The sequence below is a fragment of the Ursus arctos genome, unplaced genomic scaffold (assembly GCF_023065955.2).
Source record: "Ursus arctos isolate Adak ecotype North America unplaced genomic scaffold, UrsArc2.0 scaffold_2, whole genome shotgun sequence".
NCBI lineage: Eukaryota > Metazoa > Chordata > Mammalia > Carnivora > Ursidae > Ursus > Ursus arctos.
Genome location: NW_026622874.1, coordinates 24,567,553 through 25,144,268, shown reverse-complemented (window position 1 = coordinate 25,144,268; position 576,716 = coordinate 24,567,553). Strand labels below are relative to the sequence as shown.

Genomic DNA, 576,716 nt, shown 5'->3' with positions numbered 1-576,716 from the left:
GAGGGTATTATGCTAAATGAAATAAGTCAATCAGAGAAAGACAATTATCATATGGTTTCACATATATGTGGAATATAAGAAACAGGGTAGAGGACTGTAGGGGAAGGGAGGGAAAACAGAATGGGAAGTCATCAGAGAGGGAGAAAAACCTTGAGAGACTCTTAAATCTAGGAAACTAACAGGGTTGCTGGAGGCTAGGTGGGTGGGGGGGTGGGTAATTAGGTGATGGGCATTAAGGAGGGCATGTGATGTGATGAGCACTGGGTGTTATACACAACTGATTAATTATTAAACACTACATCTGAAACTAAAGATGTGCTATAAGTTGGCTAATTGAATTTAAATAAAAAGAGAACTTATGTTTTATACCCCCATTTTATTTATATATATATATATATAATTATATTTTAAATCTTTTTATTTTGTAGGTCCCCTTAACTAATTTTTTGATATAATTGGTTTTCATACTAGCTTTATAAGTAATTGCTCTATTACCTTAAGTGTGTATTTGCTTTTACTCATGAAATTTTTACCTGTCATAATTTTCTGCTAATTATAGCCTTTTCTTTATCACTTAAAGAAGTCTCCTTAACATTTCCTGTAAGGCCAGTTTAGTGGTGATGAACTCCTTTAACTTTTGTTTGGGAAAATCTTTATCTCTTCTTTAATTGACAATGACAACCTTGTCAGGTAGAGTATTCTTACTTGTAGGTTTTTTCTTTTTGGCACTTTGAATAAATCATGCTTTCTTCTGGCCTGCAAAGGTTCTACTAAAAAAATCAGCTGATAGCCTTGTGGAGTTCTTTTTTTTTTTTTTTTTTTTTTGTAGTTTACTAGTTGCTTCTCTCTTGATGTTTTAAAAATTCTCCTTATCTTTATTCTTTGACATTTTAATTATTATGTGCTGTGGTGTGGACCTTCTTGGGTTCACATTGTTTGGAACTCTTTGTATTTCCTGAACCTGGATTTTTGTATCCCCCCCCCCCCTGGTTAGGGAGGTTTTCAGTTGTTGTTATTTCAGTTAATTTTTTTTTTTTTTTGCCACTTTCTCTTTTTCCTCTGGGAAACCTATAGTGCAAATGTTTGTTTGCTTGATGTTGTTTAAGAGATATATTCTCATTTTGTTTTATTCTTTTTTCTTTTTGCTGTTCAGCTTGGATGCTTCTTATTACCCTGTCTTCCAGATCACTGATTCGTTTCTGCATCCTCTAATCTACTTTGACTCTCTTTAGTCATTTCTGCATCCTCTAATCTACTTTGACTCTCTTTAGTCATTTCAATTTTTGTATCCTTCAACTATGGTTATTTTTTATATATTTTTAATCTCTTTTTTGAAGTTCTCACTACGTTCATCCACTCTTCTCTCCAGTCCATTGAACATCTTTATGACCATACTTTGAACTCTTTATTAGGTAGGTTGGTTATCTCCATTTCATTTAGCTTATTTTCTGAGATTTTTCCTTCTTTCATTTGCAACATATTTTTTCTGGCTTGTTTTGTTTTTTGACTTTCTGTGTTTGTTTCTCTTAATTAGGCAGGACAGCTACTTCTCCTAAACTTAAAGAAATTGTCTCGTGTATGGTCAGCCCCTGTGTAGACTGTGTGTGCCTGGTGACATTGGCTGACTTGCTGGAGTTGTGACTGGCATGGGTGGTGGTTCCTGGGGCACTCCATGCTGTGGTTGTCCTGGTAGGCTGGCTGGAGCTGAAGTGTGCTTGGGCCAGGGTGGTCCTGAGGCTCTCCTTATAGAGGGTGCCCTGGCAGAACAGCTGAAGCTGAAGTAGGTACAAGCAAGGGTATTTTGTGTCACTCCATACAGGAGGTGCCTTGGTAAGGGCAACTAGAGCTGAGATGGGGTGTGGTTGGAGGGGTCCTGGCACTCTGTACTGGGGGTGTCCTAGTTAGTTGTCTGCAACTGAGGTGGTGTGGACCTGGAGTGTTCTGGAATGCTTTGTGCCTCTGTCACCTTGGTGAGATGGCTGAAGCTATAGGGAGCACTGACCAGGGGTTTCCTGCACTGGGGTTGCTGTGGTTGGGTAGCTAGGGTTGGTATTGGCTAGGGGCCAGGGGCTCATTGAGGTTGTAGGCTAGCTAGGGCACCTGGATCCTACTCCCATCTATGTTGTCATGGTAGAGGGGGGAAAGTAAACCATGGCTCTCACCAGCTTCTCCAACCTGGAGAGAGTTCCAGCAGCTACCCCACCATTTGGCAGAGTTCTAGGGCTCTTTCCTTTATATTCTAGTTTCCCTTTTATTTTATTTTTAATTTTTTCCAAATTTTTTAAAATAAAAATTACATACAATGTGATATTAGTTTCAGGGGTAAATTTAGTGATTCATCACTTACAATACCCAGTGCTCATGACAAGTACCCTCCTTAATACCCATCACCTATTTAACCAATCTCCCCACCCACCTCCCCTCCAGTAATCCTCAGTTTGTTCACTATAGTTAAGAGTCTATTTCCTGATTTGCCCCTCTCTTTTCCCCCCTCTATGTTGTTCATCTGTTTTGTTTCTTAAATTCAAACCACAGCATTTTTTTCTGTGCCCTGGGGCAAGTGAATCTGCTCCCAGTCTCTCTTTTTTTGGTTTGTTTTTAACCCAATACATTTTTATTTTTTTATTTTTATTTTTTATAATATTTTATTATGTTAGTCACCATACAGTACATCCCTAGTTTTTGATGTAAAGTTCCGTGATTCATTACTTGTGTATAACACCCAGTGCGCCATGCAATACGTGCCTCCCTTAATACCCATCACCAGCCTATCCCATTCCCCCACCCCCTCCCCTCTGAAGCTCTCAGTTTGTTTCCCAGAGTCCATAGTCTCTTATGGTTCATTCCCCCTTCTGTTTACCCCCCACTTTCTTCTTCCCTTTCTTCTCTTACCGATCTTCCTACTTCTCATGTTCCATAAAATGCGTACAGTCTCTTAGTATTATCCCTCCCCACTGGAATTTGCAGTGTGGAGGATGAAGGTTTCCTGTTACCATGTCTCTGTCTCTTTTGGCATTCTCTCTGTCGTCTACCTTTTGTGCAGAAGATACTCAGTCGGCCCTCCATTCTTCAAGAGAAATTGTTCTATAAATAGGTGTAGATTTGGTGTGTCTATGGAGTAGATGAGTTCAGGGTTTACTTATGTCACCATCCTGGCTCAGAAGCCCATATTTTTTTTATTCATTCATCTGTTGATGGACACTTAGGTTATTTCCATGTCTCGGCTATTGTAAATAATGCTTCAGTGAACATGGAGGTGTAGATATCTTTTAAAGATAGTGATTTCATTTCTTTGAGATAAATACCCAGTAGTGGAATTGCTGGATCATATAGTAGTTCTATTTTTAATATTTTGAGGAACCTCCATACTGTTTTCCATGGTATCTGCAGCAATTTACATTCCCACTAACATTGTACAAGCATTCCCTTTTCTCCACATGCTTGCCAACACTTTTCATTTCTTGTTATCTTTCTAGGTGTGAGGTGATAACTCATTGTGATTTTGATTTGCATTTCCCTAATGATTAGTGAGGCTGAGCACATTTTCATGTGCATGTTGGCTATTTTGTATATTTCCTTTGAAAAAATTCCTATTTGGATCCTCTGCTTATTTTTTAGGTTTTTTTTTTTCCTTTTGAGTTGTAGGAGTTTTTTTGTATATTTCTGATATTAACCCCTCATCAGATATATGATTTACAAGTATTTTCTCCCATTCCGAAGGTTGCCTTTTCAGTTTGTTGGTGTGCCTTTTCATTTTCTTTGCTGTGCAGAAGCTTTTTAGTGTGATGTAGTCCCACTTGTTTATTTTTGCCTTGTTGCCTCCCCTGTGAATGTTGATTATAGTATCTCTACACCAGGTATAAATGATGGAGTAGGGGTGGAGGTGGGGACAGAAGGGAAATAAAGGGAATAAATGGAGCACCTGGGAGTGCTTAGAATTAGGAAACTATGTCTGTGGCAAAGTGCCCTTAGAGAACTACAACTCTGAATATAAGCCTGACCACCATCTTAACTCTTCCTTGTTTAAAATTTCAAACAGTGTATGGGGAGATATTCTCTTTTTAGGATCATCATTCTGATTTTATTACAGAGCTCTGTTGGGAAATTAATTTTTCATTTTAGGAACTTGCTAGAATATATCCATGGCAGAAACTGGTAAATACTCACTAGGCTCATTTCCTTTTCTTCCTGGGCATGTAGCTTGACTACATTTCTCTGTCTCCCTTCTCCTTTGCAGTTAGGTGTGGCTGCACAACGGAGCTCTGGCCAGTGGAATATTGGCAAAAGAGATGTCTGGCACCTCTAGGCCTGGCCCATTAAACTTCTTACATCATCATCCAAGCTTTTTCTCTTCTTTGCCTGCTGCTGAATGCCTGAGATCCAGTCTAGAGCAGCACTATCCAATAGAACTTTTGTGATGATGAAATGTTCTTTTTTTATTTGTATTTTTTATTCTTTTTTATAATATTTTTTTATTGTGTTATGTTAGTCACCATACAGTACATCCCAAGTTTTTTATGTAAAGTTCCATGATTCATTACTTGCATATAACACCCAGTGCCCAATATGTGCCCTCCTTAATACCCATCAGCGGCCTATCCCGATCCCCCAACCCCCTCACCTCTAAAGCCCTCAGTTTGTTTCCCAGAGTCCATAGTCTCTCATGGTTCATTCCCCCTTCTTTTTAGCCCCTCTTCCTTCTTCCCTTTCTTCTCCAACCGATCTTCCTACTTCTTATGTTCCATAAATGAGTGAAACCATATGATAATTGTCTTTCTCTGCTTGACTTATTTCACTTAGCATTATCTCCTCCAGTCCTGTCCATGTTGCTGTAAATGTTGTGAAATTGTTCTTTTTGATGGCTGAGTAATATTCCATTGTATATATGGACCACATCTTCTTAAGCCAGTCATCTGTTGAAGGGCATCTCTGCTCCTTCCACAATTTAGCTATTGTGAACAATGCTGCTATGAACATTGGGGTGCATATGGCCCTTCTCTTCACTACGTCTATATCTTTAGGGTAAATATCCAGTAGTGCAATTGCCGGATCATAGGGTAGCTCAATTTTTAACTTTTTAAGGGACCTCCACACTGTTTTCCAAAGTGGCTGTACCAACTTGCATTCCCACCAACAGTGTAAGAGGGATCCCCTTTCTCCACATCTTCTCCAACATTTGTTGTTTCCTGCCTCGTCCATTTTTGCCATTCTAACTGGCTTTAAGGTGGTATCTCAAGGTGGTTTTGATTTGAATTTCCCTGATGGCTAATGATTTTGAACATTTTTTCATGTGTCTATTAGCCATTTGTATGTCTTCATTGGAAAAGTGTCTGTTCATATCTTCTGCCCATTTTTTGATTTGATTATTTGTTTCCCGTGTATTGAGTTTGAGAAGTTCTTTGTAGATTTTGGATACTAATCTTTTTTTTTTTTTTTTAAGATTTTATTTATTTATTTAACACAGATAGAGACAGCCAGCGAGAGAGGGAACACAAGCAGGGGGAGTGGGAGAGGAAGAAGCAGGCTCATAGCGGAGGAGCCTGATGTGGGGCTCGATCCCATAACGCTGGGATCACGCCCTGAGCCGAAGGCAGACGCTTAACTGCTGTGCCACCCAGGCGCCCCAATCTTTTTTTTTTTTTTTTTAAGATTTTATTTATTTATTCGACAGAGATAGAGACAGCCAGCGAGAGAGGGAACACAAGCAGAGGGAGTGGGAGAGGAAGAAGCAGGCTCATAGCGGAGGAGCCTGATGTGGAGCTCAGTCCCATAACACCGGGATCACACCCTGAGCCAAAGGCAGGCGCTTAACCGCTGTGCCACCCAGGCGCCCCGGATACTAATCTTTTATCTGTAGAGTCATTTGCAAATATCTTCTCCCATTCCATGGGCTGCCTCTTAGTTTTTTTGACTGTTTCCTTGGCTGTGCAGAAGCTTTTGATCTTGATGAAGTCCCAGAAGTTCATTTTTTCTTTTGTTTCTCTTGCCTTTGGAGATGTGTCATGAAAAAAGTTGCTGTGGCCGATGTCAAAGAGGTTGCAGCCTATGTTCTCTTGTAGGATTTTGATGGATTCCTGTCTCACATCGAGGTCTTTCATCCATTTGGAGTTTATCTTTGTGTATGGTGTGAGAGAGTGGTCAAGTTTCATTCTTTTGCATGTAGCTGTCCAATTTTCCCAGCACCATTTATTGAAGAGACTGTCTTGTTTCCACTGGATGTTTTTTCCTGCTTCATCAAAGATTAGTTGCCCAAAGAGCTGAGGGTCCATTTCTGGGTTCTCTATTCTGTTCCATTGGTCTATGTGTCTGTTTTTTGTGCCAGTACCATGCTGTCTTTGTGATCACAGCTTTGTAGTATAGCTTGAAATCCGGCAACGTGATGCCCCCAGCTTTGTTTTTCCTTTCCAACAATTCCTTGGCAATTCAGGGCCTTTTCTGGTTCCACACAAATTTAAGGGCTGTTCCAGTTCTTTGAAAAATGTCATTGGTATTTTGATTGGGACGGCATTGAAAGTGTAGATTGCTCTGGGTAGCATAGACATTTTAACTATGTTAATTCTTCCGATCCATGGGCATGGAATATTTTTCCATCTTTTTGTGTCTTCTTCAATGTCTTTCAAGAGTCATTTGTAGTTTCTAGACTATAGTTCCTTTACGTCTCTGGTTAAGTTAATTCCGAGATAACATATGATTTTTGGTGCTTTTGTAAATGGAATGGATTCCCTAATTTCTCTTTCTTCAGTCTCATTGTTCGTGTACAGAAATGCAACTGATTTCTGAGCATTGATTTTGTATCCTGCCACATTACTGAATTGCTCTATAAGTTCTAGTAGTTTGGGCGTGGAGTCTTTTGGGTTTTCCATATAGAGTATAATGTCATCTGCGAAGAGAGACAGTTTGACTTCTTCTTTGCCTGTTTGGATACCTTTTATCCCTTTTTGTTTTCCAATTGCTGTGGCAAGGACTTCTAGTACTTTGTTGAATAATAATGGCGAGAGTGGGCATCCTTGTCATGTTCCTGATCTCAAGGGAAAGGCTTCCAGATTTTCCTCATTGAGAATGATATTTGCTGTAGGCTTTTCATCAATGGTTTTTTATGAAATTGAGGAATGTACCCTCTATCCCTACACTCTGAAGTGTTTTAATCAGGAAAGGATGCTGTATTTTGTCAAATGCTTTTTCTGCATCAATTGAGAGGATAATATGATGATGAAATGTTCTAAACCTTTGCTTTCTAATATGATAACCATGTGCTCACTGAGCACTTCAAATATAGCTAGCAGGACTGGGGAACTGAATTTTTAATTTCATTTAATTTTCATTAAAATAAATAGCCAAAAATGGCCAGCAGCGATCATATTGGATAGCACAGCCTTCAATAAAGGAATCTGGTCCATGAGTGGGGATGGAGCAGAGTTCTTGGCCTACCTGCAAGTGCATGGTAAAGTGCATGAGAAATACATATGTACTGTGTTAAGATGCTGAAGTGTAGTATCTGTTCTATAAAATGAGGGACACCTGTGATTCACCTATGCTAAAAATTCATATGGCATGCATTTTCAGTTGGGCAACAATGTAGCTGGACAAACCCCATATCTAATATCAAACCCAATTGTCTACTGTAATTCCTAAATAGACAATCTAATCTTCTTTACCTCCCTTAAGTTCCCAATTTTACCCCCACCCTATTTTCTTGGAGGCAGTAGTGAACAAGCGGCCATGAGGCAAGTGCTATCCCCTTTTCCCACCTGGGGTAGAAGAAATTGCTCAGGGTTCTGGTTTCTTCTCTATCCTAGCTCACTGTGTAGGTTTCGGCAAGTCACATTGTTTCCCTTGTTATTGCCTTCATTACCTCTAAAATTGCTATTTCTGGATTTTTTTTTAATGCTTCTTTCATATATGTGCTCTTTTCTGCATCCTCTGTTTCTTCTTCTTTGAAGGGGAGACTGTCACTCACAGTGCTCCTGGCCCAAGCCCCTCCCAGGCCCTTCCAAGTTCTATTCTGTGCCTTTGACCTCATGCCTTCATGTCTTTCCTTTTTATCATTGATTATGCCCACACCTGTTAATACTGCTGCCTTATACCTCACTCACCTTCAGCCTATCCAGGCTCATTTCCACCCCAGCTTTTAGGGGTGCTGAGATGGCTTTTAGGAATATCACTATAAAACCCTTCTGTTCAGCTTCAGAAGGGTGGGCTCTGGGGACAGATGAGTCTTCTCTGTCTGGGTGCTTAATCCTGTCACATGGTTTTTCTCTCCCCATTTATACGTTCTAGACTTTTACCTCCTTCACTCTTAGAATGTCAGGAGAATTAAAAGTTTGTAAATTGCCTTGAATTCCTTGGGGATAACTAGCAAGTGTAAAGAATAAAAATCATTTCATGTAAAGTGTTGAAAAATAGGCAGTGACTTATTCACAGGCTCCCCCATTGGGCTATGATTATGAGTGTCTCAGATGAAATATCACATTTCAGTAACACAGGTGATGCCTGTGTTAGGCTGCTAATTGTAATAAAAATCTTAATTTGCACTTCTATTTCTCATTCCAGTGGGTTGAGGCGAGGGGGTGGGAAGGATGGGGCTATTCAGGGAGTCTTTATAAGCTTGTCCTTGAGTTGGTGATGGGAAATGATTGTTTCAGCATTGTACAGTCAAAGCTTGACTAAGCTTGACTGCTTGGTGCCATTAGTTCCCCAGCTATTCTGTTTCTCAATAACACCATCGTTTTTCCTGTCTCCTAAGGCATAAGCTTTGCATTCATCATTTACTCACCTACTTCTTCCTTTTATTTTCCTTTATCTCCAACTTCCTCCCTTCTTTCTCCTTCTCTCCCTCTCTTTCTCTCTCCTTTTCTCATACCCTCCCTTCTTCTTTTCTTCCCTTCCTTTCTTTTGCCATCATTCCTTCATAATTTTGATTGTCTGTTATATTGAAGAGACTGGAGATAAGGTGGTGAATGAGATAAATCAATCCCTTGCCCTTGTGTGATTGCAAACTATGATGGTTGACTAACAATGATAAAAGGCATTCTAACAGAGTTCTTTATTTGTTCACTCAACAAATAATTAGAGAGCCTACTATGAGCCAGGCAGTATTCTACAGACTTGGGATACATCAGTGAACAACAAAGCACAGACCTCTCTGAGATTGCAAAGCAGGGGTGACTTTGTCTTATCTAAAGGGTCCAGAAGGTCCCCAGAAAAGGGATGCGTTGACTGGCCAAGCAGGATGAGAAGAAATCAGGTCAGCCAAAAGGGTCAGGGGAAGTGATTCAGCTAGCTGCTGGAGGGAGCAGCTTGTGAGAAGGAAGGAACGAAGTTTACTCACTCCAGTTGGTCCATATGGTTTATGGGTCCAGAGTGGCAAAAATGAGTCCTGAGAGCCAGACAGGGACCAGTCCCCAAGTGACATCTAAGCCACAGCAGTGAGTTCAGAGTTCATTCAGGGCATTTAAAGACCACTGAAGGGGGTTAAGGACAATTTGGATCAGAATTGTCTAATAGAACTTTCTATGATGGTGGAAATTCTGCTCTGGCCAATATGGTAGCAACTAGTCACAGTGACTATTGCACACTTGAAGTGTGGACTATTATGACTGAGAAAATGAGTTTTAAATTTTATTTTATAATTTTATTTAAGTTTAAATGGCTACATATGGCTAGAAGCTACCTTATTGGACAGTGCGTACCTGAATTGTCTGTTTAAATCATATCCACAATTATAATCGCATGTTTCTGCACAGCACCCCAATGTGGGCTTCTGCTCCTTTGAAGCCTTTCCCAACCACTGAGGCCTGCAACCAATCCAATCTCCCAGCTAGCTGGATAGCAACTTTCTACAAGTTTTTATGCATGTCCCCTTTCCTCTTCATTGACTCTTCACACACTGAGAGTGAGGACTACATTTGGATTTTGTTTTCATCCCATGGCAGGCCACGCAGCCTCTGTTCATTGGTAATTTTTGTTTCAGAGTTGACTCCTGTTTTCCTTTGTGGGCTGATGATGGGTAGAAAGCTCAAGGATGCAGACACAAGCTTGGCCTTTGTGCTGCCCCAGTAGGTATGTGTGTTCAGCCCCCTGAGGGCGCATGGGGGGACATCTGTCCAAGAAGCCAACCTGCATGGCCTCTGGGAGCCCTGCCAGAATCTCTCACTTGTCCATCCCTTGGACCCTTCAGTACTGTGAATGAAGCGAGATAGAGGGATCCTCTGGTTCTTCATGGAAAGGCGAGATGTCACCTATGGTACCTTGTTGTTATGCAGAAGAACTGTTGGGTTGCTCTCCTGAAAGTCTTATGGTTTTAGGAGCTTGCTTTCCATTCCTATATTTTCTTTTGACAGTCAAGTCACTTTCCCACTGAGGTTTACAGTTTAAAACTGATTGGAAAAGGGTCTTATTTCCATGGTTATGTTTTCAGTTCAGCTTGAGGCATGAAAGGAAATATTCTTATTCTCTCAATCATCTTGGGGATAATCAATGATCTGCCACTCTTCTCACTTCCCTCAATCATCAGAGCCAAAGATGTGTGAGGCTCCTGTCTGAGTTCTCTCACGTGAATAGCCCAGGAGTGCTTCTCCTCTCTCTGGAAGTACAGATAGCGTTGCCCCATTTTCAGAGTACACAGAAGACAGGAGATGTGGTAATTTTAGTAATGAAATAGGGATTTTTGCCCTGGCAGAGTCTTGGTTCTCACTGGGGGAATTTATTTTCATAAAACAATGATTGTCTCAAATATCATTTAGGCAGTGGTTATATTTTCTCAGTGACCCCTTTGTTGTCATCTGTGGTGACAGGGGCCTCATTACTACATGAGGCTTTCCTCCTGTCCTCAGGCTCTTCTGACTATTGGAACATATTTCACCGGGCTGAGCTAAAAATCTGCCTGTGGTAGCTTTCACTCCTGGATTCTGACCTTTCCCAGGGGACCTGATAAGCCCAGCTTCCTCATCCTTCCTTCACATGAACACGCCTGGGTATTTGATGATAGGCTAGTCTTCTCTTGTCCAGTAGATTCCCGGAGTTCCTTTACTGATTTCTTGGAGGATGAGGTGTCAAGCCCTATGGTCATCTTGACTAAGGGTCTTTAGTTTCTCCTCAGAGTGGAGCACCCGGAAAAAAGGAGGTCAGCTTTATGCAGACATGTGGAGAATAAGTGTCCTGGGCAGAAATGGCATGAAATCTTGTGCAAGTGTGTATCACAGGGAAGTCCAAATTAGTGGTCCTTCCTGTATAGTGAGGAGGTCTTACTCTTTGTCCTGTGTCCTCGAATAAACTCAGCTGTGGGAGGACAGGCCTCTCATTTGTATTAAAGCTATCTGGCACAGTGTCTCATCCAGAGTGGGCACTTTGTGAATATTTGCTGTTGGGCTGTGGGGGATGATATGAATGCTGCTTCAGAGCAGAGGACACCCAGGGAGAGAATGAAATGAGACAGGATTTATGTAGGACTTAAGAGTCACTTAAAGTGTGGACACAGAGCTTATGATTAATTCAAAAAATAAATGAAGAGACAGTGGAAGGACCTGAAGGAAGAAACTTAAGTGGCTGCAGCCACAAGAAAGATGATGTTAGAAGAGGCAGACTCTGTATTGGGATGGGAATGGTAAGAAGCAGAAGGCTTGTTGTTTTCCATTTTCCCAGGAGCCTTTCCTTCTTGAGACCTCCCCCTCCACATAAATGGTGGCCGCCCCTCACAATGGCTCCCCAAGAAGGGCAGGGCTGTTATGTTCATTGTTCAGATGAGCAAAGGGCCCAGGGGATTTACTTCACCTTCCCAAGGGAACAGGATCTGTGATGGATCCAGGGAACCTACTGTCACTGACCTCACTACGGGGAATGGCTGCAGTGAATTCAGTGATGGCTAGAAGTGAGAGATTAGGAAACAGGAGAAAGTTGAAGGAGCCTTTAAAAGAAAGCATGCTGTTTGTGGTGTTTGGTGATGTCACTTTGGTTCAGTTCAGTAAATACTTGTTGAGTCTCTATAGGTCCTTCCTGCTGGGAAGAATAGAGTCATGGGCAGGGCAGAGAAGGAGTATGGGCATGTAGGTCAGGGACAACTGCCCATCAACAGGGAAGCAGGTTTAATTTATGAGGCGGGAGGGACACCAAGGATTGTTAGCAAGGGCTCAAAGTGGGTACTGAAAGCCATACCCTTTTGTATAATAAGAGACTCAAATTTGGTGCGTGTGGCCTACAGGTGATTCTGTTAGGCTGCCAACTCACTGGTGGGTCCCATGGCTCCATGTCTGAGAGCGCAAGTGCTATGGAGGTCACAAAGATGAACAAGAAATGGTGAGCCACATCAAATTATAATCGAGCAGGGGAACTAAGTCAGACGGACATATAGCTATATAATTATAATATTATTCCACTATGCTGCGATTACAAAGGAGGGATAAATTGCTTCCAACTGGAAGAGTTGCTGGAGGCTCCATGAAGCAGGAGACAATTTGACATGCCATTTGACCCCCAAACTTCCCCTGCCCTTACCTTCCCATCTCTATACTTGCCACATAGTTGGTCAAGCCAAAAATCTAGACGAGTCATTACTGGTACTTCTCTTTTTTCCTATCCCTGACATCCAACCTTCACCACTTTCTTTAGCATCTGTTTCCAGCACAGAGCTTGATTCTATCCATTTCACTCTTTATTTACTGCTGCCATTGAAGCCCTGGACACAACCACCTGTTGCTGGGACTATTGAAAGAACTTTCTAGGTGGTTTAAGATTCTATACATCTTCCTGTCCTAGCAACAGTTTTTGCAGCAGCCAGAGTAATCTCTCCAAAAGGTAATTCAAGATCCTCCCACTCCTCTGCTCAATAAACCTTTGTGGCTTCTTATATTAGTCAGTGAAACAACTTTAGGTATTTTTTTCCCCAGTTTGTTTCTGTTTTATTGACACCAATGCTCAGGCCTTTACTGCCTACTACCATAATGGGAACAGGCTCTACTTCCACTGCGGCTTCTTGCTCAGGTTCTCTTTGTGCTTGTTCAGCTGCCAGCACCTGGCACGTGTCTTCTTGGCCTGCAAATCCAGGGGCTTGTTACTTCTTACCTTGTATAATTTCCTGAGGTTCCCTTTCTGAGTCTGGTTAATGGCAGTGAGATTATGGGCAATTAATTTGCAGACAACTTGGAGAGCTTGGAAGCTTCCTGGTCTGTCATTTGGGGACACACAGCTGGGACAGCTCCATCTTCAGGTCTCTCAGCTGCTTAAGCAGTGCCCCCTCCCCTCCCTTCTTGCTGGGAAGGTCTTGAGCTTTAATCTTGGCCATGGCTGCAAAAGTTGCTACCACCTGCTCCTTGGGAAAGAGGAACAAATTTAATATTTCCAACAAGGAATATTAATACAAGATTTTGTTGCATAGATACAGTGGATGGGAAGCAACCAGAGCAGGAAACCACTTCTACTTCGAGGTTGGAGACACCCAATCCCCAGAACTTGGAAGCTGCTCAACCATGATGGGTCCACCTGATGGGAGCTGTGACCTCAGAGGAAGGGGCTGTCTGGGGGGAAGCTGCAAGGACAAAGGAGATGCCACCATTGTCATCAAATGGCAACTAGAGCCAAGAAGGGAGAAATACTCTGGCCTCTCTCTTCTTCCTGTCTCCTAGTCTTCCATTGTCAAGGGAGCCTGGGAAATGCTAAAGGGTAGAAACAGATTGATGGCAAATAGGCAAAGACTGGCATACTCCCAGCTCTCTGCCATTGTTTACGGGGCCTCACATGATCTGCTCCTGGCCATCTGGCCACTCTCGCCTTGTGCCAAACTGCCTTCCTCCTAGTGGCTCTGCTCTGTCAGTTCCCTTTCTGGTCCTGGAGTATTCCAAGCTCTTCCTTCCCCACTTCTTTGGACAGTGCTCTCTGTGGAATAGGCATCCCTTGGCTGTTATCATGGCTGACTTCTTCTTTGCCTCTTTCAGTTTTAACTCAAATGGCACCTTCCCAGGGGCCTTCCCTAACCACCCCATCTATAGTACCTCCCCTCACCTTACTGATGGCTACTCTGTGATATCACCTTGGCACTTTATTATGGCACTTATCATTATCAAAACTTATTTATTTCTTTGTTATTTATTATTTGTCTTTCCTCACTTCATTCAGGTCTTTCCTCAAATATCACCTCCCCAGAAAGGTCCTCTATGACCACCCAAGCTAAGGAGTTCCCCTTTCCCATCATGTTCTATTTCATCACACAGCTTTGTTATTATTCTTTTTATATAGGTAGACACTACTTGGCAAACACACTACCCCACTCTCCTCCCCCACCCCCCACATAATATGTTTTTCTTCCCCACTAGATTATAAGCTCTCTGAAAGCAGCTTGTTGACCTTGTTCACTTGAAAGGAAAGCTCCATGAAGGAAGGGGCTTTATGTGTCCCATTCAGCTGAGTGAACTGTTGTGAACATCCCCAGCAGTTAGAATGATGCCAGATGTCATACGTACTTAGTGAATACCTGTGGCATGAATGAATAAATAATATTGAAGTTGAGTAGAATCTCAAAAAGCAGTGATGGGGAAGAAGAAAGAAGATTCTCAAACGATAGAAAAATAGAAATAAAAGCAGAGATATTGGAAAGTGTACATTCTGGGGAAAGAGAACTTTGGTTTGTTGAAATATAAAGACCATACGGGTGTTAAGTAGGAGTTAAGTCAGGAGAGGAAGGTTGAGGCCAGATCATGGAAGACTTAAGGCTATATTAATAAGTTTATTAAATAAGGTAACAGGGAGCTGTGGAAAGTTTTTGAGCAGGGTCATGGAAGTTTCAGACTGTGCTTGAAAGATGCATTGAAAGTGTCTAAAGATTTACTTCACTTTAACACTGGTGACAGTTTTGTGGCTATCCAAGAGTCACAGTTGGTTTAGACAGAGGGATGCCATTAGCAAAGACTAGTGAACTTAAGAGGAATTCTTGTTTGGTTAATTGGTTGAAACATTTATTCACCAAGGATTGGAGTACCTGGTAATAACCAGGTTCTGTTGTGCAAGGGAAGAGACATTTAAATGTAGAGCAGGATATTAATGTAAATGTAAAAACAGGATCCCCTCCTTGGGTTCACTGTCTAGTAAGGGAGGTAAACCTGTAAACAGGTCATTACAAGGCAGTGTGATATGTGCTCACAGAACTCTCTGTGTACCGGGGGCTGGGGCAGAGCAGGGGGAGCAGCCAGCTCTTCCCAGGACTGTCAGGAAGGCTGCTCAATCCCAGGCCACGCGTGGAAGGTGAGAGGCAATGGCAGGTGAACACAAGGGTGAAGGGAAATGAAAACACAGGGGCAGCATAGAGATCTGTTAGCTTCTTTTTAATCTCTCATGGCCTGGTGGAGGGACATTCATTCACTCAAGGGGTATTTTACAGCGAGAAGAGGAAAAGTCCAGGGTCTTCCCAGGAAAAACAAATTCTGCATTACATTACACCAAAATTTTGAATTTTCCCACATGACTGAATGTTTTTGAAAACAAATTTTTAATGAATTCAAAATATTCAATTATATGAATTGACCATTTAAACTTTGTTCCACGCCTGGGATTCCAATTTTTCAATTATGAACAATGCTGAGATCAAAATCTTTATTCATGAAACAAAACAAAACAAAACAGGAGGTTACAAGAGCATGGCTGTCTGGAGAACAGGGAGCAGCTACTCTATGGGCAAAGTTACTGGGGTTAGCCGGGTGGGCAGAGCACCATGGATTGGATGTGATGAAATGTGAGAGATCAGAAAGATGGGAGGGGCCAGGTAGTGAAGACCTTATTTCACCACTGTAAGGCAAGGAGTTTGAAGAAGAGGTCTGTTTCCTACAACTTCCTGACTTCTGTTTATACAAAAATGCTCTCTTTGTGGCCCTGATACACTCAATTTACACTATTCATGTTCATTTTTTAAAAAATTTTTAGTAAGTTTCTATTATATGGCACATACTGTTCTATGTATTGAAGACATGGTGGTGAGTAAGGTAAATAAGCTGCTCTTTCGTAGTTTATAGTCTAGTGGGGAAGATGAATACATATATGTGTGTGTATGTACATACTGTGTGTATTTATTTGTTGCCAAGTCATGCCTAATTTTATGAAATCATTTATGTGTGTGTGTGTATATATATATTTTGCCCAATTAATTATTAGTTCTAGGAAAAATAAAACTTGTCTAAGGACATAAAACATGATAAGAGGGTGTGTTTAGGTTATGGAAGGTCTTTCTGTTCTGTAGGAGTGACATATGAAAAAGATCTGAAGTGAGGAGCAAGCCACGTGAATATCATGGGGAGGAGTGTTTCAGGCAAAGAAAACGGCACATGCAAATGTCCTGAGGCAGAGATGTTCCAGGAAGAGCAAGGAAGACAGTGCAGCTGGAGTATAGTGAATAAAGTAAGAGCGATAGGAGTGGAGGAAGCAAGTAGGAACAAATCCTGGTGGGCTTGCAGGTGACACACAAGGTTATAGATTTTATTCTAAATGTGATGATAAGCCATTGGAAAGTTTTGAACAATGCATTGTAAAAGAATCATGCTAATTGTTTGTGAGAAATAGCCTCTAGTGGGCAGGGGTGGAGGCCAAGAGATGAGTTAGGAAATTGTTACAGTAGTGTAGGTGAGAGATGGTGGTGACTTGGTGTAGTTTAGTGGTGATGCTGTTGGTGAAAAATGGTCAGATTCTAAACATATTTTGAAGATGGAGCCAGTACGTTTGCTGATGGATTGAATGTGGGGTGTTCAGGAAAGAGAGAAGTCAAGGATGATTCCCAAGGTCTTTGACTTGAGTACCTGGGCAAATGAACAGTGGTGCCATTTACTGAGACAAGAGACACTGATGGAAAAACAGATTTTTACGAATGTAGAGGGCACATGTGGCACTTCTTTTCATTACGTCTGTATCTTTGGGGTAAATACCCAGTAGTGCAATTGCTGGGTCATAGGGTAGCTCTATTTTTAACTAGGAGCCGAGATGCCCTTCAACAGATGAGTGAATAAAGAAGTTGTGGTCCATATATACAATGGAATATTACTCAGCCATCAGAAAGGATGAATACCCACCATTTGCATGATATGGATGGAACTGGAGGGGATTATGCTAAGTGAAATAAGTCAAGCAGAGAAAGACAATTGTATAGTTTCATTTATATGTGGAACATAAGGAATAGCATGGAGGACATTAGGAGAAAGAAGGAAGGGAAGTTGAAGGGGGGAAATCAGAGGGGGAGATGAATCATGAGAGACTATGGGCTATGGGAAACAAACTGAGGGTTTCAGAGGGGAAGGCGGTAGGGGGATGGGGTAGCTCAGTGATGGGTATTAAGGAAGGCATGTATTACAAGGAGCACTGGGTCTTAGATGCAAACAATGAAGCATGGGACACTACATCAAAAACTAATGATGTACTGTATGGTGACTAACCTAACATAATAAAATAAAAAGATAAATTTTATTTATAGAAAAAAAATGTAGAGGGCAGGGACGTCAAAAGTTTTAATTTGGAGAAGCCTATCAGACACCCAAGTGGAGATGCTGTGTGGGCATTTGGGTACACAAGTCAGGAGTTCGGGGACAAAGCCAAAGGTGGAGGTAGACATTTGGGAGTGTCCATATACAGGTGGCACTTAAATGCTGTCTCTGTGGTCCTGACCATCTTTCCAGGACCAGAGTCAGTGCTGCTCCTTCCATGAAGCCTTCCTGGACTGTCCTAGACCTTTCCTTTGCCTTCCTGTCATTTCCTTTAAACTGAAGACTTTCATTTGGGAAAGCTGTGGCTTTGCCTCTGATTTAGATCTCTTGAGGCTTCACAGGGCCTTGACTGCAGTGCCTAGAGTGAGAGGTACTCACCTTCTATGTCTACAGGCAGGTGAGCCGTGTTTCCCAAGGTTCTCTGTGGCTGATGTTTGGGTCTGTTAGACAGAACCCTGTTCTTGTCTTTAGATCCTAGACCTTCAAGGTCATCAATACACATAAGGCTGATGTTTGGGTCTATCAGACAGGACCCTGTTCTTGTCATTAGAGCCTAGACCCTCAAGGTCATCAACATGCATCAAAACATCATCATGGAAACCAAAGGTAAAAGGACACATATTGTATGATTCTATTTATATGAAATATCCAAAATAGGCAAATCCATAGAGACAGAAAGCAGATTAGTGGTTGCCAGGAGCTGGGTGAGGGGGATTGGCAAGAGACTGCTTAATGAGTAGAGTTTCCTTTGAAGTGATGAAAAAGTCAAACAGGAGAGTGGTGATGGTTGCACAAAATTGTGAATATGCTTAATGCTTTTGAATTGTATACTTTAAAATGGTGAATTTTATGTATGTCTATTTTACCACAGAGAAAACAATACCAAAAATATGTCATTAGGGATGACAGTTTCCACAAGCTTTCTCACTCTCTTCTCTTTGTGGCAGCTTCCTCACTTCCACTGGCTCCTTCTGTTTGGGGCAGGGATGAAAGCTAGGGGCTAGACACTGGGGATGGGAGAGGATGGATGCTTGTGGCTGGGGCCTGGTGCTGACCTGCTTTGAAGGGCAATCTGTCTATTTGTAGGGAGAAGTGGAGGAAGGCAGGGTCAGGATTACAGAGCAGAGTCAATTTATTCCCATCCAACGTGAGGTTTAGGTTGCATAGAGGGGTATGATCAGGGGTGGCCATAGGGAAGCTTGGCAAGCTGTCAGCTGTGATGGCAACTCATTTGTAGACTACCAGTACACACCAGGGTAGCTACTGACACTCTTTCTTGCTGAGCCCTTGCTGCCAGAGGCACCTGGTAAACTCTGGGGGACTTGTGTTGCTGGTCGTAAACTCTGACCTTTCTCTTTCCAACCTGGGGAGGAAGCCCAGTAGGGGTTGGCTCAGAGAACCCTTTGAGAAAGTCTGGAAAAACCAAGACTTTCCCAGTTATCTGATTACCCATCCCCCTATTGGGATGACCACCCTTAGATTTTCAGGGCAAGGTTCTGTGGGCTGTGATTTGTGGTTTCCTAAGGACCCATTAGCTTGAAATTACCAGGTAAGATGTAAGATGTTTTTACTTTGGGGCATAGTGTTGCCTTTGGCAGACTCCTGAGCAGATGTGTTAACTTGAGAGGAGGAGCCTATTAGCTATTGCATTAGCATGGATGAGTGAATCAGCCTAGGGACAATCACAGGGGGCACTAAGGAACTGGGATGAGGAGGGTAGTTATATTTCCAGAGATAGAGATGGAGAATGAAGATGGAAATCCAGAAAAGTCTGGGACATGTGGAGTCCTCAGTGAAACTAAGCAAAAGGAAATTTGCTGGGTCTTCATCTGGTATTCTTTCTAGCATTATTATATTAGGACTCTGGGTGTTTGCAGCCCCAGGTCTATAACGTGGTGTGACTCTGGAAATAGGAGTTGTCTTAGTCTGCTTGGGCTGCCATGATAAGGTGCCTTAGGCTGGGTGGCTTAAACAACATACAATACACAACATGTGTATTTCTCACAGTTTTGGAGATGGAAGTCCAAGATGAAGGTGCTGGCAGAATTGGTGTTTGGTGAGAGCTCTCTTCCTGGCTTGCAAACAGCCACCTTCTTGCCATGGCCTCATATGGCAGAGAGAGAGGGAGAAGGGGAGAGAGCTCTCTGGTGTCTCTTCTTAAAAGGGCACTAGTCCTATCAGCACTCCACTTTATGTCCTCATCCTTTAAGACAACCTTAATTACCTCTTAATTACTATCTCCAAATGTAGTCACATTGGGGGAATAGGGCTTCATCATATGAACTGGAAGGTGGCAAATACAGCTTAAGGCAGGAGTCATAACCACTCAGCCCCAGGAATGCTTTCTGGCAGGGTCCAGAGGTCTAGAGCTAAGACCCAGTGACCTGGTTTCAGAAACCCACTCTATGGATTGTGAGTTGTATCCTGAGGTATCCTTTGTGAGAATCAGCTAAGCTTAGGAATCACCATGCTGATAAAAACTGAAGTGATCCTGAGCTTGGAGACCCTGCCTCTCAGGGGTTGAGTCACAGGTGAACCAAGCTCCCCCTGGTATTCTGAAATACCTTGTAGGGGTTGGGGCACATGTAGGGCTGGGGGCCAAGGCAGTTGGCCAGGGTGCAATAAACTCTTGGCTTATGGAATATCTTCAGGCTCTCGTTGAATAATATATGCAAACTGGGTTTGACTCCTGGGTGGAACAGAAAGCTGCTGAAATTGTGTGTCAGAAAGTGCCATAGCCCAAGAATCTGGTCAGTGATTCCAAGTGTGTGTGTGTGTGTGTGTGTGTGTGTGTGTGTGTGTGTGTAGTGGAGGGACAGATCTGGGCCAAGGGCTGGTAAATGAAGGAGAGTCCTTTCTTGGCCTCTTGTTGACCCTGGGATGATATGCATAGAATATTATTTTTAAAAGAATTCTATACAGGTCAGCATAGAGGGTGTTAAAACACAGGCAGTTTGGTGCTTCCATAGTACAGTCTCAGTGTCTTTTCATTTGACATTAAAGCCTTTTAGAATTTCCTCTGATCTTATCCCCTATGTTTCTCCACTGGAAATCTTTTTTCTGATACTTGACTAAGCCTTACTAACTTCAACTTCCTTACCTTTGCATGTAAGATTCCTTTTGGCCAAATCCTATTTTCCTATTCTTTCTATTCTTCAAGAATAGCTCAATCCAGGATGCCTGGGTGGCTCGGTTGGGCATTCGACTTAGGTCATGGTCTTGGGGTTGTGAGATTGAGCCTTGTTTGTGTTGGCCATGGAGGCTGCTTAGAATTCTCTCTCCCTCTCCCTCTGCCTCTCCCCTCCCCACTCTCTCCTCTCTCTTAAAACAACAACAACAACAACAGCTCAGTTCTCACCTCCTCCATGAAGCCCTCCTGGTTCCTCCAGCCCACAGGAATCTTTCTCTCTTTAGAAATCTTAAAAGGTTTAGATTTGCTTTCACTTCTTGGTTAAATCATAGTTTTTTCAAAGAGAGAGATTTCAAAGGTGTCACCGCTATATGCAGGCACAGAGTGGATGCTGACCGACACCCAGTGAGTGGAAATTTATGCAGTCCTAAAAATCAAGCAGTCAGTGTTTTAAAAAGAAGAAAAGGCGAGGCAAGTATAAGTGTGTGTCATCAATGATTAGTGAGCCTCCAAAGGGAGTGCTTTAGGAATAAGACAATACAATCACTGGAAGCAAATATGAAATTGTGGCTCTTGGAGGAAATGGAGGCTGCCCTTAATTAATGGGTAGCTGGCAAAAAAAAAAAAAAGACAGTGGTGAGACAGGCTGAGATGGGGAGCAGACTGAGAAAGCTTAACGCGAAGATAGTGTGTGATGGTGGCAATTGTAAAATGTCATGTTTAGCAATGAATAATAGATGACTGATGTCGTGGAAAATGTAGGGCTGGCTCTTTAGAAAGGTAAGGATGGGGTCTGTGAAATGATAAGGGAATTAACTGTGGATAGCTATGTTAGAAGATATGTCAGTCTGCTTCCCATCTAGATATCGTCTGTGAGTATGAATGGATTTGCTCTGTGCAGTGCTGGAGCCTTCAACTGCTGCCCGTGGTATTTGCATGTTCCACTTGCTTTCCTGCTGAAGTGTGGTGTATCTGTTAAATATAGGCTGTGAAGCTAGGCTGTTTGGGTTCAAATTGTGGCTGTACTGCTTACTTGTTATGGTACCTTGGGAATGTTACTGAGCCTCTAACGACTCAGTTTTTCTCATCTGTAAAATGGGATTAATAGTAATACCTTCCTTATAGTGTTGTTGTGAAGGTTAAATGAGGTATAACGTATGGAAGCATTCAGGAATGTCTATCATGTTATAAGAGCCAATACAATGTTAGTTATTATTACCGGTGGTTGTCAATGTCGTCACTGATTTTATGCTGTCTTCAAGTCTTTGAGGATGGCACTGATGAAGGGCTAGTGCTCTTTTCTGGTGGCGACAGTAAGAAATTGTGGGCCAATGTATGCTCATCTCTCAAAGGCTTTGAAAGCCCTGATATTTCAAATATTTGGAAAAGTGTTTGCAAGTTTTGAAAAGTGAATACCAAGAACCTCTTCCCAGGTTTGTGGGCTTGACGAACTGGAGCTGTTTGTGTGACTGCCAGTCACCATGTGTCACAGGTGGGATTGGTGCCTGCACCAGGGAGTAGGAAGAAAGGTAGAGATGAGCTGCTGGTCTTCAGATGGGACCCTTAAGGGATGTCATGAAAGTGTGATGTGTTGGATTCTCTGGGCCAAAGATAGTTGTTTCAGGTGACTTTTGATCTCTGAATAGTCCAGGGTGTGGTAGATATTTGAAGAACTAATGAGAAGAGTAGTAGGAGTATCCCCAGAGGCTTTAGTGCCAGCCAGACCTGGATTCACATCAGGGCTTGACTCCTCACCACTTGTGTGACTTTAGGAAGCTACTTAACTTATTTGAGCCTTGGAACATAGGAGGAATACATAGGATAATGTATATATAGTATTTGGCACGTAGTAAGACTGAGAAATGCTAATTCCCTTTTCCTCAGTTTCCACACCTGTAAAATGTGGATAGTAAAAAAAATTGTGGAACTTTCATAATAATTATAGATAATAGTTATAAATTCATTTATTCAATACTTTTTTTTAGTGTCACATATATGTCAGGCACTGTCTTAAAGGCTTAGGGCTTATCAGTGAATAAAATAAAGGTATTTCCATTTTGTAGTTTAAATTTTAGCAAGGGAAGATAGACAATAAACTAACAAATGAATAAAGTTTCTAGTGTGTTAAAAGATGCTAAGTGCTATAGAAAAAGAGGAAAATGAAAGTAGGATAAGGAGGCTTGGGTGTGCCAGGGGTGGCAGCAGTGTGCTGTATTAAATAGGAAGGCAAGACATTCTTCATTGAGAAGGTGGTATTTGAGCAAAGACTTGAAGAAGATGAGGAACTGAGTCATAATGATGTTAGGGGAAGAGCATTCCATGCAGAAGAAAGAGCAGTACAAATGCTGTGGGAGTGTGCCTGGCATGTTCCAAGAACAGCTTGGAGGTCAGTGTGGCTAAAACAGAGTAAGGGGGGTGGGTAGAAGGGTCAGGGGAGTAAGAGACGAGCCAGACTATATAGCGCTTTGCTGGCCATTGGAAGGGCTTTGTCTTTTACTCTAAATGAAATGAGGATATATCACAGGATGCCGAGTAGAGAAGAACAATGAGATCTGCCTATTTAAGGGAATCACATTGCACACTGGCTACTGTGTCCAAAACTGACTGCAGAAAGGCAAGGGTGGAAACAGGGAGACCGGTTAGAAGGCTATTGCTGTGTCCAGTTGAGAGATGATGGTAGCTTGAACCAGAATGGTAGCAGTGGTAGATGAGAAGGAACTGGAGCTCATATTCTTGATGGTAGAGTCATAGGATTCTTTGATGATTGGATATGGAGTATAAGAAAAAGATTGGAATCAAGGATAATCTGAGCAACTAGGAGGATGCCACCAATTTAGAAGCATATGGGAACAGGTTTGGGTGGAGAAAATTAGGAGTTTACTTTTGATCATGTTGAATTGGAGCTGAATATTAAATATCCAAGTGGAAAAGTCATGTAGACAGTTGGTTACGTGAGTAAGAAGTTTGGGAGAGGAGATCTGAGCTGGGATATAAATTTGGGAATTGATAACATATAATTGGTAATGATTAAAGCCATGAAGCTGGATGAAGTCACCAAGGGAATGAGTAAACATAGAAGAGTAGCAAGGGCCAGCTCTGGGCCTCAACTTAAAAAAAGTTGGGCAGAAGTATAAGAATCAAGGAAGTTGAGGGGGATTGATCCATGAGGTAGAAGGAAAACCAAGAGAGTGGTTTAATGGATGCCAAACTAAGAAAGTATTTCAAGGTGGAAGGAGTGATCTACTGTGTCAAATAATGTGACAGGTCAAATATATTAGTAACCTATTGTGTAACAAATCACTACAAAACTTAGTAGTTTGGTTTTTTTTTTGTTTTTTTGTTTTTGCTTTTTTTATTATAATAGTATTTTTTTGTTATATTATGTTAGTCACCACACAGTACATCCCTGGTTTTTGATGTAAAGTTCTATGATTCATTAGTTGCGTATAGTGCACCATGCAATACGTGCCCTCCTTACTACCCATCACCAGCCTATCCCATTCCCCCACCCCGTAGTTTAAAGTAACAAATACTATCTCACAAAATTTCTGAGGGTCAGGAATCTGGGAGTGGCTAAGGTGGGTGCCTCTGACTCAAGATCCCTTGCAAGGTTGTGGTCAAGCTGTCAGCTGGGGTGCAGTCATCTCAAGTCTTGCCTGGGGCTGGAGAATCCTGCTCCAAATTCTTGCAGGTTTTGGAAGTCCTCAGTTACAGGCTGTTGGTCAGATACCTCAGTTCCTCACCATGTGGGCTCTTCCATTGGCTCTCTGTGTGGCCTCATGACATGGTAGTAGCTTCTCATGTGATCCAAGAGAAAGAGAGTGCAAGAGAACACCTGAAGGGTAGTCACAGTCTTCTATAACCTAATTTTGGAAGTGTTATACCATCAACTCTGGATATTCTTGGAAAGAGACTACAGGAGAGCATGAATACCAGGAGGTGGGGGGTCATTTTGGAAGTTGATTACCACACCAAGAATAACAAGAAGAATTGATCATTGGATTTAGCAATATAGAGGTTATTGGTGACCTTAAGAAATGCTGTAAAGAGAAATGTTTGATTAAAATTGTTGTAAAAAATATTGGGATGAGGAGTGCTGAGACAATGAATATAGACAACTCTTTTGAAGAGTTTTCTGCAGAGAGGAGCACAGAAATGGGGTAATAGCTGGTGAATGAAGTGTTTTTTCTGAGATGGGGAAATACCACTATGTTTATATGTTGATGGAAATAGTCCAATAGAGAATGAAAAATTGATGATGTGTAAGAGAAAGAGAATTAGTGAAGCATTGTCCTTGAGTAAGAGAAACTTGTGTCAAGAAGGAGGGGTTGACTTTAGATAGAGGCATGTTGGATTCATCTACAGTATTATTTGGGAAGATAAACTATGTGGTATGTGGGCAGATATGGTTATGGGAGTTTGTGGAATTATTTTCTGATTGCTCCATTTTTCTCCATGAAGTGAGAATCAGCGCCATCAGCTGGGCTTGTTAGATGGTATATATTTTTAAAAACCATGGCTTTTTTACCTTTGGTAACCCCGATGAAGGTGGTAACTATGGCCACAGTAAAGGCACCTCCCTCAAGATTCCTTTTGCTTTAAGTTAAAAGATAGAACACTTGTTCTCATAATTTGTCCAGATGGTGGGGCATCTATAGTTCGTTAATAGTACTTTTTGTAATATAGCATGGAAACAAAGATCTAGTTAACCCAAAATAAATAGTTTATTCCAAGACACTACAAAAAACCCTCCCATAAAACTACAGGTCAATATTCCTGATGAACATAGATGCAAAAATTTTTAGCAAAATATTAACAAGCCAGATTCAACAATACATTAAAAGGATCATACACTGTGATCAAGTGAGATTTATTTCAGGGCTGCAAGGATATCCATAAATCAATGTGATATACCACATTAACAAAATAAAGGATAAAAAAATCATATCATATCAATAAATGCAGAAAAAGAATTTGACAAAATTTAACAATCATTTATGATAAAAACTCTCAACAAGGTGGGTATAGAGGGAGTATACCTCAGCATGATGAAGGCCATATATGACAAACCCACAGTTAGCATTATACTTAGTGGTGAAAAGCTGAGAACTTTTCTTCTAAGATTAGAAACAAGACAAGGATATTACCTTTTGCCACTTTTATGCAACATAGTATTGGAAGTCCTAGCTACAGCAGTTAGGCAAGAAAAAGAAATAAAAGTCATTTAAATTGGAAAGATAGAAGTAAAACTCAGTATTTTCAGATGGCATGATACTATACATAAAAAAGCCCTAAAGCATACACCCAAAACCTGTTAGAACTAACAAATGAATTCAGTAAAGTTGCAGGATATAAAACCAATATACAGTAATCTGTTGCATTTCTATACACTAATAATGAACTACCACATAAATTAAGAAAATAATCCCATTTATAACTGCATCAAAAAGAAAATAACCTAGGAATAAATTTAACCAAGGAGGTGAAAAACCTGCACTCTGAAAGCTCTAAGACATTGATGAAACAAACTGAAGGCAAAACAAATAAATGGAAAGATATACTCTGCTTAGAGATTTCAAGAATCAGTATTGTTAAGATGTCCATAATACCCGTTCCCAAATCTATAGATTTAATGCATCACTATGAAAATATCAATGACATTTTTCATAGAACTAGAACAAAGAATCCTAAAATGCATATGGAACTACAGAAGACCCTGCATAGCCAAAGCAGTCTTGAGAAAGAAGAACAGAGCTAGACGTATCATGCTATCAGACTTAAAACTCTACAACAAAACTGTAGTAACCAAATCAGTATGGTACTAGCACTAAAACAGACATAGATAAATGGGACAGGATAGAGAGCCCAGAAATAAACCCACACTTATATGGCTTATTAGTCTACACCAAAGGAAGCAAAAATAAACAATGGGAAAAAGACAGTATCTTCAATAAATGGCTGGGAAACTGGACAGCTACATGCAAAAGAATGAAACTGGACCACTTTCTTGCACCATATACAAAAATAAATTCAAAATGAATTAAAGACTTAATGTAAGACCCAAAGCCATAAAATTCCTAGAGGAAAACATAGTAAGCTCCTTAACATTGGTCTTAGTGCTTTTTTTTTTCATCTGTCACCTCAAACAAGGACAAAAGCAAAAATAATTAAGTGGAACTACATCAACAAAACAAAACAAAACAACCCCAAAAACAAAAATAAAAACCTATTTGCACAGTGACAGAAACCATCAACAAAATGAGAAAGTAGCCTACTGAATGACAGACGATACTTGCAAATGATATATCTGAGAAAGGGTTAACGTCCAAAATATATAAAGAACTCAAACAGCTCAATATAAAAAAAATCCAATGAAAAATGGGTAGAGCTGGGGTGCCTGGGTGGTTTAGTTGGTTAAGCGGCCGACTCTTGATTTCAGCTCAGGTTGTGATCTCAGGGTCCTGGGATCGAGCCCTGAGTTGGACTCCATGCTCAGTTGGGTGTCTGCTTGAGGATTCTCTCTCTCCCTCACCCTCTGCCCCTCCCTGCTCTCACTCCTTCTCTCTTTCAAATGAATAAATAAATTTTTATAAAAAAATGGACAGAGGACCTGAAGAAACATTTTTCCAAAGAAGACATAGAAATGGCCAACAGACACATGACAAGATGGTCAACATAACTATTCATGAGGGAAATGCAAATGAAAGCCACAATGAGCTATCACCTCAATCCTGTTACAATAGCTATTACCAAAAAGACAAGAAATAACACACATGTAAAGGATGGAGAGGAGAAAAGGGAACACTTGTGCACTGTTGATAGCAATGTAAATTGGCACAGCCACTGTGGAAAACAATATGGAGGTTCCTTGAAAAATTAAAAACAGCATTACCATACAACCCAGTAAGTCCACTTCTAGGTATTTATATGAAGAAAACAGAAACACTAATTTGGAAGGACTTATGTATCCCTATGTTCATTGCGGCATTATATTTACAATAGCCAAGGTATGGATGCAATTCAGGTATCCTTTGATAGATGAATGGCTAAAGACGCCACACACACACACACACAGGAATATTACTCAGCCATAAAAAGCAAGAATTCTTGCCATGTGTGGCAACATGGATGGACATAGAAGGTAGTACACTAAGTAAAATAAGTCAGAGAAAGGCAAATACCATATGATTTCACTTACATATAGAATCTAAAAACAATAAAATAAATGAATAAACAAAACGAAAGAGAAATAGACTCACAGATACAGAGGGAAAACTGGTGGTTGCCAGAGGGGAGGGGAGTGGAGGAATGGATGAAATAAGTGAAAGGGATCAAGAGGTACAATGTTCCAGTTATAAAATAAATAAGACATGGGATGCAATATGCAGCAAAGGGAATATAGTCAATAATACTGTAAAAATTTTGTATGGTGACATATGATAACTAGACTTATTGTGTTGACAATTTCATAATGTATATAAATATCAAATATGTTGTATACCTGAAACTAATATAATATTGTGTTTCAATTATTCTTCAATAGAAAACAATTTTTAAAAAGTTTGTGCTAAAACAAAATCACCTACCATATTCTTATATAGACAAGAGATAACATCTCAAGAATTTACGAAAAACATTACAGGAGAGAAATCTTAACATTGAGAACATTCTTTCCATTAACTAATTTTTCTTCTGGGAATTGGGAGAAGACTGGACTGTTTATTTCAGGAGTAGAACATACCTGTTCAGCCTGCAAAAGCTGCCTAGCTTGAAAACCTCTCTGGTCAGCCTTGCAAAAGGAATGGCTGGGACTTTTAGGGTCATTCAGAGCTCTGAAGATAGGCTTTCTGTCTCTGGATGAGGGAATGGAAGAGCTGACCAAACAGACTGCAAACGGGAAAGGGCAGGGGTCTGTGGAGCTCTCAGAATGTTTCTGCAAGAGGCAGGAGCATCAGCCCCACCTCAATGCCTCCTATGCTTCCTTTCTGCTCATCGGGTCCCACTAGAATAAAGAGCAGTTAGGACTCAGCCCTGGACCCCTAAGCTGCTCAGCCTCCTGCCTGGGCCAGGTGACTTAGTCTCCTCTTGAGCCCACTAGGAAGGCTCCAGAGAAGGAGGAGAGTGAGAGAAGCTTTTGAATGGGCCATATTAGTGATGCTTAGAATCTGTTTTTAGGACCTGACATCCCTTCCTCTGTCATCATGTCCTTCCTGCCTCCTGCCTAGCTTCTCGGCCTGGGGACTTCCAGATGCAGGCCTGACCATGGGGTCAACCCTTGCCCCTCTTGTCCTGCAAGCAGTTCCCGTGGGTACTGTCCTGGTTCTCAAAAAGCTCTTTCCCCATTGGCTGAGATAAAGTCACCCTGGAGATCCTGGATACTCTCCTAGCAACCATGACAGGACTGGTGGCCACCTCGTTTTTGCAGAGACAGGTGCTCTGGTAACAGGAACAGATCAATTAGCAGCCTGGCGCTAGTGCGCTAATGCTGTCTTATAAACGGCATTAGCTCTTCCCCCCATGCCTCCTATCCCTGCTCTGGTACTCAATTTTTCATTGTTGCTTCAACCACAGGTTTCTGTGGGGATGCACAGGCCATAAGGTTCCTGCAGAGGGCTGACTCTTGACCTCTTTTTATTGTGAAGTCAGTTGTAAAATGCTGCCTTCTCAACACCTATGAAGATCACAGGCTCTGCCCAGATGCCTCAGCGGAGGGGAGGGGCAGTTTAATTCCCATTTCAGCTATTCTTTTCCTCCCTATTTCCTGAGAAACAGGAAAAAGACATGATAAAACTTTATTGTAGGTGATAATAACACTTTCTTCCTTAAAACGTGCTTTCTCATATTTATCTTATTTGATCCTCATAATAAATCTTTTGGAGGCGAGGGCAGTTATCTCCATTTTACAGATGAGGGAACTGAGGTCCAGAGAGGGGGCTGACTTGCTCACTGACATTAAACTGGTCAACAACAAAGCTGGGGATGGTGGAAGGGGCAGAAGGGCCAGAGAGGGCCATCTAAAGCAAAGGTGAACTCTGGAGGGAAGTCTTCCTAGCAGCTGGAACTGGGCAGTGTGGAGTGTGCTGTCCTTCGTTGGGCCTCCCTGAGGGAGACTGGGGCTCCATGGAGCATTAACACCTCTCTGCCTCCCCACCCCAGCCCGGGTCACTTTCACTGTGACAAGTTTCCACTCTGTCTCATTTTCAGGAAAGATGTCTGAGCAACACGGCTGCACCTACTCTTGTATTCGTTTCGGAGGACTTTTTGCTTTGTTAAGCAAAACCAAGCACCTCTTTGACATCCGTATCCCCATCCCTACAGATCGGCCTTTCAGCTTGATCGAAGGGCAAAAGGCAATGGAGAGACAACTAGAAACAGAAGTCTTTTCCTTCCAGGTGGTCCTGCTGTGCAGAACATCACCTCAGGAATTCTGTCTACACTGTGAAGGTGTGGATGTGAGGGAGTGTCCCCTCTGCAGATTCTGGGTGAACCTTGATATTTCAGTGAGTCCCCTCAGGCCGCCTCCTGAATCCCTTAAACATTCATCCTCATATTGTGCCCTTTCTGCCCTTCTTCTGAAGTTGTGGGAGTTGACTCTTCCCAAAATAACCCGAGTCGGAACGTGATGGCTTGCAGGAAAGTTACAATTAGCTTTTCACGGGGAAAAAAAAGCTCAAAGAGGTTTTTTTTTTTTTTTTTTAAAGGAAGAGGTGGAGGAAGGAAAAGAAGCCACTGGAAAAAATCTGTGGTCTTCTGAGTCAATTGAGAAAACACTGAATTATTTCAGTGCAGAGCTATTTTGGCAGGAGACATATTGATTTTTGTCTTTTCTTCATTGTTTTTATTGTTGATTACATCCTCTTTTTCTAAAGTGTCAGCAGTGGGCAAAGGCAAATGAATTACTTTTCCCCACAGTCCATTGATTTTTGTGTTGACATACATTGATTTCAGCTCAGAGTAAGAAAGCACATCCTAATAGAGTTATCTAAAGTTGGAATAGTTGCCTTGGGGGCTGTGGGATCCCTGTCAATTGAGGTGTTCAAACATAAGCTGAATGCCTGTGCGGGGAATATTTAGAGCTGACTCAAGCCATGACTGTGAGGATAGCTTAGGTAATCTTTAGTGTCCTCTATTTCACGTTCAACATTAAAACCTTGGATGGCTTACTCGCTTTAGGTAGAGACGGCGTGTTACCCGGGGCAATGTTTCCCACATGGTGGTATGCTGGATGATTTTCACTGGTGAGGATTTACTAATAAAAACAGGAAAAATGTAAAACAACAATAAGATATCATTATACACCCATTATAATGGTAAAAATCCGAAACATTGATAACACCAAATGCTGGCAAGAATTGGAGCAACAGGAACTCTCTTTCATTGCTGGTGGGAATGCAAAATAATATAGCCACTTTGGAAGATAGTTTGGCAATTTCTTAGAAAACTAAATATACCATGTGATCCAGCAATCAAGTTTGTTGGTATTTACCCAAAGGAGCTGAAAATTTATGTCCATACAAAAGCCTGCAGACAGAAGTTTCTAGCAGCTTTATTTGTAAGTGCCAAAACTTGGAAGCAAGATGTTTTTCAGTAGGTCAATGGATAAACTGTGGTAATCAGACAATGGAATATTATTCAGTACCAAAAAGAACTATCAAGCCATGCAAAGATATGGAGGGATCTTAATTGCATATTACTAAGTGGAAGAGGTCAATCCAAAAAGGCTAAATACTGTGTAATTACAACTATATGACATTCTGGAAAAGGCAAAACTCTGGGGACAGTAAAAAGATAAGTGTTTGCCAGGGGTTGTGGCGGTTAGAAAGGGATGTATAGGCAGAACACGGAGGATTTTTAAGGCAGTGAAAATACTCCGTATAATGCTATGGTGGCTGATACATGTCATTATACATTTGTCCAAACCTACAGAATGTAGGACACCTAGAGTGAACCCTTAAGTAAACTCTAGACTGTAGGTGATGGTGCTTTGTCAATGCGGGTTCATCAGTTGTAACTAATGGACCACTCTGGTGGGGGATGGTGACAATGAGGAAGACTGTGTATGTGTGAGGACAGGAAGTATATGAGAACTCTCTGTGCCTTTTTTCTTTTTAAAGATTGTATTTATTTGTCAGAGAGAGAGCATGCACAAGCAGGGGTAGTAGCAGGCAGAGGGAGAAGCAGAAAGCAGGCTCCCTTCTGAGCAGTGAGCCCAAGGGGGGCTCAATCCTAGGACTCTGGGATCATGCCCTGACTCAAGGTAGATACTTAACTGATTGAGCCATCCAGGCATCCCTCTCTGTGCCTTTCTCGCAATTTTCCTTTGAACCTAAAACTGCTCTAAAAAATAGTCTTTTAAAAAAACTGAAAAAAATAGTAAAAATATAATTAGCATATCAGATCATGATTTTATATATATCATTGGCTAGGATGAAGCTAAGACAATCAATGCCATGGTAACCCACATGAAGACTGCACAGATTACAGGTGGAGTCCTAAGATGTGGCCTTGAATAGTTAAAACCTCCATTGCTGAATTTCAGCCCTAACTGTTCCAAAGAATGAAGAGTTCAGATGATCCAGATAAATAATATGGAATCATATCTACCATATTTCTATGCTATATCTCAGTGCTCTTTTTGGTGGTACATTATGTTGCGGATTTGAATTTGCGCAGCCGTAAAACTCAGGTTATAAAAATGTAGCTATCCTTAGTTCCAGAAGCTTGTTTGATTTCTGAGTCCCCAGCTACATTAATGGAAAACAACTTGATTTTTACAAATTTATGTTTTTCCTTAGTTCTAGCCAGACGATTTCTCGTTAACTCATGATGTATCATTCTTTTTTAAAAATTTAAGTAATCTACACCTAAGGTGGGTCTCAAACTCACAACCCCAAGATCAAGAGTTGCATGCTCTACCAACTGAGCCAGCCAGGCACAGTTAACCAATGTGTTTTCTCCTACCCCTTCTTTCTTGGAGCTTACATGACCTGTTATTAGGGCAGAACATCAAGCTCAAATGTCACTTTCTCAATGAGGCCTCCCCTGACCACGCTATTTAAATTGCAACCCACCCCAACTCCCACCCTCTCTGCCAGGCCCATTCTTACATAATGCACATTCTCAGTTTAAATATCCTGTCTTTTAAGCAACCTCCCCAACTCCCCAGGGCCCTTTGTGGACTCCCAAAGCACCTTATTCTTTGTTCTCATTTGAGCACTTATCACAGTGACCTGTCAGCATCTATTTACTGATCTGTTTTTGGCCCTGATGCTAGTGCAATGCTTGGCATATAATAGGTACTCATCATAAGTGTGTTGAATAAATAAGTGATTGGATGAATGAGTGAATGATTCAGTTCATTAAAAAAATATTAAAGACTGCTGAGAGGATTAGCTAGAAGGCTTGTAAAGCCTTCAGTATGGTCCTTGGTCCAAAAAGAGGTAATTTGTATTTATAATTTATATGATAAGGAAGGTCTTGCCACAGAGCTTCCATATTGTCTATAGAGTTCAACTAGTCCCAGTGAAAATGGCCCTGATTTTATATAGGAGAAATCAGACTAAAACGCTTGGAAAAGATAATTGGATGGAAAGGGTGGTCTTATGTTTGCAAGGTGTCAGCAGTTTCTCACACATGACTAGCAGAGAACCCTCTTCTTGCCTCACCTCCTGTTATCACTGCCTGGCTGTCAAAGAGCCTACCCAGCTCCCTGGAGCACTGGCACCTTAGAACGTGCTACTGAATTTAAGTGATTTTGATTTCACGTCTAACTGAGAGCCTGGTGCTGGGGGAACTCAGGTGTCGGGTGGCAAAAAGAGGTAGAAGAAAGACAGGATGAGCTACCTGGTAGCATGTGTGTGGTGACTACATGGTCCAGCCTTTCTGGTGCCTCCCAATTTCATATAATTCTATTTTTTTCAACATAGGTCACTATATGAGACATTCCATATATATAAAACTTTGCAAATCAGAAAAAAATCTTTTCCCAGCAGTTTTAATTTTTGGATAGAATTTGTCATAATCATGGGGAATTTTTTGTAGATCATCGTAAAGACAGGCGGGAATTTGGCCACAGCCAGAGGGCAGTGTAAGGACCATGACAGCTGGAGGGTGGATGTGAAAGGTGGTGAGAGAGAGCCCAGGGACCAGGAAAGGAGGTGGAGGGATCCCAAGACTCATTCTGTCTATTTCCTCCTTGTTTTATCCCAGAACAGATCAGTTCCTTGATTCTTGTCAGGGAATGATGTGATCTCAAGTGTCACTCCCCTTTTTCTACACATCGGGGCAGTGGTGCTGCCTGGGGAGGCCTGGTACTATGTGCCAAGCCAGGAGCATGCTCTGCCCCCACACAGTGCTGTGCTTATTCAGAGAGTGCCGCTGACCACAGCTCTTCATCTGCTACCCAGACCTGCATGAGGACACAAAGCCAGGCCTGGGGGAGGGGCTGGGTACAATTCATCACCAACATGCAGGACTTTACCCCTTCAACGTAAATGTACATGGTACACACAGTCACTAAAACATGCAGATGCTCAAAAAAGAAAAAAAAAGAAAAGAAAAGAAAGAAAAGAAGAAAAACACAGATGGTCTCGTACCCAAGGAATAGGACCATTTCAGACCCCATCCACTTTCAAAATACTGCTTCCCAGAGAGACATTAGTTAGGAATCAGATACTGAAGTCCAGAGTCAGTGTTTACGAGCGAGGTGACCTTGTTTAACTTTCCATTATTAATGATAATAGTGATAATATTTATCTTATAGTGTGGTTAATAAACATGAATTTTTGGTCCTGAATATGAGTTCAATAAGTGAAAGTTATCCTTACCATTATTGTCATAGTCCTACCGTTCTTAGAGCCCAGTACGGTGCAGTGGATGACAGCATGGCATTCGGAGTCAGTCAGCCATGGATCAAATACTCTACTACTTAATGATAGTGGGACCCTGACATTGGGGATATTACTTAACCCTTTTTTTAAGTCTCAGTTTTCTCATTTATAAAGCAGAGTTAATAATATTTGTTTCATTAGATTTTTTAAGAATTATATGAATTCTTAAGATTTATTGCATGAAAAGCCCTTACTGCAATATCTAGAATTTAAAAACTCGATAAATATCAGCCATTATATTTAGTGATGATGGTGATGGTGGTGGTAGTGCCTACTATGACCACTAAATCTTTTTATACTGTATTTAATTGCAACAAGTCCTTTTCCATATAATCCAATTGCAGTGCGTCCTTCTCTACCTAGTACTTACTGCTCGCTTAATTGAATTTAGCTTTATTCCATTTGGGTTGAGTCATTTTCCCATTATATGAAGGATTCTTAGAATCCTAGTCTCAATAATTTTATGCAAGACTGTAGTTCCAGTGTCTATGTATAACAAATGAATTACAACCAAAAACATCTAGAGGAGTATAAGGAACTTTCCCCCTGCTGTGGCCAACACAATTAAATGGTTTTGCGGGCTTGTGGAGTAGTAAATATTATTGTGTGGAGGATGTGGGGGCTCCTGCAGTTAGGATGCTCTGGGGTGGAAGTAACAGAAGACGTAAATCAATGGGCTTCAGCCATCAGGAACTGTATTGCCTCATATTGCTAGTGGTGTAGAAGTGGGGAGGCTTCCAGGTTGGCTGAATCTGGTGGCTTTCTCTCCACTGCCTGTGATTCTCTTGGCCCTGCTTCCCTCCATGTGGTGGCTTCATCCTTAGGTTGGTGGTGAGGTGGTGGCAGAAGTTCCCCCATTTATATCTGTGCAGGACAGCGTCCAGATGCAATTCCCTTAAAACTTTCCTTTAAAAGTTGGGAGAATTTTCTTAAAAGCCCCAGTAAGCCTTACCTCACACTTTATTGGCCTTACGTGGGTCATGTGCCCTGTTCTTAATTAACCACTGGCAAAAGGATGGGATTATCCTGACTGGCTTAATCTAGCTAGAATCCACCTGGAGCTGGAGCCCATTGCCCAAACTGTCTAGATACCGCACAAGGGTGGGGGATGGAAGGGTCTTGAAGAGGTAACGGTAATGCTTACTGTGAGGTTTTTTTTAGCTTGTTGGAGGTATGCAGGCACTTTCAGTTTGGTTGTAATTGTTGGTCTAATCTTGTAAGTGGTCTGTGTCATACTGCATAACTCCAGGGGACACCAGTCTGAGATGCATACCTGGGATTGCCAACATTGTACTCTGTGTATTTGTTGAGCAAAAAATCCTTCAGGTCATGTTATCTCTGGAAGTGCAAATTTTGTTCTCAATGAATTCTTTGGCTTCAATAAACAGGTTAATTATAATATCATTATTAGTAATTATGTGGTGAAATACACAATAAATGACAAGAAAACACATAAATATGAACAGAGTACAGAGATGAGGGTGGGATGAAGAAAAGAGCCTAAAAGCTTTCAGAGACCACATATGCTTTGGAGGCATCAGTGTGTCCTTCTTCCATTTCCACCGGTGCTTGAGTGTCCAACTCTTAACCTGTCATCTTTCTACTTGGTGGCAGGCTTCTTTGTAACTTCCATATCTTTGATCACAGCTGAGAAGGTGGCTGGACAGAGGCTGGGCTCTGAGACAGATCTGACATCTAGACTTGGCCCCCAGGAGGAACCAGCACCGGCAGACAGATGGACTGCCAGCACCACAGATGCTCATGCCTGGTTAAAATGCAAAGCCCCTTAAGGGTTATAGGCTTGTCCTTCTTCCTGGGGTCACACTGTGGAGGCCTTGAATGCCAGGCTCAGGGCTTTGCACTCATTTCTTTATGTGGTACTTCAGACTAGCTCTCCCAGTGCAAATAGCGTTCCCTGCTTAGAGCTGCGGAGAGAGGGGCTGCTGAGCTGGTGCCTTTGAAAGCCTGCAGTGGTATTAGGACCCTGATCAGGGAGGAGATTCCGTCTGGCTGCACCAACACTGCTGTCTCCCCCCCATAACTTTACCGCAGCTGTAACTTACTTTTCTTTAAAACGGGCTTCCAAGGAAATCAATTCAAGTAATCTGGGTCTGCGTGGGTGGGAAGGATATTATCAGGCTCTAGTTGGAGATTCCTGGTGCTCCTGGGACTGACACTTGAGAAGTGTTTTGATGGAAAAGAGGCACTTGGAGAAGTTTCTGCAGCACTGTGGATTCGGTTGTCTAAGCCTGATGCTGCAGTGGTTTGGACCTTTCAGGGCGTACCCGTGGTCTCCTAGATGCTTGCCCACCAGGCCTTCTTTGTCCCCGGTCAGGCAGCTGTGGCATCTTGACTCTGTTTCTGCAAGTCCGAGGGCTGGAGGCATGTGTTTTCTCTACAGCGGTAACCGCTACTGACTCCTGGCGGGTTTTCCTTCCAGAGACTCTCTGAGGAGTGGTATTCTGTTCTTCGGTTTCAACTCCCCTTTGGGTCCTCAAAAAAAGTTCTTTTTTTATCTTTGTCTGTCTGTCTGTTTATGTCTGGGTGCTTTAGGGAAGTAGAAGGAGTAACAGAAGTAACAAATTCCAGAAAAGTCACAAATGCTCAAGAAATCTCAAGATACTCTTGCAGAAGTAATTCTTGCTTTACATTAAAAAGTTACTGTGCTAAAATACAACAACAACAAAACTGTACTGAGCCTAACCCCTTGGGTTTCTTCCTGGACTCCTGTTGTGGTATCATAGAGAGTTTCCAGTGCCTTTCTCAGTCCCCAGCACGTAGTGGGTGCTCAATAAATGTTTGTTGAATGAATCTATTGTATTTTTCTCTGATGATTTCTGCACGGTCATGTATTAAGTCCCCTTTCCTTATTAAAGAGTTTTTCTTCCCTTCTTTAAGTCAGGCAGATCCTGTGGAAGTTTGAAACAGCTTCTAAAGTGGAAGAGTAAAATTGAATATTTAAGCAAATTGGAAAGTTGCAAGTAAAGGCCCCTTAAAACCACTTCTGTTCACTCAAGTGTAGTTGTAAGGATTTCTGCAGAAGGTAACTCTTAAAGAGGACTAATTTACCACAGTAGCAAAATTATAGTATGGGAAAATGCAGAGCATCTTTTCTCTCTGCCTCCTGCCCCTGCCCTTGCTCTCCTCCTATGCATTCCTTCCTTTTATAAATATTTACTGAATGCCTGTCAGGGCTGGTGCTGGGATACAGTGGTGAATAAAGCAAGTGTGGTTTCTGCCTTCATGTAGCTAAAAGGCTAGTATGTAAGGAGGTGTCATTAATCAAGGGACTGTAGAGATAGATAAGTCTGTGATGTGAGTCTGCTCTGTAGTTGATTAGGACTCAGCCACATTTTACATTTTTGAGGTCTTGCTTTCCAAAGCATCAAGATCCTTTGGTGAATTGATTGTAGTGTTTAGGGTTTCTCTTTTTTCTTTTACAGAAATCTGTTTCTCTATCTCTGTACACATTATGAAGTGGCTGATTTTCAGCAATTCATTAATACCCCATTAGACTGGTCAATATTCAGTGTATTTGATATATTTGTAAATATTTGCCTTTGTATTTACTTTTGTGGTTATATCATAATACAAGTAGTAATAGTATAATGGAGATTGCTAGTGCTTATTAATATTGGTTTTCTCCTCTTCTTACTTGGCACGCAAGTAGCCTGTATTTTTGCTTTCCTTCAGTTAAGCGGGGTCAGGTCATAGAGTTCTGGCTAATGAAATATGGCATAAGTAGTACACACCACTTCTAAGTCTGGCCTCTAGACCTCTTGCAAGATCCCCCAAGCTCTTTTTCTTTGTGTCCAGGCTGAAGAAAAAAATCTAGTGGAGGACTCCTGAGGCTCTAGGCTCAGGTATTAGCTGCCTGTTTTTGTAAATAAAGTTTTATTGAAACACAGCCACACCCATTTGTTTATGTATCTTCTATGGCCCTTTTTACTACAAAGACAGGGTTGAATAGTTGCCACTGAGACCTCATGGCCTGCAAAGCCTAAAATATTTACTATCTGGCCCTTGAGGGTAGAAATTTGCCATTCTTAGGGGCTGACAGAGTCACTGAATGAGACAGTTCTGGGTCCCTGAGTGACTGTGTGGAGCAGAGCCTATCTTTCCCATCTTCCAGGCCAGTTTGTGTTATTAGATGGTGAAATGACAAAGAAATAAACCTTGACTATCTTAAGCCACAGGTATTTTGGGGTTGTTTACTAGCATTTTTTAAAAAAAATAAGACATTTTACATAATAAAAATGACAGCTAACATTTATTGGGCATTTTTATCAGGTGCTGTTTTATATGCTTCTATATTCATTTTTCACAACAACCTTATGAAGTATCTACTCTTAATGACCATTTTACAGATGAGGAATAGAAGGCTGTATAATTTGCCCATGGATTCAGTTGGTGAGAGGGAAGCTTGGATTGATACCCAGGCAGCCTGGCTCTAGTGTGCAGGCTTTAATCTCTACTCTTTGTTCCATATTTGTATGACTTAACAGTCTCCAGGTTCTTTCCCAGCTGCTATCTTATTTGATTCCCAGGACAGATTTTTGCAGGACAGGTTGTATTATTATCCTCATTGTTCAGGTGAGGAAACTGACCTAGAGCAGTGTATTGCAGAGGTTACTTGACTAGCAAGTGGAAGAACTGTACCCTGAACCCAGAGATCCTGACAGCGGATCATGGGCTCTTTTGACTCCTCCTCAGGGATTCTGGTGGTCTTAGTGATCACTCTGTGTTTGAAGCAGAGTGTTTTCCTTGGGTCTTGGTTTACATTCAAAATGCACCAGCCTGTCAAATTGCAGTTGGACATTAGCCCATCCTTGAACAGTCACCATAACAACACAGACATATGGAGAAGAATGTGGGATGGGCAAAAACCGATGCCAGTCTAGGGGAGGATAGAGTTTTGCAAGGAGTGGGGGTGGGTCAAGGAACTCCTCTGGGTATGTAGATCCAGACTGAAAGTGGGTGAGAGGGACACTGACCTAGGGGCTTTAAATATCTTAATTCACCTGGGACAGCACCTCTTATCAACTTAGCACAACTTTTCATAACTCTATGGTGTTTTTAGGACAGTGTTTCTTAAGACATGATTAAGGGAGGAGATGCTTATTAAAACTACAGATTCCTGAGTGCACCCAAGATTTATTGTATGAGAATCTCTGGAGGGAGGTCCCAGGAATCTGCATTTTAGAAAACAAGCAGTGTAGATGATTCTGATGTACCCTTGTAAGGATTGAGAACCACAGCCTTAGGAGGTCACAGAAGATGAAAATAATGTCCAGCTTTTGTTCCTCCCTTGTGGTTGGGTAGCAAGCTGACTAGAAAAGAAAAATTCTTGGATAAATATTTCTGCACCGGGAATGTCTTCTCTCTGAACAGGAGGGTGAGGACTCTGAGTAGGGTCATTCTCTGCCTTTCCTTTTGCTGGACAGAAAACCCATGAACTCTATGAATTCTCTTTTCTAGAGGATCATTTTTAGAGAGGAACTCAGTATGACATCTCTGTTGTGTAGTATCATATTTTAAAAACTATGTCCCTCTTATGAGTTTTCATTTCCAGCAGCTGGGGATTGGGGCCCTTCTGTTCTCTTCTTGTGCAGGGCAGGCAGAGGGAGCAGAGTCAGGAGAATTTCAGGGCCCCCACCCACCTTTTAGTCCCATTTCTGCCCACCATCTCCCAACCCATGCTACTTGGTGGTATATGTAATGGAGACTTCCTCCTCCTTGCTGAACTCAAGACTTTCAGGATATGAAGATAGTACATTCACAAGAGTATGAGCTTTGTTGGCTTCCTGGTATATCCATTTTTCAGAAGGTGATTGGAGGATGCACATAATCTGGAGGAATGAGAAAGTGAGCAATGAAGGGGTGGGAGTGGGATGGGCATGAATCCATTGAGAGAAGGATACATGTCCTTGGCACAGTGGACTCCCCTGCTAGGCCTGGGAGGCACAGACAAGCCAACGGGATGCATGGACCATTATTTCTGAAGCAATCAAAAATAGAAGAATAAAAGTTAAAACTCTTAATAGGATATAAAGGGATGGATGGTGCAAATGGCATAAAATTCCTCCATGGAGGAAGATCTCAACTCCAACTCTGGAAGGGTGAGAGGAGTGAAGACTTCCTTACCGTGCTACTTCATGTGGACTGGGAAGTAAGGGAAGGGTTCTAAATGGGGCTGCTGGATTTCAAATAAGTCATTTTTCCTCCTCAGGACCTCTATAATTAAAAAACCCCACCATCTGCCCATTAGCCAAACAAAGCAATAAAGAGTAAGAAGAGAGGTGGGTGGGAAGGAAGGGTTAGAGGAATAAGACAGGTGCCCTTGGAGATTTCACTAGCTTATTCTTGGGCCGGTATCTCAGAGCCACAAGGCCTGTTTTCCTTTAACTGGGGACTAGGGGTGGGGACCACAGGACCACAACTTTTCCCTCAGGAATAGTCTTTTTAATTTTATTATTTATTTATTTACTTACTTATTTTTTATTTTTATTTTTTTTAAGGAAGCTTCTCATTTGGCATGTCCACCCTCAATTCTGTCTTATGGGTCTCCATTTCCTTTTTTTGCCTGCTGTTGTAGAACGTGCCCCAATGGACATAGACTGAGTAACAATAATGGAGCCCAAGAGATGCATTTGAAAGAGCAAAGTTCACAAAAGTTTATAAAGTTTTATCAGAACACAATCACACACATTTGTTTACATATCGTCTGGTTGTTTTCATGTTATAACAACAGAACTTGAGTACTTGCAACAAAAATCACATGGCCTACAACATCTGAAATATTTATTATCTGGTCCTTTTTAGAAAGATTTGTCAGCCCCTCTAGATCTAGAGATCTCACACTGCATTTAAATGCTTAGCCTCAAAGGGACACACATCACTCTACTCAGAACTTATTGGCCAGAATGGTCCCATGATCCCACTCAAGCACAGGAGGCCAGGAAGTGCATCCTACTATTACCCAGAATGCGGGATAACTAGAATATATGGCAAACAGTACTAATGACCACCACAACAACCTACTATGTGTTGACCTCAAAACTGGGTGCTGGATATAGAAAGATAAGACAAAATCCCTGATCTCAAGGAACTCAAGGAATTCCAGAATTTGGGGGATGGGCAGGAGGAAGGCTAACTATAGAGTAGATTCAAGTGTCTTTCCTTGGAATGTGTAGACTCCATCTCGTTGAAATTGCTTGAGATAGAAGATGTTTTTCTCAGTTTGATGATAGCCAGACCTGGGGACTGGCCGGCTTGGCAGGCAGTGGGGGCGACAGATTCCCCTGACAAACATTTATATCAATAATAGAAGGGTTGTTTAACAGGAATTCTTAAAGGAAAGATGAGATAATTTCATGTTTTGATATTCGTAAAATTGATTCTGTTGAAGCAGAGCTCTGCAGTGCATATCATTGTGCTGTAATTTTGGCAAAGATGTGATTCAGATTGGCAAAGTGTCTGTGAAGGGGAAATCCAGTAAGGAGAGCGAGAGCAGGCTGGGCCAGGAAGCAGATGCCGGGAGCTAGGTCCTGGGGGCCTGGTGAGAGCCAGGACTGTGGCCCAGGAGCCTTGGCCGTGGAGGAACATGAGGAAGAGGAGGCTGCGGGTGGCAGAACCTTAGAGGGCTAGAGATTCTGGTAGTGCTGAAGCCTGTGGAGGGAGTGGGAGCACCCCGAGGACGGGTGTGTGCATGTGTGTGGTGAGGGAGAGACATTTAAACATCGTAGGAATGAAGGATAAATTTAAAATCCATCAAGCAGAGTTGAGACAGAATGACAACGTGAAGAACATGAATCACTCTTTCTAGGGACCCACCCAACTGTCTGCAGATTTTGAAATGTATTTTTCCCTTCATTTTTCCTCCCTACCAAGCTTATCCTGGACGCTTTACCTTCTTCCCCCTGCTCCTTGGACCCAGGCTTGGTGGCTGACGGTCTAGCACTGACCAGCGCCTCCAGCTCAGCATCACCGAGGCCTTGGGGTGTGACGCTGGCAGGGCTGGGGAGACCAGGCCGGATGCTGGAAATAGAGGAGGGAACAATGAGGAGGATATTGAATGCCCTCTCCAGGGAAGTCAGGCTCTCTTCATTGTTCACATCAGCTTTATCACATATGCAGGGGACCATCCTGGCTTTTGCTTGCCACCTGTTATCTTAGTGTAATGTGGAGTGGGCTGGGAGAGGCATCTGTTTATTCTGCTTCATGTGGTAGAGGCAGTGTAGTCAATATAGTGGGACAAATTATGAGCCAGGATTTGAAACCCGAGCTGTGTCCCAGCTCTGACTTTGAGTGGTAGTGTGACCCTGGGCAACTCTCTAGGTCTCTGCACCTCAGCTTCCTCACCTATCAAACGGTATGGCTGTCCCATGAAGATTCCTGCCCATTGTAATATTCTTTGTTTTTGTGACTTTCAGTTCAGACCAGGGGAGGTGGCGGTGGGGTCTGGAGGGTAGCATTCTGGGAGGACACCTCCCTGGGGGACTAGCACAGTCCCCAGTACATAGTGGGTGCTCACTAAGCACTGGTTGAGTGATCTGGATGCTAGGGCTTCTCTGAGCGTGTAGAGCATGCGGCACTGCTTAGTGCCAAGGGGCCACGTGTGTGCCACTTGTGGTCACTAGAGGTGTGGTTTAGAATGTGGTTGGGGAGGAGGCCAGGGATTCAGGGGTTGGGCTCTTGGCTGGAAGGGAGATAGCAAGCAGCTATCTCAAAATGGTGGTAGGTTCAGGTCCTCTCATGTCAGAAGGTCTGTCCCCCAGACCTCAGACTTGCCATGGGAACTCTTCTGGATCCTTCAGTTCCCTAAATCCTCTCTGCACATGCTCTTCCTTTTGTCAGTAATCCTCTCCCATTCCTCACATGGCAAGCTCTGTTTAAACCCAGCGTAATGATCATCTCCTCCATAAAGCCCTTCCAGCCACCCCCAGATGGGCTCCGGTGCCCCTACTGTGAGCTCATACAGCAACTGGGGCTGCCTCAATCATAGCACCTCATGTCGTGTGGTCAAAGTGGATGTTTTTCCTGTTTCTCCCATGAGGAGGATGTGGACTAAATCCAGCTCATGTCAGTGTGCCCAGTGCCTGGCGCTGTGCCTGGCACATGGTAAGCCCTCAGTCGGTGTTGACTGAATGAGTATGTCTTTCACCCCCAAATCTGGCCATATCCTCCTTGGCATGGAAAGGGAAAGTGAGGCTCAAGGACATTAGCAGAGGCACCAGATGCCACACATGCTCCCCAGGTCCTGCGCTAGATGCACGCATTAGGAAAGGAGGAAGGAACCTGTACACAGGACCCAGATCTCAAAGACAAGTCGCTGCGGCTGGTGTGGAGGAGAGAGTGTGAGAATCAGGGCAGCAGGTGGTGGGTGGGATTTCCCTAGAGGAGTCAGGACACTGGGGAATGCGTTAGAGAGATTCTTTCACCTGGAATGGGAGAGAACAGGCAGCTAGCTGTCAGAGGCTGGAGTTCTTCTCTTGATGTAGCGGTACCCTGAGACATTCAGTACATTGCATCTAATTATTTCTTTAACCTCTGTCTTCTGCACTAGACTGTGAAGTCCATGGGACAGAAATTAAGTCTACTTTGTTTAACTCTGCATACTCACACTTGGCACCCAGCCTGGTCCACAGTGGATGCTCCCAAGTTCAACGATCATTTGCGGTGTCCCTACTGGGTGCCAGTTTCTGGGCCAGGCCTGGGACATAGCACTGTTTCAGCCACAAGCTTTGACGTCATTAACCTCTTTCTTTTCTCTATTCCCCTCGTGCCCACTCTTCCCTGCCCTCCCGCCCCTCCCACCCTTATCTCTCGCCCCCTTCCACCCCGCGCAGAGCAATGTTCTGGGATGGTGCCCGAGATGCGTGGACTGAGCCCAGGCCGCAGGCTGCCCGAGCCCGCCCCCAGCCCCGCCGCAGGCGGGAGCCCTGAGCCCTGGGCCTCAGGCCGCCACCGCCACGTCCTGGCCCTGCCTGAGGAGGAGGCATGGCGGCCCCAGCAGTGCTCCCTGCTCGAGACCGACGCCTCGGACGAGGTGGGCATGCTGCCGGCCTCACCGCGCGCCGCCGCCGCCGCCGGCTTCGACAACTTCTTCCCGGTGCAGGAGGGCGAGGGCCCGGGTTGGGAGGGCGGCGCGGCCCTGGAGGCCGGCTCCAGCCCTTTCCTCCCGGTGAGCCCCGAGGTGATGAAGCGGCGGCGCGGGGGCCTGATCGAGCAGCGAGACATCATCAAGGCCCACGAGGCGCACAAGATGCAGAGCACCCCGCAGGCCCGACGCAAGGAGTGGGAGTGAGTACGGGGAGGCGGGAATGGGGACTCATGGGGGCAGCGCAGCAGCGGGGTGAGGATGGGGTGGGTGTGGGAAAGGGTGGGCCCCGGGAGTCTGTGCGTTTGTCGCTGCTGACTCTAAAGAGGGGTTTGACTCATTGAGTGAGGTCCCTGCGGGCAGCCGGGAGGGACGTCACTAACCAGCTGTAGGCTGCGTCCAATCTCACTGAGGTCTACAACTGTCAGATGGGGGGGCCATCGGGCTTGACCTCAAAAGCATACCTAGTTTACTGAGATCTCGAGAAAGAACTGGGGTGTTTCATACTCTGAGCTTCCCTGAAAAGAGGAACTCTAAAAAACGATGGAGAAGTCACCAAAACATGAACCATCAATCTCATCTTTTCTTCTGGAATTGTAGCTAAATTTACTCTTTCTAATGTCATCCTTATGTGAATGATTACATTTTAGGGCAAGTGGTGGAAGAGATTGTGGTCCCCCTGACTTTATCTCTGATCTTTTTGGATAGAGCAAAAGGATTTATGTTCTTAGATTGCCTTTAACCCAATTCACACTTCTTGAGAACTTGGGCTTTATTCCAAGGAGCCCCACATTAAAGGAAGAGCATGTTTCATTTGATTCTCATTTGACACTCCAGGCTTATACCCCACCTAGGGACTTTGTTTTGTCTTGGATGCCAGTGTACCTTCTGTATGTTTGCATGTCTTGTGGTCTATATGTCTTTAGCTCCTTTTCCTTAGATTGTTGAGTTAGGTAATGACTAACTAAGTAATGACTTAGATGTCATTAAGTGCAAAAAGACTAATAATAGATGTTTTTGATGGTGGTGGTCGTGGTACAATTTATTTATCTGGTTTCGGTGGATATTCTGGGTGGTGCAAAGGGAGGTAGATTCGCTGATCTCTGGAGGTTTTTTTCCTATGGTTGCCCAAATCTTTGCTGGTTCATCATTCATTCATTCAGTGGGCCCTGATGTGAGCCAGACTCCTTGGATTCAGAGAGGAGTCAGGCATCCAGCCCTCAACCTCCTCCTATTGTTCACCTTCAAGTATTGTTAGTCTTTAAAACCCTACACAGCTCTGAGCCAGGCAATATCCTAAGCAGCCATATTAACTTATGTTAATCCTCACCATTACTGTATGGTAGGTACAGTTATTACCCATATTTAACCAGTGTTAAATATGGCACAGAGGCACAGAGAAGTTAGGTGACTTTCCCAAAGTCACTCCAATAATAACTACGTTGTTACTGTGATTTGATGATTTGAACCCTGGCAGTCTGGTTCTGGAATCCATACTTTGAACCACAATGGCACAGTGCCTTTCTTTCCAATTCCCATAGTACTTAACTTCTACCTCAACCACCAATTGAGATGCCATGACAAGAGCACTTGCTTGGAGATGGAGAGATTTGGATCTAATTCCCAGGGTGACTTACCTAGTGGTATGATGTTGAATAAGTCACCTCATGGCTTCAAAAAATGAAGAGGAGAAAGTAGATGGCCTTGTGAATATCATGCAGCTCTGATAGGTGGTATTTCTTCATGTTCAGAAGTATTATATTTCTCTGCACCTCTGTGTTGTTTTTCTGAGAGGATTCTGAACAATTCGAGGGCAGAGACTATCTTACACATTTTTCATGTCACTCAGTGCTTGGTCTAACTCAAGATTTCCTATAATACTCATTGAAAAACTAACTTCACCATGGCTAGCAATGCATGAATAACTCTTATAACTTTCTCTAAGTTAAACTTTCACTAAGTTGAGGGATATAAAGGTCTAGTAGCAGCCACCTACTTAGGGTCATGGTGGGGATGGTTGGGAGATTATGCTTTCGTCTGGGAAGGTCCATGAGGAGGTGATACAGGGCAGACACATCAATGGCTTGAGGTGTGTCAACCTTCCTGAGTGGAGGAATTGAGAAGGAGGGGCCAGGAAGGTAGTAGGAAAGCCAGATAGTGGGGCGCCTGGGTGGCTCAGTTGGTTGAGTGTCTGCCTTCAGCTTAGGTCATGATCCCAGGGTCCTGGGATGGAACCCCATGTCTGGCTCCCTGCTCAGCATGGAGTCTGCTTCTCCCTCTGCCCCTCCCTGCGCTCATACTCTCTCTCTCAAATAAATAAATGAAATCTTAAAAAAAAAAAAAAGGAAAAAAAAGGAAAGCCAGAAAGCAAAGGGACAAAGAAGAGAGGTGTCTGTTCAGAAGGAAGGAGTCATCGTCTGTGTAAGAGGTTGCTGAGAGGTCAAATAAAATGAGAATGTAGAAGGGATCACCGGTTTCAGCAGCATGGAGGTGACCTTAATGGGAACAGTTTCAGTAGGGTGATGGGGCCAGGGCCCAATTTGAATGGGTTGAAGAGAAAATGAGAGATGATAGAGACAGTGATGTTGTCCCACTCTTTATCTCTTAACACTCACCGCCTCATCTATGCAGCCTGTATGGAGGTGTCCATGGTTAATACCATCATGCCTTTTTTCTCTACCATCCAAAATCCATCCTCATATGGCTCTACATGCCTTAATCTGACCCACTTCCTGCTCCTTGCCAGCTCCCCAAACCCTAATATTGTACTATCTGGAACTCATGTTCCATCATGAGAAAAAATCTCTACATTCTCTTACCTTCTCTGGACATTCCCATCACCTTCTTGTTCTAACTGGTACCTGCCTCTCCCCCAAGAACATGGCTTGATCGGGAGCTGCCTCATGTGGTGGCTGCCTTCCCTCCCACACATCCTTACACTCTTGAGCCTGGAGCTGGGGTAGTTGTCTACTTGCTCATTATTGCTTCCAGACCATTATTACTCATGCCTGTCCTAAAAGGCCAGCTTTGGAGCTCATGTCATCATGCAGTAGCACCAGCTACTCCTTCTTGTTGTAGCCATCTAGAGACTCCCAGGCTACTCCCCTTCATTCCAGAAGGAATTCCATTTCCATTCCATTTTAGCCCTTGTTTATTTCCAGTCTCCCATCTCTCCTCTTGCCATCAGTCTTGGTGATTTCCAAATCCACTTAAATGACCTTTTCTGGACCCCAGCCTCTTGGATCCTTAACCTCTTCTCCCTGATGATTTTGCCTCCATGTTTGCTGCTGAGACCTCACTTCCATGGCCTTTCCAGACCTTGTAACTGCACTGCTCCAAACCTCAGTTTCAAGCATCCTGCTCTCTGACCACCACCTCTTCTCTGTCCAGTTCACTCCCTCTAGTGCTCAATTCCCAAGATTCTTTAATCTCACATCCACAAGACATCGATCGTATTACTTTTTTGCTGCTCAGCCATGTCTGTAATCATGTCCTCACTTATCACCCGATCAAATTAAATTCTGTTGCGAGCACCAAAAATACTTTGTAGAGCACTGTGCTTGGAACCTGACACTGGGCTCCATCTCACAACCCTCAGATCACGACGTGATCTGAAACCAAGAGCTGGATGCTCAACCCACTGTGTCACCCAGGTGCCCCCACCCAGCACTGTTCTTAATACTTTAATTCATTTAATCCTTGTAACAATGGAAGGAGACTGGTACTGTTATTATCCCCATATTTGCAGTTGAGGCACAGAGAGTTTGAGTAACTTGTCCAAGAGGATTACTGCAGCTACTCTTAACTAACTGGCCTTCCTGCTAGAATCTCTTTACCCCACTGAAGCTAAGGATTCTTCTTTGTCTTTTTTTCCTTAAGATTTACAAAGGAATTGGAGAGATAGTACATGGAGTTTCCATCAGAGAGTCTTCAGAAATTTATCACATCAGTCCTCTGCCCAAACCTTCTAGTGGCTCCTCATGTCCCACAGAACAAAGTCCTTGGCATGGTCTTTAGAGCCCTACATGATCTCCCTCCTCCACCACTTGGACATCTTCCCCCATCCCCCAGACATGAGCAGGCATCTTTGGCTACATCCCTTAATCTCTTCCCCACTCATTCTGCTCCACCTGCGCAGGTCCCATGCCATTCCTTGGATATGCTCAGATCATTCCCACCTCAGGCTGTTCCCTCCACCAAGAATGCTCTTTCCCTGCAGACTTGCATGACTCCCACTCACTTCATTTAGGTCTCTGCTTGGAAAGACCTTTCTGATCACCCCAAGTAGCATAGCATTCCCCTGTTATCACTCTCTTTCTCTCTTTATTTTGGTTTTTTCAAAATCACAGCCCTTCCTGTTGTTATATACACATGTAAAGACACATGCACATACACATACACTATATATAGACATCTACATAGGTATCTATATGTCTATGTATAGATGTATAGATAGATATCTATCTCTTTCCACTGAAGTGTAAGCTTCTTGAAAGGAGGGACTTTGTCTTATCTTGAGAGTATATGACAATGTCTCGTATGTAGTTGGCTCACAATAAGTATTAGTTGAATGAATGATGAAGTAAATGCACTAAGGGGAATTGATACCCATTTTAGTCCACTAGCTTCTGGGGAAAGAGGTAGCTGGGTTCCCCGGGTTAGCTGTGTGGTTCTGTGGTTGTTGACTGCCCAAGACCCTCCAGTTGAACGATCAGCAGAGGAAGTGGGGAGTCTATTCTCTGCCCTCCTTCTGCTCAGGACCCTGTGTCTACTTAGTGCACTTGGAAAGATAGAGCCTTCTCTTTTCTATCTGTGGCCTTCTGGTTTCTCATGACTGATGTTCTATAGACAGGATCCTCCTGACATTAAGACAGGGGCAGCCTGGTCCTTTCTCAAGAACTGGATTTGCTACAGTAGGACGTCAGGAAGGGTTCTCTGCCGGGGCCCTGCCAGCTTCCTGCTCCTCCTTCAGCTGCAGCCCCTCCCAAGGCCCTGTCCACCGCCCACACAGCTGACAGCCTATGGCACACACACCAGCTTTACAAATCCTGCCTTCTTGGCACTGACTCAGGATTCTAGTGATGCACGAAGCAGGCTGGAAGCCAGCCTGGGAGGTTTCCAGAATTTTTTGCCTTTGGCTGGGTGAGCCAAATGTGGTAGGGGAAGGAGTTGGGAGGGTAGGAGGAGGCCTCAAGAAAGGTCTTTATTTTCCTGTGGCCAGAGTATAGGTGATTTGGATGAAACAGAATTTCTTGTGTAGAATTCCATTTTCCAAAGAACTTACTGAAAGGTTTCCATAGGCCATTGTGTAAGGGCTATGAGGACTGCTTGGGTAACACTATTCCTCATGGACTGAGTTTTGTAGTTTTACAAAGGCATGAAACCATGTTTTACTTATACTTTAATAGAAATCCCTCCAGCTTACCAAATGTTTTCATGTGTACTATCTCATTTGACTCTCACAAGGACCCTATGGACTAGCCATTATTATTATTATTATTATTATTATTATTATTATTATTATTCTTTTTTTTTAAAGATTTTATTTATTTATTTGACAGAGATAGAGACAGCCAGCGAGAGAGGGGACACAAGCAGGGCGAGTGGGAGAGGAAGAAGCAGGCTCATAGCAGAGGAGCCTGATGTGGGGCTCGATCCCATAACTCCGGGATCACGCCCTGAGCCAAGGCAGACGCTTAACCGCTGTTCCACCCAGGCGCCCCTATTATTATTATTCTTAAGTGAGAGAAAGAGAGAGAGAGAGTTGGGGGGTGGGGCAGAGGGAGAGGGAGAGAGAATTTTAAGCAGGCTCCACACCCAGTGTGGAGTCCAACAAGGGGCTTGATCTCACAACCCTGAGATCATGACTTAAGCCAAAATTAAGATTCAGATGCTTCACCAACTGAGCCAGCCAGGCGTCCCTGGATAGCTATTATTATTCCTAATTTACAGAGGAGAAAATGAGCCCAAAAGTCAGAGGTGGTGCAAGGTCAAAAAAACCATGTCTTAATAATGACTGTTACCGTTTATTGAGCACTGGCTATGTGCTAGGTGCTTTACATGTATTATTTATTCTAATGAAAATCATAGGTACTATTATAAATGGTAGAAACATTTCTTATGGGACATTTATTGCATATGGATTTGGAAGAAAGGAAATTATGTGTAACTTTAAAGTCTGTGTAGGTTGGTACAACATACTCTAAAAAGAGGGAAGCCGTATTTCCATAATCATAGTACTTATCACACTGTATTCTAATTGCCTATTTACATGTCCATATCCCCCACTAGACTGTATAACACAGAAGTTTGTCTGCTCCCCATGGGTCTCCATCACTTGGCGCAGTGTCCGGCACACAAAAGACACTTAATAGATATTTGCAAAATGAAAAAAAAATAACTCATGATTTTATACCCCAGAAAGCTCAGGCTTGCCCAGTATCACATAGCTAGTGAGGATTCACCCCAGGGCCTTTGACTTCAATGCCTACCTTGTTCCACTGAGGCCTTCTGCCCATATGAGCATCCGCCTGCAGTCATTACACAGTGGTAGACAAGTGACAGGAACCCAGTCATACTATTTAGGGTTGATTCTTGCCATGCTACTTGTAAACTATGGGACCTGGGGCAGACGGTAACTTCTCTGCATTTTTAGAAGGAAGACGAGTAATAATACTCACCTTGCACATCTGTTGTGAATTTGGACCATGTTTGCTAGATCATGTATGCTGGTGTGGGTCCTCAAAATGTGGGTGAGCCTCAGGGTTACTCCTGGACTCGACTCTGCCTACATGGTCTCCCTGGGAAACCTCAGCCAGGCCCACAGATCTGCAGATGATTCCCAAGAATCCCAAGATTTCCCAAGGAAATCTGCAGATTTCCTAAGAACCCTTGACTCTTGTAGCCACATGGGAGGTTGGCATCTCCACATTGTGGTCTAACCAGCATCTAAAACTTAACATGACTAAAACCAAACTCTCGATCCTCTCCTGACCCAACCCAGACCCCCACCTCAGTAGGTGGCACCGCTGCCTCCTGGTTGCTCAAGCCAACCTGTTGTCCTTTATTATGCTCTTTCCTGTTTCTTCTGCTTCCAATCAGTTGGCAAGCCTTGTCAACACATCTCCCAAACATGTTCCAGGTCTGAACACTTCTGCGTCCCTGGGGCTCCCAAGCTCTTCCAAGCTGCTGTCGCTTGGGCTCTTAATTTCCATGGCCTCCTAATTGGCCTCTCTCCTTATATCTTTGTTTTTCTGTATTCAAGAATGTGGCTGTTCATATAACAGAAAGGAGCATTTAAAAAAGATGTAAACCAAACCATGCTTCTCTGATGTAACTTCCCTTTGCACTCAGTATAATCTGAGCCCCTATCCCTGGTTTGTAAAGTCTTGTAGCACCTGGTCATGGGTGACCTCATCCCTGCAACTCGCTCCCTCACTCCCCACAGTCCTGTCCACTTTCAGGCCAGGCTGATGCTTGCTATGTTTCTGCCTTGTCCCTCTGCCTAGAACATTCTTTCTCCAGATTTTTGTAAGGTTGGTCCATTCTTGCCATTTAGACCTCAGCTTAAGTGATGCCTCCTGAGAGAGGTTAGTCGTCACCACATAGTCTAAAATAGACATCTGGTAAGTCTAGCTCCCATCGCCCTGGGCTACTGACTGTCGCCCCCCAACAAGAGGGGAAGTGACACACTGCCTGGTCTACTCCATAGCCTCAGTGCTGGGAGCAGTGCCTGACATCTGGGCTCTCAGTGACTCGTTGTCAGTGAATGAATGAATGAATGAATGAATGCATGCCCAAGGGGTAGTGATGTCGTAATGATTCTGATCTGGATGCTCACTTAGCCTCTGACAGCACCCTGACATGTTGGTGGGTCTAGTCTAGGGAGCTGGGGACACCAGGGGCTCTGGATCTAGACCAGGTCAGCCCCTGTGGTGTGGAGTCTCCTGGGCTGTGAAACCCCAGGTTGGTGAGGCTGCAGGTTGTTGGAGTACTGTCTTCCTTCCCACCTCGGATCACCCCCGAACCATGTGTTATTCAGCTTTGGGAAAGACATTCAACCTTTCTGAATCTCAGTATTCAACCTCATTTTCGTCTTTTGCTAGATTGTGGATGAGGACGGTCACCTTTCTGACTTGTGACGAATACCTAGAGTACTTAGTCCGGGATTTGGTTGTTTTCCCCCCTTGAGTCTGATTCCTCACTTTCAGGAGCCCGTCACTCGCTATCTACAGCAGGGCGTCCGAGGTTCACTAGCACCTGTTGGTACAGAGTTTGCAGCCAGGGCCACGGTCTGCCGTGTACATCAGTGGACCCCTCTGGCGGTGAAATGAGGACGTACCCAGTGCCCGACATGCGGCCCAGAGTCAGGGCGCAGCAGCCTTTCTTGGTACGCTTGGTATTATGACTATTATTCCCACCATGACCATCGTTTAGTCCAGCTGCCTCATTTACAGCTGAGGGAACGAGGGCCCCCAGGACCGAGTGACTGCTGGTGCTGTGCACGAGCTATTCTAATGGCAGGGTCAGCGGGCTGCAGTGAGTGATGGGGCCTGGGGAACCGGCCTGCAAACCCCATCCCCTTCTCTCCTGTGTCCCGCCCACCCTGCGGACCAAGAGGGCTGGTAACTCAGGTGGCCAGGCAGTCTCACCAGCTTCCATGCCACACCCAGCGTCGCAGACCAATTCCCCCAGGAAGCAAACATCCCAACCTTGAAGCTTTCCCATGGGATTTTAAAGCCAGTGGGCCAGTTTTTCTCTGAGCTCCTGAAAGGCAGCTAACCCCATGCAGATCTGGTCGGACTGAGTGGGGACATCATTCCACGTGCTGCCACTGGTAAAAGCAGGCAGCATTTGGTTTACTGGGATGCTAGTGTCTATAGAAATGCCATTGCCAGAAAGGCGCACGGGCAGAGTTTGTTCAGTTAAATAGGAATGCCTTGTTGACTGATCTGGTGTTTTAATACAATTTAAATTTGTATGCTCTTAGGAGGGGCAGGAATTCTTGAGGTCACCGCAGTCCCCACCACTCCCCACTGCCTTAGATGGGTTAGTTCACTTATTAGCCGTGGTCATCCTGGCCCTGAGGGCACCTGAGTTTGTAGCCCTGCTGAATCTCACCCCTGTGCTCAGAGATGAGGCATTTCAGGCTCGTCAGGTTGCAGTATAACAGACTTGCAGAAACCAGAACATATGCCAATGGAATACAAAAATCATGAGATTTCAACACACTGTGCTCTCACTAGCCAACAACACGTTTGAAAACCACAAGCCAAGTAGGGACCTGTAGCATATGCCCTGCCTGTTTGGAATTCTGAGCAGAACAGGAAGGCACCAAGAATCCAGAGAGCTGGGCTCCTCCTGGGCATTGACACAATTTGGGTGACTCCGTAGAGATTTAAGATGGGCCCTTTGGGGAAACGTCAACACACATCCTTGATTTTTTTTTTTTTTTTTGGTCTGTCCTCCAGAGATTTGAAAATAAGTGTCTCTTTCTAGGTCCAGTCTCTAGTGACTTTCCTTTTCCTACATTTTTCCTCCTATGGTTCTCTAGAGAACAGGCTATGGTGGTGCAGGTGGTGAGCAGGAGCAGTGGGGCTCCTGTGCGGGTGCCCAGCCCCTCACTCAGTGCCTGGTGATGCTCACCTCTCAAAGGGAACAAAGGCATAGCTTCTCTGCTCCTTTGCCAAAGCCATTGGGTGCCGTGGGAGAAAGCAGAATCCTTTCACCTTCTCCAGAGTGTGGTGCCAGGAGCTCGGGTGAATGTTCCTCTGCTGTCCTGGCTCTTCCCTTCCAGGCCAAGCCAGGAAGGAGGAGGCAAGGGAGGAGAGTTTGTGACTCTGTAGCTCTCAGAGCTGATGGGCCCCAGGGGTACGTTTGATGCCTGTGCTTCCTTGTCCAGCCCCCATCAAAGTCTTGTCCCTGTTTGGGGGGGGGGGTGAGCCAGTCTCTCCTCCACTACCCCAAACTTGGCCACCTCCACTCTGCTGGCACGGGCCATGCCTGTGTATCTGCAAAAGGAGACTGTTCAACCTCCTACACTATTCAGATCTGAACAGAGTCAGCCCCCTGTTTGAAGAAAATGGGAAAAACAACGCCCTCTAGTGCCAGCTGCATAATTTGTCACACTCCCTCTTTCTGATACTTTTTCCTGTTTTATGATGCCCCCGAGTGGTCACTTTTGTGTACTGCAGCCACAGGCTTTTCTTGAAGACTCACAAACGCTGTGCAGCTGGAACGGGCTGGAGCAGCCTACTGGTCACCCATCACATCGGAGGGAAGGACAATGAAGCCTGAAAGCAGAAGGGCCTCGCAGAGCAGGGTGAGAGCCCTGAGGACTCGGGTTTCAGTCAAGGGCTACCATCTCCCTCAGCTTAGTGCATGGCCTTTCTGTCCAAGCAGAGCTCACCTGGAGGCATAGCTGCAGAGGAGTCAAGGGTGTTTCTCTTTCCGATGTGACGGGATGGATGGAGACACTAATAGACAAGAAAATACTTGGTGCTGAAGAGTTGAAGTGCGAGCACGCATGCGCACACACACATGATACTACAGTATTCCAGGCACTGCGATAAACAAGACCTTTAGAAATGTCATCTCACGTAATTTCACCTTTATTTAACGTTCAGGTGAGAACGTAGAGGTCCACAGAACGAAGCGCGTCGCCCTGGGCCAAGCTGCCCATCTGTCTGACCTTTAGACGCTGCTGCTTTCAGTGGCCGCACCTGCTCTCTGTCTGAGGACTGCTGCCTCACCTGCTCCTACCCCAGGGCCCCCTCTTCCTCCTCCGCTCTGTTCTTGGCCCCTCTCACCACCTCTCCTCTTCCTCTTTTGCTCTCCAAAACCCAGAGTGAAGGAGGAATGGTAAATGTAGGGTCAGAGTCCTTTTGTGCCTCTCTTCCTCCCCTCCACCTCTTACCTGGGAACCTCGGTGCAGACTCAAGCAGTGCACGCATCCCACCACCTCACCACACTGCTCCTCTCAGAATGTAGCCCTGTTACCTACTGATCTCAGGGATAGGAAATCCACAGCCCTTCCCAAATCTGTGAAGAAAATAGGGAGGCGTCAGGTAAATTCCTCTCTGTTCTTAGAGTAGAAAAATAATATATAGAAAGGCTTCCTTGGGGACCATGCTCTTTAGGGTGGGGCAGTGCTGGCCTGACATCCCTGGTTCGGTGACATCAGCTTTCATTCCATCTTCATTCCCCTCCCCCTGGCATCTTCAGCCTTCCCCAGCTGCCATCCATTGTGGTTACTCTCTCTCCTCATACCTGTGCGTCAGCTGGGTAAAACTTGTCCCTCTTTCTTTCTGGCATGAAAATGGAGTCAGAGTACTCACACAGGTCTGCATGTTGCATTTGTTTTTTGTTTTTTGTTTTTTGTTTTTTTGCTTTTTAAAAATAAACACTGTATCATGTGCATCTTCCTTGGCAGTTTCTAGGGAGATGTCCATAATGTCTCCGTAATGCTGCATAGCACTCCCTAGCTCGGGAGTCCCTGGTCACTTGGCAATCAGCAGCCGCGCTGCAGTGACCCTCTTTGTTGGTGACTTCATGATGTGCACTTCCATTTCTGCAGCAGAGAGGCCCAGAAGCCGGTCTGCCGAGGAGGCTTTCCCACACTGTGCCCTTGCCCCTTGAGGACTGACACTTCTCCCCAGCACCCCTCCTCCCGTCTCAGCCTCAGATTGAAATGTGAACTTTTGCAGTCTGTGTTATCTCTCTGGCCCCACTGGAGAGGCCCCATGAATTAATAATAGGCCAGCAGGAAACAGAGAGATGGAGTCATTAATAGTCAGTGTGCCCAGCCTCTCCTGGTTGCTAATTAGCACGCCTACAGCTTCGGTTTTATCCAGAGCCAGAGCAGTATTTTGGGGAGACTTGTGGCTCAGCTTGTGGCATCCGGCACAGAGGGGGGACCCTGGAACCTTCCTGGGTGGGGGTGGGGGTGACCTTGCAAGAGGCTTGTTAAATTCGTAGGTTCCTTCAGGGAACCCTGTGTGTCTCCTGGTGGGGGGAGGAGACAGGCATGGGGCGGAGGGGCTTAGTGTCCAGGTGGTGCTGGCTGGTGTGGGCTGTTTTCGGGGCCCTGTGGCGAGTTTGTGACTCTGGTTCTGCTAATGGTGACTGACACTTGCTGAGCTGTGCTGGGTTTAGTTGTCTTACGGAGGAGCCCTGCCTCCAAACCATAGGCTCCCTCAGGGGGGAGGAGGCCCAGAAAGATTGCTTCGGCATAAATACTATTCTAGGCCTCCAGCCCTGTCCTCTTTCACAACACGTATACCCCCAGGTGGTCTAACCTTAAATCTTGCCCTGGCACAGTGCCACGCTCTTATAAGGTTGCTCGGGGAATGTTTCTGTAATGGAGACTTCCACCAAGGAGCTATGTGACCTGGCCAAGCCCGTTTACCTTTCTGGCTGTTTGTAATGTGGCTGAGAGGTAGCCCTCCCTTTGCTGTCGGAGGCAGTGTGGCCCCATAGTTCAGAGCACAGATTATAGGGCAGACTGCTTGTTTTCAATGCTGGCTCTAGCACCTGGAAGCTGGGTGGCCTTGGATAGGTCACTTCACCTCTCTGGGCTCCTGTCCCTTCATCCCTTTAACATGTGACTAATTTCAGTTTGATACTGAGGTGAACTCAGTATGAAAATATTTTGTTTGTAAGCTGTTTGACAGACTCCAGATGAAATCTTTTAGGCCACCTCCTGGGACTCAGCCCTCTTCCTTCCCAATGCTCCCCTCCGTGGCCCCATCTTCCCAAGCAGGCTGTGGAGCTACTTTGGGGCCATGAAAGCCAAGACAGAACCTCAGCCTCTGGCTGGGATGCAGGCCTGGTCTCCTCCGCCGCTTGGCCCTGCTTGCTGAGGGCCAGGGTCCCTCAGACCCTCCTCTAGCTTTCCACTCAGGGACATCTGCCCTCCTGCTTCACTCTGGGGCCTCTGCTCCCACGCTGCTGCAGGGAGGGCGACCCTGCTTGCTGTGGACTGGGTTCCAGGAGGCAGGCTCTGAGATGTGGATTACTGTGCAGGGGGGCTTGCGGGGCGCTTGGGATCCTCACCTGGGAAAGGAAGGGAAGGTTGCAGGCCTAGGTGGGAAGAGAAGTCAGGCTGTGATGTGTCTCAACTGAGGCCTCAGGTGGCCTCCTGGGGTGGGTGGGGGGTCTTCCAGAGTTGTCCTGAGTTGGGGCAGAGTGGTCAGACTTTTCTGTTCCCTCACTGACCAGTTATTGGATGCAGACTGCCCTAGGAAGGTGTCATGACGTTGGTCCAGGTAGCCAGCTTTAGCTAAGGCAATTTCCGAGGTGAGCCGACACCCATAGGGGTAGGACCAGCAGTCCTACATCATAGCATCCACTGAGGTGCTCTAAGGGCTGCTGGCCTGGCAGCTCCTGCACCACGTAGAGGGATGGCTTTGTGGCCCACCATGAGCAGAAGCACAGGGGCTGGCCAGAACCTTCCGGAACACCAGCCAGTCCCTGCTGTCCCGATGGGACTCTTCTGTTGTGAGCATGTGCCTCTTTGCTCTGATCTCTCCTCACACCTGTGGGGATGGTTGGACTCTCTCAGTGGCCCACCTAAGTCTTTTCTCACTTTGCCAGCGAGGCTCATCTGCCCCAGCATCCATGGCTGGCTCCGTGTCTCAGGCTCCTCTCCCATGTTCCTGGCAGCAGGGCCTCATAGAAGCTGAAAGTCTTTGGAATTAGGTAGACCTGGTCTGCTGCTCAACTGCCTCGCGTGTCTCTTAATCTTTACGGGATTGAGGACAACAACGTCTCAGGGTTGTTTTCGTCTGTGTATTTACCTTTACCAAGGAGTCTCATACGTTCTTATGTTCTTGTGATGTGTTTAATATCATTTTCACTAGTGTTTATTATGAGTCTTGGTCTTCTTTCATCTGGGGTGCTGAAACAAAGTGCTGTAGACCGGGCAGCTTATAAACAACAGACATTTATTCCTCCCAGTTCCGGAGGCTGGAAGTCTGAGATCCGGGTGCCAGCACCGTCAAGTTCTGGTGTTGCAGACGAGCTGACTTCTTGCTGGGTCCTCCCTCAGAGGGCGGAGAGAGAGTGAGCCCTCTGGCCTCTTCTTCTAAGGGCACCAAAACCACTCATGGAGGCTCCACCCTTGACCTAATTACCTCCCAAAGGCCTCACCAAATACCATCCCATTAGGATTAGGATTTCAACATAGGAATTTCAGGGAAACACAGAACATTCAGTCCACTGCATTCTCATTGTCCGGTTTCCCCCTAGCTGTGGCTGGGAAACAGAGCTACCATTTACACAGTGAGCTACCCAGTGACCCCACGTGCCTCCCTTCCGCTTGGCTTTAAAAAATACAGGGCTCTAGATTCCAACTCTGAAAGACTCCCATTCAGGTCCTCCTGGTTGGAGTCTCGGCATTGATAGATAGATGAATGTATGTATGTATACTGATAAATAGACTTATAGTTCCTCAGGTGATTCTAAGGTGAGTCAGGGTTGAGAACTGTTGATCTTTATCTGTGGCTACAGGGTGGGCAGGCACCTTTGCCCAGCCTTTGTCAGGAGTGAGTCCCACTATCTTTCCTGGGTTACAGCAGATTGTCTGAGACTCTCTCCTGGTGACTTCCACAAATTCTTTTCTGGGACTAGGCTGTTCTTCTGGGTCTTCTAGAAGGTAATTAGGACTTCTCTGAGAGGTTCTGGATCTCTGTACCTGTAAACTAAGGGGGCAGGGCTTACTAGATGATGACTTACATCCCTTAGACTGAGTCTCAGGCTTAATGGGGGTGCAGAAATCTTACTGGATTTGAGTCCTGTTTGGATCCAGCAATTCTGAGTTAGTTGTCTGATCTTGGGTAAACTACTGAGCCTTCTTGAACTTCATTTTCCTCATCTGTAGGAAAATATGTGCCTTACGGTAGTAACATTACATTTCTAGAACACTGTACAGTTGACAAAGCATGTTCACTACCTCATGTAATTTGAGTGCATAATGACCTGGTGAGTTGTTATGGATAAAAGAAAAGGCTCAGGGAGATTAAATATCTTAGCCAAGATCACACAGCTAGAGCTAGGATTGAGCCCACATTTTCATTTCCCTTACAACTATGCTGAGGTTGGACCTTGCAATTCCAAGGTCCTGACTGTAAGTAAGTAAAATCCAGGTAGCTCAGGGACTAAGAGACTGTTACAAAGTCTACTTAACACTCTTCTTTCTGTAGGTTCGGCAGTTATTAGTTTAGGCCTGGAATTGTGGTGACCTCATCAGGGTTAGGGGCTCCTCCAAGTTCCCAGGAGATCTGTGGAACTCTCCCCACCCTGGAAACACACACTAGTACATATACAAACATCATGAACAATTTTGCCATTAATTCATTTTATTAATGTATTTTACATACATGAAATAGAAAATGATATTCTAAAGAATGATGCTTCTCACTCAATTTTTTCACGTAGAAATACATGCCCACTTGCATAAAAAATTAAATCATGTAAGTAAAACAAAAGATATATTTAAGCTCTGCCTAAAAGTAACTTTCAACAGAAGATTGTTGTCGTTTGCTTTGAATAAGGAGACAAAATTGTGGAGTGATTTTGGACGTGACAGGGTGTATGTCATCTTTGCTCTCTAGCTGCTTTTGACTTGGTTTTGATGGCAAACAAGTATTGACCCTGAAGCTCAGAGCTGTGTAATCACATCATTTTGAAGACATCATGGCTCTTAAAGTTTCCAAAAGGGGTTCCCCAAATAGGAATTCTTTTGAGAGGGCATTGACATGTTCCAAACCAGTGGGACCCACAGATTTACTGAGTGGCTAGAACTGGGAGTTTCAAACAGTTCTAAGTTGAAGAAAACTGGCGGAGGTGATCCCTTCATGATTTGCACAGGAATCTGACAGAAATATCAATGACCCTGGGTGCTTGATGTTACTTGACAAAAGCATCTCTTCCATTTTTTTCCCTTTGCACTGAGCCACAAAGCCGCTCGTTCGTTTCCAGGGCACGTGTCTTCAGGTGGGTCTCTGCGGCTGCATTTGTCCTCTCTTGTTTGGCAATCTGTAGGGTTTTTCAAGACGAGATTTTTGCTTCAGGGCACCTGAGATTTGGCAATGTTCTGCTTTTTAAAATAGAGTGTTCTCATAAAATCATTTCATAACCCTGTGATGGACACATGTAAGATGTATTTGTGGCCTAGTGTTTTAGAAATTGAGTTTGACTTTTGAGTACAGTGACCCTAAGAACAAATTGGGGTCTTATTTTTCTCATTCCATTACATCTGTGGGAGGCAGGCTGGGGCTGGTGAGGCAGTTCTGTGACGTCATCAGGGTCTTTCCACCCAGCCATCTTTGGTGTGGGCTTGTTGCCTCACGGTCCCAAGCAGGAGATCTGTGTCCAGCACTGTGGGAAATAGGGGAAGAAAGAAAAAGAAGGGCAAAAGGAAACATGATACTGGGGTCAGCCCCTTCTTGAAGAACTTTCCCCGCAGCCTCTACCTAGTAACTTCTGATTGTATATCCTTGGCTTGATCTGTATCACATGAATTCCTTTAGGTGAAAAGCAGGATGGGAAGTGTAGTTTTATTAGTGGAGGACCTAGCTGTTCCTTATAGAATCAGGTTTCTTTCAGGAAGAAAGGAGTAAAAGGGTATTGGGTAGGCAGTTCTCAGCTATAAGAACCTTGCAAAGCAAGAAACAGTGCAGCATTGCCTCTTTATGTTAGGCAATCAAAGTAAAATCAAAGCATATGTAAGCCTTGCCTTATTGTGATTTTCCATCTTAAGCTAGATGCAGTGTAAACAAAGAATATGTCCCCAAACAAAATGGCAGGATCTAGTTTAATTTTTACCAGTGGAAAACTCTTCCAGACTTCATTCCATGGTGGTGGTTTGGACTGGACTCTACCTGGTGGACTATAGAATGTCCTACACCACTCTATATTTGCTTGGGTTGAAGCAATACATGAATGAAAGCATTTTAAGAATGTTTTCACAAAGATAGTTTTGTAAGTAACAGAAAGAACATTGGGGGAAGAAAATCCTTAGTTGTTCCAAGTTTCCCAAACATCAGATGACAATAACCTCAATTGTCTACAGAAACGAAGTACACCATTTATATGTCCCTGAAATCAAATATGTGATATGTAGATTGGGTTAAGAGGCAAGAGGACTGCATTGGGTGGTAAGAACTGTGAGATTTGGTCTCACCTCTTTCACTAAGTAGCTGTGTGGAGTTCATTAAATAGCTCTAGCCACTCACCCTCTGTAGCTTCAAGTTGGTCATCGTTAAATGAAGGGGCTGGTCTAGATCATGTTCAGTTGAAATATTCTTTGAGCCACAAATGCAGGCCACCAAAGTAGTTTTAAGATTTTTAGTAGCTATATTGAAAAAGTAAAAACAGGTAAAATTAATAATATATTTTATTAATCTGACATACCCAAAATATTGTCATTTCAACATGTAACCAATAAAAAATTGAGGTAGTTTACATTTTTTTCCTGCTAAGTCTTTGAAATTGGTGTATAGCCCCCAGTTGGTGGACTAGCCACATTTCAAATGTTCAAAGTACACGTGGCTACTGGCTACTGTTTTGGACTCTGCACTACTCTGAAGGAGATCCAATTTCTTTCGGTCTGACTGTTTTGGGATTCTACAGTTGGGTACTCAGGTTTTGAGTATCCTTTCTATCCTCGAATATCCTTATTGTCCTTTCTGACTTAGTCTCTGAGTGTCATAGCTCCTTCTCCCAAATGGCCATCTTACCTGTGATATTGTGATTTATAAGAAAAATATTCATTTGGTCATTTAGATGACCAAAATCTATTACTCATATATATTTTGTGTTAGTCTTATTCCCAACTCACAGCTCCCAAAACCCTTGGAATTTCCTAAATGATGAGAGTGATAAAGGTGTCACATGTTATGTTAATGAAGTGACTTTTGGAAAGCACGTAAGGATGGGGGCTGTTTGCCAGGAAAACCAACCATGTGATTAGAGAGTTCGAACTTTCAGTCCCACCCCAACCTTCTCTTAGGAGAGGAGAGGGGCTGGAGATGAGATCAGTCATTAATGGCCAATGAGTTAATCAATCACGTCTATGTAATAGACCCAAAAGGACAGTGTTGGGAAAGCTTCTGGTTTGGTGAACACTTGGAGATTGGAGAGAGTTAGTGTTCCTGGAGAGGGCATAGAAACTTCTTCCCTTTCCCAATACCTTGCCACATGCATCTCTTCCATCTGGCTGTTCCTGAATTACATCCTTTTACAATCAACCAGTAATCTAGTAAGGAATTTATTTCTCTGAGTCTTGTGAGCTGCTCTAGAAAATTAATTGCATCCAAGGAGGAGGTCCTGGGAACCTGTGATTTATAACCAATAGGTCAGAAATACAGGTAACAGCCTGGATTTGCAGTTGGCATCTGAAGAGTGTCTCAGGATGGCAGTCTTGTAGGATTGAACCCTTAGCTTGTGGAATCTGACATATTCTTTGGGTTCAAATTTGTCAGAATTGAGTTGACACCCAGATACCAGCTTGGTATCATTGGAATTGTGTCCAGGAACTTGGAAGACTACCCTGGCATGGAACTCGCTTCCCTTCCGGTGTTGCGGGGGAGGGGACCAACACTTAAGTATAACCTGTCTGTCATCTTTCTTCACCTTCACCTCTCTGTCCTGTGTTTGCTTCATTTGTAACTACTTCCCTTGCTGCTTTTTCTCAGGTTAAGTGTATGAGGACTTTCCCCACACGTCTGGTCTTAGCCCAGCCCTGGAGAAACCCTATTTGCAGCCTTCCAATCCTTCTTATCTGGGCTGTTTAACATTCTATGAGTTTTCCTTCCCATTGCCTTTAAAATTGTCACTCATTTAAAAAAATGCAATGATATAGATTTTTTTCTTTCTCATTACAAAAGACATGCTTATTGGGAAACAATTGGAAAATAGGGAAAGGCATACAGAAGAATATAAAAATCACTCAGAATCCAATCACTCAGTCCAAACCCTGCTAACATTTGGTGTGTTTTCCCCTCTGGTCTTTTTGTAAGCATTACATATACATACAAATGTGTTTTTAATTTCTTTGTTTTCCCAAAAATTGAGCTCTTACAGAACACATAGTTTTCTATTCTGTTTCTTTTACTTTTTTAATATCTTGTGAGCATTATAATGATATCATGAAATGTTGTTTGAATACCTGGTTTGTAATGGCTAAAGGTTGAAGTTCAGGGAGAGATTTGGGTGCTATTATGTTGCCATTAAGCTAGGGACTCAGATAAACTTAATTCCCGCCCTGCTTCTTACTCATCCTCCCCAAAGAGCTCTTGACCAAGGGAACTACAAATATGAAGAGCAGGTGCCAACTGTGAAATAAGGAACGACCATATTAATAGCTCAGTAAGCACCTGAAACAAGCACTTCCACTGGACATTGGTCTAAGTGAGGCTTTGTCCCCATCCCTGGAATCTTCAACAATCTATCCAGGTGGGCTTGTGAAACTGATTTGGATTTGACTTACATGGCTCCATGTGGCTCTGGGCAGATTACTTAACCTCCTTGAGTATTTCCTCATCTGTAAAATGAGGATGACAAGAGTGCTCACTCCATATAGTTTTGTATAGATTACGTGAGGTGAACATATCATGTGCTTCTCACAGTACCTGGTAGATTGTAAATGATCAACAAATGTTATTTTTACCATTTCCCTGTCATTGGACATTTATGTGGTTTAAGCATTCTTCACTATCATAGACTAAAAAATGTGTCAATATTCAACAAAGAGGTATCAAGTACTTACTGTGTGCCAAGTATCTTCCTAAATGCTGGGAATTCCATGGGATAACCATGACAGATGTCTGACCTTGTGGAGTTTAAATTTTAGAGGAGAGGCATGATAAATAAAGGAGTAAGTTCAGGTAGTGACAGGTAATGGAGTGAACTAAGGGGTGGCAACTTCAGGTAGGGTGGTCAGGAGGGACCTTTCTGAATAGGTGACATGAATGACAAGGAGAAAATCTGAGAACGGTCAAGTCGAAAGAGTGAGAGTGAATGTGGGGAATTCAATCAAAGTTCAGGAGCAGTGAATGAGCAAAGAGGGGATGAGAGGAAGGAGACTGGAGGGTGGGCAGGGGCCACCTTGTCATGGAGAGCTTTGGAGGAAAGGTAAGCAGGGTGGGCTTTATTGCAAAGTGTGAAGGACACCCACTAGAGCATTTCGTGTGGGGGAGTGACGCACATTGAGTGGTGTGCTGATCCTGGCTCACATGGGCTCCTGAGAGCCAGGGATGCCTCTCTCTCCCGAACTAATTGTATAGTGACATCACATGTTGATAATTCAAAATGGCCACAGTGAGAGTATTTACACCACAGAAATTTGTGGCAGATGCTACAAGTCAGGGCTTTCATCCTTCAGAGAGCCAGTTGTTAAACATTTACTAGCACACCACTGGAACAAGCCGATCTAGGTTTTAAAAACACTTGAGCTACTCTATGGAGAATGAATTATATGGAAGTGATATGGCAGTGAACATTCTGGAACATATTGTTTTGACTGCAGTTTTGAGTATTTCCTTAGGAGAAATTACTAGAAGTGAAATGAGTGCATAAAATTATCTAATTGCTCCCTACTGCAAGTTTTCACTGATTTATATTTCCACCAGCCATGAGAGATAATTTTCCTGTACCCTTATTGATACTGATCACTAGCAAAAAAATAAATAAATAAAAAGAAAAAACTAAGTGTGTTAGATGAAAAATGGTATCCTATTTGATTATTAATGATTAGATGTTTATTGATCATTTGTATGTCTTCTTTATGAAATTATTTATCCATATCCTAAGCATCATTATAAAAAAATTGACTGTATTTTTCTTCTTGATTTGTCAGAACCCTTTTCAAAAATTATAATTAACTACTTGGTTAGTTAAAATTTCAATTAGCCAACATATAGTACATCGTTAGTTTTTGCTATAATGTTCAATGATTCATTAGTTGCGTATAACACCCAGTGCTCATCACATCATGTGCCCTCCTTAACGCCTATCACTCTTTATGCATTAAAAGTAATAATTTTTGCCACTATGTTGCAAATATTTTTCTTAGTTTACTCTTTTAATTTTTTTAGTATATAGAGGTTTAACATTTGTATGGAATAAGATCTGTATTGTTTCTCCTAGTGCTTTCATGCTTAAAGAACTTTTCTCCATCTTAAGGTCAGAGGAATATTCATTTATGTTTTACTTATTTTTTTTAAAAAAATACCTCTTAAATCCATCTGGAATTGATTTTGGTTTAAGATCTTAGGTAATAATTCAATTTCATTTTATTCTAAATGGCTTACCAAATTTTCCCAGCACTTGTTATAGAATATGTATTTCTTTCTCCACTGATTTTTAATGTTACCTGTATCGTCATCTACAATTTTGTGTATAGTAAGGTCTGTTTCTGTCTATGTTTAGTTGCCTTGATCTACTTATTATTTCCTCATTATCATGCTGTTGTAATTTTTAGCTTTATATTAGAATATTTGATAAGGCAATATCCCTTTAGTACACTTTAGAATCACTTTGCAACAACATAAAAAATTAGAATTTGGCTGAGAATTGCAACAACCTTTTATTGGTTTGATTAGAAAGGACATCTTGGAACTTGGCATTTATTGAAGACTTCTCTTACCTTTTGCAGTCAAATGTTATAATTTCCAATTTCCTCCCTTTAGCCAAATCCTATTTCTATGTATCTTGTTAAGTGATTCTTTTTCCTAGATAAGGTTTTTATTGCTATCATAAGCAGGATACTTTTTTCCTGACATGTTATTGCTGGCATGTAGGCAAGTTATAATATTGTTTGTTTATGTATTTTGAACACTTCTATTAGTGTCGCAGGGAAATCTAAACCTATAAACAACTGTCTGATCTGGGACCATCTGTCCTCCAGCTCCCGCTTCTTCTCTGTTCTCTGTCCCCTGGGCCTCCTGGCTTTCTTTGACTCCAACACCCAAAGTTCTTTGTTTTTACCACTTTGTGTAGTCTGTTCCTCTTATCTTGGACTTCCCAGTCTCTTCTCTATGCAGATAATTCCTTTTTATCCTTCAGGTCTGGGCTCTCATGTCCTCTCTTCCCAGAGGACTTTATTGATCACCCTATCACTCTTATTGTCATTACTTATTTGCAAGAACCATGGCCAGTTATTTATTTATTCCCACTTCTCAGGACAGTATCTGTCACCTAGTAGGCTCTCATTATATGTTCCTGGAGTCAACAAATACATCAGGCTACCTTTCTGAACTCTCAAATTAATGAATTCTCATAGAGTCAAAGGAGTTCTTTTACTTGGAATGTCCAGGATTGGCTTATTACAGGTTCATGATATTTCTGGAGTTGGGATATATGCAGTCCAAAGAGTGCCATAATTGATAACAAAATATTATGCAATAAAATTACAGCTAAACCTCTGTTACCAATGAACACACAAACAACTAAGAACTTGTGCTAACTGCACAATCAAGTGAGACTTCCCTGTGTGCTCACCAGTGGCATCTCTGACCAGCAGACCACCCCATCCCCATGTGCCATGTGTGGCCTTGGATCACCACGGCCTTTGCTTCTCCGGACGTGGCTGCTGGGTGTAGTCCCACTTCTGCCAGTTACATTTCTACACCCACTCTCATCTCAGCCCTTTGTCTTCCTGTGCTCTCAGGGTCTCTGTCTCCACCAGGTCACTTACACCTGTTTAAGGGCACGCTATAGACTCTCACACTAAAAAGCAATCCTCCCTTGACCGCATACCCTTCTTTATCCTCGGTCCTGTTTTCTCTGCTCTTCTCTGTGGCAGAACTTATCAAGAGCTGTCCATAGCTGTCCCCATTTTCCCATCTGCAGTTCCTCCTCAAGCTACTTTGATAGGCTTGGATTTGCTAAAACGGCTCTTGGTAAGTTCCTGAGTGGCATCCATGCTACTGCATTCTTGTGTTCCTTCTCCAACTTTATTTTACTTGTTATTGGTACAGCTGACTGCTCTCTCATTCTTGAAACATTTATTTCTCTGGGCTTTTGGGATATCATGCTCTTCTATAGTTTCCCTCCTAACTCTGTGGCTGTTCCTGGTAGTTTCTGTTGCTGGCTCTTCGTCTCTGCTATACCCCTAATGTGGGTGTGCCCCGGGGCTGGGTTCTGGCCTTCTCTTCTCTGCCCATACTCAGCCCTAAGAGCTCATTCATTCTTGTGGGTTTATGTAAATCCACATGCAGATGACTTCCCCATTTATAGATCCAGCCTTCATCTCTCCTTTGAGCTCCAAAACCAACTTCCTCCTTGATACCTTAACTCAGGTGTCTAGTAGGCATCTTCACCTTAACATGTTGTCCACACCAGAACTTTCGACTTACCCTGTCTTCCAATCTGTTCCTCCCCGGTGTCTTGCCTGCTCCACAAATGACACCACCATCTATAGTATGGCTCTAATCCCAGCTTGTGTTAAAGAGTTAAGGAAGGCGTGTGGTGGGAGTAACAGCTATGTTCTCCAGGGGTGCTGTTACCAGGACGTGTCCTTTCTCTGATCTGACTCTTCTCATTTTGTAGTAGATGTTTCAGAACTCAGTGTGTGCAGCCAGCTCTACCCACCCACCACTCCTACTTCCTTTCCCTTCTTAGGAGTTTTGGACTCATAATGGCTCTAGAAGCAGAGGCACGAAGGCTGGAGTGGGCAATGGTATTTGGTCTAACTCAAAAGTTATACCCATGCAGGAGAAGGTTGGCCTCCTGGTTTTCTCGGTAGTGCAACCCCTGGGTTCCTGTGATGTACAGCAGGAATTGTGGGTGATCGATGGGGCATTTATGGAAATTCTTTCAGGCCAGTAGGTTTATTCTGTTCCAATTCCAGTCTCAGCTTTTTTTTTTTTAATGTTATTTGTTTTTGTCCTTTTTTTTTTCTTTATTGTCATGTGTATTTTGGTGGGGAGTGGGGGAGTCTAAATCAAAGACTGTCAGTCAGATGGTATTTTAAGCTAGAAATCCCCAGAGAAATGCAAATATAAACAATTATGAGAAACTTCTTTATACTCCTCAGGATGGCAAAATTCAGAAATTTGGATAATACTCATGTTGGCGCTGATGTGGGGAGATGGGAACTTTCATGTACTGCTGGTGAAGACCCAACTGGTACAATGATTCGGGAAAGTAATTTGGCAGAATCTAGTGAAATGAAACGTGGATGACCTACAATCTAGAAATCCCACTCAGGTATTTATATCCTAGAGAAATTCTTTGCATAGGTCTGAAAGGACAGCCATGCACAGAGATTTCATTATTGTATCGCTTCTAAGAGCAGGGAGTTAATGGCAACCTAAGTGCCCATTCCAAAGGGAATAGATAAGTAAAGTGTGGTGGAAGCAGCTGTGGGACATGCAGTAGAGAAGCAAGAGCCTCTAGGCAGCAACGTGGATGGGTTTTAAAGACATTGTTGCGTGAACAAAGACAGAAACCAAATGAAATTCATAACATAATATGAATTAGGTAAGTGAAAAACATCCCAACATCTTATGTTTTAGAAAGATAAATGAATATTTAAGATTATGTGTTAAATGTGTCAGAGAGGGTGGCTGTGCTGGGGGAGGTGCTTGAAAGGGGTTATGGGATGAAGAGCGAAAAGCCCTGTTGTCCTCTGAGCCATTTCAGGAATAGGGAATAAGAACCTGTCTAAAATCAAAGACAGGAAGTTCAGATTTGAGATAAATTTCCCTGATGAATTTCAGAAAGCTAGATTTATATTTCCCAAATATGCTGTCTTTTCTTTGAAGAACCGTCTTTAAAACCCCAGGCCAGGACTAGTGTGAGTAGGCCATGCCTTTGCTAATGGCAGTTAGGGGTGGCCTTTGTCTTCTTTCTGCCCCCGGACTGCTCCCAGTTGCAGAAAGTGTAAAACTACTCTGTGTAGTGAGTCACCCTGTTGTCTAAAGATTGAGCACTTACAGACAGAGATGGCACCCATTCACTTAGGTGTCCCCAGCACCTGGCTACTCATCGGCAGTGAATACGTTACCAGCACTGCTTACCACTTTTAATTGCATCCCTTCATTGGCAACTTCCCTAGTATATACGCTTGCCTTGCAAGTGGTTATCAAAATATTCTTCCTACCCTCCACCCCACAAGTCAGATCTCACATGAAGGGACAGTATGGTACTGTCTACCAAGGGCAGAACATGTCATCTCGTCACAGGTTAAAAGGATAAAAATGGGCTTTCCTGAGTGATGGCCAGGTCTGTTCCCACAAGAAGATATCTTTTCCATGTAAGAAATACCTTTGTGAGATTCTGTTTAAGTTCTTTCAATCTCACAAATATATGTTGAATGCCTACTAAGTGCAAAGGAACAGAACCCGAGGGGGCCATTCCAGTGAGATGACCAGAACGCTCTAGAGTGAGCAGTAAATAGATGGTGGTACATCGAGTACAATCCTTTATGCAATAGTAGGAATAATAGGAAATAATAAGGCCTTACATTTATAGAATGCTTTATACCTTTCAAAAGTACTTGCATGTCAATTATCTCAGCATGGTTTGGTGACCACAATCTCAGGCAGTACCTGTGATCAGGTAGATATTTTCTGTGGAAAATGGTCTCCAGCATTGGGCATCCTACTTTTTTGGGTTGCGTGAGTGTGCGGGGGAAAGAGTCAATTGTCATGTGCTTCCATAAAAGGAGATGAAGGCGCCAAGACCGAAAAGTTCCCCATCCCGAGGAGTGAAAGCTTACATCAGTGATCCCCAGCCCTACTTATTGATTCCCCAGGGGTGTCTTGAAATTCTTCAAAGGAAATTAATTGTAATTCACTTCAATTTTTTAAAATACGCATACATACCACATAGCACAAAGGTTCTGGGCAGGGGTGGACCAAGGGAGGTGGACTTGAAGTTGTATGTATGCCAAAGAAACTGTCAATCAGCCAAAGAACAATAGGGAGCTGAAACGCCCCTAAATTTGGGGGAGTGATTGGTCTATGTTCACACCTGCAGGGTAGGCAGAGGCAGAAGGGGGTGGTGTTGGTTACCGAAAAAGTTGACATAACTTGGATGACTACAGTGACTCCAAATTCTCAACAGAAATGCCCTGCTCTTTCCAGAGTCTGGAGAAGCAGGCTTTCTGGCCCCAGGGAATATGTTAAATCCATGTTCTACAATGGGTGGCAGGGCCTCATTTCACCATTATTATTTTTAATTGGCTAATTTAATGATTGGATGCTTTTAACACTTGTTTGTTGATACCAAGAAAGTGCTGTTGGGTGGCTGCTTGGCTTAAGAACACAATAGTGTTGGTCATTCTCTTCCTTCCCTACCCAAATTAGAAATGCCAAGTTTGCTCTGTTGTGGCATCTGATTGATGCAGACACGTGGATCACTGTGTGCGCTGGTGCTCAGAACTTGAAAGGCAACCTACTGGATGGGGAGGAACTCACTGATGCTTGGGTCTCAGAGGAATGTATCAAGGGCTGCCCCTGCTTTTCTCTCTCTGCCTTGCTGGATTCACATGGGATTTGTGGGCAGCTGCAGGGTTTGGGCTGTGTTCTTAGCCTGGTTCTGCACAGCCCAGTAGGAAAGGGGCAAGAGAAGGAGGCTAGTGGTAGGGGAGCATCTGTTTTGGGAACGTGAAACAGCCTGGGAGAGGATGACAAAAGTAAGAAGGGGGGCAGAGTTAGGGAAGCCTTGATTCATTTAATCCAATAGCCCAGAAACAGAAGTTGCAATATCTTCTCATCTGCAGGTAGTGCCATCAGCGCAGAACCACATGGACTTGGACTCTGGCATGTGCTGTAATTGGCTGTAAGAATAGCAGTGGTTCTTCCTGTTTCACTGTGACACGTGGGGAGGGAGGCTTTCATATCCCTTGCCGCAGGAGACAGATCTAGAAAAGTGATGCTATAGCCAATGTCAGAGAAATTATTGCCTGGGGTCTCTTCAAGGATTTTTATGGTTTCAGGTCTCACATTTCGGTCTTTAATCCATTTCGAATTTATTTTTGTATATGGTGTAAGAAAGTGGTCCAGTTTCATTCTTTTGCATGTTGCTATCCAGCTTTCCCAACACCATTTGTTGAAGAAACATTCTTTTTCCAATTGGATATTCTTTACTGCCTTGCTGAAGATTAACTGACCATGTAATTGTGGATTCATTTCTGGGTTTTCTGTTCTGTTGCATTGATCTGTGTGTCTATTTTCTGTGCCAGTATCATACTGTTCTGATTACTACAACTTTGTAATATAACTCGAAGTCTAGAATTGTGATGCCTCCAGCTTTGTTTTTCCTTTTTCAAGATTGCTTTGGCTATTTGGGGTCTTTTGTGGTTCCATACAATTTTTAGGATTGTTTGTTATAGCTCTGTGAAAAATACTGTTGGTATTTTGATAGGTATTGCATTAAGTGTGTAGAGTGCTTTGAGTAGTATAGACATTTTAGTAATATTTGTGGTTTCAATCCATGAGCGTGAAATGTCTTTCCATTTCTTTGTATCATCTTCAATTTCTTTCATCAATGTTCTATAGTTTTTGGAGTACAGGCCTTTCACCTCTTTCCCATTGCCCCAGTCTTGACCTCACACTTCATAGCTGTCTCTTCTCTGGATTTTCCCCATTGACAGGAGAGAGATTGGAAAATGTGCTTGCTCTTCTTGTCTCTAAGATATTGAAGTTGAGAAAATGACTTAAACATATTTTGAGTCTTGGTACTTCCAAACAAAGACAGTTGCTGAGGCAAAGTACTAGGGGTGTTTGCTGAGGGTTTAGGAAGAGGCAGGTAGCCTTTGTAGGCAGGCCCACCTGTCTCTTCATATCTCTACACGGTCATGAGGACAAGAGGTTCTGAGATGGGGTGTCCCACGAAAACTGTGTAAGGGTGGGATTCTTGTCCCTCTTTTATAGATAAGAAAACCGAGCCTTTGTGAGCAGCCAGAGCTCACTCCAGGGTAAGTGGTGAGATAGGATTTGATCCTAAGCCTGTCAAACCCCGGAATCCGCCCTCTTTGCACTGCAGCATAATGCTGACTGTGCATACGATCCAGATACGACAGCTCTCCTCCTGCTCCTCCAGAATAGCTCAAAGCAGGTCTTAGAACTCTGATGAATCTGCAAAATCAATCTGGCTTCAAAGCACACTGATGAGGAGTGGAGCTTTTACTAAAGTTTTTCTTGGCCAGATGAGGAAGACATTTTATATTGTACATCATCTAGAAAAATGTTCCGGAATTTCTGGAATTCATTTTTAACATCTCTGTTCTCCCTAATGCTTTTCCCCCCAGCTCCACTTCTAGGGTTGGTTCTTCTGTTTTCTCTCCCTCTTTTCCTTTGACTCCTTGGTCCTCCCTCCATTTCTCTAAGCAATTCATTGCCCACCGTGACTGGCCTGAGCAGGCCAGCCAAGTGGAATGAATCTGTGCAGTTAGTTGAGCCGACTTCCTTTGATAGCAATCCAGTGAGCGTCTGCAGTTATTCCAGCAAGTCCCCGAGTGGCTTATCAAAGTATTCACCCAGCAGAGCTGCTGTCCTCCGGTTGTAGGGACGACTATGCTGTTAAACATATAGGATTTTTTTCCATGTTGTTTCATGTGGGAGAGCATGAAGAAAGGGGCTGTTCAAAGAGAAGGCTTATGCTCCAGGAAGGCCAGTGGGGAAAGAGAGGAGGAGACTTCTATGAGACACTGGAAGGTAGAATTCTAGGACTTGGTGATTATCTGGAAAGAGAGGGAAAGAGAGGAATTTTGGCTACAGCAAAAGGGTAAAATGAGATGGAGAATTCTGGAACAGAAACAGATTTGAGATGGGGAGGGAGGAAAATGGTTCAGGGAAAATGCTCTATGTTCGGAACGTAGGGCTTCCTTGCTATCAACTTGGGATGCTGTCCCACCTGTCTGGCCCTAGCAGATGTGCTCCTTGCTTTGGCCTTGGATCATCTGCTGGGGGGGTCAGCCCCAGTGGGGGAGATGGGAGTGGCTGGTTGAAGAGCTCAGAAGTAATTCCATAGTTCCCCGCCATGAGTGCTCCTGAGACCATCGACTCTCCTTGGAGCCCCTGGAACTGCTCCCACCTCTGGGGTCTCTGTCAATTTGTATCCACTGGCTTTTGGTCTTTTAGAAATTTCTTGCTGATGGCATTTTTGTTTTCCACTGCTAGTTGTAGGTGTATTCTTAAACAAAACAAGGTAAGACAGACTGGAGGGAAAGAAAAGGAGACATGCACTTGGACTATCCTCCTGATCAGCTCTCCTACAGTTGTTTTCCTGGCTCAGTCCTTTCCTGACTTTGAATTCCTTGAGGGCAGGAAAAATGACTTATTCATCCTTTTGTTCCCAAGCACTGACTGATTCATTTTTTTATATGCACTGGGGCACATAGTCTTTAGGGATTGTATGTTTACTTCTTTTATAAACTTAAAAAAAAAGATAAAAATATAACACATCATCTCCAACCCAAGATTTGTTTTTTCCCCTGTATTTTCTATTCAACACAATTTCTGAGTGCCTCTTCTGTGTTTAGCACAAGTTTAACCCAATGTGAGGAGGATATGAATACTTCAGAGGACTTAAAGCCTTGAAGCAATTTCACCTGCTCCTGCTTCTAGACTCCAGGGCTAGAGAGGATAAAGGATAAGGGATGGGTGGTCAGGATGAAGGATGGCAGTGAGGATGAAGAATGGCAGCAGATCTCTGGCTGGACTGTGGGACTGGCTGGTGGGTGAGTTCTTCTCAGCCCACCCTCATGTCTGTTTCACACCTGCCCGGGGCTTGACAGACACCAGAGTTGTTTGGTACCACAGGTGATACACCATACAGGGGCCCTGCCATCCTGGAGCCAAAGGGATAGGCCTGACATAGAGGTAGCAGTGGAGAGCATTCCAAACATTCCAAGTTAGAGAGTTAAAAATCATAGCATTTGACACATCTGGTCTCAGCCTCACTGTACTTGCTGAATTAGTTGTTTATGCAGCAAGGATCATTCAGGTTTCAAAAAGGGAGCTATCAGAGTAGGGAAGGCATCTTCGTATCTTTGCCTGTGGCTCTTGAATTCCCACTGGCTCAAAGAGGATCCTCAGCCACCCCAGTTTTGTTGAGGTGACTGCAGTCGCAGCCCACCACACTGAGCACCCCCCAGCGTTCATGGAGGAAGAAGACTTTAAGGAGACATGCATCTTCTTTCTGCAAATGACTGTCCCTGAGCCCTCTGGCAGTTTGTTCTCAAGGTAAAGTAGTACCCTGTTTCTAGACCGACTCCTTATATGCCCACCAGCAGGTCTGATCTCAGAGTCTGGGGCATGGGACAGTCTTAATTACTTTACTAAACTGTGGTGTTCTTTGGCGGGGACTTCCAGGACTGGGAGAGACATGTAGCAAAGGCCAGTCTGGGGTCTTCCAGCCTCTGTGAGGTGACCACACAGGGGCCTTGGGCTGTGGAGCACAGCCTAGATCCTGCTTCAGCCTGCAATAGAGGAGGCAGTGAGTCTTAGCCAAAGGGCCCAGGATTGCTTGATGCCAAGTACTGCATTCTGAGCATGTCAGAATACAGTGGGCCTAATGGATAAAGCTATTATAAACGATCTAATTAATACAGCAGACTGCTGTTTTATTACGGGGGCTGCAGGCTCCCGTCCGCGCGCGACGCTTGGAGTTACTGCCATCACTGTCTTGTTCTTGGCGTTCGGGTGGCTAATGCACTATATGGAGATGCAGAGGCATTTAATAAGATGATCCAATGCCACGCTGAATTAATGTTCACAGCTTCTTGGCTTGGGCTCTCTAAATCTAGAGGTACTCAGGACAGACAACGAAGAATTTTTCTGGGTCCTGGTGCTCTCTCTGCTCACTCTCATCATTCTTTGGCAGCATGTCCCTCAAAGACCTTGTGTCCTGTCATTTAGTTGCAGAGCACATTCTAACATGGTGGGACATATCATGACATTCGTGTCATACATGTTACCAGGAAATCTCTGGTGGCTGGTGGGGCTGTGACACCTACTGGATCATTCTTATCTCCAGGTACCCATGTGACATCTAGTTTATTTCCTCTCTCCAAATCACACCATTCCTAAAGTGTTGTTCTTTGGAACTGCACCCGTTGGAGCCTTTCTTAATCCCGGACGAATCTGGTCCATTACCTTTTAAGCTTGTGATGTTATCCTGCATTGATGGGTGATTTGGGAAGGCTCTTCTCCCAAGGCTGTCAAGTTCTTACCAGATGTTGTGCTTTATTTCCGTAGTGGATGCCAGGAGGAAGTGGCCTGTATTAGAGGCCCAGGGCTCAAATATCCAGAATATCCTGGCTTCTTTAGGAGTGGTTAACCGAGTAAAAAACCAAACCAAACAAACCTGGTTGTTATTTTATTTTGGGATTTTTTTTTCCTATCAAAATAGAACTCTATTAAAACGTTAGATCTAACTATACATAGTATAGTGTTTCAATTTTTCTCTTGCTGCAATGACAAATTCCTGCGAGTTTAATACCTTAAAAAACCCACAGATTTATTATCCTCCAGTCCTGTGCAGCAGAAGTTTGGTATGGGTCTCACTAGACTAAAATCAAGGTGTCAGCAGCATGTTCCCTCTGGAGGCTCTAGGGGAGAATTTGTTTCCTGGTCTTTCTGGTTGTTGGCAGAATTCATTTCTTTGCAGCTGTCGGGTTGTGGTCTCCATTTTCTTAGTGCTTGTAACCAGAGCAGCATCTCCTTCTAGAGGCTGCTGCATTCTCTGACTTGTGACCTCCTTCCCCCGTCTTCGAAGCTGGCAAGAGTGGAGGGAAATTTTCTCATGGTATATCGCTGGCCCACTTTTTTGCCTTCCTCTTCTACTTCTAAAAGCTCATGTGATTAGATTAGAGATCATGTAAGTAGGTAGATGAGATCGTGATAACCCAGGATAATCTCTCCATTTTAAGGTCAGCTGAGTAGCAACTTTCATTCCATGCACAACCTTAATTCTCTCAACCTACAGGTCCTGGGGATCAGGACATGGACATCTCTGGGAGGGGTATTATCCTGCCTACCACATACAGTTTCTTGACAAATTCCACAATTCATTTAATTTAAATTCTAGGGGTTACGATAGGGAGGAGGGGAAAGGATGTTTATTGAGCACCTACTGTATGCCAAGCATCATGCTAGACCTGCACATGCATTATGTACATAAGGTAAGTACTGTCCTAATCATGCCTTTGAGTTAACTGAGGTTTGTAGAAATTAAGTAACTTGCCTCAGATCCAAAAGTTGGTAAATGAGGGTAAGACTCCAAGGTCTGAATCCTGCCCTTTCTACCCCATCATATCGTTTCTCTTGGGACTTTAAGAGCCTCAGAACTGATGGCTTGTTTAAGCATAAATGTTTTCTCCGGGTTAGCTTCAGTATGTTTGAGGCCTGAGCTTCAGGTGGAGAGCAGATCACCAATCCCCCCCCGCCCCCGCCCGACTTCAGTCTCTCCTACACAGCAGGACCAATTCTATGTTACTCAGAGCTGGGCAAGAAAGGCAGTGGAGGAAGTGAGGAAACTCTGTGTCAGGGCCTTTGGCTGGGACAAGCTCAGAGTTAGTTGAGTGGTATCTTGTCCCTGTAGTGCCCGACCTTAGGTGTTGGAAAGCTGCTTGAAGCTCCTCCTCTGTTCTGCTCATCTCAGCTCACCTGGGGGCTTGCAGGAGGCTGGCCTCCGGCAAGAGGCACCTGCTTTTTCAATGGACCGGAACCGAAAGCCTGGGGTGGCCTTGCCACAGGTGTCCGGGCTGCAGGAGCTCTGCAGGGGAGAACCTTCCAGGAATTGCGGGAACAAAGGACACAGGGTGGGGCAGCAGGGCATTCCAGGTCTGGGGTGGCTGTTGACAGGGTCATATCTGGAGGCCTCCACGTCTGTAAAACACCTCCCTCCCCTCCTGCTATGTGATCGTTGATGTCCTGCAGCTGCACTTGGTTCGGATATGGGTAGACTCTTGGTGCTGTGGCATTTTGGAAGCTCACAGTTCAAGTCCGAGCTCTTTGGTTTCTGCATCAGTTAGTAAGATCCTCAGAGCGACGTGGTCCCACCCCTGAGATGCCCGTCACAGTTACAGCTTAGGGGGCCAGAGCTATTTCCATCTCCATTACACACATATGTCCACTCACGTACACACTTTAAATAATGTGATCAGCTTATGTCCTGCCTCAGTCTTCTTGTTTTTCTCTTCCAATTTTGGTGCTGCTCTGACAGGCTGGCAGGGCACCATGATTCTGTCTTTGCATGTTGATTAAAGCAACTCTGACAGATCAGGATTACAAGTTGCTAACTTGCTTTTGGGTCCTGGCTGCTGAGGAATTTATAATGTCTCCCCAAATCTCTTCTCCCTCTCAGCTTCTGTACAGGGAGTCGGGAGTTTTGCATGAACTCATGTCAGCATCTTTCTTTTTGCCTCCAGGAGGGCAGAAGCCTGGGCGAGGAGACACTGGGGGCCTCTTTGTGTTGGTGACCAATTCCTACCCACAAATCACCTGGGGGTGAAGGTGCTGGGCTGTGGGCTCCTTTGTTTCACTTCAACAAATGCTGATTGAACCTCTACTTTGGATATTCAAAGATAAATCATGACAAACCTCTCCCTCAATTAAAAAGGCAAATACAATAGAGTATTATAAATGTGATAGGAGCCAGGGAAGTAGAGGGTATTATGGGGGGCACATAGGAAAGCGCCCAACCCAGTCTTGGCAGTGGGTGGACAGGAAAGGCTTTCTTAAGGAATTGACGTACACACTAGACCTGAAGACAAATTGGAGACCTTCAGATAAGGGAGGACACACACACACACACACACACAGAGAGAGGGGGGGGGGGAGAGAGAGAAAGTAGGGGTTTCAAGAAGAAGTAAAGAAGAGTTCTAAACAGAATAGTGCCATGAGCAAAAGCCCAGAGGCCAGAGAGAGGTAGGTGAGTGAGAATTAGAAGCAGGGATTAGGGGTGGGACGCTAGTGTGCAGTAGGACAACAGGTGGGAGGTAAAGAGAGATTGGATTAGCAGGAACTGAAACACTATGTAATGATACATAGGCCACACGAAGATATTTGTGCTTTAACCTCAGAGAAATGGAATAATTATAGAAGACTAGTTACATGAACAAATTTGGCCTTAAAGAAGATTATTTTAGCTGGGATGTGGAGAGTGGCTTGGAGGAGGCAGCATCAGAGTCAGGGAGACTCACTGAAACAGTCTTAAGTGAAAAAAGCAGTGGCCAGATTTAAAGATTGGGCTGGAGAAAGTGGGTGTATTTGAGAACTATTTAGGAATTGCAAAGAATAGGACTTGCTGATTGATTCAGTGGGGTTCAGGGAGAGGAGGTGGCAGCGAGAATACCCAGATTTCTGCCTCAGGCAACTGGATGGATCGTAGAGCCATTTATTGCTTCAGGGACATAAAAGGCAGAGCAGGTGTGGGAGGCTAGGGTGGGAAAGATGAATGTAGCAGGGATATGTTGAATGTGAGGGGCTGTGGGATAGCCAGGATTGAGTTTGAATTGGTCCTGATTCGTGTGGCTGGGTTGATTATTGAAATATAATACCTCTATACTGTTGATGAAGAACCACTGCGCTGAGAAGCCCCGCATTCGTGTTCTCCTTTCACTGTCTTGCTTGATCTAACTTGCCCAGTCACTAAGGCCTTCCCGAGATCTGGAGAGGTGGATAATGTGCAGCATAGCAGGACATCTCCTATTCTGACTGGTTAGTGCCCTTGCCATCCCAGCTCAACTTTTTAAACATCTCTCCTTGGAGACAGCTGGGTGTCCTGCAGGCAGTTGATTTTAAAAAGTTAAGAGCTCAGGAGAAAGAGAGGTTGTGGCTATGAATACTCTATTTCAAGTCATCAGCCTGAAAGTTGAAGCCTTGGAGTGGCCGAGTCTTCAGGAAGAGTGTACAGAATAAGAAGAGAGGGCCTAGGGCTAAGGAATTTGGACTTGACCCTATAGGAAGTGAGGAGCCAATAAACTATTTTAAGCAGGGGCATGAAGCAACCAGTAGAACCCTTAGGACTGAGAAGAATGCCAAAGAAGTCTGACAAGGTTGCTGCCCTAGAGAAGTGCTGCTCCGATTGGGGTGGGCAAGATAAACCCTGCCCTTTGGAAAGGACCCTGCTCACCACATGTGAGAACTGAGGAGCTGATGAGCAGCTCTGTCTCCCAGTAAGTAGTTCTGTCCCACAACGTGGCCCAGAGACCCCAGTGGGGAAGGATCTTCCTCAGTCTGTTGATGGTTAAGGTCAGCTGAGGGCTTAGCCAATCAATTTGCCTTTGTCGGAATCCTCAATGGTAAGATTGTTCCTTGGGACTAGATGACTTCTGAATTCCCTGTCAGAGTCTAGATAATTGAATAAGCGGGAAAAGTTCTTCATAAAAGGAAATGCTTCTTTATGGCGCTTTGGAGTTTACAGGACCCTTTGATATATGTTTCCTCATTGTATCCCTTCAGCAGGTAAGATAGAGAGGATGTTGCTAAGGAGCTGAGACGCGGAAAAGTTTGGAGTTAACTCAGGTGTTTTGGAACCCGCCTTCAAATCTGGGTCTTTAGATCCAAAAGTTGGTAGCTTAATGCTTCTCCAGTGGTCTGCAAACCATATTCCTTGGCACACTTAAGGGACTGCGTTGGGTCGCCCGTGTTGGGAAGCATCCAGAAAGCAGGACTTGGCTCCTAGCCTACCTCAGCCAGGTAGTTTTGTCTGTTTTCCTGATCAGCCTTCTTAGGACATTTTCTCCCAGGAAAGCATTTCCCAGTGGGGGAAACCTATCCTGTCTCCAAGACTTTTCTAGTTAGCCTGACTAAACCATCCTCCAGAGTTGGTGTTGGTTCTTTTATTGATCACACACGTGACCTAGCAAGCCACACCTTTTGTTTTAACCCTAACCCTTCAGCTCCAGCTCCAGCCTCTTCTGTCTGGACCGTCCTCTCTGGTGCCCGTTCTTCTCAGCAGGATGGCTGTCTTCCACCCCCTTCCTGTGGATTCCTGGCAGTCCAGACACTGTAAGAGTGAATATAAAAATTTACCATTTGGATTCTTTCCTGGATGTGGATTGTTGCTGACCCTATGACTACCGGCCGGCCACTTTTAGTATCTTCAGCTCTTGATGGACTTGTATTTGGACCTTTGTGGCAGTGTTTTCCTGAAACCATTGCATCTCAAGCATCTCAATGTACCAATTCCTTTGTTCTCAGAAATTGTATCTTCATTAAAACAAGCTGGTTTCCATTAAAATGTTCTTTAAAAGGCTGCATTTTGCCTTGATGCTCCAGTAGTTATGAGTTAGAGGGTAGAGAGAAAGGGCCCAGAGGCAAAGAAAATCATTTTACTTCCTAATCATACAGCAAAATTAAGAGTTAGTATTTCTCTGGTTTCCCTTTCTGAGAACTGCCTAGAATTTAGTGGCAACTTTCTAACTCACAATTTGTGAAATACAGGCCTACGCATTTTTCTTTTTCTCAACACATACTGAGCACATATAGAGTAGGTGCAAAACTTAGTTGTAGTCTCTGTAGAGGTTTTAAGGAATGATTTCTGCCCTCAAAGGAGTTTATGATCCCAGCATACACTTAAATAATACAAGGAGAAGCAGGGAGGGGTGGATAGGGTAAGTGCTGAGGATGGCCTGAAAATGGGAGGAAACAGACTACTTCTAGGTTCCCAATTTGAATGTGGGTGATATGACAGGTGACCCTTTTTATATCCTACTCCAGAAGTGTGGGGGTTGAAGGCAGAGTTCCACTGGAGACAGGGGGCAGGAAAGGTCCTGCAAAAGGGGACTGACACTGGTAAATCAGTTTCAAATGCTGGTGGGTTTGATGGTGGGGGGATCTGGACTCAAGTGGAATTCTCACACTGGGGCAAATTCAAGGTTTTTTTTTATTTTTAAAGATTTTATTTATTTATTTGACAGAGAGATAGGTAGTGAGAGAGGGAACACAAGCAGGGGGTGTGGGAGAGGGAGAAGCAGGCTTCCCGCTGAGCAGGGAGCCTGACGCAGGGCTCGATCCCAGAACGCTGGGATCATGACCTGAGCCGAAGGACGATGCTTAATGACTGAGCCACCCAGGCGCCCCATAATTCAAGGTATTTCAATTGTTGTGTTTTTGAAAATTCACATGACCGCTAGTAGTTTTGACTTCTTAGCCTGTAACAGACTGAAGCTATGGAGGGACCACACTCTGGGGCAGCTCACCCAGCAGATCCGCTGCTGGGATAACATAGGCTCTGGCATCAGATACCCGGATTCAAGTCCCTGCTGTCCTTTTCCACTCTGTTGGTTGCTTAACTTCTCTTGCCCCAGTTTTCTTTTTGTGCAAAAAGGAACTCATACCTACCTTTCTGGGTTGTTGAGAGTATGGGAGATGGTGCAGGGAAAGTACTTGGCTTACAGGAGGCACTCAGTAAATAGTGCCTCATTACTTTTACTATGAATCCAGCAGCTTCATAGTGGAAACAAGGCACGCAAGGCTGTGGTGGCCTAGCTCAGGTGTTAGCCTTTAGTCTTACAAGTGGTCAGGACAGTCATACTGTGTGGTAGATTGAGAGTCTAGAGATCAGGCTCCTCTCCCGAGCCTCTGGGGGGAACTTAGATAAGCCCGTTAACATTCTCTGTATGTTATTCTTGTTCATATACTGATAATGGGAGTGAAAAAAAATCATAGCATTCTGAGTTGGAAAGGATTTTCCGGTACAAATGTAAAATAAGGGCATTTAACAGGAGAGGCAGCTAAGGCTGGAAGAGATTAAATGACACCCTGAAGGCAAGGCAAGACTGTAGCCCTGTCTTGACTTCCAGCGTAATGTTTCTCCTCTACATGGTTGCCCCTAAAACTGGTGACAGCTCAGGGGTTTGGGAAGATTAGTTCATGCATCATGAACTAATGATCCCTTGGGCTGGACCACCCGAATCTGTCAGATTTATCAAGACAAATCTGTTTTCATCAGCATCATTCAAGGATTCGAAGCATAAATGCAGTATAAGGTGGTAGTGGAAATGTGCTGTCCTCCCCATCTTTTTTTATTCCTTAGCTCCCTCCTTACCTTTGGTTCCTTAAGTATTTCCCTGCTCTGACCTGGCATTCACTTATTGGTGTTTATTCCATGTACAATGTGTACAATGAGGGATGCAAAGATATGTAAGACAGACCTTGACCCTGAAGGGTCTTACTATCCAGCACGTAAGGAAGACATGTGCAGTTGAAAAGTTGGGTAAACAATATGAGAGGGAAAAAAAAGTGAACAAAACATGCAAGGCACTATATGATTAATTGTCAAATGAGACATCTAGATCTATGGTTCCCGAATGCTAATTTATGGGTTGGTGCTTGTTGATGACAACATTTTCATCAGTTTGCTGTGAAATGAGGAAAATAGGGCAAGTAGTGATTATCTCATAGGGCTAAATTTATTTGTTTTATAGGATTTTCTGAGATTATATCCTTCCAGTGTTACAGTGCTAAAATGCCCTTTCTTTTCTTTCTTTCTTTCTTTTTTTTTTTTTTTAATAATGGGGTATAAATAGTGGTGGCTGTTTTTGAAAGCCCATACTTAGAAAATAAAAAGTTAGCCACATTATATTGGTTCCCTTTGAAATTTTGCTCATCCTTGAAACCCAAAACCAAGGGAACCACTGGTGTGCACAAATGTCTAGAGTCAAGGAGAAAAACAAATATGGAGTAGTGGAGTGTTCAGGGAAAGCACCCAGGACAAGGATAAACACTGATAACAAGTTGGCAGGATGGAAGGCTTTGCTACAGTGGAGAGGTATGGGGAGACTTCCCCTTCTGGAATAATGTGAGAAGAGCTTTGGGGATAAGATTGGAGGGTTTATTTCGGGCCATAGGGAGAAAAGTTTGGAAGCCTTATCCATTTATCTGCTGTGCCTATAAAAAAAATCACCCTGCTGTTATCACAATAAAAACAGATCTCTGACTCCCTTGAAATAACCATAGTCAGTGTCTTGAACTACTGGCCTCAGGCAATGAGTCAGTGACCCAGTCCACCTTGTGTTCCAGTTCCGGCCTGCTCTCTCACATGCCAATTTTTGACCTTGCTTGAACATTCACATGTAGTGAGCAACACCTCATTTTCAGTTTCGACCTTTTGCTTCTATCCTAGACTACAGTGTGGACTCATCCTTGGGTTAGATCAACCCATGCCAGATGCTCATTCTGGCTTTGTCCTGAGATGTACAACCTAGGCCATGCCCTTGAGGACAACACCCAAAATGAGTTGGTCGCAGCTCCTGAGGAGGGCCCAATGAGCAGTGGCATGCAGGATGCATTGCGGGGGAGACTGGAAAGAACGGAAGAAAACTCAACAAGACATGCGTCTAGGTGGAAAGGGAGGAACCAGTGGCGTAAGCCTGGGAGTCTGAGGCTGAAATGGTCACCATTGACTACAATGGGAAGAGAGCCTATTCAGGAGAGGGAAAATATTTGGTTTCAGAGTTGTTGACTTGAGGAATGGGAAGGGAGATAAAGGGAGGCTGGAGGAGAAAGACCAGCTCCATTTGGAGCCAAGAAGTATTCATGATCAAGAACTTTTATCGAGGGAATGGAGTGCTGCTGCAGGTCCAAGTGAACACAGGAGAGAAAGAAATGGAAAGGAGTGTAGCCTCACATGAAGGCCTGAAATTAATGCAGGAGGGACTGGGCAGATGGCAGGAGGCTGGGGAGCCCATGGGAGACAAGATGAGGGAAACCACTAACTTAGAGACCATACACTTGGATCTTGGCAGGACTAATACTTTCTGGACTGGAAGGCATGTTTTGCTAGAGATGAGCAGCCGGAGGGTGAGGGAGAGACATGCTTGTTTTACAAGCCTGGGTGTAATCTGAGGTATTCCCTTGGCACAAACCTCTACCTCCTTTGCTTGGTGTCTTCACACCTTTCCCTGCCTCCTACTCCTTCTCAAGGTGGAGAGGTCCTTGTTTCTAGGAACTGAGTGGCCGTAGGGCACGGAGAGGGTAGGAGCCAATGGGGCCATCCTTCTTTAGGGCTCCCTCATGGGCTGCTAAAAGCAGTGGATCTGTTTGAGCTTATTTATGTGCCTGGAGTTGAGAGCCCATGTTTTGCTTATCCAACCAGCTTCCCACGCTGCCAGGAAGGTGCTAAGCAGCAGAAATTCATATTCGCCCTCTCCCCTCTCCCTCTCTCTCACACTTTCTCTGGTATTCTTCAACTCCAACGGGAGCTAATATTTACCTGCAGTATTAGCTGTGGGGCTGTGGGATGTGACAGCTGGAGGTGGAGACTTTTTTCTGTCTTCCTCCTCCACCTGTCTTTCCCCAGAGGTTTGAAAACGGAAAAATTGTAATTGTAATCTTCAAGACTGCCTGGTGGAGAATTCAGAGACGGCAGGGATGAGTCAGGGGGTCTTGAGTTAGCTTGTCTACTAAAAGGCAGGGAAGGAAGATGAATTTGGTGGGTAGAGGGCTTTGGGGAGATGCCCTGGAGATTGGGTGAGCTACTAAGCAACCCGGGATGGGGAGTAGCTGCCAGCCAAGGGACACTCTTCCTTACCAGGTGAAGGACTCCAGAATTGGACTGGAGGGCATGGATGAGAGTCACAGGTATTACCGCAACTGGTCTCACTTGGTGCTAACAGCACAAGCAACCTCTACAGGGGAGGCCTAGCAGGCTTCACAGGGCTAGGCATATCACTGCTCCCTACCCCCCAGGGAATATGCACAAAGGGCATGTTCCCTGCAAGCCCACAGCCTGGTGCTGACTCAGCCCAAGTATTCAATGGCTCACCTATAAGGAATCAAGCATATACAGTAAGTGGAACAAATGTCTGAGGCCAGGAATAGGAGAAATGCCTCAGCTCAACATGGTTTGTGGATGACAGAAAGATGAATAACTGGTGGTACGCTAAGACTTGATATGTTCCTGCAATGGGAAAAGAGGTTTCCGAGGGAGGCTGGAGGAAGGGACATGCAGGGGAGATGGGCTAGGGATGAAAAAAGGATCTCAAAGTTGGGACTGGGTAGGGATGACACCCCATGTAGGTTCTGGACGTGGTGTGTGTCCATCTGGGCCTGTGAGCTGGCTCCCCACAAGGGACCAGAGGCCCTCCTCCACTTACTCCTCTAGCTGCCTTTCTCTGCCTTTTCAGCCATTTACCAGAAAGCCTGTTTCTGTTCTTTAAACTGCTCTTTTAAGCTATGTGTCATAATTCTCTCAAGCCTCAGTTTGTCCTCTCGTTGCCATGGTAGCTGGCTAGGGGTCTCCAGATAGCTGGGGGTGTCCTGCTGGCAAAGCATGGGAGCAGAAGACACAGGTGATCCTGGGCTGGTGCTCCTGGAGCTTTTTGTGCCCCGAGGCCCCTCCTTATCTCCCCACCCTTGCTCCCGGCTCCCTAAAGTGCCCACAAGCTATGCCTACCAAAAGGCAAAATCTGGGGAAGAAACAATAGTAACATTTGTTGTTGTTAGGAATAGCCAGAAGTGATTTGTCCCGTCCATGGCTAGGAAGAGAAAAGGAGACAGCAGACAGAGAGCCAGGATTTAGCCTATGAAAAGCCACTTCTAAGAAACGTGCGTAATCTGAGGTGTCGTGGGCCCTTGACTTCTGAGCTAAGCACCCCATCCGGGATGTTCCCTCCCATGAACACAGACATTTTCATATTGACTCTTGACTTCACTTCTGAGGATCCTGTGATTTCTGTGCCTTGCATGACCACGTGTTAGCTTTTTTAGCTTGCACCCTGACTTTCTCTCAATTTCCTGGCGGCTTTTCACAAGATGAGATGCTCTTCAAATAATTTATTTACATGTCCATCCACCCATTTATCCATCTATAGCCATCCATCTATCCATTTATTCCACAGATATTCAAGAAATAATTGAGAACCTACTACCACTTTGTACTGATTGAGCTATGGGGATATAGCAGTGAACGATAATGACAGTCTCTGCTCTCATGTAGTTTACATTCTTTTGAGACAGAGCAACAATGAATAAATGAGAACATGCCAGATAGTGAAAAGTGGAAGATTAAAAAAGGGTGATGTCATAGAGGGTGTCTGGATGGGTGGCCCAGGAAGGCCTCTGACAAGGTAGCATGTTAACTTGAGATCAGGGCACCGGGAATTAGCCACAATGTGAAGATGTGGGAAGAACATTTCTAGCAGAGGAAATAATGAGCTTAGAGGCCCTAAGGCAGAAGCTAGCTTGTGTGTTTGAGAAATATCAATGTCAGTATGAGTGGGATGATGGGGTTAGAGGGAGGTAGAAGGTATGGTCATATCAGAAGGTCATTGGGTCATACATGGGCCACATCAGAGCCTCTTGGCCTCACCTGTCTCTGGGAATTTTGGCCATTTGTTCCAGCCCAGCCACCACTGCAGTGACTGACCAATTCCATGCATGTAAAACCCGACAGCCCCTCACTTCATACTTCGCATCTCCCACCTTTTACCCTGGAGCTTCCTTCCCTGTTAGCACTGATCCGTGAGATACTCAGGACTCTCTTGGGCAGCTGCAAGTTGGAGAAAGAAATTAACTCCCTGAGTGATGAACTTTTGACCAATAGGAGAGTCAGCAGATAAATTTTTTTGTTTCCCTCTGATGGACTGTCCCAAAATGCAGTTACTTGAGCTTTTCGTGGGCCAGCTTGGTAATACATACTTGTATTGGCTCTCCCTTGTCCCCAGCCTTACTTCCCTTTCCCCCCACTCCTGCTTTCATGTGATTGCACACTGTAATAAAGGCATCTAAACCCCTGCCTCAGGCTCTGCTTCCTGGGAAGCCGGGCTAAGACAAATAGGCAGGCATTAGGTGAAGTCAGTTTTGTAGGACATGGTAAGGCATTTTCATTTCTTTCTGAGAATTAGGGGAGGTGGTTAGAGAGTATTAAACAGGGGATTGTTGATCTGACTTACTTTTTAAAAAGATGACTCTGGGAGAATAGTTTGAAGGGAGGCAGGAGTGGAAGCAGGATGTGCGGCAGGGAGGCTATTACCATGGTTCAGGTGAGAGATGAGTGATAGCCCAAATGAGCTGGGAGCAGTGGAGGTCATGAGCATGTGCGTCTGTGACAAGGGCAGTCGTAAGGCAAGGCAGCACTGACACAGTGCTGGGTAGTGGGCCAGTTGCTCTCAGTAATTGTCTCACCCCTGCACAGCTGCCTTTATGCTTGGAACTCAAATACCTGGTTCAGCAAGATGACAGACACGGACCTTCATCACGTTGAAATTGAGAGGCTTCCCCTTAAACACCGTCAAGGTGAACTGAGGACCTTTCCCATAACGTGTGGTCAGCATTATTCAAACTGTTCCTTGCTCAGGGGAAAAGAGTTTGGGTTTCCTACCCTCAGCTGACTCAGAGTAGCCTTCTGCCTTTATCTGTTTAATTAATTTACACTTACAGTAGTATTTCTTTTGCAGAAAAAGCTCTGTGGCTGAAAATTTAAGGAAATACTGCTTCCATTAATGAAAAGTAATTTAGCTCAATAAGACCAGACTGAATCTTGGATTCAGATAGCTCTGGGTTTCAATTTCAGACTGAGCAGTTCCTAGTTATATGCCTTGTTTCTTATCTATAATGTGAAGATTAATAACGCCAACTGCTCAGACTTGTGAGAATTAAATGATTTAGATGTATAAAGTTCTTGATACATGCTCTCTCTATCCCCTGACTACCCAACACCCATGATAAATAAACCCCGTGAAAGATGAAATTCAGTTCAGCCTTGGCCCTCATCAGGCAGAGCTCCTTCCACGGTTGACCCTGGAGATTCTGGAGTTTGTGCCATTAAAGGGGGATAATAGATCCTTACCAACTATTCTGGAGACATTCAGGAGGCTGGAACCTAGCCCTTTCTTTTGAGAGGCTCAAAGCAGTATCTATCTATGAATTACTGGGATGGTGCCCCTGTGAGATAGTTTGAGACAAGTGTTGTTCACTCCATTTTATGGATGGAAGATTCTAATACTTCCGGCAGTTGTGCCTTTAAAATCAAATGCTAAGGCTGTTTTCCCCTTGCTGTCTTCTTCACTTAACTAAAAATACGCCAGCTCTTACAGAATAAATGATCAGGTGTTAACGCTGGCTGATGTGAACAATTGTTAGGAAACTTGGACCCATCTTAGATACAATGTGTGTTTTTGAAATTATAGAAGTATTTTATATTTATTTTATAAAATATGAAAAAGCACACAGAAGAAAATCTAATCTGTAATTCCATCATGTCAAATTAATCACTAACATTGGATAACTATTTCTTCTGGGTTTCTCACCCCCTCCCACACGTGCATGTGTACAATTACATCTATATACCTACCTACAGTTTTATTACATTAAATGGGGATTATGGTCTGCACATACTGCTTTTGTAACCTGCTTTACTAGCTAATAGTATGCTGTGGACAATTTCCTGACATTAAATAAATATTATATTACCACATGATTTATTTTAGCATATGATTTTTAATAATTGTAAAATACTCCATTATATGACTACATTATAATATGTTAACCAGTGCCTTATTATTATTTATTAGGATTGTCGTTTTTAATATTCAAATTAACAGTCCAAGAGGCAATTTTACAAATGCATCTTTGTGTGCAAATTCAGTGATCTCATAAGGACAAATTTTTAGAATTGGAATTGTTGGGGCAAAGGCTATGCATATATTTATGACTCTTTAGAAGCATTGCCTGGTCTCCCTCAGGAGAGTTTGTACTAATTATATCCCTTGCCAGTGGTGGATAAGATTTTGCCCTCATCTTTGCCAGCTCCGTGTGCTTTAATTAGTAAGAATATCTCCTGAATCTCTCTTAAACATTTATTTGAATTATGATGTATCAAACATTTAGTATAAAAAACAATTAAGAAACACCTGTATACCACCATTAAGATTAAATAGATCATAATATTTGTCCTATTTGTTTCATTTAGCTCCCATTTTTTAAAGGAATGAAATATTACAGGTGCATTTATGCACCCTCATCTGTCTTATCCCTCTCTCCACAAGTCACCACTCCTTTGAAATTAAAATTTCATTACCTTGTGCATTTTTGTTATTTTACTACATATGTATGTATTAATAAAGTATGTATATGATTTTTTGTGAGTTTTAAAATTTTACATAAATGATACATGAAATGTGTCCTTTTGCAGCAAAATGAACATTAATTTTTAAGATTAACCAGTGCTATTACATGCACACTTATTTCATTATTTCACTGTCTGCATAGAACTACATCGTATGAATAAATTGAAGGTTGTTCACTTACTCCCTTTCTGAAGGGAGCCAGGCTGCTCCAATTCTTTTGCCTACTATAAGTAATGTTAAAATGATCATCATTGCCCATGTCTCCTTGGTCAAGGATGTAAGATTTTCTCTAGGGTAGATGTCTTTTTTTTTTTTAATGATTTTTTATTATATTATGTTAGTCACCATACAGTACATCCCCGGTTTCCGATGTAAGGCTCGATGATTCATTAGTTGCGTATAACACCCAGTGCACCATGCAATACGTGCCCTCCTCACTACCCATCACCGGTCTATCCCATTCCCCCACCCCCCTCCCCTCTGAGGCCCTCAGTTTGTTTCTCATAGTCCATAGTCTCTCATGTTTCATTCCCCCTTCTGATTACCCCCCCTTTCTTTATCCCTTTCTTCCCCTACCGATCATCCTAGTTCTTATGTTCCATAGATGAGAGAAATCATATGATAGTTGTCTTTCTCTGCTTGACTTATTTCACTTAGCATTATCTCCTCCAGTGCCGTCCATGTTGCAGCAAATGTTGAGAATTCATTCTTTCTGATAGCTGAGTAATATTCCATTGTATATATGGACCACAACTTCTTAATCCAGTCATCTGTTGAAGGGCATCTCGGCTCCTTCCACGATTTAGCTATTGTGGACATTGCTGCTATGAACATTGGGGTGCATATGGCCCTTCTCTTCACTACGTCTGTATCTTTGGGGTAAATACCCAGTAGTGCAATGGCTGGATCATAGGGTAGCTCAATTTTTAACTTTTTAAGGGACCTCCACACTGTTTTCCAGAGTGGCTGTACCAACTTGCATTCCCACCAACAATGTAAGAGGGATCCCCTTTCTCCACATCCTCTCCAACAATTGTTGTTTCTTGCCTTGTCTATTTTTGCCATTCTAACTGGCGTAAGGTGGTATCTCAGTGTGGTTTTGATTTGAATTTCCCTGATGGCTAATGATTTTGAACATTTTTTCATGTGTCTGTTAGCCATTTGTATGTCTTCATTGGAAAAGTGTCTGTTCATATCTTCTGCCCATTTTTTGATTTGTTTATTTGTTTCCCGTGTATTGAGTTTGAGAAGTTCTTTGTAGATCTTGGATACCAGTCCTTTATCTGTAGTGTCATTTGCAAATATATTCTTCTAGGCTAGATGTCTTAAAGTGGAATTATTGAGTTTTGGAATGCACGTTTCCAAATTTTATTGGGTATCACCACACTGCTTTCCAAAGTGGCTCCCATCTGTACACCTGCCATTTGCAGTCCCCATTTCTGTATGTCTTCCACAACACTTCAGACAATCAGAATTAGTAAAGTTTGACTATCTGATGTGTGTGAAATGAAATCCAATTATTGCATTAACTGCATTTTCCTATTACTAATGAATTTGAGCATGTAACATATGTTTATTGGCCATTTGGATTTCTTCTTATGTGAATTGTAGTTTCATATCTTTTCCTGTATTTCTATTAGGTAGTTTGTGTTTCTTCGTTTGATTTGTTAGGGTTCTTGTGAGTATTCTAGATATGATTTATGGGTTGTAAATATCTTCTCCCTCAAATGGCTTGTCTTTTTCACTTTGTTTATGGTGCTGTTTGTCATGCAGTTATTAGTTTTAGTGTGGTAAAATTTATCTGCTTCTTTTTTATGATTTTAGCTGATTTTGTCTTGTTTAAAAATTCTTCCCACATACTGAGATAAAAAAGAACTTATTTGTATTAAACTTCTTTTTTCAGTTTTGCTTATCATATTTGGCTCTTTCAATCCATCCATAATTAATTTTTTTATATAGTGTGAGGTAGGCCCTAATTTCATCTTTTATCCTCCCTATGATTAGTCCTTTGCTACAATACCATTTAGTAGATAGTCAATAGGTTTCCACTGTTTCTGGGCACCTTATTTTATTCCAGTGATCCAATTGTATGGCCATGTCTCAATAATATAGTTTCTATAGCTGTGTAGTTCTGATGCATTAGGGTAAATTCCCCCCACACCTCTGCCAAATTATCTTGCGTATTGGCCCTTTGTTCACCCATATAACTTTTAGGATCAGCTTGCCACATTTCATTTAAAAAATGGGATTTTGATTGTAACTGAACTTTGGGAGAGAAATGCTATCTTTAAGCTCTTTCATTTTTCCATGTCCCAACATGACGTATTTCTTCCTATGCTTAGATCTTCCTTAAAATCCCTCAAGAGAGTTTAAAATTTTTTCTCTACATATTTTATTGCATGTCTTTTATTAAATTTTGTTTTACACACTATGGAGTTTTGATGCTATTGCATGGTATCTACCTATCCTTGTATTTTCTGATTCTTTGCTGTAATTGTATGAGACCTTGTGTGTTTGTATATTGATTTCATATCCAGCATCCTTGTAGAACTCTTTATTATTTTGGATTTTTTTTTCTCTTGGCTCTCTTCTATTTGGTATGTAAACAGTATCAACAGTGAATAATGACAGCGTTGCTTTTTCCTTTTCAGTCTATATGTCTTTTCCTTCTTTTTACTTTGTTGATTACATTGACTAGTACTTCGCTACAATATTGAATAGAAACAGTTTTAGTAAGTATCTAGTCACATACATTCCCTCACTTGCTTATCTGCAAGGCTGTCCTCCTTCTGCTGATACCTTATCTCCGATCACCCTTCCTACCTTACATGGCCTGTTGTCTAGTGCTCTAGCTCTATCATGTGTGTGCATATTCAAAATTAAACAATCTATCTACCTATCTACCCATCTATCTACCTATCTAATCTTCTATCTACCTAATCATTTATCTTTATTGTAGATTTGTCCTCATACTTACCATTATCTTTTGCTCATTGTGCCATTTTCTTGCAAGCCTTTCTTCTCTTCCATCTAAATTTCCTGCTTGAGGGATACTGTATAGTACTTATATCACCTGAGCCTGAGTAGTAAACTTTTCTTTATTTTTCTGAGAAAGCCTTTATTTTAACTGCAATTTTGAGAAGTAATTTAGCTGAGTATTTTTAATACTGTAAGATATTAATCCATTATCTTCTGGTCTCTGTGATTATAGCTGGTAATCAAATTGTTGTTTCTTGTAGATAATCTTTTTTCTCAGGATACTTTTAGGAATTTCTCTTCATAATTTTACATCTTTTGATATTTCACTGGAATGTGTATAGGTTGTGCTTATTTTTTTCATCCTTAGAACTCATTGAAGGATTTATTTTTATTTTATTTTTTTTGGCATTTCTTTTTTTTATAGTAATTTTTTATTATGTTATGTTAGTCACCATACAGTACATCCCAAGTTTTTGATGTAAAGTTCGATGATTCATTACTTGCGTATAACACCCAGTGCGCCAGCAATATGTGCCCTCCTTACTACCCATCACCGGCCTATCCCGATCCCCCACCCGCCTCCCCTCTAAAGCCCTCAGTTTGTTTCCCAGAGTCATTGAAGGATTTATACCTTTCATTAATACTGGAAAATTTATCCTTTAGCTCTTAAAATACCATCTCTCCACTTTGTCTCCTTTCTCTCTTTCTAGAACTCCCATGAGATATATTTTGGATTTTGCAATCTGTTTTACCTGTCTTTTAACTTTCTATTTTCCATCTCTTTATCTCTCTGGCTGTATACTGGGGAGATTCCCTCATATATGTCTACCTGTTCACTAATGCTTCCCTTAGTTATGTCTAACCTAGTAGTTAATTTGCCTGTTGCCTTTAATTTTAATGATTTCATTTTTTTGTTACAAGAAATTATATTTGCCTCTTAATATTTTTTTATTGTATCGTATTTCTTTCTTTATATACATTTTCTATTACTTCAAGCTGTAGTGGTCTAATTCTCCAGTTTGTTGTATCAACTAACTTTTCCATATAGTGAATTGTTTCCTTACCTGATTAAAAAGCTCTGATTGCAAGCTCATGTCTAGTGATGCTTCTTTTTCCTAGGGGAATGTGGGAAGTCAGAGTCACGAGAGTGCCTCATAGAGGGTTTCTGTTTGTTCTCTTACTTGACCCAGGGAAGTTACTGGGACTAGTTTTCACATTGATTTTTTTTTTGGCTTAAGGGTTTCTGAACCCTCCTGAACAGGTAGTGTGGAATTCAGCTTGTAAATCCGTGTAATACGCCACCCTGGATTTTGATTTCTCAGGGTTTTGCTTTTCATTCACCCAGATAGAAGTTTCCTCATTATCTCCTTTTGCTGCAGAGTTGATTTTTCTGCAGTTCATTGTTTAACTCACGGTGTGTAGTCTTTCAAGTGTTCCAGCTTAATGCAGAGTTTTAGTTTCAACTTCTGTTCACATATGCTCCTAAGACTGTATCTCTTGCTCTTGAATGGACATTAAAACCCATTCATTAAATCCTCTGGGTTGTCTGGACTAATCACTGTCCATGGGATAGCTGCAGTTTTGGCTCACATGCTTGGTTTTATGTTTTTCATGTCTTCCTGGGAGATTCCTTTCATATTTTGCAAGTTTAGCAATGTATATTTTAAAATCTATTTGAAAATGCATTCCTGTACTTTATCTAGTTTTCTAGAAATTTGTAGCAAGAGGTTTCTCTTGTTCTGCCGTCTTGCTAGTACTAGATCCTTGAATGTCTTTTACAAAGAGAATACTCTGAAATAGGAAAATGTAAGGTATTTCCTCAGGGATACACAGAGTCCTCCAGAACTTATAAGTGCGATGTACTTAATGGAGAGGTTAGTCAAAGTGCTGGACTGAGCATAAGGGAAGGTTTGAGGAAGGCAGTTGGGGAGAAAGAACAGTACATTAACGGACAGCTTTTTCTGCCCCCTCAGATGGTACACGAGTGCTTAGCTAAGCAGTTCAATTAGAAGAGTGATGATTGATTAGCCCTTACCGACAGATCCTAAAAATAGCTTGCCTGAAATGATTGAGTCTTTTTAGGAAATGAAAGATCAGAATATGGAAGCAGGGAGATGGTTCTCAAGTTCTAGTGAAGATAAATTCTAGAAGCGAAGTGGGGGGCCACAGAGGGTGTTAGTGAAAGGAGATGCTTTACAGTATAGAAGAGGAAGCAAACAGAAGGAGAAGCAGGGGTGAGGGTGTAAAGGATTGAGTTGAAACATGAGTGTAGGAGTTTTCCCTGAAGACAAAGCTGATTTGAGGGGGAGAACCTATTCTCAATGGGGCCTTGTGACCACATTGCTTAATCTCCAGAGTATCAGGAAAAATGCTACTTGTCTGAGATCCAGTTGCTAAGCCTTAAGCAGGTGATATTGGGTTGGGATCACTCTTGTATTTTTGGCCTAAGTTTTTCCCTCAGCCTCTGCTAAGAATATATGTCTCTTTTACACTGAGCTGTGGATTCCCCATGTAGGACTATGAGGCATTAGAAAACCAGAGGTGCCACTCCGAGTTCACTCCAGTTCCCAGACTCCATGTTTTACCAGATATGAGGAATTGAAGAGACGGTAGTATGTGGTTTGGCCAGAGCATTCCACTGGGGGTTACTGCCTTCCAGGTTAGATTACTTTTTTTTTTTTTTACTTTTTCAGGAGTCTCCTAATCAAGACTTTGTTTTAAAAGGTCTGAGCAGAGAGTGGGGCAGAGGGCTGTGTAAGCAGTGTCATGTGGCAAGTGGAATGTCCCAGTCTGGGGAATTGTGGCTGGTGACCGGTCTGATCAGGCATTGTATGAAGAGGACAACATGCTGCCACCATGGCCTGTCCAATTAGTCTGGATAAACTGTCCGGGTTTGGCTGAGAGTTCGTAAGTGTGAGCTCCAGAATAATCCTGCTGAACCTGGATGAGGTTGGCTGGTAGATCTCGCCTCTGCATCTGTCATAGAAGGAAAGGGCTGTGGTGCTGAAGCAGGGCATGGGGATGCCCGCCTGGACCCCGGTGCTCACTGCCCACCACCACGAGCCCTGGCAGTTCTCAACAGCTGACTTAAAAAAGTCACCTAGTAGTAGATTCTGAAGTTGTGGGTTCCAATCAAATGCATCCTTTATCTTTCCTGGGAACATGCTCTTGATGGTACAGCCCCCTCTCCACATCAGGGCGATACCACCAAATTCTGTGGCCACCTGTCTTAGTATGCTCTTAAATGCTCTTGAGCAACTCAGTTATTCTGCACCAGTGGTCTTAACCAGGGGCATTTTGTTCCCCCGAAGGTCATTTGGCAATCTGGACACATTTTTGATTGTCACAAGTGGGGGGTGCATGTGGCATCTAGTGGTGAGAGGCCAGGAATGCTAAATGTCCTGTGATGCATAGGACAGCCCACCCTTGCAAAGAATGATCTGATTCAGAAATGCCAATAGTGCTGAGGTTGAGAAGCACTGCTCACATGTCTTACCTAGAAGATGGTGGGGTTAGAAGAGGAGGTTGGTATGTGTGTAGCTAGATTAGGTAAGCTCTGTATTCAAATTACCCGTCTATCTAACACAGAACACTTCTGCCCACATCACATCCATAGAAACATGAATCAAATGAAATGAGTTAAAAACAATCCCTCCCTTTTCTACCAAAGAACAAAATCTTGTACTCAAAATGCTGTGAGCTTTGCAGGTTCACAGTGACCACTGTGTTTGCCTGCATGCCCTGGGTCATTCCTCTTATCATGTTATGTTTGCAAATTGCACTTGTACTTGTGAGGTAAGGGTTGTGGGCCGTCTTCCCTAAGCTGAACTTGTCTTGAGAACAGGTTTATCACTTCTAGCTTTTCCCACAGACTTCCCGACATGGTGCAGGTCCCAAGACATCCATGTCCTGTTTGTATCCATTTGGCTTTGCATATGGTTTCCATTCATTTATTCATTCATTCCATAAACATGCGTTCACTACCCACCATGCACAGACATTGGTTGCTGTGGGGAACGCAAGCCCCTTACACTGTAGTGGGGGGGAGAGGTCCGTATACCACAGTTTCTGAGGCAGAGGGACATAAAGTACCATAGGTTCTCTAAAAGAGAGACCGTGTTTGTTGTATGATCACAAAATGTTTCATAGAGGAGATATTGTATGAACTGGGCTTTTAACACTAATTGTTTTTCTTTTCTTCTTCTTTTTATTTTTTAGAGAGAGGGAGAGTGCGCATTTGCTTGGGGGGGAGCGGCAGAGGAAGAGGGAGAGAGAGAATATTAAGCAGGTTCGAGGCCCAGGGTGGAGCCTGATGCAGGGCTCAATCTCATGACCCTGAGATCATGACCCGAGTTGAAATCAAGAGTTGGATGCTTAACTGACTGAGCCACCCAGGCGCCCCAAGTCTATCTAGTTTGTTACAGGTGATTATGGGAGTAGGGGAAAGGAAGGGAGAAAGAATGAGAGAGAAAATTCACAAGGATTACGTCAAAGGTGCATTTGTGGAATGGTGAGCAGTCCTGCCTCCCTGGAGCAGTCAGTGAGTACTGCAAAGTGGTGAGGTATTGCTAGGAGCATAGACAGGGTGGGCGTGGAACATTTTGTTCAGTCCTGGTCCTTAAGGAATTAGATTAGATGACATTTAATTTGGTTTTAACCCTAAGATTATAAGATCTGATGATTCCCTGGTGATATTTGATAGGCATTAGGAAACTAATTTATTTATTTAATAAGTACATTTGTTTAATGACCTTTTACCAGACACTGTACTAGACACAGGCGATACAACAGTGAACACACTCTCGAATTTTATTCCACCGAAGGCTAGGACCAGGGTCAGAGGTGGGCTGTGCAATGAACTGTTGAACCAGGTAGAATCTGGAAGAGAAAGAAGGCTTAGGAGGCCCTTCTTCTCTTCTGAGGAGGAGGTATGAAGTCCTGAACTTGAGAGGTGGTGGTGCAAAGGGAAAAGAAAGGAAGATTATGAAAGTGAAATAAAGAAAAAAAAGTGACGGGGTGTGGGGGATGGTTGCTGTGGGAAGTGGGCAGGAGGAAGAATCAAAGATGCATGCAAAGTTTTGTTCCTGTGTTACGGAGGCTGTGAGGCTGCAAACAGAATGAGACCTGCGAGGGCGCTGGTTTGGAGGGAAAGAGCACGTGTTTTTAAACCAGTTGATTGATTCATGGTGTCATCAGGTTATCTAGGTGGGGGAGCCCATTTGAGCAGCGGTGAATGTGGTGCCTGACTTTAAAAAGAGTAGGGCCAAAGATAAAGATTTGGGCATCTCTCAGATATTAGCTTTAGCGGCAGCCATGCAGATGGATGAGATCACCAAGAGAGAGGGTATATGCTGAGAGAAAAGGTAGGAACGGGCTCCGAGGAATGCAGACATTTAGGAGGTGGAAGAAGAAAAGGTGAAGAAGAAGAGGGAGGGGCAGGTAGGGAAGTGGGAATGGAAAGTAGATTGGAAGTGCTCCTGAGGGGGAAGCAGGGAGGCAGAGAAGCCAGTTCCTGCTGAGTCAGGGATGCAGCAGACTGTGCGCACACCCTAATAGCCTCCAGGGAAACAGACTCGGGTTTTAAAAATCCCTTGGATGCATTTAGCTGTGAAAGTGTTGAGCCACCTGATCATTGTATCACTTCTTGGTGCCTCAGCCAGAGGGTGAGGAGGGAGAGGGAGAGGGGGAGGCTCTCCAGTGACTCATCCCTCCTGTGTGTTAGGAGTTTTGGTTAGAAGGTTTGCTGCAAGGGAAAGCTGCTTGACTTATTTTATAATAGGTTCCTGGAGCACTGTGGCAACAATAGGATTATAGAAGCTACAGCCTTTGCTCCTGAGAGGTATGCCACCAAAGGGAAGGTATTTGGGGGACTGTCGGGATTGAGGTCATCTGTGCCATCCTGGTTGGTCGAGTGGCTGCTTTGGGGTTTGTAGCTCATGCAGAGCCTGTGGTTTCCAGGGAAAGGGACTGTTCATCCTTTTATGTTTGGCTGTGGAGGAGACTCTGTGCCCAGGGCTTGATCCTTACTGACTCCGGAGCGACTCTACACTCCTTTACTATGGGCCCTTGCAGCCATTCCTGTCCAGCCTCAGGGGCCAGGCCATGCTGGTTCCTTCAGCTTTGTCTCTTCCCGTGAGGTGTAGTGGGAAGGTGTAACATCCGGCGTTAGGCAGAACCAGGTTCCAGGTCTAGCTCTGCCACTCACTCGCTGTGTGATCCTGGTTTAGAGACTTCAGGCTTCTCGGATCTCAGTTGCCTCATCTGAAAAGTGGTTGAAGCTAAACATACCTAAGTCATAGGATTCTCGCATGATCAAGTGGGGTAGCATGTACACAGTGCTTTGCCAGGCCTCCCGCAATCGTTAGTTATTGTCACTGCTTTGAAACTTTCTTTTGTTTTTCTGTTGAATAATTTTCAGAATTCCTTTCCCTTTCTCCCCGTGTTTTCCACTCTTTTAAAAAAGTACTTAATTTGAAGAAAATCAGTACCTAACTGCCATTAGCCAGCTCCTGTCTGGATACCTATGAAGGGCCTTGAATGCTTTGATTGTTCTGGTATAATTCCCTTTTGGAAGGAGGAAGCTGTCTTTTGACATCCCTGTAATGCCTGTTGTCTGTCCCTGTAAATATAACAACGACACCACCCACAGTGGTGTGACAATCTAAGTTTACAAAGCATTTTCACACACACAGACGCTTCACCATCTCAACATCATTTGGGAAGCTGGGTCTTTCAGCCCAGCAAGCTGCTGACTATCATCAGGTTTTAGGGGCACATGTGTGTGAACGCGCGTGTGCACACATACAAGCTTGAAGGATTGCTTCTTTTCTTTTAACACAAAGAGCTAAAGTTTCAAAGCAGGTGGGGTGTGGGTTAAACACTGTTCTAAATGGCAGGCCTGCTGTTCGTGGAGAGGGAAAGTGGCCTGAAAGTTTAAAAATAACCCGAACATTATAGACTCCTGTGAATTCTACAGCCCGGAGCACTGTGAGTCTGTGGGTGTCTTACCTGCTGGAGTGCAGGCAAGAAAACAAGTTTGAGAGGCAGGAGGATTTAAATTTGCTGAGTCTTTTAGTGGCATGCATTGGCAGCAGAAGTTTTCATAAAAAAATGAAAACCATACCTAATAATCAGGATCGATATTCCTGAATGGTAGGTATCGTGCCACCCCTGGATTCACTGAGCACAGAACCCTGGCTAATATTGGGGTCTGCAGTGAAGCAGACCCTCCCTTTCTGCTGCTGAACACCATCTCTTCCTCCCTTTCTTTCCTCCCTTACTGACCCCTCCAGCTTTTCCAGATAGTTGCCTGAGACAGACCCACCAGGGAGCTCAGGGACTGGGGCATTTTGGGGTAGATTTGGCCATTCATTGAGAAACAAGCAAATGGTGTGTAAAAACCATGTTCATCGTGAGTAAATTGTGCACAATAACATACCTTTTGGATTTTTAAGAAGTTTTGAAGAGTTTAAACAGTTTCGACGTCAGACTCAGTTCTCCTTGGCATGGCCCATGCTGCAATGGGGGACTGCAGCAGCAGGTCAGACTAGTAACACCAGCCCATATTGGCGCACGATGCACTTGCGAATCTGTCGTCCCAGTTGGTGTATCAATATTCTCCTGAGATGTAGAGGGCAGGCATTATTGTTGTCATTTTTGCACACACAATCATAAACCCAAAAGGACTGAGGTGTAAGTCTTGTCTCGCACTCTCCTGACTTGCTTATTTTGAGTCCCCCCGCCCTGGCACCTGCTGTAGTATCTGGACATTTTCTTACATCTTGGAACCGTAGAGTGGTCAGGAAATAAAGTAACTAGCCCAAATCTCTATTAATCGTATCAGTGAGAAGCTCTACACTGTGATGGTTAAGATAATGGATTTTGGAGTCAGACCTAGGGCTGACCATTTGCTATGTCATTTACCACCTCTCTGACCTTCGGAAATTATTTAGTTTCTTTTAATTTTGCTTTTCTTATCTGTAAAATGTTGATTATAATAGTACTTACCACACAGATTATTCTCAGAAATAAGGAAAGTAAAGGGCTTAGTGCAGTGCCTTATTATTAAATAATAAGTATTTAATACCCATTACAATTAATATTATTAACCAAATTGCCTATACTTTTTTTGGTAATTATTCTTTATTTGTTTGATGCATATCCATTTTTCTCTTGGTTTTTTTATAGTCCTGGAATTTGCAATATCAAACCATGACCTACTGGAGAAGAGAGATTATTTTAACAAAGGAAAAATAGCATAATAGGAAGCTTTGGGTTATTATACTAATAATACTTGACTACTTCAGATCTGGCAGAAGTTTTTTGAAGAATGTGACTGAGTGATGGAGGATTATGTAAAAAACAAACAACAAACAAACAAACAAACAAACCCAGAACCCAGTCTCTAATGGAAAGGACTGTATTATGAGTGCGTTTATGTGTGTGTGTGTGCGTCCAAGGAGTTGGCTTGTTGAGCTTCTTAGAAGTATTTCAGAAATTCTCTCTTTTGATTGAGAATTAAATTTCTACCTTTCCCATGTTTAAATGGCACATTAGGAATATTTATAAATTTCAAAAGAGCTTGTAATTCTTCCCATTTAAATATAGTGTATTAGGCCTGTCTGAAAGCTTCCAACAGCATAGGAAGATTACTTTATATGTTTATACAGTTGGCTGGCAGAACTTGAGATCAGATCAGAATTGAGTGTGTGTCTTTGCACATAGGCAAAAGTGTGTGTGTGTGTCTCTTCTCCATGTAATTCTTTGTAAAGGGAAGAAGTTTGATGATAACATTTGCCTTTTGTAGAGAGAAGCTATAGAACCAGTTTAAGACTATAGTTGATTTTTTTTTTGAAGTAGAAGTTTATTCTTCTGTGTTTTATATTCTGTGGAAAGAGATCTGAAAATATTCTTTATGTGGGGGTCTGAATGTCTTTTTTTTTTAAATAGGTGATTTCCCAAATCTTATTTCAATTATATTTTTAAAGAGCAGAAGATACTCCTCATACGAGAATGAACCCTATAATTTGATGATTGATAAAATGAGGGTGAGGTTGTTATTGTGCTGGTACAGTTCCTGAGTTAGAGTCACCTGATGTCCTACAGGAGAGGGAGGCATTCTTTCTTGCTATAAAGGGGAGGATACACATTCAACCCAGAAAGAACAGCTGGAAACAGCTGAAAACAGAGCAGAGACTCAGAGTTAGAGCCTTCTAGAATGTGTTAGGGGAAGGGCAGCCCCTCTGACAGGAACCAGCTAACCAGTTGATGCTAAAACTCTTTTTCACCATAAAAAGTTGCAGGAGACTCCATGTTTCATTCATGGATGATGTATTTAGTAAAGGCCTGCTATAACATAATGCAGGCACTCTAGGTAATACAACAAAGGGAAAGATATGTCCTTTGCACTTGAGAAGTTTATACCATTGTGAAGAAGACAAGGCAGACATGACTGAAAATAGGAATTTAGTGGTGAAGTTATACCCATGACAACAATGACAGTAAACAAGGTGCTATATGAATGACACGAAGTTCTGTGGGTTTATAGGAGGCAGAGATCACAGATAGAATTGAAGAGGTTATGGAAGGCTTCATGGAGGAGGCAGAATTGAACTGAGCCACACCTTGAAGGACACCTAGGAGTTAGAGAAGCAGAAAAGAGGAAGGATGTTCTTGGGTCAGTCTGAATCAGGTGCTCTGAGCAAGAGTTCTGAGGCAGGAGTGGGTGTGACATGTTATAACTTTGTTGATACTATGGTACATGGGAAGATGGTGTTGGAAATTCAGATTGTCAGGCTAAGGAGTTTGGCCGTTATTTAGGCAGCAAGGAAACACTGAAATTAAGTGATTGACAAGGGAGAATGATGTCACCTCAGTAGAAGCACGCTGAGTTTGAGTTTAGTTGGGCATTTGGATCTGGAAAGGAGGTGGAAAAGTGAGGCTGAGACTAGATGTGGAAGCTGGCGGTGGAGGTGGGGGGGATAGTTGAAAGTGTGGGTAAGGATATGACCCTGAAAGGAAAAATGTCCGAGAAGATTCAGGGCTTCAGAACAGCCCCATGATGTACTTCCACAATAAAGAGGGGGAATAAAAGGAGCAAGAGAAGGAAACAGTGAGAAACTGGGAGGTGGGATGCTAAGAGAGGGGAACTCTGAGAGGGAGGGGAGGTCAGTGGGGCCAGATGCTGCAGAGTAGTTTAGGAAAAAAAGGAGGGGGGGAACAAGGACCACTGGAGGTCAGTGGAGGTCTTAGTGCAGTTTTAGGAGAGTGGAAGGGGCAGAACCAGCACATGGCCTGCCCAGGTGCACATTTCAAAACTGGCCTTAAGTCCATATCATATGGGAATGCCTTATTCACTCTGATTATTTTATACCAGGTGGGTGTAACCAGCTGCTCAGTGTAGGAGAGAGTGGGAGAGAAAGGGTGTGGTGATGGACAGGTGGTGGCTTAATCTGCTGATGATTCCAACCCAAAGAGTCCTGTAAGAGACAAGACTGGTGGGTGTGGTGGGATTGAGTTCCCGTCTCCGGGCCTTTAGGGATCCTCTAGGCTTTGTTTCAGCTGTGAGCTGCTTTTCCTGCTATTGGGACACTGTCTTCAAGAGTGAAGTGTGGGGAATGGATTAAGACCCACAAGTTCAGGTCATAGCTCAGGCACCTTCTCACCCTGGGTATGCCTCCTTTGCTCTAGCACCTAACATCATGCCTGACACATGGAAGGTGCTCATTTTATGTTTGCTGAATGAATGAATCAGACCGAACCCACCCAGGCTGAGCAAGCTTTACAATGTGTGGGCTGTATTTTGTTTTCTGAGCCAAGAGGCCAAGGGGGCGGATGGATGGGTGTGCTTCTGTCGGTTGTTCTCACCCTTAGATATTGAGGCATCCTCTGCTCACCCCCCACCAGTCAGAGCTGGAGCTCTGCGGAGTCGTCCCCCAGCACTTGGCCTTGACCAGGAAGCAAGGCTGGACCCAGAGGATGGGTGTTGAGCTGCAGTAATGGGGCAAGGATACTTTGATGTCTGGGGCTAAACATTGAAGCTCCAAAAGGACTTTCCTAATAAGGGTTAATGTTTGTTAGGCTGAATATATTTGACTTTTGTCCACGCTGAAGAGTGACCTTATCTTATAGGGAAAAAAAAGTGGTAATACTAGAATTTTTATGATCCTAGATACACTGAAACTCAATAAACATGCTGTCTGGTTAGTGAGTCCCATGGCATTCCCTCCACAGTCCGGGCATTCCCTCCACAGCCCGGGCATTCGTGTTCCATGCTGCTGTTCCACACTGCTTCTCCCCACCTCTGGTGCCCTCTCTTCCAAAGGATCTCCCTAATTCTTTTCTTTTCCTGGCTGCTTTTAGCCAGAGGGGATCTCTCCCTTCTGTGTTCTCCCCCCTACTGTGCACACTGTTCTGGCTCACATTACCTTCTGCGTTGTATCTGAGCCCTCTATGGCTATGTTTTCCCCCTCTTCTCTCTTCACGTTTATGCTCTCAGAGGCTGTGACCTTGTCTAATTTATCCTTGAGCCTCAGAATCTTGAGAAAAATGCCTGGCACATTAAAAGGGTTTAATGAGTATTCATGAAATGGGCTTATGAATGAATGAATAAGTAAACAAACATGCATCTCTCCCAGGTACCAAGGTCTTTGGGCTCTTTGGACTGTAGTCTCTAATGTTTTTCTTTCTTTTCTCTTTTCCCCCATTTGTCTTTCTGACCAAGTCTCAGACACTTCTATTTCTCTGCTTCTCTGTCCACCCCGTACACACCAAAGTCATCTCTGGGCTGCACTTTTGCCTTCTGCTTTCAGAAACAGAAAGCTGCCAGATACATGGTTTGCTACGTGGTACTGTGGTCACAGCTACCACTACTGAAATGTATTTAACAAACATGTATGTAGGGCTTGTTATATGCCAGGTACTATTCTAAGAGCTTTACACATATTAACTAACTGAATCTTCCTAAGAGCCCAGAGACAGGTGGTGTGCTTTCTTAGAAATTTAACCGTTTGGGAGGCTTTCTGGCTCAGGGTCATGCCTGATCATGCCTATGACTGGACTCTTAGGCAAGGAAAACATTATTTTGACAAGCAGCATGCTAATAATGGCCACAGATTGTCTAGAGTCCTGACCTTATTATCAGGAGATCCAGGTCTGCTATTTCCTACCTCTGTGCACTTGGACAAGTCCCTGACCCTTTGCACCTCAGCTAATAGAATGTGCCTCACAGTCCTGCAGCAAAGATGCAGTGAGATAACATTATCACAGTTGGCACCCAGGAAATATTGAGTTGTCATAAATGAATGGTTTTAAAAACATTTTTTAAGCAAAATTTGCACATCTATAGTTAGCTGGTAGAGTGTTAGAGCTGTGGGGTTTCTCAGGCATAGGTTTGAGAAATGCTGCTTCTAGGGATGGACATTACATAAGGATGTAAAGTTATGTTTTCACCCAAGTAAGGGCTGTAAGGTATTGTGGAAGCCACCAGATTCTTAAGATGTCTGCACCGCCATAATGCTCCTCTGCTCTGCAGTGAATTTGCACATGGTCTCCTGCCAACTTTTTTCTTAAGAACCCACTCCCAAATCCTCTCTGCATTATGTTCCTTAGAGTACTGCTTTGCATAAGAGTCTATTTCTTGGAAAAGCTCAACGGGGGAAAATAGAACAAAAGGGGCTCTGATAGCTTAACCATAAACTATCTGAGTGTAACTGGCAGTGGGGGAGGGAGGAATGAGGAAGCTGGGCTGGTGGGAGGGGCACATGCTTTTTCGATGAGGCTAGGTTTGCAGACTCTGCAGTGATGGGCTGAAATCTCACGCAGAGATGGCCCAAGGCCTGACAGATCTGGGAAGAGCTTTATGAATGAGGGGAATAGGATAAATACTTCTCCACTCATGCCGCTCCTGTCTATCCAGCTTAGTACAAACTCCCATCGCCTTCCTGGTCTGGGGGAGTTCAGCCAACTGGTTTCATTCCTTTTCCAAAGGAGACTGGAGATACCCTGTACCAGTCACCTTCCCTCCTGCTTACATTTTGGATGGTACACTGGAGTTGAGGGGCTACAGGGTGAAAGCTTTGACATTAAACCATCTAGATGGGATTAATCTAGGCAGGTTTTTCACTTGCTTCGTCAGTCCTTTTGGGTTTCTAGTTTGCAGGTCACTGCTTGCAGAAAAGCATGCACTCAGAAAAACATTTAGCAGCACCATATTAACTGTGTGTGCATGCAGCATGTTGACCTTAGGCCCAGTGTGTGCGGCTGTACTTTCCAAGTACTGTGAGATGGGATGGTTGCATTGTGGTGAAATTTGGGGCTTGGACCTCAACAAATTCCCACAGGGGAGTAAAGAGCTGGTGACAAGAAGTCACCTCTTTAGGCATGCCTAGGTTGTGAGGTGTGCTGGGGGTGCTGGGCTGCCAGGTACTGGGCTCACAGCGACGTGCTCACAAGTGACCAGTAGATGGTGCTCTGACAACAGGGAAATATGGCTACTGTCCCTCATGGGTGGAAAGGGATTTTAGGAAACCGGTTTCCAATCAGAGTTATGACCAAATGCTGATTTCCACATTTCCATATGTGGGTCTTTAAGAAGACATTGGAAGGAGGGACACTGTAAGGAGAATGCCCACCAAGTTCCCTTACGAAGAGCATTATGGCAATGACCTCACCTCAGGTTTTTTCTAAGGATCCTCCTGGATCTTGAGGGCCGTACATGTGTCCCTAGTTTAGTGTCTTCCCAGCAATGGTCCTAGGAGCGTGTGGCTACTGATCAAATTCAATTTGAGGATGGTAAGCATAGAATTCCCATAGGCTTAGCGTGATTATATAGTTTCTTCTCTTGACAATGAACAATTTAGAATTACATTATTACCATCCACAAGAGGTTAGACGGGGCATTAAAAAGAGCCATCAAGTGGCAGTCTGAAGATCTGTTAGAAGCCCAGGGAAAATTACTTACGGCTTCTGAAACTCTGGTAATTTGTCCATCAAATCAGGGCATAATACATGGGTTGCCAGGCCGATCTTAGAGATTTGTTGTGAGGTTTATGTAAGTTGAAAACTGTTGAACACACATGAAATATTTTTCAGTCATTAAAATTCTAGCCCTCTGGGGGCTAGGAGAATGTGGGCGTTAGAGAGCATGAGAAATGTTCGTAGATCTCAAAGGTGAGATGAGCTGTGACTATGGGGTGGGGGGTGGTGTTCGTGGTGGTGGTGGTGGTGGAGGAATATGAGAGTACGCCTCCCTCCCACCATTACTGCCCTTAGATCAAGTCCATTCCCAAAGACTTTTATGCCATCATGTTTGCTTCTTTCCTCTTGGGCTTCCCCCTGCCCGCTACAAATTCCCCATTTATAACTTCCCTACAGAGGTGCTCATACTCTCCAGCATGGTCTACATTATTCCCAACCCATGCATTTGTGATTCCTGTCTCCTCAGGGAGGCAAGCCTCAACTCCACTGGGTCTTCACATTTCCAAGTATAATATTCTGCCTTGTGGAACCTAGGTCTCTAAAGAATTACAACAGCCACAGAGAACACAGGACATTGTAGAGAGAGGAAAGGGAATTAGTACTGCCTCTCTGCTGAGTGGGTGGCATTGAAGACCCAGATCTGGAGGTTTCAAATCTTCCAAGAACCTCCTCCAGGACGTAAAGCTTAAAGAGCCCTGCTTCCTCTGAGCGTGAACCAACAGTCATGCTAAGGCTAGAACCCAGAGAAAAGAAGTTGTAGTGTGAGAATGAGGTCTATCAAGCATTCTGGCTGGTAAGATTATAGAACCTAATTTAATCCAAGAAGAGGACACTTTTTTTTTTTTTGATCATCTGTTTTGTTCATTTGGCATCCTCAGTGCCAACAGTGCCTGGTGCTCAAAAATATTTCAGATGATTGATCTGAATGAATTTTGTACTATGGATTATTGTCCTGCCCGAAAGCATGGGTTTGATCACTTCTGCAAGCCCTTTCTAATCTAAACTTTACAGGGTTACTGAGACAGCCACTTGCAAGTGTTGTGACTAAACAGGCTGATGGGACTTCGTGGTTCATAGCACTGCCTCCCCTTTCACTTCTGACTAGGTGTCCAGACAGCAAAGGGTCCTCCAGTTAAGGAAGGTAGAATGACAGAGTAAGGCAGTAATGTGAAATCAAAATACTAATTGGAGCGGACACACCTTGAATAGTAAGCTGGCCTGAAATGGGCTACCCTGAATCAAAAGGTCAACATGCTGTTCCAAAGGCAGCACGGACACCATTCCTTTGGATTTCCAGTACCCAGAGGATTTCCCTTCACACATATGCTCACATACCTTCTCTCACAGACCTGTGCCAGTGCTCACTTGCCCACACAGACACATACGCTTAGGAACACATGTGCCACACTCGGATGTCATCACCCTTCCCATCAGTTAATCTCGCACACAGCACACAGAGACACTGCCTTTGACACACGTGCAGCCACACTCACCCATGGTTTCCAGCCTCCGGGTTTTGGTCACTCTCTTTGTTTCCTTCCTCAGCCGCCCCCTTCCCCTTCTCTAACATTGCTCAGGTGGGGAGGATTTGGATAGAGCTGTGTGTTGAGGCTACAATGAGAAAAAGGAGAGGAAAGTGTGCGCCAGCTAGTGTAGAAATGGAAAGGGGCAGCTGGTCCTGTGCTCAAACCACTGAGTCACCTGTGGAGAAGGGCTTAGTTGCTAAACCTGGGGACTCTTTCCGGGGTCTTGGAGTCCACCTTTCCCACTACGTAGCTCAGATACTAATAGTTTTTTTCTTCACTTATGGGGTGGATTTGAGGAAGTCAGTGGAGCCGATCTGTGGGTAAAAGATAGGGGTGGGAGGACCCCCCTGATTAAGACTTTGAGAAAGGTAGTGTTAGCCCCAAACTCACCATCTACGGCCCCTGTATCTGGACCACACTTCCAGAAATGGATGCGCAGAGCTCCGCGAGAGCTGAACCCAAGAGACCGCCCCAGATCGCATTTGCAGGGGGAGGGCAGAAGCTCCCACGCGGAGCTGGCACCAACACCGGAGTGCGGAGCCCCCAGAGGTCCTAGCGTGCCTCACGGGGCCTGCGGGTTGCTAAGTGGGGAGATGGGGAGAGGGTGCCGCCTTCTCCGCGGAAATCCCTGGGCAGCGTTCCTTGGAGACTGTGAGGTGAGGAGGAGCAGCGACGGGCCCTCGGTGCGCGGCGCGCAGGGCGCAAAGGCTTCGACTACCCTCCAGGGCAGGCACTGCGTGGGGCACAGCACCGGCGGGCGCCTCGGCGGGGACGGAAGGCGCGAGTGCGTGCGCGCGTGCGTGTGCGCCCCCGCCGGGCCTGGACTCGGCTCTCTTGCGGGGACTGTGCCGCGCCGCCAGCTGCGCCCGCCTCTTTCCTCTCGGCGTTACTTGGGGAGAGGTGACCCTTGCTGGACCTCGCAGCGGTGGCCCCCTACTCTCTGCCTAAATAAATCAATAAGCCACACCAGCCTCGCTTCCCAGGCCCCGGCAGCCGCGGTGGCCGGGGTCCTTCCGGCTCCATCCCCGCCCCTCCTGTCCTCGCCGGCCCCGCCCCCGCTTCTCCTGGCGCTCCGGCGCGCGCCTCGCTGCGCCTCTGCGCTCCGCTCGCTCTCCCCTCTTCGCCTTTCCCTTTCCTTCCCCACATTCTCCTCTGCTTCCTCGGAGTGGGGCTGTCCGGGTGGCAGAAGAAACCGAGTCGTTCAGGAGGAAGTTCGGTCCTTGGACAACTCCCGTGCCAGGCCACCGCTAGGCTCGCCTGCAACCTGTTCCTCCCTCGCCCAAGTGCTCGCCCGCCCGCCAGCTCCCGCTCCCGCCCTCGCCCCGGCGCAGCCGCGGATCGCTGTTGCATGCTGATCCGGGGAGGCGGCGGCGGTGGCGGCGGCGAGCGCTCCGGCAGGATGCTGGCACTCGGGCTTCGCTGCTCTCTGGATGCTGCTCAACTTCCATCCCAAGCGCAGGAGCTTTGAAGTCGTTTGTCCCTCTCCGGTTGGATTGACTTCTGATTTTGATATTTTGGGCGTTGCAGTTTGCGCAGGAACCTCAATACCGCTCTCCCCCCTCCCTCTCTGTCAACCTTTGGATGCGTCTGTGCTGGCAGATTTAAAGACCCAAGTCTTGGCTGTGGAATTTCTTAGATGGACTTGCTGGGGCTGGCGTTATAAAGCATGTCACGATAACCCCGTTCTTATCTTTTTTTTTTTTTTAAGTTCTTTTGTTTTCATTTTTCCCTTTCTCCCCAACCCCCACCCCCAATAAATCACCAAACTGTTACCTAGCGGGTCGGTGCCAGCCTTTCTTCCAGAACTAGGTGGTGCGTCTGCCAGAAGAGGAGCTATGTTTGAAGAGCAGCCTACTCCACCCCTCTTCAGTCCCTGAATGCCACCACACACTGGCATTTTGAAAAAAAAAAAAATTGCCTCCAGAAACTGAGCACCCCCAAGCCCTTCCCCCGTGTTTTTTTTTTTTTTTTTTTTTTTCCTTGAGGAATGGAGCTTCGCAGAGGTTGTATTTAGATTCAACAGTTCAGAGCGGCGGGGCTGCTGCTGCCGCCTCTTCCAAGAGCTCGCGAGGCTCCCCGGAGGCGGTGGTCCCCGGGCTCGTCTGGATGCGGCTCTGAGTCTCCGTGTGTCTTTCTGCTTGTTGCTGTGTGCGGGTGTTCGACCGCGATCACCTTTGTGTGTCTTCTGTCTGTTTAAACTTCAGGATGGCTCGCTTCGGGGAGGCGGTGGTCGGCAGGCCAGGGTCGGGCGATGGAGACTCGGACCAGAGCAGGAACCGGCAAGGAACCCCGGTGCCGGCCTCGGGGCCGGCGGCCGCCTACAAGCAGTCGAAAGCGCAGAGGGCGCGGACTATGGCTTTGTACAACCCCATTCCCGTCCGGCAGAACTGTTTCACCGTCAACAGATCCCTGTTCATCTTCGGAGAAGATAACATTGTCAGGAAATACGCCAAGAAGCTCATCGATTGGCCATATCCTTTCTTGCCCACCATAACTCCCCTCTTCCCCTTTGCATTTCTTTGGGTAAGGGGGGAAATCTAGCATGGAATTTATCCCCCATCCCCTTCCTGGTGCCAATTTGCCCCTTTGCTGAAGTGCACTCTTTACTTCGGTGTCCCTAAGGGGCAAGCTTGGTGCTGTAGAGGCCAGTGTGGGCACTAGTGAATTTCAAGGTAAGACTTGGTTTTTGATTTTTCCTATGTGGAAATCTCTAGCGTCCCTGGGTGCATGGTGTTGCTGTGTCTGCCCCTTTCTGGGCTGGGCTTTGTCTGATTCCCAGGCCCCCAAGGCCCTTCACATAGAATGGGTTGCCCCTAATCTCTCGGTTTTCTTTCATACTCACTCCCCCTTTTCCTCCCTCAAAGCCACCCCCTCTGCCCCCATCCCCACCAGCTGGGGAGACACCCGCACTATCTGCCTATGGGGAAGTCAAGGCTCCCTGGGGGATTTATCAGTGCAGAAGCTTCAAGAGTCTGGGCCAAAACCCTGTAGACAAATAGGCAAATGGATAAATAAAACAGCCATTTGGCTGGGGATCCAGCTAACTCTGGGGACTGAGTTTAAGTTCCACTGAGAGTGGAGTGAATGAATGTGTCAGCGGAGGCAATCTCTAATGATACAGCCCAGACAGCTCAGAGTTGGAGTTCTCTTCTCAGCCAAAGAAGAACAGCTCATCAGAGCCCATCCATCGTTTTCTTAGTCCGGGGTTGGGTACTCTTGCCTCTGAATGCTTGACCCAGCTGAGTGCTGGGCCTGAATTCTTCAGCTGAGGGCTGCATCAGCTGAGCCCAGAGGTGTGCAAGCAATCTGTCTCTCCCTACCTCCAAAGGAACTGTTCTCCACAAAGAGCTGGTGGGGGCGTCTCTGATGGTGGCGGTGTCAGGGTGAACAGGCATCGAAGGAGCTTCTTTGCAGGTTTAATCAAGTGCACCAAATGCAGGCTGCTGATTAGGCATCTTGCTGCCTTGTTCTTCACTAAGAATTTGGGCATCTGGCAAGGTCTTTAGGAATTGCGGGTTGGTGGGGGTGGGGAATGTGCTTGGTAGGAAGCAAGCCAGGGGGTGGTGTTAAATATGGGGGTAGGCTTGGAGGCATGGGACTTTGACGCTTGTGGAAAGACATTTCTTAGGAAGGATGCACCTGCAAAGGAGGCCCCTCCTCTTCTTCTCTATCCTCCTTTTTCCCCACCCCCACCCTCCAGGTGTGCAGCAGTGAGGCAGCTGGAGCTGTATTGGGTCTCTAGTATCAGTGAGGCACGTGGCTCGCTTCCCCCAGGGCCTGGGCATCTCCCTACTACCCCCACCCCAGTCTCTGGCCTTCCCCTCCTTCCTCCCTAGTTCCCTGCCTCAGCAGCACTGCCATTGGCTGGCGCTTGGTGCTTCTAGGCAGCACCCCTCATTAGAAACGAAGGAGCATCTCTAAGCAGATATTCTTTCTGCTGCTGCTCAAATCCTCCCACAACCACCCCTGGCTGGGCTTCCTCTCTCCTCTCTGTACTCCCCTCCTCCTCCCACCCCCACAGAGTGATTCGAGGTCATTCCATGCCCGAGTTAAACGTATCTAGGGTGGGGGTACTGGGGAGGAGGAAGGGTCCGGTCCCTGCAGTCCCGCCTGCCGGTGCGCTGCACAAAGCGGACAGATCTCATTATGTTGCCTGCTGCGGCTGGGCTGCTCTTCTAGTCAGATCTCTACTGATTCTCCAGCGGGGCCCCGCTCCCCCATCCACCGTGTACAATTCTCTAAAATTCCCCACCCTCCAGGTGCTGCTTTAGTGTGCCCCTCTCTTAGAGGCATGTTTACTCAGGTGCCCTTCGGTTTCCTTGCGGTAGACAAAGCCGCCCAGCCGCCCCGCGGGTGGCAAAGTGTGCCAGCAGCCATCGTTGGCACCTAGGACAGCGCCACCGAAACTCCCCAGGCGTCCGCGGCTCTGCGATCAGCGGGTTCGGCACCTCGGGCACTTCCGGCTGGGCCCAGGCTCTGGGGCTGGGTAATGAAGCACGGTTCCTAGACCACGCGGTCAGCGCTTTTCACGTTTTCGCTTCCGCTGCAAAGACACCGCCTTTCTACCGGGGTGTTGCGAGCGCAAGGTGCGACAGTGGTTTTTACCCCGCCCTTTCCTTGTCTCTGGCCAGGATGAACCAACGAGAGTCAAAGCAGAGAATAGGGAGTTGATTTCTGCATCGTACCCAGTGCCTGGGCTCTGAGAGCCGGGTCCCAGGGGTCTCTTCTGTCCCCGTAGTTGGAAGTTTCACAGTGGTTCTACAGCATGTAGGCTGTTCTAACAGTGTTCGGAGAACATCTGTTAAGGTGTGTAGAGGAGCCTGGTTGGAAAATTTAAAATACACCATGTTTGCTTTTTTTCTCTTCGCTGTGCAACGTGACTGACTGACAAATATATATATATATATATATATATATTGCCTCTGGTGGTGACCATGTGGAAACATTGTGCTTCTGTGGGTTCTGCCCTTTCTCCAGCACTGCATCTGAGATCCTAGTCTCACTTTCCTTCCCACCTAGACATCCAGCTTCCAGAAATCTCTCCCTTTTTCTTACTGGGAGGCAGTGTGAGCAGTGGTTACCAGAAAACTGGGGAGCCAGGCGGTCTGCATGCACATCCTCGTTCCTTCACCATTTCTGTGACCTTGAAAAGTTACTTCCTTACTTTCCAACTCAGTTTCCTTATCTGTAAAATGAGGGTGATAATCATGAGTTAGTAGGATAATTAAATGATGTAACATGATGTCCAGTTCCTATAACATTGCCTGATTACCCAGTAAACACTAGGTATTATTTTAATGGGGTCTTTCACAAATATCAGCATGCCTGAAGGGAGGGGTCTTAGTTCTAGGTGAACTAAGTCTTCTAGGTTTTTGCCTCTCAAAGAGAGCAAAGAGCAACATCCCCATCACCTGGGGACCTGTTAAAAATTCAGAACCCTGAACCCCACTTCAGATTTACTGAATCAGAATCTGCATTTTAATAAGATCCCCAGGTGGTTAGTATGCACATTTAAGTCTGGGAAATACTTCTCTATAGTTCGTAAGAGCCAGATATTTGAAAAAAAGGACGATTGTTCAGAAAATGGGTTAAGATCGCCTGCTTCGAACTGACATAGGAACATGTAACATGCTTGCGGACTTTATCTGTACAGTATGGCTTTGAGGCTTATTATACATCTTTTACGGGCTGTAGAAAGTCACTGTGGAGCTTGGAGGAAATGAGCACTTCTTCGAACTATGTTATCTTCTCTTTACACTGCATGTGACTGGTCTTTAACATATTGGCCTGAAAAGATCAGTTAACGGAAAGGAATTATTCAATTTATACTCGTGGGGGGCGCCTGGGTGGCACAGCGGTTAAGCGTCTGCCTCCGGCTCAGGGCGTGATCCCGGCGTTCTGGGATCGAGCCCCACATCAGGCTCCTCCGCTATGAGCCTGCTTCTTCCTCTCCCACTCCCCCTGCCTGTGTTCCCTCTCTCGCTGGCTGTCTCTCTCTCTGTCAAATAAATAAATAAAATCTTTAAAAAAAATAATTTATACTCGTGGGACCCTCAGCTTAGGTGGGTGGTTGGGATAATCTTTTCCAGTTATTTAATAGGGAAAGTCTAGTTCCTATGGAAAGAAATGCCCAAGATAACCCAGATTTGGCATGAAAGATGGTGGTAAGTTACAGCCCACTCTGAATGTGTTTCATTTTTCTTGGAAGCTACATCTGCATAGGGAGATAATTTTATTTTCTTATGGCACTCTTTTCTGCAGTGGATACCATAACCTTTTTGAAAATGCTAATCTGATTTAAAATGTGATATTACATTTTATATGATGTCTCCATCTCTTTCTTGCTCATCTAATAGATGTAACAAAAGGATTCTCTTTTTCTCAGGGAATTGGCTGCTCTGAATGTCATCCCACGTTCACTGTGCCATATGTTTACCAGCGCTCACCCTTCCATGCCCAGGCTTAGTTACTCTGTGGACACACACAAGGTCTCCCTCATGGTTTGTGAGATGCCCCACACGTGTTTGCACTATTTTGGGTCAGAGGATGAAGGGAAGAAGTGAGATATCTGATTTGGGGACTCTGTGCCATTGATGGGCAGTGGGAGAATTTTTTTCCCCACCGATGATGTAGGTCATCTCAGCAGGGGATCACATGTTTCATGCAGAAATGTACAGGGTCTAAAGTAGGAAGATCAAATGTGTTTGCTGCCACTGAGAGTTGAAAGCTCATTATAATGAACTTGTAGCTATTCATCCATGATTTCTTGTTGCAGAGAATTTCACTGTAGTCTCAAGAGACTCCGGTTCTGGGTCAGAGGATATGTGCTTTATTGTGGTGAATTTCCCATTGTAAATTGCCTATGTATTTTGGAGGGTTTTGGTGAGGATTACTGAAAGCTTCAGTTCCTACTTCTCCCATTTTGACGTAAACTTTTCTCCTGGTCTGGTGGCCTATAAATATAGAGCACCTTGCAGGGTAGTAGACTGTAATCTTGGCAAGAATTTCAGGTTTGATGTAACGCTAATGGATCATGAGTCAGAGTGCCTTGATTAGGGCAGAGGGTGGCAGCTAACAAGGACAAAGTCTGTAATTATATCCTATGATCACATAATGCAGAAAGACTTCACATCTTCTGTGTACCTGGGCACAGATGCAGACAGTGAAGCAGATAGTGACTGTAACTGGCCCTGCGGCTGCTGGAGAACAGTCTTCATTTTCTGAGCCTACCGAAGGACAGTTTCCACAATGTCCACTGGCTTTGTCTTTGAAATGAGGTGTGGGTAACGTTTCCTCCGGAAACCAGGCTTTGACTTGTTGTGGGGACCAGTTGTAATTGGGATGCAGCCTGGAAAGCAAGCTGGAGTGAAGGAGTTTGACAGAAATGAAATGACTGGAGGATGGAGACGAAAATATCTTGGATGTGATAGTGTTGTCTCTTGGTTCGCATGTCACCATTTCTCCACTTCCCTCCACTTGCTTTCCCTGTTATAGGTGGAATGCACACTATGAATTAAAGGAGGAGAGGGACAATAATGAGAACAGGTTTTTTTATCTTCCAAGAGATCCAGACTTTGGAATTATTAACTCCATCCAGAATTGCTGATCTCTTTTTAGCTGCTGCTGCGTAAAATGTCGGGTTTCTTCCCCCTGCAGCTCTGCTGCTTTTCCCCTCTTTATAGGAACATCTGGTTTTCGGCCATCTTCATGTTCTTCGTTAAAATAGAACAGAGCCAAGATTTGCTAAGCTGTCAGAACTCCTGCAAACCCTTGACTCCTTGGGTCCCACCAGCAGCCCTGTAGCCTCCCTTATGTTGTTTGCAGGGCTGCCTGGGAAGCTGCGGTTCTCCAATGCCCAGCCATGGAAGCCAGCCATCAGAAGCCACTCTACTGATCTTTTTTTTTTTTTCAATCAGTGACCACACACACGTGAAAGAGGGAACCTGGATGTGACTGTAATGAATACCCTTTTGTTCAAGGAGAGAGACTTTCTCTTTCTGCAGTCTTCTGTCCCTTTTCCATCTCTCTGTATTTCTCCCTCTCTCATTTTTAGGTTCCGCCTTTGTGAATAATTCATTATATGTGTGGGTTTTCCTTAGGATTTTCAGAAAAAGGAAGGTTATTTGTCTTCCTTTGGATACAAGCAAGGTCTCTTGCCGAGGACCAGCTTCACAGATTGCCTTTTCCCTCTATGTCTGCTGTTTGTTGCAGTGGGACTGGGACGCAAGAGAAAGGTAGCAGGGGAGGGGGGGGAAGCTCTCTTCTTACATGCTTTTTCCTGCTGCTTTTATAATGACTGCCTCCCACCAGTCCTGTTACATTTGAGTGCCCCATAAATATGCAGCTACGCCCCTCCTCTATTCAGAGAACATGGTTAACTAGAAGATATTTGTGTCCCCAGTCCTTGTCGCTCAGAATGTTCTTGTCATCCCAGGTCTTCATGCTAATAAATGCTGAGCCACAGAGCTAAGAAGGCTTCTGTAATTGTTTCTTTTCAAACTTCAGTGGGAATTCACATAGGAATTTGAAGGGGTGAGCAGCCACTGAAATTAATGTATACTACTCCCCATCACCTCTGCCATCATCAACACAAGGTAGCTTTTAGAGCAATCCCTTTCAAGGAGGGATAAAACCACCAGTGACCTGTGCTAGTACTTCCCCTCCCAAGCATTCTGAACCCATGCGGGAAGGGCTTGCGTGGCGGCTTACCAGTGTGTTTCCACCATCACTCGTATTTAAGGACAGTAAGGACAGCACTGAGTTTTTAGGCTTCTCCAACCTAGTGGTTGGTCTCTTATGTGTCAATTCTACTTTAGGGAGATGTCTGTGGTGTATTTTTGCTCACTGAATTGCCCAGGTATGTTTACTTAATTTTCCATTCCCTGGGTGGCCAGTCTTGGCTATAAACTCTGATGAGCCACCCCCATGTCACCATTTCTGGAAAGCAAGGGGCAGCCAGGAGGTGTGTCCTTAAGAGGGAGAAATGGGCCAGACTAAGGAGAGCGGCGCTGAATGACTAAAAAGTGTCAGTTATCCAAGACACTGGCAGAGCAGTGGGTACTTCTTAGGAGTGTCTTTTTTTTATTGTATTTTGGGTTCCAAATTTGTAGGACTAAGCAGTTCCACTCTTTGTCCTCTTGAATATTTAAAAGAAAAAAAAAAGACAGTTTTAAAGTGGTAGCTCATTCCCGAGGCAGGTAGGCAGAGCTTGGGAATGCGACTGACTCCAGGCTGGGCTCCAGCTACAGGATCCCGCGGTCCACCCAGTGAAGGGCGTCCAGGAGAGGCCGTGTGTGGCGCCTATGCCAGGTGTGGTCTTTGCCTGCAGGTGGTTGATTGGAATTGCTGTGGCGACTCTGCATAATTTCGAGGCTGTATTTTTTGCTGTATTTGGTCGTGCTGCATTTGCACTGCATCTGTTCCTCCCATCCCTAGAGAATTTGGAAAGCCTGGGTCACATGTGTGCCTTCGATTTCTGAAGGCTTCTGCCATTAAAGGCGGGACTGGGGTGTCTATAAAATCCCCTCCCCTTCAGAGAAGGGATGAAGAGGATGTGGCTGCCCAGTGGGTCACAGATTAAGGGGAAAGGAAGAAATGCTCTGACTAATGTCAGGAACTGAGGACTGTGGTAATCAGACTCTGGCATCATTTCTGTGGCTGAGATGCAAGGCACCGTGTGCGCCTCATTGACCCAGAGGAGAGGCTCTGAAAACCAGGACGGGGATGAAAATTAGCCCTCACAAGCTTTTCTCCACCTGCGACGTGGCTGTATGTTTGAAGTGTTTCAAACTTTCGGTGCCTCTTTCTCAATTTCCACACCATCATCTCATGGGGCTGGTCAGAGTCAAAAAGCATGAAATAGATTTTCAACAGTCACTCACCAGCATCCTGGCAATTTCCAGCTGTGTGCTGTTGGGAACTGTTTTGCCACTGTTTTGTCAACGACTGTTCCTTCCAACAGTGACTTCCATCAGCATCAGAGCTAATGCCTCAGTTAGTTTCTGTGTGCGGAAGTCATACATATGCACTGCCCATTTCATCTGCGTCACTGGTTCTGAAGTTCCGTGGGTCTCAGAATCTACTGAAGGGCTTATTAAGATACAGATTTCTGGACCCTACTGCCAGACTTGCAGATTCAGTAAGTCTGAAGTAGGGCCTGGGAATTTGCATTTGTTGCAAGTTCCCAGGTGACGCTAATGCTGCTGGTCTCGGAACCGTACTCTGAGAACCACTGTTTGACGTGGTTCTGTTGTCTGCCTGGCAGGGCCTTCAGAGAAGGCCAGTTTTGCAAATCGCAGAGGAGAGTCCCCATCCCAAATTTCTCTCATCTGTCACCTGAAGCCTTGCTGGGACCTCTGGGTTCAGGTAGTGAGGCTTCCAAACTTCGCTGTCAAAATGCAAATGATCTTGGGAGCCGGGATATAGTAGCTGCTACATGGCATTAACACCGTATAACTGAAAGCAGGCTCTTCTGAGACTGGTACAGGACACGCCCCTAATTAATTTCTGCACCTGGCGCAACTCTGGCTCGCACCGAGCATCCGGTACAATTTTGTTAGATGATTTCATTAGGTGGTTACTGTTGGTCAACAGAAAGCATCACTGAAGTATCTCTTACGTGCCTAGTGTTGCACTGAGCTGGACCTGTAGGATCATGGGTGGCCCGAGCATGGGAAGAGGAAGTTGCTAGGAGGTAGTGAGGGCACATGCAAATTCGGAGGTTGTAAAAGACAAGGTTTATCTACTTCAAGATCTATCTAAGGATCACTCCAGTTTCTGTATTACCCAATATGGACGGTGAAAAAAGCACACAGTATTTGTTATCTGGCATTTTATTATACAGAACTCTTTATTAATTGGCGCCCAGACATCTATAGTGTAATAACAATTGAGATTTGTTCCGATGGCCCCCAGGCACCACAAAATGCCATAGTGCTTTCTGAATATCGCCAATGAAGCATTCATTACATCATGTTCAACATGGTTTGAATGGTGTGTGTGCTTTATTGTGTTCAGAGCTTTTGCAAATTATAATCTTTATTGATTAAAGTAGCTCTTTATCACTTTTTTTTGTTGTTAAATTAACCAAAGCGTTCTTCTGTAGCTATACCAGATAACAGAAGACTCACTGCATTGTTCTAGAAATCAGTTCTTTCAGGTCTAGAGATACTCTAGGACCTGGAGGTGAATTCTGGACAATTGTCATACTGTCAGGTGGTGATTAGAACAAAGTCATATTTTTTTAAATGAATTGATAGCTCAGGAGACTTTGGATTCCCTGGGCAAGTTCTCCAGCTAGTAAGCTGGTGTTACATCTGACTGGGTGTGCTTGTGTCCGTAGGCTTTCACTGAAAATGAGCCATCAAGATTTACAAGAGAGTTTCCAATGGGCATCTCAGGACGAGGTTGACAGATTCTCTTCTTCCTTCCCTGACCTGACTGAATTATCCAACTTTAGTGCCTTGGGTTATTTCCATGTCCTTTTATATTTGTCCCATCTCTTTTCTCCTTGATCAAGGTCAAGGGATGCTTGACTTGCAACTCTTCAATTGCAGGGTGAATGTCTTTAGATGCTCCCACTATGGAACCTTACAGTCGGGAATGACCCTAGTGGCCATCTTGATGACATCCAGATGACTCTTTTTGGAGGATTGGGACTGCCTGGTCCCTCCAGTACAGTGTTTATTTGCTTTCTATATTGGGATCACAAATCTTATTGAAATCTGATTGGTGCTAGGCACCCCTCTTTCCTGAAAAAAATACACATACAATTTGCATTCAATTTCAGGTGGTCCATGGATTGCAATGCTAGCTATGTTAGAAAATTCTCACATTCTGAGATGTTGGGATGCTGAACCAGCAGTCATAGTGACTTCCAATCCAGCATCATATCCCTTAGCTACAAGTAGGACAGGAACTCCATGGGGAGGAGCTACAGAGATATGTTTGCATTAGTGCATCAGCCAGACTGGATGGTAAAATACAAACATTCTAACCAAAGAGCATTACGTCAATAGAGGACCTCTTTTCTATGTCCCCCTGATGGGTGGCCATTAAGCTTCCTGTGATGGGGTGATCTTGTCATTAAGGTGTAGGACATTGAAATATTCTTCCTTAGCGCTTCCACCTGCTTGTTTTTATTTTTCCTTTCTGTTCTATAAAGCAATATAAACCCAGTCTACTTGTCATTCACTTAAGGTCCTATGGCACTGAGTAGTGCTGTAGATCAGAACTCTCTGTGCTGATGGATATATATTTTTATCTGTGCTGTCTAATATAGTAGCCAGTAGCCACATGTGGCTCTTGAGCACTTGACAGGTGGCTATTGTGACTGAGTACTAAATTTTAAATTGCATTTCATTTTCATTAATTTAGATTAAATAGCTATGTATGGTTAGTGGCTATGGTATAGGACAACAGGGGTAGAGAGCATAGGTAATGATTCAGGAAGCCTAAGTTCCTGTCTGGGTTCTGTTATTTGTTTGCTTTGTGATTGGGCAAGGTTTTGGCGGGCAGGGCTTCCTATGCTCTACTCTACACATGGTGGCAACTGTAATCACCTTTTCAACTGTTCCAATGGGCTGCTAATGTCTGAAGGCACCAGCTTCTCCTAGGCCTCCAGGCCTGTGCACTTACTGTTGTGCCTGGAACGTCTTCTCTCTCTCTCTGGCTTCCTGGCTTTAAGACTATACTCAGTAGTCACTTCCCATGAAGACTTCCTTGATTTCTCTTGGCAGAGTAAGACCACCTCCGTCCTCTGGGCTCCCATATGACACCTGGTTTATCACTTTATTGTAACATTTACCACATAGCTTTAGTATTGGTTTAAAATCCCAAGGGAGTGGACAGTATCTATTAGTTTTTAAATTACTGGAATATAGATCAGTGCTTATTAACATTGGCACATTTGTTTAAATTAAAACAAATTTTTTAAATTGTTTTTCTCTTTTTAAAGAAATGGCATTGTGCTTCTGACTTGACTTCAGGTCGCTTGCAGCCAGCAATAAACCCTGGGTCTTTTATATGAATTGATGACAGAATTAGTTTTCTCTCACTCTGTTCTCAATTTAATTTCTGAATCTAAATTCAGGACTTCATGTTTATTTCAAGTACATTTTATCTTCTTTTGGTGCAACAGTCCTTCTTATAGAGATCCTTTGTAAGTGGGGACAGGGAACTAACATTCAGTGAGTATTCACCAAACTTCAGACTCTGCATTTGTCTGTCTGTCTGTGTATCTATCTATCTATCCATCCATCTATCTATCTGAGAGTGAGTGTCCATACTTGTGCAAGAGCGGGGAGGGGGTAAGGGAGAGGGAGAGAAAGAATACCAAGCAGGCGGCACGCTCAGCGCAGAGCCCAACACCAAGCTCTGTCTCACAACCCTGAGATCATGACCTGAAAGAAAAACAAGAGTCAGACGCCCAGCCAACTGAGCCACCCAAGCGCCCCAAGACTCTCTGCATTTAAACAAAACAACAATCCAGGGAGATAACTATTATCCACATTTTAAATACAGAAAAACTGAGACTATAGAAGATTAAATCCCTTGCCCAAGGTCACCACTAGTGAACTTGAGCCCCAGTGGTCCAACTCCAAAATTTAAGTGATTTCTACTGCACATTATCTTCAGACTCTGCTCTCTTCCTGGAGCTTTACATCATCTGCCAACTGGATAAACATACGCTTTCTACTTTCATTTGAGTAACTGATTAAAATATGGTTAGAATTGGGGACCTCCCTTCTGCTTATCAGTAGTGCATTGGTCAGTGCTCATTGACTGTTCAGCTTTTCTCGAATTTTCTGCATTATTCTTTAGCCAGCTTATATTTCTTTATTCAGTAAGAATCCTGTGCAGGATATCCTTGTCACATGCTTTGCTGAATCAATACATGCTTTTATGACTATTTCATGTCTATTTTAGGCTAAGATATAGTGTTCTACTTTCTCCAAAGTCCACACTAAATATCATTTTCAGAGATTCACTTAGACACTATTTTATTTCTTTACTAGAAAATAGAAGTGTCAAAGCCTAGAATCTCGGGAGTTGAAGGAATATTAGACATCACCTAGTCCAGCGCCCAGCTGGTGAAAGCTTCGTCTTACTGTTCGGAGGTACAGTCTCTGCTTGGAAGCATTAGAGTGTCAAGGTTAAGAACTGGCCTCTGGGATAGGCTGGTGATGGGTATTAAGAAGGGCATGTATTGCATGGTGCACTGGGTGTTATACGCAAGTAATGAACCATGGAACTTTACATCAAAAACTAGGGATGTACTGTATGATGACTAACATAATATAATAAAAAAATATTATTATTAAAAAAAAACTGGCCTCTGGATTCTGATCTTGGTACCATTTCCACAACTTCCTAGCTGTGTGCGTTGGGGAAGCGACTTAACCTGGCTGTGCTTCAGATTCCTCAAAACATAAAATGAAATAGGAGTTTTACCTGTAGGGTGTATCATATAGGATTTTTGAGAAGATCAGGTGGGCTAGTGCATGTAAAATGTTAGGACAGTGTTTGGCATGTGGTAAGCTGTGACTACAGCTTAGTTATTAGTATCTGGTTAACTCTGGGTGAGTCAACATTAAACCTCTGCAGTTAAGTTTCCTTCTAATAATACCATCCCCTTTCTTCTGACTCTTGTCAGGTTTTAGCCTGGGCACTGCAAGTAACATTATGTGACCTGGAGTTGGTTTTGCAACCTCTGTGAGCCTCAGGGATTTCGGGTGTGAGGGGGAAGTCACATTCTTTACTTGCCTCTCTTGCAAGACTAATGTGTATGAAAGCACTTTGTAAACATGATATGTGTCAGTACTAGCATTGACGTGGGTATATCTGACACTTGTTGAGTATTTACGAGGTGCCGGATTACTGTGCTAAATTTATCCCACAGATTATTGCATTGATTCTTTGTGGCATTCTTGTTTTCCACACCCCACAGTTGGGGGATTAAGGTGTGGAGAGGTTAACTCACTTGCCTACTTACACAGCAAGTGAGAGCTGGAAGCCTGGCTCAGAGCCCAGGTTCTCAACCAATGCAGCTAGATGGTCTTCCCAGGAGCCTTTTTTTCCGTCTCAAAGTTACTGAGTTTACTTTTTTTTAAGATAGGTTTTTAAAATACCTACATCAAAACCTGTCTTTCTTTACGTGTTTCTAATACCAATTTACACTGATATTATCCCTAAGGACACATCTGGATTTATAACCCAGAAAAGATATCTTCAGGAGCAATAAGATGTGGAATTCTCCCAGCAAGCTTTTCATAAAAGCAGATCAGATACTCAGAACCCTCAGGCTTAAACGAACACAATAGATTTTGTTTTTGTTTGTACAAAAATGGTAGCCACAGGTTTCAGATGGCTTGATTGATGGCATGTGGAAGGATCCGTCCTAGAGTACAAGCTTGGCCTCTGAGTGGATTTCCTTCTCAGCGGTTGTTGGCCTTTTGGTGAATCACTCCTTATCTTTTGGGTTTCTAGGTTTTCTGGGTCTCCATCTCTGTTCTGTCAGAGAAGGGAGTTGGGATTGGACTCCATTGAGTGTGGAAGAAGCTTCTGAAAGGGTAAGGGGGCTGAGGGGAGGGGGAACCTCTATGTGTTTGAGCCCTTGCACGTTTGCCTAATGAACTTGATGAAGGTCACCTGACCAGGATCCTGGAGAACATTTTCCTTGAGGGCACTGGATACTGGTGTGGATGTGAATGGAACACTAGGATGCCACTGGGCTTCTGGAAACCAGTTGGAGGATTTAAAAGAAATTAAAGAGTGGACCTAAAAAATATTAAAGGAATTGCCTCTTCTTTCTGTTAACTTTGGATTGTATTTGCATGGGAGTTTGTGTTTATGAAATAACTGAGCCATATGGATGTACAAGGATGCATGTGTTCTCCTGATCTGTTGATATGAGGAGCAGTTGAAGGGTGTGGGCTTGTCTGGAGGTGGGATGGGTGGGTGGATGTGGTAACACAAGGGCGGGTGGGTCTGGGGAATAAGGGCCCACGTAAATTCGGAGGATCTGATCCTTTTGGCAAAATAACACTCCCTTCTCAGAGAGAGTTATGTATGTATATATTTATTTGTTTTGGGGATCACCATTACCCCCCACCCAAGATGAGGATGTTAAATATTTTCTGGGTAACCTTTTTCCCTGGAGATGATTAGAGAGTAACAGATGCCCACCCCTGAATGCAAAGGCTCATAAAGCCTGAGCTCATTTCTGTTACAAATACCAGTAGACAGGTTCAAAAGAGCAAAGCAAAGGAATAGATTGTGGAAAATGAGAACTGTCCCAACAGCTATCCATACTTCCACTGTGAAAGAGGCTGGGTTCAGAACAATCCTGCACAGTTATAATGCTTATCATCTTTCCTTTTCTCTTACCTTCCTATATTTTTGTCATATAATGTTTTATATGTCTTACCAACATTACATGGGGACCATGTTCCAGGCCTAGAGAGTCATCCATTCCTCAATATGCCTTTGTTAAATGCCTGTTGTGTGACACTCTGTGTGTGTTTTAGAGACTATATCATTTAGTTCCAGGTGAAGTGGACATTGTTGTTCTCATATTACAGGTGATTAGCCCAAGGTCACAGGTAGATGTGATCTCTCTGATTCCATTGACTGCTCTCCTTCCATTGTAGCACACTGCCTCAGTTCAGACCAGAGACTGGCAGGTGCACTTCCCTACCAGAGCATCTTCTTAGGGTGACTGTGAACTGCTTGCCTGTATCTGTAGCATGCACTGGGTATGATGACGCTAAACCCATGGAAGAATAAAAGATCAGTAGATGGGAGAAGAGCAGAGATCTCTTACCCATCATCATGGTCATCATTAAATGGACCTTAGACATCTAGTCCTAGATCACTGGAATGCGAGCTTGGATTGGAATTGGGGCACTTTGCTGTTTTGTTTTCCCTTCACCAAAAGCTCCGCTGCCATACTTCTTCATCACTCTGCAGGGGACCTTTGCTTTGGAAATGCCAATTCTTCCTCTCCTTTCAATATTAGCATATAAAGTCTGTTTTCTTTTTTCCAGCCCTCAGAGAAGTCTACTGTTTTCTGGGATGCCCAGAGTTGTAAGTTATCGTGTGGAGGAGTCAACTTTAACGGCTCTTTCTTGAACTTTCATCTATTGAATGCTTCTGCCTTTGCAGATTTTTAAGGAAATGGGAGTTGGGGGGCAGGGAGGCTGTGGAAAAGACTCTTAGACTCTTATGGAGAGTGTAGGTTTATAGAAAAGCAGCTTTATGTTCACCCCTAGGCCACCATTATGAGGATTCTAACTTTTTATTAACTATCTTTTAGTGAAATTTTTGGCCAAAAACTTCAGCTTATCATGGAACTCCTATTCTTGAAAATTTAGAAACATTTCCATTGGCTTTGGACACTTTCAGGGTATTCCTAGGTGTGCCAGGATTTCCATTTTGGATGTTATTGTTGGATGTCTTCATTAGTAGCTCCATCAAAAATGACTTCTGTCAGTTGTGGTAATAGATACTCCTCCTTTATCCTTTACTCTTTTCCCATCATGTTGCCTATTAGCACCGCAGAATAATTGTTTATTGGAGTAACAGTGACCTAAGAGAGACTCTTAGCAAGTGACTGTGCGGGTTTGGACCCAGGGCTCCTGACCCTTAAGTCTAGGGATCCTTTGATCACATTTCTTCTTTTCTTTCCTCGGTACCCTTTCTCTGCTCAGTCCTCTTCCCTCTTCCTTCGAGATCCTTCATCCTTTTCTGGGGCCTTCTTATCCTTTTATTAGTAAGTATGTGTTTTAGTGTTTGTCTTGGGTTGGGGCATAGGAGGCTAGATATAGGGATTGTGATGAATAAGAAAGGAATTAAGGAGTAGGAATGGTTAAGAGAAGGTTAATTCAAGAGAGGCCGACCAACACTGATCCAATGAGAACGGGAAGCAGTGATTCAGAGCAATGGTTAATGTTCTCCTTTCCTAAAAATGTTGCTAGAGAGAATCCTTTATGACTTGCTGGAGAACTTTATGACTTGATGGTACTGTACTCAGTAGGCAATGGGCCTCTCCCCAGTGTAAAACCAAGACCGTGTCTCAGCATATGGGAGCTCTGGCAAGCGCTTATCACAGAATGTCTTCTGGACTCTTAAGTATTCTTAGGAAAGGTAAACTATCCAGACTCTACCTTAAGAAATATGCTCTTGAGAACAATTGAGTAGTCTGCAGATGGAGGAAGTAAACTCAAATAAAAGGATCCCTTTCTTTTAGAACCCTCAGTTCAAGTCAAGAGACTAGGAAGTTTTACTTGATTGTACTGACAGTAGATTCCTAAGCTTTTCAGGGGGTGGGGCTATGAATCCAGAGAGGTTTCTACTCCTGACTCTAGAAAATTCTCCTTGCACCTCGGATCTCAGTCTCTCCATCTGTAAAATGAATGTAATGGAACAGTTAATAGAACTCTAAGGCACCTTCAGTTCTTACCTTTGTGCTCTTGGGAGTCTAGTTTCTCCTGTTGTTATCTCACCTGAGGTGAGGGTACCACTAGGTTTCATGGCCTCCGGCATCTACAGCAGTGTTCTTTACCCTGGTTGCACATTAGAGTCAGCATGGGAGCGTCCAGAAACGCTGATGCCCAGAGGGCACCTGAGACAAATCACAATTTCTAGAGTTAGGATACCCATATCCTTAAATTTTTTAAAGGTTCCCATGTCATTCTGTGCACGGCTAAGGCTGAGATCCGCTGATCTTCTAGAATGAGAGGTGAGCCTTTTACCTGATGTGTTTCCATCTCTTGGGATTGTGCTTTCATCGTGTGTGCTGGCTGACTCCTCTCAGTTCTTTTGCAGGCCATGGTGAAATAGCAGGAACCCCTGGGTATTCCCAGACTTCAGAATGGGGTGATTAATTAATTATTATGATTCATGGCACTGGCAAACCATTCACCTGTGCTGCTTCTGGCCCACATCCAGCTGCACAGGTACCAGCCTTCTGAGATAAGGGTGGTGCTCCAGACTTCATGAACGCAGGTCTAGCTAAGTAGGCAACTTGAGGCTTAGGAACAGAGTGAATTATGTTGACCCAGGAGGCCCTGGAGCAAGTGACTGAAGGTTAACTGACCTTGTTTCCTACCCATTTGTTAGCCACTTATTAGCAACAAGGGTTGGTCCAGCTCGACTACTATCAAATACAGGAATTTCCGCCTCAATTTTTTTTTTTTTTTTTACTTTACAGTAAGTGGTGCGTGGGAACTGGCCAGACCTAGCCCTTGAGCGCTCATTGTGTGTATCTTTGCAACTCCATGTGCAATGATGTCAAGTTGGGAGCTTGAAATTAGTTATGGAGAGAGTATTTACACTCCAAAAATTGGCATATGCTATACACCAGGGCTTTTCATCCTTTAGAGAGACTGGTTGTTAAACATTTGTTAGTACAACATTCAGTTTACTATGTAATGGAATTGTCCACTCACTTATGGAAGAGTGATGCTGCTTCTCTGTATTCCCTCAGATCTGCCTTTGGGTGGGTATTCTACCCTTTGGTCTTGGTCTTACCCTCCAGAATAACGTAGACCATGTCTAAGCCCCCATTATAAGCTAGTCCTTCAGATATTTGAAAACAGCTATGATGTCTCTCTCCAATCTTCGCTTCCCAAGCTGTACATCCTTAGTGCCCTTAACATTTTCTCATGTGGTTTGGAGGCTCAGTGGGTGTCTTTGAACACTGGGGTACACTGGGTTTTCAGAGGAAAACAAAAATTCTCTCACAGATGATCTGTGGACTCTTTCATAAAAGCTTTTCATTTTCTTTGTACATTCAGCTACTGTCTGTCACCCCATGAAGCAAGTGTGGATGTGAAGTTAGGGGATAGTTTTGGGTGTGGTTGCTGGTTGCAGCCCACATTCTTCTTCCCCTAGGATGTATGCTGCTGCCAGAACTATTGATGGGCTGAATTTGTCAGAGTATCATCAAAACACAGATTCTGGTTTCTGAAACAGGTAATTTTCCCACCGCTGTTTTGTTTTCTTCCAGAGGCTTTTAATATTCCCCAGTCCTTTCTTCCCTTTTCTGTAGCGTTCAATCATCTGTCCCCTGATCACCAAAACTGGGTATTGAATGACAGCGTTTTGAGTCCAGGCTTTAGTCAGACACATACAAAGTGAATTTGTTAAGACGTATCCACCTGACTGAAACTGAGGCAAAAGAAGGAGGAAAGGCGGTGCTGTCTTAATTCCTCAGAACTGTCACTCCCCTTTCTCTTGGAATTGGGGCCCAGATGAGTCTGGAGCTGAGCTCAGTATTAGTGAACAAAATTAGCACTACTGCGAACTGCCTTTCAGTTATTTTATATAGAGTCAGGGATATGGGAGTCGGATGAGAGTTTTTTGGTCTAAAAGCAATGGAGGGCTGAATGTGGCCAACATTAAAAGGGTGATGCTAGGGATCTTTTTTGTTGAGTAACTGAGTCCATTGACCTCCATAGGAAAGCAGTGGGACTGTGCCAGCAACAGAGAGCCTTTTGGGGGAAGGGAGGGTCTCCGCCTCTTTGCTGTATTCTCAATATTGCTTTCTTTGTCTTTCATTCATTAGAATTTAAGTCTTCAGGAGTAGGTGTAATGGCATTTCCATCTTCTTGACAGAGAGCGAGAGAGAGAGAATGGGAGAGGTGTGTATGTGTGTTCAGGACTGCCTGTCAGATGGTGAATTTGAACAGAAGCAGCTGTTGTCATGGTGATGGCAGGTTGCATCCCACCACCATGGAAACCAAAGTTAAAAAACTGATGTTAAGGCTGGAAGTCACATGATACATTTTTGTTTTGTTTTGTTTTAAAAAAAGAAAAGGGGTTTGGCTTTTCAATCTGATCTGTTTTTTTTAAGACGAAGTTGGGTGGCGAGAAAAAATGTGATGAGGAAACGATGAGCCAGTGAAGTGGGACATCAGGAAGTGTGCAGAGCCTTCCACCGCGTTCTTCTCATTGTTAACAGTGCATTTCTCCTATCATGAGGGCAGAAAGGGAGGAGGAGATACTGTGTGAATTTCCAGATTTGCACTCTTTGCGCTGTTCACTGTCACATGGAGAAGCACAGGCTAGGAGCCCTCCTGCGTTTTGGTGGCGATGTATGGTCCATGCTCTATTGATCAGCCCCGGACAGAGGCCGGAAGCCTAAAATTAAGGACTGAGACAAGAGAAGGAAATGGAATCGAGGGTGTGACTTGCTCCAGACAGGAGTGTGGTTCATAGATTGATAAGTTTAGATGATTAGCATTGTTTTTCAGGAAATGGAAAAATTCATCTGTAGTCCCTCAGAACCCCAAGGAATACGATCCTTCTGTCTCTTCCATTTTCTGGATTGGTCTTTGGGCTACACCGTCTTGCTGGGTCAGCCACGGGAGCAAGTGCAAAGAAGTCTGGAAGGAGCCTATAGAGGAGCACGTTAGCCTCTGAGCCAGGGTCCTCAGGCCTCAGCTTAGCTCTTAACTTGGCCTTTCACCTGGGCATGTTGGAGTGAGGTGGAGAAGGCTGGCCGAGAGGCGTTAGGCGGCCGTCTTGGATCTCCATCTTTTTACCTCATACTTGCTCTCACTTCATACCACGATCTGGGCAAAAAGTGAGGCATCTTTCCAGGAAGGAGAGCGAGCCCCAGGCCTGTTTTACCAGAGTGGGGTTTAATTTTCTTTTCAGTCTGAAGGGTTGAAGGCCTACATGTGTGGCCTGTGTGGACAGGCTAGGAGGCAGCTATTCCTGTGAGAATATCAGCCGCTAGGGAGGGTGAGGGAGCTGAGGAGGGGTGAAGTCACACTCTGTGGAAATGAGAGTGGTGGCTCTGGCTGCGTCTGGGTTTGAGGCACACGGTCTGTGTCTTCAATGTTACCGGTCCGTCCAGGACAGATGCATCGTTCTCAGCAGCCCAGGCGAGGGGGATGTGATCTCAGCAGCATGATCTCACTGCATTTCCATCAGGGTCGGTAGGAGCTGGAGCCGGACTTCTGTGATGGTTCAGTCCCTCCTGTTCTTAGCTCTGGCCTTGGGTGTGATTAATGCCCCTTCTAATCATCGGGAGAGATTGCATCAGAGCCATCAGCTTCATAAATCCTCCTCTGGGGACTGGTGTTTGGATGTGCTTTCCATATTCCCAGGAGCTTCTGGGCCAAATGTCTTTGCTCTCTTCCCGGAGGCCCATTACCATAATTTTTTTTTTAATCCTTTATTGTGGTGGGTCTTTTCAGTGTTAGCTCCCAGCTGCAGCCAGCCAGCCCACTCCCAGAGGCTATGACCACTAACTGTTGCTTATCCCGAAGCTTAGAGTCAGAGCAGATGCTTAAAGCGTGATTTAGTAAGATAATAAAAATGACTGTGCGTTTGTGTAGCACCTTAACGGCTTTCAAAGGACTTTATATTCATGGGTCATTTTAAACTTTGATCCTCCTGTATTTCATGTTTGGTTCTGCAGGAATGGATGGCGTGCTTTTCCCAGCCTCGAGTACCTTGTTGGGACAGATTTTGCAGTGAGAACCCTGGCTCTGGTTTCCCATTACCAATCTACATTTCTCCATTGCATTGCAGGTTTCCAGGAAGATTCTGATTCTTCTCATAGAAAAAAAGTTAGTGTGAAAGACTTGGATAGCTGTAATTCATTATCATTCATATTTAAAATGTCTCTCTGGTGTAGTGCTTGAAGGAATCACAGATTAGGTAGGGCCCCTTCCCTCTGACTGCCTTTGAGTTAACATCTCACTTGTTAGAATGGCCCAGGCCATCTTCTGAGGACTCTTTCATCCCCAAAATAGGCAGCTGGGATGGAAGGGAGGGAAGGGAGTTAGATCTTGCAGGGAGAGTGGTCTGGACCAGGAGTGAGGGGTGGAAATGGGTAAAGGAGGCTGAGACAAGCCTTCCCTGAGACTGTGGACTATTCTTGACTCCCCCCGGAGTTTTCAGGAAGTGCATGTGTGGCCACAGGCTGCTCCCCACAAAAGTGCATTCTCCATTAGGCCTGGAGTCAGGGAGAGAGCACAGCATTCTGTCCCTGGTAGCCTCTCAGCCTCTCTGAGTACATTCAGACTCCTTAGTGCGCTCTGATGTCACAGCTCTGAGAGGACACAGCTGAGAGTGGAAGGGGTCTAGGATCAGCATCCCAGTGGTGGTGAAGATGCAGGTTTCCCCTGGACGACCCCAAGTGTGTTGCTCGAGGCCTAAGTCTATCCAACTCCTGTGCCTGCAGATCTACCCCTGAGAGGTGTTGGCAGTGAGGCTCTGCTGGTCCGGGCAGAAGGAGGGCTCCTCTCCTCTTCAAGCAAAGCCAACACCACAACTGTGGCCTATAGGGCAGCCCTCTTCCTTGCCCTGGCTTTCTGCGCTTCAGGAAGGAAATGAACAAATGGCAGGTGTGCAGGCCAAGTAGTGCCGCTCAAATTAGCTGTGTTGCTAAGGAAACAAGTCAACCGTTGGAAGGAAGGAGCATCGGGTAAAGGAGATAAATCAATAAGCGAACCTATTTTTGTCATTTCCCTAATGATTGTCTTGAAGCTGCTAGACGGGAAGGGGAGAGATGGAGCGACACAGGTCCTCATTAACGGGCTCAGAGGGAGAGAGGAGTGAAGGGGTGTTTGGGGAGATTGCCAGGAAAGTGGATGAAATGAGGCTCCTGGTGAACAGATAGTGAGACAGATACGGGAGAGGAGGCGTCTTGGCAGGTTTCAAAGCACGTTCATGTCCATTTCCTCCTTGGGTCCGGTCCCTTTGTTCTCCTGCATTAGATCCTCTCAGAAACCTTGTTTTGATTTCCATGACCCTCAGGTTGAGATGGTTTTATTGTGTTGGTTTGTGTTTTTTCAAAATACATATAGCTTTAATTGATTTTACAATTATAAATTAATATGTACTCATTATAACGCTCAAGACAATGCATAAAGAAGTAGAGAAAAGGGGTGCCTGGGTAGCGCAGTCGTTAAGCGTCTGCCTTCAGCTCAGGGCGTGATCCCGGCGTTCCGGGATCGAGTCCCACATCGGGCCCCTCCGCTGGGAGCCTGCTTCTTCCTCTCCCACTCCCCTGCTGTGTTCCCTCTCTCGTTAGCTGTCTCTCTGTCACATAAATAAATAAAATCTTAAAAAAAAAAAAAAGAAGTAGAGAAAAAAGTGGAAGTAACCCTACTACCCCAAGAAAACTCACTATCCTTCTAGCACGACGGATTTTTTTCTTCCTTTGCTCCTTTTTCAAAAATCTTTTTTACATTAAAGGGATCTTCTATGCATGCTGGTTTCTATTTTTGAATAGCTAATGTGTATACACAGACTATAGTACAAAAGGTTCAAGTGGGTACACAGTGTGGAAAAAGTAGGAGATACCTTTGCAAGGATACCTCTGACTGTGGCTTCTCTATGCAATTCACTTATCAATTGATTCATTAATTAGTTGATTAAAAGACAATTATTGGGGCCTACCATGTGATGGACACAAGGGGTCCAGAGGTGAATATGACCGGCAGAGCTCCTGCCCTCTGCTAGCTATATTTATTCAAGATCTCTGACTACAGTCTGGATAGGAGAGATACAGTTCTCCAAAATGCTTTTGGTGTCAAGCACAGAATGTAATGAGAGCCACTGAATTCCTGGGTGGAAGGAATCAGAGTCCTGGACAGTCTTCCATTACCGTCTCATGAAGGGCTTTGTTCTTTGAGGTCTTGGCAACATGGAGCTTCCTTTGACCTTTCCAGGTCACATCTTTGTCTAGCCTGAGGCGTATTCCCTTAGGCCATGGGCCATTATTTGCACTCCAGGCTCTTGCCTTGGGAAATGTAGCAGAGCCCCAAGCCTTAGAGCCACGCTTATTTGGCTTGAAGTTATGAGGGTAGATGAGAAGAAACGGGAGTGGTGCCTCTGAGTCAGCTCCCAAGGGTGGGGGTGAGCAGGAACCCCGGGCCTGAGCCAGTGTGAGTGACTACCATGCGGTCTTTGTGACGGCTTCTCAATGGAGCTGCTGCTCTGGGGGGTGTCTCCCATTCATTCATGCCTGCCTTGAGCATTGAGTCAGCTCCTACTGTGTACCAGGGGCTCTGATAAGCACTGCTATTGGAGAGATGAACAAGAGCACGTCCTTGCTTTCAAGCTGTAGTTTCTTGGGGGGAGACAGATAGGAGGAGAAATGATAAAATTGTACAATATAAAGAGCTGTGGGGCACAGGGAGAAACCTTCACGGACGAGGTGATATTTTAGGGTGCTCTGAACATGGGACCAGAAAGGAGGAGAAAGCCCATTGCAGGTGGAGGCCAAAGGGCCAAGATGTAGGTACGCATCCTTCATGCTTTCTTCAGAAAGAAGAGGGGGCAAGAGGGGACAGGAAAGGGCTGGAAGGGAGAGTGGCTGGGCCCCAGACAGAGCTGGATGTTCTCTGCCAAGATTTCCCAGTCACCGTCCTTTCTGTCGCCTCATCCACAGATGAATGGGATTCCCATAGTCTCACCTCTGCTTCTGCAGCAAAATCTCACCTCAGGTTCTTAATTGCCCCAAACATGAATTCATCCTGAGGTTGAGATGAGCCATAAAGTCTAAAGGGACATCCCTCCCAAGGACATGTGCATTTAAACAGTTTCCACATTTCAAGCCAGAGGATTGTTGCTCTGTGTGGGTCCTTAGACATCAGACCATAGGCAGAGGATTTGGGTTGGGGAGAGAATGGCAATGGGGTCTTCTCAGAACCTATGAATTACCAAACCCTCACTTTTCGATCGTAGCCTCCTAGGCTTTAGGTAGTGCCGTTCACTGAGGCCTCATGAATTCTCAGCCGTCCAGGTATCTGGCCAGTCACAGCAAGTTTGGGTCATTAGCACCTGGAGATGGCCACACCTTCCTGAAGCCAGCTAGCCCTGTGGTCACAGAGAAGCCTCATGTATCTGCACCTGGACATTCTTGAGTAGGTGAGCTGACAGGTCCTCACGGGGAGTTATATGCTTAGGTGATCTGGCTAGGGAAATGCAGGTGTGGAATTGGGAGCAAGGAGTGGGGCTGCAGAGGGGCTGCCGCAGTCCAAGCAGGTGTGGTAGGGTAGAGAGGCCTGGGGGGCATACGGATGCCACGACCCGCCATGTCTGCAAGTCAGCAACTGAGAGCTCATTTGAAGTCTGTGACTGTCACTTGAAGGTTTTCAGGGAAAGAAGCCTGAACCCCAGAAAGCAATCCTACAACCGAGGCAGACCCATGAGAGCTCATGATGTCTGCCACCCCCGAGTCCTGCTTCCCAGGTCACCTGCCAAGTCTCCTTGGACCTGCTAAGCAGCTTCTCTGAACTTGCTCGGGGCATTGCCAGCCAGGGCCAAGGGCATCTGAGCCCCACATTTCGTGAATGGTTTCGTGGGAATAAGGGTGAGGCCAGAGGTGGCAGAGGCACTAGTTTCCCTCCTGGCAGGGCAGCAGCCCTCCTCCTCACACCTGGGGGCCAGCAGTGACAGCTGCCCTTTGGACCAGAGCTTCCCAAATACGTTCCTCTGACACCATTCTCAGGAGAGGTGTTCCGGTAAGAGGATGGTGTGGTGAAGCAAGTTAGGGAAAGCTGTGTACCATTCCCACCCCCTTTGGGGGAGGCGGTGGAAGCTGTTGACCATAGTACCAAAGCCTCCAAGAAGTCCTGCTGGGGGGAAACCTGCTCACTTTCCTGAATTCCTGCTTTCCCTCATGGATTTGTTTGCAAATTCCTATAGCACTAGTATCCCGTGGCCTGCATTTTAGGAACACTGCCCTAGATGCCTGCAACTTCTGTTGATATTTGTCAGTGGCTGGTCGGCATGTTGTCAGGAAAAGGCCTGCATGCCTGGGCTACCTCTTTGGCCATGCTCCCATCTTCATGTTACCATTTGGGTCTGGGGGGTTATGGGTGTCTGAACCCGGCTCAGGACCAGCTAGCCTTTTCAGAAGGCTTATGGGACACCAGGTCCTGCTGTGGTCCCTGGTCCCTGCACACTTGGTCAGAGCTCTGGGTCAGAGCCCATGATGGGAGGGAGGAGAATACCTCCTGTGATCAGTGGGTTGCTGGTCGCCCTGGGTGGGTTGTGGGTGGGGCTTGTCCCAAGAAAGTGGGCATGCACACTAGGTGGGCATCTGTGGAGCATGTCCGCTGGCGTGTTTAGCTCTCAGGGGCCTAGTTTGGTACTGAGAGAGACTGTGGGAGGAGGAATGGCTGGGCGTGCGATTAGAGTCTCCTCGGACTGGGTGCGTTCAGACAAGCACAGTGGGGTGTGAAGGCAAGGGACTGGCTCTGAAGTTCTCTGAGCGCATCCAGCTTTCAGATCCGGTGGCAGAACTGTCCCTAGAGTGCGGGTCCTGGGTGAACACTGGGGCTGTGTGGGAAGGAAGGGTGGCCAGCTGCGAGAGAGCGGGTGGTGACTCGGGGGCATGGTGGTGGGGAGGAGATGGCCTTGAGCATTGCTGAGTGCCAGTAAGAGCTCCGGAGGCTCAGAGGCAGCCTCCCACCTCACCCGCTGCAGCCTCCCACCTCACCCGCTGCAGCCTCCCATTCCAGCACCCGGGCCTGAGCCACAGGAGCCAGCTCACATCTCCTGCCACAAGTCACCTCTGGTGGGAGGTGGTCTGTGCCCTGCCCTTCCTCATGGATGCCCTGAAGGCCCACTGGCCACTGATGGCCACTGGGATGGGGAAACATCAGGGGCCTGATGCTGATCTGTACTCCCTGGGTAAAGCTCTAGGCCCTTTGTGCTACACAGCAGGCCTGGATATGTGGGGGGAGGGTCGAGGAGGATGGTCCCTTGCCTTCTGTCCACTTGGCCAGATCTGCTCTTTTCTCCTGCCCAGATGCCAGCATCTGCCAGAGCATAGGTTGCTTGGCAAGACCCGTGGCGACAGCTCACTTGTGTTTGTCACAACAATAGTCACGGAATGAAATCCAGCAGGCAGCATGACTTGACTCTGGAAACTGGTGATTCCCTGTCTCTGTGTGTACAATCCCCCCTCCAGCTCCTCCTGGGCTTGTGGCACACCCTTTCTGCAGGAGTCCAGATGCAGGCCCTTGAATTATAGTCCTGTGGTTCTGAAAGGCTCAGGGAGCTCCTTCATCTGTCTGCAGAAAAACGCAACAGAAAAAAGCCTGAATTCATTATCCATTCATCTGTAGTTTGGTTCTTAGGGGCATCTGACTGTCCTGGACTCAAACTCATGATGCGTCTCTGTTTGCTATCTGTGGAGAAGCTTAGGAGAAAATAAGGTGGGCCAAGGAGAGCTTCACCTGACCACATTAAATATTTTTCTGAGTTGGATCTTGAAATGGAAGAGAGCTCACATGGAGAGAATTGTTCTTTTTCCACGGGCTCTTCTACTCAGTTGAGCAGAGGTTCCAGAGGAGGAGTTCCCAGATGCGACTCGCAGAGGCAACAGCAGACAGCCACAGCTGGATCCTTGCTGAAGCATCGTCGTCCAGCGCCGCGGTAGAAGTGGGGCAGGGCGGGAGCCTGCTCCCGCATCAGTGTCTGTCTCCTTTCTGTTTCCATTTAAGGCCCTGCTTAATCCCCGGCTATGCCTCTGAACTCCCTAAGTATCTGGAGTGTCAGCCAGATGTCTAACTATATTATTTATTGGCTATATTAGTCCTTCTTGTGGAGAAGGTGCTTTGTGTTTAGAGCCCAATCAGAAATGGTTGTAGTTTCCCATGCTAAGGACCATCCACTGCCCACTGCCTGCTTGCTCGGAGATCATGCAGACTGCACGGACGTCATATGGTTTTGATAAAGTTTGTGTATTTGTGTGCACAGCCCTCATGGAGGCCTCATCCCTCTCGCTTCGGTGAATACGTTCCTTAACTTCCTCTTTCCTACGCCATTTGAGTACATGATTTTGGCCACCATCATTGCCAACTGCATTGTCTTGGCCCTGGAACAGCATCTTCCTGAGGATGACAAGACCCCGATGTCCCGCAGACTGGTATGTGCCTCCTTCCTTCTCGTCTTTCCCCCAGTCCTTTCTCTTTCCTGGTTTCCTTCTCTTTTGCTTTATCACCTGGCCCCCTCCCAGCTTCCCTCCCCTACAGTTCGGTGAGGAGTTTTTTCTTTGCTGAGGGACAAGCTGGTGACAAACCCCACTGGGATGCAGAAGGACGAGAGGACTGACCTTTTTAACTCCTGCTTGCAGGAAGTTCTGAGGGCATCACAAACACTTGTGTATACACTGCATGGCAGCCAGACAAGAAGAAAGGGCAGGTGCAAGGGCCGTTAACTTTGCTGCCCTTCCTAAGGGACTTGGGAAGTGAGACGGAGAAGGATGCTCAAAGCCTATGTGATCAACTTCCTAGATGTTATGTCCATATTCTCCTTAAAGCAATGAGTCACGTGTCTAGTGTATTCCCCTAAGAGAGGGCAAACTAATTGCTTAAAATCCAAATGTGTAGATAAGTGGCTTCAGTCTGATTACCTGCAGATGAGAACCCTTAAACGTCTAGGGTAAGTGAAGGTCAGCTGTGGAAAAGCCAACTCTTCCAAGGCAAAGCCATCAGCCATCCTCCTGGGAAGAAGTCTGGCTTGAGTGTGACCCCCACACCCATCCATTTCTGTAGCTGGCTCCCCCGAGGCTTCCCTTGCTCTGCGCTCTCCTTCAGTGATGCACTCAATTCCCACCTGTACCTGGGGTTGGCCCAGCACCGATGCCCCGCTGTCATATGGGAGAGAGGAGTGGTCAGAGTGGACGGGGTGGCTGGGGCGTGACTTTGTCTGCATCTGATGAAGTATATCCCCCCCTTACCGGCACCTGTGCTCCTCATCCTGCAGGAGAAGACAGAACCGTACTTCATTGGGATCTTTTGCTTTGAAGCTGGTATCAAAATTGTGGCCCTGGGGTTCATCTTCCATAAGGGCTCGTACCTCCGCAATGGCTGGAATGTCATGGACTTCATCGTAGTCCTCAGTGGGTGAGTCCTTTTCCTGTCTCTCCTTTTTGAGGGGATGTGCCTGTGTGGTCATGAAGTGGATGGTACAAGGAACCCAGGGGTGGGAAGGCAGCAGTCCGTGGAGTAGAGACAGAGGAAAAAAGTTCAAGGACCAGATGAGCCTCGGGGCCAGACCCTAGGTGACTCACATGCAGGGGGTATGGGTACTCTGTGGAGATGCATGTGGCATTCCGTAGAGGTTGCAGAACCAGGGGGTGGCTGCTACTGCTTCTGGTTTTCCATTCTGTTTGCCTGGTGCTGGACACACATACCCCAGTGAGTCTTTTCACTACAGCAAGCAGCTTACCTAGCCTGAGGGGCCCCCGCAAAAGATGGGCCCAAATGCCATGAGGTGCAGTGTTTCTTTGAACGTTGAAGAAGACCCCCCCCCCCCCGCCCCGGGATATTTTCTTAACTGGTAATTGAGACTCGTGTCCTGACCACAGAATTTTTTATGACTTGCAGATTTATTAATATGAGGGGGTATAAAATTGAGTCACATTGAAATGTTTGATAAGTAATACTAAATTGTTGCTGACACAGTGTCATAAGCAGCATATGTTTCATGGCAGTAGATTTCTTTTAATATTTGATAGATCAGTTTTTTGAGAATGAATGTAGTATGGCTTGTACTGGGGCCTATCCAGTGCCATTAGCAGCATATGTGATGGGCCTTGGGACTGGTGATAATGGGCGTGTCTCTCTGGGCTTTTGTGGTTTCTCGTTGTTGTTTGTGTCAGGTGGCTTTTGGTGCCTGCATGGGAGGGTAGTGGCCCAGGCCTCGTGGGGGAGCCCCGTCCCGTGTGGGTATGGCTATGGCAGCGCAAGGGGTGTGACGTGGAAATTCCCATATCCAGCTGCCTGCCAGACCTGTGTGGAAAAGAAGAGAATGCAGTAGAAAAGTGAGGAGGGGGATCTAGGAGCCACCATGATGATTGACCGCAAGGAGAGGGGAAAAAGAGGAAATATTTTCCAGGGAACAGAGGGGCGGAGGTAGATAAAGTCTGAGAAAAATAAGAGCTTGGGAATGTTCGCATCTACTACCTGTCTTGTGGAACACACACAATACTCATACTTTTAACCTTCACTGCAATTGTGAGTAAGTGAGAGAGAAAAAGTTGAAGATGTAAAGGACTGCAGTGTTCAAATGGAGCTCAATATAGGGAACAGATAAATAGATAGAGACGACAATGTTTAAAAACATCTGTTGCCTTGCAAAAGGATTTTCTGAAGGTTACTCTTGTAAAAGAAAATGCTACTGAATTTTAAACATGGTTGAGTCTAGGAAGATAATTTGTACGTAGTGTTTCAGAAGTGCATGGCCATAGACAATGCAGCACACCTGGGCAATGTTTTCTCATGTTTTATTTTTTTCAGCTTTATTGAGGTATGATTGACAGTTAGAAATTGTATATATTTAAGGTGTGCGATGCGATGTTTAGATACACATTGCAGAATGATTACCACAATCAAGCTAATTAACATATCCATCATCTCACGTAGTTACCTGTTTTGTGTGTGTGGTAAGAACACTTGAGCTCCACTCTCAGCAAATTTCAAGTGCATGGTACATTATTATTAACTATAGTCACCTGCTGGTCTCCAGGACTTATTCTTCTGTAGCTGATAGTTTGTACTCTTTGTCCAGTTTCTCCCCCAACTCTAACACCTAGTAACTACCATTCATTTCTCTGTTACTGTGAGTTCAATTTTTTTTTAAGACTCTGCATATAAATGAGATCATGTAGTATTTGTCTTTCTTTTCAGTGCTCGGGTTATTTCATTTAGCATACTGCCCTCCAAGTTCATCCATATCATTGCAAATGGCATCATTCTTTTTTTTAACGCTAAATAACATTCCAGTGTGTGTGTGTGTGTGTGTGTGTTTCTTTATCCATTCACCCACTGATGGACATTTAGGTTGTTTTCCTATCTTGGCTATTGTGAATAATGGTACAGTGAACATGGGGGTGTAAGTACCTCTTCAAGTTAGTGATTTTATTTCCTTTGGGTATATACTCAGAAGTGGGATGGCTGGATTTATGGTATTTCTATTTTTAATTTTTTGAGGAACCTCTATACCATTTTTCATGGTGGCTGTGCCAATTTACATTCCCACTAACAGTGCATGGGGGTTCCCTTTTCTTTACATCTTCGCTAAGGGTTGTTATCTTTTGACTTTTTGATAATAGCTTGGTGATGTTTTATTTTTATTTATTTATTTATTTATTTATTTATTTATTTATTTTTTATAATGATTTTTTATTATATTATGTTAGTCACCATACGGTACATCCCCGGTTTTCGATGTAAGGCTCTATGATTCATTAGTTGTGTATAACACCCAGTGCACCATGCAATATGTGCCCTCCTTACTACCCATCACCGGCCTATCCCATTACCCCACCCCCCTCCCCTCTGTAGTCCTCAGTTTGTTTCTCATAGTCCATAGTCTCTCATGTTTCATTCCCCTTTCTGATTACCCCCCCCCTTTCTTTATCCCTTTCTTCCCCTACCGATCATCCTAGTTCTTATGTTCCATAGATGAGAGAAATCATATGATAGTTGTCTTTCTCTGCTTGACTTATTTCACTTAGCATTATCTTCTCCAGTGCCGCCCATGTTGTAGCAAATGTTGAGAACTCGTTCTTTCTGATAGCTGAGTAATATTCCATTGTATATATGGACCACAACTTCTTAATCCAGTCATCTGTTGAAGGGCATCTCGGCTCCTTCCACAATTTAGCTATTGTGGACATTGCTGCTATGAACATTGGGGTGCATATGGCCCTTCTCTTCACTACGTCTGTATCTTTGGGGTAAACACCCAGTAGTGCAATGGCTGGATCATAGGGTAGCTCAATTTTTAACTTTTTAAGGGACCTCCACACTGTTTTCCAGAGTGGCTGTACCAACTTGCATTCCCACCAACAATGTAGGAGGGATCCCCTTTCTCCACATCCTCTCCAACAATTGTTGTCTCTTGCCTTGTCTATTTTTGCCATTCTAACTGGCGTAAGGTGGTATCTCAGTGTGGTTTTGATTTGAATTTCCTTGATGGCTAATGATTTTGAACATTTTTTCATGTGTCTGTTAGCCATTTGTATGTCTTCATTGGAAAAGTGTCTGTTCATATCTTCTGCCCATTTTTTGATTTGTTTATTTGTTTCTCGTGTATTGAGTTTGAGAAGTTCTTTGTAGATCTTGGATACCAGTCCTTTATCTGTAGTGTCATTTGCAAATATATTCTCCCATTCCGTGGGCTGCCTCTTAGTTTTTCTGACTGTTTCCTTGGCTGTGCAGAAACTTTTAATCTTGATGAAGTCCCATAAATTCATTTTATCTTTTGTTTCTCTTGCCTTTGGGGATGTGTCATGAAAAAGGTTGCTTTGGCCGATGTCGTAGAGGTTGCTGCCTATGTTCTCCTCTAGAATTTTGATGGATTCCTGTCTCACATCGAGGTCTTTCATCCATTTGGAGTTTATTTTTGTGTATGGTGTGAGATAGTGGTCAAGTTTCATTCTGTTGCATGTAGCTGTCCAATTTTCCCAGCACCATTTATTGAAGAGACTGTCTTTTTCCCACCGGATGTTTTTTCCTGCTTTATCAAATATTAGTTGCCCAAAGAGTTGAGGGTCCATTTCTGGGCTCTCTATTCTGTTCCATTGGTCTATGTGTCTGTTTTTGTGCCAGTTTGGTGATGTTTTAAATGTCCCAAAAATAAGTAATATCTACTATATAGTGAAAGGTCTGGATGAGAATCCGAGCCATTTGGAAATATTGTGATTCTATCTGGGAGAAAAGCACTAAGTACTATAATGCATGCGTATTATATGTCAAGATTGTATGCATCTTGGTCCTGCTGAGTTCTATATGTGTCAGAGCCCATTTGAAATTTCTCATCTCGCCATTTATTTATTTATTTAGAGAGTTGGGCAGAGGGGCAAAGAAGAGGGGGAGAGAGAGACTCTTAAGCAGGCTCCACGCCCGTCATGGAACCTGATAGGGTGCTTGATCTCACAACCCTGAGCTCATGAGCTGAGCTGAAATCAAGAGTTGGACGCTTAACCAACTGAGCCACCCAGGTGCCCCTCATCCATTTATTTTTATTTTAAATTATTATGTGTCCATTAAAGAAAATATAGGAAAGTTAAAAGAGAAAAATAGTTTACTGATGAAGAAGAATTCGTAACTATTTGGTGGTGTTTCCTTCCAGCCCTTTTAGGGCTAAGGAAGCTTTCTTTCAAATGCTTATAATTTTGCTGCCTTTTCTCAATATCGTATGGGCGTAGTACATATTGCTTCGTATTTTGGTAAAAATCTGTAATGCTTGACCAGCAGTTTATTAAATGGATGTACATGGAGGATGTGTACTTCTCCATTTATACAATTATTTGACATCTAGATTAGTTAATTATAGTTAATAATAATTAATTATAGTTAATTATTTGAAGTGTTCCAATGTACATCTTTAGGATATCGCCTTTTAAGAGGCATTGTGACAGGTTGAAGTGCTTCTAAAGGCGACTCTGCCGTTCTGGTGTGTGGTCTGGGAGCTAGGATGTGCGAGGGAAGGTGGAGGAACTGGGCCCTCTGACAGGATGAGAGAAGACTGATGGGAACTGTATACACTGGCTTCCCATAAGGGTTGCCATGTGCTTGAGAAGCAGCTTTGTGGGAGTCACTGGGGTCTTTCCATTAGCATGTCCAGGAAGGTCCTCCGTGTCCTTGCCTGCATGTATCGGGGTGCAAACTAGTGGGCACAGGCGGTGACCCCTAGGCCAAGTCACTTGTCCTCTTTGTTCTCTCCCCACTCAGCCCTCCAGCCTCCCATTCTTAGTGGCTCTTCAGACTTTGCCGAAAGGCCACTGCTGTCCATCTGAACCAATAGGACTTTGTCCCTGTTCTTCCTGCACCTACTGATTTCTTTCTCTCTCCTAATTCCCACATGAATGTGCTCCAGGGAAAGGGCTTGGCACTCTTGAAATTTGTGCTGCGGGTTCCCCAGAAACGGCTACTCAGATTTAGTCTTAACATCACACAGTGCGCTCACGTAGCACATTGCAGCGTTTCTCCAATGCACATTTCTCAAGCTGGAGCGCCGTCAACATCAGCCTGGGTCTTACAATAATGACGTGATGTAGTTTCACTGACAGCATTTTTCTTTCTGTCTTTGGCAAGAAGGAAATCATGGGACATCTTACAACTCTTGGGGTCTTAGAAGCAGTGAAATATGTTATAATGCCAACCCGGGGAGGCAGGCAGATCAGGCTTTTGTTGTGAATCATCTCATACTCCGGTGAAGTGCTCGGCCAAGATCAACTGCTCCTTGACCGCAGTTCCAGGAGTTGGCACCATGCCCTTTGACCCAGGGCTGATGCTTTGCCTGGGACAACCCCCTCTCCAGGCTTCCTGACATCCGCCTCTGCAGCCGTCCCTGCTGGCAGCTCCTACTTCCCACCTCAGCTCCAGGTGTCACCTCGCGTTCTCCTCCTGTGTACAGAGGGAATGACAGGTGCCGGAGCGTGACACAGCGCCTCGGGCTGAGGCTGCGCAACTTCTCAACTCTCAGTGTGTGACTGGAGGGGAGGGAGTGAGGGAGGGGGTGCTGAGGTGTCAGACAGCTGGTTCGGTGGAAGTCCTATCAGTGACCTTTGCTAAGGGAGGGGTAGCTGGGGCCTGGGCCCCACTCCGTTTTGCCTGCACCTCTGACCTTCCAACCTCTGGTATTCCTAGGTCTGTAAGTTGGGAGAGTTCATGGTTTAGAAAGTTAATATATGTGCTTTATTCATCTAATGCTCAGATTCCCCCGAATGAGATCTTGTTGTCCTCATTTTATAGATGAAGAAACAGGTTCAGAGAGAGGGTACGTGACTTACTAGGAGTTACTTGATCTAGGACTTGAGCCCACATCCTCTGGCACCAAGGTCCTTCTTCACACTCGTTTCCCCACACTGTCAGCCACCTGCCAACCTCACGGGCTCCGGGTTTCTCTATGCAGTCTGTGTCATTGCATGTTCCTTCAGGTCCCTTGATGCAATGTGGGATGGGCAGGGAGGGGCATAATTGGGCAAATGTCCCCGACCTGGAGCTGCGGCTTCCCATGTGACCTGAGGAGGACCAGAGTCCCATCTGTCCATCCTAAGACTTCTCTCTGTGGGTTTGGAATAAAACTCCCTGCTCTGTGGTTAAGAAGGCATGTGACTTAGCTCTCATGGGGTTAATGTATAAAAACTGAATCATGAGTTTGTTCACAGGCTTATTCATTCATTCACTCATTTATTCATTTTTTGAGAAGACTTGTATTGTGGAATACTCAAGCAAATGCTGGGACTGAGAAACACCAAAGTTAATATATTCTCATTTCTCCTAAAAGACAGTGGAATTTGCCATCCCTTTAACAAACTATTACCTTACATAACTTGGGATCTCTTGTATGTAACAATTCAGGACATGCTGTTTCTAAACATTTGTTAGGCCACCAGGAAAATTCTAAATGTTTTGAAGTCATTATTCTCTTTTGGTCTTTATAATAAATCGTAGTACCTGGAATAGATGGGCAAGTGATGGAGGAGAATGGGAACTCAAAGGTGCTCCTAAACCATGGCTAAGAACAGAGAAGGGCGAGGACTGTCTTTCAACCCTATTCATCTCTGTAGCCCCAGGGCCTGCATTGTAGTAGGGGTTTAGTAAATGCTAATTGAATCGAATCACTTGCTTCATCTCAGAATCTCTTGCCACCTATAAGATACAAAAGAGAGTGCTGAGGGAAGCCCGGGACTGGGAGTAGGGAAGGGTTGTCTATTCCCAGTCCTTCCCCTTGGTCTACAGCATCTCTCTCATGTAGCTATGACTCGTCCCATTCTGATCACTCTGTTAGAGAAAAGAGAGCCGGGAATTCAATCTCTGGGTTATTAAAAGGTACAGGGTTCCAGTCATTTGGGCCTATTTACAGGGTTCTCAGTGTTACCTTTTGGGGATTGCTCCCTGGGTGATGGGGGTGGGGCAGGGCTTCTAGAGGTAGCTATAGGGGGTGGTAAGGAGAAAGCAGCAGGATCAGATCACCTGACGTTTGCTGTTCATTGAAAGCTGCCCTTTGTTAAGCTATATATGCCAAAGACTGTAATACGTATACACACACGTGCACGTATGTGTGTGTGTTACTGCTCAGAAAGTGCTGGGCCAACAGATTTGCCAGCCTTGTTGTGGGAGATGACCTGTTTTGACTATTCCCTTAACTGTGATTACAGGGGTGCAGCTCTGGAGAATGGGAAGGTGTTTCTGAGCCTGGGGCTTTTCCTCTTTTATTCTACTAAGGACCTCACTCCAGGGCCCAAGCGATCGCCTGTCCCCACCCTACTGTCTTCCTTTAAGAGATGTGGTTGAATATCCACAATGTACCAGGCACTGTGCTCGGTGTGGTGGGCTGGGGCTGAGTGTCCGCTGCCGGGAACCATGTGTCCTGAAAACCCAGAAGAAAGGCACCCAACCTAGCTATGTGGTGTTGGGGCAGACTTCCTGAAGGAAGTAACATTTAAATTGGGATTGAAGATGGGCAGGCGGGACTCAGACAAGGAAGAAGAGGTCTTCTGGGGAAGGAATGCTACGTCCAAATCCTTGCAGGTGAGAGAGTGAGAACAAGCAGGACAGTTCTGGGGTGTTGGCCAGTGGCGTTTGAGAGCTGAGCCTGGGGGTTCAGCAGGGGCCTGCACTGGCCTGGCTCAGGAGCTTGAGCTTTAGCTGGAGGGCAGTGGGGAACCCCTGGAGGCTTTGAGCAGGGCTGGGATGACTCGTTCTAACTCTGCTCTGGATGCTGCACAGGACTTCTCTATCCCGGACGCATCCGCTCTGAGGAGTTGGCGTGGAGGGGTAAGTGGGCCATCGCCGTGTCTTTGGCTGCTCTTTGGGAGGATGTGCATAACCAAGCAGAGAGAGGAAAGACAAAGGAAGAGGGAGCAGGAAAGAGAAAAGCCTGAGGAAATGCTGGGGGCTGCCAGCACAGGTCCCCAGCTTCTCACCAGCGACACACGCACACTGGTTCAGCCTGTTGGTAGGAGGACGGTATCTGGAGCTAAATATACATTGATAGGTATTTTTAGAGGGCTTCTGTAAGGAGGCCGCCCTAATACACGAGTTTCCTGAGCAGCTAAAGATCGAGGAAAGCACAGTTTCCCCGTTGGAGCACCGTCTCTCCTGTGCTGAGAATGTGGGGGAGGTGTTGCGAACGCAGTCCCGGGGCCCCCAGCCCAATTTAAACCTCTTTGGTAATAGTACGATAACACTTGGTATTTATATAACATCTTCATGCCAGTGAGCCTGGCAGGATTTTACAGACCTGTCTTGTACTCATCGTCTCTGCTCTGAGTGGGCGAAGCAGGGAGTTGGGGAGCAAGGAAGGGCTGGGTAGAGGGAGGCGGCATTGGAGCTTGTCATGTGGGAGATGGGGAAACTGAGGCTGAGTGGGGCGATGTGAGGGGCTTGGCTCTAGAGGAGCTGAGTCAGGAGAAGGGGTTGTGGTGTCTGCTGCCTTAATGCTGATGGTGGGGTGCTCCACTAGCCCCCCTGCTGGACTGCTTCTCAAGGTCTTGCTCCTGGCAAAGTTGGCCGCTGCTCACCCAGAGCCCTCCACCTCCTCTGTGGCTCCTTTTCCATCTCTAGCTGCACACCGGGGAAACAGCTGCTGCTTGCAGCATCTCCTTTCATCAGAGGATTATTATTATGTTTTTAATGCGTTTTCCTCTAGATGGGTCAATGATGGGAACAATGGAGTTAGAATAAGGAATTTTGGTTCAGGGGAGAGGGGGGCGAAAGGCAAAACATGGAGCTTAGAGGTCTCTCGGCTCTGTGCCAATGAGAAGCCCAGTTCCTTCAAGTAGTTGACAGGAGGGTGAGCTGGGATTATTCCTTGGGTGTAGGTAATTGTCTTCTCGGATATGAAGTCTGCCTTCTTTTTATATTGAGAATCATCTTTGATTCACTCAGAAGATATTTATTGAGTAGCTACTGTGTTCTGGTGTTGGCATGGTTTCTCCTTCCTGAAGGCTGCTGCTTGCCTCCCCCACTGACTGACGGAAGCTCGAACTGGAGAGAACTGAGTGAGGCCTGAATTGACCTTGTTGGAAATAAGGAGGAATTGGGAGAGGGAGTGGGGGAGGCTTCAGAATCCATGGGGAGATCAGTTTGGGGCTATTTGTCTGGCCTTACATCCATTCACAGTAGCACAGGGAAAACGTGATGGCAAGTCGCCTTCTAAGTCAGACCCCCGTGTCCATCCTAGAGCACCTGAGTGTGTCTACTCTTCCATGTGTGCGTGAGTGTTAGTGGGAGAGCGAGGCAGCCGGAGAGTTCCAAGGAAGTTTGTGAAGCAGAGTTGGATGGAGCACCAATGTGCATTCTATAGATTTATAAAGTAGACTTAGGAAGTACAGGGGGTGTTTGCATTTGCGTCTGTCGATGATGCCCGTCTCCCCACTTGGGCGGAGATGTGTGCGCTGGTGTCTGTGTTGCACACGGAGTCCACAGTTAAGCACAAACGCATCCCTGTGAAAGGTGCAATTCGTCAGCACTACGAAATGTATTTACCACTGAAGTCAGGAACTAGCGGAGGTGGTGAGGGCAGAGTGGTTGCCCACAGGAGGGGGGTGAGGGGGAACGGTGCAGATGTTGAGAGGAAAAAGAAGGTGTACTGGTATTCAAAGAGAGCATATAAAGGAAAGTGAAGTCTGTAGTTACCGAAACTTAATTACTGAATTTTAGATGTAGGAGGATGCTAAATTGCCCTGGCTTTCCCTTATTTACTGTTTGTCACAGAAGAGCAAACCGAGGCCCCGGTGGCCAAGCGACTTGTCAAGGGTCTGGTAGCTGGAACGTGGTGAGCAGGGACCCGGGGCCACAGGCCCTGGTCTGTGGTTGTGCTGCACTATCCCTGTGAGAGGCTGCTGCTGCTTGATTGTGCTCAGGCATCAAGCTGGGGTGGTAGGAAACAAAGATAATGTTTTATCAGTTACCTGGAACATATATATGTAGAACTTATATGGAACCAGTTTAATCTAGTGGACTGAATGTTTTGGGGGTCCTGGGCTCTGGTCCTGACCCTAAAATGCGTTCTGTCCGTGATGCCAGGTGACACATCAATGATCCCAGCCTCCGTTTCTTTTAGGAAGTGAAGACAGCACCTGCCCTAGCTTCTTCACCATGTCTTGGGACAAGCAAATAAAATAATGACGATGCTGATGTTGATGGTGAGGGCTCGCGTTTCACCAGGAGCTCACATGGCTTATTTTAAATGGGAAAGCCTTCACGCACCATCTCAGCCCTGGCACAGATCGTTTTAAATATAGATACATGGCAAGGCAGATAACTGTCTTCATTTTGCAGATGAGGAAACCAACACTCAAAGAGTCTAAGTCATGTGCTCATGGCCAAATAGCTACTAAGGGGAGGGAATTCCATTTTAATTCTGTTACCAACAATTCCCAAAGCCCATGATGCATCCACTGTTCGCACAGCTGCCTCAGCAAAAGTGCTTTGAAAGATAATGGAGCAAAATACCAAATCAGTGAGCAGAAATACCTTCCCTCAGGACAGTGATATTATGAAGATAATGTTAAAATACACCTAAAGCACCTTGAGTACCTTTGAACAAAAGGTGTATAAACAGTGAAAGTGTTCAACATACTCTGGTTCGGTAGCACTCATTCAGAATAGTCATTTATCTCCATAAAATTGCAGCCACAGAGACAAGTTTCACTATACTCTTGCAAGTTCCAGAACTGTGGCTAATTAAAAAAATTCCATTAGTTGTCATTTTATTTCAAGACAGAAGTTTACTACAACTCGAACATAGGATATCTCTCATTTCCTTTTGGTAGGGTATCTAATCTCATCAGAACTAGTCAAATCCGGGGCGCCTGGGTGGCTCAGTCGTTGGGCGTCTGCGTTCGGCTCAGGGCGTGATCCCAGGGTCCTGGAATCGAGCTCCGTATCAGGCTCCCTGCTCCGCTGGGAAGCCTGTTTCTTCCTCTCCCGTTCCCCCTGCTTGTGTTCCCTCTCTCGCTGGCTGTCTCTCTCTCTCTGTCAAATAAATAAAATCTTAAAAAAAAAAAACCAAAAACAAAAAAACTAGTCAAATCCTTCTACAGTGATTATCAACGACAACAAAGAAATTCCAAGAGTAACAGTTGAAACAAAGGCCTTCATTTTTAATCTTTATCAATAATGAAAGTACTACCTTACCCAGACTCCCCTGCCCCCCTGCTCCCCTGCTCCCCTACCTTTATTTTATTTTTTCTTGGCTTCGTCTTCTGGCCCGCCATTCTCCTCCCTACTTCATACAGATATACACAGGAGAGGGGTCTGGTTGTCACAAAGGAAGGCTGAAGAGAATGCCCCTCTTCCCTCAGCAGGAATGTCCCATCAGAGAGCTCTAGTTATTGCTCTGAGGAGAGCTGACAGGGGAGGCCGAGCTCCGACGTCCTCCAACCCTTGTCTTTCATTTCCTTCTGTCTCGGCTGCCAGTCTTCTGTCAGGAGCCTGGGCAGTGGTGACACAGTGGTTAGGAGAGGAGCTCAAGGCCATGGCTTTTCTCTCTGGCTTCTAACTCTGGGACAGTGACTGGAAGGCTGAGAGACAGGTGTGGCTGCTTCACACTTGAGATGGCATTTGCATTGAAGTCTCATGATTTACGTCACTGTGGGTGTCCCACGCATCTCACCTCCTCCTCCCACCCCTGTGGAGACAAGCTGGGCTTACGGAGTTGGTCCTTAGCTCAGGGCCACATAACTGGCCATGGGGGAGCCGAAATGAAATGGGGTGGTCTGGCGTTTCTTTGCTGTTGGGTCTGAATCAAAAGTCTGGGTGAAAAGGAATGACCAGGATGATGTCTCTCCCAGCCTGGCCCACTCAGGGCTGAGCATGCCTAGCACCCACATCTGGAACTCTGAATTGCAGGGTAGGGAAGACACCGGAAGAAGGAAGGATGGAGGCAGCCAGTGTTCGTTGAGCACCTTCCATGTTCCGAACATTGTGCTGACTCCGAGGGATACGGCCATGGACAGAGATGTCCTTTCTATTGTCTTAGAGCTTGATGCCCAGCAGAAAAGACAGATGTTAAATAAACTTAAATTTAATGGTATTTAAAGTGCTGCAAAGGAGACCTGTTAGGAGGTTAGAAGGGTTTTAAATTGGGAGCCTAACCTAATCTGAGGGAGGATGTTCAAAGAGTTGCTGTTGTTGGAGACTAGGTAGCATTTGGCTAGGAAAAAAAGACAAGAGGGAAGGGGGTGGGATGAAAAGAGTACAGGCAGAGAGTAGGGCAGATGCGAAGGGCTAGAGGTGGGAGAGAGCCTATCAGGTCTGGGAAACAGAAGACCAACAGGCCTGTTGCGTTGTGACTGAGGTGAGGGTAAGCTGAGGGAGGCTGGAGAGGGGAACGGGGCCGTGTCATTCAGGGCCATGTTGGCATTATCAGGGATGTTCCATGGGATGCCACTGCATGGTTTGAAGTCGGGAAGTGGACAAGTTTGCAGAAAATGAATGGCAATGGGACAATGCTTGCCGAGAAGATAGAACAACTTCCCCGAATGACTCTGTGTCTGCTCAAAATTAGGTACATAGAATTAGTGTCCTCCAAGAGTCCCTCTCTTCTGTCTTGCCTCCTCCTTCCAACACTGGCCCTCAACTATAATTTTGTTTAACCTTTTGGAGTTGTACCAAAACCCAGTCTCAAGACCTTATAATCTAGCCCATTATATGCTAAAGATCTGTTAATCTTGCCCAGAGCAGAGACATAGTCCTGCCTTCTGGGTTCATAGTCTGAGCATCTCCTACTGATTCAAATAATGGGTAAGAATTGATGAGTGTGTGGGCTTTTATTTTTGATATTCAGCAGAGAAATTATTTTAAAAATGCTTTTGCAAGAACATTGCTATATGATTATTATGATTTTTATTTTTCTGATAGAACAATAGTCAAAAGATCAAGCCAACCCACATGCTTGTTTATGGGATGTTTCTCTTTTTTCCTGCTCTCTAAGCCTGTGACACATCATGATGCTGGATCTGGATCCCAATTGAACTCTGGTTAATAACCACCGTAAACACAACATTTTGTGATTTAGGGGCCCCATCGGGCAAGAGTCCTCAGTCCTCATTTGGAAAAGGGAAATACAGGCCTCCTCCTGATTCCCTTTCTGGGTAAGTGTTGTATTCTCTGTTCTAGAGACTGGTTGCCCAGATGGATGCTTCACAGCTAGGCTCTGGTGCTGGAGATGGGGAGGTGCTCACTGCTTATCCCAGTCTTTCCTAATTACTACTTAAATTCCACATCCTCCCTTCAGATGAGTGCAGCCAACTTCTTCGTGTTCCGGCTTCCTCCTCTCTGTTCATTCTTTGTCCTCTCCTGACTCTCTCTAGCCCTTCTCTGTTTTCATTTCTCACATTCGTTCAAAATAAAAGATTGGGTAAGGTGGAGGCAGGTGCCATGGAGAGTGGGGGTGTGTGTGTGTGGGGGGGGGATGATAATTCTGACTGACTCCTTAAAGTTCTACTAGAGTAACTTTGACATCAGCCTCTCTTCTCCAACAAACAAATCCAAGTTTGGGGTAGGTTCTGTCTTTGGGAATATGATAACTCAGAGGTTTGACCGGGTACTACTGCAAATGAGGGAGAAAGACTTCCCTGACTTCAACTCCCCTGAGTTGTACCTGACCAGAAGTCAGACTGAAGCTATGCACTAAGAAGTCATCGGAAGTTCAAACTTTAGGACCACAGATAGAAAGTGAAAGCAGGAATGTACCTAAAGTGTCACCTAGCTCTTCCAGTGGTTTTCAGTCTGTGGGCTCTGGGACTCTGGAGGGCCCTGGAATTATGACGGGAGTGTGCAGATCCATGGCCACACCCAGCATTGGCTGTTTTCTGAGCAACGTCTCCCACAAATATGTACCACAGTATCAGTTGTCTAAAGTGTGTGGGTGCCATTGTGATTTATAAAATATAAATGTATTTAAAAGCATTGTTGAATAAATAGTGGCTTTTTTTTTTTTTTTCCGTTCAGTCGATAGCATAGTGTTAACAATTTGGGCTCTGTAGACAAGCAAAGCTGAATTCATATTTCTGCTCTACTGTTTAGTAGCTGAGTGGTTGTAGGCAAGTGACCCAGCTTCTGAAAGCCTCAGTGTCTGGATGACATGCTATAGAGGATCTCTATAAAACAGAGGGTGGTAGTAGTGCTGGCATGTGAAATAGATGACATCTATTTGATAGTTGTTATGGGGCTATGCTAATGAAATAACGCCTCCAGGGGGCAAAGTGGGTCTGACATTTTGACATGAAAAAAGAGAGCCTCAGGCTTCAAAGGATAAGAACTGATCTAGTGTGACCCATTGTTACAGATGAAGGCGTTGAGGCCCAGAGAGTGTATGCCTGGTACTCTTGTCTCTGATTGGAAATTACTTGTCTGAAGCTAAAGCCTGGTTTTAGTCAAGCTGATAGAGTTTTGGCGTTCAGTCTGATGGAGGTGTGGTGGGGAGAGTAGAAGTAGATGTTAGACACAGCGAATGGATTGCACTCATGAATGGAACTGTCTGGTTGGAGTAGAATATATATAGACATATATATATATAGACATAGGGCAGCTAGGTACAATGTGATGAGGACATAGTCTAGTTCTAGGCTGGGCGGTCCAGTCTCTAGCAGTGACTAGATGGGAAGGATGTAAGTTAGGCCAGAGACACCCAGATCTCTGTCTAGGGTTAGGTATCCCATGGTCAGCCTTTGGATCCTTTGTTCTTTTACCACTGATTACAAATGCCTTCTTGGATGGTTAACTCTCTTTTAGCGGTTGCATGCCTATCTTTCCTTCACCCTGTGTGTATATGTATCTCGTCTTACTATCCTAAAAGGAAATATCTATTTTTCTCAAGATTTTTCAGCTTGAATATAGACCTTGATTTGATTACTGCTTGGTAGAGGAGAGCAATGTTAGATCTTTACAGATAGAGCTCTTTTCCCTGAAATGCAGGGCAAGAAGTTATGATAGTCTACAAAGACTCTCAGCATCTTTGTTCCTTGCTGTAGGAGAATGTGGGATAGGGGATGAAGTGGTTGGTCCTTTTTCATCATATTTATCCTAGTGACAACTCTTACCCTCACACACCCATCCATCTATTCATCTATCCAACTATCCATCCATCCATCTAAAAAACCAGCATGTGTTATTTAAGTGTGTATGGGATTCCAGGCACTATACTGGATGCTGAATATATCAGTAATGTAGCTGTCATAGTCCCTGCCCACATGGAGCTCCACTATCAGTTGAGGCTTAGGGAGGAGTAAGAAAGCTTAGTCTGATATTGCCTGGACTGCACTTGGCAGTGGGGGAAGTAGTGGTTTCATAGGTGTGTATCTATGCATTACCAACATCAAATCACCCCAATAGTACATAGTGGAAAGACTAAGGACTTTTGTGTTAGGTGGACCTGAGCTTGAACTTCAGCTTTGCCATTGAGATGTTGCTTTGGGTAAGTTATTTAATCTATCTGAACCTTGTTTTTTAAATCTAAACTACCCCATTTGCAACATTTTATGTACTAGATTGAGTAGCACTTGAAGCTCTCAGAAACAACCCCCCAGATTGCAGTGGGTTAGGTTTATGTCTTTGCCCTTGAACAGGCCAGTGTGTTCTTGTCTTTCCTCTGCTTTCTGTCCCCTTCTATCTGGTGCCTCTGCCATCTTCTAGGTTCCCATGGTTTACATCTCCTCGATGGGAGTAGAAAGAGAGAGTATGAAGAAGGCATGCTTATTTTTTACATTTTTTGGCATAGAAGTGACACAATAATTTCTACTAACATCCCATTGGCAAGGACCAGCCTCATGACTCAATATAGATGCAAAGGAGACTGGGAGATCTCATCTCTTAAATCGTGTGGCTGCTTCCCAGAAACACCCCACACTGTGGAAAGGAGACCATCAATTTTAGAGGACAAGTAGTGACCTCTTCATTGTCTATATGAGGGTTAAATAAGAAATGTATGTATTGTCTGATGTATAGCAGATATACAGTAAATGTCTTCTTCTAATTCCTAAAAATACTTACTGATTCAAGGAATATTTACCACGTGTGTACAGAACATTTTGCTATATATTGGGGCTAAAAAGATCAATAATAAGATATCTACCCTCAAAGAGCTTTTGGCCTGATATAGAGATGCTGTATGTAAATTGATAATTTTAATTTGAACTTAATACCACTTGATTAGGAGGAAAGACTGTGACAATAAATTTGTTCTGTCCATTTGGCTTTCTATCTATCCATTTATCCACCTTTATTAAGTTTAATGTGTACAAGACGTAGTTGTGAGTAGTAAGAGGCATAGCAGTGGAGTTGACTGAGAAGGAGATGGGAGGTCAGTAGGAATTGGGTTTCATTTTGCTCTATTGACACTTACACTAGAAGCAGCCCCTGAACGCCTTTTGCCACCTCTTCTGATCAGTGTTTGAAGATAAGATTAGAAGCAAGCAGTTTATTTTATTTCATGTAATTTTTGTATTGTTGCTTTCCTGTTTAAGATGACAAAGCCCAGAAGTAGTCAGGTGAGCAGTTTATAAAATATCCACGTTGGCTTGGATATTGCTGCTGGTTACCATCTGTCAAACTCTAAACCACGTAGCCAATAGGACAGAAGATCAGAAGCTAGTTTCGGAGGAAAGACCAGCTTTTCAGTTCACTAATATCTTTTCTATTCTTAGTTTGCACAAACAACGTTGACAAGTCAGAGGTTCAGTCCATGTACATCTACAACAAATAAATTGGGGAGTTGGTATCAAGTAAATGGTTGTGGAGGGTCTTTGGAGAAGGATTTATTATTGTGGTGAGGATCGGAACGGTCCCTGGGGATGTTAATTATGTCGCTCCTTGCTGCAACGTGTAACACTCCTTCTGTAAGGGGGTTCTGTAACTGAATCTAGGAGAGCTGTCTCTTTCAAAGGGAAGAGGCTGGTTTCGTTCCAAGTTCATGACCTTAAGGAAAGGAGCTTCAGAAAGGAATTGCCCAGATAATTCAGTCTCCTTGATATTTCTAACTCTGGAAGAAGGCTTTTTCATTCACCAGTTGGCCCTTGCCATAGTGATGCCAGGTCAGGAGGCAGGGAGGAGAAGAATAGGTAGAGAGCTGGGATTACCCAGTCACCCAAGACTGCTGACTTAGTTAACAGCCAATGGTCCGTGCTAAGCACTGCATTAAACGTTTTAAAGCATTTTCTCATTTAATTCTTACAGTCACCCTATGGTATGGGGTAGATACTATTATTACCACTATTGGATAAGGAAACCAGAGCTTCACTGGGTTCTTTTTTTTTTTTTTAAAGATTTTATTTATTTATTTGACAGAGATAGAGACAGCCAGCGAGAGAGGGAACACAAGCAGGGGGAGTGGGAGAGGAAGAAGCAGGCTCACAGCTGAGGAGCCTGATGTGGGGCTCGATCCCACAACGCTGGGATCACGCCCTGAGCCGAAGGCAGACGCTTAACCGCTGTGCCACCCAGGCGCCCCTTCACTGGGTTCTATAATTTCCCTTTTATCCTGCTGCTACTAGTTGGTGGAATCAGGATTTAAATGAGGTAGTCTGATTCCAGAGTCCGTATCATTAGCCATGGTGCTGTACTGTCTTCCTAACACATATATTGTGGGGGCTGCCTCCTCTGGATTTTTTACTCTTGATGCATCGTACCTAACAAAGGTAAAGGGATGTATCTATTGGTGTGTCAGAACCTATCCAGGGGAATATGAAACTCACTACTTGGTTTTGGTTACTGGGAAAACGTCTTTTGTTAAAAGGGATTAAAAGAGCAACTGATTTTTGGATTTTTGATATCATATTGATCTTAAAATTGTTTTAGACAAGGTTTCCATTTAGTTCTTTAAGATAGGTGGGTGTTGCAATGCAGGACAGCCTGGTAGGATGGGAAGAGCAATGGCTATGGAATTACACAGTTCTGCATCTGAAGTCTGAACCTGGCTCTGTGACTGGGCCAGTTAGTGTTAGCTTTAGTTTCCTCATTGGGAAATTAAGGATTCAGGGTAGTTCTGAGTATTTTAAGAGCATCCTGATATGATGTATGTAAAGGACTTGGCACAGTGCTTTGCACATACTAGGTTTTTAATAAATAGTATCTATTACCATTCCCTAGTTTAAATGATGAAGAAAGGGAGGCACAAAAGGAGCAAATATATTCCTTGAGTTACTCTAAGCCCCAGAGAAATGCTTGGTGTAGCTGAGAGGAAGTTGATGTCCCTGTATTTCTAGTCTGTTGTTACTTGCCCTAGGTCATACTAGCTTCTACAATGTACTGAAACTTCGGTGGGCTTTAGGGTCCTAGAATCACTTCGTATTTGATCTGTATTCACAATTTTTCGTTTACCTAGGATGGCGGTTTCAAGTTATAAAAGATAACTGTATTCACCCAATGGTAATTAAACAGGTCTGTATCAAACAAGGCACACTGTCAGTTGGCTATGAACAATAACCATGCTAGGCTGATGCGTGTGGTCTTTTCTTCTCCTTACCCTTTTTCTTTTTCTTTCTTTTTTTTCTTTCTTTCTTTCTTTCTTTCTTTCTTTCTTTCTTTCTTTCTTTCTTTCTTTCTTTAAGATTTTATTTATTTATTTAAGAGAGAGAGCATGAGCAGTGGGGAGAGGGAGAGGGAGCAGCAGACTCCCCGCTGAGCAGGGAGCCTCATGCGGGACTCGATCCCAGGACCCTGAGATCATGACCTGAGCCGAAGGCAGATGCTTAACTGACTGAGCCACCCAGGTGCTGAGCACCCTTACCCTTTTCAAAAAAATTCTCTTTCCAGTTCTGGTTTTAAATTTATTTACTCCAAGAAATGGGTCCATTTTATTTCTTCTCTAGTTCCTTGTTTGCTTCCCATCCCTTCATACTTCAATAATCAAAATCCCATGATAGTTTTTTTGTGTTGTTTTCCAGTTACACACCTGTCTTCCTCTTCTGAGAGAATATACAGATTAATATTTATTGTAATAGAGGATTTATTAGTTTTCATTTCTTTCATTTATATGCTTGCTATTCATTAGAATTTTTCCATTTTTCTTTTTCTTATTTTTCCCTGCATTGCTTAGCATGTTATAGATGAGTTGCTTGTAATTATCAGGATTATTAAATTATTAAATTCTTACGATGGAGAATCTACTTTTTATCTATTTGTTTTAGCTTCCATCCCCTTCCCCACTCCTTTGCAGGCTGTAAGCATGCATACACGTACAGCACTGAGCTTAATCCTGAATTTGTAGTGAGTTTTTAATACTTATTGCATAACTGACAGTTTGGCGGTCAGGCTCAGTCAATTCCAGTGAGATATTGTGTGTTGTCATAGAACGCCCTTCAAGGTCAGAACAGATCAAGTACTGGTACTGGTCCTTACTGGTGATGTGACTGTAGGCTTGTTGCTTCCCCTTCCTGAGTCTTAATTTTCTGCTCTACCAAAAGAGACGGAAACACTAGTCTTCTGGAAGAGTAGAGATTACAAGGCGTGGCATATCCGAGAGTGTCTGGTACCTGCCGTACTGCTGCCTTCTCCCATGCCTTTCACCCATCAGTAGGAGTCGTAGAGGCACCTGATGCAGATATCTGTATTCAGGCAATGGTGCTGCAGAGAAGGGAGACCATGAAAGTTTGATGGTGCCCCCGGCAGCTGCCAGCCTGGAGAGGTGAGATAGAGAAGAGAAAGAATAAGAAGTACAAATGAGAATAAGAAATGCCGAGGCTCTTAAAGAAGATAGGGACAGGCTTATAGTTTATGATCTGTGCATATGTGTGCATGCTGATGGGTCATATATATTCTTGCCTGACGCTGCAACGAGGTACATCTGCATCTGGACTTTCACCTGCATCCTCCACCCCAAACATTATGGTAAGCAGAACTCTTAAATGCAAACCGCACAGCAGTGTGTCGTTCCTTTAGTGGCTTGCTTTCTTTATCAGTGGTTTTGTTAAAAGGATTTAAAAGCCGTTTCTTTCCTTTGGAGAGACCATAGCTTGTTTCTACGAACTGATCTAGGGCTGTATTTCCCTGCCTTTCTGTGAACTGCTCCAAGGGAATCTCTTTTCTTCGCCTCACCTTAGCACTTCCAGCCCCTGACCCTGACCATGGTTTGGTCTTGTCTTTGCCCGGACCCAACCTTAAGAATTTACTGCAGATGAACTCTCCCAGGTCACCAGTTCTGGAATGCAAATCCTTGGCCTGGATGGACATTTGGAAATGAATTTACCACAGCAAGGACAGCCACTCAGCCCTAATTTTACTCATGATCCTGGCCTGCTGTTTGAAGGCAGACCCATTTCCCAACAGGGCACACTGAGATTGTCTTCTCTGTACTTTCTCTGAAGGGTGGGAGGACAGAAAACTTGCTTGATGGTTTTTGAAAGGCAATCCCCTTCCAAAATTAATTGTACATTAAAAACAAAAGCAAAAACAAAAAGCCAAGGGATTATAAAAGGGTCACTTTTGTCTTTTCTTTTCTTGTCTTGTCTTGTCTTGTCTTATTTTTTTAGTAAGCACATACAGACATTCCAGGAAGGGTGACTTCTCTCACTATATTTTTTTATTTTATTTTTTGCTATCTCCTCCATTTTTCTTTGAACAGGAGGTCTTTTCCTACAAAATGACATGCTTTCCAACATCACTGTTTCTATCAGTGGTTTTACCAGTCGGTGTGGTTATGAGGAAGAGACATTTAGGTGTGTCCGAAATTCTGGGATCTGTCCCAGGCACTGCCAGGCCCTTCTGAGGCACAGCCCGGGCTGCCGTTTACTCACCTGCAGCCTGGAAGCTTTGGATGGATGGACTTGAGGGAGTCTTGAACTGTTTGAAATGCTATTAAAAGTTGGTACATATGAGCATTTTCCCCCAGGGAAAGGGTCCATAGATTTTACTAAAGGAGCCTGTGACCCACATTTCAGGACTATTCTGTTAAATGATCTCTAAGGAACCTACAAGCTTGAGAATTTATGTGGGTTTTATTACCCTTCCTGTCATGTAGACTTTTTGTTATGTTTGATGTCTTCATCAATCCAAGACCTTATTTTTCTCTCTGGCTCTTTCCTTCTCTCCCCTCGTGGGGATTGTCATCAGTGGATCTGTTCCCTACCAGAGCCTCATAACTTGACTTCCAGCCTCAGGTTCGCCTCTGCCCTGGTCTGTCGTCATGTGCGCAACTGAATCATTTCTTTCTTCATATCTCTGTTATGATCAGGACCTGTGGACAAGTGTTCCTTTCTTCTTTGATGTGGAAAAGAAACTGTAGCGTGCAACCCCCCATGTGTGTCCACTGAATCTTCCGCTCCTTGTCCTCATGTCCATTGCCTGACTTGTGTTGTTGCCGCAGATGGTTTCTTTGCCCCAGCAGGGCCAGACTCGGTGCCTTTCTCATCTCGAAGCTTCTCCCCATGTTCTCTCACTCACTGTCACACGACCTTGTTTGTATCCTGCCTGCCTTTTACCAATCCCTGCCATGATGATCTGTCTGTGGAAACCAGTTCAAGACCCAAACCCCCAGAAAGGTGCCTTCCTTCTCTGGATGCCCTCCACACTTATCTGTGTTTGCCCTTTATTAGCAAGCACTGTGCCTCTTCTCTGGTCATTCTTGTGACCCTCGTGTCTCTACATTGAGATTGAGCATCATGTTTCCTTTCTCTCTTCTCTAGGGTAGCTTGGGCTTTTCTCAGAACTCTAATTATTGCTCAACAAATGTGGAATGAATGAGGAGGTGAACAGCAAGGGTCAGTGCATACCTGCCCATGGAACTGAGGAGGGAGAGGGAATCACGGACCCAGCTTAAGCCTTGTACTCCAGTTGCCCTTAGAATCTGTCCAGGTGTGTTTCCCAGCTATGAGCCCGCATAGCATAGCAGGAATAAAAATGTGGACCATGACCCAACCTTAGGCCCAGTAGCAGAGTGTGTGTGGGTATCGACCTCCCAGTCCAGCTGAGGGTGGTGAGGCTACAGGTAGAGAATGGGGTGCCACGGGATGGAATGCTTTGATTAGGACTCTGGGGGAAGGCAGTGTGTTTCTCCCCTCCTGCGTCAGAGGCAGCCCGTATCCCATATTAGTTATCCAATTAACTTAGAAGTGGCTATTTTCTTTCTTTGTGTTTTTTGTTGTTGTTTGTTTAAAATAAATGGAGTATTAACACTGCCAATTGTCAAATTGGCACAATGCCTTTTCCTTCCATCAACCTCTTTTCCCCCTTCACCCCTCCTTCCTGGACAATTAGCAAATCATTTGGTCTTTGGTTTGGATGAATAATTGATTCAGAAGCTTTGTGAATGATTCATGGCCCATATGGTAGGACAACAGGATGTGTGTGTGTGTGTGTGTGTGTGGCCAGCACCTTATACAAAAGGTTGGAGGCTTCTTCCTTGCTCAGTGGAAGGCTGGTGCAGACCACTCCCCAGGGCCAGAGAAGGTCGCACATGGTCTTTCTGTCTGTACTCTATCAAAGGTAAGAGGCTTGGAGCTTCTAGGAAAGCAGGATTCTCCATGACTGTATGCATATCAGTTCTTCTTCATCAGTGGTTCTGTTTTTGGTTCAATTAATCAATGAATGAATTAGAGTTTATCCCCTTTAAACTAGCTCTTCACCCTCCCCAAGATGAATGACTAATTTGATTTTCAAAGCAATTGAGGAAAGGGGATATATTGCCTTTTTTCCTTGGCATTACAATATTTCAAACCTTCTTAGTTAGGGGACATTTTTTTTTCTTAACCCAGAACCTTAACCTAGATACTCCCTGCTACTACGTTAATTTGGTTTCCTTGTGTATCTCCTTCATTAGAGATGGAGAACATCTGTTTACCATTCATTTTATAGCTTTTTCTCATCCTTAAAAACTGTTAGGAAATACTTGTTTGCATGGAAAAAATGGAACTGATGCCTATCTTATATTGTGACAGAGTGACATTCCCTCTCTACAAACCTTTTCAGCTTTAATCATTTTGTGGGGAAAAATTGGGACTCCTAAACATGCCCGGGTCTTTGGAAGCCACCTGAACAGAGTTTATTGTCTCTTAGGCAGTCAGACTCCACATTTTGTTATAGAAGTTGAGACAGATGCAGTACAGGAGTAAAAAGCAAGACTATGATGAAGATATGACAACATGTTTATTGGTCACTCTGTTTTTTTCTTTTCTTTTCTTTTCTTTTTTCCAGGAAGGCTACAATGCTTATTTTATATTTTCTAGTACAATTTAAAAATTATGCTTTTCCTATTTAGGTCCTAATCCTTTCAAATTTATTTTTGTGTGTTATGTGAGGTATGAATGAATATGCCTATATATTTCTCTTTAAGTTCTCAACTCCATTTAATGAATAGTACATCTTTTGTCCACTGACTTGTAATGCTACTTCTGTTCATATACAGAGTTTCCATATGTGAATGGTTTGTTTTTAGGCTCCCTGTTCTATCCCACTATTATTTATCTATCCTATTAATGACTTTATTTTTATAATGGTTTTTGATAACCGATAGTGCTATTCATCACCTCTCCATTTGTCTTTAAAATTGGCTAACCTTGCACATTATAGTGTCATATGAATTTAGAATGAATTTGTCAGAATCTTAGGATTTTCTTAAGAAATACACTAAAGATGGGGCGCCTGGGTAGCGCAGTCGTTAAGGCGTCTGCCTTCGGCTCAGGGCGTGATCCCGGCGTTTCGGGATCGAGTCCCACATCGGGCTCCTCTGCTGTGAGCCTGCTTCTTCCTCTCCCACTCCCCCTGCTGTGTTCCCTCTCTCGCTGGCTGTCTCTCTGTCACATAAATAAATAAAATCTTTAAAAAAAAAAAAAAAGAAATACACTAAAGATGAAATCACAGAAAGAGAAATTAAGAAGACAACCTCATTTGCAATTGCACCAAAAATAATAAAAACCCAGGAATAAACTTAACTAACAAAATGAAAAATCTGTACTCTAAAAACTATAAAACACTGACGAAGTAAATTGAAGATGACACAAATAAATGGAAAGATATTCCATGCTTATGGGTGGGAAGAACCACTATTGTTAAAATGCTCATACTGCTCAAAGCAATCTATAGATTTAATGCAATCCCTATCAAAATACCAACAACATTTTTCACATAATTAGAGAAAATAATCCTAGAATTTGAACGGAACCAGAAAGAACCCCCATAGCTTAAGCAATCTTGAGATAGAATAAAGCTGGACGTATCACACCCCAGATTTCAGGGTATACTATAAAGCTGTAATAATCAAAATGTATGGTACTGGCATAAAAATAGACACATGGATCAGTGGAACAGAATAAAGAATCCAGAAATAAACCCACACTTTTATGGTCAGTTAGTTTGCAACAAAGGAGGCAAGAATATATAATGGGGAAAAGACCATCTCTTCAACAAATGGTGCTGGGAAATTGGACAGCTACATGCAAAAGAATGAAATTTTACCACCTTCTTCGACAGACACAGAAATAAACCCCAAATGGATATGCAGTATGTTTACTGACTAACTTGGGGAGAATTGACATTTTTATAAGGCTAAGTCTTACCAATATCTCTTCATTTATTTGGGATATATTTTAGGTCTTATAAGAATTTGGGAGATTTCTTCACTTAGGAGTTGCACATCTTTCATTAGCGTTATTTCTATGTACCTTTATTATTTTATTGCTCTTGCAAAGGAATTAGTATTTTTTTGTACTTCTAATTAAACATTGCTAATGTGTAAGAATGTTACTGTTTTTGTTTGTTGATGTTATATCCAGTAATCATGTCAAACCTTTTCATTAATTGAAATCATTTATTTGTAGATTTTTTAAGGTTATCTATGTAGAAAATTACATCACCTCAAAATAACTGTTACTGAATTTCTTCCCTTCTAATTCACCCACTATATATATTCTTTTCTTATTGTACTAACTAGAATTCCTAGGGCAGTGTTGAGTAATAGCAGTAGTAGAAGGCTTTTATATCTTGTTTTTGATATTAAAGAAAATATTTTTAAATCTTCTGCATTAAGATAATGTTATGGTAGATACCTCTTCTAAAGTAACTAAAGTGTAAGGATTAAATTGATTTTATGAATAGCTTAATATTTTTATTTGTCTTATAAATTCAAAGTTTTTGGAAGTTCATTCTGTGGAATGTAAAACATTGAAATTATTGTGAATGTTATAGAAAATTCAGTTTAGAAGTTTAACATGAACAATAAACTAATTTATTTTTGGAGTGATAATATGTATACAATTTTGATGCAATGTGGTATTATTGTATAAACAAAGTTTTTACTAAGTTAAGAAACGTATGGAATGGAAATCGATGGGGTAGTGATGGGAACACAATTTATAGCCAACAAGGTCTGGTATTCTACACGTTGAGAAAGGAGCTGTAGACAAATGGAACCAGTAAAGAAAAAAGGTAACAAAATTCAGAAAGTCCATCAAAAAGTAAAAAACAAGAGAAGAGAATCAATAGGTAAGACAACCAGAAAATATGAATGTAGAAATAAGTCCTAGGGGGCGCCTGGGTGGCTCAGTCTTTAAGTGTCTGCCTTCGGCTCAGGGTGTGATCCCAAAGTCCTGGGATCAAGCCCAACATCAGGCTCCTCTGCTGGGAGCCTGCTTCTTCCTCTCCCACTCCCTCTGCCTGTGTTCCCTCTCTTGCTAGCTTTCTCTGTCTCTGTTAAATAAATAAATAAAATCTTTAAAAAAAAAAAAGAAATGTCCTAATTTAATAGCAATTGGAACAAATGTAAATAGATTAAACATTTAAAAAAATAGAGACCCTGGGATTTTATTTAGTTTTACTAAATAAACTAAAAATGATACTAGAAAATTGAAAATAGAAGAGATGATAAAAGATGCACTAGACCCATGCCAACAAAAGAAAGTGGACGTGACAGGTGCTAAAAACCCTAAGGTGAAAGCATTAAAGGGGACACTGATGACATTTTATTCTATTCTGATAAAAAGAAAATAATTCTTTAAAAAAAGAAAATGATTCAAGAAGATGTAAAAGTTATGTTTTTGCGCGTTGTCAGTATAAATGTCTGTTAAATATTGAAGGGTAACTACTAACGAGGTTTCCAACTGGTTTTGAACAAAATGCAACCAAAATTTCTTCTTTATAGAAACTTTAATACCATTTCAATACACACACACACACACAATTACCTTTACTACTTACTGTACTTAATTTTATCTTTTGCAGTTGATGGCAATTCTAATATTCACCTGATTATTTCTTTATGGAAAATTGACATTCCCCCTAATCTTTGGAGTTGCAAAATTTCACTAATATGTCTTTTTTTTTTTTTTAATTTTTCATGCCACTTTGGGGGGCCCTTTCAATCCGAAGAGTCATATCTTTATTCAGTTCAATTCTGGGAAGCGCTTTTTGAATTGTTTTTCTGTCCCTCAAATGGCTCCCTCCTTTCTTTTTTTAAATATTGCTTTCTTTCCCTTTTATCTATTCTTTATCTCTAGCATTCATTATATGTGATGCTGGGTCATTTCTATATATCCTCTGTCTTTTAACTCTGCTTTTTTCAGCTTTTGATTGCTCTGTGTTGATTTCTGGGAACATTGCTCAGTTTCATTTTCTGGGTCTCTAATTCAGCCGTCTCTTTGGCCATTCAATATTTAGTCATTTAAAAAATTTTCAGTTATCCAAATTTTCATTTGCACTATCTATAGCTAATTTTAAAAATGCTTGCAATATTTTCACACTTTCCCCTAAGCTAGTAATTATATGTATTCATTCTTGATGATTATAAGTTCTTTGATGGTTCAGTTTGTTTCCTCTCTTGGTGGTATTGAATTTCTTCAAGCACTGAGTGATTCTGATTGTAAAGTCATCTGTCATATCTGTTTGTGCAAACTGCTTAAAGGGACTTTAGGCTCCGAGCTTAGTCAGTCTAGTGAGAGAATGGGTGAGGTGGGACCTCACTGTGGCAGCTAGTCACCTGTTCCTCTTAGGCATAAGGGACAAAGAGTACTGCCCTACTTCTCACCCAACTTCCATGTGCATTGCCTTGGCTTATGGGCAGATACTCTAAAGAGGGTAAGGAGGAGAGAGTAGAGTGCTTGCTTGATCTTCCTGCTACTGTACCTGGACTGTCACCGCACTGATTGTGCCTGGATCCCTCCAGACCCCAGTGTTAACCGTGTGCGGGCGGGAGCGCTCATGAAACCAGCCCGTATTTGTGCCAGTTGCATCCTCGTCTGGAGGCTTGGGACTGTGGTTTCCTTTCAGACATTAGATTGCATCTAATTTCTGTCCTAAGGGCATTCATCACAATCATTAGTCTATCAAGGCTGTGTTTCCCTTCTTGCTTTTCAGTGTGATTATTGTTTGTATTTGAAAAATGATTTCTAGGAATTTGGGGGATGATGAGGCCACAGTGTGTGCTCATGCTGCCTGTCTGAGAGAAGTTGGAACAACTTCTAAGCTCACTGAACCTCAGTTTTCTTGTGTTCAAAATTAAGTGTTGGTGGTGGTAGTGGTGGTGCTGATACTCAGCTAACATTGAAAAGCGTTGTATGTGTCAGGCATCATTGTGAGTTCCCACTTTACATGTGTGAACTCATCTAATTCCTCAGCAACCCTGTGTTATATATTATTGTCATGTTATAGATGAAGAAACTGAGGCACAGGGAGGTTAAGTGCTTTACCCAAAGAAGTGGCTACCTATTTCATAGGGTTTCTTTGAGGATTATTGAATTAATACATATGAAGCACTTACCATGGTGCTTGAAACATATTAAAACTACAAAGATGGCTGTTATTTTTCTCAGCACCAACCTGAGCTGGTTGAAGACAGAGCTGGCTGAAAACAGACACTAATAAAATACATGGTGAATGAAAAGACACCAAAAAGTGGTAGTCTACTTGGTCTGCCAAAGGTCATGTGGAAGTTGGACAGTAAACCATGTCCAACTGTTTTCTTAAGTAATAAAAATAAACTGGGTTCTGGACATTGGCCACTTGGTTCCCACTCTACCAGCTTAAGAGTTTAGATTTTTAGGTATTGAGTTCTTAGTTCTTAGAACCATTTTAACTTTTTCTGTTTTTGTCATGTGTATGACCTAATGTATAATTTAATTAGTAAATTTTTAAAAATCAGTTGCTCTTCTTCCTTCCTTCCTTCTTTCCTTCCTTCCTTCCTTCCTTCCTTTTTAATTTAATTTTTATTTTTTAACAATAAAGTATTTTTTAATTTAAATTCAATTAATTAACATATAGTGTATTATTAGTTTTAGAGATAGCCTTCAGTGATTCATCAGTTGTATATAACATCCAGTGCTCATTTCATTACATGCCCTCCTTAATGCCCATCACCCAGTTACCCCATCCCCCTACACCTCCAGCAACCCTCAGTTTGTTTCCTGTAGTTAAGAGTTTCTTATGGTTTGTCTCCCTTTCTGTTTTTGTCTTATTTTCCCTCCCTTCCCCTATGATCCTGTTTTGTTTCTTAAATTTCACATATGAGTGAGATCATATGATAATTGTCTTTCTCTGATTTATTTTGCTTAGCATAATAGCCCCTAGTTCCATCCACGTCATTGCAAAGGGCAAGATTTCATTTTTTTGATGGCTGAATAATATTCCATTGTATATATATATATATATATGTACTGTATCTTCTTTATCCATTCATCTGTCAATGGACATCTGGGCTCTTTCCATAATTTGGCTATTCTGGACATCGCTGCTATAAACATTGGGGTGCAGGTGCCCCTTCAGATCACTACATTTGTTATCTTTGGGGTAGATACTTAGTAGTGCAGTTGCTGGGTCATAGGGTAGCTCTAAAAAGTCAGTTACTTTTCATTTCTCATATTCAGAGTACTGGAAAAAATGTTAACTTTTGCTTTAAGGGGACTTACACTCCAATTTCCATATACACATTTATTATATATACATTTACATATACCACACGAGAATAGTTTCTTTCTTTTAGTAGTATCATATTGAAAATCAGTGTCTAGCACAATGTCTGGAAGAGAGCAGGTGTTCGATAAAGCACTGCTGAGTAAATGAGCATGTATATGTAAATTAGAATGCAAGTCTCTGCCTTCATGGGATCCATAGTATAACAGAAGAGAGAGACTTGTAGAAAGTAATTAGAATGCATCACCATAGTAATGTTCTGTAGAATGTATCCTGGGAACTTGGAGGAAGAAGAAGGTGACTATGTTTGAGGGGAAAAAAAATCACAGAGGAGTTGATGTTTGTTTTAGCTGCGTTTTGAGGATGGATAAGGGGTTGCTAGGAGGAATGTGGTGAAGGGCATTCAATCAGGCAAGGGGAGGATATCACCTAATATAAAGCAAAGTGAATCGCAAAATGCGGAGAATCTACATGTTAATATCATGTTAATCTACACATAGGAGATTAATATCTACATGTAGATATCACGTTAATCTAAAAAGGCTTCTGCTGAATTTTGAAAAAAATCATGCTTAAGATAACCATAGGTTTTCAGAATGAAAATGAAATATGATTATGCAGTTCTTTGCCTAAAGGCCTTCAGTGGTTCACTGTTGTCAGTGGCAAAGTATAAGAACCATTCAAGATCCTTCCTGACCTGACCACATGCAGCCTGCCCTTTAGCTACACTGGATTACTTGTTTCCTTGAATTTTATGCTATTTTATGGCTCTTTCCTTTTGAATACGCTCTTTTGTCTGCTGTTACACCATCCTTGCCATCCCTTTAACTAATTCCTCATTTCCCTCCACCTTCCCTCCCTTCCTGGCCAGGTTCTCTCTGAACTTTACTCCTATGGTTGACATTGGTGTCTCCTCTGCTAGCTGGGTTGCTTGCTGGGGGCTCGAGGGCAGGGTTATAGTTTACTCTTATTTGAATTCCTTGTATGCCTGTCATTTAGTAATCTTTCAGCAAATACTACTGAAAAATAGATGAATGAACAAGCTAATGAATAAATTAAGGAATGGCAGATGTGAAAGGGAGAAGAATTCAAGAAGACAGGCAAAATGTTTCAAGGACATTCTTAAGGCCAAAGAAATGCCAGGTTGATCCAATCGAAGTCCAAGAATTTACCTTCATGAGAGGAAGAACACATCATTCCTAGTCTTCTCCTCCTTCCCCCTTCTCTCATGGTCCTTTTTAACATTACTAATGCTGCATATGAGCCTTTCAATCCCACATGTTCTACACTGTCTGAGTCTTAGTAGAGTCTTCCTTGAGCTGAGTAAAAGCAACTTGAAAAAACTGATAAGCTTTTTTCTTAGTTCATAGAAATTCTTCCTCAGAGCAATAACCTCTGAATATTAGCTATAAAGCCATTACAGTATTTAATGGATAAAACTCCTGTTAAAATTCACCTTTTCTCTATAGAAGACAGAGTCTAGGTTTTTTTCTCAGTCTCAATGTATATGAAATGGTGTACAGTGAAACTGTATTATTTGACTAGGAGGTCTTAAGTTAAAACAGAAGGCTGCAAAATCAGACACCAGGACATCTGATTTCAGGTCCCCAGTCTGATAACAAATGTTCCCTTCAAAAGATGTCTCCTATTTGTCCTTCTTTGGTTTCTATCCTCCTCATTTCCAACAAACACTTACTGTTTGTGTATGATGTGCCATTGGGTGCTGGTGATGCAATGCACAGGTAGAGCTCATTCGTAATGAGGCAGACAGAAATCTTCACAAAACCCACATTAATGTAACCGTGTTTCCAATGTACTTTGTTAAGTCAATCTTAATTTTGTGCATTCATAGATAAGAAACGTCAGAGGTCTTTGATTAGGTGTCTTATCATCAGAGATTTCCTGTATCCTCATCTGATTTCTCTTAGGCTCACTGCCATAGTCTCCATACTCCAAGGTAAATGGTGTATGATATGCATTTATATATGGTTATTTTTATTCCTGGGTACCTAGCACTTAGTAGTCATTCAGCAATATTTGATGAATGTTGAACAAACTAACGAATGAATGGCAGATATGAGAAGGAGGAGAATTTACGAAGGCAGGCAAGTGTTTTAAGAGTGTTTTTAAAGTTCTAGGAGTCCTTGGGCACCTGTGTGGCTCAGTTGTTTGAGCGTCTGACTTGATTTTGGCTCAGGTCATGATCTCAGGGTGCTGAGATCCAGCCCCGCATTGAGCCCTGCAGCAGGCTCCGTGCTCAGTGGGTAGTCTTTTTGAAGTTCTCTCTCCTTCTGCCTTTCCCCCCTTCTCTCTCTCTCTCAAATAAATAAATCTTTAAAAATAATAAATAAAGTCCTAACAGTCCTAGGATTTAACATGGTTTTAGGCAAAATGTGTTGTACTTTACATTTGGAAAGAAACTGAGGTTTTATACTCAACAGTCTACTGCCATGATAAAAGCAGTCAAACATTCACCCAAAAAAGGATGGAGGTAATTTCTAAGGAATGGGATTTTAGGAGCTAGTAATGCTGGGAATTATGAGTTTCCCAATTAGATAGGTGGACAATGAAAGAAAAAAAAAAAAAAAAAGACAGGGGTGTGATTTAGCAGTAGCCGGATTGTTGAGAGCACAAACAGAAGTGAATTGATACTCATCTCCCAGATTAGTTAAGAACAGTCTAATTAGCTAATGAACAGTTCCAGTCCTATGTTCTGAAAAGCGTGGTTTCTGGGCAAGCTGCAGTGCTTAGCAGCAGCTGCAAAATGTGTGGACATGCTAACACCAAGCAGAGGAACACATGCTGAGTTCCGACCTGCAAAGGTTGTTCTTTTTGCATTAGGAGGAATATCAGAAAGCGTGGTTAGTAAGAATAAGAGACACAGGACTCCGTAGCCTGGACTGCCTGCCAGACTGCCTGGGGTCACGTCACAGCCCTGTCGCTTACTAGCAGAGCGATGTTTACCCCCTGGTCCTCATGACCTTGCAACGTTCTCTCCCGCATTGTGTCAGGGCTCACTTGTGTGACCAAGAGAACATGGCGGAAGTGAGGGTGTGACTTTTGAGGCTCGGTCATAAAATACCTTGCCACTTCTGCCTTGCTCTCTTGGATCACTTGCTGGGGAGGAAGCCAACTGCCATGTCATGAGGACACTCAGTGAGCTCTACAGAAGGTCGCATAGTGAGGAACTGGGTACTCCTGCCAATGCCATGTGAGTGAGCCATCTTGGAAATCCAGAATCAGGGTCATGCCTTCAGATAATGGCAGCCCCTGGTGGTCTCTTGACTGCCAGATCATGAGACATCCTGAGCAAGAACCATGTAGCTAAGCCCCTGTCAGATTCCTGTCCTGCTATGTGAGATCATAAATGCATATTGCTCTTTTAGGCCACTACACACTGCATTTTGTTCTGCCACAACAGACAACGTAAGCAAAACGCTTTGTAATGAACTAGTTTAAAGGATGTTTGTAAATAATAGACTTGATTTGATAAATATTTAATTTCTTTTACAGAATATTTTTAATTTCTTTTACAGAATATTTTTAAGTTTCTGAAAGTAACTTATATGGAACACTAGTCCCATAAGCTGCTCCATGTTAAAGGGGATTCATGCTTATATTACACTGAGAAATGCTGTACGTTAGATCTCCTTCTTGGAGATCCACATGCTCATAAACATATTAAAGAATCTGAGAAGTCCTGAGTAAAGGATTTTTTTTTTAAAGATTTTATTTATTTATTCGACAGAGATAGAGACAGCCAGCGAGAGAGGGAACACAAGCAGGGGGAGTGGGAGAGGAAGAAGCAGGCTCATAGTGGAAGAGCGTGATGTGGGGCTCGATCCCACAACGCTGGGATCACGCCCTGAGCCGAAGGCAGACGCTTAACCGCTGTGCCACCCAGGCGCCCCAGGAGTAAAGGATTTTTTGATTAGCCCACGGTTTCTCAAACTTATATCACTAAGAAATTTCTTTATCAAATTCACCTGATAAAATACTGTGGCGCACTGGTTAACAAACATTATTCTATAGCACTGATTTTCAGACTTAAGCCTCCATCAGAATCACTTGGAGAGCTTTTAAACTCACATTGCTGGGCCCCACTCCCAGGATTTCTGATTCAGGAGATTTGGGGTAGGGCCTGGGAATTTGCATTTCTAATAAGGACTCTAGTGATGCTACTGGTGCATGCACCTGTGTGAGGGGAGTGGACCCCACTTTGAGAACCACTGTTTAATAAGATTCCAGGTTCTTTGGTAAAAGCTTTAAAGAGTGTGTATGCAAATGGCCAGTAAGCCCAGGAAAGGATGCTCAACATTATTAGCCATTAAAGAAATGCAAATCAAAACCACAAAAGGATACTTCTTCACACCCACTAGAATGATTATAATAAAAACAAACAAACATACAATAGCAAGTGTTGGGCAGGAATGTGGAGAAATTAGCACCTTAACCATTGCTGGTGGAAGTGTAAAATGGTGCAGCCACTTTGCAGAACAGTTTGTCAGTTTCTCAAATTGTTAACCAGAGAGTTACCATATGCCCCAGCTACTTCACTTTTAGGTATGTTCTTAAGAGAAATGAAAATATGTACCCACCCAAAAACTTGTACCCAAATGCCCTTCACAGCATTATTCATAATAGCAAAAAGTTGCTAAGCACCCAGGTGTGCATTAGCTGATGAATGGATAAACAAACTATGATTTATTATATTATAGTGGAATACTATTTGATGATGAAAAGGAAGGAAATACTGATTCATGCTACAAAATGAATGAACCTTGAAAACTGTGCTGAGTGGAAGAAGTCCTTCACAAAAGGCTACATACTTCATGATTCCATTTATATGAAAAGTTCAGGATAGGCAAATCTGTAGAAACAGAAAGTAGAATAGTGGTTATCAAAGGCTGGGGGGAGGCTGGGTGGGGAGTGACTGATTATGGGTATGGGGTTTCTTTTTGGAGTGATGAAAATGTCCTGAAATTATATAGCAGTGGTGATTGGATAACTGTTTGAATATATTAAAAACCACTGGATGGGAGAAAACCACTTTGTTGTTGTTGTTATTATTATTTGAGAGAGAGAGAGAATGGGAATGAGGAGCGGGGAGGAGCAGGGGGAGAGGGACAGAGAGAATCTTAAGCAGGCTCCACACTTACTGCAGATCCAGATGTGGGGCTCAATCCCATGACCCTGAGATCATGATCTGAGCTGAAATCAAGTCAGATGTTCAACCAGCTGAGCCACCCAGGAGCCCCATGGGAGAAAACCACTTTAAACAGGAGAATTTTGTGGTTGTAAACAGACTTAATAAAACGGCTATAAAAAAGAACATGATTAGCTTCTAAATTAAGAAAGCAACAAAAATACAAATATCCAATTACAACATCCATTGTTACTCTGTTACAAACCATCAGGTACCGGAGATGTGCTACGCACGGTGGCAGTAGTGGGCTGATGCGAACAGGACACTTAGATATGGGGGACCTTTTAGCTCTGTTCTCTCCTTGTGTCCCTCTCTGGAGATCATAGAGGTTTATTGTTGTTTTATGGTGGCTCTTAGTGAGCTGTGGAAGTTATGGGGAAGCAGCAGGCTGACCCTGGACAGTGTGGTCACTGGACAGAGTACAAAACCTACCTCTGATCTGTCATTTACATGGAGCAGTAAATGACAGCAGTCAAAAGGGTAACCCTTCCCAGGGTTAGTTGGTTCGTTTTGGTCTTTGTTGTTTGTTTTGCATTCTAAGAGAACTTAAAGTCCTGGGGCGTCTGGGGGGGCTCAGTCAGTTAAGCATCAACTCTTGATTTCAGCTCAGGTCATGATCTCAGGGTCCTGAGATGGAGCCCCACGTTGGGCTCTGTGCTGGGCGTGGAGCCTGCTTAAGAGTCTCTCTCTCTCTCTTCCTCTCCCTCTGCCCTCCCCTACCCCTGCCCCCACTTGCTTGTGAGGTCTCTCTCTCTCAGAAAAAAGAGGCTTTTAAGTCCTAAGCAAGAACAGTGGCTCTTGAAGCTTTAGTGTGCGTTAAAAACATTTGGAGTTCTTATTTAAAAAGCGGAATTTTGGCCTTACTCCAAGAGGGTCAGGAATCTGCATGCGAAGCAAGCGCCCAGATAACTCTGATGCACGTGTTTCGTGGACTCTGTGGAAAACATTTGAGCTGGAGAACACCCAGCTCTATTGGGAAAGTACCTAAATCTGTATACAGCCCATACAAACCATTCCAAGACAGTGATTGCTCTGAGAAGGACGGGAGAAAACAGGTTGGGGTGGAGTCTTAGCTGTACTTGGCATGTCCATAGCTTTTAAATATGATTTGAAGCAAATATCAGAAAATGTTAAACCCCCAATAAATACGGGACTGTGTACAACTGTGTTGTACATTGTGTCTTATGTTTTATTTTCTGAATTTCCAAACTGTCTCCTAAGAAATATAGTATTTTATCATCTTTGGGATTTTAGGTTTTAGGGCCCTTTTCGGGACTCTCACCTTGGGCTCTGTGTTTCCGGTAGGGCTGTAGGTGATGGTGGCTCTCAGCTGGAAAGCCCTCTGGTGGGCCTGGCCCCACACCTCTCGTCCCACCTCTGCTTTCTGCATGGTGGGCACCCTTGTGACTACTCCTGGCTCCAGACAGCCTCCATCAGGGCAGGACGCAGGAACTCTAGAAGCCTGAGGATAGAATTTCTCCTGACAGAACAGGAAAGGGAGGAGGAACCAGGAAACCACAGCCTGCCTTGTTGGTCCCAGGAGCAGTTTGTTGCTGGAGTTCAGGAGGATTCCATTTACAGGTCATCATGGTTGTCACACTTTCCTCCCTTTTCCCTCATGTGTTTTAAGACCCCTGCCTTTCTCCCCATCTCTAGGAGAGAGAAGTTTTTATTTCTTGGTCAAAGGCTCTCACAGGGACCCCCCCCTTCCCACCTCCAGTCCAATCTCTTTCTTGACTGTTTTCCTTAGGTATAGTCTTTCCTTGGTCGCCTTTGACGTGGCCATGCCGTGATGTGCAGATGAGGTGACCAAATGCTACTCCAGGGTGGCTGCCTTGTCGGGGGTGGGGCTCTGAACCCCACACAGTCACCTTGGGGAGCAGGGGGAGGGCTGGAAGAGGCTTCAGAGCTCTGGGCTAGCCGGAAAGCCCGTGCAGGTGGCGGGGAGGCAGCAGGCTGGCCTGGACACTTTGGTAACTGGAGAGTTCACAGCCAGCAGACGCAAAGCTTGGCTGGAAGGCAGAGGTATAGCAAGCCATCAAGTTCTGAAGCAGTCTCAGGCCAGTTGGGAAGCCGGCCAGCATGTGCCATCCCTGAGGAGGGGGGAGGCCTGGCCGAGAGCGCTCTGGCCTGCATACTGAGACTCGGGCCCTTGCCAGCTGCTTCTTTCCCTGAACCTCTGCCCTCCCATCTGAGAGCAGGCAGAGCCCTCCGTCTGCCTTGTGGAGGTGATGACGCTACGGTAGGGCGTTTGTTAGCCTGCTGATCTATGACCCTGTTGTTGCTGCAAGGCCTTGCCTCTTCCAACTCCCCCACCACCACTTCCTGCTGCCCTTGGTCTCTCCACAAGAGCCCTGCTGATGCTGTGCCCTCTGTTTTATATCTCACATTGTCCCCTTTCCTTTCCCCGACCTCCCTCTTCTATGTGTGATGCCTCTTAAGGTTTCTAAAGTTACACGAGGGATTATTTAAGGTTTGGTGTAGGAGAGCTCTCAATGAAGACAACTGCTGACCGTCCATTCTGTGTCAAGCACTGTGCTTGCTGCTGTCAGAGGCACAATGTTAAATAGGCCCCCTTCTCCATAGAGAAGAGTCTGTGGGGCCAGTGCACACTCATCAATTACTCTTTTGCCTCTTTATGGCAGCTGCCCATCTCGAAGAGCAGGAGATGTTGGCGTTGGGCTATTTCAGCCTCTGGGGATTTGGAGCCGGGAGTTAGCCTGGGCTTGGAAGTGATGAGATAAGTGCTGGTCTCATGACTTTTGTACATTTTTCACATCTGTGTTTTCCAAGTCATGTCTGTCCTTTTAGAATAAGCCCTTAGTGCGTCCCTTCAACGTCCTCCTCCCAGCCACCAGCCTGCGTCCTCATCACCTCGTAATAGAGATGATTTAATGGCTCATTGGTTGGCTTCTGGCCTTCATTTCCTCCCCAGTTTCAGTCTGTTGACTGTCATATCTCCTTAATGCCCCTTCTGCAGCAAGGCATGACCCTTAGTGGGAACCTAGAATGGCTGCCTATTTCCTGTTGCCTCAGGTCTGGCCTCTTCTGCATGGTCTCTGAAGCCTTTCTCAGTTGGTGATGCTGTCTCCACCCTTCCAGCAGCTTGGCTCTGTTCTCTTAAACATGCCTCCATTCTGACTTTCCCATCCCTGCTCAGGGTCCGCCCTCATCTGGAGTCCCTTCTGTCATCCCTCCTTCCTCCTCCTGTCCATCCTTTGTCCCCCTCTAAAGCCTCGCACCATGAAGTCAGCTGGTTCTTCTGCATTCGGAACCACATTTGAATTGGAAGGGATCTCAGAGATCCTTGGGTCCTCTAGAGGCCTCAACAGAGACAGTAACCTGCCTGTGAGTCCATACCAGGTGATTCCTGGACCAGGCCCCTCAGCCCCAGCCCAGCGCTGCTTTCATTATATGCTACTTGGAGCTGTAGAGGAAGTGTTCTCGCCCACAGCTAGCTGGGACATTGCCATCAGCAGCAACGGAGATGCAGTGGAAGTAAATAACAATATTTGTGGAGGATTTCTTATTCATTGCCTTTGCCATGCAATTAGCGTCTTATTATAGCCTGATCTCATTCTTATTGTCAGTTCCACACATTGAGCCCCTTTATATCAGTATATAACACTGCCTTGTTCACTAATTACTTTATGCACAGAAGACAAAACTGTCTTAAATATCCTTTGTAGCCCAAAGGATCTCCCACAGTTGCAGGCAGAGAATAGAACTCACCATCTATTTGTTGATACACTGGGTTTCAAGGACAATTCCAGGCAAGGCTCATATTTAAACTATTCGCTGTGATGGGGACCTGCCTACCCACACTGGTGTTGGCTCTGAGACTTCTCAGAACCACCTGGTTGGAATTAGACACCTCTCCTCCTCTCTCTTCTCATAGCACTTTATTAGCACCTTGCTTGTTGCTCAGATCATGTGGATAATTAGGAACAAACCCCTGTGTCTTTCTGGATTCTGAGTTTCCAGGGACAATAAGAAGTCTTTCTCTGCATGGCCTATAGATTTCTTTGGCCACAGTTTTTTGCACATGGTTGCGCTGCATACATGGTTGTTAAATTGAATATTATGAGTAATGACATAGTCAACACCATCATATCCACATGTGGTCTATTTGCACAGCCCAGGGCCTCTTTCCACACTGTGGCCAAACCCCAGGCTGGGATGAGGGCCAGGCTGGGAGGGTTTGGGATGCTTTCCAGATGGGCAGAGATAGTTGTATGTCTCTGAGTATGTCTCTAACTGCCTCTCAAAGTCAAATATACGATAAATTACTTTGGTTTTATCCATTATGGTTAGTTGGCTAGGTCTCTTCCTCCCTTTATCAGCCCAGATAATGAAGAGATGACATTTTTATTGTTTACTCCATGGCACAGAGAATAAAGCAAGTTCCCAGGTAACCTGACACAGGCAGCATTTTCCAAGCACCTCAACTGATATGGTCTGGGAAGGAAAGGTATGTCTGGGGGACACAGAAAGGAAAAGCTAGACAGACAAAAGAGTCATTCTTCATTGATTCCAACTCTGAGAGATGGAAAGTGTGACCTCATTTTGCGCATAAAGAAATGGAGGTCCAAAGAAGGAAAGCCAGCCTAAAGTCACCGGCCAGTGAAGGTGTGGGGTCAGGACTAGCAGGAGGAGTGGGGACTTCCGAGCCACTGGCCTGGTTGCCTGGTTTTGGTTTCCTTAACCCCCATAGCTCCATCAGGTGGTTAGTAGAAATGTCACATGACTGGACAGTCAGGCCATAGTTTAAGGGCAGTAAGAAAGGGACAGAAGTGAATGGATTAGGAGAGGAGTGCGGGGGATGATTGAGGGGCTAGAGAGAGAAGTGGGGAAGAAGGGATGAAAAGAGAGGGGCCAGCAGTATTTGCTATTAATTCAGCATGATTCCCTTCTCTAAAAAGAGGAATGAGTAAGAGAATAATAGAAGGCCATGGTCATGTCACAAATTGTCAGGTGTAGGGAGGTGAGATATAACAGTTTGCCTCCAGGCTGCTTCCAGATTCATTGATCTCTTTCCCTTCGAATTATATTGCCTCAATTTTAGAACTTTTTGAAAACTTCTGGGGAGTGAATCTGTCCAAAGGAGAAGGATGGAGGAGGGCAGTTGCCTTTGGGGGTCCCAACATACTTGCTGAGGAGCTTTGACAAGTGGAGCCCCACGAAGCTGGATATGTGTTTTCTGGTGGGGGGGAGTGGATACTTTTATTTATTAACTAATGTCTTAATTTCTATTGGTAGAAATACTGGATCCAGATAAAAGATAGTGGTAATACATGTGTTCTCTTGACCTCACTCCCATGGAAATGATGTGCTAATTCAAGGGTCACGCTGTATAAGGGATGCTGACCATCTGGGATGCCCTCCGAGGAGGGTGGTGGGACAGTGTGGGGCTCTGGGAACTGGAGCACTTTTTGATGATTGTAAGTGCTTAGCACGCAATAAACCCTTCCTACAGGATTCAGACTGTCTTGGGCAATTGGACTAGAATCCAACTATGGCAATAAGGGTGATGGGGCTGTACGAAAGGAAAGTCCAGCGTTCTCAGGGAGCGTGAAGGAGGAAGCATCCAGGTCTGGTGGGAGGAGTCGGGGAAAGAAACCGTGCAGAGGAGCTGTTGCTGGAGTGGAGCCTTATTCAGAAGGGGTTCCTCAATAGTGGGACTGGGGAATAAAGCCACAGAGAGGGAACACAGGCAGAGGCACAGAGGTGAGAGTGGACGTGCCGCTCTGGAGAATGGCACGTGTGCAGTGTGCAGGGCTTAGAACGTCAGGAGCATGAGGGAGGGTGATTCCAAAGGCAGCTGAGAAGCCAGGCAGGCACGGTGGGGTCTTGTGTACCAGGATAACATGTTCAGATTTTATTATGAAGGCAATACAGGGTCATTAAAGGGTTTAATGCAAGAGAGTGGTAGAATCCCTGGATGGGCGGGCCTTCCAGCCTTCAGAGTCTGGGAATTCTCGTGGCGCATGTGTGCGGTGGTGATGATGAGGAAGGGGTCAGACTGGAGTCCCAAGGACCAGTTAAGAGGCTGTCCTTTACATGCTTTACTGTCTAGAGGAAAAACAAAGGTATGAACCTGGATTGTGTCAGTGAGACCAGACTGAAGTTGACAGATAGAATATTGAGATCTTTAAATTTGTATTTGAGGAAGAGGGAACAAAAAATCAAAGATGAACCCAGGTTTGGTGGAAGGAATCCCTTCCCTCAGAGATAACACACTGGATGAGGAGTAGTCTGGAGGGGTGAGGGTGTTTGTCTTTGTTGGGTTGGGTGTGCTTTCTGGACCCCTGGGTGTGGAGCTCAGGACAGGGGTCTGTGTGGACATCTGTGGTTCATCAGTGTGTGGTTGGCAGTTGAGACCAAAGACATGGGCCAGATCGCCCCAGGGGAGGGGAAGGCAGAGAGAGAGGAGGCCAAAGGTAGACTCCAGGGGAACCTGAGAGGGAGCCTGAGGTGTACCAGGAAGGGATGGGGAGGCAGATTGATGGAGACCATTAGCAGGGAAATGAAGGAAGAGTTTCTAGAAGAAGGGAGTGGTTAACAGAGTCAAATCTGAGGAAGGAGCCCACTGCTGGCATTTGTTTGAGAAACTCTGACTTTTTCCTGCTCCCTTGCTGTAAATGAGTGCTTTTTCTTTATGGCGGGCAGGGATATACAGGGGCCCTGCCCCTATGGGGTGGAATTATTATTGCTTGGGGTCTTCGATTCCATACATAAAAATCTGTTCTGCTTCTAAGCTTTTGTCAAAGAGCAGAGAACTCCTGCAGTTTGCAGTGAGAGGGAAGGGGGCTGGGTGTGAAGGATGAGCTCCTCAATTTTAGCAAGACTGTCTGGGCTCCTTGGAAGGCAAGCTTTATTTCTACGTAAATAGAAAGTATTATTATTATTATATCCTCACACTGTATCAGAGCCAGACACTGGAGTCCTTAATACTGTATTTATTTCTCCGGGCTTTTGGAGGGGTGGGGAAGGATGGGACGTTTAGGTTGCTAAGTGATTTTGCTTCTAAAAATAACGAAATTCCCCAGCAGCTCTCTCTCCTGTTTTTTTCTTTTTGTTTTGTTTTGGTTTGGTTTGTTTTTTGTTGTTGTTGTTGTTGTTTTGTTTTGTTTTGTTTTATTTTTTGTTGGTTTTTTTGGTTAGAGTAAGAGAATATGAAGGTCAAGCTATGGATTCATGGATGACAGGCTATGTCTCGAGGTGGCCTCAGGGCAGCCTGTTGGGGAAGGAGAGGAGGAAATCTCCCTCTCCAGTCCTCCTACCTGCATCCCCTTAGGGCTCACTACTTTGGGAAATTGCAGGAAAATCTGGGCCTCCCTCTGCCTGAATTGAAATGCCTTGCGAGGTAGTCAGCCCCAGTGGTTGCTATGGTGATGGTGGGCGGTTGGGGGGAGCTGGTGATGCAGCATTTGGCCTGTGTGGCTGAGGTCCCCAATGCAGGCTGCTTGGAGCCAAGGCTGCTGATGCTCTCTCGGCAATTCATTTGGGATTCCAGAGGGTCACTTGCTGCAGTGTTGAAATCTTCAGACAGGCCAGCCAGTTTGTCCAGCTGAATCCTTCACTGTTGAATATGCATCTCACAGGCCAAATTTTGGCAGGTGTTCATGGGATTGGGAGCTCCACAGTGACCTTGATGGGGGAAGAGGGTATGTGGAAGAAAGTTCTGAGCAGGGCAGGGGGTGGGGATCATAGCCTCTGAGAATTGAAAATGGCCTTTAAGATCATCTAGTTCATCAATCTCTTCAACAATATTCCTGGCAACTGGTCACCATGCCCCTGCTTGGACTCTTCCTATGCTGGAGAGCTCACTACTGGGCAAGGCCCACCATTCTGTTGTTGGATAGCTCCTAGGTTTTCTTCCTTCCCTCCCTCCCTGTCTGTCTTTTGGTCTTTCTTTGCAAAATCTGGCCCCTTCTAATTCGATCTACTGGCTTAAGTTATGCCAGAAGAAAAGCAGTGTAAATCTTCCTGCAAATGAGAACCACTTGCTGCCAAACAAAACAGTAGTATCATTGTCAACTATTTCTCACCTGACATCACCTCAAAACCCACTGTGCTCACCCCATTCCCCAAATTTCTCACTGCGGTTCTTAAAATATGACACCTAGAACTGAACATAGTACTCCAATGGTCAGAGTTATGGAGAGTACTTTTGGATGATACCACACATCTGCGAACACAGTCTGAGCTTATGGCTTATCTCCTTCATCACACCGTTGGCCGATAGGAAACTTGTGATTGTCAGTCTCACATCTTTTGTATACAGTTGTCACTGCCCCTTCGTTCTCTACATTTTTGCTGTTTTCATTTAAGCTGTTGATAAATATGTTGAAATGGACAGAAATGGTGATAAAACTCAGTGGCATACCTCTAGGAACCTCCCTAAAGAACATAATTACATTCACAGCTAACATTTTGGTGTATCTGTCTAATCTGTCTAATCACTGGCCTTTTGAGATGGTTACTACTACTATTATTATTATTAACGAGGAGGAAGTGAAACCACAGAGAGGTTAGGTAAGTTGCCCAAGCTCTCACAGGCTCTAGATAGCAAGCTCAGTATTTGAATTCCATCTTTTATTCACTGATCAGTATAATTTGAGCAAGATTTTTCAAATGTCAACAACTCTGATCCAGTGGTACTCTCCACCATTCTGAAAATGTAAGAGATTTTGTCAAGGGCTGCTGAAACACAGCAACACAAAATCTTCAGCATTGGCCTGATCTGTTCTTCCAATAACCCTATTAAAAAAAAAAGAAACAAGGTTAGCTTGGATGGGTTTGTTCCAAGCAATCTCTTGCCAATTCCAGATAATAAGAAACAGTGATAATAGTGATAGTAACAGTCGTCACATTTACGGAGCCCTCCCCTGTGCCAGGCACTGAGCTAAGCTTTCCCAGTCAGTGTTTGACCAACTTGCTTTCTCAAAATTGCTCACAAACTAGCCAGGTATTGCAGAATTCTTCTGGGATTGACAATGAGCTCACTGGTTATTATTCTAGATTTTTTTTTTAATTAAGATATTTGTTTGGGTTTAGGTTACTTTGGGTTTCTAAGGCCCTTGATTTTGTTTTTATAATAATTTTTTATTATGTTATGTTAGTCACCATACAGGACATCCTTAGTTTTTGATGTAATGTTCCATGATTCATTATTTGCGTATAACACCCAGTGCTCCATGCAATATGCGCCCTCCTTAATACCCATCACCGGCTAAGGCCCTTGATTTTATCCTCAGTTTCTCACAAGTTCTCTCAATTTGGGTGTTTTATTTTGTTTTGTTTTCAGTGCTGAGTCTAAAGGAACATTGAACTTGGGAGCTGGAGACTGGGTTCAAGTCCAGTTCTACTATAGCTTTTTATCTATGGGACTAACAGCAAATCACTCAACCTTCTTGAGTTTTGGTCTTCTCATTTTTTAAATGGGCAATAATTCCTGCAAAGCATATTTCTAGGGATGTTGAGATGCTCTTGTGGGAGAATATTTATGTAAAAGCACTTCTCAAGTTTTCAAGTTTCAGACATAGTATTTGAACCATTGTTATTATTTAAAATGGTTAGGGAGACCCTCTTATGTTATCTCCTATTTGTTTTTCACTTTTCTCTTAACAGACTTTGTCTTTTAAAAATTATTTTATATATTTATAAGACACATAGAAGTATATGGCTGAACATTGGTCACCGGGCATAGAAAGATACCCACCAGCCCTTTCCCCACTGATTTGTGCTTGAAGTGGAAGAAATGGGGTTGTAGACTCAAGGAAGAAGAGGGTATCTTTTTAGAATTCTTTTGTCCAGAAAAAAGCTTCCCTTTCCTCCACTAAACAGCAGAAGTTCTCAGAGAAGCAAGCCACATTGATCCTGGAGGAAGGGCGCCATATGCGCTGATGTTCATTTTCTTATTTTTCCTTACACCCTCCCCCAGTGTCCACAGGATAATCTGGTTCCCCCGGCCCTTCTTCTGGTGTTACTGTGGTAGGGATGGCTGCACATAGAAACAACCAGCTTTTTACCCTGCTGGCACCCGCAGCCTCATTTTCTCGTTGGGAAAACTAAGGCACAAAAGAATGATCAGGGACCTCCATGATGTCGTGGGACCAGCAGAATCAGGAGCTGCTCTATTCTGTCCTTAGTCTTGGTCCTCTGCATTATAAACTCTAAGAGGGCAGGACCATGACTACCTTGCCATTACATGCTAGCTCCTCACATGGTCTGGTACCTCATGCATGTGAAACGTAAGCATATGGGCTTGTAAGAATGAAGGGATGAATACGTGAGGGGAGAGTTCTTTTCTGTGGGAACCATGGCTGCTGCCAGTCTAAGCAACATGCAGCCCTTCAGCTTTGTGAAGAGGAAGCGCAGAAAGAAGTTCACCAGAAGGTCTCTACCGATCTTTATTTCTTAGACCCTGTCAGAAAGAGTGGAAATGTTCTGAGGTTGTTGGAAACGTGGGCCTAGACTAGCAAATGATTTTGGAGTGAGGCAGGTATGCTTGGTTGTCCAGCTGCTGTCAGCAGTGAAGTACGCTGCAGAAGTAAGGATGGAGGATGGGCTGTCTGCTTCAAATCTGGTTCTATACTAGAGTCATGCAGGCATCTTCTTACTGGTCTTGCAGCAGGGCACTCCTCTGGGATGGAAGGGGTGCCGTATACCTTCCTGCAGGTTTGCACTAAATACTGCTGATCCCAGGAGAGTGAATTCTCATACATTTTCATTTCACAATACCCTTGAGAGATGCTCTTGTCTCTTCATGTCCCCATAGTAGCCACCTCTAAAGCAAGAAGATAAATACAAAGCAAAAGTTCAGGCTCTCTTCATGATCACAGTAGGTCTGAACTGCAGGGAGGGACAGAGGGGCACATGTGGGTGGTGGAGGGGAGAAGTTGGAATAAGCTGGCTTATCACCGCTGGACAGCTCAGCCCCAGAGAAGCCCTGTGGGCACTGGTCCTTTAAGTGCACCCCTTCCCACTGCAATAACAGGTGCATGGCCTCAGGCCACATTTTGGAGCCGGTGGGAAGAATTTGAGGGGGCGCGAGGATGCACTGTGGTCCTATTGAAATAATGAAATGCTAAAGCTTCCCGTTCTGTGGGGCGCAGGTCCCTAATTCCCTGAGCAGAGGCCAGTGTGTGTGGCCCCACGGCCACTGCCACAGAGAGGTGGAAAACCAGAGAATCTGCTAGTTCATGACTCTTCTCATGGTTCCCACAGAATGGTTAGCGCCCCACCCATTTCTTTCAAATATGTGAGAACTGGTGAGATGAGCAGGCACGCAGCCTCCTGAGGCAAAAACGGGGTGCTGGGTGCACCCCTCCTTGGCTCTGGGAGAACAGGCATTGGTGAGGGCTGGCAGAGTGTTTGGGAATCTGCTCAGGGTGGTGTGGCTGTTCCCTCAGCTCTCCTCGCTGTGCCCAGTTGCTGCCTTGTGGAAGGCCCGGCCTGTGGGCCCGCAGCACAACTTTTCCATTAGTGCCATCCTGGGTACCCTAGTTATGAGGCTCTGAGAGCAGCAAATAGCAGATGTGGTGGGATCCGTGGAGGGCACTGCTTGAGAGGCTCCAGAGCACTGCCCGAATAGTCTGTCTAGCCTTCGTTTTCCCCTCTGGAAAATTACACCAGCAACTCTAACCCTACTGCGGCCACCCTTTGCCATATAGTGGCTGCCTTGATTCTTTTTGACAGATTCAGACATTTTAATAGTCCTGCTGCTGACAACCATGGGGAGCACGCACTTCCTGTCCGCATGCTGAGTATTCTGAGAAGACAGGGATAGTGGACTTCCTTTTCATCCCGGTCACCGCCCCAAGTTCAGAGCCTCGCAACAGTGCTGTGGCAGAGCCTTCTCCCCAGCAGTGCCCCTCTTTCTGGCCCCTCTGTCAGCCATCACTGGACAACCTTCTAAAGCATTGTCTTCCTCCTGTTGTCCTCCTGGTCCAGAACCATCCATGGCTCCCCATATTCAAGAGAGGAGGAAGCAGAGCTGGCTTAGCAGCCTTTTGTGAGGAAAGGATTCATAGTACGTTAAGAAAACAGAATGGCTTCTGAAAGGGATGATGCTGTCTGGACCTGCTGTTAGCAGAGTTTAGGGTTCCCAGACAAGATTCACACTGGTCCCGCTTTTAAACTCAGTCCTCATTTTTGAAATGGGTGCTACCTTTGAAGAGGCAGGCAGGAGTGGTTCCAGATAAAATTGTCCAGAATAGCTAGGGTTGGGCTTAAAGAAACATTACAGGGAGATGGGAGAAGAAATAAGGATGTGAGCCTGGGGAAGAGAATAATTCCAGGGCCATATGATGCTTATCTTTGAACGTGTAAAAGTTCATCTTCCAGCTATGTTAAGAGGGGGTTACTTTGTATAACTTTGAGGTCAGGGATGGGCTGCCTTGGAAGAATGGGAGCTACCCATCCCTGTAAGGGACAACACAGGTGCTGGACTGGCCCAGGAGCACTATATAGATGTGTGGAGCTTGGGCTCAGTGTTTTCTAAGATCATTTCCAGTTTGAGGTTTATCTAGTCACTCTGTCCTGCAACATCCATCTATTGACTACTTACTATGTGCCAAGTACTTTGTCATAGACAACTTGTCATAGTTCATGTGCCCCCCCCCAACCCACCAAGAACTCATATGTTGAAACCTAATCCCCAGTGTGATGAAGTTTAGAGGTGAGCCATTGGGATGTGATTAGTTCATGGGATTAATGCCCTATAAGAAGAGGCCCCAGAGAGTTCCCTCACTCTTTTGTCCATGTGCAGACACAGTGGGAAGTTGGTTGTCTGTGAACCAGAAATCAGGTTCTCACCAGACACCAATCTGTTGGCACCTTGATCTTAGACTTCCCAGCCTCCAGAATGGCAGAAAATAAATTTGTTTTGTTAGCCACGCAGTCTGTAGCATTTTGTTATAGCATGGACTAGGACAGACCTTCTTCTATATTGTACTGGAAATACAGCAATGGAATACAGAGAATTGAGCCTAGTAGGAGAGACAGATAAGAAAAATGAATTATAAGATAGAATGTTGGGGGAAGGCTGATTTGGAAAGGCTTCCTAAAGGAACTCACACTGACGAGTGCTTGGAGGGGAGTGTTTTGGAGGAGCAGGCTATACTTAAGGTAAAGTACGTACAGAAGCACGGATGTGATGTGTGAGATCCTGGCACCTGTAGGAAACTCTAGGTGATTGCAGGGCTGTCCGGGGGCACTGTGGTGAGAGGCTAGGCTAGATCATGGCATGATTCTAAAGTCCACATGGAGGTATTAGAGGATTTGACCCAGGATGCTACTACATATCAGGCCTGAATTTTAGAAAGATCATTCTAGTAATGGTCTGGAGATAAGATTGTGGAAGAAGGGAATAGGAAGTCAGAGAGAAACCAGTAGGCAGTCATGTGAAACATGATGAGGATGCTGGTAGTGGAGATAGAGGGACAGAGATATTAACGAGATGAAGCCACAGGAGTTGCTATAAAAATCTCTGGAGAAAGAAGAGGTGATGTTTGAGTTGAAACCTGAGTGATGAGAAGAAAACAGTCATGTGAAGAGGTAAGACAGAGTTACAAACCAAAGGACCAGCAAAGCCCAGAAAACAGAAATAAATCTACAATGTTCAAGAAACAGAGAGGAGACTGTATGGCTGGATGACAGAGAGCAGTGAAGATGGTGAGGAAGATGAGGTGAAAGGGGGAGGCTGGACCCAGATCATGCAAGACCTTGTTTGTGGGAAAGGTTTGGGATGTTGTTATAAGTGTGATGAGAAGCTAGAGCATTTTAAACAAGTTGACCTGACTTACACTTTTGAGAGTTCATTCTGCTGTGTGAAGAATACACAGTAGAAGGTTCATGCGGGCCAGAAGCCCTGTGGGGAGGCACTTGGACCACAGAGTGGAAATGCTCAACAGGGTACTGGATATTGCAAGGAGGAGGTCTGCCCTAGAGATAAAGGCTGCGGAGTCATTTGCATTCAAGTGATAGTTGGAAGCTTGGTTTCAGGGAGGCCCCTTAGGGAGAATTTGTGCATTGGAAAAAAGGGAAAGGGGAAGGGTGCAAGTATGAAACTGTAGGAAACCTTGTTTTTAAAGGAGGGTAGAGGAAGAGGAGTGGCCAGAGGGAAGAATAGTAACTCAGAATGAAAGGGAGGAGTTTCAAAACAAGGAAACCAAATACTGCAGAATTATAAAATACTACAACACAAATACCAACAAATGCATGGTGGATTTGGGGACCTGATGGTCATTGATGACCTTTAGTGGAAGTAATTTCTGTGGAGTGGGTTAGGGTTAGGGTTAGAGTGGCAACAGGCAGAAGCCAGATGATGGTGGGCTGAGGAGGTGAAGTTAGTTACAAGTGCACACCAGCTTCAGCAGCTGGACAGCGGCATGAAGATGGTGAAGAGGGACACCTCACACATCCGGGAAAACGTTATGTCAATAGGTAGAGAGTAAGGAATTGAGGAAACAAGAGAGAGGGGCTCAGAGCACAGAGCGCCTAAGGACGTGGGGTGCAGGGAGGGCATCAGATGAAGGTTGGTCTGCAACATGAGGAACCTTACCTCTGTCCAGTCCACATTGGTATTAGAAGGTTTTGCTTGTTTTAAGAAAGGATCTAATAATTATTGGAAATTTTTTTCTACATTTGTTGAATTTTAGTCATATTTGAAGTTCATCAATCAAAACATGTCTTTGGTTCTTAATATGAATGTAAAACTCACCATCCAGTTCGGTGGCCCTCCTGGACAGGGCCATGAAGAGTGGTTTTGTGAAAAGCAGAGGAGTTGCTCTCTGTAGTGCTGCCTTTAGATTAGGGAGATATTCCAATCAACCCTCTCTCTCTCTCTCTCTCTCTCTCTCACTCTCTTCTTATAGTTGTGTTTTTCTGTTTATAGAAGGAATTCATTCTAATTCAAGGGAATTTGAAAAGTACAGAAGAATATAAAGAAAATACAGATAATCTGTAATTCTACCACCTAAAGATGATCACTGTTACCCTTTGGGTATTTTTCCTTCCAGGCTTTTGTCTTCTTTTACACATTTCATATTGTTGAATTTAGTTGTACATAAAATAATTTCCCTTTAAATTATATTTTTCCCCTTCAAACTATATGATGACTTTTTCCATGTTATTAAAACTAATGTAGGAATAACATTTTAAAGGCTATATAGTATTTCATTGATTGCACTATACTCAACCCATTTCCCTCTGGTTAAAACACTAAAACTCTTTGTGGAAAATGGTATGGCGGTTCCTCAAAAAATTAAACATAGAATAAACATATTATCAACAATGACACTTCTGTATATATACCCCAAATAACTGAAAGCAGGAACTCAGACAGATATTTGTACGCCAGTGTTTATAGCAGCATTATTCATGGTAGCCAAAAGGTAGAAGCACTCCAAGTGTCCATTGGTGGATGAACGGATAAACAAAACATGGCATATATGTACAATGCAGTATTATTCATCCCTAAAAGGGGAGGAAATCCTAACACATGCTACAACATGGGTGAACCTTGAAGACATTATACTGAATGAAATAAGCCAGTCATAAGAGACAAATATCGTGATTTCACTTATATAAGTTACCTAGAATAGTTAAATTCACAGAGACAGAAAATAGATTGGTGCTTACCAGGGGCTGGGGGAAGGAGGGATTAGGGAGTTAGTATTTAATGGGTACAGAGTTTCACTTTTACAAGATGAAAAAAGTTACAGGGATGGGTGGTGGTGGTGGTTGCACAACAGGGGGAATGTACTTAATGCCACTGAACTGTATGCTTAAAAATGGTTATGGTGGTAAATTTTATGTATATTTTACCACAGTGAGAAAAAAAACACTAAGGACCCCGACAAATGTATACAGCTGGCCAACCACCACCATAATCAAGACAAGAATATTTCTTTCATTCTCAAAGTTCCCTCAGGTCCCTTTCTATCCAGTCTCCTCTCCCACTCCCCAGGTTTTCTTTTTTAAGTTGCTGATCTGTTTTATCCTTACAGTTTTGCCTTTTGCAGAATATCATATACATGGAATCAGATTGGATGTAGTCTTTTGATTCTGGCTTCTTGCATGTAACATAGTACCTTTGAGAGCCACCTATGTTGTTGCATGGATCAATAGTTCATTTCTTTTTGTTGCTGCCTAGCAGTTGGATGGGTGTATCACAACTTGTTTATTTACCATTTGAGGGATACTCAGATTGTTCCCAGTTTGGGGCAATTATGAATCTACCTGTGATAAATAACTGTTCATGGGTGGGTAATATAGCAGGTGTATGTTTAGCTCTAAGTAGCTGCTGCAAAGCTGTTTTCCAAAATGGTTGTACTGTTTTGTATTCCCACTAGCGATACATGAGCGTTCCAGTTGCTCCACATTCTTACCAGCATATGGTATGGTCAGGCTTTTATTGTTTAGTTCCATTTCTGTTTTAGCTTTCTGGTAGGTGTGTAGTGATAACTATCGTAATTTTAATTTGCATTTCCTTAGTGATTAATAATGGTGCTTATTTGTCGTCCACATCTCTCTTTGGTGAAGTGTCTGTTCACATCTTTTGTTCATGTTTTAAATTGGGTTGTTTGTTTTCCTATTCAGTTGTGGGTGGTTTAAAATTTTTTTACTATCATAAAAAAATCCTTCATTGAACAACATTGTATGTAAAACTTTGCCCTAATTTTGGAGTATGGACTTAAAATAATTTCCTAAACCTACTGTATCAAAGAGAGTGAACATCTTCAATGACCTTATATATGAAACGTCCAATGGCTTTGCAAAGTACCAATATGCTTTCTTTCGAGTGGTGGCAGCTTGACAGTGGAACAGGCTATTGTGTTTATTTTGAATTTCTTTGACTATAATGATGTGGAACTTTTTCATATAATCCCTAAATAGTCTATGTTTCTTCTTTTGTGATTTGCTTATAGCTTGCCTTTTTTGCTCTAGATTGCACAGAAATTTGCCATGGCAATATCTATACAGGGAAGTTATAGAGTATGTGAAGATTAGTGCCAGGATCAGTGGTTTAGAGTATTTTCATTTTTTCATAAAATATTAACCTGGTCTCAGCCTGGTTTCTTTCATGCTCCAAGACCATGAGCTAATTTGCATAGCTGGCAAGGTAAAAATAACTTCAGAGCTGAAAAGAAAGATCATTGCCATTGAGTTAAACTTGGACCCTGGGTGCCAGCACTTCTACAGGGGGCAGCAGTCCCTTGGTCTAGACTCCATTATTAATAAACACACTCCATTGTTCCTTATAAATAGAAAAAAGGTGCTCTTTTAAATTCCTTTCTGAGAAAATGGCCATGCCTTTTAGTTCTTATGCTGGGAGAGTAACCTCTTGATTCTTCCAACAATTCAGCATTTTATTTATTCACAATAAAAGTACAATTAAAACCACTTACTTTGTTCTTACATATCTCTATCAAATAGATTTGGGTAACAATTAAAGAGTTCCTGTATATAGGCACAATTCTTTTTAATTATTAAAATTGCTAGTATTTTATTGTATTCCAAATAGGCGGTATGGGATATGATATGACTCAGAAGTACTAGAAGGAATTTTGGTTTAATGATTATAAAAAGTAAAAAGAACTTTGTTTTCTCTGACAAGTAGCTCTAGTTCATTTGGGGCCTCTACAGACAGTTGATATTTTATAACAACTTTATGGCTGCCTCTTCATCATGCACTGTAATTGTAGGTTTGTCTGCTCTGCAAGTATGGGAAATTATCTGTTTTTTTTTTTTTAATAGTTGTCATCCTAGAAGACAGATGGCATATGCCTGTCACGCAAATCAATCTCGTAGGCATTGTAAGCTGAACTAGGAAAGTGGAACAATGGACAAATATGTTTTCTCTAAAATTTATGGCTCCATGATTTTTCTGAAGGAGGCATTGATTTGAAAGGTTTTATAAACTCAGATTCTTTTAATTAGATATTCCTCAGACATCCAAAAAAAAAAAAAAAGAAGAAGAAAAGAAGAAAAAGTCTTCTACCCCAATACACTATGAGAATGTAGAGTTTTATTACTTAGGTTTTTCTTTTCCTCCTACTTTGAAGTATCCCTTCAGTCAACCCACCATCTAGTGTTAACCTGCACTCATCCACATTTGACGTCTTGACAAGAGGACTCTGGTTCTCTCCAGGATCTGGAATACATATAATTTTTCAGTCTTTCTGAAGCTGAAGATGGATCAGTGTTTCAGTATCTTAGGAATTAAGCCACTTGCTAAGGTGACATCAAGAAAAAAGCTTGCACATTCTCTAATTGGTGTATTGGCTCCATGCCAGAGGCATGGTTCTGAGTTTTTCCTTGTTTTTCATGTATCTTACTTAGCTCTTGTCTGGCCAGGCCAGTTATATCAACTTTCACTTTGGTTTCTTATCTAGATGGTATTATCTGGACAGAATAGATAAATGGGTCATTGTGAGTGATAGATATCAAACTTGGAGTCATTTAAGCAAGAAGGGCTTTTCAAGGAAGATGTGTCTCGTGGAACCACCAAGTTGCAGAAATGTCAGGAAGTAGTTGGGCCTCAGGAACCGCAGGATCAGTGTGCCAGCTCCAGAGGAATTCCTTCCTTTTTTCATTCCTCTTACCTCCAGGGTCAGCTTTATTTGTCGCTCTTACAGCTGGCTTTTTTCTGTGAGAACAATGACAGCTCCTGAAGCCTTTCATTTTAGGCTTTTAGCTGCTTCAGGAGAGAGCAACCAAACTCTGGTCCTAAGTCCAAACATCCCTGCGGAGAAACTTAACTGGTGAGCAATGGCATGTAAGAGCATTGCAGTTTTTGAAAAGAACAGTAAGGTAGAGCAGTGTTGTTGGAGGAAGTGGAGGTCCTAGCTGTACAAACAATAAGAGGCCACTGTATGTGGGCAGTGGGGGATTATACAGCTGGTCTCTGTAATGTGATATTAGAGGTCACTAGTGCAGCCTTCTCATGAGGCCAGCATTAGGGTCTTGGCCCCTACGTGGATAATTACCTGCATTCTGTTGCTCGGCTGGCTTCTGCTCGATCCCAGGCTAGCCATCTCACAAGTGCTTGTCCCTGGACCTAAGGGAGACCTGGTAAGAGAAAGTGTGTGGGTGGTAGATCAACAGAAATCCCTCACCACTACTAGAAAAACAACTGAAAGAACATGTATTTATGTTAGCAAGTTCTTATAATGTGGGATTTCCCTCTCCAGCAATTCTCTGTCTTTGTCAGCTCTCTGAAGTACAGTTTCGGTAACATTCATATGATCCTGCAATCACAGGACACCATAAGGCTCTGCAGAGAGGCGGCTCTGTGGTTGTCCTAGAGAAGACATTTGTTGAACGTATGTGCCTTTGGGATATATTTCTAGCTATTAGACATTATCTTTTGTAGCTACTGAAATCACTCCAAATTTGGAATTGAAATTTCAGGGTTTGGGTCTCAGTTTGACCATTTACTATCTCCATGATCTTGGGCTAGCCAGTTTCTCTCTCTGAGCCTTAATTCTCAAACTGACGAAATGGAGAATAATGATATCTTTATGGGACGGGGTTATGTAAAGTGGGAAACAACGAGGCATTTTTTTCTTCATCATCATCATCACCTGGAGCTGAATGACCCTCATAGAGTTTCTACCCATTGCTTGGCATTTCTCCTTGCTGTGTCTGAGTGAATCATCAGGGGCTTTCTTATAAAACAAGGAAGAAACCCAGGACCATTGGTAGGACCCTTGACCTTTGTCTCCATTACACTGAGGTAAAGTAAATAAAACCTTCCTTTGTACATTACTGTGTTCTTTACCTTGCATGATTTGGGGAAACTTTTGGATTAAAGCTTCCTTTGTAGACCACTGGGGTTAAGCTTCATGTAGCCACTAGGAGATGTTTAAAGAAGAAGGCAGAGGACATTTTTATCAATGCTGGCATCAGTGCATTTTCGTCAAAATTATGACTTGTGGCTGAGGGTCACCCTGGCAACATCTTCATGTCTGCCTGAGAAGGGCTGTGTGTGCTTCTCCCAGAGTGGATGAGGACTAGTAGTGAAACACAAGCATTGCCTTTAATCAGGCTCCTGCTCAGTTTGAAGGAATCACTATCTGAGAGGTTCTCCATCAGTAGTGGTTCCCAGCCAGGGGTGTGTGTCCTCCCTCCCCCAAGAGGACACATCACAATGTCTAGAAACATTTTTGGTTGTCACAAGCAGGGCGGTGGGGGGTGGGGATTGAAGGAGGTGTTGCTACTGGCACCTAGTGGGTAGAGGTGGGGGATGCCCTTAAACATCCTACAATGCACAGAACAGCTCCCTAAGACAAAGAATTATCTGGTCTCAAATGTTAATACAAACTCCTCTCCTTGGCGTGACATGGTTTGGTTGTTGAAATTTCTTTTGGTGGGAAAGGAAAGAGAGGATTTTTAGGCCATGATTTTTCTGCTCATCAAAAAGCATATTTTGGGACCACTTCATAGCCACAGAGATTCTTATGAAATTTAATTAGGAGCCCCATTTTAAATTCCAGAACGGGTAGCCTTATCTTTGTTAAATACAGAACCACTTGTCCCTTCTGGAAATGGCACAGACCTTCTCTTTTGGAAAGGGACAATTTGACCCTACCGTCCTCATTCTCCCAAGAAATATTATGGCTTCTTGCTAAGCAGAAGCTTAGAAGAAAGTCCGTGCTCCACTTTGGTCATAAATCAACTTGGACCCAAGCCTAAATAAATAAATAACAGCCAGCCAACTAACCAACCAACCAAACCCCAGAAATAGCTGCCTTGTGACAGTTTTGAAGATAGTGGTCTTTCTATAAGACTACCCATTCTGAAAGGCAGCAAGATGCTGTTGCTATTTCTGGTAACAGAGGAGGGAACGGGGGTCTCCTAGACTGCCATGTCAGCAGTTCTTAGAAAAACACAGTAAAATTTTTCAAGGCAAACCATTTCATCATTTTGGGAAAACACCAAGAAACCACATGGTGCTATTAAAGCAGCAGTTCATGTTGGTCTGTCTTGTCCTCTTTAGAACAGTCTTCTTAGAATGAGCATGTGTAGTAGCTAGTCTCTACGTCTGGGTTTTTCAAACTGTAGGTCATCCCCATTAGAGAGTCATGACGTCAACTTAATTGGTTGCGACCAGTGTGAAACAAAAGATAGCAAGGAAGAATTGAAGAGAAAATATATCACACATAGAGTATTATTTTATGAGGCACTATGTATTTTTACACACACACACACACACATACACATATACATACATACGTACGTACGTATATTCATCCTGGCTTGTGATGTAAAATATATTTTGTACAGCAGGCTATGTTCAAAAACAGTTTGAAAATCATTGCTTTATATGCTTTTACTTTTCTTCTAAGAACATGTGTGAATTGAAGCAACACAGCATATTTTCCTTTAAACTCAAAGGCCTGAGTTCTATGAGCTGTTCATTCCTAAACCACTCACTATTCAGAATAGGACAATAGATGATTTGCTTGGGATAATCTAGATTCAGTCTCTGGGCTGGAGAGGGACCCAACCTTCCTGGTTGGCATGACTATGGGATATTTCTGTTATCAGGAAAGATTACTGTGGAGGTGACAGGTGGCAGCAGCTGTCCCAGGACAGGCCTGTAGGAATAGAAGTCGGCACCAATTTAGGTATAGTGACCAAGGTAGACATATATTTAAAGCAGCTGGGACTGGGGCTTAGGGAGGAGATAAGAGACCAATGGTTCTCAATCAGGGAACTTCTTTGGAGCTCACAATAGCAGTGTGGGTAACCTGATGTCCCATTACCAAGCGTAACCCTGGATTTTGAGCACTGCCAGGCTTGGTCCAATCTGTAACATAGCCTGTGAAGTTTTCTTTATTTGATATTTTCCACACTCTCCAGCCTCTCTGCTTTCTATACTTCTCTGGATTTCACTAAGTTCCAGACACACCAGACCTTGTTTGAATTGTTCAAGTATATCAGTCTCCTTTCTGCCTCTGTCCCTTCTATGCATGCCTTTTCCTGCATCTGGGATGCTCTTCCCACGTTGTTTTCTCTGGCCTACTTTGAGCTCATATGCCATTTCCATAGAAAAGCCTTCCTTTCCTGACCTTCTACTTACTATAATTGTGATCTGTGTAATGTCTTTTTCATGAAATTTCATGAGGACAGCCACCATCTCATTCTCCTTGTAATGCCAGTGCCTACGGCATAGCATACATTCATTAATTATCAGCACATCGTAGATGGGTTCTGGGTTCTGGGATTGCACTAAGCCTGAATGGGATCAAAGGGCCCTAACATAGGGTCTGGGAAGGAAGAGGGGGAGCTTGCAAAGACTGGGTACTGGGCCAGACCTAACACCTGTTTTCCCTCTCTCAGCCTCATCCTTTTCCCTCAGATGTATTTTGGTCAAATTGAATTTTGAGGGGAGCTTGTCTCCATTGAACAATTTAATATACAGGGACTGTTTTTGTTTCTGATAAAATGAAGTAAAATCTCTAGAAATTGATTCCCAAATCAAATTATGCTTTCAGTAATTTATTTAAAAGAAATGGAGAGCCAAACGTTAGGTGTAATTTAGTAGATTTTTGAGAGATCATCATTATTTGCACATGTGGTTAAATCCCCTTCAGTTTGAATATCTAATTATATAGGTGCCGATGGGCTCATTCACAGCTCCATGGACAAGTCATCAGATCTGCCCCAGTGGGGATCTATTAACACCCCTTTATCCCTGAGTCAAGGGTATTTCTTGGGCATTACTGTTGCATATTGTTAGGGAAGGGACCATCGATGGAAATGTGAAAGGCACTTTCTGCCATGAGGAGCTGGCTTTGAACTAAGTTATGAGGATCCAGCTAATTATCATTAACAGTCGGACTTCAGTTCTGAGACATAAGAACGGTATTCATTCAGGTGGTAAATGTTGTGCAGCTTTCAAGATGTTCAGAGAAAGGGGAGAATGGCGTGAGCTGGAGAAGTGTAGCACCGTTTGGACAGGTTTTGGCTCAGAGTCTTAGAGCCAGGAGGGATCTGAGAAGTCCCTCTGTCTGATCCCTTTAGTTTAGAGACTAAAACAAACAAAAACCCAGAAATGTTCTTTCTCAACTTCCTCCATGATACCTATTTCCTAAGTACTTTCTAGGAGTCAGGCTTAGTAGACATTGTTGTGTTTTTAGCTATTCCATGTCCAATTTCCCCAGTGGCCTCCAATCTCCCATTTGGCAGACTCTTTTACTGTGTGTGCACTTGGTGGGCATCTTGTCCACTTTGGAAGTGCTAGAGGACTGTCCCAGTGCAGCCAGATGAAGTGTAAGGGGACATGTGACTTGAGTTCCACCGCATGCTTTTTCCACCATGACTTTTAAGCTATCAATCCTACGATGTTAGTACAGTTAGTGATGATACATCTAGTGATAGCTATAGTGGCCTAAGAATCAGATTTCCTGGAATCTCTGACCTTTGCCAAGTGTATTCGTTTCCTATTCCTGCTGTAACAAATTTCTACAAACTTGGTGGCTTAAAGCAAATTTCTTCTCTTACGGTTCTAGAGGTCAAAATACCAAAAATTAGTTTCCCTGTGCTACATCGGCTATCAGCAGGTCTGTGCTCTCACCTGAGGCTTTAGGACAGGAAAGGCATTTCTTTGCTTTTTCCCCACTTCTAGAGCTGTATTCCTTGCCTCTTTCCTCCATCTTCAAAGCCAGCAGCACAGCACCTTGCTTCAGTCATCACATTGCCTTCTTTCTAGCCAAATCTTCCTGAGCCTCCCTCTTATGAGACACTTGTGATTGCATTCAGGGCCCACGCAGATAATCCAGAAAAATCTCCCCATCTCAAGATCCTTAATCACATCTGCGAAGTCAATTTTGCCATATCAGGTAACATTCACAGGTTCCAAGGATTAGGATCTGGATCTCTTTGAATCTATTATTCAGCCTACCACACCAAGATTCCTACTTTCCTGTTTTTCCAGCCTGGTCTTCCAATATCCCTTTAATTTTGTGAGCTCTTGATATCTTTTCAAGTCAGCACTATGTGCAGAAGTTTATAAGTGTCTTATCTGTTTAAACCCTCACATCGACCCTCTTAGGAAGACATTGTCCCCATTTTACAGATAAGAACACTGTAGCTCAGGGAGGCAATTGCGTAAGGCCAGATAGCTAGTGTGAGTGAGGGAACTGGCATTTGAAACCAGCCAGTATGATGGGAGAGTATGTGCTTTACCACTTCCTCATAATCCTAGTTCAAGTCTCTTTTGACTGTAGATCTTTTCCACGGAGGAGGTAGGATGCCATCTGGCTCTGAAGTCTGGATCATATTATTCAGTCAGGGAGAGAAGGCAAGGGGGTGGGCATTCCAGGCAAGAAGGAAGCTGGAGAATAAGAGGTGAATCCAAGAGATGTGTTGAAGGAAGGAAATGTTAGACTTTGGTGCCTTGTTGGAGGTAAAATAGTAGAAGAGAAGAAGGAACCAGCCACCTTTGAAATCAAACTTCTGAGTGGGCACAGCACCTCAATTTGGTGGATTGCCCATGGACATGATATCCTGGCTCAAATCCAACTTGAATTAGGTCCCTCCCTGTCTTGTCTTGGTCTCCTATGAAATGGGCTGGTTAAACACCTAACACCCTTTGCTCCTATTAACCAGCCTTTTTACACATGTGCTAATGAATAACTTGCCTTTCAAATGCTAATGAGCTTCTCCCTTGGGATTTATATGGGCAGAAGTAAAGAGGTACTTTTGAAGTTCAGGAGGGACTCCTGGGCCTAAGGGCAGGAGACCCCCTGGTTTGTGTCTCTTCTTCAAAAGAGAACTTACACATCTGCTTAGGGCTAGGGCAACAACTGGGAGGGAAGCTATTTACCTGGTCATCCCTTGAATAGAGTTGCCAGATTTAGCAAATAAAAATACAGAATGCCCAGTTAAATTTGAATTGCAGATTAGCAACAGATAATTTTTTGGTGTAATATTTACATAATGCTTTAGGGAATTTTTAGCCATGGAAGTGTGAAAAGAGACTGTTAGACTTGGGTTGACAAAGAGGCTAAGACAGAACCCCAAGGTCAGAAGGAATTCTTCTGGTGGGAGAATTCTTTGGGTGATTGACTTGGGGAGAGACCATTTGGTTATGATGGCTCAGAGCATCCTTTCCATCTCCTGCCACTGCCATGATGGTCACACCACAGCCTCAGGATCATATCAGCTTCTAGGCTCTTCTTACCTGCTTGACAGCTCAGGGCAGAGGCATTAGAGATAGGGCTGAGCCATGACAGCCAACAGGAAGCAGGTTTTGAACATTTACAGTGCACCGACCCCTCTGTCTCTGCTGGTGGTGCTCAGAGGTTTGTGTCTATCCTCTGCTTTGGGGGTCAAGTAGTAATTAAGCACCCCTCTGTGTCCAGAGCTCCCCACCCAGGCCCTGTGCTCTTGGGGACAAAAGAACTAGAAAACACAGCCCCTGTTTCTGAAGAGCTCACGTGTATGCGGCACGGGATGACGCAGAACTCAGGCTTTTATTAACTCAGAATTGGAATTTTGCACAGTGGCCTCACTCTGATCTTGTGGCACGCGTGTCTCTTCGTGTGTGTGTGTGTGTGTGTGTGTGTGTGTGTGTGTAGATATTACAGCAGCCGTCACCTCAGGTGCAAGGAGCCTCTGACCTGCTGGTCCAGAGAGCTGTCAGTGGCAAGTCTGTGGGACTTAGTGATTTGTGGCTTGAGGATCAAGGGAACCAAGCTCACTGGCTTGTTGGGAGACTAAACACTGTGACCTTGGTATTTTTAGCAGCACACTGGACTGAGGACCAGTGGAGCTGTGCGGTGCTGAAAAAGACGTGGCATGGCGTGCTGGCAGAGCGGGGAAAGGCTGCACTTCGAAACCAGAAGAGGAAGGACTTTAATGCCTGCTCTTGCCATGTATTAGCAATTTAATTGTTTCTAAGTCCCGATTTCCTCTCCTATGAAACGGAAACAGTCGTGATATCAGGATATGTTTAAGGATTTAATGAAATAACTTAGGTGAAAATGCTAACAGATAGTAAGCCCTGTAGGTGATCCTGCAGCGTTTCCCATTCTTGGAGCGCATCGTAAGCATCCCTGTTAGGACCACTCCTCATCGTGAAGTATAATTCTTTCATTTCTCTGTCTCTCTGCTTCTGCTAGACTGAGGGCCTGGGCCTTCTCCTGCTGTGCACTTGCCTTGAGCCTCCTGCGTCGGGTCTGCTCTGTGTGAGGCCCAGAGTTTTGCCAAGCTGTACAGACTTCAGCGCTGAGGCTTTGCTAAAGGGCAAGTCTTCACATTTTGAGTCTTCTTCCTTCCCTCCCTTTCTCTAACTGTCCTGCTGAAGACAGAGCAGATCCTGTCCTATGGGATCTGCTTGAGAGCAGGAGTTCTGAACAATATTGGAAGCTCTTCATTAGATTCTAAAATGTTTGAAGACAGATTTCTAGTATGCTCCCATGCGCTCCAAAAGGCGTGGGTTTGAGTAGCATCCCGGCTGTGCCACCTGCCCTTTCCATTGGTAAATTCTAGAGTTTCTGTGATGTTTCTGCCCATTTGGTTTCTGCTTCAACACATTGACTACTTTAATCAGTGCAGTTTGATGCATCAAGCATTTATCGAGCACTTTTTACTTGCCAGAGCCTGGGCTAAGTGTGGGGGATGTAGAGTTGGGGAAGACAGTGTCTCCGCTTGAGGTGTTCTGGATCTTGTGGGAGAGACAGAGGAGAAACCAGAGAAAACAGAGAGTTCCTCTAAGATGTGGGGAGGGCAGGATGGCAGTGGCACAGAATTTTATGGGGGCTCTTTCCCTCAATTATCCTCCCCCCTGAAGAATTCCGCTGCCCCTGCTTCTAGCAAGTGGGTGGGACCTCCTGCCCTCAAACATGATGTGAACACTAGGGAGCAGCCAGTGGCCAATGTGCATGAGCTATTCTACATGGGGTGAAGGAAAAGAAAGTTCTGAAGGCTAGGGGACCGTGGGGCCCCAGGTGGCATGGTCCTGGCTGAAGTTTGGGGCTGCTTGGATAACTTGGGGGACATGCTGGTGAAAAGAGCATGGGTGTGTCTTGTGGCTCGCTATGCGAGGCCCTGGCCACAAGTGCCATATTTTTGCATCTCTCCTTCAAATTAGCTTCACTTTTGTTCTCTTTCCCACATAAGAATTCTTAATTCTCTCACATTTGCTTCTCCACCGGCTCTTATTTCTTCTTATTTCTTTCCTGTTTTCACCTCCGTGTTTCCTTTCACCATTCGCTACCCTGTCCTCTCATTCTCTTTCCTCGCAACCATTTTTCTTTCTCTCTACACTTGTGCCTTCTTGCCTTTTAATTTTGTCTTTTGGCCCCTACCTCCATGTTCTGAAATATCCCTCCTTCAACTCAGGATTGGGAAGGAAAATTTCCTTTTCAATAGCTCTTTCTTATGACTTGAAAGAGCATCTCGTGTGTATCTGGGTATCCTAGGAAACAGAATTCTGGTTTCTGAACAGGGCAGATTCTCCCCACCGTGTGTGTTTGAGACAGCGCGAACCGGAGGGAGAGGCATCTCCCGTGGGCACCACGCCTCGGAAGACTCTGAGTACAGTGCTTCTTCCCCTGTTAGCAGATCCATCAGACCAGCGACCCCATCTTCCTAGGGTTCTGGTTCTCTGTCACTACACTATCCTTCAGGTTTCTCTTTCTCTGCTCTCCTTTATTTGTTTCTATGTCTGTTTTATTTTTCAGTCCTATTTTCCACATTTCTCCTTGCTCTGTTTTCTTGTCAGGTTTTCCTTACTTATTGGAAATGATACCACTCCCCTCCTTAATTTCTCTCTTTGGTTTTGGCAGATAGAATCAAAACCAGCATTAGAGACCCTTGTCGACAATATCCCTCCTTTTCAGAGACAGTGTGGAAATTTGGGTCAGGAGAGGTAGAGGAGACCTGAGAACCATCTTGCCTAGGTCCTGAGACACTTAATGAGAGTAGGGTTTCTTTCTGGTTCTTATTTTGAGGTTGGGTTAACATAGAATTATAGAGCCTTAAAGTTGAGAGAAATCTCTACTAGTTAATTAGATAACCTTCAACTCATGTTGGAACACTTTCAGCTTCCTAATAGATAGTCCTACAGTCTGTGGCTGAGTATGTTTAATGTTGGGGAGTGGACTGACGTCATGAAACAGTCCACTTGATTCTTGGCCAGCACTCCTTGTGATTCTCATGTCCCAGATCTGTGTAATTTGTACCTATTGATCCTATATCTTCTTTTAGAGGTATACAGCACAGACCTTTCATTCAAGTTCTATTTCAAGTATTGAAGGAAATGTTTCCTCCAAAATAATTAAATGACATAAACTATTCCCGCCACCCTTTGACTATATAGAAAACTCGGTTTTTTTAATGACTCATTCGCCAGTGGCTCCAGATAGCTGAAACTGTCATGGAGAGGTTATGAGGGAGGACAAGTACTATTCCACAGAAAGAAGACTAAAATTAGACAGTACTATTAATATTTGTGTTGGACGTAATATCTAGTTTGTACATTATAACTTCTAGAACACTCTTAATATTCAGTACCATGTCATTTTATTTTTGTAGCAAGGTCCTGGTACTCCCCCCATTTTGTAGATGAGGGTAGTGAGGCTGCTGGAGTGTGTAACTTGCCTCAAATCACCCAGTTCTCAAGTGCTGGAGTCATGACTGAAACCCAGTTCTGCTGGCTCTTGGTCATCTGCTGTGTCTTTCATTAATACTTAAGTGTCATTGACTGTCCACAGTACCTGCAATGTCATGGGATTATATGAAATAAATTGTCTCCTCAAGACAAGGTACTTGGTGTATACAATCTAATAGGATTGTTATGGATTTGGGGTGTGTGTGTGTGTGTGTGTGTGTGTGTGTGTGTGTGTATCTGGCTGTGGAAGTGGAAAAATGGAAGCAAAGAAACCAAATCTGAGTTATACAATGATTTGGATCAATTATAAAAGTGCTGTATGAGGACCAGTGAAGTTATTCCCTAATTTATAAGTATCAGTGTGATTGATTTGTTCGGTAAAAACTCGTAAGTGCCAAGGTGGAGAAGAACGAGTTACTCCTTTACTGCAGCTGATCCAGAGAAATTCCCCGAAGGAGTTAGGAGACAGGGGAATTGAAGAAAATTCTGAAATACAAAATCCAGGGGTCTTGGTAGTTTGGAGGTTGGTGAGGAATAGAGAGGAGAGTAGGGGACAAGGTTTGGAGGCAGGAATGGGACAGATGCTAGGGAGCTGGTCTTCTACTCATGATTTGGAACTAGGATTCTGGTGTGATGAGAAGTTTTCCTTCTTTGCAAAGTAAAACCCAGATGTGGCTAAATATAATTCCAGGCAGAACCACCAATGATTCACCCAAGCTCAGGTGCGCCCACATGCAGCTGGCATCAGCTCTGTGTGCTCTCCAGGCTGATCCTTCTTCAGCCTGTCTTCCCCCGTGGAACAGGGCAAGAAAGCCAGACGGTGGTAACCTTGACCTTCTGTGTCTCTATCTGCAGCATCCTGGCCACGGCAGGAACCCACTTCAACACACACGTGGACCTGAGGACCCTCCGGGCTGTGCGCGTCCTGAGGCCCCTGAAGCTCGTGTCAGGGATACCTAGTGAGCACTTGTGTTTCTTCTTTCTCCTCTGCTGTAGCTTTACTCATGTGTCCCCACTGGGTCTGGGGCCAAAGGAATTTGGGATAAACAAGAAACGATTTCTCCAGTGGTAATAAAGAGTGGGGAGGCAGAAATCTGGCATAACATTTTACTTTAAAATCTAGCAATTTTTTCCCCCCAGATTTTAAAGATAGTGAAAATCCTTGTAGAATATTTGCAAAGTAAAAAAAAAAAAGTTATAAAATGAAAAGGAAAAGCACTCATTATCCTATATTTTTATGCATTTTTTCCTGTGCATTTTAATATAATTTGATCATACTGTGTGTATACTTTTGGATCCTGTCATAGAAGCATTTGATTTTCCTGACATTAAAAATTCTTCAAAAATATGATTCAAAAAGTCTGATATTATAACCTATCATATACAGGATGACTTATTTATTTATTTCTACGTTGCTGGACATTAGATTATTTTCATTTTTTTCCAACTAGAAATAGGGCCACCACATACATCTTTTTACTTAAGTCTTATTCAAATCTCTGCTTATTTTCTTAGGCTAGAATCCTAGAATTACAATTTCTGGGTCAAGGTATATGTATTTTATGAATAGTGATTGTACTAATTGTGATTCCACCACTGTGGAGGAGAAGCCAGTTCTCAGAGTAGTGGGGGGGGGGGGTAAACTTTGTCCTTGCTCTCATAGGACTTAGAGCCTAACAGGGCCAGGCTTAATTTCATTTAGGAAAGAAGCACATTGTAATAAGTTTGTAAAAGATAAGCAGAAGGCAACATGGGTGAAACAAAGAAGGGAGAAGTAATAGGCATGTAAATGATCAGAGAATTATGAGAAGGAGCATGAGATTGATTCCAGGAGTAGGAGTGATGGTAGTCTTTGACTTGACTGTTCTGGTTGTCTCTTTGCAAATTGTCTTCATCATCTCAGGACCAGTGGTTCTTTTCCCTCAAGGACTTGTCCTTCTCCTCTTAGGAGAAGGTAAAGGGAGCCTGCTGTATCAAATGGTGCTCAGGGAGGCTCAATTTGTCTTTCTTTCCTTCTAGGCCTGCAGATTGTGTTGAAGTCCATCATGAAGGCCATGGTGCCTCTTCTGCAAATTGGCCTTCTGCTCTTCTTTGCCATCCTGATGTTTGCTATCATTGGCTTGGAGTTCTACAGTGGGAAGTTGCACCGCGCGTGTTTCACGAACAATTCAGGTAGGGTCATTGTTCTTGCCTTCTACTTCTTCCCTTCCTCTCCCCTCTAGTCATTGGAGTAATTTCAGGTCACTGGGAGACTGGTTGGAAGAGAATATTCTGTTCCAACCCAAGAATTAGAATCAGAAACTTCTGCTTAGCTTTTTGAGGCACAAGCAGCCTAGACTAAAGATCCCCATTGGCTACTGATATTGCAAAGCAAATGACCTCTTACGTTTGCAATCAGGATTTCAAACAGGAGGTCTCAGATCCCCTGTCCCATGGTAGAAGGTTGTCAGAATGCATGTCAAAAACCACCTGTCTGAAGAAATACTCTGTACAGTGTCCTCTTGGGCCCACAGGCCAGGGAGATCCAGGAGTCCAGAGTCAGATTTGGGTCTCTCTAGATATGTGCAGACATTTTCCCTCCATGATCCATCTCATGACCTTCCTCCTTCTCTGCTACGTCCCACAGACAGTATAGAAGAGATGAGGAAGCTCTGAGCTTGGCTTGCCAGGGGCGCTTGGGAGATTTGTGTTGTTCACAGACCCCAGATTCTTATCTCTTTGTATCTTATTTGTTCTTTTCAAGTTGAATAGAATACCCTAGCAGGAAAGGGGGTTGGGTAGAGGTTGAAGAAGTCCAATTTAGTATAATGTTTATGTTTTTTAAAAAGAATCTTCAAAGGACACCTTCTACCTTGGAGTTTTATTGATTGATTGATTGATTGTCTTATTCAAGACTAGGAATTTAGGCCAGAAGAATAAGGAGTTGAGACCCACTGTGAAGGGACTGTAGTTTATAATTACCCCCAGGAAACTCAGGAAGAACTCAGGGTCTATACTACAGTCTGAACTTAGAAACTCAGTAAGATTCTGCCTTCACCTCAGATTGTTCTGTGTGATCCAGTCTGTCATTTCTTGTGGAACTCAGGAGAGGGTAGAGAATGTGGCCTGCAGGAAATGAAGGCCATGTGGAGGAGAGGCTCCATATTCAGAAAAGATTGGGAAACACTGGGATGAACATGTGGTATATGAGCCGTGAGATGAGGAGAGGCCAGAGGTGGGAGGAATCCAGAGAGAAAGAAGGACACACCGTTATGTGGGAAATAGAATTGAGTGTTTGTGGCTTCCTGGAGTTCTTTCCAGCTCATGCTAAACACCATGTGGTTTATTCCCTGCCCTCCAAATGTGTCTGCAGGTATTCTGGAAGGATTTGACCCCCCTCACCCATGTGGTGTGCAGGGCTGCCCAGCTGGTTATGAATGCCGGGACTGGATTGGCCCCAATGATGGGATCACCCAGTTTGATAACATCCTTTTTGCTGTGCTGACCGTCTTCCAATGCATCACCATGGAAGGGTGGACCACCGTGCTGTACAATGTGAGTAGAGCTGGCAGGGGCCTGGAGCAAGAGGGAAGAACCCTGGAATGAGCCTTCTGGCATTGTTTGGGCTGGTTAAACTCGGACAAGGGGGGGCTGTGTGTGTGTGTGTGTGTGTGTGTGTGTGTTGCGGGGGGCAGATTCAAATGTGAGAAGTCGTAGCACTTCATATCCTCCTATCATCTGGCCTCTTGCTGAGTGGAGGCTCACAGCTTTTTTAGCAGAGTTAGGAAATTGGATCCCATTGGATGGGTGAACAAAGCTCATTAAATGAGATCAACTTCGTAGTGATAAGAGTATGTCTTATGGCAGGTTCAACACGGTGGTGGGGTTCAGTAAGGAGTATTAAAAGGAAGAGATTCCTTGGTTGCTGGCTTCAAAGAGCTTACCATTGGGTTGGGAAGATATTACGGTTATTCTCAACTGTGGCTGCAGATTAGAATCAGCTAGTAGCTTTAAAAATTTACACCTCCTGGGCTCCACTCCAGACAAATTAAGTAGGAATAGCTAAAGGTAAAGGCCTGTCATTGATTTTTTTAAAGCTTCCTAGCTGATTCTAATACGCAGCTACTGTCAAGAACCCCACTGCATTACATGCACAAAAGAAACATGCTTAATTGTAGGACTCACTAGGGATGCTTGTTAAAATTCGGGTTCACAGGCCCCTTCTGTGCAGGTTTTGATTTTGTGTAGCTTTGAATAGTTCGTGGGCTATATACTTTTTACAAGTGCTTCCGGTGGTTCATATGATCAGGCACATTTGGAAGGTTTTGAGTTGGTGCACGAGCCAAGGCTGTCTGGCTGCCTGTCAGGGATGTTAGGGGATTCCGCTATGGCGACACAAGTTAGACAGGCTGACCACTGAAGGATCTTCTGCCTCCCAGAGTCTGATTTTAACAAGCTGCGGAAAGGCATCGGCAGAGTCCAAGTTCTAAAATGACAGGGGTCGGGGAGGTGTGTGCTTTGATGCAGAGGGAACCTGAGTGGGCAAAGCAGTTTGTGTAGGTTGCCTTTGTGTAGGTGCTTAGAAAGGTCTGCACTCTCCTGTGAGTCTAAACAGCCCACCCTGAAGCAGATACTTTGGAATGATTGTGCCTCTTATCTTTGCTTTCACAGACTGCCTTTACCCTAAGGTGCCCTCTGTTTCCTTTAAATCTGGTTCTATCTGTAGAAAACTTAATGCGTGGGGCATGGGGTAGCTTACACAAAGCACTCTCCAGAAGGAGCTCTGGATATAATCGACACTGGAGGGAAAGGAAATGCTGTGTCTCAGGAGAGACTCAACCAGACTGTAATGCCCGAAGAGCCAGGATTTGTGTAAGGCTGGCACAATTACTGGTGTTCAGTAATTGTCCATTACTAATCTGGATCCATTTCCCTACGGGTGAGCGAGTCAGGCTTGAGCTTTGTGGAAAAGAGCCACAGGCTCCTGTGCTAAATCTCTAAAGGGCAATGAAGAAATCCCAAGGACCAGTTTACGCGCAGCAAGCCCAAGGGTTACTTGTGACCTAGAAACACCTTGAGGACATTCTGAGATTCTCACCGGTTGTGGGGGGATAGCAGGAAGGAGGGGAGGGAGGCAAGATTGATGAGTGTAGTTGCTCCTTATTTGAAATGTCTTGAGGCCGTGTCACTCACATTAGCCAGGCGTCTCTGGAAATTATAGCACTGGTCCCCCAGTGGCTGGTGTCATTTGTGGGGCCTGGGAGTGATGTATTGCAATTTTATGTGTAGACTCACCTAAGTGATGTGATAAATGCATTGAAAGCCTGAAAGGAGAAGTGTTGCATTTGAACATACAGACGTGATCTGTTGGTCCTCCTGAGCCAGGGCTCTGATGGTGCTGAGACAAGTAGGAACGCAGCTGAAAAATCACCCAGCATTTGCATTAGTTTCTGTGTTCGTTCATTCATTCAACAAATATTAAGTGAGCATCTGCTATAGGCCACACACTCAGCTAGGTACTAGGGAAACATGGAGGGAAAAAGGCGCTTGCGCTCACAGTGCTCTTTTTAAATTTCTATTTCTCTCCAGTTATCTATCTGACCTAGGTATAGAGCTCACACAGAGACAGTGATCTTGCCCTCTTCTCTACTTTTGCTCCAGTGAGGAAGCAGGGAGGAGAAGAGGTCAAGCTGCTGATCCTCTGAAACCTTTCATTGCATGGGCCCCCAAGGCCACAAACTCATACTCTCTCTGACTTGTAGTCTGTTGCTATCGAACTTCAGTTTACTGAAGGCCTCCTGCTACTGTCATGGCTGAATCTAGGGTTGAGGGAATTAGTTGAGCTGTAGGGCTGGTTTCTAAAATGTAGCTGGCTGCTCATGGGAAAGAATGAACTTCTGTCTGCTTTGAAATGATGTCACTTTCCACAACATTGGATCTAGGGGCAGGGAGCCAGGAATCCACAGGTAGAGGTGATAGTTATAGGTGGATAACTACACCTTGATATAGGAGAAGTTGGATGAAAAAGATGCTCATTTTCCAGCCGGTGGAACAAGGACAAAGTGTGGCTCCCTAGGAAGAAAGAGCCAGCCAGGGCTGGGCTTCAGCTGTGCAGGGAACTGGGGCGTGAAGCATGACCCAGGCAGACTCTGTTACAGAAGCTGGATGCACGTCCTGGAGTTAGGGTTGTCTGTTTCTGGAAGAGCAGGTTCAGACAGGCCGATTCTTTATACTGCTGGGGATAAGGCTTGCAATATATGGTGGGGTTACATCATAAATGCTTTCAATTACCCAACTTCAGCCATTCAGCTTTGGAAAGGAAGAGGGGGTCAGGGAGAGAGGAAAATAATGTATACAGTACAGGCTAATTCATGTATCATTCCTTTCACTGTTGCTATACCCATTGAAAGTGTGAGATGAGAGATGCCTAAGAAAGGTAATGGCTGAGAAATTGAGGATTCTTATAGCCAATTCAACAATTCCTGAGTATTTTTCTTCTTTTTCTTTTAAGTCAGGACTTGGTAATGACAAAATTTTACATATATATTAGAACTGGTTGCACACCATGCAATTAACCATTAATAACTAATACATTCAGTATCATAAATTCAAGTACACATATGTGGATGTTTCTGCATATAGAAAATCTCTCACTCTGCCATTATCACCACCGTCCCAATAAGATGCAAATATAACTGTCGGTTTCCCTTCCTACCGAGTCTCCTGGGAAGGCTCAATCCACCCAGCTGCTGTATTTCCTCACCCTGGCCACAAGGGATGGGAGAGCTCCCATTTCTCAGTCCAGTGCGTTTTCTGTTTGCTGGTGGCAACAAGTATGTAGGATATACTGGCGCCAGTTGTGCTCGAACCGGGAGGAGAACCTTCAGGTTTACACAGTACACAGAAGCTCTCTCAAGCATGTGGCCTTGGTTTTAACCTTTCTCTATGCAATTTAAATGCTTCCCTCCTGTTTGCATCCCTTTTCTGCTATGCAGATGCTCCCTGAATTCCTCCTATGACTTTGTTTGCTCTGCTATGGGTTACTTTTTCCTTTTTTTAAATTTAAATTCAATTAGCCAACAAATAGTACATCATTAGTTTCAGGTGTAGAGTTCAACAATTCATCAACTGAGTGTACATGCTCTGGGTTACTTTTAACTTTATTTGCACGTGGCTTTTCTCATTAGAATGCATTATTGTAAGGGGCAGGGAGGGGGTTCTCCTTGTGGGGGCGACCTGCAGTCATGCTTGCTCAATTTAGTCTCTACCCAAATTTCAGTTCTGCTTGGTCAAACTCCAACTGTATTCTTGGCTTCCCTCCCTCTTGTGGTAGAAAGAATGCAAAGCAGTCTACAGTTCTGCTGGCTGCTTCTTCCTGTTTTGACTGTCTCTCTGAAGGTCTCCTCAACTTGCAAATCCTCCCCTATTCTTGCTAGTTTAATTCATATTATTTCTCCTACCCTGGGCAGGTGTCCCTTCAGTCCGCTACATTCTGCCTGTGATCACAGATGTTAGTTATCCTGGCTCCCGTATTAACTTCCAGCCCTGGTCACCTGGACTGCCTATGTCTCTGAGAACTGGCTCCTCCTGCTTTGGGTCTGTCGTATTTCCCTGTTATTCCGGTTTGGGGTTATCTGCTGTTCCTGTTATCAGGACTCACATGCAGCTTGCAGAGGTTCCCAGTCTCTGTCTGCAGTTACTCAAACCTTTGCTCTTAAAGTCCATCATTTTTCATCTGTATTTCTGAGGCTTGAGCCATTTCTCTTCTCCCTGGGTATTAATAAAGTCATGCGGGTGTGCAAGTTTCTCAGAGGGGTGCCCTCTCTCCTGGTACAGACACAGCTGGTTGACAAGGATGTTCTGTGCTACTGTGGAGGAAGAGATGTTTACAGACTTTACTGGCTTTTTGTGTGAGGCAGCTTGTAGTCTGGATGCTTTCTGAGTCTTCCTCACTTCTCGGTTCTTTGGTCTGTACCAGTGCCTGTGGCTCTGTTTTAAGTTGCCTTCTCTCAGATGCATATAGTCAATATTTGTTAAATAGTTGACAGTTATTCACTTTTTGCTTTAAGATTTTGCTCAAGTGTGTTATGCCCAATGTTAAAAAAATAAAATTCAACTGAGTAAATCTGAAGATCAAGTTGGCTTTTTCAGTGATTCATGAATTGGGCAGTATCCCATCTAGCAAAAGAAAGGAGCTCCCAGGAGCTGTACAAAATGGAAGGCTTTTATAGGCAGACAGGAGTGGAAAAAGGAAGTTTCTAACAAAGAGTGGATTGTTTCAGGCAAGGTCACCTTCCTCTGGGTGAAAGGCAGGGCTCTTTCAGGAAGATTACTTCACTAATGCTGATCAGGTAATTCCCGATGTACTGGTTAAAGGTTACCTTCCTGGGAGACGCTGAAACTACAATTAGATGTTAAGTCTTGTTTCCTGATGTGGGGTCAGCACAAGTGACTCTATTTGAGGCCTGTTGTTTCTTTCTTTCTTTTCTTCTTCTTCTTTTTTTTTTTTAAAAAAACAATTTCCCCTTTTTTATCAGAATCTCAGCTTAACCGAAAGATGTGATCAAAATTTAAGGCATTAGTGCCTCTTGCAGCTACTGCTCTGAAGTTCTTACAGCTTTTATTGATCCTCTGTGTGATACTCACAGGTCATGATAGGGTGTTTTTTTGTTTGTTCATTTGTTTGTTTCTGAATCTCTAGTATTCACAGGTCAAAACTTCAAGCCCACAATTTTTTAGTCAGTCATTTTCTTCACTTCTTTTCTGGCATTCGAGTCTTAGGGAGATTATTTGGTTGGTGATTAGTGGCTGTGAACATGCATTTAAAGCTTTTGAGAGAATATAGTGTGCCAGGGAGACTACTACTATTATTATTAGAAGTAGGATAATTCCCAGTATCTAGAGTATATTTCAGAGCCATGGTCCCCAAGACCCAAACCAATAAAAATCCAATAAATCAAAGACCCTGTTTTTGGAGTCACTTTCTTAAGCCAATTCGGTGACCTTATGTAGCTGAGTTTCAACTTTCCTGGAAGTGTTAATTCAGGTACAGCAGGTGGTGCTGGCTACTTGCTCAGCTAAGACAATTGAGGCCTGTCCTATTATCAAGAAGAACTTTGGCCAGAGAGTCTAAAGACCTTTGTTGGGTAGCTATTGTTTTACCATAAGATTCTGCAATGCTTTCAAGAGTTAAGGAGAGTTTCTGGATCAGAGCCTCATTTGTATTCACTCCTGACCAGGGAAGTAGAAAACTGACAAAGGAAGCAAATCCTGAATCATGAAACACTTCCTGGTAGATCTTTTCTAACTCAATGTTGTATATTCAGGGGAATTGACCAATGAAGTAGCACAATCTATTTGTGAAAAGGTAGGGGTGCAGTTAGCTTAAGAGGTGTTCCTCAGTTATATGCCAGCCATTTGGAGATTCATAGGCCCAAGAATGATAACCGCTATAGATAAAGACAAATTCTGTTGGGGCACAAATCACCCCCACTAAGGAGGCACTGTTAATGGACAGATCAGAGTTTTTTATGACAAATCTAGCAGTCTGAAAGGTCTTAGCAATGGCCTGGGAGATACAGATGATGGCATTATCTTTCCAGACCAATGCCAGAGCAAAGGAAAGAAAGAAAAGAAGAATTTTATGCTTAATTAAAATATGAAGCCTTGATCCAGCATCTTGGGTGGAAGCAGTCTACTTCAATATCAGCTACTTTTCTTCCTCGTCAATTTGATTTTGAGGTCTCCAGCTGGTGTATGGGACCCTATGTTGAGTGGAGCCTTCTTTAGTTGTGAAATATATACCTAAAATTCAAATCTCTGAAGTTTGGGTGGTGAGGAGGACCTGATATAATGCCTTCCAAGAACATGCAAGGGCAGTCTCTGTTCTTAGTGATTCTGAATCAAAAAGGAACTAATTGGAAACATTAGTTTGGAGAGCTGTAGCCAGATATTTGAGGAAACTGGAACAATTCAGGATCCAGTCCAGTTTATAGGTATAGAACAAAGCCTCAAAGACAATTAACAGGACTAGAAATTAATACCTACAAAGGTGCAAACATAATTTTTCTCTCTACAATCAGTCTCATTCTTTTAACCAAGATAATCATAATAATACTCACTTATTTGCATTAAACATGGCCTGATTATTTACATAAATGCAGCAAAAATAGTGATTGACTACGTAAGTTCTTTTTAAAGACGGCTTTGCTGGAACTTTTCTTAGGGAATCCCAGGCGGAACTCTTAAAATTCTTTGAGGCCAGGAAGCTAAGGCAAGGGCTTGCCGTAGATTTTGCCTGTAATACCTATAATCTGGCTGAATTCCTCTCTTCTCAAGGTCCCTCAAAATATCTTGATGTTTCTGGGTCTACTAGGCAGTGACCTTCCTTCCTTACTTGGTAAGGCTGCCAGGAACCTTATAAAGATATCAGGATAATCTTTCCAAGTAGTTACTTAAACTTCTGGTCATACCTGAGTCTATACACATCTTTCTCAAATATGATATTCCAGTCAAAGCTTTGGTAATACTGCCAATGTTTCCATTGTGCTCTATTACAGGGAGAATGGATTCTTGTTAAGCTTTTGCACATAACTAATTCTATCGCCATGGAAAGAATACTAAAGAGTTTCTGATTTCTGGAAGAATTTGGTAGGGAGAAAAAGTAAATGTTTCATCTTTGTTTACAAAGATGTACTTTACCAAACTGCTATAAGTCATGGATAGCTTAAGAAAAGGTTTCTTATATCTAGAAAAACAAAACATTAAAGAACCAGCAATGTTTCAAACAAAAAGTCATAAAGCATTGTAATTATCCCCCTTGGTTTATTCAGTCCCATGTAGTTAATACTTGTTCTGCTTGAATCCAGTTTTTTCATTAGTCTTGGAAAGTCTTACCCAGTTCAGTTTTATTATCTTAAAGTTTTCAGAACCTTTGCTTGCCAAAGTCCTTCCTATGAATCTCCTTGAAGATGAAACACTTTGTGGAACATTTTTGCAAAAGCATCTGAGTAAAACAATAATTGCCTGTAAATGACAAAAGACTTAAGCAGTGCTCATTGTTAAAGATCTGATAAGAGTTTGTCATAATGGAATTGACAAAGAAATTTGGTTATTTCTGTGACACATAGCATTATAAAATTATGACTGATAGCATTATATATCAGGACGTATCAGATTTCTAGGAATTTCATTCAATTTCTAGAACATTAATAAGATTTTCCTATACAAATACAACATAAAGACTTAGTATTACTTTTTTTTTTTTTTAAAGATTTTATTTATTTATTTGACAAAGGGAGAGAGCACAAGCAGGGGGAACGGGAGAGGGAGAAGCAGGCTTCCCACTCAGCAGGGAGCCTAATGTGGGGGCTCAATCCCAGGACCCTGGGATCACAATCTGAGCCGAAGGCAGACACTTAACCGACTGAGTCACCCAGGCACCCCAAGACTTAGTATTACTTCTTATTTGACAATGCCCTATGTAATTTAACATATCCAATAAGCCTAATTAGTGTAACATCTCACTTTTCATAAGGAAAGAAATCAGTCTTTTGAGATGTTCCAGGGACCCTCTGAAAAATCTCAAAAATAGTTCTCAGGCAAAAAGGCTTTATTTAGGGTTTAATTTGGGAAGTTTGTAAAAAATATCAAAGGTTTTAAAAGAGTCAAGTTAGATTATAAGTCATTGTGAAACAATACTTAGTTATATATTTAACAATAGTGACAATTAGAGACTTCATAGGCAAATACAGAAAGTTTAAAAAAAGAACTTAGCTTTTTAAATAGAGAACACTCAATTTTCTTTAAGTAATCAATGACCTGACATGTTATAAAGATAACATGAAGCATGGCAAATTGTTTTGGTAAGACACAAAATCTTTGCTGTTCAGGCAGATTACTTAAAAAGTAAAGAAAACTTTTCACAGTGTTTTATCAAGAGCAGACCAATAGTCCAATAAAACTTTGTTCTTTTAACAGAGAGAAAACCAAATTCTAATTTCGCACCAGCTTACTTTTGATATTAAAACACATTCACTTAATTAAATTCATTCCAATCTTAGCAAGTCCTGACCATGCATAAAATTCCTTTCCAAAGATTCCTATTCTACAAACCTTAGTGACTTTAATTACATATGTTAGAATTTTTAACCCTCAAAAATCTTACCTTTTAGTAAGAATAAACAATTATGAGCTGTCTCCTACACTAGCATTCTGTGGTTTGGCAGACTTTTTATAATTTCTAGAAACACACACTTTCTCATAGTAAATTTTTCAGCATAGCACAAAACTAACAGACCCAAATATCTTTAGTTCCTCTGTAAAAGGAAGCCAAAGTGAATAAACTTATATTCAGTAATTAATGTTTCAGTATTTTATCTTATTTGTAATGATCCAGATATATACTGAGTATCCATCATTTAATTTAACTTGGCAAAACCTTAAGGTTTCAGGTTACCCAAAAGATTTGGAGAAACTATTAAGAACATCTTAAGACTTTTTACCCCACTTACATCTATTTAATTCACTTGTTCTCAGCAATCATGTTTAGAGCACTTAGAAAATTTCATCCTACTGATGAAGTCGTAGAATATAGGTGAGGTTCAGTGAGGTGGAGTCCGGAGCCGACGACCAAGAAAGAATTCTTGAGGTGTCTTTGGTGCAAAATTGGTGGTTTATTAAAGCATGGGGACAGGATCCGTGGGCAGAAAGCTGCTGCCCTGGGTTGTGAGAGGTGGCTGATTATATACCATGGGGTTGGGGGAGGTGAGGAGAAAGGGAGGCTGAGAAAGCACTTTCATATGTCAAAGAAGACTCGCAGGACACTGGAGGCCCCACCATCGTCAAGCCAAGGCTGTCCACACTATCACTGTGCCCTTATCAATGAGCTGCAGATACCTTCATATGTCAAAGAAGACTCACAGGATATTGGAGGCCCCGCTATTGTCAAGCCAAGGCTGTTTACACTATCACTGTGTCCCTATCAATGAGCTGCAGGTCCTTTCCTTAGTTTTAGGGCAGCCAGGAGTGCCTAGGAATGTTGCATACATGGGGGGGGGGGCGGTTTGCAGGGTGTCAGCTTCTGCTTTGTCTTCAGCCAGCCTTCTATTCCTTCATCAATACGAAGTTATTTTTTTCTTGTGACGAGCTTTGTAACAGAGACAGTATGAATATGTTTGACTAGTTAACCCAGGTAGAATAAAAGTTGTATGTCGGCATTATTTTTAATTTTGATAACTTTTTAAAGATAATGTCTATTTTAATTAAACTAATAAACTAATGTTTGATTACTAAAGATTATCTGAGATCATGGGAACCTGAAAGGCATTTGGGTTAGTTTTCATTATAATTCTAAGAATTTTATGAATACATGATTCATAAAGCACTTAATTATCTTTAGGCCAATTAAATAGAGTTCTTTTACAAATTGATTTTGGTAATACCAAGTCAAACACCAATATCCAGAGATAGAACATTATCATACATGTGCAACACATATATGTAGATACACATAGACACAAAAAAACCTTATGCCTTCCATTTAAAGATATTAGCCATGGGGGCGCCTGGGCGGCACAGGGGTTGAGCGTCTGCCTTCGGCTCAGGGTGTGATCCTGGCGTTCTGGGATCGAGCCCCACATCAGGCTCCTCTGCTATGAGCCTGCTTCTTCCTCTCCCACTCCCCCTGCTTGTGTTCCCTCTCTCGCTGGCTGTCTCTATCTCTGTCGAATAAATAAATAAAATCTTTAAAAATAAATAAATAAAATAAAAATATTAGCCATGAATCAAGTAGTTATAAAAGAGGTTGGATCCAAAATACCTTTCTGGCAGGTGGAATAATTTAAGATTACTTGCTCAGGTGGCTAATGCTTTTTATTAATATTTGTGGAGAACACACTTAAGATTTTTATTTGGCTAAATTTTAAAATAACCTTTCCCCTTTCTGTTCTTTTTTTGGTAAGAATTTCCTCCCTGAAGTTTGCATTTCAAAGAGATGGCCTAGATAAGAGTTCTTGAAGAAGACCAGGTAGGAAGGACATTTGCACCTCAAAGGTATAGGGAAGGAATGCACCAAGGACTTTTGTTCCCTGAGGCCAGAATTTTTATAATATCTACAAGCCTTTTGAGATGAATAGATGCGATTAGTTGCTTATGAAAGGACTGACACACCCACTCGCCTATGTTGGAATGTTTTTCTTTCCCTCTACATACAATTAGTTTAGGGGAGAGGGCCTAAAAAATACTGCTATTAGGCAGGCTCTGAGTATCAGCTTCTAATTTTGCAAAATTTCTGATCATAGGGTTATTAATTCCTTTCAAATATCTAATCGGGTTTCAGCAAACAGTAAATACGTCTGGCAGTATTAAAAAACCTCATGGACCTAAGGGGTGTCCTCAAAGAGGGTGCAAAAGATGTTATCTTCACAAGATTTAGAGCTACTCCCAAAGATAGCCAAAGGAAGGAACTGATAACCTGCATGTCCGCAGCAGGAAGAAAGCCAAACCACGTTCTTAGGACGTAGAGCAAGACAAGAAGGCAGTCATCCTTGAAAGAGAAAGGATCAATAACCAATAAGTCTGGATTTGGAAAGGAAGAGACAGTGAAATTTTATCCTCAACTGGGCCCTACAGACAGAGATCTGAGAAAACTAACTCTGGTAAGAATTTTACACTGAGCCTGGCTTTTGCCAGTTTTCCTAGGATCCCCTCTGTTGGCTCCAATACCTAGCACAATTTGACAAGAATTTTCATTAATTTTAATTTAGGTTCTCTTAGCTATTTAAGAGAATAGCATAACAGTTTACCAGAAAATTCCTCAGAGTCCCGTCAGCCTTGGGAGGGACCCATTTGGGGCCCTCCTTCAAGAGTACATGAGGAAATCTAGAAGACCACTAACTTGCAGACTTGTGTTTATGGTCTTGTAGCCTCTTCAGAGTGGAAAGGCAATTCAGATAGAGGATTATTAGACTGAATACTCAGGTAAAAGGAGGATAGAGGGGTACGGGTCTTATTTTGGATACCTCCCGTGTCTTTAATTTTTCATTAGCCTTTGAAACGAATTTTTTAATGAAGCAATTTTAGAATCCTGAAGCCTTTGGAATCATTTGCATAGCAATTAAAATAGGTTTACAGTCTGTTTAATTCAGGAACCCTTACTTTTAAGAGCACTCCTTAAATGAACAATCTTGTTTCTAATTGGAGTGTTCCCCATAATGGCCATTGTAATTCTAGGTGGTCTTTAGTAAGATTTTGCCATTTTTGTAGCTATTTATATTCTGGAACCATAGTTCTTAGATATAAGCAAGTGTGCTGAAAAATGGCATACTCAACTCTTTGGAATTCAAGGATACCATTTTTATTATTTATTTATTTGTTTATTTTGAAGCTAAGCCTTCGGGCCTCCTGGAGCCAAACTAATACCTAAAAGGATGTACTATTGGGTTGGGGATTGTGTTGTGTTTCACAGTGTACTTCATTGCACGAAATTTTCTAGAGATTGGCAGGTTACCTTGTGTCTTTCTAACCTGTCCCATGATGAGCTTATCCTAATAGGAGTTGCTGGGTTATGTACTAAGTACTCCAAAAGCTTTTAAATGCTTGACCTATCTCCACTAATTCTGCAGCTGCTTCTAAGGTTACCATTAGCAGTAGACTTTGTCTACACAAAATAAGAAAAACATGTGCACCTTAATATACTAGCAGTAACTAAGAGATATTACTGCATCATGGCGGAGAGAAGGCCCTGCACACACTACCACCAATTCCCACCATGAAAGGAGTGGGGAAGGGACTGAACTAGAAGACCTCAACAAATGGGGACTGCAGACCGTCCCTACAGTGGGGAGCTCTACATAAATGGGGAGCTGTGAACTGCCACTAACAGTTCCCATGTAGATGGTGGTATAAAATCAAGGACTGGGAGTTTCCACCAATTAAATGAGAATTGCAGTCTGAACTATCAGTAGTTCCCAACATGGAAATGACTCAAAAGCTAATTAGATCTGAAGCTTGATGCAAAGCTATCAGCACTCCGAACCAAGGGGCACACTTACCCACAACCCTCAGAAATGGCAAGAAAGAGAACTCAAAAGGGTTTGCAGGCACCATGCCTGTGTTTCTTGTTGTCCCTGAAACCCTCAGAAGGTCATTTTGGATCCTGTCACCATCACCAAATCTGTTAAAGAACAAAATTCAGCTGAGTAAATTTGAAGATCAAATTGGCTTTATTCAATGAATCATGGGTTAAGCAGTATCCTATCTAGTAAATAGAAAGAAGCCCCAAATTGCTGTATAAAATAAAAGAGTTTTATAGGCAGAAGGGAGCAGAAAAAAAAGAAATTTCTAACAAAGAGTGGATTGTTTCAGGCAAGGTCACCTTCCTTTTGGGAAGGGCAGGGCTCTGCCAGGCAGATTACCTCACTAATGCTGATGAGATAATTCCAAATGTGCTGGTTAAAGGTTACGAGAAACTACAACAAGAACAGATGTTAAGCTTTGTTTGCTGCTGTGGGTCTCAGCCCAAGTGACTCCATGTGGGGCATGCTATTTCTTTCTTTCCTTTTTAAAACACCAAGCACATTGAAAGACTATCACCACATCCATGGGTTGATGAAAAACTGCCATTCTCCAGCTTCCTAAAGTTTCTCTGATTTTATGGGATCTACAGAGAATGTGTTGGCTCTAGGGTCCATGAGACTAGGAAGTGCATTACGCATCCTTGCTTCAGTCTTCCCCCACCACCTCCCCTACATGCCCTTGGAAGAATGTACTCAAAACTCATTTGACAATGAGTGGGCAGGAGCCTGCCATCATCTGACGGTGCTAGAGTGAGAAGGTTCATCAGCCGACCTAGGAGCACCTGTATAGTTAATAAAAGTTGTAGACGCCTGTATCCAGAATCAGTCATGCTCTGGAATAGGTTGTTTGTTTATTTTTACCCCCTATGTCCCTGTCTGCACTGTCCTGTTCCTGTGTTCTTGTAGGAGTCTGGGACCTTGTAATACAGATGATGCTTGGAATCTGATACTCTTGCCTATTCCCCTGTGACTTGTTTTATCCACAGAGAGGTTGATAAATGGATGCTAGAAGTTAGTCTGTCTTCTTTTCTATTAAGGCTAGAGGCAGGGTTTATGTGCTTAAAAGGAACTGTAATTCCTTATTCCCCCTAATTCTGCCCAGGCACTTTGGCAGGACACATTGCTTGCCAGGCTCTTCAAAGGAGGGGAAAGAGCAGAGGGAGTAGAAAACTATTTCCTGAACTCAAAGCAAACTCTTCTAAACCTCCACCTTTTCTCTATTTGCATTTTCTCTATTTACATTCATAGATTCATTCATTAACCCATTTATGCAATAAATATTGATTAAGTGTCTGTTGTGTGCTAGGAACTGTTCTGGATGTTGGGGATACAGCAGAGAATAAAACATGAAAAAGTCCCTGCCCTCGTGGAGCTTACATTCTATTGGGAAATACATGCAGAATAAATAACTAAAACATACAGTGTATCTGATAGTGATAGGTGCTGTGGAGAAGAATGAAGTGGGGAAGGAGGAAGTTGGTTGCAATTTTAAATGGAGATGTCAGGGAAGACCATGTTGAGAAGATGGCATTTGAGCAAGGAGCTGGAGCAGGTGAGGGAGTGAGCTGGGAGAAAAGTGTCGTAGGGAGATGGGATAGCAGCTGCAGAGATGCTGAGATGGGCGTGTTCCGGGTGTATCTGAAGAACAACAAAGAGGCCAGTGGGTTGGAGTGTAGTGAGTGAGGGGTAAAATAGGAGACCATCAGGTCAGAGGGGACACAATAGCCAACCAGATGGTATGGAGCCTTGCAGGCCATTATAAATACTGTGGTTGGCACTCTGAGTGAGAGGGAAGTAATAGGAGGATTTGGGGGAGAAGAGGGACATGTCCTGAGTTATGTTTTTAAAGGATCATTCCAGCTGCTTTGCTAAGAACAGACCGTAAAGGAGCACGGCCAGAAGCAGAGAGACAAGTTAAGAGGTATTGTAGTGATCTAAGACAAGGTTGATGGAGGCTTGGGCCAGGGAGGTAGCAGTGGAGGAGGTGCAAGTGGTTGGATTAAGGCCATGGTATTCTCTAGCGGCCTGGTTGTATGCAGAAAGTCAATCAGAAAAGTGGAGTTGACATTAACTAACTTGGGGAAGACTGTAGGTGAAGTAGGTTGGGAGGAAAGTTAAGAATTGAGTTTGCACATGAACTGAGACTTTGTGATGCTTATTTGACATGGGAGTATAAGAGGGGTTGGATATATGAGTTCAGGGATAGAAGTGTAAAGTTGGGAATTTTCAGTGTATAGATGATATTTATTTATTTATTTATTTATTTATTTATTTATTTATTTATTTTGTGATTTAAAAACACTTGGATCTTTTTTTTATAATAATTTTTTATTCTGTTATGTTAGTCACCATACAGTACATCCCAAGTTTTTGATGTAAAGTTCCATGATTCATTACTTGTGTGTAACACCCAGTGCACCATGCAATACATGCCCTCCTTAATACCCATCACCGGCCTATCCCGATCCCCCGCCCCCCTCCCCTCTAGATGGTATTTAAATCACAAGACTGGATAAACCTTCTATAGGTTACAGAGAAGAGGTTCCAGAACTGAGTTCCCATGTTAAGATGCTGCTGAGTTGAGGAGGGAACAGCAAAAAGACTAATAAGAAGGAGCAGAAGGGAGGAAAGATGGAAATCAGAGGTTGTGGTGTCCTAGAGGCCAAGTTGAGAGAATGCTTTGGGCAAGAGGAAGAAGGAGACCAACTGAGTCAAATACCGCTCATGGATCAAGATGAGGGCTGGGGCAGTTTGAGTGGAGTGGGAAGTGTGAAAGCATGATTGGAGAAGGCAGAGCAGTTTGAAAATAGTGAGTACAGACCATTGTGTTGAGTTTTGTTTGAAAAGGAAGCAGAGAAATGGGGCAGGTGGAAGAAATTCCATTTATTTACTGGTGAGAATGATCCAGTCAAGATAAAAATCATTGCTGATGTAGGAAAGGAAGGACTGTTGGTGGAATGTCCTACCACAGCAGAGAGCATGGGCTCAGGGCACAGGTGGGAGGGTTCTGCTTGGCTCATGCTCTGATGGTTCATCCACAGTCCTAGAAGGGAAGACCCAAGGCTGCCATGTGGGTAGATGAGGTGACAGAAGCTTGTGGAATTTCTTCTATAACTTCTGTTTTCTTAATGAAATAAGAAGTAAGGTCATCAGCAGAGGGTGGGAGGGGAGAAAAGGGTTGGAGGAGAAGGTGAAACATAGTCTTCTAGGAGAGTCGGGGGGTGAATAGAGTGGGGATCTGATGACGGGTAACTTCCAGGACCCACTTGGGGTTAGTGGTGATGAGGTTAAAGTGAGACCAATGAACCTGTGTGTTTTCCTCCAGCCACATTCAGTCACTGAGGTTTAGGCAGGAAGTAGATAGAGAGCTGGCTTTTACCTGGGTAGTTTTGCCAGGTGAGTAAAATAAAATGAGAAGGTCAAGAGAGTGATCTTAGCATGGCAGTGGAATTTGAGCTAGGTAGGGAAGAAAGAGGTGGGAGAGAACTGAAAGGGGACTAGAATAATGGATTATAGAATAATGGAATATATGTAAGATATATATTCAGACGTGATTTGAAATGTTACTCTTCAATCTGCTGGACATATTCAGTCTTTTGCAAAACCTGTCTCATTGCATAGAGGAAGTAGGAAGTGAGTTTTGAAACCAAATGTTCTGATTTCTAATTTGGTGCTCTGCCCCCAGTAAAGAGAGAATGAGTGTGTGTGTGCCTGTGTGAGTGAGGTGTGTGTGCGCCCACGTGCAGGGTAAGCTGTGACTAGAAGTTTCGGCACACCTCCTGTGCCCTCTGACTTGACTCCTGGGTCCTGCTTCTGCCCGATTCAGAACATTGACTTGGGGGGACTTTTGAGGGCCCCAAACTACAGGGCCTCCCACCTTCCTCACTAGCATTGTACTCTGAAATCTTGTTTTCTTCCTCAGAGTGTGTCTAACTCTTTTTTAAAACATGTTTGCTGCTCTGGCTGATGGCCTTTGGCAGCCTGTTCTCCATGGTAATTGCTCCTCCTCTCTCTCAACCCTACAGTGCCTTCCTCCTGCACCCTGCCCGCTGGGCTGGAGGGTGGGGTCTACAGTGCTCCACTCTCCGGCTCCCTCCATGGGAAGAAGCTGTGATTTTCTTTTTCCCTCATGGTCACATATTCCCATCCATAGTTGCCTGCATCCTGAAATTATCCCTATTCTTTCCTATCCATCTTGTCTTCTTAATAATCTATCAAAGCAGAGATGCCAGTATTTGGGGTTTATTCCAAATATGCCAAGTTTGCCTCCTGATCGGGTGCCTGAATTTCACACCATGCACCAGGCCAGCTTCCAGATCTTTTGTTTGTACAGAGCTATTAGGCTGGCTCATGGTTTCTTTCCTCTCTTTTAGCCTGCTCTAACGTACAGCTTAATTTCTGATCCAAGGCCAAAGGCCTCAGGTGCCGGATGTGTCATGCAGCCTTAGGCTATGATCTCTCCGTTTGGAGGTTACACTAAGCCTTAGGACTAAGGGGCAGAAATTAACTCAGGGTGGTGCGTTGGTGGCTCAGTGGCTGTTTCAGGGGCTTTCCACTGGATCATTCTGGAGCCCAAATCCTTAGGAAATCTCAGCCAAACAAGGATGGCACAGGGTCAGTCTCTGGTACACTGGACATGCCAAGAGGTCTCTATTATTTTTTTCCTTATCATTCACTGGAAAAGTATTTATTGAGCACTTTCTTTCAGTACCCCTCAGAGTGTGGTCCATCTTAGAATCAGTGGGGGGCAATTATAATAACTCCGATTCTGGATCCCCGCCCCCACCCCTAATGAACCTGAAGCTCCAAAAGTAGGAGGGAGGAATCTGTATTTCTAACAAGTTCTCCCATGCTCGTGAGGCCACACTGAAGTCTGAGAACCACTGTTCCACATGCGTGTAATTGCTAGGCATGGGGAGGGTAGATTGGGGTGCAAAGTAGGAGATACTGAATGAAAAGCCTCCGGCCTGTCTGCCTCACTAGATGCATTTCCAGGGAGGTCATGCTTTATTCAGGATTTATCCCACATCACGTGATTGACATGCAGTGGGCTCTCAGGAAAAGAATGTATTGCTTTGAGTCTAAAAGAGGTAATCAGTGATGTGCGTGGAAACACACACATTCTTCTAACAACAAGGCCAGTGGAATTTAGTGAATGGTTGGGACCTACCTAAGCAAAGCTGTGTGGGAGGATTGAAGAGGGTGTGCCTCAGTTACAGGGAGCTTCGGGGAGCCTGTGTAGACGATTTTCAGTGAGGGCCAGTGAACTCAAGGGGAGCCAGTGATACTGAATTGCAGCCACTGGACAGGCTGCTGGATGAAGAAATCAGAGCTACTCAAATTATATCAGGGGCGTCACCTGCCTACCTGTGCACTTAGAAGCTATTGCACGTTTTTGCTTTCGTTCAGGGGTAACACTGACAAACTGACTTAAATTGCGGGGTGTTGGGGGGAGAACTAACTTTCTCTTAAGGACCCTCTTCTTGGCCCCTCCTCACATCATGTCTGTTAAAAATGACACACCGAGGTGTACAGACCTTTGCCTTCTTCGAGTCGTATTCTGCAGATGTCAGCTTTTTCTCAGTGTTGCAGCTGATGCTTTTCCTGTGCACCTATACTCCTGGCCTCAATTACACCTCAGTTCCCTCCCAAAGACAGGGAAGGCCTGAACAAAAGCCTCTTTCCTCCAAGGTGCTAGGCATCACGAGGCCCCATTTTATACTTTGGGGAACTCTTTTTTTTTTTTTTTTTTTTCTCTTTACAGTAGGCTCCATGCCCAGCATGGAGTCCGATGTAGGGCTTGAACCCACAACCTTGAATCAAGACCTGAAATGAGATAAGAGTTGGATGCTTAACTGACTGAACCATCCAAGTGCCCCTTTGGGAACTCTTTTTAAAGGGACTCCTGAGAAACCCCACTTTCAACCCCCTTCCTCCCCCCCGCCACAGTCTCCCATTACCTGTCTACCAGAGAAAACAAAGGATTCCCTGTACTCATGAAAAGGAAGAGTAGTAGAATTAGTCACAAGAAATACATTTCATATTTGACCAGTTAGTTTTGGTTTATCATCTGGCTATGAATATGTCTGATCTTCTGGGAAATTACAACACTTGCAATAAAATGAAGAAGCCGCAGTGATGAGAGCAGCCCTAGTGGACCTGGTGTGACCTTTTGATGTTTATCCCTACCAGCTTCTCTTAGTTTCCTTCCTCCTGAGAAGCAGCAGCCTAAGGCTGAGGCCTGCACCCTTAGGAGCAGGCTGGTCACAGCAGCCAGTGATGGTCAGAGAAGATGAGGACTGTTGGCATTTCCATCCTCCTGAGGACGCTTTGCCAGGTGCCTCTTTCCCCCGCCCTGCGGGCCTCACTGTCCTGCCCTTTGCCCTCTGGACTAGGGACTTAATCAGCTGTGAACTGTAGACAGACTTCGGTGGCTTCTACAAAATGGTTTCAATTTTTTTAAAAAAAAGATTTTATTTATTTGACAGAGAGAAAGAGAGCATGAGTGGTGGAGGGAGAGGCAGAGGGAGAAGCAGACTCCCCGCTGAGCAGGGGAGACCATGACCTGAGCCAAAGGCAGATGCTTAACCGACTGAGCCCCCCAGGCGCCCCTCAAATTTTGTTTTTAAAATACATTTTTTAACTACTACATTTCCTTGAATCTAAGATACATACCATTGATTATAAGATCTACTAAAAACTTCATAACAGCATTTCGTGCTGGAGGGGAGGAGGAATCTACTACATTCTGTATGTTACATCCTCATATATTTTGAGTTCCAAAATCTTCAACTGTGAAGAAAGGTATATTAGAGTTGAGGAGGTAGGAAATGATGGGGGGAAAAAACTAATTTAAAAAGTCACACATCATCAATGCATTATAGACCAAATTTTCACACTTGGAGACCACCCGTGGTCATTCTGGCGTAATTCTGTTTTGTGCAGACCTTGGAGTAAAGCTATCTGTGCCATATTCTGGGTTCGGTTGAACTTTGTGTAAATGTGCTGTTGATTAGAAAGTTTGTATTCTGTGTTAGCCTTTTTAAACAATTCAGGCCTGAGCTTGTTTGCTCATATAAAGTGACATAAGTGAGCACACTATTACTTTTCTCTGTGATTCAGGATTTTCTCCATACTGTGAAACTAAAACAAAATACAGAAATAAACTGGATGCCAGCGCTGATTCAGGACTGCACCTGTCATCTGTGGCCCTGACTTTGAATTTGTATCTTGCTAAAAACTATCTCATTTTTTTGTTGAGTGATTGATTCCTTATTGAATACGTGTTTTGTATCATACATAGATTAAATAGATAAAATGCCTTTAGGTCAAAAGGTGTCCTTTTTGGGTAAGTTTTCTACACTGATGTTCTGATGAAATCTTGTTTGAAAAAAATGATTTCTGTTGCTAGAAGTGGTGTAACAGTGGTCAGGAAGCCTGGTCCCACCTTTATGCTGCCTGTGGGACTTGGGGAACTCACTTAACCTCTGTGCCTTAGTTTCTTTATCTGTGAAGTGAGGGTAATTAGGGCACCTACCTCATGGAGTTGTGAGAATTGAGTGAGATTAGGTGGAGAAGGGAGTAGACAGGCAGATCATCTCCTGCTGCCTGCTGGGCACATCTGCTTCCTCCTGCCCCTCAGCCTAGCAACTTTGTACCTTCCATTTGCATCTTTGCCGATCTTGCACCCATGTTTTTCCTCCAAGACTCTGGTGCTGTCTCTAGAGAGCCTTCTCTGACTGTCCCTGAGAAATTCAAAGGAGAGGGGATCTTTCTTCTGAGCTGTTTCCCCCAGACCTAAATGTGACTAACATTTATTTGGCACTTTTTCCAGATTCCCCTATTCTGACTTGTCTTTTAGGTGTTTCTGTCCCTTTTCCCTGTTGGAATATCCTTCTGTCTTCTGGCATCAATCACAGGTCCCCACACATGGTTAAACACTCAGTAAGTATCCACTGGTGGACTGATTTCACAGTGTCCACTTGAACCCACTGAAGGGGCCGCAGCCTTCAGACTGTCCGGACTCTCCGTGTTTGTGGTACAGTTTCCGCGCTCCGGTGAGCGAGTGAGCCACTGTCGGGAGGGCAGTGCTAGTGCGTGGCCTTGGGCTGGCACCACTGGTGCAGTCTGCTCTCCCTGCTTCACCCCAGCTCAGCTCCCTGCTCCCTTCCCCAGTGGCAGGTAGAGGGAAAAAAAAAAAAAGCAGTGAAAAGTAGGGGGTCTGTAATTTGAGTGTTTACAGAGGGTTTGCATGTAATTAGCAGTTTATTTCCATGACACAGTTGGCATCCTGGCTTGGAACCTGGCTCAGAAATGCTCTTAAAGAGACCCATACCTAGGCAGTCTGAGAGATGCTTGGGTTTTGGAACATAATAAAAATATGCCCTGCCTTTTGTGATGAAATGTGACCAAGAACAGCCCCCACATTGAAGACTCCTCACATACACACACACACACACACACACACACACACACACACACACACACTTTTGTTTCTTGAATCAGTTTCCATTACTGAATCTACCTTTGACTTGAACCTTTTACAAACTCCATTTGTTACTTTCGTGAAAATCAGCTTGGGATTTGATAGGTAACGGAAGGGACACGGCCACTGGACCCCCTCCTGCCAGGAGCTTTATGATTGCAGACAAAACACTTACCTCTCTTTTTAAGTGTTGAGTACATGAATAAATAAATGTCTTATTAGTCTTCTCATTAGTAATATGAGGGTATGGGCGCCTGGGTGCTCAGTTAGTCGGTTAAGCGTCTGCCTTTGGCTCAGGTCATGATCCCAGAGTCCCAGGAATGAGCCCTGCATTGGGCTCCCTGCTCAGTGGGGAGTCTGCTTCTCCCTCTGCCCCTCATCCCACTCCTGTTCTCTCTCTCTGTCTCCCTCAAATAAATAAATAAAATCTTTTAAAAAAATAATATGGGGGTAATACCACCTGATGTTCCTACCTCAGAAGAGTCCTATAGCAATGACATGAGATAAAACATGGGAAAGTACTTTGAAAAATACTTTGCCATGTGAGTGCTCTTGTCATGACTTTTTGCTTGAATGAGCTGTACACTTATAAACTCAGTTTTGCTAAGTGAGACAATTTTATTATTTTATTTTGTGTTTTTTGCATATTTAAAGGGAGTGTCTGGTTGTTTCAAGGGCATGTAAGGTGATTTCTCCCTTTGTTTTCTCTTCCTTTGCATCTGTTTGCTGGTTAAGTCTCTGCTCTCTGTACTGGGTTTTCTCACGTCCTGTATTTTGGCTTAGAAATAGGGTGTTGTTTATATTAAGTGTGTATTGAAAACCGTACCTGCATTTGGTGAAAATGGTTTCTGAATACATTTGAAGCATTCATATCGGTTCCTGCTAACTTGTATAACCTCTGAATAATGGGGAAATGCTGATGTGTCACGGCCACCAAATTCTAACGTGCTTCAGGATTTTTGACACTTTGTGAGTGTAGGGGAGGCCTGAACTTGACCCACAGCAGTGTTTCTGAATGGTCGGGGGCTGAGCCCTTCGTAAAGTTCTTAACAGTCTGACAGAATGAGATGATAATGGCTGTATAGTTTTTCATGAAGCTAAACTTGTCCAACTTGAATTTGAATTTAAAAATTTTAAATTTTAATGGCTTTTCTTGGCAAGATAAAACATTGACCCTTTTGCAAGCCCATATTCTTTTTGTTTTGTGAAAATTCTCTGAACTATGAAAGGTAGAAAAACAACGGTAATATAGATTCTATCTATATCCTAGATCAATCCGTTAATATAATTATATTGATATAAATAATTTACTGTGAATGTACAGTATTGCTATTAGCAGCTTGGTACTTAAGTTTTCTTTTCTATTCTAGTGACACTGAGGTTTTACTTTAGTTTTGACGGAACTTAGTAGTTGCTTATGTGACATCACTGAAGAATGAATATCTTAGAAAACCAGTTAGGCTTGTATAGTGAATTCTATAAGGAATAAGGTAGTATTGGACATCGTATTGTGCTCAGAAGGCCTGGGTCCAATTCCAGGTTTTGTTTCTTATCAACCCCCTGCATCCCCCAGTCATGATTTAGGCAAGTCACATGACCTCAATGAGACTCATTTTACTCTTCTGTTAAATAGTAATACCAATTCAGCCCTTAGTTCGTATTATGGATAAAAGAATTAAGTAAGAATGTGTGTGTGAAAGTACTTTGTGCACCGAGATATGCTTTATAAATTTAAGGTATTATTAAAATACTTTAAGGTTATGAGGAGTTACGTTAGGAGGATTTCTACTAGTGAGATTTACAATGCAGATTTTTCACATATCGTCTTTAAATGTGTTTTGACAGATATGGTCAATGGGATTTCTTGGAATAAAGGTAGAATATATATTCAAAATATTGTTAGCATTTTTCTCTTTCCTTTGTGCACAATACATCATAATACCATGACCTTTTTCACCTGTTCCCTTGATGATGTAAAACAAAGCTGCCACTCCCCAAGTAATTTGTATAAAAACAGCAGATTTCTAGATGAAGCAGAAAAAGAGTGTGGGAACGTGAGTCCTTCCCCAGGTGACTCCATCTTTATCTGAATGATTGCGGTGCACCCCCATCTGCCTTTATGGGCGCTGCTAGTTATAACTGTCCTGTTAACTAGAGAGCCTGCCCTTGATGATTTGGCAGGAGAGGCAGGACCCAAAGGGCAGCAGGCAGATGTCCACCCAGGTGATCACGCCTCCTTCACCACCAGTCCCGGGGACTTTCCAGTTCTTGGAAAGTCCTAAACACAGGTGGGGCTAGAGTAGTCAGTGAGGCTGATGCATCGTTGTCACATGCTTCCCTTTCTCTTGGGGTTTTCATTCAGGGCTCGCTCTCTTCATCTCCCTCACCATCCTTGGATCTGCCACTCCTCTCTCTGTGATGGGTTCCTCTTGCTTAGTAGGTTGCATGGGAGGAGCATGATACAGGCCCTCAGGGAGCATGCCACCTGAGCAAGTAGGGAAGGAATAGCAGAGAGGTACCCAGGGCTGGCCGAGTCATCGGAATCACGCTCCCCAAAGAGGTGGGCACCCATGGCTCCAGTCCTCCTGGGATTAGAAACTCCATGGCCTCACTGAGCCAGCAGTTTTGGTCTATGCTCTAGGACCTTAGTCTACCTGGGAACACGAAACTTGCCTGCCACCCTGCGCTGCTAGAAGCAGCTGTGACTCTCAGCACGCCGTGCCTGGGAAGGGTTACCGCGGAGTGTAATTGCCCGCGTTCAGTCTGTGTGTGCATGTGTGTGATGGAGTGACAGGGAGGGCGCGTGCCTCTCTTTTGTGCCCAAGTTATTTATTGCATTTGTCTTACGACTTCCATTTAAAGCTAAATAAACTGCGAAGTGGGTTATTTAAACTGGATCTCGGGTGCCTTTAGCAAGCGGGGAAGTGGGCGGTGAGGAGGGAGAGAGACAGGAGGTTGGGCAGAGGAGATTCAGAGAGGCCGAGGAAACATAATGTGGCTTTTTCCCTCCCTCTGGTAGGTTAAGGCATGTGTGCTGCGGCTCGTAACACACAGAGCCCCTTTGCCTGGAGGGTCTTGAAGAGCATTCTGTCTCAGGCACTTGGGAAGCCACTTCCAGTGGTCTTCAACTGATTTATAATTTATAAATAAAACTGAGGCACCATCTAGCACTGCAGATGGCACAAAGTGTGCAGTGAGCTTCCCCACCTGGAAAGGTAGGTTTCCACCTGACATGATCATATCTGGATCCTCTGTGTGCCCTGGCTTTGCACAGCCTGCCACAGGCCAGACATGTGAGGCAGAAAGAATGTCCTTAGAGTATATTCTAGTCGCTGGACCCGAAGAAGGATTTGGGGGTCTTATCTCCACCGAGTAGCATGTTTCCCTCCCCCCTCCCCTGCATGTGCCTGTATGTGTGCATACTGAAGCTCAAACTCCTTGCAAGCCTGAGTAGCTCTTTGTCATTTCAGGAGACTCTTGGTCCATCAAAATCACTCATGAATTCTCTTTTGTACAGATTTGATAAAGGGTCTTTCTTGAGTACCAGAAGTACTGTACATAATTCATAACATGAAGCAAGATGAAATAGAAAGAGCAAGAAAAGATAATAACTGGGGAATTGAAAGTTTTAAGCTTTGTTACATGCTGGGAGAATGAGTCAGCAGCACATATGTCTTAAGGGAGAGCTTTGCACAAGGCTGGTTTTGAGGTGGGGGCCTAGGTGTCCGAAAAAGGAGGAAGAAGGATGCCAAGGAGGAGTTGGAAGTAGGGGGTGGGAAGAGATGGGTTGAGGGGCAGAGGGAGGAGAGGGGCAGACTGTGAGGGGGTGACCTCTCCCTCTGCCCTGCCTCCTCCCTCCCCTTGAAGGAAGGAAATATCCTGGGGCCTTCATCATCTCCCCATCTCTCATTTCTCTCCCGGTTTAATTAAATTCCTGTTCTAATTTGGAAGAGCCTGCAGATCCTTTTCTGCTGCGGCAACCAATCTCTTTTATGAGACCCACCCTGGCACTCAGAAGAGCTATGACCTCCATGGGGACTTGGATCCTCTGTGAGTCTTGAAGTCATGGTCAATTCAGTAAGCAGAAGCTGGCATGAGGGGAGAAAGGAGCGTTCTGCTCTTGTCAGTCATCTTGCTTCCCGTGGCTTCAGTCTGCCACTTCCCCTTCCGTCAGCTGGAGTCAAGCCTCTCCTCCCATCCATACACCTTTGTGTCTTTCTCCTTGTGTTACCTTGCCCATCTCAGGACAAAACACACTTTGTTGGGATCTCTTTGAGCATGAGGTGAATCTGAAAAGAGAGATGAAAGACGGAAAACATGTGGATAATCATACTAGCCACCCTTTATCTCACACCTCCTGTGTGCCAGGCACCGTGCCAAGCACTTTACATGTATGACCTCTAATTCTTACCGTGGCCTTGAAATTGACTCTTGTCATTCCTTGTTTTATAAATGAGGCAGTCGAGGCACAGAGAGGGTAAGTGATCTGCCCAAGGTCGTACAGCTATGAAGTGGAAAGCCTGGGTTGGAACCGAGTTTTGCCCAACTAGAGAAGCCCAGATTCTTTCCACTACTCCCTGCTGCCATTTGTTAGAGCAGAATAGGAGAGAAGATGGTGGCTGATGGGGGAATTCAGTTCAAGTTAATTTATACAACAAACATTAGAGGACCTACTCATTGCCAGGACCTGTGCTAGGTGTTGGAGGGTAAAAGAGATTGTGTTCCTGCCCTCAGGGAAGAAGGACAAACGGTTCAGTGGATGCCATGATAAAGTGTTTAGTCATTTTTAGCGCTGGGGACCACGTGCTAGAGATGATGGCCATATTCTACCTGAAGTGGTCAAGAATGGCTTCGTAGAGAAACCTCACAGTGTCTTAATAGCAAAGTGGTTGCTTGGTAGGTTCAAAAACAGCGAGAAAGCCAGAGCACTCCAAGGTGAGCAGGGAGAGAGCTGGGGCCAGATGCCATTTGGCCTGGTTAGATTTTCTCATTTAATGGGAAGTGGAAGCATTTTGTGCAGATGAATGGTATGATCTGAAATATGTTGAAAGATCACCCTGACTGCTGTGTGGAGAACTGGCCGTAGCAGGGCAAAAGTGGAGGTGGTTAGAAGGCAGTGGTGGCGAAGCCTGGGCTGGTCGTGCTGGTGGTGATGAGCAGTGGTCAGATTAGGATGTGTTCTAAAGGTACAGCTGATAGGACTTGCTGATGCACTTATTGAAGGGTGTGAGAGAAAGGCAGGGCCCAGTGATGTCTCCTCAGCAACATTACTGAATCGACAATGGTGCCATTTACCAAGATGGGGAGACCTAGAGAAGAAGTAGGTTGGTTGGGCAGGGTCAAGAGTTCAGTCAGGGATATGTTGAACTGGGGAGGCCTATTTGATGCCTGTTTGTTATCCAAGTTGGAGATGTCATGATGAGTGAGTGGTTGAGTAGATGAGTCTGGAGCTCGGAGGAGAGGTCAAGGCAGGACATACACAGTTAATTTTTTTAAAAGATTTTATTTATTTGTCAGAGAGAGAGCAAGCGCACAAGTAGGAAGAGCGGCAGGCAGAGGGAGAAGCAGACTCCCCACTGAGCAGGGAGCCCGATGTGGGGCGCAATCCCAGGACCCCAGGATCATGACCTGAGCTGAAGGCAGATGCTTCACCGACTGAGCCACCCAGGCGTCCCAGGACATCATACACATTTAAGAAGCATCAATTTATTAATCATTTTAGAGTCATGGGATTGACTGGCTGATGTCCCCTAGGGGGAAGGTATCGCTAAAGAAGAGGGCCAAGGCCTGAGCTCTGAGGATCTACAACTCACTGTGTGTCAGGACAGCAGTAAGCCTGTTACCAAGCCCTGAGAACTTGGGGTTTTTCTTTTGGAGCTATTTCTTCTGGAATTTAGCCCACATTTAGCATTATTACTCCTTTTAGGAAGTTATCAGGATAATAACATGCTCTAGGGCCAGTTTCTTGATTATGACAGGAACTGCTTTGCCCTAGGGAATGAAAACAGGAGTTCCCATTACCAGCCAATGAGCTAGCTGCAGGTTCGGGGCAGAGAGAATTTCAGGTGCAGAGGGAGTGCTTCAATTTGAGTCTGTTCTGGTTTCGTTCATTTTCCTTTTGTCTGTGCCTCTTCTGTAAAAATTATATTTTCCCTCAAGATGATGTTGTTTGTAAAGCTTGGTTCTTATTTCTGTAACTGTACCTCTTTGCATTCAATAAATTTTCATTGAGGGCCTACTGCATGCTGGACACTGTGCTCCTTCTTCACGCACATGGTTCTCGCCATTCCCGTGTTGCCCCTCAGCGTCCTCTGCTGTCTCTCCCAGCTCCTCTCGACCTGTTTACATTTGTTGCGTCATTCACATACCTGTTATATCCGGAGACACTGGAGCTACCCAAAGTTGAAACAGTCCTTGACTTCTCTTTTCTTCTCCTATCCCATATTTAATTCATCAGTAATTCCTGTCTGCTCCACATTCCATATTATCCAGACCCTGGCCACTAGTTCTAACCCCCAACACTACACCCGGCTCCAAGCCTGAGTTACTGCAGTGCCCCTGGATCGCATCATTGCCCCACGTCTTTCTGTTCCTATGACCCTGGTAAGTTTAAGTTAGAGCTTGTCATTCCTGCAGGGAACCCTCCAGTGGCTCCTGTGCTGTGTAACAACAGCCAGAGCTCTCATAAGGGTCCACAGGACTCAATGCGATGTGCTCCCCCCACCCACCTGCTCCTCTCCTGCTCTCCCCGGCATGTCTCTGCTCCAGCCGCAGTGGTTTTTCTGTGCAGACACATCAGGCATGCTCCTGCCTTGAAACTGTCCTGTTATGCTGTCTTGCTGGACTGTTCTTCCCCAGTTACCGTAGTGGGCTCACTCTTTTCCCTCCTTAGTGAGCTCTTTCATAATCATCTTGTCTAAATTTCAACATCCCCCTTCCCGTTTTCTTTCTTTTCAGGGAATTTACCACAGTGTATATTTTACCCATTTATTCTGTCTATAGGCTCAGTCATCACACTAGAGTATAAGCCCCATGAGGGTAGGAATTTTGTCTCACTCACTGTTCATGGCACACTGGTAGAAGTTAAGTTCTTAGTAAATCTTTGCTGAATGAATAAATGACAGAATAGAAGTTCATGGCAGGTGGGCTGGTCAGTGCAGTGTTACTCCCTGGCTACTGTGCCCGGCCCTCTGGTGACCTTTGGAGTGCCTTTGTGAGATGGCTGGCTGCCATGAGGGACCTGAGAACAGCATTCCTGTTGGAGAAGTCAGCTGGCCTCCACAGTATTGAGCCATTCACCTGGATATACTTAGTATTATTAGCAAACTGCCCAGCCCACGTTTGAGCTGAGATAAATCCCCAAAGGGGCTTATTGAGGTCATATTAACCAAAGAAACAGTGATTTATTTGAGGGTCCCCAAGATTCATATTTATGCATGAAGATAACTGTGGGGTCTCTGGGGGAATGAGGAAGGGATCAGAATTCCCGAGGGAGTCCTCTAGAATCTTTCATCGTGACTCATGGCTGGTGCCACAGTGAGGTTCCAACACCACTGGCTGAAGTTTGAATCTGTTAATGAATTGGAGATATTTGAACCTCAAAACCAGGATGGGAAACCTACTGGCCTTAAGAATTGGGAGACCTCTTGTTTACGTCCTTGGGGATATTTAGTGTTGGGAAAGGTCTAGGGTGAGGAATCATGGCACACCCTCATACAGCACATATGGTATTCCAGGGGATGTTCTAAGCATACTATAAATATAAATTCACTCAATTTTTCTTAGCAACCCTTTCTGATAGGACTGTCATATCCCCATTTCACAGTTGAGAAAACCAAGGCCATCTGTGCCCAGAGTCTGTGCTCTTAACCATTATGCTACAACTCTTTCAAAATAAATGTTGCCGAAGGGCCATTTAGGGGAGTAGACATCTTGTTTAATATGCTTATGTGCTATATTTTTATTTTTATATTGTTGTAGGGAGTAGCTGTGTGTGAAAACTGACTTTTTAATGAGGCATGCATGTGTGAACACTGTAATTAGTATTTCCAAGAGAGAACAGGTTTTTTCCCCCACTGCGCCTAGCTGGAGCCTTTGCTCATGACACATCTTTTTTTTTCTTTCCTTTCTTTCTTTTTCTTTTTCTTCTTCTTTTTTAAAAATATATCTTCATAAGAGAGAATGTTAAAGTAGGACTGTCCTTTTAATGAAAGTCCTGGAGGGTTTGGGACACTTAAAGACTGGTCAGATACTAGTAAGCATTTTTCACCTTTGATCGTCTGTACTAGGGAAATCTTGATTACCAGGAAGGATTCTATAGTAATTAGAGGAGCCTATTTCTTACCGTCTCCTGTTTTTGCCTCTGCCTGTCCGCCTTTCCGTCTCTGGTGATGTGAGCTGGCTCCCCATCAGGTGTCTGGGGCAAGGAGGCAATCAGGTTTGCAAGAGCCCACCGTATGGACCTCCAAAGGCAGCTCAGGTAGTGAGTGATGGTCAAAGATGTGCAACACTTCGCTGACCTGAAGCTTGAAAATGGCCGTCTGACCCATGTCCCTTCACACTTCGCCCTCCCCTATGGGGGACAGGGCTGGGAAGCTAGTCTCATCCTGGAAGCACTGGTTTTAAGAGAAGAGCCAGGCTTATATTTGCTGGACTCATCCTGATTTGAGAGGCAGGGTCTTGTTGACTCCCATGAATGGTGCCCACATGTCCAAACTTCAAGTGCCATTGCCCTCTGAGGCGAGTAGTAGGTGAGTAGTTCCACCCTGACCCTTCTCAGACTGAGGTCCGATTTATCACCAGAGTGTGGGCATTGGGGAACTCGCCTCAGGAACTGGCCTTCCTTTTTGGGGGAGTAGTCAGAACCCTCAGACCCAACTGCCATCTTCACAACACATAGAACTTCCCACCTTTCTTCCAGGCAAGCTTGACATAATTCTTTTCATGGAGAGAGGCTGGAATTATTTGGGAACAGGAACGGAGGTTGGCTACACTTCCCTCAGATAAGACTGGGAAGTGGGAAGAGAAGGAGTGGTTGGGCTTGGCCTTTGGAGGCAGTGTTCACATCAGGGCCGGTAGGTCGTCTCTGCACAGGGCCACGCCTCACACTCATGTAATTAGACTCCTAATGCCGCTTTCTACTGACAAGGGTGAGGCTGCTGCCAAGTCACTTGAGATGAAATTAGGTCACCTGTCACAATTCCTGTGGGACTGAGGTAGAACGGTGCTTACTATACACCTTGCCCTACTTTCACCTCCAACTGGATCTGATCCCACATCCCAGCTGGAGGGAGGAGTAGAGGCCCCTCTGGGCCACTCTGATCTCCTCGGCGTGGGGACTTGCCCAGGAATGCCTCGCTTAACCTAACACGGAGTTGCTTAATGGAGGTCAAAGTGAACCTTTTATCCCTTTGTAAGTCCAATTTGTAGAACGAGAGGGAGACAATGACCCTAAACCTCCCCCCGCGTGTGGGAGAGAGGAGAAAGGCCCCATTTGTCATTCTGAATGTGGAGGAAGGAATGGACAGTTATTTGTTTTCTCTCAGAAAGCCATGATCTCTGGTTGCTAGCTCTTCTCTGAGAATGAAAATCAGGAGAGCTGTCCAGAGACTGAGTGAGGGAGGGAGGAGAGGGAAAGAAAAGAAAGTCAATCGTGAGTGTGTGCGCGCATGCCCAACATTCGTGTGTTTAACTTAGGATGCAACTGAGGAGGGAACAGAAAGAGAGAAATGAGAGCGAGCAGGAAGGATGACTGAAGTGGGGGTGAGGAAGGCAGCACATGGACAAAGGGCTGTCTGAAGAGGCAGCGAAAAACTTGGGAAAGGGGAAGAGAGAGAGAGAAGCCTGGGAGGGAGTGGGGGAGCAGGGGCAGTGAGGCGACGGGGGCTGGGCAGCGGGGTCTGCAGGAGCTCTTTTCCAGATGCTGGGACACCACTCATCCCCGGAGCCAGCGCCCTGCCCCCTGCAGCACTTAAACCTCCAGCCAAAACACAGGCAAGAAAAGAATTCCTTTTGTTGTGTTTTCTTTATGTTTTTGGAACAAGAATAACAACCAAAAAAGAAACACAGGGTAAAAAAAGGCAGGGTAAAGTCTGTCATGGAGGTATGAAAATTTAATCAACACCCAGAGTTCCTAGCAATTGGGGAGCAAGCTGGATCTTATTATCTATGCGGCTATTTCTGTTACCTGGGGGGCCCTCAGAGCAGTGCCTTCCACTGCCCAGGCTCCTGGGCAGAGACAGCACCTGGAATGCACTGGCCTGGCCAGGCTGTGGGTAGGGGAAGACAGGGTGACCTTGGGAAGCTTTCAGCATTGGGCAGTTTCAGGCTTTACCTAGTAGGTATTCATGCAGCTGAAGATTTTAGCATAGACTGTTATCCTGATGTGCTGGATATAAACTTGTAATTTGAGCATTTAAACCTCAACCATGTTCTCTTCAGTATATGGACATGGATCAGTCTACCCTACTTGACCTCTCAGTGACATTCAATACTGTGGCTCCATCCCTCCATTTGGAAGCTCCTGGCCTCAGGGCCATCACACTGTCCTGCTTCCTTCCATTTTTCTGGTTACTTCTTCTCCTTTGAGCCCTCATTTCTTCTCACACACTCTTTCCCCTGGGATACTGTTGAAAGTCCCTTGACTATACACTGATGACTTGATTTCATATTTCTAGTCCAGAACTCTCTTCTGAGCTCCAGGCATATGTAGCTAATTACCCACTGCTGGCACCATTGCTAAATACCTCAGATTAACAAACCTTAAACAGAAGTCTTGATCTTCCTGCCATCCTGTTTTCCAGTCTCCCCCATCCCAGTATGGGAGCCCCACGTCCTGTTTAGTTGCTTGAGCCAAAAGCCTCCTTGTCATCCTTGTTTCCTCCCACTCCTTCACCTTGTCTCCCCATCAGACAGCAAGTCCTACGGATGCTACCTGCAAAGTAGGTCCCAGTCTCTAAGTCTCTGTCTGCACTACAGAGACTCTGGTCCAGTGATTGTCTTCTTTCCCAGATTACGGCGGGCACCTCTTGACTGCCATCCTACTGTTCTCTCTTGCACCTCTGTCTACTCTGCAGCCAGAATGATTTTTAAACAATGCACATCTCCTGTGTCACTTCTCTTTTCAAATGCTTTATTGGGTTCCTGTTGCACTTGAAGTATAGACAAAACTCTGTAATGGCTCGTGATCTGCAAGGATCACACACCTCCCAGCTTCACGGTCCTCGGAAAGTTTGGATATGCTGTTCTGCATGTATGGGAATTTCTTGCCTCAGTAGCCTCCCGTCTTTCTGGTTAAACTCCTACTCATCTTTTAGGTCCTAGTTTAAAGGACATTCCCCTGAGGAAAATGTTTTCTGAGCACTGGCCCTAAACACAGTCAGCTCTCCCCGGAAATCATACTCATGACTCTCTTTTTTCCTTTGGAGCACTTACCATCGTTGTACTGTTCCTGTTATTTGTGTAATGTTTTATGTATTACCATTCCTCCTACTAATCATAAAGCTCCGTGAGAGCAGGGCCGTGCCTGTCCTGCTCACTGTGCTGTCTCTGGGGTATACTACTCCATTGTAGAGGAGGAACAAGTGAACGCTTGTCTCCAACGCCGAACGCCTCAGTTCAAAGTGCTTTGATTCACGAGCAGGGTAGGGGTTGGGCAGGACTTTCAGAAAGCCATGTAACAGAGTCCTTGGCCCTAAGGCCCTTTCCTATCTGGCCCTGTTCTGTTTTGTGTTATCTTATCAGCTTGTGTGCATACGCATTTTTTTCCCCAAATAGAGCTTCTGTATTTCTTGAGGACTGTGTCTTTCACTTGCTGGTCGCACATGCAGTGGGTTTGATCTTCTTGGGTCTTGACTGTACGTAGATGCCCCCAGCCCCCATCCGGGGAGATGCGTCTTCCGCCCCTTCCACACTGGCCTGTATCTGTGGGATTTCAGCTCATCCTGTAGCCCAAACCGCCTGCATTGTGACAACCTAATCGCTGCATGTTCTCTGCCATGGCTCTTGTTCTCTAGAAGCTTCAGCTCTCTGCAAAATGCGAATGAGATTATTAATGGTAATAATACCTTGTCTATCTTTCAGGGTTGTTGTGAGGAAAAGATGAGTTCATTTATGTCAAATACTTTGAAAACCATAAAGCTCCATAAGAGTGTTGGAATTAAGTAAGAATGTTGGGGAGTGACGAGAGATGAGCAATCACTCTTAACTACAGCAGAAAAAAAAGTTTCTTAGAGGAGGTGGGATTTGGAATGAGGCTGGAAAGATGGTGTTTCAGGCAAATCCTGATGCAGAACAGAAAGCAGCAGTGTGAAGAGGACTTAATGAAGGCAGTATTTAAGAGGTGTGGAAGGGCCAACGAGGGGTGCTTAGATCCCAGGACCAGCGACAGTGGATGTCATTTCTACTCCTAGGTCTGAAGGAGCAAGGGGAGGAAGGGGGCTTATCAGAGTCCAGTGAGAGCTGGGAGCAGGAGGAGGGACCCCCGGACTGTGATCACAGAGGGACCTAGCCCAGCCAGAATTGGTGCCCTGAATCCAGAGGGAGCGGGGAAAGACATCCATCCAACCCTCTCCTCCTGCAGGTGCCTCTGGTGAGAAGTGAAAGGGCTAAGGAGCCAGGTGAGGAAGTTTGAATGGGCCACCATTCAGAGCACAGAAAAGGGCAGAGAATAGATGGGGGAGCAGCAGCACAGATGGGTGTAGTTGGGGAAGGCAGGGGCAAGGAACAGTGAGGATTTCCAGGTGAGGACAATGGTGTGAGGAAAGCAGAAAGGGTGGAAGACACTTAGGGGGCAGCTAAAGAAACCTATGAGAAATAGGATTTAAGAAGTACGTAGTTTCCACCAAACCATGAAGGCTCTTCCAGGCTTGGAAAGTTGGTTTTTATCCTGCTGACAACAGAAGTTATCGAAGATGTTTCAACAGAGAAGACTCATTATTAACACTGTGTTTGAAGAAATGGTTTTGGCAGAGGTATGTGGGTCGGGTCGAGAGAAGCAAGGAGTGGCTGGATGGCTGTTGTAATAGGAGCTGTTTAAGGGGACCGGGCGCCCAGACTGAATGATGGCTAAGTGAGGATGGAAAGTGCCTGACAAACATGAGGAACCATTGGGAACGGGTGAGACTTGGATGTGGAGGCTGTCGGTCAGCGAGTGTGTCCACAGGACACCCAGGGGCACAGAGAAGCCCCCGATCACGGCATTTGTGGGTGTAATCCCTTTGTTTGCTTCTTTCCCTCCTTCCCTTCTCTTCTAGTCTTCGTGACCAGTGCTTTTCTCTTCTTTTCCTTGGGGCATCGCTGCTGCAGCTGCCTGCCTCCTTGTTTCTGGGGGCTCCTTCCACACCCCTGATCACACGTTATTACTGTAAGACGTGGGAATGATGGACTGAGGTTTTCGCACCTGCAGGGCTGGTGGGTGGTGTCTCCTGACTGTATTCCAACCCTTGTGCAGCAGCATGGACCAGGCCTGCCCTTTGAGACCCTCTGGAGACCACCACATCCACACGTGGGCCCCCAGGGTGTGGGAAGCCCAGGAACAGGGAATGGAGAGGAAGTATTTGTCTTCCCTGGCTTTTTCCTTAGCACCCGAAAGGATGCTCTACCCAGCGGGGCCACTTCTTGCCCATCTGTCCTGCGCCATTCCTTTATTGTAATGCCAGTTCTTAGTTCACATCCGCCAAGCACAAAAGGCCCATCAGGGCCACATGGAAAAAGTGAAATACTGGAGGTGCTCCTTGGGTTTAGGCCTGAAATAGGACAAACCAGAAAGTAAAACAACCCCAGGAGAGGAGGGCCCGGGAGAAAGAATGGCAGCGGAGCTGGCTTGCTTGTTTTCAGGCTCTCTGGCCCCTTCCACTCTCCTTTTCTTAAGACCTTATTTGAGAGATGTTTGTGTTTAGTTTGTTTTGTTTTGTCAATGGTAACTGAATGGCAGCAAATGTTTGGAAAGGAAGGATTTTGAGAGGGATTGTTAAACAGAAAACACTTTGGAAGGTATGATGGGGAAGCGTTAGGAATAATAGCCCCAAATGTGGCAGACAAGAGAGGAACCGAGGGGGGCAGATGAACACCAGATGCAGTGTGGAGGTAGAAGGGGCCCTGGGACAGGGTGAGGAGTCGGTGAGGGCTTTGCCTGAGAGCTTGCATGCAGGTTGGAAGAAAATTGCTAATGAGCCCAAATAAATTCTAATCGTGCATTCATTATGTCATTAAGCACTGTGGTTTAGCTCCTTTATGCCTTATCTTGTTTAATTTTCAAAACCGTTCTTTGAGATAGAACTACTATTAGGTTGAGTTTATAGATAACAAAACTGAGGCAGAGAAGGGTATCTTGCTTCAGGTCACACAGCTGGTAAGTGGCACAGGTGGATCTCAGACTCAATATTGTCAAGGGATTGCTCCACCTGAATGTAGTTCCTTAGCAAGAACTCCTAACTGGTCTCGGATGCAGTTAAAGAGGAGTTAGTAGGACAGAACACATCTCCACCCTTACGACATCCACCCTCCTCCTGCTCGGAGCTGTCCCAGAGACGCCAACGCAAGCGTTCATTAGATGGATGGTCCAGAAAGGCTGGGAATAGCCCCATTAGTTTGGTGTGTAGAAAGCATCTTCCTGACCTGGGAAAGAGCTTCTTACTCTAAAATCCCTGACAGTTTGTTCCCCATGTTGTATAAGAAAAGGGGAGCAAGGCTTTTGCTCCAGGACCCCCTAGAGGGTCTGTGGCTTGGGCCTACATTCTGAAGAGTCCCTGAACATCATTTTTCCAGCCATTCCTCTCACCCCAATCCCCAATTGTAGACCAGGAACCTAAGTAAATAAGGTTGAGAAGTCTCCTTCCACATGTCTTTGAGTTATTGGGGGGGGGGGGTCCTACAGAATGTCTGTGAGGATTTATTGGGAGGAACCAAGAATCTTTCTTTCTCTGTAGTACTTTCTACCTTGCCTAGTCTACAAAAAACAGCCAGTCTCAGAGTACAATATTGTGTATCTTTGTTTTGTTTTGTTTTTTTTGCTTGATATGCCAAATATTCTTTTTTTTTTTAATAATGATTTTTATTATATTATGTTAGTCACCATACAGTACATCCCCGGTTTTCGATGTAAGGCTTGATGATTCATTAGTTGTGTATAACACCCAGTGCACCATGCAATATGTGCCCTCCTTACTACCCATCACCGGTCTATCCCATTCCCCCACCCCCCTCCCCTCTGTAGCCCTCAGTTTGTTTCTCATAGTCCATAGTCTCTCATGTTTCATTCCCCCTTCTGATTACCCCCCCTTTCTTTATCCCTTTCTTCCCCTACTGATCATTCTAGTTCTTATGTTCCATAGATGAGAGAAATCATATGATAGTTGTCTTTCTCTGCTTGACTTATTTCACTAAGCATTATCTCCTCCAGTGCCGTCCATGTTGTAGCAAATGTTGAGAACTCATTCTTTCTGATTGCTGAGTAATATTCCATTGTATATATGGACCACAACTTCTTAATCCAGTCATCTGTTGCAGGGCATCTCGGATCCTTCCACGATTTAGCTATTGTGGACATTGCTGCTATGAACATTGGGGTGCATATGGCCCTTCTCTTCACTACGTCTGTATCTTTGGGGTAAACACCCAGTAGTTGATATGCCAAATATTCTTAATCAGTTTTGGAATAGAGCAAAATGTTCTGGTGCAAACATTGTTTCTCACACTGAAATCACTGAGAGAGTTAAAAGCAGGCCTTGTGAACTTGGTCATTTAAAATCTTATTTGCAAAGACACATATTCAGGTAGCTCTGTCAACACTGGTGTTGAGGCTCAAGAAAGCCATTTGGTGGTGAGCTCCCCAGACTCAGTGAGGCATCTTGACTCATTCCACTGAGGCCATTCTGAGGCCAGCTCAGCCCCAAACACAGCAGCATGCAGCTTGGCTCTGGTGTAAATAAAAACTATGGGAAATGACTCTTCTTCATTGAACTTTTACTATACAATAGGCACTGTGTTGAGGTCTTTAAATCCATTATTTCCAACTCTTCCAACAACTGCAATTTTCCAACAACTTGCCATTTTTTAGAGGAGGGAGCTGAAATTTAGAGCAGTTAGTAGCTTACCACGGTCATGTAGTAAGTCTATCTGAAGATTCCTCAGTCCATTCTCTTAACCCCTACCCAGATAAGAAAGACCTTCCTCCTGTATGGAGTATAGGGAATAGTTCACATGCTAATCCATTTCCATGGTCATGAGCATCAGAGTCAGATCTTGGAAAAATGGTTAAGTGTATCTTCTAGCTGCCAGCCTTCCTATCCTTTCGCATATAGACCTTTTGTAAAACTCCCCGCTCCTATCACCACAGTCAACACAGTTTGGTCACTCAGTGCCTCTCCTATCAAATTCTCTTCCTCATTCATTCATTCATTCATTCATCCATTCCATCAGCTGATAGTGATGAGTAGTATCATGCTCGCTGTACTGGGTACCATCGTGGGCACTGCTCTAAGGAAAGGTACTAATTTTAGTTGCTTACACTTCTGCTTGATTTTAAGTCTGCATTTTCTTTTGGAAGACAATTCATACTAAACACTTACTTCTAATCAGAGGATGGAAGACCTGGTCAGTTATCAGCTGGCACATGGCGAGGGGTTCTGGGCAGGTGCACCATTGCTGTCAAGCTGGACAGCAGCCTGCTTTCCTCGAGGATAAGGTAGACTTGAGGTACACAGAGGTGAGTTCAACATGATTTGGATCTACTTCCAGCGGCTCTATCTTCCTTGGTGATCTATAGATTCAATCAGCCCTCAGCCCCCGGCCCTATCCCAGTATTAGTAGCTGGAAAGAACCAGTGGGGTCATGTTTACTGCCATAACAACATTGTGGTTGTGTGACTGTGTGGTTAGCAGATTTTTCATTGGCAATTGGCTTATGTTACAATTCTTAAGTGAGGACCACTTATATCTGGTCATTCTAGAATGCAACCAAGTCTCCCTGATTACCCTTGGTAAAATTTTAGCTGTGGACAAACTATTTCCTTATTGCATACAGGAGGTAAAATGAGGTATCCTTTAAAAACACAAAAATAAGAGAAATGAGATCTCTTTTTGAATGTCAGTGTACAAAGCTAAGAGTAGGGATTGCTAAATCATGTTCCAGTCTCCCTCCCAGGACAAATCAGAATACTGTGAGTAGATTAACATACTTGAACAAAATGTGGCCCTCAGGGCAGGTGGTAACTGCCTGCGGAAGCAAGGGAAGGAAGCCTGGAGAAAAGCATAGGTATGATCCGTCCCAGCATCTGAAAGGGAGAAGGTTCTCTGCCTACGGAATAGACTTCAGGTCTATCTGGGGCTTCTACTCTCCTCGAGGGGAGTGGCTAAGGCCACTGATCTTTCCAAACATGTGATTTGGCTTGCTCTGGGAAATATTTCAATTACAGATAGGCTTCACGGGTAGCCAGTGGGTTGCTAATGGGTTAACCTGAGCACATGTGGGCCATGGTTATTATACAGTTCTGTCATTGGGAAGGTTGCTGATGGTGAATCTGACCTGAGAAATCAGTTCTTAGGGTGGATGAATCATGTTTGTGAGCAACCCATGCTCAGGGCCAAACATGGGAGTGTGTGGAATTTACTCAGGGAAGTTTGTCCCTGGGAGCCTCTTAGAAGTCCATCTGATCCCCACGCTATAGCCCTTGGCACTTTCCCTTTTCTGGTTTGTTGCCACCAGCCTCTGGGCCTTCTTCAATAACAGTCAGGTGGGACACTCCAATGGAGAGTAGTCGTGGGCGTGCGCACGCGCGCGCGCGCACACACACACACACACACACACACAGTTTCCATTTAAAATGCTCTTTCCTGCATAGCTACTATGATCTACAATGCCAGGCAAGATAACCCCACTATTCACTTTTCGAGTATACACAAAACTATCATGTTGACTGAGGAACTTTTCCCACCTCAAGGTCATGAAGATATTCTCCTGCCTTATTTCCTTGAAGTCTTACTGGTTTACGTTTCACATTTAGTTTTCAGTGCACCCAGAATTGATTTTCATGTACATTGTGCATGGGAATTAAGATTAATTTTTTTCCATATGAACATCCAATTGACCTAGCACTATTTATTGAAAAGGCTACTTATCATTATTACTTTTTTTATAATAATTTTTTATTCTGTTAGTCCCCATACAGACATCCCTAGTTTTTGATGTAATGTTCCATGATTCATTACTTGCGTATAACACCCAGTGCACCATGCAATACATGCTCTACTTGATACCCATCACTGGCCTATCCCATTGCCCATCCCCCTCCCCTCTGAAGCCCTCATTTTTTTTCCCCAGAGTCCATAGTCTCTCATGGTTCATTGCCCCTTCTGTTTACCTCCCCTTCCTTCGTCCCTTTCTTCTCCTACTGATCTTCCTACGTCTTATGTTCCATAAATAAGTGAAACCATATGATAATTGTCTTTCTCTGCTTGACTTATTTCGCTTAGCATTATCTCCTCCAGTCCCATCCATGTTACTGCAAATGTTGTGAAATCGTTCTTTTTGATGGCTGAGTAATATTCCATTGTGTATATAGACCACATGTCCTTAATTCAGTCATCTGTTGAAGGGCATCTCGGCTCCTTCCACAATTTAGCTATTGTGAACAATGCTGCTATGAACATTGGGGTGCATATGGCCCTTCTCTTCACTACGTCTGTATCTTTGGGGTAAACACCCAGTAGTGCAATGGCTGGATTATAGGGTAGCTCAATTTTTAACTTTTTAAGGGACCTCTACACTGTTTTCCAAAGTGGCTGTACCAACTTGCATTCCCACCAACAGTGTAAGAGGGATCCCCTTTCTCCACATCCTCTCCAACATTTGTTGTTTCTTGCCTTGTCAATTTTTGCTATTCTAACTGGCATTAAGATGGTATCTCAAGGTGGTTTTGATTTGAATTTCCCTGATGGCTAATGATTTTGAACATTTTTTCATGTGTCTGTTAGCCATTTGTATGTCTTCACTGGAAAAGTGTCTGTTCATATCTTCTGCCCATTTTTTGATTTGATTATTTGTTTCCTATGTATTGAGTTTGAGAAGTTCTTTGTAGATCTTGGATACTAATCTTTTATCTGTAGTGTCATTTGCAAATATCTTCTCCCATTCTGTGGGCTGCTTCTTAGTTTCTTTGACTGTTTCCTTGGCTGTGCAGAAACTTTTTATCTTGATGAAGTCCCACAAGTTCATTTTTTCTTTTGTTTCTCTTGCCTTTGAGAACCATCCTGCTCAAGAATGATTGGGTAAACCAGGAAATTAAAAATCAATTTAAACAATTTATGGAGACCAATGAGAATGAAAACACAATGGTCCAAAACCTATGGGACACTGCAGAGGCGGTCCTAAGGGGAAAATACATAGCCATCCAAGCCTCACTCAAAAGAATAGAAAAATCTAAAATGCAGTTTTTATATTCTCACCTCAAGAAGCTGGAGCTGAAACAGAAGAACAGGCCTAACCCACACACGAGAAAGCAGTTGATCAAGATTAGAGCAGAGATCAATGAATTAGAAACCAGGAGCACAGTAGAGCAGATCAACAGAACTAGAAGCTGGTTCTTTGAAAGAATAAATAAGATCGATAAGCCACTGGCAAGACTTATTCAAAAGAATAGAGAAAGGACCCACATTAATAAAATTATGAATGAAAAGGGAGAGGTCACAACCAACACCAATGAAATAGGAAGAATCATTAGAAACTTTTATCAACAGCTTTATGCCAATAGATTAAACAACCTGGAAGAAATGGATGCCTTCCTGGAAACCTATAAACTACCAAGACTGAAACAGGAAAATATTGATTATTTAAACAGACCGATTAATTATGAAGAGACTGAACAGTGATTAAAAACCTCCCCAAAACCAAGAGTCCAGGGCCTGATGGATTCCCTGGGGAATTCTACCAAACATTCAAAGAAGAAATAATACCTATTCTCCTGAAGCTGTTTCAAAAAATAGAAACAGAAGGAAAACTACCAAAGTCATTCTATGAAGCCAGTATTACCTTGATCCCCAAACCAGGCAAAGACCCCATCAAAAAGGAGAATTACAGACTGATATCCCTGATGAATATGGATGCCAGAATTCTCAACAAGATCCTAGCTAATAGGATTCAACAGTACATTAAAAGGATTATCCATCATGACCAAGTGGGATTCATCCCTGGGATGCAAGGGTGGTTCAACATTTGCAAATCAATCAGTGTGATAGATCATGTCAACAAGAAAATAGTCCAGAACCATATGATCCTATCATTATTACTTTTATAGTAAATCAAGTGACCGTATGTGTTTGAGTCTCTTTCAGGGCACTCTGTTCTATTGTGTCTCTGCTTGGACCCAATACCACCATTTCTTAATAATTCTAGCTTTATAATAAATTTTGATATGTGGTAATGTAATTCCTCCATGTTTGTTCTCCCTTTTCAGATTTGTCTTGGCTATTACTTTTTTCTCCTAGCATTTCCATATATGTATATGTATGTATGTATATATATATATGTGTGTGTGTGTGTATGTATATATGTGTGTGTGTGTATTTTAGAATTAACTTGTCAATTTCTATCACAAAAATTCCTGCTGGAACTGCTTTGAATCTGTAGATTTTGGGGGAGAATTGACATCTTTACCGTGAGCCATACCATGCATGCACATAGTATATCCCTGCATTTATTATATCTACTTTAATTTTTCTCAGTAGTATTTTGTAGTATGTTGTGTAGAGGTCTGATGTATCTTTTCTTAAACAATGTTTTTGATATTATCATAATTGGTATTTTTAAAGTTTGTTTTCTAATATTAATAGTATATCAACATACAAATGAGTTTTGTTTATTCAATTTCTATCTGGCAATTTTGCTAAATTCACTTATGCATTTTAATAGTGTATCTGAAAATCCTTTTGGATTTTCTGCATACGTAATCATGCCAGCTGCAAATAATGATAGTTTCATTTCTTCCTTTCGAACACTTACACCATTATTTCTTTTTCTTGTTTTATTGCACCCGCCAGGACCCCTAGTACAAATTAAATTTAAGTGGTAAAAATAGATGTTCTTATTTACAGTCTCAGTGAAAAAGCTTTCAGTATTTCTTCATTAAATATGTTTTCTGTAGGTTTTATATATATATCCTTTTTTAGGCTAAGAAAGTTTTCTTCTATTCCTAAATATATAAAGTTCTTTTTTTTTAAACCAAGAACAGAGGTTGAACTTCCTTAAATTAATTTTCTTTATTTATTGCATTGATCAAATGATTTTTTGCCTATATTGTAATATAGTAAATTACACTTTTTTAAGATTTTCTTTGAGAGAAGAGGAGAGAGTTGTGAGCATGAGCAGAGGGAGGGGTAGAAGGACAAGAAGGCTCCCTGCTGGGCAGCGAGCCCAATGCGGGGCTGGATCCCAGAACCCTGAGATCATGACTTGAGCCAAAGGCAAATGCTTAACTGAGTGAGCCACCAAGGCACCCCATACTTATTTTTCTAGTGTTAAAATTTTCAGTGCTGGACTAATACAAACTTTGTTGTGTTAGGCTTTTTCTATATCACTGGATTTGACTTATTCTGGTTTAGAATTTTATTCTCTATATTTATAATAGAGATTGGCCTGTAATTTTCTTGAAATGTCCCAGTGAGGTTTTGGTATCAAGGTTATGTTTCCCTCATGAAACAAGATATGTTCCCTCTTTATTCTTGAGAATAATTTGTAAGATTGAAGGATTAGGGTTACTTCTTCCATTAGTATTCATCCATGAAGTCATCTAGGCTTGGTGTGTGTGTGGGGGGGGGGGGTTGTGTTGTTTTTTTTTTTTAGCTTTATATTGGCTTTATCCCACTTGAAAATTAGTTTGTTTAATAGTGTAAAATTAATTAATGTAATTCACTCTCTTGAAAGGATGAAGGAGAAAAATTGTGATCAATGCGAACATGATCAGTATAGAAAAATAAAGTTCACGTTTTCTTTTTGTGTTTTTTTTTTTTTTACGTACAGATTTTTTTTTTAAAAGATTTTATTTATTTATTTGACAGAGCGAGAGACAGCCAGCTAGAGAGGGAACACAAGCAGGGGGAGTGGGAGAGGAAGAAGCAGGCTCCCAGCAGAGGAGCCTGATGCGGTGCTCGATCCCAGAACGCCGGGATCACGCCCTGAGCCGAAGGCAGACGCTTAACGACTGAGCCACCCAGGCGCCCCATACGTACAGATTTAATTTCTTTGCTAGACATCAAACTTTGCAGCTTTCCTGCTTCTTGTGTTTGGTTATTTTAAGTCATATTTTAAAAATTATTGATGCATTTCATCCTAATTTTATAATTTAGTTGCATAAAGTTGCTAATTATTACCTAGGATTTGTAGTAATGTCCTCTTTTTTCCATTCCCGATATTCGTAATCTTCGCCTTCCCTCTTTTATTTTTTGATCAGTCTTGATAGAGTTTTATCAAATTTTTTGAAGATTTATTTATTTTAGAGAGAAAGCATGTGTGAGCAGCAGAGAGGGGTAGAGAACAATAGAGAATCTCAAGCAGATTCCCACGGAGTGTGGAGTCCAACATGGGGCTTGATCTAACCACCGTGAGATCATGACCTGCGCCAAAATCAAGAGTCTGATGCTTAAACCACTGAGCCACCCAGGAGCTCCAGTTTATCAAATTTATTAGCCTTCTCAAAGAACCAATTCTTGATTTTGTTGATTTTTCTGTATTGTAGACTTATTTTTATTTTAGTTTCTGTTATTTTGTTTTCATTTTGGAAGGTTTTAATGAGCTATTCTGTTCCAACCTTTCTGTGTATCTTTCTTTATAGCTAAGGTGTGTTTATTCTTAAGCAATTTTGTCTTTTAATTGGCACCTTTAGTGTCGGTTTTGTTCATTATGGTAAGTTGTGCCCGGATTAGTACCTGGCATATCCTAAGTGTTTCACCAGAAAATATTGCATGAATGAGTGAATGGGCATCTAGGTCTTTGTGAAGAGCAGGAGATTGGGACAAAGATAGGGATCTGAGTTTGTCCAGGCACAAGTGAAAGGTGCAATTCCTTTTGGCACCTTTGTTCTGTGTTTAGTTTCCTCTCTGACTTTCTGTGATTTAGCCGGCTTTCACGCTTATCTTTTTTATACCAATCCCCCCATCAAGGACTCCTGCTTCGCTTCTTCCCCAGCCCCCTTACTCACAGTTTTAACGGTAAGAGGTGCTGCTGGCTTAAGTATATAACATGTTCTTTGCCAACATTCTCATTGGCCCCTCCTTTTCAGTGTTCTCCCAAGGAAAGATTGCCTCCCACACCTTTCTCCATTACAAAAGAGCCCAAATGACTCTGGGTATTTTAAGGGGCACAACGTTGTGACAGTGACAGAGTGATGTGGTATTAGCACAATGACTCCGTTGGAAGTGCCATTAGGACTTTTCATGTCATCTGGGTGACTGCTGCTTTGTCCACATTTAGCTGGGTGAGCCCCAGAGCTTAGGGAATTTATTTTCAGTGTGGGAAGAAAAGCTTCTTGGATCTGCATGGCAGCTTTTTTTTTTTTTTTTTTTCTTTTTCTTTTTTTAAGACTCTAAACTTGGTATGGCTTTTCCTCCCTGCTTTGCCCCTGAGGCCCAAAGTTGCAGACAGTGAGTCCCTGCATGACATTTAATTTGCCTACAGTGGTGTTTTGAATGTTAAAGATCAACCAAGTATGAATTGGCTGCATGTCTGTGTTTATGTGGGTATGTGAGACAGGGGGACTTGGTGAACCAGAGAGAAAGGTTCTTGGGAAAAGTAGGAAGATGCTGGAGAGGGGATGATAAGTGGGCATGGCAGATTGAGCTTCGCAGTGGTAGAAGGGACATCAGATGAACATCTGGTTGGGTCCTCTGTCTTTGGGTAGGTAAAGTATCCTTATTCATATTTCATAGACAACACAACTGATCTCGAGAGACATTCCATTACTTGGTAAAGAATTGAAAATTGGATTCTGCTAGATTGTAAATTTCAGGGCTCAAAGGCTCTATTTGCTGGGATTGATATTGTATCCCCAGCACGTAGCTCAGTAAGTAGCACATAATAGGTGCTCAATAAATGGTTGTTGAATGGACACCAAATACATAGCTATTGCTAGTAAAAATTCCCTCAAGGTTACTCTAACGTGTTCTTTAGAGTACCAGCTTAATCCGATCCTGAAATCCTTATTTCAAGATTATCAAGTTTTTTGATTCAATAGATACACAGTAGTAACAGATAAAATAAATGGCTTTCGGTTTATTACATTAGGATTTATAATTATAACAAATTTTTATTAAGCATCTATTCTGTACCTGGTATATAATGATCTAGGTAATGGGGATATGGCAAGGAGCAAAACAAGTGAAATACCTGCTTTCATGGAACTTCTAAATAATATAAAAAGCAAAATAAATGATACATATTGTATGATAGAAAGGGATATAATCCTTGGGGGCACAGGCAGGTTTGGTAGCAGGGTCCAATAATGTGATTTTTCTATAGGATAGTTAGGAAAGCCTCAAAGAGAAGTTGACTTTTAGATAAGACCTAAAGAAAACTAGGAATTGAGACCTATGCGTACGTAGGGAACAACATTCTGTGAAGGAACAGCACAGGTGAAAGCCCTGTGGTAAGAGTAGATCTAGAGAAGTAGAGGAAGAGCTAAGAGGACAGCATGCATGGAGCTTATCAGCAGGAGGGCAGTAGTAGGAGATGAGGACAGATATGGGGAGTCAGATCATGGGGGATCCTGTAGATCATGACGAGGCTTTAAGGGGTGAGGTAGGGAGTTTTGGAGAGCTTCGAAGAGGGCAATGATGTGATTCAGCTTGCATTTTAATAGAATCAGTCTCACTGCTCTGTTGAGAGTAGACTGGAAGAGGGCAAAAGTGAAAGCAGGAAGACCCGCTAGGAAGCTGTTGCAATAGTCCAAGCAAGAGATGACGGTGCCTTGGACCAGGGTGGCAACAGTACGGGTGGGGAGGAGTGAAATCCTGAAGGTTCTGAAGGAAAGGCTGATGGATTTATTGATGAAGCAGAAATAGATGTGAGAGTCAGAGCTGAGTCAAGAGTGATCTGAAGGTTTTTGGCCTGAAAAATGAGTAGAATTGCATTGCAAGGGCAGTATCAGGAACTCAGATTTAGACATGTTAAGTTTGAGATGGCTGTTGGCCATTCACAGAGGAACTTGAATAGACAGCTGGATATATGACTCAAGTTCAGAGAAGAGGTTTGTGGTGAGCATTAACATTTCAGGGTTATTATAGCATGTAAATGGTTCTATTTTTTATTTTGTTTTACTTACAGATATTATATTGTCATATTATTGTTATAGCAGATCGAGGGCCATGAAAATTAGATGGGAACAAAACTGTCATGAGTTCCATTTGGATATGGTCCTGATAGGTTTTCCTATTTGAGGGGGGGTGCGGGGGGACACTGAATTGTGTCAGGGCCTCCAGCCAAGCTAGCTATATACTATAGTACAAGTACGTGTTAACCCTACAGGTGAGCCTCGTGAGAGCAGGGGGATAGATCGGCATAAGCCAGCCTCGCTACTGGAAAAGCAGCCTCATGTGGTGAGTCAGCCATCATCACCATCCTTGCTGTGAAGGGGAGCATATCCTGATTGCTGTGACAGATATGCAGATACAACTCACCTGGATAATGTCATTTCATCATGCTGACACCCCCTCATCCACATGTTGAGACATGGCTGACATGTGCAATTGAATTCATTTCTTGTTTTTCATAGGGTTCATTCATCTCAAGGTGAGACTTTGAGATAGAGTTGATAGATGGGCCAGAGTGAACGCAGATCAAAGCATACTAGGACTGGTCAGCACTGCCCATGACACTGGGGGGATAACTTCTCCCAGCTTGTTGTCAGAAGGTGTTTCCTTGGGAGGAGTCCCAAGTGGGTTGCATTGCATTTATAGCAATGTGGTGGGTACTGGGGGTGCAAAGAGGTTAAAGACTCAGACTTCTCTTAAGGGACTTATTATCTGGTGGACTTTTATGGAAGTTCAAATAATAAATGCAAGATGGAGAGTGCTAGAAGGCAAAGGCAATGTGTGTCATGAAGGACACAGAGAAAAGAGAGATTCCTGAGTACCATGGAGTCAGAAAAGCCTTGTTCCCAGGAGATGAGGCTTGAGCTGGCCTTTGAGAAGTGGAGGCACTTAAATAAGTATAAGAAGGAGGAGAAAGGCTCCCATATCTGGTTGTACAGGCTGTAAATAACTCTACACAGCACCATATACTATACTGATCATGTGCATAGTCAGTGACCCCAAGACAGAGAGACACTCCAGGAGGGAAGAAGTATGAACAAAAACAAAAAGGTAGAAGTGGGCATGATACGGTCATTTGTTTGATGCTTATCTAACATCCATCCACTTGTTCAGAAAATACTTATTGCCTGGCATCAACAAGCAGGCCACATTGACCATAGTGGAAGATTCATGCAGGAACGTGGTGGCAAAGAATGTGCACCTACTGTGCTAAGCGATGTGAGGCCTTGAATGTCCAGCTAAGGAGTTAGAACTTTGCCCTATGGACAGTTAGTAGCTGACTTTTTTTTTTTTTGGGGGGGGGGGGTAAGAGATTGAATGTTCTAAAAATAATGTTCTAGGAAGCTATCTTGGTAGCACCATGCAATCTGGCTTGGGTTATGAGGTGACCAGTGGTGAGGAAGTGAAGGAAGGACATTGGCAAGGAGAAGAGTTGAGAGTGTTAAAATAATGCAGTTAGGATTAATGGAAAGATGTGGCACCAGGGGGCCGGCTGTATACTAGCCAAATAGGTGCTTGTTAAGTGCTTGCGCTACTTGAGCCCACAGTTCTCTAACCCATATAAAGGGGAGACAGGAAAAAAATTGAACATATGGCTCTCTGTCTCGATTGCTCAAAGTCTAACTGAATATAAAACGCACGTCCACATTGCAAAGTCAATCTGCCAATAAGAGAGGACAGAACTTAGATAAGCAGAAGGAGATGTAGTAAGTAAATCTAATAATTGCCAGGATAACTAACATTTGTGGAGCTCTTCAATGGCTTCAAACATGACCATAAATTACCACACTTGATTCTCACTACAACCCTAGGAGATTGGCATCATCATCTCCATCTTACAGTAGAAACCAAAATGCTGAGAGGGTGAAGCACCGATGTTGTCACCCAGCTTGTAAGTGGCTGGCCATGTCTCAAGCTCTGAACTGATTTCTCCAGAAATGATGCTTTTCTACTCCCATGTTGTCTTGTGCTGCATTTTGTGTCTGTCTTCTGAGGCCATGGGAGACCCTGCAGAAAGTATTGGTAGGAAGGGAAGGGGATGTTTTCCACTACTAGCTCTTTTTCATGGGGTGGGCCCTGGCCCTTTCAGAGCTATTGCCTGTATCAAGCTGTCTTCTACAGTGCACAGGTGTACTGAGTGCACGCCCTCCTCAAGGGGCATACAAGACCCTGCTAATCTAAGACCTTCAGTACAGGACCTCTCTCACTGCCCAGAATGCCCCTAGCCTAATTATAGTGTCCTTGAGTCACAGAGTCCCTGTTCCCTTCTCCTGGATGTATCGGTTGACAAGGCCTCCACCAACTCTCCTTCGCATGGACGCATCAGAGCTGCTTCATGCCTGCTTCCATTCTCAGTTATGCGTGGCATAACCAAAGTCAGATCCTCCATTTCCTTCCCCCATGAGTCTTCCACAGTGTCTTGGAAAGCCAGCTCTTGGCTCAATAGAGAGCTGTTCTCTTTCAAGGAGTCAAGGCTCTTTCGTTATTGAACTGTCCTTGATTATGAAGGCAATGTTAGACTAGCTGATAGGTGTATTGGTTTGCTAGAGAAGCCAAAAATTACCACAGGCTGTGTGGCTGAAGTAACAGAAATTTATTTTCTCACTGCTCTGGAGGCTAGAAGTCCAAGATGAAGGTGTGGGAAGATTTGGTTTATCTTGAGGCTTCTCTCCTTGGCTTGCAGACGCCAATCTTCTCGCTGTGTCCTCATATGGTCTTTCTTCTGTGTGTGTTCATTCCTGGTATCCCTTCATGTGTCTACAGTAAGACTGAATTAGGGCCCACCCTAATGGCCTCATTTTAATGTAATCACCTCTCTAACATACCCTATGTTCAAATACTGTCACATGTGGTCATACTAGGAGTTAAGACTATAACAAACGAATTTTAGAGGGACACAGTGTAGCCCATAACAGTGGGGAAACTCTTCCCTACTTCACGCTTCATCCTTCTATTGTCAGCACTTTCCCCAGCACCTTTTCTGGGTGTCCATTTGGGCTGGATCTAGAGGATAAAAGGGTGGGGATCTGAAGTGGTTGCTTAAAAAACTATACAGTAAGATCCTTAAGGACAAGGACTACACCTTAAATTATTTTTTTCTGCCACAGTTTAGCAGAGAGTGGACACAGAGTAGGTTCTCAGATGTTTGCTGAATGATTAAATGATTAGGGGACTTGCCTGAAGCAGGGGTATTTTTTTTTTGGTTTTATAAATTATTAATTTCTGCTTAATCAGATATAGTACTTAAGACTGTTGTATAGATTTTGTGGAGTATAAACTTTGAAAAAATCAAGAAATACATTTTAAATTCAAATAATATAAAACTAGTTTCATCTTTCTTAGGTGTATGATACAAAGCAAATGGCATTAAAGCAAAGCTAGAGAATTCTGCTTTCTGCTCTGCTCCTCATGGGCTTTTGGATCTTGAGAAGTTAGTTTTTCTCAGGACCTCTTACCACACAAAAATGACGGGATGGAATCTCCAATGACAAGTAGGCTTCACACTGCATGCAGTTTTTAGTCAATGGACATAGTTGCCTGGAGGAGGATTCTGAGGTCATGTCTAAACTCATCTTTGAAGAGTAGCTTGCATGATTAGCCGTGACTATCAAATGCATGGGAGAGGGGAGAGGTGACATAAATGGAGATGTTCTCTGAGGTCACTCTGAGAAGTAAAGTTCTATGAATTTATGATTCAGAGAAGGCACTTCAGAAACTTGCTGAGCCCAAAGTCATCACCAAGAACATCTGCTTGCATTGTACCGTTGATATGTAGGAGTGCTCATTGGCAGAGATTTCTGGTCAACCAAATGCTGGGTGAGTACAGAGTATGTGACTTGATCTAAATTCAGGAAAACATGCACAGGGCGTAGGACTTCCATATGCAAATTTATTTAATTGCATTGATGTAAAATGTGCAATTAAGAGGGTAATGAGAGTGGTTATCTGTAGGTGATGATTGTGGGTAATTTTTATTTTTCTGTTTACGCTTTTCTTTTTAAATGTTCACGCATTGGTTTTATGATCAGAAGAACAAAATCTTATAAAAAATTAACATTCTAGCAGGGTGAAAGAACAATGGAAAATTTCAAAATTCAGTTCTTTGCAACAAACATTACGCATCTCATCCAGTAAACATTTATTTAGCATTTACAGTGTTACAAGTACTGTGAGGGTTACAAATAATTATGACTCAAGATGGATAGCCATCCACAGGATATTTTACAGATGAGAAAGCTATAGAACTAGGTCTTTTGGGAAGAGTTAGCAATGGATAGAATATGTAAGGTGAATTGAAGGAAATAGCACCTGTATCTAGAAAATGTAGTATGCTATCAAAGGACTGCAAGAGGTCAGGTTTAGATATATGGCAGAGATCCTATCAGGGAGTGGGGAGAGAGAAGGCTGAACATGCCCAGTGGGTCCAGATGGTTGTGCTCACAGCCACCAGTTGGTGAGCAGAGCATACCCACTGCAGAGCTCTGAGCAGAGGAAGGCCATAACAGAGCTGTGGATTGGCAGAATGGACTGTGGTCACAGGGTGGGTTGGAGGGGACCCATCAGTTCAGTACAGTAGTTCAAGTATATGGGAATGCTGTCTAGGCATTTCAGGGTTTAGAAGAAGGCCTTTCAAGGTGGTAGATACTTCTGGGAGCATCAGGTTTCTCCATGGTGTTGCTAATTATTACAAATTAGGGAGAGTAAGGTTTAAGCTCTGTCACTAACATGCTTATCTAGTAGGCGAGGCTAAAGGTTGCTAAATTTTTTGGAATCGTGATACAATAATTTCATTGTTTTAGTGTCGTGTCTTGTCAACCCACCTCTGCTTTCTCTGTCTAGCCTTCTTCTACCCTGTTATTGACATTTAGTTCATATTCATTTTAGTACTAAAGTGAACTAAATTATTTCTGTATTATGAAATTCACATTTGAGATCAGTTAGACATATTCTGTAATGCTGGAAGCTGGAATCATAAGACTGTTTAAGTCATATTCTTTAAAAAAGGAAAAAAAATCACCAAGAAAATAGATGAAGTGATGAAGTGCTGAGATGGGCTGGTGTGTGTCCCTCAGACAACTGGCCAGTGTCGATAACCTTTGAACCTTGCCCTAAGTGAAAAGCTCAGCTCTCCTACTGTAAAGGTGTGTCCAGTTCTGATCATTGTGGGTGCCTCAGGAAGCTTTCTTTTTCTTAGACTCTTCAGCAACCCCCAGGAATGGGAACACTTTCAGGGAAAACATGAGACTATGGAAGTAAGTGTCTACAGCAGTTACAGAGAGGAAGCAAGGGCTCTATTTCTAAAGAAGAACTCTGTGCAACCAGATAATTTTCTTCTATTAAAAATTGGAAATCCTTTCTCCTAGGAGCTCATTGCCAGACGTCTTTGTAGTCTTATAGTCAATTTAAAAATATGTCGCTTCTGGAAGATGTGAGCTTGAAGCGAATGCTATCACATGAATCATTTTTTTTTTTATCATAGAAAAGTCTTTTAGGTGGGGTGTTGATGTCAAGATTAACTCCTAGAAAATTGGCTGCAGTTAGGGCTAAACGATAGTGATCATTCCAAAACTCATTAAGAGTCTGAAAAATTGAATATTTAGACTTTACCGTTGACCGAAACCCATTTGTCCCAGAGTGAAACATGTAGCTGGAGAATGGCAGTTCATCAACCCTGAAGTGTAGGCAGGCCTTTCTTTATGAACCAGGCATGTTCTTGACATTTAGTGTGTCAATCAGCTTTTTGTAAATGGAAGTTTTTTTTTTCCTTCATTAACTTACCCTGTAATTTCAGCAATGTTTAGCATTCTTTCCTGATTGATCTTGAGTTGACAGTTAACTGAACATTCAGCTTTGGAGTTCAGGGCTTCTTTCTTGATTTCTTGCTCTTTTGCTTTGCTCTCTTTCTTTTAACAGTTACTTCAGGAGCAAATAGTGTGTCAGGTGCAGTCCTAGGTGTTGGGAATATAAATAAGCGTGGCAGGTAAATAATTACCAAATGATAGGTAAGTGCACTGCTGGGGAATGCAGGGAGGCCCATGATAGCACAGAGTCCCTCTGTGGAGGGAGGTGAGGGAACCGTAGGTATTTGAGTGCTGAAGGAGATGAAGATAGGAGCAGCTTGCTTGGATGATACACACCCAGAAGTGACCGGATCAAAGGCCTGGTTGGGATCAACTGGCTAGAAGGACTTTGATGCTAAATAGTGTCAGCCCTGGGACAAGCACCCAGCAGTGGATGGTTTTTGCTTAGCCTTCTATGTGGAGTAAATATCAGTGAAAAATTGATCCCAACCTTTATTTCTCTAATGGTTGGGAGGAGATATTTTACTATTATTTTCTCCTGAATTTTCGGTCAAATACACTTGTGGAGTTTCTGTAATAGGCATTGTCTTCAATCTGTAAATTCAACCTATAATACCAAAATCTTAGCATTCGTGAAGCAGAGCACCCCCAAATAAAATCGAGAGGGAAAAGGATATGAATCTTTTAATTTCCAGTGGGAATGCTAATTTTGATTCAGCAACTTTAAGAAATGATTTTATATAAATTAGAACTTTTTCAGTGGCAGAGGACATCCACCAGAAGTAATGTCAAGACATTTGATAGACTAAGAAAAATGACTAAGAAGCAAGCTTCTTTTGTTTTTTAAAGATTTCTTTATTTTAGTGCAGGAGTGGAGGGAGGGGCAGAGGGAGAGAATCCTCAAGGAGACTCCGCGTTGAGCATGGAGCCTGACCTGGGGCTCGAGCCCACATCCTATGAGATCATGACCTAAGCCCAAACCAAGAGTTGGATGCTCCACCAATTGAGCCACTCAGGTGTCCCAAACACGCTTCTAATATAACTGATATACAAAGAGCCTCTACAAATTCATAAGAAAAAGACAATTACCTAGGAAAGAGGACAAAGAATATGAACAAGCAATTCAAAGAAAAGGAAGTGTGTATGGTAATAAACACCTGAAATGATGCTAATTTCAGAAAAATGCAAATTAAATAGGACCTGTTATTTGTCCCATTGGCCAACATTTAAGGGTCATAACATGCAGTACGTATGAGCACATGGACGAAAAGGCATTCATAAATGTCTGGTGGATTTGATGGCTTCTGGTATTACTACAACCTTTGGGGGAATTAGTACTGAAAACAGGTATTCCCTTTGACTCTGTGTGCCCATTGTTGATACATCCACCTATTGAAATAAAAAGGCTGGTTGATAAGGATATAATATGTAAGAGAGAATATTTCAGCCACCTTTTACAGTCCCAAACCAAAAGCAAACATCAATAGCAAGATCATTAGAAAGAGCATTGTAATGGTTCTGTGTATGTGCATGCCTGTGTGGAGTGTGTATGTGTGTATTTCAGTGAATTTGATCTATGTGTTTGTCCTGGAGGAACATTCCTATGTGTTTTAAATAAGAAAAGCAAGCTACAGAGTAAGTGTATAGTATGGTTCCATTAAAAAAAAATAGCAAACACTATGTGTAAGTTTGAATGTGCATGGATGGAGGTAGGTGGGGGAGGTATCCACGTCAGACTGTAAACACTTGTGTAAACACAGCAGGATGAGAATGGAGGTGAGGGGAAACTAAACCTTTTTTTTTTTTTTTTTACACATTTTTGTAGTGTTTGACTATCAGTTATTCCTCATACACATTGCTTTTGCAGTTTAAAACTTCACAGGTAAAACTGAAGTAAGTACATAAAAATTGAGAACGGATTAGGACACCTTTGTTGCTACTCTCGTTCAAACCAGCTAGAAAACAGTTACACGATGCCAAGGAAGGTGAACTCCCTGCCTCCCATCCCATAGAACAAAGCAGTGTAATTGACACTACCTGCCACACTACCCACTGTTTTTAGCTTCTCTACTTCTAGGTCCTAACACTTATTCATTCATCTATTCATCAATTTCTTACTTTAGTTATAACTTTTTGTATTTTTTTAAGGATTTATTTATTTATTTGGGGGGACAGAGGGAGAGGGAGAGAGTCTTAAGCAGACTCCCCACTGAGCATGGAGCCTGATGCGGGGCTTAATCTCATGACCCTGAGATCATGACCTGAGTTGAAACCAAGAATTGGATGCTTAACCGACTGCGCCACCCAGGCACCCCTCTTCCTAATTTTTAGTTAATTGTTTTATTTTTTTAAAGATTTATTTATTAGAGAGAGTGGGGGGAGGGGCAGAGGGAGAAGGAGAGAGGGTCTTAAGCAGACTCCCCTCTGAGTATGGAACCACTTTAGTTATAATTTTAATAAATATGTAAACACAAATATGAATATATGTGTATATATAGGCTTATCTCTGTATATTGATAGGTAGGTAGGAAGATTGCCTACTATGTGCTCTGCTTTCCGCATGGCTTTGAGCCCTGCACACCTCCCCGGTGGTAGTGTCGTTTGTTTCTAACTCTGACCTAATTCTTCCCAGGCCAGAGGCCAGCACCTGCTGGAATTGCCCTCAGGTAGCTGGAAAGCCTGACTGGAAGGAGCTTGGTTCTTGTCACCCTTAGCAGGGTGTTGCTCCTTGGAGGCCTACTCTTCAAGAACAAACCAACTGAGTCTGACACTGCATAATAGGGGCATTTTCACAGGCTCAGTGCCCACGGTGATGGGGTGCCTGCCAGGTGCGTGGTCCTCGGTTAATTAGGTGATGATGGCACTCCTGCCACCCGGCTGTGCGCTAATGACTGGGCTGATACCGGAGGCCTTGGGCTGGGAATGGACTTCTCTGCAAGGAGCTCGAATAGTTCAGCTTCCAGGATGACTTTTCTTTTAGGAAAGTTTTATAGGACCGCTCAGGGCCTCAGAACCTATCTTCCCCTCTCTGAATGTCTTTTTTGGGGTATATCCTTTCTTACGCCTTCAGTCATTGCACTTTCCATTCTCCCTGGCTGGATGTTAGGCTGCCTGAGGTCAAGAATTTTCTCTAGACATTTACACCCTCCAGTACAGTGCTTTGGGCATGGTTGGTGCTCAGTAAGCCAATAGATGCCTGAAGTGTTGGAGGATTCTGGCATGCCTGGGGCTGTATTCCCAGAGGCCGGGGCCTGTTGGAGTAGGCTGGATGGGGGTGGTGAGAATGGCCCTTTCAGCCCAGGAACTCCTGCCAGGCCATCAGCTGGATGATGCCTCTCAGAGAGAAGTGAACCCTGGAGCCGGTGAGAAGAGGGAGAAGCTGGGTCCTTGGCTTTGAGGGACCATGCCAAAAACTCACCTGTTAAAATGCCCACTTTATTCCCGCTCATTGCAAGCTGAAAGGAGAAAGTTGAGGAACCCTCCATTTGCCCACTTTTTCTGATTCATGGTGATCCTGGCTGGGCCCCCAGGGGAAACACCTGAGCCACACAGCCTTTCCCAGGGTCCCTTGCCTGACTCTACAAGCCCAGGGAGATTGTGTGTGTGTGTGTGTGTGTGTGTGTGTGTATGTATACACACAGCTCAGGTTTCATGTGTTGATAGGAATACTGTTCAGTGGATCGCAAGGCCCCACTAAAACTCAGTATCTCGGGGGAATCTCAGAGTCTGTGCACGAAGCAGGAGACAGATATAAGTAACAGCAAGTCTGCCTGGGAGTCCTGAGGGAGAGTTCACCCTAATGTGGCCCCAAGGACTTTAAACTGAACCAGAGTCACCTTGGACTGAGTGAGCTGATGTGGTATCGGCAGCTACACCTTCTCCACGGGACATCTTTCCTCAACCTCTCTCCACCTTGTAGCCAATGTAGGGATGGCACTGAGAGAGATCAGCAGGGGTGAGCTAACCTGTTTCCCAGCACTGAAGGAACAGTGTGTGTGCGTTTTCCCTTTTATCCCTACATTCCAGAGGAGATAGGTATAGAGGGTATAGTATAATCCAAGGATACAGATTTGGGAATAAGGGAGCTCGCTTCTATTCTAAGTGCTATCGGTGGCTTTCTGTGTCACCTTGGTGGGAGGTGCCGTGGAAGGAGAATTCTGCCGGGATCAGCTGTCTTCCAAGGAGTATATGCCTCTTTCACAGGGATGCCGGAGGATCGGGTCAGCAACCTCTGTCTTTACAGATATGAGCTTTGTTTAATATTTAAAGAACTGATAGGAATAATCTATATAACCCATTCCCCAACTTGATTTGTGGGGCCCATTTTTACAGTTATTCTGTCAGAGGGACTTTGTTTATAAAGTTCCTTACTGCTGAGACTGCGTGCCACTGTTGTGAGCCATGTGTATCAATATTGTGGAAATGAAATTTGTACCTTCTGGACCCATGCAGGTCGATTTGATTCTGGGCTGAATAGAAATATAGCCTGTACAAGTCAAATATGCTTCTAGAGGGTCTGCTGTCTTCAGGGAGCCTGGAGGAAAGGTGAAGACATTCAAGACATAGTCCTTCTTCCTCAGAGAACATACATACAGTCCAGCCAACAATTTTATAAAGCTTCCAGGAGTTTCGTATACAGTGTCATAGTCTTTTGAGTTTGAAGACTAAAGTGATTATTGTTATCGATGACTCTTTATTGAGCGCTCTCTAAGATATAGATATTATCTTCGATTGAGGTCCCTGGAAGTCAGTTCTGCACCGGAGGATTGCAGGCATGTTGTTGATTGACTGTACTTTCGGGATGCCAGGAGGCCAAAGCTGGACAGAGGAGGGGCTGACCCACACCAGCAGAGCTCGCTTGGTCTGTGGCACGAGGACAATTCCCAGTGCAGGGTACAGCTGTGAGTGGTCAGAGGCAGATGTTCCCACCAGCAGGGGGGACAGGAGCGTGTCCTCTCTGGGGAAAAGAACTGGCTAGAACACATAGTATCCACCTGCAAATGCTTTCTGCCTGCTGGACCTTGCGCGGAATGTTTTAGCTACATGACTTCCAATCCATACAGATAAAGGCGGGCCAATAATGGGCAGAAAAGTAACTTACCTAAGATTGCACGGCTAATATCATGGTGGATTGTTAACTGTCTCACTGCACTGTTCCACGATAGGGATTATTCCCGTTATACAAACTGAGAAATTGAGGCGCTGAGAGTTTAAATGATTTGCCCATTGTCACACAACTAATAAGAGGTGAGGCCAATGTTTTCTCATTGTCCTATGGTGTCTCACAGAGGTAATCTGCCCAGTGAAGGACATCCAGTTCTGGCTGGAATAGACATCACAGCCTTTGGGTAACGTATGGACCACCAGTTCTCTCCTCTCTCCTTTACTATAGATAGAATCATGTCCGTTGTTGTGGACAAGTGAGCATGGCTTTTGAAGTTAGGCAGACATGAATTGGAATCCTGACTCTGTTTTACTACCTGTCTGAGTTCAGTTTTGTCATCCATAAAATGGGCTTAATAATGACAACTTCACTGGGTCATGAAGAGGATTAAAATAAATCAGATATGAGAAACCTCTCAGCACAATTTTTCAATCCTCCCTGCCCCCCAAAAAGGGTTCAGGCTGTACAAGGATTTTCTGAGGGCAGATTCTTTGAACATAGCAGTGGCTTATTGATTTATCTTTTCCACATTTGCTTTCTTCTCTCACACAGAGAGAAAGCGATACTAAGTCTTCCATGCAGTTTGCTCAGAATTCTAACGCTATCCTGTTAGTCTAATCATAAGAGTTCTTCTTGGAAACATAGCAGCAGCAATTATATCTTACTTTTAATGTCTAATTGGCTGTAAACTCCCTTTTACTAAGTTATTTCCATCTAACGTATGGAGCATTGTGCATTTGGCTTATCTCAATATCCTCCTCCTGCAGGCCCCATCTTGCCTTTATTAGGGAAGCCAGTGTTATGTGTTTGCCTTGTGGGTGCCCTTGAAGCTCCAGTCGTTCCCAGCAAAGGGCTGGGATAACCTTGTGATCCTTCTTTTCCTCATTATCCCTCTGTTCTCCCACCAGAGTCTCTGGCCTTGAATCTTCATGTGAGTTCTGCTGGTACTCCTCTCCTGGCTTCTGGACTAATCCTTCCCTAGTCTCTTAGCCCTGCTTCATTGCCCTCCTCGGCTTCCAACTCTGCAGTTAGGTGGGTTCCCTTCCTCTCAAGTCACTTCACTTTTCTCAGTGTCCCAAAGGACAGCCGTGCCACCCACCCAAGCCAAGCTGTGTTAGGGTGTGAGCCCAGAGCAAAGCCAAGTGCCTCTGCTTTGCTGTGTCTTCTGCCCTTACAAAGAAGTAGCCTTTGCAGGAGCCCAGCTGAGCCAATGCGTGGTGCTTTTTCCTTAAGCTTTCCCCTCACTAGGTCTTTCCAACTCAAGCTTGGATCCTTCTGCAGGGCTCAGGCCTCTGCGTAGGTGTGTCTAATGCCTGGCTATCCTGGGGCTGGGGGGTGTGCAGGGGGGAGACGCTGTACCTGTTGCTATGGTAGCACCCAGCTGAGATCATGAACCCATTTCATTCCCAGGAAATTTCAAGGTGAATCAGTCTCTCCTTCTCACCCACTCCCTTTCTCCTCCCTCTCCATCTCTCCCCACATTCTTCTGTCATCTTTCCTCCTCCCCACTCAACTTCAGTCTTCTCCTTCCTCAGATTTCTCTTCTTTTTGCTCCTGGATGCATCAGCATAGCAACTGAGGCTACACATAGCAGATTTTTTTCTCCCTAAACCCGTTTTTCTCAAACTTTAGCAGGCATCCCCTGAAGGGCTTGTTAGAACACAGTTGCTGAATGTTAAGCTTCATCTCCGGAGTTCTGATTGGAAGGCCTTGTTGGGACCCAAGAATGTGCATTTCCAATAAGACCCTGCAAAATGCTGGTGCTGTGGAGCCCTTTGAAAACCACTGTTCTGGACTATGTTTGTCCTTGTTGAACTAGCGATGGCTGGAATATTCCACTGTGTTTTGATTCTAGATGATTTGATTAGCTCATTCATCCGTTCATATAACATGTTTATTGAGCACCTACCTACTCAGGGAACTCTCTATACAAAGAAACACAAAACCTTGTCCTCCAAGAGTTCAGATTTGTACAGGGGACAGACGTGCAAATAATTATTATATGGTGTGATAAATATTATAATAACCTGCAAATAACAAAAAAGGTTTAGAAGTAGGCACTAATCTCCTTGCACAGGGAAGTAAAATATTTAGATGAGATGAATACTAATTGATTCATTCATTATAAAGTGATTCATTTTTTCTTTCGCTCTTTTCCAAGGGTTAAGGGAAGCTGAGATTAACCTATTTAAATAGCATTTAAATAGCATCTAATGTTTGTGGAGCATTTGCTCTGTTTCGGTTACTATACCAAGTACAGACTGTATTGATGAAAACTGTGCTGTCAGACTGCTAGCTGTAGCCTGGTCACTTACTCTGTGTGCATCCTCAGGTTACTCAACTGCTCTGTGCCCTAGTTTCCTCACCAGAGAAAAAGTCTATCGTACTCAAAAAAGATTTTTGAGAAGGTTAAAGGTGCCAGTGTGGGCAAAATGAACTTGGCAATTTCTCCAATAAAATGTTGCCTCTTATTATTCATATTTTGTAACCTCATGCTAAATATCAGACAGTCTGCCTAGAGAAATTTGTACCCTCCAGACTAAATAAAACATTAGGATTTAGCCAAGAGAATGCGGTTAGGTCTGAATGTGGGGATTGCAAGATCTCCGAGCAAGCCTGGAAAGCCCCTGGGCACCAGTCAGGGGAAGCAGCCCTAGCTGGGCAATCAGGGAATCACTTCATCCAGATGGGGCATAAGAACGGCCTTGAAGGATGGCCAGGATTTTGACCAAAGTGCCTTGTTTGTTTCTTTTCTTCCTTCCTCCCTCCCTCCCTCCCTTCATTGATGATAAGGGGGAATTGTCAGGATTGAGGCTTAAAAGCGTTCCTAGCAGAGAGAATATCTCTACCCTCCCCCAAAGTTTAAGAGGGAAGAGCCCTCAGGCCAGGATCTAGAGTTTCAAACTTAGCTTTGCCATTGAGAGGGCCAGGTTCACCTTCCCTGAGAGATGCTTTAGCCCCCAACACCTTCATGCCCAAATGTCATGTGGCTGGTGCTGTCAGCATTAACTGGGTGCTTCCTACCAGTGCCCTCCAAAGAGGCTGTTCTCTATTGTTTCCCCTGAGGGGCAGTCCTCTCCCCTCTTACATACCCTCCCCAGCCCTGAGGGATGTGGTTCTCTGTACTTATTCCAAGATCAGGGAGTGTTCTCCTAATCTTTGGGGCGAGGGACTGTAGTCCACATTCATGCTGAGTGTCCCGACTGAATTTTCTACCTCCCTCAGACCCAAGTTTACAGCTGAAACTGTAGCTGAATGGGAAGGCAGAATCTTAGCAGTTTTGTTTTAATCTTTTCCTGAGCTCATCAGAAATAAGAGTGATACAGCCTTTCTTCTTCCAGAGAGGATTAGAGGATGAAGTCTTTCCTGGAAGATACACCTGGAAAGGGCTTATTAAGTGATAATCCCTGATAAACCCCCTCAAATTATCTACTAACTCTGCCCTCTTGGTAATGAGAAAGACTTCTAGGTATTTTATTAACTCTTTGAGAAAATTTTTTTTTCTCCTCACCTTTTCTTGTCTCCCTTCTGCTTGCCTTGGATTTAATCAGAACCATGCATCCCGCTTATGAACTTATTCCTTTATTTATTCATTCAGCAAATACTTGCTGAGCACCTACTGAGAGCTAATTTGTGTTCCAGGGCAGATGCCTAGGCAAATAAGACCTGTTCCTTGTTCTTGAGGGGTGTCAAGCCTTGCAGGAGAGAATGACACATACACAAGCACTCATTACCGTACCAAGTTAAGTGGTAGGACGGTATTCAGTGCAGGGAGTGAGGAAAGCAAATGACTCTGGGAAGGTTTCCCTGGCATGGGCAACATTTAACCAGGGTATATGCAGAGGCTTTCCAGTTGGAAAAAGTAGAAAAGGTTTTCTAAGCACTGGAGAGAACATGAGCAAAACACAGAGATATGAAAGAACATAAAACATGAAGGACTTGCAAGAAGCAGGTCTGGTCATGTGACTTGGTCTAGGAAGAGGCAGCAGCTGTGAGGTGAGCTGGAGAAGTTAGGCTGGAATCCGTCCTGGGAGGGGATTTGGCAAGGGCGGCCATCTGCAGTTTTTAAGCAGAGGAGAGACAGTGAGATAGGTTGGTAGGAAAGAATACCTTTCCCTTGCTCTGAAGACAGGCCACGGGTGTGGCTGGGAGTCACTTGTCCCACTTTACAAGGTCACCCTGGCCACAGAATTAGCTGTTGCCTTACCGGCTGGGGAACTAACTGGGACAGTCTTCCAACCTTATCAAATGTCCACGGCCCCCAAGAAACCCCTGAGTCAAGGTGAACACATCAAAGGAGTTGAAACAATGTAATATTTGGATGGGATTAAGATATGCAGTTGGTTAGAAAGGATTTCCTCTGCTGGCATTGCTGTTATGAAAACCTGCCTTCATAACTCTGTTCTCAGGTACGTTCCAGGTTAAAACAACATTGTTATTTTTATCCCTCACACCCAATACAAGAAGCAGCACAAAGCAATATTTTGAGAAGAGGCCAAACAAGGGTCTGGATGTTGGTTCTACAATACACTGTGGGAACTTCCGCAAGTCCCCTTAACCTTTCTAAGTTTGGATTTTGTTGCTGTTGTACATATATAAACTTAAAATTTTGTTGCTGTTGTACTTATATAAACTTAAAATTGCACCTGTCTTGCACATGGTTAGAAGATTAGAGTTAATGTATATTATATGCCTCGCTCAGTATCCAGCATAGAGTAGATGTTTAACAAGTGGAAGCCACGATTCATTTTCCTCCTCAGTTATACTGGAGTCTTAGGATATAAGGCACAGGAAAATATTTAGGCAAAGATGTTTTAATCAAATCCTCTTCATATTTCCAGAAATAGGTCTCACGGGTCCATGTTGGAGCTGCCATTCAGTAGCTTATATACATTCTTATATTAGTCACCTATCATTAATCATAGTACATTCCTAGTACAAAGGAAGTTCTGCAAAGAATGGTAAAAGCAAAAAGTGATTCTTTCCAGTGACTCTTAGATTGGGGAAACAATGAACGTTATTGTTTTGTTGTCTGTGTTCTGTTTCAACCTTGTTATACCCCTAAACCAATGGGAATGCTCAATTGCAATGAATTTTGTGCATCTTAGGGGAATGGGGAAGAACAAGAAGAATTTCTAGCAGCAGAGTGAACCAGACAGTAGAAAATCAAGAGATGAGAAAAGAGAAGGGCTTGGGGGAGTGGTAGACTTAGAACCCAAAAATGAGAGTCCATGAGAGAGAGGAGAAGCAAAGTGAAGAATATGGTCTGAGTGGGAAGGGCTCTCACATCTGTTGTCTGATGTAGGCACCTACTCAAGTGAGGAATTCCCTCCTCAGTGTCCCTAACAGATGGTAATCTTGCACAGTTATTCCCATTTTTTTCACATCATGGCACACATAGAAAATAATATTTGTATAACACTGGGGTAGATGGATAGAGGCTGCTTACAAGTGGAGGTGACCAACCTGGGGCTCTGACAGGTGAGTAGAGCAATACCTTGAGTACACCTGTAACCCAGTGTGCTTTGAGAAACTCTAATCCAGCAGGACCAGAGTGGAGAGCCTCACCCATGGACTGTCAGGACAGGACCTCAGGTGATAAATAGGCACAAAGGACTGTGTATTTCATCATAACCACCAATAAAATTTATTGAGCATGTTTTCCAGAGATAGGTCTTGGATTCTGAAGATGCAAAGACTTGAAAGCCATGGTTTCTTGCTTTCACGCTATTCTTACTAGGGAGTTAGAGTGCTTCCTGTGGCCACAAAATCAGTGAAACTGGCCCGCGGCTTCTTCAGGGAACCAGCTGGGCTTATCACCTTGCATAGTGTGTGACACACAATCATTAATTAAAATAGGGATGTTCGATGATAAGTTAATTCACCTGCTCAGAAGCCATTGTAGAAGGAAGAATGAAAGCCAAAAAAAAAAAAAGATTATTTGAAGCTTTTTTTCTTGAGTGTCCCCTCTTATGTGCTGTGCTAAATATTTGTTAGCTAGGTGTACTTGCTGTATGTCAACAAAGATGCCATTTTACAGGTGATGTATTTATTTTCAGAGAAGGGAAATCCTGAAGTCCTGTGAAGCAGAAGAATGCTAGTGGTGTGATAATCTCCCATTAGTGACATTAATGAGAATCTCTTATTTGAAGAATAATAGTCTAGGCATTAGCAGAGTGAACAGAGAAGTAAAAGATGCAGTTCTGTTTTTGAGAAACATTTAACCCTAATGGGAAGGTAGGACCAATATGTGAAAGAGACACAATATATATATAAAAGGTCTGTAAATAAGTACAAATAACTCAAGTGCAGCACTTAATGTTCTCTTTTCTATAATATTTCTACCATGACTTAGCCTTCCTTAAGCCTGGGGACGAGGCTGGGGGGTGCTGTTTTTTTCCTGGCTTGCTTTGCCGAACTGGTTCTGCTGTTTTCCCACTGGCAAGAGAAGGGGAGGAATAGGTGGTGAAATGTCCAATGGGAAGTTTTTGCGTCTGGACTCGGGCACTGCTGCACCCTCGGTGGCCATCCCTGACGGTCCAGGCGAGCAGGAGAAAGTGGCTGCTGGCCACCCAGTCCGGGGGCTGGGAGCAACCAGAATGTGTGCTGAGTCTTGACTGTTTGTCACAGGTCCCTCGCTAAGCCAGATGCTGCCTTTGGAGCTTGTTTGTGTGGGGAGACTTACAGTGTTGGTTAAATATGCTCAGGGAGCTGAGACATAACACAGTGCTTTGCCTTCAGGACTGACAGGCTCAGCCTCCTTGCCGGGAGGCCGCAGGTGGTTGTGTTTTACGGGGAGCTCTCTGTCCTCACTCTCCAACGGCTCTTCCAGCCTTCTCTCTTGCCTGGGGGGTGGCAAGACAACTCTTACTTTCTGGCACCAGATCCCAGCGTTGGCTTTCCTATTTATTTTTGTTCTCCCCCGGAAGGTGGTAATAGTATGGATAGGGTTGCTTTTAAAACACCTGGGAGTAAATGAGATAGTCAAAACAGTCAAGAGTTCTGAGGCAGGTGACCATTTATGGTTCTACATTGTGACTCCAGGTGACTTTGCTGATTTGGGTCTCAGCTTCCTCTTCTACCAAAGGAAGGGTTGGATCGCACATTCTCGGATTCTTCCAAGACCAGGGATGGAATTCCTGGTATGCAGGGAACCAGGTTGGATAATCCACATGCTTTAGCAGTGGTTGTAGGATAGGCTGTACCTTGTGTCCTTTTCCTAAAATGTGGGTATGGTCAGAGGGGTATACACAGCTCTGCCCTTAGAAATAGCCAACTCTGTGACTCAGGGGTGGGCTGTTTCCCCTTTTCCCTGATGAGAAAGGGATATGAGACCTTAAGTCGGATTCCCTGTAAACAGATGTTGGGATGGATTCATGTGGCAGTGATTTATTGAGGGACTGCTTTCCAGAGAAAACCGTTAAGGATATGAGAGAAACAGGATAGGTTAGGGGAAAAATACTAGAGATGTGGTTTCAACAGTTTTAACCTCAGCCTGATCCCACAAGCAGCTCCAGAATGTGAACTCCCACCCAGAGGAAAAGGGGCCGGGCCATGGATACCCTTCCATCATTTAATTGTTGCCTATAGGTCACCCCCACTTCAGGGGCAGGCATAAACTCCCAAGTGAGTCAGGTCTCTCAGCCAGGGCCAGACTTCTGAGAAGGGCCCAGGTGTGAGCCCTTTGCAGCCAATACACATGGCTGCTGGGGGATGGGTGCACCTGCAGGTAGGGGCTACCTGACAGGGCAACACCGGATTTGCCCCATCCAGGCTGATGAGAGCCAGATAGGGAGCAGGGGAGGAGGCAGGGTGGGAGAGGGCTATTCTGGACGTAAACCCTGAGCGCATCTCAGTCCTGAGCAAAGAGGGACTGTGGATGGCTCAGCATCCGCAGGGAAATACTCAGATGTGACTTTCCAGTTAGGCCAACATAACTGATGATGGTCGAAGAAGTCAGGATAATGGTATATTTGGGGAGAGGGAGATGGTGCCTAGGACAGGGCAGGAGGGAAACACTGGGCTTATCTGGATACTGGTTGCACAGTTATGTACACTTGAAAGAAAACCATCAAGGGGTGCCCTCACAATTCATAGATGTTTCAGTATAATGCCCGCAGGGGAGCACAGGGGCTCTTACAGGGTCGTAAGAGGTAGTAAGAATTCATTCTGAGAGGGCATCCCCACTCTCATTTCTCTTCTCCTGTGTCCCCCACTTCATGGCACGCCTTCATCTTCACTTTTTTCTCCTTTTTGTTTCCCCTTGATAACGAACCTTTTTCTCTGCTTTTCTGGCCTCTGCTGTCTCAGCCAAGGTAGTGTCTTAGGCTGTCGTGTGACTCTTTTCTCCAAAAGCTTCAGCGCATCCTTTCCTGACCCCCTGGACCAGATCAGATGCCTCTTTGCATCCCTGCCCAGCGTGGCCCCTTCATGGCCCACAGCTCAAGGGCACGTGTGTGTGTGTGCTGATCTTTTTAATGCAGGCCCCCCATAATGCTGGGCTTCACAAGGGCCTGAGGCTGTTTTGCTCATTGTTTATCCCCAACACCTACGAGACTGTCACAAAGTATGTGGTCCACAAATTTGTGGAACAAAATATGACCTTTCAGCACTGCAACATGGACTCCAAGTCCGTCAGGGTGGAAGAGGAGCTGTCACCCTCGGTGCTGGGATGAAGCAGAGGCAAAGGGAGGCCATTAGCCAGGGGTGTCTGTTGTGCTGCTCTCAGGGAAGTTGGTACTTGGTGAAGTTGGCCTCTGGCTTCTGTCCCTTTCCTTCCCCTTGCTTGCCCTCCCTGAACTTTCTCTTCCTGGGGTGGTCAGTGGAGGGCTTGGACAGATGCTTTTGCTGAGATGAATGGCCTGGTCTTTTTGGCATCCTCGGGTGGTTGTTCCAACCATGTCTTGACCTGAGACCAGTTGGTGATTTCAAAGAACTCTCCTTGGGACAGAGCTTCTCAGCTTGTGCTTCTCAACTGGAAACTTGTTTCTATCCCTCGGGACATTTGGCTATTCCAGAAATACCTTTGGTTGTTACAGCTGGGGGAGTGCTACTCGCATCTAGTGGGTAGAAGCTAGGGATCCTGCAAATGCACCCCATAAGACAGAATTATCCAGAGTTACCCCACGGCAAAGAATTACCCAGCCCAAGATGCTGGCAGGGCCCTGGCTGAGAAACCCTGCTGTAGGCCAGCCTAGGCTTGCCAGTAGATGCTGTCTCCAGCTTGGGAAGCAGGTGTGTCCCAGGGATACCCTTTTTTCCTGAAAGGACCCTAGAATCCATATCCTCCTTATCCCCAATCCCAGCTCATTCAGCCTCCTTGGTCAGATTTGCTCTGTGAAAGGCATATACTTAGAAGAGGCCCTTCAGCGTTTTTTCCAGAGCCCTGTGGAACCTTGATAGAGACCTGCTGCCAAGGGTGGGTGCCTAGTTCTGCATCTACAGCTTCAGTCCAGGAGAACCACAGGACCCCCCCCCCCCATCTTGCTTCTCCATCCTCATGTTTCCCTTCAATCCTGTTCCTCCCACCCCACCTTCTACCATTTCCCCCAGTCCTCCAGAGATTAATGTGATAATTGCCATGTGTGCCTGTTTACGCAGGGAGTGGGTGCGTTCACCACCCCCAATCAGGCAGGTTCCCAGAGGAACACATTTCACGGTGTCAGGACTGGTACCCGCTGAGCACTCCCTGTGCAGGTGGGCTGCCACCCCCGACTGCTTTCTCTGTCTGTAATTACTCCCATCATGCGCATGTGTACGTGTGTGTGTCACTCAGGGAGTCAGCAGGTGAGAAAGACAGCAGCCAGCCTGCCGGTCAAGGGGCTGGACTGGGTCGGGTGGGTGGGGAATCAGCGCCTTCACTAAGAGGACATTGCCCCAAAGGAAGACACTCTTCTGTAATGGCTAACGAAGAGTAGGTGTTCCGTGAATGGTGGGGAATGAAGACGCTGCCCATGCAGCCTTCTCTGAAGGGGGAGCCTGGTTTCTCCTTAGCTGCTCCACAGCACCAGGCTGGGCAGGAGAGGCTCCACCGTGAGACTCTCAGGCCAGAAGCCAGTGGAATGTGTTCAGAGAGCTGTGGTCTCCTTCCCCAGCCTCTTGCTCAGAGTCCTTAGCATAGCTGCCTCCGATTCCTGAAGGAAGAGCCGCTAGGGGAGGTAGAGTGTGATGATGCCACAGGCAAGCAGCTTGTTGGAGTCACAGAAGCAGAAGGGTTTGGAGAAAGGGGCAGAGAACAACCCTTCTCACCTCGGCAGCCTTGCTCCTTTCCCCCTCCTGCCGTGACACAGACACAGCGACTCTCGCGAGAAAGCAGTCACAGCTCTGAGGTCGCACTGACTACTTTTTCCTTGGGCTTCCTGACTCCCACCTCACAAGGTTTCAGGGCACTTGCTCACTTGAGAGTTGTCGATTACTTTCTTCTTTTTTAATCTCAGAAGACACTTGAGTTGTTGTCTCTCCTACATTGGACGGTTTTAAGGTTTTAATAATGATGAATCAGAAGGAGATTGAAGTTCTAATTAGCATCAGAAAGAACCTTGCCATGTTGGAGGAGGGAAATTTAAAGTCCTTTGCCCCCTTCCTGCTGAGTTATGTCCCTTTGTCCTACTGGATTTGTCATTGATCCATTGACAGGCATGTGAGGTGAGGGTGAGGCCTCCTGGTGGGGAAAGATGGAGGGGAGTAACCAGGAGGAAACCTGAGGGAGAGGAGAAAGGTGTGGAGAGGGTGCGGCAAGTCTATTAAAAGGTTTGTGAATAATTTTGGGGAGCTGTCAAGCTGCCTACTCCAGAAGATTCTTTACACTGTCAGTCATCTGTAGTAACCCCCCAGGATATAGGGCCCCTGGCCCTGGCGTCCTCCTAGCCTTTCTTTTTCTCTTTCTCTTCCCCTTCATCTACTTTTCCTCATCAAACAGGGCCTGATGCCATAGTGGATGACAATTTTTCTTAAAAAACAATTCAGACTAAACTTGAGAGGAATATCGGAATAAACAATTTTGGGGGGGGTACATTTTAAGCACGAGAATCCTCTTATTCAAATTGTGGTCGTGTATTGGTTAGTTGACAAATACTGCATGTGCCAAACACTTCACTAGGTACCAGGTATAGAAATGAACAGACAGTAAGGTTCTTGCCTTAAGGTGGGTTAAACCAAAGCCAATGCGGTCTCACAACACATGGATAAAGAGACAGTGTCTGTCATTGTTTTTCTGGAAGAATTGAGAATTGTGTTCCAGACTTTAGGCCTGTGAGGAGAGTCCTTTTATCCCTGCATTTCATAGGTTGCATTTCCTCCTATGTTAATAGATTTTCTTTGAAAAAGGGGGTTTCATAATCAAGAAGGTATATGAAATGATATTGAAATTAATAATGTTTCTTTCATGAGTCTTCTCACAGGTTAAGGGGAACAAATAATCTGTTGTGTTTCCTAAGTTTCTTTGGTTACGGAAGCTTTTTCCACAGAACGCATGAACATCTCACAGATGACTAGCAATGAGAAGAACACTATTTGGGAAATGCTCTTCCCTCTGTAGTATCTCTGGGAAATCATCCCCCAACTGAAATCGCTCTAGCCATCCTCAGACTGTAGCTCAGTCACTCCTGGGACCAAAGACACCTTAACAGCACGTTTCATCATCGCCATTGCCAGCACCAGCTAAGACATATTGGCAGCTGAGCCCTGATCTGGGTGCTGGGAGGAGACTCGGTCCTTGCTGTCAAAGAATGCGGCGGGCGGGGTCACTGGCTAAGCCGTATAGTAGATGAAACTTGTTGGTCTGGTGCACCACTGGTGAGCCATCCAAGCTAACCAGTCTTTACAAAATGTTGCATTTGTAATCATGAATAAAGATAGAGCTATTTATACAAGGGTCATGTCATCCATCCTTCAGCTTACGGGAAGGACTGTGTCTTAACTGTCTCAGAACAAAACGGCTTCCTATGTTCATTAAAATCCCTTGTGGCTGGGCCTCAGCGTCCAAGTCTTCTACATCTTTTTTTCTGATAATCAGGAGCAGTTTTCTCTGAGGTCTGGTCCACATCTTCCCTGCTTGCATTGAACTGACCAGACCTGGTTGAACTAGAGTTAGATCTTACACACACCGAAATTGGCAGATCCCCACCTTTGCCGCATCCAGTTCAGAAGGTGTTTGTTTTTAACTTATGTTCTGCTTCATTTGCAGTCATCTGTCTCTGAACAGTGTGGGGGCAAGACAAAAGACACAAGTTTGGTGAAAGAGGTTGCCTTAAAAGCTATTTTTAATGGAAAAATCTACTACACAGTGATAGCTTCCACGATCAGTGGGAAGCTATATTCTGTGGACTGACATATGTGAATGGGAGGCAGAAAGAAAATTAGATCATTTTGAGAGAAATGGTAGAATGCCCTAGAAGCCCACAAGAAGCATGAGAAAAATGAATCAGAATATGTTTGCGAAGATTAGTAGCGAGAGGGAGGAGAAGGTAAATCACAAGGACAAAGAAACACTTTGTCACAGAAATCCTAAGTTCAGATCTTGATTGTACTGTGAATTTATTGTGATTTAGCCTGTGAATTTTAGGCATGGCATTGGACTTTGATGGCCTTGTTTCCCCAGTGAACAGAGAATAAAATATCTTTTCACTGTTTCAAATGGGTATTAAAGTTTGCGTGTGAGGGGCTGGTGTGGGGCTGGGGAGATTTCAAAGCCCTGCATATGTAAAATGCAATTCAAGGAGACTAGAAGGATTTGCAGTTGATATTATGGGGGGAGAGAGAGAGAGTCGAGGTCAAGTTTAGTTGAGAGGCTCAAGTGTTAGAGAAGAGTTTTCAAAATGTTCCCAAACTGTTTCTAGGTCTAATAAGACATTGTTCCAAGAGCTGATGATTTTGGCTAAGTCATGTGGTGTAATCCTCCCTCAACCCCTCACCATTCAAGGACCTTACATCTCACTTAGAGCATAAAAATCCAGAATATGGATTTCCAAGCACTTTTCACTTTACTGTGTTTTAGCATTAGAGAGAAGAAGGGATCGCTCTTTAGATTTAGTCCTTGTTCTGTCCAGAGCCTTGCTGAGGCCAAGCCTGAGCCAGTTCTGTACCGTTGGACTATGATAGAAGAAAAAAAGCCAGAGCCGAGGGTCAAAAGCTGAGCAGGATGTGGATGACAGTAATGTCTCCCAAGCAGCCCTGTCAAGGCTTTTGCCAGTATCCATGGAATAGACTGATGGACATAGCTTGCCTCTGACTTTTTGAGAATTTGTCCAATTTAGACGGCAAAAGCTTGGAACGAACATCACTAAACACGACAAAACCTGTGATTGTTTGCATGATCTTGGAAAAGGACTTGACCTCTCTGGATTCAGTTATCTCAGCTGTTAAGTGAGGCTGTTGGACTGTTCCTACCCAGGATCTTGTGTGAGGCTCATGCCGTGTCCTTTACTATGTACGTGGTGGAACAGGAGTTAACCCACAGTAACACCAAATTGGGAATGAAGCAGGCAGTGTTTAGTTGTATTGCCTTGTGCTTGTTATATCACCCTGTATGTGAAGCTTCAGGAATGGAGACCTCCTTCTGGCAGATGGTTTTGGTAAAATATTAAGGAACCATTTTTCTTTCTTTCAGACCAATGATGCCTTAGGAGCCACCTGGAACTGGCTGTACTTCATCCCCCTCATCATCATTGGATCCTTCTTTGTTCTCAACCTAGTTCTGGGAGTGCTCTCCGGGTAAGCCAGACGTTCGTCTCTCCTCTTAACTTCTTTCCAACTGTAAACCAATGCTCCTGACTACCGACCAATTCATTCATTGAACGTTCATTTAAAAGACCTCTACTGAGCAGCCCCAGTGTGCCAAGTGCTATTTAGATACTGCAGATGCAGTAGTGAACATTGTTCTAATCATGTTCATTTTTCATAGGAGTTAAGAAATATTTAAGCTGTGTACAACATTGAGCATGATATCTAGTGAGAGTTCATTTGTCCATCCATCCTTTCATTCAGTCATTCAACAGTCATAGACCTTCTTTGTCAAGCACTGTGCTGGTTGTGAGGCATATGAAGTTGGATAAGATGTAATCTTTACCCTCAAAGATTCTTATTCTGTCATGTATTGAATATCAAATCCCATCTTTGTAGCTTGGATTAGTGTGCCTCAGTCAGCAAGTGCTCAATGTCCGGTGCCATGGTAAGCATTACAAAGGGCACACAAAGTCTCAGGCATGATTCCTGTCCTTAAGAAAATTGTAATTTGTGGGGCACCTGGGTGGCTCAGTTGGATAAGTGTCTGACTCTTGATTTCAGCTCAGGTCATGATTTAGAGTCACGGGATCAAGCCCTGTGTCAAGCTCTGTGCTCAGCCTGGACTCTGCTTGGGATTCCCTCTCTCCCTCTGCCCCTTCCCCTGCTCACGTGCGCTCTCTCTCTTTCTCTCTCTCTGTCAAATAAACAAGTGAAATCTTTTTTAAAAATTGTATTTTATAGACAGAACAACACACTTGAAAGAGGGAATGGGAATTCTTTTACTGACTAATATAAGCTATAGATCATTTGTTTGGTGGAAGGAACAAATCTATATAGTCTGAAGGTATCAGGAGTGGCTTCATGAAAGATTGGGCTTTTGCTTGGATGTACAATATATAATAGGATAAAGTAGACTATATGTGAGTGAACATTCCAGGAAGGAGAGCACTACACCATAAGCGAAACTGAAGAAATGGGACTCATCTTGCAGTGGGAAAAGATTATAATGCAACCTAACTTATCTAGAACTTTGGGAAATGAAAAGTATAAAATAGGGCTATAACAGGGGTCAATTTTAGAGGATCTTACATTTTTCTAAGCAGAACTGGGCTGCTTCTCTGAGTAGCGTAAATTCTTCAGGGGGAAATTAGATGGTGGTGTTTCTGTTTCAGCATAGCAGATTGAACCAAGTTTGTTGTGTCTTGTAACTCTACTAACACAGAAAATTAATTTTAAGAAGGGCACAGTGACAGAACAGGAGAGGAAATGACAACAGATGAGAGATGTCAAGAAAAGTTTTGAGGGCAGAGAGTAAACGGTAACTGATCTAGTGGTAGGAAAGCTGAGGTTTAATTGCCTTTGGTGAGGAATGCCAATAAAAAGGCAAAATGATTGTCCTTCAGAACCTTCCACAGTCCTGGAAAGGCTCAGGAATTCAAGTCACCAGGTATGTCTGAGAGATGAAGTATGGGTGGCGCTAAAAACTAGAGGATTGGTCAAAAGTCCTCGTAAGGAACACTTAGATGCCTTCTGCCCAACACCCTAAATCTCTACCCCAAACTTTTCTGACGGGTATCTGCCCTGCCCAACCCCCCACCCCAGCCAAAGTCAGAAGACTTCCTGTCTCTGTAGAGGCTGAATCAGAAATTTGCAATGGTAACATCAGGTGCTTCTAAGGGTAGGGGTGATACGTTCAGTCCACAAACTGAACATCGTGCTCCCAGCCCACATCTACTGTTGACTCACAGAAGTGGATCAATCTGGTAAGGGTTAGTAGAATTCCTCTGTGAGGAAACTGTCCATCTTAAGAGAAGAATCTTACATATGCTGATATCTGAGGATGGCCCAAGAAATGGCTCCCACCCACCACCCTCAGTGAGACTCCTCTTGGTTTCCTAAAGCTGCTGCAACAAATTAACATAATTAGGTGGCTTCATACTGTGAAAGAAATTAATTCTCTCACAGTTCTGGAGGCTAGAAGTCCAAAATCTGTCAGGGCATTATTCCCTGCAAAGGCTCGAGGGGAGAATTTATTTCCTTCCTCTTCCAGTCACTGGTGACTCCAAGTATTCCTTGGCTAGTGGCTGTATTACTCTGGTCTCTTCCTCTGTGGTCACATTGCCTCCTTCTCTTTTGTCTAAAATCTCCCTCGGCCTCATTCTTATGAGGTTACTTGTCATTAGATTTAGGGTCACTTGTATATTCCAAGATGACCTCTTCATCTCAAGACCCTTAACTTCATTGCATCTGCAAGGACTCTTTTTCCAAATAAGGTAACATTCATAGGATCCAAGAATTAGGATGTGGACTTTTTTTTTTTTTTGGCAAGGGCATTCAGTCCACTACACTCATGATTCTAGAAGCTCCAGCCATACACTGGAGTTTCCAATAAGCATTTTGAGCCTTGCTCTTAAATATTAATGCACAGTTAGGGATCCTCAGCATTTGAAGAAAATGTCCAAAACAAAAGACAAAATAATACATAGGAAAAAGGAATTGGAATATGAATGATGCAGGGAGCAAAAGATTTAAAAAGCATAATTGATATCAACAGAGATAGAAATAATTTTATCCACAAAATAACATTGCTATTTAAAAAAGAACATTTAGCCATTAAGAAGAGCCCTTGGGAATTAATGTAAAATAATGTAAAATTTACATTGATGTAACATGAATTAATGTAAAAATGTAAACATGTAGTGAAAATAATGAGGTAGTAAATGATTGGAATATGAAATTAATGAAATCACTTAGAAAGTAGAACAAAAATAAGAAAATCAAAGGGTTTGTCCAACATTCAACTATTAAGAGTTCCATAAAGAGAACAGGGAAGTGGAGAGGGAGAAATTTACTAAGAAAAATACTAAAAATGTTTCCAGAATCAGTAAACACACATTGCCAGAGTAAAAGGTCTGTTGAAACATGTGCAAGGATATTCTTTCCAGCATTGGTTTTTGGTGATGGGGAGTTGGAAAACCTGGACATCCATAATTGGGAGGGTAGATAGGTAAGCTGGTGGATGCATACCATGACATACTAGGCAGAAGTTAGGAGCAACAAATACCATATACACATGGCAACATAGAGTATTTTAAAAGCATAGAGTTTAGTGAAAACGAGAAGAAATAGCATGGTATATTACCATCCACATAAGTAAAAAATACATGCACACATGATACATAGTTTGTAAGAATGCATTCAAATACAAAGTATACATAAAAAGTATACAAATAAAAAGAATACAAGTCTCTCTTGCTCTCTGAAAGTAAGTCTTTGTTTTTCATTGAAATATAATTGACATACAATGTTAAATTAGTTTCAGATGTACAACCTATTGACTTGACAATTCTATACATTACCTGGTGCTTACCATGATAAGTGTAGTCACCATCTGTCACCATATGACATTATTACAATATTTTTGATTATATTCCCTATACTGTACTATTTGGGTTCATGGCTTATTTTATAACTAGAAGTTTGTAACTCAGTCCTTTTATCTATTTTGCCCATCTCCACACTCACCTCCCCTCTCTGGCAACCACCACTTCTCTGTATGTAAGAGTCTGGTTTTTGTTTATTTGTTCATTTGTTTTTTATACTCCACATATAAGTGAAATCATATGGTATTTATCTTTCTCTGACTTATTTCATTTAGCATAATACCCTCTATGTCCATCTGTGTTGTTACAAATGACAAGACCTCATTCTTTTTTTGTGACCTGGTAATATTCCATTGTCTATGTATACCACATCTTCTTTGTCCATTCCTCTATGGATGGACACTTGAGTTGCTTCCATATCTTGGCTATTTCATAGTGCTACAGTAAGCATAGGGGTGCTTATATCTTTTCAAATTAGTTTATTTATTTTCTTCGGATAAATACCTACTAGTGCAATTAATGGCTCATATAGTATTTCTAATTTAAAATTTTTGAGGAACCTCCATACTGTTTTCCACAATAGTTGCATCAACTTACATTCCTACCAACAGTATTTGAGGGTTCTCTTTTCTCCACGACCTCACCAAACACATTTCTTATCCTTTTGCTACTAGCCATTCTGATATGATATGTGTGATATGATATCTCATTGTGTTTCTGATTTTCATTTCTTTGATTAGTGATGTTGAGCATCTTTTCATGGGTCTTTTGGCCATATCTGTGCGTTGTTTTTGGACAAATGTCTCTTTGGGTCCTCTGTCCATTTTTTAGTATGACTTTTTCGGGGTTTTTTTTGATGTTGAATTGAAAGTAGAGCATTCTTATGAAACCTTTCATAAACCAATATGACATAAAGCAAAGAAGCAATTACCATTTTGTAAAGGCAAAAATGCTCTTTGGATTTTTTTCAGTTATTGAAAATAGGTACTTATGTGGGTTCTTCATAAAAGCCAACTGGTATAAAATGAAATTTCAGATACTGGGGGAAACCTGCATATTGTAATGGTAATTTGTATGACAGAGAGATGGGAGGCAGGTATAGAGACAAAAGGGAACAAATGAATTTAATTAATTAATAATGAAAATGCCCACTGAGCACTTGACACAACTAATGAAAAGAGACCACACTGAGATAAAGTCATCATAAAATTTCAGAGCATCTGAATAAAGATAATATTCTAAAAGCTTCTGGTTATTGGGAAGGCGATATATTTTGCCAATGAAAAATCAGGAATTAGGGTGGCTTTGGGCTTCTCACTGATACTGAAAGTTAGAAATGAACAGAGGATTTCCTAAAACTTTTTGAAGGAAAAAAATTTCCAAGGTAGAATTCTTTACCCAGCCAAAACAGCAATAATTTGTGAGCATGGAATAGTACTTTGGGACACTCTTTCTGAAGAAGTTACTGGAGAATGTGAGTCACTAATTCCCAAAAATAAGGAATTAATTGAAGAATGAGAAGGACATGATATTCATGCAAATGAGGGATTCAATAGAGGAGAGAGGCAAAGGGGATTCCACGATGATGATGAAGGGAATTCTACCATGACAGCTGTCAGAAGGCCTAAAGAGCAGCAAGTTCAGATTTGAATAGGGTGACAGAGAGCTCTAAGAATAATATTTAAGAAAAGAATGAAACAAGTATATTCCCTGACATATATCGTATTCAGAAAGTTTGTTTGTGAAGATTATATTCATATTTATAAAATATATACAAATATGTTTGCATTATATATAAACATTATACATTTATATATGTATTTGTATGCACACACCTCCATCTAAGCAATTCCACAAAATACAAAAGGGTTACCAGTAATGGAATATGAGCATAGTAAGTTTTCTCTGCTGCTGTCAACCAGATTTTCTTTGTTAACACTGAATTTTGAGATGGCCCCTTATGGTGCTATAATTGCCTTGAGAGGATGGGGAAAGTAAATATGGGGAGGGGAAGGGAATGTCAAAAACTAAAATCTTAGGTTCCACAGTAAGAGTCTTTAAGCAGTATCTAAAATTGAGAGGTAAAGAAATAGCAGTTGTGTAAGTATGATAGTCAGAAAATTGGAAATGAATACCAGGAAAAAAATACAGGTAGAAGTTACAAGTGGTGGTTTCTGGGGAACGAGATTTAGGGGTGGGGAGGGGTGAGGCAGTGGATGGCTATCTCTTCATGATAAGTCTTTTCAAAGTATTTGACTTTAAAACTCAATGTGCCTCACTGTAAGAAAAATAGAAATACAATTTTAATGTAAAAATGCTGCACTTACATAAAAGTGTAGGATGAAAGGAGTATATAAGACCATTCATCTAGCATCAGTGGGGGAAGGATTGGCATGGAGAGAGACCAGATTCACTAGGATTAAGGAAGAAACAACCATACGAGTCCAAGTAGGTGGTACTGAGAGCCTGTGGTGACGTGTGAAATGGTTATGAAGTAAAAGCAGGGGACATTGTGAAGGCGTTCTTAATACTGTGTATCTTGAGTGGAAAGTTCTAAGACATAAGGGGACTTCTTATATATGTACTCATTCAGTGAGTGTTTATTGGCATCCTTTATGTGCAAGCACTCCTCTAGGTCATTCGTTCCACACAGCCTGTACCTACAACTCAGATGCTCTCTCTCAATGACAACTTATGCAAGGGGCCTGACCACCGACTTCGTTCTTCATGTATTTCTACAGAGGGTATATTTCTTATTTATGTAATCTTACTTGATCCTCTTGAAGCTTACTTGTTTCCAAAGTGTGTCCATGTGTTAATTTAGAAAATTCAGGTCCTGTTCTTACTATTTGAAGAGGGAGAAAAGTAGATGCCGTGCTAACAAATCATTGGTATTCCAGACAAGGCTTTGATATGGGTTCAAGAAATATGTTAACAGAGCTGGACATAGGACAGAGCACTGCCCTCCAAGACAATTCTTAAGCTAACCACATCCGTTCTGATGGACCAGCTCTGGTTTGGAGTTACGTCTTTTAGTTCTCCTGCATCCTTCTCCAGATGGGAAAGAGTGACACATTGGGGGAAGCATGGTCTTTGGCATGTGACAGTCATGAGTTGAGAACCTTATCTTGCCACTTCCCAGCCTTGTACATCCGGACCAGTTACTCTGAGCCCACTTCCTCCTCTGTGAAATGGGATAGCATTGTCTCTCATAGACAGAGGCCTAGCCCGGGGTCTGGCATGGAGCAGCCATTAGCTCTATACCCTTTGATGATATTGATGTTCATTCTCTCTACCTGTTACGTCTAGGTGGCTATCATCTGAGTAGCAGCCTGTGATGTTTGGCTTGAATTGGCTGTGAGGCCATCAGCTCCTCTCTGATGGGGAGACAGCCTCCTCAGGTTGGGAGATAAAACAGACCTGGAATGGCAGATGTCTCTTTAGCACTTCTGGAGAAGCCTAGGAAGTGACAACAGCAGCTGGGAACAGCTGGTGTGAATAAATTCTGACATTTAAAGGGGTGTTAACAATAGGGGCCTTACAGGCTAGGACTAAAATATTTCTGTCCCAGTTGCTTTTTCACATTCTGATGCTCAGCACATATGGGGTTTTACTGGTGTCTGCAGAGGGTTCAGCAGCAGCTAGTGCTGTGTATAAAGGGGCCAAGGATGCTCCCTTTTGCTTGGTCTGGTTCTCACATGCCTCTGGAGGGAATGTTGGCTTTCTCTTTGTAGTAAGTGTTTGTTTGGGAGTTGCACTTGAGAGCCTGAGAAAAGCTCTGGAGCTTTTCTTTCCAGGGGATATGTTCCCTGTGCCCTGTAGCCAGTTCGAATGTTATGTGCCCAAGGCTTTCCTAAAGCAGAGAAAGAAGGCAGTGGAAGGAGGAGCCCCTATGTTGGCAAGCGACAAGACGAGTCGGGGCAAGAGGGGGCAGGTAGCCTATACCAGTGCTCATGGCCCACTGGATACTGAGTGTGGAAATGGCTGAGGCACCCATCTCAGGGGCAGGGGATTTGGGGAGAAGGAGGTCTGTCAGCTTCGGTGTATTTAAAGAGGAAGTATGTATAGAAGCATTGCAGCATTTTTACTAGTCTCATAGGAAATGGGATTTGATGAAAACCATTAGCTTAGGCTTGAAGAGAAGCAGAGCTTCCTGTCTCCATGGAAACAAACCAGGGCCGCATAAGCACAGGGCTACAGGGCAGAAGGCTCACACAAACAGAAAATGACCCTGAGCTAGCCTGTTGCCTCTGTCCACTGTTCCCAGACCTTCTGGAGAGAGCAAGGTAGGCTTGAGGGAGTAGTTGTGTTGTCTCCAAACTGGGACAAGGTCAGCCAGGCCAGAGACTGCTTACAAATGCACATGGGGAGCAATTGGAAACCTCACGTATGTAAAGCATGTCATGGTTTTCAAAGTTCCTTTGCTTCCATGTATTTTTTAATATACCAGGTGGCCTCCATCCAGGGATACTAGCACTCAGTGTGGCACAACTAGAGAAAGGTTTCCAAGGGTTGGCCTAGAATATCACCCTGTCCATACAGACTTTGGTGCAAGTTTTAATCTGTACATGCATGGACACACACACTTTCTCACACTCACTGATCTTCATGTACACAGTGTGTCCTGATACATACAAGGTAGAAAATGCCAAGACCCACTGTCCAGGTCCTCTTGCCCTAAAGACTAATGAAGAGTGGTGAGCTTTCCATAATAGAGGAGGAATTTTTCTGGTTGCATCTCTTATGTGAATGGAGTGGCTCCCATCACAAGCAAGGTGGCGGATGTTTGTCTGTCTTGACATCAAACTCATTTGCTGAGTGGGTTTGACAATTTAGTGCAATTCCATAAATGCTTATTGAATATTTGCTATGTACTAGATACTTCGCTAGACTGAGATTACCAAGATAAATAAGGAGATTGTAGATTTATTAAGGAAATAATTCAAAATACATGTAATGGAATCTAAGTTCAAGGAGATCCAGAATTTTAGCCATATGAAAAGCTATTTATATACTATTCCTATATATCATACATATTTTTTAAGATTTATATATGTCGTATATTTTGAGTGCCTACTATTGTGCAAGGCATTGTTGAGGATACAAAAGTGAAGAAGACCTAGGTCCTGTCCACAAAGAAGACACCAACAAATGTACCTTCAGTATTAAACTTTGGATCTCCTGAATCCCCTGTCCTTGCTTCTCTTTGGATATTAGAAGTTGGTACCTGAGTATTTCCCAGACCTGACTAGGCGAACTGCATAAGTAATCTTCCTGCCAGGATTCTGACCCTGAAATCAACCATAGAAATTCATTTATTCATGCAGCCAGTGTTACTGAGTTCTTGATGTATGTCACCTGCTGCTAGGGACCAAGGATATCACACAAGGACAGAGAACTATTACCCTCAAGGAGCTTATAGTCTAGATAGACAGCACAGGGCAAGCATTTAAATTAGAAGGGTCAAGGATCAATCAAGGCCAGGTGAAGAAGTTGCCGTTGATGTATACTTCGAAAGAAGGAGTAATGGTTGGCTAGAAGAAAAGGGAGGACATCCCAACAGGTTGGTAGTTAAGAAGTTATAGAAGGCCATTCTGAGTGACTTGAGTGAATTACCTCAGGGAAAGTAGAGGAGATGAAACTCGAGGCAAAGGCAGAGGCTTGTCATGAAGGGCTCATCAGATGGGCTAAGCTGATGAGTTTAAACCTGATCCCAGAAGCTTGTGGGAGGTACTCCAGTTTTAAGCAGGGAAGATGACCAGTTTGCAATTAAAGATGATCATCCTGCAGAAAATATATAGAGAAATAAGCCTGGAGGCAGGCAGATACTTTAGGAGCAAAGCAGAGAAGCAGCGAGGCCCGAAAGGGTGCAGTGGCAGTGGACATGATGGGCCAGAGCCAAGGGGTGTTGGTTATGCAGGCTGTACAAGACTTGGTGACTGTGTCTGAGTGTGGGCTGGGGGTTGAGTGTGGGGTGAGGGTAGAAATAAGAGGGAAGTCTCTTGGACTGCTTCTAGATTTCTGAATCGAGCCATCATGTGGCTAGCAGAGAACGCAAGACAAAGAGATTTTGAGGGAAAGAGTGCAGGTTCTGAATCTGTTGAATTTGAGAAAACATAACACACTTTACACCTGTTAGCTAGTTTACAGCAGTAGTGTAGGGTGCCGCACCCCTAGTGGCCCCTGTGGTGGCGGGGCGGCAAGGTGAGTCTGGCGCTGGGGCTCAGGGGTCGCAAATCTCCAGCGTTGCGACGCCAGGCCCCTTGGGAGATGACCTAGGTTTACGGTTAGCCCCAGGAGGCCGGCAGGCCCGATACGCAGGTTTGTTTCAGCTTGTTTTTTTGTTTGTTTTTATTATTTTATTTATTTATTTTTTAAAGATTTTATTTATTTATTCGACAGAGATAGAGACAGCCAGCAAGAGAGGGAACACAAGCAGGGGGAGTGGGAGAGGAAGAAGCAGGCTCATAGCGGAGGAGCCTGATGTGGGGCTCGATCCCACAATGCCAGGATCACGCCCTGAGCCGAAGGCAGACGCCTAACCGCTGTGCCACCCAGGCGCCCCTGTTTGTTTTTAGGCTGTAGTTTATTGAGATTGTGCTATGCATTGATGATGGTGCCAATGCCATGAGACACGTTGTTTCATTTAATCCTCACAATGACCCTACGAGGTATTACTATCTTCTTTTATGAATAGGGCAACTGCCAGGGAGGTTTGGTAATTTGCTTAAGCTCACGAAGCTGTTAAGCAGCAGGTTCAGAATTTGGGATGAGGTCTGCCAGGCCCAAACACCTATTCTGTTAAGCACATCTTGCATATGTCCTTTTTGGAAGGAAATTATCCAGCATTCACAGCAAATCTTGATGGAAATGAATGGACGGTTGGTGGCTGGCAAGACCTGTGGAACTTTCCAGTTCTTCAGGCAGAGATTTCATGTTCAACAACAGGAATGACCAGAGTAGTATTTGTAGTCCCTTCATGACTTGGGCAACACTCTCCGGGATGAGTTGTGTGACCGTGGAAGTCACATGCAAAGCTATGAGAGCTTGTTGGAAGCATCTGCATTTCCCCAAGACGCTGTTCTGTAGATGAGTTTTCAGAGCTGTATCTTAAAGTGTGATAAAAATTATTTGAGGTGGAAGGGACTGTAAGTGAAGCGTATGCCTGACCTCTGTGTTACAGTTGAGGAAACCAGAAGAGAAAGTGAAGCAACTTGCCCAAGTGATAGGTAGCTGTTTAGTGGCAGATCCTGACTGGAACCTAGGTTCTCTGGTTCCCTGTCCTGAGTGCTTTTTTTCCCCTCTGCACAATAGGTATAGCTTGGTAGTAAAATATAGACTGCTACACAGTATATCTGGGTTTGATCCCATCTCTGTCTCTTGTCATCGTTATGACCTTAGGCAAGTCACTTCACATTTCCATACCCTTAACTACCCAATGGCAAACAAGGGTACTAGTATTCACCATGTAGGATTGTTGGGAAAACTAAATCTGATCACACATGTTAAGTGTTTAGTGCCTGGGAAAGAGTTAATCAGTGTTAGCTATTAGTAGCAGATTTCTTCTCTCCAGAATCTGGTCTAAACCTCAGTAGGTGGGGCTGGGAAAGAGTTATTCTTCTTACCTACCAAGTAACCCACGGAGTCAATTAGCATGAGCGGAGATGTTTTTAGATACCGATGGTAGGGCTGATGGACTATGACATTCTGCAGGGAATAATCAGGCCAGTGGACCACACTCTCGTGTCCCTATGTGTGAACATCTCCTTAGACTCTCCTCCTCTTACAGTGTCTTGGAAATGCCCTGAACTTTCCACCCTCTACTCCTATGGTCTAGAGTAGGCCCCTGCCCCCTTCGTTTTCCTTGTTGAATTCTTGCCCTCACAGCCTGTTTCAACTTTGACCTCTTTCATGAAATCTTTCCAGATCCATACCCCTCCTCCTGTTCTGGAGCTAGGATTAAAATCTTTCTCTCATATACTCTCATAACACTATGTACCTATCCATTATAGAACCTATTACTCATAATACCATGCAATTTTGTTGTAGAACATAATAATGCTGAAGACAAGAGCTAACATTTATTGAAAGCTCAACATCTGCCTGATACTATGCCAAATACTTTATATACATTACTTCAGTTAATTTTTATAACAGCCTCATGAGTAAGGTACTGTTGTTAACCCCAGTTTATAAATGAGGAAATGGAGGCTATGAGAGACTTGAAGTCTTGCCTAAGGCTGCGCAGTTAGTGAGGGGAATGTATTGGAGCTATGAATGTCCCTGTTCCCTGTTAGGTTTTGTTTCTTATGCTAGAGCTGGCTTTCCACGTAATTGGATCTCTCCTAACATCTTAGTGCCTTGTTCTTGGGTTCGGTAAATAATTGCTGAATTGAAGAGAAATCCTGTAACACTGGGCCCCTCTTAGAGGATGCCATACTCCCTGTGACCTCCTGGACAATAATATTTCAGAGACTAAGGAAGATTCTTGTATCTTAAAAGGAGCATAATCACTGGCACTAGAGATCCAGGTAGAAGCCCCAGAGAGGCTGTTTTCTCTGCAGAGTGATGGCCCTTGCCTGCATCTTCCAGACAAGTCTTTGTCTCACGCTGAACATTTTTTGTCACATGGGTATTGCTACTCATATATTTTTAGTTATCGATTATGTCCTTTCCCCACTTTCCTATTGGCATGTTTATCTTTTTTTCATGTGAACGTAAAGGGTCTATTTGCATAGCAAAGATGTTAACCTTTTTTTAAATCATAAGAAGCATTATTTAGGGAATAATTGCTTTTTTAAAAGGATAAAGTTGTCATCATACTGGGAATTGTGGGCAACTCAGTCTGTTGGAAGCAGAAAAAGACTAAAATGGTTATTCTTTTTAAATGTAGGGCACTTCATTTAGAAAGCATTCCATATGTGTTCATTTGTTTGAGTCTCACAATGGTGCTAGGAACAATATTATCATTATTTTACAAATAAGCAGAGTAAAGCTCAAAGCGAATAAGTATTATGCTCCAAGTCATAAATCTGAAAGTGTGGTGTTCTGGTGTGACAGAAGCTAGCATTCACACCCAGAAAGATCAACTTTGAGGGGCAGTGTCGAAGTGTTAACGGAAACGAAATAGAGAAATCAGTAAGTAGGACTATCACGATAAATAATCAAGACAAGGTACTGTTCTACATGGACTCACCCATTTTATAGAGATATTTGAACAAATATGTTGGGACTTCATTAGGCACCTTTTTGGTGATGTTGAGACAAGGGCCAAATATAAAAATGCCCCTATTATCTTTTGAAGAATTTTTTGCACATGGAATTGTTTAAATTTAAATTTTACTTGTTAGCATACAGTGCAGTATTGGTTTCTGGAGTAGAATTCAGTGATTCATCACTTAATATACAACACCCAGTGCTCATCACAAGTGCCCTCTTTAATACCAATCACCCATCTAGCCCATCCCCCACCCACCTCCCTTCATCAACCCTCAGCTTGTTTGCTATTGTTAAGAGTCTCTTATGGCTCGTTCCCCTCTCTCCTTTTTTTTCTTTTCCCCCTTCCCTTGTTCATCTGTTTTCTGTCTTAAATTCCACATATGATAAGACAAAATCAGAGAGGGAGACAAACCCTAAGAGACTCTTAACTATAGGAAACAAACTGAGGGTTGCTGGAAGGGTGAGGTGGGGGGATGGGGTAACTGGGTGGGTGATGGGCATTAAGGAGGGCACTTGATGTAATGAGCACTGAGTGTTATATGCAACTGATGAATCACTAAACTCTACCTCTGAAACTAATAATACCGTGTTAGTTAATTGAATTTAAATAATTTTTTAAAACTTCCACATATGAGTGAGGTTATTTGGTATTTGTCTTTCTCTGACTTATTTCACTTAGCATAATACACTCTGAATCACTCAGTGGACATTAGGGCTCTCTCCATAGTTTGACTATTGTTGATAATGCTGCTATAAACATTGGGGTGTATATACCCCTTCGAATCTGTATTTTTGTATCCTTTAGGTAAATACCTACTAGTGCATTGCTTGATTGTAGGGTAGTTCTATTTTTAACTTTTTGAGGAACCTCCAGACTGCTCTCCAGAGTGGCTGCACCAGTTTGTATTCCCACCAATAGCACAAGAGGGTTCCCCTTTCTCCACATCCTCCCCAACATCTGTTGTTAATTTTAGTCATTCTGGAAGGTGTGAGGTGGTATCTCATCATGGTTTTGATTTGCATTTCCCTGATGCCGAGTGATGTTGAGCATGTTTTCATGTGTCTTTAAGCCATTTGGATATCTTTGGAAAAGTGTCTGTTCATGTCTTCTGTCCATTTCTTAACTGGATTATTTGTTTTTTTGGGTGTTGAGTTTGATAAGTTCTTTATAGATTTTAGATACTAGCCCTGTATCAGATATGTCATTTGCAAATATCTTCTCCCATTCCGTAGGCTGCCTTTTATTTTTGTTGATTGTTTCCTTCGCTGTGCAGAAGCTTTTTATCTTTTTTTTTTTTAAGATTTTATCCATTTGATAAAAAGCACGCACAAGCAGGGGGAGCGGCAGGCAGAGGGAGAGGGAGAAGCAGTCTCCCCATGGAGCAGGGAGCCTAACTCAGGCTCAATCCCAGGACCCTGGGACCATGAACTGAGCCAAAGGCAGACACTTAACCAAGTGAGCCACCCAGGCTCCCTAGAAGCTTTTAACTTGATGAAGTCCCAATAGTTCATTTTTTTGCTTTTGTTTCCCTTGCCTCCGGCAGCATGTCTAGTAAGAAGTTGTTGCGGCCGAGGTCAAAGAGGTTTCTGCCTGTGTTCTCCTCTAGGATTTTGATGGTTATTTTTGGTTGGCCAAGTTCTTAGGTCTCCGAAACAATCCTGTTATCTCCTCTGCCATACCTTAACTAACTTAGTGTAGATTCAATACTCTGATATCTTTATTTATATATGTGTGTGTGTACATACATATGTACATCTCTACCCACCAGACATACACATATTTCTATACATACATTTTTACATACACATATTTTCACACATGTACATGATGTTTTGTATTCATGTTCCAACTCTAATGCATGCATGTACCATTGTTCAGTCTTCGTCCTTCCATGAAGTACTTCAGGACCCAGTAGAGGACTATACCATTCTGAATTCACTTTGCACGTTCTATACTATATTGCATACTTGTACACTATATTTAAACCTATTTCAAGAATGTTTCCATCTAAAAATCCCATTTTACTTCTCTGTTTTTCAGAGGACAAGTTAATGTTTACTTAATAGAATAATATGTGAAATAATATGTAAGAAGGTGGCTTTGTTAACGGACAGACTGGGATTTAATTTACCTCTCTGCCACTGAGCTCCAAAGGGTACCTCTTTGCTTAGGTATCCCTTAGGCATCTCAAATTCAGGATGCTCTAAACTGAATTCATTCTCTCATTCTCCTGCCCTCCACTCACTATCCCCCCATACTCTCCATCCGTTACCTTTATCACATTCATTATGCAAGACAGTAACCTTAGTTAATACTTTATTGCTTATTCTTTGCATCTAATCGCTCAAGACCTACTGATTCCACCCTTGAAGGGTTTCATGAACTATATCCTGGGTAGTAGCACTGTCTCTTTAAATGCTTTCCTTACTCTAATCTGGCCTGCTGTCCATCACCAAAACAGTCTTTCTAAACTAGACATTTAATTATGTGATTTGTATATCGTAGCTATTTATAATGGTTTCCTATTGCCTAAATAATGGAATCATTCATGTTTTCACTTGTTCAGTTTTTCAACAAATAGGTATTGAGCTTCTGTTATGTGCCTGTCAGTGTTCTAGATGCTGCCTACGGAGCAGAGAACAAAACAAACAAAAAGTTCTGCTCTTGTGAAGCTTGAATTCCAATATGAGCATATTCCAATTGTTACATATTTTCATTCAGGTAATTAAAAGGCAAACCCTGTACTTGAAAAGGAATATTTCAAATTATAAAGATCTTTCTTTCCCCTGCTTTAGTCTTTAACATTAATGTAATGTTAATAAACATAAATAAGATTTTCACTTTACTAAATTGAAATTTATTTGAACACTTAATGTACATAAGAATAGCCATACAAATGGCTAACAGACACATGAAAAAATGTTCAAAATCATTAGCCATCGGGGAAATTCAAATCAAAACCACACTGAGATACCACCTTACGCCAGTTAGAATGGCAAAAATTGACAAGGCAAGAAACAACAATTGCTGGAGAGGATGTGGAGAAAGGGGATCCCTCCTACATTGTTGGTGGGAATACAAGTTGGTACAGCCACTCTGGAAAACAGTGTGGAGGTCCCTTAAAAAGTTAAAAATTGAGCTACCCTATGACCCAGCCATTGCACTACTGGGTATTTACCCCAAAGATACAGATGTAGTAAAGAGAAGGGCCATATGCACCCCAATGTTCATAGCAGCAATGTCCACAGTAGCTAAATCGTGGAAGGAGCCGAGATGCCCTTCAACAGATGACTGGATTAAGAAGATGTGGTCCATATATACAATGGAATATTACTTAGCTCTCAGAAAGAACAAGTTCTCAACATTTGCTGCAACATGGACAGCACTGGAGGAGATAATGCTAAGTGAAATAAGTCAAGCAGAGAAAGACAATTATCATATGGTTTCTCTCATCTACGGAACATAAGAACTAGGAAGATCGGTAGGGGAAGAAAGGGATAAAGAAAGGGGGGGTAATCAGAAGGGAGAATGAAGCATGAGAGACTATGGACTCTGAGAAACAAACTAAGGGCTTCAGAGGGGAGGGAGGTGGGGGAATGAGACAGGCTGGTGATGGGTAGTAAGGAGGGCACGTATAGCATGGTGCACTGGGTGTTATACGCAACTAATGAATCATCGAACTTTACATCAAAAACCAGGGATGTACTGTATGGTGACTAACGTAATATAATTAAAAAAAATGATGTAATTTTAGAACATCTTCCATTCAAAACAGCTGATGAGGAGTACTTAAAGAAAGGCTTTATGTATTGGATAAGTCAACTTACTTGGATATGTGTTATTTAACACACCATAGATTTTTAATAAAGCATTATTTAATGAAAAAAAAAAAAAAGAATAGCCAGGACATTTCTTAGAACAATGAGGAACAGGGGCTTTTCCCACAGGTAATAAATTATATTCTACAGCTATAGAAATTGAAACAGTGTGGTATAATGTAGGAATAGGAAGACCAAAGGAATAGGAAGACCAAAGACCTGGGTGGCGCAGTCGTTAATCCTCTGCCTTTGGCTCAGGGCATAATCCCAGCATTCTGGGAGGAGCCCCACATCAGGCTCCTCCTCTAGGAGCCTGCTTCTTCCTTTCCCACTCCCCCTGCTTGTGTTCTCTCTCACTGGCTGTCTCTCTCTGTCAAATAAATAAAATCTTAAAAGGAAGACCAAAGGGAGACTCAAATATACATATGAGCTTACAATTGTATATATGTGTCATTTCAGATTAGTAAAAAGTGAATTATTCAACAAATGGCACTAGTAAGTGGCCAGCACCTGAAAAGAAAAAAATTGAGTTAGATCCCCAGTTCTCATATCTTACACCACAACAAATTACAGGTGGAGCTATTATTTTTAAAAAATGTATTTTTTAAATTAAACCATAAAAGTATTCAGAGAGATTAGGCACAATTTAAAATTCTTCAAGGGGAAAGGTTTTTTTAGTGTGGTGCAAATTAATAAGCCATTAAGGAAACAATGGATACATTTGAATTTGTAAAAATAAAAAATACACTGCCATAATTCATTAATAAAAATCAAAAAGACAAAACTTGAGTTAGTTTTGAATTTTAAACAAAGTCTGTAGAGGATTAGGGAAGATGCTAGCAATAAGACCATAAACAAGACCTGGTTGTGAACAGAAAATGAGGGTATCAAGCACTGGTGACTGAAAAGTAAAGAGAAAACAGGTAGAAGATTTTAGGTGGTGAAATTGTCAGGATATGATAAGTGATTGGTTGGAATGGGTGAGGGAAGATGACGGATGATATCCCCAGATTCAGTTGTAAATGTCTTGGAGAACTTTAGTCCCATTTATTGAGATGAATAATAGAGGAATGGTGGGGGGAAGAGCTCTTGTTCTGGGAGGGAGATGCATTCGATATCAAACAGAATTTGAGGTCCATGAGGGCCAAGCAAGTAGATAGAATTAGCCAGTATCTGTGTTTTAAGAACAGAGAGAGAAAAGATGTGATGTGCTATCAGGACATGATAGAGAAAAAGGTAAAAATAGATAAGGTCATCTACAGAAGGCATATAGAAAAGAAAAAAAGACAGAACCAGAGATAGAGATTTATCAAAACATTAAGCATTAAAGAGTTAGAATATCAAGATGGGTCAAGAGGAGAACATGAAATCACCATGTCATAGAAGACAAAGAAGTGGAAGGTTTCACAAAGGAATGAGAAAAACCCAAGTGCTCTCCCTTTATAAGCACACCATGGTCCCTTACCCACTCCCCACAACCTTTGGTGACCACTAATCTATTCTCCATCTCTCTAATTTTGTCACTTTAAGAATGTTATATAAATAGAATTTTACAGTATGTAACCTCTTGAAATGGACAGGTTTTTCACACAGCATAATTTCCTTGAAATCTACTCAACCCATTCCATGTAACAGTAGTTCATTCCTTTTTAATTCTGAATCGTGTTCCATGGCACAGACGTACCACAGTTTGTTTAACCATGTACCCCTTGGAGAACATTTGGGTTATTTTCAGCTTTGAGCTATTACAGATAAAGTTACCACAAAGATTTCTGCATAGGTTTTTGTGTGAACAAGTTGTCTTTTCTCTGGGATAAATGCTCAAGAGTACAATTGCTGGGTTGTATGGTAAGTGCGTGTTTAGTCCTCAAAGAAACTGTCCATCTGTCTTCTAGAGTGGCTCTATACCATTTTATATTCCTGCTAGCAATGTATGAGAGCTCTGTTTTTTCCATGTCCTCACTGGCTGCCTTAAAAATAATTAAATAATATATAATGAACATTAATCAGTATCACAACTTTATGTCGAAATTTTAAGACAATATAAGTAATGTTGCCAATGATTATTAAATAGGTGACTTTTTAAAAAAAGATTTTATTTTTTATTTGAGACAGAGAGAGAGAGAGAATGAGCATGAGAAGGGGGAAGGGGCAGACTGAGAGAGAGAAGCAGGCTCCCCGCTGAGCAGGGAGCCAGATGCAGGAGTCAGTCCCAGGACCCCAAGATCATGACCTGAGCCAAGGCAGACGCTTAACCGACTGAGCCACTCACGTGCCCCAAAATAGGTGGCATTTTTTAAGATTATGGACCAGTAAATTCTTAGAAAAAGAGAATAAACAAGAACAGAAAATGAACACTGAGTGTGTAGAACAGATGAATAACTTTTAATTTTAACAGTTAAAGGCTTTAAAGCAAACAGAGTAATCACAAACACAGCTTTTACTTCTAGCTTCTCTGGTCATCAGTTTATTAAAGAGTCCAAATTAATATTCCTTATCTTGCATGACGTCTCAAAGCGTAGTGCAAACTACTTTTCCATCCTTGATCCTACCTTCCTCTCCTTTAGCCCTGCCATACACGTGCTGCTCCTGGGTTTCCCAGGTATACATCCCTCCGTTTCTTTGTTCCCTTTGCCTAGAAATAACCAACCCCTACAGTCCTCCTCCGCTGTCCTGCTTTATTTGACTGGGGACTCATCTTGTAAGGTCACATTTCCCTTATATTTCCTCATCTGTATTCCTACTGCACTGTGTATGATCCCCTATTAGAGCACTTGTCTTACAGTTATTTGTCGATGTCTTTGTCCCTTTTGTAAAAGTATGAAGGCAGCTAGCATGGTGAGTTCATCTTCCTTTCCCCAGCACTTAGCAAGCATAATTAGTAGGCACACAGTAGGCTCCCAGTAGATGCCCTCCAGCGAACAAATCAAAGGCCATCTTCCTGTTTGTGGGATGTCTGTATTTGTCAGAAATTTTCCTGAGATCTTGGGCATTGTTTTCAGTGAGTATAATTCCCCTGAAACCCAAGTTTAATATTAGTTGAAGGGCTGAGCACAGATTAGTGTAATAGAACTCCATTATTTTGCTAGTATCAAGGGACAACTCTGGGAACTGTGTAGACCTTCTCCATTACAGGAAGAAAGAGGGAACATTTGTCATTATCAGTATGGTGGCCATGACCCAGTGTAATCAAATCGTTGCTATTTGAGAAGCTTTTAAATGGCTTTCTTTGCTGTTATAATTTATCCCACATGCTCATTTCACTGTAGTTTTTGTGCCAAAATCTTATGCTTTTCAAGATTAGAAAAGAATTTTATGCTTGAACCTATGTCTCTTTTTCTGGTCTGTGGAATCTCCTAGTAATTGCTTTCACCACATGGAAATTGTAATAGTGTTAGAACCTCACTTCATTCTGAGCTTATAGCCCATAGTCAAGCCCCTATAATTAGACATGTTTTCTGTGCACTTGCAGACATGTGCACACTGAGGTGGCTGAAATAATACCTCCCAATTTCCCCGGTTGATAATCACAGTCTTTACAACTTGGTTATACACTGGGTGCTTGGCATTTCTAGCTGTTAAGTTCGGATTCTGTTAGAGTTGCAGTTGAATTAAAAGTTCTTTATTTTCCCCTTGGTGTCAAGTGCATCACGACATTCTCAACACTTAATTATCATTGCATCCTAAAATATTCCTCATTTAGCAAAAATATTGAAATTACTTTTTCCTGTTCTAAAGAAGCAAACTCTGATATGTGGGGAAAACACTGAGATGCTGTGTTCTACAGAGAATCCAGGAAATGAACAGCAGCTTAGGGCATTTGGAAGAATAAGAGGGACCCCAGAACCAGTTAAAGGGTCCACGTTATTGTTACCCATATTAAACTAAACTTGAGAACTCATCTGTTTAACCAGATGACACATGCATAAACTGAAGCTCACCAGACCAGAGGAGTCCCCCTAACCCTCACCAGAGTTGATGGAAATGGCAGTAAAATGGGGTGTGGTCTTCCTCCGCTCCTCCCCCACCTTCTGTGCTGTACACGGGGCAGCGTCTCCTCTCTCACCTTCCCACTACATTTGCATATTAGACTTCCCTTAGATCAAGGTACCCAGTGATCAAACATAACATGAGGGAGGGATGACCTTATTTGCAGACATTAGCACCTCAGCCATCAGGTATCTGAGACCAAGAACTGAGGGAAGAAGACACAAGATAATTTAAGCAGAGGTAGTTAAGGAGAAGAAACATTTATTTGCTCATTTATTAAAATACTTTTCCAGCCACCATTTGTTATGTGTGTTGGGCACTCTGGGTTTGATAGTGAACAAGATGAGGCCCATCATCCCCGTGAGTTTCATATTCTAACAGTGAAGAGAGAAAACAAGTAAACATACAAATAAGGTGATATTAATGGTAAATGTCATGAAGAAAATGAGCAGGCTTGAATAGCAGGTCTGACTCCTTCTTAGGATGGAAAAAAAAAAAAATCAGACTTGAGAGAATAGCTACCATTCCCTGACAATCTGCATGGGGCTGACCTCTATGTCAAATCCATGGATACGCTTTTTTCAACTGACACAAACGCTTCCTCACTGTTCCCCACAGGAGAAATGCTGCATGCGTTTCCCCAGGGGACAGTGTCAGTTGTTCTGAAAACATCCTTTCCCAACTAACAGGGCTACAAAAAATAACCAAGCAACAGTATCTTGAATGCATTAATTAACCTGTGTGGGGCACCCCCTGTCCTTTGCTCAGTGGTGTTCAAAAGGAAGCCTCTGTGTTAACCAGCAGTGAAAGATGCCCCAGCGGATAAAGCAACTTAATATTCTTTCCAGAGATAAGGAGCTGAAATCTGGGACTGTGCTGTTACTGACGTCCCCACCCTCTTCATTCCCTGTGCATACACCCATGAATAGAAAAAAAAAAAATTCTAAAACAGTCTGAGGGAACCTCAAGGCCAGGTTGTGTCCCAGATTGGGTACCCCCCAGAGAGGAGATGTATTCATCCAGTCACTCATTTCTGGCCCCTTTCCTCAGCACTATCTTCAGAAGCAGTAGCAAATAACAGTGTCTAGGTTTGGCTGTGTTGGTCATTTTCACAAATGAATTAAGCACAGGTTATCTCTTCTTTCTAAGAATTTCTTGTCCATCTAGTCTTTCAACCCTGGTCAAGAATTGCTCCCAGCTACATTTGAGAAGTGGGTGGCATTTGTGTTTGAGATCATGCACCCTTTGTCTCCCCCAGTTTAATGTCACCCCCTCCTTTTCCCCATCTTTTTTTCAGGGAGGAAAACGATTTGATGGACTCACTAGTTCACAGATAGTGTTTTGGTCTGCATTTCCCTGAAAGACCCTAAGAAAAGAATTGGGTATAGGTGGTTTAATTGGGAGGTGATCCCTAACTGCAAAAGGGAGAAAGTGGGGAAATTTAAACAGAGAAGGGGGAAAAGCCAAAGAATACATGTTATTTGAGAGGGTTACTAGTGTGGACTGCTGAGGCTTTATCTGCTGGGAACCTTCTGAGGAGCCATATACCTCAGAATTGCTCTACCAAGGCTTGAGAAATGAGTATATATATGATTTTTATTAATTCCTGTCCCTCCTTGAGGGATGACACTTTGGGGTTGCCCTGCTTGTGAGCTGAACAAGCCCCGGGGCCCTGGAAACATCCCTAAGGCAGAGAAACAATGATGTGGCCACTTGAGGTGGGAGCTGTCCCATCGGTCAGAGGGCACAGGATCTGACCCCCGCAGCTTTAGGACAGCTCCAAGCTGATCTGAGAGGATGTGAAGTGGAACATCCAGAGCATACACTGCTTGCTGTCCATTCCAGGAGGATTTCATTTGTTCAGCATTTGTTGAGCACCTACGTGTGCCAGGAATAGTTTTCCCCAAGATGAGTGTCCAGGTGGCTCAAGAGTTAAGAGTCCAACTCTTGATCACAGGTCAGATCTAAGTCTCAGGGTCGTGAGTTCAGGCCCCGCATTGGGCTCTACATTGGGCATGTAGCCTGCTTAAAAAATAAAAATAAAAAATTAAAGAAGCAGGGTGAGAACAGATCCGAGCTATGGAGCAGCTGGGGAGAGCAGGTGTTCCACTGCTCAGAAGGATGACAACCCTCAAAGGGCTGGGGAGATAGGTGCTCTGGGAATAGGTGTGCTGTTTAGAAGCCATGGGCTGGCTAGAACACACCTGTCACATCCTGCAAGGTGAGTCGGAGACCTGAAAGTTTAGGCCAGCATGACCCTACCAGTCTCCTGCAGCCTGGTTCCTCCTCCCAAACCCATTTGGCCATCCGTACCCTGACATCTGCCATGCCAGCTTGAAGTCATCCCCCTTTATTCTCCTGTCTTCTCTCCCCAGCATACCCACCATTCCATTTTATCCCAGTGTGCACTTGTCCTGCTCAGCCTTCCTGCCCTTTTCACCCTCCTCCTCACCACGAAGTACAGTATTCCCATTATCATTGCCTAGTTCCCCATCTACACAGCTAATCCTGTTAAGGACCAATTTAAGCAATGCTAGAGTCTGGAGCTTTTATGACTTAAGCAATTGAGGATCTCCTTATGTTACCAATGATGAATGATATAATAAATAAGCAGAGTCTCAATTAAAATACTCATCTATCATGTTTGATGTCACAGAAGTCTAATCTGAAACTTAATAGGTCTGTAAATTAAAAATAGTGGGTCTCAGTAGCCAGAAGGTCATTCTGTCTTAGAGCCTCTGGACACTGTCCCCTAATCTGGGTCTGGCTCCATGTGTCAGTCTCACCCCCCTCCTTCCCCAGCCTGTGTGTTGTAGCCCCAGTCCATTCCCTTTCCCTGGGGTTGAGAGAGTAGAGGTGGGCTGACAGGAGGAAGAAGGGACTCTGCCGCAGTCCCCATGACTGTGCTGGTCCTAACCACCTGTCTTGGGTCACGTGGACCCCAGTCCAGAGAGCCATAACAGAGGTCCTCAGAAGGGTACCAACCCTTTAGCAGCTGTATAAACCAAACAACCATTTCACCTGTAGATACCCCCTGAGCCTCCCCAAGCACAAGGGCTCCCTCCCTGTGGGTGAATAAAACAGATGGGAGCAGGTGCTGGCCTTTCTTGGGTGGCTTGTGTGCAGAGTGGAAGTTCAGGTTTCCTCTGCCCTGTTTTGGTTCCCTTTGCCTCTCTGTCTCCATCCCATTTTTGATAGCAAAGGTTAACATTATAATTAAACAATCAATTAAGCAAATTTTCTTTGGGGATTTCCTTTCCTTTCCTTTTGGCAACTGTAGCTTCTCTTATCTCCAGAGATCCCCTGTGAAGTCTGTCTGAGGTGTTTTCACTTTGCTTCATCTACAATTGTTGTTTTTTTCTAAAATGCTGTTTTCTCAGCCTACCAAACGATAAATAAGATGCAGCATGGTCGTGGTTTATATAAGCAGGAAGGAATATATTTGCTTCTCTCTGCAGGAGAAGAGAAGGAGGCAAGCTGATGGCTGTTACCCAAGGCCTTGTTCCCAAATATCATGGGGATTTGGGAGTCTAAGAATATTAATTGGATATAGTGAGAACAGTGGCAATTTCAAGTACCCAGGAGGGACATGCTGTGCTGAAACAGAGTGCGAGAGAAATTTACCTGGTGGTGATTTGGTCTTCATTTCTTCCATGTTTTTTCCCGTGCAAAACATATATGTGGCAAGAGATGGGAATAGGGAAAGGGAGTTCATGGAGGGGAGAAGAGAAGAAATAAACTTTGAAAATTCTGGTTGCCATGACAACATACTGAGCTCCAAAAGTGGTATCTCTGAACTAGTTTTGCATGGAAAGGCAGGGGAGCCCAGAAGGAAAGAATTAAAATAATACAAATAATAAAACAGTGATCATGAAGCAAAAGACACCACAGAAGAGCCACTTCTTGCCACAGTCCCCTGGGGACTGTGACTGCCAAAGCTCCCTGCTCCCAGCCGACCACAGCAGTGACCATGGCATTACTGTTCAGGGGGCTAGAATGCTTTCCACAACCTCCTGGGCTCTGGGCGATGTGCAGCTAAAAGATTCTGACAAAAGAAACCCTGTGCATTGTGTGCGAAGCATAGCGTGCTGAGGACACTCTACAAGCCAGTCTCTCCTCCTGCCCTGTTCTCCTCCCTTTCTTCCCTCCCACCTGCGCTCCCTTATAGCCGAGCTTCGTCCTTCCAGTGGATTTCGCTGCAGCCCAAGCGACCCTGACCCTGGGTGCTGTCTCACTTTTACACCGGCAGTTGGGGAGCAGAGTCCCCGTTGCTGGGCATTCGTTGTAACTGGAAGGCTCTCCTCCCCCAGCCAAGTGCCCCAGAGCTGTATGGGGTTTTAGAAAAGAGCAGACCCCATTTAGAAGCATAAGATAGGAAGGCTGAGAAGGAGTGTAGGTAATGGTTTGTTGACTACACTCAAACTGGAAATGCACCCAAGGCATCTTAAAAATGTTTAGTCTTTAAAAAAAAAAAGGGGGTATTTTAATAAAGAAATCCCTCAGTACTCCCTTATTCTCCTTCAAATGTTGTTCATTTTTTTTTTCTCGTTAGGATAACTATGGACATTGCAATACATATTCTTTTCTCATATAATCAGCATTTATTTTACAGCATTTTGAACGAATCTGTAGTTAACACACTTGCTGTTAGGACTGGGTGAATTTGGGGATCTTGCTGCCACCTTGTGCTTGCTTGATACTGGAACTCACTAGTCTTATACATTGTTCTATCTCTACCACCAAGCACAGTAGCTGGCACACAATCATTACTTAATAATTAATTATGTTTGTTGAATAAATAGCATCAGTGCTTGATTCCACTTGAAGTATCAAACCCTCTTTATTATATGTGCTCTGGCTTGACTCCAACAACTGGCTGTTTGGCCATAACCCACGTCAAGGTCAACAGATGACTTACAGTTGTATATGTATGTGAACTACCACCCCTGAGAAGGGCAGTACCTCTATGGAAAGAAGCAAATCATTGGGATCAGCAAAGATGAATCAACTAATTTTATAGCCCCTTTCAGATATTATCCAGTTAAAATACTAATACTTAATACTAAAGCATAATGCTTCCTGCTTTAGGACCATTTATTGGTGGGAGGAATCTCCTTTTCCCTGGCTCAATCGTGTTTTCATATGGAGCTCCTTCCTCTAGAAAACTCTAGGCTTCTCTTTCTGCCCTCCATTCATTTCTCCTGACTTGTCATTGATGAGTTTTGAAGACCTGGGTATGCTTCTCTCTGCCTCTCCTTTTTAGAGCTGACCTGCCCTCCAGGTGTGTGACCCTCTCCTCTGCTTTGTTCTTCGTTCATGGGGACAGCACCCTGGAATAGGGCAGGCCTGGGATCGTGTGGTTGTGCCTGTGATGAGGTGGCTCAAAATGTTGGGGTAAATTTTCATGATAGAACTAAAGCCACCTTCTCCCATGGGCTTTATCAGAAATAATGCTGATATTTTTGTCTTCATTTATCTGACTCCTCTGTATCCTGTTTCTCGCAGTTGGTTCCACAATCCAAAGGAGAATAAATATATTGATCCCCATAATATTGTTATGCTTGATTACAAAGTCTTTTTTTTCCCTTTAAATGTGCAATTTTCAATGATACAATACAGTCTCCAATGTGATTTTCTTCCCATCCAAGGAATCTAGAAATTCCAGTGCACATAACTTAAATATTTATTTTGAAGGTCAGTTGGGAAAGAGTAGTCAGAGAACAGAAATTATCTTTATAGCACACTTGATTAGTGTATGACCTTCTGATCTCCAAAAGTAGGAGAATGCAAAAGAAGTATAAGAACTGGTTCATTCTCTTGGGGGCTCACATCCTCCCCCAGAAGCTTAAACCCGCCAGTTTTTCATATCTGGCATCACTACAGCAGGTATTCTGTGGCTTCTACCATAACAGCAGCTTTGCAGAAGAGGTGGAATTTGAGCTGGGCTTTGAGGGGTGCCTAAAATTTACAAAAGCCAGGGATGGTGTGGAGTTCAGGGAGGGAGCTTTACGTGGGCACCAGCTTTGAGGTAGGCCCTAATCTATTTGTGGGTTAGAGAGGACATTGCATTTGGGAGTTGGGCAAACAAGGTTGGATCAGTTGGGTCTGGCCAGATTTTGGAGAGTCTCACAAAAGAGGGGATTAGGTTTGAGCCTGCAGGGGTCTCTCATGGCTGGGTCTCTCTGTCGGCTGCTCTGAACCTTGAATAGATGTGCCTGGCACAGAAGTTAGGTAGGCTGCTTCTAAAAAGACTTGAGAGCATTTATTCCATCCAGACCATGGCTTTTAGATTTGAGATTAGATCAGGATGTGCATTTTTCATAAGAAAGGTGTTTGTTTGTTTTGATAAATGAAAAAGGAGAAGTAATAATCCCCATTCACCTGTAAACACACCACTATCTGGGAACCATAGCACAGGGCTATATGTAATAACAATAATAATAATAATAATAATAATAGCTACTGTCTATAAAGTGTTTACTGCATGCTAGAACTTATTGTATTTACTGCATCCTAATATGTAGGTCTCTGACAACGGCATACCGAACAGGTGTTAGGATTTTAACATGCTGGGAATAAATACAGACAAAAAAGGCAACCCCTGATGAGAATGTCTTGGAAGGGCCCCTTACCAAAAGTGGAGGCAGTCCAGCATGGTGGTTTTGGAATTAAAGGACTCAAGCTTGACTCCTAACTCCTCATTTTACCAGTTGTATGGGCATGGGCAGATGTCCCAACCTCTCTAATATAGTTTCAGTTACTCAGTCTGTAAAATGGGGGTCATAATACTTCAAATCTTGGTGGTGGTGGTGTTGTAAGTGACATAATTAATGTAATAAACTTACTAGCACAGTGCCTGACACGTAGTAGATGTTCACTAATGTGTAGCTATTATTATTAAGGGCCTCCTTAACTAGCCTCCCATGAATCATAATTTTTCTGCCATCTATTGTATCTTTGACTTGAGGCTTTGGAAGAGCCTCCAAATAACTAAAAATGTGATAGGTCGTCAAAGTTACACATTTTCTCCCTCATGTTCCCTGAATATATTTGTGCAATTCATTTATTAGCACTTTAAAATGACAGAGCTCGGGAGAGAGGCAGGACAGAATCATTGTGATAGCTAGGGAATGGAATTGTAAAAGATGAAGAAATCTGAAGAAAAAAAAAGAGGAAAGTTAACAAAATATATCAAATAACCACAATATGGTAGAAAAAGTTTCCTGTATTGTTTATTTAATCCTCATAACAACTCAGTAAAGTAGGATATGTTCTCCTCACATACAGATGGGGAAATATGGACCATCAGAGATGAAATAACTTATCCAAGGATCCCCAGATAGTAAATGGGGGGGACTGGGATTTGAACTCAGATTTCTCTTCATCCAAAGCCTGTGTGCTTTGTCCTGTATTCTGCTGGACCTTGAGGAATGCACAGAACAACAGTGCCTATTGAAAGAAGCCAAGCATCATGGGGAGGCCAGGGAGAGGCTAAGGACATGGTGCCAGAGAGCCCAATGTAAGCATGTGAAAGAGGTAGACATTTCCCTATAACAGGGAAATGGGGGAAAGGTGGAAGAAAGGTATACTTTCACAATTTCTACCTCTAGTATCCCTTAGGGCTCATTTGGTCTGTGGGAGACAGAGAGACTGAGCCCCTGACTACACTCCCAAGGCTCACTACCCATCAGGACAATGCTACAGGGACTGGAGCTCTGAGAGGGGCTGCTTAGCATCCTTCCCCTATCAGCACCTGGGTGTGAGCAGGCCTGACTAGGCAGAGGCCTGGGGAGCATAAGATAGGCAGCCCACTTGTTACCCGCCATAGCAATGTGCAGAATTGACAAATCCATGTCTTGAACGGGACCAAAGTCATAGTGAAGGCTGATGTTCTAAAGCTGGGTCCCCAATCTAGAGAGCTAGACAGAAAACAGGAGTCAGGATCCGGGCTGGAGGAACCAGTGGGTATGAAGGGGGCAGTGAGTGAAGAGAATCAACATGGGCATTGGGAGATGGACCTGGAGGTATTCTGTGGGCAGGGAGTGGGCTTTTAGTAAGGTTCCTATGTCCTCCTTGGGAAGGGGGGCTGGACACTTTTCAAGGAGCCAGTTCGGATGTGCTATGACATATGAACCTCCAACGTTTGGGGTGAGAGATGTGATTTGGGGTGAGAGCACAAGCCAAGGATGTGACAACCAAAGGTGCTTGAGTGAGTGAAAACTGCCAGAGTGAGAAATGTGTAGGCTGCCGACCAACAGGGCCAGGGAGAGTCAAGGAACCACGTGTTCTGTCCACGCGTGTTCCCTAATTCACATGCAGACCAGCACCAGCCCAGTTGATCCTGCTTTTCAGGCTCTCTGCCTCCAGAAATGAAGATCCAAAAAAAAAAAAACCTCAAGGAAATTATTTCTACACTTCCAGACACAGGTCCACTCAACAGCAAAGTTGACCGCACTCTTGTACCTGCCCTCAGTTATCCCCAGTGAACCCAGGTTGCCAAATCATGGTTCTTTCCACCATGAAGCTTGGTCACTGCCTTGAAGTGTTTTAATAAATTGGGGATTTCATTGAGACCTTTCTCTTAAGCTTCTCTTTTTTACTTCCTACATTTCTGACCACTCGCTGTCAGTATTAGTCAGTATAGATTAGACTTTGTTGCTGAAACAAACAACCCCCAAATCTCAGTAGTTTAAAACAATGGAGGTTTATATTTTGCTCAAGCTTCAAGGTCGACATTGCATATCATAGATGCCTCTTGGAGACTCACGCTGTTGGGTAAATGCTTTGGCACAGAAGTGCTTCCCAGCAATCCTGCTCACATTTCATTGGTCAGAACTAGTTGTGTGGCCACGCTAACATCAGGTCAGGGAGAAGAGCCATATTCTGTGTGCCTGGAAGTTGAGAACTGAATATGAGCAAATATCAGTAATGTCTACCTCACTCTCTTTGCTGATTTCTTTTTCTCTAGATCCTGGTGAAACACTGGTTTCCCACAAGGTGCCATTCTGAGCCACATCATCTTTCTCTTCCTTGGAGGTCTCATTTACTTCCACAGCTATAAGCCATCCATGTCCTTATGACCCTTGGATCTGTATCCCCAACTTTTGCCTCTCTGCTGTGCTACAAAGCCATATTTTCAACTGTCTGATAGATCTGAATGAATTACTTCAAGTTCATCATGCTGCAAACCAAATTAACTTTCTATACCAAAATCCCCACCTCTTCTCTCTACTAACACACCCACTTAGCCATCGTGGGGGCCTTTGGAATTTCTGGCTCTTCTAATCTGGTCTACAGATTCCTTTTTTATTCTGTGATATGTCTGTTGCCCTGTCCATCCTCCTTTGCATTTTCGATGCCCTTGATCATGTGAAGCCCAGGTTCTTGTCATAGCCTGTCAAATAGTGCCCTCTCCCATCTTTAGTCTTTGGCACAAACATAGCTATTTTCCTAAATATAGATTTAATCATGTTGCTCGCTTGTGAAAAAACCTTTGAGAATTTCTTGCGACCCACAGAATAAATTAAATTACATCAAGTCTTCAGGGGAACAGGGTTGTATTTGAACAGAGCCAGACAAGGATTTGAATCCTGGTCTACCACCTACTAGCTGTGAGTAAGTTATTTAATCTCATTGACTCTCAGTTTTTCAATCTATAAAAAGAAGACAATAATACCTACCTCTCAGGGTTGTTTTATTTCTTGCTCATGTTACATGTCCATCATCCATTTGTCTAGGGGCTCCATGCCAAGTTGTTATTGTATTCCCTCTAGAACCTGGGCTGATGGAGTACCCACTCTCTGACCTCATCACCTCCTGCTCTCTTGGCCCACTGCACTTCAGCCATGCTATCTCACACTGGGGTAAGGAAAGGGAGAGCTCTGAAGGTTCTTACTCTGGCAGGAAATATTTGGCCTCAAACTTATTTGCCAGAATTGGTCATATTTCCATATCCAACCTTAGGGACTAAGAAGGTAAAGAGAGAAAAATATTATGTGAGCAGCATTAATGACTACCGTATAATCCCATAAAGGTTACCTCAGATCCTTGCCCTTTGGATTGCCTCTTGGCCTGATCAAGCTCTGACACAGTCTCCGTGTGAGCATTAGTTAGTCAAGCTTGTCAGGTTTTTCTGAGACTCCTTTAAAAGAGGATGGGATGCTTTAAATACGTCAGGGATTTAAGGATTAAAAACTGACCTCAAAGATACTTTAACTAGAGGGGATGGAAACCATCTTTTAGTCAGTTCTACTCATCACAGATGAGGAAACTCAAGGACCAAGAAGAGTAAGACAGCCCCGCCTAGTGCTCTCTGGCATCTTAGACTCTGTATGTCCATCTCTGAACACTCGTTACCCCTTCCAGCAAGCCCCACCAACCAGCCTATATTTCCTCCGTGGCTGGTGTCATCATCTGTTGTCTATTTATCCTTTGGAACACAATGTCCTCTTTCCTAGACATCTTCCCTAGTTCCTCCCATAGAATCAGAGCCTTTCCTCCTATGTCATCCATGTCCCATTTATAGCATATACCATTTTGTATTGATTTCTCTGTCTGTCTCCTGGGAATATTGGATTTACTTGAATAAGAAATGGTATCTTATACATCTCTATATTTTCTAATCTAGCAAGTGGTGCTTTATCCAGTGGCACTGGATAAGACTTTCTGTCTGAATAATTGAAAAAAAAAAATTCCCATAGCCACACAGGCAGTAACAGAGTTGGTACCAAACCCTAACACTCTTGATTTTTGTTCCCATTAATTTTCTACTGAACTTTATTCAGTTTATGATTTTTCAGTCTCTTACAGAATTGTGTCCTATGCTCTTCCGCTTGGGTTTAAGAGACTATTTCTTACCAGACTTTTCCCCCTCTATTCTTCATTGGATTTGCTAACATGCTTTTTTTTTTTTTTTTTTGATTTTTGTTTCTTGTTTGGTGAAAACATTCCCATTCAAGATGGGTATTCTCCATAAACAAAAGGTGGGTTTTTTTTGGTAAGATTTTATTTATTTATTTGACACAGAGAGAGAGACAGGCAGTGGGAGAGGGAACAGAAGCAGGAGGAGTGGGAGAGGAAGAAGCAGGCTCCCAGCGGAGGAGCCTGATGCGGGGCTCGATCCAAGAATGCCATGATTGCGCCCTGAGCTGAAGGCAGACGCTTAACGACTGAGCCACCCAGGCGCCCCAACAAAAGGTGTTTTGTTTTTATTTTTGCTTTGCCTTTCAGGTATCATGCTACAAGAAATAAGTTAATTCTAATTTGCAGTCTCATAGACTTTGAAAGGGGTCTATATGGCTTTGGGGGCTTAATGTATTACAAATACTAAGTTACTCTTGAGATAGTCTGTATGAAAGTTTTTTACAAACTGTAAGGTGGCATAGTGTTACAAGTATTATATTTAACATTATAACATTAAATTATACTTAACATCCAACATCATTCTGGTGCATGGTAGATACTCAATGAGAATTTGATGAACGAATGAAGACTTTTTCTCCCTAGGGTTATTTTATGTTGTCCTCATGAAAAGTTGTTTTGTACCCCTCGAGTCAGGCAGTGCTGAGTCCTGAAAGCCTTGTACAGGTGTCCAGGGGAATTGAGCTGGACACTGTGGATAACTAATCCAGTGCAGTCTATTTCTACCAACAGCAAATTCATTGCACCACTTTCCTTCTTGGAGGGCAATCTCTTTACCCCCACTGACTCAGTCTTTTGGGGTGCCTCTTTTTTACTTCTGGAAGGGTCCCAGGTCTTTCTCATAATATTCCAAATATTCCAATTGTCATGTTTTACTCTGAGCCAGGTGCTATGCCCTGTAGGAAAAGCATGAATAGACCTACTTTTGGGAGACCCTCTCAAACTTTGTCCAGAAGGCCTTTTAGAATAATTCACCTGTATCTCATCGTTTTATTACCCCCTGGCTTCCCAAATCTTCCCCATTTTATACACTGGCTATTTGCATTTTATATAACATGGCCTTTTCCTTCATATTCTTCATCCCCTTCATCCTTCATGCCCTGCATCTTTGTTCTCTAGATTTTATTCCCTGGGAGCAATCGGATGTTAATTACATTGGACTTCATTTATATGGTTATAACCATAGAGTGCTCAAGCTAGCAAGGCCGTTAGAGAACATTTCAGGGCTGAAGTAAAGACCTCACACCCCCACTCCCACCCCCACAACCAAATTGTCTTGACAAAGACCCAGAGGTGGTGAGTGGCTGAGTAGGGCTAGAATGCAGGCCCCCTGGCTCTTATGCCAGTAGTGTTCTTTGTCTACCTCTATTCAGTGTTCTTTGTCCTTATCAGATGAACGGTTTGATATTTGACTTTCATCCTTGTTATCCCGTTCTCTTGATTTGGTGCTGAGACCATGGTTTCCATCCCTCATTAGATTGAGTACAGAGCCCTAGGGACCAATAAGAACCCAGGTTTCAGAGTGATGGCTTCATGTTTCTGTGTGTCAGCCTTTGAGGATGACGTGCTGTGGTTGGTAGCAGGATGATGAGCCTTTTTTAATCCTTATTGCTGTCTAGAAAATGCAGCTTGGATTGCCAGTGGTAGTCATGATAAGGCCCTTCTAATCCAGTAAGGACATGTTCAGAGGACAGGCCAAGATGGGGATGCCAGCAGGACTTTCATGTAAAGAGTTCTGGTGTATGGATTTGTCTGGGAAGCAGGCTTGTTGAGTGAGGGGCAAAGAGAATTCTAAAAAGACTCCGCATCTTATTTCCTTTAGCTCGCTGGAAGACAGGTGGAGATCCTGGATGACTTGTGATATTAAAATTTTTATTGTTATGCATACTGGTACGATAGGTGTGTCTTTTGTTGTCTCTTTGGCAAGAGTACTGTGATTGGCTTGTTTGGGAACCTGAGATAGAGGAGGAGGTTCAACAGACTCCCCCTAATTCACAGACTTCAAGAGAGATGGTTGGTGGGGGTATAGAAGGGCTACCACTGAAGGGAAAAGAGCACCACCTAACCTCCAGTTGCTGGAGGGGAGCTGGGATGCTGGAGTTATTAGGGCAGCAGGTGTTGGGACAGGGAGAAAAGCAGTTGTCCACCAATCCTCAGAGTCTTCAATTGGGATTTTTCTATTTTTTTGTCCTGCCCCTTTAGTTTTCCCTTAATTAGTGATCTCTGGATTTGTGACTCTTTATGCTCTGGAACATCACTAGGGCAAAATACACTGGGATGTCGGATTTGTTACTTACTGATTTAAATGTTCTGCAGGGGTTCCTAACTACACTTCTGGTTTATCAGACTCACCCCTCAGCTGGCTGGAGCTTGGCCTTTTGAAAGGGTGGCTGTGTGCATGGGAGATCAGTGGGCCTCAGGTTCTATTTAAATGAATACAAGATATCAGAGTTTGAGCGTGACAGAGGCTCACCCCTGTGCTTGGTGAGGGTAAAAATTAAGATGAGTTCTGACTGCTTTTATATCTTTTTGAAAGAAGGGGCGTTGGGGCAACTGTAAGGATATAGATGACAGACAATTTCTTGAATTGGGAGAAAAACTAATTTCCTCTTTGTGTTTTTAGGTTTTCTGTATTCGTCTATGAGAGCATATGGTTTATTATAATTTCCAGAGTACCTTTGTATATATTTTATTCTTTTATCCCCACCATAACTTTGAGAAAAATTATCATCCATTTTTATAAAAAACCGAGACCATTTGGTGACTTGCCCAGAATTTCATAACTAGAATATGTCAAAGTTGGGGCCAAAAACCAGCTCTTCTTCCAGTCTGGTTCTTTTTTTGTCATTATTCAAGGTAGCTCAATGCCCTCATAACCATGAAGCAGTATGTTTTCATGACTCATGGTTCATTGACTTACAAAAAACCTTCTGTCTGAAATATTTCATATATACCCCTCGATATGTGTATGTATGTGTATGTGTGTGTATATATGTGTGTATCTGTGTGTGTGTGTATAAAAATTTTTTATATAGTTTGTACCACATATGTGATATAAACATAAATAAAATATCTGGGTACTCACAACGAAGCTTACGAGAGGGAATATTACCAGTAACAGTGATACCCGGTGGCCTTTCCCCAATTGCGTCTCCCCCTTAAGGGTCATGCTTATTATTCCTTTGCTTTTCATTAGTTTTACTACCTATATATATTTCCCTACACAATAAATCATTGAGTGCTATATGAACTGTAGCATACTGTGTATATTTTTATACCTGTTGGTTCACTCACTTTTATGGCAGTATAGAATTCCACTCTATACATGTACTGCAATTTATGTATCATTTCTCCACTTGGATGCTTCTAGGTTTTTGGTAATGCAAATATGCTGCCAGAAGATTCTGGAAGGGAGTTTTGGGGGTTATAGGGCATCTGCATGTTCAACTCTGCAACTTCTGCCCAACTTCATTTTTTAAAATCGCTTTTTAAAGCGACTGTACCAATTTTTGTTTTCACCAGCAGCATCTCAGAGATCTTGTTCCTCACTCTTGTTAACACTTAAACTTTTTGACTTCTGAATTTGTGTAAGTTTGATGTGTATAAACAGCATCTTGTGGTTTTAATGTGCATTTTCTTGTTTACTAGTGAGGTTGAGCATATTTTCAAATGTTTATTGCCCATTTGTATTTGCTTTTTCCTTTTTGAGTCCTTAACGTGCTTAGACTTCTTCATGCGAATGGTTTAGGATATCCATTTCTATTTATTTTCCGTATAGATAGTGAATGCTGTGTGAATGCCCAACACCACTTATAGGAAAATATCTAACTCTTGGCTTTTCTTTTCCATGTGAATTTTAAAACCCTTGTCAGATTCCACATAAACCTCTGTTAGTATTTTTATTTACAGTGTTTTTTATCCTATAGTATGATTTAATGACATTTATTATAAGTCTACCCATTAACATATAGATGTCTTCATTTATTTGTGCCTTCTTTAATGTCTTTCAACATAATGTCTTTCATTTTATAACTCCCAAAAGGTCTTGCACATTTTTTCTTATATTTATTCATAGGTACTTCATGGCATTTGTTGCTACTTTATTATTTTAATATTTTTGTTCTCATATCTAGAGTTTCAATTGCTTTCTGGATGTTGATATTTTTATTCACTGATATTGTTATTCTCTCTTAATTCTATTAAGTTATATGTACATTTTTTGAGGCTTCCAACACATAGACTTATCATTAGAGAACCATGGCTTCTTTGTGTTTTTTCACTTACTCTACTTATACACTCTATCAGATTTGGAGTGAGCATTCTATATCTGTTCTTTCAATGGCTGAATTATAATTTTTCCCGGGCATTCTTCAATTAATGAAATTTTAATAAAATTAATACCTTCTACCACAAAATATAAAATCTCAGTAAGTCATATTACCCTGTCTTGGGATTAGTAGACCAATATGCAGTTGTAATTTATATTTTTAACGGAACAATTAAGGCATAATCTTTATTATTTTAAACATATTTTGTTAGATTTACTCACAGTTTTCCTTCATATTTTTTTTCTGTTCTTTCTTTCATCTTAGACTTTTCTTTTTAGACTGTTTTCCTTATTTCTAAACTACATTCTTCAGCGATTCCTTTGACAAAGCAAATTCTTCAGTTTTTAGTTGTCTAAAAATATCTTTATTTCGGCCACATCCTTAGTGTTGGTCAGGATCCATAATCCAAATGTGACAATTATTTTGTCTCAGCATTCTGAAGAAATAATTCCTGTATCCTGGCTTCCATCATTGCTGATGAGAGCTAATTGTCCTTCCTTAGTAAGTGATCAATATTTTTTCTTATTTCTTAGGCTCCTTTAAAGACTTTGTCTTTGGTGTTGTGTAGTTTTACTTTAATGGTTTTAGTTATGGATTTCTAAATGTATCCACTTTTATATATATTGTACTTAGTATACGTATATATTTGAGTATTTCCACAATTCTGAGAAATTCAGGTATTCTCTTTTCAATTATTTCCTCTCTTTACTCTATTTTTTCTCTTATTACAGTACTCTGACTTGACTTAAAGACCTTCATCATATCTAACATTTCTATTAATCTCCCTTTCATTTTTCTCATCTCTCTCTTCCTCTCTTTTTAAAGATTTTATTTATTTGAGAGAGAGAGAGTGAGCATAAGGTAGAGGCAGAGGCAGAAGCAGACTTCTTGCTGAGCAAGGAGCCCGATATGGGGCTCGATTCCAGGACCCCATGATCATGACCTGAGCTAAAGGCAGCTGCTTAACCAACTGAGCCACCCAGGGACCCCATTTTTATCATCTCTTTATTGTGCTATGTTTAAAAACAAACACCCCCCCCAAACAAAAATTAAACCTCACAGTTCACTGACCTTTTGTTTGATGCTGTCTGCTCTGCTGTGTAATTTACCTTTGAAATTTAAATTTCAAAGAAAGAGAGAAAGCACAAATTATTGACATGAGGAATAAAAGCAGGGTTATCACTACAGGTCCTACAGACATTGGAATATATGAACAATTTTATACCAGTAAATTCAACAACTTAGATAAAATAGCAAGTTCCTTGAAAACAAGAATTGCCAAAACTTACATAAGAAATTCAAAATCTAAATAAATCCATATCTATTAAAGAAATTAATCTAAAACCTTCCCACCAAAAAGCAAAACAAAACTCCCGGTTGCATGTCATTTCTACCAAATGTAATACCAATCTTCATGAACTCTTTTAGAATATAGAGGAGTATAGGACACTTTCCAACTCATATGATGTGGCAGGCATAACCCCAGTGTGTGAATCTGATAAATAAATTTATAAGAAAATTATAGAACAATATCTGTTATGAACATAGATGCAAAATTCCTGATAAAATATTATCAATCAAATCTGGCAGAATAGAAGGGTAATACATTACCACCAAGTAATGTTTAATCTGTGAATACAAGGTTGGTTTAGCATTTGAAAATCAATCAATGTAATATGCCATAGTAACAGTATAAAAGGGGAAAAAGCATATGATGTCTCGATAAACGCACAAAAAGAATTTAACAAAATCCAACTCTTTTTTATAATAAAAACTCACAATAAACTAGTGATAGGAGAGAACTTTCTCAATCTGACGAGTGTCTAAAAAGCCTTCAAGCTAGCACCATACTTATGGGTAAAATATTAATCCCTTCCCCTCCAATCTGGAAATAGGCAAAGAATTTATACTTTCAGCACTTCTTAACACTGTTCTGTAGATCTGAGCCATTTTAATAAGGCAAGAAAAAGAAATAAAGGGCAAGAATATTGGAAAGGAAGAAGTAAAAGTATAATTTTTTTTCACAAACAGTATAGTCATATATTTTGAAACTCAAGTAAGGAAGGAAGAAGTAAAAGTATAATTTTTTTTCACAAACAGTATGGTCCTATATTTTGAAACTGACATTAGAATGTATAAATTATTAGAGCTAATGAGCAAATTTAGCAAGATTACAGGATATAGGTCAATATACAAAAAATTAATCGGGTCATATATACTTATAATGCTCAATTTCAACTTAAATGAAAAATGAATTTAAAAATTTTAAAAAGCAGCATAAAATCAAATATCTAGGCATAAATCTAACAAAAGATGTGTAAAACCTTTATACTGAAAAGTATAAGAACTTTGCTGAAATAAAGTCCTTTAAAAATGGAGAGACATACCATCTTTATAGATTGAAAGACTTAGGGGTGTCTTGGAGGCTCAGTTGGTTAAGTGTCTGCCTTTGGCTTAGGTCATGATCCCAGAGTCCTGGGATGGAGCCCCATGTCATGCTCCCTGTTCAAGGGGGCGTCTGCTTCACCCTCTGCCCCTCCCCCTGCTTGTGCTCTCTCCCTCTCTCTCTCAAATAAAATAAATAAAATTCTTAAAAAAGAGATGAACATCATTAAGATATCCATTGTCTTGAGGATGTGGAGAAAGGGGAACCCTCTTACACTGTTGGTGGGAATGCACGCTGGTACAGCCACTCTGGAAAACAGTGTGGAGGTTCCTCAGGATGTTAAAAATAGAGCTACCCTATGACCCAGCAATTGCACTACTAGGTATTTATCCCAAAGATACAGATGTAGTGAAAAGAAGAGGCACATGCACCGCACAGCAGCAATGTCCACAATAGCCAAACTGGTAGGAGCCGAGATGCCCTTCAACAGACAAATGGGTAAAGAAGATGTGGTTCATATACACAATGGAATATTATTCAGCCATAAGAAAGGATGAATAACCACCATTTGCATAGACATGGATAGAGCTGGAGGAGATTATGCTAAGTGAAATAAGTCAAGCAGAGAAAGACAATTATCATATGGTTTCACTCATATGTAGAACATAAGCAATATCATGAAGGACCATAAGGGAAGGGAGGGAAATTTGAAGGGGGAGAAATCAGAGAGGGAGACAACCATGAGAGACTGTGGACCCGGGGAAACAGACTGGCGGTTTCAGAAAAGAGGGGTGTGGGGGAGGGGATAACAGGGTGATGGGTATTAAGGAGGGCACGTGTTGTGATGAGCACTGGGTGTTATATGTAACTAATGAATCATTGAACACTACATCAAAAACTAATGATGTACTATATAGTGGCTAACTGAATATAAAAAAAAAAAGATATCCACTGCCCCTAAATCAATATATAGATTCAGTATATTCCCTATCAAAATTTCAGCAGGCTAATTAGAAGAAATAGGCAAGATGATTTAAAAAATTAACCTGTAAATGCAAAACCTTTAGAGAAGCCAGACAATTTTGTAAAAGGAGAACAAAGTTGTAGGACTCGCACTACTTGATTTTAATATTTACTGTAATGCTACTTATCAAGACAATATGGTATTGGTGTAAGGTTAGAGAAATAGATCAGCAGAACAGAATAGAGAGCTTCATGTATGTGTTTGGTTGATTTTGACAAAAGTGCAAAGTCAGTTTAATGAGGAAAGAAAAGTTTTTTTAATAAATCATGTTAGGTCTACTGGATATTGGTATGGGGAAGAAAAAAAGGAATCTTAGACCCTTGGCTGCCTCTGTAGATGAATATTAATTTGAGAATGTCTGAGAATTTAGGGCAGGCAAATATTTCTTGCACAGAATACAAAAACCACAGACAATAATACAAAAAAATTGGTAAGTTGGGCTTTGTGAAAATAAAAAAAAAAAAATCTGTTCATCCAAAAGACAGCATTAAGAAAATGAATGTAGACAAGCCACAGACTAGGAGAAAATATCTATATAGCATGTATTTGTTTTGGTTTTTTTGACCATGGAGATTTCTGTTACTTTAAGCTTAACAATGTATTAACTACGATGCTTATTGCAATTTACCCAGCATCTAGGAATTTTGTATAAAAGGTATTTCAGAACACTAGTGGATCATTCTGCCAGAAGTAGAAGCTAGTTTTTTGACTCTTCAGATTCTTTATAAAATGCAATCATTTTCTGAGTAGCATTAGGGAGAAATACAGTGATAACATCCTAGTGACTACTATATTTCCCATTTAAGCACAATTATTTAGCTAATTCTATCTAGTTACGCCCCTTTAGAAGTAAAACCTATACTTACTAGCTTCCCAGGTAGGGGGCATATCTACAAAGGAGTAGGTAAACTTCTGGAAAAAAATGTTGACATGGTACATCTTTTCAGGTGTCAACCTTCCTGTAAGTGGGCTCTGGCAATAAATGTGCGTATGTGTGGACCCATATGTATTCGTGTACTTTCTCATGACTGTGGAGCCATATGTATGCACAGATAATGTTTTCAAATAAGATGTATTTCCAGGTAAGAATTGAAGATTTGGAAAGAAGTCATATTTTAACTTAGAATTCATTGTAATATTTGGATATGGGATAGCTAAAAAAATGATCAGTGTTTATGAGCAGAGCAAAAGGATATGGCTATTTATGCTATTGAAAATTGGCGCTGTTAATGAGAATCCATTTCTCATAACTACTGTTTGATAATAAAAGGGCAGGGGCACCTGGGTGGCACAGCTGTTAAGCGTCTGCCTTCGGCTCAGGGCGTGATCCCAGCATTATGGGATCGAGCCCCACATCAGGCTCCTCCGCTGTGAGCCTGCTTCTTCCTCTCCCACTCCCCCTGCTTGTGTTCCCTCTCTTGCTGGCTGTCTCTCTCTCTGTCAAATAAATAAATAAAATCTTTAAAAAAAAAAAAAAAGGGCAATAGACATTTCCTACTTCCTGCACACAATGAGAATGTGAATTTAATGCCTTTGTATGATTTCATACTACAACTGCACAGAGCAGGGTAGGGCAGAACTATCCTGTAGTGGAGTTCAGGGCCCTACCTAAGAAGGGGGTGGGGGGGAAGATGCACTTTCCTTTTGGTATTCCTTCCTTTCTGATGTTGACTTATTTATATTATCCTTGACTCAAATGTCTGTTTTGAGTTACTATCCCAAGGTGATAAAATAACAACAGTCACCCACCATAGAGCTTTGGACTTTAAGAGTGCCAGCTACTTTGGGCTTCAGATTCAACTCACATATATTTAAGATATACCATGCTAGGTGCTCTTGTGAGCCCATTGACAAAACAGCTCAGTAAGGTCGGTATTTTTATCAATGCCATGTATTAGGAAATCAAGCCTCAGAGAGGTTAAATGACTTGCCTGTGGTCTGTGATTCAAAGCTAGGTATATCAAATCTAAGTACAGGGGTTTTTTGGGTTGTTTTTGTTTTGTTTTACTATACTACATGTTTAATTATCTTTTACAACATCTTGTTACTTTAGTTGTGTATTGATTGTTGCAGAGTGCTCATTGGAAAGTGCATAGCCTACAGGAGTCTTAAGCAGTAATATCCACCACATGCTAGCCTTTCCAAAGGAGAACATCTTTGCCGGTACATCACCTGCTTTTGTAGCATTTGTCACATCTGTCTCTGATAGGCATTGAAATTTTCAATGAGGTACTAATTAATTGCATTTTATCAAAGAACTCAGGTTAACTGTAAGATAAGCTAAAGAAGTTGGTGATTTATTAAGTATCTTCAATTTAAGAAAGACCTCTAAATAAAAGATAATAGCCATCAACATAAGTGAGTCTGCAGAGAGATGAGCTGTCAATTGCAGCAGAAAGAATTTAAGCCGAATGTACCAAAAGAATTCCCTGAGGTGATGACGCTTTGTAGCTTTGTCATGGTTTTGAAAGTTCATGTAAAGTGTCAGAGAAAAGGTGGATAGCTTGTTTTCAGAGTGGCTTGGTTGAGAATTAATTTCTGGAGGTAGAGGGATTGATCATACAACCAGTAGGTAGGATCTGCAGTGGTCATGACTCATAAAGGTAACTTACCTTCAGTGAAAAGAATGCATAATTCTGAATATTCTGTTACCTTTATTCATTCATTCAACAAGTATTTGTTGAATACCTTCTAAGTATCTGGGCACTGAGGACACAATGTTGAACATTACAGAAGAGACTCTTTCCTCATATAGGTTATGTTCTTGCAGAAAGACAAAGAAAAAGGTGGAAAAAAATCATCTTTTAGTGACAAAGGTTACTAATGAAATAAAACAGCCCGATAGACTAGAGCATGACCACTAGTGGGATTATTAACTTTGGTTCTGTGATCAGGAAAGGCCCCCTGAAGCCAGGGAGACAGACAAGGATCCGACCCATGTAGGGTCTTGTAGACTATAGTAAAGAGTTTGGATTTTAGTAGTGAGATGCCAGGGGGAGAGCTGTAAGCAGGGAGTAAGATGACTATTTTGTATTTCAAAAGTCACCCCCCTCCCCCAGTTTTCCTTCCATGAGGGAAATGGGGGTGGGGAATCAGAAGAAAGGTGGAAATAAGAAGTCACTTAGTGAGATTATTGTGGGCTACTGAGGATAGCAAGCACCCAGGCAAGAGACCAGAGTAGGCTGGGCTCAGGTGGTAGCAGTGATTTGGAGAGAAGGCAGTAGATGGAATGGCTGGGAGTTGCTTATAGATTGGATTGACTTGCAGTGAAGAAAAGAGAAGAATCAAAAATGATTATTAGCCTGGGTGGTATTATTTATTTACTGAGATGGGAGAGACTAGAGGAGGAGCAGTTTGGGGGAGAAATCCAAAGTTCTGCTTTGGCCATCTTAAGTTTGAGAGGCCAGCTTCACATCCACATTCCTGCTGTCAAGTAGACAGTTGCATCAATGACTTTGGAGTTCACTAGTGACTTGGGGCTGGAGATACAAATGTGGTCTTTAGCATAGGATGGTGTTGACTCCATGGGACTCTCTGAGATCAGCTCATGGAGAAGACGCAGGTCTGGATCCTGGGACACACCGATGTTTGGAGGAGAAGCAAAGGAGATTGAGAAGAAGCCTCTCCTGGAAAAATAAGTGGGAGTCACGGAGTCACAGATCCTCATGCACCGCCCTGTGCCGCCCACCATTGACTCTGAACATTCTGGAGTGACGCATCTTTAGGACTGAGGCCCAGGGCATATGCCACTAGACCCACTCTCTCTTCTTGTTCCAAAATCCCAAACTGCCCTTTGCCCAGTGGTGACCTGTGGTGTGGCGTGCAGTTCATTCACTTAGCAAACGTTTCCTGAGCAGCCAGTCGGTGCTGGGACTATGGGTGTGATATTGAACAAGAGCAATTTGACACAGCCCCTGCCCTCACAGGATTGACAACATAATAGGGCCATCGACAAGTAAGCAGACAGTTCATAAGGAACAGAAATGTTTGAGGTATGGCTGTTTCTAGTACAGACTGTGTGATTTGGGCAAGGTTAGTTGTACTGAGCCTTGATTTTTCAGTCTGAAAAATGGCACTGAGTTTGAAGGGCTCTTTAATATACCCTGAAGATATGAATGAATATATGTGAGTGAAAACTCCTACAGAGCCCATCATGGAGTGCTTCCCAACATAGTGAGTAGAAAAGCCTGGTCAGCCTTTCTGTGCGGTAAGCTCACACTTGGTGCATTAGCCGACACCAGGTCGGCACACTTTGTTCACCTCCCTCAGGACTCTCTCCCCATCTTGTTCTCTCCAGCCCATTTTCCCCTTCAGATTTCTGCTCCACTCCTCACAAGCTGCCACTCCCGTTCTGTTGGCTCTGGGCCTTCACTTTGGTTCCATGTGTCCATTCCAAAGCAGAAAAAAGGGCTTGTTTTAACAGGGAAGAATCTTCTGATGCTAACCCAGAAGGATTTTACCGCCCTGAGAGGAACCTTTAATGTTTAAATTATCTGGGGCTGTTGAACAATGGATTCTGGGAAATTCAAAGCTTTCTACAAAGAAGAAAAAAAAAAAAGCTCACACAGTATTAAGTGTATAATGACTCAACTTGGTAATAAAGTCTCAGTCACTCCCTTGAACGCAGCCACACCCATTCGTCAGAAGCCTCCAAACCCTTTGGCAGGGGGAGGGGGGCATTGATTGCTCCAGCTTCTCAGAGGAGCGCCAAAAAAGTGTCTCTTAAAAGAACACAGCCATTTGTTCTCTGTCAAGAAGCTTCTTTCCTGCTGTAGAGTGCTGCGGGAGGGGGGTGGGGGATGGAAATGAGGGAGAAAGCGTATGAAATCCTTACTTCCCCTGGCTCATTCTTCCTCACCACAGGGCTTTGAACCCACTGAAATATTGTGACTGAAACACATACCGTTACGTGCAGAGAGAGACAGAAGGTGATGTGTGCGCCCCTGAGTTCATGCCTTGATAGTGTCTGGGTGAGGACTGGTAGGTAATTACACAGAGTTGGGAGATCTGAATTCCACTTTGTAATTCTGTGGCTTTCTGTAAGTCACATCGATCCTTTGGGCCTTTGATTTTCTGATCTGTCAAATAGGGAGAGGTTTCCTAGTTCCCATCTTAAAAGCTTGTAAGGACAAGCACGTGAGAACTCGTAACTTTTCTCTGTCCATAGTACATGTGGTCTTTTGATCATCCCTGCTAATGGGAGGAGATGTGAAGTAATTGGAATAGAATAACGCATCATTCAAGAATATTTGCAGGGTTTGGTTTTGTTTTGAGTTTTATTTGCGGCAATAGCAACAATAATTTCTGGATTATATTTTGCTGAAAAATCAGTCACCATCTTTCTAGCATATGACAGCAGGGGAGAAAAAGGAGGGGTGGTAGAGAGTCCATCTAGGATGGCTCCTTGAAGCAGCTGGCACATACCACACGAATAACAGAATTGGGGCTATTGGGCCTGATGATCTTTAATGTGAATGTGTCTGGATATCCAGCTGACTTATATACACAGCTGAATTTCTGATCCCTACCCCACCCTCCCAAAAAACCCTACTCCTCGTGGTCTTTTCCATCTCCGTTCATTTAAGTCTATCCTTCTTGTTGCTCACGTTAAAAATCCTTGCGGGGTAATCTTTTACCCAGATCTCTCTTATACTACACATTCAAAGTGTCATCACATCTTCTTAGCCCTACCTTTGCAGCATATCCAGAGCCCTGGTATTTCTCAGTATCTGCACACCTAACACTCTGGCCAAGGCAGCCATGATCTGGATATAATCTGTAGCGTCTCCCTGCTCCCAGCTTTAGCTCTCATCTACCTGTTGTCAACAGGGTGACCAGGGACATTCTATGAAAACTTAGGTCATTGACGCCTCTGCTCCAATCCCACCAATGGCTTCCAGATCACACCAAGTAAAAGTCAAATTGTTAGAGGGCCTCTAAAGATCTACATGGTCTAGCTCTCCACCTCCACACAGCCTGTGACCCACTTCAGTCCGCTTCAAAGCCATATTGGCCCCTTTCTATTCCTGGAAGGCTCCTCAAGGATGTTCTTGCCCCACACCTTTGCTCTGGCTGTTGCCTCTCCTGAAATGCTCTCCCTCAGATACCTGCATGGCTCACTCCTTCATACCGCTCAAGTCATTTCACATGCCAGGCCTTCCCTGGCCACTCTACCCCAAATCTCAGACCTCCTCCCCAGTAAGACTGTTCCTCTTCCATGCCTTAGTTTCCCCTTAGCACTTACAAGTATAGAGCATATTTTATATTGTATGTTTTTATCTTCTTTATTGTCTGTCTCTTCCACTAGAATATAAGTTACATGAGGGCAAGGATTTCTGCTTTTATGGTTGCTATTGTATCCCCATATTCTAAAATAAAGCCAACCCCACAGCAGGCACTCAGTTATATTTTGAAGGCAGAAAGTATATGTAGAGATGGATAGATGGATGGATGAAGGCCTTGGTAATATGTTATATGTATTATGATACATTCTCAGGAGTGTCAGTGATACTTAAAATAGGCACTTGGAACATGTACTCTCCTAGATACTATACTTGGCATTTTCCATCTAATATTTAATTTAATCCTCAGGACGCTTTGAGAAAGGTGTGGTGTTTGTTCCTATTTTACAAATGAGGAAACCGAGAGTCGGATGTTAACTTGCCTCAGATCATACCCTGATGTAGACAGGATTCAAATCCAGTTTGGTTTGGTTTCAGAGCTTTTAATTACTATGCTCTAACAGTCCGGATTACGCCAACTTCAAGGTTAAAAAGCAAAAGCAAAACAGGAAACATTTTCCAGCTCCTTCATTATCTCCTTTGTGTTAATTGCCAGGCCTTCCCCTGCATCTACTCAAACAAATAAATGAAATCTCAATGTCAAGAAAAACAAAAAAAATAATAAAAAGACCATGCATTCCCCAAGATCCTAAAAGAAACTGCTTCTTTGACTTCTCATGACTGAAATGTCATGAAGCTGTGAAATGCACTGGCTTTGGAATCCAGAGATCCGAGTTGTACTCTGGACAGCCCTCACATGCTATCGGCCTCGAACCAGCAAGCCAGCTGACATATCTGTGCTTTGGTTTCCTTGCATATGAAAGGAGAGGCTAGGAGAGGTGATTTGTTAGGACCCCCTACCTGACATTCTGGTCTGTGAGACCCATGGCCTTTCTTTCATTGCTGTGGGTGTGGGGTGGAGGAGTAGGGGTGGAATACAGCACTCTGTGAGAGGCCATTTATTTGCCATAACTGCCTTAGAAAAGGACTACTTCTCATTGGAGGAGCCCTCCCAAAGCTGCTGATCTCTGAGGAAGTGTGACCTGGTGTGATACAGTGCCTGACTTAAGCATCCCTCACCCTCCTGCACTCCCATCCATCCTGCTTATTAGAGTCAACACTGGTTGGCATTTAGAGAATTGGGTACTGTTCTGGCCTTTATTTATTAGCAACCTAAGGCTCCTTAAATCCTTTCTGGAACAAGTCAAGGGATAAGACGTCAATAACTATAATACAGCTGAACTGTGTGACCTTCAGTAAGGTGTTTACCTTCTCTGGGCTGTGTTTGCTCCTCTGAAAAATGGGAGAAAAGCTTCCCCAGACTCCTAAGAACAATCAAAAAGCTGTTTTACCCTCCATCCCCCAGCCCATGTTCCAATGAGACTGAAATGAAGTCACAGCCAACATGCAGCTGCCTATCTGACTTCCCCCAATTTCTCTTAATTTCGAAATATTTGGGTTTGAAGAGGTTTTTCTTGATGTCTAACCGAGATTCCCCCTCCTTGAAGCAAACATCTTACAGGAAGACTGGCAAAGATCCCCTGGGAGCAGTGAAGCACTTTGGAAATATGGGCTCCAAAGAGTAATAGGGAATGTGACCATGTGGCCATTTGTGTGCTTGGCAAAGTCTGTCTGCATATGCTTCTACGTGCCAGCGTGAGCATATGTGTATTTGTGCCAATGTGTGTGTGATGAAGCGTACAAGTGTGTACAGGAGTGTGGGTAAACAGATCTTTGAGTCACACAGGCCAGCCCATCCTGGCCGGCTTTGTCTTCTTTCTGGTTGCCATGACAGCCGCAAAGGCCTCAGCATCAGTAAACAAAGCTCCCTGTCTGTACTGAATCAGGAGGAGGGGTCTGGAGCTGGAGGTTAAAACAGGAGCCAGAGTCCTCCAACAGAGTGTTTCCTGTCACAGCAGACCTGCCAGAATGTCTTCCTCACTATCTAGATAAATGTAGAGATACCCATCCAGGTGCCCTGTGACTCTGAGGTGACACAACATGGGCAGGAATTTCAGGCGGGAGCAAGGTTTGAATCTCCCAAGAGTTAGTCCCCGTGACTTAGTCACCTCATGATAAATTCCAGCAATGTGAATGACCAAGCGCCCTCACATCACCCCATGGACCAAAACCAGTCACTTTAATGTATTAATATACAGATTAGCACTTTGTGGCAGTGACTCCTTTGTAGGTCTATAAGTTCATGAACTATAAACCGGTTTTCATATTTACTTAAATATGACTTGAAAGACAACTTTGCCTTCTCCTTGTACACCTCCCACCAGTCACACATGACAATGTTTTAGGTTTTAATCTCGTTGAATAATCTCGTCTGAGATTATCTATATAATTCTTCCACTTCATCTAATCGTGAATAATTTATAATTGACTGTGTAGGAATAGTTGATTTTTATAAATTATGCCTCTGATGTAAATTGCTAGAAAACAAAAACAGTCACATATGTCAATTCACTACCTAGGCTGAAAGAAGAAAATTGTACTTAACCAAGCAGAACATGGAGATCAGCTTTCTTCTTAGTTCCCATAGCTGAAATTTAGAAACCCAAACCTTGCATAACTAAGTGGCAACTAGAATAGAGGCTCATCCATGCTTAGCTTCAACCCACTTTCCTTTTATCTATGTGAGAGCTCTGTCATGGGAGGGAACTGCAAGTTATCCTCCTGGACCAAAGGGGGGAAAAAAAAGAAAAAGAAAAAGCGGGAGAGGGCAGCTAAAAACTATGGATAACAGAGTTGGGTAAGAAGTATCTCCAATGAAGCACAATTTGGATTTTTGCCATTATACAGTTTTTTACAGGAACCCAGTTAGGACTCCCAGAGGAACCACATTTATTCCTGTTCTGGGCTATGAGCAGAGGGTTTTTTGCATCCTTCTAATGATTGACAGGAAATTGAGACAGAGAGGTTACTGCCAGTTTCTTAGTACAGGGGTTACCTGGATGCCTAGCTCTGAGAATAGACCTGGTGGTATTTTTGCTACCTCACACAGGATTTATTTTTGTTCCCCCTATTTGGGGTTCTGGAGTCGATGCAACCCCTCTTGAGTTCTGTTATATCTGGGGGTATTTCTACACTAGATGGAGCAAATGAAAATGAGTTGTTTAGCCATTCGCATACCTTAAGCCACAGGCCAATGCAAAAAGGGCGAGGGGTTATGAATACTTCCTACTGTAAACCAGATTTCCTCCTTTTAAAATTCTTTGATCCAAGGGAATTGAATAAATTAAGATATTTGGTGGGGCACTCTTTGAGGTACCTTTCAATAGGAAGTTTGGCTGTGGTCACCTGGGTGACTAAGTAACATAGCAGCTGTATGGTTTATCTTTGCCAAAACATCATCATCTGAATAATCCCAGGATCCTCTGTGAAAAGGAGAGAGTATTCTTTTCCCTATTCTTGGGGCCAGGCACATATATACTCCTGAGAATGGTGAACATATTAGATCTAAGGTTAGAATAGACTCTTATTTTTGGTACGTACTGGAATTGAATCTTGTCTGTCCCTGTTCTCTCTAGAATGTAATAATATGCATGTAAATAAATTGTGGCTATGCTATAGACACAAAATCAAGTGGTGTATTACTAGCTTGACTAATGCCATGAATTTCATACTGGGTCTAACACAGAGCAATGGATTTTTGTGCTGTTCTCTCAATTAAAAAGATAGTCCTTTTAGAAAAAGCACGAAACTCTGTTTTTAGGTCCTTATTTTCTTTGACCTTGAGCTGAAACTAAATCCCTTCTGACTTTAAATGTTGACATCTAGATAGCATGTAAGACAGCTGAGGAATTGTGGAAATGACACTTAACCTTGCTTTGGAAGATATTAGCTTGAATTCTGGCTCTGTCTTCTGCTGATGAGGTGATCTTCGGCGAGCGCCTGTCTGAATCTGCCAGGGTTTTAACAAATATAAATGAAATCATTTACATGAAAGTGATTCATAGATTAAAAATGTCACAGGGGCATCTGGGTGATTCAGTTGGTTAAGCATCTGCCTTCGGCTCAGGTCATGATCCCAGGGTCCTGGGATAAAGCCCTGCGTAGGGCTCACAGCTCAGCAGGGAGTCTGCTTCTCCCTCTCCCTCTGCCTTTCCTGCTTGTGCTCTGTCTCTCTTCTCTTTCTCAAATGAATAAATTAAAAAAATTTTTTTTTAAAAATGTCACAAATGTGTTATGTGAATATTAGCTGTTCTTCATATGCTATTTCCATTATCTGTGGAATCTACTGTAAAACCAGGCCTTGGATCCAACTTCATAGGGCCTTGTTGGAATGTGATACAATGTAGGCTCTGCTTGGCATCATGGAGCCTGTAGACTAGTCAGGGAGATAAGCCACGGGCACAGTTATGACAAGGGAGGGGTGCCAGACTTTGTGCCTTAGGCCCCCAATGGAAAAACAAAACATCAAATTCCCCTTGATAGACATCATACAGAACCTTTCCCCTATCCTGCCCTTCTTCCTTCACTGACACAGGGGCTGCTCAGGAAGTATCCCCACTGGTTCATATTCTTTGCTTTGTTCTTTTAGCCAAGAGTCTTCTTTAAAAGACCAGGCCAGTTTTGTTAGGCTCTGAGCCCTTGAGCCCTGCTAAGAGGCCAGGTGGAAGGGTGAGAGTACACAGGGGCCTGTAGTGGCAGTAGAGGAGAGCAGGAGAGCCAGCTGATGAAACCCAGAGCCAGAAAACTTCCAAATATGCATGGAGGCTACACTGGGGTTATTGGCCTCTCTCTCCCACTGGAAATCAAGCTATGTGGTCATTCTGGGGACCAGGTAGAAGTGACACACTGCAAACTTCATAGACTAATTCTACAGAGATTTTAGTGGAGCCAAACCAAGAGAAACAGTGCTGACAGTGTCCAGGAGTTACCTGGCAACTGTTGTTCTCCAGCTAGTTCACCTATCTCCCTTTGGGTCAGTGTAGAGCTGGAGTGTTCCTTCATTTCAGACTTTGGGAACCAGGGGAGAGCTATCAGTATGCTCTCCAAGTCAGCCCGGATATTTTTAATTAAAAAAAAAATCTGTTGTACATATTACCATGCGCCAGACCCAGTCTAGCCTGGGAGGATACAGAGTTGAGTAAGACATGGAGTATTTTCACAAAAGGCTCACATAGTCACATGTACAGCTCACCACAGTAAAGCCTGGCTGGGAGATGAGCTGTAAAGACACAGAGGAAAGAAAGGATGGAGACCAGAGACTGGGGAAGGAGGAAGGAGAGGAGGGGAAAGCAGAACAGAAGAGGTGACATTTCAAGCTGGCCTTGGAGAAGCATTCTGACAGACTCAGGCAGTTAAGAAGGGATTCCAGGCAGAGAAACAGTGAACCAAACCTTGAGAGCTGTGCTGCATTCTCCAGAACAGGGAGAAGGGTGCTGCTGCTGCTGGAGTCAGCCACGATGGCGGCAGGCAGGTGGGTGGGTGCGAATGATGGGAGGCAAGGCTTGGAGGAAAGGTTAGCATCCGGCTGTGAAAGACTGTGAAGGTCGTGTTAGGTGTTTGTATTTCATTTAGCGGAAGATGGAGGAGGCTGTGGAAGAGCAAAGGAAGAATAGAAAGAAAATGGAATATAGAAGATCTGAAGGTCATGGTTCCTTTTAGTGGCTCTGTGTCCTTGGACACTTGCTTTCTCAAAGGGCCACTTAACTCCCCTTAGATTCGGTGTTCTGAGCTAGAAAATGGTGATATTAGTAATGAAGCGCACCCTAGATGCTAAATGATTATTGTGTTTTTCTGCTCATAGCCTGCCTAAGTTCTCCTCTTTTCAAGGTCTTCCTTAAAATATTGCCTCCTTTTAAACCTTTCTGGATCCCCAGAGTGTAGTTGAAAAAAGTCAAGACACATATATATATCAAACAATAAAGAAAGCAGCATATAAATATGCCATTGGGCTAGGCAGACATGTGGGGCATGAAGAGCCTGGGCTCTTAGAGCAGACAGGCCTGGGGTCCAAGTCTCCCTCTTTCTTACCTAAATTTGAACAAGTTGTTTAACTTTTAAATTGAGGATGAAAATACCTGTTCTACCTTCTTCTCAGAGTGATTGTAAAAGATATGAGCAAAATGTGTGAAGGTGCTTGGAAACTAGAAAGTGCTCTACAAATGTTACTCACTGTGGTTATTATTTTAGGTTTGGAAGGGATCAGATGTAGTGTGTGTTTTAGAAAATGTGTGTGAGATGGATAAAATGAAGGGCAGAGAGACAGGTGGTTGAGAGACCATGAGAATGCATCTGTGGTAGTCCAGGCAGAAGAGGATGAGGCCCTGGACAGGCAGTGAGGACAAAGAGGGAAGGTAGATCCAAGTGCTGTTTGGGGGATAGAACCAACAGAACATGGCACTAACTGGACAGGGGGATAGAAAGAAGACAAAGAGCCAAAGGTAAAAACTTTGATAGATGGCAATGCATGAACCAAGCCAGCCCCTTGTTTCTTTCTCACTGTTGCAATCCAGAGAAGAAGGAAAGGAAAGAAGGTGCCCCAGGGCTTACATTCTCACTGGCCCTTCATTTTGACTGTTTTCCTCTCTATTCCCCCACAACACTGTTGGTAGAACCTGCTGAACCTGAAGATGAGCCCAGAATTTCTCCTTTAATGTGTCTTATTCTCATGCCCTCAGCCTATGACCATGATAAGGTGTCTGTGCCAAGGAATCCATATATCTTGGCAGGAGAGGCTGAATGTGGTACCTCCTCTTCCCCTGCCCTGGGGCTGTGGCATGTCCCTCAACCCCTGGCTTGTTTCTTTCTCCCTGGATATGACGGCTGTTTTATTTTGAGAGGAAAATTATGCTCAGAGACTGAGTTTGTCTTTGCCAGCAGTTTATTTAACATAGGTTTACTACAGGAATTTTACAAGCCAATAGTATACAGAATAATTTCTCTTGATAAGCCAATAAAGAAATAACATACTCCAAATCAGTGACAGATTAATCACACTATTGTTCCAGGTAAGGGGAGATGAAAGGAATAAAATACAAATTTAATTGAGATGTACCTTTATACAAGTTGGTACTGGGAAGAGACCGCTTAGCCAACCAAGAGCTGATGTCCAACTTCCAGTGCAAAAGTAAAAGTCCTGTGTTGCTAGAACATGTTGCTAGGGAACAGGGGAGCTGGTGTTGATGAGCAAGATGTTCTTTATGGGGCTGCTGTATGACTTTCACCACTGCCTGTAAGTGTCACCTTTACAGATGTCCAGGATTACCATTTTTATTCAACATATTAATGGAAGTTCTAGCCCTGGCAATCAAACAAGAAAAAGAAATAAAAGTAATCCAAATTGGTGAGGAAGAAGTAAAAATTCACTATTAGCAGATGACATGATGCTATATATAGAAAACCCTGAAGATTCCATCATAGAAACTACTAGAACTGACAAATTAATTCAGTAAAGTCACAGGATACAAAATCAATATACAGAAATCCAGTGCATTTCTGTACATGAATAATGAAGAAATTAAGAAAACAATTTACAATTGCACCAAAAATAATAATATACCTAGGAGTAAACTTAACCAACTTAACCTAGTCTCTGAAAACTATAAAATATTGTTTAAAGAAATTGAAGACAACAGAAAGAAATGAAAAGACATTCCATGCTCGTGGATTGGGAGAATAAATAATGTTAAAATGTCTATAAAGAAATCTACAGATTTAATGAAATCCCTATAAAATACCAACAGGTTTTTCACAGAACCAGAACAATTCTAAAATTTGTATGGAAATGCAAAAGACCCCCAAATAGCCAAAGCAGTCTCGAAAAAGAACAAAACTGGAGGTATCACAATCCCAGATTTCAAGATATACTACAAAGCTGTAGTAATCAAAATAGTGTACTGCTAGTACAGAAGATTAATGGAATATAATAGCCCAGAAATAAACCCACGATTATACAGTCTTCAACAAAGGAGGCAAGAATATGCAATGGGAAAAACAGTCTCTTCAACAAATGGCATTGGGAAAACTGGACAGCTACATGCAAAGGAATGAAACCGGACCACTTTCTTACACCACACACAAAAATAAACTCAAAATGGATTAGAGGCCTAAATGTGAGACGTAAACCATAAAAATCCTAAAAAGAGCACAGGCAATAATTTCTCTGACATTGGCCATAACAACATCTTTCTAGATATGTTTTCTGAGGAGAGGGAAATAACAGCAAAAATATTGGGATCACATTAAAATAAAAATCATCTGTGTAGCAAAAGAAACAATAAAACTAAAAGCCTACAGAATGGGAGAAGATATTTGTGAACAACGTATCTGATAAAGGGTTAGTATCCAAAATATATAAAGAACTTCTACAACCCTACACCCAAAAAACAAATTACCCAATTTAAAAATGTGCAGAAGACATGAACAGACATTTCTGCAAAGAAGACATCCAGATGGCCAACAGACATATGACAGCATACTCAACGTCACTCATCATCAAGGAAACCACAATGAGATACCACCTCACACCTGTCAGAATGGCTGAAATAAAAAACACAAGAAACAAGTGTTGGGGAGGATGTGGAGAAAAAGGAGCCCTCATGCACTATTGGTAGGAATGCAAATTGGTACAGCCACTGTGGAAAACAGTATGGAGGTTCCTCAAAAAATTAAAAATAGAACTACCAGTAATTCCACTACTGGGTATTTACCCAAAGTATACAAAAACACTAATTCGAAAAGATATATTCACCCTTATGTTTATTGCAGCATTATTTGCAATAGTCTAATTATGGAAGCAGTACAAATGTCCATTTATAAATGAGTAGATAAATAAGATGTGGTATATATACACACAATCAAGTATTATTCAGTCATAAAAAGAATGAAATCTTGCCATTTGCAACAACGTGAATGGATCCAGAGAGTATAATGCTAAATGAAATAGAGAAAGACAAATACTCATATGGGAATTTAAGAAACAAAACAAATGAACAAAAAAAAAGAGACAAAAAGCCACAAAATAGACTCTTAACTATAGAGAACAAACAGATGGTTACCAGAGGGGAAGGGGGTAGGGGGATGGGTAAAATAGGTGAAGGGGATTAAGAGCACACTTATCTTGATGAGCACTGAAAAAGGCATGGAATTGTTGAATCACTATATTGTACAACTGAAACTCATATAACACTGTATGTTAACTAACTCTAATTAGAAAAATAAATTAGAAAAAGAAAATGTGTCTGCTTTGTGAAGGTTGGAGCTGATTGCCCCAAGGTCTTCAAGGAGCTGTCTTAGATCAGCAAAGTGTAGCCTTTCTCTGACCAGATGCTCTTCGATTGTCCTCACAGACTCTGTGTTCACAGTTTAATGTTCTCTTGCCATACTTGTTTCTTCATATGCCTCTATTGTTAAGTCCTCAGTGGGGACCCTCAGCAGCTGAGCAATTGAGTTCTGATGGGCAAGAACAGATGAGATGGTGACATCCTGACACAACTTGCTCCATTCTTCTATGAAAACAACTTTACTTCTGGGGGCGCCTGGGTGGCTCAGTCAGTTAAGCATCTGCCTTTGGCTCAAGTCATGATCCCATGGTCTTGGGATCGAGCCCTGTGTCCACCTGCCTGCTCAGCAGAGAAGTATGCTTCTCCCTCTCCCTCTGACCCCTGCCCCCACTTGTGCACTCTCTCTCTCTCTCTCACTCTTTCTCTCTCAAATGAATAAAATATTCAACCATAACTTCTAAATATATCTTTTTTTCTCTCTTTGGCATACACAAGTGGATTAAAACAACTTTACTTAAGTCATAAGCAAGTGGATTTGAAGTCCTATCAAACAAATACACAACAAAGGAGTAGCTGACAGGACCCACAGTGGGTGCGCCCTTGTCTTCAGCTGTACCTCCTGGGTTATGAGGACACCTCGAATAAGTGCAGCAGCTCCCAGGTCAGTAGGCACATGCCTGGGCCCTGGCTGGGGAGCATTGCACTGGTGAGTGGCACTGTAGCCTGGACGGGTGTTTGATCATAGGAAGGGTATTAGCAGAGGTGGTTGTCAGAGGGGCCTCTTAGCAACTGTGCATTTCTTTACCCCCATGTGCTCAACCATTGAATTTGTTCATCTTCCTCTCTGCCAGGGAGCCCTTGTGTCTTTTCCCTTCTACCTTCCCATGGGGCTTTAGGCTTTTGACCATCTTGTGCCAGACTCTGGTCCCCTGCACCTGTTAGTGGACTGTGTATTCTCCCTGATCCTGAACTTGGCTTGCCCTCTGTCCCATTATCTCCCTTCCTACCCTTCCTGCCTTCCCACTTTCTTTCTGTTGGAGCCAGGGTCCCTTTCCATGCCCTTCCCTTTCCTATTTAACCTCCACCAGCCATCTTCACACAGCGTGCTGCCCTTCGAGGCCTTGGTGTCTTGGTCTTCAGTGGCAGCTCTTAGTGCCATGGGATGCGGGACACCAGAGGGAGCGCAGCACTATGGTTCGACTTCACATCCCAGCAAGTTACTTCCCTTCTCTGATCCTTAGTGTTTCGCCATGTATTAAAGAGGAATTTTAATAGTGCTTATGACTTCATAGGGTGACTGTAATGGATTAATTGAGTCCGTGGGTCTGAAAAAAGTCATACAGGGCTGGCACATAATTGGTCAATATACATTAATCACTGTTGTTATTAAAAGTATAGAGGAAAGGTGTGCCCCCCCCCCGGGGGGGTTAAGGGCTTGTGTTGTAGCTGGGGAAACAGAACATAGCATTTTGAACCCTAGTTTGTCTCATGACTAAGAAAGTACCTTTCCAAATAGAGCACGCAGAGGGTGTTAGGGCTGACTGAGGACGAAACCGATCTGGAAAATCTTCCTGCAGGAGGCCGAAGGAGGTAGGTTTCTGTGCAGCATTTTAAGATCATACTTGCAGTCTGGAACAAAGGAGTGGGGACATGAGGTATAGAGAGGCACCTGCTCAGACCTTCTCTCGCTTCCACGTGCTTCACCCTTCCTCTTCGTCCTGGCACCACCCAAATTCACTACTCCTGCCTCTCATCCTTCTCGTCCACAGGGAATTTGCCAAAGAGAGAGAGAGAGTGGAGAACCGGAGAGCATTCATGAAACTGCGGCGGCAGCAGCAGATTGAGCGCGAGCTGAACGGGTACCGCGCCTGGATAGACAAAGCAGGTGAGGCGTGGCGGGCTGCGCAGACGTCTGTGCAGACATCCCCCGTCCCTGCCCCTGCCCGCACTGCTTCCACTCACAGAGGCAGCCCTGGCCAGAGCAGAGAGAAGCTCTGGATGCCTCACCAGCTCTGTGGGTTCCCTGCTGGTCCTTCCTTCTTCCTCTGCGGTCCAACTGTCCCTGTTCTTCTACCAAACACCTTCGTGAGGCCCGCATTAGAGCAAGGTGAAGTGAGTGAAAGGTAACGTAGCCCAGTCCTGGAGCTGAGGTTGGGTGGGTGACATTTCACATTACTGCTAATAGTAACAATAATAATAATAATAACAACAACAACAATAACAACACCAGCAGCAACAACAGTCCATTCATTCCACAAATACTTACTGAGTGCTTACTTTGTGCCAGTACCTGTCCTAGACACTTGGGTTACAGCAGTGAGCCTTTCTTGCAGAGCTCATTCCCCTCTAGTTGGGGAAGGCAGACATAAATAAAATGATAAATAGGTAACTTGTAAGAAGGTGATAAGTACGCTGGAAAACAGATCAAGGTAGGGTTATGGGGTGTAGGGTAGGTTGTGATTTTAAGTAGGGAGGTCAGGGAGACCCATTTGGGGAAAGACTTGAAGGAGCTGAGGCGTAAGTCATGGGAATGTCCGAGGCGGATATCTCAGTGCCAGGGCTCTAGTGCAGAAGTGGGCCAGGAATATTCCAAGAGCAGAAGGAGGAATGAGTAAGGGGAGAGGAGCAGGAAGATAAGGTGGGGACAGTAATGGTAGGAGGGGGCAGTCTTCATGGGCCATTGTAAAGGTTTGGGGCTTCCCTGTAAGTGAGGGAAGAATGATTGGACGGTTTGGGGCAGAGGTGGGACATGGTCTGATTGAAGACTTGGAGGGAGCACTTGGTTGCTGCCTTGAGAGTAGACAGTGGGAGGGCAAGGTCAGAAGCAGGGGGGCCAACAGTGAGGCAGGCCGCTGCCATAAGCGGCTAATAGCTGATGGTGACAACTGCTTGCTTGTTCCTATTCCCTGAGCTGTCCCCAGTTCCTCACGACGAGGCTCAGCATCAGGAACAATTCTTGCCCAGCCTTGAGGATAGATCCAAACCTATCACGATTTTATTAACCCACAGAGCCACCAGATTCAAGTTTGACTGTGGCTCAGCTGCTTATGAGGGATATCGATCACCCCATATCTGTCAGTAAAATGGATGCATTGCTTTCCTTATTATTTTAAAGATTGCCTTGCATTGCCGTTATATATCTTTATTTTCATCCTGAGCAAAGAGTAATTTATTTTAATAAAAAATACACATGACAGCATTTTTTCCTCTATTCCTGGTAGAAAGCATAGCCCAAATGTGAGGTCTCTCAGGAAAAATTTGGAATATGATTTGATGCTTAGCTGCCTGAGCTTTATTCTTCTTATAGCAGCTTTGGAATGACACCATGACCCTCCTGTTCTAACCACTAACACACAAAAGCTCTCTCTCGGCTCTGGAGTCAACATTTGATCACCTATCAGGGGTGAGAGTGTGTGTGTGATGAAAGGTGCCTGGGTGGCTCAGCCTGTTAAGCATCTGCCTTTGGCTCAGGTCATGATCCCAGGGTCCTGGGATCGAGCCCCATGTCGGGCTCCCTGCTCAACGGGGAGCCTGCTTATCCCTTTCCTGTTCCCCCTGCTTGTGCTTTCTTTCTCTGTCAAATAAATAAATAAAATCTTAAAAAAAAAAAAAAGGTGCCATTTCAAAGCCAGATAAAAATCACCTCCCATTTAGGACTATCTGCATCTCTTTGCTGCCTCTGGAGGCCTGCCCTGTGCCCACTGACGGCACTTCCCAGTTTGCCCTTTCTTCTCCAAGGCTGTGTAGGAGTGAATGTGAACCTCTCCTCCTCCCTTCCAGAATGGTAACTCAGCCTTACCAAGCAGATTGGCCTCCAGGTCTGGCAGGCAGCTTGAAGTTCCCCACTGTCCTTGGCTTCCTGGGTGGAAGAGCCATCTGACAGACCGCCCCAGTGAGCAGGCTGGCAGTGGAACTGGAAAAGAACCTTCCCCGCCCTGTCCGTGACCCTGCTCGTGGTCAGGCAGCACAGGACGCTGTTCTTTGTGGCTCCGCTTTTCCAATACATGCAGAATTCCAAAGCTCCACTTTCTTCCAGTTGGCAAAGCCAGCTCTCTCCTTCTAAGAAAAAAGACGCACTGCGACGTCAAATTGTGCTTCCTGGCCCTTCCCTTTGCAAATGGGGTGTGAGTGAATCAGAGACATATGGGTTACATTTCCCTGGAAAGACACTCTCAAGTTCGAAAGAGAACTTGGCAAAAGGCAGTGGGGGAGGGGGGCAGCTTCGGCACATCAGAGCCCTCGAAGCACTTCTCAGAGATACTCACCAGCACCACACACCCTCCACCTGCCTTGGGGGTCCTCAGATCTGCCCACGTCAACATGCAGGCATTGTAGGCAGCAGGTATGACTCCCTGGCTGAGGTCATTCACGTTGCCATGAGGGGTATTTTTAAAGGGTGCCCTCCGAACAATGTGGGCTGTCAATGACTTTAAAACCCTCTATGTCTGCATAAAGGAGCATCCCACCAATAACACTTAACCTGTTAACTTAGAGTTTTGCCAGAGGCTGTACTTAAAAAAGAAAGCTAAACATTTATGACTTGGTATAATTGTGAGCCTCAAAATGTTCCCCTCCCTGGGAAATACATGCCATACTCTGTTTTATAGGCAGGTGGAATTATGGTAATGCCTTTACCCTCTTCTGCTTGTCCTTTTACTTGTTACAATTGCTTAAATTAAACCATTGTTTAATAGGGACTGCTGCAAGCTTTTTCCCAGCAGCTGGGATCTTAAGGAATGATTGCTCAAGGCCTCGGACATCCTCTCCTGTGGCTGACGTGGGGGCGGGGATCAAAACTCATCCACATCACTCCCAAAGGGGACTCGGAATGCTGCCAGACAGGGGACAGAGGGCTAGTTTGTAAGTTTGGGGGGATGCTAGTGAGGTTTATCCTAAATATGGCTTACTAGAAAAGAGTATCCCACTAGTGATGACACCTCCCTGGAATTCAGGACTGTTGCTGGCGAGGTCCGGAGGAGAACCCAAGGGACTGTTTGGTTCTTTTCCAAATACCAACAACCAGACACATCATTCCAACACTGGCCAGTCCTTCAGTTCTCCAACTGGGTGTCCAACAATTCAATTCATTTCTGACACTAACCACCACCAGAAATTAGTGTAGATCCCATAGGTTAGGGACTCAATCCCACGAGCCTGCCCTCACTTCACACAGCAGCTGCAAGTGGAGTCCCCAGGTGACCTGCTTTTTTGCCTGCCGGACTGCAAATTGAGAGGGCTCCAGGTTTGATAATTCCTTGAATGACTTCCAGAACTCAGGAAAATTGTTCTTGCTATCACCAGTTTATTACAAAGGATTCAACTCAGGAACAACCAAATGGAAGAGATACCTGGGAGTGGGGCGGCGGGGGGGGGGGGGGGGGGGGGCAAAGAGCCTCCATGCTCCCTTCAGGCATATCACCCTCCCAGCCTCTTGAAGCTCCCTGAGCCCCATTATGTAGGGCTTTTTTTTTTTTTTTTTAAAGGTTCCATTACATAGACCTGCTCAATTAAATCATTGGCCATTGGAGATTAAACATTCTCAAGGCTCTCACCCATTCCGGGATTTAGGAGGGGGAATGGGGCTGAAATTTTATAGCCAAATATGTGGTTGGTTTTTCTGGTGACCAGTCTAGATCCCCAGGTAATGTAGGCCTCCCCCACAATGAGTCATCTTGTTAGCATACAGAAGACAGTAAATTCCAAGGGTTTTGGAACTCTGTGCCAGGAAAGTGGACAAAAACCAAGTATTTGTTTTGTTCTATCAGAGGGACAAATTCATGATGGGCCTAAGCCTCTTTTGCTCAAGCAGGGCAGACTGTGGTATGGGCATAAGAGGAAGCAAGCCCACAAGTCCTGCTCCTCTGGACCATTAACATCTTCCTCTGCTCCTCCTCCAAGAAGTAGACAGGCTGGAGCTCAAAACGTGGTCTTATCTCCTGAACGAGGTGGTCGATGTTGTGCCTTGGTATGCCTTGTATTGCTGCAGACAGGAAAAACCAAGGAAGCTCCTATTTCTAGAAAAAGTTTTTGGAACCTGGAGAGAAAACAGAAATGGAAATTTTTCATTCCTACCAATTTAAGAGATTTTAGTTTAAAAAGATCAGGTCTTCCTCGTACCAAGTGTTATCAGAAACAGAGCTGAATTTTACCAATCAACCTCCAAGCGCCCCCTCACTAGAGAGCTTCCTCTGTTCTGATTGGCACTCAGGAGCTCCCTCTGTGACCTTTGCTGTCTTTCTGAGGCCGGTGCCTGCGTGGAGCTATGAACTCTCTGCTCTCTCTCTTTGCGTGTGCGCACTCTCTGTTGCCCTGGAGCCACAGCCGTCCCTGGGGGATTTTTCATTTTGCAAAATAATTTGACATTTACAGATAATTTACTAAACCATTTATTTCCATATAGAGGAAGTCATGCTTGCTGAAGAAAATAAAAATGCCGGGACATCAGCCTTAGAAGGTAAGGAAGTGCTCGAGCGCTTGCCTGCGTTTGTGCCCTCTTATGCTGTGGCAATCTCTTGATCAAAAGAGGAGAAAAAAACTAAAAGAGGAGTGCCCTGGGATTTGAAATGAAAGTCTCCCTGTCATAAAATCTCTCATGCTTTAATATGAAGGGAATTAAGTCATGGATTTAAATGCTTTTTAAAGTGATGGAAATGAAATCCAAGAGCTGCTTTGTTCTAGGGCGTGTGATTGATACTGTACAATGAAAAGACCATCACACAACCAGTGGCACGTAAAGGGATCTTCTGTGAAAATTTGTGGGGATCATCTTGGGACCACTTCCATTAGCAGGGAGTGGCGTTGTTGATGAAGAGCCAGAACAGATAGATATGGTGCCTGTTTACCTGCTGCATGTGGATGAGGTCTAGCGGGGATTCTGGAGCCCATGTGTTTTAAGGTGCTGCTGAGCACAGGAGTCATATTTCTATAAACACTGGCGACTTCTGTAACCGTGGCTCAGGGGCTTCAAGGCAGCCGCCTGTGTCACAGAGGCCTCTGACACCCAGTCCTGAGCTTTGCCCAGAATGATCTGGTTGTTCTTGTGTTCTTTCACCGGCCTCCCCCTTCCGGGTGTAGTGCTTCGAAGGGCAACCATCAAAAGGAGCCGGACGGAGGCCATGACTCGAGACTCCAGTGACGAGCACTGTGTTGATATTTCCTCTGTGGGTGAGTGGAACCAGTTAGATCTTCTTTGACTTGTCTCTGAGCTCCCGTAAAAAGAAAGATCCTGTCTTTTGAGAAGTACCACGAAGAGGAGTAGAATCAAAAGAATCCAGAAATAGGGATGTAATTATGGAAGGACTTGGAAATCTAATCTAGATGACAATGAGTTACAGAGAAAAATGGACCATGGGGTTTAGGGCTAAGAATCCAACCCAGATTCTTCAAGTGTGGCAGGTGTATCCCATTTGCATATATATATGATCTGTCTTGGATATGATGATGAGAACCCACTTTGGGATTTTGTTCAGAGGATCCTGAGGACCTGTTGCTTCTAGTGACCCCCATTTGAGGACCTGCGATCATTTGCTTAACCACAGTGGCACCCCCCTACTTCCATGTGATATTTAAACAGATTCCTACTGACAACTCTTAAATGACTGCTCTTCATTCCCAGGTTCTCTTAGATATGCTGGCTGATGGCAGATTTAACCTCCCCAGAAAAAGGATTAGCAGATTTTTACCTTCTCCTTCACTTCATCCTTAAAAGCAGAAGAGGTATACAGAACTCATTGCTGCTCTGGGCTGCCAATGGTAGAAATAACCACAAATGTAGCAAAACTATTCCAGTGCCTAAAGCATATTTAAAAGGAAAGGCCAGAGAGAAGCCCAATCTGTTAAAAACATAAACACCACCCTATTAGGATTCAGGACACTGGGTATATGTCTAGTGTCATGCCCAGGGAATCTCAGTTTCCTAGAACTGAGAATGTCCAGTGAGGAAATGCAGGGATCTTTGCTACGAAAACTACGTAGCTCATACCATGGGGATTCCCTGGGCCTGCATCGTGAGGGTCACCTAGCCCCAGGATGAAGCAGCCCACCTCCCCCTTTGACTGCCCCCTTGCCATGGAGGGTGATCTGTCTTGCAGCCTCATTCTTCTTCCCTACTTCTCACCCCTTAGGCACACCTCTCGCCCGAGCCAGCATCAAAAGTGCAAAGGTGGATGGGGCCTCCTATTTCCGGCACAAAGAAAGGCTTCTGCGCATCTCTATCCGCCACATGGTGAAATCCCAGGTGTTTTATTGGATCGTGTTGAGCCTCGTGGCTCTCAACACCGCCTGTGTGGCCATCGTCCATCACAACCAGCCCCAGTGGCTCACCCATCTCCTCTGTAAGTGGCCAGTGACTGCTGGCTGGCATGGGGCAGCTAGATTCGGGTGCGAACATAATAGGCTGGCCTCCTGCTTGGCCTGGCAGTGCTCTGGGGGAGCCCACAGTTGGCCTCAAGGGGTTGGGATATCACCCCCAGTCCTCTTGTCATTCATTGTTGAATCAGGTGAATCTTTGCTGATAAGTAAACAAAATGGTGTTAGCTTTGGGTACTTTAAGGCCTTCACTTAGTATCTTAAGGAGGCTCAATGGTGTAGAGAGTTTTGGTCACCTCAGTCCTGGGGAGAAAGTTCTTAGGGCAATGGTTACTTCCAGTAGACCAAGATGGGAACTTACAGGTCAGCTCTGGGTAGGGCCCCCACTGGGTGTACATGGGGATCCAGGATGCTGTCACAGCTGGGTGGTGAGTAGGGCGAATCTGGCTCTTTGATCAATGCCATGGTAAAGCCCTTTCTTTCTCTCCTGAGAGCCATATACCACTTAAAGGCCAATGACAAATCCATCTATTGAAAGAGAACAAAGCTGCTGTGTGGAGTGTGCCTGGGCCCCCCAGGTCAGAGTGTATTCAGATATCATTAGGTTTTGCCTGCCATTGACCTGACGTGGTCACTGAATGTCTTTGCCTTGTGAGTCCGTGGGTGTTGAGGGCTCCTCTATAAGGTGAGGGGGTTGGGCTAGGGACGTGCGGGAGCCCATGGAATCTACAGAACAAACGCTTCTGCTCTTGATGCTTTCAGACTATGCAGAATTTTTGTTTCTGGGACTGTTCCTCTTGGAGATGTCCCTGAAGATGTATGGCATGGGGCCTCGACTTTATTTTCACTCTTCATTCAACTGTTTTGATTTTGGGGTAAGTGCTCTGGAGCCCGCCTGTCCTCCTGCTTTGTGTTGATATGCCACAGTTTGAGATAAGCAGCTTGCTCCACTGCTGAGTGTGAAGCCCTGAAATCAGAATTCATAAAAGGGGAATAAATAAGTTAGCTAAAGGGAAGTCAGGAATGAGGGAATCCTTCCCATACCAGGATTTGTTTGTTTGCTTGTTTAAAGCTCTTTTATTTTTAATGTTTTTAGTGAAGTATACCATGCATACCGTCATGTACACTTAAGTGTATAGCTGAATGAATTTGACGGAGCTGCCCATAGCAAGTTTTTAACCACTTACTATCTTGGGGGAAGCCTGAGAGAGAACAAAGGAACTGATTCCAGAAGGTGGCTCAGTAAAAAAGAGAAGCTTATATGTTTGTGTTTTTTTTTAGTTCAGTTTAAAATTGGGAAAATTATCTAGGTATGCCCTCATGCAAACATGCACATGCATACACACACACACGCACGCACGCGTACACACACACACACACACACACACTCCTGTCGTAGCAAGTTCCCACATTGACTATTTCACCCAGTGCTCACTTCCTAAATAGTGTTGATACGTAAATGTGTGCACATCTAGCACTCTTCAAGGTGCTCTGACGTACATTTTTGCCCTCCACTGCTTTCAGGATCCTAGCCACTCATCACGTATTAAGAGTTACCTTTCCCATTTGCAGATGAGTAAATAGAGGACATCGTGTGCAAGTTCACATAGCCAGTTAGCAGCAGAAGTAGGTGGCAAAACTTTGGGTTCCTGAACCACTTCTCTTCCTGCCAAACCCACTTCTGTTCCTGCCAAATCTTCAGTTAGGTGCTAACGATTTTGAGCACTTGCCAATCTGCATTTTCATTTGGAACATATGCTTCTGGTTGTGGGCAATTTTCAGGCACAATAGCTAGTGAAAGACCATTCCCTATATACGTACTTTTCAGCATTGCAGTGAGGGTTAATTTTTGTTACTTCTCCCAGTGCATTGTGTAGAATAAAGTAGACATTCAATGAACATATAATTAAAACAAAAACCAAATTGTTAATTTGACATTGCTATTTTCTACAGCAATCAGAAATCTATATGCCACCAAGTAGTACTGTCACATTGAGGTGTATGGGACCTGAGTGACTGAGAGATATTTCACATATGGGTGAATGAACCATTCTTGGTAGCACTAAATTCTAGGACAGTGAGAGAATTTCTGTGGACTTCCTCTGAGGTTTTTACATTGGAATGCGACCTGTATTAACTGAAGTTTGTTTCCTTGCTTTGATTACCACTCTTTTGTGTGTTTGTTCAGGGTTTTATTATCTAAGAACAGTTGTGGCTGTCAGATTTGTGCAGAAGCAGTGACTGGCTCTTGTAGTTTCTACCAAGGTCAGAGCAGCAGTCATGAACCAATCTCCAGCACGAAGGAGTGAAGTCAGGAAGGGGAGTGGAGAGCAGTGGGGAGGGAGGCCATAGAGTCTCATTATCCCTTGGCAGCCTTCACAAATAGGTAGTCTTGTTGGAGCTGTGCTGGGTGGGGAGGGGAGAGTTTAATTTCACCATAGCCCAGTGACGTTTTGACTGCTGAATGCCAGAAGGCTCCTCTCTTCTCCTCCTCCTCACTGTGGCTGGGTTTGGCTCTTTAGGTCACAGTGGGCAGTATCTTTGAAGTGGTCTGGGCAATCTTCAGACCTGGTACATCTTTTGGAATCAGTGTCTTGAGAGCTCTCCGGCTTCTAAGAATATTTAAAATAACCAAGTAAGTGATCAGAATCTGGACTCTTCCCAACCACCTGTGAGAGTAGAAGCTTCTCTCTGCCTTATATTTCTTTCCATCCCCTGTTCTCCTTTGCCACATGTTCCCCTTCCCTACCACGTCCCTTACTCCATTCTTCAGCTCCTCCTTCTCCAAAAATCAAACCAGAAAAATACCTATGATGCCAGATCCATGCCACATTCCCAAGGGGAGCCTCATTGTTGCTGACATCTCTCCTTCGCACAAGTATAAAAATACAGCCTATTTCATAGACTACCAGACAGATGCCCAGCTGGATTTCGGGATAATTTTACATTCAGTGTTCACTGCTGTAATGTTTGGGTTTTGTAGGTATTGGGCATCTCTGCGAAATCTGGTGGTCTCCTTGATGAGTTCTATGAAGTCTATCATCAGTTTGCTCTTCCTCCTCTTCCTCTTCATCGTTGTCTTTGCTCTCCTCGGAATGCAGCTGTTTGGAGGCAGGTAAGCACCAATGAATTCCACCCAAAGGAGCCTCAAAACACAGTCTTCAGCCTGTGAGCGCCAGGGTTTCTAATTTGGACACCATGCTATTATCCTGTTTGCTTTGGCCCACATCAACCACTGAGTGTGTGTATGTGTGTAAAACATATGTGTCTGCTTTTAATCTTTTCACACTGTACAGGGTTCTGGGTCTGGAGACCCCTTTCTTTGGAGCTGTCCCCAAAATGTACAGCATGGGGCCTTATAACTAAAGATCAGCCCAAACCCCGTCTCATCATCCACACCCTTTAAAGTCCACAGTCCATCAGTAGTAATCACTAATAATACCATCTTCATAAGTTACATGGAATGGGGAGAAATTAGGGAAGAGGAGGATATGGAGAAAGGGTAAAAGAAGTGATAAAGCAGTAAGGGAAACCTTGGTATGTGAGATTTTCATTTTATTCTTCTCTCTGAACTTCCTTTTCAGGTTTAACTTTAATGATGGGACTCCTTCAGCAAACTTTGACACCTTCCCTGCAGCCATCATGACTGTATTCCAGGTATGAGGCCCACTGGCAGTTAAAAATGTTTTGTAGGATCTTTTAGAACTCACACCGTAAAATGATATGTTAGGAGAATCCTACCTTTCCACCCTAGGCTCATCCCAGGCAACTGGGACTCTTGTTAAGTAATTATCATCACAATAATTCCTAGAATTTCTGTAGCTACATTCTTACCAGTAATGGAAGAGCTCTATTATGATTACATTATTGGCCTTTTTCCTATTCTTGTGAGTTCGTAAGAGATATTAAGTCAAAGACATTCAGTAACTTACGATATTTATGACCACCATCAAGTGGGCTTTATGCCAGGAATGCAAGGATGGTTCAATATCCACAAATCAATCAATGTGATCTACCACATTAGCAAAATAAAGGATAAAAATCATATGATTATTTTAATAGATGCAGAAAGCATTTAACAAATTTTAACATTCATTCATGATAAAACTCTCAATGAAGTGAGTATGGAAGGAACCTACCTCAACATAATAAAGGCCATATATGACAAACCCACAGCCAAATCATACTCACTGGTGAAAAGCTGAAAGCTTTTTCTCTAAGACTAGGAACAAGACAAGGATGTCTACTTGCACCACTTTTATTCTGCATAGTGCTGGAAGTCCTAGCCACAGCAATCAGACAAGAAAAAGAAATAAAAATCATCCTAATTGGTAAGGAAGAAGTAAAACTGTCATATCACATTTATGGTTTTCTGAAATTGGAAGCATCTTCTAACCCATATGTCCATTTAATGAATTATTTTTTCCACCCACCTCACCCCCCCAAAAAATATGTTTTTAAATCATGGAGGGAAACTCAAAAATAAATAATGCTGAAAGCCAAAGAAAAAACTGTTCAGCTGCAATCTGAGGGTAAACCAGAACCCAGGTTTCTGGAACTGGAGCCCATGAGGCTCTTCCTAATAATGCTGCTGTCCCAAGAACTGTATATTGGCTCCCCTGGGATGCACTGGTAGTGACCAGACCACCTGATCTGTGTGATTCCCATAGGCCTGGCAAAGCTGGAAGTGAAGGGAGTCTGTAGTCAGACTCAGAATAGAATCTTTCCTTGTGATGCTCTCTTTCCATTTTTAATGCCTGAAATTATCTTCCTTATCAGAAGAAAGTTTAGAATTATTTATTAAAGTGACTTTATTTTTCTCCCAGCAGAATGGCCAAGCAAAGGGGTAGATAGAAAACACCCAGGCCAGAATTGTCCTTTTTACATTGGCCCCATCTTCTCAACCAACCCAAGTCTCTGACGTGCCTGTTGTTTGCTTTGCATAGATCCTAACAGGGGAGGACTGGAATGAGGTGATGTACAATGGGATCCGCTCCCAGGGTGGGGTGAGCTCAGGCATGTGGTCAGCTATCTATTTCATTGTGCTCACCTTGTTTGGAAACTGTATCCTTTTTAAGATACTCTTCTTCATGCTGCCTGCCTGCCTGGACCAGCATTTGAGGAGGGTGGTGGTGGTGGTGGTGGTGGTGGTGGTAGAGGTGGGTGGTTTTTTTTCTGGGGAGGGTGGTCAGGGTAGTAGTGGGGTGGATATTTCATGGTATATGAAGAGAAACAAGGATTCCGATCTTAAGGAAAATGTATACTAGTTGGGTAAAGAAGACGAATATAAACAAGGAGATAAAGTATTATCCAAATCTTCAGCATACACAAATAATAATGTGTGAGGCTCTTACATTGAATAGTTGGAGATACTATCAGCTGGGGAAAATAAGAGATGACAAAGATAACTGTAGGCTGAAATAGTGGCCACATTGTAATATTAATAAATCAATTACATGTTTATATAGAACAGGGCCTGCACATAGTAAGATCTCAGAAATATTATGATTAATGCTAGTACTACTTAACAAAGCTAACATTTATTGTATTTGTGCTATTCATGAGACCCTGTACTAAATGTTTTACAGGCATTATTTCATCTAATCCTTACCTTCTAAGACTTAAAAGAAATAACTTTTGAAGTCAAACAATTATTAAATTGTATGGGGAGACTGGAAATTGGGTCCATTTAATTCCCAAACCCATACCTGGTCATAGGATCTAGACTAGGAAGATTTAGGTTTTAATACTAGTAATTCTGCTTATCAGCTGTGTGGCCTTGGGAAAGTCCCTTAATCTGTCTGAGCTTTTAGTTTTCACATCTGTAAGGAGAATAACAGCATCGATCCCTTCGTTGTGAATAGTAAATGAGATCATTTATTTGGATGCACCTTATGAACTGCAAAGTTCTACACAATCACTAGATGTTTTGGAGGGATGGGACTTGCCCTGAAATGGCATTGGTGGAGAAAGAAGGGAGAGCCGTGTGATGTAGCTGTACTTTTGCTTTTCCCATAGTCTCTCGAAGACGAGATACTCCTTTAACTTCTCTGCCCTGAAAATTTCTAAGGGCCAGAACAGAGTATGAACTAAACATGAGAAACACATAAACAGAAAGTTATGCATTGTGTCACAGAAATGGAAAGCCAGTTTGTCATAATGGCCCCGTGATTTTCCTCTTACTCTGAGGATAGTCAGACCTGGACTTTGATGCTAAAACCAGCTCTATATTCCACAACACCTGGACCTCAAAGACTATTAGAAAATTGGGGCTTCAGAGGTTAGAGCTTGGAATGGAAATGGGTTCCATAATGATCTTTTGTGTTCTGTGACATTTTTGTTAAATGAAATGTGGAAGACTTCTAGGATAAGAAGAATGAGAGAAGTTAGCATTCCATTATTGAGAGGCAGTCAATGATGGGTCTGTGGAATCGCATTTCTTTTCACCTTTAAGAACAGAGGAGGATCTTGGTCTGGGTGGGCTTCAATTCCAGCCTCCCAGACAGGAGAGGTAAGCTCCTGCATTGAGCTCCCTACTGTCATGTTGTTCCATGATTCACTATTCAGTATTGCTATGAGTGGAGGCCATATGTCTTTAAAGGCCCCTTTACTCCAGCTTGGCCCCTGAGTGGTTGGATTCAGCTATCTCTGTGTCCTAGGCAAAGAGAAGCCATGTGGAAGGAAGAAGAGATATTCTTCTTCAGACAGGGCTGCATAACCTCTGCTTAATTGGTGCTAGGGCTTCTATTCCTGCTGGATCCCAGGCAGCAAAGACCTTGAGAAACCCTCTCAGTCTTGCTGAAGCCTATTGGTTTTCTGACTTGCCCATCCTTAACTCATCACCCCAGACACACTGCTGAATGTTTTCTTGGCCATTGCTGTGGACAATCTGGCCAATGCCCAAGAGCTGACCAAGGTAAGCATTCTCTGCGGATCTGATGGTTCTCTTGTGCTGTTGGGCACTTCATCTAGAACATGGGAATGGTGTATCTGCTTTGCATATCTCACAGGATTATTGTTGAGATCAAGTAAAATAATGTATGTGAAAACCAGAGCAGGCTAAGAAGATGTGTGTTCTTAGTAGTTCTAGACATTTCATCTGAACTGGCTTTCCCCAGTGTCATCACAAAGAGGGGACACTTACACCAGGAATGTAGGTGAGGGGATGAGGTCCCTGCCTGATCACCTGGGGTGAGGCCACTTAGCTGGGCAGGGGAAAGGGCATGAGTAGAGAGGCACAGTCTCAGCATTTTACTTTAGGGCAGGTCTGCCTGGAAGGGCCCTGCTCCATCCCTTGCAGGCACTGCAGAACATCTGGGAGCTGTCAGCTCCAGCTTCTGACCTCCACAGCCACGGGCTCCACTGAGGGGTAGAGCGTGGGGTAGAATTCCATGGCTTTCCTGAGGAATTGTGGGGAAGCCTGTGGGGCAGGGTGGAGACCAGAATTACTGGCCATGCCAGGGCTGTGGAGGCTTCTGTCTCCCAAGGCACCTGGCATCTGGCCACCTGAGGTCTCCACGCCTGCCATTTGGCCACCTGAGGTCTCCAAGCCAACCCACCCCCCTACTGCCTTGTTTAACCCCTTTTCCTGCCTTCCTCATTTCACCTGTCTCCAGAACTTGTGGGGAGAGCCAAGGGAGCTATTCTCCTTCATGGGGATCCCAGGCAAAGCCATCTCTGCTTTGTGTCTAGGATGAGCAAGAAGAAGAGGAGGCTTTCAACCAGAAACATGCGTTGCAGAAGGCCAAGGAGGTCAGCCCGATGTCTGCACCCAACATGCCTTCTATCGAGTGAGTTGGCTGTCCCCACTTCACTGACCCCTGGGCTCCTGTGCTAACAGCCAATTCATCAGCTAAAAATGGTATATTATCAGAGGATGCCTACTCCATGCTGGGAAATGTCCTAAGAATACAGCAGTGAGCAAGACAGGGTCTCTTGTTCTCATGGAGCTTTTATTTCAGTGAGAGAGAGAGAGAGATAATGAACACATGTGAATAATTTTAGGTGGTGATCACTGCTCTAAGGTAAATAGAACAGGGTAATAATGCAGAGGAGTAAGAATTGGGTAGAGTACCTACAGGCAGCCTGGGAGGGATTCTTTGAAGAGGTGGAGAAGGCGGTCATGCGAAATTACTAAGGAGGAGCGTTCTCCAGCGAGGTGCGGTGTGGCTGGTGGGCAGGGAGCAAGGAGGAATAGAAGGAGACATGGCCAGGGAGATCCTAGAGGCCCACGTGAAGGGTTTTAGCTTTTATTCTAATTGCAACCATGGAGGGTCTAAGGCAGAAGGATGGATTCTACATTATTTACACTTTAAAAAAATATATTTTATTTACTTATTTGAGAGAAAGAGAGCATGAGCAGGGGGAGGGGCAGAAGGAGAGGGAGAAGCAGAATCCCCACTGAGCAGGGAGCCCGACGAGGGGCCTGATCCCAGGACTCCAGGATCATGACCTGAGCCAAAGGCAGACGCTTAACCAACTGAGCCACCTGGGTACCCCCCATGATATATACTTTTAAAAGGTCACTGTGCTCTATGAAGAATGAATTGTAGGGGCTAAGGGTGGAAGCAGGGAGACAAAGGCTATAAGAATAAAGTAGGTGACGGGTAATGGTAATTGAGACCATGGTAGCAATGGAGGAGATGAGAAGTAATCCCATTCAGTCTGTGCTTTGGAGGGAGAACCAATAGGAAGAGGTGATGGATTAAATGTGATGGGGGTGGGGATAAGAAAAAAAAGAAATATTTTTCCTATGTTTTAAGGTTTGATGCCTAAGGAACTAGGTAGATGGTGGTAGTACTTACTGATAGTCTGGAGAATAGTGGAAATCCAAGGTTCATTTTGAACACATTAAATTTGAGATACTTAGAGGACATCCAAGTGAAGATATTGAATAGGCCATTGATTACATGAGTCTGAAGCTTGGAAGAGAAGTCAGGGTTAGAAATAAAAATCTGGGGGGAGCCATTTGCATTTGGGCAGTGTTAAGCTATCTGCCCGGGCGAGCTGGCACGGAGTTGTAGTGGGCACAGAGTTGTTCAGGACAGAGGCCCAGAGCACTCCTGTGCCCCAAGGTCCAGCAGAGGAGATAGATGGGGAGTAGGAAGAAGGAACATGGAAGTGTCCTATCCTGGAGACCTAGAGAAGAAAACTCTTTAGGAAGGAGCGAGTGGATAGTGCAGCTAAATACTATTGAAAGATCACGTAAGCTGGAGGACAGAGAAGGGACAATTGGGTTTGGCAAAATGAACATTATTAGCAACCTTCAGTTTCAGTGGCCCAGTGGGAACAGAATTCAGTTAGAGTGGATTGGGGAGAGAATGGCAGGTGAGAGAGTGGAGCATCGGGTATAGACTTTAAGGATCTTTCCGGACCTGTGGTTGCTGGTAGAACTAGCAAAGCATGGGCCCTATGTGGAGCTGGAGGAAGGTGTTGGAGAAGGAGCTGAGAATCCCTTTGGTGGCTTCTGAGCCTCCGTGAGGTCTCATGGGTGGCCCTGGGATTGATGGGGAGGATTTGAGACCCTGGGGAGGTACAACTCTATCCCGACACCAGGCCCTGTCATCCACCACTTGCAGCTGGTCAGGGAGGAGCCTTTCTTTGCCAAGTGCTCATGGGAAGGGCTCTGAATGTCCTCTGCCTTGCTCTTGGAGTCATTCTAGAGTTATATGTGGGGCCCTTCTTCCTCTGGACGGTCATCATCTTGCCCTCACCTTTCAAAACTGAAGGCCTGGCCTCTGAGCTCCTTCTCTGTGAGTGAGAAAAAAACAGCCCTCAAACTTTGTTAAAGATTGATGGAGAAAGGCAGAGCAACTCCTTCCTCTCTGGAATAATCTCTGGGCCTTGAGTGGTTCCTTCCCCACCTTCCCTGCACTCATGAGTTTGGGTTAAAAATACATACACACAGGTATGCAAACATGCTGATGGGGAGGGCTGGCTGTCACTTAGGAGTGGGTGGTTCTATTTACTGAGATGAGGAAGCCCAGGGAAGAGTGGGTTTGGAGACGTGAGTTGGGAAGATGCTTGGCCCAGAGTAGAAACTCACTATTTGTGGAATGAAAGAATGAATGAATTGCGGGTAGGCATAGGGCTGTAGGCAGTGAGCTGTGTGCGTGTCTGGGCACGGTAAGGTGGAAGAAGGTGCTACAACCATCCAAGATGAGCAGAGATCCAGCTCCCGTTGCAGGGTGGGTGCTGCTGGCAGGAGCAATGTCAGGGTGGGTGTGTGCTGCTCCGGAGTGCAGGCAAGACTGCTGATTTCTGGACTGCCAGACAGCCGAGGAGGTGGATGTCCATAGAGAAACCTGAAAAGAGCGTTGTTACAAATCAGAAGGTCTGAGGGCTGGTTCTGTCACTCCCATGCTCAGTGTCCTTGGAGAGAGAACCACTTAGGATCCTAGAACCTCTGTTGCCTCATCTTTGAAATGGGAAGAATGCTGTAGCCCTTCCTGATCCACAGGGATAATGTCAGGTGTATGTGAGGTCACATATGCATGAGTTGGAGAGAGGTCGATGCTTCTCTGTGTGATTTTAGGAGTGAAGGTGTATTAATGATGGGCTGTGAATTTGGATATGTGTATGTGTTGAGTGGAAAAGTGGAGTTTGAAGCGTGTATCTGATTTGTATGGGAATTAAAAGTTGGGTCTCTCTTTGCCTGGCCTGTGTGTGTGTGTGTGTGTGTGTGTGTGTGTGTGTATGTGTGTGTGTGCGTGCGCACATGTGTGCATTCACGAGAAAGAGAACTTCTCCATGTACTTAAACTTTTACACATGTGCTTCTAGAGAGCTGATATCTGAGTATTTGAGAATTTGCAAATAGATGGCAGCATCTGCTTTCCCTGGTGGGTGTGCATGCTGCCTGGCTAGAGCATTTCCTTCTGTTTCTATGTGCTACCCATGCTGCTTGGCGCAGCACCCCACGGGTGCCTCATCGCATTACAGCTGCCTGTGCTGAGGGGTGCATACTGTTGGGGAGCTCACAGGCATCTCCACAGTGATGTCTGCACCCACTCCCTGGATGCTTGTACACACTGTGCCTCTTCCAGATGCCAAGTGAGGCTCCCACCAGCAGCCTCTCCTCCCTCAGCCCACCCATGTATCAGGCTTCTCTGTGGATGTGGGACATGGCCGTTGAGCAGTGCTACTTGGCCTAGCATGTTCTCCGGTGGTCAGGGAGGGAGCAGCAGTTGCTAAGCATCTCCCAGATCTAGGCAGGGCCCAGTAGGCCAAACTGGGTCTTACAGCCCAGGACTTAGGGCAAGCTCGCTCCACAGGTGTCCCATGTATGTTGTCCTCTCCCTGAGCATTGACCTTGCACTGAGAGCTTCATTCTTAGGACTCCCATTTGCCTTTGTGGGTGATGCCCACACCCTGCCAGTCTGACCTTCTCTTGACCTTGTAAACGAAAGGACACAGCATGTGTGTGTCTGTAGAAAGATTTTTTTTCTTTTCCCTGCTCATGGCTGAGAAGGCTAACACTGTGCTTTACCTGGCTGAACAGACGGAACCTGGAAGGCCTCTGGCCAGGGTCACTGTGTTGCAGAGTTGCAGGGGCATCGCACGTACCCTAAAGTACATGGATAGCTCACGGCGTGGCGACCCTGCCTCTGGCCGTGGGCTACTTTGTGGCTTTGATGGTGTGCATGGCGAACCGTTTGTTCCTGCACGTGTTTCGGTGACTGGAGTGATGAGTTGGGGAGTCACACCCATGTGAATATCCCAGACATGATCGGGGAAGTACAGCTCCCATCCAAGTTTGTAGGGTTTCCAGAATAGATCTCTGAAGGTCACTTAGAGGCAAGTGTGAGCGCTGGTGGGGCATGATGAGTGAGCATCCAAAGCTCTACACTCTATGAGATGAGACCTCTTGTATGTCTGCATGTGCGCTTCCAACACCGGACCCATGTGTTTGCACATAGTAAGGGATCAGAGGTCACTCCCTGGGCAAGTCGGAGGTTGGGAGCCTCCAGAGGGCAGCAGGCATGTGGAGAACGTGTGGGCACCTAGAGGACTCTGCACCTCTCCCTGGAAACTGGCTGGTGGCTGTGGGGCTTGTGGTTCTGAGAGGTTGGGGTGAACTGAACCTGTTCGTTTTTCTTTCCCAGAAGAGACAGAAGGAGAAGACACCACATGTCGATGTGGGAGCCACGCAGCAGCCACCTGTATGTGTGTACCGGTCTGCGTGTTTGTGAGCGGTTCTGTGTGTGCGTGGGGACACCGTGTCTTCATTCTCACCACGGACACAGTGGCGCTGGGCGTGCATGTCAGTGTGTGCCGTGGTGTGTGCGTGTGTTCCGTGCACATGGTTTGTGGACACTATCCTCTGCACCTCTCCACTTGTGCTCAGTTCAGTGTGTGTCTACGGTACGTGACCCCGTGTGTCGTGCACTCCTCTATGCGGCCTGTGAGTTGGCACGCGTTGGTGTGGGTACTTCGTGTTGGCGCGTGTGCCTCGCACGTGGGCCTGCGTGTGGGCCTCCGCAAGGATGCGTGTGGGCACATGTGAGTGAAAGTAGTGACTACCCTTCTGCCCACGGGAGCCCACTCCTGTGCGCGTCACTTTGCGTGTGCCTGCTGCCACGTGGGGGCTCATCTAGGCCCTGAGCTGAAGCGTTCAGCAGTGGTTTTGAGAAGCAGCTGCCGGTGCTCTCGGCACACACAGTCCTGTGGTTTTCATTAGCTCTTGTGGAAGAGAGCCACGGCACTCTTGTTTTTTGAGGGTGATGCCAACACGGGTCTGCTAGTCACCGTCGTCAGCCATCCTCTCATAGGATCAGACCGCTGTACTTCTCAGCCTGTGCTCCCCCCACCCCCCGCTGTCATCTGAGGAGCAGAGGACAGCGAAGGCAGGGGGAACAAAGGTCTCTGCCCTAGAATTAAGGGCCAGTGCTGAGCACAGGGTGGGTATAGGTAGATGTCCTGAGAGCAAAGGAGAACAGGGGAGTGCAGACCGGGTAAGCCTTTGTACCACTTTCCTGCAGGCCCCAGGGGCTCCGTCCCGGGCTGATGCCCACCGCCCTCCCTCGACGACTGCAGAGCAGGGATGAGAGTGGGAAGCCCCACATGCTAGGAGGCGCTGGTCCAACCACCTACTCGTGTGTGGCCCACTCTGCTCCTTGCATCTTTCTGTGCTTCCTGTCTGCAGGTCCTGGGCTCTCCCATTTGCTGCCCCCCCCCATGTGTCCTGCCCCTTTCCCATGGCCACTGAGGGCTGGTCTACACCCCAGTGGCTCCCTCCCTGGCCTTCAGCTGTCAGGTTCTGACCGTGGTCCTCGCCCTTTTCCCTTTGGCAGGAGGGAACGGAGGCGCCGGCACCACATGTCGGTGTGGGAGCAGCGCACCAGCCAGCTGAGAAGGCACATGCAGATGTCCAGCCAGGAGGCCCTCAATAAAGAGGAGGCCCCACCAATGAACCCCCTCAACCCCCTCAACCCGCTGAGCCCCCTCAACCCACTCAATGCCCACCCCAGCCTCTACCGGAGACCCAGGCCCATCGAGGGCCTGGGCTTGGGCCTGGGCCTGGAGAAGTGTGAGGAGGAACGCATCAGCCGTGGGGGGTCCCTCAAGGGGGATGGAGGGGACCTGTCGAGTGCCCTAGACAACCAGAGGAGCCCCTTGTCCCTGGGCAAACGGGAGCCACCGTGGCTGGCCAGGCCCTGTCATGGCAACTGTGATCCGACCCAGCAGGAGGCTGGGGGAGGGGAGACCGTGGTGACCTTCGAGGACCGCGCCAGGCACAGGCAGAGCCAGCGGCGCAGCCGGCACCGTCGTGTCAGGACAGAAAGCAAGGAGCTCTCCTCCACCTCCCGGAGCAGGTCTGCCAGCCAGGAGCGGAGTCTGGATGAGGGGGTACCCACCGAGGGGGAGAAGGACCGCGAGCCCAGGGGCAGCCATGCGGGCAAGGAGCCCACAATCCAGGAAGAACAGAGAGGCCAAGACTTAAGGAGGTAAGTTAGTCACAGGAGTGCCCTGGACGCATCTAGCCCTGCTGGTGTGAAGGATTCTTCAATACAGTCCTATCTGACCCTCGGTTTTCCCTTTTATAAAATGGAGACGATGCTAACGCACCCTTTATAAGATACACGTGAATATGATAGGTGATGGACTATATCCCCTTGAAAACCAGGGTCTGTTCTTCTAGGCCATCTCCTATTGGGAGCGGGTCATGGGCGGATGGATAGGAATAAGGCATGGACACTGCCTGGGGGTCTTATCTCCCCCTCTGCCTGGGTGGGTAGGGGTGGGAGGCAGCAATGCCACGCTCTCCAGCAAGGCTCTTCGGGCTTCCCTCACCTTTCCCTCTTGCCTGGCTCACCCGCCACTTGAGAACAGCTTCTTCCGATCTGAGCAGTAGCTGTCTCCTCCTCTGTCCCTTCAGGACCAACAGTCTGATGGTGCCCAGAGGCTCCGGGCTGGCAGGAGCCCTTGATGAGGCCAGCACGCCCCTGGTCCTGGCCCAGCCAGAGCTGGAAGTGGGGAAGGATATGGCACTGACGGAGCAGGAGGCGGAGGGCAGCAGTGAGCAGGCCCTGCTGGGCGACGTGCAGTTGGACATGGGCAGGGCCATCAGCCAGAGTGAGCCTGACCTCTCCTGCACCACGGCCAACACAGACAAGGCCACCACCGACAGCACCAGCATCACCGTCGCCATCCCCGACGTGGGCCCCTTGGTGGACTCAACTGTGGTTCACAGTGAGAACGCAGTCCCTATCCCTCTTCACCCTCACCACCCATCCCACCTGGGGCTGGGGGACCATTGTGACTCTGGAGTCACCCAGTAAAGCTACGTGAAAAACCCCACCAGCAGGACAAAGTCATTCTTCAGCAAGTAAATGATAGCAGTAGTTTTATCTTGGTTGCAGGAAAATAAGTTAGAATTATCTCCAGCTTAAATTTTGTCCATAAAATTTCCTTCAGCCTTGGCCCCTGTGACCAATATAGAGACTTCAGAGAGGTCACATGTGGTTTTGTACCCAGATATATATTCAGCTTTTTCACTTACCATGTGAATATTTGGTGGTGTTCTCCAGGACCTCCAAGGTGCCCTGTCACTTAGACAAGTTAGGGAATCTCCGATGGAGCAGGAAATGGCCCAAAACTGCTCCGTGTGGCTTCCACAAACCTGTTTCTCCAAGGCCTCAGTTTGTCAAACCTAAAGTGAAAGCATTGAATTGGGTGATCTCTGAGGTCTTTCTCAGCACTAACATTTTATGAATCTGTTACTCTTATCTACTCTTTTCTCCAAGGAGCTTTTACTCAGTTTTTATCCTAGATCCCTCAGGCAATAGATGTTAATCTCTAGACCTCAAAAGGAAAAGACAAAAATGGACCTACCCCCCATCCCCACTCTAACTCCACCCCAACCTCACTCCTGTCCTTGCTTCAACCCCGTCCCTTTTCCTCCCCTAAAAACATCCCTATCCCAGCCCTAACCCTAATCTCCAACCCCTATCTCTGCCCTAACCCCATCCCCACCCTAAGCCCACTGCTATCCCTATACTAACCCCAGCTCCATCCCTATGCCCCCCTCATCCCCACCCTAACCCTCACCCACCCCCATTCCTGCATTAATCCCACCTGCTGTCCCCAGCCACAGACCCCACCCTTGCTTTTTTCCATCCCTTTTCCCTTATTTTTCCATTTTCATAGTCTTCTCCTCTCCCTGTTTTTCTTTCTTCCACTGCTCCATCTCCATTCCTTCACCTTCTCTACACTCAAAATGCCAATACTGCTTTAGAAAATGAAGTCTCCCATGTCCAGTACTCCTGGGGTTGACTGGAGCATGTCTCAGGATTTCAGACAACCTCTTTTGGTGTCTGTTTCATTTTATGCTCTAATAAGTGCTTTGGACCCTCTCTGATGAGAAACATTAAGAAGTTGACAACCTTCCTCTGTTCCTGTTCTGGGGCTGGTCGATGGCCTTGGTCATAGGTAAGAGCATATTATCAGAGGGCTTTTGGATGAGTTACCTCTTGGAAGGACCCAGAAGGGGCCAGAACCTCAATGGTTTGCTGCTTGCACAGGGTTCCAAGGTAGAGCAGTTTGCTGAGAGAGAGCAGTGGGAGAGGCTGGCTGCATCCCTTGCCCTGCTCAGAGATCGTCCGCTTCTCTGCCACTTACCCCGCGCTGTTTGACCTGCATGTGGAGACGGAGGGTGGTGGCCCAAGAGCTCCACTCAGCCTTGGGCTCCTTCGTCCTTCCCGTCCTGGAGTGCAAGCATGGTCCCATAGAGGCATGAATATTGCATTGCCATTTCAACATTAATCACGACCAGAACAAGCACGGCCGGAAAGTCAGCCGCAAACAGTAATGGTTTCTTAAAATCTTCCATTGCAGTGTGAGATCATCAAAATGCTACAGGATTTTGAATTGGGAACTAGCTGTATGAACTTAGGATAGGTACTTGAATTCCCTGAGCTTCAGTTTTCCCATATATATAATGGGCAGAATACATGCCATTCAGAGTGTAGTGATTTGAAAATTCAGTAAGTGAATATAGCAAAGAATCTAGATTTTAGATATGTCAACTTTGTAAACTTCACAGCAGAAACAATCCTTCTGTGACCCTGGGAAACATGATTATTATTTATATGGCAAAAAAAGGTCATACCATGAAAAATTAGGGTAAGGGCCAGGCAAGAACGAGAGCAAGGGCTTAATTCAGTGTAATAGTGAACACCCCCAGTGTTTGCAGAGTACCTGGCTAGACACATTCCTCTGACCCCTTCCCCTCCTCTCTGTCCCATCCCCATGGGAAACAAAGGGCACCATTCTCACAGGCGGCAAGGTTTCTGATGATTTCAACATGTTCCTTTTGCAGTTAGCAACAAGACTGATGGAGAAGCCAGTCCCTTGAAGGAGGCAGAGATCAAAGAGGAGGAGGAGGAGGTGGAGAAGAAGCAGCAGAAAAAGGAGAAGCGTGAGACGGGCAAAGCCATGGTGCCCCACAGCTCCATGTTCATCTTCAGCACCACCAACCCGTAAGGCACCTTCCCGTCGCTCCCCCTTCGGTGCCAGGGTTAGAGCCAGGGGCGGGTGATGAGGAGAAGGAGAGATGAGGGTCCACTCATCCTCCTGATGCTTCTTAGTGAACTGTGGCCAGACATCTGAAATGTGCTGGGTGCTCACTGGGGGCGGTGGGTCATGGGATTGAACAGCCTCTGAGCTCTGGGCTGAGTCTACAAAGTAATTTGAGACAGGAAAGCATGAGAGATGTCATGAGAAAAGGACCCTATGCCTCTTATTCCTTTTATTTGGTCAGTAGGTTGTGTGGGGGTGGGGTGGGAGGAAGGAAATCTACTTTGGATGTGTCACCAAATATTCCAGTGGTGGACAGAACTGAGACTGTGGAGCCTAGAATAAATAGATCATCCCCTGGAGTTTAAGAGTATTGGTCCCTCTACCCCATGTGTGGATTTTGAAATGGGCATGTTCCTCAAAGCAGAGGTAGGGGCATAAGATGGAGGTGGCAGAGAAGATTCTGGAAGGTTAGACTGAACTGCCTTTTGCCCTGGAAATGAGCAAGATGTACGCATAGACCAGCTTCTGAGGCTAGGAAGACAAAAAGGTTTTCAGTGACCACATGAGCAGTATTCAGGCAAGGCTCTGGGAAGGAAGGAACTTGGGCTAAGGTATGTCAGGTCACCCAAGTCCAGAATACAGTCTATAGAACATAATTTAATCAGAATACCTGGAGCTCCTGAAAACCTGTTGCTGCTCTCATTAGGAATCAAGGTCTATTGTTACGTTTCTTGGTTCTTCTGATTTCCTTGCTATGTCCCAGTTTCTGTATGGTGGGAGAGTAGACACTGAGATACAGTGGAGGGTAGCGTGTGGCCATGCGGAGTGCGTGTCGTCTGACGCTGGCTGCTCCCATGGCTCAGACGTGCCTACAGATAATGTATCTTGGCTTGCATACTGCAGCCTCTAACCAATCTGATTACCTTCTCCCACTGGAGCTTTAAATCACGGGTGGTGCCTGCGAAATTAAATTGCTCTCCCCATGGCTTCCTCTGGCCAGGGCCTGGCTGTCTGGAGGAGGCTGATGTGCATGAGGGTGGGGAGTGAGGGATGGGGAGGGGAGGGAAGCAGAGGCAGTTCCGTTGGCTCCTCTGCCCCCCAGGATCCGCAGGGCCTGCCACTACATCGTGAGCCTGCGCTACTTTGAGATGTGCATTCTCCTGGTGATCGCGGCCAGCAGCATCGCCTTGGCAGCCGAGGACCCCGTCCTGACCAACTCGGAGCGCAACAAAGTGGGTGCACAAGAGCCATTTGCCCTGGGACCCACCCCTTCTCAGCCCCTCCCCATCCTAGTATTAAAGGTGAACTAAGGAAGGTTGCTGGGGAAATGAAGAAAGCTTAAGAAATGGCCCATTCCTGTTCCTCAGGGCAAAGTGTGGACCATTTCAAGATCAGCCCCTTCTCCCCCGTCTCCACTCCCCAGCCACACCACGTGCCCTGAGGCTTCAGCAGTGGGCCTTACATCCAGAGCCAGCCAGTCTTTGCAGCCACCCAGAGGCTTGTGTGGGGTGGGGGGGTCTGATGTCAGATCACGAGAGATGTGCATGAATTGGGGGAGCTGAAGCTCTACCCCAGGGAGCTGAGACATCTCCTGGAGGTCCCAAGGGTGTATGTCGGGAGGTATGACGGGGGAGTGGGTGGGGAGGATGGCAACTGACAAGGATTCCAGGTCCTAAAGGAGAGATTTGTGGGGCAATTGGGACCCAAGAAGTTAAGTTCTGGCCAAGGGGAGGGAGGAACCAAGCACTGACCACTGGGTCCTGAGGCTCTAGCAGAATGCATGACTCCTCTCCTCCCTGTGTCCAGCTAGCAGTTACAATCCCAAGCTTCTGTTCTGAGGTAGAAGTGACCTGGGGTGGGGGTGCGGGATTGCATGTGTGTGAGTAGACAGGAGCGTATATAGCGTGGTGGCCACACATGGTCATCTTCCCCTTCACCATATGTGTCTTACAGGTCCTGAGGTATTTTGACTATGTTTTCACTGGCGTGTTCACCTTTGAGATGGTTATAAAGGTAAAAGCCTTCAGAGAAAAGCTGGGCTCCAGGGTTTGCATGGGTCATGGGTCTGCTCCTTTAGTATAGTGCCCTTCCCCAGTGCTGCCACCTACCAGACAATGACACACCTCAGTAGGGCCTCTGGTGACCCCTCTTCTGGCCTCAGAATTCTGATGAAGTCTGTCATGACCAGACTTCATGGCACAGCATGACTGTGTGGATCTCTTTAGACTGGGGCAGACCTGTGGTTATGGCCCAGGGAAGATTCAGCCTGCTCTCAGGCAGGCAGAAATGTAGACAGGCGTGGGGACTGTACTTGCCTCCCCAGTGTGCCCCCTGGTTTGAGCCAAGGCAAAGGGTCAACTAGGGATGAGTCTTCCTGGACTCCAGGTAGTCCCAGCTGCACTCACTGCTTAACAGTCTGTTCCCCACTGCCCTAACATTTCTGTCTTGTTCATAGTCTCTCCCATCTTGGGTTTTCCCCATCTGTGCATATGTGGTGATGCCTGGTGCTCTGAGCCACTAAAGGAAGGAGGAATGTGAGAGCCAAGGAGTTTAGTTGAACCTTGGTGGCCATGACAAGGGGCCTTGGGCTTCATAGTTAGGTGGAGAGAGCCTGTGGGACCTGTGCTCTTGCTCTTCAGGTCCTTGTGTAGGGTTGATTGTGGAGACAATGGCTGTAGAGGCATTGACCTGGGGAGCCCTGAGCTCTGGGTGCATTGCCGGTTCCTGTGGGCTCATCCATGGCTGTTGACATCCTTCTCCTTCAGATGATAGACCAGGGCTTGATCCTGCAGGACGGGTCCTACTTCCGAGACCTGTGGAACATCCTGGACTTTGTGGTGGTTGTTGGCGCATTGGTGGCCTTTGCTTTGGCGTAAGTGTAACTCTTTCTTCTTGTTCAGTTTCCTTTTGTCCCTTCTTCTTGAGACTCTGAGTAATTTGAGGCCTTCTCCAAGGCCAGCGTGAGAGGCAGTTCACTCAGAGTGGTGCCAAAGAAAGCTGCCCTGGAAATCTGCTTCCCACTTGCCCTCTGTGGTGCTCCTGGGAGCCTTATAGCTTCAGCTCACTGCCCCACTTGGCAGCACTGGTGACGGAGGAGCCGTGGGAGTCCCTGCGAAGAAGTCAGAGGCCCTGGAGTTCCTTTCTTGGAGATAACTAAGCATGGGCAGGTGCTCACCATGTGGGCAGTGCCTCCGTGGGCTCAGGAAGGGACCCAGGGGACAGCTCGTGTACCCTTTCCTTTCTTGGATATGTCAACAAAGAGTCAGCTTGGAAGAAGAATGCAGAGGGTAGAACAAAGTTGAGGATCACAGACTCTAGGGTATGAGGAGATTCTCTGCTCATGAGCAGGGGTACCTCAGAGATATGTCACAGACATAAGAACCATGTTAGTATGTTTAGCTCCAGAATATAAGACTTTCACAACTTCCTTGGTAACTCACTGAGGAAGACATTCAGGTGACTAAACCAGGCTCATTACGTTTGGGAAATTTTTTTTTCCCAAACGTTGATCCAGCTGTAGCAGGTTTTCAACCACATGCTGGTATTTCCTCTGTCATCCAGCCAAGGAAGGGGCTCTCTTGGCCCTCCAGGGTATAGCTAGGAAATACACATGGTCAGGGCCTTTTCCCTAAGCTTGTGTAGAGTGCCCAGAAGATGAATGACAACCTTTTGGGCCCTGTCTGTACCTTGTGCACTGCCAGAGAGTTTCCCCCTTTTCCAGGTGGCACAGAAGACTTCTCTCTAGCCTCTCCAAGTACAAGAGAGGGCTGAGTCTTTAAGCGAGTCTGGCTACACTGTGATAAGGCAGAAGGGAAGCATCTGGGAGTTGCTGTCAGTGGTAGCAACTGCAAAAGGGAAGGGACAGAGCACCTGCAGAGGTTGGACCTTCCCAGGTCCAAGTGGTCAGAAAGGGCTCATCCATCCCCCTCTTCTCCTTAAACACCATCAGCTTCCACTTCTGTCCATCCTGGCCAAGAAAGAGGTGGAGTGAGAGTTAAGAAGGAACATTCCCCAAGTGCCTGAGGATGGGGAGCTCTCTATAGGAGAAGAGATGAAATGTCCCCAGCTGTGCTAAGAACTTAAGATCTTCCAGAACCTAGAAGTGGGCTATTTGCACTGCTGTCCCAGCCACGGGGGACCCTCCAAAGGAGAGCCAGGCTGAATGTGGTTGGTAGCCCTGAGCTGGACTGGCAGGACAATGTCAGTGTGCCTTGTCCCCCATGTGCACCAGTGTATTAAACCGCCCCCCATTAGACTCACACGGAATCACCTGTGTCTCTCACAAGACCTCCTATTAGACATGACTGAGCTATTTCCAAGGAAATTTCACAAAAGCATGGTGTTTTCCAAAGCATCTGGACCTCGTGTAAATTCTCACCTCAAGATAAAAATCAAGGCAACTCTGGCTCTACCAAGGGGACTCCCAGCTCCTCTTCCTCCTTCTTAGAAAAAAAAATCATTGAAGTCTTTTTCCTAAGGAGGCCTACTTACTTTGTTAGGGATAAATAATCACCCTTGAATTTTTAAAAGGTCAAGTTCCCTTCTCATGTTATCAATTCATTTGCATATATTATTCACCATATTGTTCTTTCTTATTTTGATCTCAGTAAAGTAGTTTGTCTCTCTTTGAGGAAACAAAAGTCAAGGAGGGAGAAGTATATGGGAGAGAATCCTCCCCATCTTTAGGGAGATCAGAGCTCACTGGGGTGGCAGGGCAGAGTGGGAGGCAGGTGTGGGCTATGGACTCAGGCAGGCCCTGCTTTGAATCCCAGCCCTTCTACTTACCTGCATCATGTCCTAGAGCAACATAGCAAGATCGTAACCCTCCTAACCGCAGTTTCTCATCTCTGAAATGGAGTCAAAACAACGTGTGTGGAGTGCTTAGCACATAGGGCGTGGCACAATGTGAATGATCAGTATATTTTTTTTTAATTTAAATTCAATTTGCCAACATATAGTACATCATTAGCTTTGATATAATGTTCAGTGATTTATTAGATGTTAATTCCCTTCCTTATCCTCCCATTTTCTCATCGCATCCTGAAGTCCAGATACTGGAGCCAAGTATGTATTGATATATAATGTGTGCAAATAGTTGAAGATGAACACAGGCTGGTTTCCAGGACTTGGTTGTTTTACATACACACACGTGCACACACACATGCACGCACATGCACATGCACACACGCACACTGACACACACCCTGGTAACCAGGCAGGTGTGTAGGTGCCCATGGGGAGGGGGTGAGTTTTAGAGGAAACCTCTGCATCCCTGCCTCGTGTCCACGGTCCAGTCGTGTCTCCTCAGATTCAGAGTGATGACAGTGGGCTGGAGGGTTGTCATCTGTCTTGTTCTTTTTTTGTGCCCTTTGAAAACATGGCGGTGGTGGCTTTGGTGCTGGTGGCAGGGGAAGCCTTAACAGCCCCAGAACCGAAGCCTCTCTGTGGGTCCTCAGACCAGGTACAGTGCAGGGAACCCCAAGAATCCCCTGGTTCTGGGGTCCACACTTACGTGATGGATTGAGAGTTATGATCCATCACTTGCTTTTAGTGATGTCACTTCCTGAACTTTTACTTAATTTCCCTGGAAATGTAAATGGTACTTGCTCACCCTTCTCCATCCACTGTCTTCTGTTACCATCCTTCCAAGCTGGCCATGCACATTTCCTCTCCCCTTTCTCCTGCTCATGGACCAGGCTCACAGCCCTCTCCTCTGGCCTTCGTCATATTGCTGAGGTCCAGGTAATGCTTTCTCTTGCTCATGCACCACGCTTCCTAACTCTCTTCTCTCCCCTTCCTCATTAAGGGCACCAGAGAATTCAGCTCTCCCATCATTTTGGTAGGGTTGGCCGGGTCCCACCTGCCAGCAGAGTGAGGGCCTGGCCTGGGGCACACAGCAGAAGGAAGCCTGTGTTGCACTGCTGGGCCATGGTAGGAGCCTCAAGCCAACAGGAAGCCAAATGTGGGGTTTTCTGCAGGCTTTTCAAGGACCTCCCTCCTTGCAGTTACAGCTTTCATCATTATAATCCATAAATTTGCCTCTGGGAATGTCCACCATTCACATGACCTTCCCCCTGCCCTATCTTGCTCTCCTCCTCCTGAGGAGAGGCTGCTGCGGAGGAGAGCGGACGATGATTGCTGTGGTAACACCTTCACGTGATGCCTCAGAAGTCAGAGGTGACTTGGCATCCCTTTCACTGAGACCAGCCAGGATCTTCTCAGAACCTAGCCCAAGCCCCAAGAGTAATACCCCTAACCAAGGGGAGGAAATGGCCTGTAGCTGAATTCTCAAAGGAAGCTGCGTGGTCCCCTGAGCCCTTCTGCAGAGGTCTGCACCTGCCATCATGTATGTTTTCTATAAGCATATATGTTGTTTACGTAGTGGCTGAAGAGAGCTCTCTCTCCTCTATAGCTGCGTACCTCAAGTGAGGGGATTGTTTATAATGTAAACCTGACAAATTCTGTTTGGGAACTTCTATTATTGACTTTTGAGGAGAAGGGAAAGGGGATTTCTTTTCTAAGTGTGGGCATCCTGGGAGATGAGAAAATCAACGGAAAGATACTCCATGGCACCTTTCCTGTTCCTCCCGGCACACTTTTACATTATAAAGCATTTATAAGAACACTCAGGTCTCCTGCCTCAGCCAGATACCTGTGTAGAGAGATGGGCAGAGTTTTGGCAGAGGTTGGGTATGTTTCTCCCTCGTTCCGCTGCCCTCACAACACCCCACTTTCTGGGCCATATGGAGACAGAGTGTTTGCCAACTATAAATGTCCTGACTGTGCCTTTTCCTCCTTGAGGTTTCAAGAAAAGTCTGGTGAGTGACTGGATCTGTGAAACCTTTCTCTTTTATCTTTTTCTAGCTGAAAAAGAAGGATTCTTCTGTTTGATAATTATTTTACACTGAAGGGCCAGCAACTGCTTTTCCCAGTTTCCTCACACCCTCTCACCATCGTGTCTGCCTCCCAGCCTCCTGGGTGGGACAACAAAGATGGTTCCAGCCTTGGCATTTCTGGGTATCTGCACATGAGGCACATTCCCTCACTTTGGGGCATCCTGCTGGAGTCAGCTGCCTCATTGGGAAGTCACGTGGCTCCTATGTCAGGTTGAGTTCATGAGCTTTATGGGATCGTGCTCAGTGATAGTGATGCCATCTGGCCCTCAGGTTTCGCATCTGAAATAGTCTAGTGAAGGGATTTGGACGGGCAGCTGGGCGGGGACAGCGTCTCAGGAGGAAAGGCAGGAGAGCACGGGGACGTATGTTTGTGTGTGAGATCCTGCGCTACAAGCCAAGCCCCTCATCCTCTTCATTCCCTTTGTTCTACAGCGTGTTACTTGACTAGCTCAAGTCAAGTCACCAGGTGAGCTTTCCTGGATTGGATTCTAACTAGTAAACTCACAGCGTGTAATGACTTGTCAACACAAACAATTTCAAAGAAAAAGAACTAGCAGTTCTTCTCCTACCTCCTCCCCTATCAGGGGCCTGAGCATCAGTCAGAGTCACGCAGGCTCTCTGGCAGCTGAGGCCAAAGCTTTCCCTTGCTGTTTGCCATCCTAGTGGGGCAAGAGGTAAGGTCAGGACTCCCTGGCACGCGGGGGATCTGGATCACAGTCGCACTTGGCCTTTAATTATTCAGTGCTTCGCCAGAAAGGAAAAGCATGAGTCAATCTCCCTCTTGATGCCAGAAGGAACCAGAATTCCCACATTAGCTTTTATGACATTCTTTTCATTGAAGTATGCTGCTTTTCTGACACTTGACATGCTGCCCTCGTCTTTCAGATGGATAAGGTCTTTTGAGTGCATTTCAGAACCAGCTGCAGTGGCCAAGCTGGTTCTGAATTCATTCAGTGAAATACACAGATAGAGACAATTTTAGATTTAGAAGGGCCCTAAGGAGCCACAGAATATGGTACCCTGGTTCTGGTTTTATGTTTGTAAAGGCGTGAATATGTGCTCTAAGAAAGGAGCGGAAATGCTAGTATGTACTTAGCCTCAGCAGAGCCCAGTAACCATAGAACAGACATTTCACGCTATACCTGACTCCTTCCTCTTCTTCACTCCCTGCCTCTGAGACAGTCCCCCTCAAATCTCACGCTTTGCTGTGGAACTTCTTTCTTGACAACCCCTATTCTTCTAGAACTGAAAGGGCATCTCCCAAAGGAACACATTAATCCTGGAGGGGAAAAAAAAAAAAGTGGACAAAGTCCTGCTTCATGCAAAGAAGACCCATTTACCACTGAGCCAGACAGGTCATCCAGTTCCACTGTTCTGTGGAAGAGAATGAAGGATTAAAATTAAATTTAGCCGTCAGGTAGCCAATTAACTGTGGATTTAGGATGCTGGCCGAGCTGGAATTGGAAATTTCCAGCAGTGAGCAGATAGAAAGATGTTGTTTCTCAAGACTCCAGCTTGAAGAGTCACCTCAAGAGTGACTTTCCCTGACTTTGTGCCCAGGCAGGGACACTAAAGATGATTAACGGCCAGGGACTCTTGGGGTGCCTAATGCTGTATTGTACCGAGCTGCCTTGAAAATGGGTTTTGGGATGAATTAGGAGGGATAGAGTGGGAGCCACATGGAGGGGGTGCCTGAAAGAAAGAGATAAGTTCTCAGTCTACCTGCTCTTGGCATTAAGCCCCAGCCTGCATGTTTTTTGATGAATGCTGGAAAATGCATTGTCTGTGATCTGCGGCATTGGTGCTGCTGGAAAATGTGCATTTGGAGACCTTTATCATATGGAGGCAATGGGTGTGAATGCCCAAGCAGTTCCCTTTATTAACAAGCACAGATTTGGGAGATGGTTGATTATAAATGGGATCTCAGCCTGTGGCCACATAAACAAACAAAATGAAACAGTCCAGTCAGGGAACACGGCCCCGTTCACATGGTAGCCAGTAATTTGGCTAACCAGCTTCAGATGTAAGACACACCCTGCACATGCGGCAAGCCTTCACAGATGTAGGAAGAGCTCAGTCCTGCAGCATTAGTAGAAATCCATCACCATGCCCTCCAAATTTAAAAGTAAGTTTTAGAGTAACTCAGAGCAGATTTTGTGATGGGACTAGGGAAGGATCAGCTCAGATCATGTGACCTGCAAGCCATCTGCCTAATCCACACTCACAGAGCTACAACCTAGCATTATGAATTAGTCTCCTGCTGGGGGAGCGTATTGGCTGAACTTTAGCCAGTGCCAAGGCCTTCTGGGAAAGATCAGCAGATGAGGGGTCTTGGGTATGTTTAGAATATGAAGACTAGGAAGCAAGACAGATCAGGTCACTGTTCCCCAGCCTGAATAACAAAACTGCTAGGAGATAGTAAAGTGCTTTGCTGTCTCTTGCTGCTTCTCAGTGCTTGGACCTTTTGGGTAGAGTATGGTGCTGTGTTTTGCGAAGGAGAACGTTTTCAAAGGCAATAATGACTGTATTGGGAGCTCATTGAGGTGCATTTGTGGGAAGGAAAGGATTATACACTAACCAGTTATTATAGAATTAGTGCCCTGGTCACAAAGCAAAGGAAGTTGGCAGAGTTGCAAAGGATTTAGGGCTCATGGGAGACCCCAAGCAATGCTGAGGTAGGGGTGAGGAAGAAAAATACACAAATACATGAACTAGCCTAACCAACAGGACCTAGACAAGACAAGTACAGCATTTCCACTGGTCTTTAGAACTTTTAAAGTGCTTTCACATTATTTATTTCATTCGTCACTCAACAGCCCTGTTTTATAGTTGAGAAGTGGATTGCTTGAGACTAACTGTTTTGACTCATTTGACTAGTAGCAAAACTAGTTCTTTAACAGCTGGTATTTTTTATTTCAAGTTTAGGGGCTTTCCCTATTACATTAAACTCTCTTCTACCTCTGTTGTTGTAGTTTGGTGCAAGCCATTAACCCCTGTAAACTCAACTTGGTGGCTTGGTATGGATCTCTCCTCAGCCCTCAGATCCATCTGTCTCTGCTTGGAGTCAGACAAGACCAATGGACCAGGTGGAGAAGGGCATCCCTGACCTTGTCCATCTGTTCCATCTGTACCTTTTTCTTTCCATGAACACCCACAGACCCTAGGCTGATTAAGGCTAAGAGGATAGATAGCTCAATATTTGAGCTCAGGAACTACTGGTTTCTTTTGCTGTCCCTTCTTTGGTTAAAACCTTCCTGTGATTCACATCTGAAAAGGCACTGTAATATCATAAATAAGGACATAGATTTCAGAGCCTGACTTAGGTCTGAATCCCAGCATTATGAATTATTAGCTGTCTTAACTCTCTGAACTTCTATTTCCTCACGTATAAGTGGAAATTAAAAATAACTATATTTTGGTCTTGTGAGAATTAAATAAGGTAAAATATATTCAGTGTTCAGTATAGTGCCAAACCCTTAGCAAGTGCTTATTAAAGTTATTATTGCCTCCGCAGTAATGGTTCCGACATTTTAGCAAGGCTCAAGGCTCCTCACAGTGTGACCTCCTGTCCCCACCTTACACTCCAGCAAGCCTGTCCATCCTTCTAATGTAAGAGATTCCTTCAGATCCCTGTGCTGTTCTCTCTGGGGCTCACGGGGGAGGGCAGAAGGCCATTCCACTTAGAGGAGGAAGAGTTCTTCAGAACCTGATGTCCCTGCTCTGCCCACCATGGAAAGAGCTGGTTCCTTGTGGAAATCAATGTGAGAGCATGTCCTTTGAGAAAGGGAGGACCTAGAAGCTGAAGAGTGAGATTACTGTGAATGATGAGTGATTATACATGAAATATCTGGAGGGCAGCTTGACAATTGAGCTGGAAAAGTCTCATCTTTTACTGATGAGACATAAGAGAAATGTGGCTTTTTTTTCTTTTCCTGGAGGGTAACAGGACCTTACTGAATAAGAAATAAGTAGGAAATAAATGGGAAAATGGGTGGCCCAGTTGAGTCCCAATTAAACGGGGACCAGTATATCCTAGCACGTGAAATTATCCTCAAATTTTAACATTAGAGTCAATTTTTAAACCTGATAAGTTTCACTCATTAGCTAAGTAGTGTAAAAAAATTCTGATTATACATAGAGTAGCAAAGACCAACAAAGCGTTATCAAATGATTATATTTAAATGATTCGTAAAAAGCATATGAATTATTTCAAAAATAATATGCCTCCGTGAAAGTGCTTGAAGAGTTTGTCCTCTTGGTTTGATAATATGTTTCCCTTGCAATCTCGTTGACTTTGATAATGGCTTAAATAACTCTCCTATGCATGGATTTGGGAAAGGTAGTTTGGCCTAGCACAGGTGTAAATTATGATATATATTTTAATTAATATTAAATTAATATTGGGGCTAAGTTGTCGAGACTTTTCTGAACTCCGTGGTTTTGTTATCTAGTGTTCCTTTCATTTCAAATGGCAATTTTCAAATCCATGCTGAACATATGTTAACAAAACTGAAAAGCAAGCGTGCTTTTCTGCAGCCACTCAAAATCATAGCTTTTCAGTGGCTCCTCTGCTATGAGGGACCTGTTTGAAAAATGTGCAGAGCAATGACTAATCTTTATTTTGCTTTGGGCCGCTGTCTTATTATTATCCCTGGCTCAACTTTGTGGGAGTCAGCGTGGGACAAATGTCCCCCCACCTCCACTGTACATTGGCAGCTACAATCAGCTGTTGAGATCAGAGTGTGCTATTAAGGAACCCCATTTTCCAAAACAAGGGACACAGAGATCATACAAGCAATGGGTCAGAGATGCTCTTTGTTCCATAGCAGAATATTTTAGTAGCATCCTGGGGCAAAATTAATTATAGAGAACAAATTCTGTCCTTTATCCAGGTGTGTGGGAAGAGCAAGAAATTTGGGGCCTTCCTTCCTAAAATGGGCATCTGTGAGTATGAACCTCTGAGAACCCGTTCAGATGCTACTGGACATAAAGGTCTCAGAGTTGAGGACCTGGGCTAAGCAACAGGTAAAAGCCTGGAGTGTGTCACCCTAAATCACCTGCCCATCCATTGATCCTACTCTGTTCTCTCATTTTAGGGATATGGAAGATTCTCCCTAAGCTTTTCCTCAAGATGAATGTAGCCTGGGGAAAGGAAGGTGACCTATGTAGTTGTTTTGGTGAAAGTTTCAATCCAATGATTGTATTTTTCCCATGGCACGTAGCTTGCAATTATACTTTTATTTGTTTGCTTGTTTACTTGAGGTCTGTCCTCCCTACTAGACTTGGTAAGTTTCAAGAAGTGAGGGACCTCATTTGTTTTATTCACAGTGGTATATCCACACCCAGAAGAGTGCCTGGCGTATATTAAGGACTCCATCAGTACTGTGATATGAGTGGATAAAGGTGTGTTTGGCTGATCTACCATGTGCCCAGTCTCGTGCATGACAGGACACTGTTATAACTCAGGGGAAGATACTATCTTTGCCTTCCGAACACTCAGAGGGTGTCACATGAGGGATTTAAGATTTATAAAGCCTTGGGTTTAATCCCAAATCACCATTAATTTGGCAATTACTGTGCAAATGAATGTAATTTTGAGTATGAGATCATTTACTGAGTAAAATAATCATGAGAAGTCTTTGCTTGTGACATATAGTAGTGTAACGTAGGTTTGTGACACATTAAAAAATATTAAGGAAGGAGATTTTTCCAGCAACCAGCAACTGAGAACCACAGCCTAACTTCTAGACAGTTCTACGTGACTACAGGCGGATTCACCAGTGGCACTGTGGCTCACTCACTGAGTGATCTCATGCAAAGCACATCTTCCTGGGGATGCAGTTAAGTGGATTTCAGGGATTTTTTCCAGCTCTAGAATTTGGTTTGACAGAGCCTGGAACCAAAACCTACTGCTGCAGACACTTCGTGGTTTAGAGCAAGAACTCCGACCATCAAATAGTCTTGGCTTCAAGGCTCAGCTCACCCTGGTAATGCTAGGTACTCCTTGACCTCTCTGAATCACGTCTGTGAAATGGGGATAGTCCTAGCTATGTGTCCTAAGGTTATCAGAAGGTCCGAAGAAAGAGTTGCACTAAAAGTGCTTAGCCTCGAGTCTGGGCAAGAGTAAATATGCAGGAACGTTAGCTGTCATTATTTCTAATCTCAAATGTTTTATATTTATGCTCTCACTCTTTTTATTATTGGTAAGCCTCCAAAGAGAGCGAGGACGAATTTTCTCCTAGCTGCACAGTAAATAGCTCACGATAGACAGTTGGTCATTTAATTTATCAAAGGGCATCCCTTTGTGTGACGTCAGGATCTTAATAAACAATGCCTTCCCCCATATCTTGAGGTGGTTTTATGGTGTTGCTCATCCATGCTTTTAAGAGATGTCCTACTACCCCTGTCAGAACCGTTGCCCCCACTGCAGATGAAATCCTTCAGAAGCATAGATACACCATTGTGACGTGAAATGCCTTTCCCAGTAGAGTTTCTGGCCCAGAGCAGACCTAATTCCTCTATCCTGGCTTCTTATAAATTCACGGGAAATAGAGTTTGTCTGAAGACTACTAAGGAAATGGAAGTAAAAGGCTCTATTTAGAAAATGTCACTAGACTGGGCTCCATGAAATTTAGCACAATATGGGGAATGCCATCCGGTTAGAGGCAGCTTCCCTGGGGCTTGCAAAGGGCCTTCGCCTTTGCAGGTTGGAGAGGTGGGTGTGGAGCAAATGGTGCACTGCCCCTTCCTTTCACGAAGCGTGTGGACTCTGCAAGTGCCAAGGCTGTAGGCAGGATCTCCTGGGCCTGTGCTTGTCCGATTCCCTGTCACTGTAAGGTTTCCTGTCCTCCCTGAAGTTTTCTGACTATTTCCTTCTCTCCACCCTCTTCCTCTTTTTTTTTTTTTTTTTTTTTTTTTTAACTGCTCTCTGCTTGGATCCTCCATAGGAACGCTTTGGGGTAAATATTGTTCTCGCTTTTCTTTGAAGTAAAGAATATGGGAAGTGGGTTGGAGGAGGATGCAAGTACAGTTAGGAGGGAAGGAGCCTGCTCACTGAAAAAGGACTGGTGAGTTTATTTGAGTGGTAAGTTCTCACTGACATCCAAGAGAACAAAGATTAGGAGTCACCAAGCCTTCTTGGGAAGTGACCATTTGCATTGGTTTGGGTATGTGTTTGGCTTGGAAGTAGCCTTTTTTAGATAGGTAGATATAGGAACGTAATACAGTAAAAGAGTTTACAAAATATACAAACCCCCTGGACCTTATAATGCAGTACTCTTGGATTATCTATATTCGGAGCTCAAATTGAGTAAAAGTGGCTTACAGGCCATGGCCTACAGCCATTAAGAGGGTCTTTAAATTCACATTCTGGGCAAAGCCAGAACTCCTTGAGTGATATTAAATGTCTTCCTACCTCACCTTGTGTGGAAGCACAGATGATCTTTTATCTCCCTGTCAGAGGGTGGGTGGTGGGTGTGGCAGGAGGGACAGGGTAAACAGTGGGTAGAAGCCCTTATAGTTCTCATCTGATGGTCTGGACCCTATTTCCTTGTGCTGTTGGTGTAATGGTACCCTGAACCAACATGAGGAAAGAACCAGAGCCTGGGCTCACTCTTCCGAGTCTGGTTTCCTACTATCTCTGTGTGTCTTTTACAAATTTCAATTGTTTGAATTGAATGCAAAGATCTCAGGGGATAAGCAGGGTGGAGAGAGAAATGCAGGTTGATTGATTCATTTCATTCCTGAAAATAAAAAGAAAAATATATTTATCTATTAGGAGCAAACATTTCCAAGTGGCTGCATAGGGACCCTCATGAGCTGAAGGGTAAGGATAAAGGTGGGCAGGGACTATAGTTTGGGCCTTCTCCAACTCCATGGCTCTCCCCAGCCTGTGCTAGGGGTAGAGTGCCTCAGATGGGAAGGGACTGCAAAAGAGCCAACGACGCACAGATAATTGGGGTGTGAGCCAAGGTGCTGCCAAGAAGCCCGCGTGACATGCTTTTCTCTGGAAGCGGCAGCCAACACAGCAGAAGTGTCATGTCCCCACTGCCCTTCCTCACCTTGCTCTCCCCTAAACTAATGACCTCTGCAGGGGTGACCAGCCCAGAGCCAAGGAAAGGACTAGGTTAAATCCTCTGTTGAGACTTGCTTTCGACCAGGGGTTCCTAGTCCATTCAACAAATACCATTTGAGAGCCTGCTACTGAAGAAGCAGGAGAGCAGGCACAGTGGGGAGCCAGAGGGGACTGCCAGTCACATTCCCTGGTTGCTTGATCTTCCATTTTCATTCTGTTAGTGTGCTGATGAGCCGCATTACTCTGGCCATTGGGGAGAGGAAGTGTTCATTACCATACGTGCGTGGATGCCTCTGGGTGCGGGCACGTGTGTTCCTCTGTGTGAGGACACGTGGGGGTACATGCCTAGGAGTGTGTGCACACTGGGGAGTGAACTGAAATTTTTCCCAGAGCATATTTTGAAGGGAGTCTACTCTGACCCCACTTCTGGTCTCTTGCCTAAGCATCTCCCCTTTTACCCTGTTGTTAATGCAGTCGTGTGAATGCTATTTTCATTTCTCCCCCTGTCCTCTGATCCCTGGGGGCCTCTCCCCTGCAGAACAAACAAGGGGCGAGACATCAAGACCATCAAATCTCTGCGGGTCCTCCGAGTTCTGAGGCCACTGAAGACCATCAAGCGCTTGCCCAAGCTCAAGGTAATGTTTGCCGAGGCCCTTTCTCCCATCTTGTCTTTAGCCATGATCAGCCTGCTTTTTAGAGGATCATTTCTGGGGATATTCTTTGTGCTCACACAGAGACTGGGGTTGTTTCAAATGCCTAAGTTAAAGGTCTTTGTTTCAAAGAAAAATAACCAACGGGCCAAGAAATCTATAAGGGGGCTCTGGCCTCTGGAGTCCAGCCACAGGTGGTATTTTATGTATACTCTGCTTGTGGCATGTCATCCGGAAAGAACCCCGTGTCATTAAGGTGCATTCAAAACACCCAAATGGAAGTGGCAGGAGTCCTCTGCGTTGTGGGCTGCACACTAGATCATGCCGACTCACCTGGGGTGCTTTCTTCCCTCGTAAGTCTAGAGAAGGAAAGCATTTTCTAGCCCTGACCCTTCATAGTTTTAAGGCATAGATTGGTTGGTAACTTGCCCAAGAACACAGTCATTTTTGGCAGAAGGAGAGAATGGGGAAGCGAGCTAACACAAATTGAGTTCTTCCTGTTGCCAGGACCTGCACTTTCATAGCTGTTACCTTGGTTCTTCTCTTTGGTTCTGGCCCATGCCCTCCCTGTTCCACCCTCCTGGGGCTCCTTCCTGCCTTCAAGGTGTGCTTTACCATCCAAGTCCAGTTTGCTAACATGTCGAACCCTCCCCCCCCCCACACACAAATTACTATTAAGGGAAACTGAAGCTTCCCGGGGATGGGGTGGCATTCTTCCTCCAGAATTCCTGAGTGAGAGCCAGCTACCATGAGGGAGGGACCAGGACTCCGGGTTCACAGCCCTGAGGTCCGCTCACTGCTACCAGGCCACATAGCCAGCCAAATGAGCCAGAGCACCAGGCCTGAGCCCGGTCTCCAGGTTCCTTACAACCCTCTACCTGGTAATAGACCCATCATAGTGCCAGGCCTTGTCTGTGCCCATAAATCCTCCTTTCTGCTGCAACCCAGCAAAATTGCCCTAACCACTGCTGTCAGCTGCAGCCCAGGCTCCAGGGGTCTCCTCTCCTCTGAGCTGTGTTGGGGTCCTAAGGAGACTATAGACAGCATGATGAGATTAGTTAACAGGCTGGAGAGTGTGACCCCACCCTTGGTTAATTCCACTGAATTCGGAAGTGCTGGCTTCTCGTGTTCTCTGCAGCTCCATAACCTGAGGGAAGTGTAGGCGGCTCTGATGATTCTGTAAGGCTGCGTGCGGCTCACATTCCCTGCAGTGTTGAACTAATTAAACCAGCGATATTCACCCAGCGCAGCGAAGAAGCAACTGCACAAATGTGGCAAGGGCACAAATGCAGTGCCACTATGGGGCGAGACTCTCCAGTGAGCTAAACCTAAAAACCTAGAAAATAACCTAAAAATGGCTTGATATGTGTTGAGTTCCTGTGTAACCCCTCAGCATTATGCAGAGGGACATCCGTGGTCTGTAACCGGAGAGCAACTCTCTGCTTCTGCGCTCCCTGGCTCCCCTGCCCTATGAGAAGGTAGCTCCTCATCCCTACCCACACCACCTGTTGAATCTTCATCCCCAATACAGCCAGCTTTCAGCTAAGAACATTTACGGGAAGTGTTGAACATATTTGGAGCAAATGTAAGAATTTATTCCAAATCTCATTAAATAATAAGTGATAATTTACTGCACTCTCTGATCCATTTAGGAAGGTAAAGAGAAAACAATACATATTCAGTATATAAACCGAATCTAAGAATGTCACCAAATAAATGTCAGGTAAGGAACGAGCCATTTAATGGCTTAAAAGGCTAAATGCTTTGAGAGATACCTTTCTACAGTAGATTTCTGTGCCTCCCACTAACTGGAGCACACCTGATGGGAGCCCACAAAAGACTCCCTCCATTGCCTGCTGCCATTTGGTTTCTACCACTTTGGGTTTGCTTTCAGATTCAGAGCACACATGCCCTTCCAGGTGGTAGGTCCTTGCAGTCATGACCAACTTGGAAGCCAGCTCTGAATCCCATGAGTGTCACTTCTTAGTAAGGTGATATCTCCTGGGGGCACCTTTTCAGTGGGACTGGCTGGTGGTGATGTGGCCCTAACTCAGCCCTAGGCAAATGTACAGGCCATTCCAGGGATTCACAGGGCTCTTGACTTCTCTTTGCAGGCTGTTTTTGACTGTGTGGTGACCTCCTTGAAGAATGTCTTCAACATCCTCATTGTCTACAAGCTCTTCATGTTCATCTTTGCTGTCATTGCGGTTCAGCTCTTCAAGGGAAAATTCTTTTATTGCACAGACAGTTCCAAAGACACAGAGAAGGAGTGTATGTAAGTAACAGCACGTGCAGCTCCCCTTCTGCTGACTCACATTCCAGTGATGCCTACTCAGCCCTCCATGGATAGGTCTTCTCTTTCTCTCTTACCTGTCTCTCATTTCTTCTTTTAGTTTTCCTAAAAATAGGAAATTGTTTAACTTTTATTGAGTACCTCTTTTGTGTCAGACATGGTACATGGCATTTTATACCCAGTTTTTCATTTTAAATCTTTATGATGACCTTTTGAGATAGCTTTCATTTACGTATTCTAGATGTGGAAGCCGAGGCTCAGAAAGTTTCAGTTGCTCAAGGTTACACGTGACTAGTAAAAGGATTAGGATTTAATCTTCCATGTCTCCTAGGCACCAAATACAACTTTTACTCCACAATCGTAGACTGCCTTTGATAAGACACTGCTTTCTTCCTCGCATTCGTAAACCAATTATTACTCAGCCACATTATTGAAATTTGTAGAGTTCCCTTACTCTCCCATGAGCTATAGTGAAGAGGCCCTATTTCATCTGTACTCTGGTTTTAGAGGCAACTATGTAGATCACGAAAAAAACAAGATGGAGGTGAAAGGCCGGGAATGGAAGCGCCATGAATTCCACTACGACAACATTATCTGGGCCCTGCTGACCCTCTTCACCGTCTCCACAGGGGAAGGATGGCCTCAGTGAGTGATGGGTTTAAGTTGGCATGCTTGTCTGTGAGCTGGGATAAGACCACGTGATTGCCTTGAGAAGCTTACTCAAGATGAACAAGGCTGACCCTTTGTTACTCTACCAGGGAAAGTAAGTGGTTATGAGTGGGTGAGACAGGCAGAAGAGAAGAGGAATAAAAAGCCTTAAGGCAAAAATCAAAAAGGAGATAACAAAGTCAGCAATATCTGAAACTTTTATTGTTTCCGTCTCTGGGGACTGTTTTAGACACATTTATCCTCCAAGTTGGCCCTTCACCTGAGGATTGAGGGTTAAGAATGAGCTGGAAGAGAGGCACCTGGGGGTTCAGTTCGTTAAGTGTCTCTTAATCTCAGCTCATTTCTTGAGCTCAGAGTCATGAGTTCAAGCCCCACATTGGGCTCCTTGGTAGGTATGGAGCCTACTTAAAAAAAAAAAAAAAAGAATGAGCTGGAAGAACTCAGAGACACTTTCTGTGATCATACCTCTTATGAAGAAGACAACAGAATGCAATTTCTTTTTTCTTTTTACAGAGAGAGTGTGAGTGGGGGGAGGGGCAGAGGCAGAGAGAGAGAGAGAGAGAGAATTATTTATTTATTTATTTATTTTTATTATGTTATGTTAGTAACCATACAGTACATCATTAGTTTTTGATGTAGCGTTCCATGATTCATTGTTTGCGTATAACACCCAGTGTTCATGCAATATGTGCCCTCCTTAATACCCATCACTGGGCTAGCCCATCCCCCCACCCCACGCCCCTCTAAAATCCTCGGTTTGTTTCCCAGAGCCCATAGTCGAGAGAGAGAAATTCTTAAGCAGGATCCACACCCAACACAGAGCCCAATGAGGGTCTCAATCTCAACCCTGAGATTATGACCTGAGCCGAAATGAAGAATCTGGTGCTTAACTGACTGAGCCACCTGGGTGCCCCTAGAATGCAGTTTCTTAGGCTGCTGATGGCTGATTTTTCAGAAACTTGGCAATTATTAAGACCCTACTTTCTGGTGGCAGCATACTATGGTTCGTAAAATGACAAATAGACATCCAGGAATCTCTTGGTATTGAATATGACAAACTAAGATATAAAATAATGTCACTCTGTTTCTTAGCAGTTGGATGCATGATTGGACAGGGCTTAGAAAGGGCAGTGGATGGGGGATCACTGGATCTTTACCAGCTTGGTTATGGACCCTAAAAATTATGGTGGATCTTCAAAGTCAGGGAAGCCACATAAGAAAATATACTAGGTGGCACATCTCCTAAAGAAGCCTTAAGTCAGAGCCACTGCCAAGATTGCCATCCACCATCCATCCCCCCTCATTCTGTGCCTACAGAGTCTTACAGCACTCTGTCGATGTGACAGAGGAAGACCGAGGACCAAGCCGCAGCAACCGCATGGAGATGTCCATCTTTTACGTGGTCTACTTTGTGGTCTTCCCTTTCTTCTTTGTCAATATCTTTGTGGCTCTCATCATCATCACCTTCCAGGAGCAAGGAGACAAGATGATGGAGGAGTGTAGCCTGGAGAAGAATGAGGTAAAAACAAGTGGTCTTGAGCATGGGATTGCAGGGGCTCCAGAAAGGACGCTTGGAACCAGTGGTAGGAAGGAAGACTGAATTTTCTTAACTTTATTGAAAATGACAGAAGATGGGAAAAATCACTTATTTAGTCATTAAATAAACATTTTTCGAACATATGCTCTTTTAAGACCTAGGCATGAGGCACAGAGAGCTGGAAGGGTTAAGATGTAGTCCCTACCTTTATGCAGTGAATAGTCTAGAAGTGGTAGTAAAAGATGTGTACCAAAATTACGTTAAGACATTTGCTTACCTGGCTGTGTCCCTCCGTGGCATGTATTTGCTGTAAGGATAAGGGATATGGCTTGCTTATTGCGGCTTTTCTAGTAACAGGCATAGTTCTGACACATTGTAGGGTTCATTATTTTTGTAATGCAATGGAACCAGAAACTGTCTGAGACTATGAGAGAAATGCAAATAAGTGCTATGGGAATGCACAGGGAGATAGACTGTTACTTCTGACCAAGGGCGTCAGGTAAGGCTGCCTGCCCACGCATGCCAGCCGCAGGCTGTGTAAAGGACATTACTAATCACCATTAAGTCCACATCCCCTGTGATAGCCCAGTTCTTTGTACTCATTTAAAGGGACCATGCGCCTGTAGTTTTGTCCCCATGATCCCTGCCGCCCTTTTTCCTTTTGCCTGTCAAGCCCTACCCTGGTTTTCCTATACCGTCCTGCTCTTCTAGCCACCTAACAGAGAGCCTGCCGATGGGCGAGCTTGAGGGAACTTGACCTTGGGCTAATAGCTGTGACTTTCCTTCAGAGAGCGTGCATCGACTTCGCCATCAGTGCCAAACCCCTCACCCGCTACATGCCGCAGAACAGGCACACGTTCCAGTACCGGGTCTGGCACTTTGTGGTGTCCCCGTCCTTCGAGTATACCATCATGGCCATGATTGCCTTGAACACCGTCGTGCTGATGATGAAGGTGAGGGGGTGGTGGCTGGGAGGCACTCCGCAGACGGGGCCTTGGGGCCCGGTCCCTCACGGGGCCTGAGACGCCGGGCAGACTCTTGCCTCCTTCCCTTCTTCTCCACTGTGGAATCTCTTTTTGATCTTGTTCCATCAGCAGCCCAGCCTTGGGGTCTTTGGGGCAAAGTGCGGTGAGACATAGAGTAGCAGGCCAGTAGCACCCAGGGCCCCAGGTGCTGACGGCAGTCAGATTCAGACAAAAGTGGCAATGTCGGGAGATCTAGATGATCGTGGGGTTCTAAAGGAGTTGGAAGAGGTGTGATCTTATTTAATAATAAATGGTAATTCATTGTCAAAAAGGTTTCTTCCCCGCCCACCCTCATCTCTAGGAAGACTGGCTGTTTTTGGTAATAAGTAGCTGCAGTAGGGCGTGGTCTGTGTTTTCCTCTGTGTCGTCTTGTTCTGCTACATGGGTATGGGTCCTCCACTCCAGCACGTCCTTCGCGCCTCCTACACCACACGCCAGCCTGTCCCCCAAGGGCAGGGGTGAGAGCTGGCCAGCCTCGATGACACGGACTACCCCCCCCCCCACACCTTAAGGGTTTGATTCTTTTTCTCCTCTTTTCTCTTCTTGGCAGTACTACTCTGCTCCCTGTACCTACGAACTGGCCCTGAAGTACCTGAATATTGCCTTCACCATGGTGTTCTCCCTGGAGTGTGTCCTGAAGATCATCGCGTTTGGCTTCTTGGTATGTCACAGCATTTATCCCAGCGTCACACTTGCCTTCCCTTCCTTCTAGATGCGTTCCCAGCCTTTGTTGGAAGGGAAGTGGTTACCACTCTTTCAGCAATGGTTCACACACCTGACCTAATTGTGGGCCTGTTTCAACTGCTCAACAAACTGCCAGGGAGACAAGAGGATGCGTGAGGGTAATAGGAGAAAGGGCAAAGAAAACCAGATCCCCAGCTTCATACTCATCCAGCCATCAGCTCTGGTCCTGTCAGGCTCTGTCAGCGGTCGAGGGGTGACAAAATTCTTATTAAAACTGCAATTTATTTGTCAATAAGGAGCAAAACAAAGATTGGACTAATAAGCCTTGAATGTTTATTTACTGGTAAAAGGTCTAAGATTTTATAATTCAAATGGGAAAATGTCTGTCCCTCTTACCCTCAAACATAGCAAATACTAGACTTTACCTAATTGTCCTCCTCCCATGAAGCACAATTTCTGATAACAAAAATAAATGTTTATTACTTAAGCTTACAAAGGCTTATGACCATTAAAGTGTGTGTATATGTGTGAGAGAGAGAGAGAAAGGGAGAGAAAGGTAAATTGGTAGGTAGGTATACTGGAATTAGGTTTGAGGAGGGTTGGGATGAGTTTTTCTTATCTGAGTCTTTTACTTCTCTTCAACTATTAATTACAATTACATTCATGCGTCTCCTCTCAACAGTGTTAAGCAAACCTAGCCCTTCGCTTCAGTGTCCTATAAACAAAATAGTTCTCTCTGCCACCCCCCTCCTTGTTTCAGCGTTTACAGTGAGATCAGCGGTTAAACCCACTTGACAGCTGTTTCACACTTATTTAGTGTGTGAGCTACCATTTCAAATTATGTGTGTATATGGCTTTCCCTGAAAGAAAAGAAACTTTGCTTATTATCCGAATAGGGGTTTGTCTGGTAGCAGCTTTAGCAGGGACTCTGGGCTGGGCTTGATAATTGTGAGTGTCGATTGTGGGAGTTGCTTTTGGTCTTCTAATGGTTCTTTGAAAAGTCATTAATTTGATGTTTTGGGGAGGAAAGTTGAAGAGAACCCATTGCAGGTGGCTGTATTGTTGTTCGCATGACTCCCCTTTGAGTATTTTGAGACTTGGGGAAATAAAAAAGTAAAAAGAAACTACCACCAACTAAGATGCCTTTACAATACAGTCTAGCCCTGCGCAGGGTGAGCAGAGTGAGGGACAAGCTGGTGCCACAACAGGGGAAGTTTTTCTATGCATCTTGATTACTTGCATATGCTGTTGACATTGTCTGTGACTTAAGTCCCCAACTGTGCACTAATCACGGTGAACGCTGAATACATCCTTACAAGCTTAACTAGACTCTGCCCCAAAGCCTGCCTCCTTCCCACCCTCACCTCCATATTTTCATTCAAGGTCTAGAGGCATTTACACACGATAAAAGATACCACTACTCCCAAATAAGTCTTTACATTGATACAGAACTCTAGGTTTTCAGAATATCCTAATGTACACTATTTTGTTAGATCTTCTCAATGACTCTGACATATACACGGCAGATTCCGTCATTATCATTGTTGATGTTGATTTAAATGAGGAACTTGAGGTTGAGAAAATTGTATAGCTTTTTAAAGATGACACAATAAAAGGCAGTAGCAATGGAAAGTGGGATGGGAATAAAAAAGGAAGAAGGAAAAAGAGGGAGAAAGGAATGAACATTGGTTGCCATATTAAATGCCAAACTCTTTATATATTACTCATTTTAGCTTCATAACAGCTCTATTTAGAGAGGCGTTACCAGTTTCTCTTATGGAATGGCTAGAGCTCAAGAGGATTCAATACTTTGCCCAAGGTTACTAAAAGGCAGAGCCAGCATTCAGATCCTGGTCTAATCTGACTCGAAATCCCATGGTCTGTCCACAGTAATCTACTAGTCCACACTACAGTGTGCTGTTCTAAAACGTATTGTATCGTAAATCCCCTTCAACTAGAACCCAGAGCTCCTCTCCTCTGAGACTAGAGTCACGTTCTCTCTACTATATAGGGGCCTATCCAAGAATTAAGAAACTTGGCCCAGGTTGGGAATAGGAGAGCCCTGAGAACTGAGGAACTCAGAGACTCGACTTGGTTCCACTCCCTGTTTCTCTGCATGCCCAGCAGGTGCTGGTGGCTTTTGATTCAGACAAGTCTCTCTAAGCCTTAGTTTTGTTGTTCTAAATGAGGAGCGGTAACTGCTTTCTAGCCTTAGATACTTTGTTGTGTGTACCCAGTTAGGCAGTGTACCCAAGGCATCTAAGGCTCTAGTCCTGAGTAGGTGCTTATTAAAGATAACTTTGTGGGGGGGGCCTGGGCGGCTCAGTTGGTTAAGTGACTCTTGATTTTGGCTCAGGTCATGATCTCAGGGTCGTAGGATCAAGCCCCGTGTGGTGCTCCTCGCTCAGCAGGCAGTCTGCTTGAGATTCTCTCTCTCCATCTCCCTCTGCCCCTACCTCCCCCCACCATGCTCACTCTCATAAATGAATGAATGAATGAATGAATGAATGAAGCTTTGCTCTCACCACACTCTTTTCCTCTCACTGTTGCGTGTGTCTGCCCACTCTTGTTGCCAACCCTGCCACTATTTTATGAACATAGGGTATTGATCATGACCATAAGATCCATGGGAGAAATGAATTGAAAGAATGTGAAAGAACACCAAGGTCCTAGCTCTTATCTGGCACACACTATAAAATTCACTAATGCTCATTGTGAGAGTGGGGGGGTTGACTTCAGCAGTGCTCTGAGAGTCTTTTATGGGAGGTGCTGCCCAAGAACAAGCCAGTGACTTAGACACTGTTGAGTGTCCTGTTTCTTTTAAGGAATATAGTCCAAGCTCTGTGTTCACCTGATCCCTGGAGATGGGAGCAGAGACTACCTACTCTCTCTGTTAGGCAGAGTGTTTGTTACGTGGATGGTGCATTTTCCAGGTCCTTTTTTTCTCCTCCATCTTCTTCTGCAACCCACTCATTTTATTACTCAAAAGGTGTAACGAGCCAAGAAAGAGGGAAAGGGTTAAGTCTATTTGTCCTTTTGCCCTGTGGAGTTAGGAGAAGATTTTTGGCACATCTTTTGGCCTTTAATGACTTAAGACATCTCTGTGAATTTTAATAGTTGAAAGTCAGAACTGTATATTTATAGGGTCACACAATATAATATAGACAATTTAAAAGTTGTAGAAAACCTTAGAGTAATATTGTAAATAATTTTATTGTCTTGTAGGTGACAAAGATGATCTTTCCCTTTTGGACTTTGTAATATTCTTGGCCACAGATCTTTCTTACCTGTTTTTTATGCAGATTTTTAGTGACAGCTTCAAAAACAAGGTCTTCAAGTAGTGAGAGGACTGCTTCCCAAATGAGAAACTCCCAAATCAGTAAAGAAATAGCATTTCCGGTTAGAAATAGGAAACTAAAGCCAAAGTTAGAATAACTTGTATGTGAATTGATGAATTTTAATTCCAAGTGACAAGCTTATGTAATGAAAGACGTCTTTTCTCCATTTCTTTTTCTTTTCCTCCTTTTTCTGGTGTTCCTGTGACTGAATTCACATGGCAGAACTATTTTCGAGACACCTGGAATATCTTTGACTTCATCACCGTGATTGGCAGTATCACAGAAATCATTCTGACGGACAGCAAGGTGAGTGGCTCATACATCCTTGTCTTGAAGCTTGGCCCTGGAGTAGCATAAAAAAATCCTGTATGCATGTAGTCCATTTTTTTTAAAGATTTATTTATTTGTTTATTAGAGAGAGCATGAACAGGGGGGAGGGGTGGAGGCAGAGAGAGAAGCAGACTCCCTTCTGAGCAGGGTGCTGGATGTGGGGCTCAATCCCAGGACCCTGATATCATGACCTGAGCCAAAGGCAGACACTCAACCGACTGAGCCACCCAGTCACCCCCATACAGTACATTTTTAACTCATCAAACCAAATCTGTAGCCCTCTAAGTGTTGGGAGTTCATTTCCTCACTCCCAAGCTGCAAACATCCTGGGTCTCGCGGAAGGTTTTGTTTCATTTGCATGACTCAACAGCAGCCACCTGATAGCGTCAGTGCAACAGACATGCCAGAAGAGGGCTACTGTGCACAGTGCTCTTCTAGATTCTTTGGGAGAGACAAAAGAGGCATAGTATCGTTACCCTCCAGACCTGAATTGTTTCCCTAAACTTGTTTATCCTAAAGAAGACTTGGCAAGCTCATTATAACTCTCATCAAATGTGGGCATGGCCGTCATGTGTGCTAGAGGGATTATTCGGTCACCTCGTTGGCATCTAAGTGCAGTTAGGACCACTAGGGCCCCTTGGACGACTAGAGAGGCTGGTTTTATCTGATACATGCAGGGCACTCTTCTAGGGTACTACCTGAACCTCCTACCTGAGAATAGAGGGCAGGCCTGGGGAGGCTTGGAGAGATGGTCTTCCCTGCCCCATCAGTTGGAGATGGAGTTGAAAACACAAGACGGAATCCATGTCCAATTTTATGATTTGAATGAGGAATAAATATGCAAATACTAGTGCTTAGTGTGTTCTAAATGACCGTAATGGCACTAATTATGAGCTTCTTTTTGGTCCACCAGCTGGTGAATACCAGTGGCTTCAATATGAGCTTTCTGAAGCTCTTCCGAGCCGCCCGCCTCATCAAGCTTCTACGGCAGGGCTACACCATCCGAATTTTACTTTGGACCTTTGTGCAGTCCTTTAAGGTAAGCGGCACCAGCTCCTCCCATCTGTCTTATCAGATAGAGCACCGCCGGGCCACACCGTATCATTACACAGTGCCTTGACCTCCAGAAATGAGTGTCAGATGCATTCAATAAAGACAGCAGTTCTCAGTTACAGTGCAGCTCCACCAGGCAGCAGTCCACTTGTGTCTAACTGGATAGAATCTCATTCTGGAAAAACACCTCCACTTTGTAATTCCCTTATTTTCTCTGTTCACTGAGGCCAGGGCTTGGTAAATGAGGTCTACTCCCTCTCCAGATATTCCAGAAAGCCCCAAGCAATCCCATCCGTGTCTAGAGCCAGACACCTAGAGTCATGCAGCTCCTGTATTTTTAGGGACTTGCCGATGGCTTGATTTCACATGAACAGTTTTTCAAAGGACTCCTTGAGTTGTGCTTGATTGCAGGATGATTCATACAGTCCTATCCTTGTCTTTGTCAGTGTGTGTTTCCTGAACCACTGAATGTATGGCATGCCCATGGTCACCTCTGTGTCCTACAATCTAATGGGATGTTTGGGCAGGGCTAATGTGGTGAGCTTCTTTGAATAGTCTCATGGGGCCATACAGAGGTGTATGTGTAAGAAATAGAAGTTTAAAGGCTACCTGAAATCAACTCCAATGGCAGAGACTTCCTGCAAAAGAAGTTTTCCAAACACATTTCAATGTCTTCAGGCTCTTGCAGATATCATGGTTTGTTTTTAAAGTTTTGGGGGTCCAAGTGCTGTTCAAATGCCTACTATTTTTCCTCTTATTAAAAAAGCTTTCGATGAATGTGTTTTAAAAATAAATTTGATGACATTGATTCAAAGATGAGAAATCATGAATTTACCAAATTGCCTCCTTCGTTTTAATTATTTATGTATTTTAATTGAACTAGAGAGGGTCAGCCAGTGAATTCAGTGGTTTCTCAGCATTTGGAAAAGTGTTCACCCCACACCATCATTCCTGACTTATTCTCCATTGAGGTCCTGTGCTTTTGATATGTGAGACCAGTTGTAAGGGTGTTCAGGCTCCTACAAACAACCTTGACATTTTTATCGTATCCAGAGTAATTGTTTGGTGTCATCACTCCCACAGAGGCCTCACTTCAATGAAAAGAATTTTGCCAAAGCTAAATGACAGAGGAAAAATCTAAAACCTTAGTAAGAATTTACCGAGTCTCAGGTGAATTAGGATTTAGAATCTGATACACAAGATACTCCTAAAACCTTTTTGCTAGAGACCTTCTAAACAAGTTACAGTTAGTCTCCCAAGATATATGTGTCAGCCTGTCATGTTATCATGCTCACCAGTTTTCTGTAAAACTGTATACTGTTGAGGGCAAAGAAAAGCATGTCAAAAATTGATGGCCAAGTGGTTGGCTTATTGCAGTGAATATAGAACAGGGAAGACAAGGTGAATCTGCCTCCAGGTGACACCGTGATGGATGGGTGTTTCCTTTTTGGAACAGTCCCAGGACACAATATAGAATTGTTTTCTTAAAGTGGGCTTCACAAAGGCTGCCTCTGCAAATACACAGCAGGGAGCCACACACTATAACCAGCACCGCCATGGCCTACCCAAGCCACCCTCCCCACCCCCCACCAGCCATGAGCATAGCCCCCAGTTCTCCACTACTGACCCCTACTTCATTCTTCCCTGTTTTTCCTTGTTGTGAGTTAGAATTTATAGCATGATAACAGAGGTGATCAGAATGTACCTTTGATCTTTTTCTAGGAACTGGGGGTAGGGAGAGATGAGCTAGGGACTGGAGACATTGGAGTGTGGAAGGTGGAGTAAGGGCAGGAAGTAAGCAGAAGATGGGAGAAGGTAGCAGCACCTCGAGCGTAAGAAATCTATCTCCCTTCCCTCTTCTACCAGTAGATGGAGTCTTCACATTTCCCCTTGAAATGCAGCCATTTCTCTTCACAGACCTTGGGAGTCAGCACTTTACTGGGGAGGGGATTCTCCTGGCAACTTTCAGTTGCATTTTAATTTTATCCTTTTTTCAAGTTGTAAAAGTCTCCCAAGGCTCTTCATTTAGTTGGCTCTGTTGATAAGCCCTACCCTTGCGGTCTGAAAGCCTTCAATTGATCTCCTGGGATGCGCGCTGCACACAGTCAAGATAGAGTGGGGACTCATAGTTGTACTGTCTTCCAGGGAGCTCACTGGGTGGTAAAGGAGAGAGGCTTCCATGTCAGCACTGAGATCACCCCAGAATTATAGAGCCCATCCTGGCCCTAAAGCCAAATTGCCCTGCATCCTCCCCCAGCCAGAGGCCAGTTCCCTACCTTCCATCTCCCTCACTTGCCCCATTGCCCCTGTAATTGACATGTTATCCCAGAATGGCAGTTAGCTTGTACGATATGGAATTTTGTGCCGCATGGATTTATGGCAGGGTTTTGCCACGGCTAACACTTCAAAGGCTCTTTAGAATTTTGCATGACACATAATGAAGTGTCAGGAAGTTTAAACATTGGAAAGAGATGTTTCATCAGAAGATGAAGGTGCCTTCTACGAACTGATGAACAACTGAGACTCTCAGCTGGTTTACTTTGCCCTCAGATTCTCCATCATGGGCTTGGCATTGAGTGAGGGAGTGGGAAGGGGTAATACAGTGATTTGGGAGCCAAAGCTAGGTGCTTACTATGTAATTTGCATCACAATTGCCCACATTATTAATATTCTGCAATGCAAAGTGGGGTGCATCCCAAGCCCAGGATGTTTCCTCAGCTCTCTTTGGAAATCTAGGCCACACTTCTGGGTGAGTGAATATTCTTGAGGGAAGGTAAATGACAAGCCTCTCTGTGGACAATAGCTTACCTGTCTGTCAGAGGACATGAACATCTGCAAATTATGGCACTCTGAAACAGCACAGCCCCAGGGAATAGAGAGTTCCTGCCCCCCCCCCCCCCCCAATTTAAATTAGCCTCAGAGCAAGAGTTTCAGTATTGCTGGTGACTGTGGGTTGTGGAGCCTGGGACCGTCTGCCTCTGAATTCATGGTCCTGTCTCTGCTTTCCTTCCAGGCCCTCCCCTACGTCTGCCTTTTGATTGCCATGCTTTTCTTCATCTATGCCATCATTGGGATGCAGGTGAGCTTGTGTATCAGGGGCCTGGTGGGGGACACTTGTTGCCCAGAGTGTCACTGGCTTACCAGCCTGAGCACACAAGACTGAGGGTGAGGCTCGTGATGGTCCATGTCTCAGGATCTCCCGTATTTGAGCTAGACCTGAAGGAAAGTCAGAGGGTTGTTCTCTTGTATACAGCAACACAAAATGTGTCTGAGTTAAGTCTTGAATGGCTGAGATTTATGCCCTAAGACCTACCACTGGGAACAACTCCTGGAGTTCGTAGTAGCTTGCCTAATCCCAGGAATACCCAAGGGCCATGTTCCTGCTGATTCCTCTCAAAGGGCCAGGCAGCTTCCTGGACAGTTCTCTTGGGTTACCACATCCTTTCCAGTTTCAGAGTTGAGAAGTGCATCAGGTTCCCACCCTGGACATTTATGCAGGTAGCCAGAGGCCCACCGAGCAGAACAGGCCATAAGATCTTTCTGAAGCGACTGGCATTTGTGACAGGTGGACTCCTGTAAACAGCCTGCAATTCATCCGATGAACCTATCCAGTTGGATACACTAGATTGTCTGCCTGTCTCAGGGAGGCGAACTTTCTGAGTTGAAGATGTGGAGACTACACCCCAGCATGGAAATTCAGCCAAGTGGCAGTCTCCTGCAGTCAGACAGTCTAGCCGCCTTTGGACTGCCAGCTGTCCTCTCAATAGTATCTGCCATCCGGGGCCACTGCGCACATCTGCCAGGCTTGCTGCATCAGCAGCCTTTTTCCAGAGCTTCTCTGGAATGTCTCTTGTCTTTCTCCTCTCTCTTGCATGCACTTCTTAATTTTATTCATCTTCTAACCCCATTCCTGGAGAGATTTTTGTTCTCCAAAAAGACAGCAGAATGTCAAATGTCAAAAAGTGTGGGACTTGGTTGAGAAGTAGTGAGTTCTCCTTCAATGCGGATATTTCAGTAGCGATGTCATGATGGTGTCAGGGCTGTGTTGTGAGCGGAATCCCTACTGAAATTGCTGATTGGCTTGATGATGTCTATTAAGGCTCTTCTAACTCTCAAATATTTGATTCTAGAATTGAAATGTTTTTGAACAGCCAAATAGAAACTTAATCAATTTTTGCCCATGCCTAAAAATAGCTCTTACCTCCTTTTCATCATCAATCAAAATAAACTAGAATAACATCATCTCCAGTACTAAACTGTTCTTGATATTGCTGATAATGATGATAAGGCTGTTTGCCATCACTTGAATTCCTAGCTGTGTCAGACACTGTCCTAAATGTGAGCTCTTACCCCCACCCTTCCTCCCTATCTGCAGGCACACATACGGTACATGACTAATGTATTCAGGAGTGATGTGAAAATGTTTATGGGTGGGTTTCATTGACTCCATTGATGCTTAGCATAGTTAAGTAACATAACACGCTCAAGGGCTCAGTAAGTGGGAGAGCTGAGATTTAAATTTAGCTCTGTCTGCTGCACAGCCCATATTCTTACTGTACTGCATGTTCTCTCCTCCCACCAACAAGCAAATACAAGTATTTCTTTGATCCTTTAGTGGGACGTGGGAGTTGTTCAGTCATGAAATTGTGATCTTTACAATAAGTGCAATGTCTAATATTTTATTGCCCTTAGACTTCTTTCCAAAAAAAATAAGAGCAGTATTTCTATTACGCAGGGACACAAATGGCTTTCCCCCTGTGATTTGCCTTTAGATGGCCATCTTCCTCTTGGTCCATGATGGAGACCCTGCACCAAGCACGTTGCTGACACCTAGCTTGTGACTAGAGAAATTGTATCTGGTATAGTGACAACAAAGCAGAGGGATCCATCCAAACAGAAAGACATAAAGGCAGGAGACATATTGGAAAGATATAAATAGGAACAGGATGTATCTATGAGAAGAACAATTATTCCGAACTTTCACAGGCATCTTGGAAGAAGAGAGCTTTGCAGAGGAATCTGAAGATGGAAGGAAGGAGTAACTTGCTGGGTATGGGAAAGAGTCCTGGGGCCACAGATCATTAGGAGGCTTTCAGCCTCAGCTCCTCCACTGACCAGCTGTGCAAACTTGGTCAAGTCACTGAGCCTTTCTGGGCCCTAACACCCCCACCAATACAGTAGAAGAGTTGGTTAGATGTCTTCACGGATCCTTTTGTGTGCCAAAGTTCTGTGATTCCAAGTGAAAATAGATTTAAGCTTACACTTCCATTAGGTTTTCTGGTGGGTCTCGGTGTCCCTTCTTTCTCTTTCAAGCCCTTTTGGTGTAAGAAATTTGGTTTGGGACAAGAGCTAAGTGAAAAGCTAAAAAAAAAAAAAAATTAAAGACTGCCTTCACAATAAGTATACATTTATACATTTTTGGCTTGAAAACTAGAGTAGATACCAAACAGCTTCAGTTTCTTTGACCGTTAGACACATGCCTCATGCAGAATCCCAGCATGCCCTCCAACTAGTTGATGACTGGGTAAGGTGTTTGAGAAAATCATAACGAGGACAATTGATGATGGCTTCAGGACTGTCATAGGTAGAAAAAAAGAAAAACACTGAAAATTGTGTGGATGTGATGAATGAGGGATAAATTGTGGAAGCTGGACCAAGAGGGTGAAAAGGAGAGACGGTGATGTGAACATAGGCAAGGAAGTGTGACGATTTCCTCCTGGGGTGCCTAGAACTAAACGTAGTGGGGACTCTGTCAGTGCTACTATTTCTGTTTGTGGGCCCTCCACCCTCTTATCTTCCTCCTTCCCTTCTTCCCCGGTGCTGCCTTGCTTGCCACTTCCATTCTCCCTGGGAGACAAGTAGTATTTGGGTTTTGAAAAAGTGTTGAGAACAAATTCCCAAAGCAGGTGTCAGTGGGAGTTATTTGAGCAAAATAGCTGGGGGCAGAGATTGTTCCTCAATTGCACATTCTCAAAACTGTTCAGGGGGGAAAATGTGTTCCATTTAGAGTATATTAGATAAACTGAAGCATGTCATATTGTATAGGCTGGAAATTGTCTCAAATGGCTGGAAAGTGACCTGTAGGCCTTTGGTTGTACCAACATTGACTTGTGAGACTAGATCCTGACACCTGAAACGTGGTTGGGGGGCAGGAAGTGCAGGTGGAAGGGTGCCCTTCTCATCTGAAGAGACTTAGGGTCTTAAAGTTCAACATTATTCACGTTCTATGGAGAAATATCTCTGAGTTTTCCCTCTTTTTTCACATGAATTTGCATGGTGACCCCATCCTGAGCTCAACAACCAATAGCAGATGAGTAAACTCATTCCATTGTCAGATCTACCCAAATTCATTTTCTTTCTCCTTTTCTAAGTATCCGGTTGTGCTGACTTTCTTCATCCTCTTGGCCAGACTTGGCTTTGTGTGCCTTTGTTCTCGTGGACTAGAGTCCACAAGACTTTCTCAGTTTGACTCTCTGGATAGGAACATATCCAAGGAAGATCGTGGTGCCCCTCTCTGACCCAAACTGCCTGCAAATTCCAGGACAGTGGGATCAGCCCAAGCCATAAATCACATCTTCTGCAAATACACATGCTCCCATCATTACTACCTGAGACAGGAAGAGAGGGGTAGTTCCTTTCCTGTCTTCTGTGATGGGGTACGTCTTTGACAGACTGCTTGAGTACCATAGTGACAGGTACCGTGGAAATAAAAAGACCAAATTAGGTATGGGAGGAACTACCTACAGGCAGAGTGACTTCTAAAAGATCTTGCCTTCTATGGTCCTGGGTCCCCTTTGCTGCCCTGGAAAATGTAATTACTTCTTCACAGCAGCCCGGGAACATGGGATCCACCAGGCCGTCTGGGTTTGAGTTCTCTGCGTCAGGATTAGGCCATTGGGAAGGGCCATGCATATGCATCTGCCAACCCGAGTAGAGGCAGGTGCATCTAACATTCATGTGCAGGACATCACGCAGCTCAGTAATGCTCTTTGGTTTTTGTTTTTCTTTTCAAGGTATTTGGAAACATAAAATTAGATGAGGAGAGTCACATCAACCGGCACAACAACTTCCGGAGTTTCTTTGGGTCCCTCATGTTACTCTTCAGGTATCTGAATGCATAACTGTTGTAGCTGGAGCTCACTTGTCGAGGGAGACAGAGTTAGTCTGCCTTTTCCTCCTGTTTGTCTCTTTATTCTGCTGGCTCTGCTCCTATTAAGATATACAGTAGAGTGGAGGCAGGGGTGGGGAAGGGCAATAGCTCTGAAAAGCTGCTTCGATGACAAGAGGAAGTTTCCTCAACGTCTTTGACTCAGTAGGTAATTTGTAAGCTGCAAGCTTAGAACATGTGTGCCGGGACTCTGAGTGGGGAAGGTGAGCACACTTTCCTCCAGATCAAATTCCACTTAAGGTCTGAAACCCTGAATGCCAGGTTCATGTGGGGTCTTAGACAGTCCCACCACTATCTCTGTCACTGCCAGCGGACACTCCTGAAAAGACAGAGAAGCAGTGGGTGAGGTGGCAAAGCCCAAGTGAGACCTCCTTGGCATGTTCCATCTCTGGTTGGAAAGCACTAGAGGGAGGAAACCAGCAGAGAAGAGAAAGGGGTGGGTGAGTTGCGAAGGAGGGCCAAGGAAAGGATGAGACATGCAGACCTGCTACTACTAACCAAAATGTCTCTGGGGCTCAGGAGTGCCACAGGTGAGGCCTGGCAGGAGATAATGCTGTCGTGCCTTGGGGAGAAAGGCTGCGAACCCGACACCACCGCGCCTTCAGGGCAGAACGAGAATGAGCGCTGTGGCACAGACCTGGCCTACGTTTACTTTGTCTCCTTCATCTTCTTCTGCTCTTTCTTGGTGAGCAAACCGGGCATTCTTGGCTCAAGATGCGGCCTGCCCTGCCCTACCCTACCCCACCCCACCCACCCCACCCACCCCACTCCACCCTCCAACCAACTCTTAAAGGCCAGGATGCATAGCAGACTCCCGGGTGAGTGACTTCCCCTGGCTGCCACCGAACAGTTTTTGTTGCCTCTAGGGAAGGATTGCTATGAGAAGGAATGACCAGTGGAGTGGAATTTAGGGAATAGAGTATTGAGTTTCATGTTGAATCTGTTGTGGCCCAGAGTACATCTTTCTTCTCTGTACCTCAGGTATTTTATCCTACAGGTAGGACTAAGAATATCTTATCTCTCTTTTGGAGCCTTTCAAATTGTTGGGAAAAGGCACCTCGGAAATATAAAGTGATGGGATTACTAAGAGTAGAGTGGTGACAAGATACAGTGTCACAGATGCAGTCTCTTGACTTATGTCATTATATTTGACGACAGTTGGCCAGCTTGAGAGACGTGAAAGGAAATGATCGCTTTGAGCATTAGTAAATATTGAGTGACGTATGTGGAGCACGCCCACTTATAAAATGGTGAGAAGCCCTCGGTGCCTTCTTAATCTGTTCTTTGGGAGAATGCATGAATCAGCACCCTGGCCTCTAAAAATCTCTACCCTGCACAATCCTAGATGAGGTCCTAGCAGATCTATTCAAGGGTTGGTCTGGTGTTTCTGGCCACCCTGACATCCCTCAGCGTGGCTTCACTGCTCATGTCACTCGCTGTACAAAAATCTAAAACTTGGGGCACCTGGGTGGCTCGGTTGAGCATCTGCCTTTGGTTCAGGTCATGGTCCTGGGGTCCTGGGATCGAGCCCCGAGTCGGGATCCCTACTCAGCGTGGATCCTGCTTCTCCTTCTGTCTACCTCTCTGCCTATTTGTGCTCTCTCTGTCAAATAAATAAATAAAAATCTAAAAAAAAAAATCAAAAACTAAAGCATGCCACCGAGAAGTGGTTAACTTCACAGCCGTGCATCAGCAAATGAATCAGGTCATGTCCAGGCATTTCTACCTCTCTAAAGTGATCACGAGGGATTTGCCATGTGTTCAGCTCTCCGGTGGAGAGAAGCTCTCTGGTGTGGCTTGCAGGCAGACTTTTGAGGGTGGCCAGCAGGTTAACCTAGCAGGGAGTGAGCCAGCTGGAGACTTGGGTAGCCTATGTTGTGGTCTTGGCTTTGCTGCTCTTCTAGCATGGACAAACACCTTCCCTTTTGTAGCTTCTGTAAATGGGAGGAAAAATGACTTGATAATAGGGTATTATTTGCATGGTGAGCGGGTACATGTGTTTTAATATACTCCCTTCTTGTGGGTGTGAAAGGTTTTTCAATGAAAAAAAAAAAACACACAAAACAGCATCTTAGAGGCACGGGGGTGAAGCTGTGAGTGGGTGACAGTCTCTCTGTCAACCAGAGGCAAAGGGAGGAAGGCCCACAGGGGTGCTGGTGCTTGTTGATGGGGCTGTTGTAGGGTGCTACGGAGGAGCACAGAGAAGGGCGTGTGGACAGCTCAGTTTTATCCTCCATGGTGTAAGTGTTTAATAATAAATATTTAAAAAGAAACCAAAGCTATAACTGGAAAATTCATTAGAGACTATAAAGGTACTTCTAGAATTTTGGGATGGAGGGTGCTGCATAATTCACATGTGTGTTATTTTTAAAGAGGCTATATTCAGTGTGAGCTGATCTGCTTTCGAATCTCAGCCCTATGGGAGACTGACTTTGTGACCTTGGGCAAGTCACACGGCTTCTTCGCTCAAACCAACCACTCCAGAAAGATTTACTGATACGCTGTGATGTGCCAGGCTGTGCGCTTGGAGCTGAGAATACGAGTGTGTCTAGGAAGCACTCATGTCCTCGAGGGGCCGGTGGTAATTAAGTCTGCCTCACGAGGTTAGAGCAGCATTAAAACAGATAAAAGTTTTGAGTGTGCACAGCGCACTATGAAAGACTATTCAAATGTAAAGCAAAGATTTTGTTAACATGAATAGTAAGTACCTTGAAAGGAGTGTAAAACGCACGTGTGAATGTGTGGAAACCCCTTTATAACCCAGGCAGTGGTGGAGTGTATCCACTTTGGCTCCAGTGTCAGTGACAGAAAGAGAGGCTGGCCCATGCTGGGGTTAGGTTCAGTGGCATAAAACAGAACTCCCCAAATATCAGCAGCTTAGCCAGGAGGGAGGTTTATTCTCCTCCCATACCAGTGAGGTCTGGAGGAAGGCGGTACAGGTTTGTGATGGTTAGCGCCCCAGACACCACCTCCAGGGGCCAGACCTCCAGGCCTCCACGTGTATCCTAGGCGGCGGGAAGGAGGAAGGCAGGCAGGAACGAGATGGTTGTCAGGATGCAGGCAATAGTTTCTCAGTAAAGACACTCTGAGAAGACTCCAGCCATGTCCTGTCTCCAGACTTTCTCCTTATCTTTTTTTTTTAAGAGATTTTTATTTGAGAGAGAGAGCAGGAGAGTGGGGTGAGGGGCAGAGGGAGAAGCAGACTCCCTGCTGATCAGGCAGCCCAAGGGCGGGCTCAATCCCAGGACCCTGGGATCATGACCTGAGCCAAAGGCAGACACTTAACCTACTGAGCCACCCAGGCGCCTGACTTTCTCCTTATCTCATTTGCCATCTGTATACCTGGCATCTCCATCTACCTGGGAACCAACAGAGAGCCTACTCTCTAACCCCATCTTCAGGCAGGACTCTTTCATTCGTAAGTGGCAGAAGGCCCAGCTCCATCTGGCCAAAGCAGAAAGGGATTTCACAGGCACATATAAATGAAGAGTCCTGGGGCAGGAGAGGGATAAGCAGGTTTTTCTCTCTCTCTCTGTGTATCTCTTCCTCCAGGCTCCTCCATGAGAGTTCTTTCCTCAAACACCCCAAACTGTGGCTCCAAGATGGTTGTAGCAGAAGTTCTAGACCCCAATCCTTACACGTTCAAGACTGACAGGGAAGAACAAGTCTATTGCCCAGAAGGTCCAATACCATTTTATTGGCCATGATGGGATCACCAATCACTATGGCCCAGGGGAATGGGATTCAATGGCTGAGGCCCAGGTCATAGGTGATGCCCCACTGAGCCATGTTAACTGGGAATAGGCAGGGGGTGGGGTCCCCAGGAGACCAGACATACAGTAAATTAGCGTTAGGCAGGCAAGAAGCAACACTAGAGTGCTATTCACTGTGCCCAGGTTCTGTCAATTCCATGTCCTTTGATTCTTAACTCTGTCCACTGCTGTCCTGCCACTGGCTTGGTCCAGGAGCACCGCAAAACTCTCCCCACAGGTCTCCTGTGCACCCACTGCACTGCTGCCCAGGGTTCTTTCTGGAAGAACCATACCTCGGTCTCTCTTTTGGTTGATTCTGTTGCCTCTTCATAATTTAGACCAGAAATGGGCTAACTGTAGCCCAAGGGCCAAATCTGGTTTGCCACCTCTTTTTGTATGGCCCCTGAGCTACCAATGGGTTTTATATTCTTAAATGGTTACAGAAAAAAAATCAAAAGTTGGATAATATTTCATGAACTGGAAATTATGTGAAATTCACATCCATACTCCTTTCTGATCCCAGTGTAACCTGAGTACACTTCTCTCTTGGCTCCTAAAAAGATTTATAGCATTTATATGTTCCTGATACATCACGGTCTCTGCTAAATACTAAGGAAGTCTTTAAGAATATTCAAGTAGTAACATCTAGTGAAGGCTTTCTGTGTTTTAAGCAATGTGCGAGGCATAGGAATGAATCTCTGGACAGCAGCTTTCTTATTTCCCATCCTTACACTTGGATCTCTACAACACAGTGGGTGCACAAGAAATGTTGAACAAATAAGTGAGAGAAGAGGGTTTTGGAAGCCACTGAGGGGCATGAACAGCTTCCAGGTCATCACATAGTAAGCTATGCAGTGAGCTCTAAGACACCTCACCAGTTCTCTTGTTGGCTCCTTTTGTGGAGCAAGGGGTGGGGACGGGGGAGGCTGAAAGGGAGGGTCGGTGTTAGGCCTTGACTTTGAGAATGTTGTCGCTGTTGCTGCTCCCTCTGCTGCAAATCAATTAAATTCATTGAACAGATAAAGTGACTTTCTGTGGAGTTCTTTGCAAATATAAAGTGGCATTGAAGAGCGAAATAATAAAGCTCCCACAATGAAATGTGTGGAAGTTATAATGAAAAGATACTGCATTCAGCAAGATCAGCAGTGCTCTAGTTAGGAACTTCAGCCTCACAAACTTTTGAATTCTTGATTTGCCTAGAAACCCGCTTTCCTGTGTTAGGTTCCCCTAACCCCTCTTCTCCCCCTTGCCCTCCAGATGCTCAACCTGTTCGTGGCCGTCATCATGGACAACTTTGAGTACCTGACTCGGGACTCCTCCATCTTAGGGCCTCACCACTTGGACGAGTTTGTCCGCGTCTGGGCGGAATATGACAGAGCTGCATGGTGCGTAGGCCTCTCGGCCATCCCAGTGGGGCCCGTATCCAGGGCCTCTGCATTCCCAAGGAAGGGGTTGGAAGCGGATGCCTGCCTGTTACAGAAGGAGAGGAGATTCCTCTCCATCGTGGCCTGTGGGAGAGCCCAGGCCCTCAGATTGGCTCTGCTATCAGGCCAGTCATCAAAAACATAGCTTCTTTATCTTCATTTCCCCTCTCATTCCTTCTGTGACAGGCTTTCCTTTTCTTTGCCAATCTCATCACACAGTCTGTACCTCAGAGTGGTTGGTTTTAGTTGCCAGAGGAGCTTCCCGTAATCTTATTCTTTTTTTCCCCTGCCAGTGGTTAGTGGACTCCTTTGAGTCACCAGAGTGAGGAGAGGGGTGGGTTGACAAGGGTTTTCTGGGCCAGTTGAACATCTGGCCATCATGGTCAGTGCCAACAGCATTTTGTCTCTCTCATCCCTCTCGAAAGATACTGTTTGAGATAACTCTAAAATTATGTTAAAAACCAAGCAAGTCGTTCTTCCAACTGATCCCTTAAACACTTGAGGATTTTTATTGCATAGAATTGGATTACGTGGCAAGAATTTGCGTGAATAACCTCCCCAGATTTCTTTCACTGTCCAATATTTCTCAAGTGATGTGCCTTCTGGGCTTTCGAGCAGGGGTTGGCAAACTACAGCCTTGGGGCTAAACATGGTCCACTGCCCGTTTTTGTAAATAAAGCTTTATTAGAACACAGCCACACCCACTCATTCATGTATGGTCTATGGCAGCTTTCACACTATAAGGCAGAGTTGTATAGTTGTGACAAAGACAGTGTGACCCTCAAAGTCAAAAATATTACCTGACCCTTTAACAGGAGAAAATTTGTTGATCCCTGCTTTAGAGCACAAAGGCAGCATTTTGGCCCCTCATGGTTGAGGACAGGGTGACCGTTCTGGGAGCACTGTCTCCACAGGAACTTTTCTGTCCCATGTCATTTCAGCTTTAGGATTTTATCTCACCAATCTACCTATTCTGGTCCCCCTCTAAAAACACTACAAGAAATGCCATCCTTCACAGAAATGGCCCACGTTGCTTCCACCTGGAGCCCCTTCATAATCTGAGATTTTTCCTAAAATCTACCCTCCTGTGAACTTGGGTCAACTGTTGGAAGAGTGAATCAGAATTCTTCTTCCCTTCAGTAATCATTAATGACTTAGGGCATGAAGTTCTCCAGATCCATTCCTGTTACAATGGCTGAGCAATGGCGCTTACTTTCTGGGTCTACTTTCTGGTAGATAGGCTGCTAAGAAAGCCACGGGAGCTGTGTTAGAGGGAATGTAGGCAGGGCCTGCATCTAATTGGCCCTATGGCCTTGGACAAGTCACTTAATCACACTAAGCTTCCTCATCTGTAAAATGGTGATAACGATGCCCTGCTTACCTTGAAGGGTGGCTGTGTGGATTATATTAGCTCATGTGTATAATTGTTGTTACAACTGACAATAACCATATAGGAAAGCAACCAAAAATTATGGAACATAGGTTTGTAAAGCATGGATGGCCATGAGATGGGGAGCCTGAGAAAGGATGTCTTCACTCCCCTGAGAGAGAACTGCTAGCAGAGGAGTTCATTGCTCACCTAGCCTCACTCAGGTGTCCTTGGCTCTCAGAAATCCCAGCTTCCTGTGCTTTCGTGTTATCTTGGGACCCAAAATCCTTGTGCATTAAACATGCTCCTCCCCACTCATTCCAGCTGCTGGGAAGAAAGAATTCCATGAGAACTTAAAAAAAAAAAAAAAATCATAAGACTTAGATCTAAGAGCTATGAGAGAGCAAAAATAGAAAGGAGAACCCCTTCTGCTTCGAAATTCACAGCATAACAGGCTGGTTAGAGTTTCATTGGCCTTCTCTTTGAGATGTGGGGCGAAGAACTAACAGGGATAACGTGAGCCAACATCTTCAAAAAGCAGACTGATAGAGGATGCAGAGAATACCAGCTTATAGGCTGTACGAACCGACCCACATCCAAATCTCAGGAGACAAACAGCAAATGGTTAACTGAACTTGCTCTCAAGAATCAAGAGACTTGAAGTACCGACAAGCTACTATTTAGAAAAAGAGGAGGAATTAACACCAACATCAAGAGAAGACTAGAAAGAGTAAAGCTAGGACAAAGCCTCCCATGGCTGCTGGCAAGGACCGGTTGCTCAGAGGTGGACATGCAGGTTCATAATTTCAGGTAGAAACCATGGTCCGTCCCAGGATGTTGCTTCCTTGTTCTGGTCTCTGACAGAGCAGATGCTTCAGCCGCTGAAGATGAACCCATTGTTGATTCTGTCCCTCCCGCAGAAAGCCAGGACTCCCTAGCAGGCCCTTGATAGAAGGCTGGTAAGAGAGGTCACATTGTTTCTGGAATTCTAGCTGGGTCTGACCAGACTGCCTGTGGGTTTGGCTGGCTGGAGCAAAGCTGGAGGGAGAATGGCCACGGCGCCCTCCCAGGCTGCTCTCTGAGCACAGATCCGGGCAGGCTCCCACTGAGGAGAGCACAGCCTGCCCAAGTTGAACTCGGGAACAGTCTGCCACCACGAAAAGCAAAGCCCTTTGCAAGTTCCCTTGTGCAAACGGTACTCCTTGCTAATTAGCCTAATGGGAAATTTGTCTCTCTCCATCTGCAGAGAGATGCTGTCTTCCCACTGCCCCTGACAGGCAGGTCTAAGTGGCTGACTGCAGCCAGGGTCTGTGAAAAGCACACAGTTGGGCAGTCCACTTCACGGCAGCCTGGCACCTGCTCTTGACAGCTGTCAGAGGCCTTTGTCAACTATCAAGCTGTGTTCTTCGAGGCCTGGCTCGAGCCACCATCCATTTTCTGCATCTGGCCGAGCATGGGCCAGATAGGCATCTAGGGGGGCTCTTGGCCATTCGGTAGTCCCTTTGGGCACTGGATGGGCTCTGATTTCCTTAGAAAATCGGAGGCAGTGCAGTTCAGCGAGGCGATGGTTCTCTGATGCTTACTGTTCTCAGTCTGTCCTGGTCTGGCTTTGCCAGGTTCCAGGGGGGAAAAAAGCTGCTCTTCCTCTTCTAGCCATCAATGTCATGGCTAAACTGTCATGTCTTTCCCACCCTTTTCTGAGTGTCCTCTATTAACCCACCTGTGCTTCCTTTACAGCGGCAGGATCCCGTATAAGGATATGTACAAATTAGTGCGGGTGATCTCGCCGCCTCTGGGCCTGGGAGAGAACTGCCCCTACAGGGTGGCTTGCAAGGTTTGCCTCCCAGTCCCCAGCCGTGACCGGCGGTGGGGTGCAACCTCGAACCCTCCTCTCCGTTCTGCCCCACCACCACTGCGCCACATGAGGGAACCTTCATGTTGCTTTCCTTTGAGTTTAAAGAGGTCCAAACCCTCCCAGAACCAGCAGCTGTTACATAAGGAAGAAGGGCACACTGGGGGGGAAAGGCAGAAAAAAAGGACTCCATACAGAAGGCCAATTTGACCTCTCTCACTTTTCAACGCATGCACACACTCGGTCACACGTGTATGCACACACAACCGCACATACACACTCTCACACACTCTGTCTCTCTCCCCACTCCACCTTAATCTGTAGATTTCACCAGAGGGACCTCTCCGTCCTCCAGAGAATGCAGACGTGTTCACTGGTTTCCCTTCACTAGAGAACAGAGAGCCTCCTTTTGGTAAAAATAGTGTCATCCTCCCATGTGTAAAGTAGCAAAGTGTGATTCTAGTCAACCCTACCTCTGCGCATTCTCCATCTCCTGGATAGATTGGCCAGAAGGGATTGTAAAAGCTCGAGGGTAGAAAGGAAGGGAGACACCATAAAGAATCAGAGCAAAGGGGCAGAGTGGTAAGAGAGGGTAGCCTCGGCGTGTGGAAGAACGCAGGAGCTTAGGGGGTCTGGGAAGGGCTTCGTAGGTGGCAGAGGGCTCCAGAGCAGGGTCCTTGCCTCAGGGTCCTCCCTATGTTGCTGAGGGGACCAAGTGGCCTGTCCTAACTGCCGCATCACTGCTTGTTTGTGAGACCAAGGATGTTGGTCAGGGGCACATGGGACCCCCTCTGCAGCTCTGCCAGCCCCGGGGAACTCGAACAGGAGTGGCTCTACCAATCCGCCATCCAAGGCCAAGCCCGCTAGATAAGGAAGCCTGTCCTGGTGCTGCAGGAGGGAAGGGTGGACTCTCTGGGCATAGCTCGGTCCGGCAGCTGGCCGAGGACGTAGGCCCAGGAAGATGCCAGCGTGGGCAACGGGAAGGAGCCGGCTTGGGGGTGGCGACACAATGACTTCCGTATCCAGGAGGCCAAACAGCTGCCTCTGCTGACACTCTTTAAACCGCACCCCAGTGAAACCTGCAGCCGCATGTGGGGAGAGCCGGGAGGGCAGCATGGCATGCGAGATGCTCTTCCTCCTCCTGGTTTGGTTTCTCCTATCCGCCAGCATGCCATCGCCCCGGGGCATGCTGGGAGTAAAGAGCACACTTCTCCACAGAGCCAGGTGGAAGCAACGGGCCGTCGCGGAAAAGCAGCCCACCACTTGCAGTGCAAGTTGCCGCCTCCTGCCACACACACACCACAGAGGGGGATACACGACGTTCTGCCTGTGGGTTGAGAGAAGGAGAAAGGCCCGACTTCCAGGTCGGGGCCCCATGCCCGCTGGGGCCGGAAATCCTAACCCGTGGCTGGAGCGCCGTCTATCCGTTTTATACCGCTCACACACAGCCCTGGGAATTGCAAACAAGCTTGTGTTGAATGGGGGATGGATAGAGTGAAGAGCCAAGTAGGGTCATAATCGTCCAGGAGGAGAAAATGAGTCCCCACGACTGCGCACTAGAGTCAGAGGGACCAAAAGGTTGCCACCAATGTTCCCGGGTCTGTGTGGGGCGTGATATAAATCCGCACCAGGATGGAGTCACACGTACGATTTGCCTTGATTAACAGGTTTCCTATTCTTTTTCTGTTTGTCCATTTTGTTTTGTTTCTCTTCTCCTGTTTTCTGTATTATTTTGTTTGTTTTGTTTTGGCTCTCTGGGAATGCCTGTTCTCCTCTCCTCCCGGTCTGCATCCTTCTCCCCACTTCCTGTTCCTTACCCTGCCACCCTCCCTGCCCTGCCCACCCACCTCGTCCCCACTTACCACCCCTCCATGAGCAGTGGCCGCATCCATTACACTGAGATGTATGAAATGCTGACTCTCATGTCACCACCGCTAGGCCTCGGCAAGAGATGTCCCTCCAAAGTGGCATATAAGGTAGACCACCCCTTCCTTTGTTCTGGGCTAGAGACCGACAGGAAATGGGACCCAGCTGTGGGGAGGCCAGAACATGGGGAGGAAGCTGGGCTGGGGAGGTGGAGGAGGGAACCAAGGGGGAAAGCAATAATGAGATCGAAGGGCAAGGAAGGTTCCTGGAAATACTGAGTTCTAGAACAATACAAAGCATGGTTGGAAAGACTTCACCCTGGGGCATTTTACGTGTGATTCTGCATTTCTACAAGCGTGTGGCTTCTTGTGAGCAGATTACCAGAAAGGAGATGTTAAGGAGCGTGTTTCCTCAGAGGACGCAGAGTGGTGGCCGGCAGGATAGCATATATGGGCAAGAAGGAAGCCTACAGCAAAACTGCTATCAGAGCCTATATATTAAAAAAAAAAAAAAAAACTTCAGTTAGATAAGCTAAGGAAATAAATGCAGAAATTTGTTTAAACATGGTTCAAGAAATTTTTGGGAGAGAGGAAAATCCTTAACAAATTTCTTCTTGACATAGGAAGGAACTGTGGCATGGTTCCTTCTAGGTATCAGAAAAAAAGAACATGACCTCTATGATACATGAGGAAGGATCCAGCCCCCCTTCCCTCATCAGCCCAGCTGCCGGGCTCTCTTGTCAGTACAAGGGAAAAGGTGACAATGGGCGCAAGTTACCCTCAGCATTAGATTTGCATTCTTGGCTTGACTGATGATGGGGGCTGGCCCTGGAGTTACGGGTGGATTTCCCATGGCTTGCTCAGAGCAGCGTTGTATATTGGAAGTCTACCTGCCATCAGGGTACTCAGAGCTTTGGGGCCTGATTTTCTTCTCCACCCATTAGTAATAGTTACCGTATGGCGTTTAGACTGACGCAGCACTCTGGAGCTCTTTCATCTAGGAATGCACCCCAGCAATGTTGCCACTTGTCTAGAAGCTTAAGGAAGTGGGAGAGAGATGGCACTCAGATACAAGATACAAACAAGAAACTGACTTTACACTCTAAGACACCACGTCTGTGGAATCACATTAGGCAAGATGTTCCAATGGAGCATTAGAGATCCTGCCTTGGGAAGAGACACGTCCCTCCCTGCTAGGCTGGTGGTTCTGCCAGAGGACCTTCTGCTGCTTCTACCTCCAAGTTATACGGCTCCAGAGAGCATCTCCTTGGAACAGGACCCTTTAGGGTCCAGGACATGGCTCTTCATGTGCAGCTTCTGGGCTGGCATCCTTTTTGCTCATGATGGCCACATCCAAAAGGACCAGGTGGTGGGATGTGGCATTGAGTTCTTTGAATTTCCGGGATGAAGCTTGATGGGAGAGGGGGTATGGGGCCTGGAGGAAAAGTTAAAGGATTCCAAAAGCAAGATACTCTCTGGAAAGTGGATTTGGCCATTTCAGTTTGATCCCTTCCTTTGGGTGAAGGGAACAAGGCCTGCCCACTCTGCTCCTGCCTTGGTCACCCTTCTCTCATTCTCTCTTCTTTGCGCTCCCCAGCCTTCTTCCCCTAGACCCTGTTTGCACTCTCCCTCTTTTCCATCCTGCTCCACTTCATCCTTTGGATAAGTTGGACTTATGCATGTTTAATCATGTGCTGGCAAATTTCACCTTTTAAAGACTCAAAAAGGGGGCATCAGGATGCATCTTTCAAGTCAGATAAGCAAAGCAAAATCTCCCCCATCTCTATCTTTCCATGTGAGTTTTGGGGGTATCCAGGGGACAAGGGGAAACAGAGCAGCCTTGAATCAGGGAATGGAGTCACCTCCCAGAGCTGACTCTTTTCTCTGAGCCACTTCTTTTAGAAATCACTTTCCATCCCTATTAAAGACATTCTTAGGACCATGGAGGAGTCCTGCAGAATGACTAGTCCCCCTTCTTTTGGAATTCGGCAACATTCCCTAGGAAAAAACAAACTACATAGCGAATGAGCCTTAAGTGAGAAGCAGGGAGAGGAGATGGGACCTGGGACAGGGAATCCTTGCCCTTCTTTTTTGTCTCTGCATTTGACCCCTATAATTTTCTTCTTTTCTCACCAAGGTTTCTTTCGATATTTTTTTTCCTCCTGCTGTTTCTTTTCTCTCTTTCGTACAGAGGTTGGTCCTGATGAATATGCCAGTAGCCGAGGACATGACCGTCCACTTCACCTCCACACTTATGGCTCTGATCCGGACAGCTCTGGACATCAAAATCGCCAAAGGTGAGCTGGGGAGGGAAAACAGGGTTCTGGAACAACTCACACAAGCTGGCATAGGATGGAGGTGTTCGAACTTCATCCATCTTACAGCGCCAGGATGTGGAAATCAGCTATACAGGGTCCTAGTTTCACCTCTGACTCAATAACTATCATGTTTGCCATTTCTTCCTGGAAAAATGAATGGTTTGATCATCTCTAAGGCTCCTTTCGGCTTTACCAGCATGTGATCTTCAGTGTCTGGCATATAATAGGCATTCTAGAAATCTTTGAGTTTTGATTGCTGTCCTTTTCTTCATATGTGGTATCTCTAATGCCCTGGAAGGTTCGTGGCAGGGCCTATCGGGGCAGTACTTTGCTCCTCTCCACTTCTGATTCAGTAATTTAGGGGAAAAAAGGTTTACTACTTCCAGATGGACCTCCAGCCTTCCTGCTCTTGCCTGATCCAAATCATTTTTAAAATCAGGTCACTCAGACTATGGAGTCAGAGTTGCCGGAAGAATTGATGTACGTCTCATGAGGCAAGGGAGGCTCCTTATGGCTCTTCTCATTCTTCCCTCTGATATATTAGGCACCTGGGAGGTGTTTCAAATGAATGAGGAAGCTGCTCTTGGTCTTGGGGCTTCAGATCTCTGTGGCAGGATATCCCTGAGTCACTAAAAATGGGAACCAAATTGTGTTCTGCTTCCTCAGCAGAAAGACCTGATATTACAAGATCCACTGTCACTAAGTGCCAAGACTTCCTCTGAGAATATGAGGTGCCATGCTGATTCAGCTCCCACCCCCACCTCCTCACTCAGTCCTGGGTATTTGTGTGTCTGTTCTATTTATTAAAATTTATCTTCTTCTAGGTGGTGCAGACAGGCAGCAGCTAGACTCGGAGCTGCAAAAGGAGACCCTGGCCATTTGGCCCCACCTGTCCCAGAAGATGCTAGATCTGCTTGTGCCCATGCCCAAAGGTGTGGGGTCTCCTCCTGGGTAGCCTTGTCCTGTAGGCTCGGCATGCCACAGTCAAGTCTTTTGGGGGAACAGGAAGTGATCGAGGAGATAAGGAAAGGTTGCTCTTTTATCCTTAGGAAACCCAGATGCCCCACTTTTTCATCCCTTTTGCAGGCATTGAAAACATTTTTTCAAGATAGGGCACTGTAGTTGTGGGTGCAACTTCTTGGGGGCATAGCTCTCTCCAAGTACGTATAGTGTTCAGCAAACCTCCATGCAGTTGGGAATAAGCGTGCTGTGTCTTAGAGATGGAACTCTAGACCAGTGGAGATGATGCTTACTCATATGTGGTTTATCATCCTTACCCTCACCGGGTGGCTGTGCAACCTTCCCGAAGACAGATCTGGAACCTCGTCACTGTGTATCCCCAGGGTCCGGCATACACAGAGATCTCCATAAATGTTGACTAGATGGGTAGCTGAGGGAGCAAGCTTGCTTCAGAGAGTGGGGAAACTTGTGAGGTATCCTCACTGTCTGCCACCTGTCTTCTCCCTGTTCCCTTCCACGCCATCTTTGTGGTTCTAGCCTCTGACCTGACTGTGGGCAAAATCTATGCAGCAATGATGATCATGGACTACTATAAACAGAGTAAGGTGAAGAAGCAGAGGCAGCAGCTGGAGGAACAGGTGAGGGTCACTGACAGCAGGGAAGGTGGGTGGGCCACAAGGAGTCATGGGAGGGCCCCTCTAGGACCAAGCCTGCGCCTCCCTGGGGTACAGTGCTCTGCAGGTGCTCAGAAGCACAGGCTGGGGTCCAGGGTCCAGGAACTTTCTGGTGTTGGGGATTAGAAACCCAGGGGATCAGAGGATCAGGCATGATCCTGTCTTACCCAAGTAAATGGTATTTCCCACTCCCTCGGGGGTAGACCCCATAGTCACATGAGTTCCTTTTTCCTCCCTCCCACTTTTTAACACAGAAAAATGCACCCATGTTCCAGCGCATGGAGCCCTCATCTCTGCCTCAGGAGATCATTGCTAATGCCAAAGCCCTGCCCTATCTCCAGCAGGACCCTGTTTCAGGCCTGTGAGTATAACGAGGACTCCACAGCCATCCTGCTTGCATCTGGTCACCGGCGCCATTGCGCAGGCCCAGAAATGCCCAGAAAATAATAGTCTGAGCCAAGTGATCCTCTCTCTGAGCTTGAGAAGACAACATTTTTTATTTTAAAATGGTTTTTCAGCAAGGGTAATGGCATGTTCTGTCCTGGGGCCAGCTCGAGAGAGAGCACTGTGAATGGACAAAGGAAGAAGGACATACGTTAGTGTCTTCGCTCTACAAATAAGAAACTGGGGACGAAATAAGTTGCCCAAAGCCATGTGGCTAGTAGGAAGCTGAACTGGAATTTGTTATTCCTAACTCCAGAGTATTCCCAATACACTGTTATCTGTAATGAACAAGAACTTTTGATCAGGCTATATATATATATATTTTTTTTTTTTTAATTTATTTATTTATTTATTTATTTATTTCAGAAGTAGAAACAAAGCCTCGGTTAAGGAATTTGCCAACTCTTCTGAGTTGCAAGGCTTAGCCCCCACTTGGTTGTTAGTCATACATGATTTACTATAGCAGACATATCTCATTATAACCTGAACTTCTATCATCAGCAAGCATGTCCAGGTATCCAAGGGGCAGGAATCTCTCTACCCAAAGTGAGTGAGGTTTTGCGGTTGGGTTTAACCTAGTCCCAGTCCTCGTTCTCATGGAACCGATAATCACTAAATACCACAACCTCAGTAATTATCAGGGAAATAAAATCAGGGCTTGGTTTCGAGACCTCTGTCAGAATGCCATTTGTGGTTTCTCACACCATGAATTCCTTTTAGCCTGTGATGCTGGACACCTGTTTTTGAAAAGCATTGATTTCAGAGGTCACAATCCAACACATTTGCAAGAGAAGCAAAAGACCAACATCCTGACCAAGGCTATTGTTCATTTTTAAAGATATTTGATGTGATAAAGTAGCAAGGTATGGATTCTCCTGTCTATAGAAAACCAGGAGATGTCTTTGGTCTGTGTAGGAAAGGGGTATGACTGGAGCAGTGGAAAGTCCTCGGGGGGACGTACAGTGTCTTTCAAGGGCCTTGGCTTAGAAAGAGAGGACACCCCTCCACCTAGATCTCTCTCACCCCAACAGTTTGCCGTATTTAACTCCCACCATGGCATCAGTCCAACTCCTCCTGTGTTTATTGATGCATTTACTCCTTGATTTGACTAATATTTATTAAAATCCCCTATGACAGAAGAGCTGGCTCAGGCACTGGGGATTTAGCAGTCAACACAATCACGGCCCCCATGGAGACAAATCTTGAAAAAGAAATTACAAAAGTGATGAAGGTTAAAATGCAGAAGAGTAGCCTCGTGTGATACCACGGAAGGGAAGCAGCACACCGGTTCCAGGGTGTGGGGAGGCTTCCCTGTGGAAATAACATTTAAGGAGACTCGCAGGCATGGTCTTCAAGAGAAGGGAGAGGGAAAGAAGCCTCAGGAACCTGAAAACTGTCATGATGACTGGAGCACAGAGATCTGGGGTGATGAGCTCTATCAGGGCCAGCATGGGGAAGTATTATAAGCAGGAGACAGGAGTGAGGGTTTATCTAAGGATCATGGGGTTTTACTCATTAGTGTGACGTGAACAGACTTGGGCTTTTCAAAGATGATTCTTGAAACCAATGTGGACGCGGATCAGAGGGGAACAGTTTGAACGACAGAACTGCTTTTAGTATGTGACTGCAATTGTGTGAATTATTAATGGCTGTGGCTTGGACTAACAGGAAGGAGATGGGGAGAGATGCTCAGACTTGAAATATTATCAGTAGGGAGACTGGATGGGATGTGGTGATTGATTTGCCTCAGGGAGTGAAGGAGAGGGGGGAAAAAAATCAAAGATGACCTACAGGTTTCCAGCATAAGCCTTTGGGTGGATGTTGGCACATTTCCCTAAAGGGGGACAGCGGTGGAACAGTAGGCCTGGTCCTCAGGACCTTCTGCCCTCACTGAGCTTACACCTGGTGGAAAGCCAGTCATGAAACAGAATTATTGGAAAGAAGAAGAGTTGTCCTTTTCAGTGATTTGTACTAGGAAGGAAACAGTGTGGCAAAATGTGTGTCCACCTGAGTTCTGGCGGGGCGGGAGGGCGATGGGGGCAGAGATCAGAGAGCATTTCTGGAACAGAGTGAATTTTGAAGGAAGAATTCAAAATAACATGAAAAAAGTTTGCAGAGGGCAGGGGAGTTAGAAGCATTCTGCTCTCTGGGAACAGCCTGTATTAATGTCTTGAGGCAGAGAGAAGCCGGGTGGGCCCATTCAGTGAACAGAGAGTCCAGTGTGTCTGAAATTCAGAAGCAGGAGGTAAAGGGCACAAAAATTCAGGCAGAGTAGGAACTAGGTCATGAGAGGCCGTGTTCCAGACTTTATCCCAACAATGAGATTCCAAACACGGTTTTTAAAGTAGGAAGTCACTCTCGCTTCAAGTTATTCAACTCTAGGAGGTTATTCAGTGATTCCAGGGGTCCTCTCTCCCTACTGGGGATTCTGTGGTTTTTCAGAGAGCAGTGTCCATCTTGCTCCCAGTGGTTCTCAGGAGAAGGCACACTGAGGAAGAGGATTGACATGTAAGCAGGTCATTTAAATGTCAGATTGCTCTGTATCAGTTGTGAAAATTCAGCAAACATCTTCCTGACAGCAAGGGGACAGGTGGGGCGACTCTTTGCTCTTCAGATCTCTCCCTGTGATCCCAGTCAAGGTAAGATTGTGCCTATGGATTATTTTTAAGTGAATGTGTTCATGCCTCAGATTTTCCAGTAGATGCTTTCATGAGTGCAGTACACTCAGCTATGAAATGGCTGTCCCTGGAGCACAAGATGGTGCCCATCCCTCCCTTCCAGCTCCACCATTACTGAGAGCTGCGGCCCCGTCCCCGACCACTGTCCCTCTTCCCACCATCAGGAAGCTCACTCCGCATTCTTGAGTAGGTCAGAGGGCACCTGTTCCTGTGCTAGTAGCAGTGAGTGGCTGCAACAGGCATCTTCTCAGGAGAGACTGGCTACCTCTTTTTCTCCTAACCAGCCCCATGGATCCCATTGGCTAAGAGCGTCTGCAGGTACCCAACACTGGTTTAATCACAGGCACACCGGGACAGCTCGCCATAGCTTTCATTCAGAGGCTTCTTACCTCATCACCATTTACATATCCTCCTCCATAACCATCAACCCAGATGTTACCACCGCCTCCCCACCACCTCTGAGATCATTCCACCCAGTTCATAAACCAACAGACATAGTGCCTGGCACAGAGTTGGCCTTCAGTAAATGTTCATGGCATTGAATTGTTTAGTTTGGCCAAGGATGTTGGCACAATAAAACCATATTTCTACTGAGACTACAGGAAATTTTTTAAAAGACCATGACTGCTTAATATTTAAACAAACTGTTCACTGTTTAAACTACAGTATTTTTTTTTTCTCTCCTGAAAGGAGAAACTGAGCAGAAACAGGTTTGTAATTGAGCATCGGTCTTCCATATGGCTGAGTGTGACAAATAATGTCGTTTGTCACAGATCGGCTAGTCACCAGCAGAATGATGAATGGTTCCAAATGCAGGTTGAAAACAGTGGCTTCTCCTTTACGATGCTTTTTTTTTTTTTTTAACTTTTTTTATTCTAGGGTCCAGCCCCCTGTCAGTTACTGGCCTATCAAGCCAGCAAATACTGACGGGTGTTGCCCTTGCCGGAAAGGAAGTCCCATCTGGGGTGGGAATTAGTAGTGGCAGCTATGACAGGACTTTCCCTTTCTCTCATGTATACATTACCTCTTACTTTGCCGTTGCTTTTCAGGAGCGGCCGTAGTGGATACCCTTCGATGAGTCCGCTCTCCCCCCAGGAAATATTCCAGTTGGCTTGTATGGACCCAGCCGATGATGGACAGTTCCAGGAACAGCAGTCTCTGGTGAATGAATGAGTTACATGACCTCAAAAATAGTTCCTTGGTTTCCTGATCCCTCCCACTCTCATTTCCAAATCTTATTTCATAGCTATGGCTTATCAGGAAAACCCTTTCTGATAGTCCTGCCAGTTAGTTACCCTGCTGTCTCTCCTTTCGGGGCTGAATTTCTCATGTTCTCTGACAAATGCTCCCTCTGCAGGTTTTAACAGTCCCAGAGGCTCCTTACCTGCTGCAAGAACCTAGATCGCTTCAGGCCAAACCTTCGTAATTTATGCCTGTAAGCAGCAAATGTAGAAGCAAGAGTCACAAAATCTTACCTTTGATATGAAGCCTTAGGATGAACCATCAGAATGAGTGGAACCAAATGGACAACTTAGTGTAGCCAGGTACCGCTTCTGGAAACACAGGAACGCCCTATGCCGGCCCTCTGGAGATGCCTACCTCCTGGATAACTCGGGAGCACACGTGACTGTGACGAGCTGTCTGCCAAGAGTTACAGACGAATCTCTTGGCTCTTTTCTGTGCGTCCCTTTTGGTCACAATTCCATAAATCAAGTACATACTAAGAGGTCCTTAAAATCCCTCCCCTGAGCCTAGAGTTTTCATTAGCATAAATGGTAAAATTCCTGAGAAACCTATTTGAATCAAGTTTAAGCTTCGAGAAAGGAGGGGAAACATTGACCTTTAGATTTTGCTAAAAGAGCTTTGTGTTTTGATCCCCAATGATAATAGACTTTACTGTTATCCTTAGTTCAGGAGTCCTGAGATTAAGTTCCCTCCTGAGCTTACAATTAAGGCCCAAATATTCGTGGGCCTGGAAAGAAAAAGATCAAACATTTGCAAAAGTCTATATAGACAGCTTATCCTGAGTTCTGTGTCACTTTGATTATAATTCATCTGTGTTTTTCTTCTCTCCCGACCCCCTTCACTGCTACCGTGTACCCCAGAGCCATCCTGGATGTTGTGGGTGGAGTGTGGGACTGGCCTGTTTATGGAGTGCATGTCTGATGGCATAAGTACCCTTAAAGGGGGCAAAACCCTCCGGTAGCTCAAATGGGTGATTCCGTCTCCTGTGACTGCTGAGACAGGGAATTCTGTGTAGCTGTTTGGGAGACTGCTAGACCAAACCTTCTCAGGGTGTGAGAACCTTGGGTGTTCTTGGTAGGCAGGAATCCTTGGATGAATTTCCTGCCTTCCTTTATGAGGAACTTAGCACCAGGGACTAATTGGTACAGATAGTTTGAGTCTTAAAAGTGCCTCTCAGCATTTTACAGCTTGTCTGCCTGATGATATGTCTGGCTGGGAAAATCTCAATAATGTGTCCTTTCTTTCACAGGGAGGCTTTCTTTATGACATCATTATTTCTGTGGGTTCCCCAGGGCTGAGCCATAGTGCCAGGACTTTTTGGATCTGTGTTCATCTCATTGTCAGTACTGGTGTCTGTAATTCAGCTCAGGTGTCAGCCCGTGCCACACGCTCACCACTGTGTCCTCCTGACCATCCCCTGGGGCCCCTGCTCCCCATCCGGAGGCGTGGCCGTGATTTGTGCGTGTGTCTTATCCCACCTCTCACACCCCACAAGCTGCAGTGTTGTTACCACGTCTGTTTTAAGTCGGACCTGTGTGCTTTATAAAGCATGTACTGCAAACACTAGAATTTCCTCAAGCGCACATATCACATGTCCTAGGAGGGCTGTCCTCCCATTCACACCAGAAACCACCCGGCCACATGGTCTTGGAGGCTGAGCGGGGTTTCAGGCACCCTTTCCTTCAGCAGTGCCCTATTTAAACAACTAGGTTTTTAGGGTGTCATTCTCTAAATATAAAATAGCTTTTTTTTTTTTTCTGGTAAAATCTCCAGATGTCCAGGATATTTCTAGGTCTCTTTGGTGGCCCATGTAAACATTTCTAAGTCAACTCTACCCCTCAATGCAGTGACAGTAGCTATCTGTATGGATCATGTACGTTTGCCAAACTAACATTCTTAAACCAGGAAAATCACCTAAAAGAGCTGACATCTTAGTTCCAATTCTAATGTTCTAGAGTGGCACATGTGGCCAGTGAGCACTTGGATTGAGATGTGCTATAAGGACAAAATACATGCCCGTGTCAAAGACGTGGTGCCAAAAAGAATGTGAAATATCCCAAGTTTTAGATTGACTACATGTCGACATGAGAATATTTGGATATATTGGGCTAAATAAAATATATTAAATTTGTTGTTATTTATATATAAATAGATATAAATTTGATGTTATTTTTAAAACTTTAAAATGCAGTTACTAGGAAATTTAAAACTACAGAGGCATTTTGCATAATATTTTTACTGGACTGCACTAGTCTAGAGCACCCTGACACATGGCCATCATCTATCACACTGTTTGAATGGTTTCAATAAGAAAAAGTGCTCAGCTAATAAAATTGTGTGTCTTAAGGTTTGAGATGATATATTTGACACCAGAAATTGGTGACTTTCCTTAGAGTATTTTTGTTTGATAAATAGCATCAAATTAAAAGAATAAGCCCACCAAACACTCCCAACTTTCAGAAAGTAAACTTCACATATCTAAGAAGAATTATGACTGATAATGTCTTACAAAGCCTCAAAATCTGAAGAGCTGCTTAGTGGTAAATAAGAAAATACTTGAAAAGGTGCTCTTTACCTTTCAGTCCCCAGTAGAGCTTTCTGTTTGGGACATCTGGTGTACCACGTGTGCACACATAGATGCACACACAACTGAGACCTTAAAGATGCAAGTCTCTCTCTAAAAGCCACTCTTGTTCTGGAGGAGGCAGAATCATCCACTGGAGGTGAGAAGCAATGAGATGGAACCAAGTCCCACAAGCTTGGCTGTGTGTTTATTTCCAGGAGCCAGAGGTTAGTGAATTAAAAAGCGTGCAGTCCTCTAGCCATGGCATCTACCTTCCTTCGGACACCCAGGAGCATACGGGATCTGGGAGGGCATCCTCTATGCCACGCCTGACTGTGGATCCCCAGGTAAAAAGCTGTCACCACCTACCATGTGTAGTGGCATCCTGGACTATATTGAATTGGTGGGTTATGAAAAATCATCTGATATTTTCAGGTGAGCCCTCGACTTGCCCCCATTCCTTCCCTATAAGCAAAATCTGGCTCATGGGCCTTCTCTTTAGAGCCTGCCCTTCCACAGTGTGTTTTCAGTGAAGCCTAACCCTAAAAGTCTAGCCAGCAAAACGGTGTAACTCCTTCTGGATGGGCTCAACATCGTCCAGACTCAACCAGCCATGCAAGAAATATTTTCCAGGATTTTCCCTGTGGTTTTGTTTTGTTTTTCCCTTTCCACCTTTCCTGGCTTCCCCAGCACATATGCAGTTACTTACACATACAGCTCTGTGTCAGGACTGTCTGTCCTAACCAGTGCAGGCCACGCCTCATTTCTTTGTCTGTTTTCCTGGCTTCTTTTTTCTGTCTGTCTGTCTTACATCGAGTTTTGACAGAGACAAGAACTTTTTGTGGATCTGTTTTAACATCTGTGGCAAATCAAAATGCCAGAGTTTAAGGTGGGGCTGGGGGGCAGGGATGGATGATAGAGAACAAGGCATTCTTAGATGCCGTCCAGCTACAAGCTCTCCTAAGCTCCTGTGCTACATGGCAGGGCCTTCCTTCCCTGGTGAGAGCAACAAATAAAAGGCAAAGCTATGCTTCTTTCATGGTGCAGACATTTTGACAGTTGCCCTCACATATTTCAAAGTGGCTCAAAGTTCACTGGAGGTCCTGGCTGGGTCCCTCTGGTAGATGGCTCTATGGGAAGCCTGCACTGTACCCTCAGCTGCTTGCTTTCCTGAGCACGAGGACACGACCCTGGATAAGTCTCACTGTCTATGCTAACCTAGCATAGAACACTCTCTGCCAGCTAAGATCTGAGCAAGAGGGATTCAAGGGAGGTTGCAACTTGCAATCTTCAACAATCTCTATCTCACTTCTTCCTTACTTTTAGACCTTTTCTGTAATTAATCCAGATTTTGTGTTCTTCTGGGGCCTCCTGTTTCCAGGTGGTGACAGATCCTACCTCCATGAGACGTTCATTTTCCACGATTCGGGATAAGCGTTCAAATTCCTCATGGTTGGAGGAATTCTCCATGGAGAGAAGTAGCGAAAACACCTACAAGTCACGTCGCCGGAGTTACCACTCCTCGCTGAGACTGTCAGCTCATCGCCTGAATTCTGACTCAGGTGAGGGGGGTCTTCCCTGCTAACCTCTTTTCAGGCTCTTGCACTGTTGACCAAGTCTGACAAGAACTGAAAATCACTAGAACAGGATTCAGATAAAGATACAGGTTGAGGAAAGCAAGGGAAGAAAGAACACTTTCACCAGGAGAGAGTTCCCTATCTGACTTATCCTGAAACAAAGTCTTCTATATTCATCAGAAAGGCTGAAATGTCTTTCTTTCAGAGTAGGGCTATAGAAATCATTAAAATGTATGGAACTGTTGAATCAATTACATTGTACACCTGAAACTAATATAATCTTAAGTTTTTTATTGAAGTATAATTAAAATATGAGATTTTCAGATGACCTTCTGCAAAACCACTGGAGTTCCTTAGGGTTTTTGGGTTTTGTGGGGTTTTTTGTTTTTGTTTTTTAAGATTTTATTTATTTGGCAGAGAGAGCACAAGTAGGCAGAGCGGCAGGGTCCCCACTGAGCAGGGAGCCCGATGTGGGGCTCCATCCCAGGACCCCAGGATCATGACCTGAGCCGAAGACAGACGCTTAACTGACTGGGCCACCAAGGCACCCTGCCTTAGGGGGTCTCTAACACATTCGTGGCAGGGGCTGGCCTCTTAACCACCAACTCTGCTTCAACCCCGATAGTGCTACCTGGAATTTTTTTAGGTTTTTGAGTTTTGTTTTAAGGAAAAGGGTCATACTGATAGAGTCTGAAGCATGCTCATGATTTTCTAACGGTTTCTATTTTACTAGATGAGGAAAGAGAGATCAAAAAGCAGTGACATGCCTATATCAGAGGGCCAGTAAGTGGCAGAAATGGGACTGAAACCCTTTGACCTCTATCCCTTTACTGATGCCATCTTCCCCTCCAGAAAGTTACACACCCATGTATAGGACATAGAGAACTCCTGGGCCATATCGTTGCCAAAGATTCTGTCTTAACTGTGTCTAGCGCAAACAGAAGCAGAAGAGAACTAAGTGCATCCTTTCATATATGTGTCTTTCCAGTGGCAACTTACACACTTTCCTCTTCACAAAAGGGTCATTTTCCAACCTTTCCCTCCTGCCTCCCTTTCAGATCACCTGTTGACATGCCTGGAGAAGCTAGGGTTCTTCAGGGGTCCAGGCCCACCCAGGCCATATGACATCTCCTTATGTTCAGAGGCCAGTATGGGTGGAGTTGTGACCAGGTGCTTTTGTCATCTCTCCCAGGCCACAAGTCTGACACCCACCGCTCAGGGGGCAGAGAGCGGGGACGGTCAAAAGAGCGAAAGCATCTTCTCTCTCCCGACGTCTCCCGCTGCAACTCAGAGGAGCGAGGGACTCAGGCCGACTGGGAGTCCCCGGAGCGCCAGCAGTCCAGGTCTCCCAGTGAGGGCAGGTCGCAGACCCCCAACCAACAGGTGAGCGTGGACAGGAAGTGGAGCCCCTGTAGAAAGACAGGGAGGGGTGATCTGTTAACATTAGGTGCAAAATGTGGGCATCCTTGGTTTCACAAGAAACTATACCCATTGTGCGCAGCAGTTAGCTACGTCATGCTTGTGTACTCAGAAAGGATATGAATTCACAGAAAACCAGAAATCTAGAAGAAAGACAATGGTATCTAGAAGTCATTCCATCTCAGTCCTCAGAACCCAGAGGTACAAAGTCACAAGTAAGTTCACAAACATCTAAGCCAGATTTAGGAGAAAAGGCTCACCTTTAGCCAGAAAAGTTTCTTTGACCGGTTGCGTGATCCTTAGTAGTAGTTCCAATGGTGATCCATCTCTCAGCACAGGATTTATAATTTGGATCAGTTCAGCCTCCTTCACCTAGCTTCCAGCCATCGCCTAAGAAATCACTACCAGAGCTATGTGAAAACATTCGCTCCACCCGCTTTTCTCCTCACTCCCAGCTCCAACTCTCTTCGGGGCTGCCCGAACCCAGAGGGGGGGAGGAGGTCCACTGGAGTAGACTTTAGAGGCAGTTGAGGAGTTCCTTCTAGAGCAGTGGCTTTCAAATTTTAGTGAACAGAATCATGAAAGCTTGTTATAACTGCATATTCCTGGGACCTAAAGGGTTCTGCTTTAGTAGTGAAACCAGCTAGAAAGGGAAAAGCCGAAAGTTGAAAGGATTCCCCAGGAGCTTCTGAGCAGGTGGTTCGTAAGTCACATACACCTTTGAGAAACACCTTCCAGAAGGTTCATTTACCAGCTCTGGGTTCAGGGACACTTGGGTCTAGGCGAGCAGGTCAGCTAAGGCCTGAAGCAGCAGCTGAGTTAACGTCAACCAGCCCCTGAAGACATGAAGGCAAAAAGTGAGGATGAGGGAAGGTAACTGGCATTCCCAGGAAAGACGCCCCAGACAGCAACCCCTTAGCATTCATTCACCTTTCATGGAGTTGTCTTTCTCCAGAGTCACAGGGCTTGCTTTCAGTGTGCTCCTTGTTACATATATAGAGCTTCCAGATCCTGCTCCTCTAAGTGGCCGCTCCATGGTCCAGCAGCACCTGGGAGCGTGTTAGAAATGCAGAGTCTCGGGCCCCATCCCAGACCTGCCAAGCCTGTAGCTGCAGCTTCAGTTGACAAGCCCTGGTCTCCGCGATGGAGACCGCTCCATCTCCTTCAGTCTCTCCCTTCCTAAGGGGAGGGGACTTGTCACAGAGGGACCCCAGCTCAGACCTCCCTCCCTAGGCTCCAAGGGCTCTCTGTAAGGAGGGTTAGGGACCTTACCAGGGCCCTAAGTAGGGATCAGGCCAGGTGCAGTCTAACCTGCCATGTCTGTCCCGCTGCACAGGGCACAGGCTCCCTGAGTGAAAGCTCCATCCCCTCCGTCTCTGACACCAGCACCCCAAGACGAAGTCGCCGGCAGCTCCCCCCTGTTCCACCAAAGCCTCGGCCCCTCCTTTCCTACAGCTCCCTGCTGCGCCACACCGGAAGCATCTCTCCCCCAGCTGATGGAAGCGAGGGTGGCTCCCCGCTGACCTCCCAGGCGCTGGAGAGCACAGAGCCTGGCCTGGTGGAGGCTTCCAGCTCCCGGCATGTCCCGCAGGGCCAGCACTCCTCCCCACAGCGCTACATCTCCGAGCCCTACCTGGCCCTGCACGAAGACTCCCACGCCTCAGACTGTGGCGAGGAGGAGACGCTCACCTTCGAAGCCGCCGTGGCCACCAGCCTGGGCCGCTCCAACACCATCGGCTCAGCGCCACCGCTGCGGCACAGCTGGCAGATGCCCAACGGGCACTATCGGCGGCGGCGGCGCGGGGGACCAGGGCCAGGTGTGATGTGTGGGGCTGTCAGCGACCTCCTGAGTGACACGGAAGAAGACGACAAGTGCTAGAGGCTGCTCCCCCCTCCGATGCATGCTCTTCTCTCAGCCGGAGAAAACCAAGACCGAATTGGGAAGCCAGTGCTGCCCGGGGGGGAGGAAGAGGGAGGAGGAAGATGGAAGGACACCATGCATTATTAGACCAGAGGAACGAAGGGACAAAAGGAAAACCAGTGGGACCCGCCAAATTGCTTTACTTCCCTTTTTGAGATGGGCCCTGCCCACGTTCTGCCTCTTTGCCGGGGAAAGAAAAGATGAGGATGTGCAGGGGGATTCCCAGGGCAGGAGGGACACGAGGATGGCTTTGCTTCCCCTTGCCCCTTCCTACTTTGCTGTAAGCCGTGGAGGGATGGAGCTGGCCTGTATTGACGCCCATTGCCCTGGAAAGCCTGGAAGACTCTGGCTCTTCACTGGGGAGTCCTGGAGACCCCAGCAGAGGGGTCTCCTCCCTCAGCAGCTCTTGCTCAGCCAGCACCACGGCCAGCGGCCAGCGGGGCAGGCACTCTGGCATCTCTGCATTCCCCTTCTGGCTCGCTTCCCGCAGAGAAGCACAGGCGAAGTTCAGGAGCGTTAGGTGCCAAGGGGCGGAGGCCAGGAGGGAAAAGCTGAAGTGGAAGAAGGGGTCAGGGTGCTGTGGCAGCAGCAGCAAGGGCTGGTCTGGGTGAGCAAAGCTATAGTTCAGCAGCCCAGACCGTGGGGAATAGGCTCAAAGAGATGGAGGGAAGGCAGGGTGTTGAGAGGGACAGTCCTGTCTCTTTGAAGCCTGTCACCTACTCAGTAGGTGCTGTGTTAGGAGAGGCCAGGGAGGGCCCTCAGGCTCCACCGAGATGCCTGAGGCTCCAGGAAGGGTATATTTTAGAAGCATTTAACCCTGTGGCCAGAGCACCAGTCGCTGTGAGCGTGAGTCCAGCGTTTCTGCTGGAGCCCCGTGCTCTGCCAGGTCTTAGCCCTGCAAATGCTGGTCCTAAGGGATCTCTGAGGGTGGGGTAAGTGCGGTGGGGGGCACTTAAGGCAGAGTCTGTTTTCCAACCAGTGTAGAAGAATGTGGAACAGTCCTATAGTTGTATCAGCACATAGGGCTGAATGTCAACCTAGACTGTAGTCCAGGAGGCAGTGGACCTTTCTGCCAAGCAGCAAGGGCCCAAGCCGCAGGTCCAGCCTTCCCTGCCACTCCCTGAGAAGGTAGCACACACATACCCAAGGTGTGCCATACATTACCTAGTAGAGACTTCTAGAGAGAGAGGAAAGGCAGGCAGTGCGACACTTCCTTTTGAGAGTCCGTCTGAGTTTACTGAGGACCTCCTGGGAGGGGGGACCCTTCGCAGCTAGTTTGTGAACTAAGGGTCAGTTTGAAGGTGATTAGTAAATATACCTCAGCTGAGACCTGGGCTGCTCCTCCTAGCAACGTAGGGCCTCATCACACAATGTAATGGGACTGGGGTCCCCATGGCCCTGAATATTTCCTAGGGCTGGGACTAGGCTTTTCCTCTCCCCAAAGCAAGAGCTGGGCAGAAGCCAGCCTCAGGCCACTGTGTCATTCTTCACCCATCAAACTCAGAAGCAAGGAGAAAGAGCCTTTCTTGGCTACTCATTCCTCGTCTTGTATAGATTGTCCATTCAGGGAAGTGCATCACTCTATCTGGTGGAAATGTCCCATCCCCTCTACTTCCTCCCAGTCTCCTCCCAGTGGCTGGAAGGACCTGCTGGAGCAGGGTGCCAGGCAGGGCTTCCCCTTGGCAGCCATGAGCGGGGGGAGCTTGCCTCCCAGGCCCCTCCCCTGTCCTGAGATCACCGTGGGTCAATACTCTCTTTATCCTCCTCCAGCCAAGACAGACTCCACCTCTTGAGGAGAAGTGAGTGGCTGTTATTTTTCTTAGAAGGAGCCTCTTTCTTTTTACTTCTGAAGTGTTTTTGTTTTGGTTGAAATAGAACTAAATCATAGTTGCATCCACCCTGAGAAGCCAAATACAACCATGTGGCTACAGAATCATGGGTCATACCCCCCCCCCCATGAATGGAGCTTCATGACCCCCAGTCAGCCCCCACATCAAAGTAGCCCCAGAGCAGGAGACCACAGAGGCACAACAGAAACCTCCTCCTCTCAGACCCTCTGTCCATTTTCACTTCCCTCTCCCGCTCACCACTTGCGTGCTCGGGAGTAGTGGGCCATGTGAACGTGACCACGGACACCCTGATCCGAACAGGTGTGCCCTTTACATAAGACTCAGATGCTGGGCCTTGTATTATTTTAAAGGTTTCCTCTGTCCATTGTCATTTCATGCCAAAGTGCTGCAGTGGGCTGTTTTCTGTGCACAAAATTGCTTTCTTCCCCCTCAGAAATACAGCTTTCCCTGGGGACAGGCCTCCAACAGGACAGCCGCTCTGAGTCAGCAAGCCTGTCGCACTGTGGTGTGAGAACAGGAACGAAGTGCTCTCTTATGCCCTTTCAACAGGAGGAGGAATTTAGCCTGGCAGAGCAATTGCCAGAAATGGAATTTGCCTGTAAACCACATTATGAACACTAAATTTACTGTCCCAGGAACCCTTCCGGGACTCCTTAAACTCGTATACACACAAACACCAGAGTCTCGAACGAAGCAGTGTCAAGCCTTGCAGAGGCGGTCCCCCAACCAACCACTGGGGTTTTTCTAGAACCAATGAACTTAGGAACTCCCTTTTTCAATTTCCTCTAAGAAATTGGGTTTCTTATCCCTTAGCCTGCATTTACCATTCTAGTAAGACCAGAAAATAAAAAACAGTTTTCTGTGAAGTCACTGAATTCATTATCATCTTGTTTCCTTCCACCTCTTAATAAATGTGACCTTAACCCTTCCCTCTAATAGCTGACCAGGGCATCCCTTCCTACATGTCCGATTCTGCCTCTTCTGTCTCCCTTGAAAAGAGGGCCCTTGAGATCTCAAAACCTATGCTTCTCTTGATTAAAAAGTATGGCAGCATCTCAAGAAATACCGAGCAAACTGGAAACGGTTGGAGATACGCAGTAGGATTAAACTGAGTCCTGCAGGTCCGCTCAAAAGAGCCTTTAGCTCTATGTCCACTTTCCCTTGCTAATGATAGTCTTCAGCATCTCCTCAAAACAAAGAGGGAGGGATGGGGGGAAAAGAGAAGAGGAGGAAAAGAAACCAAGGTAGAGAGATGTTCTAACTAGATCTGGGTTTAAATACTCCTCTCTTCACTTCCAGACAGACTTCTGGTGGGGAATTCACAGGTCTCCCTCTCTCAATCCCCACAAGGGCAGAATGCCAGCAGGCTTTCAGACACAGGGGTGTCTAGGCCAAGATGCTCTGTGAGCCAAGGTCAGGATAGAATTACCTACACTATGAAGACATGGTAGCTTTGAGCACCCCCCCCCCCACCAAGGGTCAACGTAAGCCATGAACACAACTGCCCAATGTGGGTCTGTCCACTCTTCCAGCTGAAGAATCTATTTCTATTCTAGGCTTCACTTCTCCCCACTTGAGTCCCTATGGTGTACTGAGATCACTGATAACATTTCTCTGAAGCTGAAATCCAGATGTTCTGGATTAGACCTTCTCTTGACTCTAGGACCACAAAAAGACAACCCCATATTCCACCATTCAGCATCTTCTTTCTATACACATCCATCTCTTCTTTGGCCTTTGTGATGAGCCTCAGTGTCCCTGCCTTCTGTTCTCCCATCCCAGCTCTTGTTTTGCTGCATGTTATCATTGACTTAACTCCTGAGATGTTTTAAATCCACCAAGTCCAAGCTTATTTGCTGATCTGCCTGCCTCTGCTGTTGGGGAATGCGTCATTCTCTTAAAAATAGTTGAGAACTCACCAGGTAACATTCACAAGGTGATCTGAAACAGTATAAGGTGCAGTACTATTGGTGTGAGTGGGGTATATGAAATGTCCACATACTCGATGAAAGCCTACTTCAGGGAATTTAGGTCTCTCCTGGCATAATGGACCAAAATTTAATAATTTTGGTTTTTTAATGAATGTTCTCAATTTTCCATTACATCCTATTTCTAAAGTCTGCTCTGGATGTCTTGTTTTTGGATGGAGTATTTGTCTAGTGAGTTGAGCCAGGGATAAGTTGAGATTCTTTAATTTCTCAGCCTAGCTATAATAAATACTATGAGGTCGTAATAAGAAAAGGCATATGTATACCAGGTGGGAAGCAGATAGTCATCTATTCTGCTGGGATTTTTGTGAGACTTGAAGGTTAATGGATTTCCACCCTATTTTTATCCATTTCATGTTTGTTATGTTTTGAGACCCTCAAAGGCCTGGTGCCCCTGTGCACAAAGAATCCTGGTGAGGAGAGGCATTTCCATGCCTTGCGGTAGCCTCTTCCTCACCAGATTCTTCGATCCTGTCCATCCTCCTTCCTGGATTCCCAGGCACTGCACACTGTGCATGAGTTCAGGTGAGGACTTCATAAGGCAAGAAAAAAGAGAAATGGGTCCCCATGCACGTAGCCAAAGCATGATGGTTTAATTCCAGACAAGAGCCCCATGAGGAACCAGGTCTAGGTCTGGATGAAGAGATCTCCACACTGAAACTCTTAACAAAAGCCACACAGAATTAGCTCAGGACTTAGGACCTAACCTTGGCATGATATGATCAGAAGGGTTGCCACGTTAATGAGCGCTGCCTGTATCTGCAGCTCTGACTTTCTGAGTTTTCTTTTTTCTTTGGCGAACCACCCTGTATACTGTAGCCATTTACCCTAACAGAGTCCCTGCTGATGGCTTTGCTGGTTGCATCCTGGGGCTCAGCTGAAGACTGCTGGGGTGATCCATCACTCATCATGTGCTGTCACTCATTCAGTCAGAAGAACACAGACATACCACATGGATGGGGGAGGAGGCACGAAAGATTAGAAACAAAAAAAACTGTCTTTGGTTTCTGATGGCTGTCTTTTTCTTCCCTTAAGTCCTTTCTGCTTTGACACTCTGAGACTTAGGCATCCCTGAGAAATCATGCCAAGCCAAAGATAACAGATTTGTAGATTGTCCCAACCTACACAAAGGGCCTGGAAAGCTTCTCTTAACAAAACTCAAGCCAGTTGGTTGAGAAATTTGAATGAGACTCACAGCAGAGGCAAATGAATGGCTGGGGTACCTCCAAACTGCCCTTATATTTTTGTAGTCTTCTTCCTTCTGATCCCTTCCATCATGCTAAAAATGGGGGTGGGGGCGGCCCTAGCATCCTGACCTTCTAAATGCAAAAAGATTTTATAATCCATGCTACTATGTAAATACATGATTGAAGTTTGAATTCTTATTTCTGGGGGTATGAAAGAGTTGAGCAGGTCTGATTTTTTAAAAAATGGAATGGGGATCTCTTTATTTTTATTTGTGATCTTTTTGTTTGGATTTTTGCAACAGACCCATTCTAAAATAGCAATGAAGGATAAATGTGTACTCTGCAGTGTTTCTGAATCACTTCCTAATTAATTTCCATCAAACTTAATATATTTGAGCCAAAAATCTGACGTTACACAGTACCAGTTCCATCTTCTCTCTCTGGTGGTTTTTGGGTTTTGTTTTTGTCTTTTTCTCCTTCTAAGTCAGCCTCTGTTTTTTGTTTCTAGGGACTTAAAATATAACCTAGATTAATGTAAAACAGCCTGAAAACTTCAGTGAAAGCCAAGGAAATAGAATGGGTATAGATTTTTTTTTCAGGATATCTTTAACCAATAAATACAAAGTTTATGTCTTGAGAAGACAAGAGTGTGGTAATCTGGTAACTGAAAATTATTGGGAGTCAAAAATAATTCTATCCCAGCCTTCTGTACTCGTGCCTTCAGCAAGGTATTGCATCTTCGTGCTTTATTTCCCTATTAAGAAAACTGAAATACTAATGCTTGGCTAATTCATGGGTACGTCAACTGTTTGTAAGTCAATCAATGTCACATCATTTAACATACTTAGTCTCCACAAATCAACTTGTAAAAATCTTCTCTCCTTATATCCCACTAAGGACCTATGGAATTCTTGGCCATGGCTATAAGCATTCCATTTTTTGGAAGAACTTCATGTTTAATGGAACCTGAATCCCAGATTTGCTTTAATTTCACCAACCATTGTTCCGTTTTTCCCTTCCTCTTCTTTTTAGCTCTCTAATTAGAAAAAAAAAAAAAGAACAAGACTTTTTTTTTTTCTCTCTCTTAAATGCAGGAAAGAAGTTGAGTTTTCATGATCAGAGCTTCCTGGTATCTTTTTTTTTGTGTGTGTGTGGACACTTAAGCCAGTCTGAGATCAAGTAACCATTCTCTCACCCTTAGGATCCTCACAAAGAACCTCTCTTCCAATCCAGCATTGAAACAGGAATCTTTTTGTCTCTCTTTGTTCTGCCAGTTTGTCAGAGAAAAGGGATTGCTCTCTCTATTCTGGAACCAGATCTATAGAATCTGTACCAGGCACTACTCACTTCCTCCTCAGTGCACTCAGAGGTGGGCCCCAAAACTGAAAGGGTACTAAATCACAGCTGCCAAATCCAAATTTGACCTTATCTGGTGACTCAATTTTCTTTCCAGTAGTCTGATTTCTTATAGTGATGGCCTGTACCACACAGGAACCCACTGCCCAAAGGAAGTCTATTAGAAATCTGTACAAGGGATGAGCAGGAAAACACACTCCAAAATTTCAAAGTGCCATTAAACCAATTTAAAAAACATAAGGGTAATATGAAATGAGGGCTAAACAATGTAATCTAACTGCCAATTAAAGTATACAAGTAGTTCTGGTCTTAGCTATATTTGATATGGAATTATATCACATTAAGCAGATCCCAGCAGATTTAGTAAAAACATAGGCATTCAATTTTAATGGCTACCAATGGGGATATATACTTAGCCTGCAGGCCAAACTTCAATTGGTGTTTTTCTATCCTGGTGTTTTGTGAACAAGCCAAAATTTGTACAAAGCCACCCTAAGTGCTGCAATTGCAGGGGAACCTCCCTCTTGGTGATAGTAGAAAACAGTCCAACTCCACTCAAATTGAGTCCAAAATTTGGAACTCGTCCAGAAACACAAATGGAGGAGAAAAATCTAATGCACCAAGTCTACTTGGCATTTTTGTAGCTGGGGCAATGTGGACAGAGGCTAAGAAGATAAGCTATAGAACAAAGACAGGATTGAGGTGGAAAATACCAGCTAGTCTCAGGAACAGAAGGTATGGGACTTGAGACAGTCTCTTAACACTAGATCACTGGGATACTTGTTAGCATGATACTGGATTCAGAGCAGTTCTTGCTAAGCTCACCAAAGGTAGTGGATTTGAAGGCCTCAGAGGATTAATAGAGCCCTGAACAAATTTTCCAGACCTGGGAGATGGAGAGAAAGGAGCTTCCTGCTTTAGAGCAGCCCAAAGACAATCTCTGTGACTTTAGCAACTCTTCGATACAGTAGTGCCAATAGTGGAGAGATTTCACTCATCTTCCTGGTGGTACAAGTGCCACAGGAGGGGAGAAGGGTGGTGAGTGGGACAGAGGATGAGCTTTATCAGGAAGAGATTTCAAACTATGAAGGGTGCACCGGTACTAGCCTCAAAGGATATCATTGCAAAAAAGTAGACCAGCGGGTGTCCAGGCCAAGCCCTCTGTCCTTTGGGACCTCAGGTCAGGCCATTCCCACCTTGATTTGCTCTTAAAGGAGGAGCGTGTAAGATGGGATCAAGAGGGAAATTGGGTGCTCTGCCTTAGGCTGTTACAACGCTGCCACCTGCATTACAAAATACACGTGAGTCAAGATGCTTGAGACACTTCCTTATGGGCAGCATCCACTGTGGTGTGCCAGCCTGACACCCCTTCAGGAATGGTGTTTAAATGGCAGCCAGCGCTGGCCCGCCCAGAGTATCGGTGCATCTTTCCTAAAGCCAGAGTTCAGCACTGCATGTTGACCAGGTGGATATCCTGTAATATAAATGCTCGTTTGGATCCAAAAGGAAAATTATTAAAAATAAAAGAAAGATGAACAACTTTAATGTTTTTTGGGGGAGGGGGTCCAAGAAAAGAATAAATAAAACCTTGTTGTAAAGAATTAATCGGCCTGATTCCCCTCAGTCACTCTGTTTCTTTGGTCTCTAAAAAGGGAGGTCTCGGGAGTGAAGTCTCACCAGGACTCTCGGGATAAGTGGGCAGCAGGTCCTGGAGTGCAGTCGGTTGACATCTGCTCAGCCCAGCTAGTTAGGAGGAATTCCAGAGTTTCTCAAAGTTTCAAGGACACCCTGTCCCTAAAAGATTTTCTTTTGTTAAAAGTATTATCTTGGAGGAAACAATAACAAAAATAAGCCCCAAACAGCTTCCCTGAACAAGTTATTTCCTTTTTTATTTATTTATTTATTTATTTATTTATTTATTTAAGATCTTATTTGAGAGTGAGAGAGACAGAATGAGTGGAGGGAGGAGTAGAGGGAGAGGGAGAGGGAGACTCCCCACTGAGCAGGGGTCCAACAGCAACAGCAGGCCTGGATCCCAGGACCCTGAGATCATGACCTGAGCTTAACCAATCGAGCCACCCAGGAACCACAGAACAAGTTATCTTCTGACCAGAAAAATTCTATCTCTAGGTAAGGAGTTTAAAAGTAGACTGGAACTCTATGGAACAACTCTAGGGCTTCGTGACTAGAAGACCTATAACCAGCCTCCTCTCTGAAAGAGGACACTAGCTTAGCTGCCAGGTTCAGTGAGGAAGAGACAACCCAAGACTTTGAAGAGATACTGTCTATTCTTTCCCACTGCCTGTATTACTCCTCATTTAATCATAATAGTTTCCTTAATAAAAGGGAAGCAGCAGCCCTCAGATCCAGTTGTCTCTTATGAGTCTCCCTGGGGAACCATCATCTTCTAATCCTAGTATTGGGTCTATTTTTTAAACTGAATTATTATTCTACTTAATGGAAACAAGCTTCTAGAATGGATCCTCTATTTCTACAGTTCTATCAAGAGTGGCTTCTCAAGCCCTACGGGATTTTTTTTAAGTAAGGGTTCTTTAGGATTAGAACCATTAAAAAATATGGTGGGTGGCCAACAGACCCCTTCGAGGTGGATTGCAAATCTCTAATATCTTGTCCAACTCCCAGAGTTTATTTTCCAGTCATAATTTTTTCCCCATGGCTTCCATCACCACTAAAGTTGGAAAGACAGAATTCAAAGAATAATTTTTACCTAATTACACATTTCTATAGGATGACTAGTTGGTTTGGGCAAAGATTGATTTGTAAGAAATTTTTTACATTAATTGAAGAGTTTTTTCAGTTTCTTTCTAATCTGGACCTTAGGTCCATAGTATTTCCCAGGCTAATGGTACTAAGAAACACATCTAAAGAAAAATAGACACTACTCTGAACTTCTCTCCAGAATTTCTGTGTTATGTTTCTGAGCATCTATTGGTTACCCTAACACAACATGTCCTTTAACCTAAATTTTGCCTCTGGATTATTACAAAACTTGTCTTTCCTAGTATACCATATTCTTTTGCTACTAAGCTGGAAAAGTTTCAAACCAGAGACTAAGATTTCAGTTCCTTAGATACTTAAACACAAGATATTGGGACTAGTCACATGTGCATATATAGCTCTAGAACACCATAAACTTAAGAGGCAACAAAGAGCAGGAAGAGAATAGAGGCTATAAATGCAAGTTCTGGAGTCAGATCCAACTGAATTCAAATCCGTGAACCGCCACTCTTGAACTGTGTGTCCTTGAGCAAGCCACTTAAAGTCACTTTCTTAATCTTTGCAATGGGAAAATTGTAGCAATGACCTCATGGCTTTACTGTACAGAGTGAATGAGTTTTTGCACATAAAGAGAACAGCCAGCGTCTGCCCCATAACAGGCATTTGATAAAAGTCAGGTACCACCATCATAGCTATCACTGTTGTCACTTAAAAGTACATTACCCAAACCCGAGGAACCGAACCCTAAGAGATGCGATCTAACTGGAAGAGTGTGGCAGATGAGTGTGTTCCCTTCTGCTAGGAAACACAGAGGACAATTTGATCCTCAGACAGATTTCTAAGGAAAAGGGAATAAATTAGGCTTTAAAAAGCAAGCATATCATTATTATATATCTATTTTTAAATAATGCCTCCACTCTTGTCTCAGAAACAAGCCCTAATTTGCTTATTCTTCACTTCTAATTTCCATATTCATTTAATAGCAAAATGGGGGAAACATTAGTGGGAGATACTAATTGTAAAAGTAGCAATAAAGTTAATGGCAACATTAAAATACTGTACACATATAAACACAGCAATATTCAAGACAATTTGAAATATTAAGCAACTCACAAATTAGGAACACACGTAAGGGATTCATATATTCAGTGTCAATGGCCTGATTATGACTCTATTAGAAGGAAAAAAATAGCATCTCCTGGTTGGCTCAGTTGGTGGAGCATGCAACTCTTGATCAAGTTCAAGCCCAACGTTGGGCATAGAGATTACTTAAGGGAAAAAAAAAGCCAAAATTTTTAAAATTTTTATTGACACAGAGAAAGAGAGAGAGAGAGCATGTGCACAAGCACGGGGAGCAGCAGAGGGGAAGGGAGAAGCAGGCTCTTTACTGAGCAGGGAGCCCAAAGCAGGGCTTGATGCGGGGCTTGATCCCAGGACCCTGAGATCATGACCTGAGCCGAAGGCAGATGCTTAACTGACTGAGCCACCCAGGCGCCCCCCAAAAAGCCAAAACTCTTAATCTGTAAAGAGTAGTACACTTCCCTGAAGGCCACATTACTTAAAAAATACTCAACTATACAAAATAAACAAAGTAAACATTCTGAGGTTACTTCTATAGTAAAGCAAAATTTAAAAAAAGAAAAAAGGGAAAAAATAAGATCCATCCTTTTAAAAAAACATTCCTAGGTGACCCACAAAGAACCATTAGTTCATAAGGCATCAGCTCTGGACATAAATAAATTACATAATGCTGTGCAGGTGATTCCTGGGGGAATAGTTAAGATACCACAAAGGCAGAGCAGCATAAGACTGAATGAAGCCAACCACGACAGTCTGTCCAGGATGGGAACTCCCATGTCTCAGAGCATTGCTTCCGGATCTCTGCTCTCTGCTTCTACATGCAAGACCACACATGCTCATAAAAATAATAACTATAGTCTCCATCTGCTGACATTTCAATGACAGGAACCATAGAACTCAGAATGTTAGAGCAGGAAAGGGCCTTGGGATCAATTCTGTCCTAGTCTATTTCATATATGTGGGATTTAAAACACAGAAAAACTCTAATGCGTGCTTTCCAGAGGTCAAAGAGGTCTCCTATGAATCTGACCAATCACAGAAGGCTCTTGAGGTGGCCCCAGCAACCCTTAAACAACCACCTTCTAAAAAACAAGAGAAGAAAATAACAAGAGAAACACCTGAGGCCCTTTGCTCTTGTGTCTAGAATTAATGGACACTGTGCACCTTCTCCCTTACAAAGGGTATAAAAAAATCTGAGTCTTCATATCCCCCAGCCCTACTCCAGAGTCTTTTTATAACCCCTGTAACAGTCCCATCAGCTATTAGGGAAAGACCAGGCATAAGCAAAGCTACTTGCACCAAAGAAATTCAAAGGAAGAGCGGCAACTCGGGCCTGAAAATACAGAGCAGAATCCAAGTGCAGTCCCCAGGCATGTTAGAAACACTGCTTTCTTCTGCCTCCAGATAAGAGGGCTTGATTTGCATGGGAATATAGCGTGGATGGCTGGGAGAGGGGGTGAGAGGGGAAAGGCTGTCTCAAATACAGCCCGGTAAATGTGTTGACATAAAGTATTAGGAAGACCTGGGTCCAAATTCCAGCTGTGTGCTGAATAGTGTGAGCCCAGCCTTGACCATGTTACTTAGCTTCTAACCCTCGTTTTTTTCAAATGTAGAATTAGGATAACAAGACCAACTGTGTGTAGTTGTACTTAGGATTAGAGATCACACACTCAGTACCTGGCATGGTATCTATCATGTAGCAGCCCTTCAATGAACCTATTGCTATCATTATGATATCCATTCACTCATTCATTAAATGTATTTATTGATCACATACTATGGTGCCAAGCAATAGGGTTAGGGTGATTCTTGTTAGGGTGGGCAACTTTCAGAGTACTATGGCAGCCCCTAGGAGTGACTTAAGGAGTCATAATGGCTTCCTGAGAGAACTGGTATTAGAGCTGAGGCCTAAAGAATGACCGGGGTCAGCCAGGCAGCAAGGAAGGGAAGAGAGTGTCAGGTAGAGGTGTGGGAGAAAAAAGTTTGCTGCAGCTCCCCGGTGGAGCTTTGAGAGGACGTATTAGGGGATGAGGCTGGAGCATAATTGGGGAGCTCATAAACTGTGTCCAGAGTTTAACCTTCATGCACCCACTGTGTTGGCAAATGGCAATGCCAAGTATCAAATCATGAGATATCCCATAGGTAAGCCAAACCAGGTTTGCTTACCTAAAGGATAAAGAAGAAAGTCAGCATAGTCAGTATACACCACAGAGAAATGATATTCTCTGAGACATCCTGCAATACAAGCTTCCTCCCCTCCCCAGAGCAATGTGGCTACACAGCTAAAGATGATAATCTGAGGGAGGGAGGGTTACATCAGACCCTATGGAGGCTTAATGGTCTCCTCCAGGTTCCACTCACAAGCATGACACCACAGTTGTTCTCAGTGTAAGTTAATCTGGAGAGGTGCCAGGGTGCATCTCAGCGGGCTTGCCTCATCAATCTTGAAGTCACACCATGGTGACGGGGCTTGTGCAGAGCAGAACCCTCAGGCTGGAGAACAATTCTCATTTATCACTCTCAACCTCAGCCCCTCCCCAGCCTAAGTAAATCCCTGAGTTTAGTGCTGCAGAACCCAGCAGGGCCCACCTCCCAGTCGCCTCTGTGCAGGACAGCAGGTTGGAGCCCTCTGACCTGTGACTCTGTTTGTCCCCCAGGCTTTATCCTGAGGGCAGTGACCAGCCACCAAAGTAAAAGAAGCACAGGAATGACATGGTCTGATGTGTAAAAATTAAACAAAAACACTTTAGCTGAAATGAGGAGAATAGGATTTAAAGGAGAAAAAAAAAAGCCCATTATAGTAGAGCTGGTGAGAGGGGCCTAGGATAGGATAGTAACAGCAGAGATAGAAAGAAGTGGACACAACCAAGAAGTCTATTTAGGGGAGGAAAAGATAGGATTTGATGATTGGTGTGTCACACTGACATATAAATCTGTGGTTTCCAATGGATGAGGGTGCCAGTTAGTTGAGGTGGTATATTGAGCTTCCTTTTGCTACTGCAACAAATTATTTAAAAAAACAAAACAACAACAAAAAACTAGTGTCTTATATATACAATGGAATATTACTCAGCCATCAGAAAGGATGATTACCCAACATGTGCATCAACATGGATGGGACTGGAGGAGATTATGCTAAGTAAAACAAGTCAAGCAGAGAAAGACAATTATCATATGGTTTCACTTATTTGTGGAACATAAGGAATAGCTGGGAGACCATTAGGAGAAGGAAGGGGAAAATGAAGGGGGGAAGAGAGAGGGGGAGATGAACCATGAGAGACTATGGACTCCGGGAAACAAACTGAGGGTTTTAGAGGGGAGGGGGTGGGGGAATGGGATAGGCCGGTGATGGGTATTAAGGAGGGCACGTATTGCATGGAGCACTGGGTGTTATATGCAAACAACGAATCATGGAACACTACATCAAAAACTAATGATGTACTGTATGACTAACATAATAATAAAAACAAAATAAAAGAAAAACTAGTGGCTTAATACAAATTTATTCTTTTATAGTCCTGGAAGTCAGAAGTCCAGAGTCAATTTCAGGGAGCAAAGATCAAGGTGTTAGCAGGGCTGGTTCCTTCTGGAGTCTCTGAGGAAGATTTCCTTTCCCTACCTTTTCCAGCTTCTAGTGATCATCTGTATCCCTTGGCTTGTGGCCTCTTCCATTTTCAAAATGTATCACTCCAACCTCTGCTTCCAGAATCACATTGCCTTCTCCTCTGAGGGGCTACTCATGTGAGAAATACTGTGATCGCATCAGTCCTCTCAGATAATCCAGGATAATTTCTTCCATCTCAAGAGTACTTAATCACATCTGTGCAGTCTCTTTAGCCTTGTAAGGTGACATTCACAAGTTCCAGGGATTAGGATGACATTGGCGGGGGTGGGGGGCATTTTCAGCCACAGAGGGTTATCCTTCATTTATTTGAGCAACAGCAGCTCCACATATGGAAGCTCCTCATGGGGGAGAGGCCTTTACCAGCACTGTGGGGCTTCTGGTCCTCCCTGACCAGTTGTCTGTTGCTCAAAGAGACCCAACGGACTTTCAGTAGAATAATCTCCATGTTTCCCTTGGTAGCACATACAGCTCTGAAACTGATATATTCAGCTTTTTTATAATATTTCTCATAGGGCAAGATAAGGACCAAAAGAAATCATACCAACATCTTATTTTCTAATAAGAAAATCTGTCAGAATCACAACCAACGGTTGAGATAAATTAAGCTTGTTTTAGGTCATCAAACCATTCTTTGCTTCATTAAAGCCCAACAGTGGTCCCTTTATGTGTTTAAAAATATGACTGAGTTTTGTAATAAATTGATTCGTAAACAACTTTCAGGAGTACATCTTAAACAAAAACTGAAATACATCTCAAGTGTTTGTCTCTGGAGAAGCAAATTCAATGCAGAGGTCCCCATTTAAAAGTATTAAGTCTCTTTGTCAGGGACTCTATTTCCTTGTTATATTTCTGCCCTAGACCTATCAGCTTGCCTTTCTTTCTTATTTTCTAGGTATTTAGAATCAGTTTTTTCTTTCTCAATCACTTTTATTTTATAAGCGTAGCCCTTTTCCTTTGATTTGTAACTGTGGGTTTGTTAGTAAAAATGGAAGAAAGGGTCTTCATAAATAGGTTGTATTGGAAACAGTCTTGGTGAAGTGTTAAATAATTCCTTACTTCTTAGATGAAATTCAAAATAAGCCACCTTGCAGGAGTCAAAGTGCTTCTTGGGCGGGATTAGTAAACCCTTCCCAGACAGGTGCTAAAGAGAGGTGAATGAACTCACAAGGGTCCCAGGCACTGGGTAGACCACTTGGCTCCCCACTGAGACAGGATGTGGTACAACCTCTGCATTCTGAGCTGGACTCCATGAGGCACAAGCAGCAGCTGCTCAGATCTGAGCTGAGAGGTGGTAGCTTTAACTTTCGGCAGTAATCAGAGTTCCAAATGGCAGGGGCTCTGCCGGATAGAGGGATGAAGAGCGGGTTTTTAGGCACCAGGACTGGTCACCAGCAGCAGAAATGTCTTAGAAAGGAGAGATGGATAGGAGAGGGAGAAAAAGGGAGAAGAATATGAAAGAAAAGTATTAACACAATCAAAGTGTAAATTTATCATTACCAAGCATCACAATTTAATCACCAAACATGGCAGAAAGATTCTTTTGTAATTAGAAAAATCAGCAGGTTAGTCACACACTAATCGAGACCTATTTTTGCTTGAATTAGGTCAGTCTTCGTTAAATGCCTCTCTAGAAATAGGCGGAGGTTGAACTCCCCATGGGTGGTTTGCACTGATGAAGCAGAGATGACTCACGTTTGCTCATCTTATAAGCTGTACAGATGGCTGATGGAATTCTTCCTGCCAGCTCCCCGGAGAATGAAGTATCCCCCCCCCCCCCGCCCCAATCTTCACTGGAAGCCCTGCAAATGCACTGCAGAGTAGACAAAGTGGTTTCTGAACTGATTCTCATGCCAGCAGGGCACACAGGTTCCTTGACCCCTTGTTAACAGAGTGCCAGAAAACTATGATATCAGCTAGCTGTGTAGTTGTGGCTGGCACAGAGGAGTTCCTGGTATCTTTGTGGACTGGTGGGTCACTGAAGTGAAATAAATAACCACTATAGCTGAGTCCTCATGGAGTGACCAAGTTGTTTCAACTTGCCCTAAAGACTGCATCCTGGGAATCACCTGGGTCCTGGGCAAACCAGCCATTGGTCACCATAGGTATCTTTATAAAGGTTAAGATCCAAGACCAAATCTTTACTTGACAGATACTCTAGGCTCTTCACAGTGGATAAAAATTATTGCATGAGAAAATGTTCAAGATGAAGGGGATATTAGTAACTATCTGATCCAAGTGCTTCAGAATCCACTGGGCTATTTGTTGAAAATGCAGATTCCTGAGTTTTATCTTAAGAAATACTAAATCAGTAGGTCTGATGTGGAGTTCCATGTTTTACAATTTTACATGCACTCTGGATGATTCAGATTACAAGTGGTCCAAGAAGCCATGTTTGAGAAATAGCGACTTAATTCCAGTGCCTCGTTTTATTGATAAATCTGTGCTGTGCGAGGCCACACAGTATGCCATTTACAGCCTGATCTAAAATAAAACCTCAAAAACACACACCCTTCCTAGTCCGAAGTTAGTTTCATTTACAGCATTTGGGGGCTACATAGTTCTTGTATTCTTGCAAAAGTCTGTTTACATCGTCCTTCTAGAATATATCATCTGAGAAAATATTTGACAAAAAGGAAAACTGAGACTCACTAGATATAGCTATATTTACAGGGTTTAGCATTTCTTCTCTGTGAGTAGCTGATGTCAGCTTCAAAGAAAAGAGGTGCAATGTTTTGTTTTCTTTCTTGAGGAGTTTTTAAAAAGGATTAGCTGCTTTGAACTAGTCTGCTCTTATATACGAGGTTCTGAGACCTTGCACTGACTCAGTTGGGATAAAGGATGTTAATTCTAAAGATACCTGGGATTAGACACACATCCAAAAAATATCTTAATTCAGGCTCCCAAATTTGTACCTTGTGGAACTGGACCCAGGATATTTCGTGTGAATATGCCTCATCTCTGGTTTGCCCATACCATGTAGAACCAGTCTTTACATAAAGAAGTGTAAGCTTTTGAAGGTAATATTTTTAGGTGGTTCTGGATAAAAAGCTGGCAATTTGGGATGGGCCCCATTGTGTGCTGTTTCATTTCCCGTGTGTAATTTTCATCTATTGCAATAGAACTGTCCTCTGGAGTTACCGATATCTAATTTCCCTTCCAAAGGCAGTTCTTTAAAAATTCGAAAATAATAATCAAGACTTATTCAGGCTAAATATCTCTAATATTTAGGTGTCCCTTTCCCAAACTCTTTGTTCTCCAGGTTTGATCTAGAACACTGCTGTCTTCTTAAAGTATGTCATGCAGAACTGAATCCAGGTCCTCAGTTCCATACTCTTCCATCACACCAGCATCCATCATTAGAACTGGGAAGAAAAGGTGAAGGGAGGGGACACATCTCACTTGGAGACTTAAAGATTTCCAAGACTGAAAAGAGTTTGTGAAATAAATCCATCAAGGAACAGAGGGAGAAAACATTCATGCCTTCCACCTGCTAGGTATGGACTGGGAATTTCTTTAGCAGTGGTGATAATAAATTTAATTCATGTGGAGATGTGGAGATACTCCATTCAAAACCTTGGTATGATCAACTTCCTGAACCTTATTTCCTCCAGGCTGGATTGCATATAGTTCAAGTAAAAGCATAGCATAATTTTTTCAACAAACATTGTTATTTATTCATGAATTGCAGAGTTCCATATTTTGCCTTTTATTTAACAGCTTTAGTGAAATATAACTTACATTTCATACAGTGCATCCACTAATAGCTACAATTAAATGGTTTTTATTATATTCACCGAGTTGTACAACTATCACTACAGTTTGAAGACATTTCATCATCCCAAAAAACAAAATAAAATTTTAAACATTATTCTAATCAATTTATTTCCTAATTATTGTCATGCATTTATAAGACATCTACCATATGCACTGATATTTGCATTCCAGTGAAGTACTGAATATTATAAGAACTCAATATGAAGGAATGATGAAAACAAGACAAAACAAAACAATGCACTTCTTTAGAGAATAAATGACCCTGTTGTGCGACATTGATATACCACATATTTCACAGTTCTGTAAAGAGGCTAAGAAGAAGGACTTTGGGCTGAACTAGTTTAGTTCAAAGTCTTGATCCACCATTTACTGACTTTGGGAGAGTCAGTTTCATCTGTAAAATGAAGACAATAATTGTTCCTACTACATATGGTTCTTATAATAATTAAATAGATTAATATACAAAGTGTTTAGAAGAGAACTTGGTTCTACATGAGTGCTTGCTAACCTAATTATTGTATATATGTTAATCTTATATATGCTGACCTTCTGTAAGGGTAACCTTTTATGATTATATGGATTGTGAGATTTTGTATTTGAACATCTAATCTGCGAGCAGCTCAGTATGTATTGAGAGTCTGTGGTTAGAATTAAAGTCTCTGTGAGATTATTGGTTATTGGGTTTTTTATTTGGAAGAAGAATTAAATGGTCGAAGTTGTATCTAATGAACACATAGGGAAAAAAGAAGGGGTCAAAGATGGTAGCATAGGAAGACCCTGACCTCATTTACTCCCACGGACACACTGAATCTACACCAACATTGCAGCAATTCCTCCTAAATATGAACTGAGAGCTTACTGAACAGCTTCTGCACAACAAAGGATTGAGGGACCATATAGACAATGGTGGGAGAGAAGGAGACAGAGTAACACTGGGAACCCCACTCCTGATGCTATGAAATGCAGTAGGGAGGATACCACTAAAGAGCCCATGCTCAGATTTTCCTGACCTGGGGTATAGCAAAGAAAAACAAACACAAAACTCAGTGGTTTAAAGGGCAACTAGACTTTACATAATGGAAATCCATTTACTAATCCTTCAGCATCTGCCAAATGGTAGAGGAACTGCTGGAACTCTCACTGGGGTTGGGAGATGCTGGCACAGCTGTTTATGCCCCCCCCCCCAAATGGATAGATCAGATGAGAGCAGGGTCTTGGTGTTCTAATTGGCCTGCTGCCAAAGAGAGCCATGAGTTCCTAGACCACACCACTCCGGCTATACACCTATAGCAGTTCATCTCCCTGCCTACACTTGCCACAGTTCTAGTCATCCCACCAAGAGTGCCATGGCATGGCATATGCCAAGAAACCCCTAGCCCACCCTGCTTCAGCTCCAGCAGGCCAGCCAAAGCTACCAGAAACATTTGGTCTATATAGCAGACATTCCTACACAAGGATACTCCTTCAAGACTGGGAGAGGTAGTTGTTTTGCCTAATGCATAGAAACAAGCAAAAAGGTCAAACAAAATGAGGAGATAAAGGAATATGTTCCAAAAGAAAGAACAAGACAGAAATCTGGTTCAAAATCTTTGGGACACAGCAAAAGCAGTTCAAAAAGGGAAGTTTATAATGATACAGGACTCCCTCAAGAAATAAGAAAAATCTCAAACAATCTCTACTTACACCTGAATTAACTAGAACAAGAAGACAAAACAAAGCCCAAAGTTAGTAGAAGGAAGGAAATAATAAAAATTAGTGCAGAAATAAATGAAATAGAGACAAAAAAGTAGAAAAGGTCAATGAAACTAAAGCTGGTTCTTTGAAAACATAAAAATTGATAAACCTTTAGCTAGACTCATGAAGTAAAAAAAAAAAAGAGAGGAGACTCAAATAAATAAAATTATAAATGAAACAGGAGAAATTACAACTGACACCACAGAAATACAAAGGATTATAAAAGACTACTGCAGTAAATTATATGCCAAAAAATTGAACACCCTAGAAGAAATGGATAAATTCCTAGAAACATACAATCTCCTAAAACTGAATTGGGAGGAAATAGAAAACTCAATCAGATCAATTACTAGCAATTAAGTTGAATCAGTAATATTAATTAAAAAAAACCCAACACACAAAAGTCCAGGACCAGATGGCTTCACAGATAAATTCTACCAAACATTTAAAGAAAAGTTAATACCTATTCTCAAACTATTCAAAAAAAAAAATAGAGGAGAAAGGAAAACTCAAATTTATTCTACATAGCCCTGATACCAAAGCTAAAAAAAAAAAAAAAAAAAACTACAAAAAAAGAAAACTACAGCTACTATCTGATGAAGATAGATGCAAAAATTCTCAACAAAATATTAGCAAACCAAATTCAAAAATACTATAAATGATCATTCATCACAAACAAGGAGATTTATTCCAGGGATGGTTCGATATCAGCAAATCAATCAAGGTAATGCACCACATTAACAAAATGAAGAATAAAAACCATACGATCATCTTGATAGATGCAGAAACAGCATTTGATGAAATTCAACATTTATGATAAACTCTGTGGATTTAGAGAGAATATAACTCAACATAATAAAAGCCATATATGACACAAACCCACAGCTAAGATCATACTCAATAGTAAAAAATGGAAAGTTTTTCCTCTAAAATCAGGAGTAAGACCAGGATGTTCACTCTCATCATTTTTATTCAATATAATACTGGAAGTCCTAGCTACAGCAATCAGACAAGAGGGAGAGAGAGACAGAGACAGAAAATATAAAAGACTGGCAAAGAAGAAGTAAAACTGTCACTATTTACAGATGACATGATCCTCTAAAGAGAAAAACCTAAATACTCCACACACACACAAAAAAAACATTTAAATAATTCAAGTATAGTTGCAGGATACAAAATCAATACATAGATCTGTTGCATTTCTTTTTTTATATAAAAATTTTTATTATGTTACATTAGTCACCATACAGTACATCCCAAGTTTTTGATGTAAAGTTCCATGATTCATTACTTGCGTATAACACACAGTACACCATGCATACGTGCCCTCCTTAATACCCATCACCAGCTGTTGCATTTCTATACACTAATAATGAGCTACCAGAAAGAGAAATTAAGAAAAACAATCCTATTTACAATTGCATAAAAGAATAAAATACCTAGGAATAATTTTAACTAAGGAGGTGAAAGACCTGTACTCTGAAAACTATAAAACATCTATAAAAGAAATTAAAGACAACACAAACAAATGGGAAAATATACCACATACATGGTTTGGAAGAATTAACGTTGTTAAAATGTCCACATTACACAAACCAATATACAGATTCAGTGCAATACCTATCAAAATACCAACAGTATTTTTTTTTTACAGAACTAAAACAATCTTAAAATTTGTATGGAACCATAAAAGACCTCAAATATTCAAAGCAATCTTGAGAAAAGAAGAACAAAGTGGAGGTATCATAATTCCAGATTTTAAGATATACTACACACTACAGTAATTAAAAGAGTATGGTACTTGCACAAAAATGACACATAAATAAATGGAACAGAATAGAGGCCAGAAATAAACCTATACTTATATGATCAATCTATAACAAAAAGGCGAGAATATACGATGGGAAAAAGATAGTCTCTTCAACAAATGGTGTTAGAAAAACTGGACAGCTTTATGCAAAAGAATGAAACTGGACCACTTCCTTATACCATATACAAAAATAAACTAAAAATAGATTAAAGACCTTAATGTAAGACTTAAAACCATAAAACTTCTAAAAGAAAACATAGGCAGTAATCTCTTTGACATCAGCCTTAGTGATATTTTTCTGGATGTGTCTCCTCAGGCAAGAGAAACAAAAGTAAAAATAAACTATTAGGACTACATCAAACTAAAAAGCTTTGGACAGTGAAGGAAACCAACAAAATGAAATGGCTATGTACCAAATGGAAGAAGATATTTGCAAACTATATATCCAATAAGGGGTTTATATATATATATATATATATATATATATATATATATATATATATATATATATATATATATATATATGGAATTTACATAAGTCAAACAAAATGAAATAAAACCCAAATAAGTTAATTTAAAAATGGGCAGAGTACCTGAATAGGCATCTTTCTAAAGAAGAAATTCAGATGGCCAAGAGATACATGAAGAGATGCTCAACACCACTAATTATCAGAGAAATGCGAATCAAAAGCACGGTGTGCTATTACCTCACACCTGTCAGAATGACCAGTATCAAAAAGACAAGAAATAACAAGTACTGGTGAAAATGTGAAGAAAAGGGACCCCTCATGTACTCTTGGTGGGAGTACAAATGGGTGCAGCAGCTATGAAAAGAGTATGGAGGTTCCTAAAAAAATCAAAAATGGAAATACCATACAACCCAGTAAATCTAGTCTGGGTATTTACCCAAAGAAAATGAAAACACTAATTTGAAAAGACCCAGGCACCCCTGTGTTCCCTATAGCATTATTTACAATAGCCAAGATATTGAAGCAATCAAAGTGTCCATCGATAGATAAATGGATAAAGAAGATGTAGTGTGTATATACACAAAGCCACACATGCACACACACACACATACATGTGCAATGGAATATTACTCAGTCATCAAAAAAAGAATACAATCTTGCCATTTCAGACAACACGGATGGACCCAGATGGTATTATGCCAAGTAAAATAATTCAGAGAAAAGAGGACAAATATCATATGATTTCATTTATATGTTGAATCTAAAAAAACAAAACAAATGAACATTTTGTAATGTAACTGTCAAATTACTATGTTGTACATACGAAACTAATATAATATTATATATCAATTATACTGCAATAAAAATTTTTTTAAATAAGATGAATGCAAAAGATAAAATGAAGCCCAGGGAGGTAACTTACTCAAAATCACACAGCTATTAATTGACAGTTCTTGGCTTAAAAATGAAATTGTTTAACTCTCATTCTAATTTGCCAGTGGCTGGAGTGGTACCTGGTACATAACATCCATGAAAATGTTTTATTGAAAAATGAATGATTCATTTAGAATGTACTAGAGTGATCTACGATAGTCACTGACCTGCTTCAGGTTTCTTTATTGTGGTATACACTGTCTCTTACCTCAGATCACAAACACACCTTTTATTTTTATCTAGAAAATTTTTCCCAATTATGTTTTTGGTAGCTTCCTACTCAACCATTAGGAAGAATTGAAGCTTCCCCAATGGCACAAGTCTGGGTATAGCACACTGTACTTTCCTTTAGCAATTTCATGTAATCACACCAAATTATAACTTGTTAGTCCACTCCACTAGAATGTAAGCATGAGAATTCTAAACAATCCCTGGGGAAGCACTGACTGTTCAGAACCTTTAAATTCTAGGCAGTAGCATTACTTAAGCTTCATTTTTGCGATGATATCTATATTCTTTAAGGTTAGCTCTAGTTACCAGAGGGAATTTTATATAACTGGACATAAGAATAATGGTAATCCTGACCATATACCAGGTGTTAATGAAACAGGAGGAGATTCATGATAATGGATAGTTGATACTGGGTCTTCTCATTTCTTTCTTCTTTTTCTACTGAACTCTGAGTCTCTCAAATCTCTAACTCCAAGGCTCAAGGGAAAGTCTGAATAACCTAATTTAACCAACAGCTGATGGGTCACTGGTCAGGCTATAGATGGGCTGCTTTTATGCAAGATGTCCTCTATACACAAATTAGCTGTGAGATGGAATTAGGCGTCCTCAAGTACAGAGCATGGACATGTTGGTGTAAGAGTCTGGCTGAGATTTTACCTTTAGCAAGAGTGTTGGTTTTCTATGGATACTATGATAAATTACCAAAATGCATATTCATTATCTTACATTTTAATAGACCAAAAATCCAACATGGATCTCACTAGATTAAGGTCACTGTGTCAGCAGGATGCATTTCTTTCTGGGGGTTCTTACCTTTTCCAGCATCTAGAGGCCTCCCATGTTTTTTGGCTTCTGGCCCCTTTCTGTATCTTTAAAACCAGCAACAGTAACCTAGTCCTTCCCATACTGCCATAGCTCTGGTTCTCCTGCCTCCTTCTTCAGATAATCCAGGTAATCTTCTGTCTTAAGGTTAACTGATTGCCAAACTTAATTCAATTTCTCCCTTCATTTCCCTTTGCCATATCTAATTCTGGTCACCAATTACATTGTGTGAGAGGGAGTTTTCCCCATACACTACTGAGCAATTCTTAGATACTAGCTGGATGTCCTATAATTCAACTCAATCCTGACACTATCTATCCAGGGATAGCAACAAATTCCACAGCTTCGGGGCTCAGTCCTACAAGACAGCCCCACCTACTTCAGACACCAGTCACAAGTCCCAGGTTATTACCTGTGTTTCTGACTAACAGGCCATAGTTAGGAGGCTCCAATGACCCCCACCTTGATTTTGATTAATTTGCTAGAGTGGCTCATACAACTCAGAGAAACATTTTACTTGATTGCCAGTTTATTACAAAATGATATAATTTTACTAGATTGCCAGTTTATTACAAAATGATATAATTTAGGAAGAGTCAGATGGAAGAGAAGCCAAGGGCAAAGTATGCAGAATGATGCAGAGCATCCATGCTCTCTCTAACATGCCACTCTCTCTGAATCTCCATGTGTTCACCAACCCAAAAGCTTTTCAAACACCCTACTTTGGGTTTTTATGGAAGCTTCATTAGGTAGGTACAAATGATTAAATTATTGGCCATAGGTGAATGATTCAACCTCCAGCTCCTCTTTCCCAAATCCTCCCCAGAAATCAGAGAGTAGGAATAAAGTTCTAACACTATATTCACAGCTGGTTCCCCTAGCAAGCAGGCCCCATCCTTAGGTTACTCAGGGGAGTTCTAAAAGTCACCTCATCAACATAATAAGACCTTTGATCTCTCTCACCACTTAAGAAATTCTAAATGTTTTAAAAACTCTGCCAGAAACAGGTATGAAGACCAAATACATATTTCTTACTATAAGTCATAACGTAACACCCTATAATTTCTAAACAGATTCCAGAGATTAAGATGTGGACATTTTGGGAGGACCATTAATCTGCCTACCATAACGTGGCTATGGGTGAAAAACTTGCTAGCCTTTCAGGATTATCTCTTAGGTTTTTTTGTAGGACAAACATTTTGTATTTTTGATGTTGTTTATGGCACTGAGTTAATGGTTGAGGTTCATTTTCCCTCCATGTGGTTATCCAGTTGTTCCAGCAACCACTAAAAACAAAGATCATTCTTTCTCCATTAAATTATATTAGATCTTTGTAATAAAATCATTTAACCATATACATATGGGTCTATTTCGGCAATCTTTATAATATTCCATTATTCTGTATGTCTATATTTACACAATTGTCAGCTTGTCTTGATTATAGTCGTTTTAATAATAAATCTTGAAATCAGGTAGTGTTAGTTTTTCAACTTTTTCAAAATCATTTTGGCTATTTGAAGTCCTTTGTATTTCCATATAATATTTGGAATTAGCCTGTTAATTTCCTTAACAATAGCCTGCTAGAATTATGACTGGGATTGTATTGAATCCTTTAATACATTGCTGGATTGATTTTATAAATTACTGAGTTCAGTTTGCTAATATTTTATCAGAAATTTTTATATTTATTTTCATAAGGAATATTCTTCTGTAGGTTTGTTTTTTTTTTTTTTTTTTTGGTAATATCTGTGGAATAAGATTAATCCTAGCTTTATAAAAAGAATTGGGAAGTATTCTGTCCTCCACTATTTCCTGAAGTTTGTGTAGGATTCATATTATCTCTTCCTTAACATATGCATGTCTTTATACTTTAAAGTATCTTGTAGTGGAGAGGGAAAGATGGTGGTGGAATAGGGGACCCTAGGCTCACCTCATCCTACAAATACAACTAAATAACTATCAAATCATCCTAAAAATCCCAGAAATTGACCTGAAGGCTAGAAGAACAAACTCCACAACTAAAGGTAGAGAAGAGGCCACATCCCATAGGAAGTTCAGAGATGTAGTTAGGGAGAGAAAGGGATCATGGCCACTGTGGTGGGGAGGGGGCCCGGTCATGAAGAAGGGTGAGACACACACTAACACAGAGGAAAGTACACTGGGAAAATGAATCGACACAGCAATTGGCTTGGAAAGTGAGAGGAGCTGAATTTTGTGAACTATCACAACCAGCAGTACTTAAAGCCTGGAGTTTTAAATGTCAGCAGGCTTGGCTCAGGGAGAGCCCACTGGCATTGGGGCTGCTCTTGAAGAGAAGGTGGGGTAAACAACCTATGGATGTACAGCATGGAAAGAGCAATCTGAAGAGTCTCTGGGGCACACAATGGGGAGGTTATTTGCTCATCTTGGAGCATGACCCAGAGAGGCAGCATTCACAGAGGGACCTCTCCAGGAACAAAGGGACTGGCAGATGTCATTTCCCTCGTCTGACCCTCAGCATAGGCCCAGGGCCACCTGAGGGAATAAACATAGTACCCACACTTGCTACCTAATTTGCTTACACCAAGCCCCACCCCCACCCTGTGCTCCAGAGGAACTGCCCTTCCCAGTCACACTTGCCTCAGTCCCAGCCCAGCAGGCCTCACCTCCCAGAAGACCAGCCCAAACCCTACCCACACCACAACTCCTGACCTGGGAATTTTGTGGGTTCCAGAATCAGTGGTGACAGGTCTCATTTCACAAGCATACCAGAGCACACCTAGTTAAAACATACCACGTTCAGGCCAGGAACCAAACAATGGCTGCAACAAGCAAAGAGAACCTCTGCAGATGATTGGCCCAAAGGATAAAGTGGTCAGGACAAACAGCAGAGCACATACAGCACACACTGGAGATAAACCCAGAAGTGTCAGGCCCTGGGGAACAGAGTACACTACATGGCAGGGCACTACAAACTCTTCTCCATAAGGCCATTAACCTCAAGAAAAGGAGATACAGCTGACTTTCCTAACACAGAGAAACAAGCTCAGAGACTTAGACAAACTAAGAAGACAGAGAAATTTGTCCCAAATGAAAGATCAGAACAAGGCCACAGCTGGAGATCTAAGCAAAACAGATATAAGTAACATGCCTGATGGAGTATTTAAGGCAACAATCATAAATATACTCACTGGGCTTGAGAAAAGAGTGGAAGACATCCATGAGAGCCTTAACACGGAGATACAAAAGAATCAGAGATGAAGAGTGCAGTAAATGAGATTAGAAACACACTGGAGGAATGAATTGATGACCTAGAAGATAGAGTAATGGAAAGCAATGGAGTTGAACAAAAGAAAGACAAGGGAATTATGCAAAACAAGAATAGACTTAGGGAACTCGGTGATAATATAACATTCATATTATAGGAATCCTAGGAGAAGGAGGAGGAGGCAGTGGCAGTGGGGGGGGGGGGACAGCAGAAGGAATGGGCAGAAGATTTATTTGAAGACTTCCCTAATCAGGAAAGGAAATAGATATCAAGATCCAGGAGGTACAGAGAACCCCCAACAAAATCAACAAAAGCAGATCCACACCAAGGCATATTGTAATTAAACTGGCAAAATATAGTGATAAAGAAGAAAAAATTTTAAAACAGTAAAACAAAAGATGACAGTAACATACAAGGGAAACCCCATAAGGCTATCAGGAAATTTTTCAACAGAAACATCCCAAGCCAGAAGAGAGGGGTATGATATGTTCAAAGCGCTGAATGGGAAAAATCTACAGCCAAGAATACTCTTCCCAGCAAGGCTATCATTCAGAACAGAAGTAGAGATAAAGAGTTTCCCAGACAAGCAAAAACTAAAGGATTTAATAACCACCAAACCAGCCCTGTAAGAAATATTAAAGAGGGCTCCTCGAATGGAAAGAAAAGGCCAAAAGAGGGGGAAAGGAAAGCTGGTGGAGGAGTAGGGAACCCTAACTCAACTAGTCCCCTTAATTTAGCTGGATATCTACCAAATCATTCTGAACACCTACATAATCAGCCTGAGATGTAAGAATATATCTCTGGATCTCTACAAACAGAATATCAGCAGCCTCAAGTATGAAGCAGGGAGTCGTGATTCTGCACACAGATATCAGAAGATAAACAGAAGGGGAAGGGAGGCACCATAAGCTGGCACGCAGAAGGTGAGATAACACCAGAGCACAAAGCATCCCACACTGGTGACTGGGCACAGACTCACAGACCAGTAGTGGCAGGGAAAGGACTTTAGTCCAGCCCCCGGCAGGATCCAGGAGCTGTGGGTGCATGCACATAAACCAGGGGAATGGCTTGTGGTTTTAGAAACACAAAGGGCAGAGACATCTGGGTGTGTTGCTGTGGGAAGCACAAATGAGAAGCCTGAGGTTTTTAGCAGCACAGACAGAAACAGAGACTGTGTAGTCCTGGTGAGCTCAGTGAAGAGCAAACTGTGATTTCTCCATTCTGAGACAGAGGTTTGGATGTGCTCACTTCTGTTCTGACTCTCGGAAGAGATGTTGAAAGCCGCCAGGGAAAGCCACCAGAGAACAAAAGCCCAAAAAACTTGTTTTCACTAACCCTCCCCCCCAAAGGAGACAAATATATCTAGAAGATATATTTGAGCAAATTGTAGCTGAAAACTTCCCTAATCTGGGGAAGGAAACAAGCATTCATGTCCAAGAGGCAGAGAGGACCCCTCCCAAGATCAATGTGAACAGATCTATGTCATGACATATAATAGTACAATTCACAAATCTTAGATACAAGGAAACAATTCTAAAGGTGGCTAGGGGGAAGAGATTTCTTACATACAGAGGGAGGAACATCAGAATAACATCAGACCTGTCCACAGAGACCTGGCATGCCAGAAAGGGCTGGCTAGACATATTCAGGGTACTAAATGAGAAGAATATGCAGCCAAGGATACTTTATACAGCAAAGCTGTCATTCAGAATGGATGAAGAGACAAAGAGCTTCCAAGACTGGCAGAAACTGAAGAATATTTGACCACCAAGCTGGCCCTGCAAGAAATATTAAGCGGGTTCTATAAAAGAAGAAAGACCCCAATAGTAATATAGACCAGAAATTCACAGAGACAATCTATAGAAACAAGGACTTCACAGGCAACATGATGGCAATAAAATCATATCTTTCAATGATCACTCTCAATGTGAATGGCCTAAATGCTCCCATGAAATGGTTGGTACAGGGTTGCAGATTGGATAAAAATACATGAACTACCCATATGCTGTCTATAAGAGACTCATTTTGAACTTAAAGACACATCCAGACTGAAAGTGAGGGGATGGAGAACCATCTTTCATACCAACAGACATCAAAAGAAAGTTGGGGTAGCAATTCTCATATCAGACAAATTAGATTTTAAGCTAAAGGCTTTAGTAAGAGATACAGAAGGACACTGTATAATTTTTAAAGGGTCTGTCCAACAAGAAGATCTAACAGTTGTAAATATCTATGCCCCCAACATGGGAGTAGCCAGCTACATAAGCCAACTGTTAACCAAAAGAAATAAACCAAATTAAAGTAATACTTTAATAGTAGGAGACCTCAACACTCCACTCTCAGCAATAGACAGATCATCTAAGCAGAAGATCAACAAAGAAAAAAGAACTTTGAATGACAAGCTGGACCAGATGGACTTCATAGATATATACAGAACATTCCACTCTAAAACAACAGAATACACATTCTTCTTGAATGCACATGGAGCTTGCTCCAGAATAGACCACATACTGGGTCACAAATCAGGTCTTATCTGACATGAAAAGATTGAGATTATTCCCTGCATATTTTCAGACCACAATACTTTGAAACTGGAATTCAATCACAAGAAAAAATTCAGAAGGACCTCAAACACTTGGAAGCTAAAGACCATCCTGCTTAAGAATGTTTGGGTAAACCAGGAAATTAAAGAAGAATTTAAACAATTCATGGAAACCAATGAGAATGAAAACACATCGGTCCAAAACCTATGAGATACTGCAAAGGTGGTCCTAAGGGGGAAATACATAGCCATCCAAACCTCACTCAAAAAACTTAGAAAAATCCCAAATACCCAAGCTAACCTTACATCTTAAGGAGCTGGAGAAAGAACAACAAATAAATCCTAAACCAAACAGGAGAAGAGAAATAATAAAGATTAGAGCAGAGATCAATGAACTAGAAACCAGAAATACAGTAGAGCAGATCAACAAAATTAGAAGCTGGTTCTTCGAAAGGACCAATAAGATTGATAAACCACTGGCCAGACTTATCTAAAAGAAAAGAGAAAGGACCCAAATTAATAAAATTATGAATGAAAGGGGGGAGATCATGACTAACACCAAGGAAATAGAAACAATTATTAGAAATTATTATCAGCAACTATATACCAATAAATTAAGCAACCTGGAAGAAACAGATGCCTTCCTGGAAACCTATAAACTACCAAGACTGAAACAAGGAGAAATTAACAATCTGAATAGACCCATAACCAGTAATGAAATTGAAGCCATGATCAAAAGCCTCCCAAAAAACAGGAGTCCAGGCCCTGATGGATTCCCAGGGGGAATTCTACCAAACATTTAAAGAAGAAATAATACTTATTCTCCTAAAGCTGTCTCAAAAATAGAAACAGAAGGAAAACTTCCAAACTCGTTCTATGAGGCCAGCATTACCTTGATCCCCAAACCAGGCAAAGACCCCATCAAAAAGGAGAATTACAGACCAATATCCCTGATGAATATGGATGACAAAATTCTCAACAAGATCCTAGCCAATAGCATCCAACAGTACATTAAAAGGGTTATCCACCATGACCAGGTGGGATTTATTCCTGGGATGCAAGGGTGGTCCAACATTCATAAATCAAACAGTGTGACAGAATACATTAATAACAGAAGAGACAAGAACCATATGATCCTCTCAACTGATACAGAAAAAGCATGTGACAAAATACAACATCCATTCCTGATTAAAACTCTTCAGAGTGTAGGGACAGAGGGAACGTTCCTCAATTTCATAAAAACCGTCTTTGGAAAGCCCACAGCGAATATCATTTTCAGGATATTTCAAGACCAGGAACATGACAAGGATGCCCTCTCTCGCCATTATTGTTCAACATAGTACTCAAAGTCCTAGCATCAGCAATCAGACAAACAAAAAGAAATAAAAGGTGTTCAAATTGGCAAAGAATAAGTGAATCTCTGTCTCTTTACAGATGACATAATACTTTATGTGGAAAACACAAAAGACTCCACCCCCAAATTACTAGAACTCATACAGCAATTCAGTAATGTGGCAAGATAAAATAATCAATGCACAGAAATCAGTCGCTTTTCTATACACTAACAATGTAACTGTAGGAAGAGAAATTAGGGAATTGATTCCATTTACAATAGCACCAAAAACCATAAGATACCTTGGAATAAACCTAACCAAAGAGGTAAAGGATCTATACTCTAGAAACTACAGAACACTTATGAAAGAAATTGAAGAAGACACAAAAAGATGGAAAAACATCCCATGCTCAGTGATTGGAAGAATAAACATTGCTAAAATGTTTAAATGTTTATTTTACAATGTTATTGCTGCCCAAAGCAATCTATACTTTCGACGTCATCCCAATCAAAATGCCAATGGCATTTTTCAAAGAGTGGGTACAAACAATCCTAAAATTTGTATGGAACCAGAAAAGACCCCGAATCCCCAAGGAAATGTTGAAAAAGGAAAACAAAGCAAGCTATATTACAAAGCTGTGATCACCAAATAGCATGGTACTGGCACAAAAACAGACACATAGATCAATGGAACAGAATAGAGAGCCCACATATGGACCCTCAACTCTATGGTCTACTAATCTTTGACAAACCAGGAAAAAAATATCCAATGGAAAAAAGACAGTCTCTTGAATACATAGTGCTGGGAAAATTGGACAGCTATATACAGAAGAATGAAATTCAACCATTCTCTTACACCATACACAAAGATAAACTCCAAATCGATGAAAGACCTCAATGTGAGACAAGAATCCATCAAGATCCTAGAGAAGAACATAGGCAGTAACCTCTTCGATATTGGCCACAGCAACTTCTTTCAGGACACGTCCCCAAAGGCAAGGGAAACAAAAGCAAAAATGAACTTTTGGGACTTCTGCACAGCAAAGGAAACAGTCAACAAAACAAAGAGGCAACTCATGGAATAGGAGAAGATATTTGCAAATAACAAATTACAGATAAAGGGCTGGGATCCAAGATCTATGAAGAACTTCTCAAACTCAACACCCATAAAACAAATAAGTCAAAAAATGGGCAGAAGACATGAACAGATACTTCTCCAAAGAAGACATACAAATGGCTAACAGACACATGAAAAAATGTTCAACATCATAAACCATCAGGGAAATTCAAATCAAAACTACATTGAGATACGACCTTACACCAGTTAGAATGGCAAAAATTAATAAGGCAGGAATCAAATATTGGAGAGGGTGTGGAGAAAGGTGAACCCTCTTACACTGTTGGTGGGAATGCAAGCTGGTAGAGCCACTTTGGAAAACAATATGGAGGTTCCTCAAAAAGTTAAAAATAGAGCTACCCTATGACCCAGCAATTGCATTACTGGGTATTTACCCCAAAGATACAGATGTGGTGAAAAGATGGGGCACTTGCACCCCAATGTTCATAGCAGCAATGTTCACAATAGCCAAACTGTGGAAGGAGCCGAGATGCCCTTCAACAGACAAATGGATAAAGAAGATGTGGTCCATATATACAATGGAATATTACCCATTCATCAGAAAGGATGAATACCCATCATTTGTATCAACATGGATGGAAGTGGAGGAGATTATGCTAAGTGAAATAATTCAAGCAGAGAAAGATAATTATCATATGGTTTCACTTATATGTGGTACATAAGGAATAGCATGGAGGACATTAAGAGAAGGAAGGGAAAAATGAAGGGAGGGAAATTAGAGGGGGAACCAAACCATGAGAGACCAGGGACTACAGGAAACAAACTGAAGGTTTCAGAGGGGAGGGTGTGGGGGATGGGTTAGCATGGTGGTGGGTATTAAGAAGGGCATGTATTGGGGGCGCCTGGGTGGCTCAGTCGTTGAGCGTCTGCCTTTGGCTCAGAGCGTGATCCCAGAGTCCTGGGATCGAGCCCCACATCAGGCTCCTCTGCTGGGAGCCTGCTTCTTCCTCTCCCACTCCCCCTGCCTGTGTTCCCTCTCTCGCTGGCAATCTCTGTTAAATAAATAAATAAAATCTTTAAAAAAAAAAAAAAAGAAGGGCATGTATTGCCATGAGCACTGGGTGTCATACACAAACAATGAAGCATGGGACACTACGTCAAAAACTAATGAAGTACTGTATGGTAACTAACATAACATAATAAAAAAATAAAGAAAAAAAGAAAAAGAAAAGGCCAAAAGTATGAGGGTAGCAAACACAAATGCAGTAAAAATGAATATTTCTATTAAAAAAATCAGGAAACTTACAAAATAAAAGGTTGTAAAATATGACATTTTATATACCTAAAATGTGGTGAGGAAAGAAGTAAAGAATGGGTTCAAACTTAAACAACCATCAATTTAATATAGACTGCTATAGGCAGAAGAGGTTATATACAAACCTAATGGTAACCATAGGTCATAAACCACTAATAAATATGCAAAGAATAAGGAGAAAGAAATCCAAATATATCACTAAAGAAAACCACCAAACCATGAAAGAGAGAAAGACAAAAAAGGATCAGAGAAAAGTCTTCAGAAACATCCACAAAACAAATAATAAAATGGCAATAAAAACACATCTATCAATAATTACTTTGAATGTAGATGGACTAAATGCTACAATCAAAAGACATACGGTGACAGAATAGATTTAAAAAGCAAGACCTAGCTACATGCTGCTTATGAGACTCATTTTAGACCTAAAGACACCTGCAGATTGAAAGTAAGGGGATGAAGAAACATCTATCATGCAAATAGATGTAAAAAAAAAAAAAGCCAGAATAGCAATACATACTTTGGACAAAATAGACATTAAAACAAAGACAGTAACGAGAGACAAAGAAGGACACTATATAATAATAAAGGAGACAATCCAACAAGAAGATATTATAAATATTTATGCACCCAACATAGAAGCACCCCAATACATAAAACAGTTAATAACATAAAGGAACTAATTGATTATAATGATAGTAGGGGACTTTAACACCCCACTTACATCAATGGACATATCAACTAAACAGAAAATAAACAAGAGAACAGTGGCTTTGTACGACACCAATGGATTTAACAGATATATTCAGAACATTCCATCCTAAAATAGCAGAATACACATTCTTTCCAGGTACACATGAAACATTCTCCAGAATAAGTCATCTAGCAGGCCATAAAACAAGTCTCAAAAATTCAAGAAGATCAAAGTCATACCATGCAGGTTTTTCTGACCACAATGCTTTGAAACTAGAAGTAAACCACAGGAAAAAATCTGGAAAGACCACAAATATATGGAGGTTAAATAATATCCTACTAAACAATGAATGGGTCAACCAGGAAAAAAGAAATAAAAAAGTACATGGAAATAAATAAATGAAAACACAATGGTCCAAAACTTTTGCAATGCAGAAGTAGTTCTAAGAGGGAAATTTATAGCAATACAGACCTACCTAGGAATAAACCAAAGAGGTGAAAGATCCATACTCTGAAAAATAAAATGCTGATGAAAGAAATTGAAGAAGACACAAAGAAATGTAAAGACATTCCATGCCCACGGATTGGAAGAATATTGTTAAAATGTCTCCTACCCAAAGCAATCTACACATTCAGTGCAATCCCTATCAAAATACCAACAGCATTCTTCATAGAACTAGAATGAACAATCCTAAAAATTAATATGGAAACACAAAAGACCCTGCCTAACTAAAGCAATTTTTAAAAAGAAAAGCAAAGCTGGAAGCATCACAATTTCAGACTTCAAGTTATATTACAAAGCTGTAGTAATCAAAACAGTATGGTGCTGGCACGAAAACAGACATATAGATCAATGGAACAAATAGAAAACCCAGAAAAAAAACCCACAATTATATGGCCAATTAATCTTCAACAAAAGAGGCAAGAATATGCAGTGGGAAAATGTCTTCAATAAATGGTGCTGTGAAAACTGGACGGGAATATGAAAAGAATGAAACTGGACCACTCTCTTAAACCATACACAAGAATAAACTCAAAATGGATTGAAGATCTAGATGTGAGGCATGAAACCATAAAAATCCTAGAAGAGAACACAGGCAGTAACTTCTCTGACATGGGCCACAGCAACATTTTTCTAGATATGTTTCCTGAGATTAGAACTACATCAAAATAAAAAGCTTCTGCACAGTGAAGGAAACAATTAACAAAACTAAAAAGCAACCTACACAATGGGAGAAGATATTGGCATATAACATCTCTGATAAAGGGTGTATCCAAAGTGTATAAAAGAATTTCTACAACTCAGTACAAAAAAAAAAAACAAAACAAATAATCTAATTAAAAATGGACAGAAGAGATGAACAGACATTTTTCTAAGGAAGACATACAGATGGCCAATAGACACATGAAAGGATGCTCAACATAACTCATCATCAAGGAAAAACACATCAAAACTACAATAGATATCTCTTCACACCTGTCAAGAAATGGCTAAAATCAACAACAAGAAACAACAGGTGTTGGCGAGGATGTGAAGAAAAAGGAATCCTCTTGCGCTGTTGGTGAGAATCCAAACCAGCCCAACCACTGTAGAAAACAGTATGGAGTTTCCTCAAAAAGTTAAAAATAGATCTACCCTATGATCTAGCAATCACACTATTGGTATTTACCCAAAGAATACAAAAACACTAATCCAAAGGGATATATGCACCCCTATGTTTATAGCAGCATTATAATAGTAGTCAAGATATAGAAGCAGCTCAAGTGTCCACTGATTGATGAATAAAGAAGTGGTATATGTGTGTACATACACACACACACACACACACACACACACACACACACACACACGAATATGACTCAGCCATAAAAAAGAAAGAAATCACACCACTTGCAATGGCATGAATGGTGCTAGATAGTATAATGCTAAGCCAAATAAGTCAGAGAAAGACAAAAAACCATATGATTTTACTCACGTGGAATATAAGAAACAAAACAAGTAAAGGAAAATGAGAGAGAGAGGGAAATCAAGAAACAGGCTCTTAATTATAGAGAACAAATTGATGGTTACCGGAGGATATGTGGGTGGAGGGATGGGTGAAATAGGTGTTGGGGATGAAGGAGTGCACTTGGGATAAGCACTGGATGATGTATGGAGTTGTTAAATCACTGCATTATACGCCTTACACTAATATAGCACTGTATGTTAGCTAACTGGAATTAAAGTAAAAACTTAGAAAAATAAAGTATCTTGTAAAAAGCATTTAGTTGTCTTGCTGTTTTTTCCTTTTTCTTTTAAAATTAAATTTGACAATCTCCATATTTCAGTTGGGGTACTAGGACCATTTATATTCAATGTAGTCACTTATATGGCTGGAAATATATCTTCCTATTTGTCTCATCTATTCTTTGTCCCTTTTTACCTATTTTCTGCCTTTGGGGATTAAGTACGTTAATTTCTATCCTATTTAATTTCCATTCTTGGTGCATTAACTACAGCTTTTAAAAAGTTTTTAGTGGTTGCTCTAACATTGACAACTACATCTTCAACCTTTCACAATCCATCTTCTAATTTTATTCTGTTATGTCATATGTAGTATAAAGTATTCAATAATATAAACCTATTTTCCTCTCCCATTCTTATGCTATTTTTATCACATATTTCACTTCCACATGTTATAAGCTCCACAAAATATCATAATTTTTAAGAAGTCAATTATGCTTTTAAGAATGTTGAAAATGGGAGAATAGTATTTCATATTTACCACATGTTTATGGGCCCTTTATTCTTTTGCCTTCCATTATCTTCCTTCTGCCTGAAGAACTTCCTACAGCAGTTCTTGTAGTGCATGTCTGCTACTGATAAAGTCTCCCAGCTTTGGTTTATCTAAATAATTTTGAATTTTACCTTCATTTTTAAAAGATGCGTTCACTGGTATAGAATTATAGGTTACTTGTTTTATTTTTCTTTCATAACTTTGAAACTGTTATTTTCTTTTCTTCTGGATTGCATAGTTTTCAGCAGGAAGACTAGAAATCCTTCTCTGTCTCCCGCTGTACACAAGGTGTCTTTTTTTCCCTTTGGCTCTTGTTAAGCGTCACTTAGTATCAGTTTTCATAAACTTTGCTTATGATATGCCTGGTGTGGTGTGTGTACCCACCTGTGTGTATGGGTGAGTATGTGTATCTATCTTGGAGTTGTTTTTTTTTAATCTGTGAGTTTTTCCTTTTCATCAAACTTGGATGTCCATTTTTCTTCAGATATTTTTCTACCCTTCTTCCACTCTTACTCCTCTTTCATTTATACATATGTTAGACTACTTATTAATATCTATAAGTCACTGGGGTTCTGTTCTTACACTTCTTAGTTTTTTCCTTCTCCATGCTTCATTTTATGAATAGATTATCTCGTTATATCTTTGGGTTTATTGATCTTAGTTGTTAATCCTATCCAGTGAGATTTTAACTTCAAATATTTTTTCATATCTGAAGCTCCATTTGATTACTTTTATATCACTATTGATTTTTGATTCATTATGTTCATCATTTACTTTAAATATTTGAACATAGTTACAGTAACTATTTTAACATCCTTGTTTCTAATTCTATCATTTCTGTCATTTCTGCATCTGTTCTTATTGACTGATTTTTGCACTAATAGTGAGTCACATTTTCCTGTTTCTTGGAAAACCTAGTAATTTTTATTGAATATTGGACTGTGAATATTATGTTGTTGAGTGTCTGGTTTGCACTGTCTTTCTTTAAAGAATGTTGGTCAGGCACTTAAATAATTCACAGATGTTTGGTCCTTCTGAGACATGTTTGAGCTTTTCTAGAGCAGATCTAGAGTAGTCTTCTCCCTATGATAGTACAGCTCTACTGCTGAGCTGTGGCATCTCCACTGAATGCCCTGGTGTGATCCCCAATGGCTCTCCAATCTGACTGATCATAGTTTGAATACCTCCTCACACCTTAGACATCATACTAACTTGTGTGAGCTTCTAGGGATTATTCTAATTACAATTCTCTGGGTATTCTCTGCCTGGCATTGTAAATTTTCCTCTATGAATGTGCAGCCTAGTACTAAGCAAAGACTCACAAGGATCCTTTTTTAGGTTTCTGGAGTTTTCCAGCTCACATCACATTTTTCTGAAATTCTAAACTGCAACACCTAACACCCTTAACTTCCTTGAGCTTTTTTTTTTTTTCTAGGTTAGAAACCTCTACCTGAAATTAGATTATTTCTAGATTAGAAATTTCTATCTCCTGAATTCATTAAGGTCAGTGGGCTTTGCTTGAGTTGACCCCACCTCCACTATGCTCACTGTCCAGAAATTGTTCCAGGCAGAAATACAAGGTCCTTAGGGGGTTCACCTTACTTGTTTTTCTCTGTTAGCAATTAAAGTTCACAAACCTCTGTTGCCTGTTGTACAATGCCAGAAAATACTTGTTTCAATTGCTATAGGGTGTGTCCCCACCCCCAATTCATATGTTGAAATCTAATGCATAGTGTGATAGTATTTGGAGCTGGAGACTTTGGGAGGTGATTAGATCATAAGAGTTGACCCTTATAAATAGAATTAATGATCTAATAAAAGAGCTCCTTGGCCCCTTCTCCTATATGAGGACACAGTGAAAAGATGGCCATCAATGAACCAGGAAGTGGGCTCTCAACAGGCACCGAATCTGCAGGTGCCTTGATCTTGGACTTCCCAGCATCCTGAGGATGATAAATAAATTCCTATTGCTTATTATCCACCCAGTCTATGGCAATTTGTTACAACAACCCAAATGTGCTAAGACACATATATTTTGTCTAATTTTCTAGTTTATGATGGGAGGTCTTCCTTAGTCCTTATTTCATCATGGCTTTAAGCAGGAGTCCAGTCAGAGACCTTTTATTTAATCAGTTTTTATATATAAGCTAAAGATTTCACCTTGATTCATTCATGTAAAGGAAAAGTTCATATACAGTGTAAACAAGGGAAAGGATAGGCAAAGAGGAGGTGAAAGAATGAGTTTGCAAAGTGCGAATTTAGGTCCCTCATTTTTTAACCCAAATCTGACTTTGATCATTTTTAGTATTGTTTTGAAAGTATAAAAAGAAAATATTGAGTTTCCTTTCATTGGCTTCTAGATAAAAGTGCTGATTCTAAAAGTAATTAAGCTGAACTCGTAAGCAAAAGGGGTTTCATGCCTTGGGGCAGTTTTGATACAAGCCTGTAACTCCATTGATTTAGTATTAGTTACAAGTGATAAATCTATTCTGGTGTCATCCAAAGTCCTTTCATCCTGAAGACTGATCAGCTTTCCCTGTAAGCCTGAAAGATTAGGAGAACAAGATCCATGAATACAGCCCTGAATATTCACAGAAGAGTATATACAGACAGAACTCAAAAGTTAATTCTCAGCCCTGGTAATATTTATAAAATAACAAAATATATAACAATAATGCCGAAATAAAGCTGAAAATAACCTCTGCTGAAAATCTTCCTTTAAAAGCTCTCATTTGTTACCATTTAGTCTAAGCTGAAAGCTAGTGGGAGAAACAGGTACTATCTATATATTTCTGGACAACCCTTTCTGTTTCTCAGCCTGAAGCTGTAGTGCATCCACAGGAAGGATTATGTCCAGTAGATGTAAATTATTAACATCATCACTCCCAGCATATTTCCCTTATAAGTATTCATATTCAAAAGAAACAAAACATTTTTCCTTCTAAATTCAATAACCAGGGCCTCTTGGGAAGCTCTTCCCTTGCTTTGATTAAACTTGCAGAGCCAGCAACTTTTACTGCCATGAAAGGATGAGTTTTAGAAAGAACTATATTGTCTCCGCATAATTGTTTTCTCTGTAAAGCTGCAAGGTGGTAAGGAACACACAGGGCATATGTCTACATATTCAAAAACACAAATGCATGTGTGTATTTAAAAGTTTGTTCCAAATGGAAAACTTTTATTGAGACTTTTCTAGAATCTAGAAACTGTGTTAAGTGCTATGAGGGATATGCAGATGTTAAATAAGTCAAGGACCTTAAATGAAATAAACTCACAAATCAAATGAGAGATTGACATTAAATACATAATTCTATTGGATCCTATTAGCTAAGATCTTTTTGAGAATTTTGGTGACCATATTCATCAGGGATATCAGTCTGTAATTCTCCTTTTTAATGGGGTCTTTGCCTGGTTTGGGAATCAAGGTAATACTGGCCTCATAGAATGAGTTTGGTAGTTTTCCTTCAGAGCAATCTACACTTTCAATGCCATTCCAATAAAAATATCAATGACATTTTTCAAAGAACTGGAACAAACAGCCCTTAAATTTGTGTGGAACCAGAAAAGGCCCCAAATCGCCAAGGAATTGTTGAAAAGGAAAAACAAAGCTGGGGGCATCACGTTGCTGGATTTCAAGTTGTACTACAAAGCTGTGATCACAAAGACAGCATGGTACTGGTACAAAAACAGACACATAGACCAATGGAACAGAATAGAGAACCCAGAAATGGACCCTCGGCTCTTCGGGCAAATAATCTTTAACAAAGCAAGAAAAAATATCCAGTGGGGGAAAAAAGTCTCCTCAATAAATAGTGCTGGGAAAATTGGACAGCTACATACAAAAGAATGAAACTTGACCACTCTCTCACACCATACACAAAGATAAACTCCAAATGGATGAAAGACCTCGATGTGAGACAGGAATCCATCAAAATCCTAGAGGAACATAGGCAGCATCCTCTTTGACATTGGCCACAGCAACTTTTTTCATGACACATCTCCAAAGGCAAGAGAAACACACAAACAAAAAAAATGAACTTGTGGGACTTCATCAAGATAAAAAGCTTCTGCACAGCCAAGGACGCTGTCAAAAAAAACTAAGAGGCAGCCCATGGAATGGGAGAAGATATTTGCAAATGATGCTACAGATAAAAGACTGGTATCCAAGATCTACAAAGAACTTCTCAAACTCAATACACAAGAAACAAATGAACAAATAATAAAATGGGCAGAAGATATGAACAGACACTTTTCCAATGAGGACATACAAATGGCTAACAGACACATGAAAAAAATGTTCAAAATCATTAGGCATCAGGGAAATTCAAATCCAAACCACTTGAGATACCACCTTACACCAGTTAGAATGGCAAAAATGGACAAGGCAGGAAACAACAAATGTTGGAGAGGATGTGAAGAAAGGGGATCCCTCCTACATTGTTGGTGGGAATGCAAGTGGGTACAGCCACTCTGGAAAACAGTGTGGAGGTCCCTTAAAAAGTTAAAAATTGAGCTATCCTATGATCCAGCAATTGCACTACTGGGTATTTACCCCAAAGATACAGACGTAGTGAAGAGAAGGGCCATATGCACCCCAATGTTCATAGCAGCATTGTCCACAATAGCTAAATTGTGGAAGGAGCCAAGATGCCCTTCAACAGATGACTGGATTAAGAAGATGGGGTCCACATATACAATGGAATATTACTCAGCCATCAAAAAGAACGATTTCACAACATTTGCTGCAACATGGACGGGACTGGTGGAGATATGCTAAGTGAAATAAATCAAGCAGAGAAAGACAATTATCATATGGTTTCACTCATTTATGGAACATAAGAAATAGGAAGATCGGTAGGAGAAGAAAAGGAAGAAGGAAGGGGGGGTAAACAGAAGGGGGAATGAACCATGAGAGACTATGAAGTCTGGGAAACAAACTGAGAGCTTCGGAGGGGAGGGAGGTGGGGGATTGGGATAGGCCGGTGATGGGTATTAAGGAGGGCACTTATTGCATTGTGTACTGGGTGTTATACACAAGCAATGAATCATGGAACATTACATCAAATACTAGGGATGTACTGTATGGTGACTAACATAACATCATAAAAAATTATTAAAATAATAATTATAAGAGAGTACTATATGCCAGCAAATTGGATAACTACATGAAATGGAAAACTTCCTAGAAACACAAAACCTACCAAGAGTAAACCATGAGGAAATAGAAAATATAAATAGACCTAAAACTACTAAGGGAATTTAATGAGTAATAAAAATCTCCCAACGACAATAAAAGAATTCTGGACCTGATGGATTCATTGGTGAATTCTACCAAATATTTAAGGAAAAATTAACACCAACATTTTTCTATCTTTTCCAAAAAAGAAAAAAATTGAAGAGGCTGGAATACTAACTCATTCTCTGAAGCCAGAATTAACCTGATACCAAAACCAGACAAAGAGATTACAAGAAAATTACAGACCAATATTTATTATGAAAATTGATGCAAAAGTAATCAATAAAATACTATGCAAACAAAATTCAGCAGCACATTAAAACTATTATACACCATGATCAAGTAGGACATATTCCTAAAATGCAAGGATGGTTCAAACACAAGAAAATTTACCACTATAATACACCACCCTAACATAATGAAGGAGGAAAAAATCCTACATGATCATTTCGACTGATGCAGGAAAAGCTTTGGGCAGCATTCAATACTCTTTCATGATAAAAAACACTCAACATACTAGGAATAGAAGAAAACTATTGTAATATAATAAAAGCTATATATTAAAACCCACAGCAAATATCATGTTTGATGATAAAAACTTGAAAGCTTTTCTCTAAGATCAGGAATGAGGCAAGGATGCTCACTTTCACCACTTCCATTCAACACAGTACTAGAAGTTCTAGCCAGAATAATTAGGTGAGAAAAGGAAATAAAACACATCTAAATTGGAAAGCAGTAAAATGATTTCTGTTTGCAGATAAGATCTTATATGTAGAAAACCAAGAATTCTACCAAAACAACTGTTAGAACTTATAAATTCAGCAAAGTGGCAGGACACAAAGTCAACAACAAAAGAATTTGTTGCATTTCTAAACACTAACAGTGAATACTCTGAAAAAGAAATTATGAAAACAATTGAATTTACAATAGCTTCCAAAAATATACTTAGTAATTAACTAAGGAGGGAATGAAAATAACAAAACATTTCTGAAAGAAATTAAAGACAACATAAATAAATGTACGACATTCCATGTTCATAGATTGGAAAACTTAATATTGTTAATATACCAATATTACCCAAAATAATCGACAGATTTAATTCAATCCCTATCAAAACCCTAAAGGCCCCCCTTCCTTTTTTTCAGAAATAGAAAAATCTAACCGTAAAATTTACATTGAAACTTAAGTGATCCCAAATAACGAAAACAAGCCTGAAAAATACCAAAGATAGAGATGCACATTTCTTGACTTCAAAACTTATTATAAGGTTACAGTAATCAAAACTGTGGTACTGGTATAAATTCAGACATATAGTCTAATGGAATAAAAAGGCCAGAACTACAACCTTGCATCACAGTGAAGTGATTTTCAACAAGGGTGTCAAGACCATTCAATGGGCAAAAGACAGTCTTTTCAACAAATGGTTCTCGAACAAGTGGATATCCACAATCAAAAGACTGGAGTGGAATCCTGAACTAATACTATATACAAAAGTTAAATTAAAGTGGATTCATGACCAAAATGTAAACTCTAAATTTTCAAACTCTTAGATTAAAATGTAGGGCAAAAGATTCATGACATTAGATTTAGCAATGATTCTTATATATGGCAACAATGATACAGGCAACAAAAGAAAAAATCAGACAAATCAAACTTCATAAAAAATTTAAAAATTTGTGCATCAATGGAACATTACTTAGCCATCAGAAAAGATGAAACCCACCATTTGCACTGACATGGATGGGACTGGGAGGGATTATGCCAAGTGAAATAAGTCAAGCAGAGAAAGACAATTATCATATGGTTTCATTCATATGTGGAACATAAGCAATAGTGTGGAGGACCACAGGTGAAGGGAGGGAAAATTGAATGAGAAGAAATCAGAGAGGGAGACAAACCATGAGAGACTCCAGGAAACAAATGGAGGGTTACAGAAGGGAGGGGGGTGAGGGGATGGGGTAACCAGGTATTAAGGAGGGCACGTGTTGTGATGGGAATGGGAAAATATTTGCAAATTATATATCTGGTAAGAGATTAATATCCAGAAGGTATAGATAATTCCTAAAACTAAGAACAAAAATCAAACAACCCAATTCAAAAATAAGCAAAGGACTTGAATGGATATCTACCTAAAGAAGATACACAAAAAGCCAATAAGCACAATTAAAGATGCTAAACATCACTAATTATTAAGGAAATGCAAATAAAAGCTATACTGAAGTATCACCTTACACCCATTGGGATGGCTAATATATATTAGAAAAAAAAAAAGTAGAGCTAAGATGGTGGAGTAGGAGGAGGACCCTAGGCTTACTTTGACCCTCAAACAGAGCTAGATAAATATCAAGTCATTGTGAACACACAAGAAATCAATCTGAGAACTAACAGAACAAAATGCACAACTAAAGGGAGAGAAGAGGCTACATCATGGAAGATAGGAGGAGTGGAGACAGGGTTTGGGAGAGAAAAGGATTGTGCAGGGTGCAGAGGGGAGAGAGCCCTGATCTGGGGGCTGGGGGTGGTGGAGAGAAGTACACACAGGATCACACAAGGAAAACACTTCCCCAAAGCCACTGACTGGGGAAATGAAAGGAGCTGATTATCATGAGTTTTCACAACCAGGAGTTTTAGAGGTCCCTGTCATGGCCATTGTGGAGCCTGGTGGGCATTGGAGTGCTCCTGTGGGGGGCAGGTAGCCGGGTAGCAGATCAATCTAAGGATCCCTGGGGACAAAATGGAAGAGACTGTTCCCCCTTCTTGGAACACATCTGGGAGAGGTGGCATTGCCTCTCTAGGGACAAAGGAGCGATGGGCACATTCCCCTCCCCTGCCCCTAAGCATAGGCACAGAGATACCTGCTGAGGGCAGGTAACCTGGACACTGGCTTTTTGCTGTGCTTTGCTCCAAACTCCAAGCACCTGCATTTTGGTACAACTCCCCTTCTGGGACAAACTTGTACCACCCCCAGCACAGTGACACTCCCCCAGGGACCAGCACAGGTCCACACCACAACAGGTCCATAAAGTTTGGAGCTTTAAAACTCAGCCAGCCTGCCTGGGACAAAACACAGGTGCACTGCACTGCCGGCACTGGCCCAGACACAGGGTGAAGGCAGAGATCTGAGGGATGCCTGGGACAGATGAGGGGAGGGGAGATTCTGCTCTCTTCTGTAAGGGCTACCTAGACAGTGGTGAGCACAAACTCTCTTCTCCAGAGTCAAGGGAGAGGTTTGGCACCATTTTTCTCCAAAGCCACTCAGCATAAACTAACTTCAGTAAGCAGCACAGCACCAGTAGTAGTGGTGTCCTAAACTGCTTACATCAAGCCCTGCCCCCCTGTATTCTGCAGGTGATGCTTTACTCTCAGGACAAGTGTGCCTGAGAACCAAGGCAGTGGCCCCTTCCCCAGAAGACAGGCACCCCCCACACACACACACGCACACCAAGTCTACTGACTATAGAATGCTGCAAAGCTTCAGCTCTAGTGGAAATAGCATCAGGTCTCTTTTAACAGCAGACCAGAGCACACCTGTTTAAAACTTGCCACACTCTGGCCAAGGTCCAAACACTCCCCACTGCAGGCAAGGAGAAACTCTGAAGAGAACTGTCCTGAGGGAAAGAACAGCCCAAACACCACAGCAGAGGGCATGCAGCATACACTAGAAACACTTCCTAAAGTACCACGCCCTGGACAGTATATGACTTCTTCTTAATAAAGCCATTAGTCTCAGGAGCAGGAAACATAACAACTCTCCTAACACACAGAAGAAGACAGAGTCCTAGACCAAATACTAAGATGGAGGAATTCATCCCCCCCAAAAAAGAACAAGAAAAGCTCACAGTCAGGGATCTAATTGAAATAGATATAAGTAATATTCCTGATCCCGAATTTAAAATAATAATCATAAGGATAATAGCTGGGCTCAAGAAAAGCATAGAAGACAATAGGGAGTCCCTTACTACAGAGATAAAAGACCCAAAAATTAGGTGGAAATAAAAAAAAAGTTGTAACTGAGATGTGAAGCTGATTGGATGTAATGATCACAAGGATCGAAGAAGCAGAGGAACGAACAAGTGATATAAACCATGAGAGACTATGGACTCCAAGAAACAAACTGAGGGTTTTGGAGAGGAAGTGGGTGGTGGGATAGGCTAGCCTGGTGATGGGTATTAAGGAGGACATGTATTGCATGGAGCTTGGGTGTTATACACAAACAATGAATCATGGAACACTACATCAAAACTTATGATGTACTGTATGGTGACTAAGATAACATAATAATAAATAAAAGAAAAAAATGATATAGAAGATAAAATTATGGAAAATAATGAAAAGAGGAGGGAAAGAAAAATATTGGGTCACAAATACAGACTTAGGGAATTCAACAGCTCCATAAAGTGTAATAAAATTCATATCACAGATGTCCCAGAAGAAAAAGATAGGGAAAGGGGGCATAAGGTATATTTGAGGAAATTACAGCTGAAAACTTCCCCAATCTGGGACATCCAAATCCAGGAGGCACGGAGAACTCCCATCAGAATCAACAAAAGCAGGCCAACACCAAAACATATCACAGTTAAATTTGCAAAATGTAGAGATAAGGAAAAAATCCTAAAAGCAACAAGAGAAAAGAAGTCCCTAACTTACAAGGGAAGACAAATAAGGTTAGCAGCAGACCTCTCCATAGAAACTTGGCAGGCCAGATGAAAGTGCCACAATATATTCAACATGCTGAATGGGAAAAATATGCAGCCAAAAATGCTCTATCCAGCAAAGTTGTCATTGAGAACAGAAGGAGAAATAAAGAGTTTCCCAGACAAAAACTAAAGGAGTTTGTGACCACTAAACCAGCCCTGCAAGAAATATTAAAGGGGACTCTTTCAATGGAAAAGAAAGACCAAAAGTGACAAACACTAGAAAGGACAGAGAAAATCTCCAGAAACAATGACTTAACAGGTAATACAAAGGCACTAAATCCTTATCTATCAATAATCACTCAATGTAAATGGACTAAATGCTCCAATCAAATAAAAAAAATCATGAATGAGAGAAGAGAGATTACAACCAACACCAGAAATACAATTATAAGAGAATATTATAAAAAATTACATGCCAACAAATTGGGCAATCTGGAAGAAATTGATAAATTCCTAGAAACATATAAACTACCAAAACTGAACCAGGAAGAAATAGAAAACTTGAACAGACTGATAACCAGCAAAGAAATTGAATCAGTAATCAAAAATATCCCCAAAAAGGGCTGCCCAGGGGAATTCAACCAAACATTTAGAGAAGAGCTAATACGTATTCCTCTCAAATTGTTCCAAAAAAATAGAAATGGAAGGAAAACTTCCAAACTCATTCTATGAGGCCAGCATTACCTTGATTCCAAAACCAGAAAAACACCCCCCCAAAAGGAGAATTACAAGCCAAAATCCCCGATAAACATGGATGCAAAATTCTCAACAAAATACTAGCAAATTGATTCCAACAATACATTAAAGGAATCATGCACCACGGTCAAGTAGGATTTATTCCTGGGCTGCAACAGTGTTTCAATGTTTGCAAATCAACATGATACACCACATTAATAAAAGAAAAGATAAGAACCATATTATTCTCCCAATAGATGCAGAAAAAGCATTTGACAAAGTACAGCACCCATTCTTGATAAAAGCCTTTAACAAAGTAGGTATAGATGAAATATACTTCAACACCATGAAGGCCATATACAAAAGACCCGCAGCTAATGTCATCCTTGATGGGAAAAAACTAAGAGTTTTTCCTCTGTGGTCAGGAACAAGAAAGGGATGTCCACTGTCACCATTGTTATTTAACATAGTACTGGAAGTCCTAGCCACAGCAATCAGACAAAAAAAAAAAAAAAAGGGAAGAAAGGCATCCAAATCAGCAAGGAAGAAGGCAAACCCTCACTATTCAAAGATCACGGGATACTGTATGTAGAAAACCTGAAACACTCCACCAAAAAATTGCTAGAACTGATATACAAATTCAGTAAAGTTGCAGGATACAAAATCAACATACAGCAATCTATTGCATTTCTATATACCAATAATGAAGCAGCAGAAAGAGAAATCAAGGAATTGATCCCATTTACAATTGCACCAAAAACTATAAGATGCCTAGGAATAAACCTAACCAAAGAGGTAAAAGATCTATTCTGAAAACTATAGTAGACTTATGAAAGAAATTGGAGATGACACAAAGAAAGGGAAAAATATTCTATGCTCACAGATTAGAAGAACAAATATTGTTAAAATATTTATACTACGCAAAGCAATCTACACATTTAATCCAATCCCTATCAAAACACCACCACCATTTTTCACAGAATAAAAATAAGCAATACTAAAATTCATATGGAACCACAAAAGACTCCAAATAGCCAAAGCAATCTTGAAAACAAAAAGCATTAAAGAGGACACGTGATATGATGAGCACTGGTTGTCATACTGAACTAATGAATCATTGAACATTATATCAAAAACCAATGATGTACTACTATACCTTGGCTAATTGAATTTAAATAAAAAATTAAAATTAAAAAAAGCAAAGCTGGAGACATCATAATTCTGGACTTCAAGCTAGATTACAAAATTGTAGTTATCAAGATAGTATGGTATTGGCACAAAAACAGACACATAGGTCAATGTAACAGAATAGGAAACCCAGAGATGGACCCACAACTATATGGTCAACTGATCTTCAACAAAGCAGGAAAGAATATCCAATGGGGAAAAAAAAAACCAGTTTATTCAACAAATGGTGTCGGGAAAACTGGATAGCAACAGGCAGAAGAATGAAAGTAAATCACTTTCTTACACCGTACACAAAAATAAATTCAAAATGGGTGAAAGAGCTAACTGTGAGACAGGAAACCATCAAAATCCTGGAGGAGAACACAGGCATCAACCTCTTTGACATCAATTATAGCAACTTATTTTTTCTCTTTTTTAAGATTTTATTTATCTATTTGACACAGAGAGAGAGAACGAGAGAGCGAGAATGCGTACCAACAGGGGGAACAGCGGGGAGAGGGGAGAGGAAGAAGCAGGCTTCCTGTGGAGCAGAGAGCCCGACACAGGACTCGATCCCAGGACACTTGGATCATGACCCAAGCTGATGGCAGACACTTAACCGACTGAACCACCCAGGCACCCCAGTGACCATAGTAACTTCTTACTAAACATGTCTCTGGAGGCAAGGGAAACAAAAGCAAAAATGAACTATTAGGACTTCATCAAGATAAAAGTCTTCTCCATAGCAAAGGAAACACGCAACAAAACTAAAAGGCCACCTTCAGAATGGGAGAAGATATTTGCAAATGACATATCTGATAAAGGGTTAGTATCCAAAATCTATAAAGAACTTATCAAACTCAACACCCAAAAAAACAAACAATCCAATTAAAAATGGGCAGAAGACATGAACAGACATTTTTCCAAAGAAGACAGCCAGATGGCTAACAGACAAATGAAAAGATGCTCAACATGACTCATCATCAGGGAAATATAAGTCAAACCTACAATGAAATCATCTTACACCTGTCAGAATGACTAAAATTAACAATGCAGGAAACAACAGATGTTAGTGCGGAGAAAGGGAATATTCTTGCACTGTTGGTGAGAATGCAAACTGGGGCAACCACTCTGAAAAACAGTATGGAGGTTTCTCAAAAAGTTAAAAATAGAAATACCCTACAATTTAGCAATTGCACTATTAGGTATTTACCCATTTTAAAGGACATATACACCCTATGTTTACAGCAGTATTATCAACAATAGCCAAATTATGGAAGAGCCCAAGTGTCCACTGACTGATGAATGGATAAAGATGTTGTGATATATATATATATATATACAACGGAATATTAGTCATAAAAAAGAACAAAATTTTGCCATTTGCAATGATGTGAATGGAGCTAGAGTGTATTATGTTAAGCAAAATAAGTCAGAGAAAAACAGATACCATATGCTTTCACTCATATGTAGAATTTAAGAAATGAAACAGATGAACACAGCAGGCAAAAAAAAAAAAGAGGAAAACCATAAAACAGACTCTTAACTAGAGAGAACAAACTGAAAGTCGCTGGAGGGGATGTGGGCAGGGGGGATTGGTTAAATGGGTGATGGGTAGAAAGGAGGGCAGTTGTTGTGATGAGCACTGGGTGTTATATGTAAGTGATGTATCAGTAAATTCTTCTGAAACTAACATTACACTATATGTTAGCTAACTGGAATTTAAAGAAAAACTTGACTTTTTCCCAGTTTGGGGCCATTATGAATAAAACTGCTATTAACATTAAAAGAAAGAAAGAAAGAAAGAAAGAAAAACCTGAAACAAAATAAAGTGGGAAAAATCAGAAAAAAAGCAAATGATGGCAAGGATGTTGAAAAATTGGAACCCTAAGTGTACTGTTCATTGGAATGGAAAATGGTACAGTCACGGTGTAAAACATTATAGTGGATCCTCAAAAAATTAAAAAAAGAATTACCATATAATCCAGCAAGTCTCATTTTAGGTATGTACTCAAAGGAAATTAAAAGGAGGGTCTCACAGAGATATTTGCATAGTATCTTCATAGCAGTTATCACAATAGCTAAGAAGTAGAAGCAACCCAAGTGTCCACTGATGGATGAATGTATAAGCAAAATGTGGCATATATGTATATACAACAGAATGTTATCCAGACTTAAAAAAGAAAGAAATTCTGACATATGGTACCACATGAGTGAACCTTGAGTAGATCATCCTAAGTGAAACAAGCCAGTCACAAAAAATATAAATACTGTAGGATTCCATTTACATAAGGTACTTAGAGTCATCATAATCAGAGACAGAAAGTAGAATGGAGAGTGGTTGCAGAGGCTGGAGGAAGAAGTAATTAGGAGTTATTGTTTAATGCATATGGAGTTTCAGTTTGCAGGGTAAAAAGAGTTCTGGGTTTATGGTGTTGATGCTTGCACAACAATAAGAATGTACTTAATCCCACTCACTGCACACTTAAAAACTGGTAACATAGTAAATGTTATGGTATATGTATTTTACCACCAAACTGTGAAAGATTTTCTTCTACTTTTCTCCTCAGCTTCATTGAAATTGAAAACTCATAGGACAGTATCAACAGCAGACTGGACAGAGGAGAAGACAGCACTGGTGAAGTAAAGATATATCAGAAGAAAATACTCAAAAAATTGAAGCCAAATAAAAAAAGATTTAAAAAACAGAGAAGAGACTAATACATGTGTGGAATACAGTCTAAAAATAAAAGTATGTCAGGCTGCCTGGGTGGCTCAGTTGGTTGAATGTCCGACTCTTGGTTTTAGCTCAGGTCATGATCTCAGGGTCCTGACATCAAGCCCCATGTCAACTCTGCACTCAGTGGGGGTCTGCGTGGGATTCTCTCTCTCTCCCTCTGTCCGTCCTCCCCACTCTCTTGTTCCCTCTCTAAAATAAATAAATAAATAAATAAATAAATAAATAAATCTTTAAAGAAAATAAAGTTAAAGGTATAGCATGTTTCTAAGTCCCAGAAGGAGGAGAGGGAGAGATTGGGGCAGAAATAATAACTAGAGAGATAAGGGTTGAGAATCCAACTCCAAACAGGCTAAATACAAAGACAGCCAACCAAATACACAGAGTTAACCTGCTGAAAACCAAAGACTAATTTCAGTTTCCCCCAGTGTCCAGGCTCTGCTTGGGCCCAACCTGATACGCAGTCCTTTTCCTGATTTATAAAATATCCTCAGGAAATAAAATAATGCCATTATCAGCTCACGCAGGAAGAGGTCTTCTTTTATCTAGTTTGTCTAGTCCTATTGCTTCCACATTTCTCTGAGGTCTTAAAAAATAATTTTTGTAATTTTCCCCTTATTTCTTAATTCTTGCAGATATAGTTTTGGATTCTCTAATGAAAACTGGAGTGCCAATCTTCTGCTAACAATTAACTGTAATGAACTTTAGTGTGGAACCTCCTTTATGTTACATTTTATTTAAAGAAAAAAAATTAACAACATCATTTCAGAAATCTGAGAAGTCTACACATCCACTAACCTTAATAACATTTTATTTGAATGTCTGTGAAAAATAATAAAGTTTCATATTATTTAATTGGTGTTAAAAATTTGCAAAATTTTAAACATTAAATTTTTTTAAAAACAGATGTCATAAGAATATAGAAAGATGATATATATTATATCTAGACTTTGTTTATATTCCCCATATAATTATTATTACACTTATAATGCAACGAACTTTAATTAAAAAGTTCTTTTCAGTTTTCTATATACAGAAATATACAGGTGACTAGATCTCTATCCTCAGTATCCTTTGACCTCATTGAGCTAACACAATACCATGATGATGGTCTGCTGTCTCTTCAAGAAAAAAAAAAACTTAATTTGTAGCATTTTCCACTTTCCATGGTATAGATACTCCCACTATGTCCAATTTCAAGCTACCAATATGAAGTTACTGAATATGGGGCTTGGGAAGAGATATGAACAATTGTTTTGCCATTTGTGACAACATGGATGGACCTAGAGGGTAAATGAAACAAGTCAGATCGAGAAAGACAAATATCATATGATTTTTCTCATATATGGAATCTAAAAAACAACAAAAAAAGAATAAACAAAAAGCAGAATTGGACCTGTAAGTAAAGAGAACTGATGGTTACCAGAAGGAAAGGGAGTTGGGGAGGGGCAAAATGAGTGAAAGGGTGTAGGAGATACAGACTTCCAGTTATGGAATGGAGTAAGTCATGGGAATAAAAGGTACAGCATAGGGAATGTAATCAATGATATTATATGTATGGTGACAAACGGTAGCTACACTTGTGAACACAGCATGACATCTAGAGATGCTGAATCACTACCTTGTACACCTGCAACTAATATAACATTGTGTGTCAACTACACTCAAAAACGAATAAAGAAGCAAACAACTGGCTTGCATGAGCCAATGCCAACCAGCTTCCATATACCCCTGAGTTCCTAGGTTGACTAAGGCAGTCAGAGGGAATTCTTTAACAAAGCCCGTTCAGGCTCCCATGAGGCCTTACCACTGGCCATTCCTATGTGGTCTGAGTGAACAGTAGATGGCCGTGAGTGATCTCCTCCTTGTCCCCTGGCCTATTATTCCTTTTAGACAGCCAACTCAGAAACATAGCATATCCTACAGAAACACTAAGGGAATAACAACAATAAAATATTAAAAAAAAAAAAGTTCCTAAAATCCAGGGTGCTGCTCCACCTGGGACATTTAAGATGATATACACAGATTTCAAGTGACAGCCAGTTCTCATTGGGAAAGGAATTTCAGTGGAAGGTGGAGAGAGTCCATGTCAAAAAGAAAACCTGTGGCAAGTATAGATGCAGACATACAGTTATTCCAGGAAAAAGTGTCTGAGGAGCCTAAGAAGAGCCATGAAGATGAAAGAACGTCAGGTTAGGAAGAGAGCTTAAGGATCACGTAATCTTACCTTCAAGTGAGGACAGCGGTCTCCCCACACAGAACAATCTCAATATCCCCTGGAATTCAGAGATTTCTTTCTCACTCTTTAACTCAGTTTCTTTATCCTCTAATCAAGTAATTCCAATCAAGGAAAGTTATGACTCCGATACTCCTAAATATGTTGAGAATTTATGTGTTTACCAACTAGAACAAACTTAAAAAGGAATAGGAATGTTTCATGCCAGTTGCAAAGCTCAGAGGACTAGCTCAGCCATGATCTATGACTGACACCTGCCATGGACACAGGAGAGGCAACTGACTGTGCTAATACCACAAATCTGTCATCCTTCCCTTAAAAAAATCCACTTCTCTTGGGTCTTCCTAGGTCTCATAATTGATTAAAACAGCATTAAGGGAGAAGAAATAAGGGAAGCCTCAAAGCAGAGTGAAGTTGTTTACTTATTTCATGCCATACTTTGTCTTTTATAATTTACAGGGGATACTTAGAGGCAAAAATAAGACACCATCCAGAATTTGGGAAGGTGGTAAATTTGCCTTATAGAATGATGACTCAGCACATAGTATGTTACAGGAGAGATGCAAAATCATCTTAAAAAACAGCAAAGTTTGGCTGTAAAACAAATAGATACATGAGTACAGCTCAAGAAAGCACACAACAGTCTGGATGGGGTTGATCAGCAAAGGAAACTTAGAAAAAGATAATACAGAGGGATGACTTAAACTACATAAAATATACAGCAGAAAGTATACAGCAAAGAGGCCAATGTTGGCAGAAATTTTGAACCCTTATTGGTAAGGTCCTTTCTGTAGCGCACTAAAGGATTTCAAGCCTTTTCTGGGGAGTAGAACCTTGTCTAAATAAATGTCTTTTTCTGTTTGCCTGTTCCTGGAGCATTTAGCTTTCCAGAGAGCTCAGCTTCTTTGTGGTGGATGTGGTCCAAGAGGATAAAGAGCGTGGAGAATAGAGTGATTGAGAATCACCTAGTGTACTTACCATGATGGAGAAGGCAACTAGTCATATAAACGCTGGAATGCTCTCCAGGTGATCCCTGATATCCCCCCACCCCATCGCCTATCCCTGAGTATCACCAGATTTTTAAAAAGAGTACATCACACCCACATGAAATTCTAGCACATGTGACAATTATACTTATTTTCATAAGTTAGTAAATTATCACAGTGATGACACAGCAATTCCTGTGTGTTTAGTTAATGTAAATATACCTTGAGTAACCAACTCACTTTGAGTAAACCAAAATCACTTTCTGGTACTCAAAACTGATGACCAAAACCTGGACTGAGGTGAAATCACCTGGTTAAATGGCAGCCAGTCAGCTCACCTTCCTTGATACTACTTTATAATGAGGACTCAATTTGAGGCAACACAATGTGGTATGACTAAGAGCAAAAGTTCTACACAGTCTCTACCTATAAAATGGGGATAATACCTTCCACGTAGGATTGCTATGAGGAGTGAATGAGATAACAATAATAAAGAGCCCGGAACATCCTTAGTGTGTCGGAGGTAGGCTGGATACTCATCAATCCAATCTCTTGTGCACAGAGAAATGCTACATTTCCCAACCTCCTGTGAAATCGTATTGAGGTTACCACATTCTGGCTAATGGGATGTGGGGTAGAAGTGACACACATCACTTCCAGTCTTGACCATAAAATTCTCTGCACAATTACTCCTTCTCTCTCTTCCTTTTTAATGGTGCTCTTGGAAACCAAATGTTTAAATGACAGTTTCACAGGTTACAAAAATACTGAATCTTGAGGTCGCTGCCAAACAGCCCTCAAGGAGAGCCTCTAACCTGCATTGGATAGGGTGTAAGCAAGAAATAAACCTTTGTGGTGTGAAGCTCCTGAGCCTTGAGAGTGGTGGTTAGAGCAGCTAGTATAAATTCCTCTAGCACAGAAATTGGTGTCTTGAATTGGGATGCTGCTGAAAGCAAAAGTCTAGAATTTGTGCCAGTGCCTAAAAAGCAGCACTGAGTGGCAAGCAAACCAATGCTGGAGGCTTAAAAAAGATCAAGATACATACTAAACAGTTCCATACATTTGAGGAAACCCTAGAATTTGAAATACAATGCTGTAACCTGGATGTCAAGTCACATGTCTAAGGACCTCAGTGCTTTAGGGGAAGAATGAAGAAAGCAGGATGCTACTAGCATGTGTCGCTAACTATTGGTTGCATTTCATAAGGTATTACAAGAAAGAGATGAATTCAGAAAAGAATCAGCTTGCTTGCAAGCAGAAATGATATGAATAAAGAATCCAGAAATTCAGGGCTTTGCAGGATTGTAAAATCGGACTGCTTCTAACTCTAAAGTGTTAGAAGAAAGTAGGTGTGGTTACTGGCATATGAAATAGACTGAAAATAGATTAGAAACCCACTACATTTTTGAGGGGATTATATTGCCTAAGAAACCATGAATCTGGACTAAAAAAAGGCTTTGACTGTTCAAAACTTAAAACAATCCTTAAAATTTCCATGAGCACGGCATGCTTCAAAAGCTGCACAATTCCCCCAAAGAGCACTTCATATGTGTTTAAGAAAAATCACACCTGGCGGGGTGGATGACTCCCAGAGGAACCAGGAGCCACAGAGACCAATGAACAAGAGAACCTGTTTCCAGAAGCAGGGTAAAATCAAGGAATCACCCCATCTCAAGGATGGTGCATTTAAAACACCTGCCTAAACGGGATTCCAAAATTGTTCCAGACAAGTGTTTGTACAGTGTCTCCACTCTTGTCATTTCTGATGGGGTATTCATCATGATTATCCCAGCCCTGTTCCATCAGTGTATATTGGCGGGGGTAAGGGGAGGCAGACAAGAAACAGCACATAGATTTCTTTTTATTTCATCAATTGCCAAGCTAAGAAAAGCTATATTTGGACTTGATGGAAAAGACTGCATAACACCAGCGTTCTCGAACTTTAAGTAAGATGAAGGGACTAGGTGGAGCCTTGAGTGATGAATATGTGTTATATGTGAAACAGGAGTGGAAAAGGCCTTTATGATCAGATGCACAGTCTATGGCACAGGCTTGCTACATACTTAGCAATTCTGTTTTCCTCTTCTTGAGCCCACGGAAGACTGCATTTCCCCATCTAGTTTGCAATTAGGCTGGAACAATAAGAACTGGTTCTGCAAGTTGGATGTGGATAGAAGTGATCACGCATAGGCCCTGCTCTGTCTGATAATATGGCCACCAAATTTAAATTTTAAAAAATTCAGTTTTTCAGTCACACTATATTTCGAGCGCTCAACAGATACAGATCTAGTGGCTACCATACTGAATGGTGCAGATATAATACATTTCCTTCATCAAAGAAGATTCTGTTCAACTGTGCTGGTCTAGCCCTTCTGCAGTGAACTTGGCAGTCCATTCCCTAAATGAGATGAAGGCTCAGGAGGCCCAAAGAGTGGGGAGAAAGGTGCTTCTAAGGATTAGGACAAAAGTCATAGGTTTGAGTGTCAATTAGAAAAAAATGCCTAGAGTTAAACAACTAAGTGGCCAATGGGCAAAACAGTCCTACTTTTGTCTATAGCAGAAAGTTGGGGGCAAGAGGAATCTTTGCTACTTTAATAACAATGCTATCTTCCTCAACACTGAAAAATGTTTGTATCATTTATCTGTTTATCCTGCTATGAAAATAAGTCAACAGATTATCCTGACTTCTAGACTGATATCCCCTCAGGAATCTTATTAGCACTCTTGAATCACACTTTCTATGAAGGGAGAGTTTGTAAATCAAAGGTAAACCTCAGGGCTTGTTGAAACAAATTCCTAATCAGTGGGGTCCCAGGATGCCTGTAAAAATGCTTTTGGAAATACTGAATATTATCTAAATTATGATTAAGGCCAATGACTGTCAGTATGGCTGAAAGATTCCCTGTGGGAGTCATAAAAACTCTCCATACCTCCAACCTAACAGAATCAAGTTAATCAGAGCATTTTGTGAAAATTTTCAGAAGGAAATGACGTGGATTTTTTTTTCTAAGGAAAACAGTATCCACCATAATTTCCAACCTGAACATGTTATCGTTCCCAATTTTGTTATTTGAACACTCTCCAAAAGAATCTAATAGGTAACAAAACATCATTTAGGACATTAGCTTTTTCTCGGATGATTCTGACAAGGTCAAATGGCCCATGTTATTCGGGAGCCACAGATGTTGTCTATTTATTTTTCATGTATGAGTATGTGTCTATATGTATCTAAATGTTATACTCCCTTTTTAAGATTTTGCCCTTCTTCACATTCCTACACGCCCAAACACATCACACTGGTAGCATTTTGAGGTGAAAGACAGCATGATTCGACCACTATCTATGTGACCATACGCAAAGTTAATTATTCAGGACTTTGCTTCACTGCACTTTAAAATGCATGCATAAAAAATGCATGCATGAACAAAATAACCTCTAAGATATATTTTTATTAATTTACATCACTTATGACTTCCATATAACTGAAAACTCAATAAAAAATATATTAATAAATATGCTACTTAAAATTTCATTATCCAGTTTAATCACTTATTAGTGTTAGGCAAGAATATTTGACATATTTGCTATACCCATAAATAAATTAAGCTTTGTTTGAATTTCACTAAGTATTCTTGAATTCACTAGAACCCCTGGCTATAAGGGCAAAGTACTATACCATTAAATACCAGAGTTGATGAGCTGATCCTGCTGGCTAGATAATCCAGGATGACATTTGCCAGGATACAGATTTTGACCTGTGTATTTTTGTCTTATAAATTGAAAAATTGTCCTGCTGACATTGTTACCACTATAAGGTTCCATCCATATAACTTTGAGTCACTCTAATCTTTCAGAGATCCTTCTTTCATCAGGTATTTTTAAAATACCACAAGTAATCATATGATCCTCAGAGAAAATACTTGATCTTTGTGAATATTCCCTAACACCTTCATAGGAAAATAATGTTCAGTCATGAGGCAAGACTATAGTGTGAAATACTGGAAACCAGAAAAACTAAATGTGAGTCCTGGTTTTCCCTTTAATCTAACAAATATGTATTGAGCAACAACTATGTCCAAAAATGTTGAGCTAGCATCTGGAGATAATAGTGGGAAATAAGACAAAAATAACTTACTAATTTGGGGGGGAAGATGGGGAGGATAAGCATTAAACATGTAACTGCAAGTGTGGTAAGCATTTCCAAGGGTGATATAAAGGGTGCTATGGGAACATAGAAGGCTTTTACTAGGTCTGAGGGACAAGCTCAGAAAGAAAATTAAGTGAGAGTTCTTCAGAGAAAGATAAAGGAGAATTAATCCAAATAGTGGGAAAAGCATGTGCAAAGGCTTAGGAGGCAAAAGAGCATCATACCTATGAGGAATTAAAGGAAGTTCAGACCAGCTAGAGTATAGAGAACAGTGGAAATAGTCTGAGGTGAAGATAAGGTACACAGGTACCACAATGTAGAAGAACCTAAAAGAACATTAACAAGCTGTGGTCTTGGGAAGGTCTCCTAACCTCTCTAGGTCATTGTATTATGGGAGGTTATATACATGGACTGTGAGGAATCTTCTAGCTCTGAGGTTGAAAGACTCTATGACATCTAATTTTTCTATGTTGCAGAAGTCTATTAGCTTAAATTCAAGGCTTCAGAGAAAAGCAGATATTTAGGGGAAACATTAGCCTGACATCTCAAGCAATTTTTCACTATTCCATGATTTTTATGGATGTCTCTGTATGTTGTTAGGGCAAAACAGCATGAAGATGCCAAATTTTCATGCTGTGTGGTCTAGTCATTGAGTGGAGATTCTGAGAGTGTTAGGTCCTTGGTCCTACTTTAGACCTTTGGTAGAAACCCCATCTCTACCTTATCACTTCTATTTGTCCCTCTGAAGTTATCATGGTGATACTAAAAACACTTCTCCTAGGACAGTCATGATGATTACACTGTATAAAATGTTCTAAGTATCTGGAATAAAAAGTGTGGGCAATATAATTCATTCAGTTCAGCCTGGCCAAATAAGTTGCCTGAATTTCAGGGAGATGATATTTCTTGACATTCTTATCTGCTAGGTGAAGCAATTTGGCTTGGAACAAAGTTCCAGTAAACAGAGTCACAGCTGGCAAGTAACAACTGCCAAGACTGTGTGCCTTGTAAAATCAAGAAAATGTCTTTTTTGTTCTGCTATATTTGGAACACCTAGATAGTGTCAGGGCCAAAACTCAATAGATATTTATAGAACATGAAAATTAATCAAAGTTTTTATTGATATGGCTTATGTTGACTCAATTTAATTTGAACATGCAGCAAGAATTCAAAAATCATCAAGGATACTAATCCACATTTTCAAAACTGGCCCAGTTCCTCTCCTGTTTACCCATTCTGATTAGGTTCGTGTAAATCTTAACTTCCTTGGTTTTCCAACCTTAGTTTGGCTCAATCACGCCATGTTAAATTTCCTCTAATGCACTCCTGGCTTCAAAAATTCATTTTGGATTCACTACTCCAGCTTGACTTGGTATCTCACTTTGTACCAAATGCTAATATTTGACCTTTAGAATAACACACACTATGGCAGGAACCTTCAGTTTAACCTTCTAGTGATACAGAATAAACCACTTGTGAAGCCAAGGTCCATGCATCACTAGGAAGCCCTTTGTTGCATTGTGGCAAAAGCTGCTTCCTTTAAATTCAAGTCATTTAACCTAACTCTTAACCTTAGAGAAACACAGAATAAGTCTACCCCTCTTTCACACACAATCATTCAAATATGTGGAAATTAGTGATTACACTCCACCTCAGGCTCTTTACTGGAAACCCAACCATCCCATAGGATATAGTTTTGAAACCATCTATTGTTCTGATAAATTTGAGTACAAAAAACAAAAATTGTATGGCAAGAGCTACCATAACCTAAGTTATGGAAACTGGTAAATCAGAAGAAAATATTTGCAAGACATATCACAGACAAAAGCTAATTTCCCTAATATTCAAAAAATTCATAAAAATTAAGAATAGATGTGCTAAAATCTGATAAAAATATTGGCAAGGTAAAATTAGACAATTCACAAAAATATATTTGAAATGATCCTCAAACATATGAAAAGATATTCAATCTCAATTAGATTTTATAAAAATTAAGTTAATGCAAATTATACTGAGATATCTCTCATCCATTAGAAAGGTGAAAACTAAAAAACAAAAACAGCAACATCAAAGAACCCTCACATTTTGTTAGTGATGCTATATAGAAACAGGTATTCTCATACGTTGCTGGTGGGAATATAAACTGGTACAATTCTTTTAGAGGAGAATTTAAAATTACATAATAAAAATATGTGTGCACCTACCTATTGACCCAGCAAGAGTCAAAATAATTCATAGAAGTTGTCTGAGGAGTCTATCCCAAAGATACACCCTCAGCAATGTAAAAATACATATATAGAAGATTATTCATTGAAGAATTGTTTATAATTGCACAGTACTTGGAACAGTTTAAATATAGCAAAGTGGTTGTGTAGACTATGGTACATCCACACAATGCAATACTATGTAGCTGTAAAAAGAATGAGGATGTTATATATGAACTAATATAGAGTAATTTTTAGGGTACAATGTTAGGAGAATAGAAGCAACTTTCATAAGAGTGCCTACAGTATGCTACTTTGAGCGTAAGGAGGCAAAAATAAGAAAATATACATAAATGTGCTCATTCATGAAAAAAGAAAACAGAAAGGATAAACCAGAAACAGTTACTAAGATTTGTTCCCTACACATAGTGGGTGGAAACAGGGTGAAGATGGAGATGTGGTAGAAAGGATTAGGAGAGTGACACTTCCTGAATTAAAAGAAAAAAAAAAAAAATATATATATATATATATATGTAATATGGTTTCTTATTTTTTTATTTAAATTCAATTTGCCAGCATATAGTACATCATTATTTTTTGATATAGTGTTCAATGACTCATTAGTTGTGTATACATGGTTTTGACTTAGAATGATATTAATATCTCACACACTCAAAGAATAGATATATGATTAAAATGATCGGTGGGGAAGATGACCCCAAATGTGATGTAAACAGAAAAGGATGACTCAAACTCTATTATCAATAACATAACCACACTGAAGAGGTAGTGGTGGTGAATAACTAACCAAATTAACTTTGGAAAATTTTGACTGCATACTCTAAGACTGAATGGAAAAATAGAAAAAAGAAAAGAAAAAAAGAAAAACTGCATACAAATACTATACTTTAATTAGTAGGTTTATTCCCCACAGGTTTGAGTTAGTTATTGTGAAACGACTTTGTGTGTATTCTATGAGCCAGCAAATATATTGTGGATAATGAGAAATAGGTTGCTCTTTGTCAGAGAAAGGGGTTGTGAATTAGGAAAGGAAGAAGGCTGGAATAAGTCTTGTGGACTTGAACTGAAATTGGAGCCATCAGTAAAAGCTCAAACATTTAAAAATGTGTATGGATAGAACACCTATAGGTGTTCGTGTGTGTGTATTCATACATATGGTTCAGAGCTCTGTCTGCCAAGAAAGCTGAAAAAGCAATTATACTCCTACATCAATGAGCACAACTGATGCCCATTCTTTCTAGCAAAAGTAACTGTTTTAATAAAATACCACTCTCATACAAATCAAAACTACAATGAGATACTGTCTCAGACCAGTCAGAATGGCTAATATTAACAAGTCAGAGAACAACAGATGTTGGCGAGGACTTGGAGAAAGGGGAATCCTCTTACACCGTTGGTGGGAATCCAAGCAGGTACATCCACTCTAGAAAACAGTATGGAGGCTCCTCAGAAAGTTAAAAATAGCATTTTCTATGATCCAGCAATTGTACTACTAGGTATTTACCCAAAAGATACAAATGTAGTGATCTAAAAGGGCACTGTACCCTATTGTTTATAGCAGCAATGTCCATAATAGCCAAACTGTGGAAAGAGCCCAGATTGTCCATCAACAGATGAATGGATAAAGATGTGGTGTATAATATCTATATCTATATCTATATCTATATCTATATCTATATCTATATCTATATATCTATATCTGATGGAATATTACTCAGCCATCAAAAAAAGAAATCTTACCATTTGCAATGACGTGGATGGAACTAGAGGATATTTTGCTAAGTGAAATAAGTCAATCAGAGAAAGATAGTTATCATATGATTTTACTCATGTGGAATTTAAAAAACAAAACAGGATCATAGGGGAAGGAATGAAATAAGATGAAATCAGAGAGAGAGAGAGAGAGAGAGACAAGCCATAAGAGACTCTTAACTACAGGGAACAAACTGAGGGTTGCTGGAGGGGAGGGAGTTGGGGGAATGGGGAAACTGATTGATGAACATTAAGGAGGGCATGTGATGTAATGAGCATGGGGTGTTACATACAACTGATGAATCACTGAACTCTACCTCTGAAATTAATAATATACTATATGTTAATTAATTGAATTTAAATACAATAAAACTATATTTACAAATAAAATATCACTCTCAAAAAAAGGCACCAGTGCTCCCCAAAGAAATTGCACATTTCAAAGCTTGGGTAGGAAAAGTATAAGATGAGCTTGAAACATCTTGTGGGGTCAGGGACTAGGTAATGCTCAAAGAATTAAAGAAGAAAAATGCTCATATAAAAAGACACTGGAGCCAATGAAATGAGCTCCCAATGACCAAATCCAGAATAATTTGAGCATAAAAATAAATAATTATAATGTTCACTTATAACTCATTGAATAAAATAAAATCCGTGAGTCCCCACAGATATAAATAAATAACTGAACAGATACACAAAGGGTGGGGAAAGGAAATGTCTTCCTTGAATTAGACTAGAATTAATAAATGTAGAAGAAATATTGGAAATAGAAAATGCCATTTAACAAATACCAAGCTAATAGTTATTAGGCAAGAATCATCAATGGCAGCTAAAAGTAGTAGACAAAAATATGATGAAAAAAATATACATTGTCTCAAAGTATCTCCCCATAAGATACTTATTTACTACAAAAGAAAAAATACGGTGGAGAGGCCTGGCAGGTATCACTTTTACCAAATAGTCAAAGATAACGTCACCATCAATGGGACAAATCAACACGGTGTGTCCCTCTTGATATGATGCACTGAGAGGGACACAACATCACTTCTTTAAAGTGACATTCTTTAAAAATATTCATAACCTGAATTTAATCACAGGTAAGCATCCTACAAATTAAGGGACATTGTCTAAAATAACTGAACAGTCCTCTTCAAAATGTTAAGATCATGAAAGAAAAATTGAGGAACTAACTGTTCCAGACTAAAAAAGACTGAAGAGACAAGACAACTGTATGTGAACAAGGTCTGTATAATACCTAATAGAATTGTATCAATATTAATTTCCTGATTTTGATAACTACCATGGGTGTTACGGGCTGAATTATGCCCCCCCATTCATGTGTTGAAATCCTAACACCACAGTACCTCAGAATGTGACTACATGGAGATAGGCCTTTAAAAAGGTGATTAATGTAAAATGATGTCATATGGGTAGACCCTAATCCATATAACTGATGTTCTTATAAAAGAGATTAGCGCAATGACAACACAGACTGAGGGATGACTATGTGAGGGCACAGTGAAAAGGTGGCCATCTGCAAGTCAAGAACATGGGCCTCAAGAAGAATCCGAACCTGCTGACACCTTGCTCTTGGATTGTTTACTTCCAGAATAATGAGAAAATAAATTTTTGTTGTTTAAGCCCCCCAGTCACTACTACTGTATTATGGCAGCCCTAGAAAACTAATACAACATACAACAGAATATTATTTAGCCTTAAAAAGGGAGGAGATTCTGACACATGCTATAATATGGATAAGCTTTATAAAGACATTATAGCAAGTGAAATAAGCCAGCCACAAAAGGTTTGTATGATTCCACTTATATGAGATACCTAGAGTGGTAAATTCATAGAGACAGGAAGTAGAATGATGGCTGCCAGGGGCTGAGGAAGGAGGGGATGGGGAGTTAGTATTTATTGGGTACAAAGGTTCAGTGATGCAAGATGGAAAGTGTTCTAGAGATCAGTGTGGTGATGGCTGGGCAACAATATGAATGCACTTAATGCCACTGAACTGTATGCTTAAAAATGGTTAAAATGATAAATTTTATGTTTTGTATATCTTACCAGAATTACAAATAAAAATAAAGAGGGAAATTTAGATATGTAGGGGGGAAGACACACAGGGAGCAAAATGTGATGATAGAGGGAAGAGATGGGAGTGAGGCAGTCCACCAGCCAAGGAGCACCAAGGATTTCTGGGAGGCCCTAAAAGCTAGGAAAAGGCAAGGAAGGATTCTCCCCTACAGTCCTCAGAGGGAATATGGCCCGGCTGACGCACCTTGATTCCAGATGTCTAGACTTCAGAACTGTAAGAGAATTATTTTTTTGTTGTTTTAAGTGAAGGAAAGAAGGAAGGAAGGGAGGAAAAGAATGAGAGAAATAGGGAAAGAAAAGAAAAAGAAAAAAAAGAAAAGGAAGCCATGAGCCTGGGAGCCCATCTGAAGTTCTGTGATACATAACACAGTGCTAATATCTAGTCAGCTTGGAATGGGTTCAAGAGAGTGAACTTTCATTATTTCATGTGGATTAAGTGCTTGAAAAGTGCAGGTCTGAAATGTCTGTAAGCTCATCTGCCCAAACAACAGCCAAGGATCATTCTTTTCCCTGGGGGAGTACACTTGTCTTTGTAAATCATTGCCTAAACACAGAATTACCAAGAAGAAAGGGTGAAATAAACTTTGTCTCCCATGACCCCACTTCAATTTCCCCCATGCTTGCTTTTCACCAGAGCAATAATGGTAGTGGGCAAATTGTAAAAACAGTTAGGAAACTTGCTTCTGTTTGTTTTGTGTTCACTTAATTCTTTTATTTGTTCATATTCAACAAACATCTATTAAATAACTTATAAGTTCTAAGAAACAATTCATTTAGTTGGCAAATATTTATTGAGTAGCTGCCATATGCTAGACATTGGTCTAGGTGTCAGAGATATGGTAGTGAACAAAACAATATCCCTGTGGCCACCATGAAAATGCACATCTCAGATCTCCTACTGAGAAAACGTCATTAACTACCAGCACCAGCTGCTGTGCTCTGAAATCCATCACCATATTCCTGCCGAGGCTGTACTTCCCACAGGCTGTTCCCAGTTAATGACTGAACTTGGCAGAGGCACTAAAGCAAACCAGGTCCTGGAAGACATGAGTCTCCTCTGATGGAAGATTCTTACTGGACTTTGTGGAACTTTCTTAAAATTGTACTGCAAGCTATGGTCTCCCTTCTCCTCTCTTCCTCCTTCTCTCCATCTCTCCTTCCCAAGAGTCAGAACGGCATCACAGTCTATAACTTCCCTTCCAGCTTTCTCTGGTTCTTTTACCATACTCCTTTACTGGTGTTTCCCTCAATAAACCTCTTGCATGTGTAATCTCATCTTGGTGTCTGCTTTTTAGAGGACCCTGACTAACACGTCCCCAACACCCTGCAGGAGGGACCATAGGGAGCAGTTAAGAGCATGGACTCCAGAAGCGGTCTGCCTGGGTTTGAAGCCCTGTCCTGCCACTTACTAACAACTTATTTCACCCCTCCCCCTGCTTCAATTTCAATGCAGACTTTGATTCAGTTTCATCACCTGTAAAATGAAGGTAATAACGGTAAACCAAATGTACAGGGTCATTGTTAGAACTAAGCACATTATATGTAGGGTACCTACAATGGTGGAAGGGTGAATGATCTATGTACATGCTGGTCATTCAAAGAGGTTGCATTTTAGCGAAGGAGATGGAAAAAAATACACAAATACCAGGTAATGATAATACTAAGGTGAAAATAAGGAGGGTGATAGGATAGGATGACTAATTAGTCATTTTAGATCAGGAAGTCAGGAAAGGTCAATAAGAAAGAGTTCACCATGCTGAGATCTGGAGAAGGGCTGATTAGGTAAAGGGAACAGCGTCTCTGAAGACCTTAAGGCAAGAGGGGTGCCTAGATGGCTCAATTGGTTGAGTGACCAACTCTTGATTTCAGTTCAGGTCATGATCCCAGAGTCATGTGATAGAGCCCCAAGTCAGGCTCTGTGCTCAGCAGGGAGTCTGCTTGAGATTCTTTTCTTCTGCCCCATCCCTCTAAAATAAGTAAATAAAATCCTTAAAAAAAAAAAAAGACCTTAAGGCAAGAATGTGCAGTAATGCTTTAGAAAGAACAAGAGGGTCAGGGAAACTAGAGGATAGTGAACAACAAAGAGGTTGATAGGTGAGAAGACAAGGAGACAGGTGGAGGAGATCATGGAGGGAGGAGTAGGCTGGAAGGAGTTTCATTTCTTCTTTCATTTATTTATTTAACATGTTACTTGTCAGCCACCCAACTTAGTACTAAGAACCCTGATAATTCTGGTTCTACACTTTTAAATTACATGATTAGAGGCAACATGAGGTAGTAGTTAGGTCCAGGCAGTAGCTGTATAGTCATACAGGAGGCAAAACCTCACAGGAGTATTTTGTATAGCTTGATTCAAATTTCCTGCCCTTGGCACTTTTTTTTTCTACTTACAGACATTTTTTATTTTATGTGTATATATAAATATATATGTATATACTTATACATATATACATATAAAATACATTTACATAATTACATATATATTACTTATTTACATAGCTATATATAAAACAACTAGATTCACTTTAGCTATCAAAGTTCTGATGGTTTGAAAACAACAACACTCATCCAGCAATTCTGTAGTTGGTTGCTATTCTAAGTGTTGCTGAGATCTGTTTGCCTAAATGTGACTGTACTGCAAGTGCTCTGGCCAGTCAGTGAGTACCTTTCATTAGGGGGCAAAGTTTGACAACCACTTTAGCAGTTATACTATAGCCCTGAAATGCCCAGTAAGGGGTGTGTTTGTTTTACCTTGTTTTGTAGTCTATTGTGAAACCAGAGATGAAAGTTTTGTGTCTTCAATGTCCTAGCACTCACTTAGATCTCCTTAACATCGGGCTATCTCTACACAGGTACACAGTCATATAATTCACCAGAGTCTTCATTTCCTTGTTTATAAGGTGTGGATAATGTATCCTTTCTACTTGCCTTTGAGCCTGAGTGAGTGAAGTTTTCTCTAGTGGATTCTCCTGAATGTGGAGCCATGAGGCAATGAGGGGATTTCAAAGTTATTTTTATTTAGCCCTTTTTCCCACAAGTTCAGTGAAGCTGAAAAAAATCTTTAGCTGGAATTCTAGGTGGGAAAGTGATAACTAGAGTGTCAATATAGTTAGACAAGCTGTTGTGTTTTCATCCCAAATTAGAGTCCTGAAGACAAGAATAGCATTTGCAGTAGCACTTGCCTGGGCAAAATTACAAGGGACTTCAATCTCCGGGTCTCAGGCTGCAGGTTGGCAGTTTTGTGTCTTCCCCCAAGGGTTGTCTTTCCTTCTCCATTAAAATCTATGGACTCCCCCAGAGAACCCAAAGAGTTCCTTATTAGATCTACCTGTGGGTGGGGGAGGCCCTATGCCTTTCAGTGGCCCCTGGGCTTCAACTTTTCAGTCTGCAAAATAGAACATATAATATAATCAACCTATCTTCCTCAAAGGTCATTGGTGAGGTTTACACCAGTAACTCTGTGTGAGGGAGAGAGGAGGAATTTAGAGTTAGAGACAGAGTAGACAGTATAGGAAGCACTTTCTGGAATCCTAACCTTGAAGGAAAATATAAGATTGGCTATTCCCTAGGCTAGATGAAGGACCATAGCATCAGGAAGGAAATATCCTCTAATTTTGGATTAGGGAGGAAAGAAAACAAGACTTCTTTACATTATATTGCTTGTTTGACTACAGAGAGTAAAGATGTCATTTCTCCTGAGGTTATTCTTTAGCCTAGAGCAGTGGCTCTCAGGCTTGATTGCTTCTCAGAGTTATTTGTTGAGCCCAACCCAATACTTACTGAGAGAGCATCACTGGGACTTCTACTTCTGGCTAATATGGAATAACAGAGACTGTATTTGTTCTCCCATTGGAAAGAGCCAAAAATGGGAAAAATAGGTAAAACAACAGTTTGTAAGACATGGGATATAAGAAAACAAAGGAAAGTGATCTCTGAGTCATGGGAAAGAAACAAGATAAGTCTTGAGATTACCCCAGCTTGCAGCCATGCAAAAGTTCCTTGGTTTGTATAGGGCAGAGCCCAGGGGACTGCTTGAACTGAGAGGAGGAAGGTAAGATTGTGGCAAAGTTAAAATGGTAGAATTCTCAGGATAGAGTATCCAAGAGAAAAAAACTGCAGAGGGAGACCACTTTAGATTTCTGCAGATTCTCAGTATTCATCTGAGTATTGATCAATGCATATGTATAAGAAAACTAAGACTGGGGGGAAAACCATCTGAAGGGACTGAAGATAACAATGTCCAGCACTCACACAGGGTAACAAACAGTATCTATTCTCAACACCTTGAATGGAAAACCCCAAGACTCAAGGGGCAATGTGTAGATTAAACAGGGTTTTTACTTCAGTGGTGGGGAATAAGTAGCTCTAAACTGATAACTGCTTCATGCCTGCTTAACAAAACTTAAAAGGAAACAGGAAAGAATTAATGTTTCCAAATAACTGAACTCTGTTCCAGAACTAAGCTCAAGAGTATTTATAAGAGTACAGAAATATCCAGCCCTCAAATACTCAACAGGTAAGATCCACAATGTTTAACATTTAGTAAAAGAAAAAAATATATATACATACAAACACACACACATACATATATATATTTATATGTTATATATGTTTATATTATATATAATTATATAAAATACATAAGATATACATATATTTATATATCTATATTATAAGTAAAATCCCTGGCCATAAAAAAAGAAAATGCAACCCATAATAAGACAAATAAAATCACTGAAATTAGCCCAGAACTAATAGAGTCAATGATATTGTAATAGCATTGTATGACAGATGGTAGGTACATTTGGGGTGAGCATAGCATAATCTATAGAGATGTTGAATCACTATATCGTACACCTGAAACTAATGTAACATTGTGTCAACTATAGTCAAATTTAAAAGAAAATTAAAAAGTAAAAAGCAACTGCTGCTATTAATAAACACTATGAACATGATCTGGAAAAAAGAAAAGAACCCAGAACTGCTACTAATATAGGATTACCAAAGACATTGAAATAGTTATATGCTGTATTCTATATAATTTAAAAGTAAGTAGAGACATGGAAGATCTCAACCTCAGGCTTCTCAACCGTACAGGAGGCAAATGTAGTAATAAAAACTACAATGACTGAGATAAAAACTCACTGGTTGGGAATAATAGCATATTAGACATGGCAAACTAAAAGATTAGCAGACTATGAAGACAAAGCAATATAAACTATTCAAAATGAAACAGAAAAATGATAAGTTTTTTAAATGAACAAAGCACAAGTAAATCATGGGATACCTTCAAATAACCTAATACATATAATTAATGAACCCAAAGTACAGAAGAGTGTCAAAATAAATATTTGAAGAAATAATGACTGAAAAGGTCCCAAATTTGATGGATATAATAAAAACAGAGATCTAACGTTTCAACAAACCCTGAGCACAAGAAACACTAATAAAATTACAACAAGGCACATGATAATAAAATTTCAAAACCAGTGCTAGAAAATCTTAAAAGCAGCAAAATGAATAAAAGACACATTATCTGCAGTAGAAATCTTGCAGGCCAGGATAGAATGAGATGATATATTTAAAGGACTGGAAGGAAAAAAACTCCCAGTCAAGAATATTATATCCAGCAAAATTATCCTTCAAAAAGAAGAAGAGATAAAGTCTTCCCCAAACAAAAACAGGGGGAGTTTCTTACCTATTGAACCAGTCTTAAAAAAGCTGCTTAAGGAAATTCTTCAGACTGAAACAAAAACTAAAAAGCAACACAGAAACATATGAAAGCATAAATCTCATTGGTAAAGGTAAATATATAAACAAATACAGGATAATGAAACACTATAATGGTGATACATAAATTACTTTTAGCCTGGGGGAACTTAGGAAAGATGGCAGAGTAGGACGATTCTGAGTTCACCTCATCCCACAGACAAACTAGGATAACAGCTGAATCTATGCAGCTAACTCTGAAAATGACCAAAAGACTGGCAGAACAGACCTTCTACAGTTAATCACAGAGAGAGGGTGACATAGAAAGGTGTAGGAGGACTGGAGATGTGTTTGGGAGCCAGCATGACTAACCACAAATGGGAGAGACATGACAGGCACGGAGAAGTGAGAGGATCAGACCCTACATAAGGCAACCCTGGCACTGGGGATCCATACTAGAAAGATGAGTCCCCATAAGATCTGGCTTTGAAAACCAGCACGGCTTAACACTGAAAGCTTTACAAAGTAGCAGGATTAGCTCCATTAGAGCTGGAGGACAATAAGAAACTGAGTCCTGGCTCTTAAGGAGCCAGAATACTGAATAACTCAGTGGAGACACAGCACAGGAGCAGCACTTTGAAAAGTAACTGGGGTATAGTGAAGATTTATTGACTAACCTTAGAACAAATCAAAGGGGCAGGAATCTAGAGATTTCTCCAGGAACGAAAATGTGGTGGATGCCATTTCTCTTTCCCTAGATAGCCAACACTTGTGGGAGCCAGTACGAACACTTTCCCTCTACCTTGCAAGTACTGCATACCCTAGCCTGTCATTCCCCTGCAGAGCTGCCCCACCCAAACTGTTCACCTCAGCAGATGTCCCTCCAAAGTGACTTCTGCTTTACCACATCCAGCAGGTAGCCCTACCTGGAAGCAGTGCCACTCCAAAGTGATTCCTGTCCTGGGGAAGGGAGAAATAATCCCACATGTCATCTCATCTGCAGATCCTACAGCCAGGCCTTGTAACTGGTAGTACAGGGAACAAATCCTGCCATTTGGTGTACCAGCAGCTGTAGTACAGAGGGTAATTGCAGACAGCTAAGCTGACTGACAGCCCACCCACCAAAAAGCTCATGATGGCGAAAGACAGGCTTCTCAACCGTACAGGAGCAAACCCTGCCCCATGCAACCACAGTAGGCAAAATGGGTCATTGCAGCTAGCTGGGCTGAAGACAATTTCAGTTTAGTCACAACAGGAAGGTGTACACAGTCCATAGAGGGGACACCTCATAACACCTGGTTCTGGTGACTGGAGGGGATTACACTATAGGTCACCACATTTCAAGACCAGGTTACATAGCTGATTTACCTAATACATAAAAACAAACACATAGATTTAGACAAAGAGAAGAAACAGGAATATGTCCCACCCAAGTTAATTTTTTAAAAAAGACAAAATCATAGTAAAAGAGCTAAATTAAATGGAGATAAGCAATATGCCTGGTAAAAAAATTCAAAGTAATGGTCATAAAGATACTAGCGGATATGAGGAAAGAGTGGATGAACTCAGTGAGAACTTCAACAAAGAGATTAAAAATATAAAGAACCAGTCAGAGCTGAAGAATTCATTAACTGAAATAAAATACATGCTAGAGGGAATCAACAACAGAGTAGAGGACTGAGAAGTACAGATGAGCAATCAGGAAGACAGGATAGTGGAAAGCAACCAAACTGAAGAGCAAAAAGAAAAAAGAATAATAAAAAAATGACAATAGATTAAGAGAACTATGCAACATCACCAAGAATAATAAAATTCATATTATAGGGATTCCAAAATAAGAAGAGACAGAGAAGGGGGCAGAAAACTTATTTGAATAAATAATAGCTGAAATCATCCCTAATCTGGGGGAAGGAAACAGACATCTAGGTCCAGGAAACAAACAAAGTCCCTAACAACATAAATACAATGAGGTCTACACCAAGATATGTAATAAATGAAATGGCAAATAAAGACAGAATTTTAGAAGCATCAAGACAACAGTTTCATATAAGGAAAACTCCATAGACTATCAGCTAGTTTTTCAGCATGCCAGAAGAAAGTGACACGGTATGTTCAAAGTGATGAAAGGAAAAAACCTACAACCAAGAATACTCTACCTGGCAAGGTTATCATTCAGAATAGAAATAGTTTCCCAGACAAACCAAAATTTAAAAAGTTATTACCACTAAACAAGCCTTTTAAGAAATGGTAAAGGGAATTCTCTTGGTGGAAAAAAAAAAAAACAACAAACCATAACTAGAAGAAAGTTATAAAAGAAAAAAATTTCACAGGCAAAAGTAAACATATAGGGAGGGGAAAAAAGATGGCGGAGGACTAGGGGACCCCTTTTTCAGCTGGTCCCCTGAGTCAAGCTGGATATGTGCCAGACCATCCTGAACACCCATGGGATCAGCCTGAGACATAGGAAGATACATCTGGATCTCTACAAATGAACATCTCCAGCGCTGAGTATTGAGGTATGAAGCGGGGAGCCATGAATCCACGCAGAGATATCGGAAGATAAATGGAAGGAGGAGGGAGCCGATGTGCTCGGGCACTGGGAAGCAGTAGCTACCTGCACTAGGGAGCGGGTGGATTCGCGGAGTGGCACCCGTGAGAGAGCAGACTGAGACTGTGAGCCGGGGACCGCTCGCATGACCAGACTGAAAACCAGAGCTACGCAGTGCGTGAGAACCACACTGAAACAGGGAGCTCGGGAGCATGCACGGGAATGGGGGCAGCTGGCAGTGTTAGAAGCACAAAGGACAGAGACGTGCCAGTCCTGGAAGTGAGGGCTGGGACACCAGGTGTGGGGCGCACAACCCGGGACGCTGCAGGGTTTTTGGCAGTACCGACAGACACAGAGTTAAAGGGGCCAAGAGAGCTCAGTGGAGAGCAGACTGCAATCTCTCTGTTCTGAGACAGAGGCTAGGATACAGCCACTGCTGCTCTGACTCTCAGAAGAGCCACAGCAAACCGCGAGGGAAAGCCACCAGAGAACAAAAGCCCGGAAATACCAGCTCACATTGTATCTATCCCCATCCCCCCTCGCAGGGGACAGGGTGACTCTACCCAAACAGGGTTGCCTGAATATCAGTGCAGCAGGCCCCTCCCCCAGAATGCAGGCTGAAAAATCAAGAAGCCCACATCCCTAAGATCCCTATAAAACAAGTGCACACTGCCTGGGTCCTGGTCAATAATTTGGGCTCTGGGCCACCCTGCAGCCTCTCCTCATCAGAATGACGAGGAGGAGAAACTCCCCCCAGCAAAGAAAAGATAATGAGTCTGTGGCCTCTGTCACAGAACTAATGGATATGGATAAAACTAGATTGTCAGAAATGGAGTTCAGAGTAACAATGGTCAAGATGATGTGTAGACTTGAAAAAAATATTAACAAAAATATTAACGAGAATATAGAATCTCTAAGGGCGGAAATGAGAGTGATTCTGGCAGAAATTAAAAATGCTATGCATCGAATACAGTCTAAACTAGATCCTCTGATGGCCAGGATAAATGAGGCAGAAGAGTGAATTAGTGAATTGGAGGATGGGATGGCAGAAGAGTAAGTTAAAACAGAAACTTGGCTCAAAAAAATCCATTCTCAAAAATGTAGATTACGGGAGATTACTGACTCAGTGAAACGTTCCAATGTCAGAATCATCGGCATCCCCAATGGGGTGGAGAAAGAGAGAGGTCTAGAAGAGATATTTGAACAAATTGTACCTTAAAACTTCCCTAATCTGGCAAAGGAAACAAGCATTCATGTCCAAGAGGCAGAGAGGACCCCTCCCAAGGTCAAGCACGGCAAACATACACCATGTCACGTCATAGTGCAATTCGCAAATAGTAGATCCAAGGATACTGTATTGAAAGCAGCCAGGGCATAGATTTCTCACATACAGAGGTAAAAATAACAGAATAACGTCAGACCTGTCTACACAGACCTGGCAAGAGAGGAAGTGTTGGCAGGGTATTTTTAAAGCTCTATCTGAGAAGAACGTGCAGCCAAGGATCCTTTATCCAGGAAGGCTGTCTTTCAGAATTGACGGAGAGATAAGGACCTTCCAGGATCAGCAGAAGCTGACCAAATTTGTAACCACCAAACCAGCCCTACAGGAGATATTAAGGGGGGTTCGATAAAAGTAAAAAGGCCCCAAGAGTGATACAGAACAGAAATTTACAATATGTAGAAACAAAGACTTCACAGGCAACATAACATCATTAAAATCATATCTCTCAATAATCACTCTCAATGTGAATGACCTAAATGCTCCCATAAAACACCACAGGGTTGCAGATTGGATAATAAGACATGACCCATCCATTTGCTGTCTACAAGAGACTCATTCAACCTAAAGACACATCCAGACTGAAAGTGAAGGGATGGAAAACCATTTTTCATGCCAATGGACCTCAAAAGAAAGCTGGGGTAGCAATTCTTATGTCAGACAGATTAGATTTTAAACTAAAGACTGTTGTTAGAGATACAGAAGGACACTATATGATTCTTAAAGGATGTATCCAATAAGTGGATATGACAATTATAAATATCTATGCCCCCAACAGGGGAGCAGCTAGATACACAAGCCAACTCTTAACCAGAATAAAGAGACATATAGATAATAATACATTAGTAGGGGACCTCAACATTCCACTATCAGCAATAGACAGTTCACATAAGCAGAAAATCAACAAAGAAAAGAGCATTGAATGACATAAGAGACCAGATGGACCTCATAAATATATATAGAACCCTACACCTCAGAACAACAGAATACTCATTCTTTTCGAATGCACATGGAACTTCCTCCAGAATAGATCTTATACAGGGTCACAAAACAGGTCTCAACAGATACCAAAAGTCTGAAAGTATTCCCTGCATATTCTCAGACCACAATGCTTTGAAACTGGAACTCAATCACAAGGAAAAATTTGGAAGAAACTCAAACACTTGGAAACTAAGAACCATCCTGCTCCAAGAATGATTGGGTAAACCAGGAAATTAAAAATCAATTTAAACAATTTATGGAGACCAATGAGAATGAAAACACAACGGTCCAAAACCTATGGGACACTGCAAAGGCGGTCCTAAGGGGAAAATACATAGCCATCCAAGCCTCACTCAAAAGAATAGAAAAATCTAAAATGCAGTTTTTATATTCTCACCTCAAGAAACTGGAGCTGGAACAGAAGAACAGGCCTAACCCATGCACGAGAAAGCAGTTGATCAAGATTAGAGCAGAGATCAATGAATTAGAAACCAGGAGCACAGTAGAGCAGATCAACAGAACTAGAAGCTGGTTCTTTGAAAGAATAAATAAGATCGATAAGCCACTGGCCAGACTTATTCAAAAGAATAGAGGAAAGACCCAAATTAATAAAATTATAAGTGAAAGGGGAGAGGTCACAACCAACACCAATGAAATAGGAAGAATCATTAGAAACTTTTATCAACAGCTTTATGCCAATAAATTAAACAACCTGGAAGAAATGGATGCCTTCCTGGAAACCTATAAACTACCAAGACTGAAACAGGAAGAAATTGATTATTTAAACAGACCGATTAATTCGGAAGAGATTGAAGCAGTGATCAAAAACCTCCCCAAGAACGAGAGTCCAGGGCTTGATGGATTCCCCGGGGAATTCTACCAAACATTCAAAGGAGAAATAATACCTATTCTCCTGAAGCTGTTTCAAAAAAGAGAAACAGAAGGAAACTATCAAACTCATTCTATGAGGCCAGTATTACCTTGATCCCCAGACCAGGCAAAGACCCCATCAAAAAGGAGAATTACAGACTGATATCCCTGATGAATATGGACACCAAAATTCGCAACAAGATCCTAGCTAATAGGACCCAACAGTACATTAAAAGGATTATCCATCATGACCAAGTGAGATTCATCCCTGGGATGCAAGCGTGGTTCAACATTCACAAATAGATCAGTGCGATAGATCATATCAACAAGAAAAGGGTCAGAACCATATGATTCTCTCAATTGATACAGAAAAAGCATTTGGCAAAATACAACATCCTTTCCTGATTAAAACCCTTCAGAGTGTAGGGATAGAGGGTACTTTCTTCAATTTCATAAAAGCCATCTATGAAAAGCCTACAGCAAATATCATTCTCAATGGGGAAAAGCTGAAATGGGAAAAGCCTTTCCCGTAAGATCAGGAATACAACAAGGATGCCCACTCTCGCCATTATTATTCAATATAGTACTAGAAGTCCTTGCAACACCAATCAGACAACAAAAAGGGATAAAAGGCATCCAAATCGGCAAAGAAGAAGTCAAACTGTCTCTCTTCACAGATGACATGATACTCTATATGGAAAACCCAAAAGAATCCACCCCCAAACTACTAGAAGTTATACAGCAATTCAGTAATGTGGTGGGATACAAAATCAATGCTCGGAAATGACTTGCATTTCTCTACACGAACAATGAGACTGAAGAAAGAGAAATTAGGGAAACATTCCATTTACAAGAGCAACAAAAATCACGTTATCTTGGAATTAACTTAACCAGAGACATAAAGGGTCTATATTCTAGAAACTACAAATCACTCTTGAAAGACATTGAAGAAGACACAAAAAGATGGAAAAATATTCCATGCTCATGGATCGGAAGAATAAACATAGTTAAAATGTCTATGCTACCCAGAGCAATCTACAGTTTCAAAGCCATCCCAATCAAAATATCAATGACATTTTTCAAAGAACTGGAACAAACAGCCTTTAAATTTGTGTGGAACCAGAAAAGGCCCCGAATCGCCAAGGAATTGTTGAAAAGGAAAAACAAAGCTGGGAGCATCACGTTGCTGGATTTTAAGCTATACTACAAAGCTGTGATCACCAAGACAGCATGGTACTGGTACAAAAACAGACACATAGAACAATGGAACAGAATAGAGAATCCAGAAATGGACCCTCAGCTCTTTGGGCAACTGATCTTTGATAAAGCAGGAAAATACAACCAGTGGAAAAAAGACATTCTCTTCAATAAATGGTGCTGGGAAAATTGGACAACAACATGCAAAAGAATGAAACTTGACCACTCTCTCACACCATATACAAAGACAAACTGCAAATGGATGAAAGATCTCGATGTGAGACAGGAATCCATCAAAATCCTAGAAGAGAACATAGGCTGCAACCTCTTTGACATCGGCCATAGCAACTTTTTTCATGACACATCTCCAAAGGCAAGAGAAACAAAAGAAAACACAAACTTGTGGGACTTCATCAAGATAAAAAGCTTCTGCACAGCCAAGGAAACAATCAAAAAAACTAAGAGGCAGCCCACGGAATGGGAGAAGATATTTGCAAATGACACTACAGATAAAAGATTAGTATCCAAGATCTGCATCGAACTTCTCAAATTCAATACATGGGAAACAAATGATCAAATCAAAAAATGGGCAGAAGATATGAACAGACACTTTTCCAATGAAGACATACAAATGGCTAACAGACACATGAAAAAATGTTCAAAATCATTAGCCATCAGGGAAATTCAAATCAAAACCACACTGAGATACCACCTTACACCAGTTAGAATGGCAAAAATGGACAAGGCAGGAAACAACAAATACTGGAGAAGATGTGGAGAAAGGGGATCCCTCTTACACTGTTGGTGGGAATGCAATTTGGTACAGCCAGTTTGGAAAACAGTGTGGAGGTCCCTTAAAAAGTTAAAAATTGAGCTACCCTATGATCCAGCAATTGCTCTACTGGCTATTTACCCCAAAGATACAGACGTAGTGAAGAGAAGGGCCATATGCACCCCAATGTTCATAGCAGCATTGTCCACAATAGCTAAATTGTGGAAGGAGCCAAGATGCCCTACAACAGATGACTGGATTAAGAAGATGTGGTCCATATATACAATGGAATATTACTCAGCCATCAAAAAGAACGATTTCACAACATTTGCAGCAACATGGACGGGACTGGAGGAGATAATGCTAAGCAAAATAAGTCAAGCAGAGAAAGACAATTATCATATGGTTTCACTCATTTATGGAACATAAGAAGTAGGAAGATCAGTAGGAGGAGAAAGGGAAGAAGGAAGGGGGGTAAAGAGAAGGGGGAATGAAGCATGAGAGACTATGGACTCTGAGAAACAATCTGAAGCCTTCAGAGGGGAGGGGGGTGGGAGCATGGGATAGGCCGGTGATGGGTATTAAGGAGGGCATGTATTGCATGGTGCACTGGCTGCTATATGCAAGTAATGAATCTTGGAAATTTACATCAAAAACTAGGGATGTACTGTATGGTGACTAACATAACATCATAAAAAATTATTATATAAAAAAAGTAAAGATATAATAAATACAGTAGATCAGTCAGTTATAAAGCCAGTACAGAAGTCAAAACACAAACATTGTAAAATCAATTAAATCTACAAAAACTAGTCAAGGTACACACAAAATTAAAAGATGCAAAATGCAGCATCATATACATAAGATGTGAAAAGGAGAGTTAAAATTTAGTGCTTTCAGAATATGTTCAGACTTCAGTGATCATCAACATAATGTAGATTGCTACACAAATAAGATATTATATATAAACCATGAATCAAAAATCTATAATGGATACCAAAAAATAAATAGAAAGGAATCCAAGCATAACACTTAAGAAAGCCATCCACCACAAGGGAATAGACCAAAGGAAGGGGAAAGGAACAGAGAAGAACTACAAAAACAACCAGAAAACAATTAACAAAATGGCAGTAAGTACATACTTATCAATTTTTACTTTAAATTTAAATGGTCTTCATGCCCCAATCAAAAGACGTGAGAGACTGAATGGATTTTAAAAAGACCCATCTATATGTTGCATACAACAGACTCACTTCAGACCTTAAGACATATACCGTGTAAAAGTGAAGGGACGGAAAACATACCATGTAAATGCAAGCAAAAAAAAAAAAAAAAAAAAGCTGGGAGACTAATACTTATATCAGACAAAATAGACTCTAAAGACTATAAGACTGTAGCAAGAAACAGAGAAGGGCCCCAAATAATAATCAAAGGATCAATACAACAAGCGGTTATAACAACTGTAAATATCTAAGCATCCAACATAGAAGTACCTAAAAGATAAAGTAAATATTTGCATACATAAAGGAAGAAATTGAAGGTACTACAATAATAGTGAAGACTTTAATACCCTGCTTACATCAATGGATAGATATCAGATATCCTTCAACAAGGAAACAGTTTGAATGACTCATTAGACCCAATGGACTTAACAGATATAGACAGAACATCCTATCCAAAAAAAGCAAAATATGCTTTCCTTTTAAGTGCATATGGAATATTTTCCAGGACAGATCACATGTTAGGCTGTAAAACAAGTCTCAATAAACTTAAGAAAATTGAAATTATATTAAGCATCTTTTCCAACCACAACAGTTTGAAACTAGAAATTACAAGAAAAAAAGAAACCTAATAAAAATAACAACAAAACAACCCACAAAGACATGAAGGTTGCAACACATGCTATTAAACAACCTATGCCAACAAATAAATCAAACAGGAAATGAAAAACACATGGAGACAAATTAAATTGAAAATACAATGAGCCAAATCTTTGGGATGTAGCAAAAGCAGTTCTAAGAGGGAAGTTAGTATGTTACAGTCTTACCTCAAGAAGTAATGAGAATTTCATATAAGCAACATAACCTTACTTCTAAGGGACCTAGAAAAAGAAAAAAAAATCCAAATTTAGAAGAAAGGAAAAAATAAAAACTAGAGTGAAAATAAATGAAATAGAGACAAAAAAAGTCAACGAAACTCAATAGTTGTTCTTTAAAAAGATAAACAAAATTGATAAATCTTTAGCTAGACTCATTAAGAAAAAAAGATTCCATGAAATCAGAAATGAAAGAGGAGAAATAACAACTGACACCACAGAAATACAGAGAATTATAAGAGAATATTATGAAAATTATATACCAATAAATTGGACAACCTAAAAGAAATAGATAAAAATCCCAGAAATACACAGTCTTCCAAAAGTGAATCAGGAAGAAATAGAAATTTTAAACAGACCACTTAGTAATGAAATTGAATCAGTAATAAAAAAACTCCCAACAAACAAAAGTTCAGGACCAAATGTCTTCACAGGTGAATATTACCAAACATTTAAAGAAAACTTAATACCTATTCTTCTCAAACTATTTCAAATAAATAAATAGAAAATTTCCAAATTTGTTCTATAAGGCCAACATTACCATGATATCCAAACCAGACAAAAACACTATAAAAACAAAACAAAAACTACGGCCAATATCCTGATGAACATAAATACAAAGATCCTCAATAAAATATTAGCAGATTGAATTCAACAACACATTAGAACAATCATTCACCATGATCAAGTGGGATTCATCCCAGGGATACAAGGATGTTTCAGTATTCACAAATCAATCCATGTGATACAGCACATTAACAAGAGGAAGGATAAAAACCACATGATCATTTCAATAGAGAAAAATCATTTGGTAAAATTCAACAACTATTCATCATAAAAACTTTCAACAGAGGGGGTTTAGAGGTAATATGACTTAACATAATAAAGGCCATATATGAAAAACCCACAGCTAACATCATACTCAATGGTGAAAAGCTGAAAGCTTTTCCACTAAGATCAGGAACAAGACAAGAATGTCCGCTTTCGGGGTGCCTGGGTGGCACAGCGGTTAAGCGTCTGCCTTCGGCTCAGGGCGTGATCCCGGCGTTATGGGATCGAGCCCCACATCAGGCTCCTCTGCTAGGAGCCTGCTTCTTCCTCTCCCACTCCCCCTGCTTGTGTTCCCTCTCTCGCTGGCTGTCTCTCTCTGTCACATAAATAAATACAACCTTTAAAAAAAAAAAAAAAGAATGTCCGCTTTCACCACTTTTACTCAGCATAGTACTGGAAGTCCTAGTGACAGCCATCAGACAAGAAATACAAATCATTCAAATTGGTAAGGAAGAAGTAAAATTGTCCTATTTGCAGACGACAGGATACTCTATATAGAAAATCCTAAATACTGCACCAAAAAAACAATTAGAAATAATAAATGAATTTAGTAATGTTACAGGATACAAAATACACAGAAGTCTGTTGCATTCCTATACACTAATAATGAAGTAACAGAAAGATAAATTAAGAAAACAATTCTATTTATAACTGCACCAATATGAATAAAACACTTAGGAATAAATTAAATCAAGGAAGTGAAAGACTTATATTCTGAAAACTAAAACATTTATGAAATAAACACTATACAAACAAATGAAAAGATATACTATGCTCATGGTCTGGAAGAATTAACATTGTTAACATGTCCATACTACCCAAAGCAATCTACAGATACAATGAAATACCTATCAAAATACCAAAAGTATTTTTCACAGAACTAGAATAATCCTCAAATTTGTATGGAACCACAAAATTCCAAATAGCCAAAGCACCATTGAGGGACAAAGCTGGAGGTAAAGCCTAAATTTCAAGATATATCACAAAGCTACGGTAACAAAGACAGTATTGTATTGGCTCAAAAATAGACACATAGATCAATAGAATCGGATAGAACACAAATAAACCAACACCTATGTAATCAATTAATAAAGCCACAACTATAAGATCAATTAACCTATGACAAAGGAGGCAAGAATATACAATGAACAAAAGACAGTCTCTTCAATAAATGATGGTGGAAAAAGTGGACAGCTACATGCAAATGAATGAAACTGGACCATTTTCTTACATCAGACACAAAATTAACTAAAAGATGTATTAAAGACTGAAAGGGTGGCCTGAAACCATAAAACTCCTAAAAGAAAACATAAGCAGTAATCTCTTGGATAACAGCCTTAGCAATATATTTATGGATATCTCTCCACAGGAAAGGGAAAGAAAAGCAAAAACAAGCTATTGGGACTACACCAAAATAAAAATCTTTTTCACAGCGATGGAAACCATCATCAAAACAAAAAGGCAACCTAGTAAATGGGAGAAGATATTTGTAAATGATATATCTGATAAGGGGTTAAAATACAAAATATATAAGGAATTTATACAACACCACCAAAAAACCCCACAAACAATCCAATTAAAAAATGGACAGAGGAACTCAATACAGGAAAAATGGACAAAGGAAATTCCTTTTTCCAAAGAACACATAAAGAAGGCAGACACGTAAGAAGATGCTCAATATCACTCATCATCAGGGAAATGCAAATGAATACAGTGAGATATCTCCTCACACCTGTCAGAATGGCTAGTATCAAAAAGACAATAAATATCAAGATTAGTGAGGATGTGGAGGAAAGATACCCTTGTGTACTGTTGGTAAGAATTCAAATTGGTGCAAGCACTGTGGAAAACAGTATGGGAGGTTCCCCCAACAATTAAAAATAGAAATACAATATTATCCAGTAATTCCAATATTAGATATTTACCCCCAAAAAATGAAACTGTGAATTCAAAAAGTTATATTCACTGCGATGTTTACTGCAGCACCATTCACAATAGCCAAGATATGGAAGCAACCCAATATTCATCTGTAAATGAATGGATTAAGAAGATGTGGTATATGTATAATATAATATTCCTCAGCCATAAAAAAAGAGAGATCTTGCCAATTACAGCAACATGGATGGACCTAGAGGGTATTATGCTAAGTGAAATAAGTCAAAGACAAATATCATAGAATTTCACTTAGATGTGAAATCTAAAAAACAAAACAAAAAAACAAGCAGACTCTGAAATATGAAGAACAAACTTGTACTTGCCAGAGGGGAGGTTGGTGGGTAGGTATGGGTCAAATAGATAAAGATTAAGGGGTACAAACTTCCAGTTACAAAATAAATGAGTCATAGAGATGAAAATTACAACACAGGAAATGTATTCAATAATATTGAAATAACATTGTATGGAAATAGATGATGACTACACTTATCATCTTATGCATTAAGTAATATATAGAATTGTTGAATCAATATGTTGTATACCTGAAGGTACTATAAAGTTGTTTGTCAGTTATACTTCAATACTAAGAAAGTTACTTTTAACTCTAATATGAAGGTTAAGAGATAAAACTTTGTTAATGGATAACTGCTATAAAAAAAAAAAACCCAACCACCAAACTCTGACTCTAAGAACACAAAATATAGAGAAAAAATTGTAGAATTTTTATTGTGATTTAAGTGAAGTTGTTATCAACTTAAAATTGGTTATAACTACAAGATATTTTATGTAAGACTTGAGTTAACCACAAAGAAAAAAAGATATAATAAATACCAATAAAATTATAAAAAGAATCAAATCACTACAAAACTTTGTCAAATAACAGAAAAAGATAGCAAGAGAGGAAGAGAGGGATAAAACACATGCAAAACAAAAAAGAATAAAATGACGATAGTAAGTCCTCACCTATCAATGATTACTTTAAATGTAAATGCATTAAACTGACTAATTGAAAGGCAGAGTGGCCAAATGGATAATAAAAAACAATATCCAGCAATATGCTCCCTACACAAAACACAATTTAGATTAGAGACACACATAGACTGAAAGTAAAGGGATAAAAAAAAGACATTTCAGGGGTGCCTGGGTGGCTCAGTTGTTAAGCGTCTGCCTTCAGCCCAGGGTGTGATCCCAGAGGGAGACATGGATAGCAATACAATAATAATGGGGGACTTTAATATCCACTTACAATAATGAATAGAATAATTAGACAGAAAATTCTGTAAAGAAACAACTGACCTGAACAACACTATAGACGAAATGGATCTAACAGACATATACAGAACTTTCCATCCAACAATAGAAGAATACACATTCTTTCCAAGCATACATGGAATATTTTTCAAGATAGATCACATGCTGGTTGTAAAACAAGTCTTAATAAACTTTTAAAAAGATTGAAATCATTCCAAATATTTTTTCCAACCACAATGAGAAGAAAACAAATAAAAAACAATAAGAAAATTGGAAAATTCATAAATAAATGAAAATTAAACACTTTTCAACAACTATTGGGTAAACAGGAAATCAAAAGGGTATTTCAAAGTATCTCATAACAAAAGAAAATGAAAACATAACATACTAAAACTTAAAGGATGCAACAAAAGTAGTACTAAGAGGGAAGTTTATGGTGATAAGTGCCTAAATTAAAAAGAGGGTCTCAGATAAACAACCTACCTATATGCTCCAAAAAACAAGAAAAACAAAGTAAGTCCAAAATTGAAAAAAGATAAAAAAATAAAGAATAGAGTAGAAATAAGTTGAATTGAGAAAAAATAGAAGAGTTAATTTTTTGAAAAAAATTGACAACAGACAAAAAAAGTAGAAGATTCAAATAAGTATAATCAGAAATGAGAGAGGAGACATTACAATGGATGTCTCAAAATAAAAAGAATCATAAAGTACTATTATGAACAATTATACACCAACAAATTGGATAACCTACAATGAAATGGATAAATTCCTAGAAATTCACAACCTACCAAAACTCAATCAAGAAGAAATACAAAGCCTTAGCAGATCAATATCAAATAAAAAGATTGAATCAGTAATCAAGAACTTCCCAACAAAGAAAAGCCCAAGACAACATGGCTTCACAGGTGAATTCTACCAAACATTCAAAGAAGGACTAATACCAATTCTTAATTCTTCCAAAAACTAGAAAAAGAGAAAGCACATCTAAACTCATGTTATGAGGCCAGCATCACCCTAATACTAAAACCAGACAAAGGCACTACAAGAAAAGAGACAGACCAATATCCCCAATGAACACAGATGTAAAAGTCCTCAATAAAATACCAGAAAACTGAATTCAACAATACATTAAAAGGTCATAACCATGACCAAGTGGTATTAATCACTGGGAAGTCAGAATGGTTCAACACATGCAAATCAATCGACGTGATATACCACATTAACAAAATGAAAGGAAAAAAAATCTCAGTGCCGTTTGACACAGTTCAACATCCATTCATGATTAAAATTCTCAACAAATAAAATATGTAGAGAAAGGATTTATCTCAACACGATAAAAGCCATATCTGATAAGTCCACATCTAACATAAAGGAAAAAAGACTGAATGCTTTCCCTTGAAGATTGAGTACAAGGCAAGGACACTCACTCTCACCACATCTTTTCAACTTAGTACTGGAAGTCCTAACCAGAGCAATTAGAAAAGAAAAAGAAATGAAACTCAACCAAATTTGAAAGGAAGAAGTAAAATGATCATATACATAGAAAACAATGAAAACTCAACAATGTTATATTATTGTTATATTAATATATATTGTTATAATAAAAACTGTTAGAACTGAACAATGAATTCAGTAAAGTTGCAGGATATAAAATCCACAGACAAAAATCAATCACATTTCTATACACAGTGAATTCTCCCAAAAGGAAATTAAGAAAATAACCCCAACCACAAAAGCAGCAAAAAGAATAAAATACTTTGGGATAAATTTGACCAAAATGTGAAAGACACATGGCTTAAAAATTATAAAACATTAATGAAGGAAATTAAAGAAGACAAATGGTAAATGATAAATGGGAAGGCACCCTATGTTTATGGATGAAGGATTAATATTGTATAGATGTCCATTCTACCCAAAGTGACCTATATATTCAATGTAATCCCTATAAAAATACCAACCAGCATTCTTTACAGATAAATAGACAAAATTTTCTTGAACAAGAACAAAGCTGAAGGCATAACACTTCTGATTTTGTAATATATTGCAAAGTTATAGTAATCAGAACAGTATGGTTCTGGCATAAAAACAGAAGTGTAGACCAATGGAACAGAGTAAAGATCCCAGAAACAAATTCACGCATCTATAGTCAACTGATCTTTGGTAAGAGTGCCAAAACGCACAATGGGGAATGGATATTTTTTTCAATTAATGGTACTGAGAAAACTGGATATCCACATGCAGAATGAAACTGGACACTCATTTTACAGCATATGCAAAAATAACTTAAAATGATGTCGAGATGTACATTAAGACCTTACAGCATAAAACTACTAGGAGAGGGGCACCTGGGTAGCGCAGTCGTTAAGCGTCTGCCTTCGGCTTAGGGCGTGATCCCAGCATCCTGGGATCGAGCTCCGTGTCAGGCTCCCCCGCTAGGAGGCTGCTTCTTCCTCTCCCACTCCCCCTGCTTGTGTTCCCTCTCTCACTGGCTGTCTCTATCTCTGTCAAATAAATAAATAAAATCTTAAAAAAAAAAAAACAACTACTAGGAGAAAACAGAACAGAAAAACTTCTTGATATTGGGATGAGCAATTATTGCCAGTTTTTGTTTTTGTTTTTGTTTTTATATAACACTGAAAGAACAGGCAACAAAGGCAAAAATAGATAAATGGTACTGGGACGTCATTAAACTAAGAAGTTTCTGTACAGCAAAGTAAATAGAAGAGAGTGAAAAGGCAACCCACAGAATGGTAGAAAATATTCATAAACCATGTAGCTGATAATGGGTCAATATCCAAAGTATGTAAAGAACTCATGCAACTCAATAGCTGAAACCAAATAATCCAATTAAAAATGGACAAAGAACATGAGTAGACCTCTCAAAAGAAGACATACAAATGGCCAACAGGAATATAAAAAGGTATTAAACTTCATCAATCGTCAGGGAAATCCATATCAGAACCACAATGAGCTATTTCTTCACACCTGTTAGAATGTCTATTATATAACAACCGTTGGTGTAGATATAAAGAAGGAACCCTTATATTCTGTGTGTAGGATTGTAAATTGGTATAGTCACTATGGAAAACAAGATAGAAATTCCTCAAAAAATTAAATATAGGACTATCTTATGATCAATTAATCCCACCACTTCTGAGTATGTGTCCAAAGGAAAGGAGATCAGAATCTTGAAGTGATATCTGTACTCCTATGTTGATTTCAGCATTATTCATAATAGCCAAGATATGGAAACAACCTAAATGACAATCAACGGACAAATGGACAAAGAAAATGTAGTTATCTATCTATCTACATACCTACCTACCTACCATCTAACATGCACACACACACACCCCACATACAACATTCCGCCATTAAAAAAATCATGCCATTTGTTCCGAATTGGCAAAGAAGAAGTCAAACTCTCACTCTTCCCAGATGACATGATACTCTATGTGGAGGAACCCCAAAGACTCCACCCCACAATTGCTAGAACTCATAAAGAAATTCAGCAACATGGCAGGGTATAAAATCAGTGCACAGAAATCAGTTGCATTTCTATACACTAACAATGAGACAGAAGAAAGAGAAATTAAGGAGTCAATCCCATTTAAAATTGCACCAAAAACCATAAGATACCTAGGAATAAACCTAACCAAAGAGGCAAATGATCTGTGCTCAGAAAATAGAGAACCCAGAAATGGACCCTCAACTCTATGGTCAACTAATCTTCGACAAAGCAGGAAAGAATATCCAACAGGAAAAAAAAAAAAAAGGTCTCTTCAACAAATGGTGTTGGGAAAATTGGACAACCATATGCAGAAGGTTATGAAACAGGACCATTTCCTTATACATACACAAAAATAGACTCAAAATGGATGAAAGACCTAAATGTGAGATAGGAATCCATCAAAAACCTAGAGAACACAGGCAGCAACCTCTGTGACCTCCGCCGCAGCAACTTCTTGCTAGACACATCTCCAAAGGCAAGGGAGACAAAGGCAAAAATGAACTATTGGAACTCCATCAAGATAAAAAGCTTTTGCACAGCAAACAGTTGACAAAACCAAAAGACAACCAACAGAATGGGAGAAGATATTTGCAAATGTTTTATCAGATAAAGGGCTAGTATCTAAAATCTATAAAGAACTTATTAAACTCAACACCCAAAGAACAAATAATCCAATCAAGAAATGGTCAGAAGACATGAACAGACATTTCTTCAAAGAAGACATATAAATGGCCAACAGACACATGAAAAAATGCTCAACACCACTCAGCATCAGGGAAATACAAATTGAAGCCACAATGAGATCAAATCAATACAAATAAAAGCCACAATACACACACACACACACACACACACACACACACACACATACACACACACACTGAAATATTACTCAGCCATCAAGAAAAAAATGAAATCTTGCCATTTGCCACAATGTGGATGGGACTAGAGGATATTATGCTAAGCAAATAAGTCAATCAGAGAAAGACAATATATGATCTCACTGATATGTGGAATTTAAGAAACAAAACAGAGGATCATAGGGGGAGAGAGGAAAAATAAAACAAGATGAAATCAGAGAGGGAGACAAACCATAAGAGACTCTTAATCATAGGAAACAAACTGAGATTTGCTGGAGGGGAGGGGGTTGGGGGGAATGGTTGCTTGTGATGGACATTAAGGAGGGCACGTGATGTAATGAGCATTGGGTGTTATGTAAGACTGATGAATCACTGACCTCTACCTCTGTGACTAATAATACATTTTATGTTAATTAACTGAATATAAGTTTAAAATTTTTCAAAAAAAAATCATGCCATTTGTGACAACATGATAAGCTTGGAGGACGTTATACTAAGTGAAATAAGCCAGAAATAGAATAAATATTTCATTATGTTTCTTATATATGGAATCTAAAATAGTTGAACTCAGAAGCAGAGAGTAGAATGGTGGTTTCCAGGATCTGGGAGGAGGTGGAAATGGGGAGATGTTGATCAAAGGGTACAAAGTTTCATTTATGCAAGATGAATAAGTTCTAGAGATCTAATGTATACAATGTAACTATAATTAACAATATTGTATTGCATACTTAAGATCTATCCTCTTAGAAAATCTCAAGTGTTCTTACCACAAGGAAAAAAAAAAACTATGTGAGGTGATGGCTATGAAATTAGTTTGATTGTGATTATTATTTCACTATGTATATGCATATCAGATCATCAAGTTATTCACCTTAAATATATATAATTTTTTTGTCAATTTTACCTTAATAAAGCTTTCAGGAGGAGACCTCTAGGTACAAATGGCTTCACATATGAGTTGTATTAAATATATAAGGAAGAAATTATACTAATGATACACAAGCCCTTTCAGAAAAATGAAGAGAGGAAATATTTCCCAATTCATTCTACAAGACCATCAATATCTTGATTAAAACCAGATAAAGACAATATGAGAAAACTAAAGATCAATATCCTTTGCAAACATAAATGCAAAATTTCTAAACAAAATTTTAGCAAATCAAATCCTACCAAAATGCAAAAAGGATAATACCCCATAATCAGTTGGGGTTTCCCAGGAATACAAGGTTGTTTTAACACTTCAAAATCAGTTGGTGTATTTCACTGTTCATCATATTAAAGGACTAAAAAGAAAACCTGTATGAGTTTTCAGTAAATGCAGAAAAAAAGCATTGATAAAATCCATTACCCTCAGCAAACAAGGAACTCTTTCTCAAATCAATAAAGGGCATATACAAAAAATCTACACCTGATGGTCAAAGAATGAATGTTTACTCCCCAAGACAATGATGTCTGCTATCATTGACTCTATTCAATATTGTATTGGAGGTTCAAACTAGTGTAGGAAGGTAAGAAAAACAAATGGAAGATATTCAGATTGGAAAAGAAGAATAAAACTCTTCTTATTCAGAGACAACATGATCATTGATATAAAAAGATCTATGAAATTTATCAAAATATTACTAGAATAAGCAAATTTAGCAATGTTGCAGAACAGAAATATGAAAAATCAACTTTCTTTTTTTTACAATTTTTTATAATAATTTTTTATTATATTACATTAGTCACCATACAGTACATCCCTAGTTTTTGATGTAAAGTTCCATGATTCATCAACTTTATTTCTATATACTATCACCAACTATTGAAAATTGAAGTTAAAAAAATATAAATAGTACAAAAATGTGCTTAGAGACAAGTTTACAAAAGATGTGAAGATTAAAAAATACAAAATATTGATGACACAAATTGGAGACCTAAATAAATGGAGATTTACCATGCTCATGAGTGAGAACAATCAATTTTATTTCCAAGTTATAGAAAGATAGGGCTTTTTCATCTCAGTCCTCTTGAACATTTTATTCTGCCTTATCTACTGTCTTTGTCTGTTTTATTACTTGCTATAGCTGCAGATCCTATAAGCATATCTTGCGTAGATAGGGACTCAATAAATATTTGTTTGAATGAATGAATGAATGAATGAATGAATGAATGAATAGTGAAATGCTTGCTGAAGTTTGGGTAACAATTATAATGAAAGAAATTCATTGGATGACCTCAGTGGCATTTTATACAATAGATAGTTCTCTCATTTTTTAAATGGGTCTGATTCTGCTTTTTGTTTATTGTTATTTTTAGATTTCACTTATAAGTGGAATCATAGGATATTTGACTTTCTCAGTCTGACTTATTTCACCTGTAAGTCCATCCATATGGTCTCAAATGGCATGGTCTCATCTTTTTATATGGCTGTGTTGTATTACATTTTACATATATATATATATTATATTATATAGATAATATATTACTTTATATGTGTGTACATATATTTTTTCTTATCTATATATTACATTATATATGTGTGCACATACACACATATATACTAAATTTTCTTTATCCATTCATCAATTGATGGACACTTGGTCTTGGATTGCTTCCATATCTTAGCTACTGTAATACTGCAATAAATCTAGTGATGCATAGATCCTTTTGAATTAGTTTCATTTTCTTTGGGTAAATGCCCAATATTGGAATCACTGGATCATATGGTATTTCCATTTTCAATTTTTTAAGGAACCTCCATACTGTTTTCCACAGTGGCTATAACAATTTACATTCCCACAAACCATGTATGAGTGTTCCGATATTTCCCTCCTTCTTGAGACTTTCTTGCTGGTTTTCCATCTGTAACTCCGGGCATTCCCTTTCTTCTTCCTTTGTGGAGTTCTCTTCCTCTTGTAAAATATAAATCATTGGGTTTCTTACATCCTCTTTTCTTACTCCTGAACCTCTCACTGCCCCATCCTCTGCCTTGTAGTCACTTCCCATCACTACATTGATGATTCCCAAATCTCTGATTCCAGCTTCAATTTGCCATTCCAATTGACATTCACATAGTCAACTTCATATTTGACATTTCCATTATCAACCCAAACTCATCAGGTGTAAAATAGAACCTATTACATACCGTGTCCCCAAGTAAACAAACAATAAAAACAAGCACATGCTCTTCTACCAAGATTCTCTCTCTCAGTGAATATGACAGGTGTTCATCCAGGTATCAAGCCAAAGTCCCAGGTATTATTCTTACCACCTCCTTTGCATGCTCCCTAGGGTTAATCTTTCAATAGTTCTGTTATTTCTACCTCTCAATAACTTCTGCATCTATCCACTTCTCTAATATACACCTGCTACCCTGGTTCAGACCACTACTGTCACTCACCTGGAATACTGTAACAGCCTAACTGATCTCCCTGCCTTCGACATGATGTCTCTCTTCAGCTGATTCCTCGATTTGCAACCAGAGTGATCTTTCTAGAGTGAAGGTCTCATGCCACTTATATCATTTAAGAGCTCCCTATATCATTTAAGAGCTCCAACTCAGCTTACCTCTGCTGACTTACTGTTCTCCACAGCTCTTCCTGATCCTACACTCTTAACCTGACCAGTGCTTCAAGTCTCCATGTAGCTCCTATCTTCTTTGCTCAAGCTCTTTTCTTAGGGAGCTTATTCTTCCTCTTTTTTTGTTTGACCAACACCTATGTATCTGCCACTATTCAGCTAACATATGATTTCCTCATAAAATCATTCTTGATGCCCCAAACCTCGGTTAGAGACTTTTCCATAGTATCCTATACTCCCTGTAAGATCACTTTCTCACCCAATTGTACCCATTGCATTGTTTCTGTTCCTTATTGGAATAAAACATTTATGAGCCCAAGGACCATGTCCACCATATTCACAATTTATATTCACAGAAGAATGACTGCAGGAGAGCAGGAGCTCATAAAAATCATTTGAACAACAAGTTAACAAAGAGTCTACACCTAAGAACACCCATTTAAGTGACAGAATTGGCTCTTCCAAAACAAACACACATCTGCATAAGCAAGGGTGGAAGAGGAGGAGCTCAGAATAGCACAAGGAAGGAGTTTGGGAATCGTATCACAGGAGGACAAGGATGAGACAATAGCCAGAGCTACACTGTAGCACACCTTCTGCATTGTGATTGCTTTGACACTGGGCTTTGAGTGTAATAGATAAGCTGGAGACAGTCACCCGAAGTGATGAGAAATGGCACCTGAAACCATATGAAGTAATCAGAACATACTTCTCCACAATATGCCACTCAGGTATATTGATTATTTTGAGCTAAAGGCAACTGGGAAACAGCAGATGCAAAAATTGCTCTCAGACCTCCTCCTTTCTCCCAAAAGCAGGCCATAACTTCCCATAAGAAAGGTATCCTTTCTGGCCAGGAAGAAAAGAACATTCTTATCACCAGAGATGGGAAGTCGACACCAAGATGAGTCTACAAACAAAACTTATTAAAATAACCCTTATCTTCTATTATCTCTCATATATTTCCTAATCACATTCTCACAGTTTACCACCTCTAGCCCAAACACCTTTTTCCTTTGTCTTGTCATGTCTTCCTAATTTATCACTCTTTGTTAAAATGGTACATAAGCCCCCAGGTCTAACTGCTCCAGTCCTAACTGCTTTCATTTCATTCCATGAAGCCCCTGTACCTTTATATGTTATATGTACCTTTATATGTTAATAAAAACATTAACATATAAAATTTGTATACTTCTTCTCCTTTTAATCTATCTTTTGTTAGTTTAATACACAGGCCCTAGGGACAGTACATAAGAAGGTAGAAGAAAAGTCTTTCTACCCCTACACATGTGAACTGAGGAACTATTATAGGCTCAGCACAGACACAAACACTGCCTTCAAATAGAGTTTCTGATTTTGAGTTTCTACAGTGGGTGCTTTGGTGTCTTAACCTAAAATACAGAATACCTAAGAGAGTGATAGAAAGCAGCAGACCTCAGATACATTTGCTGATTAAGAACTTTAGCAATTACTGAGGCTTCTTTTTTAACCAAAGCCTGAGTGATTTTCTTATTCCTGTTAATGTCACATAGTTTGGATATAATTAATTACTGATTTTCAATTTTTCTCAATTAGAATCCTATGGTAGAACAGTGAGAAGGATTTTTCCACCTTGAGCATTTTGTTTTCTCTATTTTCCTTTGGGAAAGTAGATTAGATACAAGGGTACTTAATTACCTTCCAGACTCTCTACATGGGTGTGAGACTCCAGTTTTATGATCCTTGATAGCTGTAAACCAGCTTATGTAAAGCTGCTTGAAGAGGCTCCTATGGCCTATTTCTTCTTCCTTTTACTTTTGAAGTTTTCTGAGTACCTCTAAGATTCAGTGTTTGCATACACAATGGGTATTGAAGGGATCCAGAACATGCCACCCCAAAATATGCCACTTTGTCATAAGAAATATTTTGAGTTGGAGGCAACTGAAAATCAACAGATACAAGAAGGGTTTTCCACCCTCCCCTTATCTACTTGAACATGGGCATAAATTTTCTTTTGATTATGCTGTCCCTCCACCTCCCAGAAAGATAAGAGCACATATTACCAGAGACGGAGAGTTGACATCCAGATGAATTTGCATAAACAGAGCTTACTAAAATACTTTCTCTTCCACTTGTTTTCCCATATATTGCCTCATCACCTCCTCATGATTTATCATTGCTTAGAACCCAAATTCTCTTTCCTTTGTTAAAATGGTATGCCCACCCCCGAGTCTAACCACTTCTTTGAGCTTCACTTCTTTTCTATGAATTCCTGTGCATGTAAGTATTAATGAAAACTGTGTGTCTTTCCTCCTGTTAACTTATCTTTTATTAGTTTAATTCACAAATTAAGCCCTCCAAATTCACAATTAACCCTAAGAGGATGAAGGAAAATTTTTCCTCTCTGACACTATGTTCAATCCTATAACTGTGCTGAGTGTGAAAGAGTCCACTCAATGCATGATCTTGGTCCTTAGGGTAAATTAAATGAGATACCAGATGGTAGTAGAATATTGCATTGAGTAAATGTTCCATAATAGTTGAGTGTGAATTAAAAAACAAAAACAAAAACAAAACTATCTTTCCTCTAGGCTTTATTACTGGGGAATGGCTCTAAATATAGTCTAGTTTTCTATAAGGATAGGCATTGCTAATGAAACCAATATAGATAGTGAAAAAAGTATCTATTCCCATTCTTTAATCCAGGTGCTCCTGTTTTACCCTAAACACTTCACAGGTCTTGTTATTCTCTAGAGAAGAAAGGATCACAGTGAATAGCCCCAGTGTTGTTACTCATGCATCTCATTCACAGGGCTTCCCCCAACCTCCACAAGGCATTTTGAAATGAATGGTCTGTCACATCTAATGCACTATAGACTTGGAGATGAACACTCTTACTCAACACTGTTCACAAGAAAGTGGATAATACATTTGTTCCCTGTGAAAATGTATTCCAGGATGTAAAACCACAAAAGCCAGACTGGTCAGTGTGATTCTGTGGACGCCTGACTGGTTGATTGGCAGACAGATTGTTCTGAAAAGAGTTTTTTCCTGAAGGGTTTCAAGTGTTCCTCATATCATTTAGAACAAATTGAGACCACTTGATTAGAATACATAGCATTGGCATTGAAACTACTTGAATGTTGTACATTCTTTTAATGTGAATGGCAAAATTCACAGAATTTGTTATTATGTGCAAAGTTGCTGTCATGGATTCTCTTATAAAATATGATGCCATAGTTTCCGCCATTCTGGCAATCGGTAACCGCTCATGTTTGTTGGCAGCTTACCATGTTCATGGCACGGGGCTAAGAGTCTATGTAATCTTATTTAATTATCATAACAACCACATGGGATTAAAAAAAAACCCTAATTTTTCCCATTTTACAAGTAATGATGAAAACACCTAACATTTACTGAACACTTCGTAGGCTTTATGAGCCTTAGTGCAATTAAACTCTTTAAGCAAAATAATCTGGAACTTTAGAATTAGGCAAAAAAAAAAAAAAAAAATCACACCAGGACTTTTCAAAGTCTACATAGTAACGTCTAACCTGTCTAAAGGTCCTAGGATTCTCAAGGGGAGGTAACTTTGACTTAGCATTTACTATTGTTCAGGTTCCAGTCTCTGGATAGGTGGCTTTTAGCTGTTAGAAAACTGTCATGTTACAAATAATTTTTGCCATACAGGAAAGATGACCGCCAGAATCATGGTTCTTTTGCTTGTAGGACATTAACCAGTTTTGTATGAAACGTTGCGATCTTAATGCATTCTTTCTCTTTTCCAGTGAGTATATATCTGTTTCTTTTATTCTCTTTTAAACCATTTTTGTGATTCACCTGGTTCCATTATTAACAAGTCAAATAAATCTTTGATACAATCCTTAGTGAATATACATATGAGAATTATATTAACTTTCTGAAAATTACTTTGACAATACTCCCAATATTCTTATGAAGCAGTTGCTGTAGTCATTATCCCGATATAAAAGTTGAGAAGACTGAGACATAGAGAAGTTACTTACTTACTCAAGAACACAGAGCAATAGAGCCAGGATGCAAACCTAGGCAGTATGATATTAGAGTTTACACACTTAACTTCTGAATTTTCTTTTAGGAAGGCTGAGACATTAGAAGAGTTAAATAACTTCCCTAATGAGATCCTGCTCAAGTAAGTGTAAGAACTTGATTATTCTGGCTTTGACCCTGTGTGCTTAACATCTCTGTTTTGCCATATATCATGTGTAGACATTGCACAGTCTAATGGAGGTAATTCATAAGTGGGATAAAGGGGATTTCAGTAAAAATATTCTCATTCCTTTTGATAATTCTATCAGGGTTACATCACAAGAAACCAAAACCAAAATAAGACAATGAAACAAAAGGACAGTGCAGACACCATAAAATTGACAAAGGATTTTTCTCTTCTACATCAGCATTTTTTCCTTTGCCAAGTCAAGAAATGAGCTTGCTAATTGCCAAAGTTCCAAACTCTTTGTTTTGCCTTCATTCTGATTTGTACTGCAATGCCATTAGGAAAGATTACTGGAAAAGAGTTTAGAGGATGAGTCCACTGCTGATACATATGCCAGTGAGAAAGTCAAGTTTACTACTTACCAAGGGAAACGTGTGAGAGTAACTCATTGGCACTTACTGAATAGAGATTTCTAGTGGTCAGGAAAGAAACATATGCTTTTTAAAAATAGTTTTGCTAGCCCTGAATTTTGGGGTTCTTTGGGAAGACAGTAGAGTAAAACCCTTTCACCCTTTATATGTTTTTCCCATTCTCTATCTGACCTGAGAGAGATAATACATCTTAAACCAGAGTTGTTAATGCAAACTCACACAGGAAGGTAACTAGAGTGAAGGAACAGGTGGGGACTGTGGCCTTGTTCTGACCAAAGGGGACAGTCATTTCTTCATTAAACTGATTGTTGTCACATGTTAACATAAACCCAATGTTACCACACTACCCATTTTTAAAAAGAAACCAAAACTTCAGATTTTTATGTAAAAATTCTTGTTTGTAAATGTTGGCAATTATTCAGTTTTTGAACACTGTGCCAACTAAACAGAACCTATCTGAAGTCCAAATTTAGCCCAGAGGCCACTAGCCCACAACTCTTGTTTTAAATAAGCCTATTATGGGAAAGTCTAGATTTATGCAGATGTTAAAAAGGGGACATAATTATTGTTTAAAACGATCTGTCATAGGTTTCTTTAGGGAACAAGTTCTTCTCTGTATTTAAAATATTACTAAGTTCAGGGAAACTTAATTTTAGACTCATTTTGAGTAATACATCAATAATGTAAAATATCTTATTTGCAGAGACTACCAAGTCTTGCTTGGTCCTCTCCTTGTTCTTTGAATTCAGAACTATTCTAATTAAAATGAACACTTCACTCATTCAACAGATATATATATATATAAGATGGCCATTAGGTGACAAGAAATTTTCAAGGTGCTGAAAAATACCGGGGTAAATAAGATTTGGTCCTGGAAGGGTTTGGTTTATAAGAGGGTAATATGTATAGTGGGCAGGGGTGGATGCTTTTGGAATTGACAGACTTGAGTCTTGAACCACATTGTTATTAGCTCCATTACCTGTTATTGGCTCTATTAACCCTTCTCAGTTTGTTTCCCCATCTACAAGATGAGAGAAACAATCCCACCATTCTAAGATTTCATTAGATATTCCTGAGAGCAGTAGGCAAATGGAAGGTGCTCAATAGTTAACTAAATTATATCCTCAAAATTCATATTCCCTTCCTCTTTTTTAATTAGGTAGGAAATTCTGTTGCAAGTGACATAAACCCAGTTTGACCTGGGTAGGAAAGTGAGTTTTTGTTTTTGTTTTGTTTTTTTGTGGTGGTTTTTTTTTTGTTCTGTTTTGTTTTTTAAGAATATAAAAAACAAATCCAGAAGTGAAAGAAGAGTTGAATAACCAAACCAGGGCAGGGCCAGGAATGCCACTAGGCTCTCTCTCCCTCTCTCCTCTCTCTGTTCTCTTACTGCTGTTCAGCTTTTCCACATGACAGCACAGATACCACAGAGCATGCCTAACCCTCATAGCTTTTACCTCTAGAGAAAGTCTACCTCATTTATTTTAGTGCCAGTTCAAAGAAGGGCAGGGAAGGACTGTGATAGGCTTCGCATGAGGCAACACCCACTTCTAAAGCAATCACCAGGACTGTGGAGGTGATTATTTCCAATAACCACATGAGTTCCTGAAGAAGAAACAGTTCCAAAGAGAAGGGGAGATGTGGGTCTTGTGAGAAATGAAGGCTGTTGGAAGACACAATGGTAAACGAGTTCCGCCCCTTAGGATTGGGTTCAAAATACAGGCAACTAAACTCCTTTGCACCAAGAATATCTATCTACTATAGAGGAGACCTTTAGTTCCCCTAAAGAAAATGTAAATACCTCAGGAAGAAGGGATAGCTTCTGACAGTCAAACGACAAGTATCTGCCACTTATTTGATCACAAATTATTGTGTTCCACATTGATAAGTTGGTCCAGATTTTCTGCTGTTAGCTTGTACAATTCTCCAGCTAGTGTGCCTTCTGGAACCCCTTTCTCCTCCTATGATCCTTACTTAGGGAGATTCTACTTGATAAGTCCACCAATCCTTAATCATACAAGGTCTCCACCTTGTATGTGCATCTAATAATATCTGGCATTGGAATAGTTATCCAACACTTTATCACAATAATCCAATTGGTTTCTTACAGCACCTCCAAAAGGGGCAGAATAAGTATTGCCATCACATTTGATAGTGATAATTCCAAATCAGATCCCATAATTGAACTCTGATATAAGCCTACTATATAATTTTGATGTTGCATCATTATATGCTGAAGCCGACTTGTTTTCACCACTAGACTCAAATTCCTCTAAGGACAAGAATCTCCTTGGCTTTAAACCTTGTTCCCATGAGCACTGAGCACAGAACTAGATTGGATGTACGGCAAGATGACCTGGGCAGTCAATAGAAGATCCCACAAATAACTCCTTAAATTCAAAAACAATTCCAAGCTGCAGGTTCAGAATGCAGGAGCTATCCCTGCATGAAGTTCCATAAATCCAGAACCCCATGAGCCCATGTATGGTGATAATATGCTGCCCATCACCATTTCTAACTATGCATACACAAAGCATACCATGAGATACCGCTCCCAGGAAACTGTAACAGTTTTATTGAGGTATAATTAACATACTATTAACTATATGACTTTACAGTGCACAATTTGATGTTTTAACACTTTGAATACTAACACTACATCAAGCCATCACTATCATCAAGATAGTAAACATAGGTTTCACTCCCAAAAGTTTTATCCTACATCTTTGCAATCCCTCCCTAACGCCCTTCTCCCCATCTTTAGCCCCAAGAAAACATGAATCTTCTTCTGTCACTATACCTTAGTTCACACTACAGAATTTTACACAAAGGGAATTACACAGTGCGTACTCCTTTTTTCCTGGCCCCCATAGCTCAGCATAGTTATGCTGGGATTCATCCATGTTGCTAAGTATATTAGTGGTTCATTCCTTTTTATTGCTGAGTAGCAGTCCATTGTACAGATACGCTACAGCCCTTCACCAGTTGATGGGCATTTGGGTTGTTTCCAGTTTGGGGATACTGTTAAGTTAATCAGATATGAACAGTGAATTAGTGGTAGTATGGACATATGTTTTTATTTCTGGGGCAAATATGTAGGAGCAGAATAGCAGGATCATATGGTAGGTATATGTTTAACTTTTTCAGAAGCTGCTATATGGTTTTACAAGGTGATTATAGCATTCTACATTCCCACCAGCAATATATAAGAGGTCCAGTTCCTCTACATTTTTGCCAATATGTGGTATGCTCAGTCTTTTTCTGAGTCTTTTAGCCATTCTAAAATGTGTATAGTGGCATTTCATTTGTTTTAATATGAACTTTCCTAATGACCAATGATGCTGAACATCTTTTCATGGGCTGAAATGTCAGCTGTATATCTTTTTTGGTGAAGTATCTGTGCAAATACTTTGCTCTTTTTTAGTACTTTTAAAATTGTTTTGCTAATTCTTTATGTATTCTAAGTACAAATCCTTTATCAGATATGTACTTTGCAAATATATTTTCCGAATGTGTGGCTTTTTTATTGCCGAATAGTGACTTTCAAAGAGCACTTTTAAAAAAAATTTTGGTGAAGTTCAATTTATTCTTATTTTATGGGTCATACTTTTGGATGCCAGATATTTTGAACCTTTAGAAAAATGTAAGTTAAAGCAGCAAACTCAGGAGAATAAGGAAAAGGGGGAAATAAGGGAGGGGGAAGGATCTACTAAAATTAACCAGTGATTCGGCGGTAGCTAGCAAACCTGTTCTAAAGGGATTATTACAATGCTTCTATTCTGTGGGTGACACACATACACACACAAGCTATTTAAGCACTTTCCAGAGAAGATAAAAATGTTTCTAAACAACATTTCTGGCTAGTGTTGTCACATCCAATTGGATTTATTATTATTTTTTTAGTTGGCTCCTCGGTTTTCTTGACATAGATAGTCAAGAGTCTAGTTTGGATTCACAGCATTTATTATGTCCAAAATACGGCCCTTTTGGTATTCCCCAAAGCATTGAGCCAAGATTGACTTAAATTCTGTGTTGATGACCATAAATGATCCTGAGAGGTCCATTTCAGGAACACTGGGCATTGTCAGGAACATGATATGTCGGTTTCCTGGAATAGCAAGACAGATGCTCTGTTGCCCTTGTAGAATCCAGGAAGTTAGTTAGGTGGTATTAGCACGTGTGCTAGTGCATACATGTCAGACAGTTAGAAGCCGTGTGCTGTGCCTGCACATGGGATCATTGGATGGTGTTTCACTGACTCCTGACAACATGACTACCCAGCAGCGGGCCCCCACTTGGGTAAACCCAGATGCCTGGCATTTGCAGGGGCTGCCTGGCTGTGTTACAATCCATCACCTGCTCTTCTCTGGAGCCCAGAGGCAAACTCAAAAGCTGGGGGCACACTCAGTGTCTTGCAGCACCTTATAATACATTGCAGCTTCCTGTGTGGGTTATGGCTGCAAATCAGCAATACCATCTGTGACCTGCTAGCAGCCTGCATAAAACTGCAGTCAGAAAACTCTCCAATTGTGGTCTCCCTGCATGGATATTGAGGCTTGGCAATTCCCCAAAGGTCATAGTGTGGCAGTCCATAAAAGGAGCATACATCCCGATCAACATGGTTGATCGTCCAGAAACACTCAGGGGCACAGTTGTGTCAATTCTTTCCACAGACCACCATCCATCATACGAACCTATTTTCCTTTTTGGGGTCAACGGATGTCTGATTGAGAAGAATTACCCACAGCCAGGGTTTACATCACCTCTGTCTTATTGGATTACAGGTGAGCAGGTGGAATATATCACAGAAATTACCTGATCAGAAAAGGGTAGGTGGTGAAGGAGAAGGAATAAGACCCATATTTCTGACAAATAGCTACAGTGAGGTTTCCCCCAAAATATTTGACTGAATTTGAGGAAGCAGTTGGGGGACTTGGCTTCTTGGAAGAAATAATTTTGCAGGCCCTGAGAGAATCCCTGTCAAGAAAGTGCAAGACAAAGTCCCAGATGATAATTCTGGGGAACGTGTGGCTACAGTTTAAGAAACATGCCCTGGGTGGAGCCTGATGTGAGCCTCGATCTCATGACTGTAAGATCATGACTTAAGCCAAAATCAAGATTCGGATGCTTAACCGAGTGAGCCACCCAGGTGCCCCTCACCCACCTTTTAACTGATGCTCAAAGGAGTTCTCTTAATCCCCTCGGTTACCCTAGCAATTAGTGAGCAGCTTCTATGTGTTAGCACTCTGATGGTCACTGGGGATACAAAGATGAATGAGACACAGTCCCCTGACTTTGAGGAGTTCATGATCAAAGTGGTCCAATGCATGGGGACAGACATGTGAATAGTACAATGCAGTGCTCTGTAATATCTTGCTTTAGTTCAACTGTCTCATTCAATCTGGAGTGGCAGTACAATGTTAAAACAGAAGACTAAAGAAAGGAACACTGAATTCGGCCTGAACCAGTTGTGGAAGGCTTCGCATAGGAAGTGACCTTGAATCAGATTCTGAAGGGCAAAGAAGTTAATCAGGCAAAGGAAGGAAAAGCACTTTCCAGACAAAGTCCGGAGTTATTACATCTCAGAATGGATTTTGAACCTGGGTCTGTCTGATTAGGATGTCTTTGTCTTTCTGCTCTACCCACTGCTACAGTCCCAGCCTTGGAGATTCCTGAGCTCCCAGAACCTGACTCCCTCTGAGGGGGTGGGAAGAGCCTCCAGTCAGGGTGGAGGGCCAGGCTTCTAGGAGGCAAGATAAACTCTAATGATGACATTTTCACTATGGTCCTAAACTCATAGATTGTTATTTACTCCTTAGCTTCTGAGACTTTGGGGAAGATCCTTAGCTCCCCTACAATTAAATACCACTGACCACTTCCACCTTTCATGTGAAGACCAAGAATAGTTTACTCTCCACAAAATCAAATGAATTACATCCTAGCACTTTGTGATTTTCTTAGTGGTTAATGGGAGCTAATATTTATTGAGTGCTTACTAAATACCGAGTATTGTTGTTATTCTTTACATATATAAACTCATTCAATATATGTAGGTAATTATATTCCCCATTTAAAAAATGAAGCACAGAGAAGTCAAGTTGATCTCAATAGGAACCCGGGTACTGAGGTTAGGTACCTATACTGGCCCACAGTTTGAGATCCAGAACTAGATTTGTTAAGTTAGGAGAACTTCTAGAAATCAAGATCAGGAACCTCTCAGCACATCATCTAAATCAGAGCTATGACCAAATTTGGACAAAGACCCTCATTTTTCAAACCTGGTATGTGTGAAACTCCCACAACAGCAGGTACCTAGTAACTAAAGGTGGCAACCCAGAGACACAGTGAACAAAGGACAGGGTAGCATTTCCACATTACTCCAAAGCTAAGGTATTACTTTTGATCAGCACTTAAGCCACTCTTATCTGCTCTTGACGCTGAAGAGAACCTGAGAAGACTCCTGGTAGTGTAACCCCATTTCCCTGTCACATACACCCCACCAGGTAGATGTTAATCCTTTGGGATACTTTCCTCCTCCTTTTTTTTTTTTAAACACACAAAGTTTCCCTTAATGGCCACTGAAATTAGCAAAGAGAAATTTGCTCCAGGTGCCACAAACTCCCCCAAGGAGGGCTTTGCTATGGCTAATGTTTTATACTTATTGCACATCTTGTCTGGCACACTGCCTTTAGCATAAATAGTTGGGTACTTTACCCATGGGGTTGCACCACTGACTTACTGACTTCAACCCAGAGGGAAGCAACTGAGGCTTCTGTATGACAGGGCAGCGTTCTGCTAGATAACCAATCACAGATCAAATTCTGACTGTTGGAATGCTTTTCAGGCTTTTAAATTCATGCACACTCAAGGCAAATTTCAACATTTGCTGCCCTTTCCCCAGATAGAGACAAGGATGTCATTTCCTTCCTAGTAGCCCTTAGTTTGACTCCTGTTTTTCTTCTTTCTGCAAAGAAATGTAGGTTTTATTATTATTCAGGTATGTCAAGGCCAACTGATCAGGAGACAATTGCCATTAAAAAAATAGTTTGTTCATGGGTTTGGAGAAAAATAAAAGGAAAAACTAACGAATAAAAAAAAAGAGTTTGTTCTTGATCTTGGGGTTATGGGTTCAAGTGTCACGTTAGGTACAGAGATTACTTAAAAATAAAGTCTTAAAAAAAAAAGATTGTTAATACTCATGAATCCCAAGAAGAGAGGACATGCCAAACCATGGGTGCCACAAAGGGAAGCACCAAGGTCAGTCGAGAGGCAGATGTAGCAGGGAACACATGAATAATAGCCTTTATTGTGATTTCTATGGGGGGAAAATTGGGTAAGATAGAGAATGAAGGCTTAGCTTTGGCTAGTTTGAATAATTTCAGCAGGCTCTGGAGCATAGGCTGTCCTTAGTTGTCTGGTACCTAGCCCTCGGGTACTCAGCGTAAGGGTGGGGGTGGGGAAGTGGGGGTGGGAATAATGCCCCAGAGTGTGAAAGACAGGTGGTTGGAGGTTTGGGCTCTGGATTGATCTATTTGCATCTGAAAGCCATGCTTATAGGCCAGATTTCACGGTCTTTAAGAACTGGCTAACCCTGGGAGGGACAGTCCTTCCAGGGTCAGAAAGGCCCCAAGATGTCAAAGCATGAAATGCAGAAACTAAAAAATGTGGTTATTAGAGACAGGAGTGGCTGGATTCTTTTCTGCCACCTCTCTCCAGGGTCCTGACTTAAGTGGCTTTTGCCAGACTGAGACGCTCTGAGTCATCCTGTGAAGACTCCGTTTTCTCTGATTTGCATCTAAAAATTAAAATATCCAAATTCAGCAGTGGATTTTGAACTCACACATCTTTGTGTGTCAGGTTGGTTTCCCTGGATCAAACAATTTTCTCCTTGAAGGAGGAATTTTAAGCCTTTAAACTGTTGAAAATGGGGTATGGATCCCTAGGTCTTGTATGAATAGCCAATTGGCTCAACCAGGGTCAACTGCTGAGAAATCAATCAAACCCAAGAGCAGCCAGTCCATGCCAGTCACCTTAATAGTTACAACAATAAGACTAAGGTCGGGTATTCTTCCCACTAGTAGTACTCAGCCCCAGCTGCAAATTAGAATTACCAAAAGGAACTTTTAAAATATACCAATATTTGGACCCTGCAGCAGCCCAGTTAAATCAGAATCTTTGAAGGTGTGGCCTGGGTAGCAATATCTTTCAAAAATTCTCTATGTGGTTCTAATGTTCAGCCAGCATTGAAAAGCACTCTCTTATAATTAACTCTATTAAACAAACTAGACAATTGGCCGTTATAATACCTGGCTAATACTCAATGGATGATGTAAAATTAAAACTCTGGGTTAATTTGGAACCATCTTGATTTTACAACATAGAGTCTTGCTCTCCAAGAAACTTGGTTTGAAGCACTCAATCCCTGTCTGCTGCTTCTTGCTTCCAGCTACTCCAACACTGTCTGTCTTCCCCTATTTGCTGCCCTGATGGACTAACCAGCCTGGACTGAAAGAATATCCAATAATTCCTTCCACCCCATGAAAACAAAAGATTGTTGGAGGCTCTGATAGATACTAAGCGACATGTTTTCACTTCTAGTTGCGATCTTGGTGGGAAATTGGAGACCCACCCTCCAGTCATGACACATGTCTCAGCTTCTGATGGAGTTAAAGTGCAGCACCAGGAGGGAATTGAGGCATCTGACTTTGGGCCAGGATGCCTGGTCTTTGTGAGTTTTCCAGATCGTTAGCCAAACTCTTTACACTCCAATTATTGAGAGAAGGAGCCGCAGAGCTATTCACCCAAATCAGTTCAGCTCTGTTGCAGTTTATGTTTCCATTGGTACCAGGGAGATAAGCCAATATTCCTCAAGAATTTCAAGGTTTCCATAAAATCCTGGGAAAGGGAGGACAGTCTCCAAGGAACTCCACACCTGGTTGTAAGGTATCTTAGCAAACCTTTCCTCCAGAATCTTTTGTCTTAGAGATCTCATCATCGAAAAGTGTGAAACTTTATTTTGGCTGGATGCTTGGAGATTGTTTATGGCAAACCTCTCCTGGCTACTGCAGCTTTCTCTTGTCTTGATTAAGCATCCGAAATGATTACTTTAATGGGGAAACAGAAGTATCCAGGCACAATTTAAATGGGCTTTCTCCAAGTCACTAGAGAGCATCTTCAGATTCTCTCAAATAAGATGTCCCATGTATCAGCAAGCTATCTCGATTATCATGGGATCAAAAACTGTATTTTGAGAATCTAAAATAATAATGGTAGTAGTAATCCCTTAGCATATTATGACCTATAAAGCATTTTTTTTGTCACAGCATTGTTAACAAGAGCTAAAATTTAATGAGAGCTTAAATTAGCTTACTATGTACCAAATTTTGAGCCTTTTACATACATTTTCACCTTTAATTTTCACTAAACATCATGGAAGTAAGTGCTATTGTCCCTACTTTGGAAAGAAAGAGAGAGAGAGAGAGGGAAAGAGAGAGAGAGAGAAAGAGAGGGAGGGAGGGAGGGAGGGAGGGAGGGAGGGAGGGAGGGAGGGAGGGAGGGAATTGCAGAGAGGTTAATAATCTGCCGAAGAGTTCACACTGATTAATGATGCAACAGTCTAACATAAGTATGTCTGACTCCAGAGCTAGTACCACCCAAATGCCTTCAGGGTGATATAAAAGAAAGAGGTCAGGTATAAAATAACACTCTCCTACTGGTTCTTCTGTTCTTTCAGATTTCTAAATGCAGAAGAGCTCTTGTCCTTGAATCTCTTTTCTACCTACCCTTCCTAAGTGATATCACCCAGTCCCATCTATATATCAAGGACTCCCAAGTGTTTAGGTTGGTCCCCAGTGTCTCCCAAACATCCAGACCCAATATCCAATGCCTATTGTGTCTTTCCTTGGAGGTCTAATAGGTATCTCAAATTTAACATGTTCAAACCCAAACTCTTGAGTCTTCTCCCTGGAGGCCAGTCTTGCCCACCCCAGGGTTCCCTGTCCCAATAAATAGCCCCACCATTCACCCATGCACTTACACCAAAATCCTTGGAGTCATGCTTGTTGCTCTTTTTGCTTTCATACCCCATAACCAATCCTCTAGCAAATCTCACAGTCTACTCCAAAGAATATTCCGGATTTCTCTATCCTACCTGCACTAATTTCATCACAGTTCAAGCCACCATCATTTCTGGTCTGGAACAAGGCACATTCCTCTTAACAGTCCTTCCTGTGTCCTCTTTGTCCCCAGACCGATTACGCTGAGGGTAAACACCATTTGGATGAGAAACTATCGGCATGTGGGAAGACTGACTGCTTAAGCCCTTCTAGTTTTACCTACCTCCTCCACCTGGCTTAAATGCTGCACTGGGACATTGCTCCCAAATGACCACGACCACTGAGCTTTTGCATTGGGTCCCAAATCACCTGTCTGGCAATCCTGGCATGGAATCAGTGCTCACCACAGGGCCACTGGGTTGTTCCTTCTGTAGCAGTTCCCTTTCCAACAACGGAGCTCCTGTGTCTACTTTACCTTGTTCCTGAGGCCTACTTTACCTAATCCCAACCTCTATCCAGCAGGCCTCAGTTGGGACGACTGGAGTTATGTTTGCTCTGTGTTTTTGTGTGTGATGGTCAGTCAGGGGCAGCCACAGGAGGAGACACAGGAGAGGCACAGGAAAACAAAGTTTATTATACTCATAAGTCCTATGGAGAGGGTTACTGCATGCCAAACAGGGTCACAGGGGAAGAGTCAGGTTTTGATAAGGTGGCAGAATGCATGAGTGAGGGGAAAACTTAGGCCATAGTCTTTATTGGGGTTTCTATAGGAAAGGTAAGACAGGTCAGAGTAAACTGTTTAGGGTTGGCTAGTTTGTAAGTTTGGCAGGCTCTAAACTATGGGAGTAGGTCCTGATTGTTGGTACCTGGCTTTAGGAGAATTAAGGGAGAAGAATATTACCTTCTTGGGTGAATGGGCCTAATGCTTCTCCCAGTTTGATCCTTGAGATCAAGCCCAGCCTGGCACTGAAACAGGCTTCTTCTTTTTTTTTTTTTTTTTTTAAGATTTTATTTATTTATTTGACAGAGAGAGACAGCCAGAGAGAGAAGGAACACAAGCAGGGGGAGTGGGAGAGGAAGAAGCAGGCTCCTAGTGGAGAAGCCTGATGTGGGGCTTGATCCCATAATGCCGGGATCACGCCCTGAGCCGAAGGCAGATGCTTAACGACTGCGCCACACAGGCGCCCCCTGAAACAGGCTTCTGCACAGTGCCAGGAGGCAATGGAATCACTGTGCTGACTTACAGAGGGCCTGTCTGATCCCTGAGTATGGCATGCTGTATATCATAGAAAAAAGTCAATCAGCCTAGGGGATGGAGGCAGCCAGGTACTTTGCCTTCTCAAACCAAAGTGCTCAGATGGTCACAGCTGAGCAGCCAGGAAAAAAAATGATATAAACGGAATAAATTTAACCTATGCTCAAGAGCCAGAAATTGATGATGAAAGGAACACCCTTAAGAAGTAACCTGCTGATTCAGAATCTGCAGCCCTCTGTCTTCATGGCACCTGGGGCCTGAGGCTCTTAAGACACTTTGACAAGTAGGATTTTCTCAAGGCTGTACCAGAGGCCCAGCTGGGCAAGAGCTTCCCTGCAAGCCAGTGGAGTTGTAAAGGATGGGTCACCTGGGACCGAGAACTGCTCCGTCAGAGCCGAGACAGGAGTCGGCCTATCAGACATGCTAGATTTGGAGCTCCGCCCCTTCACCCCCAGCTCTGTGGCCCAGAACTTTTTTTTTTTAACAAGAGTTCAAGAAAGTTTATTCACATCCAACCTATACAAAACTCATTAGTTGATTCCTCCAATTTAGTCTACCCAAGGCAGAAATAATGGTGCCTTGTGGCCCAGAACTTTTCTAGAGCTTCACCAAGCACCTCCACAGACACTTTCTCATCTGACCTTCTCAAACCCCAGTGGGTTAGGTCAGGCTGCATATTAGTTTCTAGGGCTGCCATAGCAAGTTACCACAAACAGAGTGTCTCAAAACAACATAAATTTATTCTCTCATAGTTCCAGAAGTCTGAAATCAAGGTGTTGGCAGGACTGGTTCCCTCTGGTGACTATCAGGGAGAATCTAGTCCTTGCTTTTCCCCCCACTCGTGGTGACTGCTGGCAATCCCTGGCATAGTTCACTACAATCTCTGCCTCTGTCTTCACATGGCCTTTCTATCTGGATTTCTCATTTCTGTTTCTCATAGGACAACCACCACTGCATTTAGGGCCCATCTTCATCCAGGATGATCTCAAGATCTTTACCTTAGTTATATCTGCAATGACCCTTATCCAAATAAAGGCACATTCTGAGCATGGAATCTAGCAGTTGGTTAGTTCCAGGTGGACATACATTTTGGAGCCCACTATTTAACTCACTATAGGCAGATAGTATTCCTACCAATAAATGGGGACATTGAGGATCCAAGAGGTTAAATTACTCAAGTCACAAAGCTATTGTTGAAAGTTCCAGAATTGGAAGAGAGGATGTGGTATACCATATACCTCTGGGGACCTTCTTAGGCATGAGGGCTCCCAACTACTTGTTTGGTTCTAAGTAGGTATCCCAGCTTGCAATGCGCTGGCTGTTAATTGTAGATAAAGGGAACATCTTTGACTAAAAATTAAGAGGTAATCAATATCAAAACCAAATCATCTTAACATATTTTTAGTTGCCTAGTTGCTTTCAACAGGATTTCCTTTCCAATTGCTAGGTGGTTTCTTTAAAGCTACCATCTCTGAGAACACCCTTATTTTCAGGTTATTTATTTATATTTGTGTGACAAACATTTATCAATTGCCCATTATGTGCCAGACACTGTTCTGGGAAGCACAGACATGAAGATGTGTAAGACGTAGCCCTTGTCTGCAGGATGTTTCCTATCTGATGATGAACACAGGTGTCAGTCTACTGCAGTCCAAAACAAAGACATGAGGGTAATGAAGGATGTTCCAAGTACCAAGGAAAGATGAAGGATGGAGCCAGTCATTGTGCCTGAGGACCACAGGGCAGGGCTCAGAAAGATGAGCTTTTATGGAATCTGGAAAGAAAAGAAGTGTTCCCTTATAGAGATACATAGGGATAGGATATGTAGGGAATAATGTGTGCAAACGGAATTACACGTAAGTAAATAGGGTTTTTTTTAGGGGAGGAAGAATTAGTGTCTTTTAGAGGGTTGAAAAGGCAAGCAGAAGCTGTTGTTACTAGCCTTGCATGCTAGTTCTGAAGTTCAGATTTTATCCTAAACCACAGCAAACCCCTGATGAGCTTTAAGTAGAGTGAAGTGTGTCTGTAAATGAATTTGCATTTCCAGACGTTTCTTGTGAAGGTCTAGAAGTCAAATGCTTAGTCTGATGGAACACGTGGCACTGGGGATGAAGGAGAGGCATTAACTAGAAAATTGTTTGCTGGTGCCCACTCTGAGTTCCTGCCCTGTTTTGTCCTCCCACAGGGCTCCTAGTATAACATTTTTTGTGTGTATCACCTTGCACCATATTTTTGCTTTACAAGTCTGCTTCCATCATTAATCATGAATTTCCTGAGACTGTGCCTTATTCATCTTTGTTTCCCAGAACCTAACAAAGATGTCCAATAAATACATATTGATCGAATTTTTAATGAGGCAGAACCAACAGGAATTGGAGATCAAGTAGATGCGGGGAGCGAGAAGGAAAAGAGGAGTCTAGAATGACTCCAAAGGCTTGTTTATATGGCTGGGTAAAGGTGATACTATTACTAGTACAGGAGAGATGGAGAAGTTTCGGCCAGCCTGGGCTTATTTTTGTAATTGTTAGTTCTTTGAGGAAAGATAACTCATCAGACTGAGCTTGGTAGTGTTGGTCATAAATACTTCACAAATTTTGTTAGGTTGAATTACCTGACAGAGGAAAATCTACCACCTAATGGCTCACACCACTGGAGTGGGATTCAGAACTGAGGTCTACCACTGGTCCTACTCTGCCACTCACTAACTCTGAGCTCAGGGAAGGGGTCTGGCCTCTCTACCTGGACAGTCATGCCCACAAACCTAAATGCTTAAAATGTCATCTCCCTCTGGAAGCCCTCCCTGACCTCCCAATTTGACGTAATCTCTACTTCTTTCAATATTCATTGCCTTTCCCCCTCTCCTGCATCTCTCATGATATTTTTATCAGTTTCTACTTTTTGTTATATTTCAGGATGTGCATGTCTCCTCTTCATAGATTAAAAGTACCAAGAGCAGGATTCACAGCAAATTCGTCTACTAACAGTATGGAGCATAACACCATTTTTTTATAATTTTGCTGAATAAATTAATGAAACTTATTAAAAGGTAGGGAAATGGATCTTAAAGACTCCTCCTAGGTTTTACATTTATTTGATAATCATAGCCTGGTCTGGGGGATGGGTGTGGGGACAGGGGAGGGAGGCAGATTTCTAGAGAAAAGGACTCAGCCCTTCTGGTAAACCAGGGTATGGTAGAAGAAATTGCAACCATTTCCCTGATGCTCCCTAGCTTAGAGAATAACAGGATGAGAATCTGGCCCACTGAATCTGGAAAAAAAACTGAAGACGACACACAGGATGGGCAGGTGGCTGGTTCCCTTAAAGCCTCTGAGAATGTTCTCTTCAGCTAAGCCCCTTCTAGTCAGTGAGACTGCTTCCAATTTATAGCCTACACAAACCTCTAGTTTGGCTGGGCTATTTATTTCAGTGTCCAATTATCCAAACAGGCTCTGACAAGGATTCCCTGAAAGGTTAGGGACACACACACACACACCCTGCCCACACCAACACCTTTGCAGAGTCCTGGCTGGAGTTTGCCGGGTCAATGAGAGACGCCCCCTAGCGCTGCTCCTACATCAGCGCCTGTGGGGGCTGCTGACGGTGCCGCAGCCTCCTCCTTGCTGTGAGGGCTCCCGTTTGTAATCGACTAAAATACCTTGGGCTGCTGTGACTCATGCCCGCCTGACATTTGCCTAATTAATTCTGGCTCTTAAATTCCCGCTCTCTCTTCCGTGAAGGGGCGGCTGGGAGCTGCGGGGAAGTGGGATCTGCCAGGAGTTCCAGGTGAATGTATGGCAGAACCAGTAAAAGGACAGGCTCCTCCTAGAGAGGGGTGGGCAGCTGGAGTCCTCACAGCTCTCCAGGGATCCTGCTGGGGCCAGCTGACGTTTCTGCAGACTTGCCGGAAGCCCAGCAAGGCAGAGGTTCAGGGGGGCCTGCGAAAGTTTGCCGAGGCTGGGACCTGCCCTCTTGCTATTGATCTGATCGGACAGAGATGCTCTCCTGGCAGCTCAGCATTGCTAGGGGAAGTTGAGGGTCTGACCTGTCTACAGCTTGGGCAGGAGACAAGTGAGGACGCTTGCCCTCTGCAGTATGATCTGTGGCCAAACAATTTCTCCATTTGGGGGTGTTTTGATGAGGCTGGAGATGTATCAAGATGCTGTCAAGGGATCGTAGGAGTCAGGAAGCAGTGCTTTTAAAACTTTTGTATAGATTAAAATCATCTAGGAAGCTTGTGAAAATGTCAATTCCTCGGCCTGGTCCCTCAGAGATTCATTACAGGAGTTACGAGCTCCTAGGTGATTCTGAGCAAGCATTCCTTATACTAGTTCAGTGGTAGACGGAGAGTTGGATCAGTGGTCATCCCATGACTAAAGGTTTTCCTTCCAGAAGCACTGATAGCTTCCTTTGATAGTGCACCAATTTTCTCTCCCTTTTATCTAAACTCATGGGGCAAAATCCCAACACCAGAGCTATCCAGTTCCCTCCTCCTCGAACACTAAGTACTGCTGGATAAACACACACACTCGGACCAACTAGTGGTCCTCAAAGTCAGGGCCTTTAAGTCAGCTGAGCTATGACACAGACATCACGGGGTGGCCCTGTCCGCTCACTAACCTATTTCCAAGGACGTTTTACATCCCTTCACCACTTTCCCCTCTGCCTAGACCGCCTGCCCACCCCATTCTTGGCAAACAGCTTGAACTTCCACTTCACAGAAAAATAAAGGTCGTTAGGTTGGAAATCCATTCTCCCCAAACCAAACAAGAACCTTATCAGCATAAGCATTCACTCTTTCTTCTAGTCTCAGGGGAAGAGACCTTAGTCACCCTCCTTCATCAGTGTCTTAATTACTCCCCTCCCCCATCCTCTCTTTTTTGGCTCTTTCTCCTTAACACATATACATGCCTAACTTTCTCAGTCTTAAAAGTCCGCTACCCCTCAACACTATGCCCTTCAGTCACCATTAAAGGATTTTTCTTTTCTTGATCAACTTTTTTGAATGGTTTTATCTCAACTATTTCCACTTTTCACCTCCTCCATTTGCTATGCTCCAAGCCCCTCCCTCCACTATCCTTCTGAAATTGTTATTAAGATAGAAAATGATCCTCCATTGTCCAATACAATTGACATATTTCTCGACCTATTTCCCTTGGTCTCTGGGCAGCTTCTGAACCCTTCTGGATCTCCTTCCTGGAAACTGTCTTCTTCCCTGGCTCTACTCCCCATCTGACTGTTACCTCTCATCACCCCCCCCCCAAATCCTTTCTTTACCTGCCTCAAAAGAATTTCTTTCCCTGGGTTCCATTCTTATTTCACATACTTTCATGGCTTCAACCACCATGTGTAACTGACGCCTCTCAAATCTACATCCTGAGCCCATATCTGCTCCATGAGTTCTGATATATTCAGTGGCTTATTGGATAGCCCCACTCCACTGGATAGCCTAACACCGAGGTTTAACTCATGTCCCAAACAGAACTTACCACTCCATCTCTGCCAATTTTACATTACATCTTTTCCTATATTTTATAATTCAGTGTTTCTCTGTTTTTCACTTATTTTTATGTTCTGGCATAAATGTCACCTTTTTAGAGAAGATTCTCCAACTACCTTACCTAAAATAGCAATCTTATCCCCTACCTTCCATTAAATGTCATCCCCTTATCCTGTGTTTCCTTCATAGACTGGATAGCTACCTAAACATTGCTTATTGTATACATTTTATTTGTTTATTCTTGGTCTCTCCCACTTAAAGCCTCTACAAAGACAGGAAATTTGTCTCATTCACTTCAGCCTCTCCATTACCTAGAATGATGCCTGGCACATAGTAAATACCAGCTGAGGCAATGAATAAAGGCATGGTTCAATAGAATCCCCTGGAGTGCTTTGACAATACAGATGCATGGGCTCAGCTCCACCTACTAAATCAGGATATCCAAGGATGGAGTCCAGGAATTTGCACTCTAAACAAGTTAGGTCTTGTAAGAACTAGTTCCTAACAAGAGGGATGTCACTCCCACTGACCCAAGAGCCTCCACATCCTAACTCACACTTCCCATTTACAGACCCATCACAACCCTGCCCTATTTTTCTCTCCCCTTGTCATCTTGTCCCATCTATCCTAATGTTTTTGGCATTACTTAGATGTGTACCCTATTTGCCAATGTCACTACCTTCACTCCATTACCAATTTTTGTCAGTGACCGAGGGAGGTTTCTAACTGATATCTCTACCTCCGATCTTGACCCAGTACAATCCATTTTCTTATCCTTCCCTCAAAGTGAACTTTCTAAAATGCAAATATCACTGCATAACTCCCCTGTTAAAAACCTTCCATCCATTCCTTATTGCCTTCAAAATTAGGCTCAAATCCATTATCATGTTCTGGCTGCTACATTTCTCCAGTGTGAGCCTTCCTGAGTGAAACCTATCCTCCAAAATACCTAGGAATAAATTTAACCAAGGAGGTAAAAGACCTGTATACTGTAAACTATAAAACATTCATGAAATAAATTGAACACTATGCAAACAAATGAAAAGATATACCACACTCACGGTTTGAAAGAATTAACATTGTTAACATGTCCGTACTACTCAAAGGAATGTACAGATTCAATGCAATCCCTATCAAAAGGCCAATAGTATTTTTCACAGGACTAGAACAAAGAATCCTGAAATTTGTAGAGAGCCGCAAAAGATCCCAAAGAGCCAAGCAATCTTGAGAGAGAACAAAGCTGGAGGTATCACAGTCCCAGATTTCAAATTATACTACAAAGTATCAAACCAGCATGGTACTGGCACAAAAATAGACTCATAGATCAATAGCATAGGATAGAGAGCCAGAAATAAACCCATGTTTACACTGTGAGTTAATCTAGGACAAAGGAAGCAAGGGTATACAATGGGGAAAAGACAGTCTTTTCAATAAATGCTATTGGGAAAACTGGACAGCTATATGCAAAGGAATAAAACTGGACCACTTCCTTATACCATACACAAAGATGAACTCAAAATGTATTAAAGACCTAAATGTGAGACCTGAAACCATAAAATTCCTGGAAGAAAACATAGGCAGTAATCTCTTAGACGTTGGCTTTAGCAACATTTTTCTAAATATGTCTCATCAGGCAAGAGAAACAAAAACAAAAATAAACTATTGGGACTACAGTAAAATAAAAAGCTTCTGCAAAGCAAAGGAAACCATCAACAAAACAAAAAGGCAACCTACTGAATGGGAGAAGATATTTGCAAATGATATATCTGGTAAGGGGTTAATATATATACATATATAATATAAAATAATATATATACATATATAATATAAAATAATATATATAATATATAATTCATATAATATATAATTTATATAATATGATATATATAATATTATATATTATACATAATATATATTATAATTATATTATATATATAAAGAACTTATACAAAGGAACACCAAAAAAACAAATAATCCATTTAAACAATGGGAAAACATGGATATTTTTCCAAAGAAGACATGCAGAGAGCCAAAAAACATGATAATATACTCAACATCACTAATTACCAGAGAAATGCAAATCAAATCCACGTGAGAAATCACATCACACTAATCAGAATGGCAAGTATTGAAAAGACATGAACTACATTTTGTCAAGGATGCAGAGAAGAGGGAACCCTCATGCACCATCGGTGAGAATGTAAATTGGTACAACCATGGGGGAAATCAGTATAGGGGTACCTCAATAAATTAAAAACAGAAATACTGTATGATCCAGTAATTCCATCACAGGCTATTTACCCAAAGAAAACAAGAAGACTAGTTTGAAGAGATATATGCACCTCTATGTTTATTTCAGCATTATTTATGATAGCCGAGATGTGGAAGCAGCCAAGCATCCATTGATAGAAGAATGGATAAAGAAGATGTACATATGGACAATGGAATATTATTCAGCCATAAAAAGAATGAGGTCTTGCCATTTGCAACAACATGGATGGGACTAGATGGTATTACCTTAACTGAAATAAGTCAGACAGAAAAAGATTAATACCACATAATTTCACTTACATATGGAATTTAAAAAACAAAACAAATTTTAGAAACCCAGAAATAGATTCATAAAGACAGGGAATCAAACTGGTGGTTGCCATAGGGGAAGGGGTTGGGGGGTGGTGAAGGTGAAGAGGATTAAGGGGCATAAACTTTCAGTTATAGAATAAATAAGTCACAGAGATGAAAAGTGTAGCATTGGGAATATAGTCAATAACATTTTATGGTGACAGATGGTGACTATACTTATCATGGTGAGCATTAAGAAATGAATAGAATTGTCCAATCACTGTGGTGTACACCTGAAACTAATATAACATTGTATGTCAACTATACTTCAATTTAAAAAAAAGAATGAGAATTAAAACAAAAAAAGCAAAAAATAAACAACTTGCACAACATTCCCAGAGTCTTCATGTTTGTAGCTGCTGCTCCTTTTCTCAACATGTGCTTCCCTCTGCTTTTCTCCCCAGCCAACCCAATTAGTCACATCCTCCAAATCAGGTTTGGGACCTCTCTCAGAACCAAGTGCACTTCAAGGTCAAAGCTGAACTGGAGTGGTTTCTTCCACTAAACAGTAGGTCTCTTACATGCAGGACTGCCTTTGAACTCTGCATCCTCAGAACACACAGTAGGCATGTGCTGAAGCCAGCCTGCCCCAGTGTGAGAGAGCCAGCTGGGCACATCTCTTCCAATTCCACATTTATATTGTTAACTTGCAATCAGCCATGGTGGAAGTATTTATACCATAGATATTGGCAAATGCTATAAATCAGGACTTTTTTTTCCTGGAGAGCCGGTTGTTAAACATTTGTCGGCGTACTACTACCTACAAGGAAACATGTCTAACATTCAGTGTATACTCAGTTCAGTTAATGTTTGTTGGAGAAGTGAATGAATGCATGAGTAAACAAAGGTGTTAGGAGTCAAAATTGTCTCCTTAAAACTTCCAACGTTATGTTGTTTCTTGTATGACACCATGCCTATCTAGGTTCTTTTTCATAAAATAATTTTTAAACTAAATAAAGAAATAGCTGGCATGATTTTCCTCAGCCTTCTATTTTTCTTAGTACAATTCCCTGACCTGATTCCTTGAGCCATTCCCTAGGGTATTCACCACACTGGCAATGTCCCTGGAGAGGTTCTTGTGTATCAGGGTTCCTTCTTAAAAACCATGGCTCCCAAATGTGACACAATGCCCTGTGGATGGTCTAACGAGAGCTGGCCACCATGGAACAATGAATTTCAGGTATGTGGTGCTTCTGTCACTGAAGCCCAAGATGTGAACTGTGCTTACACACAGACACACTGATGTGCATGCATAGACACAGAATTCCATCATACACGTTTGCGCTAAGTGGGTATTGAAACAAAATGCCAGTTTTCACATATATCCTTATTAATTTTAGCTTAATGTGTCAGCCTCAGGGTTCCAATCTATTGGAACATTATTTAATCTTAATTCTATCATCTCAATGTTTTTTTCTGCCCTGGCATCTGGGTTCTGAATTATGCATCAGATTCTTGAATAGGCAATAGGAGAGGAACCACAGGAAGGAAAGAAACTGGCATTCATCGAGGAATGGCTTCTATGCACAGGGTATTAAGTAAGATTTTTTCATATATATATTGCCCCCTTTAATCCTAGCAACAACCTCCAAGGTAAGTATTAATGGTACCATTTTAACAGATGGAGACCTCAGGGAGGTAAAGAACTTGTCCAAAGTCAAACAGAACTGGCATTGGTACTCATGTTTGTCTGAGACTTAAGCCGATGTTCTGTGTATACCGTTGCACTGCTTCCTAGAAAATATTACTAATAACTAATATTAGCATTCATGAAATGCTTTTACTGCTATTTCCTCTTGAAATACTCACAATTTTATGAGGCAGTTCCTATTCCCCCACTGTTTTGGGGAGACCTACTTCTTTAGCCAAATTTAGATGATCTCCTCTGAGTAACCAAGGAATGGTCCATGATGGCTGACCACAAGGTAGAGTGCCACATGGACAGCCCATAGCTACCCTCTAGTCAAAACCAACACTCTCTTTGTAGTATGTGTTGGGCACCTACATGCCAGGCTCTGCGCGAACCTTAATATCCACGTTCTTGAGTAATATTCACTGCCAGTCTGAGATAATAATTCCTATTTTCAAAGTGTGTTAACAAAGCCTCAAGAGGATTAAGTGCTCAAGATCACAGCTAAGGAGAGGTAGAACTGGGGCTTGAGTCCAATAGGCCTGACTTCCGCACCCACGTTCTTATCCATGACCCTTGGGGGGGTCTTCTTAATGAAAAGGAATATAAAAGCTCAGACTGTCTCCTAGGCTACCTGGAAAATTCAGGGCCTCATTTGACAATTTATCTAAGATTCTCTGGGTTTTCTAAGGTCAACTCATGTATTTGCAGTTTGGTAACTTTCAGATCCATGTCCAAATTTCATTTATTGCTTAAATCTATTATAAAAAGAAAAATAAGCAAAGGAAAAGGAGAAGAGGGGGGATTTGTGCCTGTCTGTTCCAGAGCTGCAATTTTTTCCTCCCAATGTTGCTGTTCTGGCTGTGAGCGTCTAGTTCCTTCTAGCATGGGCCTATCTAATGATGTCAAAACGGTCAATCATTCAGGCTCCCAAGGCTGCCTGATTCTGTGTCAGCACTTCACGTCATGTCAATGACCCAAATAGGCCAACAGATTCCTGACAGGTTTATTTTCCCCAGACAGACATATAATCCCCCAACCACTCCGAAGAAAATGGTATCTTTTTCCTTCACTTGTTCTCTTGCACATTCTCTCTCCTGCCCTGGACAGGTTCTGCCTAAATACTGTCACCAGAGTAAGTGCTGAGCTGTCATGCAGAGTGAAGTGTCATACTGAAGGGGGCATAAGCTGCTAACAGGAGCCTAAGATCTTAAGAAACAATACTTCTGAAGCCAGAATAGCTGAGCAGAGAGAAATACTGCAAAGCTTAGGGGTTTGGTCAGACCAGCTCCTTTAAACTCCATCCCATTCCATCTTCATCTCCCCTATCAGATTAGATGCTCATAATTGGTCCTTGGGAGGAATCGTGGTACCTCTTAGCTCTGGTTCTGCTGCATAGCCCGGTACTGTCTGCTCACATTGCCTGAATGCCTGCCACTCCCAGGTTTACTTGTTTGACCTTCCTATCTTAGTGGACCTTCCAGGGGTTCAGGCTTCTATTCCAGGCTGACTTTCCACAATCTAGATTCTCCAACTCACAGATCATAGCTCCAACTTATTAATGCAGCTATTGGGTGGCTTCTTGGTTGCCAGTGTGAGTCATGCTTCTTGATCTCCTGCCTAGTCGGAAGGAGGCAGACTGATTGACCAACTCAGTACAAGTAGGGTGTCCTACACCATCACTATTAGTAGATTCCCAGCAGGGAGGTCTGAACCCAAGATCTTTGTTTGTCACTAAAATCTCTATAAGCCACTGGAGGCTCCTCAACCCAGCCTAGATTTGGGTGGCGTTGCCTTCATTAGAATAAGCTAGATAAGCATGTTCTAGGGCCAAGGAACATTCAGGGAGGTTTGAAAAGATGTAATGTTAAACTTCTGATCATACCTCATCCCCATATATGAGAGAGAGAGAGAATCATAAACACCCATCTTTCAAGAACCATGACACCATGCTTATCCTGACTTGGTAACAAAACCAATCAAATTTATCCTATCCTAAGGCCAGCTTTAGTTCCAGATGCTGCTGCCCCATTTTTGAGGTGACCAAGCCCACTGCATGTCTCAGATTTGAAGGAAATTCTTTAAGAAAGATTAGGTCTGCAGTTGTACTACTGCTCACCATATACCTATTGCAAGATGAGGTCTGCAATTCTACTGCTCACCAATGATGAAATAGGATTTAGGAAAATACTCTCATTTAGGGGCTTTCTGCTGGCAGGACTAGTGGGCTGTTTCTCTCTCTGCCATGGTACTCGGTTATTAAAAAACACCATCTAATTTCTGCTCAATTCAATGTGTATTCATTGAGCGTTTAGGTACCTGGTTCTGTGCTAGAACTTAAAGATGTGAAAATAGACAACAGGACTCCTTCACTCAAACAGTTTCTAATCCAGTAAGAAGATCCAAACTTCTGGTGTATCATGCTATGTATGCAAGATAAGAAGTGCACACAAACTTTAGATACAAAAGCACTGTGATGAAGGAAGCTGTTGGTTCTGTAGGTGTGGGGCAGTCAGGGAAGATCCTCACAGGAGGTCATGCTGTACAAGGATCTGACAGATGCTTGTGTGCTTCCTGTCAAAACTGGTGGACTGAGGGATGCCTCGGTGGCTCAGTCAGTTAAGCGTCTGCCTTCAGCTCAGGTCATGATTCCAAGGTCCTGGGGTTGAGCCCCATGTGGGGCTCCCTGCTCAGCGGGGAGCCTGCTTCTCCCTACTTGTGTTCTCTCTTTGTCTGGCAAATAAATTAAATCTTAAAAAAAACCCAAAGAACTGGTGGACTGAACACATATTATCTTCACTATTTCCTGAAGCCCTGGCAAGGATTTCTTTTTTTTTTTTTTTTGAGGAATAAATCTTTAAGGATTTTTTTTTGAGTAACAAATCTTTAAGGACAAAGAGAATAGGAAAGGAAATAACACCAAACACATTATTCTGAAGTAGAAAAGCAGATGGGCATTTGATAACAGACTCAACAGATTGGCTGAAAAGGCTGAACCTTAACTGGTAGTGGGAGTGGATACACCGCAGAACCCCGGGAAGGTACCAGATACCACGCACAATGAGGGTGAAGCTGAAGCTGAAACTAGAAGGAAGTCCTGAAAGCCTAAGAAGAAGCGTTAAGACCCAAGGTGCCTTCCTCCCACTTCCACCCTCTCCCTTCCATGTGCAGATAGCTCCCTGACTCCACCGTGGCAGGAGACTGGAGAGAGTGGACTAGAGGCATGCTGGATCGCAGACATCAGGTGCAATAGAGGGCTATGTAGAAAACGGGGGATAGGTGAAAGTGAGCTCACAGAACTGCACTCTGCAACAAGACCATCGGCACCAAGCTCAGCCCCTCTAGGAAAAGAGTGAAGCATTTATTCTAAAAAAAAAAAACGAAAAAAACCTGAGTAGTCCAAGAGGCAAGACTTAAATGCCTTGCACGGTGGAAGAGCTTAGCCAGGTCACCTAAGAGTGAAGCTGCTTCTGGTCAACAGACCCCCACCCATGAGCATGGGGTTTTCAGGCTACCGCTCAGACTAGAGGGCACAGCCCCAAATTTCCAGCTTGAGAAAAGTCTCTCATACCAAAGGCAAAAACAACAAACAGGAAAATAAAAGGAATTTAGAAGAAAACCAAGATAATTCAGGGAAAAGAAATCTATAAAATTATATATATGTGTGTGTATGTGTGTATGTATATGTGTATGTATACGTGTATGTACACACATGTATGTACACATATACACACGTGTACACAAGTACACATACACATGTGCACATGCACGCATGTATACCTATATGTATATGTACACACATGTATATGTATATGTAATATATAAAATGTAATATGTAATATTATACACACACACTTCAATATCCTTAGAAGAGAAAGAATTTTTTATTGGTGAAAACAACCAGGATGCTCTTCCAAGAAGGGGCATATTCAGAAGACCAATAAAATAAAGATCTCTTGGAAATAAAAAGCATGAAAACTCAATAAATATTTGGATGATAAGTTTTTAAAATCTCCCAGAGAATGGAAAATACAGAGAGATATAAAATAGGGGTGAAAAAGAATGGAATTAGAAGAACAGTCCAGAAATACTAAGGCATCGTAAAAATAGAGAATGGCAAAACCAGAAGTTATTGGATAGCTAATTTAAGAAAATCGCCTAAACCTGAAAGAAATTAACTTCTAGGTTATATGAGTCTGCCAGGGACCAGTACAATGGAAGCATATAGGTTCACACCAAAGCACATTCCCCAGGGTCACAGAGGACCCTAAATGCTTTCAGGAGGTCACAAAGGATCAAGAACCAGAATGGCAGGCTTCTCTCTCTTTCCAGAACATACCACTAATCCATTGGCAATAGCACTGGAAGCTAGAAAACATGGAGCAATATCTTCACATAATATGTAAAGGAAAATAATTTCTAACCCTGAATTCTAGACATGGCCAAACTATCCATCAAATCTAAGAATAAACACATTCACATACATGCATGTTTTCAAAAACTTTATTTCCCATACACACTTTCTTAGGAAGCTACTTCAGGATGTGGTCTGGTGAAGAGAAGGAATAATTAAAGACAAGACATGGGATCCAGGAAATAAGAGATCCAGCACAGGAGAGAGGGAAAGAATTCTAGGACGGTAAGGAAGGGGAGAAAACATTCAAGATGATGAATTTGACAGAATACTTTATATGTGCAAATATATTGAGAGGGAACTTATATTAGGGAAGAATGTCTAGGTAGGAATTAGGTGAAGAGAGAACTATGCAAATGAAGAAACAAGACAATTATTAACTCCAGGGAAAATTAAAAGTTGTACAAGAAAGAAAACGCAATCATGCTTTCCTACACGGGCATGCTGTGAATATAGTCATAATTACGTAAACACTGAATACTGATCTAACTAAAAATGCTGATAGAAATCTACTGGGGGAACTGAGGACAGGGAAATCGTGGAGGTGGGCGAGGGAGGTGCTAAAGAGAGCTAAACCTCATCTTCCCTAGTGAGAATTCAATAGGTAATTCCTGAAACTGAAAATCGAGAGGCTGGTAGTAGAAATGTGCTATTTAGCAATACAGAAGTAAATGCCCAAAGAGCAACTGAAAATGGTTGCCTCTAGGAAATGAAAATAGAGGAAGGAGAAGGGAAAGTTCAGGGAACTGTATTTTCATAATAAGGTTTATAACTGTTTGACTTTTTAGAATGAAATTAGATGAAACTTAAAAAAACATTTTCCCGGGTAGAAAGAAGGATGGAACTGGTTCCAAGGTAGAGGAAACAATATGTACAAATACATAGATGGATGATACAGTGTGGCATATACTGAGAATTGCCCTGGAGCATGGGTGTGTCATAGAAGACAGAGGAGAGGTAAGCAGAACCCAAGTCATGAAGGCCCTTGTATGCCTTGAGCTGGGAATGATCACTTCCCCAGGTGTTGGGAGAAATCTGAAATCAGCTGAACCATGACAGTGGAAGAGCTGCTGAGACCATTGACATGGACAAATGTTGGTCTGCCAGAAAAAAAAAAGAGTTTGGTGCTATAGCATAATGGCTTATAGATTAGGTTAAATTCTAGAATGGACTTTCAAATGGATAGCTTTAGAGAAGAAAAGGATAATAATTAAGAAATCAACATGAGTTCATGAAGGAGTCAGACCACAATGATCTCTCATTTTTATCCAGCATGGTTATGAGATTGAAAGACCAAGAAAAAGCTGAGCACGTAGGGTTCTCTTAATTTCCATGAAATATTTGTCTCCCTGTTATCCCTGTGGACAAGATGAAGACATGTGGGCTAGGTGGACGTACAGTGAGGTTACTCTGTAACTGTTCTGACCACAAGTTGTGATGTATCCCATTTGCTCAAAGACCCAGTCCAAAGTGATTTCTGTCCCACTATTTTTAACCATGAAGTGAAGGATGACATTTTTAAAAAAAGATTTGAGAGAGAGAGAGAGAGTGCGCCCATGTGAGCAGGGGAAGGAGCAGAGGGAGAGGGACAAGCCCAATGCAGGGCCCTATCCCTGGACCCTGAGATCCTGACCTGAGCCAAAATTAAGAGTTGGATGCTTAACCCACTGAGCCACCCAGGCGCCCTAAACAGTGGCATTTTTATTAAGCAGAACCTGAGAAGTTTGATTAGTAGTTGGGATGGAGAATACAGTGTCCTAAATGATTTTGGCATATTTGAATAATGAATTGAATCTAACAACTAAGCTTAATAGGAACAAGTGTTAAGTCCTCCACATAGAGTACACAGTCCCATCGTTACCTATCCAGCAGTTACCTGTCCAGCATTACTTGTGGCCAGTTTCCTTCGACTCTGGACGAAGGCTACTCCTTGTAGTTTTGACACAGATGTCCTCCATATCTTTGCAGATACAGCCTTACTGCTTCTGTTTGAAACGTCCTCCCCTTCTCCTCTCCCCTTCATATGCTTATTCAACACCAACTCGACTGTCAAACTCAGTGTAAGTCCTCTATAAATTTCTCGCTACACTTTCTCCTTCTACTCTAATCACAGAATTTAACACCCCTCCTTTGGGCTTTCACTGGACCCAGCTGATGTCTATCAGAATAGTTATGGTATTTTAGGGCCATTTCCCCCCTCTTATTAGTGAGGAAGTATGATGCAAACAGCAGCTGAAACTACATTAGCCAGGTTCAAATACCGGCTCTGCCACTTGGTGGTTATGTGACATTGGGTAAATCCCTTAACCTCTAGGTGCCTTACTTTCCCCCTCTACAGAGAAAGGGTGATAATAGTTTGTACAGTTAGGGTAGTTAAGAGGATTGAGTGAGTGAATATTAGTGACTAGCATATAGTAAGTGCTAGTTGTTCTTTTTCTACATCCATCTCTTTAATAGCCACCGACCACCTTGTCCTTTGCACCTCTGTATTGCAGTGCTTAATGCAGCATATGACACATAGTAAGATACCTACTTAAAACACCTCGAAGGTTCCCTACTGCCCCCTGAGAAAAAAATCCAAATTCTTCAACTTTCCTACCACTTACCTCACCAATCTTCACTCTCCCCTGCCCACCCCTCAGATCCTACACTCCAGCCTTGCAAAATGAATTTCTGGTGGCCAAAATGTCTCAAGCACTGACCTTCTTCACACCCTCACACTGGGATATTCTGTTCCCTCTGAACATTGATATTCTGGCACCAGCTACGTTCAGAGCTAGGCAGCTTGGAGGAGAGTGGCAGAGCCAAGAGGGGTAGAGTCAGGCTCACTCTCTGCGTGGGTACATTGATATGTGTGGGTGCACATATCACCCCCAGTGTGCCATCTGGCTGTTCCTTCATTTGAATGAATGTCCATGGAACCTACTGACAGTTAGGAACCCCTCACTGCAGGGAACCATTGGCCTCTTAGGATAACAGCTTTGGTAACATATCCCTATCCCTCTTCAAACACAGAAATACCTAGATAGTCCAGTTAACTTTGGACTATTGTAAAACTGAATCAGCATTAGCCAGACCTGGAGATATTGGCTAAGAACATTTTGGTTTCTGTCACCTTTACTTACATAGTAATGAGGTCTTTGAGGTCAGGGATTCTCATCTCCACGTTCTGAACCCATCAGATTCCCAGCTCAGAGGCATGAACTTGGGAGCTGCTCCCAAAACCTCACTCTTGAATTTGACAAAATGAAAGCCCCCAGCTTGGGGTGAAGGAAAAAACGTCCTCTGGACTGAGAAGAGCTGAGTTTATATTATGGCAACTGTTAATCACTACTTTATTAAACAAAAATTAAAGAGAAATTACTGTTGTTAAGTCCTCCAGCTTTCCAGGGAATTTGGGCTTCCACAAGTGAGGGGCCATTTCCTGATACAGACGCTCTGATCACCCGTGAGTGGAACAGCAGTGCCATCCAGTGGCCATCTCATTTAATGCAGCGGTCCTCCACACTCCTGTGCCCCCGTTTTCCCCCACTAACCTGAACATGAAGTCTCGGAAGTCCTGTACTATAAAAACTTTTTTTTTTTTTTTCCCAGAGCCATTTTGGATATGTTTTAGGGTTTTTTTGGCAGGGGAGAGGGTACAGGACGGTTAAACATCTGTCAAGCCTTTGAAGGATTACTGTTCTACGTAATTTCTTGGAAACAGCTGTTTTTGAGCAGTATTCAAAATGTGGTCCAGGGATCCCCTATGAGGGTTCCCAAGAGCGTTCCAGGGGTTCTGCAAGGTCAATTTTTTGTAATATTAAAACATTATCTGTCATTCTATTATTCTTTCAAGTGTATGCTAGACATTTTCAGGGTTTACATGACCCGTGACAAAGCAAAAGATTGAAGGAAAGGCAAATATGAGAAATGAGTCACTACGCCAGATATTAAAGAGATTTGCAAAATTACAAAAATGTTATTTTTCTTAAAATTATTTTCTAAAAGAAAAATTAACAGTTTTTTAATGTTAACATGTAATGCGTTTGTTAGTTTAAATGAATACTTTTTTCCCCCAATTGTTTTAAATTTGAATATTTTAAGTATTGAAAGAATATTACCCACACACCAGAACAAAGATACTTTGGGGTCCTCTATATTTTATGAGTATACAGGGGCACTAAAACTAAAAAGTCTGTGAACCATTGCTTTAAAGGCTTAGTTGCAATATTAAACTGTCAGTCATCATTTCTGCACTGGTACTCAGGGGAGATCCATGACTGCACTGATGTAGGACACAAAGGGAGGGGGTATCCCCCCCACACACCCCCGAGAGGAAGTACTTAGCTTTCATTGGGTTTTTAGAGACATCTGTGACACAATTCACCCCTACAGTGTCTGGAACCACTTGAACGTGGACATAGCCTAGGAGCTCAAAGGCTTAGGGCTCTCATTCTAATCTGAGAAAGGAAGAAAGGAAGAAAAGAGAAGAGAGAAAAGAAAGGAGAGAGAGAGAGAGAGGAGAGAAAGAGAAAAGAGAGAGAAAAGAGAAAAAAGAGGGGGAGGAAGGAAGAAAAGAAGAGAAAAGGAAAGAAAGGAGAAAAGAAAAAAAAGAAAAAAGAAATTTCCAGATTTTCTCTTCTCTTCTCTTCCAGAGTTCTCTCCAGAGAACCCCTGCTGGAACTATGGAGAAATCAGATAAGTCTCTATTTTATTACTTTACAGTTAAAGAAGCATGACCTTTTAAAGTGTGATTTATATCATGCCTTGTTTATAAAAGGACTTAACTAACTAATATAAAAAGTACGATCTACATCCTGGGATAACAATAGGAGACTAGCCTGGAATTAAAATGCTTTACCTAATGTTTGTCTAGGCTACTGACCTTCCAAGGATCTGATTATTGGATTTATTAATTCTACCGCTTTGTGTTTTCTAGTTCATTAATTTTTGTTTTCCTTGAATTATTATAAAAAAAATTTAAAAAATTAACACTATAAATTTTCCCTTTAAGTACAGCTTTAGCTATATCCTATATGTTTTATATGTAATGTTTTAATTTGAGGAAAATCCTAAATCTATTTTTGGACCTTCAATTTTTTTCTGTTATCCAAAAATTAGAGCTTTTAAAGTTTTTTTTAAAGTACTTCATTGTTAATTTCTAGTTTCATTGCATTTTATAACAGCTTTACTGAAATATAATTCAGATACCATAAAATTCTCCCTTTAAAAAAAAAAAAAGAAGGGTTATATCCATTAGCCTTCATTCCCCAGTCTCCCAAACCTAACAACCTCTAGTCTGCTTTATCTGTATAGACTCTCTTGTTCAGGACACTTCATATAAATGGAATCATATAACCTGTAGCCTTGTATGTCTGGTTTCTTTCCCTTAGCATAATATTCTCAAGGTTTATCCATGTTGTAGTATGGACCAGTATTTTATTCATTTTCATGGCTAATATGCCAGTGGGTAGAGATACATTTTATCTGTCCATTGGCTGATGGACACTGGGTTGTTTCCACTTTCTGGAATATTATTAAGAATGTTGCTATGAACCTTTGTGTACAAGCTTCTATGTGGATATGTTTTTTATTCTTTGGTATATGCCTAGGAGTGGAATTTCTGGGATATAGTAGTAGTAATTCTATGTTTAACATTCTAACTGCCAAACTGTTCTAAAGTGGCTGAATCATTTTACAATCTTATCAATAATTTTTCCACATGCTTGCTAACATTTTTTTTTTTAATTTTAGTCATCCTAGTGGGTATGAAGGGTATCTCACTGTAGTTTTGATTAGCACTTTGCTAATGACTAATGATGCTGAGTCCATTGCATTTTAGTCAAATAGTGGGCAAATTTTAGAATTTATGATTTCTTTGCAGCTTTAAGTAGGTGATCAATGAAATATTCTTTGAATTAAAAAAATAATCTATGTTCCTTTGTAAGACCTGATGGTTAGTTTTCTCTAGAGACCCCTCACTGATACGTAATGTATATATTTTTATATACACATGATTTAATTATATCCTTTCTATTATTTACCCATTTGGCCCTTTAAAAACTCAAAATATATTAAAATCTTTTAATACTATTATGTTTCTATTTCTTCTTGTATTTCTAACACCTTTCCCTTAATTACTTTGAGGTAGTGTTACTTGTTAAATGTTTATGATAGTTTTCACTTTATTGAACATTACAATGGTTCTCTTTGTAAAAAGGTTTGTGTAAAAATAAGTTTTGTCTGATATTGATATTGTTCATCAATATACTATATTGATATTGTTCTTAAATTTGCATAAAATACTTTTGTCATGTGTGCTTATACATTTTGCCACTTTGCTTTAAATAAGTCTGACAAATAGCATATAGGGTTTTTTTTTTGTTTTTCTTTAGCATATAGGGTTTTTAAAAATTAATCTGAATGTCTGTTTTCAATGGAGGAATTAATCTAATTTACATTTCTACAAATTGAAAATATGGTTAAATTTGGTTCATTAAAAATTCATTTTTAGAAATTAGTTTTTTTGCAGTATTCTATACTTTTAAAAATGTTTTCTTTTTGTTTCTTGGCTTTTAGCCCTTTGATAAACTATTTTTTTAGCATTTATGATTTAGAGATTTTGAAGCATATAAGCTGTTCCTAATTATATTGTTGGTTTTCTAAAAAATTTTCAAAAGCATTCTGCTAACTTATATTTCTTCAGAGTTAGAGTGAAGAATTCAACATTTTTAAACTCCCCTTGTTTGACACCATTTTCCCCCACTTCACCCCTCAATCATCACTAACTTCTAGATCTTTGTTACAATAATCTGGGCATTTTTGTTTCTTACCTATGGTGCTATTATGTTATTTTATACTTTTATATTTTTATAATCATTTTAAATTTTCATAATTTCGGATCAGACATAAGGTATTTAAACAGCTCTATTTTAACTGGATTAAGGAGTCCTTGCTGTTCCATTCATGTACTGACATCCTTAATCTTGACTTTTAATTTTCTTCCCTCATTCATTTGGAGCAAATCTTCAAGTATCTATTAAAAGAAATATACACGAGTTGGACTTTTTCTCAAGCCCTAAATATCTAAGAATATCTTTGTATTGCAAACATACAAGGAAAGAAAGCTTAGCTCAGTACAGAATTCTTGTGTTACATAGTTTTCTAGATTGTGTTCCACTGGTTTCTGGAATTTACTATTACAAAGGAAAAATATAATGGCTAATCTGTTTTATTAGGCAACACAAGATAACACAATTGCTGCCCAGCAATAAACATACCTAATGTTTTGATATTAATAGTTTCATTATTTTATGCCTAGGATACTGTTTTCCCTAAGATAACACTGATTATGATGTGTACCATTAACAGTTTTTGGGGAAAAAAGACATTAAAGGATATGAAAGCTATTTGTTTTGTTTTCATTTGCTCATTTTTACTAGCAGACAATAAAATAATATTTTATTAAAATCAAGGTTTTAATATAAGCTGCCTCATCTAAGTTTTGAAAATTAAACATTTGTCCATTAGCAATCATACATAAAATTATAGTAATTTTATGCTTTTTAAACCAATGTTCATAACATTGATCTTTTTGGCACCATTAAAATTACTACATAATTTCAAAGCACAAGAAATGCCAGAATTTTATCTACAATTCCGACTTGGAAATTTTTATTATTTTGAAAATTATATTATTTGACAGACCCTCAGTGATAGTTCTTCCAAGACACATGAAATGGCCATACCTAACCCTCTGGTTTTAAGAATTCTATTTAGTACGAGGGATTTGGCAGTACCTATTTTTATTGCCTTGCCTACCATATGATATGCAATCTTCTATTTACAAGACAGCTTTTTATTTCAATGCTGTAATTATGTAGATATCTTTTTAGGACATTCTATGCAACTACAGAGGAAGAGAAATATTTTTTCCCTACCCTTTTAAGTTCTTGGCTAGGGCCCCTGTAACAAAAGTCAGATTAACAAGAGAAAAAGCACACAAATTTATTTAGTATTAGTTTTATGTGATACAGGAGCCTTCATAAGGAAATAAAAACCCAAAGAAATGGTTAAACCTGAGTGTTTTTATGCTAGGTTTGATAAAAACTAGAAAATCATGGAAAAACATCAACCAAAAAAAGGTATGAACTAAGTATGGTAAGCTGGGGGAAACAGTAAGACCTCACTGTTCTTCCTCCGCATTCCTGTGTCTTGGGAAATAAGCATCTTCCTTTCCTCCAGGTCTAGGGAGGGCACCTCTCACATGAGGGTCTTGTGACCTGCTTCAGAAGGTCAGAAAGTCCTTTCTGTACTGGCCTGACTTCCTTTAGTTTGGAATATTCAACGTGACAAATTTTGGGGTACCGTGTTCTGAACCCTGTCTCAATAAAGGGCATCCTGAATTAAAAGTACAAGGGATTTGTTAGTGTTACCCAATGCAATAGTTAGTATTGTACCAGTGCAAATAAGTAAAATGATAATTTGACATGAATTTAGAGTCCATAGTTCAGTTCGCATATACAAAAAAGCAATGACAATCATCTCATAACTTACTATCCTTCCTGATAGCTGTAGGTACTCTTTTAATATCAACTGTAACATGTATTTAAATTTGGAAAAGTAAGAATGTCTTAACATTTAGGAGATACCTTATAAACAACCAGTTGGATATTGATGTTGTTTATAATTTTGGCTATCTTTTTTTTTTTAATGTTTATATTAGGATCTGGTATATACTTTCTTACACTTGTCTAAACACTTCCTTCAAATAAAAAAAATCCTAAAAGATTGTAGAGCAAAGAGTTAAATATTTAAAGCTCTCAATACACATTGCCGAGTTGCCATCTAGAAAACTTGTCTGAATTTATAGTCCTGGCCAGAAATGAGAGTGCATATTTCGTCTATGTCCTTGCCAAAATTGATTTTCTTTTTTTTATATTGTAGGTGTGATGGGTGAAAATGAAATCTTATTGTTTTAATTTGCATTTTTGATGCTTAATAAGTTTGGACATGTTTCATAAGTTCTTTATTTTCTACTGATTTGAAATACTATTCGATATGTAAAGACTAATACTTTATCCATCATATATGTTTAAAAAATATTTCAATGCCCCATTTACATTCTGATTTACTCATGTTGTTCTGGTCACACTAAAGTTTTCCATCTTAATGTAATAAAAACCTACTAGTCCTTCCCTTTCTTTTCCTTTGCTGTTATCCAGCCTGCTTTTCTTCCAAACTGTTCCTTATAAGATTCTCTTTAATAATCAACATTTGGCAAATTTATTTTGAAGTTCCTGGGTGTAATTTTCTTTGTATTTATCTTGCTTCAAATTCACAATACTTTTTCAATGTGTGGTTCAAGATCTTTCTTCAGTTTTAGAAAATTACCAGCCATTATCTGCAAATAGTGCTTCTGCCCCCCTTCTCCCTATCTTCTCCTTGGGATTAAAATTTCAAGTGTGTTAGACCTTTTCACTATAACCTATGTGCCTCTTAATTTTTTCTGTGATTTCATCATTTTCCCTTTTTTCGAGTCTTACCTTATTTTCTACTTACCTTATTTTCTTCTTATTTTCTTCTTAGTTTATCTATCTTCGATTTCATTTGTATCAACCCATTCCTAGTTTTACTTATAGTTGTGTTTTTCAATTCTAGAATTTCCATTTGATTTTAATAGTTTCTCATTTTCTGCCAAAATTCTCCCTCTTATTTAACTCCTTCTATTGACTATTTTATTTTTTATTTTTATTTTTTTTAAAAGATTTTATGTATTTATTTGACAGAGACAGAGGCAGCAAGAGAGGGAACACAAGCAGGGGGAGTGGGGGAGGGAGAAGCAGGTTTACCACTGAGCAGGGAGCCTGATGCGGGGCTTGATCCCAGGACCCAGGGATCATACCCTGGGATGAAGGCAGATGCTTAATGACTGAGCCACCCAGGTGCCCCTATTAACTATTTTAAATCATAACTATTTTAAAGTAATCATAACTATTTTGAAGTTTATAATAACTTCCATTTTGACTCCCTTACTTGAATTTCTCATGGATTGGTTTCAGTTGTCTGTTTTTGTTTGCTCTTGGTTTCAGTCGGATCTTGTGTTTTTACATAGTTGGTTATATTTGATTACCAGACATTGCTAATGAAAAAAATGCATAGATAGTTGAGGCATAGAGGATATTACCTTCCTTCAGAGACAGTTTGTGTTTTCATCTCATGGGTTCTAGTCTAGGAGCTCTAGCAATCCTAATGCCATCAGATATTTAGAGGATTCAAAACTAGCTTTCTGTTTCCGTGGGAGATCTCCTAATTCATACTTATTCCTAGGGTACAACCCTTCAGAGCTTCAGCTGAAAACCTGGACCCTTCCTAGTTGCGCACCTAATGCCAGCATTTGTCCCCTTAGCCCTATGGGTCTAAAGCTTTGCTCAGCTTTATACCCTCTTAGCAGCTGCTTTTAAACTTCACTGTTGTTTTGAGTGATATCTGAGATATTGGGTGCTTTGCTTCCTCTTTCTCCTAGAATCTTAGCCACACAAATTCTGACTGCTTTGGAAGCTCTCCGTGCTTTCACGCAGATGAACTTTCTAGATTTGCTTTTTTTTAATCAAGAGAAAACATCATAGTCTACCACTATTGAAAATGTAACCCCAGCTGGATTAAAAAATATATATATTTATATATATTTGCTGTTAGTCTGCTTTCTGATGCTTGTAGAATTAATTTTAATTTTAGGAATTTTGATTAGGTGGGGTGCCTGGGTGGCTGAGTCGGGTAAGCGTCCAACTCTTGATCTCAGCTCACGACCCTGACCTCAGGGTCGTAAGTTCAAGCCCGACATTGGGCTCCATGCCCAGCATGGAGCCTACTTAAAATAACTTTTTGATTAGGCTATAACTAGGTATGGGTTTTTTCTTAAAGTTATTATTAATTTTTCCTGAAGCTTTCATGTAAACAAATTTTTTTTCTCTTCAGATAATGGAAATGCTTTTCTCCAATTCCTTGGACAATTGCATTACTTCCATTTACTCTGATCTTTCATTTAAGAATATGTATTATATCCATATACTCTCCATTTTCTGCCATCCACATACATCATCTTGGTCAGCATTTTCCTTCATTTGTCCTTTTAATATGAATTTGGAAGATCCTCCCAATTTTCCCCCACTGTTTCAATTCTCTACAATTTCAATTCCACTCTTTATGTCTGTCATGGTAAATTTTAATTTGTAATATTTGTATTGCAACTTCCTTGCAAACATATTTATACCTATTTTTAATCTCATTTTCAGATTCTTATCTCAGCGTAGTCTCCCTCCCTTTGTGAATTTTTTCCTCTTAATTCATATAGTTCACATTGCTCAACTTGGAGACCATTGAATCATTTGAAATGATCAAAATCCTACAATACATCATTCTCAAATGTATGTTCATCTTTTGAGTCTACCAGATGCTCTAAGGTATCTTTTCTTTACAGTGATCCATAATTTACATACCTGCAAATTCTACCTGAGAAATCATTTTAAGTGTATATGCATAGGAAACAAATATTCTGAATCTTGGAATTTTAAAATAAGTCTTAGGGCCACCATAAGAAAATTTGGAGCTAATATAACAAGAATAAAATTGAGTGGTTACATTGCTTAAATATTTGTAATACTCAAAACCCCCTTACATGCTATTAGTACAATTTTGTTTCTATTACTTGTTCACCAGACATTTACAGATCTCCTGCAGTAATAAAGAGAACACAATATGAAAGGATCTGTATCCTAATTTCACATTATATTAAAGGAGAAAAAAGAGTATTAGTGGAGAAAAGGGTATTCATGGAGAAAGGTACAACCTATTTGAAAGAGGTTTGAAGAGAGAACTGAGAATTATCTGACCTATTTCATCCAGAGAAACTATGTAGAATGTTAAGTAAGTTGGTTGATTTATTTGAGCCCAATCTCATCTGTAAAAACACTAATTGTTTCGGCTTCTAAGTTGCCTAGATTTTATGTGAACATTAATGTGAAGATATATGAGGAACATCTGGCATTTGATATGAGAAAGTCCTTACATAAATTCAAGGTGGATTACCCATGCTATTATTTTTACTATAATTATTATTCTCTTCTATGCTCCTCTAGGTCAATAGTCTATTAACTTCAGAGGGCTGGTGAGAAAAATTCAGAGGGGAGTCAATTAGGATTGATGCATCTTCAGAATATAACCTATACACAAATGGATATATTTTCCTTATTCTTCTTGGCATTCTCTTAAATAAGAAAAGCAAAAACCCAGCTGACATCTAATACTTTAAACAGTTTTCTTATGAATACAATTTCTAAATTAAAGAAAAAAATTTTTTTTAAGATTGATTTAATGAGAGAGAGAGAGCACAGTGGGGAGGAACAGAGGGAGAGGTCTCAAGGGAGAAACTCAAGCAGATACTGCACCAAGTGCAAAACCTGACGCTAGGTTCAATCTCATGACCTTGAGATCATGACCTGAGCCCAAACCAAGAGCTGGCTGCTCAACCAACTGCACTACCCAGGCACCCCTGCAACTTGTTATTTCTTTATGTTTACTTTACCTCGCTGTCTTTTTAATTATACAAAGTGTTTTTTTTTCTGTATTGATTCTCTGCTATCCCCGTCATTAAATATTATTTTATCCATTTTAGCAAACATTAATGCCTAAGATTGCCCATGACAACATAGGAGGTAAACAGGTGTTTTGGGGTGTGTACTGGTCTTAAGCATGGTCAAAAATACACATGCACATGTACACATATGTACCAGTATTGGAGAGATGATGTGTTCCCTTAAAATCTTAGAAGTTTCCATCATTAGGTTCTATATGGTCAACCCATGGGAAAATGGCAATGAAAATCCCTGTGACAACTGCTACATGTATTTTCCTTGTTTAGATGACATGAGTTTGACAGGATAGTAAAGATTATGTGCCTTGTATTTGCACTTTCGGTTTTATAGTAATGGAGATTAGGTGGAAATTTTTCTTTTTACTTTCAAATCCTGACCCCTCTACCTTCTTGTAAAGGTACACACACCCCCTCCCCCTCAAGAGCAAAAAGACCCTGTGAGCCACCAGCACTGAATTTTATGGTTCAACCTTCTGAAGCAAATTGTTTTCCTTAATTGTGTGTTTGGACATTTTAACATAGAAAACAGTCTTTAGTTCAAAGACCTGTAATAATTTCCCTCCTGATCTATGACCATGTGTTCACTTAATTGCATAAAGTGATTAAATAAGACTGCTAAAACAGAAACAGGGTATTACAGTAACTCAAAAATACGTCAGAGTAGAGGAATCTTCCAGAAAAGGAGGCTTACTCATTTGACCACATCCTCTGCTCTTAACTCCCCTCTAAAGTCGAGAGTAGACAATTTCATTTGTCTTTTAGGTTTAAGCTACTGGTTCCTAAGTTCCTGCTGAGCCATGGTGATCTTTGCTAACAAAGGAATTATTCTGAGAAAGCATGGTGAGTGCTAACAAAATTTATCATGTCTGGACCATCATTTCAGCAAGCATCTACTGCCTCCACCCAAGTACTGAACATCATACCTGACAGTGCAGGACTCAAGGAATGAGAAAAACATGGTCCTTGCACCAACGGTTTTTCCTCGAGGTACCAAATTTTATTCAGAAGGGGGAAATGCAAAGTAAAGTCTAGAAGACAACTAACAAAGCTAAGATGTTAAGGACTCTGGGTTTGCAGAGAAACAAGGCTCTAAATATGGCAGCACTGGGGCCCATGTGCTCAAGAGCATGTAGCCGTAACTATAGCTGACATTGGGTAGCCCTATAAAACCTATGAAGTTCTTGTTCTTGCAGTATCTTATTTTGTCCACACAGTGACATCCCCCCACCCCTGCCCAGCTACACGACCTCGGTCAAGGCATTTAATCTCTTTGAGCCTTAGTTCCTTTGTCTCTAACACTATGGATTATAACAGTGCCTATCTCAGAATTGTTAAGATTAATTATAGCACTTAAAATAATGGCACGGGAAACTACAAGACATTGCTGATAGAAAATAAATGCCTAAATAGAGGGATACACCATATATATATGGGGTGTGTGCATATGTGTTTGCACGCGTGTGTATACACACACACACACACCTCATCAATATACCATGGATTAAAATAGCCAACATTGTTAAAAATCAATGTGTCTCCAGGTGATCTATGTATTAAGTGTAATTCCAATAAAAATTTGGAAGGCTTTTCGTAACAACTGATTATTTTATAATTTGTATGGAAATATAAAGGAACTAGAATAACAAAATCTTAAAGAAGAGTGAAGTTCAAGGACCTATTTTAAAGCTATAGTAACATAAACAATACATGGTATTGGTGAAAGAAGAAGCAGAACAATGAAATATCATACAGGAGTACTCTCACTTGATTTATGCCAAACATGTCGTTACAAGTTAGTGGGGGAAAAGATGGTCCTTTCGATAAATATTATGGAATCAATTGGATTTCAACATGGAAAAAAAAAAGAAAATGTCTTGCTTCACATCTTGCACCACACATAAAAATTTAGAATAGGGTTAAACTAAAATGTAAAACAATAAAATTTCTAGAAGAAAGCATAGGAAGTCATCTTCATACATCTTGAAGTAGGTAAATACTCTTAGGACACAAAAATTAATAGCCATAAAAGAAAGGATATGTTAATTGGACTTTAAAACTAAAATTTATTAGAATAAACAGTCAAAACCCAAGAAGATATTTATAAAATATATATCTGACAACAGACTCAGATCTAGTATAAAGAACTGCTATAAACTAGCAAAACAATGATGGCAGGAAAATTTAAAAAGCAAAAGACCTGATTGTCAAAAAGAGACAATCCAATTAGCCAATAAACATGAGAAGTTTTTCAGTGTTATAAATCATCAGGAAAATGTAAAGTCAAACCACAAAAAAATACCCACTATACCCCTACAAGAATGGCTAAAATTAAAAAGACTAAATGCCACTTGCTGATGAGAATACAAAGCAACTGTCGCTCTCATATATTGCTGGTGTGAATGCAATTGGTATAATTATGTTGAAAAACCACTTTGCAGGCTCTACTAAAGGTAAACAGGATAAATCCAAGATTCAGCACCTTTCATCCTGGGTATATACTCAAAAATGGAAATATGCCATCAAGAGACCTGAACAAGAAATATAGCAGCTTTATGAATAACAAAATCTGGAAACAATCCAAATGTCCATCAATAACAAAATGGATAAACTTTATTCATATAATGAAGTACATACAGGAATAAGAGGACAAATTACTGCTACATGGTTCATGGGTGAATCTCAGACATAAGGTTTCATGAAAAGAGCCAGAAAAAATGCATTTTTATGATTCTATTTATATAAAGGTCAAGAATAGGTATAACTAAACTATTGCAGTAGAGGTCAAATAAGCAATTACTTTTGGAGGTTATTAATTGGGAGGAAGAGTGCTGATATTGCTTTATATTTTGATCTGAGTAATGGCTTTGCAGGTATATAGATATGTAAAAATGTAAAATAGATATGTAAAAATATGTAACTTTGCACTTAAAATTTGTGCACTTTATTATATGTGTAAAGAAACGTGTATTTACATATATATATTTATATGTGAACATAAATATATATACTCACTTTTAGCAGTGTCTGGTATGTAGTAAGCACTCAATAAATAAATGTTAGCTGTTTTTGTTATTATGAGTAAAGAATGAGTAAGAAGGAAAGCTTGACTGTATTTATTCAAGCACTCTCCTAAGCTTACAGAACTGACAAGGGGCAGGAGCTGAGGTTGGAGCCATGTCTTCTGACACTGGAGCTAAGACATGAATGCCACCCACCTTGTCTCATTGGTACTCTTAACAATGGTGACTGGAGCTCCCTTTCTGTGCTTCCTAGCTTTCAGGGCATGTTTTCTACCTTCTCTAAATGGCACTGGAAGACTTCTCAAGTTCAGTTCAGCTGATTAGGGGAAGCAGGTTGGCAATCAGAGCAAGCACATCTAAGCTTTGGACAGAATGCCTCATAGTAATTGGTGACAAATTAAAGCAGAATTTACAACTATGTACAAAATGCTTAGAACTGTGCATTACTATAACTGCTCACAATTACTAACTTGATATATGATGAGCCTAGAACACAAAGATTGAGAAATAATGGAGTTTTATACAGTGCATGCAAGAAATGCCCCTACCTCCTATATTCCCAGCTCCGCAGATGGCTGTGCTCCAGGCAGAGGATAGAAACAAGCAGAAAGGAAAATTCGTTGCACTCTAAGAGTGCTTAACGATTCCTCATCTGTGATTACATGTTCAGTTTCTAAAAGTACAAGTATGGCTACTATTATTCAGTGTAATTGGAGCTGAACAAATCCTATGGGTAGTCACAGATGCTATCAAAGTTCCCTAGGCAGCTCTGTGTCTTGGAGAAGAGTCAAAGGGTGGGTAGAAGAAACAGGCCATGCAAAGGCCCTGAAGCAGGACCATGGCTGAGGTTTTTGAAGAGCAGCAGGGAGAAGTGATACAGGGGCAGGTGATGAGGAGGAGACTAGTAGGAGCTAAGGTCATGTCAGAGCCAAAACATGCACCATGTATTTTTAAAGCATGAAAGAAAGGACCTTCTGAGAACTCTATTTAATTTTCTGCTTCCAGAGCCCTGTAATTAAAAGGTATGGAGAGGAAGAAGAACCAGAGCCAGTTAGATTCCTTCCCCTGTGGTGTACCATTGTCTAAAAACAGAGCACCATGTTGGAAGGACTTGATGAGTTCTGAACTAGGCAATAGAGGAGGCTCCTCTCCTCATTCCCTCGCTCTCCTCACCTCTCCTCATTCCCTCACTTTCATATTGTCCCTCGCTCTCACTCTCATATTCTCGCTCTCCCTCCCTGAATCAAGCAGAGAAGGTACAGAATTTATTTTTGCACTTTTGTGTCAAGGCTGAGTTATTTTTATCTTTATAAATTATTTCCCATTTAAAAAATCTCATTTAATGAGATATATTTCTAAGTGACTAGTGTTATACATATTTCAGTAGGCACCCTTGGGGCCATCTGAGAACCTAGTTTGGCAGGACTGTTTCCAAGTCTTTCTTGTTCTTGTTCTTTCTGGGTGCAGCCCCAGAAGCCAGGTGGTAACTGAGTATGAAGATGGAACATGCATATTTAAGTGGGGAGGATGGACTCTGCCCTTCCAGTCCCCTTCTAGATTGCCTTTGCTAACTAATAACTTTGCAACAGCTGGAGTCAAATATCCACAGAGTCTGGGGTAGGAGAGGGCAACAAGATACCTCTCAGCCCTCAGGCAACAATTCTTACTTGAAGCTGCTATGTATAGATCTTGTACTAGAATAAATTGAAAAGGAAGTTTCAGGTCCTCCCAGGCAAAATAAACATTATGACATCTCTATCTTCATCATAGATCTTTCCAATATGGGTTGAAAGCATTTTGATGTATGAGCAAACTTCTGGACTTTATAAAGGGGGCTGCCTTAAATAGAAAATCTCAGAAATCTCAAAAATGACTTTCTGATATAGAAAAAAAGAAACAGGGAGAACAGGAAAAATGAATAAAAAATGAAAACAAAATCAATGGCTAAATATAACAACTAGCAATCATTATGCTCTCATTACGTTCTGAGCTACAGTCCTTACCTATATGATCTCATTTAACCTTGAAATAACTATGAAGCAACTTCTCATCATCCCCATTTTTCAGAAGATGAAACTGAATTTTAGAGAGATTAAGTAACAAGTCCAATTCCAAACAGCTCTGGTGCATCAGAGGTCTGTTTGCTCCAAGTCTTTGGAGAAAAGAAATTAGAAGGTGTGGAAATGGGAAATACTTTAGGAGAAGCAGAGGCAACTTTACAGGTAGGAATATAGGAAGTAAATTCTGAATAGATGATAGAAGGAAAAAAACATTTGGGCTTATAAAATGAATGTTATATCAGTAACCTCCATGAGGTGTGTTTCCCTACAGAAATGTTCTTTTTTAAACTAGTTGACAGAGGTTATATTTGTCTAGCTTTTTAAGCAGTAGCAAGATGGATTATGAGACAATGAAAAGTAAAAACTGTTCCTGGGTTGTCACTCATCTGGTAGAAGGGGTTAGTCGTTCACAAAGCCAGCTACTACTACTTATTATCACACTTATTATCCACTTTTGGAATGGTGTAATAAATACACTACTCATTACCATACTGTGAGAGAACTAGGTTCCAGTGCACTGACAGTTCATGAGAGCTTAGGCCCACTCAACTCTTCAGCATTGGAGGAGTAGGACTCAAAACCTCTAAGTTTCCTTCCTACCCTAAGGTGTCATGATTTCCTTTCTTCTCATGTTTCATTTACTCTCTCCCTTCTATCTACCTATTTTATCATTTATCCTCATCTCTGTAGATGATACCCAAACTTATATCACTGCAATTCAGAATTGGACATTTGTGAGCCTTTAAAAAGCTATGATCAGGGAGAACACTACAGTATGTAATACTAATGTATATTATACTAATACCGATAGAGTATTTAATACTAATCCCTGGATTGAGCACACAAACAAATAGGTCTTTAATTCTCTTATTTCGTCTGCCCCATCCTAAGTTTGCTATATGTCCAGGCAAGATGCAAAATTGGTACTTTTGGGGCTACTTTTTCCAGAGTTGTTCATAGGCTAGTGATTCTTCTGGTGATATGGCAGGTAGGAGGTGGTGGCCGTGGTGCTATAGCTCTATGATTTCCCCTCTCAGCTTTCTATCTTTGACTAGGTTGAGGAGCATATTGGGAGGAAGCATATTTTTTAAAAAGATTTATTTATTCTAGAAGGCGGGAGGGGAGAGGGAGAGAGAGAATCCCAAGTAGACTCCTTGCTGAGCACAGAGCCTGATGCAGGACTCGATCCCATGACTCTGAGATCATGACCTGAGCCAAAATTAAGAGTTGGATGCTTAACCAACTGAGCCACCCAGACACCCCAGGAAGGAGCATATTTTTATTAGCATCTTTTGAAGACTTTCTGGATATTCTGACTTGGGTTGAAATTCTCAAGAACCAAAGGCCTAAGTCTTAGATTTGCCTAATACTGAAAGGGAGAAATAGAAGTTATTTGCATTGGAAGTACTGTATAGATGTGTGTGGATTAATGGCTTCTCTCTCTTTCTACCCTTTCTATTCCTGCTTCTGCCACTTCTTCATCTTCCTCTACCTACTCCAAGAAGAGGATTGTTATTATTGTTGACAAAAACATGTGAATTATCTTTGTATCCAGAAAGGAATGTAGTTCTGTGCCTGTAACATATAGGTGCTCAGTATTTGCTTATAGGATGGATGGATGGATGCCCTGATATTGGACAAAGAAGAGGGAAGATTGAAAATCTAACTCTGTCACCTACTAGTTATGTGAAGTAGGCAATTGGTCATCTTTAAGCCAGAATTCCATATTTTCCAAAAGTAGAAATTACATCTACCTCATTGTTATGGGGAACCAACGAGATAATTCTTGAAAAACACTTTACTGAGTTCCTAGTGTTAATAACCTGTTCAATAAATTTACCTAGTTAAAGGAAGATAGGAATAAATGTTAAAGTTGAGGGGAAGGAAACTCGGGGAGGTCATGGTGGATGCTGATGGTATGATACAAAGTCTTTTATTCAAGTTGGGGCTTAGAAACTCTGAATTCTATAGGGTTGGGTCAATAAGAACTCCAAATCTGGTGCCATGTGAAGACAGGGTAAGCAAGGAGTAAGTTGAGAAGGTGGAATCTGATCATGGGTGAGAAAGGTAGGACAAGGACTTAATTCTTGTCAAAAACAACAAACAACGGGGATGTACTGTATGGTGACTAACATAATATAATAAAAAATCATTTAAAAAAAAAATAAAAAAAAATAAAAAAAAAACAACAACAAACAAAACAACAAGAAGAAAACAACATAATCAGGAACAAAGAATAAAGCTCCTTTTCTTACAATACAGTTGGAAGCAAGCCTTGTATTTCTAAGGGAATAGTCCCTTAATTTAGTGCTTCCTTCCTTTGTCCTTTTAGGCTTTGACCCAGCAAATATTTGTTGAATATGTTGAATGACTATGTCATTATAAAGGGCTTCAAAGATAAATAAGAAGCCCAGCCACAGTTGCCAGTCTAACATATGAACAGCTTGGAATTTGACACTCTTGTTCGCACAGGAAGAAACTGAACTGAAAAATCAATCGCTCTTCATAGATTGACAACAGAATAGAGGTCACAAGGCAAAAGGTCACCCCCAAAACTGGAAAGACAGGTAAATACAGAGAACCACAATGTGCCTGGAATAGAAACTGCTGCAGGGACTAGCTAGGAACATTTAAGAGTAATTGCCTAATTGCTGGAGATAGAATATGGACTATCTTGAAGGCTGAAACTTCCGGGGGCCCAGTTTTAAAGGGAGAATCACATACTTTCATGAGTTTTTCAATCAGGAGCCCCACCATATTTTGGAGGTAAAGACTGAAGAAAAATTTCCCCATGCTTCTGGCATGAAGACATGAAGCAGGCATCAAAATCAGACTCCATTATGGCAAAGACTTTGAAATTATCAGACTAGGAATCTAAAATAACTAAAATATGGTAAGGGTTCTAATGGAAAAAAGTTGACAACATGCAAGATGGATAATGTAAGCAGAGAGATGGAAACTCTAAGAAATAATCAAAAGGAAATGCTAGAAATAAATAGCATTGTAAAATAAATAAAGAATGCCTCTGGCAATCTCTTCAGTAGACTGGACATGGCCAGGGGAAGAACCAATGATTCTGAAGAAACTTCCCAAACTGAAAAGCAGAGAGTAACAAAAAGGAACAGGATTTCTAAGATCTGTGGGAAAATTAAATGCATTAACACGTACACAATAGTAATAAACCAGAAGGAGACAAAAGGAACAGAAGACATAGTTGAAATAATCAAGGCAGGTAATTTTTCCAAATTAATGACAGATATTAAACCATGGTTCTAAGTAGCTCAGAGAACACCAAGCAGGACAAATACCAAAAATCTACACCTAGTTATCTTATATTCAAACTGCATTAAAAAAAAAATCAAAGACAAAGAAGGAAGTCTTAAAAGAAGCTGGGGGGGTACATCTTAGCAATAGAGGGAAAAGGCTAAAAATTATGTTGTGCTTCTCTTCAGAAGCTATGAAGGTAAAAAGAAAGTAATTTTAGTGTTGAAAGAAGACCATAATCTAGAAAGGGAAAAGATATGTGAACAAAGGATTACAGTGTGTGTTCAGTGATAGGACAGAGGAAGAAATGTTTAACTGTTAGTTGAAGTCAGTCATATGAGAGGATGACTGTAATCATTATAAGGCACAAACATAAGCTTGTTAAATGAACAAAGGCATATAAGAATTTGAAATCTCATTTTTATTTCCTTAAGTCTTTGAATTTTTTCCCCTATGAGGACCACCTCCATGAAACAACACAGGGACAAGCCTTCTGCAAAGATGTAGATACTTATGTAGGAGCCTGTGACCAGCTAAGTGGGGTCCCGTGTTAACCAGACAAAGGCCACAGGGTTGACGCTTTCACAGTCAATCCCCAGTTGTCTGGGTTTTGTAATGCTTGTAGTGCTGGAGAGTTCAAGAAGTCACTATGTTTGAGAACCAATAAAGTAGATGGCCAAGGCCACCAGGGATCCTGGTGAACACATGGTATACAGTGAGAAGATAAATGAGGTTGGGAGTAGGGTGGATGGGCTGATGGAATTCGGGAGGTCAGAGGACTGATGTCATGATGGGGCACAGAACAAATGTGGATATGAGAGAGGCTAAAAAAAGAAGAGGTGAGAGAAGGGATTTGAAGACCAAAAATGGCATAAAGGTAATGTAGAGTTCAATCAGTTTGTACATACTAGGCCTGGTCTCAAAAGACACAGGAAAATAAGGATGGGTGTGTTCAAATACATCTGTGCTATTGAATGTATGAGTCAAACAACAGATCCTGGGGAGTAGAGGGCAAGTCTTGCTATCTTTATACATTTGTCTTTCATTGTAGTATTTTTTAAAAGATTTTATTTGAGAGAGAGTGTGTGTGTGAGAGAGAGAGAGTATAAGCTGGGGGAGTGGTGGAGAAGCAGAGGGAAGAGCAGACACCCAGCTGAGCAGGGAAGCCGATGTGGGGCTCGATACCAGGACCCTGGGATCATGACCTGAGCTAAAGGCAAACACTTAACCAACTGAGCCACCCAGGTGCCCACAGTAGAGTACTTTTTGATCCTCTGGTACTAATACCTACAGTTTCCATGTTTTATCTATTACATCAGACTTTGGCTATTGTTTTTTTATTCTAGAAGAAATTTCTTTTGGAGTATGGAAAAAAGGAAAGGAAATGATAAACATCTCTACCTCGATAAGTCATTCTGGTAGATTGTCTCATCACTGGACTTAAAAAATCTAAATTGTCAAGTAGAAAGCCAGAACACACTGAAGTACCACCAGTTCTGAGCTGGACAGGCCACTTCAGGATGGAATTGACCATCCAAGTGGTAAAGAAGGAGACCCAGTATGTCTGGGGAATTTGCACAGTTGGCAGCAGAATGCACAGGATGACAATGCTTGATTATTTAGGATCAGGTTTGATGCTTGGTAAATGCAAAGTAAGAGGCCACACTAATCACTACCTCCTACATTGGTACTGCCCTTGCATTTAGTTAGAATGGACAGTTGCTTATGTGGTATGGATTGAGGGCCATAATGAGGAAATGTCATGAAATCTAAAAATAATATAACTGAGAGGGACCTTCAAGATGATCTAGTCTAGAAATTCCCTCCCTTGTGTTAGGAGTATGCTTCAGCTCCTGGGGCAGCCTTGCCGAGCCTCATTTATTTCTGGGAATGCTGCACAGCTATGCTTTTCTATGTGTGTTATGACACGAAAAGACTTGGGAGCACTAATTGGTCTGACCTCATCATTTTCTATGTGAAAAAGCTGAAAGTAATGAAGTGAAGTAGGTCGGTCAGCTGTTTTGGGCAGAGTTAGAACCACAGTCCAGACTACCTGAATCCATTTCTCAACTCACCATGTCTTAGTTCTTGAAAGTTCTTCCACATATACAGTCATTCTATTAAAGTAGGGCATGGTCTTTTAAGACTTCAGTTAGATGTCAATTTCCTTCTTAAAACCCTCCAGAAGTATCCCCTTATCTCCTCCTTTCTCACCACCCCACAGCTACACTGGCTGGAACACCTTCCTCCAGACCTCACTCCTTCTCTTCATTCAAGTGGAGACTCAAATATCATCTCAATGAAGACTTCCCTGCTCACCGCAACTCACCAGATAACTTTCATATTACCTTGATTTTTCTTCATAGAACTTACGATCATCACAAATGATTTTATTGGTTTACTTATTGTCTCTCTTACTAGTGTGCAAACAGGAAACTTGCCTGAATTGATCCCTAGAAAAAGGATTAACACGTGGTAGGAATTTCAGTAACTTTATGAATTAGTGAGTTCTCTCCTATGAAGATGAAGTGAGTAATACATGATGTCAGGATTGCAGATTTGTGGAGAGGTTTTGTTAAGGGGAGATAAGGAAAAGAGCTTCATGTGGCAGGCATGGTCTGAGAGAGGGTGTAGGCAAGTAGAAGACACCTGAGGGACTTATGGAGTGTCCCATCATGATCACTTTTGCTCTCCTTACTGGTGTGCTCAAAGCTGACTCCAAACATGGCACTCACAGAGGCAGGCAGAGGGGAGCTGGAAAACATTGGGGCATTTGTTCCAACTTTCATTGACCTTCTTTCAGTGGCATTACCTCTGTAGCATACAACACAACCCTGCCTCAACCATGAGGATGCTCTTCTCTCTGTTCCACTTGCTAAGAGGAAATTCAGAGAAACCATATAAGCAATTACTAGATGTAAACTGGAAGAAGAATCTAAAACAATGAATTCCTAAAATTTTGGAGGCCTGACTTTCTGGAACCACTCATGGGGTGAAGCTAGAGAAAGAAAAATGGGAAGGGAGAGTGACATGCCAGAGAATGAGGGAGGGTGACAGAGATGCTCCCTCAGGAATTAAAAAACAAGGATAAAAGCTTCTAGAAGCAATGACAACAGTGACAGCTCTATTCAGGAGGGAGAAATTAATAAATCTTAGAATCACCCCCCCAACATCTAGGTGGGAAGCACTTAACAGACTACACTCCCAATAGATGGCACCACTCACAGCTGATCACTCACAGCACAGAAAAGGCAAAGGTTGGATTTTCCTGAGTTTCTTAGCCTCACAAATTCTGTTGGATTTCTCTTGGTGGTTCTTTCGAAATAGGGCTATGCCCTTCCCATCTAATTACTCTGCAGGCCTGTGGCACAGACTTACGTAAGACATATGCAAAGAAATAACAAGATTTCTGGGAAGCAGATCTTAAAGGCTTATTTTTTTAAACTGCATTGCTAAATTTAGGGAAATGATTCAGAAGACACCCCCACTCCATCACATGCATACCTCTCTGTCTAGTGTTCCGTGCACGTTTAGCTGTTCTTCTTGGCATTTTATTTTTTCTCTAGTTTCAGCAAAGGGCCTTGCATTTGTCCGTAAAGGTTCTTTCTATAAGGATAGTTTGCCTTTTTTTTTCTTTTGGTGAAGTAATGACTTGGACTAACATGAATAAAATATAAAGCTAGGCATGCCATCTCTTCACACGGATCAGAAATTATGGAACTGCATGGTTCATGAGGGAAAATGTGTTCCTCCTCTAAGGGCCTGGGGAGGCTTGGGGTAATTCTTGACAGTCACAGTGCATCAATCTTTGAAATGTCAGCTGAAAACAGGCACTGGACACCAGATTCATGCTAGTGTCTCATTTATTTGGGTTTCTTCCCTTCTATCTGGATAGAGGGGGCCTATGTAGTGACCCCCTCGCCCCCCATGAGAAACCCAGAATAAAAACAGGTCTAGATCCTAATCCCAGGTGGCAACTAATAAATCAAATGTTTCCAAGCATTCAGTCCTCCTTGAGCCTCATTTTTCTCGCCTATAAAATGAGAGGGTTGGACTGGACCAGCCTTTCCCAAACTGATACACAGCACCCTAGTGGAAATGCACCACGCTTGTGTTCCTTCTTTTCGTCATTCACAAGATTCAGAAGCACTTTAAAGACTTAGTATGTCCTGTAATAAAAGAACAACTTTGTTGATTACATTCTTTCCAAACCAATTTGACCCTGAGACAGTCCTATTACCCCTCTCTTCTCACATTCCTTCTCCCCCTCCCTCAACCTTTTAATCCATATTTCACTGATCCCTAAGGAACCCACTTGGGGAAATCCTGAACTACAGGACCCTATAGATGACCTTATAGGCTCCTTCCAGCTCCAGATGCAGCTCATTTCTGCCCTGAGGGCCTACTTCTTGCCAAAGGTATGCTAGGTACAATAAGAGATGTGGGCCCTGTCTGCAATCTGTTTATAGTCACGGTCTAGTTTAATCCATGTGATAGGAAAGCAGATTGCCTAATTAGCTGATGACATCACTTTAGAGGGTAAGCAGGATGCCCCCTGAGTCAAGGATTTCTTATAATTTGTTGGCTGATAAACAACAAAGGACTTAGGGCAAGCTCTAACTTGTGAGTTCAGAAATATGTAGATTCACAGTGAAATATTAATGGGAAACTACCACTGTTTTCCCAACTAATCCCATAAACACTGGGTTGACGGAGTGCTTTCCTAGTTCTGGGGAGAACCATGATCAAGTGTTGTCAAGTACCCATGCAGGTATTGTCAGGAACTTTTGTATATCATGGTCATGTTGGAAATCATCTGGGAGAAATAAAATTGAATTGAGAACGGAAAGACTCTTGTTTGACGGTAGAACAGCTTAAAATCTGTTCCAGTATATTTTATCAAAACATTTTTCTGATTTGGGATTCTCTCTTCTGGGCAAGGCAACTTCAAATCTGCTTCAAGCTTTACAGCTAATGGTACCACCCACCTAGTCTCCATATGGCCCCGTGACTAAGGATATTTATTATAACTTTAAAGTGGCCCCTAACTGTGCCATAGGCACCATAGTGCTTGAAATCAAGCTATTAGGGATATAACTTAGGGCAGAAGCTAGAGGGAAAAAGAAAAGCTGGCAGAAAAGATGCTGCTTCAGGATACACAGATGACAGATGCCTTACCTATGGCATGTAGAACATTTCTTAAACAACAGCTCAACTTTAACGAGCACTAAGACAGACAGGCCTTCTCTGCTCTCCTTCTGATACAGTGTTAACACAGATGACATTTGGTTGGAAGAGCAGTAAATGGAAATGCAAACAAGGACACAAAGATGTGGGGAGACTGCAGGGAGGGAAGGAAGGTGAGCAATGGGCCCAGATGATAAAACTGAATAAATGGGAGAGACTCTCGGCAGCATCGATGTGTTCAGTTTCAAGGCAAGCAGGGAAACAAAATGCCCACTCCCCTTCTCCCCATATGTGTAGCAGCAGGCAAGAGAACATTGTTCTCTACAAAGTGTGGGAGGTTAGAGAGAGGAGAGAAATAGCAGTGACGGTGCCATTGTATAGTTTTCCATCCAAGACTAGACAACCACCTGAAGTCACATATTGCAGGGAGCCCCGCAGGGGGATTCAATTGCCTACTGAACCTTTCTCCTCCATTTCTGTGAGGCTGGTGGGATGGGCCGCTGTATGTCATGGGGAGAGAATGGGAGGGCCACAGATCAGAGGCAGCACCAACACACTGGGCACTTAGGTCCTAGGTCCCAGAGTGCCAGGAAGGCCAACCAGCTGCTAAGGTGTAACTCCAAAACCCCCTTTCTGACCACTACCTTCTCGCAGTCTTGCCCTTCTACTCGCAAACCCTGTTTTTCTACCTTGCTGAGCCCTGTTTTGTCCCTCTTCCTCACTTTCCCCTCTTGGTCCCACTTCCTCACTGCCCCCTTACCACAAACTCACAGCCCATCTCATCAGGTACTGTCTGTCAGCACTTTATACAACTTTGGGTCTTTGTCTTTATCCTGTGACCACTCGGCAAGCTTCCTACCCCATGGAACTCTGCTCATCTTCCACCTTTTTTCTGCTTGGAGGGTTGATTGCTAGAGAAAAAGCCAACAATCTCTGCTTCAGCTGAGTCCTTGGGTATCCCTGGCATTCCTTTCCTACAGAGGCTACCTGACATTGTCACTCCCTTCCTCACCCTTTCTTACTCACTCTCTCCCTCACCCAGACCCCCCTTTCAGCAGATGGCCTTACTTCCATCTGCACAGAGGGGAATGTAAAAAATCAAAACCAGGCAGCCGAATCTTGCCACATGTTAATCAGCAGAGTGCATACCTTGTGGAAACTTGGATTTGCAATGGAAGGCTTAGACCAGCACAGGGCAGTAGGGGCTTGGGACAGTTCTTGGCAGAATAAAATGAGAAAAATTTAGCATTCCCAAGGGTAACATGGGAGAGTGAGAATAAAGAGGAAAAATAAAAGAGGAGGAAAAAGGAAGGAGGCAACTAGTTGGCCAAAGTAGGCTGGCACCCTTGGATGAAGAAGCCAGTGAAAAATCCCAGTGAGCAGAACCGAAAGACTTAAGAACAAGAGTGAGCTATGTTCAACTGGAAGTTGCTTGTGTTGCTAGGATATATACCTCTCTTTGCTTCCCACCAAAAGCCTCTGTAAAGTCTGCCACAAATATAAGTGCTTTGTAGAACTTGAGGCATAGGCATCAGAGTGCCCCACAGGATGCAAGAGGAACTGTCAAAGTGAATCAGTTCAGTCAAAGCCAGGGTAGAGACTCAGAGGAGCCTATGAAAATGCCAGCACCTGGTGATCTGTAGAAACCACTGGAAAACTTTAAGACCTTCACGAAGTTTGGAATGATATGGAGGCAATGTTATCTCAGTTTAGAGGGGTAGAGAGGATCCTAGTGAATGGATTTCAGGATTAAACAGGAAAAGGGGGGAGGGGCTTCAAATGTAAATTTCTTCAAGTTTGCTCCCATTCTACAATCATATCTGCCACTCTACCTATCTTACTTCAATCTCACTCATTTCAAAGATGTAGGGTCAGTGTGATGTGGTAGAAAAATAAGGAATTTAGGTGTCAAACAGATCGGTTTTTGAATTTTGACTCTAACTTCATTACTTGTGTGGTTAAGCAAGTTGCTTAACCTCTCTGAGCCAAGGTCAGTTTTCTCATCTGTAAACCAAGGAATAAATACAACTCTTGTAAAGTTGTTAGTTTTAAGTAACCCAATGCATATAAAAATAATTCCACAATCCCTGGTACACAGAAGGTACTCAGTAAATATTAGTTTTTCCCTCTAATTACCACCTCAATCTTATTTCCTCATCTTCTCTGAGGTTGTTTCATCAATCATTTTTGTATCTTCTTATTCTCTCCATATCATTGAATAAATGTGTTTAAAATTTATTCTTATAAGACTTGTGCTTCAAAAAAAAAATCCATTCAAGAAATGGGCAGAATATATGAACAGGCATTTCTCCAAAAAAGACATACAAATGGCTAACAGACACATGAAAAAATGTTGAACATCACTTAGCATCAGGGAAATACAAATCAAGACCTCATTGAGCTATCACCTCACACCTGTCAGAATGGCTAAAATTAACCTTGGAACAACAGATGTTGGTGAGGATGCGGAGAAAGGGAAACTCTCTTACACTGCTGTTAGGAATGCAAACTGGTACAGCCACTCTGGTAAACAGTATGGAGTTTCCTCCAAAAGTTAAAAATAGAGCTACCCTATGACTCAGCAATTGCACTTCTAGGTGTTTATGGAAAGGATACAAAAATAGTGATTTGAAGGGGCACAGGCATGCCAATGTTTATAGCAGCAATGTCCACAACAAACTATGGGAAGAGCTCAGATGTCCATCAACAGATGAATGGATAAAGAAGATGTGGCATATATATGTGTATATTATTTTAGATATACACATACTACATATATGTGTGTGTGTATATATATATATACACATATATATATAAAGTGGACTATTAGTCATAAAAAATAATGAAATCTTGCCATTTGCAATGACGTGGATGGAACTAGAGGGTATTGTGCTAAGTGAAATGTCAGAGAAAGACAAATACCATATGATTTTACTCATATGTGGAATTTAAGAAACAAAACAGATGAACACAGGGGAAGGGAAGGAAAAATAAGATAAAAACAGGGAGGCAAGCCATGAGACTCTTTTTTAAAATTCTTTTAGTTTGACAGAGAGAGAGAGAGAGAGAGCATGTGGTGGCATAAGCAGGGGGAACGGCAGAAGGAGAAGAAGAAGCAGGCTCCCCACTGAGCAGGGAGCCTGATGTGGGGCTTCATCCCAGGACCTTGGGATCATGACCTGAGCCAAAGGCAGACGTTTGACTGAGCCACCCAGGTGTCCCCACCCCGTAAGAGACTCTGAACTGTAGGAAACAAACTGAAGGTTGCTAGAGGGGAGGTGGGAAAGGGGGGAATGGGGTAATTGGGTGATGGACATTAAGGAGGGCACTTGATATAATGAGCACTGGGTGTTATATGCAATTGATGAATCACTAAATTCTAGTCCTGAAACCAAAAAAGACTTGTGTTTCCCACTGCCCTATATTTCTTCTCCAAGGTAAAAGTCTTGATACAATCATCTGAATTATAACTACTTCCTCAATGCCCAATCAGTCCCCAAGTCCCTTCCCATGGGTCCTGCCCCATGATTCCATAAAAGTTCCCTTTCCTACATCACCCATGACCTTCACAATGGTCAGATCCAGAGAACTCTCTTCCACCTCTTTTTACGCAACCTCTCAGTGACATTTGTCACTAAGATCACTCCTTCTTCTCTTTGAGATAGGGACCACTCCCACCTCCAGCTGCTAGACTACTACTGTTTCTTTTCAGTATATTTTATAGTCTTTTAAAAAAATGTTGTGTCCCCCTCTCCTACCCAGAGTTCCATTGAACCCTTTAAAAATTCATATTCTATATTATCATCCTGGGAAAACTTATTCACCACCAAACCTTCAGCCACCACCCAAATGCTGAGGACTTTAAAATAATTATTTCTCTGACCAAGAACTTTCCTTAACACCAATTTTTTCTGTTCACCTACCTATTCAGGTCAGCAAGCATTTATTAGAGTACTTACTATAAGCCAGGATCTTCACCAGGGATAGAAGATGGAATGGACCTCCCTGGGATGCCAAGTGGGTCCTGCATGCTTGAATTAATTTCCATCTTTCCCAGATAGTCCCAACTCCATTAATAGGTAAGAGAGGAAACCTCATACTTTTGAAGCAGGATCATCCCTCCCTAAGAGGGGTAAGGTTGAGCTCTGTACCAGCAATAAGACCCCAGACTTCCTAATGGCCACAGACAAGGGTCAAGATAGAGCCCCAGATACCCATGCCTCCATACACACAAATGCTTACAGACTGACATCCATAACCTCTCATCAATATCTTTCTTGAGGGATTAATACCCAAAATATAGGAAACTCACACAACTCATAGCAGAAAACCAAATAACTTGATTTTTTAAAAATGAACAAATATTAAGGAGGGCACGTATTGCATGATGCACTGGATGTTATACGCAAGTAATGAATCATGGAACTTTACATCAAAAACTAGGGATGTACTGTATGGTGATTAACATAATAACAAATATTATTAAAAAAATAATAAAAAATAAAATAAATAATGAACAAAGGATCCGAATAGACATTTCTCAAAAGAAGACCAACGGTCAGCAGTACGTGAAAAGGTGCTCAACATCACTAATTATCAGGAAAATGCAAATCAAAATCACAATAAGGTATCACCTTACATGTTAGGAGGTCTATTATAAAAAATAAAAGTGTTGGTGAGGATGAAAGGGACCTTGCATATTATTGGTGGGAATGTACACTGATATGGCCATTATGGATAAACAGTATAGAGGTTCCTCAAAGTTAAAAGTTGAAGTTGAAGATCGGTAGGGGAAGAAAGGGATAAAGAAAGGGGGGGTAATCAGAAGGGGTAATGAAGCATGAGAGACTATGGACTCTGAGAAACAAACTGAGGGCTTCAGAGGGGAGGGGGTGGGGGAATGGGATAGGCTGGTGATGGGTAGTAAGGAGGGCACGTATTGCATGGTGCACTGGGTGCTATACGCAACTAATGAATCATCGAACTTTACATCAGAAACCAGGTATGTACTGTATGGTGACTAACATAATAATAATAAAAAAAGAATATAGGCACAAGGATGGCCACTACAGAACACTTTATAACAGTGAAAAACGGCAGATAATCTGAATATCCATCAGCAAGGTAAAAGTTAAATATAATTTGATGCCCCACCCTGTTTAAAAAAATGAGGTAGAGCTGTCTGTACCAACATGGAAGGCTTGTTGAATAAACAAACTAAAAAAATTAAAAAAAAAAGTTGAAGTACAATACGATCCAGCAATCCCATTTCTCAGTGTACACCCAAAGGAACTGAAATCCAGATCTCAAAAATATCTCTTCACCCCTGTTCATTGCAGTATTATTCACAATAGCCAGATATAGAAACAACCTAAGTGTCTATCAACAGATGAATGAAGATGTGGTATAGATGTACAATGGAATATTATTCAGCGATGAGTAAGAAGGAAATCCTGTCATTTGTGACAACATAGATAGGACTTACAGGTATTATGCTAAAGGAAATAACCCAGGCACAGAAAGAAATACTGCATGATCTCACTTATATATGGAATCTAAAATAATTGAAATTATAGAAGCAGAGAGTAGATTACTAGCTGCCAGAGAGTGGGGGTGGGAGGAGGAGTGAATGAGGAGGCAGTCAAAGGGTATAAAGTTTCAGTTATTCAAGATGAATGAGTTCTGGAGAGTTATTGCTCAGCATGGTAAGGATAGTTAACAAAACTGAATTGTATACTTGAAATTTGCTAAGAGATCTTAGATCAAGTCTTTAGACCACACATACACACACAAAGTGGTAACCACAAAGAGGTGATGGAAAAGTTACTTAACTTGATTGTGGTGATCTTTTCACAATGTTTACACATGTCAAAACATGGGTGAGGGAAATGAGGAGACCTTGGTCAAGGATACAAACTTCCAACAATAAGGCGAATATGTTCTGGAGATGCAGTATACAGCATGGTGACTGTAGTTAACAACACTAACAATTACATACTTGAAAGTTGTTAAGAGAGTAAATCTTAAATGTTCTCACCATAAAAAAGAAATGGTAATTATGTGAGGTGATGGAGGTGTTAGCGAACATGATGGTGGTAATTGTTTTGCAATATATAAATGCATCAAATTAACACATTGTAACCAATTGTAACCTTACAATTTTTAAGGGCCAATTATAGCTCAATAAAACTGGGGAAAATGTACATTTTAAATAAAATTTTTGATATGTCAAATTCTCAATAAAGTTGTTAAAAAATTAAATATCTCTCTTTGGTCTACCCGAACCAGTCTCCTTACTGCTACTATCCTAGTGGTGTCAGTCACCACAAGAAGCCTCAGACTCCCAAGTCACTTCTCATCCCTATATGGCTCTGCATAACCCCAGTTCTTTCCCCATATCCCCCTCCTTCCAAATTCCCCAAACCATCTACTGTGTTCTCTTGAACACATGGTCCATCATCACCAAAAATCCCCTATGTCCCCAGTCTTCCCAGAGCAGTCCTGTTGCATGTTTGACTCTAAAGAATACTTGACTCCCCCCAAGGACAAATGCCTCCAGTAGAGTAGGCGTTGTGTTTTCTTCCATAGCCCTCCGAAGTCTGGGCTTCAATGTGGGAGGACGTTCTCTTTGCTCTTCATTGCCACTTTCAGACCATGCTCCCTCTCTCCTCTCAAAATATTCCAGTTTTGAATCACACGTCATCAGATTATATCACCCATTGCCCCTCATTGTGGTTATAACGTACTGACACTGGGCTCACTGTCATTCTCTCCAGCATTACTTCAAGCGTCTTAATTTTTGCTGACTTAGTACACAGGAAAGTGAAACTGTGCATCCTGGCCGCTCACTTCACTAAACGTTTCCACTTTGAGAATCTTGTCCTCCGCCCTCCCTCAAGATCTCACTCCCATGTTATAGGTCAAATAACCCTGTCATAACAAATCATTGCAATAATTCCATGATACAAACTCCATGACACCACCTCCCCTATGTTTCAGCTATCTCCTTCTAGAGCCCCAGATGCAAAAATTCCTGTGACCTCACTTGGACCTGTAATCCAGTGATCCTGCTATCTTTTCACTGCCCTTACCCCCTTCATGTCCCCACCCCCTTCCCTCCTTAGCCAGCTTACATTCCATAGTCAATCCTTAGTAACTTCTGCGCATATATCATTTCCCATTTCCCTCATTTCATTGTACTTACTTGGCTAAACTCAAATTTGACTATTTTGAACTGCCACACCGGCCTATGAACTCAGTGCAGCTGAAAGTGTCTAGAAACACACATACAAGGCTGTTGACTTACCTACATTAGATTTGTGCCCCTAACTTCAAGGGGGCCCTAGAGGCTGTCCAGCAACATCATTGGGTTCCCCTAGTACATTCCCTCTCCCACTCTAGGACAGGACCAGTTCGTACCTTCTCTTTTCTCCTCACATGGGCAACACCTCTACTCCCATGATCACTCTCAGGAGGGGACCTTGCTTCTTACTTTCCTGACAAAATTGGAGAAAATTAGAAGAGAATTTCCACAAACTCACACTACCTCATCTACCCACCTCCGACCATCTGCACCCATACACGCTGCCTTCTTCCTGTTATGAAAGATGAACTTTTTGTGTTCTTCCCTAGAGCCAGTCCCTTCCTTGTGTATTGAAGGATACCTGACTGGGGAAAGTGTGTGTGTGGGGGGGGGTACATTGGTGGGTGTGGGTGTATTGGGGGTTGGGGCAGGGGCTGTTTTTTATTTCTTGTTGCTATAAATAAGATTGTCATGAATACCTTAATGCCTTTTTAAAATTTTGGATTTTTTCTGAGGATGGATTCTCAAGAAATATAATGATGGGGACAGACTATATTTTTATAGTGATATACTGTCGGGAAGGGGGGAAGGGAGGGAGGATGAATCAGGGAAATACAAAGCTTATGGCTCATTGTTGAATATGAGGAGAAAAAACTAATCTTATAAAACAGAGACTTTAAAAGAACCAATAAAACATACAATAAAAACATGACTAACATTTATGAAATATGTCTGAGGTTATAGGTCACAATACAGTCAATCCAAATGATAACTTTTATATCCACTCCTTTCTCCAAAAAAGTCAATTTTCCATGTTTACAGTTTTGCTTGGAGAAATAAGCAAAGAAGCAATAAAAAGCTAAACTATTAATTTCTGCTTGCACCATTTGTGCCAATTTCCAGAAAACAGTTCTGGAAAAAGATTTCAATTTGATTTTTTTCATCAATAAATGTGTGAAATTGAATTATTAGATGTTAAGGCTCCAAGAACTGCACAATCACTTACACTACTCTGAAGCCTTTGCAGATATTGGAGGGAGGAGAGTGGGTAGAAGATCAAATAAATCATGAGCATTGGCCACCTTCTTGCTGTACTTACATAGATCTCGGTAATTCATAGTGAGCAGTGTTGGCATTTTCCTGTCATTATTTCAGATTTTTCTATTATGAAAGCAATATATCCCCAGTTAAATGAGGTGGTTTACCATTTACTTAAAAAAAAAAAATCACTTCTTCTGTCCCTAAAACACAAAGTCACAGTGAAGGAATAAAAATATATAAATACACAAGGAACAAGAGAACATAGAAGGAAACTATAGATAATATAATTTGGCAGTTTTGGAAGATATCATTTCTCCTGAGTCCAAATACCAGATGGAGTTGCAGCGACAGACTCTGCAGAGTGGAGTAAGTGCCAGCCCACAAGCCTGCAGAGCAAAAGGTAACTTGCCTAGTAGGTTCCTAGAAAGGCTTAGCATTTGGAGACCCAGGCATTAACAAAGATGAAGGGGAGGCATAGGACTGAAAATAAGGGGCTTGGTTGGAAGCTATCCAAGGAGCAGTTGGATCCTCCCAGGCCCCCTTTCCAAAACTAGATAGCCAGATAACCCACCCTGGAGAAAGCCAGAGGTTGATTCTTTAACAAAATTGAATAAGAAGGATTCCAAACATGGAAACATCAGGTACTAAAAATGGGAAATTTAGTGGAAGTTTGCACTTAAACAAGGGAAACCTCAACTTCCTTTCCTGATCTTGCTTTCAGAATACAGACAGACATATGTGCCATCCCACTTCCCAGACAAAATATTGGAGGATTCTTCTACTGGGATATTAGATAGCCCCAAAGATTTTCATATACTTACACATGTGGTTCTCTCAATGAAGAGTTAGCTCCTAGTTATATTATGGTGGAATCCAACAGCCTCCAAGACTCATGCATGCATACAAAACTTCATATCAAAATTTTAGTACCTTATTTTAAAATCGAATGGTCAAAAATCATAAGACATTTAAGGAGAACCTCTAACATACAAAAAGAGAAACAACAAATGAGAAAAATGAATAAGGGAAAAAACTATACAAAGAACAGAAAAATTATTTACAGTATCCTGAGAGGAGAAAACAACACTACATTCATAAAACAAGATGGTACTATGGGAAAGAAACTGTATTCATTAAAATATAATAAGCTCTACTGAAGCAATGCATTGCTCAGGTTTCAATGACTTAGGACAACCAAGTTTCTCATTTATACCAAGTCCAAAGTACTCAAAGGTTGTTGTTCTTTATCTGCAACTCAGAAATCCAGGCTCCCTTCATTCTGTGATGCCACCATCTTTACATGTGGCTTATAAGAACACCACTGCAGGAGGAGAGAAGAATGGGGCAGAGGCACAGTAGCTTTTAACTGACTCAGCCTGGGAGTGACATAGGTCACCTTGCTTACAGACCATTGGCCAGAACTAGTTTTAGTCTAACTGAGGCTGGGAAAGAGAAGCACCTGGAATATTTGTTGAGCCCAATATCCCTGCAACAGGAACTATCAAGACAAAAAAGAGCTCTTGAAAATAGGATAACTGAAATGAAAAATTCTAGAGAATTTAGAGGATAAAGTTGAAGAAATCTATCATGAAATAATTCTTAAAAAGACAAAGATAGAAATTTTAAAAGTTCTATAATCCATCCAATTATCAGGAACGCCTTAAAAAGTACAGAGGAAAGCAATGGAATTTTTCTGTAAAGTCTTAACAGAAATCATTCACAAACTAAAAACTGCAACTGTCCAGATTAAAAGAGTCCACTGAGATGAGCATTCCTCCTGTGTGTAAAAAGTTGTGGTCAGGAGTTAGATGATACAATATTCAACAACTTGTGGGTAAAATAAAAACCTTCAGAGGCGTAACTGGCACTTGGTTTGACAAAAAGGAGAAGTAGAACTGGCAAGCACCTTGCAGAGCCTGCTCGGTTCATTATGCAGTCATTGTACTTCCATGACACTGGATTATCTTCATAGTCATAACAATTAATGATTACAAATATTCTATAGAACACATACCATATCTTACTTAACTGTTTTACTATAGACTTTAATGTTTCCAATCTTGTTATAAGACTGTCCTGAATATCTTAATGTCTAAATTTTAATTTAAAATTTGGATTATTTTTATAAGATAGATATCTTCTTAGGATTATTTCCAAAACTGTAAAAATGAGACCAAACCTTATTTATAGGTTCATGATTCTTGGTAGATTTTACAAAAATCAACTTCCACAATTACACCAATTTAGACGGCATCCAGGCATACATGCACATACTTGTTTAAACCCATATTCACTAGCATTACATATTTTTATGGGAATTTTATTTTGCTAATTTAGGGGGAGTAAATGTCTTTGTATATGTATTTCTACCTATTTGTTTACAATGACTTCGTTTTATTTTTTTTATATTTTTTATTTTTTTTAGATTTATTTATTTATTTATTTGACAGAGACAGCCAGCGAGAGAGGGAACACAAGCAGGGGGTGTGGGAGAGGAAGAAGCAGGCTCACAGCGGAGGAGCCTGATGTGGGGCTCGATCCCAGAATGCTGGGATCACGCCCTGAGCCCAAGGCAGATGCTTAACGACTGCGCCTCCCAGGCGCCCCTACAATGATTTCATTTTAATGAATTACCACTCCGTAAACTTTGTTTATCTAATGCTTAGGTTTTTTTTGTGTTTTGTTTAAGTCGGCTCCATACCCAGCATGGAGCCCAAAGCAGGGCTCAAACTCAAAACCGTGGAATAGCAGGGAGATCGTTAGGAGAAGGAAGGGAAAAATGAAGGGGAGTAAACAGAGGGGGAAATGAACCACGAGAGACAACGGACTCTGGGAAACAAACTTAGGGTTTTAGAGGGGGTGGGGTGGGGGGGATGGGCCAGCCTGGTGAACGGTATTAAGGAAGGCATGTATTGCATGGAGTAGTGGGTGTTATACCCAGCAACGAATCATGGAACACTACATCAAAAACCAATGATGTACTGTATGGTGACTAACATATCATAAAAAAACAAACAAAACAAAACAAAAAAACCCATGGGATAAAGACCTGAGCTGAGATCAAGAGATGGACACTCGACCAACTGAGCCACTCAAGTGACTCTGCTTAGTTCTTTTCTTATTACTTTGCAGTAATAACCCTTTGGCACTTGCCTTTTAGTTTACTTTTTAATATAGCAAAGTTTTAGAAAACTTTATGCAATCAAATCTGTTGATCCTTTCATTATTGATTTATTAATTATAAGCACATATTGATACAGAAAATTGACAATCACATAATTTCTTGTTTTACTATGATTAATTCTTAGTAAGCCCATACTAAAATAAGTTCAATATTTATTTAACAAGTATCTATGTGCCAGCACTGGAGGTTCAAGATGTGTAGAAGAGGTCTCTGCCCTCTAACAGTTTATGGACCTGATGCTTCCTACAAATTGTTAGGCCATTCCAGCACTACCACTGTGCAGAATGCTTTCTTTTCCCACTGATGTCTCAGGTCACAAATTCTTATATGTAAATATATTCTATCAAAATTCTGATGGTATTAGAAATAGAATAATTCTAAAATTAGTACCAAACCCCAAAAGACCCCTGATAGACAAATCTTGAGAAAGTAAAACAAAGCTGGAGGCATCATACTTTCTGATTTCAAACTATAGTACAATGCTATAGTAATCAAAGCAGTATGGTATTAGCATAGAAACAGACACAGATCAATGGAATAGGGAACCCAGAAATAAACCCACACCTTTACAATCAGTTAATTTACAACAAAGGAGCCAAGGATATACAACGGGGAAATGAAAGACTCTTCAATAAATGGTGATGGGAAAACTGGACAGCCACAGGCACCACTATCTTTACCATACACAAAAATTAACTCAAAAAAGATTAAAGACTCAAATGTAAGATCTGGAACTTTAAAAGTCCTAGAAGAAAACATAGGTGTAATCTCCTTGACATCGGTCTTGCCAATGATATTTTGGATTTGACACCCAAAGCAAAGGCAACAAAAGCAAACATAGATAAGTGGAACTACAAAATAAAAAGCTTTGCATAGCAAAGAAACCATCAACAAAATGAAAAGGCAACCTACAAATTGGGGAAAATATTTGCAAATCCTATAAAAGAGGTTAATGTCAAAAATATATATAACTTGGGGCGCCTGGGTGGCTCAGTCAGTTAAGGATCTGACCCTTGGTTTCAGCTCAGGTCATGATCTCAGGGTTGTGGGCTCGAGCCCCATGTTGGTCTCTGTGCTCAGCACAGAGTCTGCTTGTCCCTCCACCTCTGCTCCTCCCTCCAATCATGCTCACACTCTCTCAAATAAATAAAATCTTAAAATATAGAACTTATACAACTCATAGCAAAACACAAAACAAAAACAAGAACCAAAAAAAAAAAAAAAGTGAAAACAAAAACTGAACCATCCAATTAAGAAATGGGCAGAGGATCTCAATAAACACGCCCCCCCCCACCAAAAAAACCCCACAAATGGCTGGCAGGTACATGAAAAGGTGCTCAACATCACTAATCATCAGGGAAATGCAAATCAAAACTATAATGAAATACCATCTCACACCTGTCAGAATGGCTATTTTCAAGAAGACAGAAGATAGCAAGTACTGTCAAGGACGTAGAGAAAAGGGAACCCTTGTGTACTGTAGACAGGAATGTAAATTGGTGCAGCCACTATGATAAACAATATGAAGGTTCCTCAAAAATTAAAAATAAAACACTACCATGATTCAGCAATCCCACTTCTGGATATACAGTCAAAGGAAATGAAAACAGGATATGAAAGATAACTGCACGTCCATGTTCATTGTAGCATTATTCACAGTAGCCAAGATATGGAAACAGCCTAAATGTCCATTGATAGCTGAATAAATAAAGAAGCTGCGGTGTGTGTATACACATACACACACACACAATGGGATATTATTCAGCCACGAGAAAGAAGGACATGCAGCCATTTGAAACAATTGTGTCGCCAACATAAATGGAACTTGAAGGTATTATGCTAAATGAAATAAAGCAGAGAAAAAAACGCCAAGTGGTATCACTTAGGTATGGAATTTTAAAAAAGTCAAACTCATTTAAACAGAGTAGAAAAATGATTGCTAGGGAATGGGGGGAAATTGGGAAAGGTTGTCAAAATTTACCTAAAATTTTAGCTATAAGCACAAAATTTAAGCTATAAGACAAAGAAGGTCTAAGGATCTAATGTAAAACATGG

The 576,716-nt window shown here is 42.6% G+C and overlaps 1 protein-coding gene and 1 pseudogene across 1 annotated transcript; one reads left to right on the top strand and one right to left on the bottom strand.

Annotated features, from left to right (window-relative positions):
* Window positions 1-12,909: 12,909 nt before the first annotated feature.
* On the bottom strand, window positions 12,910-13,276 carry LOC113262710 (60S ribosomal protein L35-like; annotated as a pseudogene).
* A 97,004-nt stretch (window positions 13,277-110,280) lies between these two features.
* On the top strand, window positions 110,281-421,016 carry CACNA1E (calcium voltage-gated channel subunit alpha1 E). Its single transcript, XM_057315519.1, has 47 exons — window positions 110,281-110,546; window positions 136,870-136,975; window positions 137,815-137,954; window positions 201,596-201,699; window positions 202,760-202,912; window positions 204,093-204,274; window positions 275,147-275,250; window positions 331,621-331,736; window positions 336,252-336,305; window positions 336,926-337,015; window positions 337,975-338,184; window positions 338,921-339,033; window positions 340,681-340,793; window positions 341,142-341,273; window positions 341,743-341,815; window positions 343,105-343,222; window positions 345,007-345,074; window positions 345,851-345,948; window positions 350,262-350,318; window positions 351,450-352,103; window positions 352,535-352,848; window positions 354,977-355,136; window positions 356,279-356,408; window positions 357,130-357,189; window positions 357,942-358,048; window positions 370,685-370,781; window positions 372,911-373,071; window positions 373,597-373,734; window positions 375,076-375,277; window positions 376,084-376,248; window positions 376,871-376,981; window positions 380,565-380,648; window positions 381,586-381,711; window positions 384,739-384,804; window positions 388,739-388,830; window positions 389,413-389,578; window positions 393,903-394,030; window positions 399,170-399,266; window positions 401,347-401,452; window positions 402,298-402,405; window positions 402,971-403,071; window positions 403,362-403,468; window positions 407,279-407,390; window positions 410,256-410,384; window positions 411,419-411,599; window positions 412,807-412,997; window positions 414,370-421,016. Exons 1-47 carry the CDS (start codon window positions 110,281-110,283, stop codon window positions 414,910-414,912), a joined length of 6,933 nt encoding a protein of 2,310 aa, XP_057171502.1. The 3' UTR covers window positions 414,913-421,016.
* Window positions 421,017-576,716: the final 155,700 nt, after the last annotated feature.

What these genes read in the sequence shown, in the direction of transcription:
- CACNA1E (XM_057315519.1), top strand. Translation starts at nt 110,281, where the DNA reads ATGGCTCGCTTCGGGGAGGCGGTGGTCGGCAGGCCAGGGTCGGGCGAT. An exon ending in TCAACTGTTTTGATTTTGGG is followed by an intron (nt 339,034 to 340,680) that starts GTAAGTGCTCTG and finishes TTGGCTCTTTAG; the next exon opens with GTCACAGTGGGCAGTATCTT. An exon ending in AGAATATTTAAAATAACCAA is followed by an intron (nt 340,794 to 341,141) that starts GTAAGTGATCAG and finishes TGGGTTTTGTAG; the next exon opens with GTATTGGGCATCTCTGCGAA.